Source organism: Lynx canadensis, chromosome B4 (genome assembly GCF_007474595.2).
Source record: "Lynx canadensis isolate LIC74 chromosome B4, mLynCan4.pri.v2, whole genome shotgun sequence".
Taxonomy (NCBI): domain Eukaryota; kingdom Metazoa; phylum Chordata; class Mammalia; order Carnivora; family Felidae; genus Lynx; species Lynx canadensis.
In genome coordinates this window covers 87,652,437-88,229,152 of record NC_044309.1, presented here as the reverse complement: position 1 = coordinate 88,229,152, position 576,716 = coordinate 87,652,437, and the positions used below count along the sequence as shown (strand labels likewise).

At 41.0% G+C, this 576,716-nt stretch overlaps 2 protein-coding genes, 1 non-coding gene and 2 pseudogenes across 8 annotated transcripts; 2 read left to right on the top strand and 3 right to left on the bottom strand.

The window, feature by feature from the left end:
* Nucleotides 1–83,177: 83,177 nt before the first annotated feature.
* On the bottom strand, nt 83,178–83,470 carry LOC115518748 (annotated as a pseudogene).
* A 47,374-nt stretch (nt 83,471–130,844) lies between these two features.
* On the top strand, nt 130,845–412,262 carry PPM1H (protein phosphatase, Mg2+/Mn2+ dependent 1H). Of its 2 annotated transcripts, XR_004343889.1 has the most exons (12): nt 130,845–131,126; nt 235,113–235,278; nt 258,517–258,861; nt 268,547–268,659; nt 306,152–306,236; nt 322,938–323,056; nt 347,623–347,686; nt 351,278–351,385; nt 371,254–371,405; nt 389,043–389,148; nt 390,256–393,991; nt 412,212–412,262. XR_004343889.1 is itself a non-coding variant. In XM_030323105.1 (10 exons), the coding sequence occupies exons 1-10, from the start codon at nt 130,882–130,884 to the stop codon at nt 389,188–389,190; spliced, it is 1,545 nt and encodes a 514-aa protein (XP_030178965.1). In that variant the 5' UTR covers nt 130,845–130,881; the 3' UTR covers nt 389,191–389,431. The 2 variants fall into 2 exon arrangements, 1 of the variants encoding a protein (XP_030178965.1); XM_030323105.1 differs by lacking the exons at nt 390,256–393,991; nt 412,212–412,262 and having other exon boundaries at nt 389,043–389,431.
* A 40,401-nt stretch (nt 412,263–452,663) lies between these two features.
* Nucleotides 452,664–573,820, bottom strand: MON2 (MON2 homolog, regulator of endosome-to-Golgi trafficking). 5 transcript variants are annotated; one of them, XM_030323098.1, is made up of 35 exons: nt 573,305–573,819; nt 557,861–557,924; nt 549,196–549,323; nt 547,848–547,979; nt 545,860–545,989; nt 539,878–539,975; nt 539,039–539,164; nt 536,663–536,857; nt 526,489–526,613; nt 525,934–526,070; nt 523,510–523,663; nt 517,049–517,281; nt 514,862–514,943; nt 514,101–514,285; nt 512,805–512,917; nt 505,298–505,402; nt 504,618–504,698; nt 504,466–504,539; nt 504,110–504,200; nt 499,487–499,588; nt 498,247–498,357; nt 494,880–495,055; nt 492,206–492,368; nt 490,283–490,576; nt 487,938–488,136; nt 483,254–483,882; nt 478,659–478,802; nt 478,042–478,059; nt 477,630–477,758; nt 473,404–473,594; nt 466,918–466,978; nt 465,709–465,832; nt 463,211–463,418; nt 460,462–460,544; nt 452,664–454,029 (listed from the first exon to the last, which is right to left on the bottom strand). In XM_030323098.1, exons 1-35 carry the CDS (start codon nt 573,413–573,415, stop codon nt 453,866–453,868), a joined length of 5,160 nt encoding a protein of 1,719 aa, XP_030178958.1. In that variant the 5' UTR covers nt 573,416–573,819; the 3' UTR covers nt 452,664–453,865. The 5 variants fall into 5 exon arrangements, with proteins under 5 accessions (XP_030178958.1, XP_030178962.1, XP_030178959.1 ...); XM_030323102.1 differs by lacking the exon at nt 573,305–573,819 and adding an exon at nt 552,583–552,663; XM_030323099.1 differs by lacking the exon at nt 478,042–478,059.
* On the bottom strand, nt 458,040–458,170 carry LOC115519602. The gene has a single exon (XR_003970597.1). It is a non-coding gene; the product is annotated as a small nucleolar RNA SNORA38 (small nucleolar RNA).
* On the top strand, nt 564,389–564,784 carry LOC115518035 (annotated as a pseudogene).
* Nucleotides 573,821–576,716: the final 2,896 nt, after the last annotated feature.

Here is a 576,716-nt window from a genome sequence, read left to right as displayed (position 1 = left end):
GGCTAAATCCCTTCAAAGGCTCACTCGTTCTGCAGCAGTGGTTCTCAGACTGTTCAACTTGCAGACCAGGATAATTGCTTTTTCATATTATAACTTACCAATGAAGATGCCAAATTTGCATGCTAAAGAAGGACAACAAAAAACCTATCAAAATCCTTTGATAAAAACAAAAGGATAATTTAAAACTACACACGCAATGTAATCCCAGGAAAATGGACAGTCACTTCCATTGAATAATTTAGCTTTGTGGAAAAATTCTATACATCCTCAAAGCAGTGAGAATTTGGCCTCACATTGGCTCCAGTCTGCAGAGTCTACATGGGCAAGGCATCTGTGAGCAGGCTCCTGACTTCAGCCTCAGCCTCAGCCTTCCCAGCCTACACTCCAGCAACTCTTCACTGCGCGTAGTTCACCCACCCACCACCACCTTCTCCTTTGCTTAAGCTGCCTGCATGGTTGTGTATAGATGGACTATGCCTCCCATGGCCATGCCACTCCTTTATTTGGCTTTGTGCATCCTGCAGCACTTACAACAGGAGTTCCATCCTTGAGAACCACTTTCTTACTCCTTACATCCTCATCCCTAGAGATGAGTTTAATTCAATAACACCCTGTGCAAATCAGTACCGTTATTCTGAGCATATTTATCTACACTGTGCCTGGCATAATTATCTGCCTTTTCATCTTTCTTCCACTAGATGGCAGTCTAGAAGCCAGTGGCCATGTTGGTGTGTTTTCACTTTCAGGCCCACATTACCGAGCACAGTGACTTTCGGTATAACAAGGGCATTCAAAAATGACTAAAAAAGGAAATCAATAGATAGCTATATTTCAAAGAAATATGTGATGAGGAGAAATCTAATTGTGAAGCCATTTTTAATTCTTCAAAAGAAAGGTAACGTATAAATTACTTGGTCATATTTCTATTTCAGCCTTCTTGAGGTAGATGGCGCCACCTTACAAAAGTAGGACAATCGCCTTGTGGTTTTTTTTTTTTGTTTGTTTTTTCTTTCCCTCCCACATCTCATTTTACTAACTCAAGAGGTCTGTTAAGTCTCTGCCTATTCCCTCACCCACAGATATCTTGCCACCTGGAAAAATTTAAAGATGGGAAAGTGGTGCTTGTTGTTCTAGGAATTTCACGGTCAAAAAAATATTTACAGATGCTAAACACATTTGTGTGTGTGTGTGTGTTAATGCATGCCTAAGTGTAATGCTTATCCCTGAAGAAAGTGTCTTTAAAAACCATCTACTGACCACAGGATAATTATTATACCCCCGGTAGTAGTTACTGTTAAAACATGTGTGCATTTTGCTGAGAAAGAAAAAGAGGTTCCTTGCCAACACTTCTCCTATCTTTCTTTTTTTACGGCCTCAGAGCTCCACTGTGAAACAGGATTTCCAACTCTGCTAGCTGTGTCGGAGCAAGCGAACTGCACTAACGAGCATCGTGCTACAGTATTTCCAGCCCTCACAAATACGAGGGCATACCTGAAGGAAATGACTGAAGGCAAGGGCTCTGGAATCAGATGGCTTGAGTTTAAAGCTGCACTCTTTACTTGCTGGCCAAGTGACCTTGGACAATGTACTGAAATGACGTCTTCCTCAAAAACCGTATCTGGAAAACGGGGACAAATTAGTATGCCATTCATAAGGCTTTTGTGAGGATTCGATGACACAATCTATCCAAAGTATGTGACTTGCAAATGTATTACTTTCGTTACTTGCTCTTTTCCTGTCTCCCCATATGGGACTCCAGCCTCTTGAAGAATTCCACCTGCCACAAAAATGAAGTGCGATGGCCATTTAGCTGTCCCGAAATTGCCCTGTCTCTCTCCTCTGCTCTAACTCCTTGACAACCCATCCACCCCCTTCACCTCCCAGTGTCCTCCAGGTACCTCCAGTGTCATGGGGGAGCCCCTTAGGTGCCAAACCTGATTTGAGAAAGTGATATGAAGTACCAAGACTTTGATCCTGGTACCCTAAGGTCTAATGGAGTTTTTGTAAAATAGCTCTTTCAGATGTCACTGATGATATACCATCAGCGCCACCCCACCCCCACTGGATCCCACCCAGTCCATAAGGATTGGGCTAAGGACAAAGCTAAGGAAACAACACAAAGTATCTGGAATCACCCCTTGCTTCTGCCTTTTTAGATCAAGCTAGAGGTACCAAGGGGTAAATTAACTCCTAGAACATTCTTTAGTTCCCTCAAAAAATGGACATAATTTTCTGAACATACCTCACATGTCTGAACCCAACTGCTGGTGAATACAGCTTTACTCAAGAGGCAATGCTTTCCCTTGATATAAGAACGTTCTTCCTTGGTTATTCCAAGCCAAACTCCTTCAAACTACTTGGAAGCTCCACATTTTCAAAGAATTATAATAAAGACAAATAGGAAGGTTCTAGGTTGGTAGTTTGGAAACTAAATTCATTTTCCCACTGAAACAGTATCAGAAGAGGCAACTATGATCTCTCATATTCTAAGTCCTTCGTGAGTTCTCTTAAGGTCTGAGCCAAGTTCCTTGGTGGAAAAGATAGAAGAGGTAAGAGAAAACAGGGGTCATACCTCCTATCATGCAGATATTATTTCTTCTTGGGACTTGGGAAAAACCCCAGTCCTGGGCAGTGTGCTTCCCACTCACTACACAACCCACATACTCTCTCAGCCTCTCCCCTTGGGAGATTTCCCTTTGCAGGTTTCCCAAGGTTTTTTACTGTTACTTCTATTCAGGAAACCAGGGAAAATGTATGGTTTCTGTATACTTTTAAAGATATACAGTATGACTTGCTACTGATATTCCCCAGAAAGTCAGTGAACACAGATCTAAATCCTTTTCTCATTACACAATGCTGTCTTTATTAATTTTCCCACAAACTTTGTTCACCTGCCTCCAGACCTTGATTAGTTTGGGATATGTGGTTCCAAATCTCTCTCCTTTGGATAAAGAGGATCCTTTCCAGGGGCGGCTGAGTGGCTCAGTCAGTTGAGCATCAGACTCTTGATTTCGACTCAGGTGGTGATCTCATGGTTATAGAACTGAGCCCCATGTCGGGCTCTGCACTGATAGCATGGAACCTGCTTGGGACTCTCTCTCTCCCTCTCTCTTGCTCTCTGCTTCTCTCTCTCTCTCTCTCTCTCTCTCCCTCCCTCCCTCCCTCCCTCACCTTCTCTCCCTCTCCCTCTCAAATAAATAAATAAACATAAAAAAAAGAGGGTCCTTTCCAAAGCTTCTCTTATCTTTCTTTTTTACCTAAACTCAGGGCAAATAGAAAAACAGGCTAGGACTAAGATAAAGGAAAACTAATCTTAAATTTCAGAGAAAACTCAAACAACTATCCCATGAGTATCTTCCTTTATCACAGTATTTCTTCATCAAAGTTACAAGCACCCCATGAGAACAGGCCACACAGGTGTCTGGCAGAGGTGAAAGGCAGGATGCCAGAGAAGAGGAGTTCAGTGTTGCTATTATTTCTGCTGCTACTACATCGGCTAGGGATGAGGATGATGATACTGAACCCAGGTGCTTGACATTATTTATATGCTCCCGTGAGTCCAAATAGATACTCTCATCTTCACTTTTCAGATTCAAAAATTCTAGTCCAAAGTAATAAGTGGTAAAACCAGAAGTTGAATGCTGTGCTCAGTCACCAGTAGGCTGCTGTCTGACTTGATGATAAAACCAGCCTACTGATGAAGAGAGCAGATGTTGAGTGAGGTTTGTTCTTACTACCTTCTCTTGCCCTTTCCCCTACATGTCCTGACGTTGCCTACGGTAGCAGCCAGCACTGACTACAATGCTACAGAATAAAACACTGTAAACTCAGTAGCTTAAAACCTCAATCACATGCACATGTGCAGGTCAGTTGGGGTTGGCCGATCTGTGCAAGTTGGGTCGAGGTCTGTCCCATTCATCCTCCCCAGACCAGAGGGGCTAGCTGGAACATATTCACTTCGTGGAACTGACATGAGTAAAGGAAGACAAGCCTAGCCCCATGTGCATATATCAAGCCTCTGCTTGCATCACATCTGCTGACATCCCATTGGCTAAAATAAATCTCATGGCCAAGCCCAAACTCAAACAGAGAGGTAGAGGTGAGTCACTATGAAGCCATAGCAAGGGATGTAGCATACTAATAGAGATAAAGGATTATAACCACTAATTTAACCTACACACCCAAACCGTAGATAAACAAATAAAGATGCCAAGGAGGACCTGATCAAAGATTTGGAAGGTGGATCCCATATCATGGAGATCTGTAGCAGCAAGGAGTAAGAGGTGAGTGGCTGAAAAAGATGGAATGGGAAATCCCTAGAAAAACAAGTTTAAAAGAAGGGGAATGACTCATCACTGGGCTTGTTTTGCAGCTTTGGGAACCAACATATGGACTTCTGTATCTATAAGCCTTGCATGCCTGGCACTCACAGAAATTCCAGGCACATCTAACAGGCCAGAATTGCTCATTGCCACAGACAGAAAATGAGAAAAAGAAAATACGTTCCACACTTCTCTATTTCTTTATTGTTTGTGTTCTTTGGCGTGGATTACCTCTCAAGATATGTGACTAAAGTGAAGCTCCACTGAAGTGTAACACGTTAGATCTCAACAACTTGCAAAATCCAGGCTTTGTTGGTTTCCAAACACTAAGAAAATTTCATATTTCCCTGTTACTATATAAAAAATGTCAGCTGGATGAGACCATGGGCATTCAAAGGAATTCAAAGGAATAACAATATATTCGACAAACTTTAGTTGCCTGTTACAAAACACCAAAGGTAGCCAAGCATGAAACACTATTTTGTTTTCTCTCACAATGTTTATAATGATACTATGGGCCTGGCTATTTTCCCATAAGCTTTCACTGAAACTTAACTGTAAACTATTTTCTATTTGGCAAGTAAATATTTAATTACTCATCTAAAATATATATCACCCCAGGTATTCAGTGGCCGGCTTATGAGAATCACAAATGATGGCCAAAGAGTTGTATACTCAGCTTAATATCCCAAGGTATAATTTTACAGTGAAAGTGGTTGGGATAAAAACTTTGGTTTTTATAGAGGCAGCATAGTTTTCTAGAAAAATCTCTGGTCCCTGCTCTGTCATTAACTAGCTCTACCTTGGGCAATTCATTTATGTGGAATTGAAGGCTTTTAACCATCTGATGCCAACTAGCTTCTCAGGAAGTATTTTCAACTTCTCATTTAGTTCCAGCCCTCATCCCTTCTCCTCTCCCATCTTGCTCCCTTTTCATTCCATTATTTTGCAGAGCAATTAATCCATTTCTTTGCAGAGTACCCCTTGGATAGTCTTACTCTTCACTCTCAAAGGGGTCTTGGGGCATTTTCCAAAACAAAGTAACAACTCTCCTGATGTAAATTTTCCCCTGGTGTTAGTGTATCAAAGTCCTTATTTTTTTTTTATTTTTTTTTTTAACGTTTATTTATTTTTGGGACAGAGAGAGACAGAGCATGAACGGGGGAGGGGCAGAGAGAGAGGGAGACACAGAATCGGAAGGAGGCTCCAGGCTCTGAGCCATCAGCCCAGAGCCCGACGCGGGGCTCGAACTCACGGACCGCGAGATCGTGACCTGGCTGAAGTCGGACGCTTAACCGACTGCGCCACCCAGGCGCCCCTCAAAGTCCTTATTTTTAATAGAGTAGCAAATTTTTCTTCTACTGACATCAGTACAATAGGCTTTGAATGAGCTTATTGAGTAAATGAAAAATAATTTTTTTAAGTTTATTTATTTATTTTGAGAGAGAGAGAGAGAGCACACACATGCATGAGTGGGGGCGGGGAGTGGGGGGCAGAGAGAGAATCCCAAGCAGGCTCAGCACTCGAACCGTAAGATCACGACCTGAGCTGAAATCAAGAGTCAGACGCTTAAACAACCGAGCCACCCAGGTACCCCAATAATTTTTGCTTTTATACCTATCATGTTTTGACTACCAATATCACTTAAGCATTTTTGCAAATTCTCACATAATCCTTGCTCTAACCTTACTAACAAAGAATCTGTGGGGAAAATCGGGCTCAGGGAAGTTGTTTGTTGTCAACTCAGGACTTCTGCTTCTCTGCAATATGGAGGAGAACTTAAGATAACATTTCCCAAACTTACTTTCCCCGTATCTTGAGGATTTGCCAATCACAGGTATTCTCATGAGACTGGAAAGGCAAAAGAGAAAGAGAAGCCATTATTTGACAAAAGTAGTTGCTGTCAGAAGTACAGACCAGGGATCAGCAAACTTTTCCTGTGGTGGGCTAGATACTAAATATTTTAGTTTTTGCAGGCCATGCTATCTCTGTCGCAACTACTGAAGTCTGCCATTGCAATGCAAAAGCAGCCACACGTACTATATAAACACATAAGTATAGCTAAGTTCCAATAAACCCTTATTTGTGGATATCGAAATTTGAATTCCAGGTAATCATCACATGTCACAAAATATTATTCTGCTTTTGTTTTTGTCAGCCACTTAAAAGTGTAAATCCATTCTTAATCCAAACGCGCAGCAGGCCAGATTTTTCTCAAGGGTCGTAGTTTGGCGGCCCCTCCCATGGAGGGTCAGCAGGTAAGATTCCCAGGGGCCTCTGAATGAGCTTCTAAGATCCACCCACTTCAGTGTGTCAGGATAAAACTCTCAGAAATGGCTTCTCTGGTTCTGGTCCCCTAGCCTTTCCCATGGTTTATAGATCCTTAATTCCCTGTATTCAAACCCTTCCTGCTTCACATATACAAAGTGACTTCTGCTTTAATGACCAAACTCATACTGAACAATATGAACATTTCATTGGCAGCAGTTTCAGAGAAACAGAACCTCAAAGAAGAAACTTTGGACTCTGTTCTATGATGTGAAAGAGGTTAAAGGGAGTTACAACCTCATCGCTGGTAGAAAGTGAGACTTTTTGATACACAACATGCGGTAGCAAAATAATTCCTTGAATGTCCACTTCCAGTTGCCTGGAATTAAGTGCCTACAGGAAACTAAGTATTAAAAAAAAAAAAATACAACTGTTGCAATAGAATGTTCTAACAAAGTTTGACGACAAAGACCGTGGAGCTGTTATGTACGCACATAATACTGCAGCTTCCAGAAGGAAAGTCTTCAAATTCTCAATTATAGTCAGAGAACCAAAAAGTCTTTAAGACTGTCCTGAAAGAACGTTTTATTTCTTGTAGCTGCAGTGTTGAAATATCTGAAAATCAAAACCAAAGCGTGATCCGATAGTTGGCTGGATCACAATGAAAGTTGAATTCACAGCGAACTCTGTCAAGCCTAAAAGTGAGGGTGTTGACCGGTAAGGAACAGGGCCATGAGAACTGGAGCAGGACACTTGGAGATTCCAGAGGAGAGGAGAGGGCCCTGTAGTCTGGTGACTGTCGCAGGCAGATGCTGAGCAGATGGCGGGTGAGACGCACACAGCATTGTCTTTCAGGCTCCCGAGGACCACCCACAAGAGTGTTGCTGGCCAACAATGTTGGCGGTTGGCCTCTCTACGTGCCCTTCCCTATCCCATCTGACAGGTGTGAGACCTCTAATTCCCTCTATAAAACACAAAGAATAACTTCGGTTTTCTTGAGGGAATACTGACTGATATGATGACTAAGCATCAGTTACCCAAAATCTTGGGAAATCTGTTTATATGACACTTCTCGTCTCAGCAATGTTAAACAAGAGAACTGTGCAGGCATGAAAAGGTAAGCAGTATTCCCAAACCAGGTAGGAATGCGTAGGTATGGGTAAGTGTTCCCAGTGGCGTGCATCAGATAACACGAGTGTCTGTGTATGTTTGCTGGGCGGATACTGAGCAAAGAAATACCTGTCCTCCCATGTTCACTGGAGCAGTATTCACAATAGCCAACATATGGAAACAACAGAAGTGCCCACCAATGGAGGAATGGATAAAGATGTGGTATGTATGTAGACACACAATGGAATAGCATTCAGCCATGAGAAAGAAGGAAATCCTGCCATTTGTGACAACATGGATGGGCCTTGAGGGCATCATGTTAAGTGAAATAAGCCAGACAGAGAAAGACAGATACTGTGTGGTGTCATTTATATGTGGAATTTAAAAAAATAAAATAAAAAAGTAAAACTCTTAAAAGCAGAGAGCAGAAAAATAGTGCCCGAGGCTGTGAGATGGGGGAAATAGGAAGACAGGGAGAGGCTGATAATAGGGTACAAACTTTCAGCTATAAGAATAAGGTCTCAGGATCTAATATAAAACATGGTGATTATAGTGGACAAAACTAATTATATAATTTGCCAAGAAGAGTAGAACATAAGTTCTGTCACTTAATAAAATATGTGAGGTGATGGATGTGTTAATTAACTAGATGCGGTGGGGGGGGATCCTTGCACAACACATATCAAATTCACATGATGTGTACTTTAAATACCTTAAAATATTATTTGTTAATTATAACTAAATAAAACTGAAACAATATGTATAGCTTTCCTTGTGAGAAAAAAAACAACAACACCTTTCGAAATCTTCATTCCTCTGTGGCTGATCTCTGCCCACCTCTGTGTCACCAGAGACAGAGAGATGCGGGATTCAACCTGAGGGCATTTAGATAGCTTCAAGGCTGTGGCCTCGCCAGACAGCAAGACTGAGAAGAGGCAGCAATAAACAGTTTATTTTGGTCACGTGGTAAAGTAACCCGAGTTTGGTTTTTCGGACCCACATCAGACAGAATTAAGATAATGCTCAGTGTGAATCTGGGACATGTGTATTGTGTCTGGAGGGATCGGAACTAAAAAGAGAAAAATCTCACATTCGTTAGGGGCAAGGAGAGAATCAAACCTGAGACCACGCCGAAGTTTCTCTTGGCAATCAGCAGCCTCAGTGAGCTGGGATTTTCTTTTACCTGAATTTGCTTGAGAAGATGACCTCCATATTGTTGGAATAGTAGAGACGTTTCCCTGACAGAGTAACCTCATGCAGTTGTGCTTGATGCCCACTGCCCAGCTCTAGGGACGGCCTCCCAGGCTGTAGTTGATATGAATGTTGCCCCTGAGTTGTTTGGGGAACCATGTATGCAGCCATATGTAGCAGTCTTCATGAATAAATATATATTACCTCCAGAAAGAACACTCATAGTTTTGTGTTAGGTTCAAGAATAAATATTTGTAAGCAATGGTTTGGGCATGGCATAGTTACTATTTAAAGCATTTATAATATAGAAGAAAAGTTGTCATATTAGAATACCCCAAAGATTAGATTTATAAATCAGTAGGAAATTGCTAGCACCCTCAAACTGGGAAAATCTGAGGAAAGTTTTAATAAAGACACTATTGAAAAGGGATAAACAGTACTATTCAGCTAGTGACAACAACAATTAGCTCTCTAGGCCTGAAGGAAATGAAGAGGGGGTCATTACCAGAACATGGAGGCAGAGAGGGCAGTGCAGTATTGTGATTTTGAACTCAACTGTTCCATCGGTGCCTCCTGACTTCTCTTACATCAGCCCATCCAAGAAGCTTATTCCCTGTGTTCTAGCTCTTTTCTACTTAAAACACCTAGATTGGTATTTTAAATACCCGTACTAAAAGGACTGGCACAGATACCCAAAGCAGTTGCAGAGAATAGACCCTAAGGGAAAGAAATGTGTAATTGATTATCTGATCTGACTGCACTGAAGACAGAGATTATCTGGAGACTGTATAATGTAGGACATTGATAGTTCATGCAGTAGCAAAACGATTGCTTAAATTATCACCTGTGGTTACTTTTTCTTTTCTTTTTTTTAAATTTGTTTTGATGTTTATTTTAGAGACAGAGAGACAGAGCACAAGCCGAGCTGGGGCAGAGACAGAGGGAGACAGAATCTGAAGCAGGCTCCAGGCTCTGAGCTGTCAGCACAGAGCCCGACACGGGGCTCAAACCCACAAACCATGAGATCATGACCTGAGGTGAAGTTGGACACTCAACCGACTGAGCCACCCAGGCACCCCTTACCTATGGTTTCTTAGAATCAAGTGCCTACGGCAGGCAAAGCTCTTCCAGATTGCTTGGCAGTTAAAGGGGGGAACACAACACAATGAAGGGCTTCGAAAAAGATTTTTCATTTTTATTTAAAAAAAAATTTTAAGTTTATTTATTTACCTTGAGAGAGTGGGAGCAGAAGCAGGGGAGGAGCAGAGGGGAGAGACAGAATCCCAAGCAGGTTCTGCACCATCAGCGCACAGCCTGATGTGAGGCTTGAACTCACAAACTGTGAGATCATGACCTAAGCTGAGATCGAGAATCAGACACTTAACCCACTTTGCCACCAATGCACCCCTTCTGGTCAGAAAGCCAGAAATCTCTTTTGCCTAATATAAACAAATCTCTTCTGTCTTTAAACCACAGGGCTCATGTACCTGAAAATCAATCAGAATATGATCCTGAGGAGTAGGGAATTACAATTTCAGTTTAATTCAGAGGCTCATCAGGCTCTCTACATGAAAGATAAGATATTTTTTTTTTAAATTTTTTTTTTCAACGTTTATTTATTTTTGCGACAGAGAGAGACAGAGCATGAACGGGGGAGGGGCAGAGGGAGAGGGAGACACAGAATTGGAAACAGGCTCCAGGCTCTGAGCCATCAGCCCAGAGCCCGACGCGGGGCTCAAACTCACGGACCGCGAGATGGTGACCTGGCTGAAGTCGGACGCTTAACCGACTGCGCCACCCAGGCGCCCCGAAAGATAAGATATTAATTGGAAAGACTGGGGCTAAAGAACCGGAACAGGATCATTGGAAGGATTTAGATGACTCTGAACTTCCCAAACCTACTAGATCTCCGTTAGCAATTGCATTTGTCACCAATCGCAGCATAACAAATTATCTCCCAAAATTTAGTGGCTTAAAATCACTAACATGTATCATCTCACAGCTTCCGAGGGTCTAGGAATGTGGACCCAGCAGAGCTGTGGGTCTCCCCCTGGCTGCTCTCTACTCCAGCTGGGGCTGTAGTCATCTCAAGTCCTCACTGACTTGAAGGATCCACTTCAAGCTCACTCACATGCCTATTGGAAAGCCTCAGGTTCTCAGTGGCAGGTGGCCAGGGAGAGACCTGCTGCACAAGGGCCCCTCCCGCAAGCAGCTCACAGCCTGGCAGCTGGCTTCCCTCAGAGCCAGCAAGCCAGAGTGAGAAAGGATGCCCAAGACAGAAATCATAATGTCTTTGTATCCTAATCTTAACAGTTAAATTCCATTACTTTTTTCCAGATTTTGTTGTAAAATCCAACTACATTCACCTACACACAAGGAGAGAGGATCACACAGGGTGTGAATATGAAGAGGTGGAAAACACCAGGGCCGCCATTAAGGCTACCTACCAGAGCAATGCGAGTCTCTTCTCTTGGCCACAGTTATTCCTGCCTTGCTTAAAGACTTCATAAGGACCTCACGTGACATAGCAGCAAGTTAACTTTCCAAAGGGTAACTGTCCGTTTCATGACCCTCTCCTTTCGACCCTGATTTTCCCAGACAATGGCATGAGTTCCCACCAGCTCCTGAGAAATCACTGTTCTCCTCTCGTCCCAACTCCAAATACAGAGACCTTAGGTTGGTGGTTTGAAAATGGCCATGGTGATGGGGCGCCTGGGTGGCGCAGTCGGTTAAGCGTCCGACTTCAGCCAGGTCACAATCTTGCGTTCCGTGAGTTCGAGCCCCGCGTCAGGCTCTGGGCTGATGGCTCAGAGCCTGGAGCCTGTTTCCGATTCTGTGTCTCCCTCTCTCTCTGCCCCTCGCCCGTTCATGCTCTGTCTCTCTCTGTCCCAAAAATAAATAAACATTGAAAAAAAAATTTTTTTAAATAAAAAAAAAAAAAAAAGAAAAAGAAAATGGCCATGGTGAGTGCTTACACTACCAGCAAATGCTATAAATCAGGTTTTACAGGAAGCTGAATTACTAGCACACTCCTGGCCCTAGACCTAAAAATAAAGGCAGATTCCAGCACACCTTAAAACAAGTACAAGAGTTCAATGCTGGGAGAGAAGGCCAAACGAACTGCAGTATGGGGCTAATAATAAACATTTGCAGGAATCATGGTATTATATAGGGGAATGGATAAAAAGCCTGCTAGAAGAAGGCCTTTAGATTGGGCCGCATGTTCCTGTGCGATTGCACTGACCAGACTGCAGCTGGAAGCTCCTGGTTAAGCAGTAGATGTGGTAAGAAGACACTGTGGAGTTGGTTGATTGAAAACTGCACTCAGTGGAGCCCTAAACTAAATCGAGTGTACAATCGGCAAAATTCAAAATGTAGGAAACTCTATGGGCAAAACAACCAGAGTTCTTCGGAGAATAAGTTATAAGAAAAATAAAGGAATGGGAGGCAAATATATAGAAGAAAATGAAAAGACAATCAAACCAAAAATATGGGCAAGAATCAACTAAAACACCAGGGATGCACATTTGGGAACTAAAACTCTGAAGAAACACAAGGACGCCATCACTGTGAAAATCAGGAGAGCAGTTGCTTGCAGGGGGAACCAGGAGGTTGTGGCTGGAAGAATAGTTGATGTCTTGATCTAAAGTGATGGTTACCAAGGTGTTTACTTTATAATAATTAGGCTGTAATTATAAGTTAGTATTCTGTGTCATTTTCAACTTTAAAAGTTAATACTAACATATGTATTTGATTATTGACATGGAAAGAGTCACTCATTTGGGGCACCTGGGTGGCTCAGTCGATTAAGTGCCCCACTCCTGATTTTGGCTCAGGTCATGACCTCACGGTTCATGGGTTCAAGCCCCAAGCTGGGCTCTGAGCTGTGGAGCCTGCTTGAGATTCTCTCTCTCTCTCTCTCTCTCTCTCTCTCTCTCTCTCCCCCTCCCTCTCCCTCTCCCTCTCTCTCTCTCTCTCTCTCTCTCTCTCTCTCTCTCTGTCCCTCCCCCACTCTCTCTCAATCAATAAATAAAAACTCATTGAACAACAACTTATTGAGCACTCTGAGCTAGGCACAATAGCAGAATGAGACAAATTCTCCGCCTTCACAGATCTCAGTTTCTAACGAGAGAGACAACAGACAGATAAATGTATAATACGAAGGATAAGTGCAGTGAAGAAAATGAAGCAGATAAGGAGGCTGAAGAGTGATGGAAGCTAATACTTTAGATAAGGTCAGAGGGAGGCCTATCTCTATGACATTTGAGCAGAGACCTGAAGAAGAAAGGGAGGAAGGAGAGGTGGGGGAACATTGCAGGCAATGGGGGCAAGAGGGCCCCAAGTCAGGGCACACTTAGCATATTGGAGGAGTAGCAGGGAGGCCAATGAGTCATAGAAGAGTAAATGAAGAAAAAGGAGAAGAAGTGAGGCCCGGAGATTTGCTAAGGCCAGATCTTGCATGGCCTTAAGGCCAACTGTTGAATACTGGAAGCAGGTTTCAAAGCAGTACAAACCCATTTTTCAGAGATATGGTACAAATTCCTTTTTAAAGTATATACTTACTTATATGAAACAGCAGGTTCTTAAACACTAACATCATCTCGACTTCATTATCACCTATTCCCCTTCTAGTTAATTGACAGATCAGTGGCACTAACATAGCACATGCTTCTTGTGTACAAAAAATGATTACTACATTTTAGTCTGTTGAGTGTTCAACTCTTAGTTTTGGCTCAGGTCATGATCCCAGGATCATGGGATTGAGCCCTGCATCAGTCTCTGCACTGAGCGTGAAGCCTACTTAAGATTCTCTCTCTCCCTCCCTCCCTCTCTCTCTCAAATAAAAACAAGATTACTATATTTTTGGCTAAGTATGTATAGTGTCCACTCAGATGTCCAAACAACCACCCAGCTATCTTCAGCCATTCAGAGAACAATGCCACCTTCTAACTACTCCCTGAAACAAGTATCTTTGACCATACTTTTTTTTTTTTAACTAGCCACTGGAATCATATATTAGTTGGGGCTAGTTCATTTCCCTTTATATATTCAGTGAAACCCTATTTAAATTGTAACAGATGGGATTGGTGGTAAAAACTAGAAGGAATATCTTGACAAAATATGGTATTGAACACAGGGAAAGAAATGATTAAAACAGCTTTTGTATCATTCCTTCTGTCAAGTTTTAAGAATAAAATGGATGCCCTGTCACAAATTGACCCAAGCCAATTTAGCCAGTCTACAGTTGTCAGCTTCTCTTTGGGTGACTCTTGATGCCTCCAAAGATTAGAGGTAAGTGAGGACGACAGATCTCCTGCCTCATGCTACCAGACAAACTACGAGGGAAGCAATATTTGGACTGAATTCTGTTCCACATGCAAACATTTATTGCCAGATCCTTATACTCTGTTCACACAAGAGCTAAGATTTCTAGCCAACTGTATATCTCAAACACCACTAACTCTCCAGAGAAACATTGTTCCAGATATTTCTCATGCTAATTAACAAACTCTACTGCAGATTTAGATAGCAATATTTGAAATGCTGCAGTCAGTCATTTCTCTAGTGTGGATTCCTGAATAGTCTTTCAAATGGTAATTAACCATTCATGGAGTGTGGATTCTGACAGAATACTTAGAATGCCCTAATCACTCCTAGGGTGTAGATTAAATTGGCACACACTTTGACATTGCTCTGACTTACACACCGAAGCATTTTTAAATGAATTACCATTGATTTAACAGAGTCTCAGCCTACCCTGATTTAGATAAAAACCAGCATGAGAAAAGGAAGGTTGACCAGTTGATACCTTGTGGTCTCCCTCTTCTCGACCAGTCATTCTTGACTGCTTTCCAATAAACATTTGGGCAGTTTCCAGAAAGTTTCCATGTTGTCATTATGGGCCATCATGATAAACATAGCAGTTTTAAATATGGCCATCAGAGGGCAGTAAATGCCTACTTATTCAATATTTTCTATTTGAAATCTTGTTTTCAGAACAAGAATTATAATTAATTTATATTCAGCATGTAAATTTCCTCAGTCTTTACAGAAGTAAAAGAAATCATTCCCCAAAGAAACATAAAGCATCTTTGGTCCATAGACAGAAAACTCTGCACTTTTACCCCTCATCTTATGTATTGCTTAAAATGAAAGGTTCTGCATAAATTCTAACAGAGTAAACCAAGATCCAAAACAAAGATCCAACCATCATCATTTCCATTTGCAGGGTGAAAATGAAAAAGAATAATTCTGACTAAAGCTTTTAAAGGAATGTAGATTTGGGGCACCTGGGTGGCTCTGTTGGTTGGGCATCTGACTCTTGATATTGGCTCAGGTCATGATCCCAAGGTCATGGCATCAGAGCCCCACATCAGGCTTCGTGCTGAGCTGAGCATGGAGCCTGCTTAAGATTCTCTCTCCCTCTGCCCCTCTCCTGCTCACTTGCTCTCTGTCTCAAAAAAAAAAAAAAAGAATGCAAATTTCTAAACTAAAATATAATTCCTATTATTTGTATACATTACAGTAAGTTCCCAACTTTTAATTATTCTATCCTCTCAATGATCTTTGAGGTATTGCTATTTCAGTTTTACAGACTAGGAAAGCAACCCAATATATAACAACTGTTACGTAAGCAGTATGTAACTAGCCTGAGGTCCAAAGTCTAGTTTGTAATCCATAGCCCTCACCATATTTACCTTCCCTAAACTTCATCACAGATTACCTTATATTTTTATTACACCACACATGCACTTATTTATGCCTATTTCTCCAACAACGAGGACGCCGTAAGCTCTTTTGGGGCAGAAATCCAGTCCCTTCTGTATCAAGCCACCATGACTTGAATATAGTTAATCAAGAAATTAAATTTGCTACCTAAACAACTAAATTGAATTTGCCTTGTGTTCTTGTCTTCCCATAAACGCTGTAGGACATAAACACACACAATGGTAGGCATCAGCTCCAACCTGGAGAAACCTTTGGTTGCATTGTTAAGTCTGAACAACATCAGAGAAACCCACCTGCTCAATTCTAGACACAACCACGTCGTTTCATTCACTAGAGCGGATCTTCAAACAAATTGATTTTGTACCCCAGCAGCAAAAATATATAAGCACACATCTCTAATGCACAGATATTTATTTATAAAGTATAAATATGCATATCTATTAGTATTTTTATATATTTCAAAACATACTCAAAATAGAAAAACAAATATGATGAAATAAAAATATGTTTGGGGAATTATATATTCAATTTCCTTTATAAAGACACAAAAATATTTTTGATCTCCCTAAATATGATTATAACACCAATATGAAGTCTCACTTCCATGTTTATATCTATAAATTACAAATATTTGAAAACATTTCAAAACACACACACAAGAACAGAATTTTAAAATGAGGGAAAGATGTCATAAAATATTTTAAATTATTCTGTATCTTCTTTTTAAGGCTACAAAGACAATTTTTGTTCCTGTATCATTTTTTTCTTAGCTTACCTCAGTTCAGAGGTTTGAGTTTATTTGGCTATTTGGTTTAATGGCTATAGAAGCTAGAAAAGTAACCCCACAAAAACATGTCATATTTGCATCCATCCATATTTCAAATAATGTTTAATTTTGGATTTTATTATGTGAGATTATATTTTCAATATTTAATATCATAATGTGAAAAAGCTCACACCAATAAAAAAATGTCCACACTACTATTTTCTTTTCTTTTTTTAAGTTTATTTATTTTTGAGAGAGAGAGAGAGGAAGAGGGTGTATGTGCATGAGCAGGAGAAGGAGAGAGGGAGAGAGAGTAAGAGAGAGAGAGACAGAAGTGAAAGAGAGAATCCCACCCACACAGGCTCCACTCTGTCATTGTGGAGCCAGACATAGGGCTCAATCTCACAAACCATGAGATCACGACCTGAGCCAAAATTGAGAGTCTGATGCTTAACTGACTGAGCCTCCCCAGCACTACCATTTTCTTGTAGATCACTTATGCTTGCACTATTATCTTATCATTTCTTACATTCTTTGTAAGAATCTCTTGAAGCCATTGGTCCATTGGAGATTATCCTACATGAGCTAGATAAAATAACACCTAATTATCCTGCACTATCGTATGTCACAAAGCACTAAAAGGAAAGAGAGGAAGAGGGCCACTGCTAGCCTCTTTCTATGACTTCTACTCTGCTTTAGAATAACCCATCTGCCTCCACAATTTGTGGCCCTATGACATGTGAATTGAACCGAGTGAGTGTCATTCTATATACTGAATATTCTGAATGCCTAAATGCCTTCCTATAATTTTAGTAAAAATAAAGAAATAAAAATTTTCTTTTCATATGCCAATGGATCATTTTGCCCACAATTAAGGCTGACATCACCCCCTCATCTGTCCTCTGCTTTGGTGATCACTGCTAGAAAAGGGGTCCAAATAAATACAGGAACTCTACAACATGGTCTTGTGGGTCCATAACAGAACCAGACTCAATAGGAGGTAGAAAAAAGTCACTGTGTTTGTTTTCTATTGCTACATAATAATAGTACAGCAAACTTAGTGGCTTGAAACAACACAAATATATTATCTCACACTTCTTGGGATAGGAGTCTGGGCATGGCTTAGCTTGGAGTCCTCTGCTCAGGGTTCTACAAGGTTGTAACTGAGGTATTGGCCAGGGCTGTGTTCTTATCTGGAGGTTTGGCTGTGGAAGGATCCATCTCCCCACTCACATGTTTATTGACAGCATTCAGGTCCCTGTTGATTGTAGGACTCAGAGCTTTGAAGGTTTGCTACCCGCTAGCCAGAAGCAGCTATCAGCTCCCATAAGCTGCCCATGGTTTCTTTCCACATGGGGTTCCTCAACATGTCTCTTTCCTTCCTCAGAGCCAGATAGGGACAGAATCCAGCAAGACTAGAGCTACACATTTATATAATCTAATTGCATGACCATTAACTCATAATCATATCTCTGTTACCTTTGCCCCATCACTTAAAATTAAGTCACAAGTATGACCATACTCAAGAGGAGGGGAACCATCCAAGTAAGTGAATACCAGGAAGTGGGAATCAGAGTCTGTCTTGCTACATCACTATTTTCTGTCAAAGGTGAAAAGATGCAAAAATAAATACTGAAAATTGCCAGTTTTTTCTTATGTCTGTTAACGAGTTATCAGCTGAGGCAATTTTCAATTATGTATACTTTAGAAGGCTAGCATTTCACAATCCTTTCAGAGTATCTTCTTCTGTTGGCATCTGAGCACAATCTCCTACATTCTCTGTGCTGTATTTCCCAGAGCCCCTTGCCAACAGGATTCTGGGTTAAATCTCATCAATGGGAGGCAGTCAGTCAAGGTTTGGAAGGCAGAAGGGAGACAGACCCATCTTTGCTCCCAGGCTGTGTGGGTAAATATCCCACAGCTGTGAGGTTTAGCTACAGCCTCTAAATATTTCCTTTCATGTTCCCAGCAGAGGGGACCATACCAAGTTCTTTCCTGCAATTCCTGCAACTTCCTGACTCTCTGAAAGTTAGTGGCAACGTGAGCATTGATGTCAGCTTTCCCTTACTTCTCTTTTGCTCTTTTTTCAAACATCTAGTTTCCTGAATTCCAGTACCTCCTACTTGAATCTATACAGTAATTTCTGTTTTCCTGACTGAACCCTGACACTACATAAAGCTCCTTGTAAGGATCAACATATAGAATCTTGCTTCACTTCTCTAACCCACTCATAAATACTGTCATCAGTTTAGTGTTTGCCTTTCTAGATCACACACGCACATGCACACCAAAAATATTTGGTATTGTGTAGTATTTTTTTCTAATGCACAATGTCATTATTATGAGTGTTCTGGTGATCTATTGGTGTGAACCAAACCACACAAAAACTTACTGGCATAAAATAACATTAATTATGTTCACAATTCTGTGAGTCAGAAATTAGGGCAGAGCACAGCAGAGATGGCTCATCTCTGCTCCATATGTCTGGGGTCTCAGCTAGGGTGGCTTAAAAGTCTAGGTAGGGATGGCTGGGATGGTTTGACCGGGCCATATGCCTGGGACTTTGGTTATTCTCCACATGACGTCTGCTGGGATGGTGATATGCCACATGGCAGCTTCACTCACAAGTCTGTTGTCTCAGCTGGCTTGACAGGACTGGTGAGAACAGCCAGGTCTGGCTGGCATCTTCACCTCTCCATGCACACCATTCTCAGGACAACTGCGCTTTTTACGTAGAAGTTGGCTTCTCTCCAGTACAAGAGTTGCAGAAACTCATTCCAAGAGACCCAAGAGGAAGCAGCAACACTTATTATAACCTAACCTCAGAAATCCCAGAATCACTTCTGCCACATTCCATTGGTCAAGGAAGTCATTAAGACCAGCCCAGATTCAAGAAGAGGGCAGGATGAGACTCACTCTCTTGCTGGAGTAGTGGCAAGTGTATACAGAAGAAAGGCATTGATGATGCCACCATGAATACAACTTACCACAGTGAATAGCATTCTGTAACTAGGTTTTTAACTCAGCAGTAAGTCTGAAGAGCTACTCAAATTAGTCCATATAGATCTACTTCATTTCTTCTAATTGTTGCATAATATTTACTAGGACTATATTACGATTGATTTAGACACTTAGTCCCTTGGGGACATTTAGGTGCTTCCCAGTTTTTCTATTTTAAGTCATTCAAATATACTTACTTTTGCTTATGTTCCAGTTTTCTAAGGTTAATACTAAGAAGTGAAATTATGTTTTTAGCATTGTAGGGTATAACATATTTAACAGATAACTCTTTTTTTTTAATTTTTTTTTTTAATGTCTATTCACTTCTGACAGAGAGACAGAGCATGAGCAGGGGAGAGGCAGAGAGAGAGGGAGACACAGAATCCAAAGCAGGCTCCAGGCTCTGAGCTGTCAGCACAGAGCCCGACGCGGGGCTCGAACACTTCGGACCGCGAGATCATGACCTGAGTGGAAGTTGGACATTCAACCGACTGAGCCACCCAGGTACCCCAATTTAACAGATAACTCTTAATGTCCCCTCTAAACTGGCTCATCCAGTTTATATTCCTCCATGAATGCCTGCCTGTACTAGTTTCCCTAACAGTCACTTGATACCATCAAATTTTTGTGTGCCAATGTATGCCAATTTTACTGGTGGAAAATGATGTCTCACTCTTTCATTAATTTTTATTTCTCTGATATTATGAATGCTTACTGTTGGGTTTGTTCTCCTATGAGTTGCCCATTCATATCTTTTGCCCATTTTTGCATTGTCATTTTTTATATTTCTATTTATTTATAGAAATTATTTGTCTGTTCTGGATTCTAATCCTCTATCTCTTACCCATTCAGGGAAGCTTTCAATGAAAGTCAGGATCCTGGCTATAGGACTGGAGCCCAAATGAAGAGGAAGGCTCAGGGTCTCGAGTCACTGCATCTACTTCATAACTGAGCTGAAAGTTATATTCCAGAGTGAACCAGAGTTCCAAAGACACCCCAGGCAAAAGCCCATTCTTGCAGTTACAAATTATATTCTTCATAGTGTTTCTTAAAGTATGGTTCTCAACCAATCATCTGAGAATCACCTAGGTTCTTAATAAACGTGCAGATTCCTGGGCAATGCCCTAGGTCAGCTTCTTCAGAATTTCATGGGGTGGGTCCTAGGAATCTGAATTTTTAGCTAGCTATTTACTACTACCACAAAAGTTTGAAAGTTACTACTCTAAGAACAGGCCAGAGAGTTATTTTAAGCATGAAGGAGAGTGAGAGGTGGAATAATATGCCACCTCCTGGTTTGCTATGGAAAGAAAAATAGGACCACATTGTCCTAGAATCTGCGAGCTAGAGGCATCTTGGACCTGGTGGTTCTTAAACCTGCTTGGTGTCAGCACCACTTGCAGAGATTCACCCAGATCGATTAAGTCAGAATCTCCGGAGGTTGGATCAAACATCAGCATTTGTAAAAAGCTATATTCTGTGTCAAACACCCTGAGTCCAGAACCATTAGCCAAACCTAAACCCCTCACTTTACAGATATGGAAGCCCAGGCCAGTAAGTTTACACCACTTGACTCGGGTCTCCCAGTTGCTAGTGGCCAAGTACTTACCCTCCTGACAAGTGCTCTTTCTATTATTTGAGTTCCTCTAGGGTGGATTTTAGTTGGAAAGAGTTAATGCTGGGAATACTTACTTGGAGAGTAGTGTTTTCATAATATTGGCAAGTGTTCTTTTCTAAAAATCAATTCTGTAGTTAGGTCTGTTTTTCTATAATAACTAGGAGCAAAAGCTGCCAGAACTCTGACTTTAACAGTATTATTGCAGGAAGCACAGCTATAATTAAACATAAAGCCCTCCCATTACTTACTTTTTCCTCAAGTGGTTTTAAAAACCAAGCATTACACATCTATACGTGAGTAACTGATCAAGACTTGAATGTGTGTACTTTTTTGAAAAATATGTGTACTTTTTTATAGCCTCAAACTAATGTGTGTGCTCAGAGACAGGAAGTAATATAAAATGTAATCAAGCATTCCAATTTTCATTCATCCTTACTGTCTTTTTTCATTTTTTACTTTCTCTTTTACCTGTGTTCTTGTTTATGTTACAAGATACCCTTAAAATCCTCTGCACAGTAGAGGTGAATAAACTGAGATATGGGACCAAAGAGTCTAGGTTCTTTGCTCTAGTTGTAGCATAGAAGACAATTCATTTAATGATCCCAACTTCTTTTACTATTCTGCAGGATGGATAAGATAATTCATGCCCTGTTTATCTCATGGGCTCATAAGAACTGTCAAAGTACTTTACAAACATAAACACTATAGAAATATGATCTACCACTATCATGATGTACTTGTGCTAGTGTAGACCTAAGTGTAAGACATGTCCATTAGAAGCCACATGCAAAGGATCCTGAAATTGTAGCCTTCAGGAGACCTGTTTAGTCTCACCTATAAGGTACCCCAAAGCCATAATCATAGAAAGGACATGCACAACTGGGAAAACAAAATTCTCAAAGAATATACAAGTAAAGAGTCAAAACGTCTCCTTGTTTCTTGTAAATTCCATATCTAAATAATCACCACTCTGTTCTCAATTCTATACCTTTGTCCCAGATCTTATCAGCTCTAATTTTTCTTTCCCCTACTCTGCCTTATTGCCCTTTTTTCATTTTTTTCAATCCCATACTTCTCTACCCACATAAAAACATTATCTAAAAGAAAATATAGTACTACAAAAAAAATTCTAGTACCTAAGGCACTTATTTTTAAATTTTTAATTGGATAACAAAATAGCATCTATCATTAGGATGATATTCCCATAATGGCAAGAACTCCTATGGATATTTTTTGTCTTTGGCAGGGAATAGGTGGGAAAAGTACATTCCTTTTTTTTTTTTTTTTTAGTTTTTATTTCTTTTATTTGAGAGAGAGAGAGCGCACGCGCGCACGATGTGGGGAGAGGGAGAGAGAGAATAAATCTTAAGCTGACTCCGCACTCAGCACAGAGATCAACACAGGGCTCAATCCCACAGCCCTGGGATCACAACCTCAGCTGAAATCAAGAGTCAGATGCTCAATCAACTGAGCCACCCAGGTGCCCCAGGCTTGTTTAGTTTCTTATTATTCAGTTTCAAGAGTTCTTTATAAATTTGTGAATATCAATCCTTTATCAGCTGTGTCTTTTGAAAATATTTTTTCTCAGTCTGTGGCTTGTCTTCTCACTCTCTTGCCATTGTCTCACAGGGCAAAAGTTTTTTATTTTAATGAGGTTAAGCTTAACAATTATTTCTTTCACTGATTGTGCCTTTGGTATTTTGTCTAAAAAGTACTGACACGTCCAAGGTCTTTTAAGATATTGACATATCCAAGGTCTAGGAGTTTCAGTTTTGAGTTTCACATTTACGTCAAATCCATTTTTATCATTATAAATAATGTTTATTTATTTATTTTGAGAGAGAGAGAGAGAGAGAGAGAGACAGATGGCATTTGGGGGAGGGGCAGAAAGAGAGGGAGAGAGAGAATCCCAAGCAGGCTCTGTGCTGTCATCACAGAGCCTGATGCAGAGTTTGATCCCACAAGCCATGAGATCATGACCTGAGCTGAAATCAAGAGTCAGATGCTCAACTGACTGAGTCACCCAGGTGCCCCTTGACTTAATTTTTGTGAAGGGTGTAAGGTCTGGGTCTAGATTCATTTTTTTGCATGTGGATGTCTAGCACCATTTTATTACCATTTGCTGAAAGGACTATCTTCACTCCATCATACTGCCTTCATTCCTTTGCCAATGATTGGTTGACTATATTAATGTGGGTCTCTTTCTGGATTTTCTGTTCTGTTCCATTGATCTATTTGTCTGTTCTTTCACCAGTACTACACTGTCTTGATTACTGTATGTTTATAGTAGTCTTGAAGTTGGGTACTATCAACCCTCCAACTTTGTTTTTGCCTTCAATATTGTGTTGGCTATTCTGGTCTTTTGCCTCCCCACATGAGCTTGAGAGTAAGTTTGACTATATCCACAAAATAACTTACTGAGATTTTGATTGGGATTGCACTGAATCTGCAGATCAAGTTGAGAAGAAGTGAGACATTGACAATATTGAGTTTTCCCATCCATGAATATGAAATATCTCTCCATTTATTTAGTTCTTCTTTGATCTTGTTTATGAAAGTTTTGTAATTTTCCTGACATAGATCTTGAACATATTTTCTTAGATTTATATCTCTTTTATTTTAAGGTGCTAATGTAAATGAGATTCTGTTTTTAATTTCAGATTCCACTTGTTCATTGCTGGTATATAAGAAAGCAAGTGATTTTTATATATTAACCTTGATCTTGCCACCTTGATACAATTGCTTATTGGTTCCATGAATTTTTTTGTCAATTATTTTGGATTTTCTACATCGAAGATCATGCTATCTTTGAACAAAGACAGTTTTATTTCTTCCTTCCCAATCTGTATACCTTTTATTTCTCTTTCTTGTCTTACTGAATTCGCTTGGACTTCCAGTACAATGATGAAAAGCAGTAGTGAGAGAGGACATCTTTGCTTTGTTCCTGATCTTAGTAGAAATGCTTAGAATCTCTTACATTAAGTATGATGTTAGCTGTAGGTTTTTTGTGGGTAATTCTTTATCACTTTGAGGAAGTTTGCCTCTATTCCTATTTTACTGTTTTTATCATGAATGGTGTTAGATTTTACCAAACGCTTTTTCTGTATCCATTGATAGGATCATGTAAATTTTTTTCTTCTTTATCTTGTTGATGTGATGAATTACATTAATTGATTTTTGAATATTGAACCAGTCTTGCATACCTGAGGGTAGGCCTTGATAGGAAGAACAGAGCACTCTGGCATATTTCAAAATGGCTTCTTTTCTCCCTCCCCCTGCCAAAAGCATGAGAGGATTTTTCTTAGATATTCACTGTGAAAACCAGGTCGAACTCTTGAAAGTTAAACTCACAAAAGTGAGTTTCCCCTATAACTGGATCCCCCTGGAGTTTTTAACTCTGTGTTTTCCACAGAGACTCTAGAAATTCATCAACTACAGTTCTGATTTCCCCACCCAGGCACTGGTTTCCTCAGAGTTTTCTGCTTATGGATTTCCACTCTGTTAAGTTGTGATTCTCTGTATTCACCTGTCTCTCCAATTTAGGAAGCAGTGGTTTGCCCTGCAGCCTTATTTTTCTTATGGATCTGAGAAAAATTATTTATTTTCAGACTTTCAATTTTTATTTGCTATTAGCATGAACTTCTAATACTTGCAAGAACTTCTAAGCTTCCTACATACTAGATTGGAAATCAGAAGTCCCGAACATTCATATATTTTTTTTCCCAGCAACTAGGTTGAATCATACAAAATTTCTAACATTTGATGGGTTTTAACCTACAAAATGGCAGTTTCATGTGAATAGACCTCATAAAAATTACCAATATCATATGGATACTAGATTTTAGAGGTTAACTACCTGCCCACACTACACAGCACATAATGGAAAGGTTAAAATGTAAACCCTCATCTGCCTGTTTCCAAAGTCCTGATCTTAACCAATACTTTCTATGTTATTACATTTGGCTTGTTATATTTATATTTTTAAACAAATCATCTCCCTTCTGTTTCTATTAGCATTTCTCCTTCCAATTAAAATAATGTCGCTTCTACTTCCTTATATTACGTAATACCCTTATGATCAAAAAAGAGTCATCTTTTCCTATTCACTTATGTAACCTCTTTCTTTTATTGGAAACCTACTCTAATTAAGCAAATTGAGCTACTTCAAGGACTAGCCATGGAAACATCACAGAGCACTTCACTTTCCTTAGGTTGAAGATATCGTCTTATTCATTTATTCTCTGACCAACATTGCTTTCTTTGGGTCTGTTATTTTTAGTATAATGGTATAGGATTGGGTATATTCCACACAGTCTTCCTATGTGCAGACAAAACTAGAGGAATAAAACTCACCCAATGAACACATACTATGTGCCACTCGTAATGGGACAAACACTTCACACATGATATTATTACATTTCTATTATAATCCTTTGGAGTGAAGATTATATCCCTTTTATTGATGAGAAACTGGAAAATTAATTAACTTGTTTGTGAGTCCAGAGAATAGGATGGAGCTAGGATTTTAATCCAGGTTAGAGGCCTGAGCAGATGTTCATTTTTTACAAAAAGGTTGGACAGTAATACCCATGTCTAGTGGTAAACAGAAATCAAACCATACATGTTGAGTTTCAATCATCTTAACTGTCCTGAATTCTTCCTCAGATGCTTCTTTCTGCACAGTAAAATGTCTTCTACATGACCTCATACTTTTCTTCCTGGGTTTCCCCATTTCTGTTGCTAGACTGTTAAACTTTAGGCAAGCCACTTAATTCACTAAGCTTTAACTTTCTCATCCACAAAATTAGGTCCATTTAAGTTTTAAAACTCTACAAGTCCATGTGTAAGAAGCAAGACCATTATCCATCAAACAAAAAGAAACAGGTATCACTACATCAGCAGTTTGTAAATTACAGATAAATCTTCCAGCTAAAAAAAAAAAAAAAAAAAAAAAAAAATCCAATGGGCGTCTGAGTGGCTCTGCTAATTGAGTGACTTCAGCTCATGTCATGGTCTCACAGCTCATGAGTTCAAGCAAGCCCGGCGTCATTCAAGCTTCGGATTCTGAGTCTCCATCTTCCTCTGTCCCTCCCCTTCTCTCTCTCTCTCTCTCTCTCTCTCTCTCTCTCAAAAATAAACATTAACAATTTTTTTTTAAAAAATACAACTCACGGAATATAATTGATCGCATGGTTATCTGAAAATATATAAATTCAAAGTAAAATAAGATGAAACTTGTATTTTACAAATAAAAAATATGTTGTATATCTATAAGGAAACTTACATTATATCAGGTTTTATTTTGGTTTGGTGTGGGTTTTTTTTGCTTTTGTTGGGAGAGTGTTTTGATTTTGCTGTTGCTTTTGTTTCATTTGGAGAAGTGTTTTGCTTGTGTTTGCAGGGGAAGGCTTTGTTTTCGGTTTTGTTTGAAGGAATGTTTTGTATCCAAGAAAGAGCACTGACCTTGGAGGCAGGTAGACCTAAGCTCTGGAATCAGATTCAGTCTATTTCTTACTCTCATATGATCCATGAGAACCCATTTTGTTCAATGTTTTGCGTTTTTTTTAATGTTTATTTATTTATTTAGAGAGAGAGAGAGAGAGCATGAACAGGGAAGGGGCAGAGAGAGAGGGAAAGAGAATCCCAAGCAGGCTCCACACTCAGCACAGAGCCCAATGCAGGGTTCAAACTCACAAACCATAAGATTGTGACCTGAGCTGAAATCAAGAGTCAGGTACCCAACTGAATGAGCCATCCAGGCGCCCCTTCAATGTGCTTTTAAAACAAAAAGTAAATAAATAAATAAATAACCTAGAATAAGTGGATATACTCCCATAAACTAACAATCTACCATGACTGAATCATAAAAAATATAAAATTTAAACAGACCAGCTATGAGTAAGGAGACTGAATCAGGAATCAAAAATCTCCCAACAACAACAACAAAGTACAGGACCAGATGGCTTCAGTAGGGAATTGTACCAAACATTCAACGAAGAATTAATACCAATCCTTCTCAAACTCTTCCAGAAAAGAGAAGAGGAAGTAAGAATTCCAAAGTCACTTTATGAGGCTAAAATTGCCCTGATACCAAAGCCAGACCAGGACCCTACAAGAAAAGAAAATTATAGAATATTCCTGACGAGCATAGATATAGAAATCCTCAACAAAATATTAGCAAACTGAATTCAACTATACATTAAAATTATCATATACCAGGGGCACCTGGGTGGATCAGTTTGTTAAGCTTTCGACTTGATTTCAGCTCAGATCATGATCTCAAGGTCATGGGATCAATCCCCATGTTGGGCTCTGCGGTGAGCATGGAGCCTGCTTAAGATTCTCTCCCTCTCTCTCTCCCCTTCTGCCACCTTCCCCAACTCATGCTCTCTCTCCATAAAAAAAAAAAAAAGATCATACACCATCATTAAGTGAGATTTATTAAAGGGATGCAAGAATGGTTCAACATTTGTAAATCAATCAATGTGATAGGCCACATGAACAAAATGAAGGAAGAAATCATGTAAATACTTCAATAGATGCAGAAAAAGCATTTGACAAAATTCAACATCCTTTCATAATAAAACTCAAAAACTTAAGTATAGATAGAATGTACCTCAACATCTCAATATAATAAAGACCATATATGACAAGCCCACAACTAACATCATTCTTAAAGGCAGAAAGTTGAAAACTTTTCCTCTAAGATCAGGAACAAGACAAGGATGCCCACTCTCATCACTTTCATTCAACAGAGCACTGAAAATCCTAGCCACAGCAACTAGGCAAGAAGAAGAAATAATAAGCATCCTAATTAGAAAAGAAGTAAAACTCTCTTTGCAGATGACATGATTTATATATAGGAAACCCTGAAGATTCCATCAAAACACCGTTAGAACAAATGAATTCAGCAAAGTCGGAGGACACAAAGTCAATATACAAAAATCAATTGTGTTAGTTGTATTTCTATACACTAACAATGAACTATTGGAAAGAGAAATTAAGAAAACAGTCCCATTTATAAGTACATCAAAAAGAATAAAATACCTAGGAATAAATTTAACCAAGCTAGGTTAAAGATCTATATACTAAAAGCTACAAAACACCAATGAAAGACTGAAGATGACAAAAATAAATGGAAAGATATGCTGTGTACACAGAAGAACTAGCATTGTTAAAATATACATATTACCCAAAGTGATATACAGATTCAATGCAATCCCAATTAAACTCCTGGCATCTTTTGCAGAAATAGAAAAAACAATTTGAAAATTTATATGGAACTACAAAAGATCCGAATAGCCAAAGCAATTCTGAGTGAAAAGAACAAAGCTGGAGGCATCATACTTCCTGATTTCAAATTATATTACAAACCTATAGAAATAGAAAAACATTATGGTACTGGCATAAAAACAGACACATAATTTTGGTGTCTCTGTGGCACTTACACTTATGGTGCCTTATACCAGCTTCAACCAGGGAGAACCTTGCCTGAGGCATTTCTCCATATTGGCTGGGCCCCTGCCTACTATGTTGTAGTTTTTGGTTTCCTCTGCAGTCTTTCAGCCAACATCTTGGGCTTTATGGTCCCCATACGTAAGGTGATATATGTGATGTCACAGGATAGCCTCGTGTTCTCTGTCTTTGCCTGGATCCAAACTGGTACATTAACCCCTTTCATTGTCACTTTGATCTTTGGCATTGTTGCACCAATGATGACAGTTTTGTTTGGGCTCACTGATCTTTTGGACTTGAATTCAACTGGGATCCTGTTACTCATAACCTGGTGGCTACTGGTGTTCTTATCCTCAGGTTTCAGCCTGAGAGGAGGAAGGGGGGAAGCGAAGCAGAGGTGCAGGAGGACAATGGACATGCAGCAGAGAACGTGACTCTACAGGGACTATTTTTTCTACTCTTTGGCTAGATTGGCTGTTTGTTCCTGACTGCTTGCTTCGCTGCTCACTCTTCTTTGCCTGGTGCTGGCCTAGTGGCCAGTTCTGCTTTCTGGAAACCCACGGTGGACTTCACTGGCTGTGCTGCTCCTGGTGCTCATCACTGGGATGACTGGGGTCATCTGGAGACAGCCACAGAGCTCCAGTCCCCTTCAGTTTAAGGTCCCTGCTCTGCCTCTCCTCCCACTACTGAGCATCTTTGTGAATGTTTGCCTTATGATGCAGATGACAACTGGTACCTGAGCCAGATTTGGTGTCTGGATGCTGATTGGGTTTGCTATCTACTTCAGCTATGGGATCTAGCACACCCTGGTCACTTAACCCCACTAAGTTAGGGCCAAAACCGTAGACGTGAATTCAGCGATGCCAGTGCATATGTGGTTTGACATCATCACACCTGAATGTCCTCTGGTCCCTCTGCATAATAACGGACAGTACTCTTGAGCACATGGAAAGCTACGCTTCCCTACAGCTCTGTATTTATTGTAAAGTGAAGGATGTGTCTTTACTTTTTCAACATTTTTTTTTTTTTACTTTTCTACTTGCATTTGTGTCTGTAGCTGTTTACTGGATTAAAAAATTATTATTAAAAGAAACTAGAAAAAAACCCGACAAATAAATCAATGGAACATAATAGAGAGCCCAAATATAAACAATGCATATATGGTCAATTAATTTTCAACAAAGTGCCAAGACTATGAAATGAGAGAAAGGGTAGTCTAGTCAATAAATGGTGTTGAGGAAAACTGGGTATCCAGCAAGGAAAGAATGAAACTGGGCCTCTATCTTACATCATATACAAAAATCAACTCAAGGGGTGCCTGGATGGCTCAATTGGCTAAGAGTCCGACTTTGGTTCAGGTCATGATTTCTCAGTGCATGTGTCTGAGCCCTGCATTGGGCTCTGTGCTGACAGCTCAGAGTCTAGAGCCTGCTTCAGATTCTGTCTCTCCCTTTCTCTGCTCCTCCCCTGCTCATGCTCCTCTTTGTCTCTCAAAAATAAATAAACATTAAAAAAAAAGTTAAAAAAATCAACTCAAAATAGATTTAAGTTTTAATGTGAGACCTGAAACCACAAAACTCCTAGAAAAAAAACAGCAGGTTAACTCCTTGACATCAGTCTGGGCAATGATTTTTTCTATTTGACACCAAAAGTGAAAGCAAAGAGAGCAAAAATAAGTAAGTGGGACTATATCAAACTAAAAATCTGCACAACCAAAGGAAAACATCAACAAAATGAAAAACCAACCTAAGGAGTGGGAGAAAATATTTGCACACCACATATCCAATAAGGGATTAATATCTAAAATAAATAAAGAACTCCTACATCTCGATAAAAAAATAAACAAACAAATAACCTGCTTATAAGGGCAATGGACCTGCAGAGACATTCTTCCAAAGAAGAATATTCAATATTTAACTCACCAACAGGTACGTGAAAAGTTACCCAATGTCACTAATTATTACAGAAATACATATCAAAACCGCCATGAGATATCACTTCACACCTGCTAGAATGGCTATTATCAAAGAGCAAGTGAAATAAATGCTGGTGAAGATATGGAAAAAAGAGAACCCTTGTGCACTGTTGGTGGGAATGTAAACCAGTATAGCCACAGAAATGTCATATAATCCAGCACTCCCACTTCTGGGTGTATAGCCAAAGTAAATAAAACCATTATCTCAAAGATATGTTTGCACTCTCATGTTCACTGCAGCATTGTTCATGACAGCCAAGGAATGGAAACAACCTAAGTATCCATCAACGGATGGATGGATAAAGATAACGTAATGTATGTGTATATATACCATGGACTATTATTCAGTCATAAGAAGGAAATCCTCCTATTTGCAACAACATGGATAAACCTGTAGGGCATTATGCTATGTAAAATAAGCCAGACAGGAAAAGAGAAATACTTGTGTATGACATGTGGAATCTAAAACAAACAAAAAGAGTCAGACTCATAAAAACAAAGTAGAAGTCAAACAAAGCCCAGGGGCTGGGCTGGGAAGGAAGCAGGGGTGGGGGAGAAATGCAGAAATGTTAATCAAAGGGTACAAACTTTCATTTATAAAATGAATAAGGTCTGAAGATATAATGTATAAATGGCAACTAAAGTTGGTAACACTATACTGTTTAATTGAAATCTGCTAAGAGAGTAAACCTTAAGTATTCTTATCAAAGGGAAAAAAAGGTAACAATGTGAGGTGATGAATGTCTTAATTAACTGGGAATCCTTTCACAATGTATACATGTATCAAATTATTGCACTGTGTACTTCATATGTATTATAATTCTATTCATCAATTATACCTCAATAAAGCTGAAGTATATATATTTATATATATTATTATATTATATATATTATATATATATTTATATATATTATATATATTATATATATTTATATATATTATTATATTATATATATTATATATATATGTATATAATACCTGGAGTTTTGTGGGGATCTTTAAGATTTCATTTTTTTTTAAATTTTTTTTTAACGTTTATTTATTTTTGAGACAGAGAGAGACAGAGCATGAACGGGGAGGGTCAGAGAGAGAGGGAGACACAGAATGGGAAGCAGGCTCCAGGCTGTGAGCCATCAGCCCAGAGCCCGATGCGGGGCTCGAACCCACGGACCGTGAGATCGTGACCTGAGCCGAAGTCGGACGCTTAACCGACGGAGCCACCCAGGCGCCCCTAAGATTTCATTTTTAAGTAATCTCTACACTCATCAAGGGACTGAACTTACATTACAACCCCCCCCCCCCCCGCCAAGATCAAGAGTCCCATACTCCACCGACTAAGCCAGCCAGGTGCCCCTGGAGTTGTCTTTTAAGTAAACCACTTATTTCTTTAATAGCTATGGAAAAGTAAAATTTAAGAGACATACTTTTACAAAAAAAGTCTATAATTGGCTTGTTTTATTATACTTTCTGTTAATGAAAGCATTGTGTTCTAGAAAGAATCCATTTATATGTTTGTAAGATTTCTATTTCTCTCTAAAGTAACCAAATGCTATAGATATCCAGGAAAACTACCTTCCCCTCATTAAAAAAGGAAGGAAGGGGAATAAGAGTCTCCTGTTGTATATAAACCTTCTCTTAGAAGAGCCTCCAGCTAACTCCTCTATCAGTTGTTCCTTAAACATCCATAGAAATAGGCCACTTTTACTTAAGAATCAATGGCAAAGAGGGTTGAAGAAGATGGAAAATGGGGCCTGCTTTCATGTCAGGATGGTTAGAATACTGCCTCTTAAATAAAATACCTGCTACAAAAGGGATGTAGCTCTTGAGTACTTGATCTCTTAACTTTCTGACATTTCATATTGGAATAATAAAATTGATGCCATGGGTGTGTGGCTCAGCTAACTCAGTAGTAATGATGTGGAGCGAATGAAAACTGTGAAGTATTTATTGGGAGGAAAGTAACAGAATAAAAGAGAAACCAAATATGGCAGTATTTTTAAAGGGACAGTTCTTAAAAGAATAAGATTTAGAAGGTCTAACGTTATGGTGGGATTGCATCAAATCCCTGCAGAGTCCTTATTACATCAGGCTGCAATCAAAAAGCTGACTTTCTTTCTTGTTGGATGAGGGTATGCACGTTCAGTCTGTTTAACCAACCAGATATACAACCAAGAAATATACAAATGCTATTATAAATAAGAATGAAACTTGTAAAGAAGGATCCTTGGAAAACCACCATGACAGAGTAGAATATGTTAGCATATTTTCAAAAACATCTGGTATCTTAAAAGGGAACAGACCTGGATTATGGACTATAATGGCTGCCCATGTACAATGAGACGCATTCAGGAAATTTGATGGTACCAAATTGTTTGGTAAGCAATGCTGTCTATTTCTATGTTAGAGTCCATTCTAGTGAGTAGAGGGACCCCATTTATAATCTTAAGGATATCTCATAAAAGGTAAGTAATAAAGAAAAATACATACCGGAGACATTTATATTTGGACTGTCTTAAGACTGGCTAACAGACTAGAACTTGCAAAGGAATATGAATTACATGAGCAATAGGGCACCCAAAGGAGCATCCAAGGGTTAAAATTGCAGAGAAACAGAAAAGCTTCCGAAGGGAATCAGAAGATCCCTTCCAGGGGTTCTTCACCTGAAGTGACTTCATGAGGAGCATTATGGCGTAGTGGAAAGGGCACTGTCATTGGAGTTATGCACACCTGGCTTCACATTCTGGTTCTGCCATCTACATACTGCTTAACTTCACTGAACTTTCATTTCCTCTTCTGTAAAACTGGGATAATATATCCATTCTACAGGATAGTTATATAACTGACATAGCAACCATGGATCAAGTATGAAAGATAGACCCCGTGCCCAGTAAAGGTTAGTATTATTATTAGAGGCAACAAATTACACTCGTGAAATGTTTAAGGTGGAGGCATCCTTAATGATCACTTAATGGAACGTCCTCTTTTTCTAGAGAAAGCCGAGATCCAGGGAGGTTTAAAGACCTGGCACTCTTCCGAGTTTCAGTAGCGTTCGAACAGCTCCTCAAAGCCCCAGCAGTTCCACAAAGTCTGCCCAGGAGCTGCCCAGAGAGTGGGAGGAAGGCACAAAGAGGAAATACCGTGGACCTCCTATCCCACTTCAATAGAGCCTTTCCTTTTCCCGCTTCTAGTGTCGGGCTTTCGTGCAAATGTTCATGTAAAGAAGGAGTATGCTGGTCAGAAAGAGGTTAGAAAAAGATGTTCCAGCCCACTGAAGGAACCGAAGAGAACACTTGGTATCAGAGGGAAGTGTGTGCCCCATTCCAGAGCCATGGGGCCCCGCAGAGCCTGTGCCGCTAGGGGGCGGTGAGGCGCGCTGGTGCGGTACGTGGGGGCAGCAGAGTAAGGGAAGGGCCTTTCCACGCTCACATGAAGCGCATGCGCGCGCGCACTCTCACACACTCGTGCCAAAGCTGCCTCAGTGTCATAGCCGCTCAGGAACACATCTGCCTCCACTGGTATTAATCAGGGACACCAGAGCCAAAAACTTCTCTGCCAGGAACAGAGAGAACTCTAAAATTCCGGGAGGGCCTCTGAGACCTGTAACCGCTAGATGTAAAGGGAAGGGACCCAGGTAGTTCCCTCCCTGACCCTGGGCACCAGATCCTCTCCATGAAACAGGCCTGGGAGGCAGATTCTCAGGAAATCTTGCTTCTTGGATTGTGCCAGCTGGTGTGACCCAAGGTGTGTCCCGAGCCATGTTCTTCTTCTTCTTCTTCTTCTTCTTCTTCTTCTTCTTCTTCTTCTTCTTCTTCTTCTTCTTCTTCTATGTTTATTTTATTTTTTTAAGAGAGAGAGTGGGGGAGGGGCAGAGGGAGAGGTGGACCCAAGATCCAAAACAGGCTCTACACTGACAGCAGAGAGCCAGATACGGAGCTCAAGTCTCAAACAGTAAGATCATGACCTGAGCTGAATGAAGTTGGACGCATAACCAACTGGGCCACCCAGATGCCCCCCAAGCCATGTTCTAAACAAAGATAGCAGCCTCATAGCTTTATCTTTACTGTATTAGTCAGGGTTCTCCAGAGAAACAGAACCAATAGGATACAGAGAGAGATTTATTTTAAGAATTGGTTCAGGTCACTGGAGGGGAGGTGGGCTGGCAAATCCCAACACTGCAGGGCATACCAGCAGGCTAGAAATTCCAGAAAGAGTTGATAATTGCATCCTGAGTCCAAAGGCAGTCTGGAGGCAGAATTCCTCTCTCCTCCGGGGACCTCAGTCTGAAAGCCTCTTAAGGCCTTCAACTAATTAGATGAGGTCCATCCATGTTATAGAATATATTCTGCTACTCAAAGTCAACTGATTTAATGTGAATCACATTTTTTAAAAAATGCCTTCACAGCAACATCTGGACTGGTGTTTGACCAAAAAATGGGCACTGTAGCCTGGCCAACTTGACAGGTAAAATTAACCATCAATTTACCATGTGAAGAGAGACAACATCTATTTTTTTTTGTAGGTTTTTGTGTTTTTAAATATTATTTACCTGTGCATGCTGCATGTTTTTGTTTTTGGCTCTTACCCACACCTGTTAATGCAGCATCTGAATTGCTCTAACAGTTGTTGCCACATATACAGCCCATCCCAAAAATTCAGTGGCTAAAAGCACCAACCATTTATTTAGGTCGCAGTTCTATGGGTCAGTACTTTAGGTTGAGCTCAAGCGGGCAGTGCCAGCCTTGGGTGCTAAATTTACTCACGTGTCTGTGGTCAGGTGCTGGGGTAGTTGAGTGCCAGTTCATCTAGGATGACCTCAGCTGGGATGGCCCATCTCTGCTTCACACAGTCACTCATCCTCAATCAGACTAACTCAGGCTTGTTCGCACACGGGGGCCAAGGGTCCCTAAAGAGAGCAAAAGCATGCATGGGCCTCTGGAAGCCTCAGCTTGCTAAGGCTGGAGAAGTACTGTTGCCTCTCAGATAGAGATGCTACAAAGTGACCCTGCAGAGGGCACAGCTGTAGAACAATTGTAGCCATTTTGGCAAACAATCTCCCAGAGTTCCCCTCAAGTATAGGCCATCAGCTAGCTAGCTAGTCAATAAATGACACATAATACAAGGTCAAAGAATATGCTCTCCCTTCCCAGTCCTTTTGTTCAACATTTTGAAGCAATTTAAGTTTTTACAGATACAGGCAGGCTGTCATTTCTGATTTACACTTTCATCCTGTGCTGTTCTCAGCACTGGGAATTCTAGAAAGATAAGTGTAGAAAAGAAATTGAGAGATGCTTAGTCTATATCCCCAAGCCCAAAGCATGATCATTTTATATATTTTAAAGTTTATTATTATTATTATTATTATTATTATTATTATTTTATTTTGAGAGAGACAGAGGCAGCTCAAGTAGGGGAGGGGCAGACAGAGAGGGAGACAGCATTCCAAGCAGGCTCCACACAGTCAGCATGGGGCCTGATGCAGGGCTATAACCCACAAAACTGTGAGATCATGACCTGAGCTGAAACCAAAAGTCTGAAGCTTAACCGACTGAGCTACCCAGGCATCCCCATTTTATATATTTTATTAAGGGTGAATATTTCCCTTTTAGAGAACGCAAGTTTTTTTGTTTTTTTTCCCGTGTCTTATTTTTTTTCAATATATGAAATTTATTGTCAAATTGGTTTCCATACAACACCCAGTGCTCATCCCAAAAGGTGCCCTCCTCAATACCCATCACCCACTCTCCCCTCCCTCCCACCCCCCATCAACCCTCACTTTGTTCTCAGTTTTTAAGAGTCTCTTATGCTTTGGCTCTCTCCCACTCTAACCTCTTTTTTTTTCCTTCCCCTCCCCCATGGGTTTCTATTAAGTTTCTCAGGATCCACATAAGAGTGAAAACATAGGGTATCTGTCTTTCTCTGTATGGCTTATTTCACTTAGCATCACACTCTCCAGTTCCATCCACGTTGCTACAAAGGGCCATATTTCGTTCTTTCTCATTGCCACGTAGTACTCCATTGTGTATATAAACCACAATTTCTTTATCCATTCATCAGTTGATGGACATTTAGGCTCTTTCCACAATGTGGCTATTGTTGAGAGTGCTGCTATAAACATTGGGGTACAAGTGCCCCTCTGCATCAGTACTCCTGTATCCCTTGGGTAAATTCCTAGCAGTGCTATTGCTGGGTCATAGGGTAGGTCTATTTTTAATTTTTTGAGGAACCTCCACACTGTTTTCCAGAGTGGCTGCACCAATTTGCATTCCCACCAACAGTGCAAGAGGGTTCCCATTTCTCCACATCCTCTCCAGCATCTATAGTCTCCTGATTGAGAACACAAGTTTTTATATTTACTCTCTCCTAGGCAGCTAAGTGCCTTGTAAAAAAAAGTATTACTATTCCTCTAAGTCATTATTTTGCCCCCCTCCCCACCAAGGTTTTTCAGATATTTTTCCCCCTAATCATCACTGTCATAAAAGTGTACTACCACAGATATACTGTATATTTGTGCTCTCTCTATAAAAATAATAAGATATTTTTTGGCCTCAAGTTTACCACCTAAGTTTCACCCCATTGGGGATAAAATCACCCTCATTGGAAATGAGGTTAATTAACCTAAAGTTGATACAAAAGTTTCTTCTCCAGTCCCCAGCCACCTCTGCCATCCCCACCACCCCAGAATCAAGCCAGGATTGCCTATATTCAGCTTTAATCATAAGTCAGAGGCTGCTGACACCAGTGAATCTATCTTCACATGACAGACAATAAAAAGAGGAAGATAGGACAAAAAGTCAAGTGGAATTTCATAAATAAGGTCTTAACTGACAGGAACAAGACAAGGGCGGGGAATCACCAGTTATGAGTAACGACTGAGTCACTGTTCTGAATTATCAAAACCCAAAACAAAATCCATACCTACCCTTAAGAAAATTCAAGGTACAGATAACAAAGGAAATGGCTTTCAAACCAACACTGTTCCACATCTTCCTGACTTTTCTTCTTTTTTAGTGACTGTGTGTGTGTGTGTGCATGTGCACACACATGCTCGTGTGTGTGCATTATGAAGCAATCAAGCATAATTTAGATATTAGTTGGTATTTTCTCCTGATGAGTATTTAGAATCCTTCTAGTATCTTTTATTTTGTTAGGCTCACTCAATAATACACTCCAGTCAATCTAATTTCCAGAAACAATGTTTTTGTTGATCTGCAAGCTTATTAATTTTTTTATTACCTTACTAAATCTCTAAAACTGATTGTTTAGGAAATGACATAATGGGCAAAACCTCCAAGGATGTGCTAAATTGCACTTTACGTGTAATCAATGTATATGTATGTATACATTTGAAAATATAATTATACCATGACATAATTTTAAAAACATAAATCTAAACATAAATAATTAGTGTGCTCAAACTCTGATTTTCTTAATGAAATGATTAGAGCACCTTCCCAGATCAAATTTCAAGGTAATTATTTGTAGACTGGTCCCTTTTGGTAGATATAATCGTCTGTTGAGTTAGACATTATTTTCTCTTATTCTGGCATTTTAATGTGAACTGAATTATTTGCTGAATTTTCCCAGCAACAATTATGGTTAGGAGCTAAATCTGAAGAACAATGACAATGTGAGTTATATCCTTGGGCTACTAAATAACACGATTTTCTGTACCTTGAAAGGCTGAGAGAATCCTAAACCAGGAGCCTGGGATTTCCTGGTTAAGCAGGATTAGGTCAGCTGCCCTGAATTTCTTGAAGCATGAAGTTCTCAGTTTGATTCCATAGCTTTTGGGGCTGGAGTACGTGAGGTATTTGGTATATCCATCGTGAAGTCTGTGCTTCACTCGGCTTTAAGCAATGACTGATACAGGATCAAAAATGGTTGTAATTTAAACTGTGGAAAGGAAGGAAGGAAGGAAGGAAGGAAGGAAGGAAGGAAGGAAGGAAGGAAGGAAGGGAGGAAGGGAGGAAGGAAGGAAGAGATAAGGCAGCCTGAGGGCAAAGTACAAGTTAGCACCCCCAGCCCCCCAAGTTACATATATGTGATATTCCTCAGGCACTATGACTACCCAAGGACAAAGGAAAGGAAAGAATCTCTGATAGAGATCACAGTCTTGCAGGACATAAGTCTCCCTCAATTTACAAATATCTTAGTAAATTATAATAAAAAGGCAATCTTATCAATAGCAATATCTCCAGAAACCTATAGACTCAGTTTTCAGGAGCCCCAACATCACTGCTCCATAGTGATGTGGGGAACAAAGACAATAAGGAAATGGCAAGTAAAATTAAATTTCCTTTATAACCTGCAGCCCACTGACAAATACCTGAGGCAAATACAGAGTATAACATTTCTCCAGGAATTTCCTACTCTCTTAATGTTAATGCTTTGCCAGAGGGAAAAACAACCTGAGCTTGATAATAGGCCTCTAGTATCCTGTGAATCTTCTTTAGCATATGAAAATCTCTTTGCAAACTTCCCCTTGACTTTACCTCCCCCAACCCAATAGTGTATAACCAATCACTCTTCGCAACCCCAGTGCAGCTCTTTTGCCCATGGGTCCTGTCCCTGTCCTTTAATAAAATCACCTTTTTTGCACCAAAGATGTCTTCAAGAATTCTTTCTTGGCCATCAGCTAGGAACGCCACCATCTATCCCAAAACTTCATTAATCTGACTCCTGATTTCAGCTCAGGTCATGATCTCACGGTTCATGAGTTGAAGCCATGAGTTGGGCTCTGTGCTGAGAGTGCAGAGCCTGCTTGGGATTCTCTCTCCCTCTCTCTCAGCCCCTACCCTGCTTGCATGCACATGTGCATGCTCTCTCTCTCAATCTCAAAATAAATAAATATTTATCTTATGTATATTTTATATTATACCTAAAGTTCTCACAAGATTTTATATTATATGTATTTTACCACAATTAAAAATGTGTATCTTGAAGATATTATGAGTAGAGTCCCTTCATTTTGTCTGTATTTTCTAAATATTTTCTATAAATGTATTTTGCTTATAATAAAGGGGGGGGCTAATTATATGAAAAAAAGAAAACCCATTTTATCTTTAGTTAATATTATTTTTTTATGTATTATTTTTAGTGGCTAATAACTTTGTGTGACAATAAAGAGGGATTTGGGTCATTGTCCTTGCTGAACATACTTTCTTTATCTAGAATGCTCTACCTGTCACACAGGTACTTGTCTACAAAGACATACATACTCTTCAAGACCCAGTTTGCATCCACTTTCCCATAGGACCTCAGTGAGAAGTCATTGTCATTGTCATAGCATCTATAATAGCAGTAATAATACTTAATGCTATTAGGTGCTTAATATGTAACTAGCATTAAGATTAACATATTTTTTAACCTCCTAATAATTATAATTAAATAAGTGTTATCATCCCCATCATACAGATGAGGAAACTGAGGAACAGACACAAAATCCCTTGAACTGTAAAAGAGATTATAATCTAGGTCTATCTGCTACAGAACTCACAGCCTTATGCTGACTCTCCTACCTTGCAAGCCTATGAAGCATGCTGTGTTGACTTCATTAATTTTCTGGAACAAAACTTTCAACCAGTATTTGGCAGAAAAATATTTTTGAAAGAATTTTTCCCCTTTCTCCCAATATTTCTCATCCCATCTAAAGAGATACTAGATTGTAAGTTCCTTGCCACTCGGGAGAGATATGGTCAACCCAGAAGTAGAACATAGCTAAAGAGACTTCCTGTGATTCTGAGAACTGCAGGATAGACCAGATGTTTGTAACAGGCTTCTTGAGAAGCAACAGGTCTTCTCTTTGTCAGCACCCCCAAACTCCCACTCACTCATTCTTTATAAAGGGGACAGAAGAACAAGGCACATCAGGACAGACAGGAGAGTTGTGACCTAGGTGGGTATCTGTCTGCAAGAGGGGCCATACATCCCACTTCCCAGTTCGGAGCTAGGGTGAATGAGTGACTTTTGTGCCTTGACACGGATCACAGAGGATTTCAGAAAAGTTACTGTGCCCCAGAAGGTTATGAAAACCTCAATTTTAGCACTAAAGAAGAGAAACTTTGGTCCTGAAGGAGTCAGAGAGGCTTCTCGTGGCGACCAACATACAACCAGCTCCATACCTGGAGTTGGGCAAATAAGGCAACTGCCCACAGACTCATGGTAGTGATGAGGTTTTTGGGGTGATGGTGGGGTGGTCCGGAGTGACAGCCAAGAAAGAATTCTTGAGATATCTTTGGTGCAAAAGTGATGGTTTTATTAAAGCATGGGGACAGGATCCGTGGGCAGAAAGAGCTGCCCCAGACCCTGTGGAGAGACTGGTTATATACTATGGGGTTGGGAGAGTAAAGTCCAGGGGAAGTTTCCAGTGAGATTTTCACACGCTAAAGAAGATTCACAAGATACTGGAGGCCTAGCTATTGTCCAACTAAAGTTGTTTTCCCCTCTAGCAAATCATTAGCATTAAGACTGTAGGGAGTTCCAGGAGAAAAGTTTTACTCTGCCTGCCTCAAGTGTTTGTCAATGGGCTGCAGGCTATAAGAAAATTTAATTTTATCTCCCATTTCCTTCTGCTTTTGTTTCCCACATCAATAGGAGGCAGTCATAGGATACTGCACCTCACCCTTATTTTCTGAGCATCATTAAAATCCAGTACTATTGTATATTTTGCAAATATAGTGCTGGTTATTTTGAAGCAAATCCCAGATTTGTTTCAAAATAATAGTATGGGGGGGGGATACAGATGAAATAAAAATGTATGATTGTTGAAGCTGGGAGAGAAATAATTGGGAGTTCACTGCTCTCTATTCTTACATATGATTGAAGTTTTTTTACAATTTTAAAAATTTTAAGTTTAAAATTTCTGTCTTCTATTTTAAATGTTTATTTATTTGAGAGAGAGAGAGACAGAGACAGAGACAGAGAGGGAGACACAGAATCCCAAGCAGGCTCCAGGCTCTGAGCTGTCAGCACAGAGCCCGACACGGGGCTCAAACGCACGAACCATGTGATCATGACCTGAGCTGAAATCAAGAGTCTGATGTTTAATTGACTGAGCCACCCAGGTGCCCCTAAAATTTCTGTCTTTAATAATATCCCAGAGGTCTTAGAAGATGCCAGCCATGTAGTTTCATTCCAAATGCAATTTACAGAGAGTCCCCAACTTAAAATGGTTTAACTTACAGTGGTTGGACTTAATGATTTTTCAGCTTTACAAAGGTGGAAAAGCAACAGGCCTTCAGTAGAAACTGTACTTCAAATCTTTAATTTTGATCTTTTCCCAGGGTAGTAACAGACAGCATGACACTCGCGTGATGCGGGGCAGAGGAAGCAAGCCACGGCTTCCAGTCAGCCACCCAATCACAAGGGTAAACAACTGATGTGCTTGCAACCCTTCTGTCCCCAAACAGCCATTCTGGTTTTCACTTTCATTGCACTATCCACTAAATTATATGTGATATTCAACACTTATGAGAAAATAGTCTTTGTGTTAGACGATTCTGCCCAGTGGTAGGCTAATAGAAGTGTTCTGAGCATGTTTAAAGTAGGCTAGGCTAAGCTATGATGTTCATTAGGTTGGGTGAATTAAATGCTATTATTTTCAATTATAACAGGTTTCCTGGGACATAACCTCATGGTAAGTCAAGGAAGGTCTGTGTCGTGGGCTTGTCTACCCCACACTGGCTGAGTAAGTCCAGGCCTTACACACTTCTAAGGAAGGCTCAGCCAGCATGGATCAATGCAAGGACTGTTGGAACAATGGATGTTTCAATGATGCCAGCACAATATTGAGAATTCATTTCTTCTCCTTCTCTCCTTCTAATGCCTTGGGCCTTACTTACTACATAAACCCCTGGAATTTATTAGATTCAATCCCAAGAGGAATCAGAAATCACAAATTGACTGAGATTATGTTTCTACATAATAGAAACAGAATTAAAGGAAAATAAAGCTATATTTCTTATACCTGAGCCTTTGTTTTGAAATTCTTACTTGCTACAAATATTTTCAAGGTTCTCACTCTACCCTGTCACCACATAAGTTTGCCAATATCTGATTCTATTGGTTCCAATAAAATATATGTGAAAGTATAGATGTACCATACTTCATGTCCAAATGAAGCAGTTGACATATCCCCCAAAGGGGGTTAGTGTTAGTAGGGATTCCCATGTGCTGGGAAAATTTTGTTTAAGGCTTAAGCTCCATTAAAAAGAAAAAACTCTGGTTATGATGTTTGCTTTATTTTTGTCACCAGATTGTTTTCTAAATTAGCCTAAATGGTTAAGCTTTATGTGCAAAATTGCCTGATACAATCTGATAATAACACAACCATTCGAATTTAAGAGCCAATTAGACTTTGAAACGAAAGAATGAGATTGGTTTTAGGTCTATACTTTAAAAGACGGATGGGTTATTTTTGTCCGGGCATCCCAGCTTCCAAATACTTAACTGTGCTTGGTATATGTCAGGTCTATGCTGGCCACCCTGTAACAGAGGTCTTTCAGGGTAGCCTGCAGCAATAAGGCACATCTTCAGAGCCCCTGGCTGTTGTTGTACCTGCTAAAACCTGCTGGAAGAAGAGCTCCTTTTCCAGACAGAATGAGGACTCCCATCTTCCCACTTTCTTCAGATGCCCACCAGGAACCAAGACAGCATCTCCCTTTCAGTGTGTGCAGCTGCTAGTATAACTCTTACTCCCACTGCTAATTTTTCCCCTTTCCTCCCTACTAAGTCTAAAGGAAATAAGAGGCAACACTAAAGCTTGCTTTTGTGTTGTCTGTAACTTGTGAATCTGTCTGTGAGGCCCATTTTTTCACAGGAAGAGGGAGCTGCTCCTGGTCTCACTCTTCACCTCTGACCAAACACAGACAGACTTTGAACTGTGTCTTTAGTAGCACTACGCCAATGCACATGTACATTTATTTATTCTCCATGTGAACCATAGATTGTATTTACAAGATGTGTTGGCTTAGGTTGAGACGTCTTTCCACAGTGAACAAAATAAAGCTGATTGGTAGCATTGTTTTGTGGGTATGAGGATAGGATTTGGAGTCATAATGATGGGGGAAACAAAAGCAAAAGAAAAAATTAAATGTCCTCACTACCTACAACCCATTGATAAGTCTTTCCTCCGGGAGAGTGACCTTCCCCTGGGAGCTCAGCTGCCTCGATGATGACACTTTGCTAAAGCCAAAAGGCAATCTTAACCAAACCCCCCAGGATCCTGTGAGTCTACTTGAACATATAAATTCCTTTGGAAACTTCCTTTATCTGTACCCCCCAAGATGTATGTTGGCAATCATACTAAGCATTTGGCCCACTGATATACACATCTGAAGGGTCTCCTGACCGAGGTTTTACTAAACAGTAATAAATGACCTTTTTCCTAACAATAGCTAGCTGCCTCAAGGCTGTGGAAACCTGTTTCCAAAATACCTTGGAGGCTTGTGCTGTCCCTAACCCCCTCCCAACTTGCAAGTATATAACTGGCCACTCCTCAGGACCCCAGTGCAGCTCTTTCTGCCCACAAGTCCCATCCCCATGTTTTAAGAGAACCACCTTTTTGCACTGAAGATGCCTCAGGAATTCTTTGTTGGCCATAGGCTGTGAACCCTAACATTTTCACATCAATACCAACCTAAATTCAAAGTTCCACTCTACTGCTTTCCAGCTCTGTGACCCTTGATAGGTTTTTACTCAGCTGGGTTTTAGTTTCTCCATAAATAAAGTGGACATCATACTACCCACATTATCACAATGTATTTTGAATACATACTGTCTAGCACATAGCACAGGTTTAATAAATGCTAGCTGTACTAAACAGATGTACCCAGAAAGGTAAAGGCACCAAACTCAGATAAAAACCCCACATCCAGAGGCATGGTCAAAAACAAAAACAAAAACAAAAACAAAAAAAACACAAAACAAAATAAAAACTCTTAGGTAGAAAAATATACATCCCTTGTATTATTCCTGACTGACCTAGTATGAGGCATCCCTGGAGAATAGGGCACCATAGCTAGCCTGAAGGTTAGGGTAAGTGAAATCCTTATACAAGGCCTATCATAAAAGAGCGGTTCTTTTTATGAAAATAAACTAACACCAGTCACACTAAATTGGATTGGCCTGCAGTGTATGTGTGTTTGTGTGTGTATATGTGTACGTTAAGCTAAAACGAGTTGTCTATTATTCTGATTTATAATAGACATTCATTTAAATATAATAGCCTTCATTTGAAAAGCCCTTTCAACATCACCATCCTCAAAGAGTGGGAGCTGGGATACCAACCTATCAAGTCAAGTTCTTGAACTTGCACACCTAAGCCCTGTGTCACATGGCTTCTTGCCTCAGTGGTTTGCCTTGTCACTTGGAAGCTCCCAAGCCTCATGGGTCAACCTGGCCCTATTCATCCAGCAAAATGAATAACAAGCTGAGAACTTGGCCTACACGTCAGTAATACAAATTTAGAAGACACAAATGACCTGGCCACCCCATGCAACTCTACCGGTGCCCTGAGTTGCTTTTGCTCTGGAGGCCAATGACATCATCTTCTAGACATGCGGCATGACACGAGAAGACCTTGATCACAAAGCCACAGTCACAGAACTATTTTCTGCCTGGAAGAAGTACAAGGGCCCCTCTTCCACTGATCAAACTTGGATCAGCTGACAAAAGCTACATTCTTTTTCTCCAAAGGAGAAACAGAGCTATTGAATTCCAACCCCTGTGTCTTTTATATGGAAATGATTGAGGTATTCTGCTTTCTTTGAAAGTTTCTGGTTGAAGTATCTGCAGTCTCTTCTCTTTCAATTACTGAAGAGGGTATGCCTGACCTGTCTTTTTACTCAAAATCCAAGGCCTATTTGCCAGCTTCCATTTATGCACAAAATGCACCAGTCCTCCAATTTCAGTTGGAAAAAAAAAAAAAAAAAAAAGGCAGATGGGGACAAACATTCATGAAACAAAGACATTTTTATTTCATCTGAAGCATGCATCCTGGTGCTATATTGTTAGTAAGAACAAATTCTCACTGTAGGAAAAACAGTCTTATTTGAAGGGTAAGTAATACATTATTTGTTGACTCTGTTGCGGTAAATTCCTATAGTAAATTTCTGACGGAGAGAGCAGATTCGGGTGTCAAACCCTGGCCCCACTACATACCAATGCATGACCTTAGGTGAGATTCTACCAGTAAGTTCCAGTTTCTTCCCCATCTGTAAAATGGGGTCTTGATGATTAGAAGTACTCTTCATGCATACGGTTGGAGTGAGAATTAAACAAGATCTTCCATATGTACATGGCCTCACACACTGTCTGCCAAATATAGGTGCTTGATATATATTAGCGATTATGATTAATCGTTTGAGACAAATTACCAAAAAAATTCTGGTTTTATTTCTTTTCCTGTTAAATCTACTGTAGGTGCTTTGAGATGCTTAGTGTATGTTTGGACACTGTGGGGCTATTTGGACTTTTCTTTTGTTGATTATGTCTTCTGACTCCAAAATCATAGCCTTACTCATTAATGAAGGTATGATCTGTGGATTTTATTTTATTTTTTAATTATTTTTTAACGTTTATTTATTTTTGAGACAGAGAGAGACAGAGCATGAACGGGGGAGGGGCAGAGAGAGACAGAGACACAGAATCGGAAGCAGGCTCCAGGCTCTGAGCCATCAGCCCAGAGCCCGACGCGGGGCTCAAACTCACGGACCGTGAGATCGTGACCTGAGCTGAAGTCGGAGGCTTAACCAACTGAGCCACCCAGGCGCCCCTGATCTGTGGATTTTATACGATAATTGGTAAAAGAGGACCTTTATTGACTGTAATAATATGAGGAATTAAATTTTCTCATTATTTGGAAAAAATTATTTCCCTACATCCTAGCTCTAGCCCTGCCTTTAGTACTAGAACCTGGCCCTGCTTCTGATACAGAGCTGCTGAACATTCTTTCTCGATAATAACAGTGACGTGCATGAAGAATCATCCTGTTCACTTGGAACATTCCACTGACTTTCAGTCATTTAAATAAATTTCTATGTGTTGGTTTGTTTTACAATTTGGGGTCAAAACTGTGGGACCCAAAGAATTTAACAGAAACCCCCTACCCCTGGACAAGCAGAGCAAGACTAACTCCATTTTGTGCTACACCCACCATCTCATGTATAACCCCCACATGACCTGCTTATTGCTTAAGACACTCCCCCACCCTAGTCAAGCCGCTGAGCACACCCTTACTGGAAACCAGCTCAAATAGGAATGCAGAAGCCCTAACCGCCAAAGAATGTAAGCCCCGCCTTTTGTCCGCCAAACTTGCGCGCCAATTCTGACCAGAGGGATAGGCTAGTTCAAACAGTTACTATAGGGTAAATTGTAATTCAATTGGCCACCTGCGTGTGGACTGACATGACTGTGCAACTTTCTGTGTGTGTTACAATCTCATTGGCCACTGGCCCCTATAAAACTGCTACGCCTCTTAACCTAGGGGTCCAAGTCCCTGCCCTGCTGTGTCGGGTATACTTGGGCCCAAGCTCGAGCTTGCAAATAAACCCTTGTGCGTTTGCATCGGTATCGGTATCGGCTCCTTGGTGGTCTCTCGGATTCGAAATCGGGGGCATTACAAAAACAATACATATGTATAAGAATAAGTTAATCTTTGTGCTCCTGGGTGGCTCAGTCAGTTAAGAGTCCGATTTTGGCTTCAGGTCATGATCTTGCAGGATGTGGGTTCAAGCCCTGTGTGGGACTCTGTGCTGACAGCTCAGAACCTGGAGCCTACCGCAGATTCTGTGTCTCCCTCTCTCTCTTTGCACCCCTCCCCCCACTTGTGCCTTCTCTCTCTCTCTCTCTCAAAAATAAATAAACTTAAAAAAAAAGTAAAATAAAAAAAAATTAAGTTCATCTTTTCCAAGAATGAGTAATCGATTCAACTGGAGATAGTTGGAGAAAGTAGTGCCTTACAAGGTACAGTGAAAAGAGCACAAGTAGAGTTCCAGAAAGGATAGCGCTCTAGCTGGGACAACAGGGGTATTGAGCTAGTCCATTCCCTCTTGTGAACTTCAATTTCCTCTCCTATGAATAAACTAGAGTTTGAGATGTGGCTGTCACCTTCCTTCAAGTGAGGGCGATAACACCAAAGGAGTATAGACAGAGTAGACATCAGAAAGCAAACATCAGAGCACTAGAAACATCAGAAAGCCAAAGGGTAACATACCCGGAAGTGTCAAAAGATACTATGTGGAATAGTTTGGTTTTTAAGCACAAACATTCTGAACAAGAATGAATAATTTAGTGGCAAAAAATATGAATAAATGAACAGATAAGCTCTTCCTATTCCTCACATCAGTCAAGTGTCACTTCCGAAACTTCCATATAAGATGCTAGCCTTACTGCAACATTTTCAGCGATGGCGAAAGAGCCAAGAAAAATAAATAAGGAAACACACAAACAAGTTAAATGACTGCTTCAGTAATGAGGCTCCACTGTCATGAGTGGGATGAGTGCCCTTATAAAAGAGGCTCAAGAGAGATCCCTCACCCTTTCCACCATGAGAGGACGCGCGAAGTCCGCAGTCCGCATCCCAGAAGAGGGTCTTCACCAGACCCTGACCACGCAGGCAGCCTGATTTTGAACTTCCCAGCCTCCAGAACTGTGGGAAACAAATTTCTGTTCTTTGTTAAGCCACTCAGTCTCTGGTGTTTTGTTAGAGCAGCCCAGAAGGACTAAGGCCTATTGTAAGTAGTCTTTTATATGTGGTGTATTTCTTTTAGCATGCTGTTTTTGAGATTGTGCATGTTGTTGCATGTATCAGTAGTTCATTTCTTTTTACCGATGAATAGTATTCCACTGAACAGGTGTAACTACATTTTGTTGATCCATTTACCAGTTGATGGGCATTCAGGTGTTAGCAGTTCACAACTATAATAAATAATAGTGCTATGAACATTCACATATCATTGTACGGGAACACCTACGTTTTTGTTTCTCTTAGGTAAACACCTAGGAGAGGAATAGCTGAATTATACCGTAGGTAGATGTTTAACTTATAAGAAACTGCTAAACTTTTCTAAGTGGCTGTGCCATTTTGCATTACTGAACTGATTTATAATTCAGCGTATTTTAATCGCATGGATCCACACGTTATTTGTCTTCGTTTGTTTATAAACCAAATTCTATATTTGGAGCTTTGCTCTGCATTCTGCAATTTTTCTGCGAATCTGCTTCTCATCTCTCTCTCTCTCTCTCTCTCTCTCTCTCTCTCATGCATGCATGGACACATACACACACACCAGAGCCAAGCAAAATCTCTTATGCATTTCTGCCCCTGATTTGAGGTCTCAGAGCCAGACTGAGCAGTGGGGAGACCAACAACATATTAAATTTAGCCAATAAGTCTAATTGACTATTTTTCATTTACGTGATTAGCTTCCTTTTCAAAGTCAGCCCTAGGACAAAGAACAAAATGTCCTTCCAGACAAACAAAGAAAATAGCCAACAAATCAACATGAAAGTGGAAGATGGCCTAAAGCAGCTTGGGCTTACCTGACCCTAAAATGATACCAGAGAAGGAGCGAGCTATCTTTTCAAAGGAAAAAGAAAACAAAACAACAAAAGAATTCTCCCTCAGGAGAAAATACACACTAAATGCACATTGTGCCATTTTAGAAAATGCCTGCAGAACTGATTGCCAGTCCCCTGAAAAAGCCGGTGGGCTCTTCAGGGAGAGATGAAAAAGATCATCGTAGTGACAAGCATTCCTCAAAAAGCATTAATCAGAGAATGGATTCCTTATGTTTTAAGAAATGCTTCTTTATGTAATAATAATAAATATAGTGATTTCAACCACAGCCCCTTATAAGAAGGCTTTTCTCTGGGGTGGGGGGGAGGTGGGAGGAGGTAAAAGGGGGAGATACAAGTCAGTATCTGCAAATTCATAAGAGCATTTCAAAGCTTTTTCTTTTATTTATTTTTTAAAGCTTTTTATTTATTTCTTTTTAAAGCTTTTGTACTTTTTAAATCAATCTGTAAGCTTGATTTGTTACACCATAAAATCAAGAACCAGTTGAGAAAAACAGAGAAGGAAAATAATGTTTTATTTTTTATTTTTTTAAAATCTTATTTATTTATTTAGAGACAGAGAACATGAGTTGGGAAGGGGCAGAGAGAGAGAGAGAGAGAGAGAGAGAGAGAGAGAATTCTAAGCAGGTTCCACGCTGTCAGAGCAAAGCCCAACACAGGGCTGGATCCCACCAACTGTGAGATCATGACCTAAGCCAAAATCAAGAGTTGGACACTTAATGGAATGAGGTACCCAGGAGCCTCGGGGGGAAAAAGTAATTTTTAAATTAATCCTAAATAGGATTTCATTAAATAATTATTTTATCCTAAATAAGGATTTAGGATTACCCCAAGTTTTCAGACCCTTGTTTGCTTTCTTTTAAAGAGTCATTCAAATCATTATAGAGATGACATTAACAGCACAATTGCATTAGATTTATACACAATAAGAAAACTTCAAAAAATGTCCTTGGTGTGCATCTTAGGGAGGGTAGCTAATTGTCCCCTCTTCCTTGCTTCAGGTCATATACTCTTTGTTAGCAGGGGAGATTATCTCCCATCAGTTGAATATATGCTTGGAGTGGTCTGTGAGTGGTCTGTAATTGAATTATGTTGAGGTAGGTTTCCTCTAAACCTACTATGTTGAGGGTTTTTAATCATGAATTGATGTTTGATGTCGTACTTTGTCAAATTCTTTTTCTGCATCTGTTGAAATGATCATATGGTTTTTCTTTTGGTTGATGTGATATATCACATGGATTGATTTGTGAATATTGAATCACCCTTACATCCTGAGAATAAATCTCACTTGATCATGGTGAATGATTTTTTTTCAATGTACTGTTGGATTTGGTTTGCTAATATTTTTTTTGAGAATTTTTGCATGTATGTTCATCAGAGATATTGGCTTTATTTCTCTCTCCCTCTCTCTCTTGCAGTGTCTTTATCTGGGTTAGTATCATGGTGTTGTTAGCCTAATAGAATGAATTTGGAAGCTTTCCTCCCTTTTCTACTTTTTGGAATAGTTTGAGAAGAATAGGTATTAGCTCTTCTTTAAACGTTTGGTAGAATTCAAACTGGACTTTTGTTTGTTGGGAGTTGTTAGATTACTGACTCTATTTCATTGCTGGCAATTGGTCTCTTCAAATGTTCTATTTCTTTCTGATTCAGTTTTGGAGGTGATATGTTTCTAGGAATTTATCCATTGCTTCCAGGTTTTCCAATTTGTTGGCATATGATTTTTCATAATATTCTCTTATAATCCTTTGTTTTTGTGCTATCAGTTGTTATTTCTCCTCTTTCATATTTGATTTTATTTGAGTCGTCTTCTTTTTTTTTTTTTTTTTTGGATGAGGTCTAGCTAAAGGTTTATCAATTTTGTTGATCTTTTCAAATAACCAGCTCCTGGTTTCCCTGATATATTCTATGGGGTTCTATAGTCTCCATTTAGTTTATTTCTGCTCCAATCTTTATTATTTCCTTCCTTCTACAGGTTTGGGGTTTTGTGTGTATTTCTGGGAGAGCTGGGGGTGTGAGAGGAAACTGAGTTCCTGCTTTTAAAGAGACAGCCCCATGGAAATACAACATAGAAGTAGCAGTTTAAAAAACACCAGTGATATATGGTAGGGAGATTTGTTTACTAATCTCAGAGCAGATGCTAGAAAGGCAGGGATCATTGGGAGACTTCTTCGAGAATGAAAGAACTGGTGGACACCATCTCCCGCCCTGGCCCTCCAGCCTAGATACACAGATACCTATGGGTACCAGTCCAGCACAAACACTTGCTACCTAACTTGCTAACAGTGCACTGTGCCCCCACAATCTCCTGTGGACATTACCCCTCCAGCCAGATCTCCACTCCAAGCCACCTCCCAGAGCAGACCAGTGCAAACCATGCTAACCCTGCCCATCTCACCCCCATGTTCTTCTGTGGACCTGCCCCCTAAATATGCCCTTGGTGGGAATCCATCTAAAGTGGTGCCCCAAGCCTGGCAGTATATGAGCAGCCCCAACAGGGGCCAGCACCACTCTGATGTTGCTCCTGCACTGGGGAGAGGGGAAGATAACCACACACGCCCGTCTGACTGCCGCTCCAGCACTGGGCTAGAGGCAGATATCTGGCCCCGCTGAAGGTCCCACCAACCAACAAAAGCTTCTCAGCAGACAACACAGGGAAAGCTCCCTGCAGTTCAGTGCTACCACATCTCTGTCAAGCTCTTGGTCTGACTCAAGTCAAGTCCAAGGCAGCCCCAGACTGGCCCACTAACAATTAAGGGATCAAACCCTGGCCACAACAGGCAAAGAGAGCCAATGTAGATGACTGGACTTCAGGCAAAAGTGGCTTAGTCACAACGGTAGGGTGCATACAGCACACGCAGGAGACACCTCTGAAGCACCAGGTTCTGGTGAACAGGGTACTACAGGCCCTCTCCCAGGGCCAAGCCCACTGATTTTTCAAGTTCCAGGTGGTAAGCCCCACTGATGGTAACAGCTCATGAAATAATGCCCCTCTGATTTTCAAAGCCATATGCTATGGGTATTTGTCTTCTGCAGGTGGGCTCCCTGGAATGAGAGCGTTTCCCTCCCTTCTCCATGCCAGGCATCCCTTCTCCCAGGGAGTGTTCTGTGGCCCTTTAGCCCCCAACTGCATCTCTGCCCTTCCTACCCTCCTCAGTGCAGCCTCTTTTCTACATTTAGCTGTGGAGAGTCTGTTGTGTCAGTCTTTGGGTCATATCTAGTGGTGGGTGTTATCTGGTTGTATCTGTGGGACAAGGTAAGCTTGGGGTTCACCTACTCCGCCATCTTCCCCGGAAGTTTTCTGACGGGATTTTAAATGGTGTAGTCACTTTAAAAAGCAGTTTGCCACTTCCTCAAATAGTTCAACATATAGTTTCTAAATAACTCAGCACTCCCACTCCTAGGTAAACACTCCAGAGAACTTAACAGTCTAGTATTAAAGTTACATTGAACTTGGAATATGAATTAGGGTAACTCCAATCTTTTTCTAAGACTTGGAAAAGTTTAAATACCATAAAAATCATCTGTTCTTTAAGGTTAGGTAAAACTCAGTGGTAAATATATCTGGTCCTAATGATTTTTCCAAGGGTAGCAGCAAGAAAAGCATTCAACAAAATTCAAAATCCATTCATGATAAAAAAAAAAACTCACAGTGAAGGGGCGCCTGCGTGGCTCAATCAATTGGGTGTCCAACTTCAGCTCAGGTCATGATCTCACAGTTTATGAGTTCTAGCCCCACATTGGGCTCAGTGCTCACAACTCAGACCCTGGAGCCTGCTTCATATTCTGTGTCTCCCCCTCTCTCCTCCTCTCTCCCTCTCATCCTCTCTCTCTCAAAAATAAATAAAAATTTAAAAAAATAATAGTAGTAATAAATAAATAAATGAAATAGTGTAAAATTGGAAAGAAGAAACAAAATTGTCTTCATTCACAGATAACATTATTATTTACAAAGGAAATCCTATGTAGACTATAATGAAAACATTAAAACTAGTGAGTTTAGTAAAGTTGCTAAGTGCAGTGTCAATATATAATCAATTGCATTATATATTATCTGCAAGAAAAGTATAATTTTTTAAACAATGCCACTTATAATAGCATCAAAAAGCATGGAATACCTAGGAATAAGTTCAACAAAAATTGTGTGAGTCTTTTACATTGAAAATTACAAAGCATTGCTCAGAGATATTAAAGAAAACTTAAATAAAGAGATATTTCATGACAAAGAATTAGAAAATTCCTTTTTTAAAGATGCCCATTCTCCACAAATAGATATATAGATCCAACATGATATCAGTAATAATTCAGCAGTCTTCTTTAAAACAGAATTTAGTGACTGACTATAAACTTTATATGGAAAAGCAAAGGACTTAGAATAGCTAAAAATACTACAAATGAAGAATAATGTTGGAAAATTCACACTATCTGATTTGAGGGTCTCTATAAAACTATAACAATACTCGAGACAATATGGTATGGACATAACAATGGACAAATACATTAAAGGAACAGAATAAAGAGTTCAGCATAACCCACCTTACATCGCCAATTGATTTTCAACAAAGGCCATATGGAAAAAACTGAATCTCAATACATTCTCATTCAGTACACAAATATAATAAGGGATGGAAAATAGACCCCATATACTATATAAAGCTAAAAATCTTGTGTTATAAAACATAACAAATATTTCTTATATGGACAAAATGTCTGAATTGTAAAAGAAAAAAAAATGGGAAAAAAACAATTTCTCAAAATTAAAAAGTGTCTGCTCTTCAGAAGACAACATAAGGAAAATGAAAAGCCACTCAATAGACTAGAAGTAAATATTTGCAATATATCTACCAAGGTCTTGTATTCGGAATGTCTAAACTCTTTCTACAACTCTATAATAACAAAAGTAGCAATCCAATAAAGAGAACACGGGCAAAAGATTTGAACAGACCTTTCACCAAAGCAATACATTCAAAAGTCAAACAATTACATCAAAAGGGGCTTAACATAATTAGACATCAAAGAAATTAAAATTAAAATGAAGATAAAATCCTAGCCCTTCACTCTGATAAAAATTACAAAGACCAATAACCCCAAGTGTTGACAAATATGTTGGGTTTTTTTTAATTTTTTTAACGTTTATTTATTTTTGAGACAGAGAGAGACAGAACATGAATGGGGGAGGGTCAGAGAGAGGGAGACACAGAATCTGAAACAGGCTCCAGGCTCCGAGCTGTCAGCACAGAGCCTGATGCAGGGCTTGAACTCACAGACTGCAAGATCATGACCTGAGCCAAAGTCGGCCGCTTAACCGACTGAGCCACCCAGGCGCCCCAGACAAATATGTTAAGTCTAATACATTAATCGTGGAAATGTTGAATGGTACAATCACTTTGGAAGACATTTTGGCAGTTTCTTATAATGTTAAACATGTACTTACTAAATGATGTAGCAATTCCATCTCTAGGTATTTACTCAAGAAAAATGGCATATATGTTCATAAAAAATTCTACATACAAATGTTTAGCTTTATTCAAAACAGCCAAATACTTGAAACAACCTAGATATTCATCAGATGAACTACAGTGTACTCACATAGAATACCATTCAGCAATAAAAGGAAACATGTTACACACGTGCACAGTAATATCTGTAAATCTCACATTCTGCTAAGTAAAAGAAGCAAGACACAGAAGGGTACATACTTTATGTCCATTCATATCAATCTGTTAGAAGACAAATCTACAGTGATTAAAAGCAGATTTCTGAGGAACTCCTCCCACGGGAGTGGTTGCAGAGGGAATTAGAGGTGGGGACTGAATGGAAAAGGACACAAGGGGTAATGGGAATGTTTTATATTTTGGGGTAATGGGTGTTCTTTGTACTTTGATCATGGTGGTAGTTATAGGCGTGTATGTACTTGTTGGACTTCATTGAACTATAGACTGAAAAGGTCTGCATTTTTCTGTACATACATTAGACTGCAAAAAAGTGATACAAGAGATACCATACATGTATTCAAAGGCTAAAATTCAGAAGACTGACAACAGCCAGTTTTGGTGAGGCTGTAATGTGCAGCAACTCTTAATGGAGAGAATACATGGCTGGTGGGAGCGTAAAATGACACAAGCACTTTAGAAACTTGTCAGTTTCTTATAAAGTTAAACATATTTCTATCCTATTACCCAGGAATTCCACTCCTAAGTATTCTCTCAAGAGAAATAAGAACATATGACCACAGAAAGACTTGCACATGAATATCTGTAGCAGCTTTAAACATAATAGCAACAAACTGAAACAACCCAAATGTCATTCAACATGTGAAGGAGTAAATACCTGTGGTATATCCATACAAAGGAATACTAGGCAGTGATATAAAGGAACTGATAAAGGTAATAACATAAATAACTTTCCACTTGGCACAAAAGAAACCTTACCCACAAAAATTACCTACTATATTTTTCCACTTAATATAAAGTTCAAGAATAAGCACTACTGACTCTATGGTGCTGAAAGTCAAAACAATAGTTACCTTTGTGGTGAGGATTCACTGGCAGAGGCAAAAGAGAATCTTCTGAGGTGAGAGTAACATTCTCTATCTTGATAGGGGTTTAAGATCTGTCCATTTTACCATAAGCAAATTATACTTTAATTTAAAAAAGACTCTCTCTCTCTGAAAAATAAATAAACATTAAAAAAGGGGAGCGGCACCTGGGTGGCTCAGCCGGTTAAACATCCGACTTCGGCTCAGGTCATGATCTCACAGTTCGTGGGTTCAAGCCCCATGTCAGGATCTGTGCTGAACAGCTTAGAGCCTGGAGCCTGCTTTGTATTCTGTCTCCAATTCTTTCTGCCCCTCCCTAGCTCATACTCTGTCTGTCCTCGCTCTCAAAAATAAATAAACATTAATAAAAAACATTTTTTAAATAAAAAAGAAAGCAAAAATAAAGACTCAGCCATGAGACTTTCTGATCCTGTTCAGTCTCTTCCATCGTCCAATCTTAAGGCAGCACATAAAAAAAATACCTAAAAAAGGAAAAGGTATATGTTTTGGTTGGGAATCCTTAATAGAATATAAATATCACCTCTTATACAAATAATATTAAATTGAATACATTTTCAATTAAAATCTCACAGGGTTTTGTTATGGTAATTTCATTTTGATTTGGAAATAAACAAAATGGATTTAAGCTTTATATAGAAGGATAATGCTCCCCAAAAGTAAAATAGAAAAAGAGAACAAGAGGATATTCTTTAAGATACATCAGAACATTTCATAAAATCATTATAATCAAAACAATGCAAGAGCACAGAAACTCACAGGTAGGTCAGTGGCACCAGCCAGACCTCTACCATTCTCCCTGGTAGTAGGGGGTGGCCATCCTTCTGAATTCTGGCTTATGAGATTCACATGGAAATGTTGCCTGCCACCTCCAAGCTTGACCCATAAAACTCTTACATGCTTGATTTTCCAGGTACTTTACCCAAACTTGCGGGTTTTACTAGAAAAGTGATAACTACCCAGGCAGGCTTCAAAGCCTCATCTTGAAGATGAAAAGAGCACAAGATGGACGGAGTATGGGTCCCTGAATCACTGGTTGGAAGAGGCAACCTAGGAGAGCTCCCACCCAGAAACACTCATATCGGGCAGTTTCCCACTCCTTAAAGAAATAATCTTTCATTTATTTTTTTATGCTTTTTTTTCTAATTTTTATTTTTGAGAGAGAGAGAGAGAGAGAGAGAGAGAGCGAGCGAGCATGATTGGGAAGGGGCAGAGAGAGAGGGAGACACAGAATCCGAAGCAGACTCCAGGCCCTGAGCTGTCAGCACAGAGCCCGACACGGGGCTCAAACCCACGAACCAAATCGTGAGATCATGACCTGAGCCGAAGTCAGATGCTTAACCGATTGAGCCACCCAGGAGCCCCAATAATCTTTTATAATGTCAAACCACCGAGACTGGGGACGGGGTGTAAGATTTATGTGTTACAGCAATTAATGATAAAGATACAAATTCAAGTCAGAATAAAGGGCAGATGATATAATTAATTTTGGCCATATAATTTCCAGCCATTAAGGAGAAATAATGTTAGACCCTTATATCATACATAGTAATAAATTACAGGTAGATTAAGAGTCGCTTTCCCAAAAATACAATAAGTCATCTAAGAACTCTTGGTGGATACATATGCAAGCAAATAGTTATCTTTTAACCAAGACTGGAAACTCTGAAGCTATCTCAAATGTAGCTGTTTCAAAATCAATATCCACGTATGTAAAACTGTAATGTTACAAGGACTGGAGACTGAGTTACACAAGGCCGTGCAACTTCCTCCTCTTTGCCTCCTCTTTGTCCAGATCACTCTCTCTGGAGGAAGTCAGTTTCCTCACTGTGAGTGGCCCTGTAGAGAGAGAGGCCTGCCTGGTGAGGAAGTGAAGCCTCTGCCCACAGCCAGTCCATACATATGGATGTGAGCAGGTGACACTCTTCTTTACTCACTTTACATGTATTAGTTCATTTAATTCTCATTCTCTTTGAGGTAGGTCTTATTATCTTCATTTTATAGATGAGAAGGCTAGGTCACAGAAAATGTATTAAACTTCCCTAAGGTCACACCACACAGGGACGGTGCTGGGATGAGAAATGAGGATACTGCCTCTGAAATTCAGGCTCTTAATTACATGTATTGCCAAGTTGGAGCATAGGGCTGGAGGGCTGGAGGGCAGAGGGAGGGGAAAAAAATGACTGAATGAGGAAAACAGTATCACAATAGCATCACACTTATACATCTGTAAAATTAGGTGATTATAAAGCCATTTGGACAATAAAAAGTAAATGAAATACTACAGGAGAGTATACTGGAATTTTTCAACTGGCTTATCTTATATAAAGAGAAAATTGTCTTAATTATAACTAATTCACTGTAGTTCCTATTTTTGTTAACATTTCATTCACTCAACAAACATTTAGTGAGCATATACTATAGGGCAGGCAGTATACTAGATGTAGCAAGAAACAACAACAAAGATATGGCCTCAATCTACTCAAGGCATCAACAGTAGTAAGAGATGGGGATCCTCTTTCATCATCAACCTTCCTCAGTTCTTCCTAGTAAACCTTTTCACACAGCTAGGTTAAAATAGTGGAGGTAGAACTAGCATTACCCGCATAGGCTCAAGTGACCCTAAAATCTCAACCAAAAGGGAATCAAAACAAGAAGCAAATAATATTTGACTTGTAAGTCTTTTCAAGATTTCTGAGGTTCAGTATGTGATCACAGCTTTGGCCAGAGCAGAAAAAAGAAGTCGTATATATCCTTTGATCCAGGATTAAAGTTAAGTGGTTTGGATTTATACACAGAAACCGAATCCATAAATGCACAAATCCATGCTGATTCCCTTTGGAGGGAGGCCTTCTGTAGTGTCATTTGTCAGGGTCCACGCAGAGACTGGTCAGAGACCCTTTTCAGGATCACTTTTCAAACTACTTTATACACTGAAGCCAACCGTACTAACAAAGTATTTGTCCAAAGAGTGTCTCAGAATGCTAACTGCTGATTTTGCAAAAATCCTCTCACAATCGGGACCCCTTTGTGGAAGTCAAAATATGCCAAGTAGGGGAGCATTTGGTTACTAGAGACTCACTGGAACCAACTGTGTTGCTGTTCATTCCTATTTCATAAACTGCCTTAAAAATAGCATGGAATAAACATCTTAGGGATTTTTTTTCTATGAAAGTACATTAAGGCAAAATAAGGTCATGAAGCACCTCCCTGCAGAACAGGCAGGAGAGAAACAAAAGACTGAGAGGCCTCCTGGGGCAGGGCATTTTCTCTCTTCAATTTTGCGATTCTGGAGAATCTTGCAAAAGAACCAACAAAAGAAAGAAGGCAGGGGACTTACCTCTGAAGCAGCACCTAGTGCCCTGACCAGCCTGCAGTGCTCATGAATGAACAACTCTCCGAGGGCATCTCCTACCACTCACCCTCTTTCTCCTTAAATCCACCTGCACTGGTTTCTTCTTGCCTTTCCTCCTCCTATGTCAGGGTCTTCGTACTTGCAGACTTCTCCTCCAGGAATCTGTCCCCAGTTTTCCCACAGGGCTTCACTCCTATTTCACGTGTTAGAGATTCCTTCCCTGGCTACCTTACCCAAAGGCACCCTACCCTCTGGGCTCGCCAGATTCTTTCCCTTTTCCTTGTTCTGCTTCCTGTGGCAAGTGCCACACTCTGATATTCTCCCCTTCAGTCATTTTCCTCAAAAATCCACCAAAGCCTCTAGCATAGATTCAGAAATCTTCCTTTTTAGAAGATTATTAATTTTTTTTTTTTTGAGAGAGAGAGAGAGAGAGAGAGAGTGCAAACGGGGGAGGGCAGAGAGGGAGACAGAATCCAAAGCAGGCTCCAGGCTCTGAGCTATCAGCACAGAGCCTGACACGGGGCTTGAACCCACCAACCATGAGATCATGACCTGAGCCGAAGTCAGATGCTAAACCAACTGAGTCGCCCAGGCGCCCCACCTTTTTAGGGATTGTTGGGCAGCCAAATCATGCTACGGATTTCCATTTGAAAACCACAACGTCAACAACAACTCTTTGCCCCAGATGCTTTTATGCCCTGCCCAGTCTGGGTCAAGGAGTAAAAGCCAGAAGAAAAGGTGAGAGAGAGCCACTCATTAAATCAACAGTGCACGGTTTTCCTTCCACGATGCCTCTAGTTCACTCATGCTGTGGACAAGCCACCTAGACACTTCATTACTTCAGTCTCCTCTGGGGGACTCACATGGCCATTAGGAAGATTAATGACATCGTGTGTCTATAATGCCCACAGGTGCCACATAAGTTTGTTAAAAGCATAATTAAAATATTTCCTTCTTTCCTTGCTTTTCTTTTTGTTCCTAACACAGGGCCCAGGATTTCATGTCCTTCCTCCCACAAATTACAGAGTCACTACCATTGCATAACTGCGCTTTAAATGGGCCTTTGAGGTCCGTGTCTATCCTGTAAAAGCCCTGCTCTCCCCCTCCTGGCACGGAGTCTGATGACTGAGACGCTGGGTTGGTAAACACAGTGATGATAATGGCTCTGACAGCCTTATTCCTTTAGGTGCCGTTACTGTAGGAATCCTCAGGCACCCAGGCCACATCGTGGAGGCTGATTGGATTCGAACCATTAAAACTGCAATTATCCAACCAGTCCTGATGACTTGGCCCCTCTCATTATTTTTATCATTTGGGGGAATCATCCAAGTCTTTTACAAAATATTTTAAGTATAACTGCTGATGCACACGCCTGCACAGATTTTTCTCTCTCCGTGCTCTCTGCCACCGCCACGTCCCTGTGCTTACTTATCAACACAAGGAGGGTTATGTGCCAAAGGTTTACAGTTTTCCAAAAGCTCTGCTAACCTCTGTGTCACTCCTCATGGCAGCTACATACAGACAAGGCAACCGCCTCCCACAAGGGGGACACCCAGTGAAAACACAGACATAACTTGTGCCACCAGTGAGCTGTGGGGGAAGTTGATACATTTGAGCGCTGAAGCCTGATGTTTCCTGGACAGTTTGCACAGTAGCAGCAACAAGCATATCCCCGTCCTCCAGAAGGAAAAGGGTGGAGTTGTTGGTCTGCTGTTAGGTCCTAGAATCCGGTGTCCAGGATGTTGACAACCTACTCTGGTCTTCAGCACGTCCGCTTTGGGATCTCGGTTTCTCAAACGTGTCGAGCACCTTCCTGATTTAGGGCCGTCATAGGGCCGTCAAATACATTTATTCTGTCTACCTGGAACTCTATTCTCTCCAGTCTTTGAAAACTGAATTCCTGATCATCCTTTGGTGTACCTGACATGCCACTTTCTTGCGGAAGTCTCCCTGATCATCTAGATTAGATCAATGTATTAGTTAGGAAGCACTGGCCACAAGCAACAGAATACCAACTAAAAATTCCTTTTGCGGGGAGACGCTTGGGTGGTTCAGTCGGTTGAGCATTCAACTTTTTATCTTGGCTCAAGTCATGATCTCATGGTTCATGAATTTGAGCCCACATTGGGGTCCGTACTGCTTGGGATTCTCTCTCCTTCTCTCTGCCACTCCCCCATTCTCTCTCTCTCTCTCTCTCTCCCTCCCTCTCAAAATAAATAAGCGTTTTTAAAAAAGAAACATACCTTCATATAAAAAGATTTCCCCTCTGGGGTGCCTAGATGATTCAGTCGGTTAAATGCCCAACTTCGGCTCATGTCATGATCTTGCAGTTTGTGAGTTTGAGCCCTGCGTCTGGCTATGTATGTGCTGATAGCTCAGAGCCTGGAGCCTGTTTCGATTCTGCATCTCCCTCTCTCTCTGCCCCCCCCCCCACTCAAACTCTCTCTCTCTCTCTCAAAAATAAAATAAAACGTTAAAAAATTTATTTTATTTAATTTTTATTTTTTATTTTTTAAAATTTACATCCAAAGTAGTTAGCATATAGTGCAACAATGATTTCAGTAGATTCCTTAGTGCCCCTTACCCATTTAGCCCATCCCCCCTCCCACAACCCCTCCAGTAACCCTCAGTTTGTTCTCCATATTTATGAGTCTCTTCTGTTTTGTCCCTCTCCCTGTTTTTATATTATTTTTGTTTCCCTTCCCTTATGTTCATCTGTTTTGTCTCTTAAAGTCCTCATATGAGTGAAGTCATATGATTTTTGTCTTTCTCTGACTAATTTCACTTAGCTTAATACCCTCCAGTTCCATCCACGTCATTGCAAATGGCAAGATTTCATTCTTTTGGACTTCCTAGTAATACTCCATTGTATATATACCACATCTTCTTTATCCATTCATCCATCTATGGACATGTGGGCTCTTTCCATACTTTGGCTATTGTCGATAGTGCTGCTATAAACATGGGGGTTCATGTGTCCCTTCGAAACAGCACACCTGTATCCTGTGGATAAATACCTAGTAGTGCAGTTGCTGGGTCATAGGGTAGTTCTGTTTTTAGCTTTTTGAGGAACCTCCATACTGTTTTCCAGAGTGGCTGCACCAGCTTGCATTCCCATAAAATTTTTTTTTAAAAAAGGCTTTCCCTCTGTTTAAAAACTTCTAACTGTAGAGAGTCCTTGAAAAATTAAGTTCTTACTTTGGCATTCAAACCAACTACAATATTGCCCCAACTCATCTGAATGTGCTTACTTCATACCAGACAGATCTGTTTTTGATCCTGCTGCCTGGATATTTGAACTTCCCCCCATTTACTGCTCCCCAGGTTCTCCACAAAATTTCCATTGACTCTCTGTACCTACCTACTGTAAACTCTACTTCTTCAGTGCCTCCCTTTTACCTTTTCTATTCTACCTAGAAGACTTGACATACATGTCCATTTTAAAAAATAAATAGGTTGGACTACTTCGTGTCTTTTCCCAGGGTTTGAATTAGGTAACCCCCTATGTATCTACTTATGAAAGTATTTTCTTTCTTCTCAGTATCTACAGTTCTGCATTAACCTTTGAAAAGAACCTTTTATTCTTTCTGCTGTCTGTGCAAAAAAAAAAAAAAAAAAAAAAAGCCCAACCAAACAAACAAAACTCTATATTGTGAACTTCCAAGCCTCACCCCTGAAAGTATGACTCTCACAAGGAATTCTTTGGCTTCAACCTGCTTGGGAACTAATAAACTCTTCAAATTTGAAAAGGAACAATTTCTTTCCACAGCAAACAAACAACAACAAACGAAAAAACCTTTTAATCCACTGAGAGAAACCAAGCATTATTTTAAATTTCTAAGCATGAAAGCTATTATTTCATTTTTTTTCCAAATCCTGAATTTTACTTCATGCCACCATGTTTACAAAAGGACTCCTAAACTCCTAATTTATATTTTTAAGTATATTTATTTATTATTGAGAGACAGACAGACAGAGCACACACAAGCTGGGGAAAGGCAGAGAGGGAGGGAGATACAGAATCCAAAGCAGGCTCCAGGCTCTGAGCTGTCAGCAGAGCCCAATGGGAGGCTCAAACCCACAGACCCACAGACCGTGAGATCATGACCTGAGCCGAAGTCAGACACTCAGCCTGCTGAACTACCCAGGTGCCCCCCTAAATTCCTAATTTAAAAACACACAACTCCTTTGACTATAAACTTCTTGGAAGAAGTTTCTCACTTCATCCTTCTTTAAATACCTCCTTTTCTCGGTTTCCATGTCATCACCTTCCTGGTTCTAATTTTTTTTTTTTTTTAAAGCTTTTTTTTTTTTTTTTTTTATTAATTTTTTTTTCAACGTTTATTTATTTTTGGGACAGAGAGAGACAGAGCATGAACGGGGGAGGGGCAGAGAGAGAGGGAGACACAGAATCGGAAACAGGCTCCAGGCTCTGAGCCATCAGCCCAGAGCCCGACGCGGGGCTCGAACTCACGGACCGCGAGATCGTGACCTGGCTGAAGTCGGACGCTTAACCGACTGCGCCACCCAGGCGCCCCCTAATTTTTTTTTAATGTTTATTTATTTATCTTGAAAGAGAAGAGTGAGTGAGGAGGGGAAGTTCAGAGAGAGGGAGAGAGAGAATCCCAAGCAGGCTCCACACTGTCAGTGCAAAGCCAGATACGGGCTCAAACCCATGAACTGTGAGATCATGACCTGAGTCGAAACCAAGAGTTGGACGCTTAATCGATAGAGCCACCCACGCACCCCTTCCTGTTTCTACTTTTATCTCACTGAACTGCTACTCTTCAGACACCTTTCCTATTTCTCTTCTTCCCATCCTCTAAATACTGGAATGGACTAGAATTACACACCAACCACCCTTAGATCTCATCCAATCCAATGGTTCCAGATTACGTCTTGAAGACAGTACATCTTTTTTTTTTTTTTTTTTTAATTTTTTTTCCCCAACGTTTATTTATTTTTAAGACAGAGAGAGACAGAGCATGAACGGGGGAGGGGCAGAGAGAGAGGGAGACACAGAATCGGAAGCAGGCTCCAGGCTCTGAGCCATCAGCCCAGAGCCTGACGCGGGGCTCGAACTCACGGACCGCGAGATCGTGACCTGGCTGAAGTCGGACGCTTAACCGACTGCGCCACCCAGGCGCCCCGACAGTACATCTTTAAGATGATGAGAACCAAATCAAATCTCCAGGTTTGTCTTGGTCATGAAATGTAAATCCCTGGATTTATATATCCAATGGCCTACTTGACATCTTCACTTTGACGTCTCAGAAATAGCATGGCCAGAACTCCACTCCCTTCCCCAATCTGACTTTCCTCCAGCTTTACCAAAAGGCACCTCCATCCATCTAGTTTCTCCAGCCAAAGTCTACAACTTAAATGTGATGCCTTTCTTTCTGTACCATCTAGACCCAGTCTATGTGGCAGTCCTGTCCCTTCTATCTTTAAATCATATCTGAAACCATCTACTTCTCTGGTTCTCCCCTAAACCACATCCCCCAGGTAAGTCACCATCACTTCTCACCTGGGACTAGAGCAACTGTTTCTTGAGTGGCCTTCCTGCCTCCACTGTGTACCTTGTTGTCCTGAAAAATATTCTCCATAATATTTTCTTTCGAAAATGTACATCAGTATGTGACCTTTAAAAAATATGTATCAGATCAAGTCACCCTCTATCCTTATCCTATCTGAAAACTCCTGGATGGCTTTCAATCACATTTAGAATAAAACCTGAACTCCTAAACCTAGTTGGCAAAACCCTCCATGATTTCCCCCTCATCTCTGACCACCCTGCCCTCACCCACTCCACTCCAGCCACAGAAATATTCTTCAGGAGGCGCCTGGGTGGCTCAGTCAGTTGAGCATCTGACTCTTGATTTCAGCTCAGGTCATGATCTTGCAGTTTGTGGGATCAAGCCCTGAATCAGGCTCCATGTGCTGACAGTGTGGAGCCTGCTTGGGAGTCTCTCTCTCCACCCCCCGCCCCTCTCTCCCATTTCTCTCTGCCCCTCCCCCTCTCATGCTACTTTTGCTCTCTGTCTCTCTCAAAATAAATAAACTTTAAAAAAGAAAAATATTCCTGGGGTGCCTGGGTGGCTCAGTTCGTTAAGCATCCTACTTCAGCCCAGGTAATGATCTCGTAGTTTGTGGGTTCAAGCCCTGCATCGGGCTCTGCGCTGACAGCTCAGAGCCTGGAGCCTGCTTTGGATTCTGTGTCTCCTCTCTGTTCCTCCCCTGCTCATGCTCTCTCTCTCTCTCAAAAATAAATAAAGTTAAAAAAAATTTTTTTTAATAAAAAAGAAAAATATTCCTGAAATACACTGAGATTATTCCAACCGAAAGGCCTTTACACTAGCTTTTCCCTCTGCTTGGAATATTCTTTGAATTGTTCTTTGCATAACTGCGTAATTCTTGTCATTTGGCTCTCAACTTGAGTTTTGCCTCCTCCAGGGGACTTTTGCTGACCACTCAATCTACAGTAGCCCCTGTCCGGCCAGCTAGTATCTTTCCAAACTATCACCCTGGCACATATCATATCCAATATTTCTTTCTTTTCCTTCCTTCCTTCTTTTCTCTCACTTCTTTACTCATTTCTGTACTTTCATCCAAATCTTGTTACAGAGTATAAGCTCCATAGGAGCAGAGTCCTTGTCTGTGTTGGTCACCATTACCCACATAGCCCCTAAACTGTCCCTGAGGACATAGCAAAAGCACAGTGTTAGTATGTTCATCGCTTTCCACACACACACAAACACACACCCTACCGGACTAGCAGGATACACGGGATTCATGATTCAGCCATTACAGAGTAGACACGTAAAGATAAGATTTCAGAATTCAGGGTTGTAGGTACCAGGCGGATGAGCAACCACTCTGAGCCGTCTAAGATGAACCCAGCAAGGGAAAGGAACATGTGATTTTAGTCTTCAGGAATGCAGAAGGACACTTCTTTTCCAAACAGATATAGGGGCTGCCTTCCAAAAAAAGCAGGAAATCACCATAATAGGGACATTCCACTTACAGGGTGGTAAGGAAGTGTCTGACTCTCTCCTCAACCCCACCCTACCCTAACCTGAGCACTAAGTCCTGTCTTGTATTGAAGTCAACAGCTCTGACTATTATCAATCTGCTTTGCATTTTCTCATTCTCCTCTTGACTATGTTTTTTTTTCTTTTTTCTTTTAATTATTTTTTTTTAATGTTTATTTATTTTTGAGACAGAGAGAGACAGAGCATGAACAGGGGAGGAGCAGAGAGAGAGGGAGACACAGAATCTGAAACAGGCTCCAGGCTCTGAGCTGTCAGCACAGAGCCCGACATGGGGCTTGAACTCACGGACCGTGAGATCATGACCTGAGCCGAAGTCGGACGCTTAACCGACCAAGCCACCCAGGCGCCCCATTTATTTATTTATTTTGAGAGAGAGAGAGAGAGAGAGAGAGAGAGCGCGCACACAAGTTGGGGAGGGGCAGAGAGGGAGAGACAGAATCCCAAGCAGGCTTCCCACTGTCAGCACAGAGCCTGACACGGGACTCCATCTCACAATTTGTGAGATCACGACCTGAGCCAAAATCAAGAGACAGACACTTAACCAACTGAGCCGCCCAAGTGCCCCTTGACTGTATTTTCAACAAACTTTCAATAGAGTAGCATAAAAGAAAAGAAATTTATTTCCAGTCAAGCAATGATTGGAAGGAATTCAGAAATACCAAGAGTCAAGCAGGTAGGCAATGTCAGAAAACACAAAAGCAGGGAAAATGATGTAGGAAAACATATTCATTCCGGTAGAGACTTTTTGTTTTGTTTTGTTTTGTTTTCAAATATTTTAAACCCAATAAATCTTGGATGTTTCACATTATTCTCTTAGACGTTACCAATTTGTGAGGAACATTGGTCAGTTCTCTTTTTCAGCTCCTGAAGCAAATAAACACAGCACTCCTACTAACAGAATCATTCTAGGTATGGAGTAAAGTCTTTCAGAAAGTATGAGGTTAAGTCTCGGATAAGCTCTTCTTTTATTCCAAGAGCTCAGGGGGTATTTTCTGAAATGTTTTACTTATTCTACCTTATCAGATGCGCCAGGGAAAAAAAGAATAGTTGTAAACATTATCAAATACTTGGAAACTAAGTAAGCTTGCCAGTTTCTTCTAACTTTCTTAAGTTGATAAATAATAAATAAGGGTAACTATTGGATATGGAAAGTACTCTTTCCTAAAGTTTTGTTTTTTAAAAAAATGCAAGGGATGCCTGGGTGGCCAAGTTGGTTAAGCCTCCAACTTTGGCCTAGGTCATGATCTCACGGTTCATGACTTCGAGCCCCGCGACACGGGCTCTGTGCTGACAGCTCGGAGCCTGGAGCCTGCTTCGAATTCTGTGTCTCCTTCTATCTCTGCCCCTCCCCCATTTGTGCTTTGTCTCTCTCTGTCTCTCTAAATAAATGTAAAAAAAAATTTTTTTAAATGCAAGTTCTGTAACATTTTACTTGTATTTTCCTCATGAATTCATTGACTTCAAATATGCTTCTAGAAAAAGGCAGCTCATTTAGCTCATTTTAGCAAAATGAGCAACAATAAGAAAGAATTCGGGCTCCTGAGGGAGTGTGCAACTTTTTATCTCAGGGTTGTGAGTTCGAGCCCCATGAGGGTGTGGAGATTACTTAAAAATAAAATCTTAATAATAATAATAATAATAAATAATGTAGTGTATTTATGGACATACTTGTACATTTCCATTCTTTTTAATTTGGGCCATTAAAATAAACACCCTAACTATAAGGGATGATGTTCAATTGTTTAATAAAGAGTACAAGGGAATTTCAATAACATCTAATTTGACAAAAATGAAATTTTTCAGCATCTATTCAGTGTGTTATACTGTGAATAGATCTATTCACTGTGTTTCCTCTTCCACAATTTATCTGCATTTCTGTCATCTCTAGATAATTATACCTATTCCAGAAATAAAGGCTAGATGTATATGGCCATTTTAATATAAATTATGTTTTTTTCCCAGAATCCTCAGTATTTAAAATGTTAATTAGCATATTTACAGTCACCCAGGGAAGACATAAATACATGGTTTGGATAGACTTTTAGTTTTTGTTTGCTTTTATTCCTATGGTTTTAACACAGACGGAACAAAACCAGAATTGTTTTTAAGATGATCCACAGATGGATCATCTGTTCCTGGTGTTTACTCCTCACTTTAAAAGATAATCCAGTCCTGCAGCATCACAGCTTGCTACTGTGAAAATGGAGTTCTGATGTGGCCTCCTGAGATGACATAAAACTATATTTTGTGCTGCACTGGGTCATATATTTTAGAAGGTGGGAGGTATTGTCTTTGTATAAGAGGTATTGCAAATGGAGAAATATGGTCCACGTAAGACTTGGCTTGTGTAAATCTTTCAGAGAAGATAGTAAGTTATGCTAGACAGGAACTATAGAATAATAGAATAAACATTAAGAGGAATGTTAGGGGTTAATCAGTGGAGAATTATTCTAACTGTAGAGGATTCCAAACTTTTTTTTTTAAGTTTTATTTACGTAAGTAGTCTCTATACCCCATGTGGGGCCCAAACTTGCAACCAAGAGATCAAGAGTCGTACATTCCTCTGACTGAGCCAGCCAGTTAATTAATGTCAATTAAACTTTATTAATTAACTACAGGGAAAAGTCTTTTAAAAGGAAGAGTTAAGGAATCAAAGGAAGTCATCAAGATGAGAATATCTGCAGCTATGTAGTCACAGACCAGAGTGCAGGAAGTGGCCATGAGACAGTCTTACAGGAAACTGTATAGGATGCTGGTTAAGGGTCCATCCTCTAGACCAGAGTTAGAGAGCCTACATTTGCATCATGATCCCACAGTTTTAGCTCTGTGAACTTGCCCAAACTATCAATCTTCCTGTCTTATTCCTCCTTTGTATAATAGATGTAATTAGACCTATGACATAGGAATAGGCTGTTAAGAGGGTTAATTAAGCTAAGGTATGTAATGTGCCTAACAATGCCTGCCATAGAGTCCATAAATGTTAACTGATATGCTCTGACCATAAACGAAGTAGATGAGAACCAGAAAAATCACGTGATTTTACCCAAGCAATTGGTTAAAACTTGTGTCTTTGATGCTGGGTCTCCACTTCTAAACTGTGGGATATACAAAGATTTGTTAAGACATAGTTGCTCAACTTAAGGAGCTAGAGAATCAGGATTGTGTACCGGAAAGAGTAAAGACTTTTGTTATAGAAACTAGGTTAAAATTTCAGAAGTGCTCCTTATAGCTGTATGACCCGGGCCATATGTTCTGGATTTCTCATGGTTTCAGTTTCCTGGTTCATAAACAGCTTGCATAGGATTACTGTATCTCTCACATGCATACAGTGGCAGACATATTGTAGGTTTTCGATACATGGTATCTATGGTATAGAAACAAAATTAAAATTGAGTTTCACATCATGACAGTCATCTTTCATTTCTCCCCATTCCACAAGGTGGGGGAGAGAGGGTACTACAAGACAAAGGGCCTGCTTACAAAAATAAGGTTAATTTAAATCTTGTTTTGAGAATATTTGCAGGATTGTGTAATCCCCTGGGGTAATAGGAATAGTCTCAGATGTCACAAAATAATGGCTGGGACACACCAACCTCGCATAAGGAAGCCCTTCTCAGAGAATACCCAGACCAACATGTTGAACGAACATTACCCGCCATACAGTCACAGATTGGCACCTCTTTCTCACCTCTACCTCCAAGTACCTCTTGGCAGGAGCTCCACAGCAAGGGTCAAAGCTCTGTTACAAGGAAGCTTAAGAGTGATCACAATTATCCACGGTAACTGGGGAATACACTGGCAAATGATATTCAGATGTAATTAGAAAAATTTTGTTTTAATTGTCAGCTATCCCCTCAAACATTTACAAGTGTTGCTAATATGAAAAACAAAGAAAAAGTACTGATTTTGACTTTCACCTCCAGGGTCACAGGTAGAAAGAAAATGAGTGGCAAGAAACAGAGAGCATGCATAACCAGCTGGACGCGCAGACTCGAGGCAATGGAACACCGATGGTTATGGCGATGCGTCACAATTGGCCAGCTCACTAACCAAGACAAGAGAAAACGACTCTGGAAACTCAATGATACCACCATTTTAAGGAGCAACTGCTCTTACCCTATCCCTTACATTTTGATCCATGGAGCGTTTATGGCTCTGTATACTCTGCTCCCCACCCCAGGGGTTCTGAAAGGTTTCTTGGAAACTGTAACTCACATGAATGATTCTTATTTTTCACAACAGTGACCCGGATGAGCTGGAAATAGTCCAACACAGCCACTTTCCAGCAACTGTAATGGGCTCAACCTCTAACCAGCTGTCTATAGCTCCCACCAAGCAGTGAATTAAGCCAACACTATGGTACTTGACCCATTTCCCATTACCCCTGAGAGAGGTATTCCATTACTCCTTCACTTAACTAACAAAACCTTTATCTCTCACACTGCTGGTTTTCCTGGCCACAGAGTGTTTAGCCTCTTTAACCTGGATTCTGCTCTCTAGTATACTTATTCCCATAAGGATTTTCAATTTACAAAGGAAGATGTCCAAATATCCACTGAAAAGAGGAAGATAATTAAAGGGAACTCACAAACCACAGGACAAGTCACAAGTGGCATGCCTCCGAAGCTTTCCAGGGCCCCAGGTCATTTCCCTCTCTAAGGCTGATGAAGGAGACACAGGGGAAAAATGTGGGTGGACTCATGGTCATCTAATACAAGACACTGAACAGCAAAACTAGTGGGCCATGGAAGTTGGTATATACTTTAAAACAAAATGAACCTCAGAGACATTTTAAGTTGGAAGTACATAATAGGCCATTACTTCTAGGTGTTTTGGTAGAATTTAGGATTTTGAAAGTGTGCATGTGTGTGCATTGGAAACCTTAAACTTTATGTCTCCTTTTTGATGGGAGACATCCTTTATTCTTAAAATGCAAGGTCTTTATGTTTGAATGATAAGTATAGGCAGAGACTCAAAGAGCAAAGACCTTCAATTGATAGGATTATTTTTTAAAGAAGCACATGTAAAGTTATTTTGGGAATAGAGTCTCTTTTTTAATGTTTATTTTGAGAGAGAGAGAGAGAGAGCACACGAGCAGGGAAGGGGAAGAGAGAGAGGGAGACAAAGAAACTGAAGCAGGCTCTAGGCTCCCAGATGTCAGCACAGAGCCCGACACGGGGCTCGAACTCACAAACTGTGAGATCATGACCTGAGTCAAAGTTGGATGCTCAGTTGACTGAGCCACCCAGGTGCCCTGAGTCTGAGTATTTTAATGACTAAGTTGTGGCAATGAAAAAGCTATATAAGAAGTTTTTCAAAGTTAGTATTTTCTGTTTTTAAATATTCTTTTGCATTTTAACTTTGACTACTACTTGCATTATCTGCCTACCAAGTAAACCACAAGTTTAAGAAGTTAAACAGTGTTGAAAGCACTCAAAGATATCTCTAAGAGATCGCACTGCTTTGTTTTTCAAACACAATGTGCGTGCGTGTGTGTGTGTGTGTGTGTGCTTGTACTGAAATGCTACCATAAGTCCTACCTATGAACCTGAATGTGGGTCTGTAAGTAGTACATCTGGACATAGGATCCTGAGAGGCACTGATGACTCAGTTTTCTTTTTTTGATCCTCCTAACTAACATTACAGCTGTTGAATAAATGTTTACTGAACACTAACACTGCTAGATGTCTGTAATTCTTCGAGATGCACTTCCGCATGTTACTTTCTCTTAAAGAGGACACTGTTGCTTCTAGCTCACGAAGAAGTGACTGCCCCAACTGACTTCCAGTTACAGTCAGGCTGCTCTATGCTGTGTTTCAGTAAATTTTAAACCATTTCTCTCTCCCTGGCTTTCAGTGCCTTAACCAGTGGCAGAACTAGTGGGAAAGAGATCTGGGGACAAACTATGCCAATGCATGACTGCATGCCCTTAGTTTAGGGGCTGAAGTAAACACACAACTTCAAAGGGAATATGGACAAGGAGGGAAAGGTTGGGAAGAACGGGAGAAGGAAACACGAGGACGAGGGGCCATAGGGAACTAAGGGTGGTACATGACTCCTACGGTGGAACTAGCCTACTGAATCTAACTAAAAAAAGTTCACAAAGCATTTTACAGACAATACTAAATTTAAAAAATTTTAATGCTTATTTATTTTTGAGAGACAGACAGAATGTAAGTGGGCGAGGGGCAGAGAGAGAGGGAAACACAAAATCCGAAGCAGGCTCCAGGCTCTGAACTGTCAGCACAGAGCTGGATGCGAGGCTCAAACCTCGAACCCATGAACTGCGAGATCCTGAGCTGAGGTTGGACACTTAACCAACTGAGCCACCCAGGCCCCCCTCCTTTTTGTACACGTTATTTCACAGTAATTGAGTGAAGTAGATAATATCTTTTCCCAGAGAGGTTGAGTGATCTGTCCAAGATCACACAGCAAGTAGACATGTAGTAGAGCTGGCATATAACCTCTAACATCCCCATGTCACCAGACCAGACCACCGCCTTTTTCTCCGAGTGCATGACCGCCCTGTATACCATCCCTTTGCCCACAAGTCTATAGACCCCACGATGAAATAAACATTTTCCAGTACTACTTAATAACGGGTGAATGTAATCATGGGAGAAGGGGAAACTTGCTAGACATCAAGCAAATTATCATTAGTTTTCTCAACTGTAAATTGTATCTATGAACAATAAGCTCTGAGAGATAAGCAGGGTAGTCACATCTTGAGATCTCTCGCTGTGTGTATGTAGATTGTTGGAAGTAGGAAACGACGATAGCAGCCACAATAGTGATACAGCCTGACTTGTTGCTAAGCCTCGCCTGTGTGCTTCAGATTCTGTAAGAATTAGACTGTCCTTGTTTTACAGACAAGACGACGGAGACACATGGAGTTTGCTAGCCCGATGCTCACAGAGCTGGCAAGCAGTGGCGCCTGGGGCACTCTGGCTTGGAGTCCTCTCCGGGCCAGTACGCCATACAATTTTAGGTATGCGTCTCAAAACACAATAGTTCTAGGTGATTTTATGAGCAACTCAGTAATGTTCTTTGTATAGATCTTATTATAAATGTATTCCATTTTATATTGTGTTTTTGAAGCTTTTTTAATTGGTAAATTCTTGACAATGACCAAAGGGCATCATTTTTCCTATGACACTTAAAAATATTCATTGTACATCTTTCTTTTAAATGTTTTTTTTTTATTTATTTTTGAGACAGAGAGAGAGCGGGCATGTACATGAGCAGGAGAGGGGCAGAGAGAGAGAGAGAGAGAGAGAGAGGGACAGAGGATATGAAGGGGGCTCTGCATTGACAGTAGAGAGCCCATTGTGGGGCTCGAACTCACAAACTGAGAGATCATGACCTGAGCCAAAATCAGACCCTCAGCCACTGAGCCACCCAGGTGCCCTGTACATCTTTCTTTTAATTACTAAGGTAAATACAGTCCCAGGGTAAAAAGGAAGCTTAAATCTTACAGAAATACATAAGAAGACAGTTACAGTCCTGTGTAAATTCAGGGCCTCCCCTCTCCACCAATAATTACTAATAACACCATCAGCTCACTTTAGACCATCTCTGTTATAAGGAGCTCACTTAAAACCTGAGTCCCAAACCTTCAGCAATGAACATTCACAATGTTCAGCTAATCAAGCCCACTTAAGGCTTTCATGGCAATGACAGCAGGTAGACAGCACCCAGGCGAATTCAGTCAGTGCAACGAGCGTTTCACCAAAGGCTTTCTATTGCTTCCACCCCTCAGCTGCCCCAGGGTCCCCTGAGTGGAGTCCAAGTCAGCATCTGTGTGGCTGTGCCAGGTAACTTCCAAGTGGGAGTTTCCACCACACTGAGAGAAGAGAGAATGGAGGCCAACCAAGAGGGCCTAAGCACAGCAAAAGAAAGAGAAAGAAAAACACAGGCAGACCCAGACGTTCCGATGCTCTTCAAAGAAAATCAAGAAACCATTCTCTTGTTGCTGGCAAACTGGCTCTGAAGACAATTCCAGAGGAGAAACATCCATAATATTTGGGCAAAGGTAAATTCATTCAGCACATTTTATTTTGTTATTGTTTTTAAAAAAACTTTTTTTTAATGTTTTATTTAGTTTTGAGAGACAAAGTGCGAGTAGGGGAGGAGCAGAGAGAGAGAGAGAGGGAGACATAGGTCCGAAACACGTTCCGGGCTCGGAGCTGTCAGCACAGAGCCTGACACGGGGCTCAAACTCACCAAAAGTGAGATCATGACCTGAACCAAAGTCAGACGCTCAACTGACTGAGCCACCCAGGGACCCTCATTCAGCACATTTTAATCATCACCTATGGGCCTATGTCAGGCAGGCACTGTGTTAGGTGCTAGGAATATAAAGAGGAGCCATCTAAACATGCTTCCTGACACATGCTGCTTACGATATAATTGTGAAAATAGATATTAATCACACAAGTATAGTGTAAAATTCACATTGTAGTAATTGTTCAGAAGGAAAATAATACAATGATATTTTGAAAAGGAACTCATATAACAAAAGCAAAAATGAACTGTTGGGACCTCATCAAAATAAAAATCTTTGGCACAGCGAAGGAAACAATCAGCAAAACTGGCAACTGACAGAATGGGAGAAGATATTTGCAAATGACATATCAGATAAAGGGTTAGTATCCAAAATCTATAAAGAACTTCTCAAACTCAATACCCAAAACCAAATAATCCAGTGAAGAAATGGGCAAAAGACAAAACCAAATAATCCAGTGAAGAAATGGGCAAAAGACATGTCTTCTCCAAAGAAGACATCCAGATGGCCAACCGACACATGAAACAATGCTCCACATCACTCATCATCCCAGGGAAATACAAATCAAAACCACAATGAGATACCACCTCACACCTATCAGAATGGCTACCATTAACAACTCAGGCAACAACAGATGTTGGTGAGGATGTAGACAGAGAGGATCTCTTTTGCATTGTTGGTGCGAATGCAAACTGGTGCAGCCACTCTGGAAAACAGTATGGAGGTTCCTCAAAAAATTAAAATAGAACTACCCTACCACCCAGCAATTGCACTACTAGGTATTTATCCAAGGGATACAGGTGTGCTGTTTCATAGGGACACCTGCAGCACTATTGACAATAGCCAAAGTATGGAAAGAGCCCAAATGTCCATCGCTGGATGAATGGATAAAGAAGATGTGGTATATATATACAATGGAGTATTACTCGGCAATCAAAAAGAATGAAATCTTGCCATCTGCAACTATGTGGATGGAACTGGAGGGTATTATGCCAAGTGAAATTAGTCAGAGAAAGACAAATATTGTATGATTTCAGTCATACGAGGACTTTAAGACACAGAACAGATGAATGTAAGGGAAGGGAAGCAAAAATAATATAAAAACAGGGAGGAGGACAAAAACATTAAGAGACTCTTAAATATAGAGAACAGAGAGTTACTGGAGGGAGTGTGGGAGCGGGGAGGTGGGCTGAATGGGTAAGGGGCACTAAGGAATCTACTCCTGAAATCACTGTTGTACTATAGGCTAACTGGGATGTAATTTAAAAAAATAAATTATGAAATTTTTTTTTAAAGAAAAAAAGAAAAGGAACTTATATAGATGACTAAATTGCTGCGTGCTAGGACTTAGGGGGAAAGTACTCATAATTTTAAGAATAAAGCTCACCTTCAGTTCTTGACATGACTCAGTAAGGACAGGGGAGAGTGTGCTCTTGTGATGCATGCTGTCCAGTTAGAGAAAAACGCACCAGACGTGTAACTGACTTGATTTTATGGATCTGGGGCCAAAAGTAATGACTGGCAACCTCTGCATTTGCCCAGCTTCCAGCTGAAGCTTTTTGATACTGATAAATAGTAATGCAGAGAGGGATCAAAGGGTAGAAAATGCACAAGGCAAATAAGGTTTGGATCAGGCAAGTTAAAAGGCAGATATGCTTTGCATAACATCAGAGATCAAGACAGAGTTGCTGGTACTGAAAGGAGAGTTCAAGCAAGCAGTCACTGCTATCAAAAACAAAAGACTAACAATGTGATTTCCACGGCTTAGATCTGATAGAGAGAAATTTATGGAAAAGGGCTAGGCAAAACAGCCAACAATAAATCAACTTCTCACAATCCTATCAGGTGATGTTACCTCTGCCCTAAAGAGAAAGAGCGTTCCAACAATAACTGTGAGAGTCTATCAATGACCGCTCACCTGATTTGCTACAGGCAAAAAGGAAAGATTTACATGTACTGATTTATAAAAAATTATAACGTGATATTTACGAAGGATTAATTCATTGAGTTGCTTGCATTCAGCCAAATTTACTACGGGGAACTTTAATTTTCTTTTAATGTTTATCTCTAAGAGAGAGAGAGAGCGACAGAGCATGAGTGGGGGAGAGAGAAAGGGAGAGAGACAGAGACAGAGACAGATTCTGAGGCAGACTCCAGGCTCCGAGCTGTCAGCACAGAGCCCAATGCAGGGCTCAAACTCATGAACTATGAGATCATAACCTGAGCTGAAGTCGGACGTTTAACTGACTGAGCCACCCAGGTACCCCTCTACAGAGAGCCTTAAACCATGCAGGGTTTAGGTGTTCCATTTTTATTTTAATAGCAATTTGTGGGCATTTTAACATTAAAAAGCTGGCATCAACCTCTTGGACAGGACAATACCCTGAAATTTCAAATTTTTCTATAGCATAGTCTGCTTTTGCCTGAAGTTCCCAACCCAGGATACAAAGATGGACTTCAAGGAGTCCATCAACCTTCTAAAATATCACGTCGTAGGCACTTTCTTATATTTGCACATATATATATATGCATAAAGTTTTATATACGTATGTATACAATTATACAAAATCAATTACACATACAGACACATACACATGTAAGAGTGAAGAAATTTAAAATAAATGTAGAGGCGCCTGGGTGACTCAGTTGGTTGAACGTCTGACTTTGGCTCAGATCATGATCTCACGGCTCGTGGGTTCAGGCTCTGCATTGGGCTCTGTGCTGACAGCTCAGAGCCTGGAGCCTCCTTTGGATTCTGTGTCTCCCTCTCCTTCTGCTCCTCCCCCGCTCATACTCTGTCTCTTTTTGTCTCAAAAATAAACATTAAAATTTTTTTAAAAAATAAATGTAGATATGCACGTCATGTAAAATATTACAACAAAAATGATTTGATGACTAATAATAGTTACCCCCACTGATTATAAACACCTTGCAAGTAAAAACTGCATTCCATTTATCAAATATATAAACACCCTGCCTAGCATATAGCAGGTGCACACACAAAAAAAGCTCAAATAAAGTGATTTCCCCAGAAGACCTGGACTAAACTATATATTCAATTAAAAAAAATAGAGTTCATAATCGTTTGATTATATAAGACATATATGAGAACCTCAACACAGATTGTTTATTTTGGGAGACTTTAACACTGAGCTTTATTAAAATATATTTATAAACAGATACTCTTGGCCTTTTTTTTGTAACTGCTCTTACTCAACTATATGACAAATACATTTGGAGATTTCGGAGGTCAGTCATATGATTCTCACCTCACATTCCAGCCCTTGCTTTTCAATGTCTGAATCCCACACAAAGGATTCACAACACACCCAGCTTTTTCACAAGATTTGACATGGGGAGTAGGAGGAAAGAAACCCAGAAAATGAAATATTCTGTGCAAAGGAAGTTCTTTGCCCTTATTTCAGTAAGTTTCCACCCCTCTTTCTGGTGGAGCCCTTGTTCTCCTTTTCTTCTTCATCTTCTTCTTCCTTCTTTCTCCACCTTGACCTCCTTCCCCTTGCCCCAAATATCCATGAGCATTAGAAATAAAATGTGAAGAAATTTGATCTAGCTTATTAAATGGATACTAAAATGTCAGATTTTTAAAGAAATGTAACTTCACACCTGGAACTCTTTCATCTGCTCATTCTGCACATTTTGTAACAGGTGTGGAGATGGAGTCTTTTGCAGATTGCCAACCATCATCCAGCTAAAGGAGTAAGATCAGAGTTTAAAAATCATCTAAAATTTTTATCTAACAAGGATACTTACATTTCCTGTTACTATGGATAAATTCACCACTAAAATACTGATTGATCCCAGATAATTGTATAAGATTTGACACGTGACAGAGAATAAATAAGTTTACTGGAGCTCCAGAAGAAGACACCATGGGCCAAGACACCAAAAGAAGGGGAGTTTTAGAGGGAGCCGGAGGGGAGGGGAAAGGTGACATTGTCGGCTTCCAGAGGGCTGTACCTCTCTCACTCACTGCTGTGTGGCAGAGAGCACACATACTGAAGCATGCAGTACAATTTCAATCTATATTGGTTGAATGAATAAGCAGAAAATGAAGAGATTCAGCATAAAAAAACGCAATATCATCAAAGGTAGAAAGATGGACATGTGCATGCTTATTTAGGAGAATTGCAAATAGACCAGTTGAGCACAGGGTTTGAATAAAGAAACAGTGGGAGGTAAGTTGGAAATGTTACCTTTCCTCTGAACTTCCACAGTGTCCTCGGTTTATGTCTATTATACTACTACCACATAGCATAGTGAATGATGTTATTCTTGTCTGTCCTCCCCTCTACAAGGTGAGAACACTTTACTTTGATCGTGAGACCAAGATCTCCATCTTCATGCCCAAAGTTTAACACAGGGAATGGACCAGCAAAAGGTCAACTTACACTGAATGAACAAATTCATGAATCAATTTATATTATCTTGTATAATGCTCACAATAATGGTGTACCTGATGTCAGACTAAGCAGACTAAGCAGTTTGGATTTCATCTTGAGGGCAACGGCTAGTATCATCATGTAGGTAAGAGTTGGTGGGCTGGAATGATGGCAGTGGACTTAGGAGTGGGTCTATGAATGCAAAGAATATTACATATAACCCCAAATGTTCATTGAAATGGACACCATGCTGCAAAAACCATTAATGTTCTTGTTCTCTTGATCTGTTTCCAGCTACTACTCACATTATAAAAATATTTCTATTTTGAGTTTAAAATATTCTTGGCTCTCAAAGCATAAGAGACTGTTAAAAACTGAGAACAAACTGAGGGTTGATGGGGGGTGGGAGGGAGGGGAGGGTGGGTGATGGGTATTGAGGAGGGCACCTTTTGGGATGAGCACTGGGTGTTGTATGGAAACCAATTTGTCAATAAATTTCATATATATAAAAAAAATAAAAAAATAAAAATAAAAAAAAAGATCCAAAGATTAGCTTTGTAAAAAAAAAAAAAATATATTCTTGGCTCTTACTTTTTATTGTCTGAGACCTTTTACTTTCTGTAGTACAATTATCTACGGCATTTTTAAACCATGTTTCATCATGTCCTTGAAATGTGACAAGTGCTCCATAATTTTGTTTAGAGGAACAAAGAGACTTATACTTAACCTGATAATTTCCATTGATTCCATCAACAGAAATTTCAACAGACAATGGGAAAACAGATTATCAGGTCAACAAACATTGTTTTTTAGTGTTCCAGGCTTAACTTGCCTTAAAATTTTGATATGGAAATAAAAGAATGCTATTTTAAGAGAGTATATAGACACAGATCACATATATATATATATATATATATATATATATATATATATATTTTTTTTTTTTTTTTTTTTAAAGAGCCTTAATTGGAGTCGGTTTTTAAGGGCTTACACAATAATTGTTTTGCCCTTGACAAGAAGTATTTCCAGGACACAACAACCATCTAGTTCTAAAGCAAATCTAAATGCAATTATCAAGGTTTAGAGAACAGAAATTATGTCAAACGGTCAATATTTTATGTATATTGTGCTTTCCATAGTTAAATGTTCTTAGGTAACATGCTCAGAGTTAACATGTTCTTAATACTTATCGAACATTGAGAATAAAGAGCTTTTCTTGGGAACCCATCCATTATCTGGCAAGTTAATATTTATTAAGCATTAACTTAGATGTCATGGAGTTAAACATTTTATGTAATTAATTGTATTTAGTCCCAGAATACCTTTGTGAGATCAGCGTTATTATCCCCATTTTATAGGTGGAAGATGAGGCTTGACAAAATCAAGTGACTTGCCTAAAGTCACGCACCTTGTAGCTGATGAAAGCAGTATGGAAGGATATGAACTCTAGACTCCAAAAACCTGTGTTAGAATAGTAGCTCCACTCATTAGCAGCTGCAGGTCCCTGGGCAATTCACTTGCTTCCTAAGTCTTGGTTTTATTTTAAAATAGCAGGCAATGTAGACTAGTGGTTGGAGCATGACCTGTGGAGCCAGACTGCCTGGGTTTGAACCCAAGTGCTACCGCTCATTGCTTGTGTGACCTTGGATAATCTAACTCCATATTTGAAATTCCTCACCTGTAAAAGGTAGATGATGATATTAATAAGAACTACCTCAAAGAGTGATATACAATTAAATGAGTTAATAAAATGCTTAGAACTATGTGTCTGGCACATAATGTGTATATATACATATATATCTATGTTAGCTATTAAAATAATTATGACCTATATCTCCCAGGATTGTTACAAAATACATAAAGGAAACATAAAAGCACCAAGTCCAGAGCAATGAAGATTCATTGAAAAGTTAACATTAAGATTCAAAGACAACGAGATCAAGATGTAATAAGACATGAGTAAAATCTGTACTGCTATTGATACTTTATGGAAATTGCCAAGTGCCTGCAGGGGTTAGATGATGCCCAAATAAACTAGCTGAGTTTCTCTGGGCAAAATTCAGAATTCTGTTTTTATTTCTGGTACTGGCTCTTTGATTCTGAAGGCAGAGGTCAGCTCAATCTAACATTGGGTGATTTTTTTTTTTCAACGTTTATTTATTTTTGGGACAGAGAGAGACAGAGCATGAACGGGCGAGGGGCAGAGAGAGGGAGACACAGAATCGGAAGCAGGCTCCAGGCTCTGAGCCATCAGCCCAGAGCCTGACGCGGGGCTCGAACTCATGGACCGCGAGATCGTGACCTGGCTGAAGTCGGACGCTTAACCGACTGCGCCACCCAGGCGCCCCTAACATTGGGTGATTTTTGCACTCAGTGCACACATGCTCAAAGTTCCACTTAGATATAGTAGACTAGGACAGAGCATCTGGTTCCTTCTAAGTCTTCCAGACCCAAATGTTACTTCATTTGCATTTCTCCCACATGGTAGAATTCATCTTCAGAACACTGAGAATGAAGAGCAGGATCCCAGAAGTTTGCATCTTGTGTGTGGGATTGGTGTGCATCTGCTAGTAATAGAGGTTCAGGAAACGGTGCCTTAAACCATTTCCTAGTAAGGAGTCCAGAGGTAGCCTTCCAGGGCCAATACTGCAGTGTCCTTAAGTCCTCAGGGACTCATCTGCTTTACTGTGCTAAGTGTGGAGAGAAATAGCTATGATTATGGTTGAGATTCCTGTTTGTGTTTACCCAGCTACCATATTACATATACAAAAGCTAGTCTGTTGGCACCAAATCCATGTTTCTTTGACTATATATTCTTCGTATCAATCCATTAGTTCATACTCAAGCATAGAAAATCCCTTCATTGAGGAGTGCTTGGGTGGCTCAGTCAGTTAAGTGTCTGACTCTTGATTTCGGCTCAGGTCATAAGATTGAGAGCCATGTCAGGTTCTGTGCTGGGCATGGAGCCTGCTTAAGATTCTCTCTCTGCCCTTCTCTTTCTCTTTCTCTCCCTCTAGAAGAAGAAGGAGGAGGAGGAGGAGGGGGAGGGGGAGGAGGAACCCCTTCAATGAGTTGAGAGGAAGTCTTCCACCTACAGAAAAAAATCACAAATAATAAAGAGTTTCAATGTTAGAGCAGTTGGTGCATTCATTTTGTAAGCATGAAGGAAGGCTGGCCTCCCCAGTTGAGGTGAAGGAGCCATTTATGGCTATATAGGAGCTGGGGCTTAGCTGGGAATCTGGCCTGGCGAGAGTCTTGGGCATCCTAAACATGTCTAGGTCCAGAAGAAATAGTTAGAAACAACAGAAGTAAATTAGGTCTTGGCCAAGTATCACTGCTAAACAATTTGGTGGAAAGAAGAAGCAACCAGATGCTAAGTCTTAACAATCCAACGGCAAGGAAGAAACAGGGTGATAGGCAGGGTCAGGATCCCCTTTGTGATGGGGAATTAGAAGATCTACTTAAAGACACAAAGAGGACACAAAGAAAGCACTAACCTGATGTAGAAGCTTAGATTGCTCCCCAAAGGGTGAGTTGTGCTAACTGTACCTTGTACTTTATTGTCAAGTGCTGCCTTTTAATGGATGGTTCATGGTTTGCCTTGGTATCACCACAGAGATTGACCTTGTCCTGGGTTCCCCTAAAGTCAGTCTGGCCAAGCTGGAAACCACATTTTCCTGAATTTCTTGCCCTGTATGTTTCTAGGTTGGCAGTGATTAATTTGGGACTTGGGAGACAGAAGTGAAATAGTGGCTATTACTCTCCAAAGGTCTTTGCAGTCAAATAGAATGAAAAACCAATGCAGAGGTGCCCAGCAAGTTCCAGTTTTCCTTCACTCTCCTCTGGCCCCCTCTAACTCTTTTCCCAACTACTGACACTGCTACTTAACAGAGGCCCACGCCCACCACCAGAAACCTAGCTACAGACCCACAGAAGCAATAGTTATGGAGAGTCAATAACTGCCCATAGACTTCCCCATGAACTTCCCCTTTGTGTTTTTACTTCAGGTACTGGATGTTCTTGACTTCTCTTAACTTCCCTGCATCTTCTATCTTGTCCATTTGTATCAATGCTTTAAGAAGACAGATTTTTTATTTTTTTGTACCTTTTTTTTAATGTTTATTTATTTGAGAGAAAGAGAGAGAGAGAGAGCGGGGAGGGGCAGAGAAAGATGGAGACACAGATTCCAAAGCAGGCTCCTGGCTCTGAAATGTCAGCACAGAGCTGGAACTCACCAACCATGAGATCATAATCTGAGCTGAAGTCGGATGCTTAACCAACTGAGCCACCCAGGGGCCCCAAGAAGACAGATTTTTTTTAAAGATTAACCACCATTTATGCATTTGTATTTGGTAATGTTTATATCAATACACCAAAACTAAATTCTAGAGACATGCAATATCATTAGTTTGGATACCATGAGTATATTACAAAAGAGACATGAAAGTTATTTACATGATTAAAGATTTCACAACTTCACTGGAATGGGCAGCTTCACTAAGCACCATTTCAATAATGATGTATTTTAGTCTACACACTTTCCAAAAATGTCACCACTTCTACACCAGAAATAATCCTTGTCATCTAGAACTACTTTGGTGCCTCCATACTCTGGGAGAAGAACCGTATCTCCAACTTTCATGCCAACTGGTTGAATCTCTCCACCCTTTCCTTTGGAGCCTGATCCAACAGCTTCTACTATTGCTTGAAATACTTTTCCTTGAGATTTTTCTGGAAGCCTAATGCCTCCTTTGGTTATAGTTTTGGCTGCACTCCTTTCAACTAAAACGCAAAGAGAGGAAGAAACTCTCTAAACATCTTCTTGGTCTTGCCATGACTCCACCCCCTCTCCCTATCTACACCCCCACCCACCCACCCATTTTACGCTGCTCTGGAGCTGCCACTGTAGCAAGGAGACCTGCAGTCTGACCCTTGGGCCATGTGATCCAAGAAGACTGATTAATGCCTTTCCGTCTGATTTCCAGTTCCTCCTTCTGGACCTTTGTTTCCTCAGCTTCTCCCTCAATTGTGCAGGGTCTAAATCCTATAACACATCTCTCATTCCATACACTCGTGATGGTTGTGCTTCACTGACTAGTAAAGGTCTTTCTAATCTGAATGGACTCTTGTTCATCTGGGAAGTAGCCATGTCTCCTTTGATCCAGGAACCCCCCTGCTATGTCTCAGGATCCCTCCTATCTCCATAGGGAGGAAGGAAAATGCAGATGGCTGAAAAGCTGTATTTCCCAAGTCAATGAGGTAGATAGTCTCTGACTCATCCTCCAGCACACATAGAACTCTCATAATAGAATGTTCTAACTTTATTTTACCTCTGCCTTTCCCAAACAGCAATTGGTCTCCTGATCTCCTTTGCAGGGTAAGTAAAATCTGCCTTGATTTTCTGTGGCAAGCAAGCATGGGCATGTAAGGTTTGAATAAGAGAAACAGTCTAATGGCAAGGGAGAGTGTAGGAATGAGAAAGAAACAAGTAGTTTACTCATCAGGACTCATTGTAAGTGACACTAATCACCCAGTTCAAGCTAAGTTAAACAAAAATGGTAAGTTATTATTTCATACAATTGGCAAGTCCAATGGTGATCCTATTTGAAGTCTAGCTGGACCTGGAGGTTCCAGTAGGTTAAACATGCAACTCTTGGTTTTGGCTCAGGTCATGATCTCATGGTTCATGAGTTCGAGACCCTCATTGGGCTCCATGCTGACAGTGCAGAGCCTGTTTGAGATGGTCTCTCTTCCTTTCTCTCTGCCCCTCCCCTGCTGGCTCTTTATTTTAAAATAAATAAATCAAGATAAATTTAAAAAACATTTTTAAGAAGAAAATTTGAAGCTTTATGTGTAGCTCACATTACATTTTTTTTTTTAATGTTTATTTATTTCGAGAGAGACAGAGAAACAGAGAGAGAGGAGCAGAGAGAGAGGGGGAGAGACAGAGAATCTCAAGCAGGCTCCACACTGACAGTACAGAGATCAACTTGGGACTCAATCTCATGAACTGTGAGATCCTGACCTGATCCAAAACCAAGAGTCAGACACTTAACTGACTGAGCCACCCATGTGCCCCTCACATGACATTTCTATTGGATGGTGCTGCTTTAACATCTTGTAAGATCCATCCCCAAAACCAGGGGACAAACATCCCCAGGTGATTATGTTTTCAGATGTCCTCCAAAGCCTTGTAATAAAGCAATCATAACTAGTCAACAGACTTAGGGGAAAAGTTAAAAAAAAAAACAAAAAGGAAAACCAATTAGAAAATCCATTAATTAGTATACTATTGAACTTACAGTATTTGTTTGAATCCATTTTTCCTTTGCCTTCCTCATATAAATTAGTATCTGTCAACAAAAGGTAATGTGTTTGCACTTTATAAGAATGAATAAAATTTGCATGCTATGACTTATCTAATAGTAAGATAGTATCAAACAAATTTTCACCCAAAGAAAGACAGATAAATCAAGATCTAAAATACTTATAAAGTTAAAAAGTGACTGCCCTTCAGGCTAAATCTCCCAACAGCCTTTCAGTTATTCTGTTTATTTCTATATTTAGACATCAGCCACATCTTAGCGTCAGCTTTAGTAATTACAATACTTCAAGAAAGAAATTAAAGACGTGGGAAAGGCATATTTTGTATAAGCTTTACTTGTGAGCCTGACATTAAATATAATAAATTTGTGTTGAGGAACCGCTCTGTGCCAACATAGTTAGGATCTTTGGGGTAAATGCACCCCTTTGCCTGTGCCCACGCACATATTTGTAGCCATGTATGTGGTGCCCAGCTCAATCCATCCTTCACCACTGCTGACCGGACAGGAATTGACATCTGACCAAAGCTGTGCCAGTCCGAATCTCTTCTTGGAATCTAGAATTGGAATATATAAGCTAGACTTCACTTGGTTTCTGAGGAGTGCTAGAGCTAGGAAATCAGGCAAAGCAGAAGCTAGGATGAACAGGTGCAGGCCACAGCACACTAAAAGAATCTACAATAAGATCAAGGGAAAAGAATGTAAATGTGCCAAAAGGAGAGCCAAGAGGTCAAATATCCTAGGAAAGACAGAGCAAATAACTTTGAATTTGAATTTTCTAGTTCCTGGTTCCAGTGTCTTACGACATATCTCTATAGTTTTTATTCTACAATTACTAGGAGTACTTTCAGACATTCAATAAATTCCTATTCATTCATTCATTCATTCACTCATTCATTCTTTTTGTTTGTTTGTTTCTGACCTAAGCTAGTTCATATGAGTTTCTGTCCTAACAACAAAACTGATCCTTTCTTTAGTCAGCCAAACATTAAGGCTTGCTGTTAATTATGAAATTATTTAGTAGGAAATTAGTGAATACATTAATTATAGGAAATTAATAAATATTAATAAAATGATACAATAGGGTTCCCTGAAAAAGCAGAGTGATTACCTAGAATAGATATTTTTCATTCAATTCAAACAAATATATTGACATTCATACAATATAACTTCCATTAATATATTAAAAGTAGTAAGAGGAGAAAATTAAAACAGGAGGAATAAAAGAGGAGGAAACAAGTCAGCTTTTGACGCTTAAGTTTTTTCCTTTATCAGTGTTTACTCCTCACCCCTTTGTTTTCATAAGATCCTCCAACAAAAAATAAGCTAGATGAAGACTGAGAAGTAGGAGTGTACGAATTAGGTAGTAATAGGCATCTAATAAGAGCTGAACATTATATAAGGTTCTTGGGAGAATCAGCAGAAAAAAGCACTGATCCTGACATGCAGAGACTACAATGAAGATAACACCAACAGCAGAGTCATTACTTGGACCTAAAAAAATTGAAATAATTTTCTTGCATCTGAGTCTCAGAAAAAGATTAGGTCTGATGGTATTCCTCACTAGAGCAAGAAGAAATGTGTACTCAAGATACAATCAGATCCATAGCAGATGGAATATCCAAATTATCATCAAAATGTAGACAGACTCATAGATAGGAATCTAATACTGAGAGAGAAACCTGAAGAGGGAGTTAGAGATAGAGAGAAAGAACAAGGAGTAGGTCTAAAGTTGAGAAGATGCAGATCATGATAAATATGGAGGAGGAATGGGCCAAGACAAGTGGATTGGAACAAAGATGACCAGCAAAGCTAGCACAGTGAGCTGTTGTATGGGGCTGGGTAAGAGCCCAGGGAGTGGATGGTTGCTCAAAAGGAAGGTGAATGGTTCCAACAATGGACAGGGTCTGAGGGACATAAAGTCCAAAGCCAAACCATAATCCCACACCACCCATCAATGTACAATGTGCCCCCAAACAACATTCTCCTTACCTTCAAAATTCAGCTGAATGTTTGCATTTTATCCGTTGTGTCTAGGTTGGATCATTTAGTCCAACCCACTAATTTTAAGGACCAGGCTACTAAGGGCCAGAGAAGTTCTATAACTTAATCTGTGCCATATAGCTAGTGGCAGGGTCATGACTAAAATCCAAATTTAAAATTTTCAATATCCCAGTAGGCGGCTTTCCACATACAAATTCTCCCCAGTTTTGCACATCCCAACATTTTTCACTCTCCCAACAATAGACCAGCATCTTTTATCTCTCCAGGAATAGAGAGAACTAAAGAAAGAGAAGATAATTGAAGATTGGATGGGTCAAAGGAAGTTTCAGCAAGAAAATGGAATCTGATCTGAATTTTGAAAATTAAGTATGATTTAGATAAGAAGAAGAAAGAAGGGAAGAGATTCCCAGGAAAATAAAGTAGATCCTCAGTGAGAATGTGAGGTATGGAAGCCCAAGTCTTGCAAGAGGATGAAGGAGAGAGAGAGGAGGGAGGAGAGAGGCTCCAGTCTCAGCCTTCAAGTCACAAAGGATGCTAAATGCTCCTCTACAGATATTCTCTCCCCACCACCTCCATCCACAGAATTCAATAACAATTTACCTGAGACTATTTGAGAAGTAGAAATGTCAGCAGTTAACATGGCTTGACCACCAAAATCTATTTAGAATTGTAAGAAATGGAATCCTTCCCCATACGAGTCCTGTTGAAATGCAGTATGTTGTTTCACACTTTTCATATTCCTCATATTTTAAGAGCCCCAGAAGGAATGATACACATATACAGTGGAATAGGATGGTCTTAGCTTTTCCTGCTTTATTAAGTTTTTCTCTACCACTTATCACTATCCAACACACTAAATAGTATACTTTGTTATCATGTTTATCGTTGGTCTTTCTCATTAAAATGGAAGCCCTATCACAGCAGGGATTGTCTGTTTTGGATTTCTGCTGTTTCTCAGGAACTCAGAGCAGTGCCTATACATAGAAACTCAGAATTGGCAGAAGTCATACGTTACAGTTCTTTCTTTTATACAACTGAGAAACTAGTGTACAAACCGCGCCCCTCCCCACCCCACCCCCCCCTCACCGAAGTTGTCCATGTCAAATGGAGAGGCCTGAACTAGAAAGTGAGTCCTGACTCCCAAAGCTATGACCCTCCTTCCTTTTTACCAGGATATTTTCCACCATTGGATTTAGAATCTTCTGCATAAATGTCTTTCAACAATGGGAGAAATCAACTATGGCTAGAAAATGAGCAACATTTTCCCTTCGTATTTGTACAATTACATTAAAATAAACACAGAGGATGATCACCACAACATCATATACAAGAGCAGGAAGTGGAAAATCCTTAACATCCAACAATAAAAGATTGGTTAAATAAATTATGTGTCATCCATATAATGGAATACTTCTATAGATGTGAGAAAGATTTATGCATAGGGATTGACTTGGCAATCATACCTCCACAATATATTTCATACTTCACAATTTCTTACCCACAATTCCAAATTCCAAAAATGCTCTAGAAACTAAACTTTTTTGAAACTTTAGTCACAAAACTTGACCAATCCTAAACTCACTTGACAGCAAATATTTACCCCTCCTGACATGGAAATATTTAAGACTTTATTGATCTCATAAACAGCACAAAACTGTTGAATGTGCTTAATTACGAGGTATGGTCTCAGACCATACCAGCTTTATTATGTGATATTTGGTGAACATATCCTATCACTGCTCGAAAATCCAGAAGATTCTGAACTCTTAAATTCAGCTGGCCCCAAAGACTCTCAATGAAGAAGATGGTCTACACTAATAGTGTATTCTGTATTCCTACAGAATAGGGTCTGTGGGATGATCCAATTTGCATAATTAAAAAAAAAACACATACAGTAGTTTATGCCTAGAAATTCTGAAAGGAGTATATATTTTTTATTTAAAAAGAATGTACATTTTGGAGCATGGGTGGCTCAGTCAGTTGGGCATCTGACTTCAGCTCAGGTCATGATCTCACTGTTCTTGAGTTGAAGCCCCACATCGGGCTCTGTACTGACAGTTCAGAGTCTGGAGTCTGCTTCAGATTCTGTGTCTCCCTCTCCCTCTGCCCCTCCCCTGCTCATGCAGTGTTGCTCTCTCCCTTTCAAAAATAAACATTAAAAAGATGATTTTTAAAGAATGTACAGTGATGATATCTAAGGAATGTAACAGAAGGCAGCGCTAAACAATTCTGCCATCACAGGAACGGACATCTCGTGGGGCCTGGGACAGCAAGAGGGAGCTAGCTCCTAGGCCTTTCTCTGTAGTGCAGCCATAAGATGATTCTGCTCAAAGCGCCCTGCATCCCTGTGTGTCTCAATTGAAGATGGCTTGCTCTAGAGACAGAAGCTGATTGACCCATCTTAAGTCAGTCACATCCCTGGGGGTGGGGGTAGGGTAGAAGATGAGAGAAAGCTCCCTTGACTGGCAGTGCAGATGGTACTTCCCCAAAGGAGGCAGCACTGAGGCTCTTAGGAGGGGGAGGGGAATGATCTGCTGGGCAGACAACTAAAAAATGTCAGCAACACACAGGGCAGGACCTGACCTGACTGTGATCTGCACTAGCTACATGCCTACTAGTAACTGAGCAAATGTCATCAGCCCCTGGGCCTTGTTTTCTACCTAGGGAGGGAGAGAAACCTCCATGCTGTCATAGCCCTAACAATTTGCTGATGGACACAATGTCTCTCAGACTCAAAAATGCATACAAATCACCCATGGATCTTGTTTAAATGCAAAATTTTTTAATGTTTATTTGTGAGAGAGAGAGAGAGAAAGAGAGACAGAGTATGTTAGCGGGGAAAGGGCAGAGAGAGAGGGAGACACAGAATCTGAAGCAGGCTCCAGGCTCACCCGAAGCAGGGCTTGAACTCATGAACCGCAAAATCATGACCTGAGCTGAAGTTGGACACTTAACCTACTGAGCCACCCAGGCACCCGTAGGGATCTTGTTTAAAATACAGATTCTAGGAGTGGCCGGCTGGCTCAGCTGGAAGAGCATGTGACTCTTGATTTCAGGGTCATGAGATGGAAACCCAAGTTAGGTATAGAGATGATGTAAATACATAAATAAATAAATAAATAAATAAATAAATAAATAAATAAATAAACTTAAAAAAAAACCCATCAAAATACAGATTCTGATTCAGCACATCTGGAGTGGCCTGCATAAGCTCCTAGGTGATGCTAAAGTTGCTGGTCAACCAGACCACACTTTCAGTAGCAAGGTCCCAGAGCACTATGCTGGGGCTTGCAGATTATAAAATGCTAAGCCAAAGGTGGCAAAATTTGAGATTTGAATCATTTGGTAGTGATCTGCTGATCAAAACGTCCTTTGTGGCCCAGTTTATTGCATACGCTGAAAGTAAAGATATAGCCAGTAACGGGGTCTGTCCTTTGTGAAGGCAAGCAACTTTCAACTTAATTGTTAACCTAATCATTAATCGATAAACCAAGAGTTTATCCATATATTAATACTCTGAAATATATAACCTAAGAGCTTCACCATCAAATATAGTAGGTACTTAAGAAACAAACGATTCTAACTTTGGTTTAGAGCTAATACAAAAGATAATCACTTTTCAAGGTTTTCATGATTCCTCTAAACTTCAGAGAATTTTTTTGAGCCGTAGACCAATCCATTGTCCAATAATACCAGGATATTAACCAACAGAATTTAGCTCGGGAGGGCCCGGAGGAAGACCTAAGTTTTCACTTATGGCTGTTCAGATGGGTTTCAATAAATAATTAATTATAATGGAACTGGGGGACTCTAAAAGTATACAGTATTAAAAGTATCACAATCAGTTTGTTTATCTAAGGTTGTGCCTACATTAGGAAGCCAAATCCCCTCTGATAGGTTTATTGGTGTTTAGTCTACATTAGGTATAATTTTAGAAGTCAAGTACTCTCATGTCAGACATTTTCCAAATTACACTTTCAGACTAGAAGCCACATCAGAAACCGGAGCTGATTGCGACATTAATTACCCCCAATCAAACGCTCCCCCCTCTGCCAGTTTTCTTCCATTCTGTGTCCCTTCCCTGACATTAAACCACCATGCCTTGGGGACACAGGAGGCTGGGAGAGCCAAATAGGACAATTACCTGCAAATTCTTGAATAGGAAAGCGTTCTGGACATTTCGAGTTATAATTCACCTCAAAGACACGAAGCAATTAAAAACAATGTTTTAAAGCCTCACAAAGCAGCATTTTGTCCCCAGACGGACAGCTTAAAACCTCAGGCACCCTGGGGCCCTAGACAGTGAGAGCTAGGGAATAACTATAAGGAAAGGGCTTCTAAGTAACGAGACAAAAATAAATCAATGACTAAATATTTACAATGCAAGTGGTAACATCTGGAAGTATCCAGACCAGAGGGCAAGCTTTTCCCACTTAGAGCTAGGGACTATGCAAACTCTCACTGCTTACAGCAGCTGTTTCCAGAAAGCCACCGTGGTATCAATGGCAATCCAGTGGAGCTGGTCCAGAGAAGACGTGCACCCCAGCAGATTAAGAGTGGAGGGGACATTTAAGATTTCCTTACTCAGTAACTTTCACGTATATAAATGTTGTCAACTATAATCACAGTGCTGCCATCAGATCCCCAGAACTTACTCATCTTCTAACTGGAAGTCTATACCTCTTGACCAACATCCCTGCATTCCCTCTTTCCCTGGCCTCTGGTCATCACCGCTCTCCTCTGCTTCTAGGAGTTCGGCCTTTCTGGATTCCACAGATCAGTGAGATCGTACAGTTTTTGTCTTTCTCTGACGTTTCACTTAGCATGATGCCCTCAAGGTCCAGCCATGGTGTTACCAGTGCCAGGATTTCCTTCCTTCTCAGGGCTGAATAACATCCCATCGCATGTGACTGAACGGCACATCTTCCTTCTCCACTCATTCTAAAGCGGTTAAGGAAATCGATCTTAAATGTTCTTACCACAAAAAAGAAACGGCAGTTCAGCGACGTGATGGAGCTGTTAGCGAACACTGTGGTGTGTTGCATTGAAAGCTCAGGAGCTTTCTGGTGAAACGGGAAGCTGGCCTCAAACACAGAAGGCAAGGAGAGACCTGGGAAAGAGGCCGGCCCCTCCAGGTTGACAGGTGAGAGGTGTAACAAGCAGGGAACTCACAAGGCTTGTCTTGGGAGGCCGGAAGACGGGTAGATCTCCCCACCTGCTCGCCGGAATCTTAAAAGATTAGATGGAGGCCCTAACGGGGTTCAGTTGTATACGCGTCCAGAGAGTCTCAGCAGCACATTGCTCTCTGGAGGCTTCATCTTTGAGAACCCACTCCCGCTGTGGTGGGCGGAACACACATTCCAAGGACTGGGTGGGCTGAGAAGCCTCCTATCTATCGCGTGGGGGGGGGGGGGGCTGCTCCGGCGTCAACCCGAGGTCATGTCCTCTCCACGACCTCCTTAGCTCGGTGGTAATCATTTTGTGATATACAAGTGTATCAAATCAACATGTCGTGCACCTTAAACTTACATGATGTTACATGTTAATTAAATCTCAATAAAGCTGGGGGCGGGGAATGTTTTAAATTAAATGAAGAGGGGCGCCTGGGTGGCTCAGTCGGTTAAGCGGCCGACTTCGACTCAGGTCATGATCTGGCGGTCCGTGAGTTCAGCCCCGCGTCGGGCTCTGTGCTGACAGCTCAGAGCCTGGATGGAGCCTGTTTCAGGTTCTGTGTCTCCCTCTCTCTGACCCTCCCCGTTCATGCTCTGTCTCTCTCTGTCTCAAAAATGAATAAACGTTAAAAAAATTTAACTTAAATGAAGATACACACACATCTTACCATAATTTCCATCTCTAGGTAGATTCTTCTCTATAAACCAGAGGAAATCTAATGTATATAGCTAAGGGGACCTGTACAAGGAAGTTCACTGAGGCTTTCTTTTTAACAGCGAAATATTGAACTTAGCCTTACTGCCGATAAACAGGAGAGATATTAAAAATTTGAGGTAGGGGCACCTACCTGGGTCACCTGGGTGACTTAGTTGGTTAAGCGCCCGACTCTTGATTTTGGCTCAGGTCATGCTCTCAAAGTTGTGAGATTGAGCCCCACATGGAACTCACACTCCACTCCAAGTGCAGAGCCTGCTTAAGATTCTTTCTGTCTCTCTCTCTCTCTCTCTCTCTCTCTCCACATCCCTCTACCCCGCCCCTGCACACTCTTCTTTTAAATAAATAAATAAATAAATAAATAAAACATTTTTAAATCTAAACATCTAAATTTTTAATCTAAACATTTAAACATCTAAGGTATAATGTAAAATATGAGGTATAAAAATCTAAGGTATAATGGCAAGCAATTTAGTAGTTAAAATTAATTCGATACAGCCACATGAATATGTGTAGATAAATCTTTAAAACAATAAAGAGCTGGGGGGGAAGCGAGTTACACAGTATGCCTTCTGTTAAGGCAAATGCTAAACTCATCCAAATCAATATTGCATATTGATGAAAGCACACAGGTGTAGTGAATGGGGAAAACAGGGCTAGAAAGAGGAATCATCAATATAGGCACATTTGTTAATTCTGTAAAGACAAGTGGTGGATTGCATCCTAAGGGTACAGATGTAGTTACAACATTTAACTACAGTAAAATTAATAAAATTTAAAATGAAATGATCTCAGATAAATATGTCAACACATTAAGATTTTAGGGCTGGTGAGCTCCCACCTCATTTTTGTGCTTCTCTTGCTCTCAGTCTTTAAGATCTGCTGCAGTAACAAGGGAAACTTATCATGAGCTCTGGGCAGCTCCTTGTATTGTTGGTTCCTAAAGCAACTGGGTTTATTTGTTGGTTTGTTGGTTTGCTTGTTTTTTATGTGGTTAAGAAAACTGAACGTTAGCCTCCAACAAAAACATTGAAAGTGGAAGAAGGATGCCTGGGTGGCTCAGTTAGTTAAGCATCCTATTTATTTTTTAATTTTTTTTATGTTTATTTATTTTTGAGAGAGAGACACACAGAGTGCGAGCAGGAGAAGGGCAGAGGGAAAGGGAGGCAGAATCTGAAGCAGGCTCCAGACTCTGAGTTGTCAGTATAGAGCCCGATGCGGGGTTCCAACCCACAAACTGTAAGATCATGACCTGAACTGAAGTCAGACGTCCAACTGACTGAACCACCCATGAGCCCCAAGTATTCTATTTTTGATCTCAGCTCAGGTCATGATTACATGGTTTGTGGGATGGAGTCCCGTGTCGAGCTCTGCACTGACAGCACAGAGCCTGCTTGGGGTTCTCTCTGTCCCCCCCTTCTCTCTCTCTCTCTCTCTCTCTCAAAATAAATAAATAAACATTTAAAGTAGAAGAGAAAGAGTGGACAGAAGTCAAGGAATGCAAATATCTGAAAAATGCCACATTAGAGAAACTTCCTCTAAAATTAGACCAGATGCCACAAATTTGCCTGTAGGGAAATTTCTAGGTCACACTGAGAATATCCAAACCTATTGGAACCTTAGCTAAGAGCCAGAAAAAGTTTCAGCAATATAACATACTTTATTTAGTAACCTGAGCACAAAATGTATATTGAAGAGAGATAAGAATATATGCATATATAAGAAAATGCTTCAAAGGACAGAAGTATCATTTAATGCTAAAAGGGTTTAATTGTAGGTGTGTGTGTATGTGTGTGCGTGTAGTTTTCAGTAGCTTTTGACTTTATCATGAAGAAACACAGCATTGTTTTTAATCTTCTTTGTTCCATGTTTCCTTAAAAACCTAGAGACTTTGCATTTTGGTTTAACAATAGCTGGCAGTATTATTAAGTCCAGGGCGTTGTCCTGCAAGGACAATCCTAAAGAATGGGGGCTACAAAGAGAAAATCCTCACTGTGAAATCAGATTAACTTTCAAATCGCCCTTCCAGTACTTACTGCTTGTCTGACATCGGTATAATCATTAATTTCTCTGAGTCTTAGTTTCTCATCTGTTTAAGAGGAATGCTTAATAGCTAATTATTTCCCACCTTGCCATTGTAGGATTAAATAAGGTAATTCTATAAAGTGCTTGATGCATGAGGTATTATCTGTGCTTAATAAATGGTAAATATTTTTGTTATCAACAAGAAACAGAGGTCTAAATCCTTCCTGAATATCATACAATATTAGAATTGCTGGGAAAATCAAAGTCAGTCAAATGTTTAACTTGTGCAATGCAAAACTAGTCTGACTACACTTTTTCCTGAAGTACTTAATTTTAATAGAGTTGCTGAATTTTGTTGTTAAATAGGAAGAACCTGTGTCCATGGATATGTTAAAATCAGCCTGTTTATAAACTCATCAAAAGCACATCTCATCACCTCACACCTGTCTGAATGACTAAAATCAACAACACAAGAAACAACAGGTGTTGGCATGGATGTGGAGAAAGGAGAACCCTCTCCCACTGTTGGTGGGAATGCGCACTGGTGCAGCCACTCTGGTAAACAGTATGGAGATTCCTCAAAAAGTTAAAAATAGAATTACCCTATGATCTAGGAACTGTACTTCTAGGTATTTACCCAAAGAATACAAAAATATGAATTCAAAGGGATACACGCACCCTAATATGTAATAGCATTATCAAAATAGCCAAATTATGGAAACAGCCCAAGGGTCCATCAACTGACGAATGGATAAAGAAGATGTGGTTTTTATATATAATGGAATATTACTCAGCCATAAAAAAAGAACGAAATCTTGCCATTTGCAACTATGTGGGTAGTGCTAGAGCGTATTATACTAAGCGAGGTAAGTCAGTCAGAGAAAGACAAACATCATATGATTTCACTCATATGTGGAATTTAAGAAACAAAACAAATGAGCAATGGGAAAAAAAAAGATAAAGCGGGAGGCAAACCAAGAAACAGACTCTTAACTGTTCTAGTTATAGAGGACAAACTGATGGTTACCCGAGGTGGGGGTGGGGGTGGAGGGGTCGGGGGTTGGGGGGGGGGTGGGAGGGTAATGGGTTAAATAGGTGATGGGGATTAAGGAGTGCACTTGTGATCAGCACCTGGTGAGGTATGGAAGTGATGAAGCACTATATTGTACACCTGAAATTAGTATGTATGTTAGTTTCAGGTGTATACTCTATGTTACCTAACTGGAATTTAAATAAAAACTTTTAAAAAAGCACATCTCATATTCCTTTATTGATTTGATAAGAGAAACTTAATAAATGTTAGTCAATTTTAACTAAACTACTGTAGACATCAGGAAAATGTCTAACCCTCATGGTCATGCTGAACTATTATTCAGTCCAAAAATTTAGCAGGAAATATTTATTTAGTCCTCAGAGGGTGTGTGGCATTTTACTAGGCATTCTTCTTAAAGGAGTCATGGCTTAAATTTTCAAGGGGCTTAAAATGCTTTTAACCTCCTTTTTGAGGTATAACTGTGATATACTAAATTGCACCTATTTAAAGTGTAGAATTTGATAAATTTTGGTGCAGGTATCGCACCTGTGAAACCATCTCCAAAAATGAGACAATGAACATGTGCTTCATCTCCAAGAACTTTTTGTCCTGTCCTTTTGTAATTCCTCTGTACTTCCCCTGGTTCTCTAGCAACCACTGCTCTATTTTCCGTCACTGTAGATGAGCTGGCATTTTCTGAAGTTTTATGTAATTGGAATTGTACAAAAATGTATTCTTTTTCACCAGGCCTGTTTCATTCACATAGACATTTTCAGATCCATTCATGTTGTTTCATGTATCAGCAACTCTGTAGTTCATTTTTTTATTGCTGAGTAGCATTCCACTGAATAGATATACCATAATCTGTTTATTCATTCACCTTGTTGATAACACTTGAATTGACTTATGGGCTATTATGAACAAGGTGCCCAAAGCTCTCTCCTGCCTATGTCTTTTGGGTTCTATCTCCTTGACACAATGTTCTTACTCTACACTATGAAGACCATAACCCAAAACTGACAGAGACTCTGCTTTAGACCCACAGCAACCCTCATTCATATCAAGCCTTCTGGGGATGAGATTTTCACAATGATTACAGATGGTAATCTGGTGGTAATAAATGGAGAGAGTCATACTGTATCCTAAAGAGACTTCCTCCAGTTCAATGGCTTTATCTTCCCTCCTCTTTTCCCATCTCTGTTCATCTCTGCTGTGCCCTGTCTTTTCCTCTGCCACTGAACCACGAGCTTCACTTTTTCCTCCACTGTGCTAGGCAGCTTCACCTTCCTCTGACACCTTAGCCATTGGGAAATACATCTTCTACCCTAACCACATATCAAAACATGTTCCCCAACGTGGCATTTCTTCTGTAGGAGGAATTTCAATGCTGGTCCCTAAGGTAATACCGTTAACTCCTTATGAGTTTGCTTGAAGCTGCAAAGGGAGATATAAGAAGACACTAAGTTGCTCAGGTTGAAGAAGATAAAACCAGGGAAAGAGTTCCTTTAAAGCCAGGTGTCACTGGCCAATAGATCAGAAACTGTCCTGCCTAGAGGCCTCCAAGCTGATTGCTATTACCATGCTTTTCTCTCCCACCATGACTGAGAAAAATATGGAGACCTCATGAATGTCATCGTCAGCAATGCTGTCCCTTTTGTATGCTCCCTCCTCCTCATGGAGAAGCATATGGTTTTAACTTCCAAGTGGTTGAGTCAATTAATCTAAAGTGGGCTTAAGAGGACAAATATTAGAAAATAGCTCTGAAATGTGAAGGTTTGCTAATGGGAAAAGAAAAGCTTTGGGCAGAAGTCCAAACTGAGTCCAAGGCCTGGGGAAAAATCAAGCCAATAATGGATGTTTCAGTGGTCCGGGAGATTAAGAGAGTTGAGCAACAGGATTCAGAAGTAGTCGATTCTAAGAAAAGAAGATGTTGGGGGCAGGAATATAGTCACTAATGAACCAGGGTTGAAGGCATGGAAACATGTGAATGGAAAGTTAGCATTCAACATAGGTACTGAGTAACCAGAAAACATACCTGGAATCAGTTTCTTGGTGATCTAAGGCCAGAGTTCACAGTAATAGCTCAATGCCTGCAGATGCTATACTGCACTATGGTAAAGAAGCCCAGCCTTTGGACTCAGACAACCCTGGTTCAAATCACAGTTCTGCTCTTTACCAGCTAAATCACATAAAGTTAATTATCTCTGTAAGCTTCAATTTCCTCATCGATAAAACAGAGCTGATAATATAACCTACTTGGTATAAACATTAAGTGAGGTCGATAGGTCTTAAAGTCATCCTTGACTTCCCCCTTTCTCATACACACTTCCAATTAACGCTGTTGCTCTGTGTTCAGAATAAATATCCAGTATCTAATCCATATTTACTGACTGCATTGTTATTATTTGGTCTGAGTCCTGATATTCATTTGCCTGCATTATATATAGTAGCAATCACCCCCTAACTCATTAGCCTACTTCCACTCTCATCCTCCTAGCCAGAATGAACCTTTATTTTTAAAGTTTATTTGTTTGCTTACTTTGAGAGAGAGTAAGAGAGTCGGGAGGGGCAGAGAGAGGGGGAGAGAGAGAATCCTAAGCAGGCTCCAGGCTATCAGCGTGGAGCCCCATGCAGGGCTCGAACTCACAACTGTGAGATCACAACCTAAGTCAGATGCTTAACTGACTGAGCCACCCAGGCACCCCAACATCCAACTCTTGATTTCAGCTCAGACCATGATCTCAAGGTCATGAGATCAAGCCCTGTGTGATCTTAGAATTCTTTCTCACCCTCTCTCCCTCTCTGCCCCTCCCCCATGCTTACTCACTCTCTCTCTCAAAATCAATAAATCAGTAAATATCAAAACAGAAGTCAGACATAACAGCCCTCTGCTCAAAATTCTCCAAAGACTCCCAATTTCATTCCAGGTGAAAACCGAAGTTCTTATCATGATCAAAAGGCCCTATAGAATCAGTCCCCAGAGCCCCAGCGCCCAGCCACACTGACCTTTTTACTCAACAAACACATTCCTGATGTAGAACCTTTAAGTTAATTATTCCTTCTGGCCAACATATTCTTCCCCCAGATAGCCACGTAGTTAACTTGCTAAAGGGCTTCAAATCTTTGCTCAAATATCACTTCTCAGGGAAGTCCATAGTGACCAATCTATTTACAATTACAGCCCACCTCCCTTTATACACATACACTCCGTGTACTTGCTCTTCTTTGTACTTGTCAAAACATTTATCACCTTCCTACATGGTCTATAATTTAGTTACTGATTGTGTTTAAATAAAATCATTGCAACTCATGTAAGCTGCCTTCAAAAACATAGCTTTCAACTTTTATCCTTATTATTATTACTCTGTGAACCCTGCAAAGTTAGTTATCCCACAGTTCTTAAAAATAAATGTGAACCTCATAGCTGAATATCGGAGACAGAAAAGTAAATAATCCTTCTCAATCAGGCAGGCTGTTTTGAGTAAAAGCATTCAATTTCACATGCTGAGGAATAAAAGCACAGAACAAGCCCCTTTTCTTTAGATAACGAAGCTACCTTAGGTTGGTACCATCCTCGTTTCCGCATTTTATTTATTTATTTATTTTTTTAAATTTTTTTAACGTTTATTTATTTTTGAGACAGAGAGAGACAGAGCATGAACAGGGGAGGAGCAAAGAGAGAGGGAGACACAGAATCTGAAACAGGCTCCAGGTTCTGAGCTGTCAGCACAGAGCCCGACGCGGGGCTCGAACTCACGGACCGTGAGATCATGACCTGAGCCGAAGTCGGACGCCCAAACGACCAAGCCACCCAGGCGCCCCATTTCCGCATTTTAGAATTCACAGTCCCTCCAGCTGGGAAAAGATCAAGAAGACAGTACATTTCTTGAATCTACAGTTGTGACAACATCGTATGACAAATACTGCATCCAGATTTCCCCCAAAAATGGTTTTCCTAAGAGTGTCTGCTCCATAGTGATTTCACAGAATATTAACAGATGTTTCTCAGGGAAAAAGGGGGAGAAGTGGTTCTTCAGCCAAGTTAATTTAAGAAATTACACAATCCGCTTTAAGCAGATTTCTTTACTGCAAGATTCTTGGAGATTGCCTTTGCTGATGCGTAACTGTGAATATCCAAGAGGATGGCATAAGATGAGTCTTTTCCCGAACTCACTAGGCCCAGAAAGCCTTCATGGAAAGAGTTCCTTGAGACACCTGTTTCATTCACTCAGCAAATAATTATCAAACACCTACTATGTGCACACGTTGCAAGCTCCCAGGATCCACTGGTGTATAGGACACACACCATCCTTGAATTTACATGGGATTTACAGTCTAGTAGAGAAGACACAGGTGAAACGAATATGTGAAAGTTGATGAATGTAATGAAGGTGAAATACGGGCTGTTGTAAGAACATTTAAGAGAGAATGGTGTGTAGTAATCTGAACTGTGAGAAAGCCTGACCTAATTGTTTTGATGAATAAATCTTATCCTTATATGATTAATCACAATTGTTTATCATTTACTGTGTATGTGACACTGTACTGAGTCATATTGGGAAATATAGATGCATAAGCCATGACCCTTGCTTTAAAAGAACTTCTCTGGGGTGTCTGGTTAGCTCAGTTAGTTAAGCCGCCAACTCTTGATTTCAGCTCAGTTCATGATCTCACGTTTCATGAAATTGAGCCCCACATCAGGCTATGTACTGACAGCATGGAATCTGCTTAGGATTCTCTCTCTGCCCCTCTCTCCATCAAAATAAATTTTTTTTTTAAAAAAAGAACTTCCCTAATTGAAGTTAAGAACAATAAAAATAAAATGAAACAGGGGATCCTGGGTGGCTCAGTCGGTTAAGCAGCCGACTTCGGCTCGGGTCATGATCTCAGGGTTCCTGAGTTCGAGCCCCGTGTTGGGCTCTGTGCTGACAGCTCAGAGTCTGGAGCCTGCTTCAGATTCTGTGTTTCTGCCTCTCTCTGTCCCTCCCCTGCTCATGCTGTTTCTCTCTCTCAAAAATAAATTTAAAAAAGAAAGAAACTGGCTCCCTTAAAAAAAAAAAAAAAGAAATTGGCTCCCATACAAGGAGGGCAAGGAGAGACCAAAGAAAGAGGAAGCCACTCCAGATTGGCAGGTGGCAGGTTTAACAAGTAAAAGAAGTTACCTACGAGACTTGCCTTGGGCGGCCGCAACACAAGTCAATCTCCATATCTGCCCATCAAATTTTAAGAGTTCATATAGGGCTTCAGTGGTTTCAGTGGCCTATATAGCCCAGATGGTCTCAACAACACTTTGCTCTTTCAGGCTGCATTTTTGAAATGACTCGAAGGCTATGGTGGGCAGAACTTATATTCCACACCCTCTCAAAGACCTCCTCCAACACTTGGCTCTGGCATTTGCTAGCATATGACAGTGCAAATTTCTGAATTCTCTGAGCCTTGATTTTCTTGTCTGTAAAATGGAGATAATAATACCCAATCTACCTAATCATGTTATTTTAGTGGAGATGAGGCATATAAAATAATTTAGTGCCTGACATAGTAAGTACCCTGCAATAAATGATAACGTTATTACGTCTATTATTATTGCACAGTGCCTGGGATAAATGCTTAGGCAATACAGATGTTAAGCAAAAGGGAGAAGGAGGTCAGGCCCTGGAGGACTTGGCCAGTGCCTCACAGGTCTCTCACAAAGTTCCAATACAAATGCAGATGGAAGAGGTTTGAAAAGATCCTCCCCAGATGAGCTATGAGCTACCACAGATTGAGGCCAAGGGACAGCAAAGTGAGATAAATGATGTTGATAAGACATGGAGAAGCCTGATGATGGGGGTACAGAGGACTTGAAATAATGGCTGAAATCTTCAGATTTGATCTAAAGACAGTGGATAAAACTAAAGACTGAGGAAGAAGAAATCGTTTTCAAGAAAGATTAACTTCCAACCGTGATCAACAGAAACTAGATGGAAATAACTGGCATCTAAGAGACCAGTAAGTGATAGTCATGTAAAATAAAAATGTTGTCAGATCTAACACATAGTCTTGCACTCTTTTTTACACTCTGATAATTCATTAAGTGAACCAGGGCCTGGATAAACGTGGAGTTGGGGAGAAATTACAATGTATGTTCAAGGTTGGTTCACTGCCATGAACTGAAATGCCTCAATCATAATTCTGAATGATGAATTCCAGGATGGCATGGGGCCTATCATGAACCACTAAATACTTCCTCAGGAAACTATACTTTTCCTTAACAAATAACAATTTCATCACATGGCTAATATAGTCACCAAACATGGACGTCATTCACATAGGAAATCTCCATGGTTTTTAAACATGAAACTTGAATTAAATACATTGTGGGGCAAGCAGGTGAGAAGAGTTTTATCTTTTCCAAGAGACTCTTGGAAGATTACTCATATTTCTGTAAAGAATTTCTAATGAGACATTTTCAGTCTTGCATTTATTTTACAGAATAAAAAGTAAATACTAAAAATAGCTAAATAAGAACATACCCGATATAATTGGCTATTTTAAAAGAGTTGTTTACCTCCTTGAAATAATAAAACTCACTTTGACCTTGTTCTAAGCTAATGACTTTCTGATTTGAGATAGAAATTTGAAGGTACAATGTTTGATCTTTTTTCAAGTACTGTAGTTAAAGGCATGGGAACACTTCATCCATTTACATTCTCCTCCTTCTCCACCTAATAGCCTTGCAAGATTTGTTCTTAAAGTTCCTGATTAGATTTATAATGCATTTTCCCATAGAATAATGCTATAGATAAATATGTATACTTAACATTGTATTCATTCTATATACTGGATATTTCATTTCCAGTCTAGACCACAAAAGTAGTCCAAGCGTAGTGTTCATAGTATATTACAAATTAATTTTTGACACACAATATGTTCATAATTTTAGGCCTCTCTAAACAGTTAAAAACTGGGTCATCAGTATTAAGGAGGGCACTTTTTCAGATGAGCACTGAGTGTTGTATGTAAGTGACGAATCACTGAATTCTACTCCTGAAACCAATATTGTACTGTGTGTTAAGTAACTAGAATTTATATAAAATTTTAAAAAGAAAAAAAAAATTGGGCCATCAACTCCATTTAGGCAATCACTGTCAGAATGACAAGTGGATTCAGAGTAGCAAAATTTATACCTGGCGCCCTATACAACTCTTGCATAGCAGATTTCTAAATATCATACATTTATAGGATTCTAGAGCTGGAGATATCTTCAGAATCACCCAAGCCACCTCCTCATTTTCCACATGAAGAAACTGAAGCCAAAGTGGTGAAATGATTTGTGCAAGGTCACTTAACTGACTATCGGGCAAGCTAGGACTTAAAAAGAGTTACCAAATTTTATGTATTCTGTTTTCAGCTGAGAAAATGTCATTTACTGATTGACTTGTTCATTTATTCATGAATTCATTTATTCTTCATTCATATATTGAAGAACCATTTGCTGCATGCCTCAAATGTACAAAATATTCTGATAGCTGCTGAGAGAATTCAGAAAAAATGTGAATTGGCTTTTGCTCTTAACTTGGTGAGATCTAATTGGCTATAAATACATTTATAACACTAATCTGCTGCACAAGAGTTACATAAATAAAAAAGTTATGTCAGCATAGATGATTAAATGTGAACTAAGTCATTCAGGTAATGTGTTATGAGTCCAGAGGATGGAGAGGTCAGGGAGGAGTTAAGGGGTCAAGAAAGGCTTCATAAAAGACAAAATTTAAATCTGCTCATCTTCCCCTTCCATAGACATTATCAAGTACTCATTATTTCCCAAATACCAAACCAAACCCTGGGAATATAAGGATGAAAGACATTATCCTTGATCTCCAAGATTCACAATCTAATGGGGAAGACAAAGAGGGCAAGAAACATTAAGAGTTAGAGGGTGTATATTGCATGTTTGTAAATATAAATAAATACTTATGTTTACTATATTAAATATAACCTGAGGCAGGATTGGGATTAGGACAGCAAACAAGACAACTAGGGCACAGAATTTAAGGAAGCACTCACTCTCAAGCCATTGCAAGTGCAGACTCAGCTCCTGCACAGACGTGAGAGGGAGTGTCTCCTTAAATTTTGCACCCAGGCATCCATCCTACTGCCTCACCTTTGTCCTGGCCCACTAGTACTATTTAGTCATCATACAAAATGGCAGAATGGTGTAAATAACAATAACAAAACAAAAAACAGAAAGCCTTGAATAAGGTCTGAATAAAATCAGCCACTAATAACTGTGTGATCTTAAGTAAGTTTTTCATATCTCTGGGCCTCAGTTTCCTCTCCTGCAAAATCCAGGGGTTGACCTAGATTCATGCTTTTTAGACTCTGACCTGAGCAGCATGTGGAGTCTTCAGAAATAACTCAGATGAGGAGGGGCTGAATGGGTAGAGCTCTACATCCCCCAACCTAGCCTTAACCAGACTAGCCATCTTTTATTGCTTTTATTTAAGATGATTCTTATACATTCACTTTTTAAAGGTTTCAATAATTACAACAAAATCAATTAGAAAAATCAAACATCAAGCTGACCCTAGATGACCTCTAATACCTTTAACAGTTGTCCATTTACCTTTTTATGAAGGATCTGGTTTCTGCCAAGGGCCAGCGAGAACAGTCATAACTATAGTTTCAATGACTGGTGGTACTGAGTAGTGTCCGAGGGCATTGATCTCTTGTTAGTCCTGTGGTGAGTATATGAGTCCAATTGATCCCCATTTGAAGTGCCAAATGACTCTTGATGAATTGGGTGGAGAAGAAGAAATGAGAGATATGCTGAAAAACCAGATCAATTTGATATTAATCTAGGGGTGCAGTAGAATTTAATACCTATGAGTCTCATGATGCTTTGGAGTTGAAACCAGGAAGTACTGATAAAATCAAGTTTCATGCTCATAAAATGATGCCTCATGAATACCATAGTACTTCCTATTTTCCCTATGGAAATACCACTTAATCAATGATTGCTCACAAATTGTCACACATTTGGTGCTCATTGAACAAATCCTGGGCTAACTTTGTGATTAACAGCTAAATATATTATTTGTTCCATTCTAAGAAACAACGTAATGATCTCTAGGGAACTGTGAGTCTTCACAGGCATCCTAAAACAATAATCAGGAGAAGAGGTACAGTGGGAGAATGGAAGAAAAATCACAGTACTCTGTTCATTTCTGTGAGGTGACACAGTTATTTAAGTAGTTATTTAGAATGTGAGTAAAAAGCATAGCCATCATCTCATTGTGTGAAGCAAGAATGGATAATCTCATGGTCCAAATGTTACATACAAAGAAGGACTTATGTATTTTAAAAATTTTTTTTAATGTTTACTTATTTTTTAGAGAGAGATACAGTGTGAGTGGGCGAGGGGCAGAGAGAGAGGGAGACAGAGAATCTGAAGCAGGCTCCAGGCTCTGAGCTGTCAGCGCAGAGCCCGACGTGGAACTCGAACTCGCCAACTGTGAGAGCATGACCTGAGCCGAAGTTGGACGCTAAACTGACGCTAAGCCACCCGGGTGCCTCATGACTTATGGATTTTTTAAGTTAGGAACATCAGGGACAAAATTGTTTTGAAAATAAACCTCAGCCCTGGGCCCAAATTGGAAGAGGTACCCCCAAAACAGGATGAAAAGAGAGTAAGGTCCCAGGGGAGTCCAATTAGGGAATATCCACTTCCCGTTAGCACTGTGAATACATCATCTCAGCTAATAAAACAACTTAAGCTGGACAGTAATAGTCCTAAATGTGGATAAAGAAGCCAAGTTTCAAAGAGATTAAGTTGCCCCAATCATAAAGGTAGTAATAAACAGAAAAGTTGGTCTTCAAACCCAAGTCTTCCAAAACAGAGTGTTTTTCCAGTACAATCCCAAAGATGTGAAGGGAGGAGTATAAAAATATAATCCTTTCATGATTAGTACATTGTGTGAGAGTCACAACTCCTAAGAAAATACAATATGAGAGGCAAGGGTGTGTTGAGGAAAAAGTCACAAGCTTGTGAAAACCCATTCAGTCTCTAAGTGAAAGTTCTCTAAGTGAAAGATACAGGAGAAGAAGAGGGAAATGAGAATGTGATAAATGTGATAAAAACCTGACACAGTTTCCTGTAGCTTCTGGAGACTTGTGGCAGGCTTATTTAGTTCACCACTGTATATTCCAGCACAGTGAGGTTGAATCAATAAATAAATATCAAATGAAAGTTGAGATGGAGGTAGAATTGCATATACCATCCCAAACCTATGACAAATAAAGATTTTTAAGGTACATATATGTCTACCATATGTGTAGGAAGGGAAAATGTATGCCTTTTGCTAAATAATGGCCACATTCATAAAGCTTCTGCCTTTATTTCAAAGCTAATGTTACTCATGGGTTGAATAAGTAATTGTGTGTTGGGTGTGCTTCAATCCCAAGGTTTCTCCTGACATGGCACAGCCTCCCCTCCTACAAAGTTTAAAATCCCCTCTACTATATTTGCTTATTTCCAATAACTTTAAATGTAAATGAACAGGAAACCAGAATGAGATATTTTTTCGAACTCAGTTTTGAATGAGGCGATAGTCAGAGTATCATAGCAAGAGTGTGAAAATCCTCCACACCACCAACGCCATATGCGGATTTACAAAAGAAACAGACCCGAGAAGTTGTTCCACAGCCTCTGATCCCCTTAGTCAACTGAAACGCACAGAAAGAGTTTAGAGAGTGGACAGAAGGTGGACTGGTGAAGAGATTACTTTGGAGAGACCAGAGGCCCTGACCACACTTTCACTTTGGGTAGGAGTGGCAAATGTCTAACCATGAGCTTGAAGATGACCACTCAGAGAACTGTGTTCCCTAAATCCGAAGACAAAGTACCTGACTTGCATGTGAGAGAGCTTAAAGTGATCTCTGATCACCACCCAGGAAATCAAGACAGTGAGAGATAGGGCTAACCGCTTACTGAGGGAGACAAGAGAGGGCTGCTCTTGGAGGATCATTCACATTCCTAGAGTTTTATGAGGCAAAGGATACATGTTCTCAAGGACCAGCGGATTGAGGTATATTGGGTATTGCCAATGGGGCTACATGGAGTAGACTGTGCTATTTGCAGAACGAAACTGAGGTGGACCCCCTGGTTGCCTGGGGGCTGATTAAGGAATCCAAGCAATTTTTATTTCCCCAGGTCAAGGCACCTACATCAGAGGAGGGCCTAGCAGAAATGTCACCATCAACTCTTGGCTTGGATTGACAGTATGAAGGCACTGAGCCAAGCAAGTATTGGCCAATTGCCTTACTTCTCTCCATGTACTCCATTTCCCTTTGACCCTAGTGGGGTCCAAAACTACAACTCACCTGGTGAGTATAAAGAGAACAGAGTAAAAGAACCACATTCCCTTTTCCTCCTGCAGACTTCCATCCTGAGGCTCACCTGGGCTAGAGGAGATGGGTTTTCAGAGTTTTGATAATTACAAAAGGTTGGGCATTCTAGTTACTGGATTGAAATTATTTTTACCAAAAGTAACTAGAGGACTTTTTATTTTCTAAGGCTGACCAGAAATAATATGTCTGCCTAAGTCTTCAGTTAGGATGGCAAAATATAATTTTCAAAAGTTAAAAACATGACTCTCATATAAGCACAGAATAAACATGTGTCATGATATATTTAACTCATTGGTGAGAGAGTTAGAAGGATGTTAATGCTGGGTGAACGAGCATTTGAAAAAGTGATTATTTATAGGAAGTGAGTGAGGATAGGATACTGAAAGATTGAGAGATTAGTAACTAAAGTGGCTAAACTCCTACAAGGCAATACAGCCATAACCTTTGAATCTATTTTTTCTATCAGACAGAAATCGTTTGTATCTCTACTGAACAAAAATCTAAAAGAGAACATGCAACATCACAAAGTATGCACCCTACACAACAGTGGTGAACAATGGCATATTCCCCTAGAAAATTAAGTAATCCCTGGGTGGGCCTGTGAGAAAACACTCTAGCATAACACAGAAATAACAGATAACCACCCTCTCGCCTTAGTTCCAAGCTTTTAATAATTTGTCTTAATAAGGATTGGGGGAAATTAGCTCCCTGTATCCCCAGTCAGTTTTGAAGGACTGTGGGAGATAAAAATAAGGTTGCATTTTGATCACGATCTGGAGAATATGGTTGCTCACCATACCAGATATATATTTTCAGGCCTGAGAAGGTGGCTCATAACTTTGTCTCCTGATCACAATAATAGAGATTTGGTGATCCAGTTCAAGACTCTGACAGCCGGGGGGCACCTGAGTGGCTCACTCGGTTAAGCGTCCGACTTGGGCTCAGGTCATGATCTCCTGGTTCGTGAGTTCGAGCCCCGTGAGCTCTGACAGCTCAGAGCCTGGAGCCCACTTCAGATTCTGTGTCTCCCTCTGTCTGCCCCTTGGCTGCTTGCATTCTGTCTCCTGCACTGTCTCAAAAATAAACAAACATTAAAAAAAAAAAAGACTCTGACAGCTGGGCTTGACACAAGGAAGGAAGGAAGGGTTGAGACAAAGGCCTGAATGATCAGGGAAGCACGAGAGGGTGAGAACCTCAGCAAGACTGATCTCCAAATACAGTGTTTAGGGATGGCCCCTGGCGATAGAAGTGGGTACAGTTTGGGAGAAGACACAGAGGACAAACTTGGCTTCTTGCACAATGTTTGTTTCTGGTGTTCTCCAAAGCAAAGACAGGATTTGTTTGTTTTCAACTGTACTCTACATTAAGGTTTTATCATTTTCCATGTAACCCAAGCATCTTTCCTTCAAAGAAAAACAGACACAATGTCTGCTTGACCGAAACATTACTACACATTTAGTTTATTGTGGTTATTGGTAGAAAACTTTAGTAAAACAAAGCAATGTGCTGTAGTCATTGTTCTTTGTAATTTAAGATCGTCAAATGTTTTACAACAACTCAAAATTATATTTTTGGTCCTTGTTACTAACAGACTACACATACCAGCAACTCCTCTACAGAGTGTTCTGACATTATGCAAATGTTGGCGGTACTCAATTCAAAAGAACACAGTGGTTGTTTAAGAGGCTGATACTATCTCCCTTGGTCACACATAACACTTTTTAAATTCTAACAAACAAAATGGCATACTGGAGGCAGAATTGCCTTTGTTTTGTTTCTGTAGAAAAACAAGTTCACCGCACAGAGGTTTTGCCAGGCTATCATGGTTCATGCTCTTTCTTTGAACTTGGCCCTGAAGAGTTAACTGCTGGGGGTGCCTGGTGGCTTATTCGACCGGCTCAGGTCACGATCTCACAGTTGGTAGGTTCAAGCCCCACATGGGGCTCTCTGCTGTCAGCACAGAGCCTGCTTCAGATCTTTGTCCCCCTTTCTGCCCTTCCCCGCTCATGCTCACTCTCTCTCTCTCAAAAATAACCAAAACATTAAAAAAAAAAAAAAGAGTTAACTGCTGCCTGTGTGCTCAGCCACTATCGTGCAATCTGGCCCTGAAACTGAGCAGCTGACTAAACAGTGGAGTCTTCCTTATGGACCCCTAAACTAAAACAAAGAAGAAGATATGTGCTCCCAAGAAAGATGCTTCTACTAAGAAAGTGGTAGGACAGTGATGGGAATAAAAAAAAAACAGAAACAGAGGAAAACCCAACACTGTCCCACAAGACTAAAAAGAATGAACAAAATCGCTCCAGGAAGGAGTGGAGTAGGAGATCTAATCTTGAAATGGGTGATTTTTTTTTTTCTAACACAGAACATAATGAGAACACAATTTTTATGTATGTATGTATGTGTGTGTATGTAAATATGTTTGTATTTATTTAAAGATTTTATTTTTTATTTTTATTTTTGATAATTACCTAAAGAAATGATTTTGTTTTTTCGTTTTTTAAGATTTTAGTCTTACACACAATAAAATATCCAGGTTTAAAGTATTCAGTTCAGTGAGCTCAAGCAAACACCCATGTACCCAACTATCATGAACATGATATAGAATATTTCCCTTATCCTAGAGAGTTTTCCCATGCCCCTTTCCCTTTCTCCCACCCAAAGTCAACTGTTATTCTCATGTTACTTTTGCTTGTTTTTGAACTTCATGGAATTTCAATCATGAAGTATGAACTCTTTCATTCTTGGATTTCTTTACTCAACATGTTTTTGAGGTTTATCCGAGTTTAAAGGTTTTATTTTTAAGTAATCTCTGCATCCAACGTGGGGCTCAAACTCACAACCCTGAGATCAGTAGTTGCCTACTCCACCAACTGAGCCAGCCTGGAACACAATTTAAAAAAATTAAACCTCATTCATTTTTTTCTAAAATCATGGAAAAATAGTCTTGCTTGATAATTGGAAATTTTAAAATAATTTTTAAAAGGAAGAGCCATGGACATAGCACTACACTAGACTTGACAAAAGAATTCCCTCAAATTACAGATAAAAGGGCTCTTTTATTTTTATGTTTTTGAAAGAGAGAGAGTGTCCACAGGATGAGGAAGGACAGAGGGAGAGAGAGAGACTCTTAAGCAGGCTCCATGCCAGTGCAGAATCCACCTCGGGGCTCGATCTCATAATCCTGAGATCATGACCCTGAGATCATGACCTTAGCAGAAATCAAAAGTCAGATGCTTAATTGACTGAGTCTCCCAAGCACCCCAAAGCTGCTCTTTTAAAATCAGTATTCAGTTGTTTGTTTATTTGAAGAATCATCAGTAAGTGGTAGCAAAACAATTTGTTCGTTTTTTTCAAAAGTTTTTCATCTTTCCACACCACGTATAATGAGGACTAATGACTTTTAAATATAGTAACTCAAGTCTTTGAGTTAATATTTACTCTGATTTTTCCCCATCAGAAAATTGTTTTGGCAAACACGATCCTTGGTCTTTTATATTTGCCAGGTACTGATCTTGCTCTAATGATGAGAACGTTAAAAAAAAGAAAGGAAGAAAGAAAAAAAGGGCTAAAAACAAATGTTTTGATTCCCAATTACATATACTAAAAGATGAAAATCAGAGATCTACAGATACATATGACCCCAAATTACTTATGCATGCCTTTGGAATGAATATTTACTTCTGTTTGAATCTAGTTCAAGTACAAAATTATAATCTTTCGGCTAAACAGATGGAGTAACACTGAAGCCTCAAGAGAGAATCTTGGTCCTCTTTGATCATTGCTTCAGACTTAACTCAGACCAGCCAACCTGCCTCTCTCTGAGCTCCCTTTCTAGAAAATAACCCAAGGAGGAGCCAAGATGGCAGAACAGCATGGTAGTTTTTTGTGAGTCTCGCATCCATGAAATACAGCCAGACCAACACTAAACCATCCTACACACCTAGAAAACTGATTGGAGTATTAACACAACAATCTGCACAACCTGAACCACAGAATTCAGCAGGTACATGGTGAGGAGAGGAGAACTTGGGGAGTGGGAAGGGAGGTGCTTTTGTGAGCCGAGAGAGGACAGAGACTGGGGGGGGGGGGAAGAATACGAGAAAAGCACCCCTCCCCAAAAGGAGCTGGAGAGAAAGTGGAAAACTGGAACAGGGACTAAACTAAAAAGGGAGAAAGGAGAAAGGAGAGGGTTTGAATTCCATTAAGACTGTAAACAAGGGGAGCGCAAAGTCTGCAACTCTGCAGCTCAATACCTGGCGGTGCTCTGGTGGGAAGGGCGAATCCCCAGGAACGGAGTGGGGTCTGGGAGGTTCTTGGGCCACATGGGGAAAAGCGGTTCCACTGCTGGAAGGACATTTGAGAGAGACTGTTGAAGCCACCTGGTCCCAGCAGACCCCAGAGAACAACCACATTTGCTGGTGTTGGAACAAGGTCGTGAAGGGTGAAGCCTCGTGCCAGATGTGTGTTGTGATTTTCCATAATCCCTGAAAAGCTGCTGCTACACTCTCGGGAACTTTTTCTGGGGCAGGCTGGCACTGGCCACAGTCTTGGGGCACCGGCAGCAGCAGGATCCAGCAAGCGTTCCTGAGTGCAGCTGACATTTGGCCATTGCTCATTCGGCCATCGCTTGCTGAGACCCTCTGGCAGAGGGGTGGAAGGGGTCAAAGCCGCAGTCCTTCGGAAGTGAGAGGCTGGGAAAAATAGCCGCATCTGAGAAAACTTGGGAGAGAGATAGCGCCTGGGGCTTGGTCACGGACAGTGAAAAAGCAGGGAGTGGAAGAAAGCTGAAGACAGAGGACGGGTGCGCGATTGCTGATCGGGGAAAACAGAGTTCCGATACTAGAGACTGGGTAACTGGGTGGCGCCATTTTCACCGCTCCTACGCATGCACATACGCACCTATGAGCGCCACAACACTGCACCCCAGTAGGCTAGCAACGCCATCTAGTGGAGAGCAGAACCGTTACACTGAGCCCCTCCCAACTGGGGCAACCTCGCTCTTCAAGAACACAAGTCTCACCCCTGCTTAGTTTGTGGACTATAAAGCGCTACATAGTCTGACTGATAGGGGTAAACAAAGTAATTTCAGTTCTACTTCAATCTGTTAGCAGGTCCATCTATTCAATTTTGTGTCTTTATTTTTCTCTTTTACACTTCTTTTCTTTTTCTTGAATACAGAAAGAAAAAATTCATTTTTATTTTCAATTTTTATTAACAATTTTTCTTTAATTTTTGTTACTATATTTTTTATTTTTGTGTAAATGTTTTCAAATTCTATTTTATTTCCATCATTTTATTTCAGTCTCCTTCAGTGTATTCACCTTTTCAAATTTTCAAACGATTTCCTTTTTTTTCTTTTTTTCCCTTTTTTGTTTCTTTTCTTTTCCTTGAATGCATTAAGAGAAAAACTTCATTTTTACTTTCAATTCCTATTAAAAACATTTTTCGTTAATTTTCTTACTATATTTTTTGCTTTTTTGTAATTGTTTTCAAATTCTATTTTACTTCCACCATTTTACTTTAGTCTACAGCTGTGTATTCACTTTTTCAAATTTTCAAATGATTTCCTTTTTTTCTTTTTTCTCTTTTTTCTCTTTTTCGTTTCTTTTCTTTTTCTTGAATACGGAAAAAGAAATAATTCATTTTTATTTTTAATTTTTATTAAAACTATTGTTCTTTATTTTTTGACCATATTCTTTACTTTTGTGTATATTTTTTTCAAATTCTATTTTACTCCCATCATCTCATTTTAGTCTACTTCAGTGTATTCATGTTTTCAAATTCTCAAACAATTTCCTTTTTTTTAAATATCCTTCCCCTCTTTCTTTTCTGTAATCTGTCAAGTCACTTTCAACACCCAGATCAAAACACACCTAGGATCTAGCATCATTTATTTGATTTGTGTGTGTGTGTGTGTGTGTGTGTGTGTGTTTAATTTTTTAATTTTAATATTTTTTAATCTTAATTTTTCTACCTCATTAATTCCTTTTCTCCATTCAAAATGACAAAACGAAGGAATTCACCCCAAAAGAAAGAGCACAAAGAAACGACAGCCAGGGATTTAACCAACACAGATATAAGCAAGATGTCTGAACCAGAATTTAGAATCACCATAATAAGAATACTAGCTGGAGTCAAAAATACATTAGAATCCCTTTCTGCAGAGATAAAAGAAGTAAAAAAATAGTCAGAATGAAATTAAAAATGCTAACTGAGCTGCAATCATGGATGGATGTAGCAGTGGCAAGGATGGACGAGGCAGAACAGCAAAAGAGCATGATTTAAGAATTAGAGAAATGAGTGATTCATTAAAAAGGAACAACATCAGAATCATAGGGGTCCCAGAAGAGGAAGAGAGAGAAATAGGGGTACAAGGATTATGTGAGCAAATCATAGCTGAAAACTTTCCTAACCTGGGGAAAGACACACACATCAAAATCCAGGAAGCACAGAGGACCCCCAACAAAAACCGACCATCAACAAGGTATATCATAGACAAACTCACAAAACACTCAGGCAAGGAGAGAATCATGAAAGCAGCAAGGGGAAAAAAAGTCCCTAACCTACAAGGGAAGAGAGATCAGGTTTGCAGCAGACCTATCCACAGAAACTTGGCAGGCCAGAAAGGAGTGGCAGGATATTTTCAGTGTGCTGAATCAGAAAAATATGCAGCCAAGAATTCTTTATCCAGCAAGGCTGTCATTCAAAATAGAAGGAGAGTTAAAAAGTTTCCCAGACAAACAAAAATTAAAGGAGTTTGTGACCACTAAACCAGCCCTGCAAGAAATTTTAAGGGGGACCCTCTGAGGGGAGAGAAGATGAAAAAAAAATACATATATGTATATATATATATATATATATATATATATATATACCCAAAGCAACAAAGATTAGAAAGGACCAGAGAATACCACCAGAAACTCCAATTCTACAAGCATCAAAATGGAAATAAATTCTTATCTTTCAGTACTTACTCTAAACATCAATGGAATCAATGCTCTAATCAAAAGACATAGGGTAACAGAATGGATAAGAAAACAAGATCCATCTATATGCTGTTTACAAGAGACCCACTGGAGACCTAAAGACACCTTCAGATTGAAAATAAGGGGATGGAGAACCATCTATCATGCTAATGGTCAACAAGAGAAAGCCGGAGTAGCCATACTTAGACAATCTAGACTTGAAAATAAAGACTGTATCAAGAGATGCAGAAGGGCATTATATTATAATCAAGGAGTCTATTCACCAAAAAGACCTAACAATTGTAAACATTTATGCGCCAAATGTGGAGCACCCAAATATATAAATCAATTAATCACAAACATAAAGAAACTCATCAATACTAATACCATAATAGTAGGAGACTTCAACACCTCATTCACAGCAATGGATATATCATCTAATCAAAAAATCAACAAGGAAACAATGGCTTTGAATGACACACTGGACTAGATGGACTTAACAGATATATTCAGAACATTTCATCCTGAAGCAGCAGAATATACATTCTTCTCCAGTGCACATGGAACGTTCTCCAGAATAGACCATATACTGTGACACAAATCATCCCTAAGTTAAGTACAAAAATATTGACATCATACCATGCATATTTTCAGACCATAATCCTATGAAACTTGAAATCAACCATAAGAAAAAATTTGGAAAGGTAACAAATACTTGGAGACTGAAGAACATCCTACTAAAGAATAAATGGGCTAACCAAGGAGTTAAAGAGGAAATTAAAAAGTATATGGAAGTCAATGAAAATGATAACACCACAACCCAAAACCTCTGGGATGCAGCAAAGGCAGTCATAAGAAGAAAGTATATAGCAATCCAGGCCTTCCTAAAGAAGGAAGAAAGATCTCAGATACACAACCTAGCCTTACGCCTTAAGGAGCTGGAAAAAGAACAGCAAATAAAACCCAAAACCAGCAGAAGACAAGAAATAATAAAGATTAGAGCAGAAATTAATGCTATTGAAACCAAAAAGACAGTGGAACAGATCTATGAAACCAGAAGCTGGTTCTTTGAAAGAATTAACAGGGGCGCCTGGGTGGCGCAGTCGGTTAAGCGTCCGACTTCAGCCAGGTCAGGATCTCGCGGTCCGTGAGTTCGAGCCCCGCGTCAGGCTCTGGGCTGATGGCTCAGAGCCTGGAGCCTGTTTCCAATTCTGTGTCTCCCTCTCTCTCTGCCCCTCCCCCGTTCATGCTCTGTCTCTCTCTGTCCCAAAAATAAATAAACGTTGAAAAAAAAAATTTTAATAAAAAAAAAAAAAAAAGAAAGAATTAACAAAATTGATAAACCACTAGCCAGTTTGATCAAGAAGAAAAAGGAAAGGACCCAAATAAATAATATCAAGAATGAAAGAGGAGAAATCACAACGAACACAACAGAAATAAAAACAATAACATGAGAATATTATGAGCAATTATATGGCAACAAAATGGGCAATCTGGAAGAAATGGACAAATTCCTAGATACATATACACTACCAAAATTGAAACAGGAAGAAATAGAAAACTTGAACAGACCCATAACCAGTAAGGAAATCTAATTAGTAATCAAAGATCTGCCAAAAAACAAGAGTCCAGGGTCAGATGGCTTTCCAGGGGAATTCTACCAAATATTTAAGGCAGAGTTAACACCTATTCTCTTGAAGCTGTTCCAAACAATAGAAATGGAAGGAGAACTTCCAACTCTTTCTATGAAGTAGCATTACCTTGATTCCAAAACCAGACAGAGACCCCACTAAAAAGAAGAACTATAGACTAATTTCCCTGATGAACATGGATGCAAAAATCCTCAACAAGATATTAGCCAACCAGCTCCAACAATACATTAAAAAAATTATTCACCACGACCAAGTGGGATTTATACTTGGGATGCAGGGCTGGTTTAATATCCACAAAACAATTAACGTGATTCATCACATCAGTTAAAGAAAGGACAAGAACCATATGATCCTCTCAATAGACGCAAAGAAAGCATTTGACAAAATACAGCATCCTTTCTTGATAAAAACCCTCAAGAAAGTAGAGATAGAAGGACCATACCTCGAGATCATAAAAGCCATAAATGAACAACCCAATGCTAATATCATCCTCCATGGGGAAAAACTGAGAGCTCTCCCCCTAAGGGCAGGAACAAGACAGGGATGTTCACTCTTGCCACTGTTATTCAACATAGTATTGGAAGTCTTAGCCTGCAAGTCTAAGTTTTAGTCTGCAATCAGACAACACGAAGAAATAAAAGGCATCCAAATCGGCCAGGAGGAGGTCAAAATTTACTCTTCACAGATGACATGATACTCTATATGGAAAATCCAAAAGATTCCACCAAAAAACTGCTAGGATTGATTCACAAATTCAGCAAAGTTGCAGGATATAAAATCAACACACAGAAATCTGTTGCAGTCCTATACACCAACAATGAATCAACAGAAAGAGAAATCAAGGAATCGATCCCATTTACAGTTGCACCAAAACCCATAAAATACCTAGGAATAAATCTAACCAAAGAGGTGAAAAATCTATATGCTGAAAACTATAGAAAGCATATGAAAGAAATTGAAAAAGACACAAAAAAATGGAAAAAGATTCCATGCTCCTGGATAGGAAGAACAAATATTGTTAAAATGTCAATACTCCCCAAAGCAACCTACATATTCAATGCAATCCCTATCAAAATAACAGCAGCATTCTTCACAGAGCTAGAACAAATAATCCTAAAATTTGTATGGAACCAGAAAAGACCCTGAATAGCTAAAGTGATCTTGAAAGAGAAAACCAAAGCAGGAGGCATCACAATCCCAGACTTCAAGCTATACTGCAAAGCTGTAACCATCAAGACAGTATGGTACTGGCACAAGAACAGACACTCAGATCAATGGAACAGAATAGAGAACCCAGAAATGGACCCACAAACGTATGGCCAACTAATCTTTGACAAAGCAGGAAAGAATATCCAATGGAATAAAGACAGTCTCTTCAACAAATGGTGCTGGGAAAACTGACAGCGACATGAAGAATGAACCTGGACCACTTTCTTACACCATACACAAAAATAAACTCAAAATGGATGAAAGACTTCAATGTAACACAGGAAGCCATCAAAATCCTCGAGGAGAAGGCAGGCAAAAACCTCTTTGATCTTGGCCGCAGCAACTTCTTACTCAACATGTCTCTGGCGGCAAAGGAAACAAAAGCAAAAATGAACTACTGGGAGCTCATCAAAATAAAAAGCTTCTGCACAGCGAAGGAAACAATCAGCAAAACTAAAAGACAACCAACAGAATGGGAGAAGATATTTGCAAATGACATATCACATAAAGGGTTAGTATCCAAAATCTATAAAGAACTTCTCAAACTCAACACCTAAAAAACAAATAATCCAGTGATGAAATGGGCAAAAGACATGAATAGACACTTCTCCAAAGAAGACATCCACATGGCCAACCGACACATGAAAAAATGCTCCACATCACTCATCATCAGGGAAATACAAATCAAAACCACAATGTGATACCACCTCACACCTCTCAGAATGGCCAACATTAACAACTCAGGCAATAATAGATGTTGGCGAAGATGCAGAGAAAGAGGATCTCTTTTGCATTGTTGGTGGGAATGCAAGCTGGTGCAGCCACTCTGGAAAACAGTATGGAGGTTCCTCAAAAAACTAAAAATAGAACTACCCTACGACCCAGCAATTGCACTACTAGGCATTTATCCACGGGATAAAGGTGTGCTGTTTCAACGGGACACGTGCACCCCCATGTTTATAGCAGTACTATCAACAATAGCCAAAGTATGGAAAGAGCCCAAATGTCCATCGATGGATGAATGGATAAAGAAAAGGTGGTATATATACACAATGGAGTATTACTCGGCAGTCCAAAAGAATGAAATCTTGCCATTTGCAATGATGTGGATGGAACTGGAGGGTATTATGCTGAGAGAAATTAGTCAGTCAGGGAAAGACAAAAATCATATGACTTCACTCATATGAGGACTCTAAGAAACAAAACAGTTGAACATAAGGGAAGGGAAGCAAAAATACTATAAAAACAAGGAGGGGGACAAAACAGAAGAGACTCATAAATATGGAGAACAAACTGAGGGTTACTGGAGGGGTTGTGGGGGGGGATGGGCTAAATGGGTAAGGGGCACTAAGGAATCTACTCCTGAAATCATTGTTGCACTATATGCTAACTAATTTAGATGTAAATTTTTAAAAAACAATAAAAACAAAGTTTTCAAAGAAAATAACCTTTGTTGGAGTGAGATGAAGAAGAAAGATGGAGGGAATTAACTTCTTTGTTTAAAAGGCCTTTCTGAGGGGCGCCTGGGTGGCGCAGTTGGTTGAGCGTCCGACTTCAGCCAGGTCACGATCTCGCGGTCCGTGAGTTCGAGCCCCGCGTCAGGCTCTGGGCTGATGGCTCAGAGCCTGGAGCCTGTTTCTGATTCTGTGTCTCCCTCTCTCTCTGCCCCTCCCCCCGTTCATGCTCTGTCTCTCTCTGTCTCAAAAATAAATAAACGTTAAAAAAAAATTAAAAAAAATAAATAAATAAATAAATAAATAAAAGGCCTTTCTGAGGGTCGCCCGGGTGGCTCAGTCGGGTTAGGCGCCAAACTCTTGGTTTCAGCTCAGGTTATGATCTCTTGTTTTCATGAGTTCCAGCCCCACATCAGGCTGTCTGCTCTCAGCACAGAGTCTGCTTAGGATCCTCTGTCCCCTTTGCTATCTGCCCCTCCCCCACTTACACTTTCTCTCTGTCTCTCTCAAAATAAATAAATAAACTTAACAACATAAATAAATAAAAGGCTTTTCCGGGTAGTTGAGACAGGCAAAAAGAAAAGGTAATGCATGTTACTTGATTGAAATGTGGAACTAGGACCTAGTAAATGAACTCCCTGACTTTCAAATTTTCAAATGTTTTAATGTTTTATTTATTTTTAAGAGAGAGAGAGAGAGAGAGAGAGAGAGAGGTGGGGGGAGGGGCAGAGAGAGGGAGACGCAGAATACAAAGTAGATCCAGACTCTGAGCTGTCAGCACAGAGCCTGATGCAGGACCGTGAGATCGTGACCTGAGCTGAAGTCAGAAGCCTTAACCAATTGAGCCATCTAGGCTCCCTGACTTTCAAATTTTTATCGTCCACCTCCTCCTACGATGCAGATTATATTCGAAATAAAAAACAAGAAAGGTAGTGAGAATACCAACAGAGGCTTTAAAAGTTGCCTGTCATTTCTCTGTTGAAAAAAAAAAAAGTAGTGATATTTTTGTATTCCTGTGGAGATCTTCTAAACTCTCTTTAGCAGAAAGAATGAGGAATGAGTATTTGTCTTTGATTGCACAATTGAGATTTGTCTTAACTACCCTTTTGGTTGGTGAAATATTTAGAAATATTTAGAGGCTAGAAACAAAGTCTTAATTGACCTTCACACATGAAACTCTCAGTAAAAATGATAGCTACCATTTATTAAATGCCTACTATGTGTGAGATACATTGTAGGCACTTAAAAAATGTTATTCTAGAATATCTCAAAGATAAAAGAATATTCTGAATTATTCTACAAAGTTCCAGTACCTAAAACTGATGAGCCTCACTGTCAAGTCATCATATTAAAGTATGGGCCCTGACAAATACAAGCACTAATTATTAGTAAGCTTCTTCATTAAACAACCACCCAAGTTAGTTCTTTAAAAAGTTAACTTTATTTTTAACTGTCATACTTTACCACCTTTAGTAACTTCCTAAAATGTTTTTCTATTGATTGTTTTCAAGAACAATAGCAAAACAATGGAAACAAACATTTACTGGGAAAGAACAAATTGGTAGATAAGATAGTTATTTTCAGATAGAAAATATTGATGGGTGGTATTTACGAAAACCCACTGTATTTATAAACACTGATTTGAAATTTCAAATTGAAAAAATTTAATAACAGACATTTCCTACACATTTATTAATGCTTTAGTAGAAAGGCCAAAGACATGAAGTCTAGGGGCATTCTAAATACCTTTCTTTTTTTTTAAGTTTATTTATTTTGAGAGAGAGAAAACGCCAGCAGGGAAAGGGCAGAGAAAGAGGCAGAGAGAGAGAGAGAGAGAGAGGGAGAGAGAAAGAGGGAATCCCAAGCAGGCTTTGTGCTGTCAGTGCAGAGCCCGATGGGGGGCTCGAACCCACAAACTGTGAGATCATGACCTGAGCCAAAACCATGAGTCAGACACTTAATCCACTGAGCCATCCAGGTACCCCTCATTCATGTATTCAACTTTTATCTAATATTTATAATGTATGGTAAATATTGTATATTCAAAGAGGAAAAAGAAACTGCTCCCCTGCCCCCTTTTTTTCAATTACCTTACATCGCAGGCATCAGATAACTTTAACACAACACAGTGTGATGTTCTATAATCAGGGACAGAGTTATGTACAGGTGCTTTGGGAATACAGAGAAGGAAGGTCTTAAGTGCTAAAAGGATGTGGGGACTTGAAAAAGTAGGAATTAACCACTGGGTGTGGGGCGCAGGGCAGGAAGAAGGGCTGGCAGCATTTCATGCCAAAGAACACAGCCTGTTCAGACAGGAGGGTGGGGAGCAAAGACATCACGTTCTAGAAATGACAAGTGGGGCTGAAGCACAGGGTTGTTGGAATACAGGCAAGGCCAGCCTGTGGCTAGAAAGATAATCAGATTACATCATGAAAGCTCATGATGAGAATTTTAACCGGATGGCCAACTGAAGAATTTAAAACAGGAAAGTGACATCACCAGGTCCTGTGTTTAGAAAGCTCCCTTTGGCCGATGAGTGGAAGGTAATACCACATGCACACCAGCAAGAATCGGCGTGGAAGTCTAGGTATGAAATCATGAAGATCTGAGCCAAATTAGTTGCCATAAAATAGTCAGGGGAGACAGACTTCGTAGGGATTTAGAAGACAGAAGCAACAAACTGGTTGATAGACTGAGAGACGGAAGGAACAGAAGATACTGCCCAGATGTCTAGACTGGGTAGGTGTCTGCTGATGCCATTAGCTGAGACGATAGTCTCAGAAGAAAGAGAAGAGTCATGGGAAGATGATGAATCTTATTTGTGACATGTTGAATTTGGGATGCCTGGGAAATAAACAAGTGAAGAATTCTAAGCCAGATTCAAACCCTGTGAGTCCTCAGACATTGAAAGATTATATCTGGTGCCCTAGTCCCAGCTGTTAAACCAAAAACAATTCGAAACCCCACAACAAATACAAGGAAAACTAAAAATGTTTTGTTTTTTTTTCCTAATGATGACTTTTAAAAAAATGTTACCAAACTGTAGATTTTAAATATACATTATATAGATTTATTTCTATAAAAATTATATTTATGCAAATATAAACTACCTATATAAATGTATTTTATACATTTTATACGTACTTACCTATATAAATGTATTTATATATTACTTTTTTTCCACCCCCTGCTTGGCACATGACAGAAACATGTGCATAAACAGACTGCCTATTGGGTAATCCAGCCTGGGAGGTGATGGGGGCAGTGGTCAGCCCTACTTCCTTCTCTATAGCTTCCCATGCACAGAAGAATTCACACATCAGCCCATGGCAAATGCACTTCGGGTTTTACAGTAACAGGAGCCCACAGCAATCAAACAGAAAAGGACGGTTCACAGGCATTTGAATAGGTCCAGTTCCTGAGTCTCATTTTCTTTCTTTTTTTTTTAATGTTCTTTTCTTTTTTCTTTTCTTTTTTTTTTTTGAACGTTTATTTATTTGTGGGACAGAGAGACACAGAGCATGAACGGGGGAGGGGCAGAGAGAGAGGGAGACACAGAATCGGAAACAGGCTCCAGGCTCCGAGCCGTCAGCCCAGAGCCCGACGCGGGGCTCGAACCCACGGACCGCGAGATCGTGACCTGGCTCAAGTCGGACGCTTAACCGACTGCGCCACCCAGGCGCCCGCTGAGTCTCATTTTCTGTATCCATTTAGAGTCAGAGCTCTTGGGCTACCCTTTATTTTCCTATCTGATGTGTTCCTGCACTCCCGTGTCTGCCTGTCCATTAAGTCCGTAGCACACGTTTACTCAACCTCAGAGTTTCTCAGATGGTTTCTATGAGAACCCCTTGGAGGGCTTGTTCAGCCGGATGGTTGGGTCCCACCACCAACGATCACTCTGATCTGAATCACTAGATCTAGGATGGGTCTAGAGAATTTACTGTTTTAACAAGTTTACCGGTGATCCTGCTGTTGCTGCTGGTCCAGGGAGTGTAATCTAAGACAATTTTTCGCAACCAGCGCAATTAGAAAAGAACTGAAACAAGAAATTCATTTTTAAAATTCCCTGAAAAAGACATAAGGAAGAACTTGCTGAAAGTAGGGTGTGTTCATGATGAACGAGCATTCAGAGTAACTGGGGTGGGGGTGGGGTCTTGCTGTTGAATAAAATACGAGATTGATTGCTATGACATTCCACTTGGTTTTGGTTTTGGAAAGCTGACCCTAAAAATGTTTATAGGCAAACAGAAAAAGTCTCTCTACTTTGATTCAAAATGCAGCTGATGATAAGAAGGACAAAACAACTAATTCTGCATTTCCAGACTTTGTAGATAGCTGTCACATGTACTTGCATAGAGCAAGACTGATGCTTTGAGAAAATAAAAGGTATGTGAGCTTGTGGCTCTTAGTTAAGAAACTATCTTTAGTTGCTTGATCTCTGAATTTTTGCAAACTACATGCCCTTCTTTGCGCAAACACTTATTTTTCCATTCAGTAAACAATCTTCATCAGCTACTTTGGCCACCATTACCGTGAAAAAATAATCCTGATAGCAGGGATTTTAAAATGACAGAAGAGTAGGGAAACAAATCATATTTGAAAAGAGAAGTTAACATAGCAAGGCCTGGAAACAAATTGGTAATATTATGAACTTTTTAAAAATATATTTTCAGTTGAATAGAATTTAGAGTTTTTATACAACTTTAGTATGAGGCAACTCCCAACTTAGAAATGAGTTCTATCTAGAAATGTTAAATTATTATAGTGTATACCTGAAACTAATATAACACTGTATGTTAACTAATTGGCATTTAAGTAAAAACTTAAAAAACAAAAAAAAGATTAAAAACCTCCCTGCAAAACCATTTGTTTAGAAGTTGGAACAATTTCCAAATAACATTATACTCATAACATTCTATTTAAGGTTGAGGGTTGTTTTATTTCCAAATCCAAAGAAAATGTACAAAACTCTCAAGATAACTGAAATACCAGATCTTTATGTGGAAAAGGTAGAAGAAATATTTTATAAGGTAAACTTTTTAAATTTTTTCTTTTGTTTTTTAATGTTTTTCTTTATTATTTTTGAGACAGAGAGAGACAGAGCATGAGCAGGGGAGGGGCAGAGACAGAGGGAGACACAGAATACAAAGCAGGTTCTGAGCTGTCAGCACAGAGCCTGAGGTGGGGCTCGAACCCACAGACTGTGAGATCATGACCTGAGCTGAAGTTGCACACTTAAACAACTGAGCCACCCAGGCACCCCTGAAGTAAACTTTTTTTGAGAGAGAGAGTGCATGAGCTGGGGAGAGGGGCAGAAGGGGAGAGAGAGAAAGAGGTGAAAGAGGGGGGAGAGAGAGAGAGAGAAAGAGAGAGAGAGAAAGAGAGAGAGAGAAAGAGAGAGAGAGAAAGAGAGAGAGAGAATATTAAGCAGGCTCCATGTTCAGCACAGAGCTGGACTCAGGGCTCTATCCCACGACCCTGGAATCATGACCTGAGCCAAAATCAAGAGTCAGATGCTCAATGAACTGAGCCACCCAGGTGCCCCTAAAGTATACTTTCTATTTATGGAGTGTTAAAGAAAACATTCAGTGGGACTAGGTATTGCCTCATTCCTAGCTCTGTGGTCTTGCGCAAGTCATTTATTTTTTACCAACCTCGTTTTCTCAATAATAAACTGGTAGTATTGATTAAGAGCATTAGAAACCATGTTTAAGCTACAGTGTTGGCTAAGAGCATTGGAGACAATGTGTGTCAACTCCCCCTCCCTCACAGTGCAGGGTGCTGTCAGTAAGTACAGTAGTCCCCCCCCCATCCGAGGAGGATATATCCCAAGACCCCCAGTGGATGCCTGAAACCATGGATGGTACCTAATCCTATATATATTATGTTTTTCCCTATGCATACATATCTACAACAAAGTTTAATTTATAAATTAGGTACAGTGAGAGAGTAACAAGAATTAATAATAAAAGAGAGTAATAATAATAATATAACATTATTATATTATAATGATATACTGTAATAAAGACTATGTGAACGTGCTCTCTCAAAACATCTGATTGTACTGCACTCTTGTGATGGTGTGATACAGTAAAAGGACTACATATGAAATGAAGTGAGGTTAATGATTCAGATGTTGTGACATTGCATCAGGGTGCTGTTGACCTTAAGATTTGTCAGAAGAAGGATCATCTGCTTCCGGACCAGGGTTGACTGTGGGTAATTAAACCTGCAGAAAGCAAAACTCAGATCAAGGGACTACTGTTTCATAGCACTTATTATGCTTTTATCAACCACCCCTTCTGTACCAGGAAGAATACTAGCAATTTTCCTGTTATTCCATTTAATCACCAAAATAATCCTAGGAGGTAGGTATAGCTATTTTTATTGCTGTATGAGGAAAATAGAAAAAGGAAATGGTTTAAAATTTTAATGGTAAAAACTAGTACCTAAGGAAAAAAATACATATAACCAGGAAGGGTGACAACCTTACGATTAGTTGTATCATATTTACAACCATTATCTCATCAATCCTTGCAGCTATCCCATGAGATTGAAATGACTATTTTTTTCCATTTTATCTATAAGTATTCTGATTATGAGCACATTTCAGAGTCTAATCTAAAGTAGGTAATATGGGATCAGGAATCATTTGGGGGAGTTACAGGCTGATACAACTCCCATATCAGTTACAAAGCTGTGGTTTCAGTCTAGGACAATGTGGGTGAGGGACAGAATAGCCTATAGAGGTGGCCAATGGGAAAGTACTAGGAAAAGTCAGGTGTAATCCATTGGTTGAATGTACCAGATGTTCCGAAATCAGATGTTTATAATCTAGGGAACATCTGGATTTGATGGATGTAAGCATTGCGAATGCACTATAATTCTGTACTCAAAAATTAGCTATAAATGTCTTGATGGATAAGGAAATTGTTATTTATAAATAAATGGTCTCATTTAGCATGAAGAAATAAATGAATCCCTTTCAATGTCAGGGATTTTCAGTCAGTATATTACTACATACAAAACCAGAATCTAAACTATTTCTGTGAGTTACTGGGTGGCTCAGTTGGTTAAGCATCTCATTCTTGATCTCAGCTCAGGTCTTGATCTCAGGGTTGTGAGTTCAAGCCCCATGTTGGGCTCCATGCTGGGCATGAATCCTAGTTTAAATAAAGAAATAAACTATTTCTGAAGCAAAACCGAATTAATGTTAAATATTTAATGTATCCTAGTTAAGAGCTAAAACAGGTTACCAGTTCAGTGTGAAGCAGAGATCTACATGACTTGGTATCCATTTATTATCAATCTGGATATTGTCTGAAGTGAGCTAAGCCTTCTCTTATTAAGGAAGTTCTGCTTAGCACAGATCCTAAGGGATAAAGTGAGAAAAATCTTTAGGAAAACAGAGGTTATAAATATAAAGAAAGGATATAATTCTTTAAAGTTTATTTTGAGGGGGGGTGGTGGTGGAGAGAAGCAGAGAGAGAGAGAGAGAGAGAGAGACAGAGAGAGAAAATCCTAAGCAGGCTCCACTCTGTCAGTGCAGAGCCTGACATGGGGCTTGAACCCATGAACCATGAGATCATAACCTGAGCAAGAGTCGAAGTGGGACCCTTAACTGACTGAGCCACCCTGGCGCCCTCTGAATATAATTTTTTTTAAAGAGTTAATTTACCAACCAGACCCTATTACTTGTTAGGCACTAGGCTAGGTGCCAGAAATACCAAGATAATAAGAATGTTCTTCCTCCATAGGACTTCACTACCTAATGGGAAGACATAGGTAAACTGCTAGTTATGATATGAGGAGGTTAGCACAATAAGGGACGCATGAATCTACAGCTGTGAGAGGAGTCCTGGAAAGGTACTATTCATCCTTTTCCTGGCCTGACTTCCAAACAAGTGTTTGCTTTCTACTTGAACCAAAATACCCCTGATTTTTTTTTTTTTTTGAAAACTGCTTTTGACACTGGACATCTCTCATCCAGCTTCTTCTGATGTTGACATCAAAACTAAGAAATTAACACAGCTACAGCATTGTAGTGCTGTGTCTCCTCTGTCTGCAATCTGACAGTTTCTCAGTCTTTCCTGTTTTTGTTTTTGTTTTGGGTCTTGACACTTTTGAAGATGCCTGGTCAAATATCCTCAGTTTGGGTTTGACTCATGTTTTCTCAAGAGTATAATGAAGTTAAAGATTTGGGGAAGCATGTCGCATAAGTGATGTGCTCTTGTCGCTGCACGATGTCAGCAGGTACAGGATATTAACCTTGGTCGCTTGTTTTACGGGATGTCTGCCAGGTTATTCCACTGTAAATTATTGTTTTTCGATTTGTAATTAAATATTTAGGGGGAATCTGTGATGTTTTCACTGAAGAAATTATCCAGACCTTTTATTCCCCTTGAAAATAGTCTTATGGATGGCACAGTCCTTGTGTATCAAAGCCATAGTTTTATTTTTTTCTTTTCTTTTAATTTTACTTTTTAAATTTACATCCAAATTAGTTAGCATATAGTGCAACACTGATTTCTGGGGTAGATTCCTTAGTGCCCCTTACCCATTTAGCCCATCCCCCCTCCCACAACCCCTCCAGGAACCCTCAGTTTGTTCTCCATATTTATGAGTCTCTTCTGTTTTGTCCCCCTCCCTGTTTTTATATTATTTTTGTTTCCCTTCCCTTATGTTCGTCTGTTTTGTCTCTTAAAGTCTTCATATGAGAGAAGTCATATGATTTTTGTCTTTCTCTGACTAATTGCATTTAGCATAATACCCTCCAGTTCCATCCACAAAAGCCATAGTTTTATAGGCCTAGAAATGAGATTGTATTTATGAGACGAGTAACCAAGTAGGAGGTCCATGTATCTACCCTGTAAATGAACGTCCTGGTAAGGTCTTCAACTCACATTTTCCTGGGGGGAAGGAAATATGAAACAGATGAGTGAAGTAAATCTATTAATGACTGGGACATATGTACAGTGTGTAACAAACATTGAGCGTCTCTCAGTTTCTGATTACTCACCACTTAAATTCAGGGACTTGCTCATCCTAAGGGTGGGAGCACAGATACTCCCAAATTTGCATTTGTAATAGGTGTGAAAGGCATTTTGGGGGGGGGGGCTCCCCTAAAAGGGATGACCATCTCATTTTAATCAGAATTTACCTCCCAGCTGATCTTCAAGAATGACATAATTGAGAAGTTAATTATATGAAAAATATTTCTCTGGAAAATCCTGTGATGTGACACTGCTCTTAGGGGTGGGTATAAAGGTAGTGGGTTTTTCAGTTAGTGATAAACACTCATACTATAGAAATATTCAAAGGAGGCTCAGTCAGTTGAGCGTCTGACTTCAACTCAGGTCATGATCTCGCTCTGTCTCTGTCTCCGTCTCTCTCTCAAAAATAAATAAACATTAAAAAAATATTCAAAGGAGAACAGGTATGAAAGTCTGTCTGCTTGTTTTTGCAAAACAAACTAGACTTGCAAAGCTAAAGATATAGCATCACTTTTCTGTGATAGATGATACTCAGGTTACAGTGAAATAGGAGAACTCGTTATAAAACTGTGGTTCACAAATCTGGCTAATATTACCAAATTCAATGATACCAAATATCCTATTTGAGAAAAATTTTGGAACCCTAGAGAAAATATTAACAGTAGTGATCCCCTGGGGAAATTTTTGGAGTCTTTTACTTTTTCATTTACAGTTCTATTCAATTGTATTTCATTTATTTATTTATTAATCATTTTACAAATTGTTCAAAAAATTTTAAATTATTTTTTAAATGTTTTGTTTCTTTTTGAGAGAGAGCATGAGCAGGGAAAGGGCTGAGAGAGAGGGAGACACAGAATCCAAAGCAGGCTCCAGGCTCTGAGCTATCAGCACAGAGCTGGATGCAGGGCTTGAACTCACCAACTGTGATATCATGACCTGAGCCGAAGTTGATGCTTAACCAACTGAGCCACCCAGGTGCCCTGGGTTTTATTTATTTATTGACTATGATCAGGTACTACTTTAAATTGAAAATAAATTAGACAGGAAAAATTTTAAATCCTATATTTAGTAAATACTAATGCCTTGCTGTAAGCGAAAGAAGGTCAGAACACAGTAAATTGATCTTGATAGAGGCTAGTTACTGAAGTATCCAAAGGACATTGGTAAAGGGTAATTGTTCTACAATGAAAGCTTGAGAAAGGGATTCTGCGTTTATGGGGACTCAGTGGATGCCAGTGCATGTGGTTGGTTAGATGTTTAGCCACTACATAGATTTTCCAATTGGAAGGAGTTCATAGTTTAGCAAAGCAACGGTTGAACAACGGTTTGTTGTTCATTTAGATTTTGCCTTATTTAGAATCCTCCCCCCAAATTTAAAATTAGAGAAAGGGGCTCAAGATAAAATTATTTTTCTGTTCTGTGAAAAGTAATAAAAACTCATTGACAGAAATGGTATTTCACTGAACATTTGCATGTTGGTTCTCTCGTTTTTTTGTTTTTTACATAATTACTTGGGATGCTGTAAACTGGAGTTCCTGGTTATGAAAAAGCCAAAGGTGAAAATGCCTTTAAAAATATTATAGATACAGGGGTGTCTGGGTGCCTCAGTCAGTTAAGCATCGGACTTCTGCTCAGGTCATGATCTCATGGTTTGTGGGTTCGAGCCCCACATCTGGCCCTGGAGCCTGCTTCGGATTCTGTGTTTCCCTCTCACTCTGCTCCTCCCCTGCTCATACTCTGTCTTTCTCTGTCTCTCTCAAAAATAAACAGTAAAAAAAATATACATATATACTATAAGTACAAAAAAGAAAAGAAAAGAAAGAGATCAGTGAGGTTTACCCAGGCCTCACCTAAGAGCAAAAATTCCAGTTCCTCTTCAGAGAATTACCTTCCCACCAACACCTGGGCTGCTCTCCCAGCTTCCTAGTGCTGAGAAGAATGAGGGCCTGTATTCCCTCCTGAACTTACTGAGCTGTTCAGTAAGTAACTCCACAAGTAACACAGAATCCTGGCAAATTAAATGGTAGGTAAACATGGGAACAGGATACAGAATAAGTAAACATGAACAGGATACAGCTTTCTTGCAAAAAAAAAATTTTTTTAAGCCAATATTTAACAAATGTTACCCGTGATGAAACACATTCATCAGTTGGTTTTTCAGACATTTTTCTGTTTAAGAAAATAGTTTACGTTAAGTGTCTCAATATTAAACAGGGCCAGCTTTGAAAATACACTTTTGTTCCTATGTTGGAGGAAAGTACTTGTATAAGTTTATTAAACAGTTAAGTACTAGGTAAAACAGGGCTTGCTTCTGATTTCTGAGAGCTCTTTTGTATTCCTGCCGTTAAGCTTATTCTGGGTTCGAAACAGGGTTTGCCCGGTAGATAATGTTGTGCGTGGTGCTAATGAGGAATAAAAGTAATTCTAGAAATGCCTAGGGAAAAACTTTTAATGATTCTTATGCAACACTTGTGAGTTTTGTTGTGTTAAAGCTCTGAAAAGTCTTTCACACCAGGTGCTCCTCATTTCCACTGCCGGCCCACCATGGGGCCGGCCCACCGAGATTCCACCTGTCTCCCCTTCCCAAACCTCCAGCTCCCGAAGTTTCCATTCCCGGAGGCGCAGGCAAGCATTCCTCAGCTAGGGGATTCCTCTACTGGCTCGGCCCGGCTCCACGTGACCTCCCCTAACACCTGTATACTGCTTTCGGCTCACAGCGCCCCCATCCCCTCCGCCAGGTACCGACCCAGCCCGTCTCCCCCCTCCCCCAGGAGGTCACGATCCCGGTGCGAGCCTCGCTCGGGCCGGCAGGGGAGGGGCCGAGGCCACGGCCACGGCAGTTGCTCGAGCCCTTGCAGCCTGATTATCACATGATTGGACGGCGGCGGTAGCCGTGGCAGCAGCCGCGCCGGCTCTGCCGGCTCGCCGGGTGGGCTCAGTTCCGCTCACGCAGGAGTCGGGCGCAGAGGGCGGGGAAGGAACCTGCTGCCGCGGCGGTCACCCAGTCGCTCCCGGAGCGCGCGGCGTCTCCCCGGGCCCGGCCGGCCCGCTCCATGCCGCTCCGTTGCGGAAGTGTAGCGGGGGGAGGCGGCGGCGGCGGCGGCTGCACGGAGCGCGGGAGGCCGGGGCCCGGCCCCCTGCAGCACTAGGCTCCGGGAGCCGCGCGGCGCGCCCCAGCGGCCCGGCTGCCCGTGCTCCCGGCGCCCGCCGCAGCCTGCATGCCCCGCGCTGCGCTTCGTCCGGCCCCCGCCGCCGCCTCCTGCTCGCACCGCTGCTGCCGGGCGCCGGAGTAATATGCTCACCCGAGTGAAATCTGCCGTGGCCAATTTCATGGGCGGCATCATGGCTGGCAGCTCAGGCTCCGAGCACAGCGGCGGCGGCTGTGGAGGCTCGGACCTGCCCCTGCGCTTCCCCTACGGGCGGCCGGAGTTCCTGGGGCTGTCTCAGGACGAGGTGGAGTGCAGCGCCGACCACATCGCCCGCCCCATCCTCATCCTCAAGGAGACCCGGCGGCTGCCCTGGGCCACTGGCTACGCAGAGTGAGTGTAGCGACACCGGCGGCGCCCCTGCTCTCCTCGCGGCCCTTCCCCGCACGGTTCCAGCCCTCCTCTCTCCTCCTTCCTCGGCCTCAGGGCCCTCCGGGGGCTGCCGGCGTCCAGGCCTCGGCGGGGACCTCTTTACTTACACTGGCCATTCCTCTCTTTTCCTACTCCCCCTTCCCCCAACCCCAAGGACGCAGCGTCTCCAGCCCGGGTATGGGTGGTGGATGGTGGGTGGCAGCGCTGGACCGTGGGAAAGCTAAGGTTGCACGGGTCTGTGATTCCGGGGGCTGTGACACTTGGAAGAAAGTGCGTAGAACAGCTTTGCTGAAGTTTGAAACACAGCAGGGAAAGCTGGTATCTGCGCCCACCCTCCCCAAAAGCTTTGCGCCACTGCATGAAGTTTGTGGGGAAGAGTCAGGAGGAGCTGTCGCTGCGCGTGAGTGGGTGGGTGGGGGGCAGTTCGTGTGCAAGGTTACACATATGAGAAGGTCTCAGTTTCTCTGACTTAAGTCTAGGAGCTTGCTCGCTTCTCCTTCAGCGGGTAGTAAACCTCTGCGCGTTCGGTAAGTGCCAGTACTGTTTCCCCCAGTCCTCTGGGAGTGGGAACTTATTTCAGGTGTCTAACGATAGCATTTTGGTAATCAGCTTTGGCGATTAAGCGAGCGTTTGAGTGATTTACTATTTCAAGAACTGATTCAGTTAGGTTGACGACCTGGAGTGGAACTGGGAAAGGAGGGAGGATTTTAATGGCCTCCCCGCCTCCCCAGCTACTCCTCCATTGACTATTAATGACCGTCTTATGAATGATAGGATAAGTAAGGTTTCTCCTCTTACTCATCTTTATGAAACTGGGAAATTGGGAAGGTGGCATTTAGGAGACCAGAGATCAGGGCTTAACAATGACCCGGTGGGTGCACAAGTGCACGCAAAACCCCGGTGCCGGGCACACCTGCCCCTTTTCCTTTAACTCCATCTGCTCCATGATCTTGGCCCTCCCCTCTCCGCGAACAGCATCGCTCGCTGATTGGTTCACCCGGGAACCAATCGGCTCTCCCGACGCCTGGGCGCTTCGATGCTGACCCTGTTCTGGTGGCCCGGATACCCGCGAGCAGGCAGGGTTCCCGACGCTCCGGGTTCCGGTGCGAGACGGGGCTTGCAAGACGCTCTGCTTAGAGTCTCGAATTCTTTTTTTCCTTTCCTTTTCATCATACGACCTTTCCTCCGTGGGTTTTAATAGAAAAGGTGAATAAATGGGGAGAGACTACTGGAATATAAAAGATGGTGACAAAACGCAGTGAGAAGGTTGGGTGCTAAAACAATAACCATTAACACATAATAAGGGACAAGCCTGGTTAGGGGATGTTGTGTGTGTGTGGGGGGGGGTGTGGGGGAGTACCAGATAGCCTTATAATTTATAGGAGAATCCAAAGCAAAGATAAACACCTGTGTAAGGAAGAAATGCCTGTCCATACATACCAAACACCTTTTCTTGAGTGAAATTTAAAAAAAAAAAAATGTTTAAAGCCCATTTAGACGCACTGCAAGGCAAAACAGCTCGGAGGCATACTGTGTCCTACAATTGTGTCAGGTGGGGGACTTGTGCTTGCCAAAAAATCTGAACAACCCAGCCATTTGTCGCTCCAGTGGGATTTACAGGGTGAGAGCATCTGTCTGAGGGGCAGAATGACAAGGAGATAGTGAGAAAGTCATGAGAAGTAGGAAGGAAGATGTTATAACCCATGTGGAAGCTCTCTGGACACGATAAAAGGAGGACCTCAAACGGGAAGAAAAGGAAAGGGGAATAAAAACCAGTTTCAGAATGTTTGGTTCCTATGGCAGGCACATGATATGCTCAGGACTGTAAAGAATATAAGGGAATCTGAAATGAGCTGTTGCAGGGATGGATGGGACCTAGGGGCTATACCTCCTCCTAGCTAGGCCTCCATTTCCTTATCTCTAAGAAGTTTGCCTTTTCCTAGACCCAGATGTGAGACATGTTCAGTATGAAGGTTAGAAGGACCCCTGTAAAAATCTTAATTTTCAAAAATCATTTATTTTTTAAAATAAAAAAAAATTTTTTAATCTTTGTTTTTGACAGAGAGAGAGCATGAGTGAGCAGGGAAGGAACAGAGAGGGAGACACAGAATCCAAAGCAGGCTCCAGGCACAGAGCCAGACGTGGGGCTCAAACTCACCAACCGTGAGATCATGACCTGAGCCCAAGTCGGACGCTTAACCAACTGAGCTCTCCGGGCACTCCTAAAAACTACTTATTAAACGCTCACTGGGTTAAGTGGCTTGGACTTGATTTCAACTCACGTCACTATCTCACAGTTGGTGAGTTGGAGCCCCATACTGGGATCTGTGCTGACAGCGTGGGGCCTGCTTGGGATTCTCTCTCTCCCTCCCCACACATAGTCTCACGTGTGTGCTCTCTCTCTCAAAAATAAATAACTAAACATTAAAAAATAGAGTGGATTAAAATATTAAAAATATTAGTTGTGAAACTAGTACATACTTATGAATTCAAGCAAAGACCTATACCTTTACAAATGTAGGTACTCCCCCCCCCCCCCTTTAGGGTTAGTAAGTGTTTAGTGTTTGGTGTGTGTGCCTTTCTAGGCTTCTTTGAATGCACTTATAAATATGCATCATGTGTTTCTTTTTTCTTCCCACGATAGACTCCTACTGAGTATGTTATTCTGTAGCATTTTCAGAAAACGCTATGTCATGGACTTTATTCCAAGTCAATACATACAGAATTGCCTCATTCTTTTAAAGTATATACATAGTACTAATAATAGCTAACAATAGGTGCTTACTGTTTAGTACTTTCACTGTTTGCAGCTTTGTATCATATCATTTGATTCTCACAACAACCCTATAAAGTAGGCAGTAGCATTTGTATTTTCTATAAAACAGAATATATATATATATATATATATAACAGAATATATATGTAACAGGATATATATATATATAAAATAAGACACAGGCAATGAATGATTAAGCAATATATATATCTACATATATAAGCAATATGTATGTAACAGAATGTATATATAATATATATATAGTATATATAAAATAAGGCACAGAGGCAATGAATGATTAAGCAACTTTCCCAGAGTCCTACCACCTTAACAGAGCCTGTATTTGAACCCAAGCATGATTCCACAGCCCACAATACCAAACTGCCTTCTTACAGGGTATTAAACTCTGGTGCATTTATCTATACCCAGGATTAAGCACTGTTATCTTGTCCCCTCCCTTTGCCAGATGTCAGATGTACTGTACCACTTCCTCAAACCTTGAACTGTACTTACTCTTCCTGAAAACACACATCCTGAATGATCAAAATGTCTGAAATAGAGAAGGGGAGAGAAAGATCTGTAGGGCTATGATCAGACGCTGCTACCAGTAACACTGCCCTTTATTATAGTATCTCATGGAAGGAGGAATTCCCTTTGTTCTAGAAGGTACCTAAGAGAGAGAGAATTGGTAAAGAGATTGCTCAGAGAGTAGGGACCAGGGGGATGCTATGAATCAAGGTCTGAATCAGAAGGGGTTTGCTTACCCTTCCAGAAAGTGAGTTACTTTCAATGCCTTCCTGGGGAGGAAGAATTGGCATCTCGGTGTTTGAGCAGTTAGAGGACAGTTGAACTCTAGGGCTGACCTTTTGGACGATAGAAAAATTAAGGATAAATGTTCTATTTTTTGCCACTTCTTGTTAATCCTTTTCAAGCAGAGATTCTCTGTAGGTTATAGGCCTAGAGAATTAGCTTAAGAAATCCCTGTAAGACTTGAGGATCCAGAAACTGAAGACCCTCACTTATTAATTCAGTATTTATTGGCGTTGTGCTGAATGGAATTTCCTGGCTCCTCAAAAAGCTTTCTATTGTGGCTGAAGATTTTAGCCACTTGATTAAGGGCTATATGCTAGGTTGTAAGACTCTGTAAGGTGTTACAGTTAAAAATAACATCCACAGAGCTCACATCTTTTAAAAAAAATGGATTAAAAAGTTTTCTTTTTTAGTTTGGCTTTGAAATTATGGATTTAGACTGTTAGATCTGCTCAGAGAGAGCCCATGGGAAACAACAGTTTGACCCAGGGACCCCCACAGGGCAGCTACTTCCCTTCTCTCTCCATGACTTTAAACTTTTTTTTAAAGTTAGGCTTATTTTTTTTCAGAGAGAGAGCAGGCCAGCAGGGGAGGGGCACAGAGAAAGGAGGAGAGAGGGTGTGTGGGGCTTGAACTCATGAACTGAGAGATCATGGCCTGAGCTGAAATTGGCCGCTCTGAGCCCCCCGGGCACCCCTCTCTTCTAAAACTTTAAATCCCACCCAAGTGGTTCCTGTGTTTCAGGGACCTGGAAGTTGATTCAGTTTTTAATGGATTAGGAGCCCATTTTGACTTCTTCCCAGCTTGTCCAACCTTACTCTCATCAGTGGTCAGCTGGACTTACAGATACAAGTGGATATGGAGTTCATGCCCGAAACTACCGCAGCAGAAAACACCAGAGAACGTGTAGTAGTCTGTATATGAAAGCATCACATTCACGTTTTTGTCAGGGATAAATTTTTGCTTGTACAGAAATCGGTAATTACAGCAGCATTTTACTTGGGGTATAGCTACAACTATACAATTCTCTTTATTTATTTGTGTTTATTTTTGAGATACAGAGCATGAACAGGAGAGGGGTGGAGGGAGAGGAAGACAGAGAATCCGAAACAGGCTCCAGGCTCTGAGCTGTCAGCACAGAGCCCGATGTGGGGCTCGAACCCACAAACTGTGAGATCATGACCTGAGCCAAAGTCGGACGCTTAACCTACTGAGCCACCCAGGCGCCCCTCGTTGTTGTTGTTGTTGTTGTTGTTGTTGTTGTTTCCCCCTAGTATCCTTCTTATAAAAGTGACCCACGCATGGGTACAAAAAAAAACTATTTTAAGTTCTTTGTGTCTCATAGTGTTCAAAATTGTGATGAAATAGCCTTGTTTAAATCCAGCAAATAGCCCCCACGCATTTAGATTTGTTTTGGAATCTGTAGGCTGTTCTGCCTCCCCAGCTATTGGCACTAATTAACAATCACCAGTGAATCACGTTGGTTGTCTGTGAGGTTGTGATGACAGAGAAACCACTATTTCTCTCTTGATCCAAAGCTCAGAAATCCCCTGGCCTTTATTTTTTCTTCTGACCTCCTCTAGCACAGCCACCCCTCTTACACCTCTTAGCAGAGCTCCTGCCTGGGAACTTCCTGTTTAAGTTTTGGAGAGGAAGGATCTTGAGGTTCTCTACTTCTTCTTCTATAAAGATAAAAAGGAATGGATTGTGGAGGAAGGTGTCTCATTTAACAAAACTCTCCATAGCACTTACTTGCAGATGAATTAAAACTTCAGAGTGGCCTAAAACATGTCACTTGCCTTTCTGGTAACCTGCAGAAAGTATTCATTTCCTATTTTTTTTTTTTCAACGTTTATTTATTTTTGGGACAGAGAGACACAGAGCATGAACGGGGGAGGGGCAGAGAGAGAGGGAGACACAGAATCGGAAACAGGCTCCAGGCTCCGAGCCATCAGCCCAGAGCCCGACGCGGGGCTCGAACCCACGGACCGCGAGATCGTGACCTGGCTGAAGTCGGACGCTTAACCGACTGCGCCACCCAGGCGCCCCTCATTTCCTATTTTAAAGCAGGTGGTTAAGCTCTCCTCCATTTTTCAGATTTAACACAATGAAGTCTTCTCCTCTGGGATGGAGCTTCTGGGCTGTCCCTTAGGAACCTGGATCAGTTTCCTTCAAAGACTAGTGATGCTTTTGGCAGAGGATTTAACTGTTCTGAGGGGTTGTGTTTATTCTGTGTTTCAGCTTCAGTTAGGTGTAGACATCTCTGATATTTTCCCACCACACAGTGCTTCCTAACTATGGTTATGGTAGTACCAGCTGATAAAACTGACTGCATCCTAGAATTGTTTTCTAAAAATATATTATTGAGGACAAATTTTTATTGAGATATAATTGACATTAATTTCAGATGTGTAGCATAATGATTCCACATCTGTATATATTGTGAAATCACAATAAATCTAGTGAACGCCCATCACCACACATAGTTACAATTCTTGTGTGTGATGAGAACTTTTAAGATTTGCTCTTAGCAACTTCAAATGTACAAGACAGTATTATTAACTGTAGTCCTCACCCTGTGCATTACCTTTTGACCACCTTAACCCATTTTTGTACACCCTTCCCAACCGTTCACCAATCCATTCTCTGTATCTATGAGTTTTTTTTGTTTTTTTTTTTTTTAAGATTTACACACATAAGTGAGGTAACATAGTATTTGTCTCGGACTTGTTTCACTTAGCATAATGCCTCAAGGTCCACCTATGTTCCCACAAATGGCAGGATTTCCTTTTGTATGGCCAAAAATACTCCATTGGGTGTATATGTCTATATATGAAATATATATGTATAAAATACATATGATATGTAGATACACACCCGCATTTTCTTTATCCATTCATCTATCAATGGGCAATTAGGTTTTTTTCCATGTCTTGACTATTGTAAATAATGCCACAATGAACATGAAGATGTAGGTATTTTTTTGAGTTAGTGTTTTCATTTCCTTTGGATAAATACCTAGAAGTGGAATTGCTGGATCATATGGTAATTAGATTTTTAATTTTCTGAGGAAACTTCCATACTGTTTCCCATAGTGCACCAATTTACATTCCCACCAACGGTGCACAAGGGTTCCCTTTTTTCCCCACATCCTAACCAGCGCTTGTTATTTCTTGTTCTTTTGATCATAGCCATTCTAACAGGTATAAGCTGATATCTCATTGTGGTTTTAGTTTGCATATCCCTGAGGGTTAGTGATGTTGGGTACGTTTTCATGTTGGCTATCTGTATGTCTTCTTTGGAAAAAAAAATACCCATTCAGATTCTCTGCCCGTTAAAAAAAAATGAGATTTTTAAAATTTAAATTAAATTTTTTTTTTTGCTATTGAGTTGGATGAGTTTTTTCTGTATTTTGGATACTAACCCCTTATCAGATATATGGCTAGCACATATTTTCCTCCATTCAGTAAGGTCCCTTTTCATTTTGTTGATGGTTTCCCTTGCTGTGCAGAAGCTTTTTAGTTTGAATAGTCTCACTTGTTTAATTTTGCTTCTGTTGTCTTTGCTTTTGGTGTCACACCAAAAAATTGTTGCCAAGATCCAGGTTGAGGAGCTTACCACCTATGTTTTCTTCTAGGAGTTTTATGGTTTCAGCTAGCATTCAAGTCTTTAATCCATCTTGAGTTAATGTTTGTGTCTGCTGTACGATAGTGGTCCAGTTTCTTGCTTTTGCATGTGGCTGTCCAGTTTTCCCCCACACCACTCATTGAAGAGACTGACTTCCCCCCATCATGTATTCTTGGCTCCTCTGTCATAAATTGGCCATCTATGTATGTATGGGTTTATTTCGGGGTTCTCTGCTCTATTTACCTATGTGTCTGTTTTTATGCCAATACCGTGCTATTTTAATTGCTGTGGCCTTATAATATAGTTTGAAATCAGGAAGCGTGATGCCTCCAGTTTTGTTCTTCTTTCTCAAGATGTGTTGGGCCATTTGGGGTCTTTTGTGGCTCCATACATATTTTAGGATGGTTCCAGTTGTGTGAAAAATGTCTTTGGAATTTTGATAGAGGGACTGCATTGAATCTGTAGATTGCTTTGGGTAGTCTGGACATTTCAACAGTGTTTTTTCTAATCCATGAGCATGGAGTGTCTGCCATTTGTATTTTCTTCACTTTCTTTCATCAGTGTCTGATAGTTTTCAGTGACAGTTCTGTCACTTCTTTGGTTAAGTTTACTTCCAGGTATTTTATTCTTTGGTGTGTAGTTGTAAGTGGAATTGTTTTCTTAAGTTCTCTTTCTGATAGTTCATTATTAGTGTATAGAAATACAACTGATTTTTGCATATTGATTTTGTTTCTTGTAACTTGACTGCATATGTTTATCCCAACAGGTTTTTGGTGGTCTTTAGGGTTTTCTGTTTATATCATGTCATTTGCAAATAGTGTCAGTCTTTATGTCTCCCTTTCTAATGGGGATGCTCTTTCTTTGCTTTTTTTTTTTTTTTTTTTTTCTTTCTTTCTGCCTAATTGTTCTAGCTAGGACTTCTAGTACTGTGTTGAATAAAAGTGGTGAGGGACACCTGGGTGGCTCAGTCAGTTAAATCTCTGACTCTCGGTTTTGGCTCAGGTTATGATCTCATGGTTTGTGAGTTTGAGCCCCACATTGGGCTCCTTGCTGACAGTGTGGAGCCTGCTTGGGATTCTCTCTCTCCCTCTCTTTCTTCCCTTCTCCTACTCACTCTGCTCTCTCAAAATAAATAAATAAACTAAAAAAAAAGGTGGTGAGAGTAGACATCCTTGCCTTGTTCTGGATCTTAAAGGAAGAACTTTCAGCTTAGCACCAGTGAGTAGTGAGTATGATGATAGCTGTGGGCTTGTCATAGATGACCTTTATTACATTGAGATACATTACCTCTATACCTATTTTGTTGAGAGCTTTTATCAGAAATGGATACTATTGTCAAATGCTTTTTCTCCATCTGTTGAGATAATCATGTGATTTTTATCCTTCATTTTGTTACTGTGTATTATATCAATCGATTTGTGTGTATTGAACCATCCTTGGATCCCTGGAATAAATCCCACTTGATCATGGTGTGTGATCCTTTTAATGTGTTGTTGAATTCAGTTGGCTAATATATTGCTGAGCTTTGCATCTATGTTCAGGAGGAATATTGGCCTCTAATTGTCTTTTCTTGTGGTGCCCTTGTCTGGTTTCAGTATCGAGGTAATGTTGGCTTTGTAAAATGTATTTGGAAGTGTTCCCTCTTCTGTTATTTGGAAGACTGAGAAAGAAGGGCAAATTATTTTTTAAAGGAAGATGTCTTTTAATTGTAGATGTTTTGGTTGTTGTTGGAGTTGTCTTTATGCTTTGTTCTGATTTGTCTAAGTTTGAACAGAGGATTGATCCCCCCACCCCCACCCCCTTTGAATTTATGCCATCCTCTTTCAGGAAATAAACACTATTCATCTTCCATTCTCTCAGGGAAAGAGTGGCATTCCTACTGTGTGTCAGGTGTCAGGTATGGGTCCTATTCTGGGCCCATAATATAAGACATAGTCATTGTCCTCATGAAAATTTTTATGTCATAGTCTTTTCCCCTTTAGTGTCATTCTTTGAAATTAAAGTGAAATCATGGACTAATCAGGTGGTAAGAGGCCAGCATTGGAGAAGGTGGGTGCAGGGAGGTCATTTGTTTTATTTTTAATGTCTTAATGCTTCTGGGAAATTTCAAATCTCAGCATTTGAAATCATGGTGTCTTTAAGTCCTACTAAGGAAGTAAACTGTTCTTTCCAGCAAACATTGTGATTAGCTGTCAAGTTCTCTGTACCTGGAGGTCCCAAGACCTTTATATATATCTATATAAAGGTATGACTAAAAAAAAATTATTGTAACTCTTGTTAAAATGGTAAGGAATATGTTTTTCAAGACTGTTGCAATAGGGGCACTTTATTTTTTTTAATTTTTTTTTTTCATGTTTATTTCTGAGACAGAGAGAGACAGAGCATGAGTGGGGGAGGGGCAGAGAGAGAGGGAGACACTAAATCCGAAGCAGGTTTCAGGCTCCAAGCTGTCAGCACAGAGCCCAACGCAGGGTTTGAAGATCATAACCTGAGCCGAAGTCAGACGCTCAACCAACTGAGCCACCCAGATGCCCCAGGGGCATATTAATAGAGGAAAAGAGATCAGACTCAACTCCAAATACAGCAAAGAGAGCTGGGAATTAATAGCCAATGAGCAGCGTGAGGATGTTAGTGGGTGGAAAATTACTGGGAAGAGACCTCATGGGTAGGGGAGATTCTTGTGAAGGCAGGTCAAGGGCTTACACATCAAGGTAGGAGAGGAGATTGATCATATATGAAAAGTGATCAGATTTGACTGCTAAGTGGGAACCTAAAGAACCAAATCTATTATCTGCCATTACCAACATTTCATGTAATAAAGGATATTTAAAAACCAGAAGAGTTGGGGCACCTGGGTGGCTTAGTCGGTTGAGCATCTTGATTTTGGCTCAGGTCATGATTCTAGGATTGTGGGATTGAGCCCCTATGTGGGGCTCCATGCTGAGAGTGGAGCCTGCTTGAGGTTTTCTCTCCCCCCCTTCCCCGCCTTCACCATCTCCCCTGCTCTTTCTCTCTCACTCTTTCAAAATAAATATATAAAAATAGAAGAGCAGAGGCAAATAATCTCAGCAAAAAAGTTTTCTAGTTTTTTTGAAAATGCTATGATAATTGCTATTTTCCTAATTTTTCACAGACCTATAAGACCACATATTTTACCTGCCCTAGAGTACTCCTAAGGCATTTTCCAGTTTTAAACCTTGAGAGTTTCTGGGGTTCAGCTAAGAACCAGTATCTTTTCCAGGCTGAGGTCTTTCCAGGGGGGCCTACTCTCATCTTTATTGTGATTACAGTTTTGAATTATTTTTCCCCAGCTCTTGATTATGAAAATTTTCAAACATGCACAAAGTTGAAACCATTATGCACTTAGCACCCATAAGGCCACCATCCGGATTCTACAGTGCACATTTTGCTGTATTTGCTTATTCATTTGCCTAGCCATCAGTCTATTATTATTTTTAAGTGTATGTTTCCTTTAGTCCAATGGCTTTGATTTCATGCTATTAAGGTATTTTCTACAGTAAATTAAAAATTTGGATTGAGTACCTATGACATTCTCGAGAAAACCACCAAACAATTGGGTCCTCACCCATGCACGGGGAGCCAACCTAGATTTAACTTTTATACCCTTGGCATACTACAAATGATCCCTCAGTCCGTATGCTTGCCATACCTTAGCATTCACATAACTGAGAACTTCAGATGGGGTCCAGCTGAAAATGAGAAATAGATGACCTATTTCTTTGCTGTGCTCCTGTTTAATTAAATCAGGAAATTTGTTTAAAACTGAAATTGTTGCTGTTGTCAGCTGGTGGCCAGTCAGGGGAAGACGGTGAGGAGTAGTCTGTTTTGTTAAGACTTCAGAAGGTATTGCTTGAAAAGTGCTGATGATAAACACACCGTTGTGCTGTTTTCCTTATTTCTGAGATAGATGTCTGCTAGGAGGCTTAGTACCTGCCTAATTACTCCTTTTTTCTGGGATGGTTCCATCAGTTGGGTTTTCTGGAATGTGAATCAATAGTGTTTTTTGTTTTTTTGTGGTTTTTTTTTTTTGGTTATACTGTTTCTGATTTATGTTTACAGCTGTTTATAGAAAACTAAGTGCTTACCTACCCGTATTTTCTGTGTGGACTTTGTGCTTCCTTATTAGCGAGAATAATGATGCCACCAGTTAACATTTGTATAGCTCTTGATGCCTATTAAGGTCCTGCCATGTAGACTTAAATGTAAACATCTGTTCTCCATGTTTAATAGAAGAGGAAAACGAGGCTCTGAGAGAATCCAAGTTACTTTAGCATCTCCTACAGTCCCACGATTCTGACGACCATCATGGAATCACTGAACCTGATCATTCACTGTGTGAAGTTACTCATTAATAAAAAGACATCTTAGTCCTATAAACAAAATGTCAGAGAACAGAGTAAAGAATACATTTTATTACTCAAAGGAAATTAATAAGGCTTAATCACCAGGTGGCTTTAAATTGCATGTTAGCACATCAAGTTTTACACAAAAGGATGCTTTTCAAAGCTTTAAAAAATAGTTCTATTGATTATAGTAGACTTTCTTAGTATATGTGCATGTCCTGAGAACAACAGTCCAGGTCTTGCCAAATTACCATCTTAACTACAAAGTGCCTTTTTTCATATTTTAATTTTTTGCAAATCCTATAAATCTTAAAAGCAGCCTGTACATTTTATCTGGTGGTATTTTTCTAAAGTTAATCCTATGTTGCACTATCAATAGCTACTTAGAAGTGGGTAATATACTTAGGAATTTGGGATGATGGGACACAAATCATAAGTCAGGTTTTATAAGGGATGCCCTCTTAAAATTTACTTTGGGGGTCCTATTACCTAAGTTCTTTACAAAGCAGAATCAAATTTTAATTTTTTTAATGTTTATTTTTAGGAGGGGCGGGAGAAGGGAGGGATGGAGGGGCAGAGAGAGAGGGAGACACAGAATCCAAAGCAGGCTCCAGGCTCTGCGCTGTCAGCACAGAGCCCAACAGGGGGGCTCAAACTCAAGAACTGTGAGATCATGACCTGAGTTGAAGTCGGCTGCTCAGCTGCTCAACCGACTGAGACACCCAGGCGCTCCCAGAATCAAGTTTCAGTGGGACTTTTTTCAGTTACTGGACTTTGGGGGCAAGGCTGGAGCACCAGTGTGGCATTTGTTTGCTGGTCCTTGGCCCCGTGGGCTCTTGCAAGGGCTGTCTTGTGGCGCTCATGCGTCTGTGACTTGCCTGAGTCAGGCCTAATGGAGCCTTGCGGGTAGGGGTAGTGCCATTAATCATCACAGGGCTGCGGGGTGGACAGAGAGATCAATTGCTTGCCAAGCTGAGAGGTCCAAAGTGGTTCGTGTGCTCTACTGTCCTTTCAGCAGGTTGATGAATAAACATTTAAGCTATCAAAAAAAGATGCCTCTTTACCATATGACCTTTTTCATTTAAGTATAGGAAGAAAAAAATCTCCAGTGATTAAATTGATCTTTTTTTTAAATAAAAATGTTGTGGATTATTGAATTCCTGTATTTAAGTGGTCTGTGGTGTACTAGTAGCCATTCTGTGCCTTTTCGAACGTTGACAAATTATGTTTAGAACACACAGCTGGTGAAAATAAATGTTTAGTAGGAAGCACATTTTAAGGTACAGTGAATATGAAGAGCACATAAGAGGATGTGAGGGGTGGGAGGGAACCAAACTGGTATTGCTGTAGAAAGAACTATTACGAGGATTTTTTTTTTAATAGAAAAGAGGAAATAACTACAATATTTTGTTGCAAATAAATAGCCTACGAGGACGAACTGTAAAATGCATGCTTGGGAAAAGCAGAGAGCCATTCTGTCAGCCTTTTAGGATGGCGTTCACCCTGTAGAGTAGGGTTTAGAGTAGAGCCAAAGAGCCAGATTACGCAGCATCTTGGCGGCCTTCCCTGTGACCATTACTAATGGGGCCATGCTACCCTGTTGTTAGAACCAGGTGTCCAGAGCTGGGCCGGTGATGCGGCGCAGCAGCAAATGCGGAGAAAAGAGTTGGCAACTCGGACCGCAGCAGCTGGTACTTAATTTTTAAGATATCCAGGTGTCAGATGGGAATTACATGGGCCCATAGTTGAAGCCCTACCTCTCCTCCTGTCCCCATGTTCCAGCTTATGCGGTCAGTGCCGACAGAGGCCACCTGGCCCTCTCCCGCCGGGCACGCCACCTGAAGCCCTGCCTGATGCTTTGCACCCCGCTGAGAGGCACCACGGGGTGTCCCTGGGCTTCGGTGGAGCCCTGAATTGCATCCAGTTCTGGTTCCCAGCCTCCTCACTGTCATGCACCCTTTTATTTATGTATTTTTCTTGGCTGTATCCCTTTGTGAAAGATTTTAAGTAGCCACATCATATCTTTTCATCAGGAAGGGGGAGTGTGATGATGATCACGTTGAACTGGTAACGTTTCGCCCGAAAGCAAAGGATTAACCGTTGTTTCGGTTAATGTGTGAGTCGTTACTGTCCACACTATCCTCCATTTGCTTCTTTTGTACTTCAGTACTTAGAACAGTTGAGGTTTCCTCTTGCTACCTTCCCAGATCCCTCAGGAGCCTGGACCACAAGCTGAAGCTCTCCCACCAGGCTTGGCGTCTGCACCAGCCCTGAGTTCGCAGATGGTGTTTTCTTTAGGATTCAGATGTGTAACACCTTCCTTGAGCACGTCATTTCCAAGTTTCTGATGTCCTTTTCCTTGTTGAAAACTACGTTTTAATGATTTTCTTGGCTCGCAGAGTGCTGCAAGTTGCTGGAGAGGCCTGATACTTGTCAGCTGCAAGCTTAATTAAACTCATGCTGAGAATATTATCCTTTTTTTTCTAGCATAGTTTTGACCCTTGGGCAAAAATTTATCTTGCAAAAAAATTTCTATCCACTAACTACGAGTGAGAAGAATTTAAAAACATCTTTAGCTATCTATTAACCCGTCAAGATGGAGAAAGGCCTTGATGAGTCAGGAACACAGAGTTAATTTTTTAAAATCTGTTTTTTTTTTCTCCTTGCAGACTGGATATGCATTCATTGTATCACTTCCAAATTCCCCTAAGTACTATGAAGAATATAAAAATTATCCATAAATCCTATTACTCATAATTAACTTCAGTTGAGAATTTGTATATATCTCTACATATTTGTATTTATAAAATGGGATAATTCTACATATGGATTAGTAGTTCTTTCACTGCAAGTAAAGTGTCCATGTAAGTAAGTATCATACTCTGTCATTTATAATAACTGCATTATATCCCATTTATGGTTTTAACATTCTTTTTTTCTTGGTAGTAACTTTTTTTTTTTTTTTACTATTAAGAATCCTGAGATGAATATCCTTTTAGATCTATATCTATATCTATATCTGTATCTATGATGATATGTGGAGCCCAGTGTGGGGCTTGAACTCACAACCTTGATATCAAGACCTGAGCTGAGATCAAGAGTTGGGTGCTTAGCCAACTGAGCCACCCAGGTGCCCCTAGATAAATTTCTGTTAAGCCATAATTTTAAAGGTGACATTTTTCTGGGGAAAAGGTGCAAAATGGACTTTTCCAGTATTTCTAGTGACATTGAATAGTTTGAAAAGACAAATGTTTTGATTGAAAATTGTATTTGAGAAATGTTAGTTATGTACTCTATATTAAACTGCTTTACCAAAGTAGTGTTTTGGTAAGCCAGGCTTACTGATTTAAGAAACATTGCTGCTTTTTTTGTATTTAGGATTGAGGTTTGGAAAAATGACCCTTTAGGACTAGCATAAGACCCTCCTGTGAATGATTCTGTCTTCAGAGCTAAAAACACTCATTGGCTGTCATGCCTTTAAGAGATAATCAGTGACAGCTCTTGATTTTACTTAGTTGTTTTAACTTTTAATGGATAATCTTGAGGGAGTGTGGGCATTGTCCTGTGTATTTTAATTTCTCCAGTGCTTAATATAGATTCCTATACATGAATGCTCCAATATCACATGGACCAGAAGTAGTGGACATAATCTATAGTTCCTCTCATTTCAAATGAAAGGAAAATCACTGTTGTTCTATAGGCTAATTTCAAAATATGTGCCCAACTTCTGGGAACACAACAGTTAATACAGCACTTGTACATTTCATTTATCTATCTGCTCCAATGTTTGTTGGAGGTATTCATGGTATTCTCTGCATCTGGACTTCTCTATGCGGAAACCAGGGAAAAACACGCCTACCTTTCTGACTCAGTGGCCTGTAATGGTCAGTCTATCTGTCTGGATGCTGAGTTCAGAAATCCATTGAAGTTTCTGAACATTATCATTGCTTTCTCTGACCCCATCTGCTCAGCTTTTTTTCCTCTACTTTACTTTCTTTACTTTGTAGTATTTTTGGTATATTCATAAGGTGACTGCTCATGAATCCTTTCTCTGTGCACAAGCTGAGGCCTTATTGAATTAGGCACAGTCTAATCTATTTCATCTCTGGATTGGATAATTTATGCTAAGATTTGCAGTTTGCTTTTGAATCAGAAACTCGAAGTCACGCAATTGGCCCATTGCCATCTCTTTCTAACTCCAAGCCAGTAACTTCTTATTTAAAGTCATGTACATGTCAATTTGAACTAGTTATTCTGCATTAAATTTTAACTTCATTAATTTCTATTCCTATGTTGGTACTGGTTCTTAGGCTGATCCTAAAGAGCTTCTTGTTTTTTGTCAGCTATATATAAAAATGGTATTTACTGGAAGTTACAACTGGGAAAATTTAAAAATATTTATAATTTCAGTTCATTTTTAATGAAAAATAACCCTATTTTGCAAAACAAAAACCAGCTTAATAAGAGGAGTGGTTTCCCTATTCACTTGTAAATCTCTCTAGTAACTGGCTTAATAGAAGACAGTTGGATTCTTAACAGCTTATGCATTGAATCTGTTGTATCATCACGCTCATGGGTAAACAGCACTTGGACTCAGAGAAGGGGAAACACCATAGCGTATGATGAAAATTGTTTTAACCTCATGTATCTCTTGAAAGAGTCCGGGAGACTCCAGCCATACTCGAGAAGGGCTGGTGGGGGGTATAGTCATCATAACTTTTTATCTTTTTTTTTTTTAAGTTTATTCATTTTGAGAGGGAGGGAGAGAGAGAGCATGCACAGGCACAAGAGCACGAGGGAGGAACAGAGAGAGGGAGAGAATGAATTCCAAGCAGCCTCAGCACTGTCAACACAGAGCCTGATGCAGGCCTTGATCTCACAAAGTGTGAGATCATGACCTGAGCCAAAATCAAGAAGTGGATGCTAAGCTGACTGAGCCACCCAAGGGCCTCTGTGATTTTTTGAACTGCATTTTACAGGTAGAGAAACTTAGTCCACTTTAAAAAAGTTATGGTTGGAATATAGTTTTTCCAGTTCTGACATACATGTTTGTTCTGATCCTGGAGTTCCCTTTTCCACACTTTCTATGGTATTTCTTCCAGATGTGGGGAGTACTTTGTCTTCTCCAGAGGACCTGTGTGTCATGTGTGTTTGGGCTGTTTAAGACTACTGGACAGTTGAGGGTTGTAGGACTCATTTTTAACATAATAAAAACTGTAGGGGCCAGGATTTGCTATAAAATATAACTCCTTGGAGGTTAGAGTGGGAGACAGCCAAAGCATAAGAGACTCTTAAAAACTGAGTACAAACTGAGGGTTGATGGGGGGTGGGAGGGAGGGTAGGGTAGGTGATGGGCATTGAAGAGGGCATCTTTTGGGATGAGCACTGGGTGTTGTATGGCAACCAATTTGACAATAAATTTCATATATTAAAAAAATATATATATATAAATCTTTGGTAAAATACAAGTCTTAAGTTGATGGTACTTCTGGGATTTTTTTTTTTTTTAATTTTTTTTTCAACGTTTTTATTTATTTTTGGGACAGAGAGAGACGGAGCATGAACGGGGGGGGGGGGGGCAGAGAGAGAGGGAGACACAGAATCGGAAACAGGCTCCAGGCTCCGAGCCATCAGCCCAGAGCCTGATGCGGGGCTCGAACTCACGGACCGCGAGATCGTGACCTGGTTGAAGTCGGACGCTTAACCGACTGCGCCACCCAGGCGCCCCAGTTCTGGGATTTTTAAAAAAAATTTTTTTAATGTTTATTTTTGAGAGAGCGAGAGAGAGGGAATGGGGGAGGGGCAGAGAGAGAAAGGGAGACACAGAATCTGAAGCAGGTTCAAGGCTGTGAGCTGTCAGCACAGAGCCCGATGTGGGGCTCGAACCCATGAACCACAAAATCATGACCTGAGCCAAAGTTGGACGCTCAACCCACTGAGCCACCCAGGTGCCTTGAAAGGGATTATTTAGTAGTAGCATGGTACTGGACTTTTGTTTGCGTTTTTGGTTTTTGATATCGTTACCACGCATTTGCCATACATGTCACAAGGGCAAAGGAGTGAAAGATGCAGAGGTTTTAACCTTAAATGGCTTACACTCTTGTTAGGAAGATAAATTCATAAAAAGATGAAAATCTATGCGTGGTGCGAAGAGGAGTAGGGTGTTCTGGGAGGAGATTAGTCCTTTGAAGAGGCAGCTTGAGGTCGTCTTGGCTCTTCTAACCAGCCTGTGGCTTCAGCAAGCTGGTTCACTGTTTCAGCATTCATTTGGCTTATTTATAAAGTTAGGTCTTTGCCTCTGGCTCCAAGGTGCTGAGAGAGTAAGTATAAGTAGTAGCATAATGGAAGTTGTGTGCTGATTAGTTCGTTTCAGCTGACTTTGATGTAGGATACTTGTGTACGGTTCACAAAAAGTAAAGCTTTACCATTTGCCTTATTTGCTTTATCTTAAGTCCTTGAGGGATCTGTTGGCTGAATTTGCATTTTAGCAAAAGGTGGAAGTGAATTGAAAATTTAATTACATTTGACTTCATGATACAAACTTCTAGATCCAACAGAGGGATAAACCAAGAATGATACATATAGTGGCAAGTCAGCCTCTCTTCTGGGGAAGTTGCCCTCTCCAGCCTATGGGGCACTGAAGGAATGAATGCTAAGCACAGGTTGTAACATTGTTTCTAGGGAAAAAAGAAAAAAAAAAAAAAAAAAAAACCTTAAGGGGCATCAGGTGGCTCAGTCAGTTAAGCCTGTGACTTATGCTCAGGTCATGATCTCCTGGTTCGTGGGTTCCAGCCCCGTGTCAGGCTCTGTGCTGACAGCTCGGGGCCTGGAGCCTGCTTGGATTCTGTGTCTCCCTCTCTGTCTCTCTGCCCCTTCTCCGCATGCACGCACTCTTGTGCACTCTCAAAAATAAATAAATATTAAAAAAAAATTGACAGCCTACATGGATTAAAAGGGACTAGAGTTTTTGGGTTTTTTCCCCTTGAATTCTTTTAAGAGTAATGATGCAGTTACTGTATCTGTCCGGAAAAGTTGTGATTTGAAGTGTTTGGAAGGAGAAATGTTTCAACATTTTATCAGTGAAGCAGGTAAAATTAAGGTGGTGAAAGGATTCCATTATAATTGGTTCCCATTGCTTCCGCTCAGTCCTTTTCTGAGGTATGATTCAGTTATAGCCAAACTATAATTTGTAAAGTATGTGGATGCCTGAGTAGTGTCTATAAAAAGGTGCTTTTTGTTTTTAAATTTTTTTTTAATGTTTATTATTTTGAGAGAGAAAAAGAGCATGAGCAAGAGAGGGGCAGAGAGAGAGGCACACACACATACAGAATCCAAAGCAGGCTCCAGGCTCTGAGCTGTCAGCACAGAGCCCAACATGGGGCTTGAACTTGTGAACGACAGGATCATGATGTGAGCTGGTCAGTCATGACCTGAGGTGAAGTCAGTCGCTTAACAGACTGAGCCACTCAGGCGCCGCTGTTTTTGTTTTTTTTTTAATGTGAAATTGGTTGAAATCTCTGGATCCTTCCAGAAAAAAAAAAGGAATGAAGATCAGAACCAATTTTGAATTTAGTCTGTCAGCCTGAGGGTGGGTGACCTGAGGACATCTCCGAAGTTCTCAGAATTGTGCTGTCGCTTGGTGCAGAGCTAATGTCCTTTGCTTTGGCAGTTAAATTGCTGTGGAAAGCAGCTGTACTTGATGTAACTTTAATCAATACCTTGTACTTCTGTGTGGCCCCATAGCTACGGTACCGCTCTATTCTGCTCAGCATCTCTGGCCTAAGAGTAAAGGACACAAGGTCTTGCTTGAAGGTTGGGTTTTGAAAACTCATGGAAGCCAAATTATATTTTAAAAGCCCTGGGAAGCTTGCTACTTGAAATTGGTCACTGCAAGCACCTGTTTCCTCCATGTTGGGAATAGTTCTGTTAATCAGTGTTGGTTCTTTCCGAGTTGAACTTTCCTAGGCCATGTGTTTCTAAAGTGGAGGATAACTAGTGGCATGTGCATTTCGAACATTAACCAGCAGCTGGCCAGCTTCCGTAGCTTGAAGGTTTTCAGGATGAGTGGTTGGGATTCTGCCTACCTTGGCTTCCTCCCTAAAGTTCTTTTTGCTACCCTTGTAGGATAGATTTATTTCACTTTTCCCATCTTTATTCATACCAGAACTGGTTGAGCTTCCATTCCTACTAGGGTTCTTCTCATAAATAGGAACTATTCAAAACCAGCTCCATTAATGTTTTTCTCACCAAAGAACGCATGCTCTCAGCCTTTGAACTTAAATCACATAGCCTTTCCTGAGGTACGTTTATGCTTATCTCAAAGCAGTGATTTACCTCACTTATAGAGTTAATTGTACAGCTTTAAAGGAAGCTAGTTCTTCCACAAATATGGCTGGTTAGGTACTGAGAAATTGAAGGGCGAGTCATCTCTATTTCATAGCATGTGGCATTCGAGCTTTTTGGAGTATGTTAGAGGACAGACGCCAGAAGCGTTACGTTATGTTATGTTAGTCAAACAGCTTGATTGTTAAAATTATATTTATTAAAGAAACTCTCTTCAACGGTGTCCATTTTTAATAAGTCATGCTGGGGGCAAGTAAAGCAGATGATTTGAGCTAACTTGGTAAAAAACTTGAAGTTAATTTCGGTTTTCAGTCAGATAACAGTTATTAAATTCCCACTGAATGTAAGTTTTTCGAGGTTGGAAAATGCCTTCTGGGGGGGTCTCTGGGTGGCTCAGTCGGTTAAGCGTCCGACTTCGACTCAGGTCATGATCTCACAGATTGTGAGTTGAAGCTCCCTGTGTCCCCGCATCCGCCTCTGTGCTGACAGCTCGGAGCCTGGAACCTGCTTCAGATTCTGTCTCTCTCTCTTCTCTGCCCCTCCCCTGCTCATGCTCTGTCTGTCTGTCTGTCTGTCTCTCTCTCTCTCAAAAATAAACATTAAAGAAAAATTTTAAAAATGCATTCCTGTGTTCAAGAATTTCACAGGTAAGCAGGGAAGGTATTATGTGTGTAACTATAGTACAGTGATCTGCTGTGATGAAGGAGGTGATGAAATGCAGTGGAGCCCAGCAAGTCGGAGTGCGGCTTGAGAGAATGGGAAGGGGATTAGCAAAGTTGACACGGGTGGGAACTTGGAGTGCTGGTGGAGGAGGTGTATTAACTAGAGAGACAACAGTGTGATTAAATACAGGGTGGTGTGGAAGTGACCGTTTCTGGGAATTCAGGTAATTTTTTATGACTATTGGTAGGTATTCATTTGTAGAGCCTCCTCAGAGAAATCCCTCACCTGGAGCCCGGACCACCTGACACTAGACAAATAATCGTGCTCCCTTCTTACGGAAGGAGTGGGTACTGAAAAAATTTTGATAGTCTTTAGGCCTGCCAAGCATGGCCTCTGGAACCTCCCTGTGAGATTTGGGCTTTCCTTTATTGTGAAAGGAAGCTGTCTGAATGATGCTTTTGCATTTGGGAATCCTGCCGGGCTACTCTGGGGATGCTCTGCATTTTGTGTTTGGGGAGTAGAGGGAAAACGAGAGGGGCATTGCTTCTCACGTAAGACCTGGTGGAATGAATGGAGGTCTAAGGTGAATTCACTATGGACTACAACTTTTGCTACAGGAAAGAATAGAATGGGGAGGCATATATTGTCTCATTTGCTGGTAGGCTGGGCTGGATATGTTCTGCAGAAGCTCGGTGCTGTCTGTGCCAGTATCACCTTGTGATTGTGTCACCAAGGAAGGAGAGCTCCTGGAGGTCCTGCCCGAAGGCACAGGGCTGCAGACCTGCTGATCTAGCCTGCCTTTGACAAGACCTAAAGGGCCACCAAAACCCTAAGCCAGTTTTTCTTTCATCCTGGGATTTCTGATTCATGGCAATCAAAATCAAAGTAAAACTTATTCCAGAGGGTGTCAAACTTTTTTTTTTTTCCCCTTAGCATCAGATTAAAAAAATCAACAACAAAAGTGCTGAGAGGGACAGGGCTGAAAAGGTAGATGACGATGAGGATTGTGAAGGCCCTTTTATGTCACGATCAGGAACTTTAAGAAGCAGCAGTGAGCAGTCACAGGGAGTTTTATTATTTTCTTAATGTTTGTTTTTGAGAGGGAGACAGCATGAGTGGGAGAGGGCACACAGAGAGGGAGACCCAGTATCCAAAGTATGCCCCAGGCTCTGAGCTGTCTGCACAGAGCCTGATGCGGGGCTGGAACTCACAGATTGCAAGATCATGGCCTGAGCTGAAGTTGGATGCTTAACTGACTAAGCCACCCAGGTGCCCAGGGATTTTTTTTTTTTTAGTAGGTGTTAGGAATGACATGAAAGTTATATTTGGGAAAAATAATTGGCAGGTGTGGGAGAGAAACAGGTGAAGGTGAGGTGTGATGTTGAGATGAAAGAGGGGAGAGCTGGGGGCTTCTAGACGTAAAACTGGGAGGTTGTGGGGACTGACGGGGAATGAGGAGGCATGTGGTGGAGACCCGGAGTGGAGTGCTCATGCTTCTCTTGCTGGCTTGTCTGGCCATGCGGGAGGCTTATACTTTTCTGCCCCCTTTTCATTTGGGTGAGCCCATACAGCCGGGTCTGGCCAGTGTTTTGTGAGCACAAGTGAAGTGTCACTTCCAGGCCGAAGCATTTCACGGTCACTGGAAAACCTTCCGGCCTTGTCTTCCTCTTGTACAATAAGGAGGAGGCTGTGTGTCTCAGATGGTCCAGCCGCAGGTTGGTGGGGCCTCCATCAGTAGAGTCCCTGTTGGGGCAAAGGGGGTGGGTAGCCTGAAGAGTTGTTTGTGTCTGCGTTGATCAACATTTTTTGTAGAAAGCCACTAAGATTCAGAGAATGTTTATTCTGGCGGTATGTCCTAGCCTGTCCTGACCTACTGCGTGGTGGTTCTTGGTAGCAGCTGCAGTGGAGAAGTGTGTTCCAGGCTACAGAGGAAAAACAGCTGCGACCACGCTGGGTTAGAGTTAAATGGGTTTCTTTGTAGGGTTTCTTAGAGCTCTAAAATGTTGATTTTGGGGCACCTGGGTGGCGCAGTCGGTTAAGCGTCCGACTTCAGCCAGGTCACGATCTCACGGTCCGTGAGTTCGAGCCCCGCGTCAGGCTCTGGGCTGATGGCTCGGAGCCTGGAGCCTGTTTCCGATTCTGTGTCTCCCTCTCTCTCTGCCCCTCCCCCGTTCATGCTCTGTCTCTCTCTGTCCCAAAAATAAATAAAAAACGTTGAAAAAAAAAATAAAAAAAAAATGTTGATTTTGAGAAAGAGAGCAAGCAGGGGAGGGGCAGAAAGAGAATCTCAAGCAGGCTCTGCACTATCAGCACAGAGCCGGACGTGGGGCGTGAACCCACGGACCGAGCCAAAATCATGAGTCGAACGTTTAACCGACTGAGCTACCGAAGCAACCCTAGAGCTTTTAGTACACTGAGGTGAATCTTGAAGCTCCAAGCTGAAGGAGATGATGGACTGCTTCCTAAGCCTACCTGACTACGAACTTTCATTTCCCTCTCCTTTTTGGATAACATTTTGAAGAATACAGTTAAGGAAACAGTAGATTACAAACTGTAAGTGTCTAGGTGTGAACTGTGTAAACCAAGAAGAGTCCTTGAAAGGAAGGATAGATTTGAGGGAACATTTGAAGGAAGGAGCGGACTGACTGGATATTTAGAGGAAGAGTAAGGAGCTTACATTGTTTCAGTTACACCAACTCATTTCTAGTTGATTTCTTACCAGTCTCCACAGTGCCTTTCCAGACCTTTGTTCCTTTCCGCTATCAGTCCTGTTCCTGACCCCCTTTGTGTTGGCAGAGGCTCTGACTTTGTCTCCTTACTGAATCTCTCTTCACAAGCTCCTTTTCCAGTCCACCTTAGGACGTCCTCAACACCATCCCTTTTTTATTCCCTGCTGTCTCAGACAGAGAAATGTTCTGCCCAAAGTGTTAAACCCACCCGCCCTCATCACATACATTCATACCTTGTCTTCCATTTCCTCCATTTGTTATTTGTTTTTCCTTTCCGTTGCCTGCCCTTTGTCTATACATGTGTTAAGTCATTGCTGTTGGGTCAAACAACACATTCGCTTTTCCAGTCTGCATCACCCCTTCAGGTTACCCGGCCATACTACTGCTCAATTTCTTGTAACCCCTTTATTTCCTTCCTTACAGAAACATACGTGGAATGCCTACTCTGTGCCAAGAACTCTTCTGGGCACTAGGGACACAAAGACAAATCAGATAAACATCTTCCAACTGGATGACCCATCCAACTCAACAAGCCAGGGCAGCATGGTGTGCTGGGTATCATGACGGAAGTACAGACAGGGCATCAGAGGGTGCAAAGCAGGAGCACAGGGCTAGGCTGGGGATGTAGGAGAAGGCTTCCCACAGGAGAGGAGACTGGGGCCAAACCTTGGAGAAGGCACCCAGCCAGTGGAGGAGCTGGAGAAGAGAACAAGTGTGGGTACATAGAAAGGTTGAGAGTAGGATGCACTTCAGAAACTGTGGATGGTCCCCATGCAGTGTTTCTGCCGCAGTGCTGCTTAGGAAGATGCTCTACATCGGTCACCAGTGACTTGTTCGTCGAAGTGATCACTTTAGAAATTCGTTCACCCTCCACATCTTCACTGGAGCAATACCTGTTGCTGTTCACTCTCTAGTCTGTGAACCCTTTGATTTCTTAAGTTCTGAAGAACCCCTCCTTCTCGTCTGTTCCCATTTTCTAGCCATGCTCCCTTTTCTTAGAAATCTCGCTTAAATACTGGTGGGGGACCCAAGCCCTCCAGACCTCTCCACCCCCTTCTCTTAACTCTGTTAGCAGTTTTATCCATACGTGCTTTCTTTGGAATTTGGATTTACCTTCAGCCGTACCTCTCTTGAACTCTTCACATGGTCCCCTCTGCTGTGACCATCCCTTCACTGTGCCTGTCTGTATCGTATGCTCTGCATGAGTCTGAATTTGTATTTTGTTTGAAAGGTGAGTGTAAATTACAGGAGTCGTAGACGACATGGTAGCTACTCCGTGCCCATGTATCATTCACAAGCTAATGGTTTTCGACAGTCCCAGGTGGAAGCAGCTGGATAATGTTGAGACCTCACTGTGCCTGATACCTGTGAGCAGCTGGGCAACAAATCTGCTTTTAGTTTCTGGAGCTACACAGGTCTGTTAATAAAATTCGGTTACATGGTTTTTCTGGGAACGTAGATGTGTTCTTGTCCAATTATGTTATGGGAGATTCTTTTTTTGGTGAGTTGCCATACAGTGAGGAATAAGCTGTGTTTGTCTTGCTATCTTTGTGAAAGCAAAAGATGAACCGAGTCTGTATGCTGATTCAGCGTCACTCCTGGCGATGCCATAGCTAGAATGCTTACGTTTCTCTGCCAAACCTCCTGTGGTGGTCACTAATGCCTTTCACCAGTTATTTCCAGTTCTCCTGGGCACACGGCTGTTCACCATCTTCCTTTCCTTACCCTCCCCCCTCACCCTTGGAGTATGGAGGCTCTGTCCTCCCTGTTGAGGAGATGTGGTGTCATGAAATGGCCTTGTGGGGTTTGTGAGAAAGCAAACTTGGTTACTGCCTGCTAATATAGCCCATTCTTGCTAATGCACTTGGCAAATTTTGCAGTATTTGGAAAATTAGTTCCTGATTGCCTGGATTATGAGAGTGGTTTTCAGTTTTCTTAATATTTCAGGCAGTAAGTTGGGACTGAAGAAATAATTTTCTGGGCAAACTACTGAGCCCTTTAGCTCGTTCAGTGGATTTTACTGTGTTGTCTGAATTTCTAATTAGAGTCCTTTAATGTAATCACCGTTTTGTGATCATCATTACAGGCTCACAAGAGTATTAGGAAATAGATGTCATCCTTTCATTTTTTTATTGACAGGGTAATAGGTGGGTTACTCAAAGATTTAATGAGGACAGTCAACAAATGTTGCCAGGTGCTGTGGAAGACTCTGGGATTAAAAGGAACAAAAAAAGAGAAACAAACCCGTGGGCCTTCTAGGACTTAATTTAGCAGAGGAGATAAATTGCAATTAAGGTATCAGGTGGTAAGTGCTATTATAGTGGGAAGCTTAGGGTGTTAAGGACATTAAGGAAGGATTACCTAAGCCTGAGTGGTGGTGCTGAGAAGTTTTCCTGGGAGGGTGATATCTGTTCATGTGTTCAGCAGACATTTGTTAGATGCCTTCTCTGTACCAGGGAGTGTGATGAATGTTGGGGACACAGTAGGAAAGAAAGGTGTGCCCCCTGCCCTCACAGAGCTTCTAGTCAGAGCTGAGATTGAGGGGATGAGGGATGGTTAGTGGGAATTAGCCAGTGCATCCCTGAAAGTGGAAACCTATATGCAAAGACCTAAAAGTAAGTGAATACTAAGGTCCAGAGGATAAATTAACTTTGTACACAGGAACTCCAAACAAACCTGTTAAGTAATGCCGAATACCAAACTTTGGTAATTACAGTCAAGTCAATGAATTGGGCAAGATATAAACACATTTCCTGGAAATATGTTTTGCAAAACAAACAAAAAAACACCCCCAAACTTAGGAGAGGTTGAATGCTACATTTCATTAAGGGACGTGTTAAATGTGTCTTTTGGAAGACTAGGAAAACTTCTACTTGGTAGGGTTTAAAAGGTTGGCAAACTAGTGGAGTTTTACAGCTTGTAATATCGTTGGGGGGGAGGATGATGGTGGGGGTAGAGAAGTCAAGGACTATGCCAGAGCCTTTGGCTTGAGAAACTGGGTGAATAAATGGTGGCTCCATTTTCCTGGAGTAAGTCTGGGGCCCTGCAGAGGGACTAGCATAGTGTTGTCTTTAAAGGAATGGGCTTCAGAGCCCCTTGGCCCAAGTTTCAAACCCGAATTCTGCTCTTTCTAGCTGACACTTAATAGCAGTTTCCACATCTGTGAGCCAGGGGTGAGTCGTAACTCCTAGGGCGTCTATGAGGATTACACAAATTTGGGAAAAAGAAAACACAGTAAATAGTTACTTGATATTTCTTGTTTAATGTATACTTCACTTTTCCTGGAAGCTCCTTCAGGTCAGGGTCTGCATCTGTGTTCCTTATTGCTCTATTCCCAGCCCTATATAGGCCTGGCCCGTGAGTGCAGCAGATCTCACAATGAGGAAATAAGGGGGCTTTGTAGGGGAGGAAAAATAATTTTCCCTCCACCCATCTAGGTTCTTGGCTGAGACCCACCCTTGTGATAGCAGACAGACTAACGAGAGAAAAACAGAAGTTTAATAAACACATACCTTTTGCATACGTGGGAGAAGCCCAGGAAAAATGAGCAATTCTCTGAAATGGCCGAAACCATCACCTTAAATACGTTTTTCAACTAAACGGAAAAGGCCGAGTTGGGGGAGGGGCCGGTCTTGGGAGGTCGCCTGGCGTAGCTCTGTGGTGTATGGTTGTTACGCAGATTTAAATCCTGGCCTTTCCCCCATTGATGAGAGTTTCTGGAGATTTAGTCATCCTGCTCTTCCTAGTACAGAGGGGGAGACATCCTCAGAAAATGAAGATTTTCCTTAAACATGTCAAATATCTTTTACAAAAAGGAAACTTCTCGGTTTTCAGAGCTTCTCTTGTTGGCTGTTATTTAAGAATAAGCAGCTTGAGATCATCTTGATGCCAAAGAGGCATATTTTGGGGTGGCACATCGTGCTCCCTTTCAGCTCTAAAGAAATTTAACCGCCTAAAATCAACTGGTCGTTACTGCAAGGGTCGAGAGACAGCTCGGGTGGCCCCGTGCAGCCAGCTGGCTGGCAGTTCCTGTGTCTGACTGCAGACCCACGTCCCTCCTGGCCACCACTCTGGCTTGGTGGTTGTCCACCCCGGTTCAGTTATCCGGTGGGTCACTTCTGTGTCTTCTGCCCGACTGAGACTTTGAAGCCAGAGGAGGAGTGTCCTGGAGCTTTATTATGCATGCTAAGTATTTGTGAGGTAACGGCCAATTACTTGTTTTCGAGGGCTGCCGTAAAAAAATAACACAAACTGGGTGGCTTTAAAACATCAGAAATGGATTTTCCCACACTTCTGGAGGCCGGAAGTCTGCAATCACGGACTGGGCGGGGCTGTGCCCCTTGTGAGGATTTCCTCTTTGCCTCTCTGAGCCTGTCCCCTCCCCGGGCTGGGCAGCTGGCACTCCTTGGCTCTTGATTGTGTCACTCCGGTCTCTGCCTTTGCTCACATTGCCGCCTCTGTGTCAAATAGCCCTCCGTCTCACCCTAATAGGGATGCTTGTCATTGGATTTAGGACTGTATACAGTTAGTGGCTCACAATCTTGAGGTGTTTGTTCTAGCAGCACAAAAAAGAACCAAGGCAAGATATTTTGGGTTAGAGTGTTGGGGCTGGGGTATTTATAGTACTCCTTGAATTTAGGGAGTTTGCAGGTTTGGCATCAGTTTCTGCCTTGATTCCCATTAGCGCACTCAATTTTTAATCTTAGGGCTTTTAAACTCTGAGACATTTTCTTATATTGTACGGTAACAAAATGTTTATTTTGAGAGAGAAAGTGCGTGTGCTTACACGCGAATGGGGGAGGGGCAGAGAGGGAGAGAGAGCATCCCAAGCGGGCTCCACCCTCGGCCTGGAGCACAACACAGGGCTCTTTCCCACGACCCCGAGATCATGACCTTAGCCTAAATCAAGAGTCAGATGCTTAACCGGCTGAACCACCCAGGCACCCCTATATTGTACTTTAAAAAAAATTTTTTTTTTCATTTGTTTATTTTTGAGAGACAGAGCACAAGTGGGGAGAGTCAGAGAGAGAAGGAGACAGAATCCGAAGCAGGTTCCAGGCTCCGAGCTGTCGGCACAGAGCCCGACGTGGGGCTCGAACTCACAAACTGTGAGATCATGACCTGAAGTTGGACGTTTAACCGACGGAGCCCCCCAGGCGCCCCTATGTTGTACTTTTTATTATCAATTTTGCCCTGTTGGCTCTGCCTCCTTACCTATGGTTAAAATACATTTTATGTACCCTTGCAAAATGTGACATTATAATAACATCTAAGATTTCTTGAGGAGCCCTGTATTCCATGGGTAGATCATCAGGGTTGTCTTTCCTTTGTGTGAGGCTTTATCTTTGTTCTTTGTTCTTATTTTCTGTCTTCCGGGATGGTTTCTCAAGGTTATCCCTGGAGTGCTAATTTAGTGTTTTGTGATATGTGCTTCTAACTACTGAAAATGAAGGTTGTAATTTCAGCAATTGCGTTAATTTTTTTGTTCTTTCTTGATCTCGTATCATAGAAGCTGTACCTTTTTTACCCTAAAAACAAGAATAAAAAAAAATTTTTTTTTTCAATTTTTTTTCAAATGGGCTTTGGTTTGATCAAGTTAACTTTTTGGAGGAGTGTGGGAGTAAAAGAGGATATTTCTCAAAGTTTTATACTCTTCCATGTTTAATATGAGTAAAAGCAAAGCAAGTCCATTTGGTAATTTTTCTATGTTGTATGTTGTGATCAGAGCTTTTGCTAGCCCGTATGCAAGTTTGGCTTCATGAGTGAGTGACCTGTGCACATAGAAGAGTCCCCTGTGTGGTTACAGACTCTGCCATGGCCATCTTGCAATTTCATAAATTGTGAACAGGGGACCCCATGCTTTTAGTTTGCACTGGGTCTTAGGAATAATGTAACCATTCCTGGCTATGTGGTACCTAGGTGTGAATTTTTTTGTTTTTAATGTTTGTTTATTTTGAGACAGTGTGTGCTAACAGGGGAGGGGCAGAGGGGGGGGGGAAGAGAGAAAGAATCCCAAGCAGACTCTACGCTGCCAGTGCCCAACTCTCACGAACTGTGAGATCATGACTAAGCCGAAACCAAGAGTCAGAAGCTTAACTGACTGAGCCACCCAGGTGTCCCTCTATGTATGAATTTTAAAGAGGAATCTATTCCTTCAGGTGGATGCAGCCCCTGCTGTGATGCACACCTTGGGCCCCAGCCAGCATATTTGTCCAGTGGGCATCCTACCCAACCTTATGTGGCATCCTTGTTTGTTTTCCTCCACTTGTGTATATTTAGAATGCCGATAGTAAATATCTTTTGGTCAGTGGGAATAGGCTTTTCTTGCCTTTTCAGGTAGGCTTTTTAAAATAAAAATTAGCAAGACTCAATTCCTGATGAGCTGTTATGTATGCATGATTGTGACTGGAAGCAAATCAATACGCAGATTGTCCTCTACTTGTCCTCAACACTTATTTTTCTCTTACGCATCATATTTTGAAGTAAATGGAATGTTAATTTCTCTTCTGCCTCAAGCTTTTAGAAATGACCTTAATTAATGTTGCACTCATAGCCTGAGAGGCTAGGGTTAAAATTGTTACACTCTGCCCTGATTGAACGTAGAGAGCACATTGTTAGGACCATCATGAACAGGAAGTAATTTCTCTGTCAGCTGCTGAGAACTGGGTTTTGGCAGCACTGTTTTCCAGATCCAAAACTGAATGGCAGGATGGTATGGAGAGCTCATCACACTGCGTGTAGAAAACGGAATGAGCCTTTGTGCCCCTTGTTGATACAGGTATCCATTCAGATTTTCCAGGTCACCCGAGGAGCTCTCCTGAATGGGGTGATACAGCCCCTTAGGTGAGAAACATGCATTGGCTAAACCGAGGAGAAGTGGACCAGAGGCTTATTTTAACAATGCTTTTTTGGAGTTTCAGAGTCAAGGTTTTTGGCTTGGTCATTCTGCCGGGAAAGCACCTTGGAGGGGCAGTTCCAGTATAAAGAGCGGGGCAGAGAGCCCGAAGGACACAGAACAATGGGAGAGCATGCCGGCTTTGGTCGCAGGCCTGGATGCTCCATTGTTCTGAAGACCTGGGCTGTTTGCTCATTTCCTCAGAGCTCCAGTTTCTCCATCTATAAAAGCAAGGTGATGGTACGTGTCCAGCTGCCAGAACTCACGGTGATAAGATGCGATAATAACGGGAATTTCCCTACCTATGCCTGACACACACTGGTTGGTGCTCGGCGAATGTCCTCCTTGTTTTTCTCCCATTAGTGAGCATTCACATTGCCCGTCTTAGGTACAGGGAGGGCCAAGAGAGAGTGCTGTAGGAGGAATGATGTCCAGCCTTTCTAAAGAGAAAGATAACATTTGTAAGGAGAGCAGTTGCCAGGAATGAACAGAGACCCAAAGATTTGGAGGGGATGTGTTCCTGTTTCCCCCTTTTGTTGGGAGAACCCGGTCCGTGGAATCTTAGGAGCCTTTCTCCCTCCATTCCACCCTCTTCCACATAGAGAACATCGCTGTTGTTTGTAATTACTCTAGACACATCAGCATTCCTAGTACTTTAAGACTTGTTTATTTCAAAGCAGAAAGAGAAGGAATTTGTTGTTATGCTCTACGTGCCTGGTGATACATCGGTGTACCAAACTGACGCGCGGAGGCTGTTGTGGTTAATTTCCAATTATTCCCCTGTCCTACTTTTAATAGACAAACGATGGAAGAACAACGCTTATCAACTGTGTAGCATTTCTTTCTCACGTCTTTTTCTATTGTTGCCTTTATCTTTTGTTTCCCTTGGGGTCACTGTGATGGAAGAAGTGGACTACTGTATTTCTCAGTAGTCTTTCATGTTGGGAAATACAGTTTACACCCTCTGGACATTCTGTTGTTGACCCACTTTTCATACTTCCTGTGCAACGGTTTTTGTTCATGGGGAGAAGCACCTTCTATTGTGTGTACTTTAGTGCTCAGGCTATTAAACTGATGTCCAAAGTCAAACTTTGAAAATTAGTCTCTTAAACAGTTCTTCTATTTAAAGACGATTTTGACATACATTTCTTTTGACAGTTTATACTACAGTGATGATTCTTTTGAATACTCCAAACACTGTAAACAGCACACAAAGGTCTATTGATTAAGAAGCCTGTAACACACTTGAATCCTCGTGGCATTGGCACTTTAGAATAGGTTTCTTTATTGTTCTTAAATGCGTTTGTTTACTTTCTGAGGTTTGTAACACAATTTTGATAATTTGTACTGTTAGAGCGATACACGTTTTTACTCTTCCCTAGGGATACAATAATACAGTGGTACATTTCCACAATTACAGAGCCTGACAAATAGTCTGATCAGGAGAGAAGACAAGATGTACGTATCAGCCGGTTGATTTTTGGTCGTCTCTATACTCATCAATTCCAAGTTCCTGGTCTTCTGGCGAGGCCCTGTTTTCTATTTGTCTTTCCATTCAGGTCCTGGTTCTTTGCACCATGGTGCTTCCCCCAGAATGTTATGTTCTCCAAATTTTGCTTGGCCAGTGTTTGATAGACCGTTGCCCTGTGACCTGGATGTCACCACGCCTGGTCTTGTTGCATCATTGGAAGCTTACTTTTTTTACTTTTTTGTTTGTTTGTTTTTTACTATTTTGCTCCACTTAGTAGGGCCATTGAAGGGTATCATCTCCTAGGGCATAAGGGATGAAGTCTGCAATTAGTGCACCTCTTAGAACGTTTAGCTAATTCATCATTAAGACACATTGTTGGGTATTTTTCCCCCTAAGGCTTTCCTGTTATTTGTATACTCTACCTTGGCTAGGACTAGTATTCCTAAGTTCCTTGCGTTCACCCTTGTCTACTTAAAGACATATTTACTGGGTAAAACAAAACACCTAGCAATCTTTCATTTATTAAAATTAACAAAACACTGACCTGATATTCCTCTCCCTCTTTTTCATGATAATGCCTCCATGTGTGCTTTAGATAGCACAAGGATTTTCCTTGTTGGGGTATCATTGCAGAATTTGGACTGCTTTGCTACCTTTGATACCCGTGTCTTCCCATCTTGGCCTGGTCAGTGATTTGTCCTTTCAGCCCTACCCATGACCACCTTAATTTTCCCTACCCCACAATATGTAATTGTGTACTCTCTGAGAATCCCTGGTTCCTTTCTTTGAAGAGTAGTTTGAAGCCAGCATTAGGGCACTAGTTTGATTTAAAGAGTGCTTAAATGAGGTTTACTATGTGCCAGGGATTATTCTAAGCTCTTTACAAATATTGTCTCATTTATTTACTGTTTTTTTTTTTTTAATTTTAAATTTTTATTCATTTTTTGAGAGACAAAGTGTGAGCAGGGAAGGGTCAGAGAGGGAGGGAGACACAGAATCCAAAGCAGGCTCTAGGCTCCGAGCTGTCAGCACCGAGCCCGACACGGGGCTCGAACTCATAAGCCATGAGATCATGACCTGAGCCAAAGTTGGAGGCTTAACCGACTAAGCCACCCAGGTACCCCTATTTATTATTATTTTTTTCAACGTTTATTTATTTTTGGGACAGAGAGAGACAGAGCATGAACGGGGGAGGGGCAGAGAGGGAGGGAGACACAGAATCGGAAACAGGCTCCAGGCTCTGAGCAGTCAGCACAGAGCCCGACGCGGGGCTCGAACTCACGGACCGCGAGATCGTGACCTGGCTGAAGTCGGACGCTTAACCGACTGCGCCACCCAGGCGCCCCACCCCTATTTATTATTAAAAAAAATTTTTTTTAACGTTTATTTTGTGTGAGAGAGAGAGACGGAGAGCAAGCGGGTGGGGGGGGGGGGGGAGGGAGGGACTGGGGAAGGGAGAGAGAGAGAGACAGACAGACAGAATCCGAAGCAGGCTCCAAGCTCTGAGCTGTCATCACAGAGCCTGATGCGTGGCTTGAACTCACGGACTATGAGATCATGACCAAAGCCAAAGTTGGACACTTAACTGAGCCACGCAGGTGCCCCTCGTTTATTTATTGTAACAATCCTATGAGTATGGGCACTGTTGTCCCCATTTAGTAGCTGAGGAAACTGAAGCTCAGAAAAGTTAAGTAACCTGCTCAGAGTCTAGAACCTAGTAAGTTGCAGAGTCAGAATTTGAACCCGGGGAGTCTGGCTCTGAGGCTGGATCTGCTGCTTGCTCTGGTGGGTGTGGCACACATGAATGTTGTTAGTTCAGCGAAAGGCTGCTGCAACTGCTGGGTTACTAGGTCAGAGCTGGAAAAGTTTATTTTGAAGTTGATGGGGTCGCATTGATTTTTTTTTTTTTTTTCAAGAAATGAACATTTTGTATGCCAAAACATCATTGATTTTAGATACACTCTTCTTTTATAACCTAGTAAGGGAAAAACCCGACTGAAAATTCGCTGTGACACAATGCCCACGCCGATAATCCTGGAGTATTGATCCCACCAACCTCTGTGGCTTTGAAATGTTTTTCCTCTGTTCCAAGGGAGGCAGTATCTTCTGCCTTCCTTTTTGTGGCTTCGCGTCTCACAGCCATCCTTTTGTCCATTTGTCACGACAAAATGTGCATAGGTTTGTCTACCGATGAGTTTCTTCCTTGCTTAGGTCCCATGAAGCAGTGGATTCTAGAGTTATTTGAAAACATGGCACCACAAAAATTTGCGTTACTAATAATCAACCTGATACCCCACGGCTCTGTTTGTGGACCTTTGTGTGCACACAGCCCCTTTTTGTTCCAATGCTGAATGGAGCGTAGCCTTTTTGAAAGCTTTTTTTTTTTTTTTTTTTTTTTTTGGTATCTCAGTACAGGAGAACTACCAACAGTGCACAAAATTCAGTTGAAGTGGCAACAGTATGAGCAGGTTTAATCAATTCGGGTTTGTCCTATGTTTTCCTGCCCCATTCTTCTCATGTGATAAGGTTTCATCAGCCACTAAGACTTTCTATTGTAGGGTCACTCCAGAAGAAAGAAACACTTTCAGAAATAGACGACCCAGTAATTAGGTTGAACATGAACATGTACGTCAACACCAAATTTTCGAGTTGCCCTTACGATTCTCAGCCCTTTTCTAGCAACTGATAGTCCCTTACAAATCTGATTTTGAATAAACGTTCATACAGAACCTAGTTCCTAAGTAATATTTTTTTGGAAGTGTTCAATTCTCTTAGACTCTGCACCCCTCTCCTTTCCTCCCCCTCTGGCTGCAATGGCAACTGGGCACGATGCTGGGTTACTTGGTACTTCTCAAGTCTTATTTTTTTTATTTTTATTTTTTTATTTTTTTCAACGTTTATTTATTTTTGGGACAGAGAGAGACAGAGCATGAACGGGGGAGGGGCAGAGAGGGAGGGAGACACAGAATCGGAAACAGGCTCCAGGCTCCGAGCCATCAGCCCAGAGCCCGACGCGGGGCTCGAACTCACGGACCGCGAGATCGTGACCTGGCTGAAGTCGGACGCTTAACCGACTGCGCCACCCAGGCGCCCCTTGTACTTCTCAAGTCTTAAGTCCTGAGCAGACTGTTAGTACTTGGAGGGGTGGAGTGAATGGGCATGCTCGATGATTTCCTATCCTAAGAGCGTGGACAGAGTTCTTATCCGTGGTGGTTAAGTAACACCTGGCTCCCAGGCCTAGTTGTTACTTAACCAGAATCCATTTAATGTACCATTGTTACTCTCCTACCCCTTTCTTCAAATGTCAGAAAAGCGCTAAAATATGGAGGATGAGATTGCATCAAGGCTGGAAGCTTTAAAATAATTTTTCAGGGTATTTCTGGACCAAACGTGTGCTTGACTTCCTGTTGCTTTGTCTTTAGCCAAGCTCTGTGTTCTCCTTTTTAGGGTATTTGCCACTGACACGATTCCACCCCTTCACCAGCTGTTTTTATCTTAATCTTAAAGCATTGAAGAGGCTTTCAGATTTGAGGTTGATGGAGGCATCTCTAAAGAAAGGAATCTTACTGGTCGATTCATAATGGAAGAACAGGGAATCTGATGATGTCTGAAATGCAATGGCCGTAAAGCTTGACTCTTGCCAGTATACTGTTGGTTTGTCCGTGTGTTATTCAGGTGGGGCTGGGCAATAGCCTTTGGAGTTGCTTTACGAAGTGAAATATCCGTGATGGGGGCAGTATGGTTGTATCCCCCCAAATCCACCAGTTTGGTTGCTACCTAAGTACCTGTAAAAAAGCAGTGGTCAAATATTTAGTCTAATAGGATTAGTTCAGTCCGCTTGATGTGAATATACTTCTGTGGCCATAGGAAATAGGTCTTGACTATGGTCGTGTCTAAACTGTGCTGTTTGTAATCACTAGTGGGTCCATCTCCTAGGGTAGACCTTCACTGGTTCCATTTCCACTATCATTCTACAATTCTTAGGAGAATAATTATAAACAATAAAATTATTATAAACAATAATTATTACAGTCATGAGGGCCTTGACCAGTATTAGGTCCTTCCTACGTGTCAGGTTCTTGGTTAAGGGCTGTACATGCGTTATCCTAATTAATTCTCATGGTAATTGTAACATGATAGTAGTGTTACCATGTAGATGAAGAATTGATCCCTAAGGAGGTGAAATGACTTCTCCAAGGCCTTAGCCAACAAGGGGAAGAATTGGGATTCAGAGAACGTTAGAATGCCACCCAGGGTGGGAGTGGGGGCACCCTCTTAGCTTTGATCCTCATTAGGCTGTGCCAAGGAGGGCTGGAAATGAGGTTGTCTACTTTGTCTGGAAACTGTACTAGTGTTGGGCAGTCACAAACAGTGCCAGAATATCTCTGCTTTGTACGCTTGGAAACTTCTGAGCTTTTGTAAAAAGCATTTTACGTATTGGTTATTCGTCTGTCTGATTGGTTGGAGAGGAGCCTTCTCAAGTCAACAGACGGTGGTACAGTTCCCTTATTTCTCATTTGCTTTCTACTTTATTATCCCATTTTGTACCACTCTTAGAAGCTCGTGTTAGAATTTGTGGCTTCTGGAACTCCCCGCTCCTTGCCTTAATTTGGAACCAAAACCTCCTGTACCTACCCCTCCGGCTTTAAGGGTGAGTAGCACCTGGCTTCTCAAACCCAACCATGGCGCCTTCCAGCATGTTAATCATCTTTAATAGGATGGCACACATCCCAGGGTTTCCTTTACCTGCTCAGAATGTGGAGAACAGCTCCGTTCTTGTAATTCAGCTTGATCGCCTTAACGTTAAGTGTATGGGCTCTGATAGGGTTGTACTTTTGCTGAGGCAACTTTCATGAAGATGTATGCAGTTTTAGAGCAAGTGCCACTGGCAGTTCCTGTCAGCGCGAGGACATAATTTCAACCCCAAAGGCCTGTGTTGCCTGAGGGCATAAACTGGCCCCTGTTCTCTTCGGCTGGCTTTAGATTTTATCTGTGAAGTGGCAAGCTTTTTATGAAACTAGACAGCGGGTTCCATTGTTAATGTTCCTCAGTCTTTTCCTCTAATCTAGGTAATTTAAAAATAGAAATAGGAGAACTCTTCAGATTGGGTTACTGATGAACGTCATTTTTCCATTATAAATATAAACTCCCCTCCTAAGGGTTTTGAAAGAGTGGCTTTTGGAAACTTGGTGGGGGCCTCTGGGCACATAGAGTATCGATGAATGTGAAAACTCGCTTTCTTTTTTTTTTTTTTTTTTTTTTTTTTTTTTTTTATGAAATTTATTGACATGGGTTTCCATACAACACCCAGTGCTCATCCCAAAAGGTGCCCTCCTCAATACCCATCACCCACCCTCCCCTCCCTCCCACCCCCCATCAACCCTGTTTGTTCTCAGTTTTTAACAGTCTCTTATGCTTTGGCTCTCTCCCACTCTAACCTCTTTTTTTTTTTTTTTTTTTCCTTCACCTCACGCCAGTCAGAGTGGCCAAAATGAACAAATCAGGAGACTATAGATGCTGGAGAGGATGTGGAGAAACGGGAACCCTCTTGCACTGTTGGTGGGAATGCAAATTGGTGCAGCCGCTCTGGAAAGCAGTGTGGAGGTTCCTCAGAAAATTAAAAATAGAAAACTCGCTTTCAACAGAGAGCTCTCCACTGTGCCGAGAAGGCCCCGTACTTGTAGGGCAGGAATCTCTGCTCTGCTCCATTCTGAGCAAACCACCTGTTGGAAAAAATGTATCCACTTGTGTGGACAGAGCGGTGGTTGAGCCCGACATTTTGTAACCTCCCAACTTCTTTAGTTCCATAGCCATGGGATTGTCACAGGCCTTGAGAACACAGAGCAGCGTGACTGGGTTTAGGTCCTGGTGGTGGTGAGGGGAAAAGCCAGAGAGTTCACTGGAGAGGGTGAGATCTGAGAAGTGACATCACGACATCTGGAGATAGAAAAATATATGGGGCCACGGAGAAGGGGATCGCAAGCTGGGCTTCCGTTTCTGGAGATGGAATTTGTGAGGTGAGCTTAGCAGTTGGGCAGTTAAACTTGGAAGCCAGAGAGGCCAGAGTTTGAATCCCACCTGTAGTAGTACCTCCTGGGGCCTCACTTCCCTCTTTGTAAAATGGAGAACTAACTGGTGTGAGCAGTAGATGGCATGATGTGCAGACATGCTGGCTAGGTGGGAGGTGCTCAGAAGATGTTAGCTCCCTCCCCCTTCCTCATGCTCTCCACACACTTCTTTCTTTTTCTTTTTTAAAATTTTTAATGTTTATTCATTTTTGACAGAGAGAGAGAGAGAAATAGACATAGCATGAGCAGGGGAGGGGCAGAGAGAGAGGGAGACAGGATCTGAAACAGGCTCCGGGCTCTGAGCTGTCAGCACGGAGCCTGATGCGGGGCTTGAACTTGAGACCCAGGAGATCATGACCTGAACCAAAGTCGGATGCTCAACCGACTGAGCCACTCAGGTGCCCCTCCGCACATTTCTTTCTTATCCAGATGAGGAAATGGTAGAGAAATTGGATGTCTTACCTGAGTGGCAGAGTTGGGGCTACGCTTGGATCTTTTGGTCCTACTACGTGCTGCTGACCGTCTGGATGGTTGTGCATGTTTTACAGATGGCAGCCAGCCACTGGGTTGCTGGGCTCGCTGAGCTTTGGGGTCTCCACAGTTGCATCTAGTTGTGTTGCTTTGTATACACACAAAGGCTATTGATTTTCTCGCCGTCCTTCCCTGAGGTTCCATATCGTTAGTGGTAGGTACCTCTGTAGAAGTTCTTCTAGTACCTGTGTATTCAGGTATTTTAAAATGTAATCAAAATTTTAAAGGGCAGGGCATGCCTCCAAAGCTTGTCTATCAACTTCTTGTAGGTTTAGCCATTTCCCCATCGATTTACATTCTCATATCTGTTGTATTGGGGTCTTTTGATCTTCAGTTGTCAGAGGCACCTACTACTTTTTATTTTGATTTCCTCAGGCCGTCAGGAAGTTAATAACCCATAACCAAATACTGAAGCGCACGAAGGAAGTTTTAAGGGAAATAAGAAAGTCTTTTACAACACCACAATCCTATAATGTATATGTTGGACAGTACGATGTACTATATGCCCTGATTTCTAAATCAAGGAACAAGGATATTAGTTATGGCATGTATTATTGTTAACAGGTGTTACCTTTCCCTGCTCCACATACTAATGCTTTGGTTCGAGTTTATTCCTCATTGTGGTCAGCATACCCTGCACACTGATCAGAGATCTTGATGGACACAGAGCCTTTCAATGGCCCCGTAATTGTCCTCAACCAATGGAAGGCTATTTCTCTTTCAGTTGAAGGTTGACTTTCTTGTGCTTTTCCCCTTTATTAAGAAGAAATAAAGGGATATCATATACATTAATATGTGTAAACTTAAGAAAGCTACATAACCTGAGATGATAACTTTTTAAGTTTGTGTAAATTACTCAGATATTCATTAATATGTTTCAGGAAGTTGCTTGGAGAAAAGTGGGTTGATCATTAACCAAATACATTTTTATTTGTCTACATCTTACAGATACATTTTACTGGCTGCATTTTTGAAGCTTCTTTGTAAGTTTTCCCATTTTCTAAATTTGGAAAAATCTATGCATTTGAGCCTTGAAAAAGATAGTCTCTTAGCAACATGTAAGGACAAAGAGGATCAAATTAAATAATGAGTGTGCTATGACTTGTATACATTCTCACTGTTTTTGAAAACTACCATAAAGGTAGATATTTTTTAAGCCATTTGTAACATTTGATAAATTTAAAAGGTAACAGAAACAGAAGTAGTAGGGTTTTACTCCTCTGTGCCTTTTTTTTTTCTTTATCTCCTCACACTGTACATTTTTGCCCACTTGGAAAATGTACGTGGGCACTCATAATTAAGAACTAATCAAAAGTGTCTGCATGGAGGACTTTCTGCTCCATACTTAATTAACTTAGAAAACGTTGCCTTGATAAGCAGATGGATCAGTTTTAAAGAGAAAACAGAGTTCGCTCTCATTTTAGACATCTTATAATGTTTCATTTAATTAACCTCGGAAGCATTTTGTGTCCATTATGAATCCGTTGATAAGGAAATGCAGAAATGACTACTGTTCCCATTTAAGGCTAATTCCGTGCTGTATAGTGTAGCTCTTTTGCTTGTGAAGAATGGTGGGTAGAAGCAAAAGGGGCAGATGTATAGTGAGGCTCTTTGCTGGACAATCCAGCAGGGACCCTGGCTGCTCGGCCATGTTCTGTTAGTGACAGCAAGCCACGAGGCCAACCCAGATGGAAGGGGGTGGTGGGGAAATGAATTTATCCCTTGATGGGAGGATTGGCATGTATACACAGGGAAGAAAGGAATTTCTGGTGTTCACCTTTGGGAGTGATTTTTTACACAGAGGAGTACTCATTTATGCCTCGGGTACTGTGTTCCAGTGATTCTAAGATCTACATTTCCCTCATGTTTTAGTGTCTCTGAAATCAGGTTGTGTCTTACTGTGTTTGTATCTTATCTCCATTGGTTAGCAAGCACTGATACATTGTTGTCATTACCTGGGATCCTGCACAGGTGGAGGTAGCAATTGTGTTTGTATCCATTGTTGGTAATACGCATGTCCAAGTTAGTTTCATATAAGAAGATATTTAAAACTATTAAATCATGATGCAACACTAAAAAGAATTTTGCACATAAAAAGCCATAGAAACAGACCAACAAGATGGAATTTTGATATTCGTGAAGCAAATTTTTGTTAGAGGAATAACCACATTTACTACTGTTTGCAAATAGCCAAGAGCTTTGAGGGAGGAGGGACTTGGGACTGAGGATAAGTAGCTGACTCTGTGTTACAGACTTACGGCAAAAGTATTGCCTTCCAGATGATAAGTTATGCAGCTGGAGAACAGGAGAAATCAGTAATCCCTTCAAATAGATGAAAGGCATTCCAAAGCAATAAGCTCCTGGTGTGTCCAATTCATAAGTTGTACAGGACTGTTGTTGAGGCATAGAACATCAATTATCAAACTTTCTGCCAACTTAGAACTGTAGCTGCTTATTTTCTGGTGGTTTGTGATTTGAGGGAAAATGGAGTTTAGACAGATAGGAAATGCTGATAAAACCCCAGCATTCTTGAAAAGGCTCTGTAATTTTTCTGTAATGTTAAAGGTGCTGAAGAGATCAAGGTCATGAGCATGGGCTATGAAAAGCGTTATTGCTGTGATATTTCACTCAATTGCTGATGGCTGGAAGTTGCAACTAGAACTTAAACTGTAAAACAGTTCCCAAGAAAGAGTTCTCCAAAGATGTCATTGTATATGTGTGTGTGGTGGGGGGGGGGGGGCAGTTCTAGTCATCAAAAATCTAAATCCTGGTTATGTGAAAAGCCTTCTTTTGTGACGCCTGGTAAGAACAGAAAAGCACCAGCCTCCAACCCAGCATATTGAATGTCTGGCAGCTGGAAGAATGTCTCAGAGATAACAGTGGAGTGTCAGGTGGAAAAATACGGACATCAGCAACCGAGTTAAAGTGATTCATAAACTGTCAAACTTGGCCTATGAAGATGTGTTGGGAGCAGCTTAACCAGTATATTTTCTTTTTTCAATATAGATATATGAGAGAGAAGATGTATTTAATTATCTAAAAGCTTTCTCAGTAATTATAAAATAGTTCTAAGTGACAAAACATTCTGTCCTAGCTTACCTGGTGGCATTACTTCTGGTGTGAAAATGGATGGCCCATTTTATAATTGATTGCCTCGGTGTTGGGCACTGAGCCTAAAGTTGCTGCTTTCATGGAGTTTCCAGTCTAGGTGTGATGGGAGTATTTTTACTCAGGTCCCGACATGCGTTTCAAAATGCATTCTCACACACAGCGTGTCTAAAGAAGGTAAGTACTTCCATCCCTTTTGTGAAGAAGTAAGTTCCAAATTGCAAAGGGCCAAATCTTAAAGGAATTAAGGGTTAGGCTTATTTTCTTGCTGTTTCATATATGTGGGTCATCTATTGCCAGCTAATGAATGAGTGCTGAGTGTACTCTGTAGGTCCCATGAATACCTATTGAAAGATTTCAAGGTAAGGTGAAGCTTCCCTTGCTAAGGGCTGTTTACCTTTCCGAGACTGCTGAGAATTCACCTTCCTTGTTTTCACAACAATGCCGGCAGGAGGTAAATGTCCAAGAAACCTTTGATTTTTTTTTTTTTTAAACAGACTTTATTTTTTTGAGCAGTTTTAGGTTCACAGCAAAACTGAGAGGGAGGTGGAGATTTCCCCTAAATTCTCTGTCCCCAAACATGCATAGCCTCCCCCCATTCTCAACATTCCCCCACCAGAGTGGTACATTTGTTTCGGTTGATGAATGTTGTCACCCTAAGTCCTTTGTTTATATTAGAGTTCACTCTTGGTGTTATACATTCTGTGAGTTTTGACAAAGGTATAATGACATGTATTCACCATTGAAGTATCACACAGAATAGTTTCACTGCCCTACAAACCCTCTGTGTTCCACTGATTCATCCCTCCCCGCCCAGCCCCTGGCCACTGCTGATCTTCTTACTGTCTTTATGGTTTTGCCTTTTTTTTTAAATGTTTATTTTATTATTTTTTTAAGAGAGAGAAAAAGAGAGACAGAGTGAGAGCAGGGGAGGGGCAGAGAGACAGGGAGACACAGAATCCGAAGCAGGCTCCAGGCTCTGAGCTGTCAGCAGAGCTCAAACTCACGAGCCGTGAGATCATGACCTGAGCCGAAGTCAGACGCTCAACCAGCTAAGCCACCCAGGCACCCCATAGTTTTGCCTTTTCTAGAATGTCATATAGTTGGAATGACACAAATATATTCAGATTGGCTTCTTTTACTTAATAAGCATTTACGTTTCCTACATATCTTGTCATAGTTCGATAGCTCATTTCTTTTTCGCACTGAGAAATATTCCATCATTATGTTTATGCTACTGTTTATCCATTCGCTACACAAACGCATCTTGGCTTTGACAATTAGGAATAAAGCTGCTGTAAACATCATGTGTAGGTTTCTCTGTGGATCTAATTTGTCCACTACACTGAGTACCAAGGATTGTGATTGCTGGATCATATGGTAAGATTATGCATAGTTTTGTAAGAAACTACCCAACTGTCTTTGAAAGCGATTATACCTTTTTGCATTTCTACCAGCAGTGAATGAGAGTTCCTGTTGCTCTCCATTCTCATCGGCATTAGGTTTTGTCTGTGTTCTGGATTGTGGCCATTCTAGTAAGTATTTAGTGGTATCTTGATTGTTGTTTTTAAAATTTTTTTAATGTTTATTTTTGAGAGACAGCATGAGCAGGGGTGGGGCAGAGGACTAGGGAGACACGGAATCAGAAGCAGGCTCCAGGCTCTGAGCTGTCAGCACAGAGCCCGACGCGGGGCTCGAACCCACGAACCGTGAGATCATGACCTGAGTGGAAGTCAGATGCTCAACCGACTGAGTCATCCAGGAGCCCCTCTTCATTGTTGTTTTAATTTGCATTTCCCTAATGATTCATGATGTGGAACACTTTTTCATATGCTTATTTACCATCTGTCTATCTTCTTTGGTGAGTTGTCTTTTCAGGTCAGTGGCCCATTTTTTAAATTAGGGGTGTGTGTGTGTGTGTGTGTGTGTGTGTGTGTGTGTGAGAGAGAGAGAGAGAGAGAGACATAATATTTTTATTACTGAGTTTTAAGGGTTCTTGGTATGTTTCAGATCATAGTCCTCTATAGATAATGTCTTTTGCAGGCATTTTTCCCCCAGTCTCTGGTTTGTCTTCTCATTGTCCTATGTTTTTTGCAGAGCAGAAATTTTTAATTTTATTGAAAACCAGATCCCCACTTCTTTCTTTCATGGGTCAGGGCTTTAGTATTGTATTTGAAAAGTCATCACCAAACCCCAGTTCATCTACATTTTCTCCTCTGTTACTTCTAGGAGTTGTTTAGTTCGGTATGTTACATTTAGGTCTGTGATCCATTTTGAGTTAATTTTTGTGAAGCACGTCAGCTCTCTGGTTCTGGATTCATTTTTTGCAATTGGATGTGTAGTTGTTTCAGCACTGAAAAGACTATCCTTGCTCTACTGTGTCACCTTTGTTCCCCTGTCGAACATCGGTTGACCATGTGGGTCTGTATCTGGGCTCTCTATTGACTGTTTTTCTGTTCTTTCTCCAGTACCTTACTGTCTTGACTGCTGTAGCTTTTCAATAAGTCTTGAAGTGGGACGGTGTCAGGCTTCTGACTTTGTTCTTCTTTAGTATTACATTGGCTGTTCTGGGTCTTTTGCATCTCCAGATGAACTTCAGGATTAATTTGTTGACAGTTGAATAACTTGCTAGTATTTGGATTGGGATTGCATGGAATCTATACATCAAGTCCGGAAGAGCGTCTATCTTGACAGTAATGAGTCTTCAACATTGAGAACATTATGATTTTGAAATTTTGAAATTCTAGCTCCAAAATGAGTGTAGGTTGAGGTTGCACATGGCCGGGCAACCAATCTCTGTTAACAGTTTGAGCCATCCTTAAAGATGTATTTCTAGAGCTATTGGGCAGTTGAGTTTGAAAACCAGGGGCAAAGGTTACTACAAACCCTCTTTCATATCATATTCAACTTCCAGAAATGCCATTTTAGCATTAAAAATGTGAGCTCTGGAATCTCATTGTGGGTTTCTAATTCTCGCTGTATCCCCTTGCCTCACTTACAAGACTTGAGGCAAGTAAAGTTTTAGTGGTGACATGGCATTCGTTGTGGGGATTAAATGAAGTAATCAAGTAAATGCCCTAAAAGTTGTTTATAAACCCTGATTCAACTTCGACCTTATTCTCTTCTCTCTCTACCCTTCTTTGTATACTTTCTAACTTACTTGCCTTTGAAATTGTGTTTCGTAACCTCACCAATGACTTCCATATTGCAAAAACAGCAGCCCCTACATGGCTTATTTAACAGTATGGGGCTCAGTGGCTCACTCCCTCCTTGACACTTTGTGTTCTCCTACTGGCTTCTCCAGTAATACCCTCCTGATTTTCTTCTCCCTCACTGGGATGTCACTACTAAAATTTCCATTGCTGGCTCGTCCTCTTTTGCTTGACCAAACAGAGCTGGGTTCTAGACTCCAGTCTTTCTGTTAGGGAAAAATTATGTTATAGATGGTCAACAGGGCTGATCGGGGAGTTCCAGTCCCTGCCCGAAGACTCCCGTTTGGTTTCTTCTTCCTGTCCCTCTTGCTGCGCACGCCAACTAACGTGCAAGGAACAGAGTCTAAGTTGTCCCACATGCTTACGCTCGGGGCTCAGACCTCTGGAGAGGGATCTCCTTTGAGCCCACCAGGGTGAAGTAAACCTCCTGCCTTCCAAGATCTCCGAGTGCTTGGTTCTTCCGCTGGGTGATCCAGACCAGGTTCTGTAACATTTTTACTCCATTATCTCTAAATACCATTCATATGCTGATGACTGCCTAGTACTTCCAGGCCTGAGCCCCAGATCCTTATAGAAACAACCACTTGACTCCTCTTGGCTTCCTCATAATGGGTTTCAGTGTGTTTGTTCCCTTTTCCCTAAATCCTGCCCCTCCTTCCATTTTATAAGTTTCAGTACATGGCCCCACCACCCACCTGGATGATGACGTGAAATGCTCAGGCATTGTGCTCTATCCTTCTCTCCCTCGCTGCTCTCCCCCTACCAGCACGTTATTTTGGCTCTACCTCTAAAACCGATCCCATCATCTTCTTCCCCTTCTCTCCGTCTTCTAACTTGTCTTCCTGCACCTACTCAAACCGCCTTGTCTTCATATGGTTCCCAGAATGATCATTACACATGTTAATTAGATTGTGTCACTGTTGCTTGAAATCCCATCAGTGGCTTCCAGGCTTCCTATAAGGAGCCTGACCACCTCAGAGGTTCACAAGCTTCAGGCACCCTGGTCTCTGAAGGGGAGGAAAAATTCTTCTCTACCCTCAGATCTTCTAGCTGGACTAAGAATTAAATTTACATGAGACAGATAAATCTCAGATGGGAGATTTATTTCCTGCTTTCTGGGAGGACAGAGGAGGAGGGCTGAGTGCCCTCCTTGCATAGGTGATCTCTCAAGTAACTTTTATTTAAAATAATCAGTGTACCAAAGTGGCCCGTCTTGGACCGGCCTGCCCTAGGCCCCCACACCTCCTTTCTGTCCCTTGACTACAATAAACTTACCTCCATTTCAGGCTTCTGCAGTTGGTATCGCCTCAACCTGTGTTAAAAGACGCAATTCAACTGAGTACGTTTTAAAGATCTTTTTGGATTTAGTCAGTGATTCATGAATTGGGCAACATCCCACCTGGCAGATAGAAAGGAGCTCCAAAGAGCTGTACAGAATGAAAGACTTTCATGGGCAGAAGGGGGCCAGACAAGGAAGTTACTAGAAAACAGTAGATTGTTTCAGGCAAGGTCACCTTCCTTTAGCGAGGATGACAGGGGTCCTGTCAGGCAGATGACCTCCCTTGTGCTAACCAGGTAATTCGAGATTGACTGGCTCACAATTCCACTCCTGGGAGAGGCTGAAACTGTAACCTGGTTTGGTCACGTGCCCGTAGCGCAAGTGACTTTATTTTTAACAATCCGCCACTTTTGATCAGACACTCAGATTCACTGAATTTCATTCCCAAGCTCTCACGGTGTTTGCTGCCCCTCTGTGTCTTATTCACAGGTTATGACTTCAAGTTCACCTTGGTCGTTGTCTTCATTCTCTTTCTGACCTTCCAGTCTCAGGGAGATCGTTTACTTGGTGGTTAGTGGCTGTGAGCATGCACTTAAAGCCTTGGAGAGGATACATGTGCAAGGGAGACTACTGAGATTATTCCAAGCAGGGTAACTCCCAGTGTCTGGAGTGCACTCTGGAGTCCTGGTTCCCAAGACCCAAACCAATCAAAGTCATAGAAGTCAAACAGAGACCTTGTTGAAGGAATCCCTTTCTTTCTTTTTTTTTTTTTTTTAAAGTTTTTTTTTTTTTTTTTTTTTTTTTTTTTTTTTTTTTTTTTATTTTGAGAGGGGCAGAGACAGCACCAGTGGGGACGGGCAGAGAGAGAGAGAGAGTATCCCAAGCAGGCTTCCCACTGCCAGCACAGAGCTGGATGTGGGGCTCGGACCCCTGAAACCATGAATTCATGACCTGAGACGAAATCAAGAGTCAGCCACTTAACTGACTGAGCCACCCAGGCTCCCCTCAAGGAATCCTTTTCCTAAGCCAGGTGGCTTGTACGGTAATCTTATGTAGCGAGTGTCAACTTCTCCAGAAGTGTTAATCCAGGCGCAGCAAGTGGTGTTGTCCAAAGCACAGACACCTCTGTGTTGAGCTGAAAGATAACCAGGGGCTATCTTGCTATCAAGAACAACCTTGGCCAAAGAGTCTAAAGATTGTTGTTGGACAGTTACTGCTTTAGCAGCGGATTCTGCAGTGTTCGTAAGAGTCCAGGAGAGGTTCCTGATCACAGCCTCATTTGTACTCCTAACCAGGGAAGTAGGGAATCTGCCAAAAGGAGCTAATTTTCAATATGTATTTTAAAATGTTTGTTTATTTTTATTGAGAGAGAAAGAGCACAAGCCAGGGAGGGGCAGAGAGAGAGAGGGAGACCCAGAATCCAAAGCAGGCTGTAGGCTCTGAGCTGTTAGCACAGAGCCTAATGCAGGGCTTGAACCCCCAAACTGTGAGATCATGACCTGAGCTGAAGTTGGACACTTAACCAACTGGGGCCATCCAGGTGCCCCAAGGGAGCTAATTTTGAGTCATGAATGTCTCCTGGTAATTCTTACTTGAGTCTGTGGCTCAGGACTGGAAAGGTGACAGCCGTGGAGGCCTGTAAAATTTTGGGGTTTGCAGACCACCCAGGTAGTTTTATTCTGGTTACCCTTGCATTATGTCCTTTCTTTGTGCAGAACCTGGACCCAAGGCTCCCCACACCTGGTGTTGTTACCGACAGGGAAATGGACCCCTGGGGCTTGGGAGCCTGACACAGTAGAGAGGGGGCTGAGTTTGTTCCAGAGAAACTGAGGCATTGAAAATCAGGGAGAAGGATGTGACATGCAGAATTTTGTAGGATCACCAGCTGAATCAACGTCAGGAACTGCTGAAACAGGGTTTGTCATGGTGGTTTTGACTTGAGGGATCATATTGCCATTTAGAAAGGGGAAGGTCACGCCATCAGTGGATTGGAGGTAAAAGGGACAGGAAGACCATTCTGACTACCTGAGTGACTAGCTGAACCAGAAACAAGGAAGGTGTACTCTACGGGGGGCAGGGAGTGAGATGCTGAACTGGCCTAGGAATGAGGGACTCAATTAAGAGGCTGTGTATAAGGACGTTGGATAGATGTGGCACCTTCCTCATTTGAAGATTAGAAAATCCCAAATATTGGGTGCCTGGCTGGCTCAGTCGGTAGAATCTGTGACTCTTGATCTCAGGGGTGTGAGTCCAAGCCCCACATTGGGTGTGGAGCCTACTTAAAATAAAACTAAAAAAAAAAATCCCATATATTCTGCATGTGAACTGTTGTAAAATATTTCTATGATGAAATATTTATAGTGAGCTTTTGCTTTGCTTAATATGTCACTTCTGATAATAAAATGTTTGGGGGTGAACATTTAGAAATCCGGTCAATTAGTTTTTTCTGTTTGACCATTTTAGTAACATATTTTAGCCAGCAAGTTTAGAAAATGAGGTGTTAAGGGCATCTAGGTGGCTCAGTTGGTCAAGCAACCAACTTTTGGTTTCGACTTAGGTCATGGTCCCCAGGTTGTGGGATTGGGCCCCACAGTGGGCTCCATGCTGAGCATGGAACCTGTTTAGGGTTCTTCCTCCCTCTCTCCCTCTGCCTTTCTCCCCTGCTTGAGCTCTGTCTGTTAAAAAAAAAAAAAATGAGGTTTTATACTTTGAGAAATATTCCTGTGAGGGGGTATAGACACTTTCCACAGGGTGACTATATGCTGTTAGTGATATTGTTCAATTTTGTTACTTACCGTTAAACACAGAACTTCTGGGGCATCTGGCTGGCTCCGTGGGAAGAACATGTGACTTGATCTCGGGGTCATGAGTTTGAACCCCGCTTTGGGTGTAGGGATTTAAGAAAGTACAGCACTTCTCCAACCATTTAACTTTAATCACACTACTCAGTTATATGAAGCTGTGTATATCCAAAATAATTTAGATTATTAACACATTGTTTTCTGATCGCATAACATACATGGTGTTGTAAGCTACTTACAGCAGTTATTATCACCAGTTAGCAGAGATTTGGTGCTTGGAAGTTATATACAGAGAGAAGTAATACATGTGCATGCATGCATGATGTAAGGCTTGCTCGCTAAAGATAGTAATGGTGATTAAAATATCAAGAGCCGTACAAGATAGAAAGGCCCAAAGATAATAGTGGTGAAACATAAACTAAGGTTACCAAAGTCAGCTCATTAATGAGAGGCTTTTTTGAGTTGAAATAAATAATGACTACAGATGTACAATCAACTTTTTACATTGCCTTTTTTTAAGAGTTCCCTTAAATTCGGATCATGTATCTTTATTTGAAGATAAAGCAACAGCATTATCATGCTCCGCAGTTCTTATCCCAATGGTTTGATTTGGTATGTGACTTTAGAAAAGTTGTACAGCCCTCATGTAACTCTTTCCATTTTGGTAAATTCAACATTACGTGGGCCAGAGAAAAAGATATAGATGGGCAAATTATCGGGCTGTTCCAAAGAGCATGATTTTTATTCCATGTTTTTAAGTTTTTCTTTTAAAGATACCAAAAGAATTGCCGAAGTTATTCAGTGTGTTCCTGTTTGCCTTATTGTTAACATCTTTTTTTTTTTTCAAATTTTTTTAATGTTTATTTTGAGAGACAGAGTGCAAGTAGGGAGGGGGCAGAGAGAGAGAGGAAGACACAGAATCTGAAGCAGGCTCCAGACTCTGAGCTGTCAACACAGAGCCCAATGCAGGGCTCCAACCCATGAACCAGGAGATCATTACCTGAGCAAAAGTCGGACGCTTAACCAACTGAGCCACCCAGGCGCCCCCCTTATTGTTAACATCTTACATAATCATCATACAGTTGTCAAAACTAAGAAATTCACACAGGTACCTGTGGCAAGCAGAATTCTAAGATGGCCCCAAGATTCCTGCCCACCCCCCTCCACATGCCCTGTATCATCCCCTTCCCTTGAATGTGGGCAGGGTTTGTATGATGGAATAGTCCGATATAATTATAGTATATCACGTGACAGAAGGGATTTTGCAGGTGTAACTGAGGTCCCTAATCAATTGAATAATCAAAAGAGAGATTATCCTGGGTGGGCCTTACCCAATCAGTTGGGCCCTTCAGAGACTTACGGAAGCAATAGCAGACACACTCCTGGTTAGAATAAAGCAAACAGCGCTGTTGCGAACTGCTTTTGGAGTTCGCATGTGGAGCCCATGTGGATAGGACCCGAAGGTGACCTCTAGGAGCTGAAACCATCTAAGGCTAACAGCCAGCAGGAAAACAGGGACCTCAGTCCTACAGCTGTAAGAAATTAAGTTCTTCCTACAATGGGCTTGGATAAGGACCTGGATCTCCCTCCAAAGGAAATCCTCGACATGCCAAACCTTGATTTCAGCCTTGTGAGAACCAGCTACACTGTGCCCAGACATCTGACTTACAGAAAATCTAAGATAATAAATATGTCTTGTTTTAAAATTTTTGTTAGAGTGTGTTGTTTTGTGGTCATTGGTTGGTTGTGTAGCGAGAGAAAACAAATATAGGACCACACTGTTAACCAAAGTATGGGCTTTGTTTGGATTTCACCTCTTTCCCACCAATGTCCTTCTTTTCCAGGATCCAGCCACAACATGTGATGCTTTAATGCTTTCATTCCTCATCAGTCAAAATGAGGCTATACCTGATGTTTCATGATAAGCAATCAGCTTGTGCAAATCAGACGTCTGTACGGGATTTCATCTCACTGATTTGGAGGAGGGGAGGTCATCTGAGCCGTTTGAGTTGAGGTTGGCTCGAGCCGCTGCAGGGCTTGATGTGGGTTTGTCTGTGAGGTCCCGTCTCTGTCGGAGGGGCCCCTCCAGGTGAGATGTCATGCATGCACAGAGCTGCGGTAGAATGCTGAGCCTACGAAATGGGCCTCAGACTCTGCTGTCTGGTTCCCTCTTCTAACTGCACAGGATGCAGCTGTCTGAGAAGGGGGTGACAATGTGAAGAAATGCCTCCTATGGGGGCTAATGCTTCAGCTTTGAATTACGGGTTTGAGGCCTGGGGAGATACTTACAGATGCTCAAACTGCCACACAGTCATGACAGTGACCCTATACCCAGGGCACTCATTTCATAGGTGACAAGGTACACTTAGATTGAAAGTGTACTAGAGGTTTTCTTTCCTGGCCACAACTGGAACCTGGGCCTTCTTGTTCCCAGTGCATTCTCACTGTCAGGTTAGTCTTTTCAAGCGTGGTCTATTGTCTTGCTCCTGTCCGAGGTCAGGGGTGGGGTTTTGGTGCTGTTCTGATGGAATTTGTCCAAGAAATGCCCCCAGTTGTGCCCTGCCAGTCCCCCATGCCCCACTGTGAGGTGCTGGAGAGCCTTTCTACCACGGGAATCCGAGTGCACTTGTTTGGAAGCTCCACAGGCATCCGGTACCCCAGTGCAGAGTCAGAATAAAGGCCACAACTGCCAGTTCAAAAGATGGGCCCAGCCCAGGAGGGTGTGACTTCGGGAGAGAAGCGTAGAGCGCTCAAAGCGACCCTGTGTCCATTTGCCCAGCCATGTGGAACCAGAAGTATTGGAGTGGCTCCAGCACTGGTTCAGTTGGGAGGTACGAATTCCTGCTCCGTAGGACCCACTAATCCCGTGACTGGTAATGGTGGCCTGGGATGGTCATGTGTTGGGAGGAAAAACATTATCAGGATCTCCTCCTCCCTTGTTCCTCTGGGACGGGAGCTGGAGGTAGGCTGAAGTGAGCCTGATGGACAGAGAGAGACGGTAGTATCAGTTCTTTCTTATATAATACCAGGCTGGGGACTCGGTGATGGATGTTAAAAACCGTTTCTGGCTTCAAGGTGAATAAGTTTTAGTGAAGGTCATTCACAGAAATAAATAGAACATAGAGATTCTATGTGGGATTCGGTGAAGAATCCCACAGAAGAGAGATTCAGGCTGAGTTTCAGAGAGTCAAAATAGGTACTTGACAAACAAATGGGGCTGGAAAGTGGTAGGGGTAAGGGTGGAGAGTGGGCACGCCGAGCAGTAGAAACCTCATATGCAAAGGCACTGGGGTGTGAAACTGCATTGGGGGTATGTGAGAGAGGTTAGGGAGTTATTCAGTATTTCTGAAGAACTTAAAAAAATTTTTTTTTAGTGTCTATTTTGAGAGAGACACACAGAGTATGAGTGGGGGAGGAGTAGAGAGTGGGGAGACACAGAATCTAAAGCAGGCTCCAGACTCTGAGCTGTCAAGCACAAAGCCCAACACAGGGCTTGAACCTATGGACCATGAGATCATGACCTAAGCCGAAGTCAGATGCCCAACTGACTGAGCCACCCAGGCGCCTCTAGAACTTTTAAGTTTATTTAAGTAATCTTTACCCCCAACATGGGGTTTGAACTCACAACCCTGAGATCAAGAGTTGCACGCTCTTCTGAGCCCAGGCACCTCTATTTCTGAAGAATTTTATGTAGAAGTGACATCAGATGTGAATTTCTAAAGTCATACTCCCCCCCCCCCCCCATTATAAACATATGTGACACCATAAAAAACTATAAAGAAGAAATGCTTGCCTTAGGTTTGGGTTTGCTCCTCTGATAGTACCCAGCAGTGCCTTGGGCCAAGACCTTGGTTGCCTCACCCAGCTCTGGTACCCGTTCTGCTCACCACACAGGACTGGCATCACACTGTTAATTAACCTAGATGTAAAGCCCTCCTAAAGTGGCAAGAACCAGGACTGTCTGGTTTAGTCCAAAATACAGGAGGGCACCTGACATGTAATAGATGTTGAATGAAATGGAGAGTTTCAGGACACAGAGGTAATGGTGGTAGACAGCTTCCCTCATCTGTTGCATACTGAACATTTTCCAGTATTTGACCCATTTTGTTTTTGAGAAAGGTTGGTACTTGTCAAATAGAATTTGTCATGTTTATTTGCATTTTTAGAACAATAACCCTGGCTGTTCAGAACTGTGCTATTAATTATAGTCGCTACTAGCCCCATCCAGCTCTTTATATTTAAATGTAAATTAAAATGTCCTATGATTTTAGGGGCGCCTGGATGGCTCAGTCGGTTAAGTGTCCGCCTTCAGCTCAGGTCATGATCTCACAATTCGTGGGTTCGAGCCCGGCATCGGGCTCTGTACTGACAGCTCAGAGCCTGGAGCCTGCTTTGGATTCTGTGTCTCCCTCTCTCTCTGCCTCTTCCCTGCTTGCACGCTCGCTCGCTCGCTCTCAAAAATAAAAGGTAAAAAAAAAATTTAGAAAAAAAAAGTGTCCTATGATTTTATGGGGAGTTCAAGAAACAAAAGAAGTGGGCAAAGGGGATAAAGAGAAAGGGAGAGAGTAGCAAACCAAGAAATAGTCTCTTAACTGTGGAGAACAAACTGATGTTCACCAGAGGGGAGGTGGATGGGGGATTAAAGAGTGCACTTGTGATGAGCACGAGGTGTGTATGTAAGTATTGAATCACTATATGGTACACCTGAAACTCATATTACACTGTGTTAACTAAGTGGAAATTAAAAACTTAAAAATGTAACACAAATTAAACTGTCCGTTCCTCAGTCTCACTAGCTATATTTCAGGGGCCCGGTAGCCCTATGTGACTGGTGGCTATTATATTGGACAGTTCAAGTCTAGAATATTTCTGTCCTCTCCAGTTTCTTTTGGACAGAGCTGCTCTAGAGGGTGGGTTGGTAGGGAGAGAAACTGGAGGCAGGTAGGCCAATTAGGTGGTCTTGGCATTAGGCCAGGGAAGAGATGACAGCTTGAACCAGGTGGTGAAAGTGTCCAAGGAGAAGGGAGGGCTAAATCAGAGAACGGTTGAGGAGAGAGAATCCATTTGATTTCGGGTAAGATGAGGCAGGGAGGAAGAGGAAAGTTTGATAACCAGGGTTCAACCGGAGAAGCAGAACAGGCAGGTGGTACTAACCACATATGTAGGTAGGAAAGGTATTCCTGCAGAGGATTGGCTTCTGCAGTGAAGGCTGGCTACCCAAGCTGGAACCCCCACAGACAACCATCAATCCTTCTTCCTCTCTCCCTCAATATTCTCCTGCCTGCCTCATCTTTCCCCCCATTTTTTCTCTCCCCTTTTCTCTATCCTGCACTCTGCCTTCGCTCCTCCTATCCCTTCTCTCTCTCCCTCTTCCGTTTCTCTTTCCCTCTTTAACTTTCCTCCCTCCCACCTTCCTTCTCTCTCTCCCTTCCCTCGCCATGCCTTTCATTAAGTCGGCTCACTCAGGATAACCTTTAAAGTCAGCCGAGTAGGGACTTTAATGACATCTGCAAAATCCCTTCACAGCAGCACATAAATTAGCATTGGAATCGTTGGGAGAGTATGTGTGTGCTGCAGGCTGGCCAGCTCAGTCCTCCAGCTCTCGTGAGAAACTCTGCCTTGCAGTCCACCCGAACCAGGAACATACTAGAAAGGAGTGCTGGGGAATATGGTTTACCCAGTTTTCTGACTAGGGCAATGATAGGAATCCATGTGTTAGATAAGATGAGGGTTGTAACAGGAACATGTGGGGTGGAGGGCAGTAGCTGGTGAATTCAGCTGTGGCTTGTTGGGGCTGGGAAGTGCCTGTGGACCATCTGTTCTCATAAATGTGAGTCCAGGAATTCAAGAGGGGTCTGGGCTGAAGACACCGATGGTGGGTCCTCAACACATGCGTGGTAGTTCGAACAAAGTGGCTCTACTCCTCATCTGGGAACAGCAGGAGGACGGCCGGGAACAGGGAAAGTCCACAGCTACAGGGCTGAGGAGGGAAGCAGAACCAAGAAAAAGGCTGAGCCAGAAGCATTCCAGGGTGGAGCCAAGTGAGGACAAGAGGAAGGGCCGGGATGGTGGAAGCCTGTGGAGTGAAGGGCACAGCGTTCTCTTCCCAACCTGGGCAGAGAAGCACATGAGGCCAACTTTACAGTTGATCTATGAGCAGAGGAGGACATAGAGGTAATGGAATTGGAGTGCTAATCCCAGAGTGGGTCCCCTCAAGTGCACTAAGTGTGCCTTTTCTGGGCTGCCTCCAGGTGAGAGATCATAAACTTGCCCACAGGGCTCTGGCAGGGAGGAGAAGCCCCTAATCCCAAGTGTGGGGCTCAGGGAAGGCCTCACAGAAAAAAGAACAAAAGTTGAGATCTCCTGGATGGGGAGGAGTTAGCCAAATGAAATGTGGACCTAATACCCTGTCCCCCCTTCCCCCCGTAATCCTGGTCATGCTTGATGTTTACAAATTCTTTTTTTTTAATATGAAATTTATTGTCAAATTGGTTTCCATACAACAGTGCTCATCCCAAAAGGTGCCCTCCTCAATACCCATCACTCACCCTCCCCTCCCTCCCACCCCCATCTACCCTCAGTTCTCAGTTTTTACAAATTCTTTTTTTTTTTTTTTTTTAAAAACTTATTTAGGGGTACCTGGGTGGCTCAGTTGACTTAGCATCCAACTCTTGATTTTGGCTCAGGTCATGGATCTCACAGTTTCATGAGTTCGAGCCCCACGTGGGGCTCTGTGCTGACGGCATGGAGCCTGCTTGGGATTCATTCTATCTGCCCCTCTGCTGCTCATACTCTTTCTCAAAAAATAATAAATAAATGAAAACTTGGACAACTTATTTAGTGTTCACAACCTAGTCTGTTCCCTACCGGGAAGATGTCTCTTTTGCTACTTAATTAAACCTTCTAGGTTCTGTCAGAGCTGTGGGTATGTATGTGTGTGTATAATTTTGTGTGTGCAACATTGTTCCATTTTAACCACTTTTTCTTACTAATGAGCATGTTTAAATTACAGTAAGATTCATTTTATTCCCTGAAGGTCTGTTTTTAACTTAAGCTTTGAAAATTAAAGACCTGCAATAATAAAAGTTTTACAGACCTCTAAGCACGCTCGGACATTGGGCCCTCTAGTATAGATGACTTTAGAACAGGCGTCTAATCCAGGCCCTTGACTCTGGCTGCTTGTCCTTGTCCATGGAGGTGTTGTTCAGAAATCCCCAAGATGGGACCTCACTCCCCAGAGCTTCCAATTTAATTGGTCTGTAGAGAAGCCTGGACATCAATACCATTTTTAAGGGCTACAGAATATTCTAGTGTGCAGCCGTTGAACCCCTGGTTTAATCATAGCATTTATATGTATTTTAAGTAGAGGGAAAGAAGACTCTTTGCAGCCTCCTGAGGAAGGAGGGTAGGAAAACAATAAAAAATACTTTCTCCTAAGAAGTGACTCATTAGAATGGTCCATTTTCCTCCCCCTGCCCCCAAGAGGGCAGGAGGTTGGTACAAGCAGACTCGATCAAGCCTAGATACTGAAATCTGACTTGAAATCTTCTATCAGCAGAACCCACTTGTCATCGCAGGGGATGGGAATTAGAGACAATATTCTTATTATGGATACCTTTAAAGTCATGGTTTCCAGGGTTTTGTTTGTTTTTGTTTTAAACAGCTGAACCATTATTTCAAAACAAATCTTTCTTGAAATTCCATCCTCCACCCTTCACCCTCCACCACCCTCCCCTGAGACCCTTAGGAACACTAAGGTGCCACAAAACAGAGTTTGAAATCCAAAGCATCAAGTGTTACAGCTACTTCTGTCTTGAGTACAAGCTAAACTAAGCAAAAATAGCATCAAATTGAAACCAGCTGTTCCATAACGAGCAATCAAACCGTGGTCTATTATTTCCTCCTGAGGTTTCCCCTCTGATAGAGCCCTGAGTAGAGTATCTTTCCATCTCAACGGCATGTGACACCCTGATGGGGCAAAGGAGGGGATGAAGAACGTTTTTCTGCTTTCAGCATAGATAGCGTTTTAAAAAAGGAAATAGGTACTGGAAAGTAAATAAAATTTAGTTTCAGACCTTGAAATTGAGTCCATCAGACTTCTTCCACTATTTGAAATGTCTGAGCTAGTGTCCCTGCAAAGAAAAAATAATAGTAATAAATGTATGGTCTTTTTTTTTGTAATTTTTTTTTAATGTTTAGTTTTAAGAGAGAGCATGTGCACCCAAGTGGGGGAGGGGTATGGGGGGGGGGACACAGAATCAGAAGCAGCCTCCAGGTTCTGAGCTGTCAGCACAGAGCCCAACGTGGGGCTCGATCTCACGAACTGCAAGATCATGACCTGAGCTGAAGTCGGACGCTTAACCAACTGAGCCACCCAGGCGCCCCAATGAATGTATGGTCTTAATTGGGAATTTAATGCCTAATAGACTATTAACGATTCTTGTGTGTTCTGTACAGTTTCACCCTGTGGATGTGGGTGTGAATCATTCACTCCCCCAGCTTGGCTATACTAGGTATAGGGGCAGAAAGAGTATTTTTAGATCACAGGTAGTCTAGGGTCTGAGACTAGATCTCTGCTGGGTCGCTTCTTAGCAATGTGGCCTTGAGCAAATTGTTTAACCTCCTGAAGACACTGTTGCTTCATTTCAAAATGGGGATGATCATATGTATCTCATGGGTGATTGGGAACAATTAAGGGAGACGGTCCATGTAGACTTTAGCAGAGTGCCTGGTGCATGGTAAGCTCAATTGATACTAGTTACCATTATTATACAGTGTATTTTGACAGACTGTTCTGGTCCAAGTTCTTGTCGAGGAACTGGAAATGCATGAGACAAAATGATAGGAGCATTACCAAAGAAGCCTCAGTTCTGGAACAGACGGACGGGGAGAGTGGAAGCAGGCAGGGTGTGTTAGCATGGGGGATGTAGCTCTTGAACCTTGCCCTTCAACAAGGTGCTGGGAAAGGGGCAGGGAAGGCATTTCAGACTGTTGCATATGTCCAACGGTGTTGAATGGACACGGTTCATGAAAACCTAAGATGCGCAATGTGAGGGATGAGGTTGGAGAAGTTGCCCAGGCAGCCGTAGGAGCCGAGCTAAGAATGCTGCTCCAGCTTGGCTGCTCCCTAGGTGAGGGACAGGACAGCCACTCCCTGTGAAAAGTGCTTAGTCCTCACTGCACGAGGATGTGCTGATAGTATCTTCGGGTCTGTGTTCAATCCAGGAAGCCTACTGCATCTGCGGACACAACAGCCATAAGAACAGCCCATAATAGCAGGCTGCTCACACAGTGTGTTAAGTCCGGGGAGGAAGACACTGCCAAGATTTAAAAAGATTTGGCCAAGAATACGCCTCCAGAATGATTATCTCAGACTGAGCATAGACTATATTTCTAATCAGAGCAAAATATACATAGTCTAGGTCAAGGAATGCCATACGCCTGTTTCTAAGACATTGAAAGAAATTGAGCAACAGTGTGTTTGTAGAAGCAAAAAGAACTTAAACTTTTCTTTAAGGTGGGCATGAAGGTTGACTGAAGCTTGTCCAGATACTGTGCTTAAGGCAGCCAGAGCATGTGGTAAAGAATGGGCAGCGCCTGGGTGGCTCAGTTGGTTGAGCACCCAACTCTTACTTTCAGCTCAGGTCATGATCCCCGCGTTGTGGGATGGAGCCCTTTGTCTGTGCTGAGCAGGGAGCCTGCTTAAGATTCTCTCTCCTCTCCCTCGCCCCCTCTCCCACTCATGTGTGCTTGCTTGCTCGCTCTCTCTAAAATAAAAAGAAAAAAATAAATGGTAGGTGGCAGTTACATCATTGGATTTGATGCCTGTAAGCAACTGGGCACAACTTAGGAACTAGTCACTGAACTTACATAACAGAATGTCCGGTTTGTGAGGGATTGTTAAATGTGTCAGAATCCAACCAGTTTTTCTCCGTTATTCCTGTCAAGCAGCACCCACCCACCATGTGAACCCTGAGCCATGGTGAACTCCATTTAGGGGCAGTTCTGTTTGGCCTTGCATAGCTGGCTTCTGTTCATGGGGCTAGTTCTACCTTTTGAAGACACACAGGGGTGCTACACACACCTGCCCCATCGGGCAGCACATCGTTCCAAGACAGCTGTCCTGCCTTTTTCCTGAGTTGATCATCCTTATGGAATGTGGTTTTAGGTCTTTTCGCCGTCTTGATTACTTACCGCCGTATATTAATTTTTTCCCACTCCTTTGAGTGTTTCAATTTAGGCTTCTATAACAAAAATACCATAAACTGGATGGCTCAAAGAACAAAATTTCATCACAGTGCAGGAGGCTGAGAAGTCCAAGATCAAGGCTCTAGCAGATTGGGTGTTGGGTGAAGTCCCACTTCCTGGTTCATAGATGACTCTTACCCCTCTGTCCTTGCAAGGAGGAAGGGTTATCTTTTCTAAGGGCACTAAATCCATTCACGAGGCAAGGGCTCCGACGTCAGGACCTAATCACCTCCCAAAGACCTTGCCTCCAAAATACCATCACACTGGGGATTAGGATTCCAGTGTACCAATTTTGAGGGGACACAAATATTTAGTCTACAACAGTGGCAGAAAGCACTGAGTGCATCATTCAACAAACAGCCACATTTGCCTTGAATAGAGTGAAATTGTGAATTTTCTAAACTGTGTTTCTGTCAGTGGAGCCCAAGGTGCAAGCATATTAAGGCTGCTTGTCTGCTAAAACCTGCAGAAGCGGTTCTGTTTTTTGATGAACTAACATCTAAGCTCCTACCTCCTTCCTGTATTTGTACTCTTCATTTTTAATAACCCACGTTCACACCTTTTATTGATCCCCTGTTTCATTTCTCCTGCTTGTAAAGATTATGGATTTCTGATTCGGTGGGACAGGAAATTGACTCTCACCTCTAGTTTCTCCCGATCGCACGCATGATAACCTAGCCCCTGTGTTGCCATTAGATCACGTGTGTTAGGCTCAGCGAGAAGGTCTCTGGCAGGACGTGAGTCAGCCCTTACCCCACCCCGAGCTGGGCACTCATCGGCATGCTTTGGACACGCTCGTTATTCATTCTTCAAGTTGTTCTGCCTTGATTGACAGTTGAGTTAGTAAGGATATTGTAAATACATTTTCAGAAGCCTTAGTAATGCCCAGTTCTCCCTGATTTCTTGCTTAAAATTTCACCAACAGTGGAGTAGCAATAAAATTTCAAAATTGTTAAAATAAAGGGTAAACCCATGCCAGGTGACTTGAACCCATTTGGAACCAGCTAACTGCTCTTTTACAATCTTTTAACAACCTTGGGCTTTCATTCTCCCTTTCTAATACTCATTTCTCTTCTGTCTGAAGAAAATTTCCACAGAAAGGCCAAATAGAAGTTCCATTAACCTCAAGCACCAGAAATACCCCTTAATTTGCTATATAAAAATATTCATGATATTTTAACAAAAGAGCCCACCCCAAAAAGCCCAGTTGTGTTGTCTATAAAATTTCTATAATCCCCAGTTCATTTTGCCTTTTACATTCCTGATTAAACATAACTATCCAAACAAATAAAACATACCTGTCCATACCTTATAGTCACCCTAAATGCTGTTTCTTCAAGGTATTTGCCTTCAATTCTGTGTCTTCCTGAGCATAAGTAGCCTCATTGGCTTCCATAACAGCATTCACTTTTCTTCTCATTAGGATTTTTTGGGGATTGTCTGATCAGATCTTCTGGACTTCATGAACACTGTTTTAGAATTTCATGCCCTAGAGTCATGTCTGTGTTGTCTGAGAACTTCCAACCTAGTCTTTGCCATTTACTGGGTATATAGCCCAAAATGGTTGCCTCTAAGCAAAAAACAATGAGACCTCTTCCGGGCTTGAATCTTGTGTATAGATTTAAAAAGAAAAAAAAAAAAAAAAAAAGTCTTACCAATGCTTGGGTGCTGAATGACCATCACCTTCCCTGAGGGCAGTGCATGTAGAAACTTGGAAGTGGCCAGTAGGACTCTTACTTTTCTACAGAAGACAGATAGATAACAGAATAGCTGAGATTTGGCTGTGAGCTTTTGTGGTTCTCCCCTCCTCCTACATATTCCTTCCATTCCTTGGTTCTCGTCATGTAGAAATCCAAGGGTGAATGTTCAAGTGTTACACAATTCAGTATTGGGACTGGAAATGGCAAGGCGGTTTATTTTTCATTCTTAAAATTAACATAAAGCACAGAAGCTGCATAAATGTGTTTGTGCTATTCTTAAGATAATGCCATCTTAATTTTTTTTTTTTTAAAGGCATGCTTTCAAATGTCCTTTTCTTCGTGATGAGAATATTTGTCAGTTCTGGTCTCGGACTTTCCTAAATAGCGAATAGTCTGACCTTAGAAAATGGTTCTCAACTGTCTCCAGTCAGCTAGGTCCCACGTCTTAGTAATAGTTTAGAAAGACTGTTGCAGTGGTGTTCGGGGAGTGCCTTCTGCATCTGGCCTAAAGTAACATGGAGACAGCTGACCATATTAAAGGTAGCTAGCAGCCATAACCAGTTAGAGAACTTGATTTTTCTCTTCACTTTAGCTTCAATCCCTGCTTTTAAAATTTATTCAAGGTTAAGATGTTAAAGGTGTGCCATTGGTCTCAGAGATCCAGCTCCCTAGTTCTTTGAGTTTGCCCAACCAAGCTTCATTCTAATTTCACAGTCCTTCCTCTCCATTTATGTTGCCACCACCCTCTATCAACCACCATCTTGCCATGATCTCAGTGGCCTCCCCACTGTCTGTTCTTGTGTCCCTCCCATTCATTTTCTAGACTGTACAGTAGCCCAAATCTTCTAAAAATGCAAGTCAGTTCACAGCATCTCCTTGCTTAGAACCCTGTAGTGAGTGCCTCTTACATTTGGGATAAGAACCAAAATTCTTGGGGCACCTGGGTGGCTCAGTCAGTTAAGCGTCTGACTTTGGCTCAGGTCATGGTCTTATGGTCCGTGGGTTTGTGCATCAGGCTCTGTGCTGTAAGCTCGGAGCCTGGAACCTGCTACAGATTCTGTGCCTCCCTCTCTCTCTGCTCTTCCCCCACTTGCACTCAGTCACCCTTGCTCTGAAAAGTAAACATTAAAAAAACAGTTTTTAAAGAACCAAAATTCTTTGCAGTCTGCTGTGAGGCACATGAGCTGCCTCTGGAATAATCTCCCAGCACATGGTCCATCTTCCAAAATATTTTCTGCCTCAGAGCCTTTGCACACGTTTCCCTTTGCCTGCTTCCCTCTGCAAGAACCACTTTTCTTTCTTCCTCCACATCTGGCTGACTTCATGCCTCAACTTAAATGTAGCTTCCTCAAAGAACTTTTCTCTAACACTCAGACCCAAGTTAGGGCTCCGTGGTACATTCTCTCACCTCTTGATTATTTGTAATTATTTGTATTATTAAGTCTGTGTCCTCACAAACTCAAGTTTATGGGACCAGAGACTACATTTTTTGTTTTCTACTCTAGCCCCCTCATCCTTTTATACATCCTGATGTATACGGTGTGAATACTTGTTGAATGAATCTGTAGATGAATACATTAGTGCTATGCCAACTTACTATCTTACCATCTATGTAGTAAAATAGAAAGTGCTCTAGCATTGAATCAATAAAAAGATGTGGATTCCAGATCTTCTTCTGTCATTTAGCAGCTTTGTCTAGTCTCTCAAGCTCCCTGTGTTCCAGTTGCCTTTTAAGTTGGGGATAATGATCTTGACCTACCTGCATGGGGGAGATGTGGTAAAGATCAAATGAGACATTTTGTACCTGAAAGTTCTTGGGAACTGCATGGTAGAGTACATTTGTCCTCAATGTCATTGCCTTTTTAATGACTAGCAGAGGATAGCGAGAACTGGAGGACCTGGAACTGGGCCACTGCAAAAGCTTGGGAATAGAGCAGATGCCAGATACAGGAAGTGAGTGTGTAGCTGAGGATGTGAAGAGCCGCAGGGGGTCATCCAGCCCGGAGCCTGTGCTAAGGCCTCTTGTGGCGGAGCACATACAGGATGGAAGAAGGGTGCTGATGCTTAGTCTTAACGATTTCCACACCGTTTCCACTTGGAGGCCACGTGCCATGGTGGCAAGACGCTTGATTCAGAGAGAGACATCTTGAAATACAGTTCTAACCCTGTCACTGACCAGGCCTGTTGTTTTAGAAACCTGTTGTAACCTCTGTTTCATTGTCTCTTTATTATAAAACAGATAAGCAAGAAAAAATTGTGACTGTTTTTTATTTCTTAGAGGATTGTTACCAAGAAAGATTGAATGAAATTACGTGAATATTCTTTGGAAACATAGAGGGTGTTAGATGCAGAAAGTAGTATTTGAACTCAAAATTGTGGAAGACTTTAATAACTGCCTAAAGTGCCTCCTTTCTCATACTTTATACATAAATTTCTTGGTAATAATTTAATTTGTAGTTAGGGTACTTGTGAATGCAGTACGTATTATGTATGGATTTGTAGACCCCTTTGGGAAAAGAATTTCCATCTATTCTGATTGGTCTAAGGGCAGTATATTTTGATCAACATTTGTTAGCTAGAGAGCAGCTCTCAACTATGTTTGCATGGTGACTGCTAAAATGTATGCAAATGTAATTATTTTTTTCAGCACAGAGAAATCATGCATGTAGGGCATAGAATATCTGATAGACTGAGCTGAGAAATGTGCCTGCAGCTAATACCATTTGAGTAGACTTACCCATTGATACCAATTGATTTTAAACTGTACCAAAAATTTAGTGACAGCATCTTAGAAGATACCATCATATTCAATCTTAAGTCATTTGTAAAATTCTTCTTGATTTCAGAATAATTAAAATATGAAAATTCGATCTTAGAATCCAAAAGGTGCCTCATCTCATTGCCTCTCTGAGTTTTATTGTATCTTAGTGACTTGGGGGTTAAGAGCAGGTTGTGATGTGGCATCTGGAACCATAGACACTCCTCTTAGCACACCTGTGTTGATGGTACCATGCCCTAACATTGCTTTTGACATTGTCGTTCTCCTGTCTCTTCTTATGAATTAAGATGGCCTCCTTAGATGTGTGAGTTCTTAGGCTAGAGCAGAAAATCACTGAGGTTGTGTTTTTCCAATTAACATGTTTATACTTCATCTCAGAAATTCTGATGAGATTGCAAAAGCTGCACGTAAGTTTTATGAAGAAACATTTGGTAAGAGACTAAATGCTGCATTTATTTCCATAGATGTAAGTTACCAAACGTTAGAGCATATAGTGTGATTTTGCAGATCTTGGAAGTTAATATTACATTCTGTGCCCCACAGTGAAAGTTACAGATGCCGTAGGTCTATCCTTATGTTAACCATAACTTCTCTTGTTTTTTAAATTGAGATATAATTCACATACATTCATCCCTTTAAAATGTACAATTCAGTGGTCTTCAGTATATTTGCAAGGTGGCACAAATATCACTATTATTTAATTTCAATAACTTTTCATCACCTCTGAAAGAAACATACTATTGGCAGTGACTCCCCATTCTCCCTTCCCCCAGCCCCTGGCAACCACTAATCTACTTGTTGACTCTATGGATTTGCCTGTTCTGGACATTTCCTATAAATGGAATCATATAATATGTGGTCTTTTGTGTCTGATTTCTTTCTCTCAGCATAGCGTTTACAAGGTTTGTCCGTGTTGTGTATGTATCAATACTTCCTTCCATTTTATGGCTAATATTCTGTGGTATGGATATACCACATTGTTTTTCCATGCATCTGTTGATGTATATATGGGTTGTTTCTACTTTCTGGATGTTGTGAATGGTGTGTTATGCACATTTCTATACAAACTTTTACATGAATATATATTTTCGGTTTTCTTGATTACATACTTAGTAGTAGAACTGCCGGGTCTTAAGGTAACTCTATTTATAGCTTTTTTAGGAATTGCCAAACTGTTTTCCAAAGTGACTGCACCGTTTTTACATTCCCACCACCAATGTACGTTTCTCCACATTCTTACCAACGTGTGTTTTTAATTTTTTTGGTAATAGCTGTCTTAGTGGGTGTCAAGTGGTATCTCATTGTGGGCTTGATTTGTATTTCCCTAATGACTGAATGTTGGACGTCTTTTCATGTGCTTATTGGCCGTTTGTATACTACTTTGGAGCAATGTCTGTTCAAGTCATTTTCCCGTATGTTAAGACCCTAATATTGACATAAGCCCCTGAGTACCTAAGAGACAACCTGTCATCCTCCCATATTCCTACCTGTCACATTCACAGGACCACACCTTGCAAATCTAAGAACTTGGAAATCCCTTCTCACCTATTCAAGCATGTGTAATCTGTTCATATGTCCTGTAGATTCTTCCTCCATAGAATTAAATCCTTTTTCCCCACTCACTGTTACCGCCATGCCTCAGCCTCTCATCCCCTAACTGAAATGGCCTCCTCACTGGTCTCCTTAGCTACAGCCTGACCATTACCCTTTCTTGTATGTCACCTGTGACCAATCTGATCGCTGAAAATCCTTCCAGGGTACCCCAAATCCTATAGGCTAATGGCCAGACTCCTGAAGGTTACCTGCCAGGCCTTGGCTCCTTTCCTTTTACTAGTCCAGAATTTCTTCAACACGGTTCAAGCTTGTCTTCATCTTTGAAAGCTCTCCCTGACACAAGGTATCTCCAATCTTGGTTTTGTTTCCCTTCCATCTCCCTCCATTGTACCTTGTTTATATTTTTGTCATATCATTTATTTCACGGCATCGTGTAATTCTTGTGGGTTCTTTTTTTGCTTGTTTTTCCCCCCTCCTCTCAGTTTCTGGGATAAAGTAACTCTCAAATAGTTGATCAACACATCTTCACTGAGCATCCATGATGAGCCAGGCCCTGTAATGGTTGAAGGAGAGAACTTACTGGAAAGGGGCATGGGATAGTATTAGGGAGGGAAGGAACTGTTCTGTGGTTTGACAATGGCTGTGGTTACCTGATAAGTGTTTTTTAACAATCACGAAAACATACGTTCAAAGAGTGAAAGTTACTTTATGTAAATTATACCTTAATAAAAACTTGGACAAAAGAGACGTAGTGGGAGAAAGGGACAAAGGTAATTATATGAGCTTACTCTAAGATGAAGCATAATGCCATGAAAGGAGGATATAGTAATTGAGGAGAAGTGCAAAGTTGGGACATGAGATCATCACATGCCTTAGTCACCTCCTTTGGAAAGTCTTTCCAGAGCACCTCTACTGCTTTTACGACACCTTTACGTATCAACTGTTGGACTTACTATATTGCGTTCTAATTGTCTGGCCATTGAGGGCATCCAGACAGGGTCCTGCCTCAGCTCTGGAATTGAGAAGTCAGGTATCCTCAGGAACTCATTGGACATTCAGGGCATTCGATGAAATGCACAAAAAACTCTTTGCACGGTATTTGTCCAGCGTGGGCACTCATGCATATGGAAATGGCTGCTGCTGTTATTTTTCATCATTTTTGGAATGATTTTCCCCCCCGTTTGCACTCCCATAGCCCTAGGCATGCATCTTCTGGTAATATGTGTACCATGTACAATAATGTTTTTAATGGAAGGGTGAATAGTGTTTAAAAGTCAAAATTCAAGCTCATTATCTACTGAGATTGGTTGCTACAGAAACAGTAAATGTTTGACAAGTGGTTAATAAGTTGCTGTCCGGTGGATGTCAGCCTAGTTTTTAAAATTCGGTCATGGTTTTTTTGAGGAGGTGGGTAGGGTTGGAGGTAGAATGGTGTTCCTCAGCCCAGGTTCCTCTTTACTGCTAGAGCAGTGAGAGGTGAGCATGGCCGATGAAACAGGAAGCTGACACCAGCTTGGGACCCACACGATCTGCAAGTTCAGAGCTTACATGGTCCTTAGAGGGCATATAATACAAAAGCCTTAATTTCTAGATTCTGTTAAGGCAGTATATATTGAGCATAGACCCATGATCTCATATATCTCGCTTATAAGAAATTTGATCGACTTTGCGCTGTTCTTGGTATTGAGGCAAAAACCCCACTTTCAGGCCCGTGTATCATACTGTGGGGTTAGGTCAAGCCAGGTTGCATTTGGCAACCTATACTGCTTAATTTTGACCTTGCCAGAATCCCACAGTCCTAGTGCTCCTTAGAAGTGGTGAGAAACCAAAACCATAATGGCAAAATAAAAACAGAACCAACCCCTTGGAATGGCCCTGGAATGTAATATTGGCGCATTACACAAGATGTTGGAGCCCAGGGAGAAGCAGTGCATTTTGCCTCACGCTGCCCTTTGAACATCATAGGCAAGTTCCAGGAGAATGTTTGCTTTCGTTACTAGATGAATGTACTCATAAGACCTTTCCGGAAGGGGAAGCTGGTTTAAAGTAATTGTATCAGCTGTGAAGATGTCATAGAATGTTTTGTTTCCCTAAGTTATATTTAGCACTAATGTGGTCTGTGGGAGGAGGCAGGAAGGTAAATTCAGGAGCAAGATAGATAAGAGAGCCAAACAATCCAAGGGGAAAGTTGAGAATAAAAAATTTGGAGGGTCCTTTATCTGGTATAAAGTAGAATTTTCACCACTCCTCATGTGGAGTAAGTAACTGATGATCTGATGTGAGCGCTGTAGAGATAAAGGCATCCGGAGTTAGGACGTAGCATTAAATTAGCATAGACAGATTAAAAGCCTAAACCAAACAGAATCTTCCCAAGCATTCAGAGCCTGTGTTAATAATCAACCCTGCACAATCGGGAGGCAGAGGACACATTGCCATGCTCTGTGTTAAGTTCTGTGAGCATTTGAGGATCAACTCAGCTTTTTGGTGCATTTTCTGGGCTGTGAATGAGCCACAGGCTAGGCTGGAACAGGAGGTATTTCTTAAATAAACATTTGCGGAATGCCCATGGTCTGTGCAGCCCTGAGGCAGGAGGGGGAAACTTGGGGGAACAGAACAGGGAAATACTGGTTAAGACTGGCCTCAAAGGAGCTTGTTCCTTCGGGGTGAGAGCCTTAAACGGCATTCTAAGGGACAGCACAGGGAAAGAGGAGCGCTGGGTTATTTATTGCTGTGCAACAGTTCACCAGTCTTGTGGCTTAGAACAAACATTTATTATCTATAATCAAACATGGTTTCTGTAAGTCAGAAATCTGAGAGCAGCTTATCTGGGTGGTTCTGGCTGAGTCTCATGAGTTTGCCTTAAAGATATTAGCTCTGGCAAAAGTTATCTGCAAGTCTGACTGGGACTGGAGGATCCATTTTGAAGATGGCTCATTCATTTGGCTGAAAAATTAGTACGAGTCATTAGGACAACCTCCGTTCTTTGCTACATGTCCTCAACAGAAGCTGGCTTCTCCAGAGCAAATGGTACAAAAGAACAAGGAGGAAGCCTTGATATCTTTAAAAAAAATTTTTTTTACTGTATTTAGCAAAAAAATTTTTTTTTAATGTTTGTTTACTTTTGAGAGAGAGTGTGTGAATGGACGATGGGCAGAGAGAGGGAGACACACAATCCGAAGCAGGCTCCAGGCTTTGAGCTGTCAGCACAGAGCCTGACGTGGGGCTCGAACTCACAAACCACAAGAGCATAACCTAAGCTGAAGTCAAATGCTTAACCGAGTGGGCCACCCAGGAGCACCAATGTTTATTTATTTTTGAGAGACAGAAAGACACAGAGCATGAGTTGGGGAGGGGCAGAGAGAGAGAGAGAGAGAGAGAGAGAGAGAGAGAGTCAGTCAGTCCCAAGCAGGCTTTGTGCTTTCAGCACAGAGCCTGACGTGGGGCTTGAACCCACAAACCATGAGATCATGACCTGAGCAGAAGTCAGATGCTTAACTGACTGAGCCACCCAGGCATCCCTTCTTCTTCTTTTTTTTTTTTTTAAAGTAAGCTCTGTGTCCAACATGGGGTCTGAACTCATGACCCCAAGATCAAGAATCGCATGCTGTACCAATTAAGCCAGCCAGGTGCTCCAACCTTAATGTCTTTTATTACTTTTTCATAGACCATTACTTCCACCACATTCTGTATGTTAGAAGAAAGTCATTCAGCCTTGCCCACACTCAGGAGGGAGGGAATTAGGCTCCACCTTTTGGAGGGAGGTTGTCAAAGAATTAGTAAGCAAATTTAAAAATGATCAGAAGTGTTGAGCACAGATGTCAGGACGCCCCAGAGCACACTGGGACTGCCAACTAGGGTGCTGGGAGACACTAGGCAGGCCATTTACATCCCAGTGGGGTAGAAGGACCAGCAGGACAGCATCAGGGAGCCTTGCTGAGACCTGGAGACACAAGAAGAAGAAAATGGAGAGAAAGCTTTACACAAAAGAATCTCTTGAGACTTTGGGTCTAAGCAGTGACACCCCTCCTCCCATCTGACATGGTAACTCACTCTTTGGAAGGGGACACTTGGAATTCACCATAGACTTTGGCTTCTTAACGCATGCCGAAGTAAGCTCTGGTACCGACTTAAAGGTTTAGGAGACTGGCAAGATAAGCTGGGGTCCAGCAGGCATTGTAAATACTCTGCCCAATCCCCTTCCCTTCCTCCTGTGAAACGGTTACTCCCGGTCAAGAACAATTTGAGTGTTTGGCTGGACTTTATAGGGCGTCCGAAAATATACTTTTTTATATTTATCTCTAACTAGAGAGAGAAGCCTATTAGAAGTGAGGCTTTTAGTAATTGGGACGAGAGGGAACAGATGATAAAGGGCCAGAATAAGTAATCCAGAGGGATGCAGTAGGAATTCAGAAGAGGGTGAGATCCATGGGGGTAGGCTCGGGAGCAGAGAGGTTAAAAGTAGAAGCTGAGGCGTGCCTGGTTGGCTCAGTGGGTTAAGCCTCTAACTTTGGTCAGGCCATGATCTTGCGGTTCCGTGAGTTCAAGCCCCTCATCGGGCTCGCAGCTGTCAGCATTAGAGCCAGCTTCTGACCCTCTGTCTCCCTCTCTGTGCCCCTCCCTGACTCGTTATCTCTCCCTCTCCCTCCCCCCTCTCCCCGTCTTTCCCTCCCCCCCCCCCCCAAAAAAATAAACTTAAAACTAGAAGCTGAATCCTAAAGGGTGTGTGGGTTTGACTGGAGCAACAGAGGAGGGGAGGGCATGGACGAGAGGGGTGAGGGAGAGGAGCTGTGTGAATAAATATGTCTCCGGATGGCACTTGTGGGATGGTTGGAGGCCAGCTGGCTGGGCAGAGCAGTTATTAAGGGAAGCAAATTAGATCGAATGAAGTCCTTTTGAAGAGCTTGGACCAGACTCTTGTCAGGCTCCTAAATAAACTGAGAAGGTAACATTTTAGAAGGGGCATCTTTAGAGAGACCCCCCCACCCCCACCCCTCAGTGACAGACCCATCTTAATTGCAGAAAATGAACAAAAGGAAAAGTAATTATGCACAAGATCTGGTCTATCAGCTGGGCATTTTTCCCCTCTGCTGACAGAGACCATTTATTTGCCACTAATGATGAGTCGCCATTTTTCTGAAATAGCTCCACATTGCCAAATACTTTGTATATTATTGGTAGCTCATCATTTGCCATTTCAAGTGTTCAAATTATCACCTTAAGTTTAGGTGATAATTCTAAAATACTAAAAAAAATTCTAAAAAAAATTCTAAAATACTTTTGAGGGTTTTTAGACTTAGACATTATTTTTAAAGGTCATGTGGGGGGGCAGTTTACTCCAACTTGTGCCTTAGAGGCTTAACTTCCTCTACATACAAAGCATCCTTCTCAGTACAACACAGAATTATTTTACCCATGTTGCAGTGGTGTCCACAAGTCTATCCCGGTATTATGCGATAAATCTGGTTTTAAGAAAGGTTACTTTAAGAAGTTTTTCTCAGTAGGAGAGGAAGAGTGTTCAGGGCTTAAGGAGAGGTTTAAGTGTACAAAAATCATTTTCCTACATGAATTTCAATAAGAAATTTTTTTCATACTCTTTTAAGTATATCTTGTTATTGCAAAATAAAAATAAATCAGTTAATCTAAACCGACAAGGACAATTCTAGATAGCATTGAACAAGTGCTGAGTAACATAATCCACCGGACAAAGCCAGCAATGTTTATGGCAAATCCCAGTTATATATGTGAGAATGTTAGCTGAGTAGTCAGTCGCTCTGGGTTTGCATTATTTTATTTCTTGAAGTATAATATCTGTTTATTTATATATGTGTGTGTAGATATTTTTTTTAACCAATATTGGTGCTTACAAAGCATGTACCATGTTTGAACAACGCCATATCCAACTTTCTTTTTTTTTTTCATGTTAATTTATTTTTGAGAGGGAGAGCGCACACAAGTAGTGGAGGGGCAGAGAGAGAGGGGGACAGAAGATCCGAAGCAGGCTCTGCACTGACAGCAGAGAGCCCGACATCGGGTGGAACCCCAAACTGCAAGACCATGACCTGAGCCTAAGTCAGATGCTTAACCGACTGAGCCACCCAGGCACCCACCATACCATCTTTCTTGATGCAAAGTTGGTCTGTAGAAGAAATGCTTGCCTTTTATTATTGCCTCCAGTCCAGGGTTTCTCAGCCTTGGCACGATTCACATTGTGGGCGGAGTGACTCTTTGTTGTTCTAGAGAGCTGCGCTGTGCATTGTCAGATGTCTAATAGCATCCCAGGGCTTTACCTGCTAGATGTCAGGAGCATCTCTGTTCGTAGTTAAAACCAAAATGTGTGTAGACACTTCCAAATGTCCCCTGCAAATAGAACCATTGCTCCAAACTAAGCACTGGCAGGTGAGTGGAAGTGGAATGAAGTACATGATTATAATATTGATGTGTATGCATGGAGTGAGAAAAGGTCTTCGTGTTCCAAAATTAAGTGTATTGTTTTGTCATTGTTTAAAAAAGGTTTTATTTAAGTAACCTCTACACCCTGAGATCAAGAGTCACATGCTCTACCTACTGAGCCAGCCAGGTGCCCCTGTTTTGTCAGTTTTTATCAGGAGTCTCAATAGGGGGGAAACGTTTGGGGGAAAGAATGTAGGAACTCCGAATTCTGCTAATTTGACAATGACCGATATCATCTTCTGTGACTCTTGTTTCCTATCTCTGTCAAAGGAGAGAATATCCCTAAACCTTCTTCCAGCTTTAAAATTAATCCTTTTCTTTCCTCAATCTCAATTCTCAGTTCTTCCTTTTCATTCACTTTGATTAAAGTTATGGCTGAAAACAACAGTAACCGCCCCAGCAATAATCCTGTAGTGCCATACGAATTTTTACTTAACAAATCTAAAAATTTCCAGAGTTAGGTTTATAGAAAATGGCAATAGCATTTCCACGTTTGTTTTCTCTTGGAGGCTGTTAACGTAACAGATGCACTTCCGTAAGTATAAAAGTGAGTCCCTTGAGACCTTCATCTCTGAGAAAAGCAACGAATATAATCAGCAATTTAGCCAGAGAGTCAGAACCCCCTTCACAGTTTAAAGGCGTATGTCTGAATAGGAATATTTGGATTCTAAAGTCCACATATGTGAGCAACAGAGTGGTGGAACTTACTTGTAATTATTTTTATTTAGACAGCTCTGTAGGTAGAATCCATTTCATACAATGGAATCCGAGTGGCTTGAAGCTTTGAGTAATTCTTCGTGTTGTATGGTCCTCTTTTGTCTTGGAGAACAGAATCTCTTCATTAAGAAAACTCTTGAATTTCCCCCAAAACACTTGGAAAAGATTGAAATGTGTGTGAAACAATAAAGGATGAATCGGTACTTACTCTGTATTTCTGCCTTTTATATGGGACCAAAGGACCGAAATCTTTGACTAGATTTTCTAAAGAAAACACTGAAGTAGCTGACTTTCTTTACCATCACTGGATTCATCTCATCAGGGAAGGTAGCCGTCTGGATGTCAAGCTTGCTAAGGTTTTTTCCATTTCTTTTTATTGTAAGTTCTTTTCACTTCAGCTGTTACAGAAATGTTGTTTTAAAAGGCATGAGTTGTTGCATCAAAAACAGTCTTTGAAAGAGGCCCGAAGATCGTACATCATTCATGTTTCCGAGAGCCTTGAAGCCTTTTAGTATAGGGCTCAGAAGTATTCACATCAGTTTGGCATTGCGAGACATTCAAGCTCATTTAGATCTGAGCATTAATAGGTAGTCAGAAGCCCGTGTATCTGTGCTTTGAGGCAAAAACCTCTCTTGAAGGTCTTGCTGTCCTCTCAGACCGCGGGAGTCCCTGACTCTCCTTGGAAGCTGCATGCACGACTCTGGGTATCTTACATCCTAACCCCAGATCTCTTGATCTGCCTGATTTCCCGTGAATTCTGAGATTTCATCCTTCTTAGCTCGTAGTGCACCCTCTAGGCCTTTCATGATCTTTGTTCCCTCTGACTGCCTTTCCAGGTAGAAAACTCCAGAGCTGAGCTCCTCTGCAGTTTGGTATACCATAACTTTAAGCCAGAGAGCTTGAAGGCAATGACTGAAAGCATAGGTGACCCATGAACCACACTTTCTCATAAGTGAATTTTATTTGGCCCACACAGTGTTTTCAAATGTAGAAATTCTCTGTATGATAGATTCTTGGCTTCTGTTAAAACGCCGGGAGACTTGGCACTGCTGAGCCATATTCCCTTCATCAGGTGGGGCTGGGTTCAGACTGTGCCTCTCCATAAGGACTCCTGCTCTTCCTGTTGGCTGCCGACATCACCCGGACCCTAGATGTAACATTCCCGCCCAGGAAGCATTTGGGTCCGTGCCCTGCTCTCCGGACAATGAGACCTTCTTCCTTCCAGGAAGTCTTAGCAGTGAGGGTTCACTTCCTCATCTGCTTCTTTCTCCACAACCATATGGTTCTCTTCTGGAATTAGAGAGTCTGCCCCTGGGAGTGCAATGGAGTGTAAGAAGATAGGTGTTTGAATGCACCAAGTGTGTAATGTGCTGAGAGGAGGAGAAAACAACTGACAAAACAAAGCAGTCACAGAGTCAGTACTGAGAGAAACAATTTAACCAATAGAGAAGGGGAAGCAGCAAATGTCGTTGGTAGCTAATCGGTTGTAAGTGTGTTTTTTAGTTTAAAGGACGGTGAGAAGTGCCTGGTGGCTCAACCAGTTGAGCGTCCGACTTCAGCTCAGGTCATGATCTCACCGTTTGTGGGTTTAAGCCCCACATCAGGCTCTGTGCTGACAGCTCAGAGCCTGGAGCCTGCTTCGGATTCTGTGTCTCCCTCCCTCTCTCTGCCCCTCCCCTGTTCATGCAATGTCTGTCCCTCCCCTGTTCATGCAAAAATGAATAAATGTTAAGAAAATTTTTTACAGGAGAGTGAGATTATCTAGTTATAGTTTCCATGACTTGAAACTTGTGCTTGGTTAGAGTGTTCACCTTTGGTCTTCACAATGATAGCGGGCACGGAGTGAGAGACTGCACCTGCCCTGGGTGCTTTGCACACCTGCCCCCTTACCCTCGTAGATGCTTGGAAGGAAGGTGTAGCCCCAGGTCACAGAGGAGAGACATGAGGTTCCTAGTCCATTTCGCTAGGAAGGGGACAAGGTGGGATTTTAACCCAGCCATTTGATTTTTTTAAATTGATGCTGTTCTCTGCAAACGTGTAAGTTGCCAGGGTCACTTTATTCATATTGTATTTTGTCATAATTAGGTAGGCCCGGGAGGTCAGTTTTCTTGTCTGGAAAAAATCGACGTGTGACACCTGCTTTTCCTGCGGGTGATTGTTGGAGTGTTCACTGAGATGGCATATGTGGAGGTGCTGGTTAAAGACCAGACACTAAAGAACCAGAAGACACAGTGTGGCTCCATTTTCCTACCCCCACATCCACACCTGCTGGTGTGCAGGAACCTAATAGCACCCTTTCAAACTGCTATCAATTGGAAACAGGGTATCTGGGATATGGGAACATGACTCTTCAGAAGGCAGAGGTTATGGTTTTGTTATAATGTAACCTTTACATTTAGAAGGAAGCATAGGAGGTCTGCCCTGCCAGCAGGGAGTTGTAGCAACAACGTGAGACCAGGATTCAGTTCTTCATAATCAGGGCGATCGCCACGTGACCTTGAGCAATGTGGACAAGTTTTTGTACGTCAGTTTCGTCATCTGAAAGTTGGAAGTCTTCATCCAGGTCATTTCCAAAGTCCCAGCTCTGATTTTCCACAGTCATCAGTTTAAGTGATGTTGAACTGTGTGCCTATTTTGTTTTCTGTTTTTGTTTTCATAATGAGTATTTATTCAGGTTTTTAGCCTTGTAAGAAAGACTTTTCAAAATCCCTGCCCTACCTCCTCTAAAGGACCAGCATATAATCATGCTCTTTCTCATTCAGCGTTTTGTGTTGATGGGGATCTCTGTTAGCACATGCTCCATTCCTTTAAAAATCTGTGCTTCTGATTTTTGAATGTCCTTTAAGAAGTGAAAGAGATCCCTACTGAGGGAATCCTAGCCTCTCCAGCAAAAATAGAGGTGGGAATTTGAAGGGCCTGGTGCCCAGCCTGGGTGCCAGACGATAGCGTTGTTTCTCTTCATTCAGGTGATCCACTTCCTGACTTCAGATTTTTCAATGCAAAGCACTGAAGGCTTTTCATTTGGGATTGTTCCACAAGACCATGAGAAGCACGCATTTGGGAGGGGAATGTTCCTTTACTTGACCAACGGATGCCAATGAGCAGCTATTCAGAGTTTTCGTTGCTGGCTGCAGAGGGAAGCAGTGTCCTTCCCTCACACTGTTAACGTCCTCCAAAATGTGGCCAGTGCTGTTATTAAAGATAATGTATCATGCTGGTCAAAATGCAAGTCACTGCAAGGTTCATTTTAAATAGGAGTTTGAGTGTCTTGGTTTACCTGTGAAGGAGGAAAGAGGACAGAAATTTGGACAAATGTCTGATTTCATAGTTAGTTGTAATACTGTGACCTGTATATATTTGGAGATCTGACCTTGCTTTTTATACACTATGTCCCCCCCTCCCCCCGAGTTTTCTAGATGAATGTTTACAAGGAACTGGAATTGAAGATCACATGCTTTGGGGAGGCTTGCTACCTAATTAAGTCACTTCCTTAAGAGAAACCTCCAGTATCTTCCAGGGACATATTTCCCACTATGATAATTATCAGCCTGTTGCTCCTAACTTAGCTTTTGATCTTACAGAATTTTAAATAACCTGTGTTTGTATCTAATTTGGGGGGTAAATAACAAGAAATAAATGGTACTTTTTATGTGTGAAGATGAAAGGTGAGGAGGACCTGGGATCTTCAGGCTGGGTTTTACATGATACTCTCCTTGAAATGCTATTGATTTTTTTCTTTCTTGAACTGCTGTTTAAAAAAAAATTTTTGGTACTCTTTTCTTGCTCATCTTCTCTATCTGGCAGAGGATGAGGGATATTTAAAGCTCTTTTCAAAGCTTTGAATTATAAAGGAGTTAAATTATAAAGGTGTTATTGCTAGGCAGTAAAACTGTCCACAGGTGCTGAAGTACATAGCAATATTTACCTTTATCCCCTTATTTGTTTAAGGCCTTAGAAGATTTAGATTAACAGCATTTCACTTTTCCTTTCCATTGAGGAATAGACACAGGGTCCAATAAGACTATAAAAGTTAGGGGACAGCTTTTAAAGAATTGGCGGGCCTAGCCAGAAACCAGTGGGAGTGGCCAGGGAGAGATTGCTTATCTGCCGGTCGTTGCTGAAAAGCAAATCGTAATAAAGTTTTCCCATTTCCCAGTTGTGCATGCCAGCGCCCATAAATGAGCGTCAGCCAGCTGTGCGAGAAACTCCACGGAAGGGCCTGCCAGTCTCTATTGGTGCTTCTAAAAACCACAAGATAGATTGGCTTGTACCTATGTACCAATCTCTGGGCCACAACTTGTGGGCAGCACAACGATGAATAATACGGAGTTCTTCCTCTTTGGGCCCATGTCAATTTAATAGGGTAGGAAGATACCTGAGAATGTAAATTATAGTACAAGGTGGTCTCTGGCAGCCCTTGAAAGAGTCAGAAAATCAATGGAAAGTAGCAATGAAAGAGAGATTCTCTGGGGCTAATTAAACAAGGAATGGGAGAATGTTTTTTGAAGTGGTTTTAAGTAGGCTTCAAGCCCTTCAAAGTGGGATTTTATCACTGTAGCTCTTATATTCATTACATGGAGCGTATTAAATTTATTTGATTGCCAAGTGTTCCTTTTGCCAAAGCTTTGAGCTTTTCAATATTAAAACACACTGGTTATTCTTTTGTGTTGTACATTCTCGATGGGGGTCATAAAACCCTGGAGAGTGCAAAAATTGGTTCTTGAGGGACAAAAAAGTTTCAGCTATTACAGTGGTTTTTGTGGCCCTCCAAAGTGCAAGTCTTCCTGAAAAATCTTTTTTCCTTAGTGTGTAATTTCTCTTTGGGGAAGAATTTAAATTTAATTTTTCTCCTTAGGGCAGCACTAGTGAAAAGATGGAGAAACCCTGCTTTAGATAATCTTCACCTCTCATGCTTACCCAATAAATGGCACTTCATTTAAAATCTCAATAATTTTATGGGACGCCTGGGTGACTCTGTCGGTTAGGCGTCCGACTTCGGCTCAGGTCATGATCTCATAGTTTGTGAGTTCGATCCCCGTGTTGGGCTCTCTGCTGACAACTCAGAGCCTGGAGCCTGCTTTGGATTGTGTCTCCCTCCCTCTCTGCCCCTCCCCTGCTAGCTCGCTCTCTCTCTCTCTCTCTCTCTCAAAAATAAATTAAAAAAAAACTTAAAACATCAATAATTTTGTGATAAATATGATGTGGTTTTTACATATGAAACATAATTTCTCCTTTAACATTACTTTATTACCATAAAAATTTGATGTAATGCAAAATCTATTGAATAGAAATAGTGCCCTTGAAATAAAAGGCTACTGATAAACATAGTTAAATCTACCCGTTAGGATATGTCTTAATACTTGGAGAGGGAAGAGAATCACAGAATTGATTCTATCTATGATGTCTGAATATAGGATATAATTATGGAAGAGTAAAAACTTTTCACAAATGTGAGAACTTACGAATTTGCTATTCACCCTACTTTTAAATTTTAATAATGAATTCAAAAGAGGGATAAAATTGTCTGTCATGGTAATCGTCCATTTGGGAACCTATAGCAAATGTGTACTGGGTTTATTTTTAAAGATAGGGCAAATTACAGCCAAAAAAGGAGTTTGAAGCCTCCTGACAAATGCATGAGAGTATATACGTTCAGTAGTCATGATGTTAACACTTCATTCATGCAAAGTGCCTTTCTGGATGCGTGCCTGCCCTGGTTAAACCCTCATGAGGGGAGCTGAACATTCATTCAGATAAGAACAAGAAGATGTAACATGCACAATAATAAATGTTTTGTATAAGGTTCAGAAAGGTGATGGGGAGAAAGTATAAGGAGCAAGCAGAGGTGGAGGAACTTTACCTGGCAGCAATACAAAATGAGTTTGAACTTTAGCATGAAGGACTTAAAAAAAAAAAAAAAAAAAAAAGCTTGACATGGAATGAGCATTCACCTCAGACCCAAAAATGTGTTGTTGGGGCATCATCATAAAGGCTTCAAGAGAGTTTTCAATATGGAGTCACTGATAAAAAGGCTTGTGAGTTCTTAAAGGAACAGATTTTATCTCTCTGTGATGATTTAGAGTCTCATTAGGAATAAGTATAATAAAAAATATTTTTTAAAGTAACTAGGATTATTTGACTAACACCTGCTAAAACCAGTCACCTTAACTTCCACCGAACACCAGCCACTACTCTTCTTTCCTTCACTCTTTTTTTTTTTTTTAATGCTTATTTATTTTTGACAGAGAGGGAGACAGAACGCAAGCAGGGGAGAGGCAGAGAGAGAGAGGGAGACACAGAATCTGAACAGGCTCCAGGCTCTGAGCTGTCAGCACAGAGCCTGACACAGGGCTCAAACTCACGACCTGTGAGATCATGACCTGAACCGAAGTTGGAAGCTTAACCAACTGAGCCGCCCAGGCACCCCTCCCTTCACTCTTAAACCAAGAGAAGGAGGTTATGCATTTCCTCTAAGATGCCTTAGGACTACGAGGGGGTGCCTGGGTGGCTCAGTCAGTTAAGTGTCTGACTCCAGCTCAGGTTGTAATCTCACTGTTCTTGAGTTTGAGCCCTGTGGTGGGCTCTGTGCTGACAGCTCAGAGCCTGGAGCCTGCTTGGGATTCTGTGTCTCCTTCTCTCTCTGCCCTTCCCCTGCTTGTGTTCTGTCTCTGTCTCTCAAAAATAAGTAAATGTAAAAACAAAAATTAAAAAAAAAATGATCCTGGGACATTTCTGCATCCAACCAAGATGAGCTAACAAGGATTGGGTTTACCCTACTACCTGAAACCATCCAACAAAAGATAATGAAACAACAGTTTTAGGGATACTGGGCATCAGGCAACAAAAGTTTCCCATTATCTGAGAGATGGGGAATAAATGATGTCAGCCCTATAATTGTTCCAGCGTTGAGAGAGCGGAAACCCTGGCAGAACAAAGCAGACTCCCTGAGTGGAACAGGAACTGAGAAGCTGAGGAGACCAAGGTGGTTGGATTTCACAGAAGAACACACTGAAGAGCCTGGACACACCAGGTGTCCACAGGGAGTCCTCAAGTATTAGGGTTCTGATCAACTTGTTCATGTGAGGAAACTAGCTGAGTCTGGAGAAGAAGGGTTAGTGGAACAGTATCTAGTGCTCACTCAGAGCCAGGAACAGTGCCTGTTCCCTCAGCCAGACCGGAAAGCCTCATCCTTCACACGGCATTGGGTAGAGTGCTCAGAAAGGCCTTGATTTAAATAGAGGAATAATTAGCGCTGGGTTAAACACTGTTTAGTCCAGCCTAACAAACCTTAAAATGAAAACCTCAAAGGGGCAGACCTTTATCAAGTAACTGTATCCCAGAACAAGGTTCAAGAACGTCCATAGGAAGAGAAAAATATCCAGCACTCAACAAGGTAAAATTGTCTAGAATCCAATCAAAAATTACCAGGCATGCAACAAAACAAAGTACAACTCTGTTCTTAACTTTGATTTGACAGCCCCTCACAGGCCCAGAGACCTAGAATAACTTGGATGTTTTGAATGGAGTAACTCTTTAACTTGCAGGTCATACCTGGAAGGTTAGATTCTTAAAGCTTTGAAATACCAAGAATTGGCCCTAAAGTCAACAGCTGCCCCTTTGATTGCTGGGTCTTAAGACATCATCTTCTCTCACTGCTAATTAAAACCACAGCACTTTTGCCACCACAGTGTTCAAAGTCCGATCTGATTCTTAGGCTTGGTACCCTGCAAGCCGTTTATGTTCGTTACCTCAGGGATGATCCCTGACTGGGTGTCTCTGAAGTACAGTTTTCCCCGTTTCTGCCTTCCCCAACTTCAGATCCAGTAGTTCGTTGGACATTGTGTCTACTGTCTTTGCCAGTTCCCAGCTTAAAGTATCTCTAGTCTCTGTTATTGTGCCAATATTTTACAAGAAGAGCGCTGGACTTTAGGGACCATGACCAGCCACCCTGGTTTATGGACATTGAGGACGCAATTACTTTGAGCGCTTAAGAAAAATAGGACAGCTGGTGACCCAAACTTGACGCCTACTTACTCTCCTCTTCATCTGATTTGGTGTGTCCTTTGCCATGTGGGGAAATTTTCAGGAGGATCCTAGCACAGTGGCTTTTGTTGACCTTTCTTCTACCTTGGATTCTGGACAATGACTGGTTTAGAAGAAGCTCTGTTTGTTCAGCAGATGCCTGATCTCTGAAGCTTCTGCAGAGCCTACACTGTGAGGAGGGTCAGGACCTTAGCAATTGTTCCTTGACCATTATACGATTTTGGTCTGTCCTCCGAAAATAAGCATACTTTTAAAGTTTTCATTTTAGTGTTTTGATAATGCCTTTGCCTCTTCTTGCCTTCCAGAAATCTTCCAGAAAGTCTTCTTAGACCAAATGGGCATTACTGAAGTTAATTTGAATGGCATGCAGCCTGTCCATTTCTGTAAATACTCTGAACTTTGTTCTTTTTTTTTTTTTTTTTAATTTTTTTTTTCAACGTTTATTTATTTTTTGGGACAGAGAGAGACAGAGCATGAACGGGGGAGGGGCAGAGAGAGAGGGAGACACAGAATCGGAAACAGGCTCCAGGCTCTGAGCCATCAGCCCAGAGCCCGACGCGGGGCTCGAACTCCCGGACCGCGAGATCGTGACCGGGCTGAAGTCGGACGCTTAACCGACTGCGCCACCCAGGCGCCCCCTGAACTTTGTTCTTATTCCTCCTACCTTCCTACCTTCCACTTCCCTAACTAGGGCTCTCAGTGCACTTGACTTTGGAACCAGCCCTTAGGTTAGTTAGACAGACAATAGAAGGAATGGCCTCTCTTTCCCTTGTGTTTACTGTGGAAGAGAAGGTGATGTTGCCTTTACCAGTGAGTCTTCCCCAGAAGACCCCCGAAAAGAGAGATTGCTCCCTGAACCAGAGCTCCCTTCAGAGCTGGTAACCTTGACCTGTGGATGATGGAAAGTTGTGACAGCCACCACAGTTCCCTTTCTGGTATGGCAACCGGGAAACCAAGAGCTACACTTAAGGCTTACTTATAATTGGGTTTGAACTATGGTCAGCATGTGGGCATTTAAACTTCTCCATCCTTGACCTTTCATTTTATTCTTTCTTTTATCTTGGGTTTCACATATTTATATTTTTTATTTTATTTGCATTTGTACACTTTCATTTCTTCAGAGTTAAAGCAAGATAGAGATTGTTCTCTCAATCTTTTATTCTAATCAACATTACAAACATAGAGAGATGCTCAAAGAATAGTTCAGTGAATACCTGACTACATTTCTCTGAATCTTTTAAAAACACCCCATCCTTAAATAGTTGACCTTGAACACCTAAGAGCAAGCACATTCTCTTATGTAAGCACAGAAATATTGTTACCACACAGAAACTTGCCATTAGTCCACAAGTATCTAACATATGGCCCACACCTATTCTATTTATTATTTCATTTATTATTACTTCCTCCACTATCCCAGAGATGTCCCGTATGGTCTTTTAATGATTAGGTCGACTATTTGAAGAAACCAAACAGGTTGTCTCTTTTTAATATTTCCTTGTGCTGTTTTACCAGATTCTCTATCCCTTTTGTATTCCATGAAGTGGAATGTATGCCTACATGCTTGGTAACATTGGGAAGAGTATTTTCTAGGTGATGCTGTGTATTCTCTGTTGCTCCATACCTGCAAGCAGATACTGTCGGTTGTCCCACTCATAGGGTACTTGTTTGGTCATTTGGTTCCGGTAGAAATCGTTGCCTCCTTTCCTGTGTAAAGGTGTTTTTATTTCTATAAAATGATGATGTTTATGAGGTGATAGATACTTAGGCACCATGTGAATTATCTTTCACCTAAGGATTTTAGCGTAGGTGTATGACCTTTGCCCTAGCCAGTTATTTCACTGAGGATTGCCAGATGATTGTTTTCTAATTATCACCTCTTCTGTGTATTTCTATATCATTTTCTGTGGAGAGGATTTTTCTTTGATAACTGGAGATGAACTAATATTCTTCCATATATTCACACAGGATCATCATTTAATTTATTCCCTTGAATTGTCAATTTTCGGAAGAAGTAGCTGGCACGAAAGTCACTCCCGGTGGTAGTGATTTAGGTGTTTTATTTCTTTAACCATCGCTATGGATTTAGGGATTTGCTTTCCTCTATGTAAAAATCTGTTTATTTTTGATGCTCAAAGTATCTCGGATTTAACCAGTTATAGCCCCATCAGACACGCTCCTGTGTCCGGAAATGCATAGTATCTGTGAGTGTTTCTTTGCTTTCTAATCCAATCTGGTACGTTCTGCACTGTCTTACTGGGAACCAGTCCCTTTCCGAAGGACGTCTGTTTTCTTTCCCTGGGGAGTGGTGCTCTGAATGCTCACACTGGTGTGGTGGTGTTACTTCCGGCCCTTTTGGTGGACAGAGTTAGGAAATACATGTATTTCAACAATTGAATTCCTATTGATATTTCCAATTTCAATTTAATATTGTAAGGTAACTCATATCTGATTTATATTTATTGTCTTACGTTATAAATCTCAGGACTTAATAACATGTACATTTCCTATATCCTAATAACACCTGTAACATAGTTTCAAAATTTCAATACCAGTATTTCTGCTGAGCACATTTTAAGATTTTTCTGCAATACTTTTCTCTTTGGTTTTTAGCCCAGTTGTTCAAAAGCCACTTGCAAAAAAATAAGATTAGATTACCAGTTTAATATACAGTTCAAGTTTGTTTTCAACTATAAGATGTGCATTTTTTTCATTTTTGGTTTAATTTTCAAAAGTCAAAAATGTTTTGTTTTGTTTTTTTTAAGATATACACACTTAGAAAAGTCTTGGTTCCATTCTTCACCCCTTCCTCCCACATATAACCCCTACAGGTATCTGTTTTCATTAGTTTCTAGTTTATTCTTTTAGTGTCTTAATTTGTGTGTGTGTATTCTTGTTTTCTCTTAAAAAAAGATAGTATACTGCTTTCTTCCATTTACTATATCTTGGAGATCACAGTAATTGTACAGATTTTTTTAAAAAGAGCAAAATCTTGGGGCACCTGGGTAGCTCAGTCAGTTAAGCGTCTGACTTCGGCTCAGGCCATGATCTCAGGGTTTGTGGGTTCGAGCCCCATGTCAGCTTCTATGCTGACAGGTCAGAGCCTGGAGCCTGCTTCAGAATCTGTGTCTCCCTCCCTCTCTGTGCTCCTCCCCTGCTCACACTCTCTCTAAAAAATAAACAAACATTAAAAAAATTTTTTTAAAAAAGAGCAAAAACTTCTGTTCAAGAAATGTTCATAAAATCTCTGCTTACCAGAAGCTTTTCTGAGTTTCACCAGAAGAAATGAAAGATTAAAGCAGTAAATTATCAATAAATCTTTGACTACAAAAACACATGAAATTTCTTTTAAAGTTTATTTTTTGAGAGAGAGAGAGAGGCTCTGCAGAGTCAGCATGGGCTCGATGCGGGGCTCAAACTCATGAACTCATGCGCCACCCAGGCACCCCAATACATTAAATTTTTGAAGTATCTATACTACTTTGGAGTTGGGAGCTAATTAAAAAGGTGTCAGTTATTCAGTTATCCTCTAAATTGCTACATAAATTTTTGGGAATTTGTAAACAGTTGTTTAACAGCATTCCCTTTGGATTAGAGCTAAAGTCTATTTCATGGAGAGGTGGAGGCTATTTTAAGATTTCCCACCCCCCTTCTCCTTGCTTATTCATAAAAAACAAGCTGACAAATGAAGTAACTTCTCTGGAAACTAGTACATTCAATCTCAATGTGTTTTATCGTCTTAACACTTTCTCTGGGAGGGGAATAGTACTTTGGACCTTACAGTGGCCACCAATAACTTTTTTTTTTTTTAATGTTTGTTTATTTTTGAGAGAGCGAGCGAGCAGGGGAGGGGCAGAGAGGGAGGGAGACAGAATCTGAAGCAGGCTCCAGGCTCTGAGCTGTCAGCATGGAGCCCAACTTGGGGCTCTAATTCACAAACCGTGAGATCATGACGTGAGCTAAAGTCGGATGCTAAACCGACGGAGCCACCCAGGTGCCCCATCAGTAACTTGTTAATTACCGGAACAAGCAGACACTTGAACTTTTCCTGGCATCTGACACTGCTTTCTTAAGTCCTCACCTCCTTGGCTTCACGATATTACCAGATCCCAGGCTTTCCTTTGGAATCTGCAAGCTTCTCAGCCGCCTTTCTCTACAGTGTAGGATGTTGTAGAGTTAGACCTTGAAATCTGAAGGGGATCTGAGTCAGGCTTTACTACCTGCTGGCTGTTTGAACCTGGGTTAGTCAATTTTCTGGATTCAATTTTTATAAAAGGGGACAAATGATATCTCTCCTATCTGCCTTATCATTGGAAGGTTCAAATGAGATAATACACAATTATAAAGTACTAACACTAGTTAGTCTTTTTTCTTACTAATAAAAAGTATCTTGGGGCGCCTGAGTGGCTCAGTCAGTAAGCATCTGACTCTTAATTTTGGCTCAGGTTATGATCTCACAGTTGATGAGTTCGAACCTTGCATTGGGCTCTGCACTTACAGCACGGAGATTGCTTCGGATTCTCTCTCTCCTTCTCTTTCTGCCCTTCCCCAGATCGCATGCTCTCTGTCTCTCTCTCAAAATAAGCAAACTTAAAAAAATATCTTGTAGTTAATAATTTGGAATATAGGTCATGTACAGTTACCTTTGATATGAGAATAATTGCCCCGCATGATAATTTACTTCCAGTATTCTAAATAATCAGAATTCCCTTCTCTGTATTGCAGCCACTCCCAGCAATGGAAACAAGCTTCCTGTGTATTGCCTTCCCCACCCCTGCCCCCACCTGCTGTTACTGATTCTCTTTAACTGCTAACCATTTCCTAACCTGTCTCAGGTGTGGTAGACACAACCACCACTACTTGTCGTTCCCCAGCAGCTGATGATCCCACAGAGCCCTGCCAAGACCCTCCTTCTCCTTCACAGGGAGTACCCCTGCCCCAGTCAAGCCTCTTAAACTTCTGACTCAGTACGGACTGATGTGGAAAATGCTGGGGTTTGGAGCCGATGGCTAAGAAAGAATTCTTGAGACATCATCACTGTAAAAAAGTGGTTTTATTAAAGCCCTGGGACAGGACCCGTGGGCAGAAAGAGTGGCACAGGGGTTGTGAAGAATGGCTGATTATATACCTTCAGGCTGGGAAGGGTTAAGGTATTTTGGAAACAAGGTTTCCAGGACCTTGAGGGGCCAGCTATTGTTAGGAAAAGGTCATTTACTGTTTAGTAAAATCTCAGTCATGAGATCGTGTAGAAGTCTACCAGGGCTCCGTAAGCTTGGAGTATGGTTGCCAGCCTGTATCTTGAGGGGGTAGAGAGAGAAGAAGTTTCCAAAGGAATTTTTTATGATAAAGTAGATTTCCTGGATCCTGGAGGTTGGGATAATGTTACGCTAAGATTGCCTTTCACCCTTAGCAAAGTGTCCTCATCGAGAAGGTCACTCTACCTGTCTCAAGGACGTTGTCAATAGGCTGTAAGCAAAAAGGAAATGTCATTATTTCCCTTTCCCTTTTGTTTCCCACATCACGAAGGCACACCAGTGGCTTATAAACTGGGGGTATTCAGCTCACTGGGGTGAGGCTGAGGGTGCCTCATTTCCTCACTGAAGACAATTCCAGTCCCTGATTAAATCAGAGGGACTGTTTCATCTAGGCCGGTGCTACTTCATGTCATCAGTAAACCCAGTGTCACTATCACTTGGGAGCTTTCCTCTGGTTCTGCCTTCAGTCTACTAAGTCAGAATCTCCGGGAGTGGTTTTCCAGGGGACATGTATGCCTACAAAAGCATGAGAACCATTACTAACCACAGAGGTTGGAATTCTAGATGTAGTTTTCCACAGAAAAAGGGGCGTAAATTACATTTATGTAGTCACTCAGTATTGTGCTTTATTAGGTTGTAGTTCAGTAAAATTTCCAGGTAAGCCTGTAAATGGATCTAATGTTTTGGTCAAAATGTATATTAAGTTGATCAGTCATCTTATTCACAAACATTTGGACTATAACCCTTTAGGAATGTGTTAGTAAGTTAGAAAGTATTTTGAGGGGTGCCTGGGTGGCTCAGTTGGTTAAGTGTCTGACTTCTGCTCAGGTCAAAGTCCGTTGTGGGTTCAAGCCCTGCGTCGGGCTCTGTGCTGACAGCTCAGAGCCTGGAGCCTGCTTCAGATTCTGTGTCTCCCTCTCTGCCTCTGCCCTGCGCGTGCTCGCTTGCTCACTCTCTCTCTTTCTCACACACACAAAATAAATAAACATTAGAAAATATTTTGAAATGTAGGATGTAAGAATTTTTTTTTTACTACTATTATTTACTGGTTAATTCATGCTTCATGTCAGTGAAGAAAGGATATTTTGCAACCAGCTTACAAATATCTGCAATTTAGAAACATAATGAAATGAAAGTTAACCTCATGGACCTTTTTATGAAAAATTATTCCTCTTGATTTCCTTTCTCATGCTCCTGGTTCTGCTGTTAAAATTCCTTTTGGCCATTTGGAGCCTGTTTCTTACTATGGTCAGGATTCTGGAACAATGAGACCTATTTTAATCTCTAGACTGAAATGCAGTAGGGAAGGTCATCAGTTGGCCTCATTTCGAATCTGTGGAATTTCCAACAATTTGAGACTTTAAATAAGTCCCTCTGTCTCCCAAGGTCATGGATGGAAGTGGTGATTAGCTCTCACTTGCTAGATTTCTAATAAGGAATATTCCACTGTCTCCTGTTAGTAAGCTTCAGAAATAGTTCTCTACATTAGCATTTATTCAGAGAATACAGTTTTTAAGCGGCGCCTGGGTGGCTCAGTTGGTTGAGTGTCCAACTCTTGGTTTCAGCTTCAGGTCATGATCTCATGGTTTGTGGGTTTGTGCCCCACATTGGCTCTGCACTGATAGCACAGAACCTGCTTGGGATTCTGTCTCCCTCTCTCTTTGCCCCTCCCCTGCATGCGCACACACACTCTCTCTCTCCGTCTCTTTCTCTGTCAAAAATAAATAAATAATACAATTTAAAAAAATCTTCCCAATAAACTTGGATTGGCTCAACTGACAACAAGTTTATGATATTTAGGGAGTAAATATGTTTGACCAGTGGCTCTCAGAAGTATATCTCGGTGTCTAATTTTGGTCATAATTGTCAAAATTTGTGACTTGAAAAGTTGCTCGGGGTCCCTGCCTGGCTCAGTTGGTGGAGCATGCAACTGTTGATGTTGGGCTTGTGAGTTTGAGTGCTAGATTGGGTGTAGAGATTACTTAAAAATCTTTTTTAAAAAAGTTTCTCTCTGACTACTTAGGACAGGTTACCTAGAGATTCTCGAGCTTGCGAGAAGACTTTTAATCTCAAGTTACTATTTCTCTTCTAAAGTCAATAAACTTTTCATTCAGTAGATATTTATCTGTTTTATGTTAGGCATTGGCTAGTCTCTAAGAATACGAAATCAAATAAGGTTCTACCTCTGCCTTCATGGTACTTACCGTAACAGTGCAAAAGAGTTTGTATCAGACTTGGGTTTTATTAGACTTCTTAACTTCTAATTGACAGCCACCTAATGTGAATTTATTGTAGGATATTGGGGTTGCTCAGATATTCTCAGGATAAATGGGTCTTGGGAGTAGCTGTAACTAGGGACGAAGACTCCATTGAGATTCTCTATTTCTAATCTGTATTCTTACATGATCTATTTAATTTCTCTTTTGTCTTTCTTACTGCTCTCTTCTCTTTTTTTTATTCTTTCATTTTCCTTGGAAGGTCACTTATTGGCTCAACTAGCGTCAGGTGGCTAGCCCTAGGTCAATCAGATGTGGCCAAGGACCAACTGTGTGAGTGGATTGGAGTTGGGTAGGAGGAAAAGACAATATCCAGAAGAAAGAGGCTATGTGTCTGCCAGGTCTTTGTGGGACACTTTACATACGTTTGTATTCTTAATTCACACAGTGGCCCAGTTTAATAGCTAAAGAAACTGAGTTTTGGAAAGGTCAATTAACTTACCTAAGTCACACAGCTAGTAAATGGCAGAGCTAGGAAACCAGTCCAAGTTTCTGGTAATTTCCGTGACTGTAGCAATTGCAGTGCTTAGTGCTTACATTGCAGGATTTAAGAACTACAATAAAGAAGTGCATATCAAGCACCCTTAGCGTGGTGTGGTGGTTAAACTGAGTGTTGAAGGACAAGGGGACATTTGTCAGACAAGAGGAGGTTAGATCATTGTAGGCAGAGGGAAAGGCACGTGTCAAGGAATTGTGGTTTGTAGCAACACTGCTTTCTGTAAACCCATGGCTGTTTTTTATGGCTGAAAATAAGGAGGTGTGAGGAGAGCAGATGGGATGAAGACATGGATAAGGGCCAAATCATGAAGATCCTTGTATGGCAAGCTAAGGAGTTTACATTTTACCCTAAAATCTTAAGTGTCCATTTGAGAGAATTGGAACATGGGAGTGATGTGGCCAGCGTTCATGGTTGAGAAATGTCGGTGTCTCCATGCTGCATAGGATCTATCAGCGGAGGGGACAACCAGTTAGGTTATTGTGATGGTGCCTGGACAATGTGATATGGGTCTAAACAAGGCATGGGACTTGGCCTAAACTCAGTCCTAGTTGTGCTATATAGGCCGAGGGACTAGATGCGGACAAGAGTAAAAAGCCAAGAGGACAGGAATGCTCCTTGGAATCCTTGGTCCACGAAGGCAGGAACAACAGGAGGAGGATTGCATTTGAGACAGAGGTAGACGGAAAGAGAGAATGAGAGCAGGTTTGGGCAACTTGAATGTGTGCAATATGCAAATGCAGATATCCTGCAGGCATTCAGAAATGCAGTCAGAACACCCCAGAACACCCCAGAGACACGAACATGGCAGTGCTTAGTGTTTAGGCCTTAAATGAAGCCTTGGGAATAGAGAAGATCTCCCAGAGAAAGTTGGGTAGGAAGAAAAGCAAGCCAAATGGGGGCCCCAGGGAACGGCAACATTTGAGGCTCATTTGCACACTCCCACATTAAAGGGCTAGTGGGGGATAGGAAGTTTGAGTTAATCACAATTTCTGCTTGCCATATGGCTAGAGACTTGCCATATGTCAAATATGATTTACCAGGTATTACAGGATTGTCTTAGGTACTGCTCCAAAGCTCTGTTCGCTAAAAATTAATTTTAGCTCTGAAAGCAGGATAGGTTTTACATTAACTGGAGTTGGGTATGGTGACAGATAGAGACTCAACAGTTGGAAAAGAAGGCCTAGAACCTAGTGCAGAGATCCTCAGAGTGTCCCTCTGAGGCGATGAACCTGCTTTTGGATATCTCTGGGGAAGGGAATCTCTGCTTGCTGACATAACTCATTGCATTGCCAGGCAGCTTTAAACTGATGGTGTCAGAATCGCCTTTCTGCTACCTCCAGGTCCCCCTCGGGCCCCTGGAGTTTCCCTCCTGCACGGCAGTCTCAGTGTTGAGAGAGCACCGTCCTGGCCTCCAAGGCCACCTGGGTCAGGCCGCACTAATACTGAGCGAGCATTGGTTCTAAGGCAGAGACCAGCAGTGGAGTTAAGAGTCCACCTAGGGATGTACTAGGTTCTGTTTTATCAGCCCTTTTTTTGCAGCTGTTTGGGGCTCACTTGACAGGGCACGCTCTCAAGTTCCATTAGCACTTAGGATTAATTTTTTTCTTTGGAACACAGTTATTTTTCTTGAAGCCAATGGATGGGAAACCCCAATAAAAACATTTTAAGCACAGGGGCGCCTGCGTTGCTCAGTTGGTTAAGCGTCTGACTTCAGCTCAGGTCATGATCTCACAGTTGGTGAGTTCGAGCCCCACGTCGGGCTCTGTGGTGACAGCTCAGAGCCTGGATCCTGCTTCAGATTCTGTGTCTCCCTCTCTCTCTCTGCCCCTCCCCAACTCATGCTCTCTCTCTGTCTCTCTCAAAAAAACTTGAAAAAAAAATAAAACATTTTAAACATTAAGAAGCAAATAGGCAGGGGTGCCTGGGTGGCTCAGTAGGTTAAGTGTCCAACTGTTTTGGCTCAGGTCATGATCTCCTGGTTTGTGAGATCAAGCCCCTCTGTGCTGATGGTTTGGAGCCTGCTTGCTCGCTCTCTCACTCTCGCTCTCTCTCTCTCTCTCTCTCTCTCTCTGTGCCCTCCCCCTGCTTGTGTGCACACACATGCGCTCTTTCACTCTGTCTCTCAAAATAAATAAACTTAAAAAACAAAAACAAAAAACAAATAGGCAGGCCTAGAATTCACTTGTTATTCTAGTGTCCCTCTTGGGATGTTATGGAGAAAACAAGTTCATTTGTTCATTCATTCAACTAATGTTTATTGAACGCCTACTCCCTGCTATGTGACTGGAGATAAAGAAAACAACTAAAATCAACACAGAGCAATATGGAATATAACTTTTTGACTAATTGGAGTATATTGGCAGCCCCCTACTCTTTTTTATTTAAGGATGGTGCCGGGCATCCAATTAAAAATAGTTTACATCCTCCTTAGTGCGTTTGTCTCCTTCCAGGCCATAGCAAAGCCTCATTGTACTTTCTAGAAAGCTTTTTGAGGGTGTAGAGATCACTTTGCCTAAAATGGAACCCCTCTTGGCCCTTCTGGGGCCTCAAGGTTTAAACATTCTTTCTTTTGTAAATCTGGGAGAGTTGAATTGTTAATGGCGTCGCCTTGGGTCTAGGCACAAAGGTAGTAATGTTTGATCAGACAGCAACCAGCTTTCAAAGGGCTACTTTTTGTATTCAGGCTTTATTATTTTTTAAGTTTATTTATTTATTTTGAGAGAGACAGAGAGTGAGAGAGTCTGAGACAGATGGAGAGAGACAATCCCAAGTAGGCTCCGCACTGCCAGCATAGAGCCCGATGTGGGGACTCATACTCACGAACCTTGAGATTATGACTGGAGCCGAAACCCAGGGTCCGAAGCTTATCCAACTGAGTCACTTAGAGCCCTTATATTCCGGCTTTAATCTGGAAACAAAACAGTCTCTACAAATTAGTTCACATAGAGATGAAGATTTTCCAAAGCAGATTATTTTCAATTAAAGCGTTCTGGGGGTTGTTTTTTTTTTTAAACAATGACTTAAGTTATGAGTGGGAAATTAATTGTTGCTTTTAATGTACATTTGCAGTAATGCTGTGCTTGCCTTGGAAAAAGTATGTTGGCGTGCTGAAACCATGTGACATGTCACAATTCCTTCTTGCAATACCTGTGTTCTATTTATAGGCTGTTGTGCAACTAATTACAAGAGCTTCATTTATGTGAACACAATACATCATTTAAAACCTCAGTTGCTGGCAAATGCCAGAACAGCTTGTCTAGGATGTTGAACTGAATTGTTTTTTATAGCATATTGATTGAGCCAATGAAATGAGGCCAGTGACACCACCTTTCTCGTGTTCAAGGTTACAAGCATTACCCATAAATTGTTAGATGTAAAAGCTCTATTAACAGCTGTTTTCTAACGGTCAGACACCTTCCCTAAGAGGAAAGTACTTTTCATTGTCCCCATTTTATTGATGAGAAGCTGAGGCCCAGGGAGATAAAGTTCAAATCACACAGATACTTATTGGTGGATCCAGCCTTCAAACCTGGGGAAATCTGGTTCCAGAGTCTTTCTGCTCTTAACTGCCTCCCAGATTTCTAGCAGAGAGAAACCTGTGTGCCTGCCCCCGCTGTTGTTTCCTGCCCTGTTGTATGTGAAGGCCACTCAGCATGTGCACTTGAAAACAGGTGGATGAGTGGCCTTCCTCTCTCATAGAAGAGCACATTTTTAAAGATCTTTTCTAAAACCAGGACTCAGAACTCTCAAGTTAGAGTTTCATCCTTCTTACCACCTTGTATATAAAATTATTGTTGTGTTGCCTTAAGATTAAAAAGGAACATAGGGGAGCTCTAGATGGTGAGGAACTTTCTTTATCCCAGAGCAAGGGAAAAGTCAGGGTTGTGTGGAGTTTTTGAGGAAACTGCTGATTAAAAAGTTAGGTGTTTTATTTGTTGTCTGTTGAGATTAGCGTCTTTTTATTTTCTGGTTTCATTTTTATCAGTTTCAGCCTTTGTGACATTCACATTTTTAAACTGCACATTTGAGATGGACTTTCATTTTGTTTTTTAAAAAGTGCCTGTTTCTGACTCTGCTGATAGCACTGGTACATCTGGTAAATACAGGAAACCTTATCTTTGGATATAGAGTAGCTTCAAGCACACTGCTTTTTTTTCCTTTCTTAATTGCCAATAGAAGCTTATGCAAGTAATATTATTGTTCTAAACTGGCTTTATTTAATGCAAAAGCTGCAAACTTGAAGTCCTGTTTGGGTAGGCTTTATTTTCACGTCACTTGGCCCCAGCATAGCCGCACTGTGTCCTTGAATGGGGATTGTTCCAGCATCTGACAGGGCGCAGACTTCTTTATCTAAATGCGGAGCTTAGACTTTGGTAGTATTAATGGTTTGGTCAAGAGGGCCTGGAGACTAATGGAAAGGAAATGCCCGATAACAGCTTTCTGGTTTTTATCTTTGCTTTGTTGAAAGTTCGTTTCTTCAACGGCTAATATGAAGAAGAAAATATTGTGTATGTGGGGAGATCTATGTGACCCCATAGCTTCTTTTGATCTTGAGTTTTGTTAATCTTTAGTTTTAATTATCTTGGTGAGGGAGATAGAAGCTAATGATGGCCCCCAAATGCCAGCAGCAAAGTATATCCAAAGTTAATGTGACTACGAACACCAAGGTGCACAGTAAATTCTATTCAAGTTGATATCTTTGCTCACTTCTTTATTACATGTAATGACATAAAATGGTCAGTATTTGATTGTTTTTGACCTACAACAACAATTTTAGAGCATTCAATCTAATAGTTAAATTCAGGAGTCAGCACACATTTTTTGTATATATACACACACACACATACACACATACACACATACACACACTTTGCAGGCAGTGTCTGCAGAAACTGTGAACTGCCATTGTACCTGGAAAGCCACGATATACTTAAATGAGTGAGCATAGATGTATTCCAATAAAACTTTATTGACACTGAAATTTGAATTTCATATACTTTTCACGTGTCTTAAAATAGTACTTTGATTTTTCTTTCCCCTCACATACATAAAAATGTAAAAACCATTCTTAGCTTGGGGAACCATACAAAAAAAAAAAAAAATGTAAAAGCTATCCTTAGCTTGGGAGCCAGGTTTGGCCCACGAGCCGTAGTTTGCTGATGCCCGCTAAGTCAAAGTGGGCTGCCACTGCCTTTGCAATGTCTGGTACCAAGAATTTTGTGTTCACTAACCTAAAACCAATGTCATGATCTCCTCCTCCAGCACTCCCCACCCCCAAGACTTGTTTCACTTTCTCCTCACCATTCATAATCAGCTTACCTCGTCTGCTCATTCTGCCAGTGGAAACCTAAGAGTCCTCCTCTTTGCTCCCTTCTCCTCCATGACCTTTGTCCAGTAGGTCCTCCTGGGATTCTCTATTGTTTCAGATCCTCTGAAACCCTCCCTTTTTTCCTTCCAGAGTCAGTGCTTGATTCACGACCCCTTTGTCACCTGGACTATTATAAGTGACCCTGGCTGATCACTTTGCCTTTGTCATTTATCCTCTATAAACTGTCCTCCATTAAACCACTACTGCTGTTTTCCAAAATAGTTTTGATCTTAAGAATCCTTTCTTTAAACAATTTTAGATTCATCCCATGGGTCATAAGCTCTATAGGATAAAGCTTGATAGAATTTCATGGTCTAGTTCTTTATTTTTTTATTTTTTTAAATGTTTATATTTGCGTGAGAGAGAGTGTGCAAGCAGGGGAGGGACAGAGACTGAGATGGAATCTGAATGAAGCAGGCTCCAGGCTCTGAGCTGTCAGCACAGAGACCAATGTGGGGCTCGAACTCATGAGCCATGAGCTCATAACCTGAGCCGAAGTTGGACGCTTAACTGACTGAACCACCCAGGCACCCCTTTTATGGTCTAGTTCTGATGTAGCACCCTCACCAAGCCTATACTTAGGTCATACCCAGCCCCTCTTTATAAAGTTTGCATCACTCTTTTACAGACTGTTCCTCTGCCTGGAGAGCCTTTCCTTGCCTGCTCTCTGATTTCCTCCTTCATTCCATAAGGCTGAGCTCAGATGCCACCTCATCTGTAATACTTCCCCAACTCTTGTGTTACAGAGGTGTCTCCGCTTCTGCATGCTCAGGTCCCTTTGTGACACACACCTTGAGTATGGCATCAATCTGAACAAATGATAGTTATTTGTAAGGAGGTCTCCCAACTACGGATGACTGCCTGCTCCTTGAGAGTGGAAACCACATCCTAGTCTTCTTGGTTTAACCCTACTTGGTTCCATAGTAAATATTTTTCAAGTAATGATTTCAATCCGTATACTGTTTATCTAACAATTTTCTTGGTTTACTTATCAAATCCCAGAGATCGGGATGCAGGGTTGCAGAATCAAATGCCCATGGGGCCAGGCTGGTGACGTAAATGTCACAGTAGACGGAGCGAGGTCTGGGGTGTCCTGTCTCTGATTGTTGCCAGAAGACACTGGGACAGGAGCAAAACCTGATGTACTGTTTTTCAAGAGAAATAGGAAAATAAGGATTTTCATGTAAATATCCCAACTTTTTAATACTGGCAACTAGTTTACGTTTTCAAAAATATTTTATGGATGGGGCGCCTGGGTGGCTCAGTTGGTTAAGAATCCAGCTTCGACTCAGGTCTTGATCTCACTCACCATCGTTAGATCAGCCCTGCACTTGACTCTGCACTGATGGTGCAGAGCTTGCTTCCGACTGTCTCCCTCGCTCTCTGCCCCTCCCTGACTTGAACCTTCTCTCTCTCTCTGTCTCTCTCTCTCTCTCTCTCTCTCTCAAAAGTAAGCAAACATTTAAAAAGTATTTTGTTGGCAAAAATTTAAAAATAATCACCTCTCTGGGGGCTGAATGTGGCTCTTGAGACCCCATTTAGCAATGCTTGATTGGTCACGTCCCTTCATTGCCTACCCATAGACAGAGCCTGGGAACCAGAGGTAAGGTTGTCTAATGGAGAAGACGTGCATGTATGTGCTCTTTTCCAGCCTGGATTTATCTTTGTTCACCATGCTGCCTCCTCTAGGTGTTGGTAGTCACCTTCCAAAAGGTGAGGAGAGCCTAACACCCCAGAGAATTCCACTGCCTGGTAACCCCTGACTGACTTTTAACTGAAGGGGCTGAGATGACCTCCTGTTCTCCCTCCTACCCGGAGGTGGCTGGAACTCTCTGGAAGAAGCTATTATTCTCCATGGATGTTTTGGCTCTTTTTGCTGATGGCTGTTATCAAAGGCTTAGCTTCCTGGTCAGAGCCATGGTTTTCCAGTATACCAAGAATGAGTGATTATTAACTACCTTGGAGCTAGGAATTAAGTTGTCCTTACATTCCAGCCTACCTGCCTATCTGGGAGGTCAGTAACCACTTGAGTGTCACAGGAAACATTGCCTAGGAGGTTACCTAGAAAAGAGGATTTTAATAATCGATAGTTGTATTTAGTCTTCCATAAATGATTCATTTCCCACCCCTCCCCCTACAGCCTTTTGCTATCTGCTTCTCAATTATATATGAATCAGCAATATCTCACTACACCTGATGTCCTTTATAAATTACTTCTGCCTTCTTAGCCAGTGTAATTACTGCCCGCTTAGCAGTATTAACACTAGTGTAAACTTTTTAGCCTAGAGTGTTCAGGCCATTATTTCCTTTAAAAGCAAAAAGCAATGGAGGGGGTTGGTGCCTGGGTGGCTTAGTCAGTTGAGTGACTTTTTGCTCAGGTCGTGATCTCATGGTTCATGAGTTCTAGCCCTGCATCAGGGCTCTCTGCTCTCAGCATGGAGCCCGCTTCAGATTTCAAATAAAGATTTACCTCCCCTGCTTGGGCGATCTCCCTCTCTCAAAAATAAAAATAAACATTAAAGCAAAACAAACCGAAAAACCCCACAAAGCAATAGAGGCACCTGGGTAGCTCAGTCGACTCTTAATTTCAGCTCAGATCATGATCCCAGGGTTGTGGGATAAGCCCTGCATCAGGCTCTGCCCTGAGTGTGGAGCCTGCTTGAGGTATTCTCTCTCTCTCTCTTTCTCCCCCTCTCCTTCTCTCTCCCTCCCTTCCTCTGCCCTTAACCTCTGCTTGTGTGTGCCCTCTCTAAACAAAACAAAACAACCATGATGTAATATAATAATAACCAAAACAACCAAGTCAAATCCTGTATTCGGTCTTTTTCTGTGGGTGTGCGGCCTGAGCTCTTGAATCCAGGAGCCTGGGGGCCCAGAAACGCCATCCGTGGGCAGGTGTGGATGGGAGCCTAGAAGTGGTGCAGGCATGACCATGCGAGGGCTCTCCTGTGCACAGAACACTGTCACGTGTGACTTCAATGTTGCAATAATGTTGAGAAGAGGGCTCAGAGGAGCAGACGGCCTTGCTCAAGGTCCCTGTTGTGGAAAGTGTCATGTGATGCCACCTGAAGCCTCTGGATGCCTGGAGGTGGCCATGTGTCCTTGAGGCAGGCAGAGGGACACTAAAAGAAAGGGGAGGGAGGAGGAGAGTCTCCTCAAACTTACAGGACTGGATAAAGCCCCCCGGGCCCAACAGAAGAAGCAGCTGGCTTTGTATTTGATCTAATATTAATAAGTAATATACACTGAGCGCTCGCTGTGTGCCAGAAACTGTAAAGCACTTGCCATGTGGGGCATTTACTTCTCACGCTGTGCTGTGATCGGAGAGGACTCTTCTCGGCATTTTGGAGAGCAAAAGTAACTTGCCCGAGAACACGCAGCCAGGGCTAGTAATCAGCAGAGGCCAGGTGTTGCTAGGTCTTTCCGACCATTGTCCCTGTCGCACTTTCTCACATGTGTACGGTCAGGGAGGAGGTGGGTAATGAATGAGGTGACACCGTCAAGTGCTAGCAAGGGACGTGATGCATGGAATCCTTCAAAGAAAATGTCACTTGTGACTATTCTCTGTTGATTGTCTTTGTCAATCCTTTCGGAAGTGGTTTCGTTGCTCTTTCTCTGAGCCTGTGTCCTTTGTGACAAAGGCTCACTACTTGAGTATACTTGAGAGTACTTATTTGTCTGAATTTAGTAATAGGTTCTCTATGTCCTACAGTCACATAAGTGTCCTTGTAGTCAAGATTTTGAGCAGATGATAAGGCAGATAACTTGATAATTAAACGGCTGCAATTAAAACCAGGAGTTTACTGCTGAAATTCAGTTGTTTTTAAAAATTTGTGACTGAAGTATGTTTTTTTTAACAAATTTTTAAATGCTTATTTTTGAGAGAGTGCAAGTGGGGGACGGGTAGAGCGAAGGGGACCGAAGATCCAAAGCAGGCTCTGCACTGACAGGCTGATAGCAGCAAACCTGATGTGGGGCTCAAACTGGAGAACTGAGAGATTGTGTGTGACCTGAGCTGAGGTCGGACACTTAACCGCCTGAGCCATCCAGGTGTCCCATGACCAGAGTACTTCAGAAGCAGAAAGAAGGACAACAGGTTTCTTTTTCTTTTCTTTTTTTTAAAAATTTTTTAAAATGTTTATTTTTGAGAGGGAGAGAGACAGGGTGTGAGTGGGGGAGGGGCAGAGAGAGAGGGAGACAGAATCCAAAGCAGGTCCAGGCTCTGAGCTGTTAGCATAGACCCTGATGCGGGCCGGGCTCAGACCCACAAACCACGAGATCATGACCTGAGCCAAAGTCGATGCTTAATCAACCGAGCCACCCTGGCACCCTAAAAAACAGGTTTCTTAAATGTGTGACAGTGGCACAGAAAATCATTTGCTTTTTTAAAACAGGTTCTATTTCTGTGGTCTCTTGGTTATATCATGTCTGGTACTCAGGTCATGGCTTCAAGCTGTATCTGATACACGCATAGAATTTTTGACTTCCAAGTCCTTAAAATCCCGCATTTAACTGTTTTATACAAGGGGAAGAAATCTCGGTGTTTGGGTTCAACTGAAGGTGGACAAAGTCCTAAGATGGATTTTGTCACAGGTCTCTCCCAAGGCGAATGCGTCTTCTACGAGATGAAAGAACTGGGTGTAAACTCTTGATTTTTGAAGAGACAGTAGCCATTCTTCCCGTAGATCCTCCCAAGAATCCTCCCACCTGAACTGTAATCCTAACTTCAAATTTTTCCAGTTCTTTATGGATGACCAGAAATCCCCCCCTCCCAACACACGTAACTTAGCAACTCTCATTTAATCCGTGACGTACTGCTCAGGACCTGAGGTTTGTAGAAGTTAAGTGAGTTGACTGGACACTGGCTGTGCCCTACCTTTACAAAGAACAACAGTGGTGGCTCACTCACAGAGCTGACAAGAGGCTCAAATGAGTTAATTATCACATGTAAAATGCTAACATCAGTCCCTGGCACATAGCTCATTTTCACCAAATGTAGGATACAATTATTACGCCATATTTCAGAAGTAGCGGACTTGATTTCTGTTTCATTCACTCACTGAGCAAACATTTCTTGAGCACCTGCCGTGTGCTGTGTTCGCAGGCAGAGTGCCCATGTTCTTTTTTTAAAAAAAATTTTTTTTCAACGTTTATTTATTTTTGGGACAGAGAGAGACAGAGCATGAACGGGGGAGGGGCAGAGAGAGAGGGAGACACAGAATCGGAAACAGGCTCCAGGCTCTGAGCCATCAGCCCAGAGCCTGACGCGGGGCTCGAACTCACGGACCGCGAGATCGTGACCTGGCTGAAGTCGGACGCTTAACCGACTGCGCCACCCAGGCGCCCCATAGTGCCCATGTTCTTAATGCTATTTTTTATTGCCTCCAGTTCAATTCCAAGGAAGACGTTTTCCCTCCTTGTAGGAAACTGGAAAATGACATCACTAAAGATAGGACATTTCATGGTCCACCAGCATTTTGTTTTGAAGTCTTCAGAATAAGCATCATGTTTAGATAAAGAATGCACATCTTACAGTCATTCCTCTTGATCTCAGGATAGTGCCGACTTCCTGCTGGAGTATAAGACAAGAAGTGAGTGTAGCTACTAATCTGGCTGCTTAGATTAAATAAAATTATTGAATCTGTTAACATCGCGAAGCTCCTCAGCTTGAGAATAAGAGTTTTTCCCAATTTACTTTTAGAGGAATTGAAGGTTTCACTTAAATTTAGTAAACAATATTTAAGTTGAGAGAGGCCAAGCTTTTTAAAGCCAAGGGAAGTTAAGAAGAATTGGGTCTTTGCACTAAAGCTGTGTGGAGTAGGGAGTTTGAAATAGTATAAAATATGGGACAAGAGTTGTGGTTTTTTAAAATTTTTGTTGATGTTTGTTTATTTTTGAGAGCGAGAGAGCGTGTGAGCAGGGAAGGGGCAGAGAGAGAGAGAGAGAGACAAAGAATCCGAAACAGGCTGCATGCTCTGAGCTGTCAACACAAAGCCCGACTCGGGGCTCAAACCCACAAACCACGAGATCATGACCTGAGCCGAAGTCGGACCCTCAACCGACTGAGCCACCCAGGCACCCCAAGAGTTGTGTTTTTTAAAAAAGGCAGTGGCTTTAAATCTTTAACATCTGAATAACAATCAGATATTTGACCCAAGAAGTTTCCAGGGTTGGGGTTGCTGTCTTCCCACCAGGTTGACATTTCTAACTTTTTGGTATCTCATTACTGTCTTTCATAAGCTGTACTCAACGCGAAATGGCAAAGTAAGGCCACCAGTGATTGTTCTGTCACAGTAGTCTGGCTTTGATGAGTCATCGCGGTACAGCCCTCTGAACCAAGTGCCGATAAGAATAGACACACAATAGGAAAATAAAACAACCGAGAGCTGAAGCAGAAATTGCTGGGAGCTCACAAGTGTGTTCGCAGCTCTGCTGTATTTAGCTGTGTGACCTTGTGCATGTCAGGCTCTTCCAGGGCCCCAGGCTTCTCATGCATAAAATAAAGTTTCTAGGGTTTCTTGCTGAAGTTAGGTCAAAGACTTGGGAGTTTAATATCCACTAAGAGAGGTAGGAGATAAAGCCCTTTCAAGATGACCCGGGAGTCAGGATTTGTGTAATTATAGTAGCTTAGTTGACTGTTAGAAAACAGCAGTGGCAGATGAGTCAGCCTGGCAACGTAGCTATTGGAGACCAGTGATGCTTTTTTTGTTACAAAAAGACTCGACTACAGCATAAGTTGAGGTGCCAACGGTCAAGGTGATGCCAAGTTCCGGAAATAGCAGCTAGGATATCGTACAGAGGACAGGACGGAGGGGATGTTTGTCGCGAATTGATTTTCCCAGCCAGACCTCCACTTCGGCTTTCCCTGGAGAAGACGCTCAAGGGAGAGACACAGGGAGTGTAACATCCCCATCCGGCCAATAGTCCACCCCACACATATTGCTTGGGAAGTCACTACCAGTGACTAAGAAGAGGCAGGTGTGGTATTTCAGACCTGCTTCTTCTGCCTCACTTGGTTCTCCAAGGGTAGATCTGAGAGACTGACTCTAGCGAAAGTTTTTTTTTTTTTTTTTTTTAAGTTTATTTATTTATTTTGAGAGACCGAGAATCCCAAGCAGGCCCTGTACCGTCAGCGTGGAGCCTGATGCAGGGCTTGAACTCAAAACCCATGAGATCGTGACCTGAGCTGAAACCAAGAGTCAGATGCTCAACCAACTAAGCCACCCGGGCGCCCCTAGACAAAGCATGTTTTGTACTAGGCTCGCCAGCTGCAAACCTCTGGACTAAATGTGGACCCCTCTCAAGACGGGCAGATCTGACCCATCCATCCTTCATCCTCCCTCTGGGCCCTTTCTCCAATAGTTAGAGAAGAGGGAGCCTATTCCTGTTTCTGTCGGGCCTGGTACTGAGCTCACCCCATCTGCTTATTCTGTTCCTCCCCACACACTTCAGCTCTGCCCACCACAGGCTGATGCAAGTCCCCATGTGTCATAGAGGTTGGGTCGAAGGGGGCAGGGTCACAGGAGACCTCATGGTGCATTCCAGCTGCAGCACCTCCTTGCTGTGAAACCTGGAGTAAGTTACTTAGCTCATGTGGTAAGTGTGGCAAATTAATAGTCTTCATGCAGGTAGCCACTTTGTACCTTAAACCATATGAAACTACATTTTAACTTAAACCGTATGAAAATTTGTCCTCTTTGAAGGAAAGAGAGTGAAGCTGTGGCAGAAAACTAGGCCTTGATCTTTCCCGACCCCATCCCCTCCATCAGCAAGTGTGTGTCATAAACACAAGAGGCAGATTTGACGTCACAGTTCCCCACCTCCTTACGCAGGCCCCTAGGACAGTGAATTTCAAACTCTGTAAGCAGCAATCTACTTTTTAAAAACCTTACACAGGAGGGTAGTATGTAAAATGAGTGAAAGTAGGCTTTTGTTTATAAAAAGCATGCTTAAGTTGAAATTTATAATAAACCCAATAAGAATTATGGAACAGTTTTGATTCATACAGGAATTTGAAATAGGGGAGATAAAAGATGGCTGCTACGGTCTTTGTCCTATAACATGTATATTTAAGTAATTGCAAATGATGCGTCATTAAAAACAATTCTCCTTCCAATCAAGTGATGTCAGTAAATAGAAAAGAAAAGGCTTTTAATGGCGAATATACAGACCATGAACATTTCTGTCTTCATGTGTAACAGATGGGAATGAACTTCTAAATTATTGTGTTTTTTTTTTCAAAATGATGTATTTTTAAAGAAAATTTTTTATTAAAAAAAATGTTTAACGTTTATTTTTGAGAGGCAGAGTCAGAGTATGAGTGGGGGAGGGGCAGAGAGAGAGAGAGAGACAGAGAGAGAGAGTCCAGAACAGGCTCCAGGCTCCGAGCTGTTAGCATAGGGCCTGATGCAGGGCTTGAACTCATGAACCATGAGATCATGACCTGAGCTGAAGCTGGATGCTTAATTTCAGCCACCTAGGTGCTCCAAAGAATAAAGGTAAACGTTAAAATAACTGAAGCATGTCTCAAGGTTTGGCAGAAGGATGCTTGAAACACACTCCCTTATATCTTGGGGCACTCAGGCCCCACATGTGCGCTCTGTTTCCTGTTTGGTTGTGGTGTGTGTGCATTATGGAGACCCATGCAGTTTTCAGTGCCGAGAGCCATTTGGTATTTAAAAAAAAAAAAACGGTTACATTTGAATCAGGTCAGCAGCCTGGTTGACAGTATTTCATCAGTGTCAGTTGCTTGTTTTGATATTACACTGTAAGTTGTGAAATAATATTGTTAGGGGAAGGATGCATGAAACTCTTCTGCACTGTTTTTGGAGTTTACTCTGAGTCTATAATTATTTCAGGATTGAAAAGTAAAAGGAAAAGTACTCGAAAAGGATTATCTATACTTAGGAGGGAGTTGATAGAGTAGTGTATGGATCACACTGACAGAGTGGATCTCCAACCGTCTCACCTTAAAAAAAAAAAGGCATCTTTTTTTTCCTTGCCACTGAATTCTGTATCCTCTCTGCACACCCACTCTATCACCTACTGTGACACAGTGGAAGTTTTGAAAAGAAAACCCAGCCAATGGCAAATTAAAGAGAGCTCTCCTTAGGGAGATCTATTTTAGCTGCTAATTAATTACTTAACAAGAAAATGATGCTGAAACCCAAGAGTTCAGTCTGCAGTCACCTGATACAGAAAAGGTATATGAACGATGTGGCATGTTCTTCTTCTTTTTTTTTTAAAATATTATTTATTGTCAAATTGGCTAACATACAGTGTGTAAAGTGTGCTGCTGGTTTTGGGGGTAGATTCCCCTGGTTCATCGCAGTGCTCCTCCCAACAAGTGCCCTTCTCAATGCCTATTGCCTATTTTCCCCTCCTCTCGCGCCTCCCATCCACCCTCAGTTTGTTCTCTGTATTGAAGAGTCTTTTGTGGTTTGCCTCCCTCCCTCTGTTTGTAACTATTTTTTCCCCTTCCCCTTCCCCATGACTCCTGTTAAGTTTCTCAAGTTCCACATATGAGTGAAAACATATGATATCTGTTCTTCTCTAATTTCACTCAGCCTGACACCTTCCAGTTCCATCCATGTTGCTGCAAATGGCATGATTTCATTCCTTCTCATTGGCACGTAGTATTCCATTGTGTATATAAATGTGGCATGTTCTTCTAATGCATTCCTATGCTTAAAACATTTAGTAATTAGGCTGAAGCATTATCAACATGCTATAATATCATATGGTCACATGTCCAAATCAGACTGCCTGGGGGCCCAATGCAATGGCACCTTGTGATGAGCATTATTCCACAGGAGAAAAAAATGAAGGACTAAAGATACTTTTAAAAGAATAAACCTCTGATCCATTCAGTTTTCTGTGTGTAAAGTAAAAGTGGGCATAGCGGTAAAGGAATGTGGTTCTTCGTTCCCTTGGATTTTACAGCGTGCTGTAAATTCCTGCACTGCCTTGTTCTCTGTAAGATTGATGATGGGTTTTGCTCTTTATCACTTGGAGAAATGCAAGAGAACTCAAGCAGCCTGCCTATCTATCTTCTTTGTAATGGCCAAAAGAGTGATTATCTCATGTGTTTTGACTAAACTGGATTGGGAGGAGGGGGAGGTTGCTTACATCTGTCAGACACCTGGGAAGGTGAGCTGGGCTCAAAACAATGCTTTAGTAAATGTTTTAGTGTGTGCTAGTGTCATTCCATTTGTAGAAAAATTAGTTTACTCGGGCACAGAACATACCAGGACCATAGGGTCCTGTGTACTGGGTAGAACTTTAGTTTTGTGTCCGTTGTGGAGACCGCCCAGGCTGACCCTTGAGACTGGGCTCTGAGCTTTCCAGAAATCACTGACCGCTCCTCTGGCTCTTTCCTCAGGGTTATCAATGCCGGGAAGAGCACATACAATGAAGACCAAGCCAGCTGTGAGGTACTCACTGTGAAGAAGAAAGCAGGGGCCATTACCTCAACCCCGAACAGGAACTCCACTAAGAGACGGTCCTCCCTTCCCAATGGGGAAGGGCTGCAACTGAAGGAGAACTCGGTAAGACCCTCCTTCACCCCCAGTTCTCAGGTGAGAAGAACCTGTGCATTCTGGCCCCACTGTGAGGCGCTTGAGCTGAATCCCTGTCTATAGTGGGAGAGAGAAAGGCAGTGTCCCCAGAGTTAGTGGGCTAGTGGGTCTGTATTCCAGGTATCGCACAAAGCTAAAGGTGACACATGTGTGAAGAGCTGGTGTTTATTAGGTTCTTAATGCTTAGAGTAAATAAAACGCCCACATCATCTCTAAGCTTTGTTGCAAGAAATAGTGTATATAATGTTTGGTGGTTGTAAAGGAGCCACTTCAAGGTTTTTGTGAAGGAGGTGGGATGGAGGGATGCAAGTAACCCTAGCCATTGGCTTACAGCCCTGCCATGGCTTTGCTCCCTTCTTCCCCTTGCCTGTCTGTTAGCGTTGTCCAGTGGGAGCCCCTCCCTGATGCTCTTCCAAATTAGTACTTGTTTTAATTGGCCTAAAGCCCTTGCATCCCATGGGGCAGCCCTGTAGACTGAATGCCCTATTGACAAACCACAAAGTGTCTCTCCTTTCTTCAGTTTCTAGAGAATAAAGCAGATACCCTCAGAAAATTCTTTCTTTCTTTTCTTTTTGTTAAGTAGGCTCCGTGCAGCGCTTGATTGAACTCACAACCCTGAGATCAAGACCTGCACTGAGACCAAAAGTTGGATGCTTAACCAACTGAGCCACCCAGGCAGCCCCTCAGAAAGTTCTGAAGAAACCCTCAGAAAAGTATAGGGAGTAATCCGTACTCTGTCCACCAGCACATTATTTAGCTTACAGAAGAGAAACATTGAATGAGATGATCCAAATGTGACTTTTTCTTCTAATACTCAAGGATATTTTTGTATATACATTTTTATAGGATTTTAAAGGATCTAGGAATCTCTTCTCAGGGTCAGCAACAGCATCCTGTTGCATTTACACTTATGGACTAAGACTACTGATTTATTTTGTTCATACTAGTTCAACTTAGAGTTGAAACACAGTGACCCATGGAGTCTCATCAGCAATTCTTGTGTTCAAGGCTGAAGGAAGCACTGATGGGGCTTTTCCCAAAGAGCCAAAGTCCAGGACTCAGATGGGCAGTAAAGAATAATAATGGTTAAGGGCACAGGCTCTGGAGCGGTATGGTTCAGAGTGGTCCATCCCAGTCTGTCACTTATTAAACCATTTAATTTTAGGATATTTATTCTTTGAGCCTTAGTTTTCTATAAAAAGGAGTAATAATAGTTAGTACCACCAAGTATGGTAGGAAAGAGACTGATTAGAAGTATGAAATCAATTGTCCATGGAAATGTTTAGCCAGAGTCTTAATTAATAAATCCTTGATATATGTGAGCAGTTATCCTGTAGTCAGTCCCACTTCTGTGATTCTCTGTGGATAATGTCCACTGAATTTGTACCTTTACCCATTTGTAAATTGGCGATCACACAATTTTCCTTCATACCTATGCGATAGGATTGTTTTGAAGATGAGTTATTATGGAAAAGTGCTCAGAGAATGTGAGATATTAATGATAGTAAGACATGGGTGCCAGTGACTTAATGTTGCTCTTTCTCCCCTGATAGTCTCCCCTGCCACTGAGATGTGAAGTGATTCTGTAAAAATTAGTCTGCATGGAGGGGCGCCTGGGTGGTTCAGTGGGTTAAATGTTCTACTTCGACTCAGGTCATGATCTTGTGGTTCGTGAGCTCAAGCAATATACATCGGGCTCTGTGTTGACAGCACAGAGCCTGGAACCTGCTTCGGATTCTGTTGTCTCCCTCTCTCTCTGCCCCTGCACCACTTGTACTCTGTCTCTCTCTTTCATAAATGAATAAACATTAAAAAAATTAAAAAAAAAAATGAGTCAGCGTTGACATTTGGCCCAAGACCAGTTGATGATGTCGTTTTCCTTTGGTGCTAAGTTCCTCCCAGAAATGGAGCCAGGAGTAGCTTTTTAACTTCCTTTCCTTGAGAACAGTGAAACCAGTGCATAAGCACTTTAGGATGGAGCCACGAACCTCCCCTGAGACAGTCCTGAATCTCTGGGGTCCACGTTCTAGGAGGCAGCACAGAGGTGCCAAGCAGAGTGAACACATCCCGTCCCTTCTATTTCTGCTTCAGCTACAGCAGCTTTACTTCCAGCTGCCATACATATTAGGCTTTAATATTTATTAGAGTTTCAGGCAAGAGATGTGCTGCCTTTTTTTTAATTGTGGGAAAATATACATTAACATAAAATTCACCATTTTACCATTTTTTTAGCCGTCCAGTTTAGTGGCATTAAATACATTCTTACCATTACTACCATCCATCTCCAGAGCATTTTCTGAAATTGAAGCTCTCTACCCATTGAGCCCTAACCCCCATTCCTCCCCACCCCCTTCCCCTGGCAACTACCATTCTACTTTTTGTTTGTATAAATTTGACTACTCTAGGTATCTCATGTGAGTGGAATCATACAATATTTGTCACTTTGTGTCTGCTTTATTTCACTTATAATGTCTTCAAGGTTCATCCATGTTGTAGAATGTGTCAGAATTTTATCCTTTTTTTTTTTTTAAGTTTATTTATTTATTTTGGGAGAGAGAGAGAGCCCATAAGTGGGGAAAGTGCAGAGAGAGAGAATCCCAAGCAGGCTCCATACTGTCAGGTGGAGCCTGACGTGGGGCTTGAACTCATGAGCCATGAGATCATGACCTCAGCCGAAATCAAGAGTGGAATTCTTAACTGACTGAGCCACCCAGGTGCCCCTCTTATTCAGTCTTAATAGAGAATAAAATTCTGAGGGGTGCCTGGGTGGCTCAGTCAGTTAACCGTTCCACTCTTGATTTCGGCTCAGGTCATGATCTCATAGTTCGGGAGACCAATCCTCGTGTCTGGCTCAGCACTGACAGTGTGAAGCCTGCTTTGGATTCCCTCTGCCTTTCTCTCTGTCTCTGTCTTTCTCAAAATAAATAAACTTTAAGAAAAAAAAAAAAGACTGAATAGTATTCCACTGTTTGTATAACAGTAAACCATTTTATTAATTTGACCATCAGTGGACACTTGCTTCTATCTTTTGACTATTATGAATAATATTGCTATAAACATGGGTCGGCAGATAACTGTCAGTCCCTGATTTCAGTTCTTTTGCCTATCTGCCCAGAGTGGAACTGCTGGATGATAAGGTAATTCTATTTAATTTTTTGAGGAACGGCCATACTGTTTCCCATAGCACTACACCATTTTACATTCCCACTAGTAATGCACAAGAGTTCCAGTTTCTCCATATCCTTACCAATGTTTGTTGATTTCTGGTGTTTTTTGTTTTGTTTTGTTTTGTTTTTAAGTAGCCATTCTAATGGATGTGACATGGTATCTCGTTGTGGCTTTTTTTTGCCCTATGATTATTGACGTTGAACATCTTACGTGCTTGTTGGACAGCTAGGTCTTATTAAAAGAAACATCAAGTGTTCTTCAATATTTATTTGTTCTACATTTGAGTCCTTTGCTCGTTTTTAAATTAGGCTGTCGGTCATGTTGTGGATTGCACTGCTTTTTAAAAGCTTGAAAACCATGACTTGCTGGGCCAGGTAAACCAATAAGCACTTGCTGCATACCGGGAACTAGATGCTGAGGATTCCTCAAGGAATAAACTTGACTAGAATCCTTACTTCGCGGAACTTACATCCATTGAAGGAGACAAACAGCACAATGTATCCCATGGCAGATAACAAATGCTATGGAGAAGAGCAAGGCAGAGATGCAGGAATACAGGAAGTGTGAGGTGCATGGGTGGTTAAAGAAGGTGCCACTGAGGTGACGTTTGGGCACAGACTGAAAAGTGCAGTTACTTGGAGGAAGAGCTTTCTGACATTCTAGACACCTGCAAGGCCCCTGAGGCAGGAATAGGCCTGGTGTTCTCCAGAATCACCAAGGAGGCTCATGTGGCTAGAGTAGAGAGAACGAAGTCTGGGTTGCAGGAAATGTCAGAAAGGCGATGAGAATGGGGGGAGGGGGTCCTCCAGTAGGACTTTGAAGGCCATTATCAGGACTTGAGTTTCTACTCTGAATGAACTATTTGCTAGCAGGGCACACCAGCCATACTGCTTAAAAGAAGCCATTTAGAAGACATCCCTTAACTCAAGTATGGTGGCACGTAGAAAAGATATTGATAGCATAGGGTGCAGGACGAATCCCCTGCAGGAGACCAGGTGGATCAGACCCTTGTTGCCTGTGAGTTTGTTCCTTTACCTACCGAACATGTCTTGAGCACTGAGTCTGCCTTGGGGATTAGGAGGTGAACCCAGTGAGGTTCCAGTCCTCCTGGAGCTGAGCTGAGGAGGGAGAAAGAGTCACTAACCAGCAGCAACTCAATGCAGTGAGTTTTAAGAGAAAGATTTAAAAAATCCAGGTTATATGGAAGCCTAACTCAGGTGGGTTACCAGTGGTTTCGGGAACAACAGAGGAGAAGGAATGGGTCAGTTGAGGGATGCTTCCTGGAGAAAGTGACATTTGAGCTGTCGTTTAAGAAAGTGAATACGAATTGACCAAGCAAATATGAGAAAGGGGAGATTTCGACAGGGAACATGCATATGCAAAGACAGGTTGGCACGAGAGCACATGATGCATGTCTTCTAGTGTCCTGAGGCACCTGTGATCCTTTGGAGGGTGATAAGACAGAAACAACAGGCAGGGTTCATACACAAGAGCCATTTAATGCCCTACTAAGCTGGAATTTGAACCAAATGACATTAGACAAGGGTACGATGGAATCAAGACCATGAGGGCAGTGGGAAGGCTGACTTGAGAAGGCTCAGGAGCAAACCTGGGACACTGAGGAGACTGGCTCATGCAGAAACATGAGGGAGAAATGATGAAAGCTTGAAATAAGGCTGTGATTGGAGCAAGGAGCAGGCTCAGAAGAGATAAGGTGAGACATGCAGTAGATAGGACCAGATGACCTAGTGCATGGGGCAGGGAGGAGGCGAGATGCCAGGTTTCAGCCACTGGGTGCTGGTCCTTGAAGATGAAGCTCTGGGTCGGGCACAGGTTGGAAGGTGAGGGGGTGGGCAGAAATGGTGAGTTCTGGGTATTCTAAACTTCCAGGTAGAAGTGTTTTGTAGGGAGTTAGAAATAAAGGTTTGGAGCTCAGGAGCATATCCTAGGGAGGCTTAGATATTAGGAATTTCCAGCCCAAAGAAGTTTCAAGAAGACGGGAGCCCCAGTGAGGTTCAGTAGCTCTGCCATGGGCGCAGAGAGATAAGATAGGGCCAAGAAAGATAAGGATGAAAAAAATGGGCAAATACCATTGGAAGCAAGAAGTGGGACAACAGGATAAATGATGGCATCATTATTTCAGGTGCAGAGAGTTGACAGGCATTGAGGGTGGGCTTTCTGTAGCACGTGATGCGTGTGACTAATTTCTCCTTCCTTGAATTCTCACCTCCAATCAACTTTGTAAAGCCAAAATGACCATTTCCAGAAGACTACTTTCGTGTCTAATATCACCTTCATCTTACTTGGAGGTTGAAGAAAATCTAAAATGTCCTACTAAAGTTTACAGATGATGACATTTCTTATAGCGAGTGCCATCTGGGCAGCTGGGTAGCAATAAGATGATTTTTTTTTTCCTTCCTACAGATAATCACTGATGGGGATGAAAATTTTTTTATTTTTTTATTTTTGAGTGACAGTGTGCAAGCAAACCAGGGAGGGGGAGAGGGAGAGAGAGAATCTGAAGCAGGCCCCACACTCAGTGCGGAGCCCTGTATGAGCCTCCGTCTCACGACCGTGAGATCATAACCTGAGCCGAAATCAAGAGTCGGATGCTTCACCACCTGAGCCACCCAGGTGCTCCTAATTGGTATAAAAGTTTTAAGGCAACTTTAATCCATCCCTCATGCCAGTTCACAGAAAATTATTGTATCCTATTGGTACAGGCGATCTTTTTAGCCAAAGAAGTCAAATTAATCCTCCTGTTTTAAAACACGCTTAAAGAAAATTTGGTGGAGAAAATCATGTCCACTATGTTTTGCCTCTCCTCGCTTCCATGACGCATTTACCGAAGGAGTGTTGTCTCCTCCAGTGCTTGCTGAGTTGTTGACGGCAGTGCCTTATAGAAAACCACAAATGAATTTCAGATTCCATCCACAGATCCAGGAATATGTTGGGAGCTAAAGAAGCAATGTTTGAAAGAAGCCACAAAACTTAAAAGAGATACAAATGACAGAGTTTCAAAGCGTTCTGCTCTGCAGTAGTTTAGCCTGAAGAAGTGGAAGGGATGTGGTTGAATTATTGTGTTCTGTGCAAAATAGTAATCCAGTTTTTTAAATGGAGAGTTTAGCGATATAGTGAAGAAACCATTTCTTTTTTAAGGAATATGGAAGAGATTTAAAAAAAAATTTTTTTTTAACATTTATTTATTTTTGAGACAGAGAGAGACAGAGCATGAACGGGGGAGGGTCAGAGAGAGGGAGGCACAGAATCTGAAACAGGCTCCAGGCTCTGAGCTGTCAGCGCAGATCCTGACGCAGGGCTCGAACTCACGGACCGCGAGATCATGAGTCGTTCGCTCAACCGACTGAGCCACCCAGGCGCCCCTGAGAAATTTTGAGGTCTCTGGTGAAGTGGGTATGATCTAGAGAAGGCTATTTTCTGCGATGAGTTCAGGGTGGAAGTTTCCTGTGCCAGGATCACATTGAGTGGTTTACATGTTAGGAGCCGTGATCCCGCAGACAGGCAGGCAGGAAATAGGTAACTCTGTGGCAGTGTGCAAGCCTCCTGGCATTCCTGTGCCTCTGATTATTTGGGGTCATAGGGTGGGTGGCAAGGATAGAAGAGAATCTAAAATGCCAGCATTTCCAAAGGACGATCTCAAAAGATTGTCTCTTGGGAAAGATGCTGTAAGCTTTTTGAGGGCAACACGTTGTTCAGCAGCCTCCTGCCTGCCTCCCACTGCAGGCATTTTAATTCACCAGATCAAAGTTTCTAGGAACTAATCACCATTACTAGGCTTCCTTTGCTTTGAGAGGTGTTAGGCAGTCTTTATTTACCATACTGTGTCCCTTGCAAGTGAAAGCGTAACTTTCCCAAACGCTTTTGCTTTTCAGTTCCCAAGTACATGGTCGTCCTAGGAATGAGGTAAAAAGAAGAGAATACTAGGTGACTTCTCCGAGGAGGGAGAAAAAGTTCACTCTTGGGGGCATCTTAGAGCCTTCGTATCAACAAGCTCCTGTTCTTCTCCAAGTTCTGTAAGTGGTATATAGGGCATTGTGGCAACAACCAGGACATTTTCCCCCTACATCTGACTGCCTGTTTGGAACAGATCATTTCTGGCTGAAGACTAGACTGTGGATACATGCATTCCGAGTCTATTTCCTTAGGAGCACCCTTCTGGTGTTTAATTTAGTCAAAACAAGTCAGAGAATGTGGTTTCAGTATCTGTTAGTTCAGGGTCCAGTTACAAGAACAGAAGATGGCTGTGTCCACACCGTGGCCAAGCTCATCAGCAGGGGAGAGAAACCTGATTATCTTTCTCAATGAAGGATAGGACATTACTGTGGGAATTCAAGGCAAGTAGAATCGGATTGGGATGGGGAGAGGTAAAAGGGAAATGAGAAGGGGCTATTTCAACTCTCTGCATGGAAGATATGCCATTCTTTTCGTTTGTTTTCTGTAAGAAGGACTCCGTCATGCCGCAGAGCCTTAAATGAAGGTAGCTTGTGGTTCCACGGTGGCAGCCTTTCTGGAATATTTGGCCATCATTTGGCAGTCTGCTTTCTGTAGTGATGTCAGCTATAAAAAACAAGAGGAGGAACCCTCTATTTTTCTCCTTGTATTTATTATGCTAAACTTTCCCTCCTTAGTTAAGGTCTTTGTTTTGTGCAAGAAAACATAACCTTTCTCTTTATCTCCTTAGATTTTCTGAATCAGGAGTGCAGTGGTTTCTCTCAAAACTCTTATCTCTTGGTTCCAGGGACAAGAACTCTTGCCAGTGATTGAGAAGGGTAACTTTGCAACGAGGCTGATGTCAGTTAGAGTGACTTTACAATTCTCTCCTCGGGGGGTTGGTTTTCCTCAAGACCAGGTCTGTCCAAGATATCCATAGTGGCCAGGAGTACAACTCCAGCTTGGTTCGCCAACAGATTTTTCCCACCGTGGCACGTCTTAAGGCTAAAGGAAAATAAATGGTGCTGAGATGGAAATGTTTCCTTGTTTCACTTGTAATTTGATTTCCTCACAACTTTAGATGGGAAGAACATTGGCAAGAGCGGTAACCTCTTGAGAATCCTTCTTCTTCCTTCCTTTCTGTTTTTTTTTTTTTTTAATACTCAGCATTCGTGTGCCAGATGCGATCTGATCTCAGTTCTTTGCCCAGTTTTGATTCATTGAACCTGATAACGTGTACATATGTATTATCATTCTCTTTATTTTACTGATGAAGAAATTGAGGCATGGTGATGTAAAGTGTAAAGCTTGGAGTCAACCCAGGCAATCTGGCCTCTTGAGACAGGCTGCCTCTTTAGCCATTAGCTGTTGCGACACGTGTCAGGGAAACCTCCTTGCAAAAGGCTGAAATAAAGGAGGAATAACTCCTAATGGTGGGTACAATTTAGTACTAAATATCTTCTCATTTCTATTATGATTTCCCTTTTGATTTAGAACTTATTTAGTGCTCTTTCCCATCAGCCCAGAAACTGGATAACAGCTCTCACTCTGGTGAAAGACAGAATGGAAATGAAATGGTGTATCATCTTAATGTCCTTAGAATCCACTTTTTCTTGCTAACTTCTAGAAAAACCAGTGTTGGCATGAAACCATGGCCGGAACAAAAAGCCTTCTGAATAGCAATGTGTGTCTCAGTTTAAATGCTGTTGCTCCACTTACTAGATGTTAGTTACCTCATGCAAGTGAGTTGACCTCTCAATGCCTCTGTTCCATGTGGGGGATACTAGCTCCTACCTCATAGGGTTGTTTGAACTAAATGAGTTAAAAATATGAAAAGTGTCATTGTGCCTCGCATGTCGTAAGTGCTCAGTTAATATTATCTGTTCTAATAGTGGAGTTTGTAGCACATTTCAATATTATTTCACATTACTTATGTTTTTACTGTAACCTAATTTAGGGAGAGGTTTTTGATGTATTAAATAATAATTTGAGAACATTCCTGAGCTAGTTTTCGAGTCTAGAATAAAATAAACACAACTTAGCCAAAACTGTCACAAACTTTATATGTCTTAGCTGTCAGAAATTACTGCTTATTTAGTAGTGTTTTTAAAATGGGACAGAATGAAAACAAATAAAATGGAACAGAAACATAGCAAGTGTTGGTGAGGATGTGAAGAAAAAAGAACCCCCGTGCACTGTTGGTGGGAATGTACACGGGGGAAGCCACTGTGGAAAACAGTATAGAGGTTCCTCAAAAAATTAAAAATAGAATTCCCATATGATCCAGTAACTCCGGTACTGGGTATTTACCCAAAGAAAATGAAATCATGAATTTGAAAAATTTGAAAAAATACATGCTTCCCTATGTTTATTGCCATGTTATTTACAATAGCCAAGATACGAAAGCAGCCCAAGTCTCCATCGACAGATGAATGGATCAAGAAGCTGTGGTACATACATATACAAGCAAATACTACTCAGCCATAAAAAAGAATGAGACCTTGACATTTGCAACAGCATGGACGGACCTAGAGGGTATTATGCTAAGTGAAATAAGTCAGTCAGAGCAAGACAGATACCATATGATTTCACTCATGTGGAATTTAAGAAAACAAATGAACAAGCAACAAAGAAACAAACAAAAGACTCAAGTACAAAGAATAAACTGGTGGTTCCACCAGAGGGGAGGTGGGTAGGGAGAATGGGTGAAATAAAGAGGATTAAGAGTACACTTATCTTGAGCACTGAGTAATGTGTAGAATTGTTGAATCGTTATATTATACATCTGAAACAAATATAATGTGTTTGTGTATGTGAATTATACTTGAATAAAGAATTGTTAATTAAAGATTTTTTAAATAAAAATTTGATAAAGGGACTAAATTGCCATTCAGAAACAAAAACCAAACTCACAAGTGTATCCTGCATCTTACTGTCTCATAAAATGAGGAATTGAAACAAAGAAATCAGCATTTCATGTAGTCAGATCCTGAGGAGGAAGCAGTGCTCATTTAAGTACATGAGATTAAGCATTCTTTCCTTCTGGGGCACACAACATCTTAGTAATTTAGTCAAAAAGAGGTATGGTAAAACATGAAGTATGCTGCAAGGGCATGATGCCGAGCACACAGCACCAGAGGCTGGGCCCTGGCAATGACGTTCATGAAGTTCCTCCAATCTCCTGCATGTGCTTGGTCATTAGCTTTTCTCCCTTGGCTGTGTTACCCTGAGCATCAGTACTGGGGATTTCAATCAAGCACTGTGGATGAAATGCCTGAAACACATCCTTTAGACTCTGAATTATCATCTTCGTTGTGATACCTTGAAAACTGGCCAGAAACTATGGATATCAACCATATAGTAGCTTAGAGTGGGGAATGAGAAGAGTATGGCAACTCTCTGATGGCCCAGCGGGAGTGGTCCTCCTTTGGCTGGAAGAAAGGAGGGAGGAAGAAAGCACATCCTGTGCTCGTATTAAGCCTTGTGTAAGATCAACCATGGGATTTAACCCAAAGTGGGATTTCCACCTTTCTGGTACTCACTTCCTATTGTGCACATGGCCCGTCCTTAGATTTTCTGAATTCCAGAACTGTTTGGTGTAGGGAAGGGAATATGTGTATCGAATGAGCTGAGTTGCTTTTATCTTCAGGGAAGACAGGTAAGAGGAGACACCACTTATTTACCTTGAAAACTATCTAGAGTAGCAGTCTGCAAACCATCAGTTAAAGACCATTTTTTGAGGGGCACCTGGCTGGCTCAGTCTGTTAAGTGTCCCACTTCAGCTCAGGTCATGATCTCCCAGGTCGTGAGTTGGAGCCCTACCTCAGGATCTGCGCTGACAGCTCAGAGCCTGCTTGGGATTCTGTCTCCTTCTCTGCCCCTCCCGTTTGTGCACGCTCTCTCTCTCTCTCTCTCTCTCTCTCACTCTCAAAAATAAAAAACATTTTAAAAACTTATTTTAAAGACTATGACAATTTCTTGAGTATGTACCCCCAACAAATTTAATGATATGTAACTATACTACTAGATATCCGTACATATAATTAGTAATTATAAAAGTATATTAAATATTTTAAAAATAATTTAAAGGCAGTAAAGATGAAAAGACAACATTTTAAAATAACAACAGCTACCAATCATGGGGTTCTTATTATATGCCAGGCATTGTTCTGTTTTCCCCACAGTAACTCATTTATTGTCTTGCCAAGAGCAAAGACTTCATGTTCCCATTAGCTAACACCTCAAGGCAGAATTCATCATGAACAATAGCAAGTATAATTCCATATTTCATCTGTCTCTTTGAGCATGTCAGATACTTTTGATTAGAATGATGATTGCTGTTGTCAGATGTGACTAGATTTTCATTACTTGGGGTAAGATGTGCCAGCTGTGACATGTTCTTATTTGTCATGTTTTCCATCTGTTTCTATGCAGGAATTTTTTTAAAAACCTGTTGTCCACTTGGTGAGGGATGGTTTAGTTAAAAACTTAGTCATATAATGCACAAGACCACTCAGTTGGGGGCACACGTATCAAGCAATGAGTTACAATATGCCAGAGCCAGTGTATGCGTGAGGGCACCACTGTTCCATGCTTGAGACAACACAAAGTTGTATGTACTTACACACCACGTGAGGGCGCCAGTGGCAGTCTCTAGGAGAAACACTGGCAAAGCTGAGGTTCTTCTCCAGCTTTAGGAGAAAACACATGAAAAAAATTATCATTTTCCTCTTACATGCTAGCTGAGCATTTTTTTAACTCCCCCTAAGCTTTGCGTGCTCCGTCGTGGGGTGGGGGTGGGGGGTGGGGGAGGGCTGAGAAAGGGCTTGTACACAGTTGGAGCCCCGTGCAGGGAGTAAGAGTGGAGGGCCCTGGCATCTTCACACGGATCCACATGTGTCAAGCCTCATTCCTTGGTTTTCTTTGTGTTTCCTGCCTCCCATCTCAGCCTTCTCTTAGGCTACACAGGAAATGTCTGAGGTTTTGTCTAGAATCTCCCCTTTTTTTGTGAGCATGCCATAAGGGGGGGGGGAGCTTCTCCACCGCCTTCCAGATGACTCACAAAGGCTCTTTTGCCTGTGGTTCCTCAGAGTTGGGGTGCCGGTTTTTGGCACCCCTGATTAGCTGTGCTGTAATTATCCCTGACCCTGAATGGACGCAAGCTGCTTGTATCAGAAATTATGTCCGTAGCTGGCTCAGTAGCTACATTTCTATTTGGAGCAACCTTCTATTTGTTCAAAGGCCCAGGGAGCCCTTCCCAGTTAGAACTCATTAATTTAAGTTCTGGCCTTCTAGATGATCATGAAAATGGGGAAAAGGAAATAAGCAAATATTATAAAAATCGGTTTCTACAACTTTTGAAAAAGAAGGATGTAACACTGCGCCCACTTCAGTCCTGAAAGAGAAACTGTGAACTGTAAGCTCTCAATTGGTCACCTTCCGAAATCTTCCTTTGATTTGGCTATAGATCTATTCCCGAAGAGGGATTGGGAGTGTGTGTGTGTGTGTGTGTGTGTGTGTGTGTGTGTGTGTGTGTGTGTGTTGTAAATTACATACAAGACTTCTCTTAATTTTTTAAAGCTTATTTATTTTTGAAAGTGAGAGTGAGCACAAGCGGGGCAGGGACAGAGAGAGAGGGAGACAGAGAACCCAAAGCTTACAGCACAGAGATCGAGAGAGCTTGAATTCATGAACTGCGAGATCATGACCTGAGCTGAAATCAAGAGTTGACTGCTTAACTGACTGAGCCACCCAGGTGCTCCAAGACTAATTTATTCTTTTTTTTTCCTTTTTTTTGGGGGGGGGGGAGGGGGTGCAGTAAATCAGAATGCAACTGGAAACTGCTTCAGAGTTATTCTTTTGTAAGATGTAAACGATTGCTGCAAAATTTAAGTGTGTGGTAAGTCAGGAAAGGGCTTGATATTGGTTTTCTTTTTTAAAAAAAAAATTTTTTTTTTCAACGTTTATTTATTTTTGGGACAGAGAGAGACAGAGCATGAACGGGGGAGGGGCAGAGAGAGAGGGAGACACAGAATCGGAAACAGGCTCCAGGCTCTGAGCAGTCAGCACAGAGCCCGACGCGGGGCTCGAACTCACGGACCGCGAGATCGTGACCTGGCTGAAGTCGGACGCTTAACCGACTGCGCCACCCAGGCGCCCCAATATTGGTTTTCTTAAAGTGGAGCGAAAGCAAGGTAGACATTTGTCATGATATTAGTAATTTTGAAACATATTGTGTCCAGAGCATGTTACTCTAAATTTGAGAGGGTTGATTTTTCAGATGTAGAACTTTGATCCTGGGCTGGTACCCCAGCAGCATTTTACGATACTACCAGAGATTAATGCTGGGCCACTTGTCAGAAGCTTTGGTAATCTTCTGGGGGTGATGGCCCAGGATGTGTACGCAATTACAAATAAGCAACAAAGTAAAATAGTGCTGAAGTGCTAAATGCTACAGAGTAACAGAAGCCAGGGAGATAATGACACAAACTTGTATGTACGAAGAAATTGGAAAGATGGCTTAATTTGGCCTTTAAAGGACTGGGTTCGTATTGTGGCATTACCACATAGCAGGACAGTTACTTAACTGTGTCCTGCTTAAATCATAGGTAAAATGGGATAATGATGCCCGTTTTATGATGGTGTGGTGGAGATGAAACGTGGTGGGTAATCATTAGGTGTCTGTAGAACTTAGATTTCTCATAGGGGAAGTAATTTAAGAAGAATAGAAGTAACGGAAGCTGATGAGCACCTCATCTGGCCGAGTTGAAAGTAAGGCCGAGTTGAAAATGTGCAGCTTTGTCTCCCTGGTTACAGGGACTCTTACTGCTCCCTGCCTGCACATATGCCCCCAGGCCACTTAATAGTGCCAACTAGTTACTATTCTAGTTTTTGTTTGTTCTTTTATATGCTGGACACTGCTATACATCTTATTATTTTAAAAATTATATGGGGGCGCCTGGGTGGCTTAGTCCGTTAGGCGTCCAACTTCGGCTCAGGTCACGGTCTCACAGTTTCTGAGTTGGAGCCCCGTGTCCGGCTCTGTGCTGACGACTCGGAGCCTAGAGCCTGCTTCAGATTCGGGGTCTCCCTTTCTCTCTGCCCCTCCCCTGCTCATGCTCTGACTCTCTCTCCCTCTCAAAAATAAACATTAAAAAGGTTATATGTATAATTAACCTTTGGTGTGTAGTTTCAGAATTTGAACATATGTATAGATTCAGGTAAGCATCACCACAATGAGGGTACAAAATTCCCATCACTACAGATCACTTCCTCACGTTATCTCTTTATAGTCTCTTTCCCCCTCACATACCCCGTGACCGTCTGCACATTTAATACATATTATCCACTCCTGTGGCACCACACACTTCCCCTTCTAGCACACTTGTGATTACCTGGTCACGTTCTAGACTGTTAGCCTCAAAAGTTTGGGAACCATGGCCTTTTCTTCTTCTGTGCTACGTCCCCAGTGCTCAGCATAAGCCCAGCACCTAGGAGAGGAGACTCTGAGACATGTATTATGAATGAATCCTTACTGTGTCCTAGTTTCATCTTGTTCTTTAAATAAGGAAACTGGTGAGAGGAGTTAAGAAATGTGCCCAAAATCACATGGTAGTAAATTCCAGAACCCAGGTTTGTCTTGATTTAAAGTCTGTGCTCTTTCCGTGCTAAGACATATCACAGGAGATAGGATTTGTTTGTATTCGCTCCTTTGAAAGGGCATATAAATTACCCAGCTTTCAAAATGATTCTGCTGGGGCACCTGGGTGGCTCAGTCAGTTAAGCGTTTGATTTGGCTCAGGTCATGATCTCTCGGTTTGTGAGTCTGAGCCCCGCATCGGGTCTGTGCTGACAGCTCAGAGGCTGGAGCCTGCTTGGGATTCCGTGTCTCCCTCTCTCTCTGCCCCTCCCCTGCTCATGCTCTCTCAAAAATAAATAAACATTAAAAAAATTTTTTTGAATAACAGTAACTTTCAAAGTTAAAAAATAATAATTGTGATACGTTGGTATACTGACACCAGTGACAAAGTTACCTTTGGACCCTTAGATCGTGTAAGACTCAGAATCCTGTGTATGTACCATATAGACTCAAAATGTTACTCTCTGAGCTGATACCCAACTGGAGAGAGAGTCCTTGCTTGTAAAGTGACCAAGCATGTGGGGTGTGTGGTGGTGATGGGGTGGGTGCAGAGGACGTTGAAAGGAGCTGTGGCCTTGCCTTCCCTTCCCTTCCTCTTCTGGTACCTTTGCTTGAGTCAGGCAGGTGGAGAACACAGCTCTGCTTGTTCCTACCAGCATGCCTTACTAGCAGTAGTGGGTTGGACATCCCAGTAGGGCACAGGAGCTGAAGAAAGTGTGTGGTTTTCAACAGTTCAACCCTCTGGGGAGAGGAATACGGTGCAAGTTTGTTTGTTTTTCCTTTGGGGGAAAACAAAAAGCCTCCAAGGCTTAGAATTACATGCGTGTGTGTTTCAACCTGGTCCTGTAGGGCGATGGGGCTCAGTGAGTCAGGTACAGCCAGAGAGGGCAGTGTCTTTTCCCTTTGGTTTCCCTGGCAGACCTGTGAGATTCCCAGGGCCTAGGGCTAGGCTGCCTAGATCAGGACCACTGACAAGGAGCAAGGGAGGGCATTGGAGAGGAGTAGCAACCAGATCATGTGGGGCCCATAAGCCATGTGAGCCTCTAGGAGACCCAGGGCACTGGGGAGTCATTGAAGGTTCTATTCTGTGCGGTGACGAAACAGAGATGTATTTGCAGTTAAATTGAAGATTTTGAGACATTTTAAAAACACCGTGTTCACACTACTGTGATCTTGCAGACCTCCCCTGTAGATTCACCCCTGACGTTCACGTAGGCCCTCGATGCTGGTGTGACATTTAGGAATTGTTCTTTCCTCAAGGTTCTCAGATCAGACTTTATGCACCAGACCACACATTCCTACCTGATGGCATTTGATGACATTGTTGTGAATGAAGAAGAGGGTGAGGGTGAAGGGGGTCCTTGTATCCTTTTCAAAATAAATGCATGGCACATCCTGTCTGATCGTGCCACTTTCGAAAGTAGATCTGTATTCTCTGTTACGATCTTGATTCCATTCCAGACACCGTACAGCCCATTGCAGCCTCATCCTGATCTTTGCAATGTCTTGTGAAATCATTAATCTCCTCTCCAGGCCCATTGATTCCTCCTCTCTGCCCTCTTTGCCTCAGGGCAGTTCTCTGTGAGCCTCTCTAATGCTTCCGTCTTGCAGTGCACTGTAGAAGGCCATGGGACTGGCACCTCTTAAGCCTGCTGTCACCTTGCTCCTCGGTACAGAGGCATTTCAGATTGAAGCTCCTTGGTCTGCCCTGACTCCAGAATCCCACCCCAACCTGACCAAGCCCTCAATGTCGGTCTTAATCAGGCCGATGTCCACATGGGCCACATAGAGTCCCCTTTTCACCTGCGTTGCCTGACCATTGCTCCCTTTTTGCAGAATATTCTTTTAGTTTATCACTGCTCAAGCAGGTGATCAGACAGACATGCACAGTTTGATGAATGCTGTGGTAGGGTTGGGCCCAGGGTGCAGTGGGAGCTTCCTGGAGGAGGTGATACTTAAGATGAGGACTAAGAGATAGGTGGGGGTCAGGCAAAGGTTGGAGTGGGGTTACTTCCCATCCCCAGTGCCCTCTCTCGCTCCTTGTCAGCCGTCCTGATCTCGGCAGCCTAGATCTTGGGCCCTGGGAATCTCACAGGTGCACCAAGGAAACTACTGTGGTTTGTGATGAGCTGCAAATGCCATGGCTTGGTGGGTGGCATTTGGAGTGACAGAACGGGAAGAGAGAGACATCAGGGATGGCACCCTGGGGGCTCCTAGACTGGAGGAGGAGGTTAGGCTGGCTAAAGAAATATGGTCAGATATTGTGTTTTAGAAAAAAATAACTGGTTACAGCTCAGGTTGCAGAGGATAGAAGCAGATCATAGTGGCAGGTGTTCATTAGAGCAAGTGTTCCCTCCGGGGTGGGAAGTGTGTGTGTTGGGGGGGGGGGGTTAGCTTAGCATAGCACAGGGGTTGATGGCTCAGAGTGGGGAGCCTGCTCCCAGCTGCTTTCCTTAATAGGTGGGAACTTCAAACAGTTACACTCTCTGTCCTCCCTTTTCCCTCTCTATAAAATGGGAATAATAACCACACCTCCTAGAGTAGCTACTCATAGGATGGATTGTGGTAGGGTTAAGTGAGCTAATATCTGTAAAGCATTTAGAATATTGCCTGCCACGTAAGGTTTGTTAAAAGATGGGAAGGGTTCTCTAGCCCTGTAACTCGATGTTTCTAGGACTGTATGGTCTCTGAGGCTTTCAGAGCTGACTTGGCATCTAGAGTATGTGGGGAGGGCCTGCTTTGTGGTTGTAGTTTCCCAAATAACATATCGCTTGCTCTAAGTTTCCTGCCATAGAAGGACACTGAGGATTTTGAAATCTCTTGATGAACTTGGTTTTACCTAGTTCAAAGGCTTTCAAAATGGGTTTTTTTTATTTAAAAAAATTTTTAATGTTTTTACTTATTTTTGAGACAGAGAGAGAGCATGAATGGGGGAGGGTCAGAGAGAGAGGGAGACACAGAATCTGAAACAGGCTCCAGGCTCTGAGCTGTCAGCGCAGAGCCCAACGTGGAGCTCGAACTCACAGACCGCGAGATCATGACCTGAGCCAAAGTCAGATGCTTAACCGAGACACCCAGGTGCCCCTTTCAAAATGGCTTTTTTTAAAAATGTTTGTTTTTTAGAAAGAGAGAGAGGGAGGGAGGGAGGGAGAGGATCTGAAGCAGGTTCTACTGACAGCATCCAGCTCGATGCAGGGCTTGAACTCATGAACCGTGAGGTCATGACCTGAGCCAAAGTGGTCTGGTTAACCAACTGAGCCACCCAGGCGCTCCTCAAAAATGGTTTTATTTAAAAAAAAAATTTTTTTTTCAACGTTTATTTATTTTTGGGACAGAGAGAGACAGAGCATGAATGGGGGAGGGGCAGAGAGAGAGGGAGACACAGAATCCGAAACAGGCTCCAGGCTCTGAGCCGTCAGCCCAGAGCCTGACGCGGGGCTCGAACTCACGGACCGCGAGATCGTGACCTGGCTGAAGTCGGACGCTTAACCGACTGCGCCACCCAGGCGCCCCTCAAAAATGGTTTTAAATCGTTGAAGTCTTTTGTCCCAAATCTTTTGCAAAACCCTGATGTTTACAACTGATAAATCTGTGTTGCTCTGGTTGAATTAATAGAGGACTAATCAGTTAAACACCCACTTAACTTCCTCTTCCCTAAGATCCCACTTAAGAACCAAGAAACACAGTTTGGATGCTGCGGGTCTGGTCAGTTCAGGGAGATGTAACTGACTCATGCAAAATCACATGGAGACCTGATGACAGATGTGAGACCAGGATGAGGGTTTCCTGACTGTTGAGTGGCCCCCTCTCTATTAGACCAGGGGTTCTCAGTTCTGGCCTGTCTTTAGAATCCCCTGGGGAGCTTTATAAAAGTTCAGTGGTAGGGGCCCGCCTTCAGAGATACTGGTCCCAGGTTAGTGCCTGCATCAAGGGCTAGATTTATTCCGTCTTTAGCAAGAAATAAACTCTTGGTGGAAAAAATATGTCTTATAAGTTTTAGCTGTGCAAATTATTAATTGCATTTTAAAAATGAGCTGTACCAGAGTTTCTACAACTGCTGTGCAAAGGTGTTCTTGAAAGCAGGGTGTCGAGTGCTTCTGTGCCCTGCTTCAGAAAAGCCCCGAATCAGGGTTTCTCTTGACTTGCTTAAAAATTGCCCAGATAGGGGCGCCTGGGTGGCGCAGTCGGTTAAGCGTCCGACTTCAGCCAGGTCACGATCTCGCGGTCCGTGAGTTCGAGCCCCGCGTCAGGCTCTGGGCTGATGGCTCGGAGCCTGGAGCCTGTTTCCGATTCTGTGTCTCCCTCTCTCTCTGCCCCTCCCCCGTTCATGCTCTGTCTCTGTCTGTCCCAAAAATAAATAAAAACGTTGAAAAAAAAAATTAAAAAAAAAATTGCCCAGATATGTGTCAACTGGTTGCTGTTGCAACGCCTTCAGAATGCTTTGCCTTGTTGAAGGAAATGGCTGGATTACTTGTCAGAAATATTTCATAGTTGCTTTTTAAAAACGGTAGTAGCATTGGGGCCCCTGGGCAGCTCAGTTGGCTAAGCGTCCGACGTTGGCTCAGGTCATGATTTCACAGTTCATGGGTTCGAGCCCCGTGTCGGGCTCTGTGCTGACGGTTCAGAGCCTGGAGCCTGCTTCAGGTTCTGTGTCTCCATCTCTCTCTGCCCCTCCCCAGCTCACTGTCTGTCTCTCTCAAAAATAAATATGAAAAAAAAGTAGCATCATTATTTCACGGGGTTTGATCTTCTTTGATTCAAATTATGACTCTAGAAACAGGATACGTTGGGTGTAACAGAATCTGTACCCGGACACGGACACAGTCATTCCTGTTTCATCCCTCACTGGCTCCAGCCACAGCTTCCTTAAAGATGTTTGCTGAGTTTCCATTTGAATTGGGTGCAGAAGGACTTTGTGTGCGTGTTTTTCCCAGGCAGCCTCAGGACCTTTGGAGAATTAGATGCGATAAGCAAGAAATACTTTTCTTTTGCCACTTTCCCCTAGGTGTGAGGATATAATATGGCAATATGTACTTTACTAATGCAGCAGATGATGAGAGCTAGTGGGGAGTTTAATAACTGCTATCATTGAGAAGTAATGATGAGCATAAACAATAATCCAGGATGTGTGGAATGACCGTGCATTATTTCTATTGGTGACCAGTCACAGGAACTGCTCACCCCGCAGTGCTTTGTTGCCTCGCACTCATAATAAGAGGAAATGCTACATTGCAGAGGCTTGTGAAAATATAGATTCATAGACTGACTCCATTCTAGCTACAGATGCCCTAAATTAAGAACATTTTCCAAGAGGTTCAGTTTTATTCTTGGTAGATAGCCATTTCGCCTACTTGTAATTCTGTGTGCGTGTCTGTGTGTGTGTGTGTGCGCGCGTGCGCGTGCACGTGCACCCGCCTTCCTTATCTCACATTCCTCCTTCCTGCCACCCATGCCCCAACTCCCAGGATACTAGATAACACATACATCCTTTCACCTCTGTGTTCCCAGCTCCTGTTACAGAAACGAGCAACCGTGGCTTATCAAAACGTCACGAAGCCCACATGACGCAGAGCCCAGAAGGCAGGCTGTTCAGGGCCTGTGCACCATCCCAAGCGAGACCCCAAGGGCTCGGGCTCCTTTAGACTTCCTGTCCCCCCACACTGAGCTACAGCTTTCAGCCGTTTTTGCAAGAGGGTTATTCTGCCTCCCGGTGTTGCTTCTGTGACCCAGGCAGGAAGAAAGGTGTAGGGGTGAGGCAAGAGGTCAGGCCACTTGAGTCATCCCTTTCATCAGGAAAATAATAGCTTTCCCAGAAGCTCCACCCAGGAGGCTTCCACTGGTAGTTCACTGGACAGACAGCACAGGGTCATACAGGCACACCGAGATGCAAGGGAGTCCGGGCTGATGAGGAGCTATGGCAGATACATGGCTGCCCCAGATAGAATCCATAGCGAGGAAGAAGGGAGAGTAGACACCAGGTGAGCATATACCAGAGGCAGCCACGTGACCTCAGCCTCCTGGTATTTTCCTCGACTGGCTGCCATATCAGCTCTCACTCCGTCCACATTCTTCTTGGCCTGTCTTCAGGGCCTGACTTCTTCCCCCGCTCCCCCAGTTCCCATGGATCTGTACTTCCTGAATATTGGACTTTTGGAGTTAGCAGGGGCACTGGACTCTTCTAGGGGAGCTTCTCAAGTTGGTGAAGAACAGAAGGTCAGAAAATGACTTCCCCAAGACCATACTGTTCTGGTAGTGGTAGAAGTGACACATGAGTGAGATGTATTACTTAGTTGCTCACATGGCATAAATTACCCTTTAACCTTGCTAAATCCCCACTCCCTGTAAGGTAGCTATCACCTGACCTTATTAGGCAACCATGGCCCAAGGATGGTAAGTGACAGGGATGGAGTGACACAGCCAGTGACCTTGCTCTGTCTCCCACTCCCACTGATTGGCATTGAAGATACCATGAGAACTCAGATCTTGGAATCCTGACATCCTTGTTCTTTCTACTGCCCTCTGAGTGGGAGTCTCCTTCCTCTGTTGTATGGTGCTTTGAGTCATTCATTAGTTGTTACTGCTTGAATTTGAATGCCTTTTTTAGGGTGGTGTTCACCTTCTACTGACATCCTCACTCTCACTCTCCTGATCCTCACAGCACAGCTTGAGTGATCTTTTAGAAACATAAATCAAGTGCGTCATCCCAAGCTTGGTCGATGACTTTTTGTTACTCTTAGGCTAAAGTCAAGGTCCTTCATGTGTCCTGGAAGGACTGAGTGGTCTAGCTGCCATGTCCCTGTCTGGCCTCATGTCTTTCCTGCTTCATTCCTCTATTCAGCCACATGGCCATGGTTCAGTCTCCTCTCGCTCTTCATGCACCTTCCTCCCACAAGGGCTTGGCACCTGTTCTTTCTACTACCTGGTGGTCTCTCCTCTCATTACCTTGTGAACTTCCAAACAGTTCTTAGCCTAGCCCTCATGTCCCCAGGAAGCCTCCTCCAAAGTGCCCCTCTGCAAGCTGGCCTCATACACCAAGATCCAGAATTGGGATCTTATGTTTGTTTGGGTGATTATTTGATCAGTATCTGTCTTCCCCACTGGATTATGAAGATCAGCCCATGTCTATACCTCTTGCAGCCAAGTTTTTCCTCAATATCCACTCTGTGCCTGTCACATAGGGACACTCAGTATTTGTTGACTAAAAAACAACTATTTTATCTCAGCACATGGCACAGAATTGAATGAAGGCAAAATTTAAAGGGCACACATGGAGTAATGGCATATGTCATCATAACTATACAGTATCTTCCAGCACTGTTCCAGGATAGACCAAAAGAACTTTATTGAATTGCTTTAGCTTGAAAAATGATTCAATATTGCTGTGGTACAGATAAGCTTAGTAGTACAAGTAGTCACAATAAAACCCTACCTGTTTTATTACCTATGCATCTTACCTATTGAATAAATTAAGCTCTTATTTTTCTATAAGATTTTTTAAAGTTTATTTTGAGAGACAGCATGAGTGGGGGAGGGGCAGAGAGAGAGGGAGAGAGAGAATCCCAAGCCAACTCCATGCTGTCAGTGCAGAGCCCAACATGGGGCTCGAACTCAGGAGCTATGAGATCACGACCTGAGCGGAAACCAAGAGTCTGCTGCTTTACTGACTGATCTTACAGTTGAGATCTTAGGTACATGTAATTCAAACACGGTTCTTAAAAACGTTCATCTGAAATGGTCTCGAAATAACTCAGACTAAATCCATGGTAGATGAGCGACCATGAGGAACGAGTAGCTTTGGGGTAGGGAGAGGAAACAAAGATGCTGCGTACCAGCTGGGAAACTGAGGGAGGCAGGAAATAAGGAGATTTGAATTGGCTGCATCTTAGACTGCATGTCTAAGGAAGAAAACATGTTCTAAAAATATAGGATGTAGACCAAAGAAGATGGGGCAAAATTATCTGAGAGTGAAAAGGCTCTAAAGGGGAAAAACGGGTCTACTTATTTCCCCTTGAAGAACCTGCAGAAAGAACTTCACTTTCTCCGGAGCCTCGAGGCCAAGGTTGCTCTGGGGTTGCGAAGAGAGGTGAGGCTTACGGGTTAAAGCTGGACTCCTCAAGACTTCCCTCTTGGCGTGGAGTTCCCTCTCAAACCCCTGCGCATCAGATTAAAGTGGATCTTGCCCCAGAGTGGTAACCGAGCTTGCCTGGAAGCCCGGCCTCTCCCCCAGGCCGAGAGGCAGGAACCCCTTCACCCCTTGGGCGGCGGGTAGCGGCAGTGACAAGTCCGGGACCACTTCCCTGAGTACCGTTGCCATGTTTCGACCCCCCACCGTCGGCCAACCCAAGACAGAGGACCGAGGTGACGCGCTGAGCGCCAGGCCTTGCCGCACCAGTGTGAGGCTGGGGCGGTGGCCACTGCCGTTCTCACTCCCTGTCACCTCCCTCCCCCAGGAATCAGAGGGCGTTTCCTGTCACTACTGGTCGCTGTTTGACGGTCACGCGGGGTCTGGGGCTGCCGTGGTAGCCTCCCGCCTGCTGCAGCACCACGTCACGGAGCAGCTGCAGGACATCGTGGAGATCCTGAAGAACTCGGCGGTCCTGCCGCCCACCTGCCTGGGCGAGGAGCCCGAGAACACGCCCGCCAACAGCCGGACTCTGACCCGCGCAGCCTCGCTCCGCGGGGGCGTGGGGGCCCCGGGCTCCCCCAGCACCCCGCCCACGCGCTTCTTTACGGAGAAGAAGATTCCGCACGAGTGCCTGGTCATCGGGGCTCTTGAAAGTGCGTTCAAGGAAATGGTAGGTATCGCGGAGGGGCCCGGGGCGGCAGGGGGCGGGGGTGGAGGGAGAGAGAGAATCCTAAGCCTTCAACCAAAGCCTTGTTTCTTGGAAGCTTCCCTACGACGGGTCTCTGACCTGTCCTCTTGTTGTGGGACGCCGCTTGGGTCTTCTCCGTTCGATACTCCATTCCCAACAGAGGTTTGGCACAAGGACAGAGTTCCTCGCGTTGAGTGCTGGCAAAAATGAGAACGATGGAAGGAGGGATAGTGTACGAGCTAACAGGCTTTTTATTTTTTTTTTTATTTTTTTTCAACGTTTTTTATTTATTTTTGGGACAGAGAGACAGAGCATGAACGGGGGAGGGGCAGAGAGAGAGGGAGACACAGAATCGGAAACAGGCTCCAGGCTCCGAGCCATCAGCCCAGAGCCTGACGCGGGGCTCGAACTCACGGACCGTGAGATCGTGACCTGGCTGAAGTCGGACGCTTAACCGACTGCGCCACCCAGGCGCCCCGAACAGGCTTTTTAAATGTACCTACGATTGCTTCTCTTTCTGCAGACTCCCTGATGCCAGCTGGTGGTACAATTCCACTTAACTGAAATGTGAGCCTGGTTGCTGTCTTATACATGTGTAGGAATCACAGGTGTTTGGGGAAACAGCTTTTAGTAAAGGGCTCCAAAGTACCTTTCTTGTACCAATCTGATCAGAGGACAGTTCTTTTACCGTGATGGGCCATGTGGTTCTTAATGCTTAAAAAAAAAAAAAAAAAAAAAAAAAAAAGGAACTGCTGGAGGGGAATCAGGGGGTCACTATCTGAGAATTGCGTGTTTTCCTGGGGAACATGGATTCTTCGTACATTTAAATTGGGACGTGTCTGATCAAAGAGTTCAGCCCCCTTCCCTCCCAGCCTCAGTCCTGGGAACACACAAAGGGAAAGCGCACAAAGGGAGAGTGCGCAGCTGCTCTCACAGTGTCCCCTGTTGTCCCTCCGCCTGGTGAGGGGCCACCCCTTGGTGCCGCCCCCTTCCCTTTCTGAGCTCACTTTCTGCTGAGGCCGTTGTTGTGGCTTCAGAGATTTTTCTTTCCTGAGCAACAGCCTGCGTGCAAGTAAAGAGCAAGGAATATTGAGAGACGTTCTAAAGACGGGAGTAGAGCGAGCGTGCCGTATTATCCTAAAACCCCGGAGAGTCAAGTGATGACCAGCTGTTCGGTGAAGCAGGAACAGGTTAGGAGCAGCTCCGCAGAACGGAGCATGTGACACAGCACAGTCCAGGATCAGTCTGCGTGCGAAGGAGGGGAGAAACGTAAACAATGTTGCACCGCACCACCCATCTGATTTGCTTTCAAGGCAGAATGCTTCCTGTGTTCGCACCTCATGTTTGCACCCTGTCCTCACTGTAACCTGTCCCTTCTTTGGTCAGTGTGCATCTCTTCTTGTCGTGCAGATGTTTACCCTTTGATTAGCAGGTGGCTTAAAATGCATCTCTTTGTCAGGAGTGTCTGGTAGCCTTCGATCCCAAGAAAATCACCGGGAAGCTGGAAAAGACTATTCAGGGAAAAAGGAAACAAGGTAGTAAAATTGACTCCTGCGCGGCTCTGTATAAAATCTCCCTCACCAGCTGTCGCAGAAGCTGTCTAGAGACCTCGATGTTCAGAATGCTAAATATTTAATTGAGGTAAAGAATGTGACAGTAGGTTACTCTCCTAATGGGAGGAAAAAAAATCCGCTTACGTGACAGAAGTGAAAAACAAAAAGAAACGTAGGGTTTTTCATTTCCTTCTGTAATTGCTTATGCCATGGGGCATCTTTTACTTGCAACTGCTGTATTCCCACTTCTGTCCACTAGAGGCCAATGTCACTTTGAGGCAGGCCTCCTCAGTGGTCTCCAGCTGCTTCTGCCCATTAATGCCTCAAGGGTACTAGTAACCACTCTCCTGGAAATGAGAGGGTCATTCAGAAAAATACTTAGTCAAGGGCCTCATTCTTGTCTTTTAAATTTTTTCTGCTTTTAACTAGCCAGTTAAATTGCCTGCAATTTTTACCCTGGAAGCTTCGTTGTCGGCAAAAGATCATTTCACTTTCCCATGTCATTCAGTCAATAAATGAGTGATCAGAACTAACTCTATGCCAGGCCTAACTGGGAAAAGAGCACTGAACAAACTAGGCAAAGACAAGTATTAGATGAGCAAAATAGAAGTGGGAAGGGCCTTGAGTGGAGAAATGCAGGGTGAACTAGGGGCCCTATAAAGAGATGAAGTGAAGGGGTCCCTTGGGGCAGTAATGCTGGGGATGGGGGCGAGGAGGAGTAATGCAGACAGAACGCAGGAGGCCGGTTCCAGGGAAACTACATCAGAGAACCCACATGGGCCTAAGGCAATGAGCTGATGTCAAGGGTAGGAATGATGGATGTAAGGTGAATTGGAGAGGTGGTCGGGAACCTACCTGTGGAGGCCCCGGTGCGCCACGTTATGAATTTTTGGCTTTAAGTCATATCTGTTTTTCGGTTCCTCCCAGCATGCAGCTTCCTCTTCACACTTCAGTTTTTGTCATATTGTTTCTCTAGTCGCCAGTATGCCAGAGGCCTACCTGGACTTTGCCCCACCTGCTTCACCTATTAAATGAGAAGACTCATCGTTCCTTGGTTCGCAGGGTGCTTGGTAGGGTTGGCCCTACCTTCTGTTCAGCTAGGGGCTGAGCCAGTTAATGTCGGTTGGCCCAGAATAATTATTAATATACTGTCCCCTTTTAGTCTTAAAAGCGTCCCTGCTTGGATAATGACTTATGTTTACCCTAATTACAGAGAGATGCTCTTGTTTTTTCTTTGCTTCATCAGGGACTTGGGGAAAAATGGACTCTAGTATCATAGAAACGTGCCTGACTTAAACATTAAGTTCCTTGCGGTGAGCTTCAGAACCCACAACACAGAAATTATACAGTGTACCTTCAATTTAATGGCCTGGAAGGCCATTGCCAACTCGTATAAAATACTTGTTCCCTTGTCCCTTTTCAATATTATATTTTTAATGTCTTATTATTTTGTTTGTTTATATTTAATTTTCGAGAGAGGGAGACAAAAAGTCCCAGGCAGGCTCTGTGCTCTGAGTACAGAGCTCGACCCGGGACTCCATCTCATGCACGGTGAGATCATAACCTGAGCTGAAATCAAGAGTCAGATGTTTGACTGAGCCACCAGGTACCCCTCAACAGGATATTTTTGAGAGTCCGTGTTTGAGGGCAAACTGGTTTTTTTGAAGTGCCCAACATGCAGCTGATTCCCTTATCTCGTTGGCCTGGCCTTGGTGGATTCTCCTCTGGCCTTGCAGAGTGGGGCACGCTGGGAATTTCCCGGCCATTCCTAAATTTTTGCCTCACGGTAGCCAGCTACTTTCTAGCTTTCCTAGTTCTCAGTATCCTTAAGGTATTTCGGGTTCTGTGCTGTTCTGATCCTCTGTAATAGAAAGAGTCGGTATTAAATAAGATTCAATTATTTCAGCTTTGTGGCTCTCTTACTTTCCCTCACACTTTTCATCCCTAAAAATTCCCCAAGCCCAGCATCTCAGCCTCACATTTGCCTTGCTGACGACACCTTTGCAGCTACCCTTCCTGAGATTCAGAAGTAACTTGCAATATCTTTACAGGCACAGCTTGCCTTTCACTTGGGGTTTTGCTTTATTTACAGCAGCTCAGCAACATAGAATCAAAGATCTTCGGTCTTTCTCTCTCTCTCTCTCTCTCTCTCTCTCTCTCTCTCTCTCTGCATTGTCCTTCTCAATTAGTAGTATTTATTGAGCTTCTATTTTATAGCTAGCATTCTTCTAGACACCATGGGAGTCTAGAAATAAAAGGTTAGACTATATGTCTGGGGGCATTTGTAGCCCCACATTATATGCATATAGAGATATATAACATCTCATTTATTTTGATGCTCTAAGTAACATTAAGTGGGTTGGTGACATGTTGATACTGATCTGAAAGAGAGGGTCAGGTAAAAGATTTAGAAACCCCAAGCCAGAATAAATAGTACTTCTTTAGAGGAAAACGTAGGTCCTCGTTCCAAAATACGGACTACCAGAAGTGAAAGATACGTTCTGAACAAGCTATCGTCTCGATAACAGTTTCATCAAATACTGTAAGCTTCTTTGAGGGCACTGCTTTTCCTTTCCTCTTTGATCCTCTGGTTGCCTGACGCAGCATGCGGCTTGTGGTAAAGGTGACCTCTGACCCCTGGCCTCTAATACTTACTGTGCTTGCCTGCTGAGGCACGTTTACCCTTTGGCCCCCTTATTGTATCTCATCTTGGATTTTTCTTCACACTGAGAAGGCTGTGTAGTCCATTCTTCCTGTGTCCACTATGGAAAAATGAACCATGGTTCCCTTCTAAAGGACCAGAATCTCAGGAACTTTCTGACTGACTTCAATTCTGCTTCCCCACAGTGCTTTGTAACGATGCCTCCTTGAACAGCTGAGATTTGCCACCGATTGTGTTTAGGCTGTTGCTGGGCCCAGGATGATGGATGAGGATAAGATAAGGTCTTTTAGATCCTGGGGTCAGTCTTCTTGCTTCCGCAGCCTCCCCAAACAGGACTGCATGGCCAGACTTTCAGACTCATGAGGGGAATCACTTCCATTGTTGGTGGAGTTGTGGGAGACCACTGCTCTCCTAAGTCAGCAGAGATGAGCCTTTTAGCCTGCCAGCTATAGAATTTGAGCTCTGGACAAAGGCAGGAGGAATTTCAAAAATTCTGTCCTCTTTCCTTTTCAGTGCCGGTATAGAAGTTTGGTTGTTAGGAAGGAAGAAAATGGCAATATTTTTGTTGTAGAACTACCATACATCGTCCTGTCACTGAGTTAATGATTGGAAATAGCACTCAGCTTGGATTTATTGGTAAAAACCTCATTTCACTATTGTGAAAAAGAGGATAAATGCAAAGCTTATTTATAGTTTATAAATCTAGTGTTTTCAAATATTAGCATATTCATCGTAAGTTATCGACCTGCTTTCTTAAACACATGTCTTTCTGTGTTTAATAAACTAGAGTTTTGTTTTGTCTTTGTTTTGGTAGAACAGGAAGTTCCTCCTAGAAGGATTGAGCATGTGATTCCACAAACAGCCAGCAGGTGGCAATATGAGGCAGTATTGGTTTTTTCCTTCCTCATTGCCTGGCTGACAGATTGGCTTGTTCCCAGAATAAATCAAAATCAGACCCAGATACTAAAACCATGCAGAATCTTATTATTTGTGACTGACACTATTAGCAATGTGCTCAGAGCCGTGTTTTAACCCATCTATGGGGAGCTGCCAAGTCCTGTTGAAACTACCCAACACTCACTCCCTTCTGTTGTCTCATGTTGCTGTCCTTTTGCAACCTGAAATTGGTAGGAAACAAAGAATGATCCTGAAGCTGCATCATCCCTGGGACTTTCAAACCAAATTATAACCGTCCCGAGCAATATATTTTCTTTCTTGCGGTTCTTTCCTGCTGAATTAGTCTCATTTCACACATCTCTGCTACTTCCCTTCATTGCCAGTATCCTTCCTTGAAACAAAAAGAAAATTAAATCCCAAGTCTTTAAAAATTGGATCCGTTCTTATGATTTAGAGATAAATCTGGCTTAAACGTAGTATTTAGACAGACACACAACACAGGATAAATCAGTCCTACTAAACAGAAGGGACTGTTTGAGCCATCTTGAGCAGTCTGCAGGACCCTTGACTGAGCAGGTAAAACAGTTATCTTGTTAATTGAATATTATGAGTGTGTAAATTGGTCTTTTAGATTACACTTGAAAAGGAATGATAGTATATGCATGTGTTTTGCTGGCAAGTTATTCTAGAGTTATGTCTTGGGTCTTGTTGACAGCTAAAATGGGGAAATACTCCAGACAGGTTCTTGTTTAGCACAAAGCAGTGGGCAGTAATTCCCAGGATTTCATTGATTTTTTTTTTTTAAATACCCAAACATGAGGGTTTACAAAATAATAACTCTACATTTTTATGTATTTTTAATGTAGAGTGTGGGAAGCTTAAGCTAATTGGAAAAGTTGAAGGTTTGAAGGGTAGTTAATTCAGCAGTAAATATCCTTATTGACTTCATTTATCATTTTTGATCTGGTAGTAAAAGAACCATGCAGATGGTCCTTTAATGTTCCTTTCAGTACTAAGATTTTGTGAAACATCTTTTAAAGAGGAGTAGGTGGTGTAGGAAAAAAATAAATGTGCTATTTTGGCTTCTAGGGAGGGGAGGGGAAGCAATTATTTTTAGAATATGTTCTAGTTACACCCAGTTTTAGAAGAAATAGAAGAGTGTATTTTAATGTCAGTGAATCCTTCAGGGGGATGAAGTCTGTGGAAACACATCTTTCAAATCCTAGTCACTGTGATCGCAGAGAGCACACACATAATTCACGTGTGTGTGTGTGTGCACGCAAGGGCATCTGCACGCACACACATGCACGTGTATATTATCACAGAAGCGGTGGGGGGTGATAGAGGGTAAACCTATTAGAGTTTCCTGAACAAAACATGGCTAGACTTTAGTCCACTGTTTATGTGACAGTGTTGCCAAACTTAGCATTCCTTATGCTGGGGGAGCTACAGAGGGCATGTAGTTGAAATATAGGAAAAGATGAAAGAAAGGATGAAGTCAATTAGAACAAAATGCTGAATCACACTATTAACGTAATAGCAAGGGATTAATTGCGCAAGCTAGCTGTAACATCTTCCTCCAGATGAAAGGCAAATAGGCATTCTGCTGTAACAGAAAATCGTGGTGTCGTACGTACACTCGTCTTGATTTTTTTTAAGAAATAATTTCCGGATCAGAGTTTCTGGCAATGTTAACTGTGATACAGAACACACCTGTGATGCAGGATGAACTTGTTGGAGTCCCAGTGGAAATTTTTGCCATGGATGCTGCTTTCACTTGGGCTCTGTGTATCATAGCATTTTCTTTTGGATTGCACGAGTGATTTAAGTCTTTCAAGCATTATTCACACCCCACTCCATGTATAGCATGCAAGCAGTTGGGTGCTCAAGGGATTTTCTTAAATAAAAATTGTCTTTCATTCAGGCATTAGGTATTCAAACAAATGTTGATTCTGGATATGAAAACATACTTTCTGTTAGCCCCAGCAGTTCCTTCCAGTATATTAAAAACAGTAGCATAGTCGTATTGAGTGTGGACTTGACACACCAGTGTATATACGAATTTGATGAAATATGTATCTATCATAACATCAGCTTTATTTTACTTATTTAAATGGGAAAGAAAGGGAATACATCCATCTGCAAACTGCTTTGTGAATAGGGTTGTTGGTTCTGTTTTTATGCATTGTTTGGAGGTTAAACAGACAAAACTTCTGACAGCTGGATGTTTTCTTTCCCTTTCACTTCCTTGTGACAGTCTCTTTGGCTGATCTTTGGCTGATACTCATGCTCCTTCTCCTCACCCTCGGGGCTCCTGCCATTCTTGTGTAGGTTCTGATAACCATTCATTCATTCTTGCCAATTGACTGCATCTGAACTGAAGCATGGGTTCCCGCTTAATTATAATCTTAGCATTTATTTGCATCCTAAGCTCTTCCTTTGTCAATTACAGGGAACACATTTCTCATGTCACGGAAGGGGTAAGGTGGTAAAGAGATAATTTGGACACCCAGGCATTTTTAAAGGTATTTCTTCATTTGCCCACTCAACAGATATTTATTAAACTATCTTTTTACCTGGCCTGGCATAGGTGTTGAGGGTCTAGCAGTGAGCAAGAGAGGTCTCTGCTTCCGGTCATGGAGCTTCTGGGTCTGGGAAGGATCGGGATGGCCAGCTAAGCCCCTCACACATAGCATCTGATTTCATCCTCACAGTACTCATTTAAGAAACTAATTTATACACAATTTGAGTAAATTTGTAAGATCCAGTCTTTGAAGGCGGTCCTCATGCTGGACTCTCTGCAGCTTTTCTTCTCTTCGAAACTACCACGTCCCCCCACCCCCCACACACACATTCTTAACCCCTCCCCGTGGTTCCCCAGCCTTTCTTCTCCCTTCCCCCTTCCCCAGTTGATTCCCAAGTAAGTTAGTTTCTCCCAGATTCTGATTTTGTACTTTTTGTCTACTTCCTTTTTACCAGTATGCTGATCTTCATCTGTGTCCTTGGCTCAGGCTCTTGCCCTGTTTCCAGCTTTTCACTGGTGATTTGTTTGAACTTGTGTTACCACCTCTGGCCTCTGGAGCCGAGCGTTTGCTGATAAATGCCAGATTACTGAATTACCTCCCCTTTTCCAGGAGGAGGCTGGTTGAAGCAGCAGAGTTGTGACTCTGTGGGTTTCTAAGAACCAAAAAAGTGCCCCAGCCCCCGGTCTGCCAGGGGGACCCTCAGAATCGGCCCAGGCCCCATCTCCTCTTGTCCTCCTTCTCCCTCCCTCAGCTTCAACCATAGATTACCATGGAAGTGTTTGGCCTTATTTTAGCCAGCATCCAGTTTATTTTCCTAACTCCACTCACATGTTTCTGGGGTCACAGAACCCATGCTTCTGTCACTGACCCAGAATTTCACAAAGACCTGTGTCTTGGATGATGCCTATTTGTCAAGAGAAGTCTTGGTCTGTGGGGCGCCTGGGTGGCGCAGTCGGTTAAGCGTCCGACTTCAGCCAGGTCACGATCTCGCGGTCCGTGAGTTCGAGCCCCGCGTCAGGCTCTGGGCTGATGGCTCAGAGCCTGGAGCCTGTTTCCGATTCTGTGTCTCCCTCTCTCTCTGCCCCTCCCCCGTTCATGCTCTGTTTCTCTCTGTCCCAAAAATAAATAAACGTTGGAAAAAAAAAAAAAAAAAAAAAGAAGTCTTGGTCTGTTGTTGATTTTCTGGGTGTGGGGGCCTCAGTAGGTGGCAGGTGATAATAGGCTTTGGATGAGGAGAATCACATTGAAATCCAAACTCCAACCAGGTAAATGTAGGCAAGTTACCCCCCTTCTGCCCCCCCCCCCCCCCCCCCGACATGAAGGTTAATAATACGGTTATGAGGATTAGCTGAGACTCTCTCTGTACGGTGCTTCACACCCTGCCTGACCTGGAAGAGGTGCTCCTTGAGTATCAGCTGTGGCTGTGAATGTGTGTCACACACACATTTGTTGTGAATCCGTGGCTGTCGGACAATGAAGTCAGATCAGAGTTCATAAGCTTCTAGCTTTGATGAGTAAGACAGGGCAACCGGTTGGCTCCTGCCTGCTTTGAAGAGAGGACACAATTCTTCAAGTCATTTCTCTTATCTGGCTGCAAAAAGAAACTATTTATTGGAGACTTTGGGGTTAAAAACATTGCTCAGGTCCAAGTAGTCGGCATTACCAGCCTATTTATGGTATTTCTCACATGGCAGGTCAGGCATTCCATACAAAGACTAAATTTTCCACAAGCTGGAGTATTTGTTATTGAATGCAGTTGGTTTTCTTTTTCTCATTTTTGTTCTGATTAGATCCGTTTGCCATCCCTTGTTTCCTGTCTCTGGCCTGCAGATGGGCTAATAGACGACAGTTTTATGCCAGTGACCTCAGTGATTAAATGCTCTTCAGGTGGTAGAAAAGTATTAACGATTTTCTCGTCTCGTCTTTGAAGCACATCCTGACTCCGAGGGCTGTGTCAAGGGAATGAGGTTAAGAAAGTCTTTGATATGAGTTCCTGTACAATCCAGCGCTAACTTTGTTTTCTTCTCCAGGACCTACAAATAGAACGAGAGAGGAGTTCGTATAATATATCTGGTGGCTGCACAGCCCTCATTGTGGTTTGCCTCTTGGGGAAGCTGTATGTGGCGAATGCTGGCGATAGCAGGTGAGCACATTCTCTGTCTGGTTCTTCCTGGTCTCTAATGCCTTCCATAATTTTTATCTGTTTTAAAATAGTGATAGGCAATAAAATAACGCTGCTTGAGATTAGATATTGAGAAAGATGATCCCTCTCCATGTAAATAAAATGCATCTAAGATGAATCATCTGGCTGGTATTAAGAGGTAAAGGCTGTCTCGTACCTGCCCAGAGTAGCAGGTCATGTATAGACCTGTGATTGATCTGTATACCTGGGATTAATCCCTGTGGCTAATCTAAGCTGGTAGGATACAAATGTTTTTTGACTTCAGAACCTGATCTGCAGTAAAATCTTAGCAGAGGCATAAAACAGGAGAGGGGAAGGAGGAGAGGGCTTTAAATGAAGGAAGTGTTTGGAAGGGACTGGGGAGGACTCTGTAGCTGCTTCTACTTCTGCCCAGTGACATTGCTCTGTCCCCTCCCAGAATCGCATGAGTTTCTCCCTTTGTGCACAAGCCCTTAAAGGCTCTAGTCTCTTTTCTGGGCTCAGCTGAAAGGAATTTTGGCCAAGAGATTTTGGTTAACCCCTAATCTATCCAGCATTATCAGGAATAACATACATTTGGGTTTTATTTTAAATTACTAATGTGTCCTCACTTAACGCGCAGGGAATTTTAAACTTCTAGATTTTGTGAAAAGTGTTCTAATACGTATTACATACGTGCCTGTCCCCTTTGGTAACAACATAGGTTGGCTTTCTGCTAAAGACTGACTCTTTGTTTTGAAAGCAAAGTACTAGACTCTGTGCAACACGTCCTTAGAGGACGGGTGGTTTCCCTTTGCAGCCTACAGTCTTAGGAGGCCCTCGTCCCTCAGTCCCCTGTCTCTGGGTCACGTGCCTCTTTGAGCATCCCTGCTTGCCCTTGGCCCTGCTCCAGGTCTGTCCCCACTGCCTCCCCTTCCCTGCAAACCTCGGGTCATGGCTGAGGACTGACTCCTGGCCGAAGACCAACTCCAGTAGGCAGCAGGGGAGAAATTTAGCTTTGACTTCCATTTGCAAAGCAGGACAGCCTGAGGGAGTCTTCATTCCCTAGAGGGAATCATCCTTTCCTGGTCTTCCCACTGAAGATTCCAGAGAGTAAGGAGAGTGAACTGCCAAGGCAACAGTATTTGGAGTTTGGCAATTGATGGCTTTTGAAGGTCTGTTTTATTTTAATGTGTATGTGGATTTCCATTAAACTCTATAAGCTATCTCCATTTCAGCGTGATGTTTTGCTGGGTAAATGGAAGTGTCTATAAGATACCATGTTTATCCCGTGGCTTCTATTCCTCAATGTCTTGTCAGAGTCCCAGCAGGAGACAGACACCTACTCAGGTGGGTCAACTGAATGAAGCAGTAAAAGGAACCCCGCACAGGGGTCGGGCTGGGGGTGGGGCACTGGGGCTCAGAAAGACTTTTACACCTGAGGCCTGCAAGACCCAGAGAGGACTTGCTCCAGCAGAGCCCAGGAGAGTGGGGTCACGTGTGAGGGCCCCTGGGCAGGAGCTACAGGAGAAAAGGGAAGAAATACTTTGACTTCTTTCTCTTCCATCCCCCACCCCCACCCTCGCCTCTTGCCAGGGCTGCCCCGTGGATGATCCCAGGTGGGAGCCAGGTGACAGGGAGCCCACGGAGTACTGGTCACGGAGGTCAGCCAGCTAGGGCATGCACACAGACCAGGGTGGCATCTCTGGGGGCGAGGGGGCAGCCGCCAGCAGCACCCCTGCTGTCTCCCCTTCCCTTCTCCCTGCCAGGGTTTGAGCTTCTTGCACATAGGAATCTTCCATCTCCAGGGGCCTTTTAAGACTCACACTGAGGAGCAGGCCTTTGGGCCTGTTTTTCTGTTTTGGATCTTGCATTAGTTTGGAGACAGAGGAGCAGGTAAGGAGGTGATGCCCTTCTCTTCTGAGTGAGACTGAATCAGCAATTCAGCCGTTGCACTCATATCCACCCTTGGCTTTATGTCTAGTTCCATGCCCTTTGCAATGAGTTTGCTTTTCTAGCCCTTCCATGACTAGGGAGGTGACAGAGTGTCTTGCTCCCTGGGAACAGGCCCGCTCCTCATCTCAGGAAGCACCTCTCACCAGATGATCCCCAGACTGAGAAGAGAACCCAAATTTCTGGGCCTGGAGTACCTTCATGTTGGATTATCCTCTTCATAGATATAGCTGCTCCCTGGGGCCTTCTCCTCATTTTTGAATCTAGTTTTCTTCAAAGCTCCTAGCTCTTTAACAGAGCCACTTACCCAGCCAGGCCTTCTGTCCTCCTTCCCGGAAGCTCCAGTGCCCTGTCCAGCATCTGCCAGTCTCCAGGACTCATCTTCTGGACTCTTGTCCCCACCCTTCCCCCACCCCACCCCTTGTGTTTAAAGTGCCAATTTCTAGATCAGATCTTGAACTCCACATCTGTAAAAACAGTGGTGGTGGACTAAATAATCCCTAAAGTTCCTGGCATTCCATGTATATTACCCCATGAGGAATGACACTTTTGGAAGATAAAGTGATGCTATACTTGTGGATTTTCAGTAATTTTTATTCTTCTTAGAGTCAGTTTTTGAAATCTCAGTATAACACAGGTTCCCATGTTTCTAAATGTTCGTAAAAGTATATTTTATAGGTTCCCAATAGTTTGAAAAGCCTGATAGGTACTTTTATCCTCATTAAAGCTATAAAGCATGCGTGCGTGCATACACACACACACACACACACACACACAAATTATCCTATGATAAAATAGCATCTTTAAAAACCTAATAAGCTAAATTACATGTGCAGTGTTCAGGCTCCAGTATCTAGGTATGAATTTGGGGTTTTATGGCTGATCGGTTGGATTTGCTGTTCATGTATGGGTCATATGTCATAGAAATCTAAGAGCAGTATGAATTGTTATTTGTGTTCACCATCTGGAGGGTAACCTATAGGACATATATTCATTAGGGTGCTATTTTTAGCTCTTGTATGAACAACAGATATTCACTATCTTCTTCTGTAAGATCATTGCCTAGTTTATGTGCCAATAATATAGGTATTTGAATTTACAAAAATAGTCAGTTATTCCCCAGAATCAACAACTGAGTGAACTTTGATCAGATTTATGTAAATGTGGGTCCATCATTACTTCTGAGCAAGTAGTCATGAATCCAAGGGCTGAATTTAAACAGATGATTAGAGTTGACAGAGGTCTGTAGCAATAGGGCCCTGATTAATTGCTATTTTTTCTTCTTTATTGCCAGACATTGGCTGTTGTATATTTACTTTAAATCTTGACAGGTTTTTTTTTTTGTTTTTTTTTAATGTTTTATTTATTTTTGAGACAGAGAGAGACAGAGCATGAACGGGGGAGGGTCAGAGAGAGAGGGAGACACAGAATCCAAAGCAGGCTCTGAGCTGTCAGCACAGAGCCCGACGCGGGGCTCGAACTCACGGACCGTGAGATCATGACCTGAGCCGAAGCTGGACGCTTAACCGACTGAGCCACCCAGGCGCCCCAAACTTGACAGTTTTGAGAGTGAAAACAAATCTTTGTCATAGGTTCACTACCCCATTGTTATTCACACTCAGGGAAGGAGAAGCATTGCACTGGTTTGATGCGGAAGCTACTGGTGGTCAGGAACTATTTTCTGAGCCACTTAGCAAACTGTGAACCATTTGATTCCCCATCAGGCACATGTATGTTGGCGGTTTTTTTCAGGAGGGGCTGCCTCCTGTTGTTGGTGGCTTAGTGGTTTTTGAGTCACTGACTCCCCTCGGTGTAGTACGATGCACCTCGGTCTACAGTGATGCCAGGTGACTAGTGCAGAGTTTGGGACAGACTTGCCTTTCTTTCCTCAGCGACTGGTGCACAGCCTGGAACAGATCTGCCCTTCTCTCCTCAGTCGAGGTAACTAGCTGTAGAGGAACACGTAAGAACTACTTGATGCGTGACAGTTGCTTTATTTTTCCTAGGCAAAGACAGCCAACTAAACACCTAGGGGATCATAAGGGACTAGGAAAGAAGCAGATGGTGGGCGGGTTTCTTCTTCTAGCAAAAAAGAACTGGTCGCGTGCAAATGTCATGCAAAGCAATATGCAAGCTATCACCCATTGTGTTTGAGTCATTGGCTCCTTAGGGCTCGGAGGGATTCTTCAGTTTGAGAAGATGCTTTGACTTCATTTTAGAAGATGATTTCATTTTATTTCTATGGAGCTAAGGCACTAAGGAGGCAAAGCTGGTGCCACTTATTTGAAACAACGTCTGAAGGTTTGGCAACTAAGACTAGGTGAACTCATTCAGATGAAAGAACATCATTGAAGACTTGTTAACTTGATGATTCCACTCTTGCCAAATTTATAGTAACAGGACAAGAAGACATAAGTGCTAGGCACATGTTAAATACTGTAACATAATAAAGAATTATATCCAATTCTCTCAGTAATTTAGTGACAAGCAGGCATTGTTAATGTCAGATAGGTATACTGAGGCACAGCAGAGTGATTTCCCCCAGCTGCTAAGAAGCAGGGCTGCTCTCAAGCTCAAGGCTGGAAGTCAGAGTGCGACATATATATGTGTGTGCCATCTATCTATCTATCTATCTATCTATCTATCTATCTATCTATCTATATCTTAAGTAGGCCCCACACCCAGCATGGAGCCCAGTGTGGGGCTTGAACTCATGACCGTGAGATCAAGATCTGATTTGAGATCAAGGGTTGGACACTTAACTGACTGAGCCATCCAGGCGCCCCCAGTGTCATGTGCTTACTGCCTGTATCTTGGGATTTCCCATCCGTGCTAAGACTTACAGGGTTTTTTTGTTTGTTTGTTTTTAGAGACATTTTCACGTCTCTAAAATCAAGAGTTTCTAATTAACTTTTTTTTTCTTTCCTACTTCTGTGTAAAATGATGGCATACATTATAATCACTGGCATCTTTGATTTCACCTGAAAAGGTTTATGGAGTGTAAACCTTTGAGGAGATGGCTGCACTTAAAATCTATTTTAAATACATTGCAGTAGTGAAGCAGATGAGCTTTGAGTGGTCCAGTTCATTCATTCATGATACAAGGAATGCTATTTTCTCAAAATGAGGGCTGCCACCCACTTTTAAAGGTCTCAGAGTTCTGTGATAGCATTGTAAATTCTGTGTTTTCATTTTGATGATTATCTATTGAAAATAACAAGCATTTTCTGGATGGCCTGGCTGACTGTGTTGTAAATAATAACTGCCCTGAATTCAGATCCCCATTTTGTCATGTTCAAGGTCCTCCTAAGGAAAGATCAGGAAGGTCAAATGTGTTCATGATGCAGCTCTATCTATAGGAGTGAAGAAGCATTCCACTAATTGTCCTTAAAATGAAGCCAGGAAGTCCAGCTGGGGTGGCTTTCTTTGATATCTCTTTCCCTCATTTTTAATTGTCCAGAATTATCCTCCATCTAACTTACAGTTTTCCATACTCATTCAGAATATGGAAAGGTGAATTCCTCTGGTAAGTCTGAATTTTCTTGAGGATAGGAGTTAGGTTTTAAACAAGACTGCAACATTTCTCAGTTCAAAACCAGTTATATTTCTGTGGTGTTTTGTCTCTCAGCCTTCTCCCCTTTGCTAGTGGTAAGACAGTGAAACATGATGTAACTTCCTCCAACCCAAGAGAATGTAAAGAACTATTCCCTTCTGTTGATGTTCATGGACATAAATGCCCGGTACACAACCTTCCTGAAACTGCTTACTCATAAGTGGTTCGTCTATCCATACCTGCCAGTGAGCTGCTTCTTTGATAATGGCCTTCCTTTGAGTCCAGAAGTATATTTGATCTTCTTCCATTGACTACATTAAGTTCACCACATCTCTCACTGTGTTTCACAGGTATCTGAAAAATAGTATGGAGAAAAGTGAAAATTAACTTCCATTCTCTACTGTGAAAGTTAAATTGCTATTTCTACCTTTTTCTGCATGGCTCCCTCTCTTTTCTGTATATATTTGCATAATCCCTTAGCTATACCCATAACCTGTAGAAGGGAATAGCAGAAAGAAAATATTACTATCAAATACTCACAAATACATGCAAAGACATAGAGACTGTGATGGCTCATAACAGTCTCTACTTTTCCTATCAAGCCACTCATGTCTACACAGAGGGCATGTAAGAGACCCTTCTCTCTCTGGACTTCCTCCCTATCTCTTCCCCTTGGATTTTTTTGAACCTGACCCTGACACCCCTTGCCCTGAATCAGTGGTTCTCAAAATGTGGTGCTCAAACCAGCAGTAGTATCTGGGACCTTGTTAGAAAAGTAAATTCTGGAGTTCTACCCCAGACCAACTAAATCAGAGACCCAGGGTATAGGGCTTTAGCAGTCTATGTTTTAGCAAGCCCTCCGGGTTATTCTGAAATATAGAAGAACCCCTGCTCTGAAGTCTACCCCTGGCATCTAAGAGAGCCAGGAAGGAGCCACTGTGTCCTTAGGGTTTAAAAACTACAGCTCTTCCTGGCCTGAGGCCAAAGTGCCCAACTCTGAAGGCTATCCAAGCATCCGGCCCTCCTGGCTGCATCCAGACACCACATGCTGGAGGGCTTCTGTGGTGATGTTCCCCCTTAGGCTCTCCGATGCTGCTGCCTGAGGTGGAGGGGCCCTGCCTGCACCTGTCAGCTGGCTGCAAATTCCTTTTTGCCAGTATCCTACTCTGGAGCATAGGTCCTTCTCCTTGAAAAGTGTGAGTTAGAGTAAAGATTTCTCCTATGGTTTAGCTCCTTATCTCAGATTCCCACTGACTGCTGGATAGTTCTGAAGCCCCCCCCCCCCAGAAGCCCCTATTTGTCTCTGAAATGGGTCAAGCATGCCCCTGTGTGGACTTCTGGTCTCTTATGGTTGGGCCCCTGGCAGAATGCACTTGTGGCTGTGGTTCCCCCATCCCACCCAAATCATGCTTTGAACAACTTTACTCCCATGGAAGGGCTGGGCCGGGAAGTCTCTTGGCATTTGTAGGAATGGAATATTTGCACATACAAATACTGGCATAAAATGGTTCATGATGGTAACTTTTATCTATCCCTAGCTGCTGAGATAGGATGAAACAGTGCATCAGTGTCACAGGGAATTTTCCAATGTAGAATCCTAAAGTTTTATCTTTGGGCCACAGTGGCCATCACCATGATTTTTAGGGTTTAGTCATCTAATTTGTTGATCGTGTGAAGTCAGGTAAGATGAGCTGGCAAGATACAGAAAGACCTTTAGTACCTGGCAAAGTGGGCTACAACTCACCAGGTGAAGTTTAACAACAGTGAAGGTAAAGTGTATTACCTGTTGAAAGGGGGAAAAAAGCTAGCAGGATATACGAGATGAAGCTTATCAGTGGCTCACATTTTTTAAAAATGTATTTAAGTGGACAGTAAATTCAATCTGGTCAGTGTGGTGTAGACACCAGAACTTAATGTAATCCCAGACTGAAGCATTTGAAGTATGAGGCAAATAATACATAATGTTTTTTTGTTGGCTTATTTTGTCTCAGGCATTCTTTCTAGTTTCTAGGGCTTTACATGAGTAACCTGATTAATTTTCACACCAGCCCTTTTGGGGAAGAACTATTATTAATCTTGTTTTACATGTGAAGTCTCTCTCTAGGTAACACAATTCAACATGTGCATGAATGAACAGGAATATTCCAGAGGCCAGAGTGGTGAAGAGGTTTAGAACCATGTTTGAAGGGATAGAAAAAAATGCAGACTAAGTAGAGTTTGTTAGTCACATGGAAAGATAATTTGTATTGATGTAAGAGATCTTTGGATATTCGTCAGGTACGAGGGAGCGTGGAAAGGGTTGTTCTCCATGAGTCGGGAACAGAGGTGATAGCCACAGGAAGAAAGGGCAGTGGTTAGGAACATGGGCTCAAACTGCCCGAGTTGAATCCTGGCTCGGCCACTTGTAGTTGTATGCAAACTTGGGCCAATCTCACGTGTCCAGTGGCTCAGTTTTGCTACCTGTAAAGGAGATGATGGCAGCACCACTTTCCAGGGAGGACTAGATGAGCAGACGTGAAGAAAGCATTCAGCACGGGGCCAGGTCCGCAGTAACTGTTCAGTAATGGTTAATTGCTTTATTGTCATTGTACTCGGTACAAACTCAGAGCTGAACACAGATGCAGGGAGCTGCTGTGGAAAATGCTGGGTTCTCTCCTAAGGAAAATATTTGTGCATCAGCTCTATGACCACCTAGCAAGAGTGTTGCACTAAGTAATTTGATTTCTCAGGGTCCCCATTAAGTGCTATGTTTCAATGACTTTAGGGGAATCTTTGAAACATTGTGATGTTTCCTTTTTCCTTCTTATAAGAAATTAATGATCTCATGATTTGTATTAGGACAGGTACAAAGGTTTCCTGCTGTGCAATGATACGTTAGGTAGGCCAAGTGTGGAAACAATAGACGCTCAAATTCACTAGTCTGGAGAAGCAGTGGCTTTGTGTCTTGCAGACATCTGAGGACCTGGCATGAAGGAGGCTCTGTCATCTTTAGCACTTGGCTTCCATGGTCTCTGGAGGTACGCCTCCATCTAGTCAGCTAGAAAGGGACAGGAGCCTGGATGGGGGTGGGGAGCAGTCAAGGGAGGTGTTTATGGCCCTGGCTCAGAAGCAGCACCTATCGTGTCTGCATGCTTTCCACTGGCTAGAATTCAGGCGAATACCCATCCCGAGAAAACAAGGCTTCTGGGAAATGTATTTATTCTAAGTTGTTTTCCCGGGACCAAGGGAATTTAATATGATAAACATTTGGCAGTTTCAGCCACCCCTGGGCATTGAGAAGGGAATTCATGGTAGGTTCAATTAGTGATCGTGTCTTTGTTCGTTTCTGGTACATTTTTCCCCATTGAGCTGATGAAGCTACAACTTGGATATCATTGTTTTGTAAGCCCAAACAGTGGTGATCTCTTTTGTTGCTTTAATTTTGTCACTGTTAGTTTTAGAAGAGGTGCCACAAGTTCAGCTTAAATTGTCAGATAGCAGAGAACTAGCTGTTTCACCATGATCCACTTTGATCTTGGAAGCATATTTGAATAATGAAAAAGCCTGCAAGTAAACATCATACTGAATATATTTGTCTTTAGAAAGTTCATCACAGAAAGCAATACTTATTTCATGCTAAGGAAGAAAGATGGCATTAATCAGGTGTAGGGTATGACTATACTGATGTTTTAGAAATTTCTGTTCTTTTGAGGTTATTTTAAAATTCTTATCATTATGTTGTAGAGATTTTTTTTAATTTTTAAAAAAAGTTTATTTATTTATTTATTTTGAGAGAGAGAGAGAGAGAAAGCAGGGAAGGGGCAGAGAAAGAGGGAGAGTGAGAATCCCAAGCAGGCTCCGCACTGTTAGTGCAGAGCCTGATGCAGGGCTTGAACTCCCAAACCATGAGATCATGACCTGAGCTGAAGTTGGAAGCTTAACCAACTGAGCCACCCAGGAGCCCAGGTTGTAGAGATTTTTAAATGGCATACCGGTTCAGGTCAATAGTTCCACGAAAGAGGCCATTGTTATTTTAATATCACATAGATGAGCAAACCCCATCACAGAGCCTGTACCTTGCCCGACATCATACTGTGCACTGTGCAGCTAGAATTCAAACTGAGGCCCGTGAGTCCCAAGTGTGTGTACTTAACCACTACCCAATTCTGTGTCCTGACTAATCCTCCCCCACTGTGTAGCTACACATACACTTTAGCTGTGGGTGGGTCTCCCTTGGCCACTCTCTGAAAACCTTATTTTAGGTTTATATCTTAATTTTTTATTTCATGTTATCTTTGTTTGTTTGTTTGTTTGTTTTTAAATAATCCACATACGTCTTGGGTTGTTAAGACAAACGAATACTGAGTCAGACATCAGGGCCACCAGTCTGAGGTATGAAGCTGACTTGCATCAAAACCATGCCCGGTAATGACCTGAGAACAAACCATCCTCCTCCCTCAGGAGGAAGTGGGGCCAGCTGCTACTTTATACCTGTGATGCTCTGAAACCCTTTATGAGGTGTTCTGGAAAACCACTTCCCTTTGGGAAGGTGCCAGAAGGATGAGTCAAAGGTACCGTGGAGGGGGGGAGAGGGGAGAGGGGGGAGACACGAAACTGATCCCGGGCAGTTTTATTGGCTCCACCAGCCGAGGGGCAGGCTGCAGCAGGAGCGGTGGTGTGGTGCTTGTGGTTGTAGCAGCAACGGTAGTGGTCATAGTAGCATTAGTGGGCACTGCGGTGGGGGCCAGTATTTAAAACAAACATAAAAGAGAGTCTGCTCCTGGGGCACGGGCGGCTCAGTTAAGCGTCCACCTCTTGCTTTTGGCTCAGGTCCTGATCTCACAGTCATGAGGTCCAGCCCCACCTAGGGCTCTATGTTGAATGTGAAGCCTACTTGGGATTCTTTCTCTCCCTCTCCCTGCTCCTCCCCTGCTCTTTGTCTGTCTCTGTCTGTCTGTCTGTCTCTCTCTCTCCCTCAAAATAAATAAACATTTTTAAAACATTTTTTTTTTTTTAAAAAGGGTTCACTCTTCACATAGAGCGCAGGATGTAATTCTAAGGGAAAGGTGGCATCTACCTCCCAGGCCCATAGGCAGCCACTGACCTGTGAGTTGCTAGTTCAGAATGAGAAAGGAGGTAAGCTTTGAAAAATCCTCAGCCTTAATATTCAGTGGTAGACAAAGTGCTAGGGTCAGTAATTCAGGGCCTCTGAGGGCCTGAAGGTCAGCACTGGACAGTGGGGAAACTACTAGGAGCCCAGGTCATGGCTTCCTGCAAGGCTCAAATGTGGGGAGATCCTGTGGTACAGGTCCTCAGGGGATTGAGCCCCATCAGAACTGGTACAAGTGGCATCTGAAAAGTTTCTCTGGGCTTGAGGTTTGAGGCATCTTATCTGTCTATTGGCATCTGAGCCGAGAAGACAGCGGAGGAAAATGGATCAGGGCCTCAGGAGTGCAGGGAGCTGAGCCGGCCAGGTCGGTTTCTGGCTGGATATTACTTAGTGGTCACCAAATTTCAGAGCTGTGGAAGACATCTCTGAGATCCATTAACAGGATCTTTTTAACTCCACTTGTTTCCAAAGCAGGGAACGGAGGCTCAGAGAGTGGTGTGAATTTTGGACCATCTCACAGCTGGCGTCAAGTTTGGAGTTTACCTCCTGGTCTCTGGGCTCCCAGCCCCGTGCTCTTTCTGCTACTGTCTCATTGAGGCAACCAAGGGCAGCATCACGCATCTGTACTCCGGAAACCTTCCTATTTTTTTTTTGTTGCTTCAGGGTTCTGTATTTACACTCTTTTGTCTTAGGAATGTTAATGTTATCAGCCAAGGAGAAAATGAAATATTCTTCATAATGCCCTAAGGCAGGTGGTGGCTCAGCAAAGGGTTAGTGGACAGGAATAGTAGGGCAGAAAGAGTATTGGATGCAAGAAACAGCTGATCCTACTGAGTGCACACGAGGCAAAATCTTGCCAAGGGAAGAAAAGGAAGGGAACATGGGTTCTAGTTTCAGCTCTGCTACTGGCTATCATTGGGAATTCGAGAACGACAATTTCTCTGGGCTTCAAATTCCTTATCGGTAAAAAAAAAAAAAAAAAAAAAAAAAAAAAAAAAAGTGGGGGGCAGGGGATTTGGGTTAGACCAATGGTTCCTGGAGTGGTTACACAAGAATCAGCTGAAGTGCTTCCAAAAAGAAAGGAAGGAAGGAAGGAAGGAAGGAAGGAAGGAAGGAAGGAAGGAAGGAAGGAAGGAAGGAAAAGAAAGAAAGAAAGAAAGAAAGAAAGAAAGAAAGAAAGAAAGAAAGAAAGAAAGAAAGAAAGAAAAGAAAAGAAAAAAAACCTCCAGCCCCACCTTACTGATTCTGATTCTAAGAGAAGTAAGTAAGCCTAAGTAAGCCTAAGAGAAGCCTAACAATTTTTTTTTAACCCCCTGAGAGAGTGCACATTGGGCATTTATCTCATGTGGCTGGTACATAGTAGGCACTCAGTATATGTTAGCTATTGTGTGTATTAAAATAGAGAGTCAGAGACGCTAAGTGTTGGTTAGAAGTACAAGCTTGCAAGCCAGGAGGCCTGGGTTTGAATTCCAGCTCCATCATTTACCGTGTGACCTTGAGCAAGCAATGGACCCATTCTGTATGCCAGTTCCCTCCTCTGTAACATCAGAATTTTAACAGTCCCTGTATCACAGAGGCATTGCGAAGATTCAATGAGTCAATTTGATTCAAAAAATAATTGAATGTCCCCCGTGTGCCAGGCAGTACTCTGGGAACTTGACACTTAGTTAAAATGGAGACAACCCCCCCGTCCTCCTGGAGCTTGCGTTTTAGTGAGGGGAAGACTGGCAATCAATAAAATAAAGACGCAAAACACACAGTGCATGTAAAAGCATTATTACATGCTGATTGAGTGTGTTTGAAGTATTCAGACAAGTGCCTTCATGCCATAGGGAAGCATCTAATAAAGTTGTTGATATTGATTATCAATATATTACGATTACTGCTGTTACTCCTAACACTTTAGAGTCTTCCACTTTAGTAGGTCTTAGATTGTCATGAAAATAGGATGCAACGTAAAAGAAATTTTACAGTACAGATGGCTTGACTATGAAAGAGCTACATTACCTCTGGGACTGATGTAAAAGCATGTGTTGGGAACTTTTCAGATAGCATTCCTGTTTTGGGACTCTCGTGTGGAGTACAACCCATCTTACCTAATACTGCCGCCCGAGGTTGCCTCTGGACTCTAGAACTATGTTCTTACCAGGTTGGATCTGGACAACATGCTGAATTCCAAGTCAGCACATTCTACACGACCATTGCCGGCAGAGGAGGGGGGCGGGGGCTCCATGTTGTTTACAGTCATCCTTGAGGTGCATTGAAGGCACACTAGGCAGCCCTTAATATTCTTTCCAGCTCTCAAGCTTTGTGATTTTTTTTTTTTAACCTAGTGTTTTGGCAAGCATTGGTTGTCTCTAAGTAACACAGAAAAAGTCATCCCCTACCCCCACCCCCCAGCAAAACCCTTCAAAAAGCCTCCAGCCTCTCAGGCATTCAACAAACAAACAAGTTTTTTTTTTTTTGTTTTTTTTTTTTTTAATCCTTGCAAGACATAGCTGTGAAGTCAAGGTCATGCTTCCCAGGGAGCTAAGCAGCACAAGAAGCCCTCAATCATGCTGCTGGGCGCGGAGCCTGCCTGACCCTTTGCGTTGGGCTGTGCTTGACCACCCAGCTCTGGGATCCTTGCTTTTCTCTCCCAGTGGCATGCCAGGCAGTAAAAAGCCTTTCGCAGTTACAGAGTAGGAACTCATTCCCTACCATGGGCCTTCAGACCTGCCTGCAAAAATTGGATTCATGTCATTAATTTTCACACCGATTCATCTTTCTACTTGCCCCCCGGCCCCCCAGGGTTTGGTTCTTTCCTATGTCAAAGTTTATGTATAGTTTCACTCCCCGCCCCCACACCCTTAATCATGTTCTTTGTAACTCTGAGCTGGCAAGTCAGAGCCATAACTGCCCCCAGGATTCCAAGGACATAGGGTCACTCTTCTAAGCAGGCGGCTCCAGTTCTCAATTGGCTAGACTATACTCCCTCTTCAGACCCTTCATTTAAATGAAGTCATATAGCAAAGTCTCAGTACATAAAATAAGTAAGAATACTTGTGGTAGGGCAATTACAGACTAGTTAGAACACAGATCCTGGAGACGGCCTAGATGGCTTCTGGTCCCGGCTCTGCCACTTATTTATGGTGCTGTGTGACCTTAAAGTACCCAACCTCTCTGTGCCTTTGTTCATTTATCAGTGAAATGGGGTTGATGAGACACCTTACCCATAATAAGTTGGTAGAAGGATTGTAAGTGTGTAATGTGGTAAGTGTTACCTAAGTTCCTGGCATCTAGTAATTGTTCAATACATGTTTTTATTACTATAATGATCATAATTATTATCCCCTATCTCAGTTGCTTATGGTTTTCTATGAAGTTTTTATTTTTATTTTATTTTTATTTTATTTTTTCAAGTTTTATTTATCTTGAGTGTGTGTGCACGCACACGCGCACACACACACACACACACACACACACACACACACACACACACACACGTAGGGGAGGGGCAAAGAAAGAGAATCCCAAGCAGGCTCCACACTGTCAGTGCAGAGCCTGACACGGAGCTCAAACTCACAAACCATGAGATCAGGACCTGAGCTGAAGTCAAGAGTTGGCTGCTTAACTGACTCAGCACCCAGGTGTCCCTCTGTGAAGTTTTAAAAACCACCGCATGGTACTGTGCTTTCAGCACCCGTATTTTCATATAGTGCTTTTGCCTACAGAAGGCCCTGAATAAACATCAAATAAAAAGACCTAACCAGCCATTATTCACGCTGTGTTCCAGAAGAGATGCTTAAATGATTTAGGTTGTGTGCAGTCTCTCAAACAGGTTTGTTCAGGCCCTAGAATTGATGTTGGTGACTCCATAGCCGTTCCTTTTGCCCTCTGTTTGAGGCGTGAGTGCTGCCTCATGGGATGTTGCGTGAGGCTTTGTGTGCTTGTCGTGGCCACTGTGATTCTGTTGTGTAAGAGGCTAACGTAATATTCCATGTAGGAACACCCGCACACACACACTTTAGCTTTTCCTGAACTTGGGCTCTTGTAGAAAATCTCGTTCCCAAATAGTGTAGGTTTGAAGGTCAGAGCCTTTTGGGGAGATGAGGCCACACCAGGAAGAGCTAGACTGTAGCGAGTATGTAATTACGTGATGCCAAGGCATTAGTTACTGTTTTACTGCATTGCCAGCAGGCAGTCTTCTGGTTGACCCGACATTTCTATAAGAACTTTGAGGCCTACCACACTGGAAATGTCCAGTGGTGCTCGAAAGAGAAACAGCACTCGTGGGTTTCCCAGCATATCTGTGCATGATGTATGCAGTGTGGGCACATGAGAACATGTGATGAGCTGTGCAAAGTAAGCATGTCCCAGCACAGTCCTCAGCGAAATCGGACAGAGAGCCAGACAAACCCCAGCCCTCTTTTCTGTTAGAATTTGGCGTTTCACAGAAGTTTGCACCCTGCTGTATCTAGCTTCAGGGATATACTGATTATTTCCACCAGCGTTCTTGGTCCCGTCTCTTCCCGAAACCCAGACTCTACCTAAGCCCTCAACCCTCACTGTCTTCATTCATTCCCTCTGCCTACACACACGTCCCCTCTCTGCTCTGTTCTCCTCTGGCCAGTTCCTTCTCCTCAAGACCCTCCCAGGAGAGAGCTGTTCCTGTCTCCACTTCTCCCCTCCTCATGGCCTTAACCCTGGCCCCATCACTTCCTTGGAATACAGTTTTCTTCCCCCACCTTACTCACCCTGTTTATGGAGGAGCTGACTAGCTGCTCTCTAAACATTTTCCCTCTTCCTCCTGGGCACGGAACACTACCCTGCCAGCCTTCTCTGCACTTAGGCGTGGCTGCGTGGTTTTAGCCGAGGGGTTGTGCGCAGAAGTGATGGGTGCCACTTCTCCAATACGACCCACAAAAGACCCATAAAATGCTGTAATGCTTTAGTTGTGTCTTCCAAAACGGTGTATCCAGGTCCTAACCCTAGAATCTGTGAATGTGACCGAGTTTGAAAATAGGATCTTTGCAGATGTGATTAAGAGGGAAGTTAAGGTGAGGTCATCCTGGATTAGGGCAGCCCTAACCCCAATGACTGGTTTTCTTACCAGGCCAGGTGAAGGCAGAGAGAGCCAGGGAAGATGACATGTGAAGGTAGAGGCCAAGTTGAGAGTTAAGCAACACGGGTCAAGAATGCCAAGGCTTGCCAGGACACACCGGAAGCTAGAAGAGGCAGAGGATCTCCTCTAGAGACTCCAGAGGGAGCAGGACCCTGCCGACTCTTGATTTCAGACTTTCAGTCTCTAGAATTGTAAGACAGTGGATTCCTGTTGTTTTAGGCCACCGAGTTTGTGGGGATTATTCCAGGCCTAGGAGACTCTTGAGCACCCCATCCTTTCATTCTCCCTGTTCTGGGATAAGAGGTTGACCACCGACACTGGCCTGGGAAGTATGTGCTGAAGCGGCCAGAACACCCAGCCACCTAATTCCCTAGGACTCCCTCCCCCGACCTCCCAATTTGCTAAGTGGACTTGACGTTTCATATGTGACATAAACATATCATGTTAAGCCACTGGGATTTGTAGGGTTTATCTGTTACAGCAGCTAGTAATACCTTAGCTGAGACACCTACGTCCAGAAGGGACTGAAGGCAGCTGCCATAAACGCATAATATGTCCCTTCTGGAAGCCATCTCTTTGGTGGCCTCAAGGATTTTACTCTCTGTCTCTTGCCCCTAAAATGCAGCCCACCCCGGGGCCAGTGGCTCTACACCCCACCCTCAGCCACCTCTTGCACCTTCATCTACCACTTGTGTCCTGATGCCGCCCAAACTGGACTGCTTTCCACATCTCATGACCGCCTCCCTCTGGTCACCTCCACATCCCACCTCTCTGCAGAATGCCAGGGCTCTTCCGTGCAGGCACATGGCAGGGTCAGCCTTCTGACTTTGCTCACACTTTGATGTTCCTCTTCGCCATATCCCTGAGTCGAACCTGCTCTCCAGGCCCGTGCCTTGGCACGTAGGGTAACAGCTGTCCAGGTATTTGTCGGACAGCATGACCAGGAACATGCTGCCTTTCAGTGTTTTGAGAGATTCTGTTGTGAGAAATAGTACATAGGGAGGATTTCTAGTTCTGACATCCCTCTAAGAAATTCCCAGGTCTATCCCTGGATTAGGGCTAACCTCACCCTTGCGACTCCCCTGGTTTTCTGACCTGCAGTCCTAATGCCATATATGCGCCTCCCTTGCAGAAGGTTGAGAAAAACAGCTCCGGGTGAAACGGGTTGCTGTATGTACTGGCAGGGATCCTGCTGAAGAACCTGCTGTTTGTTTCATCACAGAGTCCTCTTTCCTAGGTACCACAGAGGACTTTCCTGTGCATTTTAGGGAAGGGCCGGGGGTTAGGAGGGATGTTTTTTTCATTTTGGACCCTGAGACGAGTCAACTGACTGGGCTGGTTTTGGTGCTGCTGTTAGGAAGCGTTTGTGACAACTAATGCCAAGAGCCTTCCAGCACGTGTGTTTTCTATTAACTTAATTCCTAGCTTCCTCTGATCTCCCCTAGTTTCATTTTTCACATATATCTATTTTTTATTTCATCTTGTGTCTGTGTGTGTAACCTCTCTTTAAATCCTTTCTAGAACAAGGTAAGGTCGAAATAAATAAGATGTCCTGCAAACGTGTTCATGCTTAATGTGCCCCAAATTAAAGGAATTTTCCCAAACGGTGCCTTTCTCTGGGTCCCCAATTTTGGGGTGCCGCTGCAGCACCCGATTACTTAAACAAGAAACCTAGAATATGGTGACCACGCTTTTTCTTTCCCTTCTCCCCTCCTGTGTATCAGCAAATCCTGTCAGTAGCCCGCAGCATCTCTGGTAGGCTCAGTAAGGGAGCCTCACGAGGGTTCCTTATGGGGATCGCCACTCCGCTGTACCCAGCCAGTCACTTCCCAAGACGACTAATATGTGGGTGGCCACACCACTTCCCTGTTTAAAGCCCTTCAGGGACTTTCTATCTGCAGAAACGAGTCCGGATTCCAGCCTTCTTTGTCAGCCTGCCTTTACCTTTGTCTCCTGCCACTTCTCCTATCACAAGCCCTGGCAATGCCAGACCATGTAATTATGCACCCCCCGCCCAGATCTAAACTGTCCTCTTCCTCTTGTTTTTAAAACATGCTACTGCCTCCCACCTTGTCTGTCCAGCATCACCCTGGGATGTCTTCTAGAAGACTCTAGTTAGGTATCACTGCTTCCTTGGTGTCTTCCCTGCTTCCCCTGTCCTCTCCCAGGCAGAGACCTGTTTCCTGGTGCTTTTCTGTGTGCCAGAGATCCAGGCAGCCCCCTTCTCTGTTGTTTTCACACTGCAGCATAATTGAGCATCTCTTCCGCCCTCTCCTAATAGGCTAGAGCTCATCTGTGGCAGGAATGAAATCTTAGCTTTGTATCCGCTCAGAGCTCTTCCAGAAGCAGGCTCAACTCTGCTTAGGCTCTCCAAGAAATTGCTTATAAATAGCATTGTTGTTTGAAAAGACCATGACAGCATTGATGCCATTGTGGACTTTAAAGTGTTCTTTAAAGGAGCCTAGGCAAGCAGATGCACCTAGTCTGGGGACGATACTACATGGTGGGTGCACAGGGACCTGGGATATGAAGGAGATGGTTAATTGTGGGGAAACGGTCCCTGGCACATGGAGACACCTGATAAACATGGCCTCGGCCCCAGTGCCCTGGCTCCCCGTCCAGCCTAACCCAAGTTCTGTCAGTTCTGATTCCAGATTACCTCATGAATACATCGTTTCTCGTGATTTCCATTACCCAACCCTCAGTCAGGACCAGCATATCTCACACTTAAACTTCACGACAGGCTGTTGTTTCCCTCTGAGTTCTGTCCCACACCGATCCACTTTCCTCAGACAACAAGCATGATCTACTTTATAGAAGATACATCCTCTGCTCAAAGCCCATCTGGTCGTCTTCACTGCCCCCGGGTCCAGCTTCTCATGTGTGCCCAGTGCACGCCCGCTCTAGGTCCAGCCTTCTGCATGCCCAGTGCACAGCCCGCCTCGGGTCCAGCTCCTCATGCATGCCCAGTGCACACACTCCTCCCCCTGGGTCCAGCTCCTCACATGTGCCCGGTGCACGCCCACCCTGGAGGTCTAGTGCACACAGTTGCTTCAGCCTGCGCTGCACCCCACCCTGCTCACCCTTGGCTTTCCATGTGGCTCTCCGCTACCAGTCCCTCCAGCCCCACTGTATACCCTCAACCCCCCCACCGGCCTCTCCCTCTGGTGCGCCGCCCCCTTTCGCACACAGACCACTGCCCTTCCCAGGCAGCAGATTGTTCTCTCAGGTTCCCTGTTCCCTGTGCTGGGCATAGGGGAGACACTCAGGGAGTATTTGTTGAAAGAAAGAAAGAAAACAAGGGAGAGGAGAAGTCTTAGAAGTTCTAATTTGATCAGTGAAAGTGTGGTGTTACTGGGGCTTCCATTATGCTCAAGGTCACATGGGTTTATTTTCAGTCAATTTTTTACGGCTTAAAATTTCAAGCTCCTTTAGAGGCTGAGCCTTCTGTGTGTTGAGAGTGTTGTTGGTGAGTACAGCTATTACCTAAGTTGAGGCAGATTTGCTTCACATTGGTGGTTCAGCTCTGTCAAGTATTTGCAGCCATGGTCTCTTCTCGCTAATTTAGGGCATACCTAGATTTCCAGAGCATGGTTTCCCCTCCCGGCAATGTAGGACATAAGCCAGGGGACTTGTGTGTCCCCAGACAGTACCTCTCAACATACTGGCTCCGGAGTAAGTGATGTCTCTGGGTGCACACTCTGTCTTTTCTTCTGGGTCACTCTCATTTGCTCTCATTTCACTATTTTTGTCCCTGGTAATTGTCTGGAGGGAAATTCACCACAGTTCAACATTTTTAATATTACTGGATTTTACAAAGGAGAGAAGAGGGAGGGTGGTCATCACTGGCATGGGGAAGAAAGCCAGTGCAGGCAAAGAAAAGGTCGCGGCTGGAGTAATGCAGGAATTCAGGACTGGAAAGAATCCTGGCATTTGTTAGAGGGTGGCAGAATGCATCTGTGAGTGTCCCTAAATGTTTCAGAAACAACCAGGAGTTTAGGTGGGAAGGAATGGTCCCCCAAGAGGAGGGCAAAACATAGCATAGGGTGGACCCTGAGGTGGAAGATAAGACGGGTTTCAGACTGGCCAAACCCCTAACCTCCATAGATCTTGGTCTCTTCATCCCGAAAATGAAACCATCAAACTAATAGGATTTTTAAGCTCAAAAAAATTTTTTTGTTTGTTTATTTATTTATTTTGAGAGAGAGTGAGAGAGTGGCAGGGGGCAGAGAGAGAGAGAGAGAGAGAGAGAGACAGAATCCCAGTGTGGAGCCCAGTGCAGGCTCAAACCCACGAACAGCGAGATCAAGACCTGATCTGAAGTCGGATGCTTAAGCCACTCAGGTGCCCCTAAGCTCAAAAATTTCTGTGAAGAAATGTCATTTACTGCATCTCTGCATTATGCACCTCTAGTAAATGTTGAATGATCTGCAGTAAGTTTTAGCATTGCATTAGTGATTCAACTTTCTGTATTTGACAAGGGTTCTTTCTAATTATCCTCTGAGCGAGCAGCCAAGGAGGCAATGAGCTGGGGACTCCCAAGAGATTGTAGCAGTTGACGTCGTACTTTCGCCTGCTTTGTCAAGTAGTGAAGAGTTAGACTCGGAGCTGAAGAGAAGTCCACTGCTCATGAAGCAGATGGTCTGAAATCCGGGCCCACACCCGAGCGCTCACCCCATGTGGATTCAGTGCTCAGCCCGTGGTGGGTGCTCGAGTGTTTATTGCTATGGTACACCTTGCAGTGATGCTTAAGGGTTTTGTATAGCAGAGTCCAGCTGGCATGTGCTTAGAGCCTAATCTTCAACCCGAGACTCCGTGTTTACCCCTCAGAATGACTCGAGGTCATTTGGCCATTTAGCACCGTTTACGGGACAAATAATTTTTTTAGTCATTCTGGGAAGTGGTCTGGCCACCGTAACCCTTCATGGAGAAGAGAAACCCACTTTGCTGCCAGATAGTTTGTGACCTCTCATGGGTCAGACACCCTTTTCTTTTCTCCGCAGTTTAAAAAAAAATCTTTTTAATGTTTGTTTATTTTTGAGAGAGAGTGTAAGCAGGGGAGGGGCAGAGAGAGAGGGAGACCCAGAATCTGAAGCAGGCTCCAGGGTCCGAGCTGTCAGCACAGAGCCCGACGCGGGGCTCGAACTCATAGAACACGAGATCATGACCTGAGCCGAAGTCGGACGCTTAACGGACTGAGCCATCCAGTTTGTGGAGACATCCCATCCACAGTTTAAAGGTACAAATAAAATGTAGCCAGCGAGAGAAGAAAGATTGCAGTTGCGTATGCGGAAAGATAAATTCTAAGCTTTGGCAAAGCTTATGACCCGCTGCTGACGTGGAGAAAACACGGATGCGGTCAAAAGCTGTGTTTGGGTTAACTGTCCCAGTGACTTCTCCCACATTCATTCTCTGATGAACATGCATCATAGATCATCTTTGAATTCCTTACTCCTTGGAAACTGGTGAAAACAGTTTTAACTACAAATAAACACATCAGCCGTATAGCTACAGAAACTCCACGCAGGCAGAGACCTCCCTTTGGTGAGAACGCTGTAGGCACAGATGAAATCACGCTCAGATAGCTTTCATCTGTGAGGTTCATGTGAACTCTGATGCCACCAGACCTCAAGGCAAAAATAGATGCTCTTCAAAGACTTTGTAGCTTCCGAGGGTTATTCATGTGGAAACCAAATGAAGATGTTGATTCTCATGAAAGAGCTCTCACGACTACAACGGACGACGCTAAGTGATCCCAGCCAAACATGAGAAAGTGTGAACTTTTTCATCTGTGACTGAAGGAATGTGATTGTAATTAGGATATGTTACTTTAGGATTCCAGGCCAGTTTTAAGCACTCAGCTTCACCCACCACAGTTAGCCTTTTGAATAGCAAACTCACGTTTCGAATGATAACAAATGGCTCTATTAGTGCTCTCTCTTATTGCTTCTGAACCTCACTCTTAAATTGCACCATGCTGAGGCTGTAAAGGTTTGCTTGGGGAAAGCTTCCATCTGTGTTTCTCCTTTGAGAGGTGGTTGTGAATGGGACCAGCCAATGGGACCAGGGCGATTGTGCTCCAAGAGCCTCTTGTTCTGTGGAGTGTGGGACTTGCTGACTGATGCCAGACAATCAAAATGTAAAGCTGAATAGGGCCATAGAAATTGGGACACAGAAACATGGGATTTGATGGATTGTGTTTCTCCTGAGTGTCTTGTAGAGCGGTCTTGTCGTAGGAAGTGGCTCTCCAACAGGGTTATTATAAGAACAAGCTTACAACTTGAACCTTGCCCCGAGAAGAACATTTGAAAATGGTGTATCTATGATGACACATTTCTGGTGGATTTACTCAAGTGTGTTTTTCTTCCAGTGAATTTACCTCTTCCTCAGCTTTTTTTTTTTTTTTTTTTTTCCCTTCCTGTGAGATCTATGGGAGTGAACTGGTGTATTTTTCTCTCACAGTTCGGAGGAAGAAGTAACAAACCCTAAGTAAGTAGTTTGTGTAGAACTTAAGATTTTTTTTTTTTTTTTACTTACGTGAACATTTTTATTTGTTCAACTGTACTAGCCCATAGTATAAGTATTTCCTGTACGTTCTTGTGTCAAAAATTCAAATGGTGGGGCGCCTGGGTGGCTCAGTCGGTTAAGCGTCCGACTTCAGCTCAGGTCATGATCTCACCGTCCGTGAGTTCAAGCCCCACGTCGGGCTCTGTGCTGACAGCTCGGAGCCTGGAGCCTGTTTCAGATTCTGTGTCTCCCTCTCTCTGACCCTCCCCCGTTCATGCTCTGTCTCTCTCTGTTTCAAAAATAAATAAACGTTAAAAAAAAAAAATTAAAAAAAAAATTCAAATGGCACTCCCACTCTTCCATGGAAGCTAAGTGAGTTTCTACTTTTGGTATTAACTTTCCTGTTAATGAAAACAGGAAATGATTTATCCATTGAAAATTACACTCCTTATTTTGTTGGTGATCTTCTTCCTCTTTTCCTTTACCATCCATACTCCGATAATTCAGATTCATAACTGAATCTTAGCAGAGTGCAAGGGAGAGCGGGAATAGTAGTAGGAGTTACGGCTGACACACCCCACATGGTTGGAATGACTCAGTTGCCTACGGACACAAACAGTGCCCATTGGCTGCCGTCAGGCCAGTGGTCTCTCTTCTGGGCCTCACTACTGCTGGCAGTGCTTTTTCTGGTCGCCCACCCTCTCCCCAACCTCATTTTCCAGCTGCACCAATCGCAGCATCCAGTGCTCCTTGTGAAGTCTAGAAGAAGAGATTTTTCTTCTTTGACCCCTTGGAGATACTCTTTGGCTTTGGCTAAACCTTTGCTGACATCTCAGCTACCTCTCCAGTTAGCTTAACTAGGTCCACCTGGCTCATGGTTAGGAGTCCTGGTTTTTCTCTCCCTCTCTTTGCTGCTGTTCCTGGAAGAGACCATTCCACAGCTTTTTAGCTTTTCAGCTCTTCGTGTGCCATCATCTCTTCCCTAGTTCTGTCAGTCAGCTTCTCAAAATCAGTTGCACAAACTCTTCTCATCCGCACCCCCCCCCCCAACTTTTTCTCTATTTCTCAATAAATACCCTTCAGTGTTGCCAGCTCAGCAGTATTTCTGCACTCCCTGGCCTGGACTTCGTCTTTGTTATGACAACCTTCTCCTTCAGGCAGCTATTTTGTATATGTATATGCACGTTTACCTCACGAAACTTTTGTAAAAACAATACTTTCTATTATTACATAAGCAGCATATGTTACTTGTGTACAGTTTTTTGAAATAAAAATAAATAAGATTAAGAAAGGAAAGGCATATTCCTACTGCCTAGGAATGATCATTTACTCTCGTATTTTGTTGGTCCTTCAGATATTAAGAGGTACCTATCGTAGTCCTCCACAAATCTTGTTCAGAATGAACACCCCCGGTTTCCTTCACACATTCTTCAGAGAGCTGGTTTGAACCATTCCTCTTCCAGGTTTCTGACCCTGGCCCTGTTCATGTGATTTTTTTCCCTTTTCACACATGGCACCACTCAGAACTGAACTGATCCATGCGGTGTAGAGGTGTTAGCTTTGCCCTATAAAGACCACATCTTTAAGCCCACTCTGACTCTCCTGACCACCGCCTCCCCCCCACCCCCCAGTCACAGTGACTGTCTAATGGACTGAAACTCATTACAATTTGCGGCCATTTCAACCATTTTTCACGTGCTTACTTTTACTTAGATTAATTCCTATTCTTCATTGTCCATCAAAAGATAGTGAAAGATTGTGGTGGTTTCTGAAGTCCAAATTGATACTCTGCGTGCACTATTTCTTTTACTTGGACCAAAGAAGGGATGGGGGGAGAGTTGGAAATGACATGCTTTACTCTCTGAGAGGATCTGGGCAAACCGCCAAGGACCAGGGCTTTCCTTTATTAGCCCTCACATGCCTTTTCTTTATTGGCCTGCTCTAGAATCTTACTCCAGATTGATACCAAGCCCCTCCTCCTCAGCTGACCGAATCCATCGTCTCATTGAAACTCGGATCTGACTTCCTATCTTTAATCTTCGGCACATGTCTTCCCTGCAGTTCGTCCCCAATCCCTGACAGAACTGTGACAGCTTCATTTTTGAGGATTTCAGGGCCCTGAGATGTAAATCTGTTGAAGCCAGAGGACTTGATCCCATTTATTGTGGTAGAACCCTCTTCTGAAATGGTTTCCTCTATCTTGGGCTTTAGTTTTTTATGGGGTTTTTTTGGTTTGTTTGTTTGTTTGTTTGTTTTACTCAAGGCTGTTTCCCCTTTCTCAGTCTAACAGATAAAATAACAGTAACATAGTATGTCTTTTGTTGTCTGTCAGCGTCCCACCTTTGCTCTCAGGCAGCCGATTAGTCTCTTCCTCAGTCACCTCTATTTTTCAAATAAAACTAAAGCAGGCCAGTTCTGTTGTCTTCACCACATTCCATAAGCGTAAATCAATTTTGGGTTTTAGTTTTGTGAACATTTTTGATAGGTTGGTCGTACTGTCCACCCTTGGGCTTCCCATCAGAAGTAATGGGATCTTAACTCCATACTGAGGTCTGAGTGTTTGCAAAAGGGCAAAAACATAAAGTCCAAAATATGTGTCTTCACCTGTAAATGTCAGAGAGATTTCCTATCTGTGCAATGAGAGCCATTTGGGAAGCTGGCCAGGGGCAACACCATTCTGCAAAGGTGAGTTAATGTTCAATCTGGTTTTTGTGGAAGGTCCGGGGAGGAATAAGAAGCTGCATGGCCAAGGCCTGGAAACTCTTAATTACCAGGATCTAGTCTGGATTTACTATTCTGAAAAAAGATGACTAAAGAAATCTATGGATAGAGGAGCACGTTTTATAAGTAACGAATGTTGGCCTTCGATCACACTGCAGTCCCTTCCTGAGCCCTGCTGGAACATGTTGAAGTCTTCTTTTGTTTAAGCTAGAGTCAGGTGCATGGCTTAGGACCAGAACAGCCTGTGTGCCTCTTTCTCCCTAATCCTGGTGATGAGAGAAAGTCATTCCAGAGAGTCAGCAAATACAGAAATAAAATGAGAACCAGAACAAGAAAGCCCTGAAGCTTCCAGTCAGAACCACCAGTTGAAGTCAGAGTAGCAGGAACACGCCCCGGGTTTTCTCACTTGGCAAACTATTTAGAGAAGAGCCAGAATGGAGAAAGGCAAAGAGTGGGGAGGGAGAGAGAGCTTAGCTTTCTTCAGAGGCAGCCTCCACCCCAGTCTCTACCCCTTTTACTCCTGCAGGACTGTGAATGAAGCACATCTCAGAAAAGAAAATGGAGTCAGTCAGAGAGAGAGATGCGTGGTGTGGCTTTTTCCCCAGAGAGAGCAGCCCTGGACTCTTACCTGACAAGCCTTCTGGGAGTAGGACGTGAGGCCACCAGTAGTGAAGCCTACTGTGTCCCTAGGCTGCAGCTCAGTCAAGTGCATCTGTCCCTGAGTCTAACCCACACCTGATAGAAAAGTGAGGAGATGTTAAGAGCTGTTCCTCTCCTAGTCACATTTGGGACTATTGTACAGATAGATATCTACTCTTGGAGAACAACAACCCATATTAGTATATTAAAGGCTCAGAAAAGCCCTGGGGCAGAGAAAAGTGTTTCCCAGACTCTCTGAGCATGAATTTTTTTTTGGGGGGGGAGGGTGGTTTTCTATTACCACTCAGAAGAGTATTCTGTGGAGAACACTATAGAGGGCAACTTCAATTTATTGACTTACACTGTGAAGAGTTCACCAGGTAAATGAAAGAATATACCTTTCTTTCTTTTTCTTCCTTCCTTCCTTCCTTCCTTCCTTCCTTCCTTCCTTTCTTTCTTTCTTTTTTAATTTTTTTAGTGTTTATTTATTTTGAGAGAGAGACAGAGTGTGATTGGGGGGAGGAGCAGAGAAAGCAGGAGACACAGAATCCAAAGTAGGCTCCAGGCTCTGAGCCATCAGCACAGAGCCTGACGTGGGGCTCAAAATCACGAGCTGTGAGATCATGACCTGAGCTGAAGTGAGACGCTTAACCAACTGAGCCACCCAGACGTCCCATTAGACCCATCTTTCTAGATTCTCACTTCCTATTTATACCCACCTTTTCTATATACGTTTCCTGAACACTTGTTTCAATTCCCTAGTTTTGACTACCATGTAAACCTGACTATTCTCAAGTCTGTTTTTCTAGCACTGACCTCATTCTTGAACAGCACACCCACATTTCCAGCTGTGTGCTCCCTAGTCCTTCTACTTGGACATTAGGCACATGTCCCAAATTCAACTTACAGAATCAAAATGTAGTATCGTCTTCACCAGATTGGCGTCTCTTCTGTCTCCCTGCCATTAATAACATTGTCACCCTCCAGTGACCAACTTGGGAATGTCAGTGGATTCCCAGACCTTTCATTTCCTTTACCTGGGAGAATATATTTAAAAAATTATGTGCATATAAAAAATACAGATAGAATAAAAATTTTTAATGTATTTTCTAAGACTTCTATCTATTCCCACAGATATAGTCCAGACTCTTATTTTCCATTTACACAGTTGTAGTAGCCTCAGGTAAATTATAGGTTAAGAATTTTTGTAAGAAGAGGGAATTTGGCATGGGAACCTTTTATATATCTTAGTCAAGATAAAATCTTATATTACACGTATGCTTAGAAGAATATTAAGGAGATTATGGCATTAATATTAATGAAGAGGGTGGAGTTTTAAAGCTAGTGATAAAGAGAAACAGGAACGCACCAATACCGTGCTGTCAATCTCTCTTCTTTTCTATGGAATTCTGGAATATTCTGTGGAATATCTGAACATGTGACTGGAAATGCCCATGGGAAATCATACCATTTTATTACAAGAGCCTAAGTGAGACCACTGAGTACAATTTATTTTTTCATTTATACAGTTCCTTAGGGTCACAATTATGAAGAGTTATTGTACAACATAACAAATTCTAAGTAACTGTTTTAATTTGACTTTGGGATATGTGAGTTTCCTTTAATGTTTCAATCAGCATCATTATTTAATTCATCTAAGGTACTGCCCCATTTTTCACATGGGAAAAATCAAGTCTCGGAGTGGCTGATTTTCCTAGCATAGCGAGTTCATAGCTTGAACTAGACTTTGGACTCCAAGCCCTGATTGCTTTCCACTACACTTCCACTGGCTCCCCAAACCCACCTGATGGTTATGTTCAGTAAATGAGAGATGGGCTTCCCAAGCCTTTGTTGTGTGAGGAACTGACATGGGTAACTATGAGAAGGTAGACCAGAGAGGCCTTACAGGGAAGGCATCTAGCCTCTTGTCTTATCCATGAGCCGCAAGTAAGCCCACCCGCCCCATGAGGTGAAGTCATGCAGCTTAGTTTGAACAGGGGCCATGGTCATGAGGATGCTCTGTTCACTTATACTGTATAGGTTGCAAGACCTTCTTACACAGTCTAGAGTGAATTGTTCATGCATCTGACTTTGCCCTCACAGAGTAGATGTAGTTCTTGATTTCTAGCACCGTAAAGAAAAACAGTGAAGGATGCCTCCAGACTCTTGGCAGACAAATATAGACAAACCCCCCTCATGTCATTTTGAATTCCAGGGATGGAAACCCACGAGCTTCGATCAATCCATAATGTGAAGATCTGAAAACTCTTCTCCCATTTGCAACCATAGAATCTTACTGATTTGATTTAAATAGAATTTCCTCTTGTTCGCTTTAGTCTGAGCGTGAAGAACTGGTCACCCACCATTCTTTGAATAAAACCATTTCAAATTGCGTGAAGGAGAGTATGATCAAATCATTTCTCATTCTTTCCTTCAGGCTACAATGCCACAGTTGCTTTAATTTCCTTCAAAGCTTCTATTTGCCACCCCCATGAACTGTTTTTATTTCTCTTTCTGGGATTCTGTTCCGTTGCTCCATTGCATTGCCTTTTTAAAGTGAAGAGGTCGGAATTGGACACAACTGTAACCTGGGTGTGACTGATGCAGAGCATTAGTAAAGAAGAGATGGCTTCCCAGACCCCGTGTGTCCTACCTGCCTTGGCACACAAACAGTGAGCTACTGTAGTCATCATTTATTATTTTGTTAAGGGTGGGGGGGGATCCATCATACTCCAAAAATGACTACAGTAGAGAAAAAAATAAATGTCTTTGGTGGCCTCCCCCAGTCTGGCTACTTGCTATGGGGAGAAAAATGTGCTTGCTTTGGAGCTCGAGAAATGTTTGTTCACATTTGTGCTGGGGAGGCTGTGCATTGCTGTGGATTATAGGTATTGACGCTGCACTTGAGAAGAACAGAATATATGTTTTGTTTTATATATAAATATATATCCTCTGAGGTAAATGGAAAATGAACCATTGAGTGTTGAGTGTGTGCACTGAAATCCAAGCATACAGGCAACACTTTCCAGCAGAGTACTTTAAAACTGTGTAAAATGAGAAATGACTGTGGGATTTTTCAGAAATAAATTTAGTTTGAACTCTGCGGTACTTGAAGAGAGAATTTTAAAACCCACCATTGGCAATGTAAAATGGCGCAGCCACTTTGGGAAACCAAGTGGCGGTTACTCAAAAGATTAAACATAGACTTACCGTGTTACTCAGCAGTTCCACTCCCAGGCATGTAGCCAAGAGAATTAAGAACATAATTGCACAAAAACTTGTAAATGAGTGTTCATAGCAATGTTAATCACAATAATCAAGGAGTGGAAACAACTCAAATGTCCCATCAACTGATGAATGATAAACAAAATGTAGTATATCTATACAGTGGAATATTCATTTAGCCATAAGAAGGATAAAGTACTGATGCATGCTATATAACAAGGGTAAACCTTGAAAACATTGTGTTAAGTGAAAGAAACCAGGCAAAAAGGCTGTATATTACACGATCTCCTTTAGACAGTATCATTGGCAAATGATATCAGAATTCTCAAATCCATAGAAACAAAGGAAATTAGTGGTTTCCAGGGCCTGAGAGTATGTGGAGGAGAGGGGTGTGACTGCTAATGGGTACCAGTAGGGTGAGGATTTTTTTTCTGATGTGATGAGAATGTTCCAGGAGTAGGTAGTAGTGATGGTTGAACAACCTTGTGAATGTACCCAAAACCACTGAATGGCACACTTTAAAAGGATGCATTTTATGGAATGTGGATCATAGGTTTTTTTTTTTTTTTTTTTTTTAAGTAGAACAAAGAACCCCACTGTTAATTTATAGATGGACCCCTGGTCTTTTTTTTTTTTTTTTTTTTTTTTCAGAAATAATAAACACCTCAATAAGTTTTCTTTAATGACTATGAGGCTTTTACTTTGTCTGGAAAATGTTGTTCTTGTGCATTGGGTTTCACGAAGGTTGCTGGTAAAGCAAGATGTTTGTAGAAAGTGGCAGGATTATGACATTGAGAAATTATTATACAGACTGGGCTAGCTGTGAGAAAAACAAGGAACATCTGATTCAGTTACTGCTCTACGAATGGTCCCTTATTTTTTGCTGCTACTTAAAGATTGGAAATTTTTTTCTCCCGGCCATTTTTGGTGACTATTTTTGCTGAGAAACTTAACTGCGTACTTGACGTTCTGTTAAATGAATCATTGTGTTTGCAAACTTTTTCTTTAGTATCCATTCTGAAAATGGAATGACTAGAAACACACCCAAACTAATTCTAGGCTCCTGGGATTATTTTTTTCCCTTCAGCTATTTCCTGACACCTCTAATTAGCCTCGACAGCCTGCCTGTCCTCTGCCGGTGGTAACCCCAGCTTGTTCCGTCAGCTGCCCTGCTTTCTTTTCCATCGACACATTTCTGATACTTTTGAAGGAGACACTCCTGCATCTGAACAGAACTCACAAGGTCTGATGCTTCTTGACACAATGGATGCCTCCTCCCTGTACTTGGGAATTGATATACACTGTCAAAAAGGGTTTTCCAAATGGTTTCTCTTTGTCACCTTGTATCCGATTTTCTCCTCCATTCTGGAAATGTGCAGTTTAATGTTGCGTTTCGAATCACTTTCAGCTGAAAAAGTGTGTAATGGAATCAGGGCATCCCATGAATACTCTTAACGGTGTCGAAGGTGCCTTTTGTTTGCAGCCCTGCGCTCCAAGGGGACGGGTGACAACAGTGAAATGATATTGGGGGGCTTGCCCAGTAATGGGCTCCCTGTCCTTTATGATTTAAGAGCTGCACCAAAGGTGACTTTTCCCATCCCGGCACTTCTGGCTTGGTTTATATTTATTCGAATGTAAATTGTGGCGGTGGCCCCCTCCTGAAGAGAAGAGAAGCAGTAACTGGAACAGTTGTCCCTCTTTCTCTCCCCCACCTACCTCAGACTTATTTTAAGAATCGTTTAAATTTAGACTTGAAAGGTGCCTGGGAAATGAGCTGGGCCCCTCTCTTCTTTTTCAAGGCAGGGACACGGAGGCCTGGAACTAAAGACAAGCTCGAGGTGGGGGCTGGCCCCTCCAAATGCTCATCCCCAGGCCACTTCCACTTCTGCCGTGCCACGCAGCCTCACCACTGCTGATGGTGCGCGTGTCCGTGCCCTTCTCCGATGCCACGGGCTTTCTGAGCTGGGGGAGGGTTCGGCAATTAGCCATCGCCCCACGGTGTGTGTCGTTTCGTGCTTTCGCTTTCACGTTATCCCCTCCTGGGTCAACTGTCAGAACTTACAACCCCCTAGAAAGGGTAGATCGTGCAGGACCTTCCTCCTGCCTATTTGTGTGTCCTACATTTACACGTATTTAATGGGTTCCATGCTGCACGCCTGGCTGACCTCTTAACAAGGAGAGACTGGAATGAAGTTCTGGGCCGTCAGCGCCCTTTCAGACGTGAGCTTCCAATCACTTCCTTTGCTGGCCCACGATTTCCATGCCTCAGAAAGAAGAAATCAAGGGGTGGTAAAATGAAGCAATGTCGTTTCAATTCTGACTTCAGGAGTGAGCTTGATCCCTAACTTTTGTTTTGCTTGGAACACTTTTTATATCTCTTATTCCAAGGAAACTAGGCTGCTGGACACCGTCACCTGCTTTTTTAAATGCAGCAGCCTGGCAATTTTGTATTTCTTTTCCATTTCTGCTCTATAGAGTGTACCAGTGTTAAACTTAGAGGTGTGCATGCGTGCTTACATATGTGTGTGTGCACGTGCGTGTATACACATACATATAGTCTATATTGATAAGTATAAGTCTATATCCATTTTTTCTTTCTCTTTGTGCCACTTGGATAAGGCCTTCTATTGAGGCTGAAAATTCTATACCACGTCAGATATGGCACCTCTTTGCAAAATCATTTAACTGTGAATTTGGGGATTTTCTTTGGTTTTAAGGCCAAAGGTTTTACCTTGAAGGGGGGTGCAGAAGGGCTGAGAGGTAATCTGTTCTGGAATGTGCCTGTCTGAGCATGGGCTTGTAAGGTTTCCCCAGGGTTACAGAAGGGGAGTTTCCCCAGGGTTACAGAAGGGGAGTGCTACAAAAGTTTTCCTGTGTTTGCCCTGTGATTCTCCAGACCGTCATCTTCTTCTGAAAACAATGTACATAATAAAGACATTTGGGGGCTTAACCAGTTCTTACTTTTCATAACACAGTGTAGCCACTGGCTTCTCAGTTAGTGGCTCCCAACACAGCTACAGGATGCTTCTGCACTCATGCCTGAGCTCTGACTAATGACCTCTGATGTGTGATTGGGTCACCGGGTGGGATTCTGTGGACTAGGGCTTGGGGCACACAGGGTTCACGAAGATTGGTCGTGGTACAAAAACGAATCTGCATTTAGTAGGACTTCAGGACTTCTGTGAATGTGTGGCCAAATCTAGGCAAATAAATTCCTCTTTAAACTTCACAAAAGGAACATACATTTCCTGCAGCAGTCAAATAACAAAAAGATAATTGAAGAAAAATTAATGCTCCTACTTACGTGCCTTTCTCCCTGTTCAATCAAATGTACTTTTATACTGTCAAGCAGCCAGCTGTCAAGGTGGTCCAATTAGGGCAATGAGCCAAACTGAAGGCAGCAGTCAACCTTTATTCGCTTACTGTGATCCTACAGGCAAGAGGCAAAGAAAAAGAAAAGTGCCAGCTCCCCCGTGTTCCATTTTCCTCACTGAAGGGCATCTGGGCAGTCGAGGGTCAGTTGACATGGAGCACAGACAGGAGGGAATATTCTCACTGCTGAGGAGCTCTGGACAAAAGGCCTCTGCATTTTAAACCAGGGGTTCGTGGTGTGGGGGACGGAGAAGGGGAAGGATTCCGAGTGGAAAAGTACCGACTCACAATGGAGACAGGTGCCGGGGCCAGGACTCCTCCCGCCGAGCTGCCCGGGCTGGGAATGCGGATTTGCTCATAAACGTGGCCAGTGGGGAGGGTGGAGAGGAGAGCCCTTGCCTGCAGCTCCCGTGGATACTGTAGTGCCGTGGCTGTGTACCGGGTCCAGTGCGGTACCTGCCTGGTACCCCCTTCGTAATCGCCCACAGCGGAGCCTAGAGGAGCTCACCGGGTTTGGGCCTGGGGTCAGAATCCTCATGTGTGGGGTGTCTGTATGGAGGTTTTGTTTTTACAAAAATGGGGTTATACCACATACTACTCTGCAACTTGGTTTTCTCACCTAACAATACATCAGGGGTACCTCCGGGTCACAAAACATACTGAACTTTTTTATTTTTTTAATGACTGTGTAATATCTTACTGGTTATAAATGAAACTCTTCAGTATTTCCCCTTTTGATAGACATTGAGACTATTTCCAGTCTTTGCCACAACAAATAATGTCAAGTGTGAATTTTTGTCCACGTATCTTATGGACAGAATCTTCTATTTTTTTAGAATATAGTCCCCAAAGTAGGATGACTGAACCATTCGTTACATCATTATAATAGTTTTAAAAGGTATAGCAATTGTGCTCGCTTCGGCAGCACATATACTAAAAGGTATAGCAGTTTACGTTCCCATTAATTATGAGAATGGCTTTTTCCTCTTGCCCTGAACTATTACACATTCTTAATTTTTCAGCAAACGTTTGCCAATCCAATGAGCAAAAGTTATATGTTATTTTTACTTTAATTTGCATTTTCCTGGACGAGTGAGATTGAGCATCTTTTCACGTGTTTATTGAACATTTGCATTTTCCCTTCTGTCAGTTGCTTCATCGTATCTTTTACCCATTTTTTTTCCCTTTGCTTGTTTGTCAAATGCCCCTGGAGATTGTCAATCCTGCTTGGAGGTGGGATTTAACGTGAGTTGGTGTGATCCCTGTAAGAAAAGTTGTAAAATTGAGTGGATTTTTGAAATGAGCACCTCATTTGACCCCTTATTTTTCTCTTGATCAGTTAACAATTTGACTAACTTGGGGGACAAAAGGTAGGTCTTTTGGACTCCAAACTGTGACATTAGAGGATGGAAGCAGCAAAGTTTTCAAGAAATTGCTTTCTGAACTCAAAATTCTCACCAGCAATAAATTACGTTTATTCTCTCCTGTGGCTTATGTTTGCGGAGGGTGTGAAAACATTTAAAAAACTATTAATGTCTTTGCTTTACCTCCTCTCCTCCCGTCCCCTTGCAGTTGGGTCCGAAGAACACGTTAGACCTTACCATTCACCATGTTACAAGTAATTTCCATCTATGCTACGGACAAGAAATGAAAGCATGTAAATTTCAGTTTCAGTCTCTGTGAATGAAAGGCTGACCTTAACTTTGGGTAATATGCTTACAAACCCCCACCCTCCAACTCTTATGGTAAGGGGATACCAGGTAGGAAGTGGTTGCCAGTTGGTTAAATTACCCCAGCACCTAGGAGCTTCCTCACTTAATCTCTGGCCAATCTCTGAGTAAGTAAATGGAATGTCATTCAAAATCTGACCGTAGTCTTATCTAGAGGTCCAGATCTGAGGGCCCAGAAGAAAGGCCAGGGCATATGCCTAATTCTCCTTGATTCTTATTATTGCCACAGCTTTTTTCTGTTTGTTCTAAATAATTTTCCTTAGGAAAAACAGTTCATAAAATACTGAAGTAGAAGATAGAAAGTATACAAGGATCCTCTGATGACAGAATGTGGCTTTAAAGCATTAATCTAGCTTATTGGTTGTTTAGTGCAAGATTTGTCAGCCTTCACATGCACTCTGTTCCCTTTGAAACCCATTCCCTCTCGCTGCCCTACTCCATACTGGAGACCAGCACTCTGACACATTGATCCCAAGATCAGAGGGATGAAAGAGAGATCAAAAGGAATCCAGGAAGCATAGGAAGAGGCATCATAGTTTAGGGACTGGAAAGTCTGACTGCCAAACATGCTGTCATCTTTAATCCATGGGTGTCTCATGAAGGAAGAACTTGGTAGTTCAAACAGAAATGAAGAATGCTTTGTACATAGATGGATTTGGATATAAAGATCTATTTAAGAAAGTAATTAGCTAGGGTGAGCTAACATTGGAACGAACATTGTTCAGCCGTGAACATTGGAATTGAATGCTCCTCCTCCCTTTGTGTGAATTTGAAATAAAAAAAAAGAGACTAAACATAGTGGTGGCCGGTGCCTTTGCTGTGTTCTCTTTCCCTGCCCACTAAGCCCAAGGGTCCTGCCTAGTTTGCCTTAATCTTTCAAGTCACTTTTTTAGTGGTGACTCAGCCAGAATGACATCCTTTTACATCCATTGTCTTTTTGTAATAACCAGTGAAAAGGCATATGGATTCTTGATGGTCCAGACCCTATACAATTAGACAATTACAGATAATGTTGTTACCAAGAAAAATTTTGAGGCCTTTGCTATGGATAGTTTTTTCATCCATCCAAGTGTAATTCACTCTCTCTCTCTCTCTCTCTTTTTTTTTAAGTTATTTATTTGTTTATTTTGAGAGAGAAAGTGCATGAGTCAAGGAGGACCAGAGAGAGAGGGAGAGAGTCCCAAGCAGACTCCCCACTGTCCACACAGAACCTAATGCGGGGCTCAATCTCACAAACCATGAGATAGATCATGACCTCAGCCAAAATCAAGAGTCAGAGGCTTAACTGACTGAGCCACCAGGTGCCCCCCTTTTACTCATTATCTTTTACATCCCTCCCAGATAGCCAACTTTCCTAGTCAGAGCCTGGAAGCTGGAATTCAGGGACCATGTAGAAAAAGGGAAGAGAAAGAGTTAAGACTAGCTTTAAGCAAAATTTTGAAATTGAAGTTTGCCTTTGGAATTTATTACCTAATGACTTTCGCTCTCATCACCCCAGATCTCAGGGTCCTTCTTGCTAGTGTGAGATTAGGCCCTAAACTAGACCTTCCTTTCAAGCTCGCCAAATCTCTCCATCCTCATTCAAAACCCTATTCCCTTATTCTGGAAGTTAGTCTTAACTGATACATTAGGACAAAGACCATTTGAATAAACACACATTATTTGTGAATGCTGGATATCACCTTTCTTGGGAGGGGAGAATTGCATTTTACAAGTGACAACAGATTTATAAGAAGGAACTTTTAATTTTTCCTATTTTTGGCATCATAATAAAGGAAGTGATGATACAAATATTACATCTTCTTCCCAGTCAGCTCCCCTAACATTTTCCATCTTCTCATAGTTTCCACTAGTTTTAGACCCGTTAATCCTCTAAAGCCCCCATGATTTTTGTTATCACCCTCTCCCTTACCTGCCCTCCCAGTCTCCATGACAGCAACAACTGGGCACAGGTGGGTGAGGGGTTGGGGGAGAGCTGCAGCCATTTATTGGGATCGCTTCAGTGTTGGAGACTAACTTTATATATATATACACACACGTATATATATATATACGTGTATATATATACACATATATATATATTTTTTTAGTGTTTATTTTTGACAGAGAGTGTATATAGATATATACGTGTATATATATACACGTGTATATATATACACGTATATATATATATATATATATTTTTTTTTTTAGTGTTTATTTTTGACAGAGAGTGCAAGCAGGGGAGGGACAGAGAGAGGAGGGGACAGAGCATTGGAAGTGTGCTTTCAGCACAGAGCCCAATTGCAGGGCTTGAACTCATGAACCGTGAGATCATGACCTGAGCCAAAGTAAGATGCTTAACCAACTGAGCCACCTGGGTGCCCTTGGAGACTATGTTTATGGTGGGAGGGAGGGGTGCCTGGGGCCTCTTGGCACAAAGAGTGCAGCTGACCCTAGAGTCCGTGAGGCATCCACCCAGAGTTGAGCTCATCGAAGGCACTTCCTGTGCTTGTGGCTCTTTACAGAGAAGTGTGTTCAGTCTCCAAGTCTCCGGCTCCCTGGTACTTGGAGCTGTTGGAGCTGTTGAGTTCATATTGAATGCAATTCCCAAGCCACTTCAACCAATTGATCGCTAGAAAGTGGCTGTTCAGAACCACTTTGGAATAAGATCTAGGAACAGGAAGCTCCATCTGGAATAGGCCTAGGAAAGGTTGCTCCATGGTTATCCATGCTATAGCCTCTTCCATAGATAGCTCCCTTAGGGATGTCTGCTCTCTCACATTCTTGAGTCAGCAGTAGCTCTTGGGGCAAATTTTTGGAAGCATGTGAATTTCCTAAGCTTCAGGATGAGATGAGTGTTTTTTCCTGGATCCAGGATACTACGTAGAAACTCATGAGTCTCAGTCAGGTGTTCTCAGATTTTAATGTGCCTATGAATCACAATGAAGATTCTGATACAGCAAGTCTGGGGTGGAACCTGGGAGTCTGCATTTCTAATAAGCTCCCCGGTGAGGCCCGTGCTACCGGCCCACCGACACTTGGCGTAACACAGACCTGGAGCTGTACTATCTACTCCATGAAACACTAGCCACTTTGTGACTACCTGAACTTAAAGATAAGTTAATTAAAAATTAGGTAAAACTAAATGTAATTTAATTTAATTTAAATGTAATTTAGATGCTCGTTGCCCCGATGTGGCTAGTGGCTGCCATGTTGGAGTGCACAGATTAAAATATATCCATTGTCACAGAAAGTTCTATTGGAGAACACTGGTCTAGAGGAAGCGTCAATTTACATCATTCATTCCATCCACTTGTTCGCTGAGTGTGTGTACCATGTGCCAAGTAGGAAGGTTGGTGCTGGGGGTTAAGACATGGTTCCAGCCAGCAGAAAAAGTAAACATAGCCATATGTTTACTTTGGTGAGGGATCCAGAGTTGAGCATTTCTGCTACACCTAGAGATTTGAGTATTCTCAAAAAGAGAATGTTGCCATGCAGCTTGTTAGAAAAAGTGTCCCTTGGGCATTTCATCGGTCTTGGAAACCAAGCTCTGGAGTTATAAAATTGAGGTACTTATGAGATTGGCTACTGACAATGCATATTTCTCTTAACCATTTTAGGGCCATAATCATCAGAAATGGAGAAATCATCCCCATGTCTTCAGAGTTTACCCCTGAGACTGAGCGCCAGCGACTCCAGTACCTGGTAAGAGTCACGTAGGTTTGGCGGAGCGCCGTGGCATCAGGGATGGTGTCGACGCTGTGGTGGGGGAACATGATGCTGTTGACATGGGAGCAGGCCCACGAGAGTCGGGTGACATATGGTATTAACTCTCCCCCACGCACCTTCCGATCACACATCCTGGCAACACGTGTGACGACACACTCCACCTCCGTGAGTTTATTATTGTGGCTGTTTCTCTCCCATCTGTAGCCAATGGAAGACATGATGTGCTCTGTTTCGTTTAACGGTTTGGGATGTGCAATACGAAATGGGGTGTTGAATCACACAGATACCTTTCTTCCTTGGCCTGCTGCTCACTTTAACTCAAAATGGGGGCTCCGTGCTGGGGAGGAGGGCAGCCCCAGATCCTGCTGACACCCCACCACTTGACGCACGGTTAGGAAGTCTCAGAGGCCCTTTGGGAAAGCATGCAGGTGTCTGAAAGCCTGTTTCTATCCTGAAAATAAGCTCCCAGTTTAAATCTCCCTCTTCGGAGTGAAATTACGAGTGGGCTAGAGGAAGGTGTTTGGGTTTTTCAGATCTTGAGCATTTTTGCTTCACCTAGAGATTTGAGTTTTCTGGAAAAGAGAACAGACCTAATTCCCTATCCTCAAGTTCCAGGGGGAGGGTGTTTGGCATAGAATCTCACTTGAGCAACAGTGGCAATCACGCTAGGTTACTTTGGATATTTTTGGGGACTGAACAGCGTGACGAGTAGTTCTGTGGCTGAAGTATTGTCTTGCCAACTGGCTTTCTTTCTAGACAACATAGCTAGTGACCCTCTGCTCTTAGGAAACAAACTGACCCAGGCTACCCAAAAGGACTTTGCTCATGGCTCTGAATTTCAGCGTGCGTGGACAGTCAAGGTTTGATTACTTTGGTCGATTTAGAAAGTGGCTGTGCACTTTCCCCTCAATTCCCTTGTCTGTTTGGTTTGTTTTACTCAATAGCTAAGCTGTGTTGCTCTGGTATAGAATGACAGCAGGAATCCGGGCTCAATGTAAAAATATTTCTTCACTCTTTGACTGATTGTTGTTCTCTAGCCTTTCTGTTGTCTTTTTCAAGTGGATAAACTTGTAGCCACTCCTAGGAACCCCAGACTTGAGGGCTCTCATTTTTTTTTTTTTTTTTTTTTTTTTTTTTTGGCACTCTAGGCAGGGGGAAGGGATCCCGTCCTGGCTCTGTTACTTGCTGGCGGGGTGTCTTTGTGCAGGTGTCTTAACCTTTCCAGACCTCAGTTTGTCACTTTACAGTGGGAAGCTAAACGAGCAGGTCACCAAGGACCACTCAGGCTGCAAGGGTCATCCTTCCCAGTAGAGTTCAAAACAGCTGGCCTCCTTGTCACCTGTCTGGCTTTTTCTAGTCCATCTTCCACAAAGCCACCCAAGTGATCTGATCATCGACTGTATCACTTCCCTGCCTTAAGTCCTTTGGCTCCTCTTAGTGTGCACAATGCAGGTCACACGTGGTCGAGCCAGAATCATGGTCCCTGTCCACCTCTCCTGCATTGTTTCTCTGTTGCCTCTACCAACACCACCATGCATTTCAGGCTGCAAGCAGAGAGCTACCTTCCATATTTGGGACGCACCTCGATCTCCCCAACCTCCTTGCCTTTGGAAATATGCTCTGCCTGGATGGCCCTTCCCCTGTCCTCTGTCAGGAAAACTGTTTCCCATCCTTTGAGACCCCAACATAAGTGTCATTTCCTCTAGGAGGTGTCCCCTAAGTCTCCCGGGAGGGGGTCAGTCCCCGGTCCTTGCAGAGCCATGTAGAAGCCTCTAGCTCTCGGCGTATGGTATTGTATTGCTGGTCACGATCGCTGTCTCCCCTTCCAGACTGAGTCCTGGAGGGCAGGCTCCTTAGTCGCTTCACGTGGCCAGTTCCCAGCACAGAGGAGATACTGAAGCAAGATTTGTTGGCTCGATGAAAGAACCAGAATTTGTATTGACGTCTGGATCATTACCACACAGTACTCTCCCTTCCACCTTCCCTTGAAGCCTATCATAGCCCTTTGCCTGCCTGTGCCTCGACTGCACCCTGCCTTCATCACCTCCTTACCCTTTAGGGAAAACCATTTCCTGTTTTCCCACTAAAGGCAATGAGAAGTAGCAGGTTAACTTTTTTTTATTTTGAAATCGTTTCACATTTTCATGTTACAAGAATGGCCCAGAAAGATCAAAACATTAATTTTTAAGGAGGGACGGGAAGGCTGACATGTATCAGATTCCTAAATACTGGTGGTCTATTTTCCGATGTTTGGAATGAGACGTGTGTTGGCTTCTGATCTCAGCGTTGTCGTGTAACTGTGTCTGTGATTCCTATAGTCCCCGGCTTCGTCACCAGTAACAGGCTTAGGAAGCCTCAGAAGGTGGGTGGAATGATTAAATGAAAACTGTATGCAGAATTCTTTTGTGGCACATAGTTCTCATTTGGTTTTGGTTTGATGAATCAGTCTTCAAATCCTACTGGCCTGCAAACCACAGAGATTTATTTTCTTACTTTTAATTTGATAATCACTGCTAATGTTCCAAAGATTAACATGTATTTTTGTGTTACTCTTGAGCAATCAATGTGGACGCTCTTAGCCCATAGAACTGAGCCTAACAGCTGAATTTCCAAAAGGTGCAAACCATGTCTCCATTCTCTTTTGTTTTTGTTGTTCCCATTCTTTTTAATCCTTACTGCTAATACATATGCGTTTCTCTGGTTAATAACTGTTCTCCCCGGACAACAGGAGTGTACATGACCAGAACGTGAAATATCCTGGTTGTCCAACTTCCTATACTGCCAGGAGTCTAAAAATGTATGCTTTGAAATGAATAAATCCAGTAGTAATAGTCACATGATCTGTGATGCAAATCTTTGTGGTAAAGTTTTGGAGAGAATTAAGGGATTTATAGTATAACATAACCTTGCGGTGAAGCCTTTGTGGTAAAGTATTTGAGAGAATTAGGAGGTAGATAGCATAAAACCTTAAAAATAATATCAATTAGGAGAGGAAAACACTGGTGTGATGACTTCTCTCAGCCCAGCCCAGGCGTGAGCTGTGTGATCCCACACCCCTCGCGTGATGTCTCTGAATCTCTCCTACATGAAATGTGTAGGACACCTCCCTTGAGATTTTTTTCTGTAGGTTCTGAAATCAGGATGAAAAGTGATCCCACAGCAATATAAAATACAGTGCATACCTTATAATTTTATGTGCATTTAATCCTACCAGTTCATTTTTTTTTTTTGGAACATCAGTTCCCTAGAACTAATTATGAAACACTTCAGTGCATTGGGGGTTGTGGTACCTTTTACGTGATCTAAATGAGTTAGAACATCACTGGAAAGTTAACAATGTATTTCTTACTCTGAGGTCAAATTAAAATTTCTTTTTATGATGTGTGAAGAAACATTTATGGCCGAATCATTAAAACTTCTAAGTTCCCAGAGACTTACTCGTCTGGAGCATGATTCTGCAGTCCCAAGGCTATTTGACTTGTAGAAACGGTTTGTGATATTCTCAGAGGTGGGGGAGATGCAGAGCCCGTTGGACACACACCGTTTTGATCCACATCGAAGGGGGAGGTTCTTGGGATGCACGCTCTGGACATTTGGGGTTAACCGAACTAGAAGCAGATTATGACGCTGGATGTGGCAGGCATGTTAATTTTGTTTGGTCTTGTATCCTGACCTCAGAGGGTCCTTCGTGTGGCTCTTAGGTCATGTGAACTGTGTTCCGTAGACTCTTGGGCAGGGTGATTAATCAGGCTTGAGGGTTTGATGTGTTCACACGGAATGTGGCAGGTGTGTGATGAAGGGGTCAGGGGCACTGTCCCAGCAGCCAGGAAGTGCTGCTGGTCCTAGAGTCACCAGTAAGCCTTGCTCTTCTGTCGCTGTGCTTTTTTTTTTCTTTTTCTTTTTACAGTTTCCAGGGTGATTGAAATAAAATAGTTAAGGAGGTCCACCAAGCTAGACGGAATGTTTGGATGGAGCTGGGACTCAGACGGGAGGGAAAGAAGTCTGGTTGTGGATGTGTCTCAGCAGAATTGACCTCCCTGATGCTGTGGCCTCCAGAAAAGCGCCCCACCTCTGCTTCGGGTGGCAGCAAGGGAGGAATCGCCTTCAGGGGGACCTCCACAGCCCCGAGGTGCGAGAGCGGTGTCTTCCCCTCAATTCTGCCTAGATGTATTTATAAACTCTGATTTGATTACATTAAGATGTGCTGGTATCGTCAGGCCTTCAACTTATGTCCTTGTGTCCTCGTGGATAATCCAAGTTTGCAGCTGTTTTTCATCAAGGGCAATGTACAGAAGAGATGAAAGTGGGTTTCAAACGCACAGCTGATATGTACAAGTGCAGCATTATCGAAGGCGGTTTCTTGTGGTGTCCTTGAACTACCCCCAGCCTTCTGTGCCGAGTCCGATTCTGTTTGTCCGCCATGTCCCTGGTGTTGGCTTTGGAAAGGTTTCAAGGTCGACAGTGTTGTGCCACTTCACTTTTTGGGATTTCTCGTGATCAAGAATTATCTCCCAAAAAGTATATTACTTAAACGTGAACCTGCTTAAAAGCACGATACTTTAATTTGGGAGGGTCAAGTGTGCTAGTGAGTAAAATTGACTGACCCACCACTGCCACATCACATTTAACCTTGAGAGCAGGTTGTGAAGCCCAGAAAGCCTTTCTTTAGTCACAGGCAACTTCACCACCACTCTGCTTTGCTTGGTGACGGAGTCATGGAAAAATCCACTCTAATCCTACCTCTTTCCCCCACTTAACCCTTTTTCACAAAACTGCCTGTGAGTTTGAGAACTTCTAATTTAAAAATGGCAGGCAAAAAAATGGTTGGCATTTTTCACATGCGCTATAGGTTCAACTGATCACACAGGTGTCACAGAGAAGCCAGGAGCTATTTTTCTTGGGGGGTGGGGATGGGGGAGAGAGAATCTCAAGCAGGCTCTGTGCTTAGCACAGAGCCCGACACAGAGCTTGATCCCACGACCCTGGGACCAGGACCTGAGGCAAAATCAAGAGCCAGACATCCAACAACTGAGCCACCCAGGTGCCCCAGCCAGGAGATTTTTAGAGCACAAAACTGGCACTGCCCAGAGTGTTAGAGGCAGAGCTTATATTTGGCCGTCCTAGGAGCACTGCTTGGTGACAGGGAAGACTCTAAAGACGTTAGTACTGAGAGTTGAACCTCACCGCTTCCAGAGCCTTGATTTTGAAAATGAATATAAATGGATGTTTTGTTTATCCCAGGATGGGAGGAGGAGTCAGAGGCTTGATGCTCAGGCATTCTGTACCTGCTCTGCAGAGCTAAGGAAGTGGATTCACACAGCTAAACAAATAACCACAAGAATGGATCCCTAACTACTTTTATTCTTTTTTTTTTTAATTTTTTTTTAATGTTTCTTTATTTTTGAGAGAGAGAGACAGAGAAAGAGAGACAGAGCACAAGCAGGGGAGGGGCAGAGAGAGAGGGAGACACAGAATGTGAAGCAGGCTCCAGGCTCCGAGCTGTCAGCACAGAGCCCGATGTGGGGCTCGAACTCACGGACCGCGAGATCGTGACCTGGCTGAAGTCGGACACTTAACCGACTGCTCCACCCAGGTGCCCCCTAACTACTTTTATTCTTAAAAAAACACAGTCTTCTGCACAGTTGCTACACATATATAATCTTTAGATTCTCTAAAACCCTTTTTCCCTCCAACATTCTGACTAAAAAGTTGGGCACATAAAGCCAGAGCCATCTGTCCATAAGGTCCCTTAAAAATTGGTCTTAGTGTAAAGAAGCAAGATAGTGTCATGCATCCATTAAAGATGTGAAAGTTAGATATGCTTTGAAAGAGGTAGATAGCATTCCCTGAGGTTTACCAGGGCAAAAGCTTAGCTGTCTATAAAAAGTTTTCTCTGCTCCTGTTGCTTGATCAGTGAAATGGGGTAATTACAGGACCCTCCCAAGACTGGTTTGAGGACTGAAGAGTTAATATTCATAATGTGCTTATGACAGTGCCTAGATCAGAGACAAAATAAAATCTCTTAGTTTCAAATCTAACTATATATGAAGAACTTTTTTTATGGCCGCCCTGCCATTGGACTACTCCTGTGGCCTTTTATAAAATGTATAAATTCCATTTGCATATGCAAAGGAATTGAAGATACACAGGCACATCTTTTTTGCTGACATGAGTTGTTCTCTCTTCAAATGAATTCCTTTCCCAGACTTTTACTTGGGAAGAAAAAGCATTAAGCATATGAATATGGAAACTTTATATGTTTTATGTAAATGACTACTTTTTAGCCCTTATTCTATACATTAAACTGTTGTAGGGTTGACAAATCTAGGCAATTTTGTTTAATATATCCATTTGCATACAAGTTTCCATGTGGCTCCTTTATCGTAAGCTATAAATTTTACAATTTTAAAGTTATTTTAGGGGCATGCTTTTCTCTAGTTGATCAGTACAGTCCCATGTAGAAATTTAAATGTGAATCTTTCTTGACATCCATGTAAACCAGACAGAATCTTATCAATATTCAATTTTATAATAGCATATATACATAAGCTTGGTTCTTGTTACTCTGAGATTTTTAAGGATAAATTAAGACTGAGAGAATTCTTTATGAAAGACTCCGACACATACATATTTAGATCTCAGCCATTTAACATTTTCCTTTCATTTTTGTTTAACCCAAACCAAAATACTCTTTTCCTGCACTGCAAATTGGGTAGTCAGCCTTGGCTCTGGAAGAGCTATCTCGTTTGACCGTTAGTGCGACCATCAGTGGGCTTGGTTGATGTTACTAATTTCATTTCATGCGTGACCATAGACTTAGTATCGTGGTAAATCATCTTGAAATATAAAACCTCCAGTTCTCTGATCTGATGAGGTTTTTTTTCCCTCCTGAGGGCAAGGAAGAGGAGAGATTACTCAATTTTTTATTAAGATTTGTGTTAAACACTGAAAATCCTCATTTGATAACTTCTTTTCAAATATTGAGAAGTCTGAACTTTTTTTTCTGAAATTAAAAAAAAAAAGAGCTCAAAAAACAAAGTGGGGGCAAGGTGCCTGGGTGGTTCAGTCTGTTGAGTGTCCCAACTTTTGATTTTGGCTCAGGTCATGATCTCATGGTTCATGAGATCAAGCCCCAAGTTGGGCTCTGTGCTGGCAGCGTGGAGCCTCCTTGGGATTCTCTCTCTCCCTCTCTCTACCCCTTTGCAGTTCATATGTATGCTCGCTTTGTCTCTTAAAGATAAACTTAAAAAAAAAAAAAAAGCTCATATAAAAGTTTCCTAGTAAGAGGACTTCACAAACGATTTCCTGTTGTGGAATCTGCCTTCATTTGACACATGAGTGTTTTCACTTTCCATATTCTGCTGATGGGAGTAGAAGTTCGAACAACTACCTTGTAAAAGGGTTTGGCCCAGGGAAAAAGGGTTTGGCACAGCCGTTCCTCTCCTAGGTGGGCACCTAACCAGAGTGTGCACAGTAGCTTAGGATGTACTTGCCCAAACTGGAAACTGCCCAAATGTCCACGGAGAGTAGAACGGATAAGATGATTGTCAGTCATAGTCACGAGCTGGAATGCCATGCAGTACTGAGAATGAACACATTTTAACTACATGCAACAACGTGGCTGAATCACACCGACTTAACACCCAGTACTGGGGACAGCTTATAGGATCCCATAGTAAGTATAGAAACAGGTGAAACCAACACACAGTTTGGGATAGTGCTTCCGTTGGGGAGAGCAGTGATTGAATGGGGTCCTGACCATAGGTGCTGACCATGTATTGTTTCTTGATCTAGATGCCCGTTACACAAGTGTGTCAAATTTGTGAAAATATGTTGACCCATACACATATGATACAGTAACTTTACCGTGTATTTAACTGTTATTATTGTTTGGGGGAGGGACCTTCTTTGGGGCTCTCCAGGAGCCCAAGGTGAAGGGGCTGGGCAAGTTCCCCAGAAAGGCACCCTTCTGCCACCTATCTGTTCTCTCCTGAGAGCAGTTCCAAAAGCCCTACTCACCATGCTGCTATGTACTCCCTTGCCTCTGCTCTTGCTGCTCTGACGCCAGAGGCCTTGCCTGATCCGCTGTTCAGATGCTTTTCAGATTCTGTCCAACCCACCCAGTGAGTGCCCCGCTCTTTGTTCCTTAGCCCCTGGGGATATCTGTTTCCACCCATAAGCCTACCTCAGTCTCCCCAACTAATGTGTGAACTCTGAACAGATGGACTTCCTTTTTTGTTCTTTGAGTCCCAGCCCCTGATACCTGGCACATGGAGGAGCTCATGTGTTAGCTGCATGCGTTCTTCTGGCTGGAAACTCCTGAACCTGGGACAATCCTCTCAGTAGCTGGCACGGCTCACTCACATTGTGGCCACAAGGTAGCAGAAGGAAATTTTATTATTAAAAAGGAGTAACCAATTTGTGTTTCCCAGCAGGCAGTTTTTTTTTTTTTAATTTTTTTTTAACGTTTATTTATTTTTGAGACAGAGAGAGACAGAGCATGAATGGGGGAGGGTCAGAGAGAGAGGGAGCCACAGAATCCGAAACAGGCCCCAGGCTCTGAGCTGTCAGCACAGAGCCGGACACGGGGCTTGAACCCACGGACTGTGAGATCATGACCTGAGCCGAAGTCGGTCGCCCAACCGACCTAGCCACCCAGGCGCCCCCCAGCAGGCAGTTTTAAATAATCTCAGGACCCACCGTCTCAGTGTCCACAGGAAGCATGGTGTTTGGCCACCTCCCGTTGCCATTATAGACATGTCACTCTCTAGATCTGGGTTCCTACTTCCACTCCCTGTTTTTGCTCTGCCCTGCCAGGGTGCTCAAAGCTCTCCCCAGCCCAGGAGGGTGGAGTTCAGATCCATGTGCTCCAGAGTGAGACAGACCTGGGTTCAAGTTACTCACCCAGTCTGCTTTCATGAGAGGCTTCTTAGAAGGTTCTAGACAACATCTCTTTTTCAAGCTTGTCCCCTCCTGTTATGGTTGAACTCAGAGATTCTCATTGGGATGGGGTGGTTGTGTTTCTTCACAGTAAGTGCTTACTTCCGTCCCCTTGCAGCTGGTTTCTTCCCAGGACTAGAGAGGAAAGCAGCCAGAAGACGACGTCTGATCCTCCTTCCCCATCTCTGACGTCCTGCCACTGCTTGGCACAGCAGTTTACTCCAGCATCGTTTTCCTAGATAAGCTGTCTCTTCTTTCCCTGGCCAAATGCAACCATGTCTGGAAGTTTATTCTCATTAGCTGTCCAGAGACTAAGTGGCAAGGACATGGCCTACCCTCTCTTTAACAAACCTGTACTCTGCACACTCCTTAAAAGACAACTGGCAAGCTATCTTTGCTTGTGTTGGGGCAGCGGTTACCAAGCTTTCTTTCCAGGGGCCATTTGCATCACACGCGTGAACTCCAGTGTACCTCCACTCCCTTCCCTCGGTGAGGAACATTCTATTGTGCTTCCTTGTAGGAAAGCCTCAAGTTTTAGGATAAAGATGGAGGCACAAAGAGTGGTCCATTTTTTTACATGGAGCAGGCCAGCACACTTTAAGTTGGATTTTAATATAGAATACATTTCTAGGTTTCTAGTCGGCATGCTTATTAAGTAGAGAAGAGACATGACATTATTTAGACATTCTTAGGAGTGTGAAATATCATGAGGTTTGAAATGGTATAATTTCACCCACACACATGTGGTTTTACAGGAAGATATCTATTGAATTATAAAAAGTTAACTAAATCCAAAATATAGTAATGTGTGTCCAAGATTGTTTTTATGTGCTATGGACCTTAGTTTTAACTTTTTCAAAAGATTGAAAGCTGTATTGCATTATTTTGTGAAGTTTAATTACCAAGTGTAACTGAGTAAAGCAGGTCAGAATGTTCTGTATTCATTCTCCCAGCACATACTTACTTGGAGTCTTTACTGTGTTAGGTGCTATGCTTGGCCCTGGCATATAGCTAAGGTTTAAAAATAATGAACATATTCAAGTGTGGTGGGTATCACTTGCATCACCATGCAGATGTTCTAACATACATATGTCCAAATAGCAGCATCAGGAGAAAAAGTTAAACTATGTCCAGCATATTAGAAAAATAAGGGATGTTTAGGAAACTGTCTAGAATTTTTATTTTGTAGGGATCTTAATGTGTGCCTCCTCTCCTGCCTTGCATTTTTATCCCATTAAGGTCACATTTGTAACAAGCCAGCCTATGAAATGTGCCTTGGAAAGGGACAGTAGTCACGTATACCTATTTATGTATGAGTGGCCCGGATATGAGTAGTAGAGTAAAACTTGCCAAAATTGTCCATGAATTTTACAAGTTTGGACTCCAGAAATCATGGGGTTTTATTGCTGAGATGAGCCTAACAAATTCTTACACTCACATTTTACAGCCTTTAAACTTTGGGTGTGTTGCTTACATTGAATTTAGCATAAAATCACTTTCGACGCTCAAGGTTCCAGAACGCTGATGTGAGCACTGCTTCTGGCAGGGCAGGCCAGCTCTAATGAAGTAACCCTAACCAGTCGTGTTACCTGAATGCTGCACAGCCTCTGAGAAGTTGTTTCTGAGTTGCCAAGTTGTGGCCCACTCTGCTTCTGAGAATAAAATGTCTCTGTGCTGGCCAATAGATACATGAAAAGATGCTCAGTATCACTGATCATCAGGGAAATGCAAATCAAAACCACAATGAGATACCACCACACATGTCACAATGGCCAAAATCAACAACAGAAGGAACAAGTGTTGGTGAGGATGTGGAAAAAGAGGAATACTCTTCCACTGTTGGTGCGAATGCAAACTGGTGCAGCCACTCTGGAAAACAGCATGGAGGCTCCTCAAAAAGTTGAAAATAGAACTCCCCTGTGATTCAGTAATCATACTACTGGGTATTTACCCAAACAATACAAGGACACTAATTCAGAGGAATATATATGCATTTCAATGTTTATGGTGGCATTATTTATAGTAGCCATATTATGGAAGCAACCCAAGTGTCCATCGATAGATGAATGAATAAAGAAGATGTGATAAACACATGTATGTGCATGTGTGTGTGTACACACACACACACACACACACAGGAATATTATCCAGCCATGAAAAAGAATGAAATCTTGCCATTTCCAATGACTTGGGTGGAGCTAGAGAGTATTATGCTAAGCAAAATAAGTCAGAGAAAGATAAATAACATATGATTTCACTCATGTATAGAATTTAAGAAGCAAAGGAGCATAGGAAAAAAGAGGGGTGCCTAGGTGGCTCATTCGGTTAAGTGTCCGACTCTTGATTTTGGCTCAGGTCATGATCCCAGGGTCATGGGATTGAGCCCCACGTTGGGCTCCATGCTGAGCGTGGAGCCTGCTTAAGATTCTCTTTCTCTCCCTTCCTCCCTCCCTCCCCGCCCCTCCCCCCTCCCTTGCTTGTACGCACTCTGTCTCACTAAAATAAAAATAAAAAGTGGGGGCACCTGGGTGAGTCAGTCTTTTAAGCATCCGACTCTTGATTTTGGCTCAGGTCATGATCTCACAGTTTGTGAGTTCAAGCCTCCACTGTCAGCATGGAGGCTATTTGGGATTCTCTCATCCCTCTCTCTGCCCCTCCCCCGCTCATGCTTTCTCTCTCTCAAAAAACAAACAAGCAAACAAAAAACAACAACAACAAAAAAACAGAGAAACAAACCAAGAAACAAATCCTTAACTATAGAGAACAAACAGAGGGTCACCAGAGGGGAGGTGTGTAGGGGAATGGGTGAAGTAGATGACAGGAATTAAGAGTTTACTTACCAGGATGAGCACTAAGTAATGTATAGAATTGTTGAATCACTATATCGTACACCTGAAACTAATATAATACTGTATTTTAACTCTATTGGAATTAAAATAAAAACTTAAATAAAAATAAAAACAGTTTTCAAAAAAATTTTTTTAGTTTTTTCAAACAAAAACAATACCCGTTCAGTAGTAGAAATAATCACAAATAGAGGTAAGTCAAAAAGGAAACCATCAGATAACATTTTACAATATTTAGATGGCTGAGTGTATGTACTTCTATAAACATGTATACCTAGAAGACCATGTTACGGACTGAGTGTTTGCACTGGTATCCTCCCCAACGCCCCCCCCCCCAAAAAACCCTTCTGTTGAAGCCCTACCCCCCATGTATGCCAAATTTGGAAATAGGAACTTTTTAGAAACAAGGTTAAATGAGGCCATAAGAGTGGGGCCTTCATCGGATGGGACTAATGTCTTGATAAGAATAGACCTCAGAGAGCTTGATTTCTCACCCCAAGAGACAGAGGAAAGCCCGTATGAGGTGCAGTAAGAGGGGGCAGTCTGTAAGCCAGGCAGAGAATCTGCTGGCATCTTGATCTTGGACTTCCTGGCCTCCAGGACAGTGAGACCTAAGTGTTTGCTGTTCATACCTCTCCCTGTCTGTGGTATTTCCATATAACAGCCCACCTAAGATGAAATCTGAAAACTTCCACCATCATTGCAGAAAAAGACACACAAATGAGCAGAGAAGTAGGTTTTCCTCTGAAAACCAACAGGTATGTGTCCCACTGTATTTTAGCATCTCATTTTTCATTAATTAACCACCTATTTGCTCTATTTGTACTTAGTTTTTGAGTTGTTTTTTCTTTAACACCAGGACCTCCATCGGGTCTGACAAATAGGACAATAGTGAGTATTGAAAGTGCTGGTCCGCTATTAGGACATGGCGATTTTTAAAAGTAGTAAAAATATGTCATCGGTACACATGGAATACAGGTGAATTCTGTGGTGAGCAAAATCGTGACAGAAAATATCTTGCATCATATGAAATGTGCTGTGGCAGGTAGAGGAAGAAAAATGGCCATAAAAGTAGAGAAATTTAAGGGTGTGACGTGTCAGTGGAGGATGAATATTGCAGTATTTCTTCAGAGCTAAGGTGCTTTTGTTTTCACCCTTTGATGTATCTGAAGTTGAGATATTTTACCACTGATTGTTGCTGTCAGCCAAGTGGCAGGCATGACACAGGTGTCCTCTCCTGGGCATGTGTAAACATCAAAAGAACAGCACCAAACTTGCAGGATGGGCGGCTGGCAGCTTAGAAGAAAACCCTGAAGGCAAAAATGAAGCACTCTTAAAGCCTTTGTGGATTTGCAGAGGGGCTTGGAGGTGTGAATCTGACTTGTTCAGCCACATTCCAGAAGTGGGAGTCAGAAGTTAGCTGGCTCTGGATAATTGCAGAGCTGACTTAAGAACTTTGCACCCCTGGTTCTGAGGCTCCTAGTTCTAGGGTGAATTATTTAAGAAATGTTGCATCGCCAACGGTCCCATGGAACACAGGCCACTATTGCCTGGGAAATCGTGACCGTTAATGATTCAGAGTTGAAAACTGATGAGCAGTGGAATTCTCAATGTGAAGACGTTTTGGAAAACCTTATCCAATATACTTCACCTAGGTAATCTTAAATATACCCCAGAGGGATATGTAAAAATTTGTCTAAGTCCAAAGGAGCCCTTTCAAAAAGAATAAAATAAAAATTCAAAGTGGTAAGAAAGTATTGCACTTAGTTTCGTTGGCAGCTTCCCCTCGTTTCTTAGAGGTAATAAAATAATAACTCATTTGAAACGGGCATCTTAGAACTGATGAAACACCATAGCCTATTGCTATAATGGGGAGAAAGCAAGCAGTTTGAGACCCTGAAAGCCCCTGCAAGTGAAGGGGATACAAATGTCACAGGAACATGGGCTTTAAGGCCCACTTAGAGCCTGCTCATCTTCAGAGGAAGAGGTGAGGTGACCCCTGCAGAGAGTGAGCTGCTCAGGAGATCCTGGCTACTTTGCAGATCTTCCCTCACAACTGTCCAGACAAACGTGTACTGGCAAAAAGGGTATGAGGGTACCCAGGGAAAGCACCATCAGAGGGCCACTTACTCTCCTGGGAACGCGGCCAGGTGCCTGGAACACTGCACATTGATCTCTGAGGCACTTGGGTCTGTGAAGAAATGGACTTAGAAATATGCCCTTTGGATCCTAACCTGTTTGTTAGTGAAATGTATGTGGGGCATTTACCGATATTTCTTCACACACATTCGTTTGTATGTACCTATATGCTTTGTATCTAGATCTGTGTGTATATGACACAACTTACATGAGCTCATACACCTACACGCACACGCACTCACATACGTTGTTTGATAACCTGTGTTTTTACGTCTGTCTGTCCTTTCTTTCCATGTCATTACATATTTGCTGTAGTATCATTGTAAATGACACCATAGAATTCCTTTGTATAGATTTTTTTACTAATTTATTTAGTCCCTCATGTTATTAAAGGATTTCTTTAAGCTTCTTCAGGAGCATCCTTGTGGCCAAATTGGGTGCAGATCTGTAATTTTGTTAACTGGATCCTCACAGGTACCTATTGACCATTTAGACTTTGCATGGTCCAGGGCCCTTGGTCTTTTTGCCCACTTTTTTTTTTTTTAATTTTTTTGTAAATGTGTGCAGGTTCAAGGGTTGGGATGGGTTTTTGTGGACATGTTATTAGGCTTCGGCTGTGAGACCACCCAGCCCTGGATGATGACCTTGGGCTAGGTGTCTTAAGTTCTTTGGGCCTTAGTCTCCTCATTTGTAAATTGAGTCTATGACATGTGCTTTGTAGGATTGTTGAGGTTGTCACAAGCATATCAAGTGCCTGGTACATGGTAATCCCTAAGTCAGGTTGCCAGCCAGGCTAGGCCAGCTTGGGGAGTGGGGTATAGAGTCCCAAAGCTCTAGGAGGTGATGACGGGTACATAGTAGGTGTTGCTATTCATGGACTAATTATGCCTCTGCTCCTTCGGTCAGTACAGCTGGCTTCCTGGGTGTGTGACTCCTGCGGCTGCACAGGGCTCTGTACGTGGTTATTCTTAGTTTTGAACACAGAAATTCTTAGTTTTGAACACAGTCTCCGTATTTTCATTTTGCACTGGACTCTACAGATTGTGTATCCAGTTCTACCTTGTAAGGTTGTTGGCAGTGTGATGCGAGAGGTCACAAAGCACATTCCGTAGTGCCAAGGATGTAATAGATATCGGTAATCGTTAGATGGATATAATAATTTTTTATGAGCCGAGACAACTACGATAAGTGCATTCATTTAATTATTAAAAGTGTGAGGTAAATACATAATTAATCTCAGATTGAGAAACTGAAGGTCCAGAAGCTAAATCACCAACTAAAATTACACAGCTTATATACGCAGAACTTGGATTCAAACCCAAGTTCACCTCACCCAAAGGCCACACCACTGACCTGCCCTATTAAGTACTCCCTTCCTTCCTTCCCAGGGAACCTCTCTGTAAAGGTCAGTGTTTAAGCGTCCTTGATACTCATCAGCAGCCCAACCCTCATCCCTAGCAGAGGTTTCAGAGCTCCTCAGAATGTTCCAGAATTCCTGTCAGACCTGGGAAATTTGGGGGCTACAGAAGACAGTAAAGACAATTCACCTTCTCAGTACTGCCCTGCCATGTCTCCAAGCCTGCTCAGAGTTCTATTATCTGGCCGAATCTAGCCAACCCAGTGACAGTTCAGCTTGTGTCCTTTGACTCCTGATATACTTAGCTTAGGATGACCGATGTCCAACTAAACCTCCAAACTACCATGAGAATCAGCAGGAGATCTGCTGGTGTCAGATCTTGGGAAAGGCTGTGGGAGATGCCTGTTTCCAGGAAACTGAGGACATGGCCATCTGTCCTGTGGCATGGATCCTTTGCTTTTCTACAGTGCCAGGTCATGATTTGCTCTGCCTACTCTTCCCTGCCAAAAATTTTTTAAAAATTAAGAAAATAATGAAGGGAGGGAGAGAAAGGATCCATTCCAGCACACTGCTAGTAAGTGGGCGTACAGCTTGGTACAAGGAAGCTTCCGTGCAAGTTTGCTTTTAGTGTGTGTGGCCTTCGAGCGGGGAAATTAATACTTGAGCATTTCATCTCTTGGATAGCGGATTTGAATTTTGAATGTGACAATGAGACTGTTTGTTGTTTCAAAGCAATTCCCTAAGTGGCTGTTTGCTCAAGACTTTTGTAGTGTGAACAGAGATTTGGGGGAGGGGAGGAAGCCATCTGCTCTGGAATAGTCTTCCAATTACATGATCAAATTACTGCAGAGCAAAATGGAGGGAGTCCAACAGAAAGTTCCTGTCTGGTGTATCCAGCCCCAACCTGCTCTCTTGGGCCATTGTGTCAATGTGGAGATTCACATGTAGGTTTCAAAGGCAAGGCCATGATCGCCAAGAGTGTGAGCAGGAGAGGAGCAGAGAAAGCCAAGCAGAGTGGGGGAGAGCTTTCACGTTGCATCAACATGCTGTTCGGGAAAATGAAAAGATCTTGGATTTGAATTAAATGAACTTTTGGAGAAACTCCATTTCTTTTCCTCTTGACTTTAGCAATCCATGTCTCTGATTACAATTAATTTATCATGTCAAATGAAAAAGTTATATCCCTTTATAAGTTCAGTTAGTGATTTTTTATTCGCTGATATTCTTGTAGAATAGAAATGTTTATTCTATTTGTTGAATACACCTATTTTTTCCCCTTAAAATAGAACAGTTTTCTGGTTTTTGAAATATGTCTTGATTTACAAAACATTATTGAGTCTTATTTTTTCTCCTAAATATGTGAGTATTTTTTCTTTTTATTTCTTTTGCTATTAGGCATTCATGCAGCCTCACTTGCTGGGAAACGAATTCACACATTTGGAGTTTCCAAGGAGAGTACAGAGAAAGGAACTTGGAAAGAAGATGCTCTACAGGGACTTTAATATGACAGGCTGGTAAGAACATGCCTCCCTCTGCCTCAGCACTGCCACAGTATGTGTGAAGGAATCATCACCGTCATAAAAAGCCACTCGCGCAGTTTGGATCAGGTAGTGCGGCCAGAGACCTGGGTTGGTGGCAAAGGACTGGGGACGTTGCTTCTGCTCTTTTCGCCTGGGCGCCAGTTCTTAAATCGCGGTGTTGGTCGGCCTCTGTACTTCCCTGACGTCCTCCCTGGGGACACTAGACCCCACGAAGCTGACATAATGCCTCACTTCACATGCACAAGCGTTTTTGAGGCTTTAAAACACATTTAAGTTGGGTTTTTTTTTAGGTCAGGGGCTCGAAGGAATAGGCTAACAGTTAATTGAGCCAAACTGGCCTGGATTTGAATCTGAACTATGAGCTTTCTAAAGAGGCAAAGTTAGGTAAAGTACTTAACCCCTATGAGCCTAATTTTCTATGGATAAAGTGAAAAAAATAGGCTTTTTGAAGGGGTTGCTGTAAGGACTAGAGGTAATGAGCCATCTTCATTATTTTTTCACATTTACATTGTGATAAGAATCTTGGCAAGGGGCGTCTTCCTCCCACAACACACCTATGTCAGCACCAAGATCACTTCTGTGGCGGATCAGTGGCTAACAGTGACTAAGACCTCACCTGTTTCTTCCATTTGAAAGACAGATAGGATATAAAGTACGTATACACCCTAAGATTGACATGAGGACTAAATAAGAGAGCACAGGACCTGGCACATAGTAGCGGGGGTGAAGATTTGCTGTTAGCCCTGAGGTACTGGCCAGGGAGCCTCCTGCCAGCCTGGAGGAGAGCAGGAGGGTGAGACAGTGGACTCTTTGCTTGCCAACATAGGCATAGAAGTGGGTGCCATTATCTCTTCTCACGTTGACCAAAATAGCTGTCACACGTGATTACAGCCCAAAGTCTCATGGTAGTGACTTCTAGGCTAGAAATCTACTAGAATACACACTGTGTTAAGGGAAGAGTTGAGCTGCCTAGGGAAAATAAGGGGCTGATCTAAGGCACTTCAATTTATCCCCTATCATCTAAAAGAGAAGATTTTCCCTACTATCCACTCTTCTTATAAAGCAGGATCAGCAAACTATGACCCAGAAGCGAGATTCCACCCACACACCTTTCTGTAAATATTTTTTGTTTTGTTTTGAGTACAGCCACATTCATTTGTATACATTTGATCTTTGGCTACCTTCACTCTACAACAAGGTGGTTGAGTAGCTGGAACAGGGACTGTATGACCCATAAAGCTTAAACTATTCTAAAACATGAACGGACTTGGCAGAAAGGGTTCACCCTATTTGCAGCTCTGAGGTTCTGGAGTTTTGGTGCCCTTGAATCCTTACCCTACCCCAACTGGGTTTTCTTTACAAGTTCATTTTTATCCGATCAGCAAAATCAGCACTCCTCACAGAGCAGTTGAAGGTGAGGGCTACCATAGTTTAGAAAAGCACGGTCGGGTTTGGTCTAAGTTTTGCAGGATTTAGAACGATGGAGGGAACGGTGTCCCAGGTCAGAAATCCCCATGATTGCAAATGCATAAACAAAAAGAGTGGACCTGAGAGACAGTAAGGAACATGGCCAAAAATAAAGAGACGGTCTATGGGAAATCAGACCGAGTCAGTATCAAGGGGACATAATCAAGGATGCGGGAAGCCACGCAGAGACATACATTTACTGTGGGAGGCTGTGGGTGGTGCTGCTTTGTCTCTGAGAAGGAGAACGAATGAGGAAAGCATGGTTTTGGGATGGCAGTCCTAAGGAGTTTGAAGGAAACTGGCAAGAGAAAGCAAGTTTAGGTACCCAGGGGGGAAAAAAAATACCCAGCATAAAAATATGTATGTGAGGTCTCAAGGGTCAAATGGAGGGATGGAAGCAGAAAACAGAGAAGGAAGGAAATGAACAACAAACTAGATGATTTGGGCCAAGGGATAACTGTAAGGGGTAAGTCATTAATCGTTCCAACCACCTGTTTATGTCCTTTCGACTAGTCTGCAATTCTCCAGGAGGGGGCAGTGCCTCGCCTGGTGCCTGACACCCAGTGATTAGCCAGTGGGTATTTATTGGATTTCAGGAAAGGGTGTGACTGACGGCAGTTGGGGACCAGGTAGTTATGGATGGCAGGTGGGAAGGGTGGAAATAAGGAGCTTGTTTGTATCTGAGATACGTTAAGCTTGAGGCAAGGCTGTCTGTGTGTTCTTTCTATGCCAGAAAGGCAAACAAGATCTAAGCAGTCAAAACACACTTGGAAAACAAGTGGCTAAAGATTACCCCCATTTTGTAGTTTTTAAAATGTGGATACGTTCAGGGACTAGATTACATCCAACTTCACACACCCACACTCAGTCCCTTGCTTTCTCTGTACACACACACACACACACACACACACACACACACGGTATTAATTAGCATGATCCTAAGAAAATAAGTGGTCCATAAACAGGCTGTATTTAATGTATGGAACTTCACAGAAGGTACCAAATAATTGAGGAGCCAAGACTGAGAACGGCTTCAGTCAGACATGATTTGCTGATTTGTTTCAGCACGGTTCCCTGTGTGGCTATTGGCTGCAGCTTTGCCTGTGAGCAGAGATTGATGTACACCTTTGTGTATTTTCTACCTGTTCTTTTGACTTGAAATTGATGCTTCAGGAAAAGGAGAGTTCTTTATATCTTTGTTGGAGTAAGTGGGGGAGTTAGAGACCCAGTTCGACCACTGCCTATATAAACTTGAATGAATTCCTTTTTTTTTTTTAAATGTTTTATTTATTCTTGAGAGAGAGAGACAGAGCATGAGCGGGGGAGGAGCAGAGCAAGAGAGGGACACAGAATCTGAAGCAGGCTCCAGGCTCTGAGCTGTCAGCACAGAGCCTGATGCGGGGCTCGAACTCACGAACCGCGAGATCATGACCTGAGCTGAAGTCAGACACTCAACCGACTGAGCCACCCAGGCACCCCTGAATTCCTTTTTTAAATGTTGTAACCTCTCGTGAGAAACCTCGTGTCTAGCAGTTATTGTTTAGGACTTGAAAAAAAAACCATGGGATCACCTTTTGCTACCTTTCTGAATTGTCTCTAGAAAGAGAAGACCTGGCAAATTAATTCTGTAGAAGGGGAGATGAAGGCCTGTGGCTCTTTTCCCACAGATGCCTTCAGTGACTACCAAGTTGTTGGAATTGGTTGAAGGTGGTCTGGTAAGTGTTTGGAATGTGTCATGCTCAAGGAGACAGGTCCTTACCGTGTCCCTTTATGTTTCTTGGCTTCAGAGTTAGCCCTGGCCTGTGAACCTGTTCTTCTGGAACGCTTCTACGAATCACGAGTTCACTGAAGTCAAAGCCCTTTAATTCTTATAGCAAATACCTAGTTGTGGTGGAAATGGGCCCTGCATGCCCCCACTCAGCACGATGGCAGTGGGCCTACCTGACAGTGACTGGAAGAGCTAAGGGCCGGGCGTTGTGATGAGAGCTTGACTCGATGCCTTCTATTTCACAGTCCCGTGAACTGTGATGAGGAACCTGATGAGGAAACTGAGGCACAGAGGCTGAGTCTCAAGGTTACATAATAGTAAGTGGGAGCAGCTAGGACGTGAACCCAGATAGCATCACTGCAGGGCACACGCTGTTTACCATGCCAGCTGCCCGACGCTGAAGGACTCCTCTTCCTTGTTCCCATTTGTGGTTGAGCAGATTGAGACAGAGAGGAATTAGGTGGTTTGCTCAGCTTCTACGGACGCAGAAGTGTCAGAGTAAGGCCTAGATCCCAGGTTTCTGAGGCCCAGAGCTCTTTGTGATACAATGCAACGGTCCATTTTTCTTCAGGGTAAGATTAGACATAATTACTCAGTTTTGAGCCGTGACGAGAAGTGAAGCAGGGGAGCAAGGGAGGGGGGGGGGTCCTGTCCACCAGGATCAGTGTCTCCGTGACAGTCCTCTAAACAAGAGGACGGGGTGAAGCATTTCAGGACCGGCTGAGGTACTAACTTTTCTGGTTCCCAGTCTGACCTGCTAGACTGCCAGCCAAATTAAACTGGGCTGCTTCACACTCGTCACTAAGAGTCTGCATGTGATTTGGGGGTGCGGATGGTGGGAGGATCCTCAGAGAACCAGGTCTCCTGTGCTGAGGAAAATTGTTTGTTCTCGTCTTAGAGCAGCCTCATGCCAGCCCTCTGTGGTGTGTCTGCAGTGGGGAGGAAGGTGTGGGAGAGGATGTCTGCTCTGGGGCGGGGGGGGGGGGGGGGGAGCCTTGTCTCATCATCAGGGATGAGTTTGTGGCCTCCTGACAGGGAGCCTTTCTCTCCCACCCTCGTGCTTTCTCAGAGACTGTGGAGCAGCTTGGCAGGCCCAGATTGTATAGAGGACAAAAGGTTATTGTCACCAGGACCTTCATAATGAAACCGGTCTCTTCCCTGGCTCCCCCACCGCCCCTTCCCCCGCCTCAGAGATCGCTTGCCCAGTAGTTGGATTTACAAAGGCATTTTCTTCACAGCACCCCCAGCGCTGAGTCAGTCCCTGACGCGGCCCAGCCCTCACCTTCTGTGCCTGGTGTCATTGGTCTTGGTGCCAGGATCCCGGCCTTGCCCCAGTACAGGCCAGCGCCCCTCCTCCCCAGCCCTTTGTGTCGAGCTGCTGTTGCATGATGCACATAGCTGGCAGTGTGAGCTCTGTGTTTCAACCCGCAGCCCTCTGAGCCATCTCAGGCTGTAATTTGCTGGCAAGTGTCTGTGTTACCAAGTTGAAACAACGGTTTCTCACAGCTGCCTTTGTGGCACCGGGTCCCTGCTCCTGGGCCTGCTGGTGATTTAGCTTTCTCACGTGGGATGGGTGTTCATCGTGCGCTGTGTCCGGGCACACGGGGGAACGAGCAAGCCAGGGGCCCAGGAGGACATCCATGTGGAAGGGGGTTTGTAGCTCTACCCGTGGAGTCCAGCCAGGCCCTCCAGCAGCTGTTCCTGGCCTGATGGGATTTGTAGAGAGAGCAAGGGCTAAAGAGGAAGAGAAGTCCATCGTGTGAATGCGAGATTGCTTCCAGATGGTTCTAGTTATGAGTAAAGTATACCAGAATTCTTTCCTTAAGCAAAGCCTTTCCAACATTTATGATGGTCTTATTTCCGAGGAAGGCTGGACCCGTAACTTGAGATGGCCTGGCTTAGTACAGAGTTTATGGCTTTGGGAGATAGGCTCCATGGGCTCTGGAGCTCGCTCTGCCAAGACTCTGGAGCCTTGGGCAAATCTTGGACCTGGGTCTCTCATTTGTAAAATGCTTCCTTTGCCCCTTGCTGCCAACCTCTGTGTCTGGCGGGGAATGGACTTTGCTCTGCTTTTCAGAGTTTCTGGAAAAGACCAGTTCCATTAGAAATATTCCAGCGATGGCAACCTTTCATTTTAACCTTTATTTATTTTTGAGACAGAGCATGAACGGAGGAGGGGCAGAGAGAGAGGGAGACACAGAATCAGAAGCAGGCTCCAGGCTCTGAGCCATCAGCCCAGAGCCGGACGCGGGGCTCGAACTCACGCACCGCGAGATCGTGACCTGAGCTGAAGTCGGACGCTTAACCGACTGAGCCACCCAGGCGCCCCACAACCTTTCATTTTAATCTCTAGCAGCCCTTAACTCTTTATGATTCTAACTTGATGACACATCAGGGTCATTTTCCTCCGCTGAATTTCCTTTACAATCCGGGATTTTTCCACTGGGGGCAGAGTGGGGTCAGCCACCATTTTCTCCTTTTAGTACTCATTGCTTTTATTAAGGCAAAGGAAATATTTTTTTATTCTGAGTGCTCTCTAGCACAGTAGCCACTAGCCACATGTGGCCATTTAAATTTATATTAGTTAAAATTAAATAAGATGAAAATTTTCTTTCCCAGGTCGCACTAGCCACATGTCAATTGCTCAGTAGCCAGATGTGGCTAGTGGCTCCTGAACTGGACAGTGCACAGGTACGGAACATGGCCATCACCACAAAAAGTTGTACTGGATGACCCTGCAGTCTGGGTAACGTAAGAGCATGGGTCTAGCTGAGGTGGAGGACATACAAGGAGCAGTAACTGAACATCCCAATGGCAGAGAGTTTAAAAAAAAAAAAAAGACAGCTGAGCACAGACAGGGTAAGCAAGTGAAATGGCATGGCCACATTCTATGGCTTCTGGACTCACTCCTGCTAGCCTCTGAGTTGGCTGGGGGATGGGCGTCACTCCACTTTGTAGATGTTCAGAGGCATCAGTCATTGTGTTTAGGGACAGCTCATCTCTAGCGGTCACTACTTGGCAAGCCTGTTGGTCAGCCAGAAAGAAGAACCATGTCCTTTGCCCTACCTCCCTTGCCCTGCCTCTGCCCATTGCCTGCTGGACTGGTGCTTTTGTTTCTCTTCTCCTTTTACTTCTTGGGGAGTATTTCAGACCCTGAGGAGCTGATTAAAAAGCAACTTCACTTCCAACCCTTTGCATGCTGTTTGGGGTGAACTTTAATTCTCCATCTGCAGCCTGGAACCCAACTCAGGGATGAGAGCCACAGCACCACAGCATTGGGCTTCTTACCAATAATCCAAACATTTTCTGGAGAGAAACTCACTGGAGGCAGCCTCAAGCATGGTCTGGAGCTACTGGGTCGAGTTTTACAACTCTTGTAGATATGGCTTCTGTCTTATTCTTCACTGCTCTTTTCAGTGCCCTCTGACAACACATTCAGGCAGGCTGACAGCGAAGTGGAAAAGCAGATTGAGAAATGCCACAGAATGCTTTATGAAGCCAACTCCAGAGCTGCACCCGCATATAATATAAATTGATTTATTGAATCAAGCACAGAAGCCCTGTTACCAAAACCCCAGGCTTTATCCTCGGGAGGACCACCTATTAAAGCAGCCCCAACTGACAGTCCTCATTAGCTTTTCCACTGATCCCCAGGCAGTTTTTAAAGGGACAGTGTCCCTCTTTTGGGCCTGAATTTATATGTTGGCCATGCCTGTGGGTCTAATTAGCTTAGCATTATTAATCTTACTTGGAAAGCCTGCGTTTTCTGTAACAGCTTGACTCTTGAGTTTTAAAGAGTAATTGGAAATTTCAAACCCTGTCCTTTTCCCTCTTTTTGTTTTTAATTACTTTTAACCCAATCTTTGGAAACCTACCTGCAGGTGTCTCTTGACTAGCAAGCATCGTTGGAGCACCAAAGGGTTTTCTCAGTCCCGTCTTGGTGCAAATCCTGACACTACTGTTGTGCCACAGATCTCACGGGGAGACTTTTTAAACCCACCAGAGAAATATCACATTTTAATTTTATAATTACTTCACAAGAAAGCAGGACTTCCCCTAGTTAAACCTGGTATTAATTTCCTCCTAGCAACTTGTATTCTCATAACTTAATGATTATGGGCCACCTTGGCAGCAATGTGGAAATCTGACTTTGCAGAGGAAGGAGGGGCTTGAATTTCAGACAATTTTAACCCTATAAATTGTCCAGGATGGGCATTGGCTGGGGCAGGGAATAGGCGCCTGGAAAGTCCTTGCATTCCAAGTTCCGGTGCAGCCTAGAGCCAAAGTCCGAGTGGGTCAGCCTCACACGGGGAGTGGCCTTTCTCGGGGCTCCCAGAGCCAAGATGATGAATGGTTATTTGCCGTGTGCATGTTCTGCGTCTTTTCGGGATTTGCAGCTCTGGCTTCAGGAGCAGCAGGGAAGAAAGCCTGCCCTGCTGCGTGCAGCACATCTCCTGACAGTGATAAATGACTCCTTGCTCCCCACCCCGCTCCCCGCCTTTCTGCCCCTATGGCCAGAGGAAGCTATGAGGCATTTTACAAATGATTGGAAGCCAAGACAGACAGGCATTGTCAGGCCACAGGAAGTGGAAAGGAAAGAGATGCCCAGCTGGCTTGCTCCCTATTGATCATCCACGCACACACACCTTTCTGTTCCCATGATAGGAGTAAATTTCTCGTTCCTAAAGTGGCCAAAGTACTTCCAAGCTTTTCTTTCCCCCGAGACCCTTTGAACAGCCATAGCATGTCTATACCCACTGATAGGCTCCTACGCAGAGTCTGGTCCCTGCTTTTCCCCGGTGACCATTGTCTGGGGCTATGCGGTACATGTGTGGTGGGGACTTAGCTCCAGGTCCTCTGGGGAAGCTTTACGATGTCAAATGCTTGCATAAATTCCGGTTAAAATAGCCAGTGTCCTTTTAAGCAAGCCCCACCCCCAGGGCAGGGAGGCACGTGTCTTTATACTTAGCAAGCCTTTATTGTATACTTGCTGTATATTAGGCACTGAGCAGTAGTTAGGAACAGGGATGTGGAGCCAGACTTTCTGACTGGGCCAGTCCCCAGGTGCAGCTTGGAGATACATGTCACCTTGGTTTTCCCACATGTAAAAGGGGTTGATGATGGTACCTAATAATAGGATGTCAAGAGCTAGTGTGGTCGTGTGCATTCAACAAAGTCTGGCATACAATAAGTGTTCTGTGTGCCCAATAATATAATCATTAGATATTATGGAGAGTGAGATGGTCGGCAAGGTCTGATCCTTGCCTCAGAAGGTTCACAATCCAATAGGTGTTGAGTTGCTGGTTTCTTGCGGTAATGGGAGGCAGTTCAGAGAAACAAGAGACTGAAGGAAGGTCAAGTGTGCTGGCTACACTTCTGCCTGGCAGGTCTGTCCCACAGCTGTTGTGCCGGATGATCACGAATAAGGGGGGGTGTTATCTGTGGGCAGAGGCTCCCTCAGTATAAGTAGGAATCCGCTCTATCCCTGAGTGCTGACGGATAGGGTGTTTTGTTTGTTTGTAGGTCGTTTGTTTGTTTGTTTTTATGGGTTTTTCTGGTCCCTACATTGACTCTACTGTTGTTTTTTTGTTTTGTTTTGTTTTTTTAGTCCTGGATGCTGGACTTTTTAAGGTGCCATTGCAGCCCTCCTGAGCTGTACCGTACCCATGGTGCTGGCATACCACGCCCCTCAGTAGCCCTCATGTAGGATCTTGTCACATAGGACTGTGTCACTTCATGGGGATGACCAGCTGACTAAGGGACTGGCTTTCTGGAAATTTGTTGAACACCATTTTACCTATAAATCCATTAAATTCTCAAGAGTGAGGGAATTAGATCTTTTGGAATTGTGTATAAATAGAGCAAGACAGAATGTAGAGCTTATTTATAAAAAGGGGGTTTAAAGAAACACTCGTGGCTGTGTTAGAGGCAGTGGTGGTTTTTAAGAGGGTGAACTGGGGCTGGGAAAGACTTAGTGGAGAAGGCTGTGTTTGAATCAACAGTCTGAAATAGGAGAGGAGTTTTAAGAGGGTTGAGGGACAAAGGGAAAGACCTTCTGTATGGAGGGCACAATACAAGTGGAAGCCCACAGCTAAAATAAGATGTGGGTTTTGGGAATATAGAAGCCAGAGGTAATATTCAAAATAGTTTCAATAGTCAGCATGGAAGAATAGGCTCCATGTGGGTCCTAGAAGCCCCTGCTGTGCCAGGCATTAACTTTTTTTTTTTTAAGTTTTATTTATTTATTTTGAGAGAGAGAGAGAGAGAGAGAGGGAGGGAGACTCCCAAGCAGGTTCCGTGCTGTCAGTGCAGAGCCCGACCTGGGACTCGATCTCAGGAACCATGAGATCATGACCTGAGCCAAAATCAAGAGTCAGATACTTAAAAACTGACCGAGCCACCCAGGTACCCTTTGCATTAACTCTTTATTTACCACACTGTGGAGATTCCAGGGGAGGGTCCAGAATACCAGACAAGGGCACCTGGGGGCTTGGGACAGTCATTATTTGCCAAGCAGTACAGAAGAGTTTCAACCTCTGTGTGTACTTATATTGGTATGTATCAGCTAGAGAATATTGCTGGTGGTGGCCTAACATAAGTGGCACATAAAAGCAATCGAGAGGGTGCGGGGCAGTGGTGGTTAGTCCAGTAACCCAGCAATCTAGGTAAGTAGGTTCAGGTCAGCTCATGCGAAACTTTGAATGCGGTGCTAAGGGTGGCAAGAACTTACATCTTATTTTCTCAACTCTAAGAACTCTGCACCTCTGTAAAGTATGAAAATGACACACAGCACGGCAGAAATATGGAGCTGATGGTATATTTAGAAAGACATATGGTCCAATCCTCAGCCTATTTATAAGATCCTGTTTTTAAGGAAATTCCAGAGAAGTGAGTGCTACAACACTCCACCAAATTTCCAGGTACTTAACCACCCTGCCAAGGAAACATTTTCCTGTGCCCAGCCTATATTCCTCCAGTTACAAAATTCCACTCTTAAGCAGAGCTTGATAAAGTTTTTTCTTTTCCCTGCCACCCTTACCTGCACACAAGGTTTCATAACAGGGAGTCAGTGTTGCTGGCTTCAAGCTGACAGCCCCATGAAGGTGCTAACCCCCTGTGGCTCGGGGATATCTTCATCAGATGCAGCTGAGGTGCTAGTTTAAAGCCCCTAGGTTCTGGACTTAACCCAGGAATCCACATAGCAGAGTTGGACAATGACTACTCCGAACTCTCAATGATTTCATCCTACCTCCATGTTCGTCTTACCTTTAGATAAGTAAATCAAAGACTTATTCAGGGCCAGGGTAAGGTTTGTCGGTCCCTTGCTCAAGAACCAAACATACATCTTTCTATAAGAACTAGAAATGCTGATAATACATTTGCTTTTTCACCTTGTTGCTCTGGTAAAAGCCATAATGCTCTACCAATTCTAGGTTCAGCTTCTATGAGGATTAAATCAGCTTTGTCGGTTACCCAGGTTAAATCAAATGCAATCCACTGTGCTCAGGAACTTAAAGGAGAGAGCACAGGGCTTCATCTCTGGGACGTGATCAGTTTTGGCCATTCCTCATTCAGTGGCACGGGTGTTGTGTCGGGCACTGTAGATACAAAGCAGATTAAAACAATCTTCGCCCTCATGGTGCTTATGGCCAAGTATAGGACAAACCCATACCAAAAGTGGAAGAGGATTATTTCCCCACAGCGAAGCTTTTTCATCTGGAATGATTATTAAAAACATTCCAGAATCCCTGAGGTCTCAGAATCTCTATTTTTTTTTTTTTTACAATAAGTTGTAAAAATGTTTTTAATGTTTATTTCTTTTTTTTTTTATACATATATGAAATTTATTGACAAATTGGTTTCCATACAACACCCAGTGCTCATCCCAAAAGGTGCCCTCCTCAATACCCATCACCCACCCTCCCCTCCCTCCCACCCCCCATCAACCCTCAGTTTGTTCTCAGTTTTTAACAGTCTCTTATGCTTTGGCTCTCTCCCACTCTAACATCTTTTTTTTTTTTTTTCCTTGCCCTCCCCCATGGGTTCCTGTTAAGAATCTCTATTTTTTTAAAACCTCTCAGGTGATTCCTGGACGTCCTTAAACAAACTGGCTTTGGGCAGCCCCAGATTCTTCTTGTAGTTATGAGCCGCAGCTTGCAGAAATGATTGGTTACAGAACCCTGGGCAGCCTGGACTCTTTACCAGACTTGTGACCCCTCACCCCTGGCTTTCTTCCTGCTGTTGTTCAGGAACTTCTTTGTCCACCTGTGTGGGCCAAGGAGCGTGTTCAGGAAGCGTCATGGACTGGACTGTCCGTGAAAAATGAAAGGTGATATCAAGCACTTTGATGCCTACTGTGGGTCAGAGTTGAGCCGATTCTTTTCCTCCCTTATTGATGTTATGGTCATAACTTGCATAGTCCAGGCCCCAGGCACAGTGTAAATACCTACAGTAGTTAGGAGATGGTGCTCCCAGGGCATCTAACTTGCTGGTTTCTCATTCCTCTTCATCCCAAGTAAATGATACTCCCTCCCCAGATTTGCCTAATCCTTTCAAATGGTCTTGGATCACCCTGTGAAAAACTGGGCATGTACGTGTGAGGGTTTAAAGAGTGCAACTTACTGTCAGCAAAACAATTTGAAAGCCAGACCTCAGGTTAAATTTAATTTTACAGTGATCTTGAATATCCACCCTATTGGCAAGAGAAGAAAAAGCCTAAGAAGGTGGTATGTTTAAACTTCTAAACCTGGGGACTAGGCTTTTACAAAATTTGTATGAAGGGCATCTGGCTGGCTCAGTCGGAAGAGCGTTTTGACTCTTGATCTTGGGGTCCTGAGTTTGAGCTCCCTTTTGGGTGTAGAGATTACTTAAAATGAACAAATAAAAACTTTTAAAAAATTATATGATTTACCCTGATGATGAGGATTAGTAATTAAGCAATCTTGTTGGAAATCATGACATTTTATGGTATTTAGATAGATTCATAGCTCCTCAAAGATGTCAGAGAACCATGGCTGAGAGCACAGTGCACTTTGGGGTGAGCCTGGAAGCGAGCCTGACCTCTATTTCCTAGTGGTGTGACCTCCATTTTCTTATTTGGGTTAATGTTAATATCTGTCCCGCAAAGTTGTTCTAAGAATTATATATTTTTTTTGGACACCTGGGTGGCTCAGTCGACTAAGTGTCCAACTTCAGCTCAAGTCATGATCTCACAGTTCGTGTGTTTGAGCCCCGCGTCAGGCTCTGTGCAGACAGCTGCTTTGGATTCTGTGTCTCCCTCTCTGTCTGCCCCTACCCAGCTTGTGCGCGCTCGCACTCTCTCTCTCCCCCCCTCAAAAATAAACAAACATTAAAAAAATTAAAAAGAAAAAGAATTACATGTTTTAAAAACCTAAGTGCTTTGAACAGTCCCCAGAAGAAAGCGAGCATACAGTGAGTGGGGGGTGTGTTGGAACTCTGTGAGTGTTACAGCTGAGGTGGCAGCAGGAGTTAACAGTTGTTGCCTGTACCATCCATTGTCTAAAACAGTGGGGCCACCTTGATACAGGAGCGTGCTGTGTTCTTCCCACTGGTAAAGATCAGCAGCCATTGCCCAGGCCTGTGCTTCTTAAGGCTTGAGTAATGTTAGGATCAACAGAAGATTCCAGAAGACTGGGTTTCAACTGAAGATTTTGGGGATAGGGGAGGATATTTTTGTGTGTGGAAATAAATGTTATGTATATGATTACTATGCAAAAATTCTCACTTTTTCGGATAAAGCAGAAGACTTCAAAAAGTTTTGATGCCTACTTTGAGATAGTTGAGCTCTGCCCCAGGTGATATTACCAGTTCAAAGACACACGAATGGAAATACTGAAATGCCGTAGCATAGAGTGGAGTCCCAGCGCACAAAGGGCTTCCCCAAGGGGCACCGTAGAACTTGGTGCTCCTGTGTATAAATATCGATATGTCCAAAGAGAGAGAAGCTTTGTGAGTCAGGGCTACAAGATCAGCTCAAGGAACTGGCCTCTGCAGTAAAACCCTCTTTGTAGGGAACAATATATTTGCTATTGTCTCCCCACCATTCCTGGCTATGGGGTCAATTTTGGTTGTCTCCTGATTTGTATATATTGACTTGGTTTCATACAGTATAAAGGCCAATGTCAATGAAATTCATGTTTGTCGCAGAATAAACGGTCCCTGAGAAAGCAGAAATCATTCCATATTTGTGTGCTCATAAAATAAGGATCTGTGATTCATACCTGTGGGAGATCTAAATGTTATTGATTAGAATATGAAGCTCTCCTCACCACGTGCTAATGCACACCAAGTGGGTACTGAATCAAAAATAGCTTCAAAATCTGAAATCTCCCTAAAAGTCCTGCAGAATGTTTTATCCTGAAATATGATTGGTTCTGTTTTGCATACACATGTGACAAATTACATTTTCAAAAGACTGATTCAAAGCATTTTCTTTTGTGTGAATCCTTTTCCACTGCTAACCTTGGGCCCATGAGTTAAGGGATGGCCTTTATATTATTTAACTCCGCATTCCCAGCACCTGTGCTAGTAAATATTTATGAATGGTTCTAGTAGAACCCATTGCTCTCATCTGGTCCAAACCTGATCTCCTGATTTGGAGCTACTAGGATCAGGTTCTTTACCCAAATTTTCAACTGTGGATAGGGACCCGTTAGTGGGTTGTGAAAGCAATTTAGTGTATGGAGATGAACATTTTAAACAAATTAGCCGGTGTAGGGAGTAAAGGACATCTCACTGTGTAGCACATGGTAAGGGTAAATACCGCTTTCCAAATGTGTTTGTGTATACACCGGGTTATCAGGATCTGCCCTAAGCCAGTGGACTCTCCCCAAGAACATGGGCCAGTGCAGTGAAAGTGAGCTCTGATGCCTCATGCTATCATCCACAGGCCCAGTTTAGGAAGAGGAGTCTTTAGGCCAAATTAGAAGAACGATTACCGCTCCCAGAACTCCAGGCAGGATCTGGTTCAGGCATGCTGGTGGTAAGAAGGGGCGAGGTAGGCATTTTCCCAGAGCTTGTGGGTCAGCCCTGTTAATCGGAGGATTTCCTCAAGGGCATCCACAATGTCAGGGAACAGAGCTTGGGCCCCATTATGGAGAAAGGCTTTCTGGAGGGAGAGCCAGAAGGTTCTCCCTTTCATTTGTTTCTCTCAGAGACAGACATACACAAGTTAGGCAGCATTGCACCCCCAAGTTATATCACCCGATACCAATCACACTTTTACAGCATACTGTTTGAGCCTGAATCCAGACTGTATGGTATTAGCGCAAGAACATCAGCCTGTATACAGCTCAGGGCCTACAGGCCTCAAGTAATTTAAATGATGCTCTGAGGATCAAAGGAGAAAACAAGTTAGCATTTGTTTGTAGAGCTTTGGCCCCACAGGGAGCTTTCCCAGGAATCATGCAATCAAGATACCCCTCAACAATAACTCCTAGCAAAGAATCCAGGGACCCAAGGCATCAAAATATGATCCCATCCCCCCAAATTTAGATTTACAAAGAACTAAAGCCTGCTATATAATGGCAAGCTGTGGCAGAAACGTTGGCTTTGCCTAGAAATATCTTAAAGGATACTTCTAAACCCTCTAACTACTTGCTGGATGAGGGACTTTTCTCAGCCTCTTCCAACTCACCCTGGGGCCACAATGGCTGCCTCTCATCCTTATTCCAGAACTCTGGTTTGAGCCTGATATCGTTAGCCTTAGCTCAGATTCCCCCTCCCTGGGACGGTTCAGTGACATTTTCCCAGCATATTAAGATTTGATCCAAAGACAAATTTAGGAAATTTCTGGGGATTTCTTAACTATGAGTCTTTGAAACCAAGAAAAGAAAGGCCTCTTGAAAGAAGATATTAAAAAATAAGAGTAAGATCTAATAAAATTCAAAATATTCTTGTGTTACTTTAAAGGAAACGCACGCACTTGTAGATTTTGGTGCAGTGAGGAGGGCCCTACCCGTTGAAGGGCCACCTCAAGGAGCAGAAAGCAGCCTCCATTTACTGCTCTGTGGCTTTGGATTTGATGCCTGTGGAAATACAGATGGCTGGCAGGAAGAAGGAAGTATGACATGACTGCCAACTTTGTGTTGCTTTTTCCAGGAAGGTCTGGGCAGGGTGGGTATGGAGAAAGGCGAGGCAGGGGAGAGCCTCTGTGGATTCCGTGAATTGCTGAGTTGGGGTGGTGCCAAGCTCTTAACAGCCATGAGTGGCATTTGGGCTGCAGTCATGCATCTACTCCTGACCAGCCAGTCCCAGGTGGTGTTTCATCCCAGTCTCCTGGGATTCAAGCTGTGCTGAGATTTCATGGTAGGAAGCGGGAGTGGGAACCAAAGACCTAGACACTTCTGCCCACCAGCCTCTATCTACGCCTGCTCAGGCCCTATGCGGTGCGCCCCTGTCTGTGTAAGACCTGGTTTCTGCTATGAGCAAAATGAGACTTCCTGTGGCTTTTACCTTCCTCCCAGAAGGGGCACTCAGCTTCTAGCTGAGGGAGAATTCTCCTTTAATGCCTGTTTTAGACCAACCCAAAAGCTTCCCCTTCATATTATTAGCTCTGAGGTATCTTTTTGAGTCTTTGATTCTTCCCTTTAGAGTAGAAAAATGGACTTTCCTGACTAAAGTTGCACAGGTGCTGTCCTTCATGCTTCGATACCATTAGCAGCAATAGAAAAAGTATGAGTTGGGGTATCTTGGGCGTTCAGCAAGAAGCCATTTTCCTGCGGGGATGTGCTGTATTCCTGCCTCTGCTTACCAGTTACCTGTGCTCTACATCTGCAGTGAAAAAAGAATGGGGCTCCTAAGACCTTGATGGTCACAATTTGGTTAAATAGCACCTTATCCTTCCCAAAGGACTTGTCAGACATATTTGCATTTGATCCTTGAAGCTTCTCATGAGGAATCCAGCTGAAGAAGCATGTTCAGTGAGGTTGAGGGACTTTCCCAAGGTCACACAACTGGTTCGCTTGCGGACTGCGCTGTGACTTCAAAACCTCTGACTCCAGGCCTGATGTTCCACAGTATACCATAGCAGAGGAAAAGGAGAATGTAGGAAGAAAGCTTCCCAGGGGAGGACAGGCATCCTGGGCCACACTGAGAGGTCAACTATTAGAAGAATGTGACTCACTGGTGTGTGTCATTGGAATCATATGAGTGGTTCGTCGGCATTAGGCAGTCCTGGAGGGGTCACGTTCTTCTTAAATGACTTTGAAGTATCGCTGAGGGAATACTCAGTTTTGTAGTATCGCTGAGGGAATTGCCAGGACATACTTAGGGACATGAGTGTCATTTCTCTCTGTCTTTCTAATTAGAAGTCCTGATTTGGGAAAGAAAGAAGATCACGGGAAGTGATCGAGGTAGACCATGCCATGGTGTGAACTTTGGGTTCCTGGCCTGTGGGTTAAGATGTCCAAATGGGGACTCTGGCTGGGAATGCAGGAATCTGGCAAAGACATAGAAGAACTTTCTTAGTGGGAGACTTGCCTCAAGTTATTCTGGGAAAAATATGTCTAGGTCACACTATGTACCCTAGAGAACCACATAACGAGAAAAGCTACCATTCTGGAGGTAGAACTTGGGCATTACGAGGAGAAAGTAATAGGCAAGAAGATCATGGGTGCTATTTTTTTTTTTTATAACTTTGTTATTTACGAATATACTTTGGTAATAAAGGTGGACCTAAAATTTTAATGTAAAGAGGTAAAATGAAGTCCAAGGTATCACTGATAGGAAGGACTCAGCCCTGAATTTCGGCCATAAAAAAGCGTACCATTAAAGCAAAATGAATGGGGAAAGCCGACACTTGGTTATGTCTTTGGATGGAAGCATGTGTGCTAAGGAGGAAGTACGAGCGTTCGTCCATCTGTTCATCCACTTAGCTGGTATCTACTTTACGTGCACAGTGTGCCTGCACAGTTGTCCACAGGAGGGAATAGCAGTGAATAAGACCAAAATGCCTGCCTTCATTGAGCTAATGTTCCAGGGCAGGGGTGGGGGGAGATGTAAACAAGTAAACAAACTTAATAGGTAGTTTCAAATTGTGTTATGTAAGCACCATGAAGAGCTGAAGCATGGTCAGCTTGAGTGCTCAGAGAAGGCTGGGAGGACCTGGGGGAAGAATGGCCCAGGCACAGGGGACAGCAAGGCCCCCCCCCCACCCCCCATGGCATGTCCAAGAGCCAGCCAGAGAGCTGGTGTGAGGAGAGCACAGTTGCGTCATAACAGATGTCAGAGCGGCGTGCAAAGATCAGATCACACGGGGCCTTGTCATTGGGTTACGTTTTGTATGGAAAGCCAATGGGGAATTTTAAGCTGAGGAGTGAGGACTGTCCGTGAAAAAAGAGAAGTGGTTGTGGGAGACTGGCTAGCAGGCTGCTCGGCCGGTCTGTAAATACAAGCAAACCTCTCTCTCTCTCTCAAAAAAAAAAAAAAAAAAAAAAAAACACAAAACTGACCCTGAGACGAGATGTGTTCACCCTGGAGGAGTCCTGTAGTTGCTACTCGTCAGAAGGGTGAGAGGACACCAGTGCGCCTGTACAGGGACCTCTTGAGTTCAGATGTTCAGAGAATGCACAGAGCAGCGCCCAGCCAGCTAAGACCAGAGGCAGGCGAGGGACGTGCCTGTGGGTGAGGCATCAGCTGCAAACTGCACCCCTGAGACCCGGGAAGCAGTCCGGGAGAGCAAGAGAGCGCTTTGTTTTTTGTTTTGTAAATCTGTGTAGAACAGAGTAAAGCCGCTGCCTGAGGTACATGGCATTCATTGATTTGCTCACTTCGTCAGCTATTTGCTGGGCACTCGTTGTGCATCGGGCACTCTCTCCAATACCAGGGATGCCACATGTGGTGAGATGAACACCTCTGTCCTCACAGAACTTAATGGGGGAAGGGGGTGCAGGGGAGCAGTAGAGAAAAGACACATCAGGAAGTAAAATACTTTTAAGTGTTAGATGGGGGTGGATGGCAAGAACAAAAATAAAACAGAGAAGGGGAATAAGAAAATTGGGGGAGGGGAGCAATGTTAAAGAAGGTCATTTCATTACTTGGCTTTTATTTAGAGTATGATGGGTAAATCATTGGGGGGTTTGAGCAGGGTAATGACGCTATCTGACATTTTAAAATAATTACTCTGGGTGCTCTGAGAATAGAGATAAAGGACAAAACTGAGCGGTTTTTCAGCACCTTCGCCGCCATCACCCTGGTCCTGGCACCGTCTGCTCTTACCCAGATAATTGCAGGGAGGTCTGGTGAGGGGATTGCAATTGCGTGGGCAAGAGAAGGTACTGGACCTGTTTGTTGGAAAGGGAGAGGTGACAGTATTTGGCAGAATGTCAACAGACAAAGCCCTCAATTCATTGCTGTTGTATTTGCCTTTTACTAGAAGATCAGGTGGGGGAGGAATTCTAGGCTGCCAGCAAGGAAAGCCGTCAAAAGGTGGAGGCTAGATGGTGAACACGTATGGCCAGGGGGTCGTTAGAGTGACGGAACCATGGATGCGAAGTGGCCTGAGAGCCCCAGCGAGAGAGGAGAGATAGCTCACAGTGGGAGTCTCTGAGGAAAGATGTCCTTGGTGCTGGGGAGGCTTAAGGAAGATCATCAGGAAGTAGGTTGGGAGTTATGAAGCCAGGATTCCAGAAGCATCATTCACACATGTAAAATTACTGAGCATAACAGCAGGGGAAAGGGTGGGAAGCCACCTGTGAACCTAGGGGGGAGTCATCAGGGAGGATGGGAGAGCATCCTGACGGCGAGGCTGGGGGTGTGTGAGCAGGTGGAGGGGCTGACTCGGTGGCAGCAGGCCTCGGTCTGGAAGGGTGAGTGAGGTGGGAGCAGTCACTGCCTCCCTCTTACCTTAGGAGTCACGGGGCATTGAAATACACCAATGGTGGGGCGCCTGGGTGCCTCAGTCGGTTAAGCGTCCAACTCTTGATTTTGGCTCGGGTCCTGATCTCAAGGTTCGTGAGATCAAGCCCCGTGTCAGGCTCAGTGCTGATAGCGCTGATCCTGCTTGGAATTCTCTCCCTGTCTCTGCCCCTCCCCCACTCTCTCGCTCGCTTGCACTCTCCCTCTCTCAAAATAAGTTAACATTAAAAAAAAGTAAAGATGGGGTGCCTGGGTGGCTCAGTCGGTTAAGCGTCCGACTTCGGCTCAGGTCATGATCTCACAGTCTGTGGGTTCGAGCCCCGCATCAGGCTCTGTGCTGACAGCTCGGAGCCTGGAGCCTGCTTCGGATTCTGTGTCTCCCTCTCTGTCTGCCCCTCCCCTGCTCATGCTCTGTCTCTCTCTGTCGCAAAAATAAATAAAAAAATAAAAATAAAAATAAAAATAAAATAAATTTAAAAAATTAAAAAAAGAAAAGAAAAAGAAATATACCCGTGGCTGACTGGATGGTTTAAGAAAGCACTTCCCAGGGCTGCTCTCCAATGGAATGGGCTGATGCTGCCTTTTGCACTGCTCCCAGGACAGTGACTGTCCAGAACAGTCAATTCCATGACAGAGCCCGGGGACCAGTATGAGGTATATTGTTACAGCAGGGACTCCTGCACTTTAGGTATAGCTGACTTAGTAGTGCTTTTCTTTCCAGTAGGTCTGGACCCGTGGTGCCTTGTCTTTTCAGCTTTGCCAAATCAACATTGCAGAGGAAACCATTACTTTAAAAAAAAAAGTTTAATGGAAACGTCTTTGCTTAATGAAACTTGCCTCCACTTAGGGAAAGCCCTTTAATTCAGCCCTTTTTAAGCCTTGACTTTTTTTTCTCTTCTTTCTGTCAGTTGGCCTCATAAATATTCATTAAGGACTGACTCAAAATAAGAGTTACTCTGAAAATCTTTCCTAAGCCTTTCAGTTTTGCTTTCTTGTAACAAGTAATTATTTGAATTATCATCTCTGGTCAGTTATATTATGGTAGAAACTAGTGAGTAGTTGGTATTTGGAATCTTTAAATTTAATCAGGATTTGAGAAATCATGGGATCTGATAAGAAGGAATAGACATTTTCTTAAAAATTTTTTTTTAATTTATTTCTTTTTGAGAGAGGGAAGGGGCAGAGAGAGATGCTGATAGCAGCAAGCCAGATGTGGGGCTCAACGTCGCAAACCGTGAGATCGTGACCTGAGCTGAAGTCAGACACTCAATCGACTAAGCCACCCAGGAGCCCCAGGAATAGACTTTTTTTTAACGTTTGTTTATTTTGAGAGAGAGAAAGAGCACCAGCAGAAGCGGGGCAGAGAGAGAGGGAGAGACAGAATCCCAAGTAGTCAGCACAGAGCCCGACCCAGGGCTCGAGCCCAGGAACTCTGAGATCATGACTTAAGCTGAAACCCTACAGTCCCAACACTTAACTGTCTGAGCCACCCATTTTCTATTAATTTCTATTTCTATTTCTGGACATTTTCTATTTATTGTATGTCCCAAGTAACTCCCTTTATTGGAGCTCAAACTTCAAACCATTGTCCTTATCTTGTGTCCCCCAGCTGAGAAGGGCAGAAGCCAGGGCTGAGCTGGAAATACAGAGTCTACAGCCTGGACCATGAAGTACCATGCAGTATGAATAGCAAACAGGGCTTACAAATGGGTAGGAACAGGAGTGGCCCCCTTCAACTCCAGACACATGTTTGAGGGAGGCCCGCTGTCCGTGCGAGAGGCCTCTGCCAGGCTCTTCAGCCATAGTGAAATGCCTGCTAAGTAGTGGCGGGTCTGAGGACACAGCCTGGTGCTTCCCTGGCTTCCCGCTGGCTTCCCTGTGGACCGTGTAGTGAAACAGCCACCAGTTTTGTCCCCACGTGGGCACCTTTTGTTCTTTTGCCTCTTTTCCCCTTGTGCCAAAAAGACCTTTTCTTCAACCAATGCCTGCTTTCCTCCCACTGACAGGCAGATAATAATGGTCTCATCTCAGATTTTTCAGCTAGAATGAGAAATCCCCAGAGCTGAGCCCTGAAGCCCCCTTTTTTTGGTGTGTTTTCTGGGGAAGTTAGAGTCTAGCTTTAGGCCACTAAGATGGTCTGTGATCCTGGGAAAGTCACTTAACCTTTCTGAGCCTCAGTCCCCTCGAATAGGACATTGCAGAACCTAGGAGACATTTGAGATGTAGCACGCTAGCACCAAGCCCAGTGTGGGGCAGGTGTTTGGTAAGTCATAGCAGCTGTCATGATTGTTGGCGATCACTAATTTATACAGACTTTAATCAAGCTGCCAGTCTGGACTCTTGTTTTATTCTTTATTATACCAGACTTTCACTGTGAAAAAGGAAGTCCACCTGCCTGTATATGATGACCTGTGCTTAGGACCCAGAAAGGTTGAGGGGGTGAGGGTGTTGTGCTTCTTTATTGGTAGTTATTCACCCTTGTCATTTGTTGGTGACAGCAGGGGAGAGGGCTCTCACATGATTGAAAACCAGTAATGGCAGGAACAGAATAAGGCTTTTTGAAAGTTTCGTTTCTAGTTTTAGTATTTTTGTTGTTTTCAAAGATGAAAATAGAGCAACTAAAATATTAGAATTTGCACTTGACCCTGTGGGTGACACCTCCAAGGTTAGTGTTTGTCTTTCGGAGCTGTGGTAACACAGACTTCATGCTCCTGAAGGTCTCTGCCCTGAGAGGATTTGATTGCCTGGGCTTTCGGGGGATCTGAGAACAGCTCTGTGGCTGCCTTTTCAAGCCTGTTAAGAGTGCTCTTAGCCTATCTGTACTGAACTCTAAGTAATTTCCAGTCACTGGGGCTGGAGCTGCTGCCTTCTGCCTCCCATTTAATCTCTGACTCCTGGATCTTGGTCTCCAGGCCCCAGTCCCTCTCCTGGCCTCGTCCCCAAGCCCTGCTCACGCCCACTTTAGAGCCTCTCCCAGGCCATTTCCCTCCTGTCCCTTGAGCCATATGTCATCTTTAGAGTCAAGCAGTTGCTCAACTGATTTTGAATATGAGCAATGACACTTGGTCTATAGTGGTGGTTCTCAACTTTGGCTACACAATAGAATCACCTGGGAGCTTAAAAACAAACAAACAAAAAAATCCAATGACTGGCTCTCATCCCCAGAGGTCAGATTTAATTGCTCTGAGCTGTGACATGGGCATCTGGATTTAAAAAAAAAAAAAAAAATTTTTTTTTAATCTTATTTTTGAGACAGAGAGAGACAGTACAACTGGGGGAGGAACAGAGAGAGAGGGAGACATAGAATCCGAAGCAGGTTCCAGGCTCCGAGCTGTCAGCACAGAGCCCAATGCAGGGGTTGAACTCACAAACCACGAGTTCTTGACCTGAGCCAAAGTTGCTTAACTGACTGAGCCACCCAGGCGCCCCATGGGCGTCTGGACTTTTTAAAGCCCTCCCAGGTGATTCCGTGTACAGCCAGGGTTGAGAACCACTGGGCTAAGAACTCATTCAGTCCCCAAGCTGAGTGTATTCTAATAATAGCTCTATTTGCTCCCCAAGTGACTTGTATACCACAGCGTTTTAAATAGTTCATGTAAGTATAAAAACATCAGAGTAGGGGCACCTGGGTGGCGCAGTCGGTTACGCGTCCGACTTCAGCCAGGTCACGATCTCACGGTCCGTGGGTTCGAGCCCCGCGTCGGGCTCTGGGCTGATGGCTCAGAGCCTGGAGCCTGTTTCCGATTCTGTGTCTCCCTCTCTCTCTGCCCCTCCCCCGTTCATGCTCTGTCTCTCTCTGTCCCAAAAATAAATAAAAACGTTGAAAAAAAAATTTAAAAAACAAAAACAAAAAAAAAAAACATCAGAGTAGCTGTTTCCACCTCGTGTTAATTTGATAGATTTGGGGAAAGGATATAGTACGGTTTTTTTTGAAAATTGAATTCCTAGAGTGCCTCTGGGCTCACGTGATGGCTGTACCAGCAACTGGCATGTGCCGGGCACCGTGCTGAATACTTCGTGATATCAGCACGGTCATTAGCCCATGTTCATCTTCAACCCCACCAGTAAGTTTCAGTTTCCCCCTCTCTGATTAATGAGGATCCTGAAATCCAGAGAGGCTCACTCGCTTGCTTAGGGCTGAACAGGAAGCCCAGGCACATCTGGTGCCAAAGCTTCACTGGTCCCTTGGGAAGGGGCACCTTACCTAAATAACTTCCCTGGAAATAAAGGTGTCCCGGCATTAGCTTTGGGGTTGAACTCTTTTTGAATTGGATTGCATTCGTTTGTGTATCAAGAGCTTCCATAAATTTGATTGCATGCTCACTCCCAAGTTGCCTGTATATATCCAAGATTAGGAGCCCATTTCACAAATTAGTTTTCTTTGTGCACTCAGCAGACATTACTTCCGAGAAGCATCTTGTTTCTAGCACCTAGCCTAATAGAAGCTACCCGGTTTTTACTTAGTGTAATACTAATACTTCTTGGAGGTAGTGCTCTCCCCATTTTGCAGAAAGGGGAGCTGGGGTACCAACTATTAGTTATCTACGAAGTATTAGTAATAGCTACCACTAAATGAGTACTTCCCAAGTGCCAGGCTCTGTGCTCAGCTCGTTACATCCTCTGTGATGATCCTCATTTTACAGATAAGGAAACTGAGACCAGAAAAGGTGGAGCTACTTGCCCAGAGTGGCATAGTTAGTAATCAAGTGCCACATTCCTTTGCTTTTTGTTTTTTAACTTCTTATGAGCAAAATTGCAAGACACAGACTTCATTTTCTCTCCTGGGTTAGCCTGGCCAGCCTCTGCTGTGTATGTAATGGCATTTGGACAACCATGTCTGGAATAAACCACTGAAGCATAAACTGGCTTTTCTTTCCGTGTGTCGAATGGCCATTTAATAGCTATTGTGAAACAAAGAATTTTCTGCCAACCTTGAATATCACACGGAGGTCAAACAGGCTCTAAATATTCCTTCTCCAGCCATCCCATTACGAGGCTGCTTTGGTATAAACAACCCCTGAAGGTCAGAACCGGCTCCTGGAGCAGTTTCACACTCCATCTGCCTCTGAGCTCTGCTGTTTTCCAGCTCTGGGCTAAGGACAAGACCCTTGTCACTGCTGCTGGGGCTTCACTATCGTACAGGCACGAAACACCCAGGACAGAAACCCACCTCCCCTTCTTGCCGATTACAAATATACCACCTTATCCTCTCCCTCTGTGAGTAAACACACACTTGATATCTTCTGATTTGTTAATTACATGCACAAACGTGCGATTCGGTAAGAAGAAGTCCAGGCACAAAGAGGTTGGCAGTGCGGTGAGTGATGGAGGGAGTGTCAGGGAGAATGAAGAACCCGGTCGCCTGTGTCAGGGCAGCGGGTCACTGAGTGCAAACCTTTTTTTGTAAATGTTGTTTATCCCCCTACAGGGCATACAAAACCATTGAGGATGATGACCTGAAGTTCCCCCTTATATATGGAGAAGGCAAGAAGGTAGGCATGTGCACTTCCCCCGGACTGAGAGAGCAAGGCTCTGTCTCTGCACAGCCCGTGGCAGTCTCTGTGTTCCACTCAGCAGCCTGTGACTTTATGGCCTTGACAGCTTGGAAGAATATCGCCTTCCATCACCCTGCAGGCCTCCTGTCTTGAGGGTCTCCAAGGAGTGGCAGGGCTGGGGGAGGGGAAGGGGAGCGGGGAGCACAAGGGACCGAAGTCACTTTTGTGAAGATAACATTCTCCTTCTCACATCTCTTTTCCATAACGTCTTACGGTGTTTAAACATGACCACATCCACAAACGTTACTTCTTTGTATTTCTGACACCAAGCCACGAGGCAGGCAGAGCCGGCGGTAGAATATCCATTTGGGAGCAGAAGCAGCTGAGGGTCTGAGGTGCAAGCCGCTCAGGCAGCCACACAGCCAGCCAGGGGTGGTAGGACATGTGGAGCCATGGTCGTCTACCTGCTTCTAGAGCTCTCCCACGCCACCATGGGAGTTCAGACTCTGCAAGGCTGCTGCTGCACTTGCCCCAGGCAAGGGGACCCAAAGCTTCACTTTGATGGAGCTTGGGGACCAGAGCCCAGGCTGAGCTAGCTAGCAAGGAGCGTTCGCCATGTGCTCCCAGGGCCCCGGTCGGAACAACACCCTCAGCAGCAGGCACACTGTGGAGAAGGAAGGCTGTCCGCCTTGGTCCGTGAGTAGAGAGAGGCTGGAGGAGGTGGCCGTCCTGGACTGGGGATGAGGAAGCTTTGAAATGGTTTCCCAGTGAGAACAAACTGCTTCTGAGGCACTGCCTTCTTCCTCTGAGCACGAATACACTTCACCTCTGTGCTGAGAGCTCCAGTTAGATGTGAAAAATGGTTCACATTAAAAAGAAACTTCCACTGAATTTTTCCAGTATTCGATAGGATTTTTTTTTTTTTTTTTTTTTTTTTTTTTTTTTGAGGATGAAGTGCCTCCTCATAAAAACCGAAGGATGCCTTCACAGGCAGGTGTGGGCATATGTGCATGTGTGTGCACGGGCATCTAGCCGCACATGTGTGAGAGAGCACACAGGTTTTGGTTCGCGGCTCAGGGTAGGAATGATGTCAGTACAAGGAGATGTTTCATGGAGGGGAGTGAAACATGAACATCGATTCATACAGGGACCAGTTTTCAAACGAACTTTCCCTGTTCATGGAAACGGACCACCTTCCACCTCAGCATCCCTGGTTGAGAATCACAACAGGAAAGGATTCTGTTCCTGATAGTGTTCCAGTGATTCTGTCCCTGATAGTGTGCACCTTTCAGTAGGATGGGTACCGTGAATGCACATCTCTCAGCCCAGTGACCTGTGCCTGCAGCTACGGCTCTTTGTGGGGCTGAGATTCTCAGTATGACCCTGCTACACCCAGCAAGTTCCAAGAAGCAGAGAGCCACCTCCTAGTATCTTTGTATCCCTAGTATCTGCCCAGCCCGGTACCTGACAATAAATGCATCAGTATTGAATAAAGTTGTCAGTTATGTACAGTATACTGGCCTCCATACCAAAGGACAATGGACTAATGTGTTCTTAGAAGATAATCAGAATAAGATTTAAGCGAGCAGGGGCTTTCCCCCTTAAGCCGATGTTCCTTTCACCAGGACATCATGTTCCTGAAGCATTTCAGTTAATTAGGGCCTGACAGCTCTGTGATAGGCAGCTGGCAAGTTCTGTCATTGTACCTGATGGCCTATTTAAAAGCTGCTGTGGCTCCAGTCTGTCCCAGACTTGCTCCATAGTAAAGCAGCACAAGATCCCTGTCAGCGGACCCTTGAGAAATCGTTACAGCTGTAACCTGTCAGTTCCATCTAGATCCTTTGCAGGGGTTTTGTCTTTCCCGTCTGCATACACCTACCCAAAAGCTCCAGAATACTTTCACTGCCGTAACTTTTCATTTTATTTCTGCCAATGCTTTTAAAGATTTGTGTGGGTAACACCTACATGCTTTGTAAACAAGTTCAGTAACTAGCAGAAACATCAGATTTCTTTAGACTAAAACGCCCACCTGTGCTTTTGCAGCCAGAGAAGCTGCCATTGCAGTGGGGAGAGTGGAGGGGCCTCAAGGGACTCTGAATTTTCGAATTCAGGATTGAGCACTTCTTAGCTAGGAGGGAGCCAGCCGATCCAGCTCCCCAGCGGGGCAGAGAGTTTCTTCTGCAGCCCACCTGACCAGAGGACCCCAGGCTTCACGTCACGTGTCTGCATTTTACCCCCTCTGATTTGTGCCTTTAAAAAAATAAATCATGCTTTCGTTTCCACTTAAACCTGCCCATCTACTGATCCAAAACCTACTCCAAAATCCATAGCCTTTTTGGGAAGACAGGATGAAGATGATGGCAATATGGTAGACTGTAATGTTTCTTAGCCTTTGTACGTTAATCTCATTACCCAGACAGTAGAGTGAGGATTCACACCTGGGTCTCCCCATGAAACGACACTGGATACATTATTGACGATCCAAGCATTAGGCCATTGGCCTCCATTCTACCGAGAATGACTTTCATTCCATCCCTCTGTTTGCCCATCCCAATGCTGCCCATGCTTCTGCTCAAAAATGTAGTGCCACCACCTCCAGGAAACCTTCTCAGCAGAATTTTTACTTCCTCTGAATTCATATAACCCATGGCTTATGTGTCTTTCAGCCCTTGGCCATATTTTACAAATTGTTAGACATGCATCTCTTATCTCCCTTTGCAAGGTCCTTCATAGTAGGAACAAGTCCTTAGACATTTGTGCCCCACAGCGTGGTGTCTGTACATAGTAGGTGCTCAGGAAATGTTTGGGTAGATCAGATCTGTGGCATCCCAGAAGATAAAAGGCTGACTGTGCAGCCATTAGTAAAATAGTATTATTTCCTTAAAGCATTCAGAAAACTGTTCATTTACTATTCGGAAAGCACAGGTGATGAGGTCTCAACCCTGAGGTCTCTTTGTACTTATAAGAAAGTGACATTTTGTTCCTCTCCTCCCAGAGGGACTTGGTTGGGGATGTTATGCAGGACAGGTGACAGAGCTGCAAAGGGTTTCTTTTCTGTACCATAAAGCATAATATATGAGCTTGGGCAGCGGGTGGGGGGGTGGGGTGGTGAGCTGCCTCTGCTTTTTTTTTTTTTTTTTTTTTTTTAATCTTTTACTAGTGCCTGTCAGGGACTAGAGACACGGCAGATATACTTGTAGGGTGGGTGTATCCCAGACGGACGGATGGATGGACGGATCGTGTTGGATTTGATTTGAGCTGATTTCAGGGGCTGTAGACATCCCACATGTATTGATTTAGTTTACTGGCTGCCCTTCCAGCTTCTACAAAAGAAAGCCAAAAAGAGACAGCAGCAACCCATTAAACTTAAGGTAATCAGTAGAAAAACCACTCCTTAAGTACATAAGTGACCTTGGCGAGCCCTTCTTTGGAAACAGCTACCCACATTAAGTTAGGAGCAGGAGGCCTGGAGAGGGACAGAATGAACTGGAAAATTAATGCATCTCTCTTGGCGTGTGGCAGCCACATTACGGCAGGAATGCTTTCTCTGTATGAGTGTTTCTGATGACCCTCTGCTTATACTCCTAGGCCCGAGTAATGGCAACTATTGGAGTGACCAGGGGACTTGGGGACCATGACCTGAAGGTGCATGACTCCAACATCTACATAAAACCATTCCTGTCTTCAGCTCCAGAGGTACTACATGGGGTTTTTGTTTCTATTTTGTGCAAATATTTTCTACATGATTCCTCCCAGGACTTGCACCCCATACCCAGACAGTAGCCACCTTTTGTCACGTGTGCTTCTGTAGTGTTTCTTTGTCCCACTCCATCCTCACTCTGACTGTCCTGCTTCATACCCTCCTCACTTCCTGCCCAGGTGGTTGTTGCATAGCCACCGAGTGGCATTTCCTGCCTCCTCGATCCATCCCACGTATTGTCGTCAGGCCAAGTTTCCTAAACAGGCATTCTGACCCGTTTGCTCAGAAACTATATCCCGGGGCTATGAGAATGAAGCCCAGACTCCGATGGTTGGCACTCAAGGCTTATTATAATTTGTCTGACTTTCTAGACCAAAAATTTGATCTTTGTTCCCCCCCTAAACTTGCCAGAAAGAACTTGCTGTGTCCTTCCTGCACATGGCCTTCAGTTTCCCACAGTTGCTTAAACTATTCCTTCTGACTAGAATGTCTTTCCTCCCGTCTGCAAACATCCAAATTCTTTTTTTCTCTAGGGTTTAACACATGCTTCTCCTGTGGAGACTTCCTGATTTCTCCCTCCCCCATCCAGAAATAATGTCTCTCTCTATACTGAGACACGTAAAGCAGCTACCTTTTAAGACATTTCCACTCTCCGCTGTTATATCATACTTGTTCACATATATACTTTATCCCCTCATAGATTTTAATTGCCTGCAGAACTTGTATCATTCAGCTGATGTTTAGAGAAGTTAACTGAAAAACAGGTTGTCATATCTTTGGTTAAAAGATTTTTTTTTCCGGGGTGCCTGGATGACTCAGTCAGTTAAGCATCCGACTTGGGCTCAGGTCATGATCTCGTGGTTTGTGAATTCGAGCCCCACATTGGGCTCTGTGCTGACGGCTCAGAGCCTGGAGCCTGCAGCCTGCTTCGGATTCTGTGTCTCCCTTTCTTTCTGCCCCTCCCTTGCTCACACTCTGTGTGTGTGTGTGTGTGTGTGTGTGTGTGTGTGTGTGTGTGTGTCTCAAAAATAAATAAACATTGAAAAAAAAAATTTTTCCCCTCACCTGAAACTGTTAAAAAAAAACAAACCCAAAAAACCAACAACACATTTTTCTTATGATATAGGAAACATCCAGTTTTGTTTCAGGGTATATCTTTAGAAAACATTTTGCTTTTGTAAGTTACAGAGAAATCTAAGTAATAGTAGGTTAAGGCTCTATTCTTTTCACATAACAAGGAGGCTGGAGTTTGGTGGCTACTACTGTTTGGTGCATCACCTCCAGCGTGCCAGGGCGGGCATCTCTGCTTCTCTGACTTTTCCTTCACGGTTGCGAGATGGTGAATGTGAGCTGCAAGCAGCTTTGAGCGTAACATCTTCAGGCAAGGCAGGAAGAGAGGGGGCAGGCGGCCTGTCTGTCTTCACTTGTATCTCGTTGGCCAGAACTGTGTCACATGACCTCCCCTTGCTGCAAGGAAGGTTGAAGGAGAGAGCTTTGACTTTTCCAAGGGTTACAATAAAGGGGAGCCAGGGAGAGGTGAGTCGGGGACCAGTGGTGTTTGCATTCTGTGCAATTACCTGTTAAAGCAACGCCTTGCATCAGAAATGCCCAGAATGTTTAGATATGGCTCCATCTGCATGTTCTTCCCAAGGGTAGGTGTTGTTTTACTTTTTAATTTTTTTAATGTTTATTTATTTGAGAGTGGAGGCGGGGGAGAGAGAGAGAGAGAGAGAGAATGAATGGGCAAGGGAGGGGGAGAGAGAGAGGGAGACATTCAATCTGAAAGCGGGCTCCAGGCTCTGAGCTGTCAGCACAGAGCCCAACGTGGGTGGGGCTTGAACTCACGAACCACAAGATCATGACCTGAGCCGAGGTCAGATACTCAACCAACTGAGCCACCCAGGTGCCCTGGTAGGTGCTGTTTTACTGAAGCCTTTTTTTTATTGTTGTTGGAGGAAACCAAAACCCACTCAAGCTAATTCAAAAGAGGAGGTGTTTGTTGCAATATTATTAGAAGAGATGTTTGTGGCGTCCACAGGAAGAACCGTTAATAGCCAGCCTTTATGGGAGAGTGGTTCTGGAATCAAGGCACCCCTGGAGAGCCTCAGCAATGGGCTGAGGGCATGTCACCTTCATGAGGGTGTTCTGCCCTTAATGTGGCCAATCAAGTTCCATGTGTCTCTGCTACCAGTCCGCTCAGCTTCTCACTCTTGATGACAGATTACCAGAGAGGAATCTCATTGACTCGACTAATTTTTTTTTAATGTTTGTTTATTTTTGAGAGAGAGGGGGAGAGAGAGAGAGAAATGTGTGTGAGGGGGAGGGGCAGAGAGAGAGGGAGACAGAGAATCCCAAGCAGGCTCCTCACTGTTAGTGCAGAGCCCGACTTGGGGCTCAAACCCACAAACTGAGATCATGACATGAGACGAAACCAAAAGTCAGACACTCAACTGACTGAGCCACCCAGGCGCCCCATCGACTCACTTTTTATACCAGGCCATGAGTGACTTCCCAGCCTATAAATCACCCCTTCACGTTGTCTTCTCCAGAGCCATGGGCAGAAACAGCCCATCCACCCCTTTGGCATCCACCCCTTTGGCAGGGCTGTAAGCAAGGGGGTGGTTCTTTTAGAGTCTTTATTGCTGAGGCTGGCACTCAACATACATCTAGCCACAGGAGGTTAGGAAGCCACTGAGGGGGATATCTCCAATAAATATAAGCCGTGGAAGATACACCCATTTCCTGATATCACCCAGGATTTCAAGTGAGGTCAGCCTGGTGGAAATAATAATGACCATTTGTCAAGAACCCATAGATGTCTGTCTTTTAGTCCTCACACCAATTCTGTATGATGAGGACCAGAATCCAAGGCGTCACTGAAGTGTCCAAGGCGTCACTGAAGCTAGTGGATCGCTGACCCCTTTATTCTGGCCAACACCAGGATCCATGAATTATTGCCGGACGAAATAATTTCCTCTGCCGGCCAGAGGAAAACAATAAATACTAGACTCATGGATTCTATATTTTCCCCCTTGAGAGAGAGGCACTCATCGGACATATTAATGGCACCATCACCTTTTTCTTTGCAAAAGGGACAAATGAAGTATGACTCATGTTCTTGGGGGGGGGCAGGGGGATCCTCAGGGAACACTAAATAATCATGTTGCTTCTTTTTTTTTTTTTTTTAATTTTTTTTTTAACGTTTTATTTATTTTTGAGACAGAGAGAGACAGAGCATGAACGGGGGAGGGGCAGAGAGAGAGGGAGACACAGAATCTGAAACAGGCTCCAGGCTCTGAGCGGTCAGCACAGAGCCCGACGTGGGCCTTGAACTCAAGGACCGCGAGATCATGACCTGAGCCAAAGTCGGCCGCTTAACCGACTGAGCCACCCAGGCGCCCCTCACGTTGCTTCTTAAAGCAGAGCGAAAACCTCCTTCTCACCCACTTCCACAGATACCTATGCTTTCTAGATAAAGTGAGAAGTTTGGTTTGGTTTGAAGGAGAATGATTTCTATGCAGATTATAGATCTCTAATCGTTCTGTTACCATGGCTCCAAAAAAGAGGCTGTAGGTTTAAAACTTGGGCATGCATGGAAGACTGCCTGGGGACTGATGAAAAATCCCAGTTGGCTGATCAGAAACCTCATGTCCCTTATCTAGAGTGATGCTGGTTTGCAGGGAATTGGGTTGAATGGTTCCGCCTTGGTGAGGGATTGGGCAAGTGGGCATGTTTGAAAGGAAACCGGCCACCTCTGGAAAAATGTAAGTGCTCTTAGAAAAGTTGTAGAGTTCGCTAAAATGTCGTTTTTATAATAACAGTAACATCTATTAACTTCTTAGTCTGGGCCAGACAACTTACTGTGTGTTTTACACACAGTATCTCATTTAATCCTCCACAACAACCCTATGGGGTACATATGATTAGTGTGCCCATTTTACACATTGGTAAATCGCGATGCAAGGAAGCGCAATAACTCCCCCAAGGTTGTACAGTTATTAAGTAACAAGATGGTACCAGGTCAGTCTAATTTGATGCAGGTCTGTAGGGGAGAGAAGCTGAGTTCAAAGGCATTTCTTTGGACAGTGTCCAAGGGACCCTCTGAGTCAAGGTTCAAGGGTCTCTGAAGAGAATCTTTGTCCTGGGAGCTAAGTGGCTCAAGTTTCTCAAAGAAACACTACTGGCCTTGGACTGAAATTGTAGAAAATGATGGCGTAGTGGAGAAAGTCATTGGGACAGACAGTAATAGCCTTTAGCGTGCCAACCTGTCTGTGCCAACCTGGGCCAGACAGAATTGTGCAAAATAAGATTGTGCACGTATAATTTAGCTTAATGGGTATGTAGTGTAGATCCCAAGATTCCTTTGCACGAGATTAAAATCGTTGTACGTTTTAAATGCTTCCAGATGGAGGGGCCTTAGCCAGAACCACGAACGGGGAGGGGGAGCTTAGGGGGAAGGGGCGGAGCAGCTGGAGTCAGCTACCATGGAGGAGCGTGGAAGGCCGACACAGGAGACCCCCCTCACTCCCAATCTCGGGCAGAAACTCCTCTTTCTTGGGTGGTAGTGATAAAGTCAGACACCAGACAGTGGCTAGCAGGCGTCTTTTGGGGAGCGTGGAAGCCGGGTAAATGTATCGAAACCATCGAATGAAGAGTAACTACCTCCTTTCCTGCCTGCATCCCCTCACCCCCCACCCCACGCCTACCCTGGCTTTCTAACTGTGACTTCCTAAGAACATTCCCCTGCTATGCTGCATCTTTGCCAAGCATGGGTCTTTATTTCACATTTGGTTTCTAAATTTCAAATCCAGCTCAGTCTGGTAATTTTAACAGTTGGGGAGAAAATGTGATTTAGTTCTAAGTAAAAAGTCTCCAAAATCTTCTTGGAAATCAGCATTGTTCCCTTCATCATTGTAGCTCCTAATTCGATTTGATGAGCTAAATAAAAATAAGACAAAAACATGTGTATCAGATTTACGTAAAAAATGCTCAGGGGGTTAAAAATTAGAGAAGGGTTTCTAGCCAGACACATTTTCGGTTTCACTGAAACACAAGGCGCTGGAAAAATCTCGAGTTTGCCAAACCCAAAGAGTGGCCGCCAGGTTTGCTGAGCCTCCCTCCTGTCTTCCAAGGTCTAAGGCAGGGATTTCTGGCCGAGAACTGAATTCCACCAGAGGCCCCCGCCAACCAGGCCTTGGCCTGACCATTGAATGTGGGGGCGTATTGACTCTCATCTGGTCCACAGCACTGTGTTTTCTCTGTGTCACAGTATGAGATGCAGCCTTTCCTGAGCAAGAGAAACAGCCTCAGCCAGGTCTCCCATCTTCCTGCTCAATGAAGCACATCAAAGTTCACCTTCCTTATACTATCCTGAAAGAGTTCAAGGAGGGAAGGAAAGGATCCGGGAACTCAGGCACTGGAGCCCAGACTCGCAGCTGCCTCTCTTCCAGCATTTCTCCTCCCCGCCCCAGTCCAGCGCACTTCCTGCTGTGCTCTTACTCGGGCACCTTGGCGAAGGTCTGCAGCCTAAACCTGCAGATGCTCTCTGCTCTGTGGCCCTTTCTGACCTGTAGCAGGTCCTCCCTAGAGTTAGCCTTCCTCTTCATGTTACTTGCTTTCCCGCCTGCACTCCGGGACTGCCTTGAGCCCCCTTTTGGGCCCTTGGAAGAACAATGTCTTTTTCCGAGTGGAGGCCGGTTTGCAAAGCCAACCCCCATCTTCAACTCTGCATCCCCCCCCCACCCCCGCCCTCCCTGCCAGACTGAACCACAAGGAGCCCGGTTTTCTCTAGGCTTCCTTATTCTTTTCCCTGGTGTTCAAGATTCCTGTCAGCGGGTTTTTGTAATTGCAGATGACTCATTTAGCTCATTCTTTTCTTCATCTAGATATTTTTTTCTTTCATCTGAAACTGCCTTCTCCAAGAGAAGGAAGACCCTAGACTCCAGTATCTGAATGCCCACGTGACCTGCATTATTTTAGTCTGCCTTCCCCTTCCCTCAGGTGAGGTGAACATGCCTGTATTCACAAAGTGCTAGGAAAAGCAAGTAAGAACATCTGCGGAGGGGCACCTGGGTGGCTCAGTCAGTTAAGTGTCCGACTTAGGCTCAGGTCATGATCTTGAAATGTGTGAGTTTGAGCCCCATGTTGGGCTCTGTGCTGACAGTCGGGAGCCTGGAGCCTTTTTCGGATTCTGTGTCTCTCTCTGTCACTGCTCCTCCTCCACTTGTGTTCTCTCTCTTTCTCTCAAAAATAAATAGACTTAAGAAAAGATCTGTGGAGCTGCCTGGTACTAGGTCTGGTGCGGGGCCAGAGATGGTCAGGAAACACTAGTCTTCCTTCCCCGTCAGCTTCTGGAAGGCTTTACACTTAGGGATTCCCAGTAGTCACTTCCATATTAAGAGAGAATGACTGTCTTGTTTGAGCCTCCCCTATTGTCTCCCATGAAAACATGAACAGTATTTAAGAGCTCATTGCTGGGGGGCGGCACCTGGGTGGCTCAGTTGGTTAAGCTTCTGACTTCGGCTCGGGTCATGATCTCACAGTTTGTAAGTTCGAGCCCCACGTCGGGCTCTATGCTGATAGCCCAGAGCCTGGAGCCTGCTTCAGATTCTGTGTCTCCCTCTCTCTCTGCCCCTCCCCCACTCACACTCTGTCCCTCTCTCTCTCAAAAATAAAAATAAATAAACTTTTAAAAAATAAAAAGAAGAGCTCATTGTTGACAGCACCTTATTCTTGGCAGCTTTTCATACCCCAAGCCAAAGTCCCATTTTGGGAAAGAGCCTGTTTTATTGTATTGCGTACTTTCTGCAGTCTGAACAATGTATAAAAAACAGTATCAGTGCATAATGAAAGGGGAAAAAGCTGTACTATATTAAGTGAAACAGAATATGATTGTATATACAAAGAGTGTGATCATAAGTTGGTAGGAAGTTACATGCATGTGTAGACAAATACATGCGTGAAGGAAATTTAATAAAACAGTAACAGTAATCATCTTCAGGTGGTAGAGTAGGATAAACTGGTTTTAAAAATTCCCCTCAAAAATACCTTGGGAGGTGGTGTGATGTAGAACTTAAAACCTCAGACTGGTAATTAGTCTTGACTTCAAGCTCTGTCTCTTCACTTGCCAGCTGGGTGACCTTGAGAAAGGTACTTTACCCAAATCTCTGCTTCCTCTTCAATAAAAGGAGGACAGGAACTCAAGGAACAAATTAAATAACATATATAAATAAAGTACTTAGCCAGAACGTGGCATAATAAGTATTAGCTCCTAGCTCCTCTTAAGACCACGAAGTTTCACTGGCTCTATACGTAGAGATCATGAGTCCAATAGTGTTTATTGATCAGCATACTAGGGAACATGTCCTTGAAAGCATTAGGAATTTTGGGACAAGTTGGAATGGGGGACTAATAGAATAATCAGCCATAAACCCTGTGATTCCTGCTTCCTAAGAGAAGAGGGGAGTTCAGAAGAGGGAGACAGGACTACATAATCGAAGAAGGAGGACAAGAATAAGAAGGAACCAGGAGTGAGTCTGTTATGAAGTAAAATCTGCCTTATGGGGCCACTGGGTTTGGAAGATAGCTTGAAGGGCTATTGGCTATAACAAAGCTAATTATTCTGGAGGGCCTGGAACCAAACCCAAGGCAGTAGGTAAGGGCTTCAGCAAAGAGAGCAGCATGATAAATGTTGGGGTGGGGGCCTGTCACAGCACGTAGACAGGGGTGTGGGGGTGCAGAGAGGCAAACAGGGTGACAGCTGTAGAACTGAAACTGTAACAGGAGGACAAAAGCTAGGGAAGGGACCAGGAAAATGAAAAGGAGGTACATCCGAGAGACATTTTAAAGAAACAATGTAATGAAAACTGATGGCAGACTGGATTTAGTGGATGAAGCGGGGTGAAATTTTCTAAAAATTAAAAATAAATTGTTCTCTAGCCTAAGAAAAGGGAAGAATGCTGTTTGTGGAGGTCCAGAGAGGAAAACTAATTTTATGCTTTTTTTTCCCTCTGAGTTTTCTGAGCAATTAAAAACATAGACACAGGTGCCTGGGATGAAACTAACTTTATAGTTAGTATAAAGTTAGACCAGAAACCATGGTATGGATTTCGGACCAGAATGGACTTCTTATTCTTGTCCTCCACCCCCCCCCCCAGATTAAATGTATGCCCTGGATAGCTGTGGGCTCTCCTCTCCCCACCCCACAGAGAGTAGTCTGCCTAATATTTACCTGCTAGAGGACAGGAGCAAAGGGAACAGGTGCTGCGATGGACAAGTCGAGACCAGGGAGAAAACTCCAGGGGACTCCATGCCCCATCCCCTCTCCCCAGCCCCACAGAGGGAGAGGGCCTAGAAGTGACACATCACAGTATAATGCCTTTGTGCCCTCGGGGACTGCAAAACCAACCACCCCGGAACATGGAGTCTTGATGGAACAGTGTACTATATGTCTTTGTATGCTATCGCCTTTCATGGTTCTGTGAGTTGAACGGGTTCAGCTAGGTGGTTCTCTCTGGGAGTCTCGCACAGCACAGCTGGATGTCAGCTGGAGCTAGAGGGATCTGAAGGCTAGATGGGCTGCAAGTCCAAAGTGGCTCCACTCCCATGGCTGGCAAGTGAGGGCAGATAGCAGCTGAAGAGCCAAGCTGAGGCAGCTCCACATGGCTTCTCCATGGGGTTTCAGCTTTTCATAGCATGGCAACTGGATTCTGAGAGAAAACATCTCGACAGTGAGTGGTTCAAGGGTGCCAAGCAGAAGTTATAGGACTTTGTAGGACCTGGCCTCAGAAGGCCTAGAACCATCACCTCTGCCACATGCTAGTGGCCAAGGAGATCACTAAGGCTGGTCCACATTTGAGGAGAGGGGAATTGGAATCCACCTCTGGAAGAGAGGAGCAGTGTGCTTGTACAGGGAGGGCCGGGATTGACAGTGTCCATCTTGGAGGCTCCGTACCACACCCTGCCTGTAGAAGCTCCCCCCACCAGGTGCCTGGGTGGCTTAGTCAGTTAGGCGTCTGATTCATGACTTCAGCCGAGGTCATGATCTTGCAGTTCAAGGGACTGAACGCTGCATCAGGCTCTGCACTGACAACGTAGAGCCTGCTTGGGATTCTCTCCCTTTCTCACGTGTTCTCTCTCTCTCTCTCTCTCTCTCTCTCTGTCTCAAACAAACAAATTTGGGGGGGGGGGAGAGTGCCCTCCCTGCTGTGAAAACTTGAGGATTAGAGAAATAATCATCTTTCTTTCCCATGCAAACTAATAATAAGTTGATGAGTTAACTGTTTAGCTAATTACTCAACAGAGGTCATCTAGTTTGCAGAATGGAGGCAGATTTACAAAGAAGCTAGTTAAACATAAGTTATCAGGGCTCTTCACTTGGACCAGTCCTTACTGAGTTCTGGTTGTTTGTAAGGCATGAAGAATGTTCTAGGTAGGGGGGAGAAGCAAGGTTAGAGTCAGGAATCATTTCTTTGTAAACATTTCTCAAAAGAAAGAGACCTCATTTTCCATGGTTTAGTAATTTGTCTCTGTTTTTTCTCTCTTGAATGAAACACATTAGTATCTATGTTTGTATTCATAAATATTTCTGTATTCAGTTTTTTTAAAGAGAGCTGTGAAGATTGTAAATTTCAGCCTCAGAAACCACAGATACTCTTACAAAGGAAAAATGAGGAGTTCTACCTAAGGATACTCTGATAGTCTAGGACAGTGGTATTTGAGAATTTTCTTTTCCCAGTTTTATTTATTTATTTTTTTTAATTTTTTTAATATTTATTCATTTTGGGGGAGAAAGGCAAGAGCACTAGTGGGGGAGGGGCAGAGGGCAAGGTAGACACAGAATCCAAAGTAGGCTCCAGGCTCTGAGCTGTCAGCACAGAGCCTGATGCGGGGCTCGAACTCACGAACCGTGAGTTCACAGAGCCAAAGTCAGACGTTTAACCGACTGAGCAACCCAGATGCCCCACTTTTTCCAGTTTTATTAAAGATATAACTGACATGTACCATTATATAAGTTTAGGGTATACAGTGTGTTGGTTGGATGCATTTATATTTGTATATTGCTAAATGATTACCACTACAGCTCTGTCACATCTTATAACTACCATTTCTGTTTTGTGGTGAGAACGTTGAAGCTCTACTCTTTTAGCACCTTTTAAGTATATGATACAGTAAAGTTATTGTATATAGGTTATGTATATGTATTTTATGTATCTAGTGTATATGTATTTTATGTATCTAGTGTATATATACTAGTGTATGTATATATATAGTGTATGTATATATTATATAGTGTATGTATATATTATATAGTGTATGTATGTTTTACAGCATATATAGGTTATATATAATTATAGTCCTAATGCTGTACTTTAGATCCCTAGTCTTGTAATTGGAAGTCTGTGCCCTTCAACCAGTATCTCGCGCATCTTTCTTCTTTGTTGGGGTGATGTATGCTCCCCTCCCCCCTCTCCCACCACCACCTTGAAAACGTTGGGGAAGGTGGGGGAATCATATTAAGAGTGTAGAGAAGCTTTCATTTGTCTGTGGTGCCACCTGCACCTACACACACGAGAAGACCTCCTGACTTAGCCTGTCCTCCATCTGCATTGCTAACTCTCTAGCTGTAAGAATCACTTGTATGCATGTGTGTGACATTTTAACGGCTTGTTTCCATTGGGAAGTGCCTTGGGAAGTAACCAGCCATTTGAATAAAACCAGAATTTGACATTTACTCTGACACCAAAAAATCTTGCTTGGCAACTCATAAAATTTATGGTCACACAAGGGAGGCAACCTCTATATTGTGTCAAATATTTCTTCTCCTTAGAAATTGTTTCCCTGTGATCCCCTTCTGAAAAATGATCATTTCACCTGAATGTTTCAGTTAAACATGCAGTATCCTTTTTTGCATTAATTTATTGCATTATACACAAAAGAACAGTTTGAGAAGTTTGTTTAAAAATGCAACCCCGGGGTGCCTGGCTGGCTCAGTCAGTAGACCATGTGACTCTTGATCTCAGGGTCATGAGTTTGAGCCCCATGTTGGGTGCAGATTTTAGTTTAAAAAATTAAAAACTAAAAATAAAAACAGATTTTATTATATATTAAAAAACGCATGCCTATGCTCTTGCCAACATAAAACAACATCCACATCTCGGTGGCCACCACACCATTCAGCAGATGATAGCAAGCGTGGCGTCATTGGCTATGATGGCTGAAGATCACTCTTAAAGATCTGTGTATATCTGGTTTATCATTTGAGTGTTCTTGGGCCATGTATGATAAGCCTGGTATTTGAATAAAGTAATGTTTCCCCCAAAAAAAGCAAATCCCTAGAATCCACTTCATGAAAATCTCAGGCACTGGGTCTAGAGTAGGTCCTAGGAGTTTTCACATTTTTAGACCATTCTCAAGCAGGTGATCCAAAGACCACTCTTTAAATAATACTGTCATAAGCCATTCTTCACTGTGCTTCAGGAACTTGAGTTTTATAATCCCCGCATGGGTTCATTACACATCCATGTTCCAGTCCTGGACTGTGTGATTCAGTCTTACAGTGCACGCGGCTCAGCGCCAGACTGGTAGGTTAGGGATACTACATACGTCATTCTCCACGTGCACAGAGGTCTGCTGAGACCTGCGCTACTTGCTTCAGAAGAACCACAATCAGTCGGATTGACTTTGCCACCCACCAGGTGCCCCAGAGCCCACCAGGCGTGACTGTGTCTCCTCTCCTAAGGCAAGGTCCATAGTAACTTGCTCTCTTGCTCACTTGAGCTCTCTGAAATCCTGCCATTCTGAGCGAAGTCCTGTGAAGTAAGAACACACTCTGGTTATGTGATTATGTTGAGTCCCCAATGGCCAGCAGTAGCAACTACTACACGTGTAAAAAATAGCAGTCATTTCACTAATTATTCATTAGGTGATCATACATAACTTACTGTCAGTGTGGACTTTAGTAATAATTATGCTGGGAAAACAGCACAAACCCAAACTAGCCCATGCAAATAGGGACATATGGTCACTCTGTGTGCCTCGTCACTGGATTAGACATGACTTAACCCACCTACACTGCACCCATGTAGTTTCACTCACAGGCTGGGGTTTCCTCTGACCTTTATAAATGGACATTTTAATGAACAGAAACGTATTCCTCAAATGATCAATAAGCTAGATTCAAGCCCATTCATTCACTGATTCATTCAGTGAGCCTTTGGCTCAGTGGTGCACAAGCCATTGGAAGCCCAGAGAAAGGAGTAGATGATGAGAGAAGCCCAGCATGTAAAGGAAATTCCTTCCTGTAGCTTACCTCACCGAGCTGCAAAGTACTGGCCTCACGAGGAGACAGTGGAAGACTTATGCTACAGCAACTAGGTGTTGGGTACAGTTTCAGGCTCTTTTCATGCTACCTACTATTTTAGCTGGCTTAGAAATGTTTTAGCTATTACGTGGTATCCACCCTCAAAAATTGCATATTTATTTTGTCTGTAGACTACAATAGAAAAAGCAAACCCTCAAGAATATCGGTGGTATATTTCAGATGTAAAATTACACTCACAGCCCCAACAGCCAACATACTTATAATACTTAAATGTCCCTTGATGCATTTGCATTCAGGTGCTCTGAGGTCATGTGGCCAGTCACATCCAGCCCTAACTCATCCTGTGATGAAAGAGTCTGAGAACATTGGTGCCGTAAGCATCTGAAGTGGCCACCTAGTCCTAACCTTTCATTCCACAAAGGGAGACACTGAAGATGTGAAAGGTCATGCCTCATCCCTCACCATTCCTCAGTGAAAGTCCAGTACTATAGCCAAATCAAGCTCTATAAAGCCACCAAAGCACACCAGCCCTCCTCTCACCTCCCCAGGGTTTGGTCCCTGCAGTTCCCACTAGGTGTAAGGTATATGATTCAACTGCTTCTCCCCAGCACTCCATAGGATGAATCAGTGCTTCTTTCTATATTCCCAGCAGGTGGTCAGTAGACCTTGAAAACATGAGTAACCAAAGTGGTTTTGCCTGAATTTTAAGGAGAAGTGAGTTTCAAACCCATCTTTCGCCACCAAGTTCAGTATGTGTTTCATGGCATAGTGTAGGTAGAATCACAGCAACAGAGACTCTGGATGCAATTTTGGTGGCTTGCTCAAATGCTAACATTGAAATAATCGACTTGGCTTGTAGGACCACAGGGAATATGCTGGAGTTTTCTTTTTTTCTAGTACAGGTGCCATATTAAGAGTTCTATAGGTTGAGCTTCGTGGTTGGCTACATGGGGTAGAGAGGATAAGACTTTGTGCCCTCATTTTCTACTACCTCTTGGCATCCTTTACCTTGGGAACCATCTGGCTTTTCTGCTAAGAACACTAGTGAGAGTCGCAATCCCTGTTATTTGAAATGAGACTTGTAATTGAACCCCAAGGCCCTGACTCTTACTCCTCTCCTTCCCCCAGCTGCTTTACTTTCAGGTCTTCTGCCCTGAGATGGGTGCCATTAAAAAAAAAAAAAATACCACGTGGTACATTAGAATTTGTGGTTTCCGTCCGTATTATCTCATTTGACCTTTATACTGGCTCTAGCTGTAATAGGTAGAGCAGGTGTCCTCGCATTTTTTTTCCAATTTTTAAACAATGATTTCAGAGATGAGAAAATTGAGAGCAAAAGACAGTAGTAAGTGGTTTATCTCAAGTCCCAAAGCTGGTTAGAAGCAGAGACCCAAAGTGAGGGCTTCTTATAAAAATGGCAGGGCTGTTGCCATTCAGAAAGCCAGGCCTCAGCCGTGGGGGCTCATGGGCCTGCCCTGAGTACTTCAAAAGGAAAAAGCGTTGGGAGAATTTGCTGAGTTGATAAAGCTGTAAGAGTTGTGAGGGCATCCTAGAGATGCGGCTGAGATTTGGCAAATGGAAGAATCGATGGATTTCTTAAAAAATATTTTTATTTTTTATTGTTTAAAATTTACATCCAAATTAGTTAGCATATAGCACAACAATGATTTCAGGAGTAGATTCCTTAGTGCCCCTCACCCATTTAGCCCATCCCCCCCTCCCACAACCCCTCCAGTAACCCTCAGTTTGTTGTCCATTTTTATGAGTCTCTTGTTTTGTCCCCCTCCCTGTTTTTATGTTATTTTTGTTTCCATTCCCTTATGTTCATCTGTTTTCTCTCTTAAAGTCCTCGTATGAGTGAAGTCATATGATTTTTGTCTTTCTCTGACTAATTTCACTTAGCATAATACCCTCCAGTTCCATTCACGTAGTTGCAAATGGCAAGATTTCATTCTTTTTGATTGCCGAGTAATACTCCATTGTGTGTATGTATGTATATATATATATATATATATATATATATATATATATATACCACGTCTTCTTTATTCATTCATTCAGCGATGGATATTTGGGCTCTTTCCATACTTTGGCTGTTGTTGATAGTGCTGCTATAAACATGGGGGTGCATGTGTCCCTTCAAAACAGCACACCTGTATCCCTTGGATAAATGCCTAGTAGTGCAATTGCTGGGTCGTAGGGTAGTTCTATTTTTAGTTTTTTGAGGAACCTCCATACTGTTTTCCAGAGTGGCTGCACCAGCTTGCATTCCCACTGATGGATTCTTTTTTAAAGTAGCTTCAAGAAGCTGGCGTCAGCTTACACTAGTGTGAGCCCTCCCAACATGCCATTGAAATGTCATCAGTAATAGAGCAAAGAGGTGAACACACATTACACAAACACTGAAGCAGCAGCCTGCAGCCGAGCCCTGAGTAGAAGTACTCTATTAAAGACTCGCTTGTCACAAGCTCCTGTGTAAATAGATGCCCGGCGATGATGTTAAGGATGTCTCTAAGTGCTCTGAAGCCGAGGGTCCTGCGAGAGCAGTCAGCACTTGGCTCCTTCAGGGGCACATTAGCCAAGGCTCTTCTGTGCCCCCAGACTCTTTCCTGCCCACTCCCTTACACTGAGTTTTTTGTTTGTTAGCAGCTCCAGTGAGGACAGGGGAAGAAAAGGAAAGAGTCTGCTACTTGTGTCCAATATCAGCATGTTGGATTTGGGTGGCTGCTTGGAAGTGTCCAAGGTAAAAAACTAAATCGGCCCGGTCACCATATTAGAGCGTCCTCTGACTAGATCTCATACGTGGAATTATTTTTCTTCCTCCCTTCCTCTCATTTATTCTTTGTCTCAGTAAGTATGTCCTGAAGATCTCTTGTTATTTACTCTGAAAAAATACTGCTAGGCCCACGGAAGAAATGCAAAGTGGGGTCTCTGGCCTCCAGAAGTTGAATCTTGGGAAGGAAGAGAAGGTGACCACCTGAAGGGGTGTTCTCTGTAAGCAGAACAAGGGTCAGTGTCCGATGAGGCAGATGCTTCTCTTGGTTATTTATTGACTGCTCACCAAATGCTCTGCGTTCTGGGGACAGAAACAGGCCAGTTCAGACCTTGCCCCTTGAGGAGCTTATTGCCGATGACCGTGTCTTCGAGGCTAGGCTTCCACTTGCGTTGGAATGACCTGGCCCTTGCCTACATAAGCTGGTGCCTGGGCGCAGCTCGACACATTCGGAACGTTTAAAGAGTGGCCCCTTGAATCTAAATTTGTTCAGTTAGCACCCCAAGCGATTCTTCAGCACATTAAAATCTGAGAATAACCAGTCTTGTGCAAGAGACAGACACGTGGACCTGGCAGGTACAAATGCCGTGCTCATGGGATGTGGAGGATGGCGACTGCGCGGACCAGGGAAGAGAAAGCAATGCTGCTTGTTGGTTGCTTTGCCTCAGGAGTGCTTTGACAGCTGCACGTGGCACTGCAGCCCCCAATCTAACCGGGCCCAGAGGGTTGGCAGGTCCCTGAGGGAAGGAAGGGGGAGCACAGGAAGGGACTCTGGGATATCACCTCGCTCGTTCAGATCTTTGTTCACACATTGCCTTCCCAGGGAGGTCCTCTACAAGGACTGTCTTGTCACTCTTCTTACTGTGACTTTTCTTCAGAGCACCTGTCGGCTTCTGACATTGCGGTGTGTGGGTCTGTCTCTCTACTAGTGTAGATGCTCTGAGGGACTTCATCACTTCTGTTCACAGCTGTACCCGCAGCACCTAGAAGAGTAGTTGGCACATAGTAAGTGCTCAGTCAACACGTAGGCGGCTCTAGGAGGGCAGATGGACCCACACAGGCTCCATCCGTCTCTCAGCGGCTCAAATTATATCACTCTGAAAAACTGCAAGGATCTCAAGGATTCCTGTGGCCTTTCTCTCCCTCTCTGGGCAGCCGGGGACACGGGAAGGAGCCACACAAAGCCCTGACCCTGTTCTCCAGCTCTCCTGCAGGCAAAGGCGTTTGCATAAACATCTCGCCCCTACTGGGGCCTGGGATACTCTCTTCCTGGTGTCCAAGTCCGGGGGAGCCTCAGAGCCCATTAGTTTAATGTGAGGCTTCCTGGAACATCAAGATGCTATTTACGGAATTGAAGAGGGGACTTTGGAGAGGTGAGTGTGGTCTGACTGAGCAGAGCCAACAACAGCTGCAGGGAGAGGAGGTCAGGACTCCAGAGCCCGCCAGAATCCTTTGAAGCCCTTGCCGCCAGGGAGGATGGGCGTGAAGCGGGTTGTCTTGTGCTGCAGCCCAGTTTTTCTGAGAGCATTTTCACAAAATGTTCTGTATTACAGGTTAATGTACAAGACACGAGTTGTAAGTGGAAAGTTGGCAAAGTCCTTTGGAAATTGGCTAAAGGGCAGGAAATAAAGGGTAGCAATAAAAACCTAAAAGGATGTTAATTGGGGAGTGCCTCAGGGAACAGGGTTGAGACCAGCTTTTTATTATTTACATTAAAAATACTTCGAGAATGGTTTTGAAAGGATTTTCGTGTTGGCTAATGAAACAGCATTAGAGAACTGTGTGTGGAAATGTGAATAGCGGAATTAGGGAAGGATTCAATTTATTGATGGAATTGAAGAGAGCATTTTGTAACATGTTTCTGTTTATCGTTCCACTCCCATTCTGTTGGCTAGACCTCCAGCTGAGTAGTGGGCAGGATAACTTAAGCTTAAACAGCTCAGATCTCTACATGTTTTTGGCCAGCAGAAAGCACTTGAAACGATTCTGGCACCCCAAACCCAGGGTAGTCCTGAAATTAAATGGATGTTATCTTCAGACCTAGAAATCTTTCTTTTAGAAGGCGCTAGAAGGCAGATGGAATCTCCTATTTAGCTACAAGCGCAAGATTGGAACTGGACCACCTGACATCATCTCCCCCACCTCCTGTAACATTTCTTATTCTGTGGAGTTCAGATTTTCACAGAAATGTACTGTAGACCTACCCCAGTAAGAAGCTAGCAGTCTCTCTTAGGCAAAGTCATCGCATACTGGAAATAATAACACAGTGAGCCAGGACTTGAACTTGGGAGCCCAGAGCCAACATTTGCTGTCCTCTCTAAAGCCTGCCCTAGAGGATAGTCTGTGTAGGCATCACAGAGGCCACGAAGGCCTACATTTCCTTGTTTGCAAAAGGGCCAGTAGGCATTCTCTTCAGCCTCGCTACTCAGAGTGCAGTCCAAGGACCCGCAGCATCAGCATCACGTGGAAGTAAGCTGCAAAGGCAGCCTCCGGCCACACCCCAGAACTGAATTAGAATCTGCCTTTTAGCAGGATCCCCAGCTGATTCCTGGCACATTAACATTTAAGAAGCACTGCTCTAACGTTTGTGGCGCCCAGGAGTCACAACAAATTAAAGCAAAAGGGATTTGGTTGCCTCTATAGAGTGAAAACTGGACCACATGAATTCAGTGAGTGCCCTGAGGATCGAATTCTGGCATCTGGGACTTTCCAGACTGCTGTAAGCTTAAGATCCCCCTTGTTGTTTTCCTTAATTTGGCCTCATGAGGCACAGTGCCTTCTCTAGAATGTAAACTTCTACCCTCAAAGTGAATATGCCTTTTGAGAAAATGTTAAAAGCCAGTCCAGTATACCCCTGAGTTCTCTTCTCCTCTGTGTGGGCCGTGCACCGGGCCATTAGCTAATTGTTACCACGCAGTTAGCAGGCCACAGAGGCCTGGTACCTGGAGGCTGCTTTTCATTTGAGCTCATTTTCCAAGGGCTCTGTCGGTAGGCGTGTGCTATTTTGTTGTTTTGTGCTGCTGGGTGTAGTCTGTTAGTCCACAGGACCAGCCCTGTGTCAGGGTGTCACAGGCCTGGGCAAACCTTTCTAAAGCTAGGAGGCTTGGCTTTCAAAGATGTGGATTTGAACAGTCTGTCGGCCTCTTAGAATCAAATTCTCTCCAGATCTGAGATGACCTAGCAGTGACTGTGTGTGATGGGACACATGACTGCTTAAACTCTATAAACTCCTTCCTCTCCCTGACCTTCCGCTGACCTACAGCTTTTACTCAGACTTGCTTTTAGAAGATAGGAGGGAAAAAAGAGAAGGGTTGAAGGAACTGGAAGGTTGATGAAGTTGACTTGCCTGTGCCCTTAGTTCATGAGGTGTATATACACAGGGGCTGGTTCTGCCGAATGGGGAGGGAATGGCAATGAAATCCCAGACTCTTGAGGCGCCTGGGTGGCTCAGTCGGTTGAGCATCTGACATCAGCCCAGGTCATGGTCTCACAGTTCGTGAGTTCGAGCCCCGCGTCGGGCTCTGTGCTAACAAACAGCTCAGATCCTGGAGCCTGCTTCGGGTTCTGTATCTCTCTCTCTCTCTCCCTCTCCCCCCCTCCCCTGCTCATCATGCTCTGCCTCTCTTTGTCTCTCAAAAATAAATAAATGTTAAAATTTAAAAAGGAAAAAAAAAATCCCAGACTCTTTTCCCGCCAAAGTTGGGTGAAAATAGAGTTGTGGCCTAATCCACATACTGCTTGATTTTTATTCTGACTACTTTCATCAAGGTTATTCTGTCCTTCCCAAAGAGGTTAGGTGGATACTGAAATATCCCAAGTCATTCCAGGTACTAGAGATGAGGAGACTTACAAGTTTGCCAAGACCCACTTCGGAGATTCAGACTCAGCATGTGTCCTTTGTAATTTAGGCTAGATTAAGGCCTCTTAAACCTGAGTGTAGTGTCTGAGCCCCATCCTTACAGGAAAGAAATCCTGCCCCTTGGAGCTCAAACAGGTAAGCCAAAATGTGATTCAAGTGAGCCCATTAAATAAAGTGTCTCCTCAGTCCTAGACAAATACAGAGTAACTACTAAAGATCCAGGGCTGGCCTTATCTCTCCAAAAGACAGAGCTAAGAAGCAGGGAAATCTGTTATTCATCTTTTTTTTTTAAGATTAAAAAAATTTTTTTAAACATTTTATTTAATTTTGAGAGACAGAGACAGAGCATGAGAAGGGGAGGGGCGGAGAAAGAGGGAGACAGAATCTGAAGCAGGCTCCAGGCTCTGAGCTGTCAGCACAGACCTGACGCAGGGCTCGAACCCACAAACTGAGTGAGATCATTACCTGAGCCGAAGTCAGAGGCTTCACCTACTGAGCCACGCAGGTACCCCTGTTGTTCATCTTTATACATAGAGTACCTGGCACACAGCAGGCCCTTACTTGTGGAATGGGTGTGCAAAGGAAGGAAGGAAGCAAGCCTCAGGTTGCTTTTCTGGCTCGCACAGTATCTATTATAAGTATTGTTCCAGCTATGTCTCAGGCATTAATTTTCAATTAATTCTTCCTTGTCAACTCTTAAGCTCACCTGTTGAGTCCCATATGTCTATACAGCAAGTCTCCAAAGGAGGCTACCCATGGCCACAAAGCTGGTTGCACAACCAAGTACTTCAGAGCGCGTACCTAAAAACCCCTAGCCGAGGTGGGAGAAGAAAAGAATTCCGAAACCAATTTGTTATGGGAAATAACGTGCTCCCAATTTCTTAAGTAGGAGTATTCCCATTCTTTTCAGGTAAGAGTCTACGATCTCTCCAAATATGAGCATGGAGCAGATGATGTGCTGATCTTGGCCACCGATGGACTCTGGGATGTTTTATCAAATGAAGAAGTGGCAGAAGCCATCTCCCAGTTTCTTCCTAACTGTGATCCAGATGACCCTCACAGGTTTGTGTATTTTTATGGTTGTAGGGTTATACCTTCCGCCAGTTTTACACGGTGTGACTACAATAAATAATAATCATGCACTTTTCATCATTCATGATTTGTAGTAGAGCTGATATGGATTAGGAACCAAACTGCAAAAGGGATAACATTTCTTATTAGAAGTACTTTCACAGCCAAGTAAAAACCCTCCTCAAGTTGAACCTAGATGCAAGTGGTATAAAGAATTTGATTTGTAAGATATTTCGACAGCATATGTTTCTCACATTCTTCCCTCATAATTCCAAAGTGGAAATAATCCAATTTGTGATCCTCCTGATGAGAGCAATACCAAATGCTCCCAGCAGTGATTTTTATCTGTTGGGAAATTATTTCTTTTGAGAAACCTTGGGGAAAGAGAGAAAGATTAAAGTAGGTTTTCCTTTGTAGCATAATGGCAATGTAAATATCCTCAACAACTCTAGGTGACCCTCAGAAATAAATAGAAATTCCTCTCAGGAGAAAGGCAGCTTTGACTTCGAACACAAGGAAGACAACTCATTGTGCGTAAAAGCCAGTAAAAACAGCAGACAGTGGAGTGGGACCTGTAAATACTTCATTCTATTTATCAGTCAAAAATACAAATGAATATTTTAACATTTAAGAAAATTTTGTAAAGCACTGAAAATAGGAACACGGACCAGAGACTGTAAATTGATTGCACAGATTTTAAAAGTAAGGAAATAGAACTTCTGGAGATAACAAATATAAAAATAAGAATTACAAACTTAATGCATTAAACAGATTAGAGACAGTTGAAGAGAACACTAGTGAGCTGGAAAATGGATCTGAATAATCCATAATAGGGCTCAGAGAGACAGAGAGGAGGGAAAATGTAAAATGAGATTATGAGACTAGGGTTATGACCTAAGATGCTCTCAGTAGAGTTCCGGAAGGAAATACTGCAGATGAGAAGAAAAAGAAAAAGTTCCAGAATTGTTGGATGATAATGAACCGAAGATCCAGAAAGCCCAACAAATCTCAAGCAGAAGAAATCAAAATTATAAGTAGGTATGTCATAGTGAAACTGAAGAACTTTAAACAAACTACTAAAAGCAGCCAGAAAGAAAGACAAAACAGATACGTATATAAATAGCATTTAGACTGAAAGCTGACTTTTCAGAAACAACAAGAGGAGCCAAAAGACAGTGAGTTATATCTTCAATTGCCTAAGAAAAGAATATTTTATTAATATGTAAGTTTTTCTTTAACATATATGAAAGAATTTTCTAATGTAGTACAAATATCATTGAAGAGGATAAGTTGAGGACATTCTCAGGCAAAACACAATGTGAGGAATTTTAACAGCAACCAAACTGCGTTGAAGAAAATTCTGAAGGATATATCCAGATGGAAGATCTGAGAAGTCGAATGGATTAAGCTAGGATCTTAGTAAATTTGTAGATATATTCACTGTGCAAAACAGAAACAAGGATGTCTAATGTGTGGTAGTAAAAAATGATAGAATTAAAATACTGAATAAAAACTGCACAATAAATTGGCAACGGGGGTAGTAATTGGCTACAGTATACTACGATTCTATTTGGAAAGAGGTTCTCTTATACGCATTTAGCTTTAGACTTTAAATGTGTTTTAATAGCTAAAAAGACTACAAAACAAATAGAATATATAACTTTGAGACTAATTAAGGGAGAGAAAACCTACAGGGAATCAGAAAACAAACTTCTAGATAATTTACAAATCAAAAAATTATAATAAAAATTAGAAATAACTAGGGGTTTAAATAATGGGAAGAATACTGCATATCGAAACTTGAAAGGCTGAATCTGAGGCTTTTTTTCTTTTTTCGTCTAATGAACTATGCATAGATGAAGACTACGCTCACCCCAACCTGCCAGAAGTACCCACATCCCCTCCATGTCATAAGATACCTTTTTCCAGAACTCCCTACTGTATCACAAGGAACCCCTGGCCACAAGCTGTAGATTCTTTACCACAGAGAAAGATTTTCTGAGTAAGACCTTGAGAGCTGACTTGTGTTATGGGGCTATTTCTGCCTATATTATACACATAAACATGTACCTAAAGACTTTGTATAACTTGTAGGTGCTAGGAGCCAAAGGAGTAGAGCTATCTACTTGTAAGTCATATGTTCTTTTCCTGAGTGCAGACTATTAGTAAAAACCTGTCCTGATTTCTTTTTTTTACTGTTTATTTTTGTGAGAGTGATAAACAGAGTACAAGTGGGGGAGGAGCAGAAAGAGAGGGAGACACAGAATCTGAAGCAGGTTTCAGGCTCCGAGCTGTCAGCAGAGAGCCAGATACAGGGCTCGAACTCATGAACTGTGAGATCATGATGAGCCGAAGTCAGACACTTAACTGACTGTGCCACCCAGGCACCCCAATACCTGTCCTAATTTTAAAATTTAGATCTGTGGTTCTTACTTCAACAACAGTATCTAATTTAAGAAGAGAAAGCAGAGTAAACACAGAAGTAATGGGAGGAAAAGTTATAGATAAGAAAACAGAGAACAAATATACGATAAAAATAAATGATCAGTGAATTCAGTAAAGCAGCAGGATAAAAAAATCAATATACAGAAATCTGTTGAATTTCTATACAGCTAACAACAAACTATCAGAGAATATGAGGAAACAGTTCCATTTACAATTGCATCAAAAAGAATAAAATACCTAGGAATAAATTTAACCAAGGATGTGAAGATCTGTACTCTGAAAACTGTAAGACGTTGAGGAAAGAAATTGAAGAAGGAAAAAAATGGAAAGATATCCCATGTTCATGGATTACAAGAATTAATATTCTTAAAATGTCTATACTACCCAGAGCAATCTACAGATTCAAACTCAATTAAAATACCAAAAGCAATAAATAAATAGATAAGTAAATAAATAAATAAATAAATAAATAAATAAAATACTAAAAGCATTTTTCACAGAACTAGAAGAAAATAATCATAAAATTTGTATGGAACCTCAAAAGACCTGAATTGCCAAAGCAGTGTTGAGAAAGAAGAACAAAGCTGGAGGTATCACAATCCCAGATTTAAGGATATACTACAAAACTGTAGTAATCAAAACAGTATTTTACTGGCACAAAAATAGACACATAGATCAAATGGAACAGAATAGAGAGTCCAGAAATAAGGCCACCTTTTAATGGTCACTTAACCTACAAAAGAGGCAAGAATATACAATGGGGACAAGAAAGTCTTCAACAAATGATGTCGGGAAAACTGGACAGCTACATGCAAAAGAATGAAACTGGACCACTTCATACACCATACACAAAAGTAAACTAAAAGATTAAAGACCTGAAATGATAAAATTCCTAAAAGAAAACGTAGGTCGTAAACTCTTGGCCTTAGCAGTAGTTTTCTGGATGTGTTTCCCCAGGGAGGGGAAACAAAAGCAAAAATAAATAATTGGGACTACCTCAAACTAAAAAGCTTGTGCACAGGGAAGGAAACCATCAACAAAATGAGAAGGCAACCTACTGAGTGGGAGAAGAATTTTGCAGTATGTGATATATCCAATAAAGGGCAACTCAACACCCCAGGTGAGAAAAAAACAAAAAACAGAAAACACATACAAGAAATGAGCAGAGGACCTGAATAATAAACCTTTTTCCAAAGAAGACTTACAGATGGCCAACAGACATATGAAAAGATGTTCAACATCACTAATCAAGGAAATGCAAATCAACCACAATGAGATATCACCTCATACCAGTCAGAATTGCTAGTATCAGAAAGATAAATAATAAGTTTGGCAAGGATGTGGAGAAAAGGAAACCCTCGCACACTATTGGTGGGAATGTAAATTGGTGCAAATCAAAACCACACTGAGCTATCACCCTATCCGTTAGGATAGCTATTTAAAAAAACAAAAACAAAAAAACAAAAAAAAAGAAAAACCAGAAAATAACAAGTGTTGGTGAGAATGTGGAGAAATTGGAACCCTTGTGCACTACTCTTAAGGATATAAAATGGTACAGCCGCTATGAAAAGCAATATGGTGGTTCCTCAAAAAATTAAACATAATTGGGGCACCTGGGTGGCTTGGTCCATTAAGTGTCCTACTTCGGCTTAGGTCATGATCTCATGGTTGTGGGTTCGAGCTGTGCATCGGGCTCTGTGCTGACAGCTCAGCAACCCGGTAGAAAAATGAGCAAGAACCAAACACTCATGACTCAGAAGAACATTAATGGCCAGTAAATATATATTTTTTTAAGTTTATTTATTTTGAGAGAGAGAAAGAGAGCAGGAGAAGGGCAGAGAGAGATGGAGAGAGAGAGACAATCCCAAGCAGGCTCCACCCTGTCAGTGCAGAATCCAGCTTGGGACTTGATCCCATGAACTGCGAGATGGTGACCTGAGCCGACATCTAAGAGTCCATCACCCACCTGACTGAGCCACCCAGGCACCTCAATAAATATATTAAAAAACACTCAACTGCAGGGGTGCCTGGGTGGCTCAATCAGTTAAGCATCCAACTCTTGGTCCAGATTGAGGTCTTGTCTCATGGTCGTGACTTCAAACCCTACGGTGGGCCCTGTGCTGGGTGTGAAGCCTGCTTAAAAAAACAAACAAAAAACAAAATAAAACACTCAAATGCAGTAAACAGAGAGGTAAAATTAAAGATGTAGAGCAACCGTAGATGGTTTTGTGAATTTGTAGACAGGACTGGTCACACTTGGCGTCCCTGGTGAAGTTGGACGTTTGTATATCCTGTGACTCGAAGTTCTCCTAGTTCTGTACCCTGGAGCAGTGGTTCTGAACGTGCGGTCCTTGGCTCACATGGCACCAGCATCCTCTGAGCACGTGTTACAAATGCAATTTCTCAGGCCTCACCCCACATCTACCAAATAAAACTCCAGTGGTGGGACCCAGCAGTTGGTGTTTTAACCAACCATCTGGGTGATCTGGTGCTGCTAAAAGATCTGGTGACCTGGTGCTCTCAAAAAGAGATCCACAGAATTGTTCTTATTACAAAAGCTGCAATCAACACACATGTCATAGGATGGATAAACTAAGGACAGAATGTTTGACAGCTCAAAAAAGGGAATGCACCAAACTTGTGCTCATTAGCAGGGAAAAATCTCCAAAACATAATGTCGAGCTTAATAAGCAAGTCACAGATGAATACACATATTATGATTCTATTTACATGAAGTAGAAAACTAACAATATATCATTTAGGCATATAGATAATAAAACTATAACAGAAAGCAAGAGAATTAACCCCAAATTCAGGATAATAGTTACTTTGGTAGGAGAGGTAGCGGGCGGCAGGGGAATGTATGTGCTTGAGGAAGGGCTAACGGGGAGCTTCTGAGATACTCCTGGTAATGTTCTCTTCCTTTAGCTAGATGGCAGGAACATGATTATGCATGCTTTTGAAACTATATACATGTTGTAGTTAAGTATTTGTACGTAAAGTATGAGAGGCAGTATAGCCTAGTGCTTACTAGCAGAGAATCTAGTCGGACTGCCTGAGTTCAAATCCAGGTTCTGCCCCTTCTACACTTTAGAAGTGTGCCTGGAGAAGTTTCTTGACTTCTCCGTGCCTCAGATTCCTCAACTGTAAAATGGGGGTTCCGATAGTACTGACCTCATAGAGCAGTGATGTTTGTTGTTGTTGTTTGTTGAATTTATTCTGTTTGATGCCGTGTTTCTATGTTTCATGTATTTCACAACAAAAAATACCCCTTGAGGAAAAAAGTGAAGCTCAACTGTCTCCCTCTTAGACTTGTTTGGTATCCATTTGTTTGGATTCTTTTATTTGAACTTAAATGCGTTTTTCTCCTGTTGAGCTTTTATCTTTAATCTGTGTTTTATAACCTGCTTGTTAGCAATATTCTCGTTGATTTTCTCTACCGTGATTGTTTTTATAAAGCTTTGCAAAGCCGGCTGACAGGTATGAGTGCAAAGGCACTGAACACTTTTCTTTTTAATCTTTCCAGGCTGGCTTGGTTTTGCTTACCAGCCCACCTCTCTCCATGGCAACAAATCTGCCCTCCAGGGAGCAGTAACCCATGGACAGTGTTGTCGCTGGGCAGGTGCACACCAGGTCAGAGCAGGCTCCTGGGTTCAGAAGAACTGCCTCCAGAAGCAGGGCTTATAGGGATTTCCGTGGAACAAACAGGGCAGGAAGGAAAAAGATTTTTTTTTTTTTGTCTGCCTTTTGGGGAAGATGGCAAACCAAAGCCAAAGAAAGAATCCTGTATCAGATAGATGGATGTGTCAAAGGGAAAGTTGTAAGATGAGCACAGTTTTATTAGTAAGAGAGAGAATATCAGGCTGGAGACCATGGGCAAAGGTTTCGTCTCTGCCAGATAACTCCAATTCAGATTCATTCGTTTGGGAAATATTATTAGGGAACCTGTTTAGACCTGGCCCCTGCCCTCTGGGAGGTTAGAGTCTAGAGGGGGTTATGGAAACATAAGGAAGTTACAACATAAGTGATGAAAGAGAGGAGCCTAACCGGGAGCAAGGGATACCCAAGAAAGCCTTCCACAGGAAGGGATATCTAAATTTAAACCCGAAGAACAGATGAGTGTGAGCCGGGCAATGTAGGGCGAGGTGCAGCTGGGGAGGGAGATGGCAGACAGTCAGGAGGGCTGACCGGGCTCAGTCTGTGCTGTCCACAGATGAGGTGTGACAGGGAAAGGGGCCAGGTTATGGCCAACCTTACGAACTCACAAGATTAACGAATGTGCAAATTAGTTGTAGGAAAGGGAGTCTGTAATAATGACGGGAATTTGTGTAATTCGTTCATCCTAGTCCATAATCAGCAAACATTCTGTGCCATCTGATGGTGAAAACCTGAGATGTGGGTTGTTGCTCTACCCCCGTGTGCTCCTTTGTAATTTAAACAATACCGGGAAATCAGAAAAACTGAATTTATTTCACACTCATGGCTTCGAAGCTGTGTAAAATTTTCTCTCCCGTGTGTGACATATTTGTACACATCTGTGTGTAATTTGGGAGGTGGGCACCGTGCTCATGCCCTGTGAGTTTTTCCCTTGTGCGGCCCATGGAGAGCTCAGTCCCAAAAGCCATGACAGGGGTTCACTTTGATTGGGAGCTGTTCTGATCTTCCTGTGCAATACAAACATGAGTGAAAGCCATCCTAATAAGTTTTAGCCTAAATTATAATTTCTGTGAGGAGGGAAGACTCACTTTATAATTCCGGAGGCTCTGTGGGCTGTTCCTTGGCCAAGATTCCTTTCTCTCCAAATGCACCCCAGGACCGAAGTTTTGTCTATGTGGTCGTGGGGGAGAAAGGAGGAGGGTTCATGGGGCGCCTGGGTGGCGCAGTCGGTTAAGCGTCCGACTTCAGCCAGGTCACGATCTCGCGGTCCGTGAGTTCGAGCCCCGCGTCGGGCTCTGGGCTGATGGCTCAGAGCCTGGAGCCTGTTTCTGATTCTGTGTCTCCCTCTCTCTCTGCCCCTCCCCCGTTCATGCTCTGTCTCTCTCTGTCCCAAAAATAAAATAAAATAAAAAAAAAAAAACGTTGAAAAAGAAAGGAGGAGGGTTCAAACCTGAGGCACTGACCAGATGAGGTCAGCCTACTGTTTGATAGAAAATGAGAGAGGAAAGGTGTACCCCCAGGGCAGGCGGCCTGAGAGGGAGGGAAGGCAACATAACAAGTGAGAAGAACCACAAAATGTTTCTTCATTTGAGGTTTTGAATGGGGCTGCTTTACTCTGGGTTCTGCTGAGTTAACACAGTTTTGTCTAGAATGTAGCACAACAGAAAGAGGCAGACCATTAGCCCTGTGACAGGCAGGACTTTGGGGGGTTGCCTTTGGATGACTTTGCTTTTAATATTACGTGTAGGTTGTTTCCTTTGTCTTTTTCTTTTCTTCTTAGTGACTGCCAGCATTGTCTTCCTGTGATGATATCCTTCCCAACAAGGAACTTGAAATAACATCTCCCCCTCCACAGTACAGAGTGAGGGAAGCATAAAGATTAGGTTTGTGAATTTCTGACCCTCACACCATCCTCTCAGGCAGAGATGGAGTCAAAATAAGCTGTCTGATCTTCTTGACTCTATCTTATGAAGTCCTTTTGCTGTTTTGAACTGTCTCCACAAAGGAACCAGAAAATTAAAAGGAGGCTTTACGGACAAGTCAGGAGTGTGGTGGGACTCCTTCCTCCCTCAGTCCCTTCTTTCCTTCCCATCTTCCTTCCCTTTTTCTTTTCTTTTGATGGGAGTATTCCCTGAAGTATAGCAGGGCTGGCAGGTATGGGAGTCTTCGTGGGGTTATGAATTGGATCGTGTATAGGAAATCTACCAAGCTAGCACTTGAGTCGGATGGTTGGAAGTCACGAAGGTTGGGCTGCACAACCTGTAGTTCTCTGTAATACCAGTGAGATTCTCTTTTGAGGCCTACACACCCTGCACAATTTGGAGAGGGTGCTCAAAGAAAGGCCTGGAAGGGCTTTTCTGAGGCAAAATATCTAGGATTGACTTATCCCCTCTGTCAGGCTGGAGGCTTAGCGGTAGATCTCTTGCGAGGAATATTCAAAATGGAGGCATGTGTGTAAACATTCAAAGAGGATGCTTGATATTTCGTCAGAAAGTAAGAAATTGTCAGTATTACTAAGGGGTAAGGGCATGGGTAAGGCCAAGGGGAAATAGAGCCAAAGAACAGTTAACCAAACATGAAAGCATAGTATGTAGCCATATTCCAAATGCCAAAGCATAACTTTGCAAGGCTCTGCCAGTCCTCGATTGCCCAAAACCTGTCTGTGGAAATCTCATCTTTGTAACTTGGACCTAATGATCCTCAGTCTTCCTGCCATGACACTCAAGGCGCTTATTATGGGGTATTAAATCTGTAAGTACCCATATAATGTAAATTCCACAGAGCATTTCCCTAATAAGAGAAGCCGTCTTGATGGTTCTCCTTCAGATGTCACTCTTCAGGTCCACGCTCTCCAAGACTCGGATCTGTGTGCCTTGATGCGGAAGAGATTAATCAGTGGGAAGTTAGTAGCAAGACACCCACCAACACTGACAGCAGTATACTGATGCAGCTCTTAAGTGCCAGTTTGTATTTCCTCGATAATACGAAATTTATTTTGGCAAAAGACTAAAGTTCTTTTTGTGAAATCTCTCCGTGAATTAGCTGAACTAATTTCTACCAGCACCACATGGTTTTGAAAAACTATGCCTCAGATGCAAAAAGGAAGGGTTCCCTCACCACCACCCTCCCCCCTCCCCAGTATCAATTACATGTCTTAGGAACAAATTTGTGAGTGCCTGATCTGCTGTTTGAAGACTAGATAAAATCTGCATTTTTGTTTCTTTTGCAATGTTGAGCGTATTTAGACCCATGAGAACTTGGAAGCCAGCCTGCGAGCCTGCCTCTAAACAGCACGCGGCCAGGCCCATCTTGCCTCCCTCACTGCTGTTTATGTGGCTGCTGGAGCAGAGCTGTGTGGCCACTTAGTTGGAACATCAGGGCATTTTAAAGGGCTTGCCAGGGAAGACTGAAAAGGAAATGGTCTACTGCTCCCTCTCACATTGAAATTTTGCTGTTTGGGATACAAACTAAAACAAACATGCACCACCTAAGGAACCAGGGAGGAGATGCCAGGGGCACAAGGGTGGAGAAGGCCTGACAAATGTTCTCACCCTCTCCCATGGAGGTGGGCAGCTCTCCCCAGACTGTGGCCTTGCACCTGCTGCCACATAAACCCCTAATGTACACAGTGGCCGTGTCACGGACAGTAGCCATCATTATTCCAGTGTGTCAGGGTGTTCCACCTGACTGGGATCCCCGTGCCCTGGGCAGGGGACAGAAGCTGTGACGAGTGGTTTCAGTGACTTCAGAGCTGGACAAGGGACACATGTGGGTCAGCTCCCAGCAGTGAGCCTAAGTCATGCCTCCTCCCGGGATGAATTGCCTGGTTCCAAGTACAATAAGGAGCCCTCTCCAAGCCACCCTTCACCCCCCCCCCCCACCCACCCAGTCACCATAGATCCCTGCCAATGTTCCAAAGCTTAGGAGAGCTTTTCTACCTCTTAAATTTCAGAGGCCTGCTCAGAATGCAAAAAAGGTTCCTCCTCCTGTTCCCATCACACTCTATTACTGCTGGGCATCAGCAGATGGACGCTGCCTTTTATATGCAAATATTTGGAACCCATTAATCCCCCAGTTCCTGCCACGAAAGCCCCAGATCTGTACCATCTAAATGGCAAATAGCAGTTCCCACCCAACTAGAACTATTAAAGCCTTTAAGGCACGGTTATAGCCTGCGGCCTGAAATGGACAGTATTTTTGACACCAGTGCTGATTCAAATGTGGTCTCTGTGAGAAACAGACTCTGTAAGAAAGAGGTGGATGACTGAAGGCAAATCTCTCGGGGGAAGAGAAAGGCATTTTATGTTTAATGGGGAGAATGGTAGCTAACGTTTACTGATCTCTGACCCAAGTGACCCAAGACTGTGCTGAATGCTTTGTGGAAGGATCTCATTCATTCCTTGGAGGAGCCTTTGAGGTTTGCACTATCATCATTCCAGATTTATAAGTAAGAAAAGAGGGGCTCCAAGAGGCTAAGGAATTTTTCCAGAGTGCCCATCTGGGCGGAGGGCGGCGGGGAACCAGGATTGGACCCTAGGCAACCTGCGCCCACACCCTGAGCCCTTTGTGCGCCCTGCTGGAGAGGTGAAAGAACTAAGAAGTGCCACCGACGTGGCTGGGACAACAGAGACAATTGAGGATTTATCGGCCTCCTTCCACCCTGTTAGTGAACAGAGCTCCTGGCCTTCCCATAGTTGTTCAGCCCTCTTCCCTTTGTTTTTTTTCCCCTCCCCTGCTGTCCTTTCTCTGCTCCCTCCCCCTCAGAGCCTGAGGAAGCCTCTGAGCCAAGCCCTGTGCTGCCTGCCAAGTCAGCTCCCTCCCTAGCAGCCATTTCTTTGAGCAGAGCTTTGCTGATCAATATTGAAAGCTTCAGCTAGAGAAGAAAAATGTTCTCAAAATACAAAACTTGTCTCCCAGGGAGATTCTTTCTTACAGGAGAGTGAAACCTTCAAACTGCTCCAGCAGTTCTCTCCTGCAGTCTGACCGAGCATTCTGAAGAAAGGCGATCGAGAATGGCCCTTCCTCTGCTCCACGTCAGTTTCTAGATCACCAGGCTCCTCAAGCCTGCCTCACAGCCCCGGCCCGGGTGTACTGGAATCCACTTCCCTGTCACTGTCTTCAGCTGCACCATATTCTTTGTTGCTCTCCTGAGTACTTGTACTTAAATTTCATGTGTTGACTCTGTCTATGGCACGCGTATGCCCCTGTGGTCAGCCTCAGTACCAACATCTGTAGAGCTGTCCTGTTTTATTGTCTCATGTAGCCGTTTCTTTCTGAGTCCCCAACCAGGCAGCCCTTGTCAGGTTTCCCTTGGAGGAAAACCAAATGGGAGTGAGGAGACCCAGTTTTTTACCATCAGAGAAAGTTGTTTTTTCTCCTACCGGTTTTGATAAAAACGCAACCTTACAAATGGTTTCATGCCCGAGGCAAGTTGGCTCTTAAATGTGGATGTCAGTATACTCTGAAATGGCCACCAGCCTGGGTGAATACTGGAGTTGGGGCAAACAACCTCCTTCCAAGAGCTGGTTTCTGGGGTTGTGTTGAGGTGATCATTTATGAGGAAAGCGTTCTGCAGGTCACCTCATTTTACCTGAATGTTTCTCACTCCATTTCAGTACTGGGTCTCCTGTAGCCTGAAGGAAATGTCAGGAAATTGGTCCTGGAGTTCAGCTGTACCATTAAGTCCCTGAATACAGCATCTAATCAGTCCCCTTCAGTTGTCCACACGGACTGCTCTTTCACAGAGGGGGATACCACACTCACCAGAGAAGTCTGGCAAAGAGAAGTCATGTGGAGGAATCTGAGCTCCTGGCAGCAGTGTTGGAAGAAGTGATCCTAGGCATTCTCCCTAAGCCTCCCACTCAGGTTGGGGCCGTCCTTCCTTGAAACACACGGATGCGTGGGTGATGGCAAGAACCCAATGAAACTGAAGCTCTGTGAGGGTTACAGTTGGGTAGGCTCGCCACACAGGAAAAGTGTGAAGTTCAACCTCACACCACTCCTGTGGTATGGGAATCCTAAAACCAAGAAATTATATGTTCTACAGCTAGAAAAACCCAGAGTGTCTCCCAGTAAAGGCAAATCCAAAGCTCTCTCTGTAACTGAGAGCACAAACAACCCTTACTGAAGAGAAACTTCTGTCTTACCTTCAAATCCACTATGAGAAAGGATAACTACATACAATGGAGCCTTCCCTGTAACTCACCAAGAAAACCCAACAGAACAGGTTGAAACTTTAAACATGTACACATAGAACCACAAGGTAAGAAAAGGTAGATGTGGAAAACAACCAGATGAACATTCACAAGGGTGAAAGTATGTCACTGAAATAAAGTTACTATAGTTGGCCCTTGAATAACATAGGTTTGAACTTCATGAGTCCACTTATTCATGGATTTTTTTTGACAGAATACTGTAAATATGTTTCCTCTTCCTTATGATTTTTAAAAAACATTTTCTCTAGCTTTATTGTAAGTATACAGTAATAAGTATAACATACAAAATACATGTTAACTGTTTATGTTACCAGTAAAGGTTCCAGGGAACAATAGGCTATTAATAGTTAAGTTTTGGGAGGGTCAAGAGTTCTACTTGGCTTTTTGACTGTGCAGGGGTCGGTGCCCCTAACCTCTGTGTTGTTGAAGGGTTAGCTGTACTGAATGGATTGAAGAGTAAACTGCTTAAAGCAGGAATTAGTGAATTTACAGAAATCACAGAGAGAGAAAAAAGAACAGGAAATAAGTGGAAATCTGGAAGGTAAAATGAAAAGGTCTAATGGTAGAAAATATAAAAAATAGAGGGCAAGCAATATTCAAAAAGCTCACAGTTGAGAATTTTCCAAAATCAAAGAAATATCTTCTCATTTGAAAGAGTAAAACAAATTTCCAACCATGGGAGAGAAAAAGGAATCCTCACTGTTCTTAGTGTAACTTCATAACATCCTAACAAAACAGCAGTAAAAACTTAAAAGCTACCGAGAAGACTGTTACTTGCAAAGAAATGATACAAGACAGACTTCTCAAAAAGAGAAGCCAGAATAAATGAAATATTATCTCTAAACTGCTGAGGGGAAATAATGGTCAGTCTAGAAATCTATACCCAATAAAGCTATCATGCAAGATTAAAAGCAAAAATAAAGATTTTTGTGGTCCAAAGACTGGGTGACTGTATCCCTTACAGACCGCTGTTTACTAACAATGGACTTCAACAGAAAAAAAATCAAACTCGGAAGGAATGGATTTCAAAGAACACAGAAGTTAGTATTTTAGTTTATTTATATAACTGTAGATTATAAATGCTAAAAATGACTAATAGAGGCTTAAAAATAAGACAGAATTCAACTACCAGGCAGTAACATGTTGGATGAAAGAAGGCATTCTAAGATCACTTTATTTTCTGGAGGAGGACATAAATACAGATTAACCTACATATTAAAAACTTAAGGGGGCGCCTGGGTGGCGCAGTCGGTTAAGCGTCCGACTTCAGCCATGTCACGATCTCGCGGTCCGGGAGTTCGAGCCCCGCGTCAGGCTCTGGGCTGATGGCTCAGAGCCTGGAGCCTGTTTCCGATTCTGTGTCTCCCTCTCTCTCTGCCCCTCCCCCGTTCATGCTCTGTCTCTCTCTGTCCCCAAAATAACTAAACGTTGAAAAAAAAAATTTAAAAAAAATGTAAAAAATTAAAAAATAAAAAACTTAAGCATAACTACTAAAATGATAGAAATAAACTATCACTTCTAAACCATTGAGGGAGGGAAAAGGTGTTAAAGCAATCAACCTGACAGCAAGGATGAAGAAAAACATAATAAACAGAAAATACATAGGAAGTTTTATATATATTAATACATATATATTAGCGATGGCAGAGATAAGCTCTGATGTATCAGTTTTTACAATAAGCAAATTTAGCTTGCGTTGTAATAACTGAGATTAGATTTTATTTTAATTAGCCACATGCCACTAGTGAAATACACTTTAAAATTCAAAGTTGCGAAGTCCTACTCTGCTTTGTAGATGCTATCATTGAAAAGTATCAGGGTGAGGAGGTGGCATTGAAAATGACTATGATTTCTTGCCTAAGAGATTCGGAATCACGTTAGCTAAGGATGACAGATGGGGAAGTCCCACCTTGAAAGTGAAAAGAAGTTAACATTTATTGACTACTTCTTGAGTCTTAACTGGGGTCTACCGAGGAACTTAAGGAGCATCAAAGAGACGGATTTATGCTGTGTGTCATAGAAGCCCAGACACAGGAGTACTTGGAGCGTGTAGTAGGTGTGGAAGGCCACCCTCTGCCCTCCCCAAAAAAAGAGACTTTAGGAAGACAGGAGATATCACAGGTAAAGAAGATGGTCAGCGGTGTCTGTGCTGGAGAAAGGTTGAGCTGAATGAGTACTGGGAAGAAGCTTTAGGTCCAGTTTAGTATGGTAGTGGGCCTACTGGTAAGAGATTAAGGAGGAAAAAAGAGAAGACATTGAAGAAGCAGAAATGGATTTCTCTCTCAAGAAGGTCAGCACCTAAAGGAAGACGGAATGGATGGTAAAGAGAAATTCAGGCTCAAGGGAAGTTATCTTGGAATAGGCAATCGCCATTTTTAAGAATAAAACCTTAATTATCTAGAGTCCTTGGGGAAATGAGTTTCCTGGGTAACCAGCTTTTCTGGGTGACCTGATGCTGCTTTTTAAGATGCCATTGCTAATTTTGATCATTTTTTAAATACCCAGAGTCACCAGCAATAGCAATATCAGGGTGGTCTCTGGCCTTTAAGGGTGATACTCCTTTGTGACTTCATTTAACCTTGTTTTGAGCTCTCTCCATCGTTGCCCCATGGCAGCAGGAGCTGCCAAGGCCTCCAGGAGGATTTCCCTCTAGACTAACCACAGAGTGCCATCAAGAGTTCTTTTATCTATTATTTGAGATCTTTGAGCATCTTTCTTTTCCTATCAGCCACCTTTTATCATAACTTGCCATAATTTTCTATGTCTGGTATGCTCTTGAGCTAGTGTGTTCAGTTCTGACCGATGCATCTACTCTGTATTGACTCAACCAGGCTTCTTGAAAGACTAACGTTTGGCCTGTGGTCAACCAGCAGGATAGTAAACATCACTCTGATCTTTTTGGTAGCCTTTCCCCACGTGGTCGTGTCTCAGATACACAATTTAATATACAACCAAGAGTAACCTGGGGTGAGCATCTGAGAGGTTCTTCTGAATATAGCATAAGCTCTGGTATATGGATTGGGGGTATTTATTTGGCTCTTTAGCCAAAGGCCTCTCTGGACTCCTTTGAACTTTCAGAGAGGGCTGACTGGCCACATCTTCCCTCAAGAGCAACCTAAGAGATTTCTGTCTTGGGGCGCCTAGGTGGTTCAGTCAGTTAAGTGTCTGACTTCGCCTCAGGTCATGATCTCAGGGTTCATGAGTTCAAGCCCTGCATCAGGCTCCATGCTGACCGTGTGGAGCCTGCTTGGGATTCTTTCTCTCTCACCGCCCCCCACCCCTGTCTTTGCCCCTCCCCCACTTATGCTCGCTCGCTCTAAATAAACTACAAAAAATATTTTTTTAAAAAAGGGGATTCCTGCCTCAAAGCTGATATTTTTCTCAATACAGATAGAAAAAGGTATCTATCTTATCACCTATCACCACCTATCACCTATCACCCATCCTCCAGGAGGAAAGGGATTTTGTATTAACTAAAACAGCCTCTCCTCTGTCAGCTGTATGGTATGCTAGACCTCTCTCTGCTACCTGGGCTGCAAACACACTTGAGTCTCAAAGACTTTATGTCCGGGGCGCCTGGGTGGCTCAGTTGGTTGGGCGTCTGACTTCTGCTCAGGTCATGATCTCGCAGTCCATGAGTTTAAGCCCCGTGTCGAGCTCTGTGCTGACAGCTCAGAGCCTGGAGCCTATTTGGAATTCTGTGTCTCCCTCTCTCTCTGACCCTCCCCGTTCATGCTCTGTCTCTCTCTGTCTCAAAAATAAATAAACGTTAAAAAATTTTAAAAAAAAAAAAAGACTTTTATGACCTAGAATCTTAATCCTGAGATAATTCGCTACAGACCTTAGTCTTAAAAATTGTAATGATGGGTGAGATGGCGGTCTCTTTTAATATGAGACTCAGTAAATCCATAAGGGGTCTTAACAGAAGAAACAAAAGAGCCTTCTGGTGTTCTGAATTCCGTAAAATCACAGTCCTGAGGGCAAGGCAGAGACATTCCAAAGTAGGGAAAAGCCACTAGTAATACCAGGGTGGTCTGTTGTTAAAGGTCCACAGGCTGGTTTCCAAGAAGTCGTCCTTATAGGGTGACATTTATTATCTTGGTGATTTATCAGAGTCTGGCTTTTAGCTTTTCAGGTTCAGAACCTGGTTTAATCAACACACAAAGAACAGATTCATTGTCAGAGCTGGGCTCACCCTAACCACGCTCACAAGATTGATCTGGAAACCGAAATTCCAGTTGACATTTATATGGAGAAATATAACTGACTGATCTTCTCAAAGTACAATGACTAGCTCATTCTTTTCCTGTAGGCAGGCCTACACAAGGAGCCAGATCATAATCGGGCTATTTGGTGAACGTGAAATCAGAGTTAACGGTGAATCATGTTTAATGGCACAGGCTAAGAGAATAATTCATCCACACTAAATATGGTCCTACCAGCGGAACTGAATCTCTTTGAAGTCTGTCAGCTAAGACTCCCTCTGCTCTGATCACTATTTAGATAGACACCTGCCAATGTTATGCCTTGTTTTTTTAATGCCTCAAGGCCAACCCAGGCCCACACCCACCGAAATCCCCTCCCACACTGGTCTTTAGATGTTAATACTTTTCCATTGACTAATAGCATAGTCATTCTTTTTCCGTAAGTTTAAATCTCCCTGAACAGTCTTATTTTCAAATTCTAGGGGGATCCCTTGCCACACCTACACTGATCCACACCAAGGTTTATCAGTCATTTCCCAAAAACACCTTCACATTTTTATTATATTCCTGTGCCACGTGTACTACTCATGTTTTTATTTAACTCACTTTTTAAAAACCATTTCATTTGAAAAGATTGACCCCTACCAAAAATAGAAAAGGACTATCCTTTGTCCTATAAAGAATGTGGTGCAAAAAATAAACACTGAAAACAAAGCTCATATGTTTCCCATGTAATTTTTTCAACTAGCCATAGTTTGCCATGCAAAGCTGTGAGCCTGAGCAGATCCATGTTAAAAGATCAACTCACACCAAACTGAGAGACTCTCTCCTTCACATAATCAAACACCTCAAAGGAGGATTCCACAGCAGAACCAATTTAGGGGATTATTCAATGTATGTGGTGCCTTGTCCATCTACCACCTAAAAGAATAACCTCACGTTAGGCATCACAATTTCGGGAAAAGATGGCCTGGACTTTTTGAGACTTTAGGGATATTTCAAAACTGTTTACACAGCTGTAGTGATGCCTCCTTCCCAGCCTCACTTGACTCCAGACTCTGTCTGATGCCACACTGATTGTCTCATTCCTGCTTCTCCCTGCACAGGTACACACTGGCAGCTCAGGACCTGGTGATGCGTGCCCGCGGTGTCCTGAAGGACAGAGGATGGCGGATATCTAATGACCGGCTGGGCTCAGGAGACGACATTTCTGTATATGTCATTCCTTTAATACATGGGAACAAACTTTCATGAAAACGGCCCAGAGGGTTGGGAGGACAACAGGGGAGAAAACTGGGACATGTCTTGGCAGGGCAGAACTGGGAAGTGCCCCAGCAGAGTTCCAGGTGATGCAACCTCTTCCCAGGCCAGGTGGGGGATTTGCTGCCGAAAGGCTACTGGCTGTACTTCTGGGGGACCCTTAGATTTCAGTTTCCTCTTTAGTAACAGGTCTGGATACTCAACAAGAGCAAAACATAAAGGCTGCTACTGAGTACTGTGTTTCTTTTAGTTCCTTTAATAGGCCTCCTAGGTGGCCACTACCTAATTTTGGGCACACACATCATATTTATTTGGAGTAGCTGGGGCAGCCATTTTCAGGTGTAACTGGCAGGAGATTCTTCGGCCTATCAAGCTGCCAGCTTCTCTACGGGTTAAAAGTGCTGCATTGGAAAGTTGGGGATCATGTCTCAGAAAGTGTAAGCACCCATCTTCTAGTAAGCCTGAGATTTATTTCAGGGAATGCTGTGTGTGTGTGTGTGTGTGTGTGTGTGTGTGTGTGTGTGTGTGTGTCCCTCTCTTCATTCTTTCATGGTTATGGTGGGGAGAAGCAGGGATTTTTTTCTGTTTGATATTCCTTGAATCTTAATTGTTTCCCTTCCATAAAACAGGCCTGGGACTTTCCAGCTCCTTGCTGAGGAATTTGTATGTCAAAGTGCAGCCCAGGCTGTCCCCGTATCCTGTAGCCCACACCACCCAGGCAGCCTTCTGGATCAGTGCCCTGGCTGACAGAGCACTGTCTTTGTTGTGTAACAGTTTGTTCCCGGGTTGCGTTTTCTCACCAAATCAGTGTGTTCTCATGAAAATATGGGTGTTTCTTTAAACCAACAGTTTCTCTGTTGTTTTCAAGGGTCCCCCTTTTGTGGCTAGAGATTTCTCTGAGAATCTAGGTTTTCATTTCTGGTCTTATCGGCCCTCCCCACCTGCTGTGCCCTGGGGACACATGTAAAGCAGTGTTTAAGAGAGCAGTACAGGAAGCTCCATGTATCATTCAGTTCACCATACCTCATTGTGATGACCATTCCTCCATTTTGGATCCAGGTTCTGTGGACTGTGACTGTTCGCAGGGCCACCCCACAACAGTAAGTATCTGCATCCCGTCAAGGAGCGGCAGCCCTGCTTCCCCCTCGTTTTTGGGCAAGACCCACTCAGAATAGCCTTTTGATAAAAGCGAATTTGAATTGAGTTGACTGGTCATCCTCATGCTGTGCACCCCATTCCTTCTCCTTGGAATCACGTCCCAGCAACTGAGGACCCCAGTTCCCACAGATGCTCCACTTCTGAGTGTTCCTTACAAGAGCTGAAGAAGCAGTGGACAGCAGATCTACCTGTTGCTTCCCTGCTGGGAGGAATCACAAAGTAGTGTTCTAGAAATCACTTCTCTCTCAGGCAGACGACTGCCCTGCACTGAGGGGCCCTGTAGAGCGACGTCCCATTACTGAGTCTTCTTCCCGCACACTTCCTGTGGTATCATCACCATCTTGACAGTTCTGCGTAATGAAAACATTCTTCCCACCCCACAAAGAAAAATGTCATTGACATGATTCCCTGAACTGCTGGAGAGCCACTTCGAGTTCGCATGTTTGTTGAATCCCTTCCCCAGAGGAGAGGACAGGAACCTTTCCTCCAGGATAGTTAATCACCTTCCTGGAGTTGTAGATATTTTATTAGGAAAGGCCTAGAGCCTCTCTACTCAGGAATGAACTCATTCCACCATGTGGAAAGGATGCCCTGTCTGGCAGGTGAGGTACTACAGGAATTCATGCATCAGCTGTTCGCCAAAATGTTGCCCAGGGAGAATCGGATTACTACCTTGTCAGGGGGTCCTCTTCATCTGACAGCCTCCCTCCTCTGCCAGTAGATCTTAGCTACCCCAGATGTCTCTGTGGGGACAAGTTTGTGGTAAACCATCTGCTTCTCTGGCAGAATGTGATGCTATGAGACAACATGCAGGTACCCTACAGCAGTGTCATCCGCTTTCTGTTCCTGCCCCGACTCAAAGTCTTGTACGAATTGGAAACAAGAAGGTTTTTTTTGTGGGACTCTGAATGGCCGACTTTGGGAAGCTGCCCTCACAGGCAGTCACCTCTTTCTCATGTTCCCATTATCTTTCATCTGTTTTCTCTCCTGGGCTTCTATGTTGGTCCGACCTTGAGCTTTTCTCGTTTTATTCGAGCCACCAGAGTCTAACTTTGGGTGTAGATGTCATGACAGCCTTCTACTCAATTCACCAATTCATTTACTGCCAAGAAATGTCTCAGGAAAAATTCTAGAAACAACCCCCCCCCAACCCCGACTTTTCAATTTATCCTAAAGTCTTGAGCATGTAGTCCTGCTGGTTTTAGTTAGAATGGTATCCAGGAATTCTTTTCATAAGCTTTTTTGGTGGAAAGATCTTAGTAAAAGCTGAAGCCCTATTTCTGTTTGGGGGATGGGAGGAAAATTACAAACGAGGTGAATAAATCATATGTGGAAAAAGTGATTTTTTAATGCCCATAGCAGATCTGCCCAGCACTGATATTGCTCTGTGAATTGAGCTTACTCTGTTTGGCCTTATTTTTCACCCAGGCCCCATGCCATCCCATCCCACAGCAGTAACTAACTGTGTCTACATAACAGGGTTGGCCCTTGGAGCATTCCTGGAAAGGTCAAAAGGCAGCACGCTCAAAATTCTGAAGAACATATTTATAAGCGGTTCTGAAATCTTGTGTATCTGACTTATAGCCACATCTGCTTGTCCTAATAGTCTCAGAGGAAATCTTGTTTAATAAAAAGCTTTCGATTTCCTAGTCAGGCCTTTATGGTTGCCTTGGGGTGTGTGTGGCCACTTCCTCTAATGAAAGGCTCTTTGAGTTCTAAATCTCTTTGTTGGGCTGGACCCTGCTCTTTGGAATATTTGGGGACAGTCTTTTCCTGGAAGAGAACAAATTCACCCTCCATCCACACCCTGCAGCATTTTGCCAGGCAACAGCCAAACCTTTGTTCTCATGACACCTGCAGTCGGAGGTGGACTGTCTTCTGCGGTGGTTATGCTCACCTAACAGTGGTTCTCTGGTGGGAAGGGAGAGGTGAAAATCGGGCGAGGCCGAGTACTCGGCTGTGTACTAGGACAAAGCCACGGAAAGTGGCCATTTCAGTTACTTCCCACAGTAAACAGCTTTGGGGAATTTGGGATGTTTAATTTTTTAATTCTAGCAACTTCACCTCTTTAGGGCTGTGTGCTCACCTTTTTCTTACTCCTGAGTATCCATTTACTTCTTGGGAACAACTACAGTTGTAGGTAGATATTGGTGGGCGGAGATGACCGTCCCGGTACCTGAATTTGGCCTCGGATCTTGGCCATTAGGATAGGATTTTCAGTTTACCCAGAGCACTAGCATGGAAACACTTGGAAAAAGACTCCCACATCTTGAAAATTCTGACTCTCCTCTTGACTGCACCTCCTTCCTCGTCTGCCAGTCATTTTTTTTTTTTTTTTTAACAAGGCCAAGAGTAGCCAGTGGTTTCTTTCCACCACAGTTTGAGGATCTAACTTTTCCTTAAGTGACCCCACAGCCCCATGCTCTCGGAGGGAATATGTTAAGCTTTTATGAGATTCTATTTTCAGTAAATTACTGCTTCGGGACACTTGGAGAGAGCAGTGAGAGTCATTGTCTATGCAAAGAACAACCAGGCTGACACTAAAATTTACCAGATGTAAGAAAAGAGTAAAACCGTATCTGGCCGCAGGACAGAATTTTACGTTAGAAACTTGGGTTTTTGAGGGCTTTACCGTTGTAGAGAAACGCTGGGAGTCTGCATACCATAGCCCACCATGAACAGACGTCGGTTCTGTGGGTGATGTGGTGTCTGTGTGCACACTGCAATATTTCAAAGGACGCTACCTGAGCAGCCTGACTTGCCTCTTGTGTGAGCACTGAGGCAGCTCTTCGTGAGATCTGAGTGCCCGTCTGCAGACTACTGCTCTTTCTAATCCATGATGTTATATGTAAATAGCTTTAATTGTTCCTTAATTGCGTCTTAGATGAAGTCCTGTTCACTTAGCAACCAGGTAGACAGTGACCAAATGAGGCTGTAAAATGTGCTGTTGTTTTCTACTGTGATGTACTTGAAGGACAGCCCTGTGTCCCCCAATCTTTCAATCTTCCATCGTATTTTATGTTTGGGGAATCCTCAGGTTATTCTCCATTTCCGTTTTGCCTCCATTTTCTTTGCTTCTTCTGGAGACCCAGGGAGGCCCACAGTGGAGATCATTTGTAAGAAATGTATCACGGTCTGGGTTTCCAAAAATGTTGTATGTACAGTGAATGAGAGGAATCTGCCTGAAAATGGTTTCAGAACCAAGTACCTTTATGCTTTGTGATTGTGAAACCTTGACTTTTGTAACCCAAAAAATGAACACTGTTTAGTAAAGGGGATCTATTTTGTGTGTTTTGAAACTTAGGTGCAATGTTCCCTGGACAAAGCTAAAGAAATGTATATGCTCAATGACATTTTAAAATAAAGTATTATATATATGTATATAGGATACCTTTAGAAAAAGTTCTGTGTTACTTCTTTTAACTCTCTATGAAGTTTCTTCATATCAGGTGATGAAATGAGGAGTGTCATGGACTCGTGTGAAGTTTCGAACTATGAACAGACTCCAAAGAAAATCAAAAGGGAATGGATGCCAACACCATAAACCTTCACAGGAATAGCAGTAAAGGCTATGTATTTCAACAATGCATCTAGAAGAAGCACCTTGGATATTATTCCCAAGAATTGCTCCCAAGAGGTATTCTTTTTTTCTTCTTTTTTATTGAGGTATAATTGATATACAACATTACAGTAACTTCCAGTGTACAACGTAATGATTTGATATATTTATCATATTGCAAAATGATCATCACAAAAAATCTGGTTAACATCTATCACGTTCATATTAACATAACTTTTTTGTTCTTGTGATAAGAACTTTTCACTCAGAAATCTTCAAATATGCAATGAAGTATTATTGACAGTCACCATGCTGTATATTACATCTCCATGACTTATTTTATAACTGCAAGTTTGTATCTTTTGACCCTCATCACCCATTTCTCCCACTCCTCACCACCTGCCTCTCCCTACCACCAATCTGTTCTCTGTTCCTGTGATTTTGTTTTGGTTTTTATTTATTTATTTTTTAGAGTCTACATATAAGTGAGATCATATGGTATTTATCTTTCTCTTATTTCACTTATCATAATGTCCTTAAGGTACATCCATGTGGTCACAAATGGCAGTATTTCATTATTATGACTGAATAATGTTGTGTGTGTGTGTGTGTGTGTATTTTCCTTATTCATTCATTCATTGATGGAGACTTGGTTTTTCCATATCTTGGATATAGTAAATTATGTTGTGTTGCAGTCATCATGGGGGTGCATATATCTTTTTGAGTTAGTGTTTTCATTTTCTTTGGATAAATACCCAGAAGTGGAATTGCTAGGTCATATGGTAGTTCTGTTTTTAATCTTGTGATGAACCTCCATACTGTTTTCCATAGTAGCTGTGGCAATTTACAATCCCACCAACAGCACACAGGCTCTCCTTTTCACCACGTCTTTGCCAACACTTGTTAGTTCTTGTATTTTTTATAATAACCATTCTAATAAGTGTGAGGTGGTATCTTACGGTTTTGATTCTTTTCATGTGTCTGTTGGCCATCTGTAGGTCTTCTCTGGAAAAATGCCTATTCTGATCGTCTGCCTCTTTTTTAATTGGGTTGCTTTGGGTTTTTTACTGAATTGTAGGAGTTCCTTATATATTTTGGATATTAAGCTCCTTTTAGATATTAACCTCTTATCAGAGAAATGATTTGCACACATTTTCTCCTATTCAGTAGGATGGTTTTTCATTTTGTTGATGGTTTCCTTTGCTGTGCAGAGCTTTTCAGTTTGATATAATTACACTTGTTTATTTTTGTTGTGGATGCGTTATCCTTTGGTGTCAGATAAAATAAAACAAAACAAAAAACACTGCCAAGATCCATATCAGGAAGCTTACTGCCTATGTTTTCTTTTAGGAGTTTTATGGTTTCGGCTTACATTCAAGTCTTTAATCCACTTTGAGTTCATTTTTGTGTATGGTGCAAATAGTGGTCCAGTTTTATTCTTTTGCATGTGGCTGTCCAGTTTTCCCAGCACCATTTTTTTTGAAGAGACTGTCCTTTCCTTATTGTATATCCTTGGCTCCTTTGTCATAAATTAATTGACTATATATGTTTGGGTTTGTTTTGGGGTTCTCTCTTCCGTTCCATTAATCTATGTGTCTAACAGGATAGTGTTATGTAAATACTATCCTGTCTTGATTACTATAGCTTGGTAATATAGTTTGAAATCAGGGAGCATGATACCTCCATCTTTGTTCTTTCTCAACATTGTTTTGACTGTTTGGGGTCTTTTGTGGTTCCTTACAAATTTTAGGATTGTTTGTTCATTTCTGTGGAAAATGCCATTCGAATTTTGATAGAAATTGCAATGAATCTGTACAAAGCTTTAGGTAGTATGGACATTTTAATAACACTGATTCTTCCAATCATGAACACAGTACACCTTTCCATTTCTTTGGGTCATATTCAGTTTCTTTCATCAGTGTCTTTTAATTTTCAGTATACACTCTTTTACCTCCTTGGTTAAGTTTTTTGCTAGGAATCTTATTCTTTTTGACCTTGTTATAAACAGAATAGTTTTCTTAATTTCTTTTTTCTGAAAGTCTGTAATCAGTGTATAGAAATGCAAGAGATTTCTATATATTGCTTTTGTATCCTACAATTTTACTGAATTCATTTATGAGCTCTAGCAGTTTTGTGAGGGATTCTTTGGGGTTTTTAATATATAATATGTCATCTGCAAATAGTGACAGTTTTACCTTTTCCTTTATGATTTGAATGCCTTTTATTTCTTTTTCTTGCCTTATTGCTCTGGCTAGGTCTTCCGATACTATGCTGAATAAAAGTTACAGGAGCACACATCACTTTCTTATTTATAATCTTAGAAGAAAAGATTTCAGCTTTTTACCGTTCCGTATGATGTTATCTGTGGACTTGTCATATATTGTGTTATTTTATTTTATTGTGTTGAGGTATATTCCCTCTATAACCACTTTGTTGAGCGTTTCTATCATAAATGGATGTTGAATTTTGCCAAATGCTTTTTCTGCATCTATTGAGATGATGATATGTTTATCCTTGATTTTGTTAATGTGGTGTATCACATTGTTTATGGAAATTAAACCATCCTTGTACCTCTGGAATAAATCCTACATGATTGGGGTGAATGATGCTTTTGATATATTGTTGAATTTGATTTGCTAATATTTTTTAAAGAACTTTTGTATTCATGTTTATCAAGGATAAACAAGGTTACTTGTTTATAATTTTCTTTTCTTGGGGTATCCTTGTCTGGTTTTGGTATTAGGTAATGCTGGCCTCATATGCTTAGTTTGGAAGTATTATGTCCTCTTTTGTAGGAGAATTTGAGAAGGATTGGTATTCTTCTTTGGATCTTAGGCAAAATTTACCTGTGAAGCCATTTGGTCCTAAACTGTTGTTTGTTGGGAGGTTTTCCTTACTAGTAATCAGTATGTTCATATTTCCTATTTCTTTATGATTCAGTCTTGAAAGGTTGTATGTTTCTAGGAACTTATCCATTTCTTCTAGGTTGTCCAATTTGTTGGCATATAATTGTAGCAGTCTCTTATGACCCTTTGTATTTCTGTAATATCAGTTGTGATGTCTCCTCTCTTGTTTCCAATTTTATTTATGAGTCCTGGCTATTTTTTCTTGGTGAGTCTGGCTACAGGTTTGTCAATTTTGTTTATCTTTTCAAAGAACCAGTTCTTGGTTTCATTGATCTCTTCTATTTTCTTTTTGTCCCTATTTCATTCTTTTCTGCCTTGACCTTTGTTATTTCCTTCCTTCTACTAACTTTGAACATTGTTCATTTTCTAATTCCTTGAGATGTGTAATTACATTGAGACTTTTCTTGTTTCTTGAGGGTAGGCATTTATCACTATGAACCTCCCTGTTGAACTGCTTTTGCTGCATCCCGTAGGTTTTGGTATGTTGTATTTCCATTTTCTTTTGTCTCAAGGTATTTTTTGATTTCCTCTTTGATTTTTTCATTGACCCATCGATTGTTCAATAGCATGTTGGTTAGTCTCTACATATTTGTGAATTTTCTTGCTTCTAACTAATTTCTAGTTTCATACGATTGTAGTCAGAAAATATGGCTGATATGATTTCAGTCTTAAATTGTTAAGACTTGTTTTGTGACCTAACAAATGATCTGTCCTGGAGAAAGTTCCATGTGCTCTTGTGAAGAACTATATGTTCTGTTGCTTTTGCATGGCATATTCTGTATATAGATCTCTTAAATCTATCTGATCTAACCCGTCACTTAAGGCCAATGTTTCCTCATTGGTTTTCTTTCTAGATGAGCTGCCCATTGATGTAAGTGAGGTATTAAAGTCCCTTAATATTATCGTATTACTGTCTATTTCTCCCTTTCAGTTTTCAATATTTGCTTTATTTAGTTGCTCCTTTGTTGGATGCATAAATATTTACAAGTATTATATCCTTTGTTGATTGAACCATTCATCCCAAGAGATATTTTTGAGAGGGCTAGTGAGTTATATACTTGCCTAAGATTATAAAAGTCAAGACTCTCCTTAGTCACTTAAACATTTTAAGTGCTTACAAAGTGTTAGTAAAATGTTCTGTCTTATAGAGAAAAGTTAACAGATGGGACAGGATAGCAAAGAATGCTAATTCTGCTTAGTTCTAGAGTCCAGGAAGTTAAAAGTAATCTAGAAAATAACACAGTGTTAAAAATAACTAAGTTATTTGATTCACAAAAGAAAGCTAAAAGGAGGCTATAGCTTGTCTGAAGCTTAGTTTGGAAGAGCAGACTAGTTAGAAAACACTCAGAATGGTTTCATTGTAAAACCCTCCCAGCTTTTTTCATTTCACTTGTACCCTAATGCATGTGATGCCTCTTGCTCCCCACTCAGTAGTAGAAACTCATGAAGAGTCAATCCAGGATTAGATGCCTGAAGGTTGAGATGGAGGAGTCTCTGTGGAAGGTGGAGGAGTCTTCTAGCATTCTCTCATGAGCAGCAGTTAGCTTATCAGATTAGCTCTTGAAAGTTGTGGTAGGTTGTCTCCAAAGATGGCTGCCATCTGCCTCCTGTGTCTGTTCACAAATGCTCCTTTTCTCATCATGAGGTGACATTTGTTTCCCCACCCCTTGAATCTGGTTTGGATGGTGACTTACTTTGATTAATAGAATGCAGAAGTGACGTTCTGAGAATTCCAAATTTATGTCTCTAGAGGCCTTGTAGCACCTGCTTTCACTCTTGGAAGCCAGCCACACTGCAAATGTCAGACTAGATTACTGAGTAATGAGAGGTCACCAGGGAGATAACCAGAGTGCCCAGACATTGGAAGTGAGGCCATCCTTCATCCCCAAATCCCTCTGGAGTCACTCCAGGTGATACCCTAAGAAGAGAGAGGCCTAGCCAGCTCTCAGCTGTTCAGTCCACTCCAGCTGGGGCCACAGACATCACAGAGCAGAGAGGAGCCATCCACACTGAGCCCTGCCTGAATTCCTAACCCACAGAAACATGAACAAATACAATGGTTTTCCTTTAAGCCACTTAAGATTTGGATACCTTAATACACAACTGAAACAAGGTATAGAGAACCTGGGGTAAAGTGTTTTAAAATGTAAATTAAAAAGAGAAGGGCATTGGGAAAATACATGTGTTAACTGGGCAATGAATCCTCCATATGGAACCTGGCAGAGTTACTGAAATGAGGGAAACCAACTTAGGGCAGTAATGTGGAGAATCTGATGGCTGATCTGGGTCCCAGCAAGAGCTCTCCTCCACACCTATGTTTTTGTGTCACTGTGCAGCTTACCGTGATCATCACTAAGCTGGGAGAATGATGACTACAAGGGGGAAAGGAAGGTCTTTAACCCCTCACTTAACACTAGGACCATCCCATGATGTACCATTTGTAACCCTTGGGGGAGTCACCAGCTTCTTTCGCTCCCAGGACTGTTGCTTGAGAGTGACAAGTTATATCTGAGAGAAAACAAAACCATATTTGAATTGTATGTACATGTGTATTTTTTTAAATCCCCCCCTTCAAAGTTGTTGCCATCCCAGCTTTTCCCTCAATTAAATGTCAGGCCAAAAAGTGAGCTATGCATCCTAGCCATTAGTCTGTCTTTTTAATTGCTTATTCTATCATTAGAGCCCTGAAGAGACCATTGCTCTCTAAGTGCAACTCTCCATTTTTAGTCTCTTTCACTTGTGATGCCGTTTTCCAGCCAGCTAACCTCTTTTGCTTTATTGGTTCCACTTGAGCTGACTGCAAGAGATTCAGAGTGTGAATGAGCACAAGGTGGGGGCAGGGTGCTCACCGATTTCCTCTCGGGCACTAGATCTGACCATGTGCTGGTCGGAGGGGACCACGGACAGGGCTTTGGAAGGTCGGATGCCAACCTGGGGGATAGCATTTCTCTAAAAGGGGAATATAAATCTGCATTTTCTCTTTTACCCTTTTTTTAATTTTTTTTTTTAATTTATTTTGAGAGAGCACGAGCTGGGGGAGGGGAAGAGAGAGAGAATCCAAAGCAGGCACTGCGATGTCAGCAGAGAGCCTAAGTGTGGGGTTCGAACTCATGACCTGAGCCATAATCATGAGTTGGACGTTCAGCCAACTAAGCCACCCAGGCACGCCCTTTACCCTTTTTAAAAAAATTATAATTTCAGGGGCACCTGGGTGGCTCAGTTGGTTGAGCATCAAACTTCAGTTCAAGATTTTGCAGTTTATGGGTTTAAGCCCCACATCCCACTCTGTACTGACAGCTTAGAGCCTGGAGCCTGCTTCAGATTCTGTGTCCCCCTCTCTCTACTTCTTCCCCACCCACACTCTCTCTTTCTCTCTCTCTCAAAAATAAATAAACATTAAAAAAATTTTTTTTAATTGTAATTTCCAAATATAGTCACCAAAAAGGCATTCAGAAGGCACTGCTATGAGGTGGGAGTGGGGCTGGGGGAATGTTTCACATGAGGGAAAAGTGAAGTCACGGTAGCAAAATGTCCCAAACCAAGCCATTTCAAACCCTTTAAGTACTACTAGTATGTCAGCGACCAGGCATCTCTAGTGAAAACAAAGGAATTGTGGAACCTGAAAATAGTAGTTTTAGCAGTTCTGAATCCAAGATCACTTCCTTGCAGAGTTTGGTCAGTGAGACAAAAAGTTGGGGGGAGATTCTAGAGAACTATAAAATCTCTACTCTCATTGTCCCAGGTGAAAAAATGAAAATTCCAAATCATGGAAGCCCAAAATATAAATCAGGGGCCATCTGGCCGATCTACCAAATGCACAGAATTTGAAAATTAACACTGTAGTTTGGTTGTGCTCATACTTTCATAAAAGATAAGTGCTATCGTTATTCATTTTACGCGTCTTAAAATACAGTTCAGATAGACTCATATTTATAGATGTTACAATGTATATCTGGAAATTGCTTCAAACATTGAGTGGGGGGCGGTGATGGGCATTCAGAATGAGACAAGATTGGCCATGTTGAAAAAAGTTATACAAACTTGAAAATAAGAGGATGACTGCGTGCCTTTTCAGTGGCTTTCCTGAAATATCATCTACCAGGCCCACCTAAGGATTATTTAGTTCTTAGGTTAGACTTCAGCAAACTTTTTCTGTAAAGGGCCAGCTAATAAATAGTTCAGTTTTATGGGTCATTTAGATTCTGTCACAACTACTCAACTCTGCTTTGTTGCATGAAAGTAGCCACAGATCATCTGAACTAGGTTCTGTTGCAAAGTAAAAATTCAAACTTTAGATCTTGATCAGAAGAATTAACTCCTGAAAATAAGGCCTGATCTTCTCTGGTGGGAAATGAATGAAAGAGTCAAACTTACTAATGAACAATAATGGCCTATCATTAAGAAAAACCAGGTAGGAGCACCGGGGGTGGCTCAGTCGGTTAAGCTTCCAACTTCAGCTCAAGTCATGATCTCAGTTTGTGGGTTCGAGCCCTGTGTTGGGCTCTGTGCTGACAGCTCAGAGCTTGGAGTCTGCTTTGGGTTCTGTGCCTCCCTCCTCCTCTGCCCCTCCCCCACTCTCACTCTGTCATTTTTCTCTCTCAAAAATAAAAACATTAAAAAAAAACAGGTAAGATCAGTAATCCTTTATCTTATTTAGTTACAGGATAATTTAGAAATTTGCCAGTTGTTTACTGCTATAATAGTTTTATATTCAATTTCTAGCCATAGTGGTGGTTGAAGCGTCAGGGTTGTGACACTGTATTTCTTCAACACTGAGACACCATCAGTTATATAATCCACCACCAATTTAAAGCTGTGAAATATTTTTTTTTTAATTTTTAAGGAGGAAGTTACCCTATCATTTACCACGCTCTAGCATGAGATAAAATACAACACCGTTTGTGTCTTATATTCTTAATATTTATTAGGCCCTGTGCCAGGTACTTGAGAGCTGATTTCCTTTATCCCCTTCTCAGGTAAATATTATCACATTTTACAAACGATCTTCTGTGATCACAGAATGTACTCTGTTCAATTTCAGTCCTTTAAAATTTACTGAGATTTGTTTTATGACCTAACATAAACAGGTTTCTCCCCACCCAACAGTGGAGTGTTCCTATGAAACCTTTTGTGAGCTGAAATGGCATAAAGTGAAGAAGCAATTATCATTAATTTATATAGAAAGATTTTTGAGCATTCCCAGACCTCTTTTGGGCTTTTTCGTATTTTATAACACATCTTGCTAATGGATGCACAAAATAAATCAAGCTGAAGAGCAGATGCTCACAGACACAGTTCAAAGCTTTGGCAGCTTGATGCTGAAATGCTGAGTGTAGTTCCTGAGGAAAGAGCTTGGTGGTGCCACTCCTGTTGTTCAGGGTGTGCACTTATCTATAATGGCTTGCTACAAAACCAATGCTGAACACTATTTTTACCTTTTCTTTGTAAATGTGAAAATCCTCTTTGGATTTCATTCAGTTAGCAAAAACAGGAGGTCTTTCGTAATGGAGGTCTAATGGTGGTCTTTCATAAAAGCGAAGTGTCTTAAAGGAAGCTTTTGAAAAGCAGGGGATACCTGTAGTCTTTCCTGGAGAATGTTCCACATGCACACGAGAAGAGTGTATATTTATATTTGGCTGCTGTTGGGTGTGTTCTTTAGTTGTCTATTAGATATAGTTAGTTTATCTATTGTTCACCTTTTCTATTTCATTGTTGATCTTCTGCCTAGTTCTATCCATTATTAAAAGTGGGGTGTAAAAGTCTCCAACTATGATTGTTAAATTGTCTGCTTCCCTCCTCGATTTTATGGTTGCTTTGTGTATTCTGGGACTCTTGTTAGATATATATATATATATGTGTGTGTGTGTGTGTGTGTGTGTGTGTGTGTGATATTTTCCTGTTGGATTGACCCTTTTTTTTTTTTTTTAATTTTTTTTTTTTCAACGTTTATTTATTTTTGGGACAGAGAGAGACAGAGCATGAACAGGGGAGGGGCAGAGAGGGAGGGAGACACAGAATCGGAAACAGGCTACAGGCTCCAGGCTCCGAGCCATCAGCCCAGAGCCCGACGCGGAGCTCGAACTCACGGACCGCGAGATCGTGACCTGGCTGAAGTCGGACGCCCAACCGACTGTGCCACCCAGGCGCCCCGACCCTTTTATCATTATGAAACGTCCTCCCTTGTCTCTGGTAATGATTTTATCTTAAAGTCTACTTTGTTGGGTATTTGTATAGCTGTTCTCTTATCTGGTTACTTCTTGCATAGGACATCTTTTTCCATCCTTTTATTGTGAGCCTATTTGTATCTCTGAATCTAAAGAGTGTCTGTTATAGAGAAAATATAATTACAGCAGGTTTATAAATTCATTCTGGCACTCTCTGCCTTTTGATTGGAATGTTTATTTATCTTTTAAGTTTATTTTGAGAAGAAGAGAGCATGAGCCAGGGAAAGTCAGAAGGGGAGAGAGAATCCCAAGCAGGCTCCAGACTGTCAGTGCAGAGCTCCACGCGGGGCTAGAACCCACTAGCCAAAAAGTCATGACCTGAGCTGAAATCAAGAGTCAGATGCCCAGTCAACTGAGCTACCCAGGCTCCCCTGATTAGAATGTTTAATCCATATACATTTAATGTAATTGTTGAGAAGGTAGGATTTATGTCTACATTTTATTATTTGTTTTCTATGTGTCTTACGTCTTTTTTGTTCCTCTGTTCATTCATTATTGCCTTCTTTTGCATTAAACAAATTCAAGTACACCATTTTAGTTCCTTTGTTGTACCTCTACTATTTTTCTATATTTATTTTTTTATAATTCACACCCAAATTAGCACATGGTGCAACAATGATTTCAGGAGTAGATTCCATAAGCCTCTTACCCATTTAGCCCATCACCCCTCCCATAACCCCCTGTTCTCTATATTTAAGAGTGTATTATGTTTTTGTCCCCTTCCCTGTTTTTATATTATTTTTGTTTCCCTTCCCTTATGTTCATCTGCTTTGTATCTTAAAGTCCTCATATGGGTGAAGTCATATGATATTTGTCTTTCTCTAAGTTCACTTAGCATAATACCCTCTAGTTCCATCCACATAGTTGCAAATGGCAAGATTTCATGCTTTTTGATTGTTGAGTGTGTGTGTGTGTGTGTGTATATATACACACCACATCTTCTTTATCCATTCATCTATCGATGGACATTTGGGTTATTTCTATACTTTGGCTATTGTCGATAGTGCTGCTATAAACATTGGGGTGCAGGTGTCCCTTCAGAACAGCATAAGCGTATCCTTTGGATAAATACCTAGTAGTGCAATTGCTGGGTTGTTTGGGTAGTTCTATTTTTAATTTTTTGAGGAACCTCCATACTTTTTTCCAGAGTGACTGCACCAGTTTGCATTCCCACCAGCAGTGCAAAAGAGATCCTCTTTCTCTGCATCCTCGCCAACATCTGTTGTTGCCTGAGTTGTTCACATTAGCCATTTTGACAGGTGTGAGGTGGTATCTCATTGTGGTTTTGATTTGTATTTCCCTGATGATGAGTGATGATGTTGAGCATTTTTTCATGTGTCGCTTGGCCATCTGGATATCTTCTTTGGAGAAATGTCTATTCATGTCTTTTGCCCATTTCTTCACTGGATTATTTGTTTCTTGGGTGTTGAGTTTGAGTTCTCTACAGATTTTGGATACTAACCCTTTATCTGATATGCCGTTTGCAAATCTCTTCTCCCATTCCGTCAGTTGCCTTTTAGTTTTGCTGTTTCCTTTGCTGTGCAGAAGCTTTTTATTTTGATGAGGTCCCAGTAGTTCCTTTTTGGTTTCGTTTCCCTTGCTTCTGGAAATGTGTTGAGTAAGAAGTTGCTGCGGCCAAGGTCAAAGAGGTATTTTCCTGCTTTCTCTTCTGGGATTTTGATGGCCTCCTGTCTTAACGTTTAGGTCTTTCACCCATTTTGAGTTTATTTTTGTGTGTGGTATAAGCAAGTGGTCCAGGTTCATTTTTCTGCATGTCGCTGTCCAGTTTTCCCAGCACCATGTTGCTGAAGAGACTGTCTTTATTCCATTGGATGTTCTTTCCTGCTTTGTCAAAGATCACTTGGCCATACGTTTCTGGGTCCATTTCTGGGTTCTCTGTTCTGTTCCATTGATCTGAGTGTCTGTTTTTGTGCCAGTACCATACTGTCTTGATTACGGCTTTGTAATACATCTTAAAGTTCGGGGTTGTGATGCCTCCAGCTTCGGTTTTGCTTTTCCAAGATTGCTTTGGCTATTCAGGGTCTTTTCTGGTTCCATACAAATTTTAGGATTGTTTGTGAAGAATGCTGGTGTTATTTTGATAGGTATTGCATTGAATATGTAGATTGCTTAACAATATTTGTTCTTCCTATCCAGGAGCATGGAATATTTTTTTCAGCTTTTTATGTCTTCAATTGTTTTTCATAAGTTTTCTATAGTTTTCAGTGTATCGATTTTTCACCTCTTTGGTTAGATTTATTCCTAGGTATTTTATGGTTTTGGTGCAGTTGTAAATGGGATTGATTCCTTGATTTCTCTTTCTGTTGCTTCATTATTGGTGTATAGGTATGCAACCGATTTCTGTGCATTGATTTTATATCCTGCAACTTTGCCGAATTCATGGATCAGTTCTAGCAGTTTTTTGGTGGAATCTTTTGGGTTTTCCATATAGAGTATCATGTCATCTGCGAAGAGTGAAAGTTTGACCTCCTCCTGGCCAATTTGGATGCCTTTTATTTCTTTGTGTTGTCTGATTGCAGAGGTTAAGACTTCCAATACTATGTTGAATAACAGTGGTGAGAGTGGACATCCCTGTCTTTTTCCTGACCTTAGGGGGAAAGCTCTCAGTTTTTCCCCATTGAGGATGATATTAGTGGTGGGTGTTTCATTTATGGCTTTTATGATCTTGAGGTATGATCCTTCTGTCCCTACTTTCTTGAGGGTTTTTACCAAGAAAGGATGCTGTATTTTGTCAAATGCTTTCTCTGTATCTGTTGAGAGCATCATGTGGTTCTTGTCCTTTCTTTTGTTGATGTATCACATTGATTGTTTTGTGGATATTGAACCAGTCCTGCGTCCCAGGTATAAATCCCACCTGGTAGTGGTGAATAATTTTTTTAATGTATTGTTGGATCTAGTTTGCTAGTATCTTGTTGAGGATTTTTGCATCCATGTTCATCAGGGAAATTGGCCTATAGTTCTCCTTTGTAGTGGGGTCTTTGACTGGTTTTGGAATCAAGGTAATTCTGGCTTCATAGAAAGAGTTAGGAAGTTTTCCTTACATTTCTATTTTTTGGAACACCTTCAAGAGAATAGGTGTTAACTGTTCTTTAAGTGTTTGGTAGAATTCCCCTGGAAAGCCATCCAGCCCTGGACTCTAATTTTTGATTACTAATTCAATTTCCTTACCGGTTATGGGTCAGTTCAGATTTTCTATTTCTTCCTGTTTCAGTTTTGGTAGTGTATATGTTTCTAGGAATTTGTCCATTTCTAACAGATTGCCCATTTTATTGGCATATAATTGCTCATAATATTCTCTTATTATTGTTCGTATTTCGGCTGTGTTGGTTGTGATCTCTCCTCTTTCATTCGTGATTTTATTTATCTGGGTCCTTTCCTTTTTCTTTTTGATCAAACTGGCAAGTGGTTTATCAATTTTGTTAATTCTTTCCAAGAACCAGCGCCTGGTTTCATTGATCTGTTCTGTTTTTTGTTTGTTTGTTTCGATAGCATTGATTTCTGCTCTAATCTTTATTATTTCCTGTCTTCTGCAGATTTGGGGTTTTATTTGCTGTTCTTTTTCTAGCTCTTTAAGGTGTAAGGTTAGATTGTGTATCTGTGACCTTTCTCCCTTCTTTAGGAAGGCCTGGATTGCTATATACCTCCATCTTATGACCACCTTTGCTGCGTCCCCAGAGGTTTTGTTCTGTGGTGTTATCATTTTCATTGGCTTCCATGTACTTTTTAATTTGCTCTTTAACTTCTTGGTTAGCCCATTCATTCTTTAATTTTTTTTTTTTTAACATGTATTTATTTTTGAGACAGAGAGACACAGAGCATGAGCAGGGGAGGGGCAGAGAGAAAGGGAGACATAGAATCTGAAGCAGGCTCCAGGCTCTGAGCTGTCAGCACAGAGCTTGATGCAGGACGAGAACTCACAAACCGTGAGATCATGACCTGAGCCGAAGTCAGATGCTTAACTAACTGAGCCAGGTGCCCCTGTCCATTCATTCTTTAGTAGGATGGTCTTTAGTCTGCAAGTATTTGTTATCTTTCCACATATTTTCTTGTGTCACTACTATATTTTTTAAAGTTACTTTCTTAGTGGTTTTCCTAAAGGTTACAATTAGCATCTTAAAACAATCTAAGTTAGATTAATACCAGATTAATTGCATTAGTAAACAAAAACATTTCTCCAATATATACTTACATTCCTTTTCTCTTTTTTGTACTCTGTCATACAGATCTGTATTCAATGTAAACCTATCAAAAGTTTAATAATTATTTTATGCAGCTTTTAAAAAATACAGAAGAGGTTTAAATACAAGTTTCTACTCTTTTATAATTCTCATTTTTTTTTTTTTTTTTTTTTTACTGGTGTTCTCATGTGAATTCAAGTTACTATCTAGTATCCTTTTATTTCAGTAAAGGATTCCCTTCCGTGTTTCATGTAAAACAGGTCTGTTTGTGACATATTCTCTCAGTTGTTTATCAGGGGATGTCTTTTTCTTTTCTGAAGAATAGTTTTGCTGGCTCTTAAGTTCCTGGCTAATAGGGGTTTTTGTTTCATTTTCTTTTCTTTTGGCACTTTGAATATGTTCTGATTCCACCACCTTCTGGCCTGCATGGTTTCTGTTGGGACATTAAACTTACTAAGCATCCTTTGTGATGAGTCAGTTACCTCTCTCTTACTGCTTTCAAGAAGTTGATTATGTTGTGTCTATGTGTGATCTCTTTGGGTTTATCCTACTTGGAGTTCACTGAACTCCTTGGATATGTGGGTTAATGTTATTCATCAAAGTCGGAGTACATTCAGTGCTTTGGAAAGTAGCTGACGACCCTACCTTAGCCTTTACTTCTTATTTTAAAGAGCCTTAAAGTCAGCCAGAGATAGAGAGTAGCCCTAGTCAGATCTCCTGGGTATGTGTACTGACCTGCAGATGTGCAAGGACTCACGGATCTCTAGGAATATGCTAGAGTATGCCCTCTGTGGACATCTCATTGACCAGTTTTAGCTTTTTCAGTTAAAACTTTGGATCAGTCTCTTGTTAGCCTCAAGTGCTATCAATTCCTTAGACAGCTGTGATGTTAAACAGTTGTTGCTAATTGTTTTTGACTAATGCATCGGGAATAGGACTGTTCACACAGAACTGGTCAAGTTAAGACAAGCCCTAGGAATGGGGTCTTTCCAGGGAACTGCTTCCAGGGTTCAAGACAGTCAAGTTGTGTCAATTCTCTGGGGCTGTGGCTTCTGGGAGAGCTATGAACCCATTCTTCCCCCTTCATTGGCTGTTAGTTTTTTGGGTTTAAGAGCTACTCTGGGGGGGCACCTGGGTGGCTCAGTCAGGTAAGCGTCTGACTTCAGCTCAGGTCATGATCTTGTGGTTCGTGAGTTCAAGCCCTGCATCAGGCTTTGTGCTGAGAGCTCAGAGCCTGGACCCTGTTTCGGATTCTGTGTCTCCCTCTCTCTCTGCCCCTCCCCTGCTCACACTCTGTGCATTTCTCTCTCAAAAATAAACAAACATTAAAAATTAAAAAAAAAAAAAGAGCTACTCTGGTTGTGAGGCTATTGTTGCTCAAGGCTATCACATATCTGGAGTGAGGGTAAGGAAAGTGGTTAAGTTAAAATGCCACAAAGCTCCCTGTTCTTACTGAGAGCCTGTTCTTACTGAGATTCAGCTGATTTTCTTGAATAAACACTCCTTGAATTGTTGCAATCCTTTGGTTAATTTCCAGTGTTTTGAAAAAGCTGACTTTCACAATTTTGACCAGTGTTCTCTTTGATTGTATGGGAGAATGGAATGGCAAAAGTCCTTATCCTACTATTCCAGAAGCATTTCTGCAGATGAAGAAATAAAAGTTCAGGTAGGTTAAGTTGTTGCCCAGGGACACGAGAAGCAAGGAGCACTGAAGCAGAATTTCAAATCCAAAACTTATATTCTGCACTCAGCTACCTCTCACTGTAACAGCTTCTAGAACTTCTCATTAGGTAAACAGTAGTTGCAAAACCTCCATCGTGTCTGTGATTACTTAGATGACATTTTTAACACAGCTCTTTTTTAAATGTTTATTTTGAGAGAGAGAGCGCTAGCATGTGACAGGTGGGAGAAGGTCAGAAGGAATCCCAAGCCCCAACATGGGGCTTGAGCTCATAAACTATGAGATCATGACCTGAACTAAAACCAAGGGTCCTATGTTTAGCTGATTGAGCCACCCAGGTGGCCCACAAAGCTCTTTCACTTCAAATCTCCATTCCTGAACTTTGCACAGAGCCATCAAGCAATATCATCTGCTGACCCACCCATGTCATTTTCTATAAAATGTGTTGTCGCAGGCATTTTATTTCCCTCTCACTCTGGTTCTGACTCTTTCGCAGCTGGAGCTCTGTGCCACCATCTCCTAAGCACTCAGTGGAAAGGTTTCTGTCGGCAACGGTTATTTTCAGCATGAAAGTGAGTACCAGGCTCAACTAGAAGGCCTGTCCCCAAGCACAAGAAAAAGTGTGCTACCCCAGAGGTAGTAGCCACAATACCTAAACTTTCTATGAATTTCTCCATACATGCCAATTAACAGCTGAAGAACAGAAACCCAGGGTCTGGAAGCACAGAACAAAATTATGTCCAAACTCCTCCTGAACTAGAAGCGTACTTAAAAACAGATCCTGCGTTCTTGAGCACTGACCTGTAATAAAAGTAATGGTAAAAGGTAAATCTTTTACCAGGGGGCCCAGCTGCACTATTTATTACAAAACCTGAAGTGTTGAGATGGAGAGTCATTTGCTACAGTGGTGTCAATATTACAGCTCTCGACATCTTTCTTTATGGGCTCAGTTGACCTGAAGTAAAAAGACCATTTCACATACCAACAGGGCATTTTTCGGTGATCTGTTGACCTTTGCCTCTGGGCTCAGCCATAAGAACAGTGATAAGATGATATTTTTTCACAGAATAAAACCCAAAGAATTCAAGCTTAAGGGAGCCTAAATCCAACAATGCAGTCACCCTGAGCATTTAATTAGCTAATACCTATCTCCTGCAGGGAGTCTATGGCCTCGCTGCACATTAAAATCACCTGGGAGCTTAAAAAAGAAAAAAAAAAAAAAGTCCCTTTGACAAGGCCCCACCTCAGACTAATTAAATCAGAATCAGAATCCCCCAGGGAGGAACCCAGCCATCAGTATTTTCAAAATGTTCTTCAGGAGACTGTGAGAACCACAGTGTAAAGATATTAAAGATACACACCCCTGAACTAGTGCAGATTTAGCAAATAAAAACTACAGGCTACCTAGTTAAATCTGAATTTCAAATAAAGAATTTTTAAAAAGCAGGGGCGCCTGGGTGGCTCAGTCAGTTAGGCGTCCGACTTCGGCTCAGGTCATTATCTCCCAGTGCGGGAGTTCAAGCCAAGTCAAGCTCTGTGTTGAGAGCTCAGAGCCTGGAACTTGCTTCGGATTCTGTGTCTCCCTCTCTCCCCCTCCCTCTCTCACGCTGTGTCTCTGTCTCTCCAAAATAATAAACATTAAAAAATTATTTAAAAAAAATTTAAGAACAGTATGTCCCATGCAGTACTTGGGACATAGTTAAATTATTTGCCGTTCATCTTAAAGTCAAATTTAGATGGGTATCCTGTATTTTATCTGGAAACCCTACACAGAACAAAAGTGCAGATTAGAAGGCATAAAAATCAAGCTCTTCCAGCAGAGAAATTTCACTGGTTGGTAGGTTCTTATCTTAAACAAGATCACCTGGAACATAACAAAAAGGAAAGTTGTATCAGGGTAAAGCCATCCTGAGGGAGAGTTTCCAAATCATGGAGGCGGAGGGAGGGCCAGAGGAATGTTCCAGGCAGGCTTCCTTAGTACCTGTGTTAGTTTGCTAGGGCCACCATGAGAAAGCACCACGCCCTGGGGGGTTTAAACAACAGAATTTTACTTCCTAAAGTTCTGGAGGCCAGAAGTCCAAGATCAAGGTGTTGGCAGGTTTGGTTTCTCCCGAGGCCTTTCTGCTTTGTTTGCCTGGCTTGGCCTTCTCGCTGTGTGCTCACATAGTCTTTTGTCTGTGTTCACGCATCCCTGGTGTCTACCCTGTGTGTCCAAATTTCTTGGAAGGACACCTGTCATATTGGATTAGGCCCCACCCATATGACCTCATTTTACCTTCTTTACCTCTTTAAAGGGCCTATTTCCAAACAGTCACATTCTGAGGCACTACATGTTAGGTCTTCAACAAATAAATTTTCAGAGACTCAGTGCAGCGCCATAATATTGCTGCCCGTTGCACAGCAGTCCTAGAGGGCAGTACATTATTGCTCTGGTGTCTTCACTCTCCCCAGCACCACCCTAGACCAAAAAAATGACCGTGTCCTGAGCTACCAGGAAAGAGGAAAGGGGCATTTCTGAAGGGAGTGATGGAAATGAGGATCAGGAGGACAGAAGAGGAACCCACTATTTTCTGGGAAGAAAAGGAAGGGGGAAGAGTGGTGTCATCAGATGAGAGGATAGAGGAAGGAAGAACGTGTTCAACCAAAAGGGACCCTGTGCAGAAAAAAGCATTAAGATGACAGGGGTTGAGGACATTAGGAAAGAGAGTGGGCGGGATTCAAGAAAGAAATCACCATGTCCACAGCAAAGGGAAGGGCTGTGGAAACCGTCCCCCAGGAAACTTCTTCCTCTTTCCTTTGTCCCTTTTGGGGGGGGGGGGTACAAAAAACGTTGCCTGAATGCCCCCAAGTCCTCTTTGCACGGGACTCCGACTGCTCGGTCTTCATTTTATTGAATTCTCCAGCTTGGTCAGCTTTCAGGATCACAGTCTCCAAGCAGCTGACCTAGGTTTTACTGCTCTGAGCATGAATATGCATGCGGAGGAGCCCCAGACGTGCAGGGGCTGCTGGAGGGTTTTCAGGACATTCAGGCTCACAGGCACACACGCAGGCCTGCTCCGGTTTTACGTGCTGCCAACGGAAAGGAAAGAACAGCCGGGAAGTTTCCCCCTCCGGAGTCCTTACTGCTGAGTCCACCCCCGCTGGATGCAGGGGGGAGGGAACTACACCCGGCAGGGGAGGCTTCGGCGGGTGGAGAGGGGCTGCAGGAAGACAGAATCTTTACCTAGGGTTTTGGATGGAGGTCAAAGCACATCACTATTTTGCTTTCTCTTGTTCAACGTTTACCAGGAGCTCGGCGAGCAAGGGGACGGAGACTGCGAGGGGCGATCTGGACACAAAGAGCTCGAACTCTTGCAGGGTGGTCTTAACGCCCAGGCTCTTGCCCGCCGCGGCGCCCGGCTTCCAGGGCGCCTTTGTCCCCGCGCGCACCGCGCTCTCTGGGGCGGCCGTCGCTCACCCGCAGCCCCTCCGGCTGCCTGGCCCCGGGCCAAGCGCGCGCCGCGGCCACTCGCTGCCATTCCGCCGTGAGTGAAGGGCTGCTTAATAAGAGTGTAAATAAAAGCCAGGCTGAGAAATGAGTTTTCCATGCCAGCAATCACCGGCCTAACCTCGGCTGTAAATAGCCTGGCGGAGCGGCGCAGATGGAGTCCCCGCACCTGGGGGAACGAGGCCAGCCCTGAGCAGCCCGCGTCAGCAGCTGGGGGCGCGCGTCCAGCTCCTGTTGGGGGAGGGGGGGTCTCGGGCCGGCGCTCCGACCTCCCTTCCCCGCTGCGGGAACCTGCACTCGCTCTCCCCAGTCTCAGCCTGCTGTGTCCTCGGAAGGGACGCACCGCCAGGCCCCCTAATTTATGGTCATTGGTGTAATAGCTTCAACGTGATTTATCTGACCGCAGAGGAGATGGCAAACGCCTGGAGAATGATTGGTCATGCAGGTTTTGTGCATTTCTGATTGGCCTTATTAATTTCGAGCAGAGCCGGGGAGCAGCCTCTCTACTGAGCCAGGGAAGTCAGCTTGGCAACAGCCCCTATGTAGAGCCGGTTTGGGGCTGGCAAAGGCTTAGCTTTGGCTGAAATTGAAGGAATAATGTATTGTTTCAAAGGTCAGGGGAGTTTGACAGAATGTGCTAGCATACTGATTAAAGCAGATTTCGTTTGAAAGAGGTGAAGATCATTTGATTTGATTGATTCCTCCCCCCGCCTTTTGTGTTTGTACAGACATCAGTGTCTTGGGGGGTGGGAAGGAGAGTGGGAAACCTGTTTTGCTTTTATTTTTAACGTTCAAGTACTGGGGTATTGGGGTGGGGAAAGCAATGTTTAGAATGTTTATGGCCTTGAAGGGAAGGAATTTGGGGAATCATGGGGCAAATAAGTATCAGAGCATGCTTCCAAAGATGTTGCATTTGTGTGGGGGAAAATACTTCTTGCCATTTGAGTTCTCTTCAGACATCACAACTAGTATTTATGAGATATATAAATTACTGGATAAGCACACAGTGCACCACACTTCACAAGGTCATCACTCAGTGTGACTGTAGAAACTGTCATTTAAATGTCACCACTGAGTGATGCAACTTAGTCCCATGAACAAAAGGGACTAAGTAAGAATATCGGAAGAGTTAGAATATTTAATGGAAAATATTTTCCTGTGAATGAATTACAAATTCAGTACGGGTGGATATGCAATTGAAATGTATCCACATTCATTCATTATATTTATTTGTGTGAGACTCAAATGTAGATACACCACCAGGCAACCTCGAAATACAATCCTTAACACTGTGTTCCTCAGGGGGCCCAGAACAAAGCCAGAGAGCGAGCAAGAAAATGTGATGGCTTGGGGAGGGGGCAGGTTGGTGTCACACCGGCAGTGGTGCAATCATTTCTTTTATTTATAGCTCTAACCAGAAAAATAGACTGGGAGCATCTGAGTACCAATTTATTTTGCTGCCTGAACCGATGAGTGGTTGCCTTAAATGTCATTGAGTTGGAAGGTTGTGCATTTCATTCACTGCCAGGTTCCAGGAAGCTTTGAAGCAGGTCTAGAAGGCGACCAGTAATTGTCCCGCCACCTGTGAAGGTGGGCACGTGCAATCCTGCAGGGTAGAATTGGCTCAGTGGGGGAATGAGGGCCTCCTGTCATCGCTGCCTAGTCTCATCAAATGCTGCTTGAGTAGAAACAAAGGTGGCCCGTTTAGTGCTATTACAAGAGCAAAATGCAGCGGAAATTAAGGGTTACCTCCCAGAACAGGAAGAAATGATTTGGCGGTCAGGAGCAAGGACGTGCTTAGGCCAAAAGCCATGTCACGTGCATGTGACACAAGGGCCCTGGATCCAGCTCCCTACATATGAAATGTTCACATGAAATAACCATAAGCAGGGTATGACGGGAGCACTGTGGAGACTCTACAAGGGAAGCTTGGCCACACACGTTGACCATTGCCCTGGGTCATGAAGGACGAGGGGGTCCAGGAGAGAGGGTGCAGGTCATGCTGGCCATGGGTGGATCCCAGCGCATACAGGAGACAAGGCAAAGAACAACACTATTTAGTGCCAGTGAGGACCCTAAACGAGTTCAACCTGCCTCTTTTGTGAGCTTGCGAGCTGCCAGAAATTTCACTCCCTGATACAGATTAACAGGTGTCTCCTCTGATTTTCTCAGGAACATAATAGAAAGCTGTGTCTCTGTGAGCACGTCTAGCCCTAATGATGGCAGAGTGGGCCAAAGTCACAGAGAACTCAACTCTGAAATCCCAGTAGAGTTGTTTTTAGCTACAAATAGTGCTACCCCACTAATATGACATGTGACACACAAGTACTAAGAGCCATCTTCCTAGCTCTCCAACTGAACCCCGGTGGTGTTCTTCCAGGCCAGCCAGGTGGCCGCCAGCAACAGCAATCCCCTATGTCTGCACAACCACAACGGTCTGGCTATGCCTCTCCGCCTTTCCCGCGAGGCTGCTCTCAGGACACCGCATGGACCCTCCTCTGTCATCACAACAAAATCAGCTGTCTGCGTTCATTTGCTCTCTGGGAAGTTCCCTCCCAGGCCGCTCTGTAGATACTGCTCGCTCTTCCGTCTTTCTTCAGCCCCCCAATCTCTCTCTTCCTCCCTCTGACCCATTCGTTGTCAGGGATCAGAGTGATGACTACAGAATTGATTGCTACCCTCTGTTAAAGAAAACAGAAAAATGCCTCTTTTGTCTTGAGTCAGCCTCACTGGCTGTGTCTCATGGCAGCTCTGGTTTTTTCTATAAAGATGTAACAGTACTGATCTCATCTTAGAGAATACACGTTCCCTTAGTCTGGGGAGTCTGAATCTGCTACAAGACTCTAGGCCATCACAGACAGCATTTCCAAGACCTCTATTCTCCTATTCTGCCCATTTCCCATCTTACGTGAAAGTGCTTCCTTCCATTGTGGCTGGATTGTTAAAAAATCTCTCAAAAAGCTCAAATCCAAACCACAGAGAGGCTTCCCTGAAGGAAGCACAGTGCCGGTGTATCAAGGTCAGAAGCCTGTCTAGCCCAGGGGCTCGCCAGTGGGTCCCGTGCTCCTAAAGAGCAGTTCTGGGGGACTCTGACAGGCCTGCGGGTTTTATTTATTCATTTTGCAGACGTTACAGAAACCCTTTCATGTATCTTAGGGGACAGAGAGATGAATAAGAAGCCTCTGTCCTAGGGCAAGGGCATCAGACACCTACCTGTGTAACACTCACACGAGACAAGTACCGAAATGCAGGCATGAAGGAGAGCAGCGGAAAACCAGAGGAGAGTGGGATTAAGAGTCTGCAAGGATCGGGGAACACTGCCCCCGTATGCCGATCACTGCACTGGGTCCTGAAGGACTAAGAGGAACTGGTCGAGGGTGGTCGAGGGGAGAGGGGCGTGGAAGGTCGGGCTGACCACGGGTGGGAAACAAAGCTTAAGTAAAAAGAGGAAAAACAGGACACGCAGAAGAAGCAGGAAAGAGTCTGTGCAGTTGACCAGAAAAGAGGGAGTAACTGCAGGGGGAAGACGGGCCCAAGGGGGAATGGGAGCTAGGAACTGTCTCTGCTACCGCTGCACCCACGCCTCAGCCGGCCATGCTCACTGCCCACAAACACGGTGACCTGCTGCCTCCATCGCCCCGACAGACACTGAAGTTCCAGGAAACAAGTGACTTACAGTGGTCACCACATGCCACTAAGAGAATATCTAAGGGGAGAGGAGATGCAGACGTTGAAGAGTTTGGAGGAAAATACACCGAAATGGTATTAGCTGTCATCTATGATCTGTAAGTTGGTAGGGCTACGAATGACTCTGATTTTCACTCTTAATTTTCTATTGTACGCTGAGCTTGTGTATAAACTGTTCAGTGGGCTACTGATTTTTTTGTGGTTTTTTATTTAATGTTTATTTTTGAGAGAGAGATCAAGCACAAGTGAGGGAGGGACAGAGAGAATCCCAAGCAGGCTCCACACTGTCAGTGCAGAGTCTGATGCGGGGCTTGAACTCAGGAACCACCAAGATCGTGACCTGAGCTAAAATTAAAAGTCAGACGCTTAACCAACTGAGCCACCCAGGCGCCCCCTACTAACTGATCTTTAATACAAACCCATTCTAATAAAAGGGTTCCTCAACCTTAGTGAACCTTCATTCCTAAGTGAAGTTTCATGATAATGGCATCTGATCCACAGGTAGAAAAGTGAGGGCAAAACACTGGGACTCTCTCATTTAGTGAGCAGAGATAACATGGGGCGTGTCTCGTTTATTCGTGCACACATTCTGCCACCACCCTCCCTCGGCCCACAAGCGCAGAGACAAACCTACCGCCATCTTAGGGTCCCCTGCCCCCAGCACAGAACCTGGCACAAGCAGGTGCGTATTTAACAAATGCTGGTGCATGAAAGAATCCTAGGCCTTCTGACCTTAACACAGGCCTCTTTCCGCTACAACCGTGGTGCTCATACTTTAGCATATGTCAGAATTACCTGGAAGGCTTGTTAAAACACCAAAGGCTGGGTTTCCCGACCCGCACAGAAATTCTAATCTCATAGGTCTGGGGCAGGCTCAAGAATCTGAATTTCTAACAGGCCCCCAGATGATGCTGAATCTGCTCATGTGGAGCCACACTTTGAGAACCACTGCACTGTAACACACAGTCTCCCAGCAGAAGGGCCCTGAGGGCTGCCTGCTGCCACACACACGTCTCATAACCATGCCTTGAAAGAATGCCCCGAAAGAGCCCGTGAAGGAGAGTCAAAGCTAAAATAGTTGGCAGATGGGGCGCCTGGGTGGCTCTGTCAGTTGAGCGTCCGACTTCAGCTCAGGTCATGATCTTGTGATTTGTGGGTTTGAGCCCTGCATTGGGCTCCATGCTGACAGCTCAGAGCCTGGAGCCTGCTTCGGATTCTTTGTCTCCCTCTCTGCCCCTCCCCTGCTCAAACCCCCTCTCCCTCTCAAAAATAAACATTAAAAAAATGTAAACAGTTGGCAGAGAGCTAAAATGACCAAGAATGCAATGACCAAGAATTCAATTCAACAGCTTACTGCTTACATTTGTGTTCAGTACTAGGACTTGAAGGGATTACAAAAGACATTTCCGCTGTTCAGCACCTTAAAGACCAGAGAGTTTGGTCATGAAGAAAATAATAATATATATAGTTGGATAACAAAATATGTGGCATCAATGAGAATTAAAGAAGTTAGAGATCAAGGGCACCTAGACTAGCAACCACCAAGGCAAAGCTTTGGCTTTGGCACTTTGAAGGATAGTATTTAGGATACTTATTGCCGTATAACAAACCACCCCAAAACTTAGTGGCTTAAAACCGCAGTTATCTCTGTAGGCTGACTGTACTCAGCTTGGGATCTCTCCTCTTGTTACACTCAGACTGGATTCCCTTCATGGCTTGACGGGGCTGGTTGTCTAAGATGCTTCTTCAGACCACGTGTCTGGTGCGTTGGCCCCACTCCATGTGGCTTCTCTCTCACAGCAGTTTCCTGGCCTTACTGATAGCAGTTCCGGGCTGCAAGAGACAGGCAGTGGGAACTGCCAGTCCTCTTAAAGAGTGGGTCCAGAACTGGCCCTTCCCTTCTACCATATTCTATTGGTGAAATTAGTCAGAGGCCAGCCTAGATTCAAGGAACAGAGCCCCATCTCTCAGTGGGGGAGTGGTATGTGTACACAGAAGAGAAGACAATGATGGCGGCTCTCTCTGGAAGACAAGTTACCACAGATAGGTAGGCAGAGGAAACCACTGACAGATTGAAGATGCAAGAACCAGATGAGGGCCAACAGGAGATCTGAAAGCTTGTACATAAGGAAAATCAGAGTAGCTGAAAACTGAAATGAAGAGTCTGGGCCTGACTGTTGGAACCGTGGGGGATCACTCAGTTCTCAGGTAGCAGAGTGGCTCTCGCTCAAGACCCATGGAGTGTTTGGCTCCTGGCCTCAGGGCTAAGCGGTCTGCATACAAACCTAAGACAGGCACAGGCCAGCCAGAGGATCAGAGATTAGTGGGAGATGCACTGGGTGCACAGGCAATGACAGTTGAGTGTGATGACTGAAACAAAGGGCGAAATGTGGGTGTTATGAAAGCGTCCAACTCAGGTACAGAGGCAGGAGGGACAGAAAGGGGTGGCTCAGTGTTATTTTTAAAAGATCCCTCTAAGAAGCTTTTGGGCAAAACTGCAGGAGGGAAAGACAGAAGCCAAGGAGAGCAGTTGGAGGCTGTAGCAATTCAGGGAACTAGAAGCAGACAGTTTCCATCTCCTCCTCCATCTCCGATGTATGAAAATGCAGTCCTGAGGTGGAGTCTGCCTAGGGCGTGGTGGGGTGTTAGGGTAGCAGCATCGTCCCTGTTAAAGATTCAGTTCCACCCAATATATGAAGTCATCTGATAAAGCTTGTCAAATGACCAAAGATGGTTGAGATGATACAGGCATTACTTAGCATACTTGGGACATCACGTCGCAGGCAGAGGGGTGGAATGTTCTTTCCTTGGGCCCTGGAGGCAGCCCCCTGACTCCAAAGGAAGAACTTACCGTGTTCTTGGGAGGCACACAGAGTCACTGACCAACCTTTAGCGGAAATTTTCTAGTGTGTTGTTCTTGTCTAAATTAGATAAGCTTGTGTCTTTAGGACAGCACCCGCGGTAAACTGCTTGGATGCTGCGCTGGGAAAATGGCAACTGCTTCAAGTCCCAGACAGCCCACCCCCCCACCAGCCAGCAGGCCCCGCAGCCCGGGCACGGCCTGTGCCTGGTGCACTGCCCAGTACGCAGTGGGCACTCAGTGAATATCTGACTAGCTTGAAGCATCCATCAAATTCTGCACAGGCCACAAACGGTGATGGGGCTGGGTACGCTGAGAGCACTTAGCTCTGCATCCTAAACTCTGCTGGGAGTGTGCAGTGAACTATTTAGGGAACAAGAGCACAGGAATGGTATCTGCTGTCATCCCTGGTGTAAACTGGAATGACTTTGTAAGAGAAACGGTGACACTTAAGTCAACACGACGAGGTGGCATCTGTCTGTCGTCCTTCCCATTTGTTTGGATCCTTACTGGTTTCAGGTGCCTCTTTTCCTATCTGCTCCTTTTACTCTTTGCACTTTCATTCAAGATTCTATCCCCAGGGACTACAGACTTTGAGGGGAGAGGGAGGGAAATGTAGGAATGTCCACTTTCCCCTTACCAGCTTGGGCCACTGCCAGACCCTATCAGAGTGGAAGAGGAGAAGTGGAGAGGAGACACCTAGGGAAACAGGAGAGAAAAATCATGACAAAGGGGATGAGAGCAAGCAAAGAGGAGTGAAAGCAAATGGAGGCAATATGAGGCCTGGGCCAGTGGAGAAGAACCCCATGGTGTAAGGCAGGGAGGGGGAAATAGCCAGGGAACTGATTATAGAGGTCTCAATCAGCCGTGACCCTGCCAGCCAGCTGGGCCCTTTGGTGTCACAGTCCTCTGCCTTGCTTTGGCTCTGTCATCCCACTCTCTTAGAAAAAGGGAAGAGATGAAATTTGGGCTCGTCAATTTTAGATCTTTCATTGTTCAGAGCGAAATGCTATGTCAATTTTGTATTGCTGCTGTACCAAATCACCATGGGTGTAATCGCTGAAAACAACACAAAATTCTGATCTCACAGTTCTGCAGGTTAGAAGTCTGAAGGGAGTCTCACTGGACCAAAATCAAGGTGTCTGCAAGGCTTTCTGAAAGTTCGAGGGCAGAATGATATCCTTTGCCTTTCCCGGCTCCTAAAGGCCACCGCTTCCCTTGGCTCACGGCCCCTTTCTTCTTCAAAGCCAGTGGAGGCAGGTCAAGCCCTCACTCACATCACTAAAACCTTGCTTCTGACTCCTGACTTTCTGGCCTCCTCCTTCCCCTGTGATTGCCCTGGGACCACTGGACAATCCGAGATAATCACCTGTTTTAAAGCTGTCTGATTAGCAACGTTGCCTCCATCTGCAATTTTAATTCCCTTTCACCATGGAACATAACATAGTCACAAATTCCAGGGATTAGGACGGGTACATCACTGGGGTGGGGCATTTGGTGTCAACCAAAACACCCTATAACTGTGCTAAAGCTACACGGTTTCAAATTTTTCCAAGTAGTATTCTTGAAAACCAAGAACTCTGAATGCCCGTTATTTGTTTTCCCTCTTACGGGTTTTGCTGGAAACAGAAGTGACAATCCTAACCATCTGTCATTTAAACAAGGGAAGATTTATTGCTTTGACTAAAAAGGCACTTTTCACAAGAGCAATGCTATATCCTTCAGCAGGCAGCACACTGCTTGCAGGGGTCCCTGCACCGGCCCCAGCTTCCTCATACCAGTGTCACACAATTCCTGGTGGCCCTGCATCCTTGCATCCTTGCCCCAGAAGGCGGTTGCAAGGTGCTCTAATGTAGGGGCAACATACAGGTACACGGTCCTGGGGAACCTGGCCATTTGTATGGATCATCTTTTTTAGTTTCTGTAGAACTAGAAGGCTGTCGTGTAAAATGACTCCTGACCACTTATTTATCTATCCAAGCAATGTAATACAGCTGCTTGGTGCAGTTGCTAGCAAGCCCAAAGGGTGATTTGGCTCCAGACCAGCCGGGCTTCAGTCAACAAGAAAGGATGTGGATTGGCTGTTGTTTTTGACATCATTATTAGGCATGGGAGAGAATGAGTTGGAATTACCAGAGAATAATTTAAGAAAATAATACATTTCTGCCTTTTAATTTTTTTCTTAGCTATGAGTGTTCCTTTGTTTTATTTTTAAGCAGATTTTATTTATTTACTTTTATTTTTTTTAATGTTGATTTTAATTTTTTGAGAGAGCAAGCCAGGGAGGAGCAGAGAGAGAGAGGCGAGAGAAATTCTAAGCAGGCTCTGCACTTTCAGCACAGAGCCTGATGAGGGGCTCGAACTCACAAATTGTGAGATCATGACGTGATCTGAAACCAAGAGTTGGACACTAAACCGACTGAGCCACCCAGGCACCCCTCATGAGTGTTCCTTTGAACTGGCAACAGGATCACTTTTGTGATGACAAAAGCCCACTTTTAAAATAGTAGGGTGGATATCTAGTTTCAAGAGCTTAAAATGGTAAATGCTGTGTGTGTGTGTGTGTGTGTGTGTGTGTCAGAAAGAGGTTAAAATTGGGATTATATGGGTGTATTAAGTTTTTGAAAGAGACTTTTTAGACTCCCTCCAATAGCGACCATTTATGAACACCCTCCTTGTGTTAGGACTTTGCTGAGCACTTTAGGTGTATTATCTGTGATCCTCAGAAGGACCTTTCATGGCAGGTATTACAAACAAGGAAACTGAGGGTAAATGAGATTAATAAATTCACGTGAGGTCACACAGCTATTAAACAACAGAGACAGGAAATAACCCCTAGGCTCCCTGACCCCAAAGCCTTTGCTCCATCTTGCACAGAATAACTCACTGCTGGATCATCTAATACCTATAAGGTAGGTGGTGGCAATAGAAACATGTAGAAATGCCACTGCCAAGGCCGTGAGGTCACCAGATTTTGTCCATGCCTCCATCATGAACTAACTCCCTAACCAGCACTGACTCCTCCAATTTCCTGCTTAGTGACTTGCCCAAATTCCCATGATGAGTCAGCAGGGTATCTATCCTGAGTGTCCCTCTCGTTTCTGGTGCCACACCACTTCTCCCCAAAGATGGCTGTACCTTACTCAAGAAGAAATGAAGAAATGAGGCAAACAAGAAGAAATGAAAAAACTGAGCAAAGAAGAAAACAAGACAAAAATGAGAGCACGTGTATGTGCATAGGAAGGGAGTAGCTCCATTTTGTAGAAACACTGAAAAAAGCCACACATACTGTTTACCATGGAAAGACTAGAGAGAATTGCTCCAAAAAACTTGGAAAATCTGATTTTCCATTATTTACCAAGTCCTCTTTATTTAGAACACATCCTCAGAGGAGACGGATCTTTGGACTCAAATTTAATATTTGACCGAACAACTAATTAAAAGCCAAAACCAACAATAGCCTAAATATTAGAGAAAATTCCTTTGGTGAATTAAATTCACTCAGTAATAAATTCATTCTTAAGGTCAGATAATTTCTTTTTTATAGTTTACAGAAAGAGGTTATTGTTGATGGAACTCAGCTTTCCTGAGAACTCAGTATTATCTTTAAATCTAAGAATGCCTATGGACTGCAGTAAGAGACATGGTCTAACATTAGGCAGAAACCTTCCCTAAGGTATGGCAGATCCACACATCACCCAGGCCCCATGCAGGGCGCAGCACCAAATCCTTGCAGGAACCAGTCCTTCAGAGTAAGGATCTCTGATTTATTTTATCTCCAAAGAAGCCCCATAGTGATACTCAATAAAACTGGTTAAATAAAGAAATGTATATTCTTTAGTGTGTATATGTATATTCACTGACTCGCAAGACTACATAAGCACATTATTTTCCAAGGCAAAACAACCCAGGTAAAACTGCGTTCCTCTTTTCCATCCCTCCTTCCTTCAAAATTCCTCCTCCTTTAGATTTTCCTCTTCAACATAATGCTATAATAATGCTACTGACATTAATTTTAATTAAATTAGAATCCTGTACAAAATACTGGGGGAAAGGAGATGAGAGCTACATCTGACCTACACTCGAAAGCTTCACAGATGGCCCATAACATGAAAAGGAGCCAGGACAGATTTTAGCACAGTTTCTATGCTGTATTACATCCCTAAAAACAGCAACTCTCCACTAGAAAGGAACATCAATGTCATGACTTGAGTATCAACTTAAGGATCCTCACCCAAAATAGAGTCAGAGGGCCTACAAAAGCATCTGAAATCTTCTGCTTCTTCCATAGGGTAAACATTGAAGGTTGCAATTAAAATCACATAAGTAAAATTTTTGTTAATATTTTAGCATTCATCATATTAACTAGTCACTCTGAGTTTTTGAAAAATTAAGACAGGCAAGTTCAGAGTCTGGATTATAGTAAAAGGCCAGAAACTGTTTAGAGCATATGGGGAGGTGAAGGGGCTGGTGGGGGAGTTGTAGGGGTGGAAAGCCCTAGTGAACCAGAAGTCAGCATAAGGGAGCTGGATACGATGAATAAAGTAACTTCCTTGACAGGCAAAAAGAATGATAAAGGAAACTAACATTTACAAAAAAAATTATTACATACTAAATAAGTCCTGTATTAGGTACCTAGAATATCCTAACGTGAGACTCTAGAAGAAGGAGAATTTTTGTGCTTACTTTACAGCCATTCTAGCTACATTCTAAAATATTCTTGTTGTTTTATTATGTGGTTTAAGTTACAAAAAGAAAAAGAAAAAAGAAAAGAAAACCAATGAGAAAATTACCTTTTACTACTTTTCCTCTTTGTCAGAAAACCTGTGAGCTAGAGAAACCAATTAACTGCCCCACACATTCAATAACTATGGCGGAGCAGGCACAGGATGACCAAGGGAGAAAATGAAACTCATGTGGAGGTCTTTGGTCCCTAGCAAATCCAACATGGGCACATTTTGCCAGTCCCTTGAGTAAGGTTCTCTTCTGCTGCCTGCAATGATTCTCCTCAGCTCTTGGCATCATCCTCTGGGTTCTTTGCTCTGCCCTGAGTTATCCTTCCTATTCCAAGAAATAGAGACCATATTTTAAGTTTAGTAGTTTCATGAGCCTGCTTCCTGCCTGTAAAAATTCCTGGGTCTAAAAGCTTCTTTCATCTTGAAGCCATTTTTCTTCCTAGTCCAGGCTGGTAGTATTTCTACAAGTATAATTTTCTTAAAAGCTTTGCAAGTTTCCTATGAATCTTATTGATTTTATTGGAGTTGGCTTCATTAGACAAAAGCCACATCAACAAATCTTGTCTACCCTGGGCTCCTTGTAAAGCTCCTGGACATCCATGTCCTTAATATTTTTTCAAATTCTGACTGTTTAATGGAAAGGATCCTTAAGCTTTTGTCTTTTTCCAAGTATTTAGAAGGCACCACTTAAACCTTTCTAGGGTCTTAACAGAAGATTTGATAGTCAAATCCTTAGCCTCATCTTTACCCTGGGAAGTTTTTGTGACATGGCAATGAATTTGACTTTTTTCCCACGAGGCCTTTTTTTACTTTGCGTATATTCTGTGGGAAGAGACTGGTCATCAGAAAGAAACAGGTTTTATTTTCTGACCCAGCAAGTCAAGCCTCCTTTGTATTTCCTCAAATTTTTGCATGAAAACAGTCATTTGTTCTATGGCACATGATAGTCTGTATTTGCAGACAGACAGCTAAAAGACACCAGGTGAAACTTTCAACCTCCAGCCTGAAAACTCTTTGGGCCAATCCATCAGGTCGTTAGGCATATCTTCTATTTCTACACTATCACAGGCAACAGTTTTATTAACAATGTCTTTTCCTTCAGATTTAGTAATTTTTCCCTTGCTTTCCTTTAAGTTCTAGTGACAACCTCAAGAGCCATCAACTTCTGCTGCTAATCTCTTCAAGACCCTTCCAACTTATGCCTGCAGCTCAGCTCCAAAGATACTGCCATATGTTTTAGATTGTGTTACAGTAATACTCCATTTCCAGATCCCAAAATCATTTCTAGTTACCCAATGCTATGTAACAAATCACTGCAAAATTCTGGCTTAGAACAACAACACACATTTTATTATCTCTTAGGGTTCTGGGGCTTGACTGAGCTTAGCTAGATGGTTCTTGCTTAGGGTGTCTCATGAGCTTGCAGCCGGATGGTGGCAGGTGCTGGAAACATCTGAAGGTTTGCTCATTCATATGCATGGCACCTGACCTCGAAAGACTTGTATAGCTGGGGGCAGGAACAGTTGGGGGTCCCAGACATCTCTCCCTATCTCCATGTGCTCTCCCATGGTCTCTGCAGCATGGAAGCTTTCAGATAGCTGTTCTTACTTGGCAGCTTATAACTTCAAAATGTATGTATGTGTCATGTGAGAGAGAGATAGAAAGGAAGGCAGAATTTGTATCATCTTTTATGATCCTATCTCAGAAATCACAAAGTGTCATTTCTGTCACATCCTATTTGTTGAGGCAGCCACAAGAGCCACCTGGGTTCACGGGAATAGAACCCAGACTTTTTTTTTTAACCTAAATATAGAGTATGGTGGTATACTTATACTTTTATTTAAAAAAAAAATTTTTTTTTAACGTTTATTTATTTTTGAGACAGAGAGAGACAAAGCATGAACGGGGGAGGGTCAGAGAGAGGGAAACACAGAATCTGAAGCAGGCTCCAGGTTCTGAGCTGTCAGCACAGAGCCCGACGCGGGGCTCGAACTCACGGACCACGAGATCATGACTTGAGCCAAAGTCGTACGCTTAACCGACTGAGCCACCCAGGCACCCCTGTACTTTTTTATTTTAATTGCAGTATAGTTAACATATAGTGTTATATTAGTTTCAGGTGTACAGTATAGTGATTCAACACTTCCGTGCATCACCCTGTGCTCATCAAGATGAGGGCACTCTAAATCCCCATCATCTATTTCACCCATCCCCCTACCCACTTCCACTCCGGTAACCATCTGTTTGTTCTCTATAGTTGAATATAGACTATTTTTTTATGACAAGTGTCAAATAGTTTGCAGATATGTTTTTAAACTACCACAGTTGGAAAAGGGAGAGAAAAAAGGACAGAAAAGAAGGCAGGCTTAAGAACTGTTGTTGAAACCACGCTATATTCTATGGTCCCAAATAGTTAGCAGTTACAATAACAAGTATGGGAGACGATAGTCAAAAACGGGTCAGGGGGCACATACATTCAAATGTATTAAATTAGTCCAACTTCTTATTCTCCAAAAAAGACATTTCTTTCTTCACTTACGGGGGATGGTTGGTGGTGGTGGAGAACAGCAAATGTTCCAAAGCAGGAGTCAGCAAACTATGGCCTGCAGGCATCTGGCCCATGTCCTCTTCTTGGGAGCCCCACAAGCAAAGAATGATTTTACATTTTTAAAGAGCAGAAAAGAGGAGGAGAGGGAGAAGCAGCAGCATAAGCAAATAGACACCATATGTGACCAGCAAAACCTAAAATATTTACTATCTGGCCTTTTACAGTAACATCTGTTGATCCCTGTTCACTAAAGCACTTTCAAATATGTTTTCAGATGATTTCCACAGGCAGAAGAGCATCTATAGGATACTTTTGATATTATGTAGATTTTCCCCACAAAAGAGAGCAGATACTATAACACAGGACCTTATCCTATCAATTATCCGTTTCTAGTGTATGTTCAATCTAGAATCTCCAGATTTTTTTCTAATTTGTCCTCTATCCACCTACCAACATTCTCATCTTTTAATAAACAATCCTTTCACTACCACCCCCCCTCAAGTTTTGTGTGTGCAATTTTTCTTTTCCCCTTGTGTAATTTGCCTCTTCAAGAGCTGTTATGTGTTTCTTATTCCTAATAATAGTCAAAAAGGCTACCTACTGGGTGGGAGAAAATATTTACAAGTCATATATTTGATAGGATATTAATATCCAAAATACATAAAGAACGCATACAACTTAATAGCGAAACAAACAACCAACAACAACAAAAAAACCCCAGCCAATTAAAAAATGGGCAAAGGAGGGTGCCTGGGTGGCTCAGCTGGTTACGCGTCCAACTTCAGCTCAGTTCATGATCTCACTATTTGTGAATTAAGCTCCGCGTCAGGCTCTGTGCTGACAGCTCAGAGCCTGGATCCTGCTTCAGATTCTATGTCTCCTCCTCTCTCTGCCCCCTCCCCTGCTTGCAGTCTGTGTCTCTGCCTCTCAAAAATAAATAAATATTAAAAAAAAAAAAACAACTATTAAAAAAAATGGGCAAAGGATCCAGGGCGCCTGGGTGGCTCAGTTGGTTAAGTGTCTGACTATTGAGTTCAGCTCAGGTCATGATCTCACAGTTCGTAAGTTCAAGCCCCACGTTGGGCCCCATGCTGACAGCACGGACCCTGCTTGGGATTCTCCCCACCCCAACTTCTCTCTCTCTCTCTCTCTCTCTCTCTCAAAATAATTTAAAAACTTTTAAAAAGAACATTAAAAATAAAAAAATAAATGGGCAAAGGATCCAAATAGACAATTTACCAAATAAGACACACAGATGATCAACAGGTACATGAAAAGTTATTCAACATTACAATCATCAGGGGAATGCAAGTCAAAATCACAGTGAGCTATCACCTCACACCTGCCAGAATGGCCAGTATCAAAAAGACAAGAAATAGCAAGCGTTGGCGAGAATGTGGAGAAAGGGGAACCGTTGTACACTGTTGGTAAGAATGTAAATTGGTGCAACCAATGTGGAAACAGTATGGAGGTTCCTCAAAAAAATTAAATATGGAAACTACCATATGATCCAGGAATTCCACTTCTGGGTATTTTTTTTTTTAATTTTTTTTTTTTTTTTTTTTTTTTACATTTTATTTTTGAGAAACAGAGTGAGACCAAGCGTGAGCGGGGGAGGGGCAGAGAGAGGAGACACAGAATCTGAAGCAGGCTCCAGGCTGAGCAAGCAGTCAGCACAGAGCCCGATGCAGGGCTTGAACCCACAAACTGTGAGATCATGACCTGAGCCGAAGTCGGACGCTCAACTGACTGAGCCACCCAGGCGCCCCCCACTTCTGGGTATTTAACTGAAGGAAACAAAACAGTAACTTAAAAAGACATATGCACCCCATTTTCACTGTAGCATCACTTACAATAGCCAAGACATGGAAACAATCTAAATATCCATGGATAGTTGAATGGAGAAAGATGTGGGGGGAGGTGTGTGTGAGTGTATACATATTTACAGTGGAATATTATTCAGCCATAAAAAATCATGAAATCTTGCCATTTGTGACAACATGGATAGACCCTGAATGCAATGTAAGTAAAATAAGTGGAAGACAAATACCATATGATCTAATTTCCATGTGGAATCTATAAATTCGTTATTTTGAGATGAACTTACAAAGGACAGATTGGTGGTTGCTAGGGGCAGAGGGTGGTAATGGGTAAAATGGGTGAAGGGAGTCAAAAGGAACAGACTTCCAGTTATAACACAAAAATAAGTCCTGGGAATGTAACGTACAGCATGATGAATATAGTTAATAATGCTGTACTGCATATGTGAAAGTTTGCTAGAGAGTAAATCACAGAGAAAAAAATGTAACTATGTAGGGTGACAAATGTTAAGTCTGGCACATTGTGATGATGATTTTGCAATAACAAATATAGATCACTGTGTTACACACTTGACACTAATATAATGTTGTATGTCAGTTATATTTCAAAAGAAAAAAAGAGAGAGAGAATAGCTGAAACTCCTCACTCTTGCAGATCACTCATGTCGGAGCCCATACCATATTCCCAGCCTCTTTGTACCACCGTCCATGTCCCTGGCCCCAGATTCCTATGTAACATCTATGTTAGGCTATAGGGTCCTTGAAAGTCGATGCCTTTTGTGTAACTTCTCTCATGCTGCTCTTGTATCCAGAAATGCCCATTCCTTCATTCTTACCATATTGACAACATCCTTATTCTTGTCTCTTGTCTCAATATCTTCAGATATTGACCCCTGATCATGATCCTGATCGGAACTGCTCAGTATTCTGCATCTCCGTGGCATGTTGCTGTATGGAGATCTGTATCACTTGGTTTATTCTGCTCTCAGTTATTTACACCCATGTCTATTTCCTCAAATAGAAAGGTTCCTTGAGGCCAGGGGATATTTCTTACTCATCTTCATATGTAATAAATATACAAATAAACAATTATTTTAAAAAATAAGTGAAGGATCCCAGATCCTTTTGCATTTTTCCTGAAAACCCACCCTTTTCCCAAAGTTCATCTAGGGGTACAGTTCTGGTGCTTAATTGACCTTTTCCTGTTCTTGCTCTTATGGCTTTTCTATTTCCAGAGCTCCTAAATTCTGGAAGAAATCAGCCTACATTCTTTTTAGCAATTTTATGGTCCCAGTTTCATTAAATCATTTTCTTAGCACTTCAAAACTCCATCTGTCCCGCAACATGACTTTCCACTTAGCCCAGCTCAAATGCATGCATTTCATCATAACTGCTCCCAATGGTTTCACGGTGCACAAACCACATATCCACCTGTAAGACCACCACCTTAGTTTTCTTGCTTACCTTTTCTTACATTAGAAATGTACATAAGACCTGACATCACAACCACCTTTACACCTCCAACTGATCATGGCTTTTATTTTGGAGAAGGGGAATATTATTTCTGCCACAATCACACAGACATTAGAAAAAATGTGGGGGAAGGGGCATGATAAAGGAAAAACGATGAACATTGGACCAAAATGCCCAGAGGTCATTCTGAAACTTGCACACTAACTTTTGGGATAATGTGTTGTAATTTCCTGGGAGTGGTGGACCTTTCTGCTTCTTGAATCTCCGTTTATGGTATGACTTGACTATTAGAGAATGCCTAACTGTGGAAATGGTGGCTTTAATTCCCCAAAATAAAATGGTAACAAGAAGGGGTCATAATGCAGAGTCAGGCAGAGTGTAAGGAATAGTCATTTCAAGCATAATGAACTATGGAGGACTTAACAGAGAGTCATCAACAGATACTAAAGGTGTTAGTAGTTGCAACATCTGTACAAATAATAATTATTAATATTACTGTAAGACAACTGAAGTTCCAGTGTTAAAATAGAAAATGCCCATGTATGTAGTAGATAAGGTCATGGCTTATTTCAAAATCTAAAACCAATGAGTCCAGATAGTGGTTTACTAAGTATACACAGAGAGAGAGGTACTAAGTTAACAAGTCATTAGAATGCATACTTGGACATAAAAACTATTTAATATCGACAGTATTTATAAATCTAAGGAATTTTCTTATATCTGTAAATAATGCTTTAATATTAGAACTCTTTTCCTTCAATTTTATTATACTGTTTATATATGTTTATCTCTGGCACATGGTCGGTGTTAAGTAACAGGATGATTTCTGTGGTAGTAAAACAGATCGTTTCTTTTCGACCTAAAGCAAAATTGTCAGTCGTACTCTTTAACCTCTACAGTGTACTAATATATCCAAAGAACAGCATTCAATTAATATTCAGAGTATTAGCTTAATAATACTAGTATAGGGAGAAGCACATTGAACTACAGTTGACCCCTGAACACAGGTGTGAACTTCAGGGGTCCACTAATACATGGATTTTTCTTTATATAAATACAGTATAATACTGTAAATACATTTTCTCTTCTTTACGATTGTCTTAACATTTTCTTATCCCTAACTTACTTGATCGTACGAATGCAATACATACTACATATAACATACAAATAGGCGTTAACTGACAGTCTATGTTACCAGCTTCCATGCATGCTCTTCCATGTAGGCTATTAGTAGTTCAGTTTTGGCAAGTCAAAAGTTATACAAGGCTTTCAACTGCATGGGGGGGGGGGTTGGCACCCCTAACCCCTGTGGTGTTCAAAGGTCAACTATAATTACTAAGAGTTAACATGTATTAGTGGGAATGCTGTATACTATATATTGATAAAACATACAGATAGTAAAAACTAAGAAAAAAATTAAGGAATTTTTAAAGTAGAAACACAAAAATCTAATAAATTGCTAAAACAATTATGACAGCTGATCATTTAAGATGAAAAAAACTAAGCTTCACGAAAATAGTTCAAGCCAAAAAATAAGTATTTTCAGTAAATTATTTTAGCTTAGAATACCTGTTTTAGATTTTAAAAAAAAAAGGATCCTAAAAACAAAGCATACTTCTACAAAAAGACTACGGAACCAGCAAAATACTAATATTTAAAATGGAAAATTTTTAAGATTAATAGGGTAACATTAGAGCAACTATTTTGCACATACAAAATACTTAATATTGCAGGTTTTAAACACATCCCCTATTAATTCTATTCTTAAATAGTTTTAATTATAATAGATAAACAATAGTATTCTTGTTGTAGACGTGTGAACTTCCATTGTACAAGTCAACAATTTTAATCTGCATTATAAGGAGAATGGACTAATCCTGTGATAGTGTTCAAGGTGATATTTCAAAGTAGTCAGGGAGGACACCCTCAGCACACTTAATTCAATCCTATTAATCTTTGTGTGGTTTGGTAGGGTTCTTTTCTTCCCTTTGGTGCTCTCTCAGCTACAGAATTCTTTCTTTCCCTTGTTTTATTTTCTTGTTGTTTTTAGTTTTTAGTATGGAACATTCCAAACACACACAAAACTGAATAGCATAAAGAACTTCCATGCTGCGGTAAGCTTTTGGACATCAGCCTTAGCAGTATTGTTATGGATCTGTCTTCTCAGGCAAGGGAAACCAGAGCAAAAATAAACTCTTGGGACTACATCAAACTAAAAAGCTTTTGCACAGTAAAGGAAACCATTAACAAAAACAAACAAACAAACAAAAAAGGCAAACTACTAAATGGGAGAAGATATTTGCAAATGATATACCTGATAAGGGGTGAATATCCAAAATATATAAAGAAATCATACAACTCAACACACAAAAAAACCCAAAAAATCCAATTAAAAATAGGCAGAGGACCTGAAGAGACATTTTTCCAAAAATGACATAAAGATTGCAAACAGACACATGAAAAGATGCTCCACATCAGTAATCATCAGGGAAATGCAAATCAAAACCACAATGAGGTAATAGCTCAAACCTGTTAGAAGAGCTAGTATCAAACAGGCAAGAAGTGTTGGTGAGGATATAGAGAAAAAGGAGCCTTCAAGCATTGTTGGTGGGAATACAAACGGGTATAGCCACCATGGAAGGGTATGGAGGCTCCTCAAAAAATTAAAAACAGAAACACCAAATGACCACTAGTTCCATTTATGGTTATTTACCCAAGGAAAATAAAAACACTGATTCAAAAGATATATGCACCATTATGTCCACTGGAGCATTATTCACAATAACCAAGATACGGAAGCAGCATAACTGCCCATCAATAGGTGAATGGAGAACAAAGATTTGGTGTATATAGACACAATGGAGTACTCTCAGCCATAAATCTTGCCATTCATGACAACATGGATGGACCCAGAGGGTATAATGCTACGTGAAATAAATTATACAGAGAAAGACAAATATATGGTTTCACTTATGTGTGGGATCTAGACAACTGAACAAACAAAAAGAAACAGACTCATATATACTGGGAACAAGTGATTACAAGAGGGGAGGGGACTCGGGAAAAGGGTGAAATAGGTGAAGGGGGTTAGGAAATACAAACTTCCAGTTGTAAAATAAATAAATCACAGGGATGAAAAGTACAGCATGGGGAATATAGTCAATAATACCATAATAACTTTGTGTGGTGACAGACGGTGACTACACTTACTATGGTATTTCATAATGTATACAATTGCCAAATCATTATGTTGTACACCTGAAACTAATGTCAACTACACTTCAGTTTAAAATTAAGTAAGTAAATAAACCTCCATGTCACCCAGACTCAACAAATGCCAACACAAGGGCAATCTTTCACGTATCCTCCCATCCATGTCCATGCCCCCTGCTCCCATCCAAGACCATGGGTTACTCTCAAGTATAAAGCAAATTCTGTACATCATACCCTTTTACTGGTAAATTCTTCATATGCATATCCTAAAAGAGAAGTATTTTTCAAAAACAGAACTGGAAAATGTCATCAAACATTAACAATTCTTTAATGCCAGATACTCGGTCAGTATTTTAATTACTGTACTAGTCTTATATTTTTTATAGTTGGCTTTGATCAAATTAGAATCCAAATGAGTTCTGCACATTGCAAATGACTCCTAAATCTCGTTAAGTCCATTTTAACAAAAATGAAAACATGAGCTCAAGAAATATCTCTGCACCCCCACGTTCACTGAAGCATTACTCACAATAGCCAAGATATGGAATAACCTAAGTGTTGGATGCTGCATGAACAGTTAAAGAAACCATGGGGTGTGTGTGTGTGTGTGTGTGTGTGTGTGATAGACTGTTATTCCATCATAAAAAGGAAGGAAATCTTGCCATTTGCAACAAGATCAACCTTAAAGGCATTATACGGAGTGAAATAAGTCAGAGAAAGACCTATACAGTATGATCTCACTTATATATGGAATCTTAAAATACACACACACACACACACACACACAAAACAGCTCATAGATCCAGAGAACAGATTAGTGGGTGACAGAAGCAGGGCATGGACAAAAATCGGTGAAGGGGACAAACTGTACAAACACCCAGTTATAAAATAAATAAGTCCTGGGAATCTAATGTACAGCATAGTGACTACAGTTAATTATACTGTACTGTATTCTTGAAGTTGCTGAAAGAGAAACCTTAAAAGTTCTTGTCAGAGCACCTACGTGGCTCAGTTGGTTAAGTCTGAAGAAAAATTTTGTATGTAACTATGTATGGTGAGGGATGTTAACTAGGCTTACCCTGGTGTTCGTCATATATACAGACATGGAATTGTAATGCTATACAACTGAAGCTAATGTTATATGTCAGTTATACCTCAATTTTTTAAAAAAGCACACAAACTGCACTGAATGTCTAAGGTAATACATGAGCTAGTAAAATGAAGGACAGAGAAAAATGAAAGTCCTACTATGTGAGAAAAATGGGAGTCATAATTAAGAAAAATCATATAGGAGTGAGGCTGGACGTCTCTGGTCGGTCCACCAGACGATGACTTCAGCCCAGAACATCTTATGTACTCTCCAAGGAGATGTCAGTCATGGGTATGAAGGAATCAGATGTTGACACCAGTCATCTCTTTACATGGAATGTTTGAAGATATGCCCCTTAATTCACAAAGATTTTTTTTAAGTTTATTTATTTTGAGAGAGAGAGAGAGAGGGAGCATATCTGGAGACGGGCAGAGAAAGGGAGAGACAGAAATCCAAGCAGGCTCTGTGCTCTAACTCACAAACGTGAGATCATGACCTGAACAGAGATAAAGAGTCAGCAGCTTAACTGACTGAGCCACCCAGGTGCCCCAAATTCAAAAGGTTTTTAAAACTAAAAAGAAAAACATCTGTGTGGATACAGAGGGGCCAGAAGAGATGCACCAGAGAAAAACAAAAAGTACATAGAAGCTTGTTTATCCTCCACATCTTGACTGTTTAAGCTCTTCTTGGTTTTGATGTGACATGATATTAATAATCATGTTATTTCCTACGTTGTATGTATATTAGCCATAGTGAGTTTCTACAAAAGTTGTAATTTCAACAACAAAAAACTCATATTTAACCTATAGGTTTCTTCTCCCTTTTTTCTTGCAATTTTTTTCCTCAAAGATCAGGTCATTTGTCATGTAGAATTTACCAGTGTGTATTTTGCTAATTGCACCCTGTGGTGATTTAACATGTTCGTCTATCTTAAATTTCCAGTAAACCGGTAGTCAGATCTACCAGCCTGAGCAGAGTCAAGTTCAATTACATGAATTTCACGGATGTGGTTCTGTACCTCTACTGCAACACTTCAGGGGACACAGAATGTCTAGATGTCTGTTTTTGCAATGTTAAGACTGGTCAGCAGGTTCAGGTGCTGTCAGCCTGATCCGTGCACTAAATAGCTCCCCATCAGCATCTCACTTAATAGTTTTAACAGCCATTGAAGAATCCTAGCTGGGTTCATTAGCTCTTGTAAATGTTAACGTCCTACTACTATCATACTATCCTTATCTTTAAGCTGGAATTATGCTATAATGAGAAAATGTCCCTCACAACTATTTAGTTACCCTGCGGTGTAGTTTGTTTAAGGCAGAATAAATACTCGATCCTTTCTCTCCTGTACTCAGTCCCTGGAAGGCTCATAATCCGCTGTCCATTACTTGTACGGTCACAATGCATCTATTCCAGAGATGTGCATTCTCTGAGGCCAGACCCACATCCTACTCACAGTGCATTCCTGCTTCTTTACAACATTTAGAATGTACACCCTAATATGTGATACCTGACTGTCTTGTGGAGACATATTAAAAAAAAGATGGCAAAGCCAGATATCACAGTCTGCATTCCTCTGGTGGGACTGAACTTTTTTTGTTTTGAGAGACAGAGAGAGAAAGAGAAAGAGGGAGAGCGCGCATGAGTAGGGGAGGGACAGAGGGAATCTCAAGCTCTCAGCAGTGAAGCCTGATGCGGAGCTCAACCCTGGAACTCAATCCCAGGAAACTGTGAGATCATGACCCGAGCTGATATCAAGAGTCAAATGCTTAACCAACTGAGCCACCCAGGCACCCCGGGAATTTTTTTTTTTTTTAAACACAACCACAATATCACTAGTGTTTCTGGAGCAAGGGCTCTGGAGTAGGTACCTGAGGGGGACTCAAGTTTGCAAACAACCCAAGTGGCCCACAGATAGAGTTCCCTATGTGTTTGTTATTATTATTCAGGTCTATTCCTATTAGAATACACATCCCGTTAAAGGCAAAGATTTGTTCACTTTAGTCTTCTGTGCAGCCCTAGTGCCTGCTACATAGTAAGCACTCAACATACTTGTTAAATAAAATGAATGAATGGATTTACCTAGAATAGTTATTTTGTATGAGTTGCATTCACTAAAGAACTAAAAGGGAGATAGGATTCGTATTCTCACAATTCACCTAAAGTCTTATTAAAGAGTATATAAACATTTTTTTAAGTGGGAAAATATATTTCTATTAGCTTACTTCTTTTTCAGGTTTTTTTTGGGGGGGGTAATTATTTTTTAATTTATTTGAGAGAGAACTTTGCCAGTGGGGTCTGAGAGCAGCAGACGTAGAGAGTCTTAAGCAGGCTTCATGCTCAGCACAGAGCCCAACTTGGGGCTCCATCCCACAGCCCTGGGATTATGACCTGGGCCAAAGTCAAGAGTCAGATAGATGCTCAACCCACTGAACCACCCAGATGCCCCTGTTTTTTAGAGTTTAGTCAGCTCTTTCTGCCATCTATTCGGGTAACATTAAGTCAGTGTTACCACTACTACAGTTAGCCCATTGCTTGTATCTATATAATGCTTTTTGGTTAAAAAGTGCTTTTAGGGGCACCTGGGTGGCTCAGTCGGTTAAGTGGCTGACTTCGGCTCAGGTCATGATCTTGCAGTCCGTGAGTTCGAGCCCCACATCGGGCTCTGGGCTGACAGCTCAGAGCCTAGAGCCTGCTTTGGATTCTGTGTCTCCCTCTCTCTGCCGCTCCCCCATTCGTGCTCTGCCTTTCAAAAATGAATACATGTTAAAAAAATTTTTTTAAGTGCTTTTGAATATATCATGTGCAGAATATGTTTAAGAAATATTTTTTAGGGGCGCCTGGGTGGTGCAGTCGGTTAAGCGTCCGACTTCAGCCAGGTCACGATCTCGCGGTCTGTGAGTTCGAGCCCCGCGTCAGGCTCTGGGCTGATGGCTCGGAGCCTGGAGCCTGTTTCCGATTCTGTGTCTCCCTCTCTCTCTGCCCCTCCCCCGTTCATGCTCTGTCTCTCTCTGTCCCAAAAATAAATAAACGTTGAAAAAAAAAATTAAAAAAAAAAAGAAATATTTTTTAATTTATTTTTAAATGTTTATTTTTGAGAGAGAGAGAGACACAGTGCAAGCAGGGGAGGGGCAGAGAGAGAGGGAGACACTGAATCCGAAGCCGGCTCCAGGCTCTGACAGCACAGAGTCCGACGCAGGGCTCAAACTCATGAGCTGTGAGACCATGACCTGAGCTGAAGTGGGACAATTAACCAACTGAGCCCAGGTGCTCCTAATGTTTGTTTATTTTTGAGACAGAGTCAGAGCACCAGTGGGGGAGGGCAGAGAGAGAGAGGGAGGGAGACACAGAATCTGAAGCAGGCTCCAGGCTCTGGGCTGTCCGCAGAGCCCGATGCGGGGCTCAAACCCACAAACCGTGAGATCGTGACCTGAGCCGAAGTCAGACGCCTAACCGATTAAGCCATCCAGGCACGCCCATGTGCAGAATACTGAAACAGCAACCTCCGAATCAATACTTTTCTGTTATGTTCAAAGGGTATGAAACACATATTAATTGTAGCTTGTTATTCAACCAGAGAGCAGTTAGGGATCGCTCACTTATAAAACAGAGCATTACAACTACATGAATGATCTAAATTGCCAATGTCTATGGACACTTTTTAGTCTCTAATTTACTTAACTATTCTGACATTTGACACCATTTGGCCTTCTGACAAACCTGGATCTTTGTGATAAAACACTCAATTATGACAGAAGCAAAAGAATTTGAAACCAACTGGAGGCAAATGGTGTGTTTTCAGAAAGTGATGTCTGAAGCTGATTAAGAAGAAAGAACTAAGATTTTATCCTTTAAAACGTAACACAAAACTTCTGTCTTAGGTTTGTTCATATCTGATATAATTAAAAGGGCAACTTCGTACTGCTGGGTGTCAACACCGCAGCTTAAAAGGATCCTATTCAAATTTAGTAGCCAGAAGTCTGGGAGGCACAATTCCATGACATCCCAACCAAACAGCGCTTTTTAAAAAGGTAACTGTAAAATGAAAACTTAAACAAAAATACAGAACTCTCAACTTGACATGAGAAAGCACACTGTTATTCACTGTCAAACTAGTATTTCTCTTAGACTAATTCAACTAACAGCCCCAGCATATTAGCAGACAACTCAAGGGTCAGCCACCTAGACTACCACTCAATACCAACTACAACTCTATCACTCACCTCCAACAACCCAATTCCACCCATCTACTGATGGCAATACACTTAATCAAGAGACCTAAGTGACAACATCTATTTATTCTAAGTGCTCGACAGGTCTCTCCCCTCAGCTTTCACCCGCTTTTCCGCAGGTCTCAAAAGTGAACTAGGTCACAAATGTTTTTCCCACCTGCCCACATTTTCATTAAGCACTTAATGTTCTATCTTTTCTAACTGCATGATCCTTTGGGGCAGTGACCTAGCCATATAATTTTTCTGCTTTCCCCATGGTGCCCAACCATAATGATCTAACAAAAACACTTAATGAATTGCATTAGACAACCATTCAGGTGATTTTAATATTTTTGCCTTGATTATCTGGGTCTTAATGATTCCAATGGCTTTTTAGATTTTACAAAAATAGTCATAATTCTCCTCTTGGATGCAACTAATCTGGCCTAACTTTGACGATGATTTTGCTTTCGTTGCAGAAATTACAGAGGAGTATTCAGTGAGGTAAGTAAAGCAACTCTCTGGTCAGGTTTCTTTACCACTAAGACAGTGGAGTGTAACAGACAATATGGAGAGAGAATGTGTAGTTACAATGAAATCTCACCGCTTTCTTGGCACCTTGTTCCTATACAGTAAAGAGCTAATCTCTGCTGTCAGGTTCCTTTGCCAACAACTCTTTTGGGGTTACTGCACAAGACACACTATATCTTGAGCGCACCCATGCTGAGCACTCTTGCCTACCTGACAGAAGGCAATTATATTTTTAAAATTTTTTTTAAGTTTATTTATTTTGAGAGAGACTGTGCAAGCGGGGGATGGGCACAAAGAGAGGAAGAGTACCAAGCAGGCTTTGTGCTGTCAGTGCAGAGCCCCACGAGGGACTCAAATTCATGAAACTGCGAGATCATGACCTGAGCCAAAATCAAGTCTGACACCTAACCAACTGAGCCCCAAGGCAATTATATTTTTAAACAGCTTATTAACACAGTTTTTATATATAAGACTAAATCAGAAACTTTTAACGTTGGGGCATTTAAAGCAAAACTGTTTCCAAAGAATCTTCCCCAGATGTCCCATATACAGTAACATCTATGTTTCCAATAATTGAGGATGACATTAAAATGGCATTACCATAACCCAGCTTTCCTTTGCTAGAGAACTTGAGAAAGGCACCCAAAATACTGCCTTATTCTCTCCCATCAGTGGTTTTTGCTAATGCAAATTACTTAAATGCTTGAAAACAGGTCTTTAACAAAAAAGTTAATTGTGCCAAGTAAATGTCAAAAATACCAAAGTTGGGGGCGCCTGGACAGCTCCCTCGGTTAAGTGCCCAACTTCAGCTCAGGTCATGATCTCACGGTTTGTGAGTTCAAGCCCCGCGTCGGGCTCTGTGCTGACAGATCGGAGCCTGGAGCCTGCTTCAGATTCTGTGTCTCCCTCTGTCTCTTAAAAATTAGTAAACATTAAAAAAAAAAAAAAAAAAAAAAAACCCAAAATTGTAAGTTGTACTTTTGATAAGGCAAATTCATCTTGTAGGACACTGTCAATGGTCAAAAAATGTTCAATAGGTAATTTTCTCTGGTGTACAGAGGAATATGCAAGTGTAAGGCTGATATTGCTTTTTCAATTGGAGATTATAGCATAAATAGAACCATGGTACCAAAACTAAGTCAGCTGGGAGCAGTATATGCTCTTATAATTTAGCAAACAAGAATAACATGGCAGGAAGTACCTCAAAAATGTTCCTATTATGTGGGCAATACATAGTTTTGGATGAATTTACTTTTAAAGCAGAGGATAGGGGCGACTGGGTGGCTCAGTCAGTTAAGCGTCCCACTTGGGCTCAGGTCATGATCTCACGGTCCGTGAGTTCGAGCCCCGCGTTGGGCTCTGTGCTGACAGCTCAGAGCCAGGAGCCTGCTTCAGATTCTGTGTCTCCCTCTCTCTAACCGTCCCCTGTTCATGCTCTGTCTCTCTCTGTCTCAAAAATAAATAAACGTCAAAAAAAAATTTTTTTTAAAAAACGCAGAGGATAAACTATGAACATTGTATCTGTATAGTAGTTTGCTATCTGCTGACCCACTTTAAAGTTCAACAAATTGCCAGCAGAATCTGTAATACTTTGGTGTACAGATTAACAACTGTTGGTCCTCTGTAAAAGGTTACCCGGTGTAGTGGGCAAGAGGATGACCACTGCTGGATGAGGATGAGCTTGGCTGGCTGAATGAAGGGTCTTGGAAAATGAAAAGTATCACAGTGCAATTAGAATTTTATTATTAGTTTCTCCATAAATCAAGATTTGACCTACCACCCTGGCACTTAATAAAGTCCTGAATTTAAACTGGTCTTTCATATCAAGAAAAACAAGCTCAAAGAACCAACATTCAAGTATTTTCTGCATGTTAAGATTCAACAGAAGGTTCTTTACTGTCCTTCCCACAATGTGGCAGCTCCATCCAGATGAGATCAGATTAAGGTTCTCTCTCAAAACTAAACCAAACCAAATCAAGGCACACTTATTAGATCACTTTTGAATTACAAAAGCATCACATTCTTATTGAAGTGAACAAGAAGAATTTAGTTGGTTTAGATTTTTTTCTCCATATGTAACCTTTTTTTCTTGTGAAGGACTGCCTTTTTTCCCGAATGAAGCATCAAATATTAAACCAGAGAAAACTGCATTTTGTGATTACGTTATATTCAAAGCTGATTCTGAAAAGTCAAAAACAGTATTAAGTGCTAAAATTTACCACTGATTTATCTCAGTAAATTAAAAAACTTTAAATACAATTATCTAACTTCAGGGCATTTAAAATATCAAGGAATTTCCCTAGTTATCCGAACTACATTTTCTTTCTACATATCCTGTGCTTCCTATTTGAAGTAGTTGTACTTCACAAGAAATGGGCATTATTAAATTTTAAGCCCAAGGTATCCAGAAACCATCCTTTTAATTCCTACCGAGACCCTTTCCTCCCATAGTAAAAATGCAACGACATAAACTAAAAAGTATGAGGATCAAAAAACCAAAAAGAAAAAAACAAAACAAACCACTCACTAAAAACTTACCCAAGAAACCACACAAAACACCAGCAGAATTGTACCCCCCCCCCGCAGTTAAACTAAAAAGAATATGGGGGGGAAAAAAAGCCACAGCACACTGTAGAAAAAATTTATTTGTCTCACACATTTAAAAAAAAAATCTCCATAGTACACTGAACTATAAATTCAATCTTCTCATTCAAAGAGTTGCAAACAAAGTTTAAAGAGAAACTTTTAATAGCTTTAGGTTTACATTTTAAACACTCTTAAATTTACTGAGGGAATATATCAAAAAACCACATTCTAAAGGTTAAGACATAAACTTTATGATTAACGGGTCTACTATTCTGCCCCCAATACCACTTCTACCCGACAGGGCAGCCCACTCCACTCCCACCTACAGAATGAAGTCAAATAGGTAAACGCTCCTGCACCGACTGCTAAAAGAAGCATTAAAGAGATTTAGGGTGGAAAAGTTATGTTAACGTCTTGCACGATTTCCTTCCTCCCGGAGTAAAGAACGAGTCCAAGGCTGAGCTCTTTCCCACCTCTACAAAAACGCGCCCGCACGCCCGCCCTCTCCCCGCAATTCCTTCCTCCCTCGGGGAACACGCAGAACTAACGGTTTCCGCGCCGGGGCTCCGCGGGCCATCCCCGCGCCCCGGAAAACAAAGGGGATTCCCAGCCATTGTCCTCCGCGGCGCTGAGCATCACCAGCACTAGCAAGGCAGTAGCTTGCGCAGTTATCTCCACAGCGGGCAATGTCACAACCCGACCAACAGCACAAACTACTACCTCAGCCAGGGCCATGGTGTCGGGGACGCAGCGGACCACGCCGAGGGCGAGCGAAGCGGCCGCGGCGCTCCTCAGTCTTTCGCCGCGACGTCGGGCCGGCGCCCCGGCCCTTCCCCGCCGCGCCCGGAGACCCCGCCCAGCGCCGCGCCGCTCGGCCGCCGCGGGCGCGCCCCGAGAGCGCCGGCGACCAGAGGCAGAGGTGGCGCCGGGGCGGCGCGTCCTCTGCGTGGCCGACCGTTCTGCTAAGAGAAAAGGTGCGGAGGGGTCTTTACGGAGGCAGCCGCTTCCTCCGCCGCCCGAGGAGAGCGCGTCCCCTGGGCCGCTCGAAAGCAGGAAATGGGCGGCAAAAGAGCAGCCAGAGGCCAGCGCGATCCGGACGGTCCCTGAGGCAGCAAGCCGCGCTCCCGCTTTCTGCCCGACGCCCGCCAGGAGCTCCGGACAGTCCCTGCCAAGCTCCCGCCACGTCTCCGCTGCACCGACCGCGGCCCTCCCCGCTCCGAGCCCGCGGTGGGGGCTGGGCGGAGGCCGGGCCAAGCGCCTGGGCCCCCGCTGCCGCCACACTCCCCACACTCGGCGCCCGGCCGGCTCTCCGCTCGGGCGAGCGCCCGGGGCGCTTCCCGCGGAGGACGCCGGCTCCGGCGCCGCGACAGCAACCAAGTCATAGCCCGGAAGTCCCGAGGCCACCCGTTCCCCAGCACCCTTCGGGGATATCCCGTACACCTCTGCAGAGGCGAAAATAAAACAAAAGCCCCGTAAAACTGAAACCGAGCCGGGCGACGTGTTGGGTGGCAGCGGCGGAGGCTCTGCGCGCGCGGACACACGGCCCGTCTCGCGCTCCGCTGCTCCTGTGCGTCCGGACGAACCATAGAGATCACTTAAGGAGGCTCGCGCGCTACTCCCCACCACGTGACTGCCCCGCCAGGCCGACCCCCGCGCCGCCATCTTACATCCGGGACAGAGGCGGCGTCCCCTTTCCCCGCCTTGGCAAGTTTCGACGTGTCACTAGAAATTAGCCCCAAAAGGGGGGACCCGAATCCCACGTCACCGTAGTGCTGAGGCCGCGAGCCTTGCACCGCCCCCCGCCCCAATCCGCTTAACGGGGCAAGGTGGCGCCCGTAACTTCTCCCGGTCTTTGCCCGCAAAGAAAATGGCGGCACTTACCGCCGTCTAAGCGGACACGTTGTACTCTGGCAGGGGTTCAAAGTTTCCGGCACCTCCTTTCCTATCCCGCAAGGACACGGCCATTTGCGCTCCACCCCGCGGGTGGCCACTGTGCTGCATTTCGCAGAAAACCGGCGGGAAAGCGGCTCACGGCTCGCTTTAATGCGCACGCTCCTGGGACTTCTGGGTGGTTTTTTGTTGTTTTTTTAAAGGCCAAGTTTGGGAGAAGGCCGCCTGCCGTGAGCCTCATGTGCTGTTGGCCCAGGCAAGTTACTTTTTGCCTCACATACAGAGATTTTTGTGGGAAGTTAAATCATTTGAAAGAACAATGAAGCAGAATTTGTCCAATGCAATACAGAACGTCCAGTTAAATTCGAATTTCGGGTAAACGAATAGTTTTTTAATGTTTGTACTTAAAAACAATTGTTTGAAATTCAGATTAATTGGGCATCCTATATTTTTATCTGTTAAATCTGGGTACCCTGTTAATAATCACGCTTCTGCAAATACTGACTACACATAACAAAAGTAAGGAATGGAGGAATTAAACTGTTCAAACTTGGGGCTGCGGCACAAACTAAAATATGGTAACAATGCGCAAGGGACATTCATGTATAATTCCTTTTTGAAAGAGTAAGCTCCCCCCGCCCCCCCCCCCCCCCCCTAAAACTACATTATTATTTTGAATAAAAGATCCTCTCGGTCAAGAGGACTCATTGCAAAGTAAAGATTACATAGCATGGCCTTTTTGTTTCTGCTCTTTACACTTAATCGGTGATGGAACACAAGTTCATGAAGAACAAGTCTTCAAATTATAACAAGTCCTGCCTGACATGATTCAAAATAACATTTGTAATATGCAAATTCAGAAAATAAAATACACTTGACTGTGTCCACTAACAGATCTCAATGTTAGACTTAGTATAAGCAATTTAAAAACATATTTTTAATGGGGAGACAATGTTGGGGGGGGGGGTGCAGAGTGGGAGACACAGAATCCAAAGCAGGCTCCAGGCTCTGTGCTGACAGCTCAGAACCTGACATGGGGCTCGAACTCACTGACTGGGAGCTCATGACCTGAGCTGAAGTTGGACGCTTAACCGACTAAACCAACCAGGAGCCCCGTTATAGGTGATTTTAAAGCAACCGCTAAAGGTAGTTTGCCTGTTGTCACTGTGAAATAGTTCCAATTAATACCATTTATGTACTTACGTATTTTGTGTATGTGTTTATGTATTTTTATGTATTTGGTTTTGTATAAATGTAGAACCACTTGCAGTTAAATGCTTTACCTGACAAGAGCAGAAATTCGACTATGCATCACAGTGATGGTTACCAGAAAGTCTGCAGAAACTTGACTAATAGTTTCATTATGATTGGTACCACCCTGTCCTGATAAGCAATGATTGGGCTGCCATGGCCCAATCCACTTTTCATTCAGTGCAGTCAACCACATTATTCTGCATCATAGCAAATGGTATATGTCCTAATAGTACAGGATTTCAAATTCAAATGGTCAATTGTTTGGCTTACAGTATACAAATACATTAGAGCAATCAAGTTTCCGACTAAATTTAGTCATTACACTACTTCAATTGCACCTGATTCCTTTCCGCAATTAACCCATTTTTGACAGTGCTGACACCAATGTACTCATCATCCAGACACAATGTATTGTTATCAGCTTTCTTTGCTCCAGCCATAATACTCAGAATTTTACCATCCTTTCCCAGTGTGACTGCCCTCAGCTTATCAATCCTTCATCATGACCGCACAGCAGGAAAAGTGCAACAGCTTCTACCTTAGCTTTCCCTGCTCTGTATTCCCTCAACTCAATCCTGCTTATAACTGCAAGTTTATCTTCCTTAGTTTTATAATTTACTTTTAAAAATAATCACTCCAAGCTTCTGCCATCTGAAATCTAGTCTGTTTGGCTTTCAAAGAATGTTCATCAATGGGCCTCAATCCCTCACGTCAATCCTGGTTCACACAACACACCGAAATGTACTATCAGTTTTCTCATATTTCACAGATATGCCTTGCTCACATTGTTTTTACCTGAAATAGCCTCAAATATTCTTTGGACCCATGCAAAAAAAAAAAAAAAAAAAAAAAATCTACCTACCCTCAAGGCCCATTGAAAATTCTATTTCTAGGGGCGCCTGGGTGGCGCAGTCGGTTAAGCGTCCGACTTCAGCCAGGTCACGATCTCGCGGTCCGTGAGTTCGAGCCCCGCGTCAGGCTCTGGGCTGATGGCTCGGAGCCTGGAGCCTGTTTCCGATTCTGTGTCTCCCTCTCTCTCTGCCCCTCCCCCGTTCATGCTCTGTCTCTCTCTGTCCCAAAAATAAATAAACGTTGAAAAAAAAATTAAAAAAAACAAAAAAACAAACAAAAGAAAATTCTATTTCTACCATCAAGCCTTTTCTTTCTTTTTAATTGATTTTCCTTCTGAATCCTAACAGCGATAATACCCTAAGCCACACAAGACTAGGCTAAGGTTCCCTACTTTATGACTGCGTATTAATCTGTACTTGTCTTTCACAGTACTTTGCACACTTGTTAAAGACCTGTATTTCCTGCAGAACTGAATTCCATGAGGGCAGAGACTAACCTAATGCCTAACAAATAAAAGGAACTAAAATATCATGGACACAAGTACTTCATATATGGTCTTGTATTATTTTATGTATGTGGTTTCCTCAAGTAGCTATAAGCACCTGAGAGCTTCCAATGACTTTGTGCATATAGCAAGGACACAGATATGAGCATACAGTAGTTCTTAATACACAGTGGTTGTCCAATAAAAGGCAAAAAAAAGGGGTCTTGTGAGAAGGCATGGGTTTTCTACCCATTTCTTGGAATGTTGTGTATCAAAAGCATATTTAATTTATATAACATTGACCTAGGTGCCAGGGACAGTGCTTTACAGTACTCTTTTAAAACACAAAGTTTATTTATTTTTGAGAGAAAGATAGTGGGGGAGGGATAGAGAGAGTGGGGGAGAGAGAATCCCAAGCAGGCTCCACAGTCAGCTAGAACCTGACCCATGGCTCGAACCCACAAACCGTGAAATCATGACCTGAGCTGAAACCAAGAGTCAGACACTCAATCATTGAGCCACCCTGGTGCCCCTACAACACTCCTTTTTAAATCCTAATAAGCAACTCCTACGAGTTAAACACCACTGTTAAATCCATTTTACAAATGAGAAAAACAAAACAGATTAATTAACTTGCCCAACATCACACACTAGTAAACAACAGAGCAGGGATTTGAACTAGAGTCTGACCCCACACTCTGGGCTCTTCATCACTATAATGAAACCTCTTATAACAAACTACAAATCAGTAAGATGTTTTAAACTGTCCCATACAATAATAAAAGTCCAACACAGCTCTGGAGGTCATAGCCATTAGGCAAATCTTTTTTCACACTATTTCAAGTTCTTTGTTACGTCCCAATTCCTATCCATAGAAATAGTAATTGCCTAAAAAGTATTCTAGATTTATTTTAGTAAGGCTTGACTTTTAATGGAGAATATTTTTTGTAAGCTGTGCAACTAGCATGTTGTAGTGGAAAAAAACTGCGTTTGAAGCAGGACATGCTAATGCACAGACTATGTCTTTAGGCAAGTCACTTCAGCCTTTAAACCCTGACTTCCTCCTCTGTAAAAGGAGTATAATATATAAAACCTTCCTTGTGGGAGTGCTGTGAGGATTAAAAGGAATTATAGGTAAAGCCCTGGCTGACATATACGAGGTACTCCAGAAATGATGATTAAGAGAAATTAGAAAATGTATTATAACTATACCTAATTGCTGTTAAGTACTATGTAGGCATTTTTCAGTATCATACACTTATCACACAACTCAGGTTCTCAAAAAAGAAACTTTAAAACAAACTATTTTTCTTTGAGAAGTAGAGGAATAGTCTGACATTGCTATAGATAGGCCATTTCTTTTTTTGTTTTTTTTTTTAAATTTTTTTTTTTCAACATTTATTTATTTTTGGGACAGAGAGAGACAGAGCATGAACGGGGGAGGGGCAGAGAGAGAGGGAGACACAGAATCGGAAACAGGCTCCAGGCTCTGAGCCATCAGCCCAGATAGATAGGCCATTTCAATATTAGCCTCACTAAATTAAAAATAAATATACAAAATAAAAGATTAAAAGAGTCTAAACCACATAAGGGTTGTTTTTCACTTGACCTAGAATTTTTACACAAAGTTCTACATCTATTTTCTTTCTAAACTGCTGAGAGATACTTCATAATGTTCTTCTGACTAGATGTTCTTTTAATTTTTATTTTACACATTAATAGTTTCAACAAAGCTCTCAAAACACATCTCCATTATTCTATGAAAGTTTTTCCAAAATGACCATATATGTAAGCCATCCTAAACATATTGAATCATTACTTATGAAGTCTTTAACCAGAGTCAATTACGTGGGGTGTCTCTAAAGTGTTGAACCTACTGGGGATGAGAAAGCAAACACGAAGTACATTAACGAAAAAAATGAAACATTTGCAAGATCTGAAAGTAAATTCTGAAAGTAGTTATGATTTTAAGTTACCCTGAGAAAACTAGTAGTGCTGGAACATAATTAAAAAACCTAGAATCGTGCTGAGTGGTAACTGTAAAGCAAATTAAAAATCTCTGTAATCACAGCTATAACTATGCAGTTTTTGTGAAAAATATATCCTAGGCCACAAAGAAAACTTGGGTTTGAGGCCAAGAGACTTCATGATTATAATACATAACTGATACGTCTCAACAACATAAAAATTGTAAGGAGAAAGTGTAACAACAGCGGTATTACTTTCAAGAACTGTGTTGGGAGCTAAAAAAGAATCTCACAAAATTAGATAAATATATCCAGTCTGACATAAACACCATATGGTAACTGCCTTAAGAGACAGGAGTTGTATGTTATGTGTTAAAATTATGACACAGAGGTAGTAAAAGCTGGAAAGCAAATGCAATTTGCACAGTTGGGTCTGAAGCCTAATATTTTATTTGATTTTTCTAGATAAAAAGAATAAGATTGCAATATTACAATCTTGGAATTTTTCTCCCATCTAGTAAGACTTCACAGAAATGAGTTACTATATTGCAATAGTTTCCTAATAATGCCATGGTTTAGCAGATCTTCCCCTGGTTGCACTCTATTGAATGTTAGTTTAAAATAAAACTCGATATAACTACATTTGCAGCAACTGGAAATGATCTCAGAATTTAAAGGTAAAATAATTTTTTTTTTCTTACCTGAGGGATTAGAATCAATCCTAAAATGTAATTAAGAATGTTTCAACTGACCTCTGTGTCACTGTAAGCACTAAGCACAGGGATACCAAATATACTCTATAAAGACTTGGAGATGAGTACTGTAACGCTGCGGCTCTTCTCTGAAGAATACTGTTTTGCCACAGAAAATTAGAAACAGCTGAAATATATGGGCAACATGCGGCCTCAAGTTTTTTTGAAAGTAAATACATAATATTTAGATAACATAAATCTAAAATAGTTCAAAGCATTTGCCTCCAAAAACAAAGAAAGAGCCCTCTCCAAAAGAAACCAAATAATTTTTTAAAACCTCATTTAAACAGATTTTAAAGACTCTCTTTCAGAAAAGTGGTATAATCTCTCTCCATGTAACAGAAAAGACATGACTGTTCCAGGTTTAGCTAAATTCATCGTATTCATAGCAATCCCATTTGTGAGCATCCTGGCTGCTGAACCCTGTGGTTTCAGAAAGATAGTAGAAGCTACAGTCATTACTAGAACTTGTTCAGCTATTTTGAAATAGCAGGGAGACTTCACCTTTGCAAAAATGCAACAGTGGCCAAAGCAGAAGGTATTTCCAGAATATCGTTTAATAAAAAGGCAGTTGGCAGTGGTGCTACCACTAATAGCTCTGCTTCTTTTGAACAAAGTATAGGTGAACTTAAAGGAAGAGCTGGAACAGAAGAGGCAGAAAATAAAAGAGGAATGAAAAATAGAAAAACTGGGGAGAATGTATTAAAAAAGAAGATAAGGTAAACAGAATTTTTTAAAGAAAGGGAAAGAGAAGGAAAGAAAGTGATGCAGGAGAAAACGAGAGAAAAATATACAGTCAAATTTATTATAGAGTAATAAATTTATCAAACAATTTTAATAGTTAACCTAACAATATCATTATGAAATCAAATCTAAGTTCAAACCATGTATTATTTTTCTCCAAAGAATTAGTAACTCATTGATTATCATCTGTGCTTTACAGATGATAATAGAAGCCTTGAAAAGTTCACGTGCCTCAAGTTATGATTTACTGGATTGTTTTGTTATTGTTGTTTTTTATTTTTAAGTAAACTCTATGCCCAACATGGGGCACAAACTCAGGACTCTGAGATCAAGAGTCGTGTGCTCTATAAACTGAGCCAGCCAGGCGCCCCTTTACACATGCCTAAAGGTAACTAAGTCAAGATTACTAAGAGTGTTTATATTCACAAGAGGACTCACTGGGAGCTCCTTTAAAGAAAGCCAACACTGTTAGTGCACTCAAAATGAATTAACTAGATTTGTAAGAAATTGGTATTTACCTAACTTCTATGAAATAGTTTTTACATAAATCAAGATACAAAGACTTTCTTTCCCAATCCATAAAAAATTTCAAATTGAAAGCACTACTCTACTTATCAGATACAAAAAATGCAATTTAAGTGATTTTGAAGTATTAAAAACTGTTTTCCCATAATACAAAAATCACTAACACACTGTAGTATGAACACCTGTTATCATCAACAATAATTAAAAAAAAAAAGTAAAATGCACTCTGATATACAACTCAGCAACATGAAGCACAGTGAAATGTGGTAGTTTATACAAGGTCAGCATATCTGCCATAATGTCAAACCTAATCTGTAGACATCTAAAGGACACACTAGTCTGCTGGCAATACTTTCATAAGACTATTTTTGTCCACATCCATGGTAGTTTTAATTAAAAAAATAAAATAAAATAAAATAAAATAAAATAAAATAAAATAAAATAAAATAAAATAAAAATAAAATGTCCTGGCCTGGACATTATATCTATGGCTTCTAAATCACCAACATTAAATTGTACAGCAATCACAGGCAGGTGGGTTCCTGAGAGCATTCTACTTATAGTATAGTAGATACTTATAAGATAGTACTTATACTATCACCTATGGTAGTCTCTTGAGGATTTGGCTGCCTATCTGAATTATTGTACATTTGGGAAGACTATGTTATTAGGTCACTGTATAATAAACTGTTTTTCAGTAACACGAGTATAAAAATGACAACCTCATTAATACTTTTGTGCTGTTTTCTACACTATGCTGTTTCATCCTCACTTTAAGTAACCTCTACACCCAATGTGGGGCTTGAACTCACAACCCTGAGATTGAGAATTCCATGCTCTTCCTACTGAGCCAGCTAGGCGCCCCACACCCTCAGTTTCACAACTGATCCTTGGGCCTTAGGGTCACCTGGGACTAGTGCTACCAAACTGTGACAATAAGCAAAATACTTACTCTAAGGTTACAGTGAGAAAAGACAACCTAGTTGTTACTGGCTTGTTATAGAATTAATTTAAATGAGTGTTACTCTTTGGAATAAAATACATGTGTAAGTTGTTCATCTCTTCCTTCTGGTGCTAAATATAACTTAAGGATTATGGGAAGAATAGGGGGAAAACAGGAAAGAAACAACATAGCTATCAATACAATAAAATTAAAAACGAAAGCAAGTGATGGGGCGCCTGGGTGGCTCAGTTGGTTAAGCGTCCAATTTCAGCTCAGGTCACGATCTTCATGATCTTGGGCCCCGCTTCCAGCTCTGTGCTGACAGTTGGAGCCTGGAGTTTGCTTCAGATTATGTGTCTCCCTCTCTCTCTGCCCCTCCCCTTCTTGTGCTCTGTCTCTCTCTTTCTCTCTCTCTCAAAAATAAATAAAAACATTAAAAAGAATTTTAAAAAATGAAAGCAAGTGAAAGTGGTTTTCTCTTGGCCAGACTTTCATGCGTTTTCTTTTTCTTTTAGCCCCTACAGGCTCCTACTAAGTGTTACTTATTCAGTAAAACTAACAAAATTTTAACACCAGTTATACAGAAATACTAAATGAGACACTACAAAATTACCTATTTTCTTTTCCTTTTTGGCAGTGGTAGGATTGTAGGAAAATAAAAAGTAAGCTATTCAAGTTGAAAATTTGTTTCTTTTATAATGGAAAAAAGTTATGGGAGGACTATAATCTGATGTTGGATTATACCTGCCCTCTGACAATCTATATCAAGAAAGGCATGGTCAGTGGAAAAAAAAAAATGATATTAGGCTTAAAACTCATGGTATTTATAATATGTGTTCCAAAGAACATTATTACTAATGCTTCAAGGACTAGTCATAGTATCAGCTATGCTGTAAAGTGATATTAGCCTTGAGAACTTCCTTTTTTAATGTCATACTATCTAGTAATCTCACACAGCCCAGTTCTTCTGGTCACTACAGAACCCAATTCACACCAACAAGACAAGGGCACTCACGGTGTTAACCTCCCCAGGGACCAGGATATCTTAGAAAATGCAGACTAAGAGGAATGTGTGACTCAAGGGATGAACTGCTGATAGTGACCCCTGGGGTGGCAGGAGATATTCTGGGAGGAAAAAAACCTGTCAAATTATACCACCAAGCGGGCAGCCCACTTTGCTTGTCACTAAGACTGGCACCGATTACCATATTCTATGGTATCAACACATTCAATGCTTTGCTCTATAGGGAATGGTCCTGGTATTGAAGGCTAATACGATATTAACTAAAACTACTCAACTTACATAAATGTATGCTGTATACCTTTGATTTGTATTTAACTTTCACTGGAGAATAACTTTTATGATTGCAATCAATCGATTATTTCTCAGGAATAAACATTTTCACTTCATGTAAATTCATGGCAATATTTTTAACATGTTACTTAACTGGCACACTACCCTTGTTAGTCTATTTCAGTACTTTATCAATGATACGCAGATCTTTCTAACTCCCAATGTAACATATCCAAATATAGGAAATAAACTGAATACACAGCTTGGTATTTTCTTTTTTACAACTTTAAGGAAAATGCTGAAGACAGAATCTATGAAATGCCATATTAATTTACCCTAATTTTAGGTGAAATTATAAAATAGAAATTCATTAATTCATGTAAATAAAAATAATATCTCCTCGATAAAAGCTTACCATGTTTACAGATAATAGTGCAAATTAAATAATTTCACAATTACAACAGCCTCAAAATTGTATCTCATTCACTACTCAATTCTAATATCTTCTCCTAGTTTTATAATTATTCTGGAGAGGCTGCAATGTATAAATTCTATTAAAATCAAAGGACTTCCAGCACACTAACATAATACTGAAACCATTATGATTTCTTAATCATTGTTTTAAACATCTTTGTGTCTTCACATAAATGTTTATGCAAATGTAACTAATATGATAATACCACAATCCATTAAATAAAAAATACAGTAAGCTAGGTTAGTTTTTTAAGAAACAAGTAATGTACTCAAGAGCATTTTTCTTCTTCACTAAGATAGAAAAGTGAAACAAAATTAGCAATTCACTCCATGACAGAAAGTTTACTGTACTTCTAAATGCTTCACTGTCTCCAAAAATACACTTCTCATTGTTTTAGAACACACACACATTTTATATTTATGGGTTGGCATAGTTATTTTTTTTCTTGAGAAGACATTACAAAATGAAGCACTGAAATGAACAAAACTTCACAGGCAAAATTTAGGAAATCTGGAATCATCTTGCCTGGATCATAATTCAAAGACAGTGATAAATGCTTAGTCAGTGAGAAAAAGAAAATCAGTAGAAATATAATATGAAAAGTCTTTAAAATCCAAACACCAAATATAAAAACAGACTTACGTGAAAGCTGGGAAAGATATTTAAAGAAATGAGGTATGATGGAGTCAGAATGCTACAATATATCCCAACGTATTAAGCTAATAACTATACTTCAAAGTTGCAAAATCAGCAAATCATAAACTATTTGCTGCTGTGTTCACATGATCTTTCTGGTCAGATGTTTAATAGTCACTAGTAAATACATTTAAAATAAGCACTAAAGATAACTGCATGATCATATGGTAAGCATACCTGCCGCTTAAGAAGGCAAATTATAAGTAAAAATGAAAGCAAACAATTTTGTATTAATAATAAATACAGCTTCAAGCATTTAACATTATCAATATTTTAAAAATTTAAATAATAAATGCAACTATTTTATACAGAACTGTACCATTTATTATACACACAAGTTTATCAGTTCCCTTTGTTTACAAAGGCTGGTTATAGATAATATGGAATGTTACAGTACCATCTTGCATAAAATTTTAGTACAATTTGTACTTGAAAAAGGGTGCAAAAACACCAGCCTAATAAATCTGACTGAATGAAATATCTTTTCTTTCTTTTTAAAAAGTACATCATTAACACATACACCACAAACTGTACATAAGCTCACTTTTAAATCACCAACTGAAGATACAGTAGCAGGTATGTTGCAGTATTAACTAACTCTCCATCAGTTTAACCTACTAAAGGCTTCCACCGCTGCTCACTCAGGAGCCTTTGTTGACATGTAAGCTTGTAATATGAATTACTGAACTCAGGTAAGTACAATTTAAAGGAGGCGAACAACAGCTGCCAAGAATTATTGGTAGTAAGAAATGTCCTTCTCATAGAAGACTCACTGAGGATCAAACAGTCTTTAGATAATCTTTCTTCTTTAAAATTATTATAGCTGGTCAAGATTCTCCATTTTGAACTTTGGATGCTGGTGGCTGCATGAAATCCTTAAAAGGAACGAGTGCCTCTTTAAGTGCAGAGCAGACTTCTGCAGACGAGCAGGTGATGCATTCGACTAGAGTTGGGTATAAAGCAATCACTTGTGCCCAGGTATTTCCATCAACTGCAATTAAAAAGTATAAAATCTCAAAAACATGTGTATTTAAATAGCAGAGATTATCCAATTAACATAACACAATCCTTTAAATACAAGGCAAAGAAAAAAATCCCCCATAATATGGAGATTCCACAAGCTTATACCCTTTTCTTTTTTAATCTTTGGAAGACTTCCCAATAGATCGAATAAGATATGAGGGGGAAACATATGGTCAGAGTACAGAGTCATCCATACCAAGGAATGTGCTAAAGTCCATTTTAAATGATACTTCAATTTGTGAAGGCCTTGGAAGCTAACAAAGTAACTTGGAATTCAAACTTCTGTCATTTTCAGTGTAAGTGCCAGACAATGTAGTGCATATTTCAAGAAGAATTAGAATTAGAAAACAACTCAATTTCTTATGCAGTTGTATGCTAAAAATACAAATATTTAAATGGTTTCCCCAGTAATGTCCTTGATACTGATTTTAGTTTCAAGTGACCAAAGATCCACTCTTCTCTTGTACTGCTTCCTAATCTTTAACAGATATCACTAGATTTAAACTTCAGTGTGAAGAGACACGTCCGTGTTCCTCTCCACTATCACCAACAAGTAGTACAGTTGAACACTATTTGGTGAATGGGAAAAAGTGTTACATCCCATTTAGTTTATAATTTCCTTATACTCTGAGATCACATATTACATGTCTATTTTTCTGTAAATGCTGTGCATATTGCTGAGCGTGCAATACGCAACAAAACCAGCTGACAGATTTTGTTACACAGTATATGTATATGACACTATGAAACAAGTCTCAAATCTAGGAGGCAGTCTAGCATAAAAGAAAGATACTATATTATACACAAGGAACTTTGATTCTATTTTTCACTCCAATTCTCTTTATCTCAGCTTCTGTTGGAGAATAAAGGAATGCATTTCTTACACTAGTATTCTTCAAAATACTTCTTATAAAAACAATGACCAGGGAAGTTTGGCACATGTTGTATATATTATCTTCCTTTTGGGGGATTCATAATTCACACGAATTTATTAAAAACTTGCAGTAAAAAAGAGGCTTAACTTTATCTAATCCAGGATTTCCAAAATTAATTTGATTATGGGATTTTTTTACATTCAATATCTACTGACATCACTCATCATCATTAATATTCATTCCTGAGTACAAATCTTGGGAAATGCTGAACTGTTCATGCAATCCCTTCTTCACCCAAACAGAGGCTTCCTCAGACTGGAAATGGGAAAAAGAAAAAGGGAGGGGAGTGGATGGGTAATGGTGAAGGAGGGACTCAGGCCAGTGCTGTTTTTATCTGTTTTATATCTTGGGAATCCATAAGAGATCTCATTTGTAAAAAGAATTTTCCTTGCTTAACAGAAAACAAACAGTTTAAAGAGAAGTTTTAAACAGTCTGCTCCAGCTGTCTTCTATGAAACTTTCCACTAATCATTTAACAAAAGATTGCACAGAGAGGATTCTGGAAGAATGGCAGAGAGGAAGTACCTGGAATCTGTCTACCCACCTAGACAACAATTGTATTGGCAGAATCGGCTTGATACAACTATTTTGGAACTCTGGAGTCTACTGAAGGCTTGCAACTTCCAGAGGTAGACTTGGATAGTATATTGTGGTTAATTTCGGTCAATTTCAGCTCTTAGCACAGTACCAGCTACCCATCCCTCACCCCTAGCCATGTGGTAGGCAGCTGTGCACGTGTTCCTGGAGCAGCTTGCCTGCAGCAGGCCACAGTGGGCAAAAAGACCATATCCTCCAAATATTGGGTATCTGTGCTCTGATCGCTGCTTCTGATCATAGAGGTGTAAACAAAGGGACTTCAACAACAACAAAAAACAACTCAATTCAAAAAATGGCAAAGGACTTGAATAGACATTTCTCCAAAGGAGATATACAAATGGCCAATAATGTACACGAAAAGATGCTCAACATCGCCAACATAAGGGAAATGCAAATCAAAACTACAATGAGATACCAACTCATACTGATTAAAATGGCTACTATCAGGGGCGCCTGGGTGGCGCAGTCGGTTAAGCGTCCGACTTCAGCCAGGTCACGATCTCGCGGTCCGTGAGTTCGAGCCCCGCGTCAGGCTCTGGGCTGATGGCTCGGAGCCTGGAGCCTGTTTCCGATTCTGTGTCTCCCTCTCTCTCTGCCCCTCCCCCGTTCATGCTCTGTCTCTCTCTGTCCCAAAAATAAATAAACATTGAAAAAAAAATTTTTAAATGGCTACTATCAAAACAAAAAATTAAAAAAAACACAAGTATTTGTGCAGATGTGGAGAAATTAGAACCTTTGTTCACTGATGGTTGTAATGTAAAATGGTATAGCCACTGTGGAAAATAATACAGTGGTTCCTCAAAAAATAAAAAATAGAACTACCATATGATCCAGCAATTCTACTTCTGGGTATATACTCAAAAGAACAAAGCAGGGTCTTGAAGAGATTCCTGTACACACATTCATAGCAGCATTATTCGCAATAGCTAAAATGTGGAATTAACCCAAGTGTCTACCAATGGATGAATGGATAAGGAAAATATGAGACACACACACACACACACACACACACACACACACACACACACACACCACAATGGAATATTATTCAGCCTTAAAAAGGAAATTCTCCAATATGCTACAATATGAATGAAACTCAATGACATTATACTAAGCAATAAAGCCAGTCACAAAAAGACAAGTATTTTATGACTCAACTTATATGAGATACCGAGAGCAAAGTCATAGTAATAGAAAATAGAATGGTGGTGTCAGAAGCTAGGAGGAGCGGGGAATAAGGAGTTATTGTTTAATGAGTGTCGAGTTTCAGTTACAAGATAAAAAGAGTTATGGAGATAGATCATGGTGATGGTTGCACACTATTATGAAATTAATTAATACCACTGAACTATACACTTAAAAATGGCTGAAGATAAATATTTTATGTGTATTTTGCAACAACAGAAAAACTGGGGAAAAAAAAAAGGTTGCACAGATTGAAACCTATTTAGATTGCCCCAGGTGGAGAGTCAACTGACAAAATTAATTCTTGGTTTACTTCTGGAAAATAAAAAAATATGCTGTTTAAGGGGGCCCCTGGGTGGCTCAGCCAACTGGGCATCCGACTTCGGCTCCGGTCATGATCTCATGGTTTGTGAGTTCAAGCCCTACATCAGGCTCTGTGCTGACAGCTCGGAGCCTGAAGCCTGTTTCGGATTCTGTGTCTCCCTCTCTCTCTCTCTCTCTCTCTGCCCCTCCCCTGCTCACATTCTGTCTCAAAAATAAATAAATGTAAAAAAAAAAAATTTTTTTTAAAATACACTGTTTAAGATCACATCCTAAACTCAGGGAAGGCTCTTCAAATTTCTTAAAATATAGTTTTTAAAACCTACCATACATATGGGGTGCCTGGGTGGCTCAGTCAGTTGAGCATCCAACTTCAGCTCAGGTCATGATCTCACAGTTCGTGGGTTGGAGCTATGCATCGGGCTCTGAGCTGGCATAGGATTCTCTGTCTCTCTCTCTTTTGCTCTCTCTGCCCCTCCCCCACCTGTGTTTTCTCCCAAAGTAAAGAAATGAATTTAAAAAAAAAAAAAAAATCCCACTACAGATCTTGGGCTTACCTACCAAAAGGAATGAAAAAGCTGTATGTATTGATATGGAAGTATCTCCAAATTTTATGAAGCGGAGAAAAATAAAGAGTATTCAGGACAGTAGGTATAATATGGGGCTACTATGCATATTCATTTATGTTTAAAACTGGGCGAATACTGGAGTATATATATATTGTATTTATGTAATAAACTCATGGAAAGATCCACAAACTAATAAAAATGGTTAAATGGTTACCTATGGCGAGGTAAGAACTAGGCAGATATAAAATAGGATAAAGCTATCTCAAAACTTTTCCCTGTATATTTTTGAATTTTTGGAACATGTGTATGTGGTTACTAGCTATTCAAATTCTATTTTCTCCCTCTCTCTCTCTCTCTCTCTCTCTCTCTCTCTCTGTTGGATGGTTGATCTTGAGCCTGCATGGAGCAAGCTGGCCCCAGACTTCTCCAAGTCTACATTTCTTTTCCTCCAATTCTTACGTGTCCAAAGACAGGGAACTACAGACATGCCTTTGTAGGAGGGTTGCCTATACAAATTTTAAAGTAAAGATCAAGTAAAATGATAAAAACAAAATTCCCCCAAATTAAAAATAAGTCCAAAAAATGCCTCCTCTCTCACTAGAAAACCCTAACACAAATGACTAATGTTTTAAACAATTTTGGACTGGCAACGAGCAATCCAACATATTTCCACTGGAAAGGCTTGGCTTTTTCTTAGTTATCTTCTTTTTTCCTGTTTCTTAATGAAGCTTATCATAGCTTTCTAATATGTTACAATATCATCTTCATTTATGGTTACATTTAATTTAAAATTTCACTTCATATATCCAGAGCCACAATTCAAACTCTCTTAGACAATTTTTAACAGTAAGTTAAATCATTTACCATTACTACACTGCCCTATTCTTGGCCCACTAGCTATGAAAAAAAAAAAAAAGTTACTGAGTTTTTCTTCCCTTTTCTTCCTTTATACAAATTTTGGTTAAATTCTTGACAGCTGTCTAAAAATTCTACAAAATAACGCAAGCACTATGCACTGAAATATACTGGTTATATTTAATATACTATAGCAATAACATGGGAATTGGAGAATTTCCTGTTTAAGTCTTAAATATATTTTAGACTTGAATTAAGAATCCAATTCTATCCTATGATCTAATAAAGATTTTACTGGTCACTAGGAAGTTAATGCATGACTTCTCTCTCTAAAATATCAACCAGAACATTTTTTTTTTTATGAAATTTATTGACAAATTGGTTTCCATACAACACCCAGTGCTCATCCCAAAAGGTGCCCTCCTCAATACCCATCACCCACCCTCCCCTCCCTCCCACCCCCCATCAACCCTCAGTTTGTTCTCAGTTTTTAACAGTCTCTTATGCTTTGGCTCTCTCCCACTCTAACCTCTTTTTTTTTTTTTTTTTCCTTCCCCTCCCCCATGGGTTCCTGTTAAGTTTCTCAGGATCCACATAAGAGTGAAACCATATGGTATCTGTCTTTCTCTGTATGGCTTATTTCACTTAGCATTACACTCTCCAGTTCCATCCACGCTGCTACAAAGGGCCATATTTCATTTTTTCTCATTGCCACATAGTATTCCATTGTGTATATAAACCACAATTTCTTTATCCATTCATCAGTTGATGGACATTTAGGCTCTTTCCCTACTTTGGCTATTGTTGAGAGTGCTGCTATGAACATTGGGGTACAAGTGCCCCTATGCATCAGTACTCCTGTATCCCTTGGATAAATTCCTAGCAGTGCTATTGCTGGGTCATAGGGTAGGTCTATTTTTAATTTTCTGAGGAACCTCCACACTGCTTTCCAGAGCGACAAATATGCCAGCTCTTTATCCTATCCTCAAACAAACCACTTTGAGTAGCAATGCTGTAGAGGATTCAAATAGAACAAAATATGGCCCAAAAAGCCTCTCAAGAAGTTTACAAGTTAAGGGAAGTGACTGATTCATCTATATGTGTAACAGTAATACATATAGAGTGCCTTCGGACAAAGGTACACATAAACTAGCTACGAGTTCAATGAAAAGAGAAATCATTCACCACTAAAGATTAAAAACAAGGTTAAAAAGTGGAGTGGTATTTGAACTAGGTAGACATAGGTAGGAGAATGAAATAAGCAAAAGGTTAGAAAAACTTGGGTAGACTGAAAATTTATTTTGGTGGGAAACAGGATACGTGAAATCTAGTGGAAATAAAGCATAAACCTAATAGAGGCTGACAATAGTACTCTCTGCATTTGGTAGGTAATGGTACATGAAAATTTTTTGTTTTGTTTTACAAGGACGGGAAAATGAATGATCAAAGCTGCACTTTTGGAAAAATCATTTCTAGCAACAATGTAAAGAACGGAGAGAAGAGAGATGAGTAACAGAAAGGGGAAACAAATGAGATAAGGCTATAAAATGATTCAAAGTTGAACAGTTTATACTTATACCATAATTCAGTACACATGCAGGATGAAGGCTACTCCCACCCAAAACTCAGTGATGCTCCACATTAAACTTATACGAAATACTAATTATCCATGCAACACCCTAACTTCAGACCAACTTAGTTAAATAAAAAAAAAAATTAAAAAAAAAAGCCAAACTGTTGTTTAATATTAAGAAGCTAAAACATTTACTTAATTGACATCCTAATGGACTTGATGCTTTGCTGTCATAAGGACTGGGAAAAAGGAAGTCTAATAGTTGTTATGTTCCTAAAATTCAGTTAACTTAATAATAGAAAAGTACATCAGAAATAGAACATAAATGTTATGAGTTTAGAATAACTGAGTTTCTAAGCACTTACCATTCTCAGGCTGAGTTTTCTTAAGTGAATCAATGAGAGTACTGACTGCTTTTAAAACAAATATAATTTCTGTTACTTGTTGCCTAAAAAACAGATGGGAAATTATTTCCATCATGATTTTAAGATATGCCATGTGTGTTTACTAGGTTTATACAAATAGATATATTTTGGAAAAATACTGAACACAATACAAAGTTAATTTTAGTTTTAAATTCTTATTAAAATATTTTATTAACATATACTTCAGCGTGCAAATAAGATTTATAGTTATTTTTACCATAAGTTATCAATTTCAAAGGGAGGGGGAGGCAAACTATTCAGGCAAATCTAAATTTGTAAGATAATTGTAAAATATTTCATATAATTATTTAACATTAAGTCATTTTATAATATATGCTTTTAAGGCTTCTCTACAAAAATGGTTTTTTTTCTTTTTAACTACTTAGCACCAAAAGGGATTTGCCAAAGCTTAAATGGAAATAAAAACCACTATTACCTCCTGGCACATATTTTATCATGCTGTTAAAAGAACATTTAAGATTATAATAGTACTTGTTTGATTTTCTAATACAACAAAAAGAAACATGCTCAAAACTAATCCTAAGGTGTCTCCTATTTGGAGACATCAGTAATGAAGAATGAACTTGGGAGTAAAGGATGAACAAGAGTAGCTTCATTCCCTTCTTTATCCCTACATAGTTTCCTCCCTTTCCCCTCATTGCTGACACCAATCTGTGTTTTCATTCTGCAGAAAAAATTTTTCTAATACTATGACAGAGTACTATTTCAAGCCTCCCTTTGTAAGCATAGAAGAAGTTACTGTGTTGCAATGTAGTTTAGAAAATAATGTAATGATGCTGCATCAAACACAGGATGATACAATACAATACTTTATAGGACAACTATAAGTAAGACTCAATTTAAAAGCAATAAACACTAAAAACATGAAAAATGAAGGAAAAGCTGCTTTCTGAAGTCAAATAATATGTTATAATCTAGTAAATAAAAATATTCCAAGCAAAGCAACTTTATTACTGCTTTTCCAAGTATACTTCAGAGATTATGGTAAATCAATTTTCAATCATGCCCATAACCAAATTACTAACACCTGTCTTTGGAATGTTTTTATATATAAATCTGAATACGAGGAGGTATAATTTATATTTTAGAAATTCAAAATATAGTGGATCTTAAAAATAGAAATACAAATGACTATTAAGCATTGGTAATTTAAAAAAAAAAAACAAACTACCATGTAACTATTTTTCATTCATCAAATTTAAAAAAGATAAAATAAATCATAAAATGGCAAATAATTTTAAAATGCTAAAAACTGAGAAAAGGACATATATACTTCTGGGAGAATGTAAATTGGTAGAAATTTCTGGTAGGCAATTTGGAATACATATCAAAAGCTTTAAAAATGTTTTTATCTTAGGGCACCTGAGTGCTCAGTCAGTTAAGCCTCTGACTTCAGCTAAGGTCATGATCTCACGGTTTACGAGTTCAAGTCCTGCATCTGGCTTTGTGCAGTCAGCTCAGAGTCTGGAGCCTGCTTCAGATTCTGTGTCTCCCTCTCTCTCTGCCCCTCCCCCTGCTCACAGTTTGTCTCTCAAAAATAAATAAACATTAAAAGAAATTTTAAAAATGTTTTTATCTTTTTTTAATTTTTTTTTTTAACGTTTATTTATTTTTGAGGCAGAGAGAGACAGAGCATGAACGGGGGAGGGTCAGAGAGAGGGAGACACAGAATCTGAAACAGGCTCTAGGCTCTGAGCTGTCAGCACAGAGCCCGATGAGGGGATCGAACTCACGGGCCGCGAGATCTTGACCTGAGCCGAAGTCGGCCGCTCAACCGACTGAGCCACACAGGCGCCCCAAAAATGTTTTTATCTTTTGACAAGTAATTCTAACTCCAAAAATTTATTATAAGTAAATAAGAATGTGCACAAAGATTTGGGGCTGATGATTTACCTCTCCAATAGTACCTCAAGAGATGGACCCATAATGATTTTTGAAACTCTATCCTGACTTTGATAACTCTATCTTCCAATATTATTTTGTTTCATTTGTTTTGCTTTAAACTCTAATTCCCGCATAAAAAAAATAGATTGGTGACATAACTCAAATTTATGATTACATTTTTTGATGAATTCTGATTTCTATCCCAACTTTGATTAGCTTTGGCTTAGCAGAAAGACCTAGAGCCCCTTCCACTGACACAGCTTGGCTAAGTGGAAAGCAAATTAGTTTAGGAACAAGGGCTAAATTAAGCACTCTAGATAAAAAGAAGATCTAAAATGCTAGCTGACTTGTAGAGAAATCTAAAAAAAATTGTAAAACTAACTAGGAAGTTCCCAGAGTATGGGGATTTATCAATTATTTTCTCTCTAGAGAGATCCACACCTATGTGCTCATACAGATCCACAAGTCCTTATCCAGAAATCCTTGAGAAAACATATTTTAGAATTCAAAATTTTCTTTTAAACCCAAAAAGGAAACTTGGTACACATATCATATATTACTTAACCTTCATGACGAGTCTGAAAAAGCATCCCAAAATAAAATGCATTAATATATCTGCAGCAAAACTTATAAATATTTACACCATATAAAATAAATAAAATTATAAACAGCTTCAGGTTACATTCACATCACTTATAAAAACAACTTGGTGCTCAAAGCTTTTTTTTTTTAAATTAATAACTATGACAGCATATTCCCTTCATCTATAAAATAAAATCTATACCTTGGAAGAGGGCATTTACCACTTAATCTTTCATCCTCTATATAGCGATGAAGTACATCTTGAGACCTCTTTAAAAGTACTGAGAGTGCCATTCGTGAGATATAGCCTTCTTGAGGTGTTGTGACTTTGTTACTGAAGGAAAACTGGAGCAATGTTTCAAAACACATTTTCGAAAATTCCTCTCTCAAACGAATATCAATCTCTGCTTCTGTAAAATTAACAACTTTTGATGGTTAATAGGAAGTTAAATTAATAACCTTAATGATAACAATTTAGCAAACTAGGAACAGAAGGAAATTCTTCAACTGATGAAGAGCATCTATGAAAACCTTCCAGCTAACAGCATGTATATAACAATTTTCCCCCTTTCAAGATCAAAAACAAGGCAAGACTGTCAACTCTCATCATTTCTACTTAGTATTTTTCTTGTCTTGTTTTTTTTCATACTCTTTGACAGCACTATAAAATACTTTTCAATGGTTTGCCACAAGGTCAAGCTTGTGATTTTTCTTTCTTTCTTTCTTCTTCCTCCCCCCTTCCTACTTTCCTCTTAGCAACATCTTTCTAGAGCCAGACCTGAGCTCTATTCTGGACTAGCTGCTCTCTAGACCTGCTGTCCCGCTATCTCCTAGAACTAGTCTTTGTCATAGCCTGGGAATTGTTTTTATTCTCTTATTGTATACCCCACTTCCTAGATCCATACCTTCCATTTCCTTGGCTTACTCCTTTGTTTTCATGGAGCACATTCTAGAATGTCTCAGAAAGACTATTCTGAATAGGAAGTAACATTTTTGAGAACTTGCATTTCTGAAAATATCATTACTTTACTGTGGTACTCAAAGAGTTGTTCCTTAGCAGCATCAACATCACCAGAAAACTCGTTAGAAATGCAAATTCTCATATCCCACCCCATACGTACTGAATCAGAAGCTCTGAGAGTACAGTCCAGCAATAACTTGCCCTTGCAGCTGATTATAATACATGCTGACATTTGAAAATTACCATTCTACACTTATACTCTGCCAACAATGGGCCCACATTTAAAACTCCTTCTTAAAAATCCTTTCCATTTCTAACTCTCAAACTACTTCATCAACGTCTTTTAGCATACGGTGCTGCTACTGAAAAGTCCAATGTCCTCTTGATACAATTCTTCTGTGTTGGACTTTCTTCTTTTCTTTCTGAAATCTTGTAGAATCTTCTCTTTATCCCAGGTATTTTGAAATTTCCTAACAACATGCCTTCTTGTGGATCTTTCTTCTTTCACTGTTCTGGTCACTGAGTGGCCATTTTTAATTTGGAGACTGATTTCTTCAGTTTATGTATTTAATAATTTCCTCTGTTAGCTTTGCTCTATTTTCTCTTTCTAGAAGACCTATTGTCAGATGTTAGACCCCTTGGATTCATTTTATTTCTTTCTTCTTATGTTGTCTACTTTTTGTCTTTCTCTACTTCCTGGTTTACCTCCTTATATTTTCTTGTAACCCTTCACTGGACTTGTTATTTCAGCTGTCACATTTTTAGTTTCTATGAGCTCCTTCTTATTCTGATTCCTCCTTGTTAACAGTATTTTTTTTCATGAATATAAATCTTTTATCTCTTTGAACATCCTAATTATAATTGTGCTTTTTTGGAGTAATGTTTTTATGGCTCTGAATTTTATCTGTTTCCTCTTAGTTTCTTTTACTCCCTCTTTATTTGTTTTTTCTCTTTCATGTTGAAAGATTTTCTCTGAAAGCTTTGGCTATCAGGTCATACTTAAGAATGGTGGGGACCAAAACTGATCCCTGGAACCTAGGTCTTTATAGAAGCCTGGTCCTGTTTCTATGTATATGTTTCTATGTATATGTTTAAAAAAAAAAAACCCTCCAAGTTAAAGTTGAGAAGTTTGTGTCCAATGGCAAAGTCATTGGAAGAAATGTCCAAATACCTTCCTTACCTTGGTATATTTAATACTATAAATGGCAAGAGGTATCATCAGAAACTGCTAGAAAAAGTATACATGGCAACTCAGTAATCCTTATTAAGCTTAAAGTATTTACATCTGATTATATTGTTTGTAACACACATTTTATAAAAATGTATCTAGAAATTTTTATATACTCTTTAATAATAAAAAGTTGACTGTATTAATATAAGTAGTATTTAATTATTTTTTCTGAGACTATTATTTTTGTTAAATCTGCACTTAACCACATCACTTTTAAAACTTGTTTGGGCTGGGAAAAAGAAGTGCTGTAGTTTGTGAAGTAAGCAGTATGAGAGACATCTAGTGGCCAGACTACACACATTTAAATGTTCTTCAAAGTCCTTAGCACAGTTTAACAGAATATTCACATTTTCCCCTCAGAAAGCTTAATGTTCTATCATGTTCTTAGAAATTACCTTAACCATTCTCCAGTTTACATTTTACCATAATCACAGGAGTAAACATTTATATAGTCAACTTCTTCCAAAGTACTTCAATACATTTTTAATAAATCATTAAAATAACATACCTGTAAATGAAGATGACTGAGAATGTATTGAGCCCTTATTAAGCATAGTCATTATCTGACCAACAAATTCCTTAGGAATAAAATTGGCATAAGGTAGTATCTCAGTGCTGATAAGCTGAACTACCTAGAACAAAAGAGGCAAACTCAAATGCATTTTGTTTTTCTTGAAAGAGACCAACTCAAATGACAGTATCTAGAGTAAAACCTAAATTTTATTTTAAAAGAAAATCAGCTAAAGAATCTTCCTTGAAGTACACAAACATTTTAATGTTAACATACAGGATGAGTAGTCCATTTCCCTCATTTGTCTTAGTAATAATAATAAATTTATTACAAAATAGTCAATACTATAGACTGTTTACTATGCAACCATTTTAGTAAATGTTGATGTTATATGAAATGTATCCATGCTAGAATAAACTATCCAAAACAGAATTAAGAATAAGATTGAAATCACTTTTTATAACCATAAACGAGACAAAAGAGAAAGGAAAATTACATTCATTTTTGTTAAATAGCTCATTTCTAATATATAATGTGTTTTTTGCCCTTTGATGAAAAAGAAGAAAAGTTTACAAGAGTTTTAATACAGAAATGGACAAAAAGCAATATTTTATACGTATACTTTTTTGATATACTTTAAAGTAATTTACTTCATTTACTTAAAAGTTCTTTCATCCTGCTTAAAGGAAAATCATCAAACCACCACCCCCAACAAAAAAATCTATAACCAAAAAAACTACTTCTTTAAAGTCAATTTATAATCAACAAAATATATTCTTCAACAAGCTCTCATTATGTGCTTCAAGAGTTTGAGAGGCTCTATCTACAGCTGGTTAAAAACAAAAATCTAAACAACTTATTGATTAGTTTGAACGACAAACACCTGGTTTGCCAAACTGTAGCACAAACTCTCAAATGCGTGCTCAATGACTGAGATTTTACTGAATCAACTACTTTTTAAAATTATTAAATGGACACAACTATAGATCTAGACAACATACACACAGCACAAAGCTAACAAATAAAAGGAAATCATGTCAGTGCTTTAAGAACCAACCTTTAATCTCTGTGAGAGTTTTAAAGCTTTTAGGTTCAATCTTAACTTACTAACCCTACTTGTTCTTTTAGCAATTTCATAATTTCAACATTTCTACTATTTGGTTTGCACAAATGGTTACAGGAAAATGTTTTAAACAGCTTCCTCACCTCAACGTCAATACTTTCATTTCTCTGAAATTCTTGAATAGAGAGATTATCTGGAGGTATGCTAAAAAATAAACAAATAAAACACTTGATTTTTAAAAGTAACATGTTCCCTGGAAATAAGCAGTATTCAAATGACAAAAAGGATTTATTTTCTCACCCAGGTTAGACATTACCATTTATTTAAAAGAACAGTATTTTTAATTAAAGTTATTAGTATAATAAGGACTATACCAATTACAAACATGAATTTCTTAACTACAAAAAATGCTTGGTCCAATCCTGAATTAAATAAAATCTGTAAAATTAAACTCCTTTCAGTATTATGAATGAAAAAAACAATAAAAAGTGAGGGTATTACTATCATCTGCAGCTACAACAAAAATTACTACTGTGAGGATACCTGAATTCACTTACACTGCCAGTGACTTACAAGAGTCTTGGTTATCTGCTGAACCCATTCACTCAGAGACTGGCCATTAATCACTAATTTGCAATAAACATAATGTATTAAAGATCTTTACATTAAAGATAGAGAACATCTAAAACAAAACAGGGCTGATTCAGACTTTCTAAAGCAGAAAATTATTCCAGCAAGATCAATGGAAATCAGTTATTCTGAGAGAACCAAGGTGAATTCTAAACCATGTGGCTCCTAATTAGAATGAGCGGTAAAATGGTATTAAACTTACAAAGCAGTGAAATATTTACTTAAAAACAGCTGAGAATAAGATGTTAATGATTGTTACAGTAATGACAGCGAAAAATTACAGAGCCAGCCACTGTACTAAGAGCTTTAATTTGTATTATTTCATAAGTTCCCAGAGTAACCACATGTAGCAAGTATTATCCTCATGTAATTGACAGAAGAGGAAACTGAGGCTTTGAATGCTGGTAAAATGACCAAGAATGTACTGTAAGCAAATGACAAGGCCGCAATTTGACCCTAAACTTCTCTGGTATTTGAGCCTAAATTCTTCTCTTTCATGTTGTAAATGTAAAAGCAGTGTTAGTTATCTTAGATTTAGAGTTATAATATACAGTTTTGTATCTAGGGCTATTTTTGCTCTAGCATTATTTGGTTTTTCTATTTATAAGTATTAGAATACACACAAGCACTCGTGCACATGTACTCTGTTATGGGTACCAGATCTTTACTTGATTTAGATGTTTTTCATTCAACAAATATTTATTGAGTATCAGATGCTTTGTACCATATACAGCATATATACAGCATTGAGTTTGAGCAAGATGGTGTTCAAGATCCTGCTGTGAACAAGATGCACTTAGTCTCTGTTGCATGAAACTTGCATTCTGGTGTGCAAGTCCTAGACTAATTCTATAATCTGCTAGTAGGAAACTACAGGAAAAATTTTAATGACATGTACCCAAACTGGAACCAATGCTGGGAATTTCATAACTGCTACAACTAATGTAGCTTCACAGATCCTATCTGTATCTCTGGAGATAAAAGCTGTGTTTAATTCTAATTTATAATCAAGTAATATAAGTGTTCAGTGATACAAAAAAAATGGTGATAATGGTGGAGGTAACTGAGGATGGGCTGACTATGAGTTAAAAAAAAAAGCTTATTAGGAACAGACAGTAATAATATAAATGTGACAGGGATCATGTATCAAACAAACACTGAAGTGGATCTTAAAATATTTTATGAGGAAAGAAAGCATACCAAGTCAGAAACTCAAAAGTTCACTCCTAATTCCAGCGATCAAAAAAATCAGGAAATTATTTAATGATGCATAGGTTAAGTATTCTGGTCTCAAAACTCAAACTAATGGTTATTTTTTTTAACTTATGGTTAGTATCCTTACTAAACACTTTGAGCATATCAAAAAAATTGGTTGAGCTTCAAAAAAACTGATGATTAACACAGTTTACCTATAAATTATAAGTAGAGATGGTGAATATTGCAGGTAGAAACAGGCCATATAAGATCCTTAATTCTCTAAGATGGAGGTAATTTTAAAAATTATCTTCACAAATATTTAGTTGAAATAAAATAACTGATAAAGTATGATTTGTATTTTTTGTCAGTTCTCTCTGCATGGTACATTCAAAAAGTGTAATGAGATACAATTTCATATACTATAAAATTCACCTTTTAAATTATATAATTCAGTGCTTTTTAGTATCTGCACAAAGTTGTGCCACTTCTAATTCTAGGATATTTTCATCACTCCTGAAACACATTCTGTACTTTGACCAGTCACTCCTCATCCTCTCCTCTCCCACCTGTAGCAACCATTAATCTACTTTCTGTCTTTACACATTTGCCTATTCTGGATATACCCCATAAGTGACATCATACAATATATGGACTTTTGTGTCTGGTTTCTTTCACATAGCATAACATCTTCAAGATTCATCTATACTGTAGCATGCATACATCAGTATTTTATCCTTTCTTATGGCTGAATATTCCAATTTGTGGACATACCACATTTACTTTATCCACTCATCAGGTGACAAACATTTGGATTGTCTTCATTTGGGGGCTATTATGACAAATACCACTATGAATATTAGTGAACAAGTTTTTGTGTGAACATGTTTCATCTGAATTCTTTTGGGTAGTACTTAGTGATTTTTAACTTAAGGTCCACAGACCATTTGTATGAATCCCCCCCCCACCAGCCCAAGTGTATTCTAGAGGACAAGCACCATGTTTCAGTACTCCAAGGATGATTGAATGAACTCCTAATAAACTTCAAGTGTCTACCAGATTACAGTCTTTATGTTTTTCATCTTTAATCATGTTTTTTCTTTTTCTCCTTTCAACTATTTATTTATGATAGTCTTCAATGATGTCCAAAGCCTTCGTTTTCTTCTAGCTAATTTTGATTTTATTTGTATTTCTTTGTTATTATACTGCCTTGCCAAAACAGCTTAAAGAACAAAAGAAAGCTAAGCATTATAAAGGCATGGTTATTCAAAGTCTTAGAGTATATATTAAGTTAAAGGACTTATAAATGTTCCAAGATGAAATATGCTCAAATATTAGTATTATATAAAAACTAAGGCCTTACTATTCCAAGCAACATTCTGAAACACCCTACTGTTCAATATTACTGATGAACTTCAGTTATAGAACAAGTACATACATGACATAAAATACTATTTTGTGATTTCCAAAGTAATCAATTATTTGAAAAACAAAAAACAAAACCTCATGAAACTGAAAATGTGCATTGTTTTAAGTTCTCCTAGTGAGCACTGGCATTTTTAGCTTCAGCTAACTAATGCAAGTTTTCAATTTGAGCTTTAAAATATTTTTTGGACTATGAAATAAAAATGACCAGTCCAAGGTCAACAGGAAGTAGGTGATAGAGTCCAAAGTAGGTCATGACTTTCAATGTAGGGTATGTCTCTACTACTCCATGTAGTAGAAGGCTTAAATCTATAAGTAGAATAACTACAACTAACACTGATTCTGTGTTACTGACAGCTGAAGTCAGTATCTTTATTATTTTCTAGCCATTATACACAATTCCAAATTTAGAAGTAAATTTCCTACTCCCAGTTATTTACAGTTTTGGTCTTTAAAATTCTAGTTTAAAATATGGCTTTTTGATGGGAAAGGATACGGATAGCATCACTTTCTCTTAAGGAAAGGAAATAATGAGGATAATAATAGTGGTAGCAAGCATTTTAAAAGCACTTACATGCCAGGTACTACTCTAAGGAGTCATTTATTTTAAGTGACTTAACCCTCATAATGACCCTATGAGTTAAGTATAATTCCCATTAACAGATAAGGAAATGAGTTCCTGAGAGGTTAAGTAACTTGTCCAAAACATCTCAGTTATAAAGTAATACAGTCAAGGTTTGAATCCAGATGGCCCCACTCCTAAGTCAGTGCTCTTACCCACTATGCTGTCTGCTTTCTTAAGTAATATGATTTTCAACATACTCAATACACCCAAAACTTTAATGTAAGCAGGGCTGCCGTTGGGCTAAAAACTATAATGAATTATAGTACGACTGCATTAATACAAAATGACATAAGATGTGCAGTTTCTATTATTAGGCCTTTTGTTTCATTGCCTTCTTTATTGTACACAAACACATAAAATTAATTTCAGAAAACTGAACTTAATAAAATAAGAACAAAGTTTGGAAAATGAAAAATGTTCAGTAAGAAACCTGAGAATTAAGTAAGATGGTAGAAAGACCCAGCCAAAAGAAAACAAAGAAGTTTTACTCATTGCCAAAAAACCTGCTCTAAAAGGTTATATTATTATGGGACACCTGGCTGTCTCAGTTGGTGTAGCGTGCACCTCTTGGTCTTGGGGTTGTGGGTTCAAGCCCCATGCTAGGTGTAGAGATTATGTAAAAGTAAAATCTTTAAAAAATAAATAAAAAGAAAAATAAATAAAAATTTTAAAAAAATAAAAATAAAAAATAAATAAAAATAAATAAAATAAAATAATAAAGCAACATGAATATACAGACAACTGAGAAGGAAAAAGAAAAGTCTAAACCTATTTGATTCATACAAATTAATATAGTGATTTTTGGCAATGGAATCCACAAAGAAATTCAAATTTTCAGAGTTACAGATAAAAAGATAATTTGTTTCAATGTGCTTTGAGTCCTTATAATTTTCCTGCAAATACAGAGTATGCTTACATTGGTATTTACAAGATTTCTAGAGATGAGATACATAAGAAAGTAAACAAGGGGTACTTGGGTGGCTCAGTCAGTTAGGCGTCTGACTTTTTTTTTTTTTTTTAATTTTTTTTTCAACGTTTTTATTTATTTTTGGGACAGACAGAGACAGAGCATGAACGGGGGAGGGGCAGAGAGAGAGGGAGACACAGAATCGGAAACAGGCTCCAGGCTCCGAGCCATCAGCCCAGAGCCCGACGCGGGGCTCGAACTCACAGACCGTGAGATCGTGACCTGGCTGAAGTCGGACGCTTAACCGACTGCGCCACCCAGGCGCCCCAGGCGTCTGACTCTTGATATGGGCTCAGGTCGTGATCTCGTGGTCCTATAATTGAGCCCTACCTTGGCTCCATGCTGAGTGTGGAGCATGCTGAGGATTCTCTCTCTCCCTCTCTCTCTGCCCCTCCTCTGCTTATGTTCTTTCTCTCTCTCTCTCTCAAATAAATAAACTTAAAAAAAAAAAAAAAGAAAAGAAAGTAAAACAAAATCTGACCATTTGTGGAAACAGAAGTTAGGATGTTACTACTTTCAATTTTGAAATACCAGATAAGCTTTTATACAAAATTTAAGTTAGCCCACAGATTCCTCCTTCATAAAATTTAGTATGTCTTCTAATTATCCTACTCTCACTCAGTGAGGGGTCAAAAGATGATCCATAAACATAAGCCTTCAGATGGATGTCACACAATGAAAATTCCACTCTTCTTCACCAAAACTAACATATTTTTTTATTTAAAAAAAATTTTTTTTGATATTTATTTACTTTTGAGAGAGAGAGCATGAGTGGGGGAGGAGCAGAGAGAGAGGGAGACACAGAAACCGAAGCAGGCTCCAGGCTCTGAGCTGTCAGCACAGAGCCTGATGAGGGGCTCGAATCCACGAACCGTGAGATCATGACCTGAGCCGAAGGTGGACGCTTAACCGACTGAGCCACCCAGGTGCCCCCACCAAAACTAACATCTTAAAGAGCTAATCATGATCATCACTAATCGTATTTATTCTGGTGCAACACTAATTTATTGCAATTGTTTTCCTCTTGCGATGTCAAATGGGCAGCAGATTTAAAAAACAGATCTTCTTAGCTTCCTCAAGTTAAAACCTTAATTATGATGCATCCATATTGTCTTACAGACTTCTGTCTTAAAAACACAGGGCACCTGGGTGGCTCAGTTGGTTAAGTGTCTGACTTTGGCTCAGGTCATGATTTCACGGTTTCTGAGTTCGAACCACGAGTGAGGCACTGTGCTGACAGCTCAGAGCCTGGAGCCTGCTTCGGATTCTGTGTCCCTCCCTGCTCTGCCCCTCCCCAGCTCTTGCTCTGTCTCTGTCTCTCTCTCTCAAGAATAAACATTTAAAAAGACAAAAAAACAAAAAAACCACTGTAGGGGCACCTGGGTGGCTCAGTGGGGTAAGCTTCCGACTCTTCATTTCAGGTGAGGTCACAATCTCACCGTTCGTGGGACTGAGTTCTGCAACAAGCTCTGCACTGACAACGCAGAGCCTGCTTGGGATTCTCCCTCTCTTTCTGCCCCTCTCCTGCACATGGGGTCTCTCTCTCCCCCTCTTTCTCTCTCAAAATAAATAAATAAGCTTAAAAAAACAAAAACAGTGTAAAAAGCAAAAATCTCCATTGCTCATGATAATGTACCTAGTGGATAAAGGTCTACTCAGTCTTGCTTCGTATACAACACGGCAATCTTAATAATTACTTTGTTAATGAGTAATGAGAAAGACTGTTTTTAGATCAATCACAGGTACTTTTTGAGAGATTGTCTTAATTGTAAAATTGAATGAGCTGACCTTTTAGTAAAGAGAAAGTCTTCAAAAGTATTGGCTAGTTCTGGCCACATACTGTCAAATTTTCCAGAAGAAGCATGCTGCCGGGCAACAGGTAGCCCAATAGAAAGAACTTTGAGGAGAGAAGATACTGCTAGTTTCCATGTGCTTTCAGAAGGGCAGGAATATTTCAAACTGAGAGGAACCCTAAGGGTCTGTGAAAATAAAGACAATTTAAGATACGTATTAATTAAAATATATAAATGCAACTTTAATTACTTAAAAAAAACTATAGCAAAGAGAAAAAAATAAGAGCACAGGTATTTTCACTTAAAAAAAGGATATTATTTTCTAGAAAAATCAGTATTTCAGACATGGTCCTCAAATCCTACTGCCTAAAAAGATATTCTGTTTCCATTTTATAAACAATGACCTTGAATGAGTAACAACCTTTCGAACTTCAGTTTCTCATCATAAAATACAGGGATGTTATCCAAAAAGATAGGAATAGTAAACTTAAAATTTCGCAGTTTCTCTCAACTTACTGTTACAGAATTAGAACGTTCTGCTGTATTTTTCCTAGCAGAAAATAATTTGACTGATGGGGTTCTCCCATTTAAGAAAGATCAACACCTTGTATTTTTTCACTATTGGTTAGGTAAATATAACCTAAAGCATCAATACTTTGAAGTCTTATGTTTTATCTCTAAAATTCTTTGAACTTTATGTTCTACTCTAACATTTTAATGTAGTTTTTCATTTTCCAAGTTATTTCAGTAAGTTTGATAATTCAGAAAGACTGTTTATTCCTTAACCCTTGCAGCTACAGGAGTAAAGCATCTGAGTTACATATAGTGATGTGACTGTGATGTTGAGATTTACTTTTTAACTGGTCAACTTTTGAGGTAGGTCGCTATAAACCATTAAAGAACTAATTTGGTGGTTCAGAATGAAGTCCTCTGGCTATAGTTCTATCCAGCAACTACAAGGCTAGACTGATCAAACTCCCAGTTTCAGCATATCAGCAGATAATGTACATTAGAGTAAAAATCCTACTTTTATATAAAAATCCTCGTCTCAGAAAGATAAAGAGTAGCAGAGATAAATTTTCATATTTCAAGGTTATGGAGTGAATATAAAACTTAATTTCATCATCCTCCATACAAATTATTACTTACTCACTTCATGAACCATTACATGTTAGCATGAAATGGGCCTCCACTAAGAGATAATTAGCCTAGCCAGATCTATTCCTTTCCTTTCCCCAGGTGCTTTGGGGGAACCTGACTTCAATTCCATTTGGGATTTAGGGTAAAGAGATGATTAGCTCATTAAGCAAATCAATCTACTCCATTTCCCTGACCATAATCACTGGTTCAAGACTGGGCATAGGACTAAAGCTGGTCCAATTAAGGTTAATTTTAGAAACTTAAGAAGAATAATATGATAAGAACCACGTATATACACACACCTCCTACTGGACATCAAACCCCTTATTAGCCTGTAACTATGAGGAGAAACATGGGGTGTAATCAATCTTTGGAAAAGCAGAATGGAGAGAAAAAAAAACTTGATTTTTGTTGACACTGCAGAACCACTGGATAAACCAATCCTAAAACCCTCCATCTCTGAATTTTCCAACTAAGCATGGCAATAAATCCTTTTTATTGTTAAGGCTAATCAGAGCCTGAGTGTTTGCCATTTGCAAAGAAAACAGCGCTAAATTATACAAGGGCCAGTCTAAGTTAACATTTTATAACTCAAGGTTAGATAAAAGAAAAATATAATTAACTACTACAATTAATATTTTACTGAAATTAAGGGAATGTTACACACAGTGGATTTATGTGATTTGTACATTTTTTGTTTAAAAACATGTAAGCAACTAAGATGGAGATTGGTTTAAAGCATATACTCAGTAAATCTGTGTGGAACTGAGAAATCTGTTCTTGCTGCCGCAAAGCTCACAATTTTTGAGAAAGAGTCTTGTCCAATTAATCACAATACAGTGTAGTGAGTGGCATCAAGAAAGGGGCAGCATAGGAGCGCATGGGTGGCTCAGTCAGCTAAGTGTCCAACTCTTGTTTTTTTTAATGTTTACTTATTTATTATTTATTTTTAATGTTTATTTATTATCTTTGAGAGAGAGATAGGCAGAGTGCGAGTGGGAGAGGGGCAAAGAGAGAGGAAGACACAGAATCCGAAGCAGGCTCCAGGCTCTGAGCCATCAGCACAGAGCCCGATGCGGGGCTCGAACCCATGACCCGTGAGACTGTGACCTAAGCCAAAGTTGGGCACTCAACTGACTGAGCCACCCAGGTGCTCCAAAGCATCCAACTCTTGATTTCAGCTCAGGTCATGCTGTCACAGTTCTCTGAGTTCAAGCACCACACTGTGAGTGCATAGCCTGTTTGGGATTTTCTCTCTCCCTCTCTCTGCCTGCTCACACAAGCTCTGTCTTAAAATAAACAAACATTTTTTTAAAAGGGGTAGGGGGAAGGAGTACAGAAAAAAGATTATTTAATTCTTTTAAACATAAACTGATTCATGTCACTCTTCAATGGCTAAAGAATAAAGTCTGATTCCTTACAATGGCTTATAAGAACCATAGCTATTTTTTAAGACTTATTCTAGGTCCTGACATCTCCCTAAATGGAATTTCTCAAAATTTCTTTAAAAAATACCACAATCTTTTACATTGCTTAATCCCTCGCCTTCTCCCTAGCAAATCTATTACTCCTTTAAGTGTCACTTCTGTTGATCCTTGCCAAAATCCTCTGGACAGTTCAGTTATTTCCTTGTCTATGGGGGATGGGAGGTGGGAACCTAACTTTTTATTCAGCACTGACTACTTGGCAAGTATCATTATAAGCTGTATCTCGAATGAGTCTCTCAATAGTTAAGACATATAAGTGGTATTGGTATCAACCTTCTTTTATAGATGAGAAACGCTCTGACAGGTCCATTTACCCAAAATTATACAGCAGCAAGTAAACAGCAATACACTCAGGCAGGTCTATCTGAATCCACTGTGTACTCTTCACTTAGGACTTAACATACTTTGTCTGCCTTTTCTATATTCCCTTCACTGAATTATTAAATGTAAGAATTATCTTGCTCATTTTTAAATTTCTACTAGTTAGTACCTGGCAACAGAGGTGCTTACAAACTATTCTCAATGAATGAGGAGAGAACAGCTGTGATGGGATGAGTAGGGAGGGGAAGGAAGAGTATGACAAAAATCACGGGAAGGAGTTTAAAGGTTAAGGGCAGTATCATAGGACAAGGAGGATAATTAGAAAAGCACACAGGATTTGAAGATTTGATCTTCTAAACTTTTAAGTCATTTCTGGAGCACCATATGAAAGTAAGCCAGCATGCAGCGGGGTGAGAGCGAGTGGCAGCTTAGATGAAGGCCACAAGCTGTTTAAAGGAATTTGGAAGGAAAGAAAAGCTGAAAGGGGATGGGCCATTTGAGTAGTAAGTAAAGTGAGAGAAAGTTCTTCTATAAAGGGCTTAATCATCTTTCCAAGGTACAGTTTATGAGACTAAAAGGAAAATGAAACAAAGCATCACCAACAAAAAAAGAGGGAAAGAGGAAAGGAGGGACACAGAGAGAAGGATGAGCTTTGAAACAGAGAAAGGCCTTCTCCATGAGGGAAGACATTTCATATTGGCCTATAGAAGGCAAGGTTTAGGTGTGTTCTTCAAAACACAGAGAAAAAAAACAAGAAATAGACTTTGGAAGAATCAGACATAATCCACTAGAGATGAGTTTTTGCAAATGGTTGTCCATACACTGGGGAACTGGCTTTAAAAACAAAAAAGGCATGCATGATCAGTTAAGTCAATGGGCTATAAACTTCTCCCTGAATACTCATCAACCTTGAAGTATAAGAAACAGGATACTTTGTTATCCTGTGGCAAAATTTAAGAAGTGAAAAAAATCCAATGCATACTTACTTTAAAATATTTTTTATTAAAAAAAGAACTTTTCTTCCCATACTTTGGCTAGCTAACTTGGATGTGAATTAAAAAAAAAAAAAAAAGAATTTTTCATACTGTAGAAAAATGGCTTCCTAAATATGATCCATGAATGTTGGAGAAAAGTCTCTACAAATAATTATATAAATATTTTCCATTATCTCAATATATGATAATATATCACTACCTATAATTTCAATAATTTACTGTAATTTCAATAATAGTATCATCATCAAGTGAAAGTATAGAAATTAAAAAAAAGATACCTTAATAATATTCTGGAGTACTTTCTCATTCACCACTGCTTTGTGACAGGCTGTTTTTTGGTATAAATCCACAACTACTTCTAAAGACCTTTCAGCAAACGGTACATAATTCAAGGCTACCCATTCCGCCTAAAAAGTAATATTTTCACATGGAGTTAAAAATAAATGAGATTAAATTATGTTGTTTTCAAAGAGAAACCTTCTTTGTCTTAAAGTTCAGTCCTTGGTTTTAGGTCAAGATTATATCACATGCAAAGTTTTCAAAGAGATACGTACTTCATGAAAGAGTAATTTTCAGCCAGGCAAAAATTAAAACTATCAGAAAAAGCAGAGAGCATTCTATCAAGTACTGGGAAGGATGTGTTTTACTTGTTGCCAATAGGTTAGGACAATTTTAGGAAATTTAACTCACCGGTGCAAATAGTTGGATCTATTGTGATTCCATTGTGTTGCAAGACAAATAGAATGAGAAAAGTTAATACACATTAAAACTACTTTTCGGATGATGTAAAATTATTTTATGTTGAGGGAACAAAATCAGCCTGTGCATGCATTCAGAAACTTACTTTTCCTCTAAGCCAAAACAAAGCCAAAATTTGCCAACTATGGCTATAAAAATCTTTGACATAAAATCCAACTACATTTCACACCAGCAGTAGACAATTTATTTAGCACACACAGATTTCTTCATTTTGTATTACAGATATTTAGACAAGATTAGGCTTAGGGATTTAGAAGCCATTTTGTAATGGGGTGGGGCAGCCAAGAAAGGACCTCTGAAGAAAAATGTAACATGAAAGGCCAAACTTTCTAGAGAACTACTTGAGAAAGGAAAGTCAAAAACAAGAAAAAAATGGAACACGGAAAAGGTTTTCCAAAAAGTGTTTCTTTTCAGTTTAAACTGTTAACAGACATATGAAAGTTTATTTGTAAATGACAAATTTCTGAGATACTCAAAAGTCCATCTTAAGTGGAACTGTTAATAAGGCATGAAATCTTACAGAGAAAATATAATTTAGAGTAAATTACCTGATTATATTTTGCATTTGCAATGTGCTTTGTTTCCAGCTGTCCATACTGTGGAGGTTTACAGGAAAATTCCACAAATGCCAGTAACTGGTCAAATATAGCTGGATACATTATCTGCATGTTTTCTGGCCCTACACAGATGGCCTATAAAAGCAAAATATGAACAACAGAATGCATAATCTAAATTCCAATAAGTTCTTCACTGTATATGCACTTAACCAAAGAATCTGAAAGACTGTCCTATTTTATATAAGTATTATACAATGTTTTATAAGCCCTGAAGGACACAGCTATTACAAGCTATTTTAAGCTATTATTGAATACAGTGTAAGCTAACTGTGTTGATCAGCTAAAAAATGCCTTTTAATAAAAAGTGTGATTTATTACTTAACAGACTAGAAAAAGAGCAAGCACTTGAAGAGGAGTCCCAGGCAGTCCTGAGGTTCCACAATCCGATCATTTGTTCAGTAATACAGCCATTAGGTCATCAAGAATGCTTCATTGACCAAGAGGATATTGACTGATACTGACTTCTATTTAAGTAATGGCATCAGTTCACTGAAATGACAGCTGATTTCTGCACTATGCTTAGTCTCCTAACTTTAACAAATAATCATGTATACCATCATTGGGAAAATGTGTGAAAATTTGTTTCTAAAAGAAATGTATATGTGAATTTTTTGACCTGGCAGTGTATATTTAATGTCTAATGTATCTGAATATACAGACTTGATTTAAAACAAAAGAATTTAAAATTTTTAACAGAAATTAAACTTATTGCTATAAATAATTTGATAAAACAGAATAAAATACATATCCTGACACTACAGATTTTAATTACTTCAGATAGCCTGAAAGTACTTAAAATGAGTCTTATATTTTCATTTTTTCTAGCAACAAATGTGTTTTCTCCTCCCATCCTTTCACATATTCCTGTTTTAATGTTTCTTTTCTGTGTGAAAAATATTCAATGATAGTATTTATGTAGTATCTAAAATATACTTGCGTTTTATTTACAAAACAAAAAACATAATCATTCTGCACTTGAATACTCTCAAAATACTAGATTAAAATTCAAAGCATTTCAAATTTTTAGGGAATTCCTTTAAAAAGATGCACACAACATTTATGGTTTTCCAGAACCCATGGCTTTTTGATCTGTCAGGTAATAGATTAATTTTATCTTCCCTCAGAGAAGACAGAGCCATTTAGTTTTAACTGAAGTTTTAGAGAAAAGTGTCTTGAAATATAAAGTAGATAAGCAAAGTGCTGCCCATACCTAAGTTAGATCATCCTATAAATACAATGTAAAAAAAAAAAAAAAAAAAAAAAAAAAAAAAGAAGACATCTAATACTATCTCTCAATATGTGGTTATTTTTCTCTGTAATAGTGAATTAGAGGAATCTGAATGGTATACAGCCTAAAAAAATCACTCTACTGACTGCTTCTGTTAAATTTCACTTTCTTTTTTATTAAGCTCTTGCTGAGTCTTAATTCTGAGAAGTAAATAAGCAGTAATTACTGTGAAAAAGAAAAAATTATCCTAAGTGGATTCTTAAGTTTCAAGGACTAGAAAAAAGTAAAGCCCATATGATTACCTTACAAAACTAAGTATTAACAGTTTCTCTGGAAATATCTTAGCACCAAACAATGACTTTGACTACACATTTCAATTTTCAGTGGCTGTTTATAAAAAGAAAACATACTGTATTGTTATAGCTGACTTAATAAGCAATTCCAGGATCTTAAAATGCATACTACTGAATTGACATTTAAAAAAAAAAAAACTCCATCTAAGAAAAAGTTATTGGTTTTCTTTCAGTGTTCTTAAATTTGTATATCAGAAAAAACTATAGTATGAACCTGATAACAGATTTAGTTCAAAAGCTACAAATCAGTCAGCAAGCTGCACATTTCCTATTCGTCCAGTTTGAAAACTGTATGTGAAAACAAGAACAGAAAATGGACATCCAACCTCTCCCGTGGTTCAAGGTTTCTCTTATTAAGTCCTTAAACAATAATTCATTCAGTGCCTACTTATACAAAGGCTTTTTTTTGCCTCCTCAACTCAGATACTAAGATCTATGCCAGGGAACTTGATGATACAGACAGTAACAGCTAACATTCACTCAATGTTTAACTGTGCCAAGCAGTAAATGCCTTGCAAATCCCATTTAATAAGAAAAAAAGTTGTAGATTTATCATTTTCATTTTATAGATTAGGAAGCTCATGAATAAAGAGAGTCAGAAACTTGCCCCATTAAGCAGCAGGCAGGGCTTCACTGCACAACTCCCCGGGCACCATTCACACACAATGTGCTGGTGTCTCCTGGAGTACCCCTCCAACAGTCTTGATGATGGAGGCAGATACAGCGTCCAGCCATCTGACTGGAAGTTTAGTAATAAATAAGACAGATGCAGTCTCCTGACCTCAGAACTCAGGGAAAACAGAATCAAATTCTCAGGTCCCACGCATGTCAAAATATCTTGGCCAAGAAAAATTAATTAGCATACATAACTAAATCAATTTAGTGGGATCTAGTGATTTAAAAACCAAGAGAAGACTGTCACTCTGTAGCTTTGAACTATGTAAGGGTAAACGTGAAATAAAAAATGAGTTTTTTACAAAGGAAATTATCTTTAACCAATAAAAAGTTTCGTTGGAAAACTAATTTAATTATAAAGTCCCAAAGCAAGTAAATTTTGCTTATGAAAAAATTTTCTGACACACGTGGGAAAAAAATACAGAAACACTTTTACTGATAGTGAAATATCTTACTTTTTCCATTAGGAAATATTAAAGACACCACATGTCTGAATCATATTCAAGTGTTATAAAATACCATTTAGATAATTATAGAAGTAATAAACAACAGCTAGAGTGAGAATTAGTAATGCAAAATTGCATCAGTTGATACAAATGAACAACAAATAAGGCTTCCTAAGTTTCAGAATGAAGGTATATGTTGTTTTCAAAACTAGTAAAAGCTCAGAAAAAGTTCCTAGTAGTTGAAGTAAATGATTCTACTTGTTCTCACACTGCTAAAGCAGAGCTTTTAAAAATAAAATTATACAGCCTGAGTGGCTCAGTCAGTCAAGCGTCCGACTTTGGCTCACATGATCTCGCGGTTAGGGAGTTTGAGCCCCCATCAGGCTCTGTGCTGACAGTTCAGAGCCTGGAGCCTGCTTTGGATTCTGTGACTCCCTCCCTCTCTGCCCATCCCCTGCTTGCACTCTCTGTCTCTCTCTCTCCCCAAAATAAAAAGCATTAAACATAAATAAATAAATAAATAAATAAATAAATAAAATTAATAATTTTTTTTCCTTGAAAAGAATTTTGGAGGTTTGTTGTTATTTCTTTGTTTATAAAAACCTGAATCTAACATCTAAATGCGTGTTGTAGATTACAGACATCACTTAAGGTCTGTGCTTTGTTTTGCTGACAGAATAACTTTTCAATTCCCTCCAGGGCACTGCATAAGTAACATGTGCATGGTCAATCAAGGGGGGAAAAGTAGGTACTAACAGGCTACTTTTTTTCTTCACTGAAAATAAAAACAGCTATTTTGATTTCAATTGTGGAAAACTGATAACCCTACAATAAATTTTTTTAAACGTCAGATTCTCTTAAAATTTAAGTTTCTACACAATTTGTTTCTCTGCACAGACAACTAGGGTTAAAGAGATCAAGGTTACTGCACAGCTAGACTTCTTCCAGAGCCAGTGAAGAGGTATTCTGGTGTAGCAGAAACCACTACTTTCACTGTGAAAGTTTTCATCATTCCAGCTGGATATAATGCAATCAGCTAATTAGAAAACGATCTGCCATACACAAATCTGGTAACACATGAGTAATCAGAATCTAGTTCCATTCTAATTTTGCTAGAATGTCACAGCGACTTTGCTGGAATTGCTGGCTCCTCGGTTGGCATTTTTCTGTTTAGCAGTTTGGTTGTTGTGAATTGTGCCAACAATTACCTTGCTGGTTTAGAGAACTCTTTGATTCTGATCTGGTTTTGCCTGCTAGTTGGAATTTGCTCAATGATTTTTAGGTCTGTTTGTTTTAGTAACTTTTTCACAGTAACAAAACACACATAGGTAAAATCTATCTTTTTGCAATTTCTGTGAGAAACATACTTTTAAATTTATTCTTACTTCTTTTTTTTTAAATATAAGCTTCCAACAATTCCAGAGCTAAATTTAAGTACAATGAAAAAATACAGATATATATAATCCCATAACTTATTGATTTTCTAATTATAGAAGTACTTCACTAAAGCTGTTATTCAGAGAAGTATATACCCTCTTGTGAAGAGCTGCATAATCAAACCAAAAATGTTGGTGAATAGAAAAAAGAGGATACAGGCAGTTTCTGAAACTCTCTCAAAATAAACCTGAATTACCTTTTCAAATACATCAGAAAGCCCTAAGTTTTTAAAGTAACTGGATGTTTAGAACCTTGGGTTTATCTGAAAGTATGCATATACAACAATCTTGCTGATCCAGAATTTATCTTAAAAAATATGTGGCAAACTAAAAAACTTCCAGAGAACCACACACGTTATTGTTTAGACAGCCACTGAAACTCTATTACCTTCTGGAGAACATCTAAAGCTGTAAGCACAGCTTCTTGTAAACTTGTCAAAACTGCTTCAGTATAAGATGGAAGAATGAAAGGGGACGCGTCTGAACTTATGGGGACTGACACAGCACTATGCAGTGTGACTCCCAGCTTCTGCAAGTCGCCCATGCTGAAACCAGCCTTTATGTGCTGGTAGAGAGCTGGGAATATCTGAGTTAAAGCTGTAAGGAAAGGCTGGCTGGGGATGAAAGTCAATTTGTCAAAAGTAACAGGAGGCTTAGTGCTTTCCGATCCAATTCTATACCAGGTATTCCACGCAGCCCACCAGAGATTCAAATCTTCAAGCTCGTCAGTAACTATGGGTGGCTCAGAGCTGTTGTATCGTCCAAGTTTCTCTCCAATGGAATCTGTTCTTACAAACGGTCTGCTCAGGCCAGGGCCTGATATGGACCCTAGCAGGACAGGCACAGGTACATTAACTGCAGGTGGTGTCTCGGGCTTATCTGAGTCTCTGACGGGGGACACAATCTGCAAAATTTCCTGGAAGCTTTTCAGGGCAGCCAGAGATACTTCATTGTTTTTGCTGAGTGCAGCTGATTGTATATGGTCAAGAAGAACATCCCATGCTCTTGAAAAATCTCCTGTATCGGGAAGAGAAAAACAAAATCTATCAAAATGGTCAAGATTTCTCAGACTATTGCAAACTTTACAAGTTATTTTTCTGCTTAAATTCTTATAAAACTGAAGAAATATGATCAAGTACTAAGGTATTAACAGTGTGAATTAAAATCAATGAAACCTTGGAGCGCCTGGGTGGCTCAGTCAGTTAGGCCTCTGACTTCAGCCGTCTGACTTCGGCTTGGGTCATGATTTCATGGCTTGTGAGTTCAAGCCCCATGTCAGGCTCTGTGCTGACAGCTCAGAGCCTGGATCATGCTTCGGATTCCGTGTCTCCCTCTCTGTCGGTCCCTCCTGTGTTCTTACTCTGTCTCTCTCAAAAATAAATAAAAAATTTTTTTTAATTAAAAAAAAAAAGAAAATCAATGAAACCCAAAAATCAAGTAAAAATTTTTTTTCAGATCTAGGGACAAAGGGCACCAAGAAGAGGATGAGTATATCAATGTTTTGGTCTTAAGAACAAAACTGTATAGGGGCACCTGTGTGGCTCAGTTGGTTGAGACCAATTCTTGATTTAGGTTCAGGTCGTGACCCCAGGGTGGTGGGATCAAGCCCCAGGTCATGGGATTGAGCCCTGCATTAGGGACTCTGCACTGAGTGTGGAGCCTACTTGATTCTTTCTCTCTCTCTGCCTCCTTCCCTCACTTATGCTCTCTAAAATTAAAAAAAAAAAAAAAAATTAAATAAAAAATATTAAAAACAAAACTCTATATATATACACATGTTCACACTATTTCCTAGTTATTTCTGCCTACGGAAAACAGAATAAAAATGTAAGAGGGTAAAAACAAAAGCTTTTCAGTAACAACTTTGATTTACTCATCTACCTTTATTTAATGATTAAGATAAGATGTTCTCACTCTTTTTTTTTTTTTTTTTCAACGTTTATTTATTTTTGGGACAGAGAGAGACAGAGCATGAACGGGGGAGGGGCAGAGAGAGAGGGAGACACAGAATCGGAAACAGGCTCCAGGCTCCGAGCCATCAGCCCAGAGCCTGACGCGGGGCTCGAACTCACGGACCGCGAGATCGTGACCTGGCTGAAGTCGGACGCTTAACCGACTGCGCCACCCAGGCGCCCCAAGATGTTCTCACTCTTAAACATATTGGAAAAGTTACAAATTATAACAGAATAATATGTATTTTTTTATTGGCCTAAGTTTTTAAAATACACTATGCTCTACTCATGAAATCTCAACTTCACGCCTTTTCATATTTTAATAACTTAGAGCTGCAGAATTCTTTTTTTATTTCATTGTAGAATTTTCTTAAACATTTCTTCCCAATTACAGTGAGTCACCAGAAGAAAGTGCACCATAAAGAAGAGACTGTCTTTTTACAACTTTGAGTCTAAATCTGCTCCTCTCATGTGAAATGGAGTCTGCTGACCCACCCACAGCAGAGTATGGGCTGAGTGGCAGTTGTTGGCTTCCACTGATCAATCCAATCTCTTGTTCTACTCCTATGACCAGGTAAGCACATTTATGTTGAAGTTCTTTACAGCAACGTGTAGTCTGTTTCTATGAAACCCAGCAAAAATGACCTTGTTCCTAGAGCAATTTACCCCAATGGCTTTGTTAACAGAATGGCTTATTACCCACATACATGCATTTAACACAAAAATCAGAAGAACTGACATTTTCCAAAGCAGGGTGACATAAGTAGGCTGTGAAATACATAAATAATTAAGGTTTAAAGTCATTTCACAAAGGCTATAAATGAGTAAATTTTTAAATTTTTCCTCATATTTCTAAGGAAGCAATCAGTTAACAGAAAAGCTGGAAGTAGTTCTGGGATGAAACAATAGGTACTACTCTGCCTATACAGGACAAAAAATAACACCTGGCCAGTTATATGCCTCTTCCTTTCCACGTTTTTTTTTTTTTTTATTATTAAAAATTGAGGTATAACTTACATACAATAAAAAACAGATTTTTTAAAAGTTTATTTTGAAAGTGAGAGCATGTGTGTGCAAGTGGAGAAGGGGCAGAGAAAGAGGGAGAGAGAGAATCCCAAACAAATAGGCTCTGCTCATGGGGCTCAATAGGAACCATGAGACCATGACTTGAGCTGACATCAGAATGGGGACTCAATCTCATATTTAGAATATTCCGTACCACAGGAAGGAAAACCCTGTAATTCCTCTTTTAAAATATTCTATATCTAGGAAAAAGTACACATTCTAAAAGACTAGATGTAAGTATATATTGTTCATGGTTATGTTGAAAATATGAACCTTATTCTAAAATAATATAGACCATTTTCCAATATTCAAATTATAAAAAACTACTAAAGCTACACAAACAGCCTTCATTTTTAAAAAACTAGATCTTTATTTATTAGGTTTTACATTTATTTATTTATTTATTTATTTATTTATTTATTTATTTATTTAATTTTTGCTATTTATTTTTGACAGACAGAGTGTGAGCAGGGGAGGGCAGAGAGAGAGAAGGAGACACAGAATCCGAATCTGGCTCCAGGCTCTGAGCTTTCAGCACAGAGCCTGATTTGGGGCTTGAACCCACTGACTGTGAGATCATGACTTGAGCCGAAGTTGGGTACTTAACTGACTAAGCCACTCAGGTGCCCCATACTTTTAAAATTTTTTAATGTTTATTTTTGAGAGAGAGAGAGACAGAGAGAGAGAGAGAGAGAGAGAGAGAGACAGGGGGGGGGAGGGGCAGAGAGAGAGAGAGAGAGAGAGGGAAACACAGAATCCGAAGCCAGCTCCAAGCTCCAAGCTGTCAGCCCAGAGACTGATGTGGGGCTCAAACTCATGAACCATGAGATCATGACCTGAGCCAAAGTCTGACACTTAACCAACTATGCCACTCAGGTGCCTGAGGTTTTAGCTTTTAAAACAAAGTAACTATCATGGAAGTTTTTTTGTTTTTGTTTTTTTAAGTTTATTTTGAGAGAGAGAACATGAATAGGGGAGGGGTAAAGAGAGAGGAAATGAGAGAGAATCCCAAGCAGGCCTCACACTCAGGGCTCATATTCATAAAGTGTGAGATCATGACCTGAGCCAAAATCAAGAATCCGACGTTTAACCAACTGAGCCATCTAGGTGCCCTATCACAGACGTATTAAAAATGATGCTTATTTTGTCAAAACTCAGCAAATATATAGTTAAGACTGGTACATTTCATTTTATGTAAATTTTATATGGAAGTAAAAAACTAGGATTTTTATATACATTTAACATTAAGCTCTAGGAGAGCAAAAAGGATCAAACATTAGAGACCACTTTTGGTAAAAAAAGGAAAAAATGAACATGAAGAACACACAAAACTGCTGATGGAAAGAATAAATATGCTTATGCTTTAACATAAACAGGAACAAAAAAGCCAAATGTAAAATAATAATTTGTAAAAATGCAATATGTACAGCATGCTCATAATTTTATAAACCAGTATTTCTGTTCCATTCACTTTTCTCTACCCCCCTCACCACTATCATCAGAACTGAAGGTATAATCTACACTGGGGCTTCTCAATCTCAGTATTATTGACATTTACACATTCTCTCTGCCTATAAAATTCTTCACATTTCATCTTACCCTTGCCTGATGGAAATACTACTGACCATTCAGACCTCAGGTAAAATACTGCTTCCTTAGGGAAGCTTACCTGGAACTCATAGGCCTGGTCAAATAACTATTATAAGCTTACAAAGCACCACTCCTTTGTAGCATTTATCACTGTAGCAATTTTGCATTTATTTATTTAATTACAGTTATTCCCTTATGCCCATGACAACAAAGATGTTGTGTATTTTATTCATCATTGTATCCCCTAGAGGCTAGCCCATATGAGGTAAATTACACATTTTCTCAACGAAATGAATGAAAATGTGTATGCTTATGCACACACCACACATAAACAAAAACTGACATTAAGACTGATTATTCTTGGGAAGTAGCATTATATACAAATTTTTTAAAAATCTCCTACATTTTTCAAATTGCCTTTAAAATGAGTTACTTGTTTAACTAGAGGGAAAAATGCATATATACCTAAAGGTTGCAGTAAATATCTTCTAGTGTTAAAGATTCTTGCTACTCCGGCCAATGTTAAAACCCAGGTCTCTGCCCACTGCTTCTCTGCTGTGTCCCTTGAATGATGAATGAGAATATTCCCACCTCCAGACTCAATCTTTTCTTTGTCTGCAGTGGTAGAAGATTCCCGAACTCGGTCCAATAGATGAAAGAGAACCTGAATATTTATAAAAATGCATATAAAAATAACATAGCTTAAATAAAAGCATAGCAATTAAGAACTGTCACAACAAAAGTCACAAGAAATTATATCAGACAGATCAATCCAATATATTAGAAAAAATAGAAGTATTATATTAAGTTTATACTTGAAGTTATAGAATATGAAAAATGTTTTAATTTGATTGGATATTTTCTAAGACTTGTTGACGTATCAACAGAGCATCTATGGGGTAATGTGTAAGAAGGGACTGAAGCTAAGGAATTCAGTCCAGGCAAAAAACAGAATTATAGAAGACATCTAAATAGAGGTTATAACTCAAGTTTTGGGACTAGATGAGGGTGCTGGAAAATATCAAGCAGGAAGTGTCTGGGACTTGGAGAATGTTTACATTTAAAGCGTAGATTCAGGGGAAGGAGTTGAAGAAAAAAAATAAAAATGAAAAAGACAAGCAAAAGCATTCTGTGAAACAGAAGCCAAGGGAAGAGAAATTTCAAGGAGAAAATAGCCAACAGTATTAAATGCTACCAAAAAAAAAAAAAATGAGTAGGATAAGAACTAAACTTAGGGCGAACATTTTGGCAATTAGAAGACTACCTGTAGCCTATGAACAATTTCTGTGGTTCTCAAAATATGGTCTCAGAACCAACAGCATAGCATCACCCAAGAAATTCACAGACATGCAAATTCTCAGGCTCTGTGCCAGGGGGATCAAAAAAAAATCACAAACTCTGGGGGTCTGGGGGTGGTAAGACTTCAAGGGGACTCTGTTACTAAGGTTTAAGAGGCTTTGAATTAGAATAATCTAGAAATCATATTAAAGGGTCAAGAGAATGCAGGGGAGGTGAGGAAGGAAAAAAAATCACTGAGAATTAGGCAGCAAGACTAACAATAAAGCTGTTTAAAATGAAAATAGGAATCAGAGAAAATATCAATTTGTTTTTTAAAATAATAGTAAGGGAGACTAAAGCATGTTTATGATCTGAATAAAAGCCAATAGATAGAGCTGAAACAGAACACAGGGGAAGGAGAAGAGATTTTAATTATTTTTATTAGTAAATGCACATTAATTTTTTAAATGTTTATTTACTGATTTGGAGAGAGAGACACAGCAAAAGAGAACGTGAGCGGGGGGAAAGGCAGAGAGAGAAGGAGAGAGAATCCTAAGCAGCTCCACATCATCTGCCCAGAGCCCAAAGCATGGCTACATTATTAATTTTTTAAGAAGACATTCTGGAGTCTTTTTTATTAAATTGAAGAAAAATTGTTAAATACAATTAGGATTTACTATGTTGCCTATTACCAAACTTAACTGATCTCAGAAATTCACAAAAGCAGTGTAAAGACGATGAGCAGAATTTTATTTTATTTATTTTATTTTATTTTTCAGGTTTATCTTTAAGTTTATTTAGTTTGAGAGAGAGAAAGAAAGAGAGAACACACACGTGAGGAGGGAAAGGACAGAGTGGGAAAGTAAGGGTTATAAGCAGGTTCCTGCTGTCAACACATAGCCCAACACGGGGCTCGATCCCATGAACTGTGAGATCATGACCTGAGCCAAAATCAAGAGTCAGATGCTTACCTGACTAAGGCACCCAGGTGCCCTTGAACAGACTTGTATTAAAATGGAACAGACAGAACCAAAAAGGAAAGCAAAGAGGAGATGCTCACTAATAAGCTGTTAGTTTTGTAAAAAAGTCTTAGAGGATAAAAAAGAAAAAGAAAAAATGAAACTGTATATTTAATGAACAAACATACAGAATTTACCACTTAGAGGTTACTTCTGTTTGCTTAGTCTGCAAGTAAATTTCACTATTGTTGATATTCTTTCATTTATAAAATTTGTAGTTGATTACATTTCAATTATGTGGTTTTGCCACTAGGAAAAACAGGGAGAAAAAAGGGACAAAGGCAGAAATCAGAGACAGATATTAAGAGATGAAGATAGAAAAAGAGAGAATAGGCTTTCAATATGTAATTTGCTCCAGGGTGTAACTTATAGCAGGACAAAACTAACATTTTGTATGGCCAAAAGCACAAATGCATGGAAATTCTTCTTTAAAAATTAATAAGAACAAATTTAATTGAAAAATTTTTGAATCTGTCTCAAATGCTAATAACTCAGGCCAATAATACACAATACCTTCCAAATAACAGTATGCCATGTTGAATGCTGTAACAAAGTTCCATGTGCACCAATTGTTGAAAACAGAGTTTGCCCTGCACTTTTCCTCACAGCAGGACGGGGGTCCACACATAGTTCACCCAATTTTGCATAAAGACACAGCCACAAGCAATCAAACGGTGGTGCAGGGTGGAAGGGCCGATTTAAAACCACTCCTTTTTCTTCTGCCTGTTTTTGCTGTGCTGCCTCTTCTTTATTTAATTCTTTTTCAATAGTTTCCCCTCTTTGGAAAAAATAATCTGAAATATTCCACTAAAGAGCAAAGTAGAAAAATACCATTTCACTCACAGGTTTTATTTTAAACACATAAATAAATATTCAATACATGATTGGTTGCTTTAACTTTCAGAAACAAAACTTTAAAAAGTCACTTCAGAAATTCCTTTTCTAGCAGAATAGATTTGAAAACATCTCTGTCATATGTCTCCATCTGATTTCCGGAGAATATGGGGAAACAATCTTGTGCTGACATTAATATTTTTAAATATTTTTGTTATGAAACATTTCAAGAACATACAAAATAAAACAAAACAAATAAAACAGGGAAAATGTATCAACATATCAATGTACCCAAAACCTATTATTAACATTTTGGCATATTTATTTCGTGCCTATATTTTATAAAAAATTAACCATGATACCATTATGACACCAAAAAAATTATTAACAGTTCTTTAATATCATTTAATGGCATTTTATAATTTCATAGAACAATTACTAAATCCCAACGTAGCTTATGACCTCATTCTCAACCACAGTACAGTGTATGAATTAATGAGAATTACACCAATGATAAAAATGTAGAGAATCCTATAAACATAAATATAAGAGGTGACACCAGGCAGTAATATAGTCAACACTGAATTAAATACTCTTTGGGAGGGATTCTATATGTGTGCTTATTTTCTTTCCTATGATTACAGTTTAATAGTAACTTATCTAGCTTATAAGGGATATCTGACTTTAAAATTTTCTGGCTTATAGAGGTGTCTGGGTGGCTCAGAAGGTTAAAAGTGTCGGACTCTTTCATTTCAGGTCAGGTCCTGATCTCATGGTTCAGGAGTTCAAGCCCCACGTTGGGCACCTCGCTAACAGTGCTGAATCTGTTTGGGATTCTCTCTCCCTCTCTCTCTGCCCCTCTCTTGCTCATGCTCCCCCACTCAAAAATACATAAACTTTAAAAAAATAAAAGTAAATAAATAAAAACTTTTGGCTTATAAAAAACTTTTAAAAGTGTAAATAATTGCCTTTAAATGCATTTATATTGGAAACAGCTTTGTTTACTAATGTAATATTAATAACATCCTAACTTAGATTTTACTTCTACATTCAAAGTGAGTAAAATGAGGCTCAAAAGGTCAGTCATTAAACAATTAACAACAGGCACAGAGAATTAAAATACAAGTATATCTGTTCCCACAGTCAAGGCTCTTCCATTAACATATGCCTTCTAGTAGCTAACGAAGCAGAGTGGATGAACTACAGGACCATGTAAAGACTTTTATTGGAGGTTTATTTACTAAATAAGTAGTACATGAAAATGTTGCTACTAAAACAATATTGAAAATCAATTAATCCTTACACGAGAGTCACATAAATATTTCTCTTTTATGTACTATTACTTGTTTACTAAATCCTCTCATGACAAACCTTTTAAAGCGAAATTTCAGCTCAATAGATAAAGATTATTCCAAATATTCTATCAATGAATTATTTCTTAAATTATGTCATTTAATCCTTCATGCAAAATAAAGGTTTAGCACTTAAATGTCATTCAAACAACCCCCATAAAACAAAAAGCCTATTTGCTTAGCATTCATTCTTAATTGCCTAACAACGATTTCTAAATTATATGATCACAAGAAAGGCAGTAATACTTACCAATAAACCTATTGAAGTTAAACTAATATTAAGTTCTTGGTTATGAAGTCCAAAGCTACCTGCTACATCTACGACAATCTGCAGGCATGTGCAAGGCATTGTTGGTAGAAAATCTGTCACAACCAACTGAAGACACTGGAATGCAGTTCGTATCAAGGATTCTCTAAAAAAAATGAAAAATAAATATATATTTATGCACTTAAAAGAAATGTAAGTAAAAATATACACCTTACAATAATTTGAACCAAGTTAAATCCTACTCTAAAATTTGAACAAGAGGGGTGCCTGGGTGGTTCAGTAGGTTAAGCATCAGATTCTTGATTTCAGTTCAGGCCATGATCTCAAGGTTCCTGAGTTCGAGCCCCATGTCAGGTTCCTCGTTGACAGTGCAGAGTCTGCTTGGGATTGTCTTTCTCTGCCCCTCCCTTGTTCATGCTCTCTCTCTCTCAAAATAAATAAAAATAAACTTTAAAATTTGGACCAAAAAATCTCCCCTAATATAGGTCATACAGTATTTTAACATCTACATAATGTAAAAGAGATACTTATACTTAAATAAATTAACAAACAAAACTGAAGAAAGGATGTTGTATCAACCAGCCAAACAAAAGTTAGACATTAACAAAAAAAGGAAATTGACTATAGCTACTTTCTCACCACTATATCCCACAAATCTAGCATGGTGCCCAGCATATGCAAATAGACACTTAATGAAAATGAGTTCCCCAATCTTTTTTATGTATATCTCATTTAAAATAATCCATCTAGTCTGCATAAGAAAATAGTATACTTTGAATTTCAAATGAAGAGAATAAGAAGTATTTGACTTTCGGGGCACCTGGGTGGCTTGTTCCTTGAGTGACCGACTTTGGCTCAGGTTACGATTTCATGGTTCATTGAGTTCAAGTCCCTCATTGGACTTGATGCTATAAGTGCAGAGCCCACTTCAGATCCTCTGGCCCTCTCTCTCTGCCCCTTCCCTGCTTGTGGTCTCTCTCTCTCTCTCTCTCTCTCTCAAAAATAAATAAACATTTTTTTTTTTAAAGAAGCATTTGACTTTAGAGAGAAATGGCAGTGGGGAAAAATAATAACAAAAGTGAATTATAATAGCTAACACTTACTGTTTGCTATGTCATGTACTTCCTGTTTTACATGTACTAAATAATATCTTACAACAACATCCTATTTTATAACTGCACTGTAAATTAGGAGAAGAAATTTTAGCTTGATTTAAGCTATCGCTGGCTTCCTTCCACTTGAATCATCTCAGTATTTTGTAGAATTTAAGGAAATTTACTACTACAAATAAATAAGAAAGATCAATTTTCCATAATAGATAGTCTCAAGCATTTCAACCATACAAAACTCCTCAACTAGTCATCATGTAAGATGGCATGAGTTCTGCTGCAGAATGAGACAAATATATCCACACATCTAATAGACCTTTCCACTGCAATGTTTCACTTTAAACTAAACAAGTCCATTTTGCTCTTCCTTCAGTATTTACTACTTAGTTAATACCACCACCATTCATTAAGCTGCCTAAGTCAGAAATGTGGGAGTCATTCCTTATTCTATTTCCTATTTCACCCTTCACCTCTATAGTCAATCTGCTAAGTAGCTCAAATCCATCTCCTCCTGTCTTTTTTTTTTTTTAACATTTATTTATTATTGAGAGACAGAGAGAGACAGAGCATGAGCATGGGAGAGGCAGAGAGACTGGGAGACACAGAATCCAAAGCAGGCTCCAGGCTCTGAGCTGTCAGCACAGAGCCCAACGCGGGGCTAGAACTCACAAACTGGGAGATCATGACCTGAGCCGAAGTTAGATGCTTAACTGACTGAGCCACCCAGGCGCCCCATCATCTCCTCCTTTCTATCTCTAGAGAGCACTACAGGCTCTCTCATTTCCCCCCACCCCTCCAGGGTACTGTTAAAGTGATAGAGCTCAAATGCACATCACAATGTTCCTTTGCTTAAAACTCCTAAATGTCTCTCAAATGGACTGAGGACAAATCCAAATACATAGTTTATAAAAGCATGTAAGGTCCCTCATAATTTTGGCTCAGCCCCACTCCAGGGACACAGGCTCTTCCCACTGGAATCCTATTCTTTGGAGCATAACAGACTATTCTTATTAGGATCCTAACATAGACCTTGTTCCTTTTCCATAAGATTCTAGTTTTAGAGCAAGAGCTACCCAACTGTGTAATCATAGAAACTAGCAAGCATAGTATTTAGAATATACTAGGCACAGAATAAATGAACAATAAAATTTTAAAAGTCACTTAAAAGCAAATTCCTAGATTTCCCAATATATGCAGAGAAGTCCTAAGTGTTAATTTATATCTTATCAAATATTTATTTTAATAATATAAACCCCAATCTTTGGATGTGTTACAAAATTTTTTAGCTTGGTGCATTTACATTAATTATGAACTTTGTATTCTTGTACAAATGTCAAATAAACAGCAATTTTTTTCATCCTTCCAAAACAAAGGTGAGCCCTAATAATTCACTCCAGCCAACTGGAGGTAGGATTAAGAAAAAATGATTCTAGATCTTAGACTTAAACAGGAAGGGCATACATAAAAAATTACCACTTCTGCAACATTTTAGGATGAATTCATTCTTTACCTCTATTACTTTCTGGATGTTAGTTTTAAAAACTTACCCTTGATCATTTCTGATTGCTCCCATGACTCCAAGCACTAATGGCCATCCAGGCCCAAGACTGTCTCCCTGACTCTGAAGAATCTGTAACACACATTCTAATTGCTTAAGTCGGATATCTGGATGGTTAATACTGGACATTTCTTTCAATGGGTTCAATAAAAGCAACTGTAGTCTCTGAAAAGAGGGCAGGAAACTAATTAGAAAGAGAAGCTTTATTGTTACTTTTTAAATTTAAATTCACCTCCACTCAGATTGTAAGAGTAAATAAAAACTTTTCTACTAAAACAAACACTGATTTCTCTGAAGTAATTAAGAGATTTATATGTCACCTTTTTTTAAAATAAGAGAAATAAAAACCTATCTTTAACATGTTAAATTTCAGATTAAATGGAGTGACTATGCGTTAAAGGACACTAATTAAAGACCCGTATAGAAATTAATCTCAATAAAGGAAATGTGTCTATATACATCTAGCTATATCTGGAGAGAGGAAATAATCCCCAATTTCTAAAACTATTTTTCATAATTTACTCTGTTAATATACATCACGTTTTGTTTATTTGGAGCAGCAGGCAAAATATTTTGAGCAGCAGGCAAAAGTTTATTAGAATATACAATTAGAAAGGAAGAATAGTAGAAAAGCTCTCTTTACAGAGAGGGGACATTCAAAAGTGAATGCCCCTATATCACATACATTTAAATTTAAAATTCTTAATACTACTAAAAAGTGAGTAAGTATGGTACCCATTAACAAAGACAGCGTCAAACGATTAGAATCCACTGTGGCACAAAAACAGACACACAGACCAATGGAATAGAATAGAAACCCCAGAACTAGACCCACAAACGTAGGGCCAACTCATCTCTGACAAAGCAGGAAAGAACATCCAATGGAAAAAAGACAGCCTCTTTAACAAATGGTGCTGGGAGAACTGGACAGCAACATGCAGAAGGTTGAAACTAGACCACTTTCTCACACCATTTACAAAAATAAACTCAAAATGGATAAAGGACCTAAATGTGAGACAGGAAACCATCAAAACCTTAGAGGAGAAAGCAGGAAAAGACCTCTCTGACCTTAGCCGTAGCAATCTCTTACTCGACACATCCCCAAAGGCAAGGGAATTAAAAGCAAAAGTGAATTACTGGGACCTTATGAAGATAAAAAGCTTCTGCACAGCAAAGGAAACAACCAACAAAACTAAAAGGCAACCAACGGAATGGGAAAAGATATTTGCAAATGACATATCGGACAAAGGGCTAGTATCTAAAATCTATAAAGAGCTCACCAAACTCCACACCCGAAAAACAAATAACCCAGTGAAGAAATGGGCAGAAAACATGAATAGACACTTCTCTAAAGAAGACATCCGGATGGCCAACAGGCACATGAAAAGATGTTCAGCGTCGCTCCTTATCAGGGAAATACAAATCAAAACCACACTCAGGTATCACCTCACGCCAGTCAGAGTGGCCAAAATGAACAAATCAGGAGACTATAGAGGCTGGCGAGGATGTGGAGAAACGGGAACCCTCTTGCACTGTTGGTGGGAATGCAAATTGGTGCAGCCGCTCTGGAAAGCAGTGTGGAGGTTCCTCAGAAAATTAAAAATAGACCTACCCTATGACCCAGCAATAGCACTGCTAGGAATTTACCCAAGGGATACAGGAGTACTGATGCATAGGGGCACTTGTACCCCAATGTTCAGAGCAGCACTCTCAACAATAGCCAAATTATGGAAAGAGCCTAAATGTCCATCAACTGATGAATGGATAAAGAAATTGTGGTTTATATACACAATGGAATACTACGTGGCAATGAGAAAGAATGAAATATGGCCTTTTGTAGCAACGTGGATGGAACTGGAGAGTGTAATGCTAAGTGAAATAAGCCATACAGAGAAAGACAGATACCATATGGTTTCACTCTTATGTGGATCCTGAGAAACTCAACAGGAACCCATGGGGGAGGGGAAGGAAAAAAAAAAAAAAAAAGACGTTAGAGTGGGAGAGAGCCAAAGCATAAGAGACTGTTAAAAACTGAGAACAAACTGAGGGTTGATGGGGGGTTGGAGGGAGGGGAGGATGGGTGATGGGTATTGAGGAGGGCACCTTTTGGGATGAGCACTGGGTGTTGTATGGAAACCAATTTGTCAATAAATTTCATATATATAAAAAAATAAAAATAAATAAAAAAAAAAAGACTAGCATAGTCCACTGTAAAATATATATATATATATATATATAATATTCCATTTTTGAAATTTAATCTCAAATGACTGGCTTGATAATTCAGCTTTAAGCATATCTATTATATAAAAGCTAGATTTGTGTCAGAAAGTCTTGATTTTTAAATAAAATTGCAGAAATATAAGTTCTAACTTAAAAATAAAAAAAAAAAAAAAAAAAAAAAAAAAAAGAATCCACTGGAGTAAAGACAGCATTCTTTTCTAGTCCTTTCAAGACCTGAAAGCACTTGCATCATTTTTACCTGTTTTCTCTTCAAGGATTCATTTATTTGGTTCACTGATTGAAAAAACATTTAAGCTCTCACCTATGTGTCAGGTATTACAGTGAATAGGATTTGGATAAGGGTTTTCTTTTCAAAAAACTTAAACTGTAACAGGAAAAAAATATGAAGTCACTAAAATTTAAGCTGTATAAGAACATATATCTTTTCTGTCTTGCTCATCATTCTATTCCAAGAGCTAAATCACTGGGTAGCATCTTGTATGTACTCAGTAACTATGTATTGAGTAAATTTATAGAATACAATCACCATCTTCATTCCTACTCAATCTTCAAACAAAAGAACTTCAGTGGACTTTTAAAAAACCGTATAAGAGATCTATAAATGATTATATGAGTCAGGACAAAGGACTCAAGACAAAAATAAATTGGGGAAGTACAAAGGAACTTTTTAAATTATTTAAAAATAAAAACCTATTTTATTGTACTTGTCTCTTCTACCACTTGCTTTTCTCCCCATGTAAGGATAATTAGAGAAAAAAATTAGGAATAGTTAGGGACCAAAGCAAGGAGGCTAATAAAGTAGGGCCTCAAAATAAAGTCTTAGCAGTGCATGAACAGGGAAACTTCCACAATGGGAGCCCAATTCTAAGTAATTTAACAGCTTTAATTCTGTGTCATTCACAAGAAGGTTTTCATGACTTTTAATAAAGATAATCCTAAAAATCCAGACATACCAGTCTTCTGTATGATATCCATGGCCTACATATAAAATATTAAACAACACCCATTCTCAGAATATCATCGATTTGATAAATTAAGAAAAAGACTACACATAGGAGAGGATGATTTTACACTAAAAATTTTTTTAAAACAAGGTAACTTTTTTTTTTTACCTGGTTTTGTGAAAGTGGAGGATCATGACTAAATGTTAATCCTGCTTTAATAAGTGAAGTTAAAGCTTCTGCTCCCCATTCTCTCATTCGAGAGTTTGGATGCTGGCACACCTGAAGACAAAACATTGAACAAAAATTAAATATTTAATTTGTACACTTAAGCTACATATCACACATCAACTGAGAAAAGAAAAATTTAAATATAACATTTTGTATTCTTTCACATTTTAAAAATTATATGAAATGTTCACCAATAAGGGCTGAATAAAAAATTGTATCTAAAATGGAAGTAAGCTTACCTTCTGTATAAGGGGCAAAGGAAGCAATAGAGAGACAGAAAATAAAAGATGAAACTAAACAAGTCACAGAAAAAAAAGGATTTCAAAAAAGTAAATTATATCATCAGAGTAAACAAAAGCAGCAAGCTGATACTAAGGTTCCTAATCAGGCCAACCCTCATAATCAAATACTATGCTAAGATTTTAAAAACTTATTTTTGTGCCATTTGATGAGAATGTCTAGGACAAGAAAATCTGCATTTTTCCTCTATAATAATTCATAAAAGTAATCCCAACAAAATGGGGGAAAAAAATAAAGAAAAGTTAAGCTCATTTGTTTCTCTTATGAAGAGTAATACCTTTCCTACCTTACTAAAATAATACAAAATGATCGTGGAAACTAAACCTAAAGTTCACATACACACGCATACTAACAGAAGCAACCATTACTGAGAATCAGCTAATTATTACCAGTCACTCCAACTTGAACACAAGAGTATACAAATCCAGATGAAATTCCCTGGCACTATCTACAATTAGTGATACCACACAGGCTTTTTCCCTTTAGAGAAGAGCTATCTCAGAATCACAGGAAAGGTTATAAAGGAACAGTGTTTATAATGAACTCTCAGCCCCAAATGCCTTAAAGTTTCAGAACTAGCTGAAACTGAGGTGGATCAAGAGACTCTGTAACAAAAGAAAGAGGACCCAAGCTAACAGCTAGTGGAGACTTCAGAGATTTCACTGATGTGTCACCCATTATCAGTGCAAAACACCAACCTATTCCTTCCCCAAGGCAATCATTGCAAAACTTTAGTCCCTAATGAAATACACAGACATAAAGACAAGGGGGAAAAAAGTTAATGTTGATTGTTCACATGGTCATCCAGAATCCGTAGTTCAATGTGTCTATCTTTATTCTTAACAAAAGTAAATACAGCATTTAAGAAAAAAGAAGTTACCTCAAGTAGATGGCCAGTTAGAGGTCTCCAAAGAATTTCTATTCGGTGCATGTTAACTAGACCAGTTTCTAACAATTTGGCAACAGCAAAAAGAGATGGTTCCTAGAGAGAAAACATATTGCATTTTGATATTGTAAGAAATTTTTAGTACCTCAACTATAAATAAAACTGACGATACTCTGAAAAGCATGACTATAATTAATATATAATTAGTATAAATTAGCAATAATCATAACAGAACCTTAGTTATCATGAGACAAGACTTTCTGAAACTCACCCTCAAGTATCCAGGATAGATTCTAATTATAAAATTTGGTTAGGAAGAGAATGCTTTCATGAGAAAAAAGTGAAAAATTCAAAATTATTCCAGACACAGAGTGGCTACTCTTCTGACCAGAAGGAAAGATGCATTCTGTTATAGACTAAACTGTGTCCCCTTAAAAAATATCTATGTTGAACCCTACCCCCGAGGTGATGGTCTCTGGAGATAGGGCCTATACGGGGGTAATCAAGGTTAAGTGAGGTAATAAGGTGAAACTCTGGTAAGATAGGATTAGTGTCTTAAAAGAAGAGACACCAGAGAGCCTCCTGGCATGCTCTTGAGCACTCCTTCCCACCATGTGAAGACCCAGTGAGAAGACTGCTATCTTTCAAAGCAGCAAAAGAGTCCTCACTTGAGGACCACCATGCTGGCATCTTGATCTCAGACTTACAGCCTAGGCTGATTGATATATATTCTTACTAGTGCAGTCTTCAAATGTCCACGTCTTATGTGTGAATGTCAGGAAGTATGAAAAAATCCGAAAAGAAACAACAGAGACCAGGGGAAAGAAGTATAGAGTCAGGAATGAGGCAGATATTGGAACTGTGAGTTTAGGAAATAACAGAAAAAATACCAGAGACAGGTGACAAACCCCTCTCCTCAGTTGCTAGCATTTCACCAACCAGAAAAGGAATCAGTATTGTTTTAAGACAAATTTGGCCAGGCTGACCTTTGCTGCATGCACTAATGTTACAGGCACCCTAAAAATTTGTGTGGTAGAAGAATGTACCATTGTAGAAACAGTATGATACAGTGGTTAAGACTGACATTTGTGAAGTTTTAATTGACTAGGACCTCATTTCAACTCTACCACTTAATAGGTATGTAACTTGAATAAGTTACTACTTTCACTAAAATTTTTTAAATTTTTTAAATGTTTATTTAAAAGCAAGAGAGACAGAGCATGGGCAGGGGAGGGGCAGAGAGGGAGACGCAGAATTCGAAGCAGGCTCCAAGCTCCGAGTTGTCAGCACAGAGCCCGAAGCAGGGCTCGAACTCACAAAACATGAGATCGTGACCTGAGCCGAAGTCAGACGCCCAACCGACTGGGCCACCCAAGCGCCCCTCACTAAAATTTTTTAAATCTATACGATGGGGTAATAATATACAGAGACAACCACATGTTAGAAGTATCTGGCAGATAATAAGTCCTCATAAATGTTGCCTAGTATGATTTTCTCCTCCTCCTCCTCCTCCTCCTTCTTAGCCCCAACATGGGGCTTGAACTCACAACCCTGGGATCAAGAGTCAGATGCTCTACCAACCGAGCCAGCCAGCCACCCCATTCTTCTGCTAATTCTAACCAGGATGAACACAGGAATCGTGTGGCATTTAAAAAAATGTACAAGCTCAGAGCCTGGAGCCTGCTTCGGATTCTGTCTCCCTCTCTCTCTGCCCCTCCCCTGCTCACACTCTGACTGTCTCTCTTTCTCCCTCTCAAAAATAAATAAACATCAAAAAAAAATTTTTGTTTTTAAATGTACAAATGCCCACACCTCATAACCAGATTCTTATTCAGAAAGCCTAGAATGTATTCCCGGCATTCGCATTTTTTAAAAACTCCACAGCAGACTTCGATGCACACAAAAGTTACAGCCACTAGTGAAGTGGTTAAGAATAAAGCTCTAGAATGAGACCTATGTGGGTTCAAATCCAAGTTCTAACAATTACTAAATATGTGATCCCAGGCAGATTACTTAAACTCTCTATTTTCATATTTCATCTGTAAAAAGGGGAAACTACCGCCAAACCTCACAGAGTTGTTTTAAATTATTAAATTAAACATTTAAGTGCCTGGCATACAGTAAACTATGAAGAATATTTTTGTCATTGTTATACTGAGTTTGGTAATATGTCTGCACAAGTATCATCCACCACACCTTCTTTCAGGGAAGAATTTGCAAGCTTCATCATAAGCTACTTCTCAACACATTAGCAAAAATTCCTGAAATGAGGACCAAAAATGAGATGACTTTAAATCCACACTAAAGAACACTGATATATATATCTTTCATTTTAATTTTTTTAAAATTTTTTAATGTTTATTTATTTTTGAGAGAGAGAGAGACAGAGAGAGAGAGAGAGAGAGAGAGAGAGCGCGCGATCATGAGCAGGGGAGAAGCAGAGAGACAGAGGGAGACCCAGAATCTGAAGCAGGCACCAGGCTCTGAGCTGTCAGCGCAGTGCCCAATGCAGGGTTAGAACTCACGAACTGTGTGATCATGACCTGAGCCAAAGTCAGATGCTCAACTGACTGAGCCACCCAGGTACCCCAATATATATATCTTTAATCCCTAGAATGTTTAACTCACTCAGAAGAGCTGACATTGTCAAAGTTTTTTTTAATAATGAAGAAAAATATAAAAGTTTCTAATTTTAACATCTGCATATTTATAATAATTTTTATAAAAAGCACAACTGAATAATAAATTGTTCTTTGCCTCCATTTAAACATTTTTTAATATTTTTATAACATTACAACATTAATACATGCAGCAAAGGTCAGCCTGGCCATATTTGTCTAAAATTTTTATAGTTTATATTTTTATAAACTATATTATATTTTTATTTCCATTATATTTTTCCATTTCATTTCCATATTATTTCCATTTCAATTATATTTTTATTTCCATTCCACATTTATCACTTCGCTTTACAATATTAAATCCTAAAAGAGAGAAACGAGAATCCATTCTCAGGAACATAATCTCCATTCCAACGCATCCATTTTTTCATTTGTTCCTTCTAAGCCTCCCTAAAATATATCTGCTCCAACCACTCTCTTGAAATTGTATTCTTCCAGCATAATTATAAACATCAAATCCCTATTTTTTCTTAATTCTCATTGATCTTGACTTCTTGTAACATTTTTCTTTTGATTTCCATGAACTTGCTCTTTCTTATGTAAATTATACCATTCCTTCAATATCCACCTCCAATCACAAACCAATTCATGTTAATTAATCTTAATTCTTTTAGTAGAAATATGCACTTAGAAACATTTTCTATAATAGGACACTAAAGATTCATAGAATATGTCTCACATCACTTAGTATCTATAACTATTTATTTAGACTCTTATACCATTTAAACTGCCACTTAACCATGAGCCAGTAGTTCACATGCTGTTAGAAAGTAAAAATCTTAAATATCCTTTATATTTCTTAGCACTATCATGTATACAGTACACATACCATGGTTACTGAGTTAATACGTAAATTCCCAAGACATTACTACAGAAACTTGCTCAGATTTCATTAAAGTACTCTATTAAAAATATATTTGTGCGTTGAGTTAATCTTAAAGATTCAGGATTATTAAGGATATCAAGAAATTTACTACTTTACTGTATTTTATATTACCCATGCCTTAATTTGGAGTAAAGTATAAAACATATTTTCAAACACCTACATGTTTATGTAATACTCTAACTATGTGCTATATGAAACTTCTCCTTAATAAGACCTCATTGGTTAATCTTTAAATGAGTCCTACAGATGACAAGCCACAATACAAAGAATTATAATTGAAGACTAAGCAGACAACATAATTTTGGATCTTACAGATACATGTTAAACAAGTTACAAAGCTGCATTCTCTGCTTTTTAATCATGTTCTAGGTATCCTCACTTATTTGTAAATGGTTACACCATATTTATTTTAAAACACAGAAGGCATTTTATTTTACATAATTTCTAAAATATAAACAAATCCATATATTCTTGTGCTGTCCAAGTATAATAGAAAATGATATTTTGATTACAGAAAGAAATGCTCTTGAATGCCAATATTCAAAAGTACTATATTCTATTCATTCAGTCAATGAGTAAAGGAAAAATTTAATTTTTAAGGTAGGGAGAATCATTACCTTTACTAAGAAATGATTAGCTCCATTATTTCCATCCCAATGAAGGCAAGAGAAACTGAGACATATATATATTGCTTGACTTAAACCTTGTATTGTCCCAATCATAAATTGAAATTACAAATATTATTGTGACATTCTATGGAATTCATTTATAAATGTGGTATTACATATATTCTTTTAAAAAATGTTTCTTAAAATATTCAGTACACAACAGAAATGGACACAATTTAAATTTACAATACATTAGACATATCACAAACCACGTCATGTCCTCTTCACTCCCTCTTCAACCAATAACCCTAAATGGCAAAGCTCAACACAGACTGGAAGAAAGTATTAGTCCCACTACTAAAATACTAAGATCACTATGAGTGTACATCTTATTTAACTCAATAATGTACCATATTTAAAACAGAAAGACAGAATATCACACCTTATTATTTCCATAGGCCATATCCATTGCTTCTAGGGATAAGGAGCAAAGTGCATTTATTAAATGATGCAATGATACATCATCAAGATACCTACAATGAAAATGAAGAAGTATGACATTCTGATCTAAAATATATAGCTAATAATATTGCTTTCAATGTCAAAAACTGATTCTTTTTTTTTTAATTTATTTATTGTTCAATTTATATCCAAGTTAGTTAGCATATGGTGCAACAATGATTTCAGGAGTAGATTCCTTAATGCCCCTTACCCATTTAGACCATCCCCCCACCCCACAGCCCCTCTAGCAACTCTCTGTTTGTTCTCTATATTTAAGAGTCAAAAACTAATTCTTACTGTGAGCTTTCAAACAATCTTGAAAGTATATTGGAAATCACTGGTAAATCTGTCATCACTGCTGTTGTGAGAACCTAAGAGAAGAGTACAATTAAATGTAACATATGAACATATTGAGAAGCACAAATTCAGTAAGACTAACTACAGCTTACTGTACTGGGTCCTTCTACAGCTCTCCCAGGTTTCAAGGCACCACCACTACTAGGCTTTAATCCCAGAATCCATACAAGATGCTGTAAAATTAAAGAAAAAAAATAACTAAATTTGTAAAATTGTAAAAACCCTAATAACTATAATTAAAAGTCATTAGTAACTCTTAATAACTAAAATTAAAATCAGAAGTAGGTTTCCAATAATTAAATTTAAATCGGTAACTGCTATTCATATAAAATACTTAAAACACCAAGCATAGGCAGAACTTAGGCCATTAAGAGAAGCCACATCTTGGGGCGCCTGGGTGGCGCAGTCGGTTAAGCGTCCGACTTCAGCCAGGTCACGATCTCGCGGTCCGTGAGTTCGAGCCCCGCGTCGGGCTCTGTGCTGACTGCTCAGAGCCTGGAGCCTGTTTCCGATTCTGTGTCTCCCTCTCTCTCTGCCCCTCCCCCGTTCATGCTCTGTCTCTCTCTGTCCCAAAAATAAATAAACGTTGAAAAAAAAAAAAAAAAATTAAAAAAAAAAAAAAAGAGAAGCCACATCTTTTTTCTTTTCCTTCTTCAAACTTACTGTCTATTCTTTAGGCTTACCCAAACTACCAACAGGCATTGCTTAATTTAATTGGTAGCACCTAGATATAAAAAGAACGCTGATCTTTGACTCAGAGCCTACAACATACCTGTAGGGTCGCCAAGACAAGTTGCCATGATGTTCCAAGAACAGCTCCATGGCAGTGTGCCAAGTTAAGTAAAGTCCTCATACACTGGATATTTTTGGAAGTGAGCTATATTTAAATAAATATATATTTGTAAGAATTGTTATGCATTCTCGTAAAGCAGGATTATCATATTCAAATATTTTTTTAAATAAAAAAACAAATATATTAAGAAAATAGGTGTGGATGGTTTGTATAGAACAAATTAATTTGCTTAAAAATTGTGTTACCATCATTGTTATGATAATGTCAGTTGTCTTCTAAAGGTATCAATCATCCAAGTAAAATAAATAACCCTAACAACAAAATCTGGCAAACAAAAAGAAAGGTACAGGGGAGAGAGTTAATATGGCAGAGTAGTATAGGGACCCTGAGCTTGTCTTGTCCCTGAAACACAGCTAGATCAGCATCAAGACATTTTGAACACCTAAGAAATTGATCTCATGATAAATGCAACAATTTGCATAATATGAGCCAGAGAACTTGGCAGGAATGTCATGCAGAGGGGTGAAATAGGGGAGAGAAAAACCGTGGAGCTGCAGAGTAGGGTGCCATTTTCACAGAGAGAGGGCAGAGAAAGGGGGAGAGTGCAGAGCATCAGGATTGCTCAAGAAAAGCACTCCCCACCCCGACAGAAGCTGGAGAGAAAGAGAAGGAAAGAGTGAGAACACTCACAGGGAACTGGACAAAACATCTGTTCTCCAAAACCATTAATGGAGAGAGGGGAGAGGGTTTCAATACCACCAGGGTTCTATAAACAATGGAGCGCAATGTCTGAAGGTTCAGAGATCAGTGCCTGACGATGCTCCAGTGAGGAAGTAGGGCAAATCCCCAGGAATAGGCAATGTGGACTGAGGGATCCATGTGCAACACGGAGAGAAGCGGTTCTCCTGTCTGGAGTGCATTTGATAGAGGTATCTGTCCTCCCCATTGGCAAAAGTCCCAGCGGACCCTGGAGAGCTGTCACATTTACTGATAGTAGAACAAAGGCACCAGAGTGCAGCAAAACTGGCTGGGGTATGATTTACCAAAAACTCTGAGCCACTGCCACTGCATGATCGCACAAATATTTTCTAGGGAAAGCCAGCATCTGGTGATTGCTCAGCGAAACCCCCGCCCCCCCCGCCCAGAGAATCAGTGCAGGTCAAAGATGAAGGTGTCTGTGAAGTATGGGGTTTTGAAACGCAGCCCCATCTGAGATAAAACTGTGGAGGGAGGCATTACCTGGCAGGCAGACAGCTTGGACACAGACAGGGTAAAGGCAAGGAGCAGACAGAAGCCTGATACAAAGGAGGGGTACTTGATCACGCATCCGTGAGGGCACGAAATTCCTAATCCAGAGACTAGAGAGCTGGGTTAAGCTATTTTCACCCCTCGCCCATGCATTCACAGACCAGGATTGACCCCACTGAGCTAAGCAGCACCACCAAGTGAAGAATACAGCTGATACACCAAGCCCTGCCCACCTGCGTCCTCCAGAGACATCCCCCAGAAGACCAGCACAAATCCTCTCCACGTGCTTAGTCTACTGACCATAGAGTGCGTCAAAGTTTCAGTTCTAGGGGCGCCTGGGTGGCTCAGTCGGTTGGGCGTCCGACTTTGGCTCAGGTCATGATCTCGCGGTCCGTGAGTTCGAGCCCCGTGTCGGGCTCTGTGCTGACAGCTCAGAGCCTGGAGCCTGCTTCAGATTCTGTGTCTCCCTCTCTCTCTGACCCTCCCCCGTTCATGCTCTGTCTCTCTCTGTCTCAAAAATAAATAAACATTAAAAAAATTAAAAAAAAAAAAGTTTCAGTTCTAGGGGAAACTGGATTTAACTTTATTCAGGTTTCGTTCTGTTTGCTTGTTTGTTGGTTTGTTTTCTTTGCTTCTATTTTTGCTTATGCTGTTTTCTTTTTTCTTTCTTTTCTTTCTCTTTCTTGGATACCTAAAGAGCAATTTTTATCCTATTTTATTTTATTCTATTATTAAACATTTTTTAATTAATTTAAAATTTTAATTTAATTAAAAAATTTTACTTTTTTTCCCCTCTTTTTTCTATCAAACCTCTCTCCACAAGAAGACTGAAATACACCTAAGATCTGGCTTCCTTTATTTGATTTTGTTTTGTTTTAATATTACTTTCTTATTAACTTTTTTCTTCCTTCAAAATGACATGATGAGAAATTCACCCCAAAAGAAAGAAGAGGAAGAAATGATGGCCAGGATTTAATCAACACAGATATAAGTAAGACAGTCTGAACTAGAATTTAAAACCATGATTATAAGAATACTAGCTGGGGTTGAAAACAGAATAGAAGACACCAGGAAATCTCTTTCTGCAGAAATAAAAGAGCTAAAATCCCGTTAGGATGAAATTAAAAATGCTATCACCAAGATGCAATCTCAAATGGATGATATGACGGCAAAGATGGATGAAGCAGAGCAGTGAATCCGTAATTCAGAAGATAAAATTATGGAAAATAATGAAGCAAAAAAAAGAGGGAAACAAAGGCGAAAGATCACCATACAAGACTTAAGAGAACTGAAAGATTTATTAAGGAGGAATAATATTCATATCATAGGCATCCCAGAGATGAAGAGAGAGAAGAGGGGCAGAAGGTTTATGTGAGCAAATTATAACTAAAAACTTTCCTAATCTGGGGAAGAACACAGACATCAAAATACAAGAAGCACAGAGAACTCCCACTGGACTGAACAAAAACTAACCATCACCAAGGCATACTGTAGTCAAATTCACAAAATACACAGACAAGGAGATGATCGTGAAAGCAGAAAGTGAAAAAAAAAGTCTTTAACCTACAAGGAAAGACAGATCACGTTCATGGCAAACCTGTCCAAAGAAACTTGGCAGGCCAGAAAGGAGTGGCAGGAAATATGCAACGTGCTGAATTGGAAAAATATGCAGCCAAGATTTATCCAGCAAGGCTGTAATTCAGAATAGAAAGAGAGACAGAGTTTCCCAGACAAACAAAAACTAAAGGAGTTCATGACCACTAAACTAGCCCTGCAAGAAATTTTAAGGGGGACTCTTTGGAGAAAAAAAATGAAACAAAACAAAAGAGACCAAAAGTAACAAAGACTAGAAAGGACTGGAAAATGTCACCAGAAACACCACGCTACAGGTAACACAGAGGCACAAAATTCATATCTTTCAATAACCACTCTAAATGTTAAGTAGACTAAATCTTCCAATCAAAAGACATAGGTATCATAATGGATAAAAAAACAAGACCTGATCTATATGCTTACTACAAGAGACTCATTTTATACCTAAAGGCACCTGCAGATTGAAAGTAAGGGGATGGAGAACTATTTATCATGCTAATGGACATCAAAAGAAGGCCAGAGGAGCCATTCTTATATCAGACAAACTAGATTTCAAAACAAAAACTGTAACAAAAGATGAAGAAGGGCATTATATCATAATTAAGGAGTCTATTCACCAAGAAGATCGAACAATTGTAAATATTTATGCCAACTTGAAAGCACCCAAACACATGAATCAATTCATCACAAACATACAGAAAGTCATTAATAATAATACAGCAATAGTAGGGGAATTTAACACCCCACTCTAGCAATGGACACATCATCTAAGCAGAGAATCAACAAGGAAACAATGACATGCTGGACCAGATAGACTTAACAGATATATTCAGAACATTTCATCCTAAAGCAGCAGAGTACACATTCTTCTCAAGTGCACATGGAACATTCTCCAGAGTAGATCACATAATGGGACACAAATCAGCCCTCGACAAATACAAAAAGACCTATATCATCCCATGCAGATTTTCAGATCACAAAGCTATGAAACTTGAAGTCAACCACAAGAAAATATTTGGGAAGATCACAAATACTTGGAGATTAAAGAACATTCTACTAAAGAAAGAATGGGTTAACCAAGAAATTAAAGAGGAAATTAAAAAAAGTACATGGAAGCCAATGAAAATGAAAACACGACAGTCCAAAGCCTTTGGCAAGTAGCAAAGGACGTCATAAGAGGGTAGTATATAGCAATCCAGCCCTTCTTAAATAAGGAAGAAATGTCTCAAATATACAACTTAACCTTACATCTAAAGGAGCTGGAAAAAGAAGAGAAAATAAAGCCCAAAACCAGGAGAAGGGAAATAATGAAAATGAGAACAGAAATCAATACTGAAATTAAAACAAACAAACAAAAAACAAAAAAAAGGGAACAGATCAACAAAACCAGAAGCTGGTTCTTTGAAAGAATTAATAAAAATAATCAGACTTACCAAAAAGAAAAAGGAAAGTACCCAAATAAATAAAATCACTAATGAAAACAGAGAGATCACAACCAATACTGCAGAAATACAAACAATGATTAGAGAATATTTTGAGCAATTGAATGCCAACAAATTGGGCAATCTGGAGGAAATGTATAAAGTCCTAGAAACATATAAACTACCGAAACTGGAATAGGAAGAAATACTAAATTTGAACTGACCCATAACCAGTAAAGAAATTCAATCAGTCATCAAAAATCTGCCAACAAACAAGAGTCCAGGGCTGGATGGATGTCCACGGGAATTTTACCAAACATTCAAAGAAGAGTTAATACCTATTCGTTTCAAGCTGTTCTCAAAAATACAATGGACAGAAAGTTTCCAAACTCATTCTATGAGGCCAACATTACCTGATTCCAAAACCAGACAAAGACCCTACTAAAAAGGAGAATTATAGAACAATTTCCCTGATGAACATGGATGCGAAAACTCTCAACAAGATACTAGCAAACTGAATCCAACAATACATTAAAAGAATTATTCACCATAATCAAGTGGGATTTATTCCTGGGATGCAGCGGTGGTTCAATATCCACAAATCATTCAACGTGACACATCACATTAATAAAAGAAAGGATAAGAACCACATGATCCTCTCAATAGATGCAGGAAAAACATTTGACAAAATACTGCATTCTTTCGTGATAAAAACCCTCAAGAAAGTAGAGATAGAAGGAACACACCTCAACATCATAAAGGCCATATGCAAAAGACCCACAGCTAATATCATCCTCAATGTGGAAAATCTGAGAGCCTCCCCCCAAAGGTCAGACACATAATAGGGATGTCCGTTCTCACCACTATTGTTCAACATAGTACTAAAAATCCTAGCCTCAGCAATCAGACAACAAAAAGAAACAAAGGCATACAAATCAGCAAGGAAGAAGTCAAACTATCACTCTTCACAGACAACATGATACTCTATGTGGAAAACCTGAAAGACTCCACCAAAAAAATGCTAGAACTGATACATGAATTCAGTAAAGTCACAGGATATAAAATCTACGTACAGAAATTGGCTGCATTTCTATACACCAATAATGAAACAGCAGAATATCAAGGTATCGATCTCATTTACAACTGCACCAAAAATCATAAAATACCTAAGAATAACCCTAACCAAAGAGGTAAAAGATCTGTATGCTGAAAACTATAGAAAGCTTATGAAAGAAACTGAGAAGAGACAAAGAAATGGAAAACATCATGCTCATGGGTCAGAAGAACAAATACTGTTAAAATGTTAATACTACCCATAGCAATCTACACATTTAATGCAATCCCTACCAAAATAACACCAGCATTCTTCACAGAGCTAGAACAAACAATCCTAAAATTTGTATGGAACCAAAAAAGACCCCAAATAGCCAAAGCAATCTTGAAAAAGAAAACCAAAGCTGGAGGCATCACAATCCCGAACTTCAAGATGTATTAAAAAGCTGTAGTCATCAAGAGAGTATGGTACACAAAAACAGACACATATATCATTGGAACAGAATAGAGAATCCAGAAATGGACCCACAAATGTATGGCCATGTAATCTCTGACAAAGCAAGAAAGAAAATGCAATGGAAAAAAAAGACAGTCTCCTCAGCAAATGGTATAGGGAAAACTGGTCAGTGACATCCAGAAGAATGAATCTGGACTGCTTTCTTACACCATACACAAAAATAAACTCAAACGGATGAAAGACCTGAATTTAAGACAGGAAACCATAAAAATCCTAGAGGAGAAAACAGGCAACAACCTCTTTGACCTCGGCCACAGCAATTCCTTACTAGACATGTCACTGGAAGCAAGGGAAACAAAATCAAAAAAGAACTGTTGGGACCTCATCAAGATAAAAAGTCTGCACAGGGAAGGAAACAGTCAACAAATCTAAAAGGCAACTGATGGAATGGGAGAAGATATTTCCAAATGACATATCAGATAAAGGGTTAGTATCCAAAATCTATAAAGAACTTATCAAACTAAAAATCCAAAACACCAATAATCCGGTGAAGAAATGGGCAGAAGACATGAACAGACACTTTTCCAAGGAAGACATCCAGATGGCTTACAGACACATGAAACGATGTTCAACATCACTCATCATCAGAGAAATACAAATCAAAACCATAACGAGATACCACCTCACACCTGTCAGAATGGCTAAAATGAACAACAGGTGTTGGCAAGGTTGAGGAGAAAAGGGAACACTTTTGCACTTCTGGTGGGAATGCAAACTGGTGCAGCCACTCTGGAAAACAGTACGGAGATTTCTCAAAAAATTAAAAATAGAGCTACCCTACAATCCAACAATTGCATACTAGCTATTTATCCAAAGGATACAAAAATGCCGATTTGAAGGGGCACATGCACCCCAATGTTTACAACACTATCAACAACAGTCAAAGTATGGAAAGGGCTCAAATGTCCATTAACTGATGAATGGATAAAGAAGACGTGGTTTATATAGGGGCACCTGAGTGGCTCAGTCGGTTAAGCATCCGATTTCAGCTCAGGTAATGATCTCTCTGTGAGTTCGAGCCTCTCTCAACAGCTCAGAGCCTGGAGCCTGCTTCGGATTCTGTGTCTCCCTCTCTCTCTGCCCCTCCCCTGCTTGCGCTCGGTCTCTCTATCTCTCTCAAAAATAAACAAACATTAAAAAAAAATTTTTTTTTAAAGATGTGGTATATACATACAATGAATATTACCCAGCAATCAAAAAAGAATGAAATCTTGCCATTTGCAACAACATGGATAGAACGAGAGTATATTGTACTAAGTGAAATAAGTCAGACAGAGAAAGACAAATACCATATGATTTCACTCATGTAGAATTTACGAAACAAAAAAGAAAAATATAGGGGTAGGGAAGGAAAAATAAGATAAAAATAGAGATGAAGGAAAACCATAAGAGACTCTTAAGTATAGAACAAACTGAGGGTTGCTGGAGAGGTGTTGGATGGGGGGAATGGACTAAATGGGTGATGGGCATTAAGGAGGGCTCTTGTTGGGATGAGCACTAGGTGTTATATGTAAGTGATGAATCACTAAATTCTATTCTTGAAACCATTATTACACTACATGTTAACTCACTTGGATTTAAAAAATAAAAAAAGAAAGGTATAATAATTTTGCTGGATAGTTAATTGGTAACTAAGGTAAGAAAAGTCCTTCACCATTACTGTTCCTTGAGGCTGGACTGCCAGAGGTTGACCAACTGCCACAACTTGCTGGTGAGATTCACTTGATGGACTTATCATCATAACACTCTGGCCCTGAATGGAATATGCTAGAACACAAAGGAAAGCTTAAATAATTAAGATATACTTTTCACATTATTCAAAGTAATGTTGTATTTTAAAACATTAATTTGATTAAACTGAGTTCAACTATGACACTTATGCAGTTACCTATTACCTATATGCAAACATTTTTGAAATTCAGGAGGTATAAAAACCAATATAATTTAAGCAAATTTTAAGTAATTTTCTATATAACTTTTTAAAATTATAAAACTTAGGTATACTTTTTCACAAGCAAAATAGAATTAGGACACATGGAGTATTTTAACATATATTCCCAGTAAACTTTTATAGTTAAAGTTAGATGTCAAATCTCACATTTTCAGTCTGAAAACTAAATACCATCTTGAAATATATTTCTATTACATGTAACAAACCTGAGTGTTTTCAAAGTATTCAACAAGAAAAAAAATATCTGAACGTTAAAAGCAGCATTATTGTTCTACTAGTTCGTTGAAAAAAATAAAAACAAAAACAAACAAAAAAACACCACTACTTTTTTTATTTAAGTTTATTTATTTATTTTAAGTAATCTCTAGACCCAATGTGGGGCTCAAACTCATGACCTCAAGATCAAGAGTTGCACATTTCACTGACTGAGCCAGCCAGGCACCCCAAACCACCATTTCAATAGTATGATATACTAGTATGATAAACTATGATATAGTTTACAACAGACTTCTAGATTTATTTTCTTTTTAAAAATTTTTTAATGTTTGTTTATTTTTGAGAGAGACAGACAGTCAAAGCATGAGTGGGGAAGGGGCAGAGAGAGATGGAGACACTGAATCCAAAACTGGCCCCAGGCTCTGAGCTGTCAGCTCAGATCCCGATGCTGAGCTCGAACTCACAAGCCATGAGATCACAACATGAGCCGAAATTTGATGTTTAACCATCTGAGCCACCCAGGCACCCTGGAGATTTATTTTCTTTTATCCTCACTATTATTGTTGAAAATTGGTATTATTCTCCCTGCACTCCCATTGTTTTAAAGAGATGGAAAAAATTTAAGCTCTGGGTCACAGACCCAGAGAAGTCTGCAGACTTCTCGCAGAGGTCATAGTCAGAGAGTGAAACAGGTAGGCTTGAACTAGGAATTTCTATAATATTTTCTCTACATAATGTCACATCACTAGATGAAAAAAAACTCCGAGTAAGCTGAAGTCTTACATTTGTTGGAAAGCGTGGCTGCGGTGGTGGTATTCAGCACAGTAAGAGCATAATGGGGGGGTAGGGAACCTTTGCATATTGCAGTTATAAAGGCGTCTCTTGAAGTTACAAGGCCCAGTCTTCCACAAAGAGCAGCCATAGTCAGTTCAGCTTTTAAAATATTCTCAGTGGCAGCTTCATCTGTGCTGAAAAGATAAAGTATTGTATTTAATATGATTAATTTATGTTTAATTATACTGCAAACATGATGTGCAATTAGGTATTCAGTGGAGTTTTAAGAAAATCTATAGACAAATAACAGCAAAATATACTTAAGGAATTTTAACTAATCAACATAATATCTGAAAATCTGAATTGGGTGAAAGCAATATATAATACATATTTCATTATTGAAGAAAATGGTTAAGCACTCAAAGATTTAACTTAAAATATCAAGCATTTTAAAATCAGTAAATTCTGCCATTCTGGAAAACAAATCAAAGTTACTGATAATCATCATCACTGTAAAAGTAGTAGTAAGGCTTGAAGTGGAAAAAAAAAATTCTGTAATTTTAGGATTGGATTTTCCGTTAAAACATTATGACAACTACTCTGGTGGGGAGCAGGGCAAGAATAGGAGGAAGGGGGGAGGTGGCAGAAAAAGAATAATGTCCAAAAACTAATATTAAGAAATAAATCTTAAGACAAATTGAAGTAACAATTTTAATGTTTGTTTCTTATTAACTGTCACATGCAATATAAAAATTATAAAGACTTAATACCTGGCATCAAGAAGGAGTGAGAGAGCAGCAAGTAAACCACACCAGCAGGCATTCACCATTTCTTCCCAAACAGCTCTACTGACTTAAATGACAAAAACACACAATACTTCATGATAACATAGTATTTGACAAAATGCTATTCTAAAACCTCCCTAGTCATATGGTGATACATTATATATTCCATCAACAACTTAATTATAATACTAAAATCTATAATATTTATATATTTGAACCAATGAAAACTTAAAAACCACACCAGAGTTTCAGAATTCAAAAAGTTAACTTACTGGTGTGTGTGTGTGTGTGTGTGTGTGTGTGTGTGTGTGTGTGTAATGTCAGCTCCTTTTCCCTTCCCCTTCATTGGGCCAATCTTTCAGCCTCTGTGATCAGCTAAGAGTGATCAGCTGGTTCAGCCAGGAGATTGGTGATACACACACACACACACACACACACACACACACACTGGGAATCAAGTAAATAAAGCAAATCCACTGAATAAACTGGGACCAAGTTTTCACTGTTGGAGAATGTAATTACAAACATGGAAAGTTGAAAATAAACCTTGTGGTATTAAACCAGAACTGGAGAAACCTCATTTACACAGACATTTTTAGACAGGCATTTTTAAAATGTAGAGAGATGTATGCTTGTGTGTGCATGTGTATGCGTGCATTTCTTTTTCAAGTAGTAAAAAGCACACTAGTGCCCATGTGTTAGTTTCCCAATACTATTCTAAACTAAAAGAAGCTAGGGCTCCTTAGATAAATAACTGAATCCTGGTCTTGGCAAGAAAAATCAAAGATGAGTTTAGAACATTTTGTTGTGTCAGATAGTAAGGTAGAGGTCAGAAAATGACAAAAGGACATAGTGACCAGTTTGAAAGGGGTCCCACTGGCAATGTCAGGAACAATCTGAGTGTTAAACCAAATAATGATAATCACAGATTGCAACCCTTCAATAAAATAAAATTCCATTCTGCCATTCTGGGGGAAAAAAAAAATCAAAGCAACTGATAATCATCATCACTGTAAAAGTAGTAGTAAGGCTTGAAGTGAAAAAAACATTCTGTAATTTTAGGACTGTATTTGCCATTAAAACATCAGGGCAAGAATAGCAGGAAGGGGGGAGGTGGCAGAAAAAGAATAATATCCAATATATAAAAAATAATATAAATGAATAAATCTTAAAAAAATAAATGGGAGAGAAGGAAAAGCTCTCTTTAATATTTTAGATTAGTCTCAAAATATTTCTCCACAAAAAGTTCATAATTATTCTTACATTGAAGAAACCAGCCAGACATATTAACCAAATGGTAACATTACCAATAATGAGACATGCTGACACTGTATGCTCCTGACATGTTGATACACTAAGTATAATGCAGCAACATTTCTATGGTAAAAATGAATAAATTGAATCTAATTATGAGGAAACAAAAGACAAACCCAAACTGACTGAGCTACCCTTCAAAAGGGTCAAGGTCATATAAAACAAGGAAAAACTAAGGACATGTTCTAGATTAAAGGACAGTATAGCAACATGAAACTAAATTCAACAGGTAATCCCAGAACATAAAAGACCTCATTGGGGGGCGCCTGGGGGGCTCAACTGGTTAAGCCTCCGACTCTTGGTTTTGGCTTGGGTCATAATCTCATGGTTCATGAGTTCAAGTCCCGCATGAGGCTCTACGCTGACAGTGCAGAGCCTGCTTGGGATTATCTCTTTCTCTCCCTCTATCTGCCTCACTCTGGCTCACACTGTCTGTCTCTCTCTCTAAAAAAAGAAAACAAAAACAAAAACAAAAATGAAAAGGAAAAGGAAAAGAAACAGAAAAAAAGACATCATTGGGGCAACTGGCAAAATTTGAATGAGGTCTCAAATTAGATAATACTGGGCTAATGGTAAATTTATGATGGGACTGTACTGTAGTTATATAGGAAACTGTCCTTATTTTTTAGAAAACACTCAAGTATTAAGGGGAAATTGGGCATTATGTCTGCAACTTATTCTCTAATAGTTAAAAAGGTAAAAAGTATAGTGACATATATAAATACAAGTACACAAATATGGTACTATTAACAATTGGGAAATCAGGGTGAAGGATATATGGGAACTCTAGTATCTGTGCAACTTTTCTGTAAATTTCAAATTATTTCAAAATAAAAGTTAAAAATACATCACATATACCTATTTCCTTATCCATCTGGTCTGACGTTGACTGTGATTCTTGCCGTTCTGATGACTGTGTTGGTGAAGAAGCTGCTTCAGTGGTAGTCTGACATTCTGTTTCAACCTCTCCTAACTCTCCTTCAATCATACTAGTGATTCCACGTACAAGGTCTAGCAAACAGTGGAATGCCACAGACATAGCATAACCTTCTGGTATAGTTGGGGGCTCAACTTTGTCCAACATCTCTAGGCTGAAATTATGAGAAAATCAGAACACTAATTAAAAGCCGCAATAATGAAAATACATGAAAGGACTTCCATAATTTGTAGTCTACAGAAATTAAGAGCAACAAACTGCAAAAGTGAATGGACATTACTGAGTTTGTGTTGTTCGGAGGAGGGCTCCCTTCTCAGTATTCTAAGAAACTGATTAGAAAAATTAAGGTCTGACCACTTCCATAACTAATTAGTTTAATAACTTACTTTTTTGCCTCTCCCCACAAGATGTGCCAATATTTTCATTAAATGTTGGCACTAGAAAAATAAAGACATGCAAAATAGTGTAAGACTAAATGGATTATAAAACCACTCAAATCTGACTAAGGTGCTTTCAAAATAAGGTGCTATCAAATCAATCCTTTAAATGGGAAGATACTTTCACACTGAGGAAGTATTACTGTGAGATATCCAGCTTAGCTATCATCTATCTCAGATACAATATGTCAACAGAGTAAGAATAATACTCAGAGCTTCAGTATGTCAAAGTCACATTTTAGAGCAGTTTCTACCCCATAGTTAAAACAAAGCTTTCAAAAGGGAAGATAAATCTTTTGTATTAAGTCATGGCAAATAAAGAGTTATGGTTTTAAGTTCCTTAAAACTGAAATCTGTCAAGATAAATCAATGGAAAAAGAACTGGTGGTACTGGAACAACTGGATATTCATATGTAAATGAATGATGGTGGATCTACCTTGCACCATATACAAAAATTAACTCAAAATGTATAACGACCTAAATGTAAGGGCTAAAACTAAAAACTCTTAGTTGAAAACCTGGGAAAAAATCTCCACAACCTCACATTAAGTACTGATTTGTTAGATATGATGCCAAAAGCACAAGCAACAGAAGAAAAAATAAATTGAATTCATCAAAATTAAAAAATATTGTCCTTCAAAGGATACTGTTAAGAAAATGAAAGGCAATCCACAGAATAGCAAATCATATATCTAATAGGGGACTAAAGAATATATAACACTTATAGCTAAATAATAATAAAAAATAAATAAAAAGGAGCAAAGGATCTGAAAAGACCTTTCTCCCAAGATGATATATAAATGGCCAATAAACACATGAATAAGAAACTCAAAGTCATCAGTTTTTAGAGAAATGCAAGTTGAAATATGGTAAGATAACATTTAATATCCACTAGGATGGCTATGATCAAAAGACTATGACAATAATCAAAAGATAGTAATAAGCATTGCTCAGGATGTAGAGAAATCTGAACCCTCATATACTGTTGGTGGGAATGTAAAATGGTACAGTCTCTTGGGAAAATAGTTTGGCAGTTCTTCAAAAGTTAAACATCCACAACTACATGACCCAGCAATTCTACTCCTAGGTATATATCCAAGAAAAAGGAAAACATATGTCTAAGCAAAAAAGTTACACACAAATGCTTACAGCAGCATTATCTCTAAAAGCCAAAAAGTGGAGGGGCGCCTGGGTGGCGCAGTCGGTTAAGCGTCCGACTTCAGCTCAGGTCACGATCTCGCGGTCCGTGAGTTCGAGCCCCGCGTCGGGCTCTGGGCTGATGGCTCAGAGCCTGGAGCCTGCTTCCGATTCTGTGTCTCCCTCTCTCTCTGCCCCTCCCCCATTCATGCTCTGTCTCTCTCTGTCTCAAAAATAAATAAACGTTAAAAAAAAAAAAAATTAAAAAAAAAAAAAAAGCCAAAAAGTGGAAACAACCCATCAAATGATGGATAAACAAAATGCAGTACATCCATAAATCAGAATTATTTACCCATAAAAAGAAGTGAAACAGTGATATATCCTACAACATGGATGAACCTTCAAAACATGCTAAGTGAAAGCCTGAACAAAAGAATATTTATTGTACGATTACTTTTATATGAAATATCCAGAATAGGCAAATCGGTAGAGATGCAAGGTAGATTCATGGTTGCTAGGGGGTGGGGAAAGGGAGACTGAGGAATGACTGATAATGGGTAAGGGTTTCTTTCTGGGGTGATGAAAAAGTTCTGGAATTAAATGGTAGTTACTGTTGTATATAGCTTTTGAATACAATGAAACCATAAATTATACACTAAGACTAAATTTTATGGTTTGTGAATTACATCTATACATACAATTGAAATCACTAAAGATTACAATAAAAAAAGTTAATAAAAGGGGTGCCTGGGTGGCTCAGTCAGTTAAGCATCTGACTCCTGATTTTGGCTCAGGTCATGATCTCATGGTTTGATGAGTTCGAGCCCCACATCGAGCTCTGCGCTGACTTTACAGAGCCTGCTTGGGATTTTCATATTCTCTCCCTCTCTCTGTCCCTCTCTCTCCCTCCCTCCCCTCCCCCCGCCCCTCCCTGGCTTGTGCTCTCTCTGTTTCTCTCAAAATAAATAAATAAATTTGAAAAAATTATTTAAAAAAATTAAAGTTAATAAAAGAGATTTCCTACTTCAAATCCTAAAAGTCCCTGAATCATAATCAAGACTGGAGGTAGGTAATTTATAAATATATGCAAAACTCAAAGTAAATAGCTATCATTTGTTGTGCAATTACTCTTGGCCCGGGACTTTAAGGTATTTTTTTGGTGCATTTTGTCTTGTTTAAACTCCACACAAAACCCCTAAAAGACACAGATGATGAAACCAAGGACTATGGTGACACCGCTACCAATCAGCAGTTCTTAACCCAAGTCTGATTCTAAAGTCTATCAATTTAGCCCCTAGCATGTCCTGGCTCTGAGTATTTTAAAATTTAGGTATTCAATAAAAATATAAATACATTCTTGATCAAGAGATCTAAGCTCAAACAGCAAGGGTAAATTTTCTGGATTCAACTGTATAAAGCCACACATTAAGCCTATCAGCACTAATTGTTTTTTTCAGACAAATCTCTACTTTCAAAGAACAAATGATCTACTGTGAAAATGCATCTAAAACAGATAATATAATCTTAAATATCCAAAACTCCAATCCCCAAATTCTATGGTAAAGACTTTAAGTGCCAGAATAGTTAGGAGAAAAAAGGTGATTTATGTTTATTTATACCACAGCCTATAACATGGCCTACACTTTCTTACCTCAATATTTCAGGGCTATTTTATTAGAATCACTACATAAATTCCAGTTTTAGATAAAATGTAACTCGTTTATTTAAATATTTTTAAATTTAGGTAAACTTGCAAAACTGTCACAAGCCCAACTTTGAAAGAAACCACAGTGTAATTAATCTGAAAGAATATGTCAACAATACTTAGGTAAAAACTACTTCTGAGGGCACCTGGGTGGCTCAGTCAGTTAAGCGTCCGACTTCAGCTCAGGTCACAATCTCATGTCTCGTGAGTTCGAGCCCTGCATCAGGCTCTGTGCTGATAGCTCAGAGCCTGGAGCCTGCTTCAGATTCTGTGTCCCCCTCTCTCTCTGCCCCTCCCCTGCTCATGCTCTGTCTCTCTCTCTCTCAAAAATAAATAAACATTAAAAAAGTTTAAAAAAACAAAAAAAACTACTTCTGTCTGTACATCACTTAAGTTTTCAAACGATTACATACTTAAAAAAGTCAATACATGAACAGAATACACAATCAAGATTTCCATTTTTACCTTCAAAGAAAATAGTAAAAATAACTTTATACTCGAAATCACAGTATTTAGTAGCAGAACTAGTTAAAATCAACTCTCTTAATTGACAAGGACTAAATTATCAACAAACAATTGGCCCTGGGCTCCTTGGTGGTTCAGCTGGTGGAGCATCTGAGGTCAGGTCATGATCTCATGGTTCATGGGTTTGAGCCCTGCGTCAGCCTCCACTCTGACAGTGCAGAGCCTGCTTGGGATTTTTTCTCTCTCTCTCTCAATAAATAAACTTAAAAAAACTATTTGCTGTTCTTTTAAAACAAAAAGAATAAATTAAACAATTGGTTTCAGGGGCCCCTGGGTGGCTTGGTTGGATAAGCGGCCAACTCTTGGTTTCAGCTTAGATCATGATCTCACGGCTTTGTGGGCTCAAGCCTGGCCTCAGGCTCTGCGCTGGCACCATAGAGCCTGCTTGGGATTCTCTCTCTCCCCTTTTTCTCTGCCTCTCCCCTACTTATGCTGTCTCTCTCTCTCTCTCTCAGAAAGAAAGAAAGAAAGAAAGAAAGAAAGAAAGAAAGAAAGAAAGAAAGAAAGAAAGAAAAAGGGAGGAAGGAAGGAAGGAAGGAAGGAAGGAAGGAAGGAAGGAAGGAAAGAAAGAAAGAAAGAAAGAAAGAAAGAAAGAAAGAAAGAAAGAAAAAAGAAAGAAAGAAAAAAATTAGACCATTGGTTTCTGACTTCCATTTTATTAATAAAAAAGCAATTATTACAACTTTGCCAAGTAATTACTCTTTTGTCATTTGTTTTGATTTTTCTTCCTCAAGCACTCACTCTCTCCCTTTAGTTATGTATCTGTTCAATCTTCTATCCTCAAAGATCATTTCTGTCCCCATCTTCACCTTGGTCACTCTCTATCCCCTTAACTTGTCTTTTCTTCAAAGAATTAAACACTAGCAAGGTGATATTACATGTTTATTTGAGCCTTTATTGACTATCTCACTCACTAATACATAAGTTCCATACGGGCAGCAATTTAGTTCCATGTTGGGGTTTTTTCAACTTATAAAATGAGGTGGGGAAGTGAATGAATCAGATTACTGTCTCCTTCAGTGCTAGAAATATCATTCTTTTAAATTTGATTCTCTAGTATACTTGCACCACTAGCCTTTATAGCAAGCAAAAGCTTATATGAGACTAGGTAACATTATCTTTTAAATGACTAAGAATAACAATGAATTTTAGTTAAATATTTCAGTCCTCTATGACTCCATGCTTTTACACTTTTAGGCAAAATAAAGCTGTACAGCAAAATATCATGATCATACAATGTAGACTGATACACCATATAAATTTATCATTTAAACTAGTCAGAGAAAAGGAGGTTGGGCAAATGAGCAAAGGGGTGTGGGAGACACAGGCTTCCAGTTCTTCTAGTCACAGAATGAATAAGTTACAAGAATAAAAGGCACAGCATAAAGGATAGAGTCAATGATATTGTCACAGTGATGTAAGGAGTCAGATGGCAGCTACACTTGTGATGAACACAACGTAATGCGTAAACTTGTCAAATCACTGTATTATATTGTACACCTGAAACTAATGTAACATGTGTACTATACTCACATTTTTATTTATTCTTGAGAGAGAGAGAGAGAGAGAGAGAGAGACAGACAGACAGTGTGAGCAGGGGAGGGAGAGAGAGAGAGGGAGACAAAAGCTGAAGCAAGCTCCAGGCTCCGAGCTGTCAGCACAGAGCCTGACACAGGGTTTGAACTCACAAACCATGAGATCATGAACTGAGCTAAAGTCGGACGTTTAACTGGCTGAGCCACCCAGGTGCCCCTATGCTCAAATTTTAATGAATGAATAAATAAATAAATAACCAAACAAACCAACAAACTAGTCAGAGACTCTGCTTCAAATCTTAAGTTTTGATTTACTGTCATCAGAATAGTATTTTAATTATACATACTAAGCATTCAAAATGTATGAAATAACTGCTTCACAACAGCTGCAGCATTAAACCTATGTGGTATTAACTGCTTTATCTCTGGAGCACTGTAGTTCACTTCAACCTAAGAAAAATCAACAATACACTGCCGACTATATATTTGTTAAACTGAAATAACTAATGATAATACAAATAACATATATGGTATCCATTAAACACTTCAAATTAATTAAACTAAAAGTACTGTATGTTAAACCCTAACAATGGAATTAGCTAAACAGTTAAAATAACTTTTATTACCTAGAGAATCCTGAAAGGTAAATATATCACTACTCCCATTTTATAGGTGAAGAAACTGAGAGTTTTAAAATTAAAGAATTTGCTGCTGGTAAAGTCAGTATTAGAAGACCTAAGTCCAAAGGGTCTGAAATCAAGTCACATACTTAAATCAAAAAGCCATATAAGACAGCTGACTAGGTCATCAGGTAGAAAAACCACATTTTGTTTCACAATGCTATTAACAGGTCTACAAATAGACAAAAGAAAACAAACAAAATCCAATCCTTAGTAAAAATCTCAAAATATGGCCAAAAAAATTAGTTCTAAACTGTATTGGAATTAGTAGGCTTAAATTCAAAATATAATGCAGAGAGAAACATTTTATGATAAAATATCCCCAACAACATCAATCATAAAATAAGGCTACTACTACTTACTAGGTGGCTTTTGCACTGCCTTGTACTGTTATTGTCAGAATAGGTATCCAAGTTCCTCTATATTCAAATGCTGGTAGCAAAGTAACACCTCCACCAATCCCCAACATTCCTGAGTTAGCTGGTGTTGAGACAGGGCCCCCTGAGTTATTGTTTCCTATTAGATAAGGAGAAGAAAACAAAGATACCAACTTAGTACTTAATTACAAATCAATGATAATAAAATATCTGTTCAATTAAAAAAAAAAATTTGTTCTAGGGGCACCTGGGTGGCTCAGTTAGTTGAGCATCCAACTCTTGATTTTGGTTTAGTCATGATCCCAGGGTCATGGGATCGAACCTGGAATCAGGGTCCATGCTGAGTCTGGAGCCTACTTAAGATTCAGTGTCTCTCTCTCTCTCTCTCTCTCTGCCACTCTCCCCAACTCCTGTTCTAAAAAAATTTTTTTTTAATTTGTTCTACAGGAATGGATACTGCACAAATAAATGAAGTTTATCAATCCTGTTATGGCTATTAGAGAGTCTCTCTGTCTTCCCAGAACACCATTTCCTTTTTTATTTTTTAGAGAGAGAGAGCACGAGCAGGGAAGAGGGGCAGAGGGAGAAAGAGAGAGAATCTTAAGCCGGCTCCACACCCAGCACGGAGCTCAACACAGGCTCTCATGACCTGAGCTGAAATCAAGAGTCAGACACTTAACTGCCTGAGCAACCAGATACCCCACCATTTCCCTTTTTATAAAAAAAAAAAAAAAGTACTAATTAGTAAAACTATTGACAAACTTTACAACATACTTTCTGTTAGACCACTTTTCACCATAGGTGAAAATAATGAATTAAAAAAACCATTAATCAGATAGTAAAAAGTAGAAGATAAAGAAGGCAAAGAGAAACTAGAAGTGGTACACTGATTTCCAAACAAGCTTAAATCAAGTTCACCCATTTCGTTAAAAGAAAGACTAACAGACCTCCTAAGATGGTGAACCAGACTCTTTATTTATTTATTTATTTATTTATTTATTATTTTAATTTTTTAACATTTATTTATTTATTTATTTAAAAAAATTTTTTAACGTTTATTTATTTTTGAGACAGAGAGAGACAGAGCATGAACGGGGAGGGTCAGAGAGAGAGGGAGACACAGAATCCGAAACAGACTCCAGGCTCTGAGCTGTCAGCACAGAGCCCGACACGGGGCTCGAACTCAAGGACCGCAAGATCATGACCTGAGCCGAAGTCAGTCACTCAACTGACTGAGCCACCCAGGTGCCCCTCGTTTTATTTATTTTTGAGACAGGGAGAGACAGAGCATGAACAGGGGAGGGTCAGAGAGAGAGAGACACAGAATATGAAACAGGCTCCAGGCTGAGCTGTCAGCACAGAGCCTGACACGGGGCTCGAACTCACAGACCGCGAGATCATGACCTGAGCCGAAGTCGGCCACTTAACCGACTGAGCCACCCAGGCGCGCCCAGACTCTTTTTAAAGAGAGGCACAAAATGAAGACTCTTTTAAAATGAAGATAAACATCTAAAGTCATATTCTTATGTGATTAGAGAAACGGTAAGTATACCAGAGAAAGAAACATATTCTGGAAAGAAATAAACACAGGGCTCCTGAATGGCTCAGCCAGTTAAGTGTCCAAATCTTGATTTCGGCTTAAGTAATGATCTCACGGTTTGTGGAATCGAACCCCAAGTTGGGCTCTGGGTCGACAGCATGGAGTGTGCCTGGGATTCTCTCTCTCCCTCTCTGCCCCTACCCTGTTGATGCACATGCTCGTTCTCTCTCTCTCTCTCATAATAAATAAATAAACATTAAAAAAAAAGAAAGAAAGAAATACAGGTGCGCGGGTGGCTCAGTCGGTTAAGCATCAATTCTTGGTTTTGGCTCCGGGTGTGATCTCTGGTTCATGACTTTAAGCCCCATGCTGGGTTCTGTGCTGATGAGGCACAGCCTGATTCTGACTCTCTCTATCCCCCAGCCCCCAAAATAAATGAATAAGCTAAAAAAAAAAAAAAAGAAAGAAACACAATTGCCTCAATAAGACTGAATATTCCTTTTTTTTTTAAACTTTTTTTTATGTTTATTTTATTTTTGAGAGAGACAGAGCATGAGTGGGAGAGGGTTAGAGAGAGACACAGAATCCCAAGCAGGTTCCAGGCTCTCAACTGTCAGCACACAGCCCAATGCAGGGCTCAAACCCACAAACCATGAGATCATGACCTGAGCCAAAGTTGGGCACTTAACCAACTGAGCCACCCAGGTGCCCCGAGATTGAATATTCTTTAAGTGAAAGTCTTTACTATCAACACATTTAGGTAATTCAAATTTCTCTATTCACAAAATTTCTATGAAATACCCTCTCAGAATAGTGCATATTGTAAATCGTGGCAGAATATAAAAAACAAAATATGAATTAGCCTTTACCAGCTTGGTTTGTTGTAGCAGGATTTCCAGTAGGAGGGACAAGAAACAATGACTGGATAAAAGATCCCAGGGCATTTACAATATCACGAAAAACCTTGGTAGAATGCTGTTTCATATCATAGGACTGACAAAATGACCTGTAAAATAATTTTTAAATAAAATAAAATGTTTAATAAAATGTTTCTAGGGAAAATATTTGAATATATTAACATTTTTTAATAGCAAGTAATTTTGATTTGTCAGTCTGAATGCTATACTCAAAACTTCATCACACCTGAGTTATTCTACTAAGTTAGTACAAAGGTTGAGACTGAGGTCAATGTTCCAAAAAAATTTTTCTTGGCTGTATTAACCAGTAATTTGGATGGATGGCAATTACTACCCATGTTTTTTGCCCACTTCTCAGTTGTTTTCCACACTCACACCCCTACCCCTCTATATACATACAATACACAATTTTCTTTGTTTAGAAATCAGTAACGTTTGGGAATACTTAAAAGTCTTCCTACTAGCACAAACATTAACCTATTTAACTAAATACTGCTGAGGTTCTACCTTAATAGCTGAGGCTGCACACAGAGTCTGTGTATAGATTCTACTGCAACAGCTCGTAGCCACTGTGGTTTATCTGCATCCAGAAATTTCACCAGAAGTGACAGAAATATCTCACATTCAGTTACCTAAAAAGTATAAGATTTTTTAATAATATTTCTTTAAATCTAAGATAAGAATTTATAAAATACACTCTTGTTCTTAGTTTATGGAAAAATCAATAAAATCTTCTAACTTTAAATAAATTACAATTCTTAATGGGGAGTAGAGAAAAGGAAGAGAAGAGCAGTTATATAAGGGAAAAGCTAACAGTAAAAATAATCAGTCTCTCTCTAAATACATCTCTGAAAACACACACTAGTCATCTGCTCACATGGTCAATCTTTTATCCTCATTCTTTAGAAAGCACTATGCACCATCACACCATCCTCACTGCTGCCAGGTAGCACACATATCATGTAAACTGCTGGTAGGATGTACATTCTACTCTTTAATAATACCACAAGTTTTTCCATACGTTCTTGTGCTGCTTAAACAAAGAGGCAATAAACGTAAGCATGTTTAGTATATATTTTCTAGGGAATAACAAAAAGGAATCCATAGCAGTTAGCAAGTATAAGATATAAAGTACTTAGAATGAGGCCTGGTACATAGTTTCCCTTTCTTTATAAATATCCGTTATCATTACTGTTAATATAAATCATGTCTTCTGCAAGCTCTTTGTAAATAAAAATGTTTAGAGCACATTCTCAACATTACACACTAAATGTGTGGTAGATGAATAAATGAACAAAAAAAAGTAACCAGTTTTTTCAAAAGTTAATAGATTACTTCTTAATGTTACACATTAACTGAGGGCACAGCAGGATCCTTGTGAGGTAAGAACCTGACATTGTGGTTAGTAGGCCAAACTGAAATCTCCCTTTATACCAAGTGCAGCACATTATTGGATGAGTTAGCTGGGGGTACCCTGAAATGAGTAAGCATCATGTGGGGCAAGAAATTTCAGAAATATAGCAGTTGTCAGGATGTTAGCCCAAAGTCTTAGCAGCTGGTATCTTCTAATGTCTTACAGTACTGTTAACTGGATGCTTAAAACTAGGACATAATCATGAAGATAAAGCAGGAGGGATAATTAAAAACTTGATTCTTGGATTGCTATGATTGGGGAAGTCCTAAAACAGAGGCTTATCACTGTCCTAAACATGATACTGTTAAAAAGCATTAGATCAGAAATCAGATGGGCTCAGCTTTATCCAACAGAGTGGATGACAAGTTACATAACCTTATAAATAAAGGATAAAAGTATCTCATCTTCCGGAGAAGTCAAATGAGAAAATTGTAAAAATAAAAACGTCTCGTAAATATGATAAAGTGCCATGCAAATACGGAGCACATTTTTTCCTAAACAAATGATCCTTTTTAGTAAAGAACTGATAAAGAATCATGCTGGTGACTCACTATGCAAGTTGTTATCTACAACAGAGTTTTAACATTAGTGGGTCCTCCAAACGCGCACTACCTCTTTTAGAATAAAAGTGAAATATAAATGCGGTAGTACAATTGAAGGCTCATAAGCCAGGTTTTGAGGCCAGAAAACAAAGGCTCTCAAAAACATTATATCACAGCCAAAAGAAATATTATTATAAAACTTGCCTTGAAGAGTATATCAGTTCCTCTCCTGTAAGAGAAGAACTACAGCACATTCTGTCAGCTGAAAAATCATGTATGAGGAGTACTATGTACATAACAATACCTAGAGACCTGTATTATTTTAGTACTTATTTCATAAAAATTACTATCTGAATATATCGTAACATACAAAAATTCAAAGGCTTTAATGAATATATTGTAACATATAAAACATACAAAAATTCAAAGGCTTTAATTTGTAATCTTAAAAAAAAAAAAAAAGCAAATCAAACAACTTATACTACAGCCACTACAACCTTGTAATTTGGGTAAATGAGAGCCTCTCTCCTGAGGTCTGGAACTTTGGTCTCCTTTCCTTCCTCCTTGCCAAGTGTGAAAGTCTGATCAGAGAACTAGTGTTGAGGTCACTGCATTGTTCTCAAGGACATCAATGGAGAGCACCTGCTGTGAATTTATTAAGCCTTTTTCCCAAGAAGCTGCACTCACAGGGAAACGTGTATTAAGAATGGCATCTATGGGGGGCGCCTGGGTGGCTCAGTCAGTTGAGCGTCCGACTTCAGCTCAGGTCATGATCTTACAGTTCTTGGGTTTGAGCCTCACGTCGGGCTCTGTGCTGATAGCTCAGAGCCTGAAGCCTGCTTCGGATTCTGTGACTCCCTCTCTCTCTGCCCCTCCCCTGCCCATACTTTGCCTCTCCAAGATAAACATTAAAAAATTTTTTAAAAAGAATATTTAAAAGAATGGTTTCTTTGGCCTAAGTCTAATTGGCCTAATGTGACATGAAGATACCTCATAAACTCCATTATACTAGCATGAAGAGTGATGAATGTTTCTGAATTCCTACAGTCCTTTGGTACTGGATAGTAGTCAAGAGACAACTGATGCTTAAGATTAATCATTCATTCTGGTAGAAATTTTAATCACAGTAGCACATGGATTTCTGATAAGGAACTATGTACATAATAAAGTAACTGTTGACTTAGGACACAACAAAGACAATCTGATAGACTATAAATGCAGGAGTCTATTTCTCAAAGGCTGATAAGAGTAAACAACCTTTTGGCTAATGAATTTGTAGTGCTAAGATCCTTTGTTGGAGACATGTATGTGAAGCAGTAGAAAATTAGGTTGGGTAGGTCAAAATAGCCCCATTAACTCCTTTTTAAAAGCAGTGAGTCAAAGGTAGAAAAGAGATGTGCTACCAACTTATAAGCTAAGTTTCACAAATCCCTTAAACTATCTTCCTAAAAAAGATATCTGGACACAAAGCATAAATGATTCAGAGGACAGAGAAGCATCTAGCTCAGATGATAGAAAAGAGAAAGAATATAGTATTCCTGCTATATTATATCTCTTTCTGAATGACCAGGGCATTCCAATTTCCTCCAGTCACTCTAGATATATTAACAGAACTAACCTTTGAATGTTAGGTATTTCCACCCCCGAGCTACTTGATACAACAAAATAAGCTGGTGAATACTGAAGGAGAACAGATTCCCTAGTTAAGTGATTCCCCAAAGTGGGGTCAAAATGAGGTCACAATTATTTTGATAGTAATACTAAGATATTACTTGCCATTTTTAGTGTATTGACATTTGCACTGATGATACGAAAGCAATGGTGGGTATAACAGCTGGCGTTTTAGCACGAATCAAGGCAGTAGCACCAAACTGCACTAGTATCATTGTATTTTTCATTCCCACACACAATTTTGTTTTAAAAAGGTCTGTTTCACTAAACAACCACAATGAAAATAAATAAATAAAAATAAGCATAAATAAAAAATAAAATACCAATTATTAATTTTATTAAATTTGACCTGTAAGTGTCTGTCTTTTTAATTTTCTGCGTGATAAAATGAGAATATATATGAAGCAGTTTTTCTACGTATCAAAGTACAACGGTCGTCCGGGGAAAAACATAGTTAAGAACTGATCTAGTCACTTTTTTCCCCCTAAGGAACACCATTTTAACTGAAAAAGCAAACGGTAAATTACGACTTTTTAGACTTGTGTACATTGCAGACACTTAATAAAAAAATGAACAAAGTAAGCTTGTAGCTGTAAGGGAAACAAATAACAGTATTTGTTGCCAACAAGAAGACTTAAGCTTTCAAGCAAAAGTAAGTATTCTAGAAAATTTATATCTACCACTGTGACCTTGACAACTTCTTAATATCAGATTTATCTGATAAATGGTTGGTGATTAACAAAAGTGATTTCTGGTAATGTATAAAATGTTGATATTTGGATTATCTGCATAATTAAAATACATGATATTACAAAATCATGTATGGATAAAAGATATAATCAGAGCACAAGATGAATCAATGAATTTTAATGTAACCGAGTATGAAAATGTCATTACTATGGTTTCAATACTACACCTTTAAGAAACTGTCACTTGGTCCAGTCTGGTGTAGTAGCAAAGAGGAATATCCACTATTAAGATAGATTTGATATCCATGAAGACAATTCTGCCTTTTCCAACTACATGTCTTTGACAAGACAGATTTTCTTCATATGCTTCAACCAAAACAACACGTCACAATAGAATGAAAAAAGATAAGAAAATCCAGTTATCTTCTATTAAGCTAGACATTAAGGAGATTTGCAAAAAATATCTTTGTTTTCCTCTTGGAAAAATGAGTTTTATGTTAACATGAGTGGGTTCAGTATGATCTGACTTAATTTTTAGTACAATAAATGATAGAAAAAATCCACATAAACAAAAGGTCAATATTTTCCTACAAGCATAAAGAGATCCAAAGACTAAAAAGTGTAAGAATTACTACTCCAGTATGTCTCCTAGATGTATAATTTCCATGTTTAAATAAAGAAAACACAAAGAAATGAGAGAGAAGCATTGCACATAAATTACATATCTTACTCCACAAGTATCATACCTTTAACTTTTGCCCTTGGAGAAGCTGTAGAATGTCTGAACTTGCTCATAATGAAAAGTGCCAAATATTACAAAATCTAACAGTGTGGAATTAATATTTTAAATCATCTGAAGATGAATTTGCCTTTACAAACACAGTAAGGTAAGTTTTACCAGTTGGTCATTACCCTCAAGGAGTGAAGTACACAGAAGTAGGCCTTTCTCTACCACCTTTAGGTAGTAATATTCAATCTTTCCAGTAGCTGGTGACACTGTTACTTATCTTCCCCTTTTATCCCCCACCCAAGTCAAGGAGATTAAGGTCAAAATATGGAGAATGGTATGGTAACAGTATGAAAAATGTGACACTAAACAGCCTTGGAGAGAAAAGAAATAAGAACTAAGAAAACAGAGAAGTAGTAAAAAGCACTGGGATTAAGAGCGAGGATTTTGGGGTCTAAAAGAATGAGTTAACATCCCAGCTCTGTGCTTATAAAGTATAATCTCAGGCATTTTACATAAATATCCTGAGCCTTATTTTTTCAGCTGTAGTAAAGTCTAAGTGAATATATGTAAAGCACTTTGTATAGTGTCTGAAATATATGCACTCAAAAACAGCAATTTCATCCCAAACCAAAATTACTGAGGAATGAGGTATCTGTATCTCTTAAGAAGTCACTGGATGAACTGCTATATACTAAAAGTGGTGGACAGAAACTAAGTTCTTAGTCTGCTGAGATACCATACCAAAATACCACAGACTGGGTGGCTTAAAGAACAGAAATCTATTTATCACAGTTCTGGATGCGAGAAGTCTAAGATCAGGGTGCCAGCAAGGTGAGATTTGCATCAGACTGCTCTTCCTAACTCACAAGCAGCTGCTTTATCACTGTGTTCTCCCATGGCAGAAAGAGAGAGAAAGAGCAAGAAAGCTTTCTAGTGTCTCTTCTTATAAGGTCATTAACTCCATCATCATGGCCCTACAGCATGACCTCATCTAAACTTAATTATCTCCCAAAGATTCCATCTCCAAACACTATCACATTAGGGGTTAGGGCTTCAAAATACTAGTTTTGAGGGGGTACAAGTAAGCACCAAGGTGACTTTTTTTTATAAGAATATAAAAGTTTTTTATAGCATTATGCATTATTATGAGAGTAGAATATTTGGTGTTCTATGACTGATGAGTGGATATGAAAAGGAAAAGGAAGAATATCTCTGCTTCCTATACTTTTATCTTAATTTAATGTAGTTAAACCAGCATTTTAGAGAAGTCTTCCTAAGATAACTCTGATAATACTTAGGAAAATAAGTAGGGGAGTGATAGATATTTGGCCTTGTCATAGGTGAACTCTACCAGCTTTTGTTTACCTGAGAAAGTCTTAATTTCTCTTTCATTATTAAAGGAAAGTTTTGCTGGGTATAGTATTTGTGGCTGGCAGGTTTTTTTTTCTTTCAATACTTTGAATACATCATCCCACTCCCTTCTGGCCTGCAAGATTTCTGCTGAGAAATCTACTGAGTCTTATGAGCACTCCCTTGAACATGATGAGTTGCTTTTGTTTTGCTACTTTAAAGATTCTCTGAAACTTTTAACAGCTTAATTATAACATGTCTTGGTATAGTTCTCTTTAGATAAATCCTAGTTGTAATGCTCTGAGCTTCATGAATTTGTATGTCCCTTTCCTTCTTCAAATTTGGGAAGGTTTGGGCCATTACTTCTTCAAACTGGCTCTCTGCCCCTTGCTTTCCTCATCTGTGACTCCAATAATGTATTGTGAAGTAATAAGAAATATACATATTGGTCCCTGCTCCTGGTTCCTGACACAGAGCTCCTACAATTCTCATAACTTCCTGAGTGATAGGAGCATCTGACAAAGAGTTTTAAGTCTCCTGAAATTTCCTATGTGATTCTTTCATTCAAATGAGGCAACCCTCAATGGATTGCAGGATAGGGGCTGGATACCAGAAAAAATAATCATAATTAGAAGCTTGAGACTTTCAGCCTCACCTCTCATACTCTGGAGAGGGAAGAGTGGTAGAAATTGAGTTAATAATCAATCATGCTGACATGATGAAACCTCCATAAAAATCCTAAAAGTATGGAGTTTAGGAAGCTTCCAGGTTGGTGAATACATCTATGTGCTAAGAGGGTGACATTCCCCAACTGCATGGGGACAGAAGCTCCTGCTCTTGGGACCTTTCCAGACCTCACCCTATGAATCTTTTCATGTGCCTGTTCTTTTCATGAATCTGTTCGTTGCTATCCTTTAAAATATCCTTTGTAATAAATAAGCAATAGTAAGTAAACTGTTTTCCTAGGTTCTGTGAACCACTTTGACAAATGATCAAACCCAAAGAGGAGGTTGTGGGAACTTCCCATTTAGAGCCAACTTGGAATCTGTGGATAACCAGGCAATGCACTACTTGCAACTGGCATCTGCAACAGGGGAGTCTTGTGGAACTGAGCCCTTAACTACAGGATCTGTACTAACTCTGGCTAGTGTCAGAGTTGAACTCAACGTACAGTATCTGGCTGTCAGAGAATTGGCTGATGTGGGAAAAAATCCATACATCTGATATCCAAGGTGTTGTAAGTGTAGGAGCATAACCCAGTGTGCTTTTCCTAGACATGCATATCTTGGTCTGCTGGATGATATGCCAGAAGTCTGCTAGAAGCTCTTCTTGCTTTTTATGTTTTTGCTCCTCTGACCTGGTAATTGCCAATAAATTGTCTTCAAGTTTGTGGATTCTTTCTTCTGCTTGATCTAGTCTACTGTTGACCCCTTCTATGAATTTTTCAATTCAGAATTACCATATACTTCTTTAGAATTTTCGTTTTGTTCTCCTTTATAGTTTCTACCTCTTTATATTCTCATTTTATTCATATACCATTTTCTTGATTTCATTTAGTTGTCTGTATTCTCTTTTAGCTCATTCAGATCTTTACGATGGTTATTCTGAATTTCTGTCAGGTAATTCAGTGACTTCCATTTCTTTATGGTTAGTATCTGGAGATTAATTTTGTTTTTTTAACCGAGCCATATTTCCCTGTTTCTCTGTATGCCTTATTTTGTTGTTGTTGTTGTTGAAAAAGTCAACTCTTTTAGTCTTTATGGACTGGCTTTGTACAGGGAAAGAACTTCACCAATCAGCCTGGAAACCTCTCAAACCTCTTCTGTCAATGTGTTTCCTCTGGGCTTGTGTGTATAATTTTCCAGCAGAAGACACTTACTTGTTTCTATTGAGAAGCTCCCCCTGGTGTATGTCTGCAGTACTATGCCTCTCTGGGCAAGCAACAGGTTTGCCTTGGTGCCTAGCAGGCCCAAATGTGCTGCCTGTCAGTGTTCCAAGAATCAGGTGAGACAGAAACTAGGTGGGCAGTACCCCAAAAAAGTCAGAATGTTAGATGCGCATTTTATCTTTTGCCCATCTAAAGGAGAAGCCATAGGTTGGCAGTTTTCTCCTGATCACACCATGCTGAGATGTGTAAGGAGTCGAGTGAGGTATGCAGTTAAGGGCCATGAGCTTTCCTACCCACTGTAATGAACCTCACTCTTTGGCCTTCCATTTGCCTATGGTGCTATAACCTCTCAACTGGTTTCCGAAGTTGTCACAGAGGTAATTATGTACTGTTAAGTTGGTGTCTCTCTGGGGGACATAGGGCTTGAACCCTCATCTTCCAACATTTTGCTGATGTCACTCTGGTTTACAATTTTAAAAACTTTCTTTGCAGGGACTCCTGAGTGGCTTAGTCAGTTGAGTGTCCAACTTCGGCTCAGGTCATGATCTTGTAGTGAGTTTGAGCCCCACGTCAGGCTCTGTGCTGACAGCTCAGAGCCTGGAGCCTGCTTCAGATTCTGTGTCTCCCTCTCTCTCTGCCCCTCCCCCACTCAGGCTCTGTTCTGTCTCTCAAAATGAATAAATGTTAACAAAAAAAATTTTTTTTAAGTTTCTTTGTGGACTAGGGTGACTGGGTGGCTCAGTCAGGTAAGTGTCCGAGTCTTGATTTTGTGATAAATCGTGAGAAATTCATTTAATGAGACTGAGCCATGTGTCAAGCTCTATGCTGACAGCACAGAGCCTGCTTGGAATTCTTTCTCTTCCTCTCTCTCTGACCCTCTCCCGCTCGTGTTTTCTCTCTCTCTCAAAATAAAAAAACACGCAATAAAAAAGTTTCTTTGTAGATTGAAACGGACTATAAATAAATACAATTAAGAAAATATGACAACTGCCAGATAAAAGCTCTCCATCTTTGGAGAAATTAAGCAACTTTTCATTTATTTTCAACAAGTGACAGGAGACCTTTCAAAACCTCCAAAAGTTAATCAATGTAAAGATTCACAGAATTTCCCTCCATTTCAACTGTATATAATTAGACAAAAAAGTCTTATTTTTTCAATTAAAAATAATTATTGGAAATTATATCAAATACCATGCATGTTGGGAGGAACACTGACTGTAATTTTTAAAAAATTAATCCCTACAGAGAAAGATGGAGCTATGAACTAAAGTAAGTTCATAAACTCATATACCTAAATGTTTAATTATATGTTATTAACATGGGTAGAAGAGAAAAAATCCAAGCCAATAATAATGGGTGTACCAAAAGACTCTTAAACCTTTGGCACCTAACTCTGATAACTTAACAGTTTCCCTAATAAATAGCAACACTTTTGAAGTGATTTGATTTCCAACAGTTATCTCTATACAATGCATTAAATACATCAATGTATATTATACATATACCTTTTGTGGCCAGAAATAATTATAACTACAGTGCTTATGAAGATTATTTCTGAATGCACTTTGCATAAATGGATTTGGAATATGAAAAGAAAATGTATAACATGTTTATCCTAAATAATTAAAAAAAAAAGCCCTTTATTTTAAAAAGCTCTCCACAGAATTTAGTATAAACTATTATCTACTAGTTTGTGAAGTTGTTGGCTATCTCTAATATTTAGTACATCAAATGCTCACAGTATTAGAAGTATTATAATTTTATACAGTTTACTATTCCACAATGATCAATAACCAATTATTCCTGTTAATTAAAATTAAGTATACAAGCTTAAAAAAAGTACAATGCTGGATTTGACTTAATATAAAATTAAAAAGAAATATAATACATCATTTTCTCTGAGAAATATTGATACATTGATGTATTGTGATCAGGAATATCACAAATTCATAAATTTATGCAAAATAAATATAATACTGGACTAGAAGCCAATATAGTTGATTATTAATCCTAGAGTTCACCAAATTTTTAACTTCTTTGCTTTAATCTGTTAAGATACATAAAATAGTATAAATGAAAGTAGCATTAATTGAAGATACTATAATTTTAATTATCCTTCAAATGAGGTATTGATAATTAGCTAAGAAGCTAAATTCCCCAGCCACAAATTCTATGCTGCCTTCAGAAAATAGTCCATGACTCTACTTGACATACATTAAAAATAAGCAAGATTTAAGAAAGGACAGCATAAACCCTTATTAGAGTAACTAGGAGAATACCTATCAATACCTAAAAAATTCTGAAGTGAAAAGGCTGAATGCACTGTAATAAATTATCATTTAAAAAGAGCACTGCGTGCAATTACACATACAAACATGGATGAAAATTAGCACTTACCAAAAGACTGTAAAATTGCTTAATCAGAACAGATACTACTCTCAGCAAACGCATGCAGATAGGAAAATACGGTTTTTCAACTGGTGCTGGAGAAGATGAAGAGCTGGAACCTTGTCTGAACTTTATATTTGGAGAAAAGAGTTTTATCACAAGAGGACATACCCTTTCTTTGAGAAGGAAACTAAACTCTTGGTGCTATTTGCAAAGACAAAAAAAAAAAAAATTAACTTAATTGGTACTTATTATTTTTACTTTTTACTTACTACTTTTCAAACATATGTACTAGCAAATAAAACTTAATAACCAGTATGAATAATTTAGCTTTATTATTTGTTTAGTTTATTACTCTAGTTGACACACAAGTATGAAATTAGTGCTGCTCTTTGAGAGTGTAAGATCAAACTGTTCATCATTATTTCAAAGTTTAAAAAGAATCTAATTTAAAAAGGAATCTAATGAATTGGAATTAAGTGGTTTATTATTAGGAATTTTAATTTTGCTGGAACACTATCAATTAACAACATAAAGAACAGAAGAAAACAGATTACACAAATAGCTAAGGCATTTAAAATAGGCAGCTGAAAGAACACCAGTTTAACAAAATATGTTATATAATTCACTAATTTTATTTTGCCAAGATAACAATTCCATTCATGTATGGAAGATTTAAGAATTAACTTAATATTTTGTTCTTCTTAGACTGCTTGAACAGAACACAATAAGCTGATTTTTTAAAATGCAATGACAAACAAGCATAATTATTTTATTTCTTAAAGTTTTATTTATTTAAGTAATCTCTACACTCAGCCTAGAACTTGAACTAATGACCCCAAGATCAAGAGTCTCATGATCATCTGACTGAGCTACCCTGACACCCCCCCCACAATTATTTTAGCCTGGGGAATCTGCAAAGGATTCTTAAAATGTACTTATAGTCATATCATGTCATGCAAAAAACCTTCCTTAACCTATTCATTTCCTGCCTATATTAGCCCAAAATAGTCCCATTTTACTGATAATATAAAGTCCAGTGCACAACTAATGCCTAACCTCAAATATACATTATTTTGTTTTTTTATTCATCCAAATACCACTGAGGCTGAGAACAAGGCACAATAATAGAAATCAACCAATCTAATCTTTTAATCTTACAGAAAAGGGAACAAATAAGGTACAGAGCAGTTTATTTGTTCAGAATTAAGATTTTTAAAATGTCTCCTTATTAGAATCCGATTCATCAGAGGAAAAAAAAAAAAATGAAAAAATACCGGTAAGTGAAAAGATAAAAATAAAAGCCTTGCCTAATATTAACTTCCTGGAGAAACGCTATTGATCACTGCTAACTTCCGAATGTATATTCTTCTAGACTTTTATACACATTTTAATGTACTTTTTAATTCTTTGTCCCCCAAAATGGGATCTTTAGAGTTAAGTGATTTGAAATTCTACTGTCCTATCGATAATTAGTTTCTTTGACTGCCAAAATGAAAAGCATACCAAAGTACATTTTCATACCTCACTAACTAAATTTATATACTGGTTAATTGATAAATATTATAGACAACTCTTTAAAGTTTTATCTATTCACACTTTTTCCACTCACTACTCAACTTAATACAATTGGGCTTCCTTCATAACCACTAGGAACCGCCCCAACTCCACTCAAATTATTCTCACTACAGTCATCATGATCTCTATGTCCCCAAATTATCATCTGTATAGTTCCAAATCCTGGGCTAAAGGATCTTCTACTATTGTAGCACTTGGCTCACACATTTTGGAAGTGCCACTTAAGAAGGCAGTATGGTAAGGAAAGGAACTAGGTTAGTGGTAAAAAGATCTAAATTTTAGTTCAAGATTTGCTAATGACTAAGGAATCTTATGTAAATCACTGAATCAATATTAGACTTTAGCTTCTTCAAGTTAAATGAAAAGTTCGGATTCTTACTTTTTCCTCTATAACTCTCTATTTTGAAATATTCTGTACTGCAAGTTAAACTTATCAGCCATTGACTACTACTTTTTTCCAAATAAATTATCAAAAAGCACATAGGTACATATAAACAAGTAAAGATCAGTAACAATTTTTCAGTTTTTACATATTTTAAAAAATAGCCCACATACTACATTCCTTCGTGGATTCACAGACTGAGAAATGTCTCACTAGATAGTCTCTAGGGATTCTAAGGTTAAAATTTCAAAATGCGAGGGCACTACAATAATGTAAGACACACTAAATTATCACAGTTCTAAAGTCTAAAGCTATAATTCTTTCAGTCCTCTAACATGGGAGAAAGAATACATGTTACTTTCTTGAAAAATATCTGTGAAAAAATTATAGATTAATTTTGTTGCAAGATACTACAAATGGCTTACTTGTAAAAAGACCTGTGGAAAATCATTCAGGACTGACTCAAGTAATTCAAGGCCAAATGTTCGAGTCATTTCTGTCATGCCTACTAGCCAGTAAGGGGCATCAGCATTAACCAACTGACAAAGATCCTGGGAAAATAATTCAAACAATAAATAAAAAATAAAACATTTACATGCTAGAATGAAATGTGCTGTTCAGAATTCATAAAAGTAAAAAAATTATCTCTTCTTATATGGTATATTTACTCCTCAGAAACTAAACACTGGTAATGCAAATTCTGACAAACTATATACTTGATTAAATAAGTAAACTTTTAAAGAATCGTGAAACTTTTGACAAGACATAATATAAACAGATAAATGGTTAATAGTCTTTTAATGAAAAAACTTATAATAATCCTTTAATAAATAATTAATAAAATTTCAGTGCTGATAAATCTCATTTTACTTAAAAGATTTATTCACGACAAATAATGTAAAAATTAGGTATTTGTATATCAAATTACATTAAATAGGCCAAGGGTTTATTAGTTAAATTTTAAGTTGAAAATTATTTTTTATTATTAGTTATTTTTCTAGTATAATATAATATGGTATTTTCTAGTATAGTGTAATTCATTCTATTTCCTTAAAGTGAAATGTTACATTTTATCATGTTAGTTAACTGTGGATAGTCTTTAACATTAAAGAAGTTTTTTGGAATACTACTTTTGACACTTCAAAATTGGACACTTTTTAAAAATTGACACTTTAAAAATTAAACCAAACATAAAATGCAAAAATCAAAAATTTACACAAAACTATATTCTGTAATAAAAATTATTTTTTATCAATTGAAATACCTGGAAAAGCATATATGCATCTTTAGCACAAGGTTTGAGGGTGCTGACACATCTTCTGTTACTGTTTCCTTGGACCAGTACTGGTTGTTCTATAATATCTGTAGTCAAAATCAGATGAGTTTTAGGAGTTTATAAGGACCTTTAAAAAATCATATGCACTACTTAAAATAAATACATGTTTATGAAATTACAAACTTTATGGGCTCAGAACTATGCTTCGAAACTGGGGGGAAAAATACTACTTAGCAATGAGAAAGAATGAAATCTTGCCATTTGCAACAACATGGATGGAACTGGAGGGTATTATGCTAAGTGAAATAAGTCAGTCAGAGAAAGACATATATGTTTTCACTCATATGTGGAACTTGAGAAACTTAACAGAAGACCATGGGGGAAAGGAAGGGGAAAAAAAGTTTCAAACAGGGAGCAAACCACGGAAGACCCTTAAATACAGAGAACAAACTAAGGGTTGAAGCGGGGAGCTAGGGGAAAATGGGTGATGGGCACTGAGGAGGGCACTTGTTGGGATGAGCACTGGGTGCGGTATGTAAGCGATGGATCAAGGGAATCTACTCCCGAAACCAAGAGCACACTGTATACACTGTACATTAGCTAAAGTGAAAATAAATTATATTTAGGAAAAACAAAAAAGAGAATGTATCAGTAAGATGAAAAACATATGATGATTCGTCATTAGGAAGATGGCGGCTTAGGAGGACGCTGGGCTATGAAGCTTGAAATCAACCACAGGAAAAAGTCTGGAAAACCTCCAAAAGCATGGAGGTTAAAGAACACCCTACTAAAGAATGAATGGGTCAACCAGGTAATTAGAGAAGAAATTAAAAAATATATGGAAACAAACAAAAATGAAAATACAACAATCCAAACGCTTTGGGATGCAGCGAAGGCAGTCCTGAGAGGAAAATACATTGCAATCCAGGCCTATCTCAAGAAACAAGAAAAATCCCAAATACAAAATCTAACAGCACACCTAAAGGAAATAGAAGCAGAACAGCAAAGACAGCCAAACCCAGCAGAAGAAGAGAAATAATAAAGATCAGAGCAGAAATAAACAATATAGAATCCAAAAAAACTGTAGAGCAGATCAATGAAACCAAGAGTTGGTTTTCTGAAAAAATAGACAAAATTGATAAACCTCTAGCCAGGCTTCTCAAAAAGAAAAGGGAGATGACCCAAATAGATAAAATCATGAATGAAAATGGAATTATGACAACCAATTCCTCAGAGATACAAGCAATTATCAGGGAATACTTTGAAAAATTATATGCCAACACACTGGACAACCTGGAAGAAAAGGACAAATTCCTAAACACCCACACGCTTCCAAAACTCAATCAGGAGGAAATAGAAAGCTTGAACAGACCCATAACCGGCGAAGAAATTGAATCAGTTATCAAAAATCTCCCAACAAATAAGAGTTCAGGACCAGATGGCTTCCCAGGGGAGTTCTACCAGATGTTTAAAGCAGAGATAATACCTATCCTCAAGCTATTCCAAAAAATAGAAAGGGAAGGAAAACTTCCAGACTCATTCTATGAAGCCAGTATTACTTTGATTCCTAAACCAGACAGAGACCCAGTGAAAAAAGAGAACTACAGGCCAATATCCCTGATGAATATGGACACAAAAATTCTCAATAAGATACTAGCAAATTGAATTCAACAGCATATAAAAAGAATTATTCACCATGATCAAGTGGGATTCATTCCTGGGATGCAGGGCTGGTTCAACATTCGCAAATCAATCAATGTGATACATCACATTAATAAAAGAAAAGATAAGAACCACATGAGCCTGTCAATCGACGCAGAAAAGTCCTTTGACAAAATTCAGCAACCTTTCTTAATAAAAACCCTCGAGAAAGTCAGGATAGAAGGAACATACTTAAAGATCATAAAAGCCATTTATGAAAAGCCCACAGCTAACATCATCCTCAACGGGGAAAAACTGAGAGCTTTTTCCCTGAGATCAGGAACACGACAGGGATGTCCACTCTCACTGCTGTTGTTTAACATAGTGTTGGAAGTTCTAGCATCAGCAATCAGACAACAAAAGGAAATCAAAGGCATCAAAGTTGGCAAAGATGAAGTTAAGCTTTCACTTTTTGCAGATGACATGATATTATACATGGAAAATCCGACAGACTCCACCAAAAGTCTGCTAGAACTGATACATGAATTCAGCAAAGTTGCAGGATACAAAATCAATGTACAGAAATCAGTTGCATTCTTATACGCTAATAATGAAGCAACAGAAAAACAAAGAAACTGATCCCATTCACAATTGCACCAAGAAACATAAAATACCTAGGGATAAATCTAACCAAAGATACAAAAGATCTATATGCTGAAAACTATAGAAAGCTTATAAAGGAAATTGAAGAAGATACAAAGAGATGGAAAAACATTCCATGCTCATGGATTGGAAGAATAAATATTGTCAAAATGTCAAAACTACCCAAAGCTATCTACACATTCGATGCAATCCCCATCAAAATTGTACCAGCATTCTTCTCGAAGCTAGAACAAGCAATCCTAAAATTCATATGGAACCACAAAAGGCCCCGAATAGCCAAAGGAATTTTGAAGAAGAAGACCAAAGCAGGAGGCATCACAATCCCAGACTTTAGCCTCTACTACAAAGCTGTAATCCTCAAGACAGCATGGTATTGGCACAAAAACAGACACACAGACCAATGGAATAGAATAGAAACCCCAGAACTAGACCCACAAACGTAGGGCCAACTCATCTCTGACAAAGCAGGAAAGAACATCCAATAGAAAAAAGACAGTCTCTTTAACAAATGGTGCTGGGAGAACTGGACAGCAACATGCAGAAGATTGAAACTAGACCACTTTCTCACACCATTCACAAAAATAAACTCAAAATGGATAAAGGACCTGAATGTGAGACAGGAAACCATCAAAACCCTAGAGGAGAAAGCAGGAAAAGACCTCTCTGACCTCAGCCGCAGCAATTTCTTACTTGACACATCCCCAAAGGCAAGGGAATTAAAAGCAAAAATGAACTACTGGGACTTTATGAAGATAAAAAGCTTCTGCACAGCAAAGGAAACAACCAACAAAACTAAAAAGCAACCAACGGAATGGGAAAAGATATTTGCAAATGACATATCGGACAAAGGGCTAGTATCCAAAATCTATAAAGAGCTCACCAAACTCCACACCCGAAAAACAAATAACCCAGTGAAGAAATCGGCAGAAAACATGAATAGACACTTCTCTAAAGAAGACATCTGGATGGCCAACAGGCACATGAAAAGATGCTCAACGTCGCTCCTCATCAGGGAAATACAAATCAAAACCACACTCAGATATCACCTCACGCCAGTCAGAGTGGCCAAATGAACAAATCAGGAGACTATAGAGGCTGGCGAGGATGTGGAGAAACGGGAACCCTCTTGCACTGTTGGTGGGAATGCAAATTGGTGCAGCCACTCTGGAAAACAGTGTGGAGGTTCCTCAAAAAATTAAAAATAGACCTACCCTATGACCCAGCAATAGCACTGCTAGGAATTTACCCAAGGGATACAGGAGTACTGATGCAGAGGGGCACTTGTACCCCAATGTTTATAGCAGCACTCTCAACAATAGCCACATTGTGGCAAGAGCCTAAATGTCCATCAACTGATGAATGGATAAAGAAATTGTGGTTTATATACACAATGGAGTACTACGTGGCAATGAGAAAGAATGAAATATGGCCCTTTGTAGCAACATGGATGGAACTGGAGAGTGTTATGCTAAGTGAAATAAGCCATACAGAGAAAGACAGATACCCTATGTTTTCACTCTCATGTGGATCCTGAGAAACTTAACAGAAATCCATGGGGGAAGGGAAGGAAAAAAAATAAATAAAGAGGTTAGAGTGGGAGAGAGCCAAAGCATAAGAGACTCTTAAAAACTGAGAACAAACTGAGGGTTGATGGGGGGTGGGAGGGAGGGGAGGGTGGGTGATGGGTATTGAGGAGGGCACCTTTTGGGATGAGCACTGGGTGTTGTATGGAAACCAATTTGACAATAAATTTCATATATTCAAAAAAAAATGTAAAAAACAAACAAACAAACAAAACTAAATAGAGAAACTGTCTCGGGGTCTTGGGAATTATTCCAGTTCCCTATGCCTTATGTGGGAAAAATAAAATTTAACAACCAAAGGGGAAAAAAAAAGATGAAAAACATATGATGAATAAAGGTCATAACTTTGAAAAAAAAAACTCTTTTTATACAAAATACCATCATAATCACTCTTTACTATCTTATGACATTTTTAAGCTTAGCATCTTTATCCATACATTTGATTTTCCCAGTCTCCCATTCCCGAACCCCTTTATTTTATGAATTTGAAATTCACATGATCTTTCCATGTGCCTTTAAATATCAAACATATAAAAGTTTACCACATGGTTAATTTCTATACCATCTCAGCATATAAAAGAGAATTAACCACTTGATCTGCCATAATTACTATGTCAGTTAATACGTATTGACTAGCTAAGAGTCAGCTAAAAAGGTGTTTCCCAACTCAGCACTTCTTTGAATACTAATAAGATATCATTTTCTGTTAATTATGACAGCCTGCTTTGAATAAATGTTGACTTAATGAAAACTTGAAAAAAAAACGAGGTTCTAAGTGTTTCTACCTTGTTAGAAAGTATTAAATAAGATACTGGTCTTTAGAGGCACAAAGCTAAAACCACCAATCCAGGAATCATACTCAGTTTATGAATGTATAACACACCCAAACTGGAGAACTGCCATTTTACCCTGTAAATTTACTCCTTAATATTTCAAATTCTAGAATTCCCCAGGGAAACATTCAGAAAAACCAATATACCAAAGTGGAAATACTACGATAAACAACAGATCAAGAATGCCTAAAACCAAACGTGAAAAAGCTGATCAATGGTGAACTTCAGGAAAAGTGAAGGAATAATTAGAGTAGGCAGCAAGCATTACCATCACCTACTAAGACTGCTATTTTTTTTATCAGTATTACCAAAAGAACCTCAAATGAAATGACAAACTGCATTTTAAGAGTGGGGTAGGGGAAGCTATGTAAAAGGGAAAACCAGTTTAATCTTTAGTTTCTTGAGTAAATAAAGCAGATAGGTTGCTCATGATGGTAGTACCGTATGATCCTTTAAACTAATCATGGGGAAAAATTTACTTTTCATCCAATAAGGAAAATAAATGAAAAAAGCAGAATTTCTATAGCTAAAAGTTATCAAACTGTAAAAACTGTAACAGAAACAGAGCATCTTTAGCTGACTGACATGTTTCTAAGTTTTTAGACAGTTTTTTAAAATCACAAAGAAAAAGATGTTTAAAGTTACAATAAAGATACTTGATGAAGATATGAAAAGGTTAATCTTTACATTATACAAATATTCATTAACACATGTTAAAAGGCACAGACAAAAATTCACATGAGGGAAATTCACTCCTGAAAATTTACCTTAAAGAAGTAAATCAAATGGAAAAAATATGTAAGGAGACACTCAAAACAGTATTAAAATACTGAACACAATATAACTGTCCAGCAGGAAACTCGTTCATTAAATTGTAGAACAGCTACAAAATACGGTGCAACCATTAAAATTTAAATTACAAAAATAAAAGAATGACATGAAAAATTCATAGAACATAATGTTTGGCTAAAAATACATACAATGCAACAGCTGATATAAAAAAATGTGAAATTATACATAATTAGAAATAAACATGGAAAATAAAGAGCCTCTTCTTGGGATGATAGCACTGTAAGGGATTTATCTAAACTGCCACTGTCAACGTAATAATATTGTTAAAATAAATCTGTTTTTTAAAGTATTCTAGTTTTTGGATGCCTAAGTTCACACGGCAAAGATGGAAAATAAAAAGAGGAATCAGGCAAGCAAAACCACCCACTGTGAAAAGGAAACCACTTTTATCACTCTACCTCGGTGCCGTTCGTCTTCAGCAACCATCCTCTCAAAAACAACAGTAACAACTTGTCGCACTGTAGCAGCAGCTGTATTATTTGTAATATTATCTTTTGTGAAGTGTAGTCGAAAACAAAGAACAATTGCCTAAAAGAACAATTTTCATTTAGTGTGAAATAAGGTTGAAGAACATAATAACTATTTGTTTTATTAGACATAACCCAAAACTAAATAATTTATGTTTGGCCGTTCCAATCACAGATACCAGAAGTCCCACCCTCTTCTCTTATACAATAAAGCCACAAAAATCCTTGGATTCTGAAATAATTCAAACTGTGTAAATATACAGCCACATAAGATTTGGTTAGATAATGTGAAACACACATTTCACAACTTGGTTCTTTTTTTTTTTTTAAGTTTATTTATTTATTTTGAGAGAGAGAGAAAGAGCAGGGAAGGGTCAGAGAGGGAGGGAGAGAAAGAATCCCAACCAGGCTCCATGCTGTCAGCACAGAGCCTGACACAGGGCTCAAACTCATGAAACTATGAGATCATGACCTGGGCCAAAATCAAGAGTTGGCCACTTAACCTAAGACTGAGCCACCCTGGCACCCCACAACTTGGTTCTTTTAATATATGTATAAAAATGTGTTATGCTTTTATTTCCCCAGAATGACTTGTTTTGCAAAGAACAAGTACTCAAAATTTGTTACATCACTAAGTCACTTGCAGAAATATAAATAGGCTAAACACATAAATGAATAAAATGATAATTTTTTAAAAGAAGTCATTCTTTATTTTTAAAAATCAACTTCAGGTTAAGTTATAATTTATATACAATAAATTCTAATCCTTTAAAGTATTTAATATGATGAGTTCTTTTAGTTATATTCCCCCATGAAACTACTGCCACAATCAAGACACAAGACAGTTCCATCACCCTAAAACTCTGCTGATGCTCCTTTGCCCTCCACATACTCCTCCGCGCTTGGCCCCAGTCAACCTCCTGGTTGCCTTTTTCATTACAGTAAGCTGGCATTTTCTACAAACACAGTCATCATTCAGTATGCACTGTTTTTTGTATGTGGTTTCTTTTACTTGTAATGTTTGTAAAATTCATCCATGTTGTTCTCTGTATCAGTAGTTTGTACTTTTTTATACCTGAGTAGTATTTCACAGTATAGGTATACCAATATTGTGTTTATCCATTCATCTGCTGATAGACATTTGAGATGTTTGCACTTTTTAGCCACTGTGAATAAAGCTGCTGTGAACATCAAATACAAGTCTCCGTAGAGACGTGTTTTCATTTACCTTGGATAAGTAACTAGAAGTAAAAAGGCTAGATCATACGGTAAATATAAGGTTAAACTTTTAAAGAAAATGCTAGTTTCCCAAAGTGATTTTACACACCTTACAAAATTTTACAATTTTAGACATTTTTTAATGTTTATTTTTGAGAGAGAGAGAGGCAGAGAGGGGGGCAGACAGAGGATCCAAAACGGGATCGGTGCTGACAGCAGCAAGCCCGATGCGGGGCTGGAGCTCATGAGCCATGAGATCATGACCTAAGCTGAAGTCAGATGCTCAACCGACTGAGCCACCTAAGCACTCCTACAAGTGAAATTATTTTTAAAAGGTGAGAAGGAAGAGTTCTTACAGGGAAAACTCAAAGCAATTCGGGAGAATACTGATAACCCCAAACACATTTTTTTCTCTCAGTTTCCTATTCTTCTATATTTTTCTGCTACTTTTCTCTTTTCCTATTCATGACTAAGCCTGTCAGCTATTCCCAAAGGACTCTGTTCAATCACCTTAACCTGATTTTAACTCTAACCTGAGGAAAATAAAACACTAGTGGTTTTTTTAACATGCAATGTACATTATCACAAGAACTACAGGGAAGTTGCTTTCAGTACAAACGGTACTAGGCTTTCCTCTTTCAGGGAGCTTATTCAAATACTGTCTCCAAAGCAATTATGAACTTTGACCACAGGTTTCCTACCTTAGAAAGTGCCTCATCATGAACTACCGTATTGGTTGTTAAAAGAACAAGAACTGTTTGAAGTAGCTTAAGTTCTTCAAGACTGTTTTCCATTAGCTGCCAAAGCATATTAATTATATTTCCAGCTGCAGTCTGTAAAATAATTATTTGAATTACTGTCAGCAAATAAAATATAAGGTTTTAGGTCCCTAAATAAGAAAAGATGTACAAATATTACCTCACTTGGAGAGAAGTTCTTGGTCATAATAACAAAACCTATGTTTCTGGATCTATAGGTCAAAACACATCTTTCAACTAATCTGAGATTTAAACTAATTTTTTCTCAAAAAATAAATTTCTTTAAAATGTACCATTTGAATATATGCAAACAGCAGCATGCAGTTCTGAGATGTCTAGTCAAAAAAATCAAAGCTCATTTCTACAATATGGGTATATTTCATGTGGACATTTATAAATATAGTCATGCAAGTTAAATGAGACTGACTACTACTGTTTCATATATTATTCCCTTTACAATGTCATAAAAAAACAAAATGCAACTCAAATTAACAAAACATTTATAAACTCAATTAAATTGGACATCATTTAGAATGCTGTATTAAAGGCAAAAGAATGTATCGCTTCTATTAAAGTACCGTATGGAGTACCACAAAGTTAAAGACCATTGCACTCGAAAGCAGGATGCAGATAGACCGCTGAAATGTTTTTCAGTGTTGTACTATCATAAGGTAATTAGAAACCACTGAAATTAATGAACAACAAATTATCACTTCAGATAATATAGCAAAGTCATCATTTTTCCTTTTTAAAAATAAATATATTCTCTTATGTGGATCCTGAGAAACTTAACAGAAACCCATGGAGGAGGGGAAGGAAAAAAAAAAAAAGAGGTTAGAGTGGGAGAGAGCCAAAGCATAAGAGACTCTTAAAAACTGAGAACAAACTGAGGGTTGATGGGGGGTGGGAGGGAGGGGAGGGTGGGTGATGGGTATTGAGGAGGGCACCTTTTGGGATGAGCACTGGGTGTTGTATGGAAACCAATTTGACAATAAATTTCATATATTGAAAAAAATAAATAAATAAATAAATATATTCTCTTCAGTGATACTGATCTATAGTACTCAATGGTGTCTTCTTAGTCATGACATGACAAAATGCACTTCATCTTTATTCATTATTCATGAGTGCTTAATAGTGAGAAAATCTGGTGATCTTTTAAAATTAAGCCATGTCCTTCAAGCACATAAATTGTTTTACAATAAATTATCAGGTATACTTCATTTTCCCCTAATGAAAACTCCCGATTTGATTCTTAAGTACACAGTTTAAATTAAGATCTTCACATTACCTCAGACACGACTTCATGGGACATGAGTCTCTGAATGGCGGCCAAACACAGCTGAGTAATCTTCGGCTCCTTGGTTCCACAACCCATTAGGAACGGCTGAACAACCTCTGAGCTGTTCTCTTTCAAAGCTTTAGTTAGAACACATATAAAATAAATTATTAAATCTAATTCATAAGTAGAAATACTTTCATATATTTACAACCAGTAATAACAATCTTAATAAAAACCACTTTATGTAAAATAAATGCCAAAACAGAAATCAAATAATAAGAGTTAAAATACTTCAGACAGATATTACAGACTCTGTATCTTAACTACCCCTTAGCCTCAGCTTTCCCATGGCCTTCTCCTAGCACTGTTTTTTTGATTTTCCTTCATCTCCTGCTGCAAACTTTTTAAGGACAACTTCTCAGAAGTTCTATCCTGCCTCAGAGAAGCCCTCTATTTCTTCAACAGTGCAGAGGGAGAAATATGAATAAAAATATTCTAGAGCAGAAAAAGTAATTAAAAATAGTATATACATCATCCTCATTACCCTTCTGAATGTTCAGAATCTCCACACAATCTTATTACATGCTTTGAATTTATAGAGCCCTAATTTCTTCTTCAAGAAACAAACTCATTAAAAACAGTAACATTACTCCTCTTGTTACTAAAGCATCACTTTAAATTAATTGGATGCACATGCTATAATGCCAAATCTTAATTTAACCCCTTCTACCAAGCCAATTCTTTCAGAAGTTTTAAAGTGGTTAACAAAAATCTAAGAAGTTAGAAAATGCACAAAACCAAAAATTAAATTTACAAAGTGAAATTAAGTCAATACACACTTAATGGCTATACAGAGATGAATGAGACAGGTCTGCCACCCTCAGAGAATTTAAAAAGACAACATGGGATTCTAAGGAAAGAGAACATTAAACTTATGTGTTTGGTATATGGTTCTCAAAGGTACGACACCCATCAATTATTTTTTGAGGTTAAGAATTGTAATGAAGACATACAAATCTGAGTTTTAACATGTTTTTCAAAAGAAATTGTTAGAAAGTCATCAACGATCACATTAAAAACGTAAAAGCAGTGTTAACATTAATTTCATCATTTAAATCCCCACCTTTTTCTCCCAAAGCTCCCATTATAGTATGCTAAATAAAGACCACAATTTCCTACAGCATACTCTGCAAAGTCCTTTGGTATGCCAGCATAAATTACTGACTTAAGACAGCTAAGAGATGGCAAATATGACTGGCAAAGAACAGTGTTTCCAAAAGGGCTCCCCTTGCCTTATTTCCTTGATTTCCTAGGCATAAACGTTTGGATTCAAATCAAGACACAAGGTACCGTAACAATGTCTCAAAACATTTCTATGAATGATTAACAGAGGACAATAAAGCTCAAAAAATACTATTCTGAAGCAGTAAATATCCTACCATATTCAATCCTGCTGGAATTGCTGAAGCGTGAGGCTACCCCAACTCTGCTGAACATGCCTAGTTATTAAATGCCATTCAGCAAATAAAAGTTTTCAACAGTAACAAGTTGCATTTATCATTTTTATGATGTTAACATGTTTCTCATCTGAGTATCATAATAATCATAGAGAGTTTTTAGAGCATGATTTGGCTCAAGTGCATAGTAAATGGTAAAGCCACATTTTGAAAACAGGTCTTCTAACTCCTGGTTCACTATTCTTCCCACAACATTATGCTGCCACTCTTTAAGGTAAACAGCACTTAAAGCAAATCAAAGTTCAGTTACAAGGATCTCAGAGGAACCAATGATCTGCACTTTCATGCTGTCTGCCTGAAGTCTTCAGGTAAATGAAGGAAAAGAAACTGTCCTCATAGAAGGAAAAAAAAATGTACTTTCATAGAGTCTCTGATGAAAGTGACTTCAAGACACATTCAACTGTCACACAGAAAAATCAGTGCCAATATTAATTCTGTCAATTAAACTGATACAATGCTTTCTCATCACTTAGAATTGTTCCTCACAATGTCATCTATCAAGGCCATTGTATTCCCTCATCTCTGATAACAGTCACTCGGACAGGTGTAAGGTGATATCTCACTGTGGTTTTGACGTACATTTCCCTGATGATTAATGATGTTGAGCGTCTCTGCATATACTCGTTGGTCATCTGTAGGTCTTCTTTGGAAAAATGTCTATATAGATCTTCTGCCCATTTTATAATCAGATTGTTTGGGATGCCTCACTTCTTGAAAGAGTACTTCCCTATTGTCTCTGAGATCATCTTCTAAGCCAGTGTCACCCATTCTGCACATTTTGATGCTGGTGCTTTTGTGACCTTACCATTAAGATGTCAACAGAAAATTTCTGTACAACAACTAGGGTGACAGTTTAAATAGTAATTAAACTTACAAGTTATCAACAATGCACATAACTCAAATGACATTAATAGTAATATGAACCTATAAACAAGTTCACATTTGCACCGTAAATGACAGCTACATACTACCTGGCCCACAATGATTGTAAGATGCCATCAACTGTAAGATGCATATCAATTTGGGCAATATTAAAATGTGAAAAAACAGTGCCTCTTAGAAAGAATAACATAAAGTGAGTTTCAGCAAAATGTTGTATATGGGGCAGTCACAGTTACCCAGGTGTCTCAAGTTAGGATAAATTAAAATAGTATTAAAAATAATTTTTATGAATTTTATTTTAATGTAACAAAGGAATCCAACATCCATCTCTTGCCTCCTTCCCATTCTTTCTCCCAGTTTATATGAGAATAAAATAATAAAAAAGGATGTTTCAATGTTATCAGAATAAATCAATAACAAAAAAAAAATACAACGTATTGATCTGTTTTGTCTTTTGAAACACAGTGTGAAAAAAACGTATCTACCATATCCAGATCACAATGCAGTAAGACAGAAATCACAACAAAAAAAAGTTAGTTTTTTTTTTTTTCTTCTTGTAAAGGTGATAGTAGTCTTAGGAAACAGAAATTAGCCTGCTCCTCTAATTGAGAGATAGATGCTCTTTATATACAATAATTTTAATGACATGTTATTTTAAATACAGCTTTCTATAAAAACCTTCCTATGGGCTGAGACTTTAGAAATCATGAGGAAAAAGCTATATAATGATATAAAGACATCTTGCTTTAACTATTTTTTAAACTCATTCCAGGAAATTAAGAAGAAAAGGCTCAACTCTTTTTAATCAAAACTCTCTATTTCAAATTCCTTCAAAATATAAAGACAGGCTTTTTAGGGGGTAAGGAAGAAAAATTTATTTTTTTTAACCTAAGTCCCTTAATAAATATGACTCCTTTAATAGAATAACACTGTTGGATAAATGTATTTTATTTCCAAATTTTATAACTGTGAGATCAAATGATACACTTTCACACACCTGAAAGAGGTCCAGCAGGTCCCCATATCCTAGGGGTTTCCTTGCTCTGAGCAGTTTCACTGCATAATTGTAGTTTTTATCCTGGAAAGAAAGAATTAAACTAGGATACCCCACTATGAATCACATTAATGGGGGTTAATAAAAGTTTCATGATGATAAATTTTAATGGTCATTAAATAACAAATTATAATTCTTGTGAAAGAAATAAAATATGATGTAGATATGATTGCTACCCTCAAAATCCCTTAAAATTTAGTTATGGGAAAGACTGATATTTCTAACAAAATTTAAAAAAATTTAATGGTTCAAATAGTCTGAAAATACTTTAAATGAGTCAAGAATCGAAGGACAAATAAAAGTATGGGCAGTTTCACATTAAAAGCACATTATATGAAAAGGAAGGATTATTTAAAAAATGATGCTAGCTATTACAATTGGTTAGTAACTTTACAAATGAAAAAAGAATCTAGGTCCTCACATCACTCCATATATTATTAAGAAAAAATCAAACAAAAAAACTAAAAGAAAATAAAAATGACTATCACTATGTGGAAGGAGAAGGACTTCCTAAGTGGAGAGCAACAAATCAGAAAAATTATGTTATGTAAAAATGAAAAACATCTCAATTAAAAACTAAAAGGTAAATGACCTGCAGGAAATATAAACATGATGGGAAGTTAATACCTTTGCTATAAAATAGTTCAAATAATATAAGAAAAACACAAAAACTGAAAGAAATAAATGTAAAGTGAAAAAAGGAAATTTAATAACCTCAAAGGAAAATGTTCAATATTAAAAAGAAGTATCAATTAAAATAAGAAGTCATTTACCTGTTCAATTCCCAAAAACATTTTTTAAAACAATAATCAGGCAAGGATGTTATAAAAAATACACTCACCTATTACTGCTAAAGGCATAAACTTTTATCAGAAAGCACTGTGGTAACAAATTCCAAGAACCTGTTCATACCCTGTGATTTAATAATTTAATTGCTAGAAATTTACCTTAAAAAAATAATTCTAAATACTGAAACATGCCTCACATAAAGGAATGGTTAATAAGCTACAATCACTGGCTAAAAAATATTATGAAGCAATTAAAAAAATACAAAAGATACCATCAAAAAAAAGTATTTATGATATAATAAAAGGCAGAATACAAATTAAAGTTTTTAAAAGTTTTTAAAAAATCCAAGGAAAAAAGAATAAATAAGAACACATTATACCATAGAGAAACTATGTAATCTCTCTCACCCACTAGGTTAACTTGCACACAGGGCATTAGTTACAGCCCCCTCGGTCTTCTAGCCTGGATTATAGACACCACCTACCAACAGACCTCTACTTTACTGATGGTACATTGAAATACACCTTGCACACTGCTGGGCGAGTTTACATAAAAACGTTAAAATGAATGTGTCACTTCCTTGATTCAAACTCCTTCCATCCAGCAGCTCAGAAAGTCACACAATGGCAATACCTGAATAGTGTATCCACATAGACCACACTGTTTTATACCTCATATATTTAAGTAATCTGCTTTACTTTCCACTTCTATACCTTATTTGTTGGGCTAACTCCTTTTTAAGCTTTGAGACTCAGCTTAAGATTCCCAGACTGGGTTGGGTGCCTGCCTTCTCTATGTTCTCATAATAAATAAGCCTGTCTATACTTCCATCTTGGCATTTACCACCACACTATGAAAATTCTCCATTTAAAGTCTGTCTCCTTCATTCTTCTGTTATCTGGCTGATATGAATGAAGTATGGGAAAATTCATCTACTTGAATCATCATAACATGTAAAATTATGGCAAAGACTGAAAAGTAGAAAAACACACTAGAGGTAGCACTAACAGACTTACTCGCATTTTGGAATGACTCACTCACTATTGGCCTGCGCTAAATGAGGGCTTACTATTTCCTATGTAATGTGCTAACTTCTAGCAATATAAGGAGAATAAGATATTGATCCTGACCTCAGGAAGTATGTCCTCTAGAAGAAAAAATTTCTGGCAAAGGACTTCAAAAGGCAAATGGAATGAAAGGCAGGCACAAACACACTTTTCAAGTATATTTCTTATATTTCCATATAGACTATAGGTGAGTTACACCACTCATCTTTGTATTTCTTCCAGTGATTCTTACATAATTCTTTCCTTATTAAGAATATATTATGATATATTCTCTAGATATTTGTAAAATATCACAAGCATATGTATTGCTAAAATAGAAAATACTAAATAAAATCAGCAGATAAATTACCTTTTAACATCAGAAAAAAATTCCAAAGTATATTGTTCATTGCTACTTAAAGATGTTTTAGTAACAAGACCATGGAGATATGAAAAAGATGAGGGAAACTGTGTGAGAAAAGAACACAAATCATACACAGTGATCATCTACATAAAAATTCTATTTGTATACTGACTGTGGCTGAAAGCAGCCATAGGTAGATGTAACCACTACGGTTCTGAATATGGGTTAAACACAATTTTAAGATATCACAACCTCGTTGGTTTCCTTGTTTCAAATATTCAAAAACAGATTCTCTGTTTATGTAATTTTTGTATAACACAAGCCTTCTCAGTCAATTTCAAGTATACCGTAAGCTGGCTTAATAAAAACATTTGTAATATATGGTAGTCAAGTGTCAGGTTAAGGCATTTGGCCTCGTAAGTGAAGAACTGGATGTTGCTATCTCTCATTTGCAGAGTTTTATCTTGAAAGGAAAAGGAAATGTGGAGATAATGATCTGTATATTTGAATCAATGCTGACATTACCTGGCATAGCATTCCCACTTATGTCAGCATTCATGACAGCAGTGAAAACAAAGAAAAATAAACATTAAAGGAGGATGCTTAAGAGAAGGGGAGATGTAAAGCAAAGATTTATTCTGCAATGTAAATAACCTTCCCTTGGAAAATAAATCTCAGAAAACTAAAATTGGCTAGAAATCTGTGCTAAGTATCACCGATCAGACTAGTTGATCCTAATTAAGGATTCTGATTTTTATAGCAACCCTTTGTATTTTTGGAATATGTAGAGATATCTGAGAATTCAATATCCCATTTCATTTGAGATTCCTCCATTGTTTGATATCTTTAACATCCATGAGAGCACAAAAGTAGTAATTTACAGTCCCTACCACCATAGAGAAGTAAACACTTCTCAGGAAATGAAATTTTTTAAAAAGTCAACTAAAAACTGTTTTTAGTGTTAACTATAATTAAGCAGTTTAGAAACTATATATTGACTAAACTCTTTCCTTGTTCTTAAGAGCCCTTGATTTTCAAGATGCTAGTGGTCTAAAAATGTATACATTTTAAAGTATCAGTTGTTATACTTGGTAAAAAATGCTAGGAAATAGTGTAAATGCTAATACAGTCCTCAAGTACATGGCCCTGGAAACTATGGACATTAAAGCATGAACTGTTAATTGTATGCGCATAAAGATTTGTTTTAGTTTGATTTGAATACAGCTAATTGAATTAAAATGCAATTAATAGCCCCCTATATATTAAACGCATACTGAGACAAAATTTTTCTTACTCCTCAAGATTAACCAATTAGACACCTTACTTTAGTATAGAACTCTGCACCAGACAGCAATCCTCTGAAGAAATCAGTCTCTTTTCAAAATTTTCCATCAACTACAGAACCAATGAAAACTTTCACTGTTGGAGAAATGATTAAGGACTAACCATGATATTAGCAATTATGGTAGCAAAAGTTATTATCTGTAAGGATATTCTAATACGCCTGGCCAACTTAAAAATATCCAGATCATAATTTATCTTTAAACATTAATGTCCTCACAGTTGCTAAATCCACCCAACATGCATCTCCCAAACCCACTAGCCCACCCTCCCAATCCAACCACACCTACCTTTGCCTTTACCCACCACTTTCACTATACCCCTTCTCAAAATGCACACAGAGCATTATTCAATGCTGTGAATAATGTTATGAAACTATATGGTGTTTTGACACAATGTTCAAAATCAGAGAAGAAGCTGTGAGAAACAGATGCAACACAGGAGAGCTCACCCTATGGGCACATGTCCAGCAAAGCTGCAAGCCTAAGTGAAATCCGCCTTCCACCCTTAAACTGCCCCCCAAAAGTCTTCATTTCATTTTGTAATAGTCTTTGAAATTCCACCAACTAGAGCTTTTCTGGTATCCTTTTTTAAAAATGTAAAGAGATTTATGAGAGTTAGAGAGATTCGTCACTATTTGGATTTTGGGTAAATTAACTTAATAGGACAATTTTTCTCCTGTAACCAGCTGAGACTAATAGCACCGCTGGAGCTGGAAATGCAGAAGGAAGAATCAGTGAAGTAAGCAATGATTAAGTATAAACACCTGGGAGGGAGGGGCTAGTGTGGAAACCTCACATTATCACGGCAGCATACTGTAGCAGGAAGAACATGCCCTGGATTCTCAACAGCCAGGGACCTCAGTCTAGTTCCACCATTTATCATATGACCTTAGTCAAGTAACTTAATCTCTTTGCATCTCGATTTGCTCTACTATAACATAAAAACATTTCCCCACAAGGTTGTCTTTTATAAGACAAAGTGGCACGAATGTCTCACATGTAACAGATTCTCAGAAAATCCAGTTTCCTTCTTTTCCATGTTCATTACAGAGGCAAGAACAAGAAGGCACCAAAAAAAAGTAACGAGTAGACTATCAAAAGAGTGCCAAAGACAACTCTTAAAATTCCTCCTTGAAAACCAGGTTCAATCACGAGAATGTAAGAAAACATTTTCTTCTTTCTTCCACCCTACTCCCACTCTTTCTTCATGACCATACTGTCTTAGTCCTACGATTCAAAACTCATATAGTACTACTAAATTTATAATACTACGCTATCACCTGTTTATATTATACTAAAGATAAAATAGATCTTGGAAGGTGGACTGAGAACCAACCTTTTATTCAATTCAATACAACAAATATTAATTGAATGCCTTTTATGGGTAAGGTGTGTTTTAGGTGACTGAGAAGAGGTGGAGGAGAATGCAAATCCTTGCCTGTAAGGAGTTAGTAGTTTAAAGCTTTCTAATTTCAGAGAATTTTATAACATTCATCCTTGGCAAACCCAATTAGTTCATAAGTTAGGGACTTTTACATATTCTTTATCATAAATAGCATGCTAGGGCACAGAGAAGAGGCTACAGAAAACTGATGGCTGTTTTTTGTTGTTTTAAAGTGTGCACTTTTACTATTAGTGAAATTTTCATTAATTGTTGAATTTTTAATGCAAAAAATTACCTGCCAAAATTTCGGTGTTTCGTGCAGCTATTGTTTTAACTTTTATTATTCCTGATTCAGCAGCCTGTAAGAATAAAAATAATTAGAACATAAAACTTACTATCAACACGGATTAGCTAGGGAAAGAAATATATATGATCACTGTTACTTTTATTTACAAAACTTCAAATACTAAAGCCTAGTAGTGCCATATACATTATAGGTCGTAAAATATGATTCATTTGATTGTTCACACACAAGCTGGGCACTACAGCACATCGCCCTTCTCTGCCTAAGGCACATCTAATCCCTCATGAATTGAAGTGTTCATAAAATATAAAAATAATAAGCAGAAACAAAGCCTAATAAAAAAATTAGGTTTCTCTTCCCCATGTCATACCTCCTCCGACCATTAAAAAAAAAAAAAAAAAAAAAAAAAGCCAAACACCGCAAAATCCAGTAAAACCTTTTTGGATTCAAAGACACTGAATAACCAAGAACTTTATTATTACTTTTAGTTTACATTTTTTAAACAACCATTAGATTTTTATAAGGTACCTAAAACGCTTCACGAGAAGTATGTTTAGCGGGCAGTATTTGGAAGTTATATAGCATTTTACAAAATGCCACAGAATTGTGCTGTCCAATACAGTAGCCATTAAGCACTTTATGTGAGGTTAGTCTGAACTCAGCTGTATTCTAAGTATAAAATACACAGATTTTGAAGACTTAATATGGAAAAGAAATGCAAACTATCCCTTAAATATTTGCACTGATTAAATGTTGAAATAATATTTTGAACATATTGGGTTAAATTATATATTATTAAAATTAAATGCCCCTGTTTCTTTTTACTTTTTTAATGCAATTTAAAATTACACATATGGATTACATCTGTGGTCCACAGTTTATTTCTATTGGACAGTGCTGACATATAACACTGATATATAACTTCCATCATAGAAACTCAGAACATTTTTACTAGCAAGAACCATGCCTATTTTATACTTATACTGGTCTCCAAAAATAATATATCAATATTCATAAGCTATATATCTAAGTTGTCCTATTAATTTGCTTGCTACTTGTTCATTTATTTTGTTATCTCTTATTGCTTACTAAGGGACAAGTGGTAGCAGGTTCTAAAGGTTTAAAAATATTAATGGAATAACAGCAGTGTCCTGTGGGTTCTTAGCTTGAATACCAGTGGATTAAAATAAATAACACATTGTAGGTTATCCTATGTATAGCAGACCTTCGTCATTTTGTTGGCTTCCAAGCATGTGAAGCCCTTGCCTGTGTCTAGAGATTTCCCAACTTCATGAGTTTAGCAAGATGAGTAAGCAAGTGGAACTTATCTCCCACTATTAAAAATTGAAAATGCCAGATACCTGGCTTTCCCACATGGCCTGGCAGCTTCTTCTAATCCAAACAGACACACCTACCAGGGATTTTGAATATGGAGGCTAATGGCAAAGAAAAGCAGAAACAAGACAGAATTCTTTCTGATGACAGAGTAAACTTCACTTCTGCTTAAACCAGCCAGTCAGCTTTCACTGCTCACAACCAAGAAGGCCTTAGTTCTACAACTTTAAGAAATGGAAATGTCCTAAATTAAATTAATATGGCTACAAGCAGAAATATAGTCAAAATAAATTACTTCAGGGAAAGATTACTGATTTTCTGATAATTTGCGGGGAGTACATATTAGAGACACCAGAAGCTTAAAAAAATCCTTGATGCCCAGGTTGCAATACATTCCAAGGAATGCCAGCGGGAGCTGGCATCAGTGTTTTTTCAAATCTTCAGGTGAGTCCAATATGCAACAAAATTTAGGAGACAGTTGCAATAATGTAGGCAAAAGATGATGGTGGATAAGCCCAAGGTAATAGTGACTGAGATGGTAAGAAGTCAGATTCTGAACACATTTTAGATGTACAAACCATAGCACATTTATAATAAAGATTTGGAGAAAGAAAAATCAGACAAAACAAATACAAAATTCAAGGACACTGAAATTATTATCTATACTTTGTTATACTCACATATCTCATCTCAAACTCTGTTGGGTTTGTTACAGGGCCATTCTGTGGTCACTGAGATTTCTTCTGCCATGATTTTCAAGTTCTCCCCATCTTCACTATAACCATAGGTACCCCGTATATGTTCAAATTCAGTATTTCTTTCTGCTTCATTGTCAACAGAAATTGATCACACTGAACCATCATCATAAATAGCAATGTCATTTGTCCTGACTTTCTGGAATTCTAGCCAGCCTGACCTTCTTAACAGTTTCCAAAATCAGTCCTATGGCATGCTAGATTAGTATCTAGATGTCAGTAAAAGATTTCAGATTTGCCAAACACTGTTTTGATTTCTTGAGATTAAGAGTTGACCCATGTCTATATCATAAATAAGTACAAATAAGTATAAATAAATAAGTTGTAAGGAGTATAAAATGTTTACCAATTATATTTACACATATACACAGTAAGGAAAAGGAATAAGAACATTTTTTAAAGTTTAATAGTTCCAAAGTAGTGGTTTAAAAGATACATAAAACCAGTGTTTTCTTTCCTAAACACACCAAAAAAAACCACCAAAAGGACTATTTGTTGCCTTAGATATAATTAGACCTATCACATAGTTCCTCATTTCTTACATGCAGGTTTCTACTCTCAAATTTTGAAACTGTAACATCTTATTCTCTAGGCACACTGTGTTGCTGGAAAGTTTCAATATCAATGTTTATTGACAACACATGTATATCAGGGTCCCTCTAACCACTGCAGTCTTGCTTTATACCGAAGCCTAGCTACATCTTCAAGTGTCTCAAATAAATGGAGGTATTCAGACTCAGATTTCCTTCTCTTTATCAAGGACAGTCTATGTAAAGAAGAGTCTTTAACTTCTTGCTTTAAAAGTATCCCCTACTCTGAACAGGTATCTTGTATATCCACAGGTGAACTACTCAATTATTTTAAACATAGTTCTTTTTTATGAATTGGCCCTCATGCATAAAATATTTAAAAAGAATAAGAAGGAGGAGAAGGAGGAGAAGAAGGAGAAGAAGGAGAAGTTGTTGTTGTTGCTGAAGTTGACAAAAAAAAAAAAGAAAGAAAGAAAGAAAAAAAAGAAAAAAAAGAAAAAAGTTGCCAGTTCTGTGGACTGGATAGAGATGACATAGGTTAGAGATGACATAGGTTAAGGTGCGTAGTCTAATATCTCTATTCCTGGGGGGGCAATCTGTGAGTTTGGGGAAAATACCAAAAGTCTTAAATACACAGCAGTATTTAATGCTTGTTACTCTTAAAATTAATCTCTCTCAAGAAATACCTTTTCTTAGGGGCGCCTGGGTGGCGCAGTCGGTTAAGCGTCCGACTTCAGCCAGGTCACGATCTCGCGGTCCGTGAGTTCGAGCCCCGCGTCAGGCTCTGGGCTGATGGCTCGGAGCCTGGAGCCTGTTTCCGATTCTGTGTCTCCCTCTGTCTCTGCCCCTCCCCCGTTCATGCTCTGTCTCTCTCTGTCCCAAAAATAAATAAACGTTGAAAAAAAAAAATAAAAAAAATAAAAAAAAAAAAAGAAATACCTTTTCTTTTCTTCAATATTCTTTGATTACCCAAATAGACATACTCCCCAGGGACTTTGAATAGGGAGGCTAGTAGCACAAAAAAACAGAGACAAGAGAGAATGTGGACTCCTCTTCCAAGACTGTCTAGAATATCTTTGACCTCACTTCTCACTCAGTAAACTTTCCCTGGGCAAAAATAATTCCCTGGTTTCAATTACTTTCTAAATACTGTAGACTCCCAAATTATATTCCTGTCTCCTAAACTATAGGACTTACTAACCTAAATGTTTAAAAGGCACCTTAGATTCAAGATACTCAAAACAGGTGTCATCCTGTCACCCCCTCTACACACTTCCACTTCAGCCCCAGAAAAAAACTGTTCCTTTTCCTATAATCTCTACTTCTCTGAACAGCAGCAGTATCCATCCAGTCACTGACTAGACATCTGGGGTTTCTCTCTCATCCCACAAATCATATCAGCCACAAAGGCTATGTAGGGAACATATTTTGTACCCTTTCTCTCAAATCCCACTTCTGCACCTTCATTCAAACTGCTGGGGTGTCTGGGTGGCTGAATCAGTTGGGTGTCCAACTTTGGCTCAGGTCATGATCTTGCAGTTTATGGGTTCAAGCCCTGCTTCAGGCTCTGTGCTGACAGCTCGGAGCCTGGAGCCTGCTTTGGATTGTCTCCCTCTCTCTATGACCCTCTCCCGCTCACACTCTCTTTCAAAAATAAACAAACATTAAAAAAAAAAAAAAAAAACTGCTCATTACCAACCTAAACTAAAAGATTTCTGGACTTACAATCTTGCCTTCCATTCATCCACTGACTCAACTTTTCAATGGTTCCCCAGTGCCTATCCCAACTAGTGTTTCTCAAAACTGAGTAGTTTAAGGACTTCCTTAAAAAAAAAAAAAAAAAATCATGAACCTACCCAGTTACTGATAAATTTAAGTTTGTATAAACTTACTAGGAATAAATTCCTATTTTTACAGCTCTTAAATTATAGTTATATACAAGTTATATACAAACCCAAATCAACACTAATGCGACAAATAATGCTTTGCTGAAATTAAACCACTGCTCACAAAATGAAGATAACTGTAGGCTTAAAGAGCAGGCTCTCCTGCTTTTGGTACTATAAGAGCAGTGACAGAAATAATTTCTTCCATCAATTTTTTTCTCTGGTAACTATGAAAAAGCCTTTCCATCTTTGTGGGCTGTCTATGGTTTGTACCGGTAACACTTTATCCCACTCATCTCACTACATGTCTGTTCCTCTATTCTAGCTACATGCCCTATAAGGACAAGAAATCTATTCCATTTGTCGCTCCATATCACTAACGTCTATCACAGTGCCTGGCACACGGGAGCTACATAATAAATGCTTCTAAACAGAAGTATTACAAGTTCTAAGTAGAGAAGGAGACTCTACTGCCCACTAATTAAAAACCCAGAGGAAATCCGATCCAGGTATGCACAAGGCTGTCAGGGCTGCTGGTCCACCTTTCTGCCATTCTCTTGGTTCCGTCCTGTTCCATGGGTAGGTCCATCCTTTGGCCACTTCCAAACTTGCCAATAAAAACAGTTGCAGCCATTCTACGTTTCACAGTTTTATATGAGAAAGGCCTCTTTTAGCAGCTTTTTAAAAAGGAAGAGGAAACTCCTTGTCCAGAAGCACTCACTGGCATTATGTAACTTGGACAGAAATGAAGGTGGGGCTGGTGGCGGTGGGGAGGGTTTAAATTAGATTAAACTAATCAAGGTACCCTAAGGAAGGAATGAGATTAATTCATCTCAATCCAAAGGTCTGGAAATGAAAGAAGAGTGCAGCCTACTACAGAAGGAAGCGAGAGGGAATGGATGCTAGGAAGGGAATTAACAGAGGTCCACTACTTGTACTAGAAACAATTTTACAATTAAAAAAAAAATTAATGATGCTTCCCTTCATCAAAGTTCCTATGTTCTGTTTTTTCCTATGTTGTCTTTTAAAAAAAATACATACTTTTCACATCTATGAAAATTGACCTCAAAATGAGAACAAATTTACCAAAGGTCCAAATGAATTATTTACTTACATAGCATAAAACAAGAGCTGAGGTAGTATTATGAAACTCAGGTTAACAGCAATTTGAATCCAAAAATGTACTCATAAGATATCAGGGAGGTATAAAGCTGCCTAAAGACTTATGATTTTAGATATCAGGTAAAATAAAAAAAACTAAAATGAAGTCCACACTTGGGAATAAGGAGATCCAGAATACTCCCTACAGGACAATATGCTCATAAAACAATTAATACACTGAAACCAATACGGTTTTCTTCTATAACATATAATTGGTTTACAACCCCAAACTCTGAAAGATATATACCTACATGGCATCTAACTCAAAACCTCTGACCTGGGCACCTGGGTGGCTCAGTCAGTTAAGCATCTGACTCTTGATTTCCACTCAGGTCATGATCTCATGATTGGGAGATGGAGTCCCATGGAGCCTGGGTCAGGGATTGCAATGGGTGTGGAGCCTACTTAAGATTCTCTCTCTCCCTCTCTTTCTGCCCTTCCCCAGCTCCACCCACGGGTACATGTGTACTGTCTCTCAAAAACAAACAAACAAACAAAACACTGCCCCAAAACAAACAAAAAAACCCAACCAAATAACAACAACAACAAACCCTGGCTTCTACAAAACAACAAAAAAAGTTCTTTAACATATCAAATGAAAGACTGAAATGCAGGGGCACCTGGGTGGCTCAGTTGGGTAAGCTTCTGAGTCTTAATTTTGGCTCAGGTCACGATCTCACGGTTCATGACATGGAGCCCAGAGTTGGGTTCTGTGAGCAGAGAGCCTACTTGAGATTCTCTCTCTCCCTCTCTCTCTGGCCCTCCCCAGCTCATGCTTTTTCTCTCTCAAAATAAGTAAACTCCACTTGCAAGCAAGTGAGCAGAGGGCTGTTTAGCTGCAAGAGTGGAGCAATGCCTAAGTGAAAGGAACTTGTTTCTTCAAGCTCTTCGGGCAGTGATTCTGAGTGTGAGGTTGACAAAAAGTTAAAGCGGAAAAGGCAGGTTACTCCAGAAAAACCTGTAAAGAAGCAAAAGACCGCTGAGACTTCAAGAGCCCTATTATCCTCTAAGAAGAGTAGGAGCCACAGAGATGATAACATGTTTCAGACTGGGAAAATGAGGTATGTCAGTGGTTGAGACTTTAAAGGGAAAGTCCTAACTGATATTAGAGAATACTGGATGGATGCGGAAGGTGAAATAAAACCAGGAAGAAAAGGTATTTCTTTAAATCCTAAGCAATGGAGCCAGCTGAAGGAACAGATTTCTGACACTGATGATGCAGTAAACTGTAAAATCAGAGCCATATAAAACCTGTACTGTTCTGGTTGTTTTAATCTGTCTTTTTACATTGGCTTTTGTTTTCTAAATGTTGTTTTCCAAGCTATTGCATATTTGGATTGCAGAACAATTTGTAAGATGAATACTTTTTTTTTAATGTACATTATTAAAAATGTAAAGGAGGATTGCTTTGTGCCCACCACCTACTGTAAAATAAAATCAAGTAATACAATATTAAAAAAATAATAATAAAAACAAAAAATAAGTAAATGTAAAAAAAATGCAGATTACATGTGGATCACTAAATATATATATATATGATATTCCTATATATATGGTATCCCTTTTCTTTCCTTTTAAAAAATTTAACCTCTAAAAAGTAACTAATTAGTACCTCCTAGATATACAAATACTTTGCACTATGGTGAACAAAAGTATAAACAAGATGTAAAACTGACCCTTTAAGGTGCTATTTAGACTCCCCCCCCCAAAAAAAAAACCTAAAATAACTAAACAAAAGGTAAAACATAAGGCTTATATGGAAATAACTTATAAAACAAATTTTAAAAAATCTTTTATGTTTGTTTATATTTGAGATAGGGAGAGACTGCAGGTAAGCAAGGGAAGGGCAGAGAGAGAGGGAGACACAGAATCTGAAGCAGGCTCCAGGCTCTGAGCTGTCAGCACAGAGCCTGATGCAGGGCTCAAACTCACAAACCGTGAGATCATGACCTGAGCTGAAGTCCGACGCTTAACTGACTGAGCCACTCAGGGTACACCTAAAATATGTTTAAATGAAAGTTAAGAAAAGAGAAGAAAACATATTAGTTTGAAAATGTGGGCAGGAGCTGTAACTGTTTTTCCTCTAACAACTAACAGTACATAGCACAGAGTAGGTACTCAAAAACTATTTCATGAACAAATGAATGAAGGGAATGAGGGGAGAAATTAGAAAATTATCTGTAAAGTTGATTTATTTATGCAACAAACAGATAAGCAACATTTAAAGTGGGATTCAATGAAAGGTAGGACCTTAATTTAAAAAGAGGAGAAGGTGGGCACCTAGGTGGCTCAGTTGGTTAAGCAGCTGACTTAGGCTCAGGTCATGATCTCAGTTTGTGAGTTCGAGCCCCAAATCAGGCTCGCTGCTGTCAGCACAGAGCCCACTTTGGATCCTCTGTCCCCCTCTCTGCCCCTCCCCTGCTCACGCTCTCTCAAACATTTATTTAAAAAAAAAAAAAAAAAAAAAAAGGAGATAATGGGCCAGCAAAAGGAACCTCAGAAGCATGGAAGAGAGAAGCAGCAGGATATATCTGGAGAATAAATAGCAGGCAATACACCTTGGCTGAAGTACAAAGGCATATCAGGAAAAACTGAGGATGATGAAGCTAGAAAGGAAGGTTGGGATGATCAAGGAGGGTCTTAAATGCTATACTAAGGGGTCCAGTAAGTAGAGAGTAGCCATTAAGGGTTTCTGAGCTGCTTAGGTATATTAAGCTAGTGGTTACATATAGAATGGTTTTTCTTTTCATTTTTTTAATGTTTGTTTATTTATTTATTTATTTATTTTATTTTTGGGACAGAGAGAGACAGAGCATGAACGGGGGAGGGGCAGAGAGAGAGGGAGACACAGAATCGGAAACAGTCTCCAGGCTCTGAGCCATCAGCCCAGAGCCTGACGCGGGGCTCGAACTCACGGACCGCGAGATCGTGACCTGGCTGAAGTCGGACGCTTAACCGACTGCGCCACCCAGGCGCCCCAATGTTTATTTATTTTTGAGAAAGAGAGAGACACAGACACACTGTGAGCAGGTGAGGGGCAGAGAGAACGGGAGACACAAAACCCGAAGCAGGCTCCAGGCTCCGAGCTATCAACACAGAGCCCAACGCGGGGCTCAAACTCACAAACTGCGAGATCATGACCTGAGCTGAAGTGGGACATTAAACCGAGTGAGCCACCCAGGCACCCCACCATACAGAATGATTTTTTTTGTGTGCCACTGATGCATATTAACGGCCAGGTATTTGAAATTTGGTACTACAATAATAAGCTGAGAGAACAGAAAAAAGAAGAGGTATGTTGGAAACTACAGAGCAGGAAGGAACAGCTGACAATGAATAAAGAAAGAGAACTGAGGGGGAGAAGATAGCCAAATGTGACTAAGGTAAGCAACAGTGATAAATGCCATTAACAGAACAAGTGAAATGTGGGTAAAGGGCAAGTTTTAGGGCAAATAAGTTTAACTACAAAAAGTCCTATGTCAAGTATGGGAAAGATATTCTGGTCTAAGGAAAGACACTGGTCTATGCTCAGGAAAGAGAGCAGAGTACACGGAGTAGATTCAGGAGTCCTCAGCATCAGGGTAAAGCCCAGCAGCTTTACTAGGGGTAAGTAGAAGACAGTAATGAGGGAGGAGCATGCAGAAGAGGCCTGAAAACAGAGCTTGGGATACAATTCTACATAAACATGAAGGGAAGGAATACTGAGAGAGAAGGAGTAATAGGAAAGTAGAGTGCTACAAACATCAAAATGAGAGAATGGCAACATGGAAAGAATGATGAATAGTAACAAATAATGAAGCAAGGCAGACAAATGGAAACAATGATAGAAACAAGTAAGGACGTTTTGAAGGCATTTTGCAGCTTGGAGTAATGGAGAGGAGTTAGAGACAGATGCACAGGGAGCCACATCCCAGTTCTTCCACTTTCTAGATCCACTAATTTATGCAAGTTACTGAGCCAAGAGGAAACCATAATTTCCTCATTGGTAAAATTAAAATAGCATCTTGTAATAAAGTAAATGGATGCAACCTCCCTAGCCTAATGGAAAGACAATACTTTACTCAACACTGAGTTAACTTCATAAAAATAAAGGCAGTCTCTCATTCATTTTTTTTTTTTATCTTTCGCCATGCTTTATACTTAAGAAACTAATAAATTTCTATTAAATTATAACAGTACCGGCAAAACCCAGTGTTTCGTACATGACTGAAAATAAGCTATGCTTATATAAAAGAAAAAAGAAAAATAATTCCATTTTTGGAGTATGTCTTCCTTTTTGGTTTATGAGCCAGATAAATGTCATTTATTTCTTCTGTATCACCAAAGCACAGTGCTAAAAAGATAATCAATACATTTGACTAAAGTATGTTTCCAGTGATCTTTGCTTATTCATTTCCTTCATAAAAGTAAAAATGCAATGGTCAAAAACTTAGTAAAAAATAAATTATTATGTTTTATACTTTAATAATAAATTTCACTGGTTATGGAACTTTAATAAGTGTATAATACAGGTTATAGAATAACCAAAAGCTTTTTAAAGAAATCTCACTGTAAAAATGCTCTTAGAATACTGCAATAATCTAGCAAAATTTTCCTCGAAGTCCTAGTGAAAAAGTTGTGCTTATATATTCTTGAAGTCAACATCTAAATTGCTTATCGGAAGAAAATGAATTTAATGAGACTTAGGAATCTAATATAACTTTTATGGAATAAAGTCAAAGAAAGAGCAGAGTCAAAACAAAGCAAAAAAACAAAGGTCAAAGGCCACGTGCACATCTAACACAATTATCTAAAATTGCATTATATAGGAAAGTAAGTCTTGACCAAAATGACTTCTAACTCCTTACCATAATTGTCATTATTTATGTGACTGGTGCTGGCAGGTTTTTTTAAATAAATTATGAAAATTAATTTATTTCATTATGTAAAACATCGACCTATTCTGTCATACTTTTGAGAGAAAGAACACAATTGGTTGTGTCATGAGCAAATCTGTCCAACTAACGTCATCAGAAAAAAAAACTATAGTACGTTATAAAATGCTAAACCCAAATAGCTCCCAACGAAACATGTAATAAACATTATCCAGCCCTCATTCTCTGCTGTCACAAGGTCCTGAAAATGAGATCTTCTCCCTACCAGAAAAGCCAACTGACTTGATCTTCAATCTCCAAATAGCTGGTTAAAGGGAGAATCCTGTTATGGTGAGTAAAAAGCATCTCTTTCACCAAACTAACACATAAAAAACACTGGGCCCTGAGGAACTCTACCACAAGAACTACTGCTTTTTAAGGCAAAAATCCCTGCCCACCTAGGTTCTGTCAAGCCCACGTACACAAGCGGAAACAAAGACAGCATAGGAAGACTACTTGCACTTTTTTACTATTTACACCCTTCCTGATTCCACCTCACTAAAAAAGAGAGAGAAAATCCATTCAAAACCCTAATTCTGACCACCTCAGCTTAAATGATCTTCATCCCCTTCCTCTTCTACCACCCATTCCCTGGACTTCATCATCCTCTAGTGCAGCATGACTTGGCAATCTGAAATCCAACATCCCTTTCCTGTGCCAATCCCGGTCCTTCTAGCTCTCCCACCGCTCTTTGATTAAATTGGTGCTGCTAGTCCCTTAACCCTTCCATCTTCTTCCAATCAATCAAAGTTTTATGTATTTCCTTCTTTAGAAATAGAACACAGATCTTATGATCTATCATCATTTCAAACACTTTTCCTGCCAAGACTCTTTAGTGTCCCAGGTTAATTTCTCCTCCACTTCTACAAAGCAATCCACTGCTCCTCTCAAACTTTCTACCCATCACTCCTTTCATCACCAATTGCTCCCAGCAATAAGCTTGTTTCCTACCTTACCAAGAATAGAGGCCATAGGCCAAACTATCCACGACTTCCTATCTCTCCACAATGTCCCTCCTTCAAATTTATCACATTCAAACTCATTTTTTTCTTCTTCCCTTCCTCTGTCAGAAGAAAATATGTTCCTTCTCAGAGTGAGAGCCAGTTCATTTACTTATGCCCTTGAAACTCCAGCTTCTCAGGGACCTTGCTCTGCCAAGTATTCCCTTTCTCTCCCATTTCCTTAACCTTAGTCAGCTGCCTCTTTCCCTTTACTGCTGTTGTTTCCCAAACTTCCTTCTTCGGCTCTGACATTCTCATTCTATGCACTGTTCCAGACCCATCTTATCTACTCCTATGGTTTCTATTATCATATATAAACTGATACTCCTAAATCTGAAATTCTAGACCTCCTCCTTAAGAACCAAACCATCACTTTCAAATACCTACTGGTCAGTTCCACTTGACACACACATAAATGTTAAACTTACTATATTCACGACTACTCACTTTGCCCAAAAACATCACCTCCTCTTACGTTCCTTCTCTTAGTGATCTACCCAGTTTCCCAAGCCAGAACCTGGGAGGCATCATAGATTTCTTTCTCTACGTTATATAAAAGGTCACTATGCCCTGATAATTTAAACTGCTAAGTCTCTTTTTAATCCATACTCTCTCTTTCACACATGACTATCACAATGCAAGCAACCTCCTGTCTACCTCTACTGCTACCTCGACACAGGCAATCATCACTTCTTAAAATTTACTCTCTTCGTCAATGTTAATCCCCTCTAATTCTTCCCATGAATACTGTTACGGAAATGCTACTAAATATGAATTTGATATTATTCCCTCTCTTAAAAACCTTTAATGGCTCCTAATTACCTTCAGCATGAAATTTATTTAACATGGAATACAAACTTGTGCTAATTTCTCTGCCTAGAATGACCGCCCCCTTCTTCTATTGGCTTGCTTCTACTCATCCTATTAAGACTCAACTGAAGAATTACAAACTCTCTCTGACATACTTCCAAGCTCAGTTGGATCCCTCTCATTTGTTTCCAGAATAATGCCTGCAAATAGAAAATGACCAAAATGTTTTATTCATTAAATACATAAACATAAAGCTTCAGAGATTAGTGCCTCTGAAGGCAGTGAGCGTCACTTTCAGAAAAGCAATTTTACAAAGCTTTAAGGTAATTTTTAAGGCAAAGAAAAAATTATTCATACAAGTATTCCAGAACAGATTAGCTAGTACACGTGTCCTAAAAAAGTTACATTGCTGAAACATAAAGATTCATATTTAAGGACTAAGAAAAATAAGCTGGTGCTGACAGCTCAGAGCCTGGAGCCTGCTGCGGATTCTGTGTCTCCCTCTCTCTCTGCCCCTCCCCTGCTTGCACTCTGTGTCACCCTCTCTCAAAAATAAATAAACATTAAAAAAAAAGTACTGGGGAAGGAGATCTGCCTTCCAAAGTACATATACAATTACCACTGTAAGTTCTTAAGTACCCTTATAAGAAGTTCAGAAGTATTTTTCAACTAATAACTTTGAAGATACTGGGAGAGTGTTACCTAGCAAATCAGTATACAGATGGAAAAGCTTTTTTTTTTTTTTTTTCCAACGTTTATTTATTTTTGGGACAGAGAGAGACAGAGCATGAACGGGGGAGGGGCAGAGAGAGAGGGAGACACAGAATCGGAAACAGGCTCCAGGCTCCGAGCCATCAGCCCAGAGCCTGACGCGGGGCTCGAACTCACGGACCGCGAGATCGGGACCCGGCTGAAGTCGGACGCTTAACCAACTGCGCCACCCAGGCGCCCCTGGAAAAGCTTTTTATACTTAGAAAGGCCTTGCCTTGGGGCACCTGGGTGGCTCAGAAGGTTAAGTGTCCGACTTCAGCTCAGGTCATGATCTCATCCTCCCTTCATCCCCCAAATAAATAAAACTAAAAACTTACCAGTTTCTTAGAAAACAAAAGCCAAAATTGCTATTAATTTATCAGGAAAAATTTAATTCAATCAAAATATTTCTTGAAAGTCAAGGGTCCCTCCTATAAAATCATCACTCTTAGACTAATTACTTCATTACTGTTTTAAACTGGTAACACAGTGATGGTCATTTTCTAATCCCTAAAGTGGGCCCCTAAGCATATTAGAAGTGCCACTGGTTAAAACGTCAAGGTTCTTACATTCAACAAATTCTTACGGAGTAGGTACTATATAGGAAATTATGTATCAGAGATAATCACACCAAGAATGATTTTTGCCATTACCTCAAAGAGTAGTGCAATCACCAAGTATTTCTTTGGCCAATGTCCAAATAAAAGAGCTAATGAGCTATATTTAAAGTTCCTAGATTAAATGGACTGAGTTCTAGGACTCTGTAAATTACCTGTTTGGAATTCTGAATGCATTTTCTAAAAAAAAATAAGGTAATAAATGGCAACTAAATTCTCAAACAAGTCCACAAAGGCCTTTATATGTAATATAGAGGAATCTTAGTTTCTATATAAATTATAAGAGCTGCGAACAATCAGTTCTATAAATTATTGTCAAAAATACAACAGTCTAATTCTTTAAAATTCTTTAAAACTGCTTAATTCCTTAAAATTACTTATTATAACTTTCAGCAGAAAATGACACAGAGAAAATAATTAAAATTGATATCACAAGCTATTGAGTATCTGAAATAAAATATATTTCGATAGTTATCTTTCCAAAAGTGGCACATCAGGTTCCCATTATTGGGTAATATTTGCTTACTTTATTAAAGGAATAGTAGATGGAGCATGTTGAAGACTAATGAAACCAAAAGCACTTACAGAAAAGTTAAGATTCCTTGGAAGCCTAAAATCCAAACTTTATTGGGTAAATTTTAATTACAAAACCTTTATAAAGGCAAAACATTTAAATTAATATGAAACATTCCAAAATTCCTAGTAAACTTTTGGTGAATCCTAAATAGTAAATAAAATTGCTGGTAGGCCAAACTATATTATAGAAAAATAAAAATGATTGCTTTTACAAGTTTATCACTGAAATATCTTGTTCCCGATATGAGAAAGGAAATTGGGAAGCATTTTTAAAACGTTTAAGAGAAATAAAATGGCATCTTAAGAGAAAAAAATCAATAGTGACTAAACGTCAAATTCTTCAGTTTAGGAAAGATTTGGAGAATTTATACAAATAATTAACTGGAACCTCTTTAATAATACCCTTTTTGCTCTGACGACTTTACCATCACAATCCAGTAAGTCCACCCTTTAACCCTATTTACACAGGAAAGAAAACTGAAGCTCAAAGAGGTTAATATGTATTTCAAGGTGTACTGGATTTGACTCTAAACCCAAACTTCCCATTTAAGTATTGCTAATAACAAGGCTTAACATAATTATTGCGGGTCTTCAATATTTGTCATAAGTTAAGTGGCTGAATAATTTATTAACACTTCGTGGTACTGACAGAGTGAAGCTGCATGACACAAGACAACAAGGAAGGCTACTCCCCTTTGAGTGATACACACTTTAAACGTGAGGAGCACAGATGTCACCGCAACGATGGATGATAGTTTTAGAAGCAACAAACCTAAGTTTTTTCAATTCTGGCTTGGCTAGTTTCAAGCTTGAAAAAGGCCAGAAAAGGCGAGGGTAAGACACATTCAGCTGAATTAGCTGCATCGGCTCACTCCGCGAACTTCATTCCTAAATCCGGAGGACAGGAGTGGAGAAAATCAAAGCTCCCCAGACGTCTCCAAAGGAAACTCTAAAGAGCGCTTGTGGAACAACCCACCGACTAGCAAATCTGGAAAGGTGAGGACCAAATTAAAATCAGACAGGAGTTTGGGAGCGAAGGACTGGATCTAATAGGACCAGACATGCTCACCGTGCCCTCTCCCGACGTCACCCAAAGCTTACCTCTTTGACAGGTGGGAATTTCTTCTTGCATTCCAGGGACAAGGCCCGTAAATCGCTCTGCATGTTCTCCAGCAGCTTCTTCACTGCCTCGGGGCTGTTGGTGCCGGACATGATCCACCAAACTACAATCCAATTTGGGCGGCGCGAACGAACTCCAGCACGGTCAGCTCCTTCGGGCGACCGGCAGCTCCCTCAGAGCGCCTCCGGCCCTTCCTCAGCGCGCCTCCTGGGCTCCGCGGGGCTCGGCCCGGCCTGGACTACGAACCCACAGCGTACCCGAGCGCCCCCCGCAGCCTTCTCGCAACTCTCGCGGATCCTCTCCGAGGCGCCCCCCCCCCGGTCGCCCCGCCCCGCTAGGCTCCAGCGGCTCTGGCCGAGGAGCCCACAAGGCGGGCAGGTCCCTCCCGCTGCCGCGGGGTCCGGCCGCACAGTTCGTCAGCAGCCAACCTGGCAAAATCTCCGGCGCTGGCCGCCCAAGCCCTCCAGACTCGCCGACGCCATTAGCCGAGTCGCCCACAATTCCGAGCGCGGCCGGGACACGTCAGCCGCACTTCCGGGCACCGCGGCCACCGCCCCCGCCGCGGCCAACTGGGGCGGTGAGCCGCAGGCGGGGCGTGGCCAGGGGCGTGGTCACGTCCGGGGCTAGGTCGGCTCCCGGAGGGGCTGCTTTCCCCAGCTCGACTTTGGGACCCGCTAGGCGTGGGCCACCATTTCCCTCGTCTAAATTTGCTTCTTCGTAGATATGTGACAGCTGTCAGAATGGAGCCACGTGTATCTTGGCGTGTCTCTTGGGGTGTGTTCGTGTTATATTGTATTTCGGTGTAAACAGTTTGCTTCCTTTTGTTTTAATCTTCATCCGTCTTGTCCCTCGTCATTTCTGCCCCCTGGAATCTCTGGGCTAGTGGCCCCAAACCAATGCCTACCTCCTGTTAATTTTATTTTCCTCCTAAGTACCTAAATTGCAATTCCTCCACAGAGTTGCACAAAGCATACTGGTGCGCTTACTGCGGAGTAGTCCTTTATTTCCCTAATTTGTAAAATGACAGAGAAAACTACCCTTTGTTCCAAAACCCTCCGCTGGCCTTCCATTTTGCCCACGGTAAAAGTCAGAATTCCTCCTTACACCTGCCAGGAGCCACGCGATCTGCCCCGCCCCCTTTTACCGCCAGTTTTCCAGCTAAAAGGCGTTGGGATTTTGTCCCCCTCTGTTTTGTTCCCTTCTTATCTCCGGCACTTGGAATAGTTCTTGGCATATAGTAGATGATCAATAAATATTTTATTTTATTTACATTTTTAAATGTTTATTTTTGAGAGACAGAGCGTGAGCAGGGAAGGGGCAGAGAGAGAGAGAGGGAGACACAGAATCTGAAGCAGATCCAGGCCCTGAACTGTCAGCACTGAGCCCCACGCAGGGCTCAAACTCAGTGAGATCATGACTCCAGCCAAAGTCGGATGCCCAACTGACTGAGCCACCCAGGCGCCCTGATCAATAAATATTTTAATGAATGAATGTAAAAATAATTTTGGTGCTTAAATAAGAAACCAATATAAAAGCCTTTATTAGGTAACAAATATTAAGTGAGACACAAGTAAGCAGAAAACTTACCTGTGCTTCCCAAGATCTAGGTCCGTGTGCTTTTGCCCAAAACATCTTGCAACCACTGAGTAGGAAGCAGAGGAAGGTAAAGGGAAAGCCTGAACCAGGGTAGAGGTAGGAGATGAAGAAAGGAACACCTCAGACAACTGAGCGGATGACATCATTGCAGTAGGCAGGGCAGCGGACTGAGATTGTCAGTGGGAGGAAGGATTTGGCCCTAAAATAAGCCTTGCACCACAAGTACTTTGTAAACTAATTTTTTCCTCATCTGACAAGAAGTAACACAAGGATGGAGAAAGATAGCAGATAAGGTAATAGAGCTCTCAGAACACTAGTTTGTATCATTTGTGCCTATTGTGACTTTGGGAAATTTGATAGGTCCTATAACATAAGCTTTATGTATTAAAAACTGTGAATTTATAAAACAAAATCTTAGGTAGGATATATGGCAGACATTATTCTTGAGGTCCCAGGGAACTTTGAAAAATGATCCTCTTGTGGGGCGCCTGGGTGGCTCAGTCAGTTGAGCTGGGTTAAGCCCCAGACTCTTGATTTCAGCTCAGGTCGTGATCTCAAGGTCATGGGATGGAGGCCCATTGGGCTCCACACTGAGCTTGGAGCCTGCTTAAGATTTTCATTCTCTCCCTCTCTGCCCTTCACCCCCGCTGGTGTGCGATCTCTCTCTCTCTCAAAAATCAAATTAAATAAATAACAAAACCAAATAGTTTTCTATGTACATATGCCCAGGGAGATTGTACTGCCACAGAAACAATGCATGGCTTTATGCCAAAACAAACCAAGTTAGCAGGGGTAAAAATCATTCTTGATTCTACAAGTTAAGAAATCAGCTAGGTGCAACAGGGTGGCTCAGTCGGTTAAACATTCAACTTGGGCTCAGGTCATAATCTCACAGCTTGTGAGTTTGAGCCCCAAGTCAGGCTCTAGGCTGACAGCTCAGAGCCTGGAGCCTGCTTGGGATTCTGTATCTCCCTCTCTCTCTGCCCCCCACCCCTGCTCATTCTCTCTCTCTCTCTCTCTCTCTCTCTCTCTCTCTGAAAAAAATAAACATTAAAGAATGTTTAAAAAAAAAGACTTAGTTATCAATAAGCTTTAAACTCCTAGTTGAAAATTAGGAAACCTGTGTCTTTTTCTCTTTTTCTGAGACTTTGTTGTGAATCTTTTGGAAAATGTATTTATTTAACAATGAGCATATATTCATGTGTAACAAGAAAACTTGTCCAATGACATTCTAAAATATCTGTCTCAGGTGATGGTGAAATACAAATGTAACTCATTTTACCTTTCTAGTTGTTCAATCCCTCAGATTTCACCATCATTCACTTATTCTCCTCTTGGATTTTTCTCTCTTCTACCTTCTCCTTAGAGATTAGTATTTCCCAGAATTCTATTATTTACTTTCTTTTCTTTATTTTCTACTCTGGAAAATATGCACACCAATGGTTTCAATTACTACCAACCTATTTAAAAAAAAAATTTTAGTGTATATTTTTGAGAGAGAGAGACAGAGCGCAAGCAGGGGAGGGGCAGAAAGCGAGGGAGACTCAGATTCCAAAGCAGGCTCCACGGTCTGAGCTGTCAGCACAGAGCCCCGTGTGGGGCTCAAAATCACAAACCGTGAGATCATGACCTGAGCCAAAGTCAGACGCTCAACTGATTGAGCCACCCAGGTGCCCCTATAACTACCAACCTATTGATAACACCCTGTATAACCTCCATATTCACAAATAGCAATAGAATGTCAGATTAACAGAAATACTACAGCAGGTATGTGGTTGCAATATCAGCTAAGAGATG

What these genes read in the sequence shown, in the direction of transcription:
- PPM1H (XM_030323105.1), top strand. Translation starts at nt 130,882, where the DNA reads ATGCTCACCCGAGTGAAATCTGCCGTGGCCAATTTCATGGGCGGCATC. An exon ending in TGCAACTGAAGGAGAACTCG is followed by an intron (nt 235,279 to 258,516) that starts GTAAGACCCTCC and finishes TCCCTCCCCCAG; the next exon opens with GAATCAGAGGGCGTTTCCTG. An exon ending in GATCCAGATGACCCTCACAG is followed by an intron (nt 371,406 to 389,042) that starts GTTTGTGTATTT and finishes CTCCCTGCACAG; the next exon opens with GTACACACTGGCAGCTCAGG.
- MON2 (XM_030323098.1), bottom strand. Translation starts at nt 573,415, where the DNA reads ATGTCCGGCACCAACAGCCCCGAGGCAGTGAAGAAGCTGCTGGAGAAC. An exon ending in AGCCTCAAGGAACAGTAATG is followed by an intron (nt 505,403 to 512,804) that starts GTGAAGGACTTT and finishes ATTTAAATATAG; the next exon opens with CTCACTTCCAAAAATATCCA. An exon ending in TACTCCAGAATATTATTAAG is followed by an intron (nt 473,595 to 477,629) that starts GTATCTTTTTTT and finishes TTATTTTCACAG; the next exon opens with ACCCTTAGGGTTCCTCTCAG.